The 520,740-nt window shown below is 39.6% G+C and overlaps 13 protein-coding genes and 1 long non-coding RNA gene across 24 annotated transcripts; 6 read left to right on the forward strand and 8 right to left on the reverse strand.

The window, feature by feature from the left end:
- Positions 1-29,528: 29,528 nt before the first annotated feature.
- Positions 29,529-38,401, reverse strand: LOC136676400 (TNF receptor-associated factor 2-like). 2 transcript variants are annotated; one of them, XM_066653388.1, is made up of 11 exons: positions 38,235-38,401; positions 37,214-37,433; positions 36,046-36,124; positions 35,390-35,488; positions 34,940-35,101; positions 34,487-34,561; positions 33,933-34,007; positions 33,355-33,849; positions 32,101-32,278; positions 31,858-32,006; positions 29,530-30,621 (listed from the first exon to the last, which is right to left on the reverse strand). In XM_066653388.1, the coding sequence occupies exons 2-11, from the start codon at positions 37,399-37,401 to the stop codon at positions 30,403-30,405; spliced, it is 1,719 nt and encodes a 572-aa protein (XP_066509485.1). In that variant the 5' UTR covers positions 37,402-37,433; positions 38,235-38,401; the 3' UTR covers positions 29,530-30,402. The 2 variants fall into 2 exon arrangements, with proteins under 2 accessions (XP_066509484.1, XP_066509485.1); XM_066653387.1 differs by lacking the exon at positions 38,235-38,401 and having other exon boundaries at positions 29,529-30,621; positions 37,214-37,524.
- On the forward strand, positions 37,302-47,603 carry LOC136676401 (TRAF-type zinc finger domain-containing protein 1-like). Of its 3 annotated transcripts, none has more exons than XM_066653389.1 (12): positions 37,302-37,456; positions 39,410-39,455; positions 40,661-40,698; positions 40,968-41,103; positions 41,721-41,774; positions 41,893-42,307; positions 43,738-44,108; positions 44,763-45,011; positions 45,196-45,325; positions 46,090-46,318; positions 46,717-46,777; positions 47,063-47,603. In XM_066653389.1, exons 3-12 carry the CDS (start codon positions 40,664-40,666, stop codon positions 47,099-47,101), a joined length of 1,719 nt encoding a protein of 572 aa, XP_066509486.1. In that variant the 5' UTR covers positions 37,302-37,456; positions 39,410-39,455; positions 40,661-40,663; the 3' UTR covers positions 47,102-47,603. The 3 variants fall into 3 exon arrangements, with proteins under 3 accessions (XP_066509486.1, XP_066509487.1, XP_066509488.1); XM_066653390.1 differs by having other exon boundaries at positions 37,455-37,473; XM_066653391.1 differs by lacking the exon at positions 37,302-37,456 and adding an exon at positions 39,237-39,263.
- A 3,192-nt stretch (positions 47,604-50,795) lies between these two features.
- Positions 50,796-55,374, forward strand: LOC136677539 (plasma serine protease inhibitor-like). 2 transcript variants are annotated; one of them, XM_066655115.1, is made up of 5 exons: positions 50,796-50,916; positions 51,796-52,403; positions 52,489-52,756; positions 54,076-54,223; positions 54,763-55,374. In XM_066655115.1, the coding sequence occupies exons 1-5, from the start codon at positions 50,906-50,908 to the stop codon at positions 54,961-54,963; spliced, it is 1,236 nt and encodes a 411-aa protein (XP_066511212.1). In that variant the 5' UTR covers positions 50,796-50,905; the 3' UTR covers positions 54,964-55,374. The 2 variants fall into 2 exon arrangements, with proteins under 2 accessions (XP_066511212.1, XP_066511211.1); XM_066655114.1 differs by having other exon boundaries at positions 54,073-54,223; positions 54,763-55,365.
- Positions 55,375-60,115: 4,741 nt separating this feature from the next.
- Positions 60,116-69,279, forward strand: LOC136676818 (serine protease inhibitor A3M-like). Of its 3 annotated transcripts, none has more exons than XM_066654059.1 (5): positions 60,116-60,322; positions 63,550-64,157; positions 64,243-64,510; positions 68,147-68,294; positions 68,777-69,279. In XM_066654059.1, the coding sequence occupies exons 1-5, from the start codon at positions 60,312-60,314 to the stop codon at positions 68,975-68,977; spliced, it is 1,236 nt and encodes a 411-aa protein (XP_066510156.1). In that variant the 5' UTR covers positions 60,116-60,311; the 3' UTR covers positions 68,978-69,279. The 3 variants fall into 3 exon arrangements, with proteins under 3 accessions (XP_066510156.1, XP_066510155.1, XP_066510157.1); XM_066654058.1 differs by having other exon boundaries at positions 60,118-60,322; positions 68,144-68,294; positions 68,777-69,278; XM_066654060.1 differs by lacking the exon at positions 60,116-60,322 and adding an exon at positions 60,894-61,012 and having other exon boundaries at positions 68,144-68,294; positions 68,777-69,278.
- A 1,954-nt stretch (positions 69,280-71,233) lies between these two features.
- Positions 71,234-111,747, reverse strand: LOC136676839 (neural proliferation differentiation and control protein 1-like). Its single transcript, XM_066654093.1, has 9 exons — positions 111,455-111,747; positions 87,780-87,926; positions 79,545-79,634; positions 78,796-79,038; positions 77,548-77,614; positions 76,093-76,177; positions 75,925-76,001; positions 75,156-75,255; positions 71,234-74,690 (listed from the first exon to the last, which is right to left on the reverse strand). The coding sequence occupies exons 1-9, from the start codon at positions 111,552-111,554 to the stop codon at positions 74,601-74,603; spliced, it is 999 nt and encodes a 332-aa protein (XP_066510190.1). The 5' UTR covers positions 111,555-111,747; the 3' UTR covers positions 71,234-74,600.
- A 1,254-nt stretch (positions 111,748-113,001) lies between these two features.
- LOC136677207 (protein Niban 2-like) lies at positions 113,002-151,026 on the reverse strand. Its single transcript, XM_066654673.1, has 14 exons — positions 150,732-151,026; positions 136,959-137,089; positions 135,885-136,013; positions 134,801-134,906; positions 133,692-133,859; positions 125,193-125,308; positions 121,462-121,566; positions 120,434-120,596; positions 118,954-119,141; positions 118,313-118,468; positions 115,992-116,105; positions 115,777-115,884; positions 115,587-115,698; positions 113,002-115,455 (listed from the first exon to the last, which is right to left on the reverse strand). Exons 1-14 carry the CDS (start codon positions 150,784-150,786, stop codon positions 114,443-114,445), a joined length of 2,664 nt encoding a protein of 887 aa, XP_066510770.1. The 5' UTR covers positions 150,787-151,026; the 3' UTR covers positions 113,002-114,442.
- Positions 151,027-153,318: 2,292 nt separating this feature from the next.
- On the forward strand, positions 153,319-173,270 carry LOC136676706 (syntaxin-binding protein 1-like). 2 transcript variants are annotated; one of them, XM_066653891.1, is made up of 19 exons: positions 153,319-153,368; positions 160,469-160,518; positions 161,065-161,146; positions 161,553-161,629; positions 162,562-162,640; positions 164,645-164,748; positions 166,073-166,221; positions 166,370-166,454; positions 166,693-166,823; positions 167,564-167,671; positions 168,042-168,102; positions 168,219-168,284; positions 168,569-168,649; positions 168,785-168,941; positions 169,611-169,720; positions 169,945-170,046; positions 170,166-170,251; positions 170,716-170,870; positions 172,615-173,270. In XM_066653891.1, exons 1-19 carry the CDS (start codon positions 153,332-153,334, stop codon positions 172,719-172,721), a joined length of 1,827 nt encoding a protein of 608 aa, XP_066509988.1. In that variant the 5' UTR covers positions 153,319-153,331; the 3' UTR covers positions 172,722-173,270. The 2 variants fall into 2 exon arrangements, with proteins under 2 accessions (XP_066509988.1, XP_066509989.1); XM_066653892.1 differs by having other exon boundaries at positions 168,803-168,941.
- Positions 173,271-180,458: 7,188 nt separating this feature from the next.
- LOC136677522 (whirlin-like) lies at positions 180,459-268,109 on the reverse strand. Its single transcript, XM_066655092.1, has 12 exons — positions 267,363-268,109; positions 235,934-236,140; positions 232,498-232,623; positions 218,863-219,071; positions 215,590-215,626; positions 199,979-200,185; positions 199,104-199,298; positions 195,140-195,214; positions 191,617-192,238; positions 190,054-190,235; positions 189,051-189,167; positions 180,459-180,762 (listed from the first exon to the last, which is right to left on the reverse strand). Exons 1-12 carry the CDS (start codon positions 268,107-268,109, stop codon positions 180,580-180,582), a joined length of 2,907 nt encoding a protein of 968 aa, XP_066511189.1. The 3' UTR covers positions 180,459-180,579.
- Positions 268,110-278,657: 10,548 nt separating this feature from the next.
- On the reverse strand, positions 278,658-293,139 carry LOC136677486 (neutrophil cytosol factor 2-like). 2 transcript variants are annotated; one of them, XM_066655046.1, is made up of 16 exons: positions 293,017-293,139; positions 292,246-292,433; positions 291,527-291,609; positions 291,237-291,345; positions 289,648-289,779; positions 288,841-288,948; positions 288,512-288,571; positions 288,200-288,237; positions 287,441-287,579; positions 287,246-287,314; positions 285,586-285,664; positions 284,895-284,977; positions 282,273-282,415; positions 282,052-282,157; positions 281,416-281,539; positions 278,658-279,183 (listed from the first exon to the last, which is right to left on the reverse strand). In XM_066655046.1, the coding sequence occupies exons 2-16, from the start codon at positions 292,417-292,419 to the stop codon at positions 279,071-279,073; spliced, it is 1,560 nt and encodes a 519-aa protein (XP_066511143.1). In that variant the 5' UTR covers positions 292,420-292,433; positions 293,017-293,139; the 3' UTR covers positions 278,658-279,070. The 2 variants fall into 2 exon arrangements, with proteins under 2 accessions (XP_066511143.1, XP_066511144.1); XM_066655047.1 differs by lacking the exons at positions 284,895-284,977; positions 285,586-285,664.
- Positions 293,140-295,375: 2,236 nt separating this feature from the next.
- LOC136676510 (dipeptidyl peptidase 2-like) lies at positions 295,376-307,002 on the forward strand. The gene is made up of 13 exons (XM_066653595.1): positions 295,376-295,532; positions 296,130-296,265; positions 296,539-296,678; positions 296,959-297,122; positions 297,367-297,502; positions 301,679-301,760; positions 301,897-302,063; positions 302,551-302,611; positions 302,733-302,854; positions 303,009-303,165; positions 305,982-306,046; positions 306,162-306,232; positions 306,783-307,002. The coding sequence occupies exons 1-13, from the start codon at positions 295,455-295,457 to the stop codon at positions 306,883-306,885; spliced, it is 1,482 nt and encodes a 493-aa protein (XP_066509692.1). The 5' UTR covers positions 295,376-295,454; the 3' UTR covers positions 306,886-307,002.
- Positions 307,003-307,006: 4 nt separating this feature from the next.
- On the reverse strand, positions 307,007-319,193 carry LOC136676509 (endoplasmic reticulum mannosyl-oligosaccharide 1,2-alpha-mannosidase-like). Of its 3 annotated transcripts, none has more exons than XM_066653594.1 (14): positions 318,859-319,193; positions 317,212-317,361; positions 315,630-315,738; positions 315,433-315,530; positions 315,137-315,267; positions 314,710-314,807; positions 314,157-314,336; positions 313,904-314,052; positions 313,446-313,634; positions 313,015-313,205; positions 311,906-312,026; positions 311,473-311,667; positions 311,055-311,186; positions 307,007-310,047 (listed from the first exon to the last, which is right to left on the reverse strand). In XM_066653594.1, the coding sequence occupies exons 2-14, from the start codon at positions 317,305-317,307 to the stop codon at positions 309,841-309,843; spliced, it is 1,896 nt and encodes a 631-aa protein (XP_066509691.1). In that variant the 5' UTR covers positions 317,308-317,361; positions 318,859-319,193; the 3' UTR covers positions 307,007-309,840. The 3 variants fall into 3 exon arrangements, with proteins under 3 accessions (XP_066509691.1, XP_066509689.1, XP_066509688.1); XM_066653592.1 differs by having other exon boundaries at positions 314,710-314,804; positions 315,433-315,539; XM_066653591.1 differs by having other exon boundaries at positions 315,433-315,539.
- A 1,231-nt stretch (positions 319,194-320,424) lies between these two features.
- On the reverse strand, positions 320,425-388,550 carry LOC136676936 (collagen alpha-1(II) chain-like). The gene is made up of 68 exons (XM_066654247.1): positions 388,265-388,550; positions 366,172-366,352; positions 365,080-365,238; positions 364,267-364,459; positions 363,180-363,293; positions 362,629-362,760; positions 353,825-354,418; positions 351,707-351,751; positions 350,511-350,630; positions 347,357-347,395; positions 347,209-347,262; positions 346,337-346,390; positions 345,882-345,989; positions 344,232-344,285; positions 344,064-344,117; positions 343,795-343,839; positions 342,925-342,978; positions 342,787-342,831; positions 342,304-342,357; positions 341,990-342,034; positions 341,854-341,907; positions 340,557-340,601; positions 340,158-340,211; positions 339,596-339,640; positions 339,444-339,497; positions 339,259-339,366; positions 337,937-337,990; positions 337,692-337,745; positions 337,266-337,310; positions 337,127-337,180; positions 336,342-336,386; positions 335,315-335,368; positions 334,494-334,547; positions 334,180-334,233; positions 333,515-333,568; positions 333,383-333,436; positions 333,244-333,288; positions 333,095-333,139; positions 331,702-331,809; positions 331,512-331,565; positions 331,376-331,429; positions 330,933-330,986; positions 330,670-330,777; positions 330,414-330,467; positions 330,222-330,329; positions 330,069-330,122; positions 329,921-329,974; positions 329,144-329,197; positions 328,867-328,920; positions 328,677-328,784; positions 328,540-328,593; positions 328,380-328,433; positions 327,228-327,281; positions 327,040-327,093; positions 326,909-326,962; positions 326,179-326,232; positions 325,998-326,051; positions 325,849-325,902; positions 325,680-325,733; positions 325,519-325,572; positions 325,223-325,240; positions 325,033-325,086; positions 324,881-324,943; positions 324,626-324,791; positions 323,371-323,477; positions 323,179-323,256; positions 322,881-323,063; positions 320,425-321,792 (listed from the first exon to the last, which is right to left on the reverse strand). Exons 1-68 carry the CDS (start codon positions 388,395-388,397, stop codon positions 321,637-321,639), a joined length of 5,478 nt encoding a protein of 1,825 aa, XP_066510344.1. The 5' UTR covers positions 388,398-388,550; the 3' UTR covers positions 320,425-321,636.
- Positions 388,551-389,549: 999 nt separating this feature from the next.
- Positions 389,550-518,961, reverse strand: LOC136676729 (voltage-dependent N-type calcium channel subunit alpha-1B-like). Its single transcript, XM_066653922.1, has 52 exons — positions 518,147-518,961; positions 513,820-513,925; positions 512,111-512,250; positions 482,569-482,660; positions 482,031-482,183; positions 481,017-481,204; positions 462,150-462,253; positions 453,983-454,098; positions 449,738-449,827; positions 447,474-447,557; positions 445,637-445,855; positions 445,096-445,208; positions 444,596-444,708; positions 443,666-443,797; positions 440,934-441,006; positions 440,728-440,845; positions 440,104-440,171; positions 439,070-439,176; positions 437,871-437,933; positions 434,287-434,322; positions 430,785-431,561; positions 430,445-430,629; positions 430,110-430,230; positions 429,249-429,378; positions 428,886-428,945; positions 428,438-428,544; positions 426,393-426,404; positions 423,718-423,738; positions 421,340-421,348; positions 419,013-419,109; positions 418,702-418,862; positions 418,088-418,225; positions 417,040-417,241; positions 415,188-415,352; positions 414,689-414,799; positions 414,438-414,521; positions 412,610-412,726; positions 412,430-412,495; positions 411,918-412,009; positions 409,746-409,896; positions 407,830-407,957; positions 406,391-406,487; positions 403,519-403,624; positions 402,331-402,438; positions 401,974-402,101; positions 401,629-401,762; positions 401,254-401,389; positions 400,336-400,446; positions 397,619-397,657; positions 396,788-397,001; positions 394,673-394,890; positions 389,550-393,866 (listed from the first exon to the last, which is right to left on the reverse strand). The coding sequence occupies exons 1-52, from the start codon at positions 518,416-518,418 to the stop codon at positions 393,297-393,299; spliced, it is 7,182 nt and encodes a 2,393-aa protein (XP_066510019.1). The 5' UTR covers positions 518,419-518,961; the 3' UTR covers positions 389,550-393,296.
- Positions 436,184-440,814, forward strand: LOC136676730 (uncharacterized). Its single transcript, XR_010796312.1, has 3 exons — positions 436,184-436,379; positions 440,368-440,450; positions 440,701-440,814. It is a non-coding gene; the product is annotated as an uncharacterized lncRNA (long non-coding RNA).
- Positions 518,962-520,740: the final 1,779 nt, after the last annotated feature.

Consider the following 520,740-nt stretch of genomic DNA (forward strand, 5'->3'; position numbering starts at 1 on the left):
ACTCTTTCAACAAGACCAGCAATCTGTATTGTTTCCCCAAGCCTGACGTGTAGCCAGAGGTTTTGGACTGGTGGTGCTACAATAACAGGGATTGTCACAGATATTACAATGAATGTAACTTGTCATCTTAAGGTGAACCAATCATTTGCACATCTGTGATATTTGTAAGCTGTCCCATTATCTTTTTCCTTGCTTATAGAAAAACAACGCAAGATCCTGGAGGTGAAATGAGACTTATGAGGTCAATGTAACTTGAATATCTACGTTTAACATAGAAAATTTATAATAATGTTCACTAACTTAGTTCATTTTAGAGGTGTCCTTGAGGGTACCACCACAGTGACAGCTTTTCTGAGACTGCAGGGATATTTTAAACACAGGAAAAGAAAGAAAAACTGCTACAGAAAGTGTGAAAATTATATAGCCAGTTTAAATGTGTCAAAAAAAAAAAAAAAAATAATAATAATAATAATAATAATATTCCATATGAAAAAAATCATCTGTTAGAAAACTAACCCAAGCCCAATTTTGTACATGACAACTATGCCCAAGCCTGGCCCAAAATCAAATCTGGATTGTGTAATAAGCCCCTAAATAACACCCCAAAACCTTCACAGTGTTCAAATGTATCACCCCACTATTCAATCAACTCCGTCAGAATATTTCCTGAAGGTGTGGCACAACATCCACTTCCTGAATCCTGATATTCTCAGGAGGATAATGGAAGAAAGCAAAACATTGTTTTTTTGCTTAAAAAAGTGTACTTAAAAACGAATATTTTGTATTTATCAGTGGCTGTTGAAACAGGGGCACCACGTAGTACAAACTGCATCTGGTAGTAATCAAAAAGCATTTGAGACTTAGGATGTCTGGGCTAAGTGGGTGCTATTTTCACAGACCAAGGTAATGGGACCCTGTTGTAAAGTAATAGGACTCAGGTGTGCTTTGGAGACATTCAGAAAAATAAGGTAATTTCATATAAATGTTGTAGCCAGTGCTGGAAGATTGGTATAATCTGAAAATCCATTTTGCGTCCAAAACGCAGCAGCATACCGGAGCCTGTACTTAAATGGTTAAATTGATGTCCTGACAATGTTTAGTCTACTATCTATAGCAAGGACATTATTTCTATTTATGTTTTGTATGATTACTACCACATTTTGTCAAATTCAGGCTACAGTTTCTATAAGATTGACTTACTAAGCTTTCCCATTTATTATACTTTTCTAATGACCATCAAATTCCCAAAAACGTCCAATAGGAATTACTGTTCTGTTTTTATCTATGAATCATTGCCTGGAAACTCGACATTTGGGCAAGAAGATCAAGATCTTCCACAAGTGGTTCTCCTGGAAAAGCTGGAGTTTGTTCAGATAAATGTCTGTGATTAAATACATGTAGAAGGTGAGTTTACTCCTTATGAATAGAAATGTCTGTCTGAAATCCAGGATGTAGTAGTCACTCAAAAAGCTGAAATTTCATCTTGGAAAGAGTTAGTCAAGAAAAGACCAATAATAGTTCAGAGGGAAATAATTTGCCCATGACGTTACACAAGTGCTGAAAAGTTTAGTGGCTCTTTAAAGACAATCAGGGAATTCCCAAAACGAATCTCATCTTTTTAGTGTATTCATGAGATGATCTAGGCTCTGGACCCACCACGACCCTGAATTGGATAAGCGGTTACAGACAATGAGTGAATGAAAGAGATGATCTCATGGCCTTAAAATGTCCAATTTGTAGAGCCACACTGGCTTCATCACATATAAAAAGAAAGTGATACGCATGATCTACATGTCCCATAGCTTCCGATTTTGTCCAAATGTAGGAAAGAAAATCTCTACATTGTTGTGATTAATTGTTCCAATGCAACCTCATTTTTTCATCTGAGCCATTATCCAAGCAGTCTTCAGACAGAAATGAAGTCATTCCTTTCCTCTTGCCGGGAGAACAAGATACTCTCAGTCCCAACGGAGGTCTCTGGCTACTGGCAGAAATGTGGGGGTTGAGACACCGAGGCAGAGAGGGAAATCTATCACTCTGCTTCTGTTTGTCTTTCTCCTAAGTGTCATTCTTACTTAAAAAAGTCCAGCTTGCTGCCTCGGGTCAGTGCACATGGCACCAATTACTGGTTCAGCAGGATGACTATGCACACCAGGTTGGGTTTAGTCACAACAAGATCTGCAAAATTAGGAAAGGAGCATGCCATATAATCAAATCCTTTACACATGAAGATTCATTTGTACTCACTGAGCTCCTGTCCCCTTGTCCACTGTTTATATACATACATACATACATACATACATACATATATATATATGCTACCTATATGTATATATATATGCTACCTGCATTACCTGCGCAGCAGGTAGTGTCGCAGTCACACAGCTCCAGGGACCTGGAGGTTGTGGGTTTGATTCCCGCTCCGGGTGACTGTCTGTGAGGAGTTGGCGTGTTCTCCCCGTGTCCGCGTGGGTTTCCTCCGGGTGCCCCCGATTTCCTCCCACGGTCCAAAATACACGTTGGTAGGTGGATTGGCGACTCAAAATTGTCCGTAGGTGTGAGTGTGTGAGTGAATGTGTGTGTGTGTCTGTTTTGCCCTGTGAAGGACTGGCGCTCCCTCCAGGGTGTATTCCTGCCTTGCGCCCAATGATTCCAGGTAGGCTCTGGACCCACCACGACCCTGAACTGGATAAGCGGTTACAGATAATGGATGAATGAAATGAATGAATATATATATGTATATATATATATATATATATATATATATATATATATATATATATATATATATATATATATAGAGAGAGAGAGAGAGAGAGAGAGAGAGAGAGAGAGAGAGAGAGAGAGAGAGATAGATAGATAGATAGATAGATAGATAGATAGATAGATAGATAGATAGATCACCCATTTAGCAACATATCGGAACTACTTGAAATACCATAGCAACCACTTTAGCAACCATCATGGATGTCATAACAACCACATAGTAATGACTACTTTAAATACAATAGCAATGGCCTAACAACACCCTAGCAACCACTGCGCAAAATCTCACAGACATAATTCAAACTGAAAGCTTTATGGAAATAACAGAGGAAAGAGGGCCAAGCACATTGCCACTGCTTTCACTATTAGTCTTGGAGCGAGATTAATATACAAGAGCTAGAATCTGATTTTATCATTAGAACATTCCTCAGTTCCCTCCTCCTGGCTTCGGCAAAAAGGTTCATATAATAATGTCATAATCTCTTCTCTTAATCTAGTCTTTTTTCTTCCTTTTCTTATTGTTCAGGTTATGTTTAATTCTCTTCTGCTCGTTCAGTTGTGAAGACTGTGGCACTGCTCTTTAGAGGGCTATTGAAGGACAGATCCACAAAGATGTCAATGATAATTTTTTGGTTCTACGAAGAGTCACTCCAGACTCAAAAAATGAGTGACTCCAGAGAAACAGTTGATCTTTTATGTCACTCTGACCTCAGTGCCCTAATTGCTTGAACTGTGGGCCTTTAATGTATGTTTGTATAAAGCAATGTCCCACGCTAATGGCTCTTAATGACACCTTTAACCTGCAGAGCATTCCTCACCATTCTCTGAGCCCTGAGGATGTCGTATTGGGTGGTGGATTATTCTCAGCGCTGCAGTGACAATGACGTGGTGGTGTTGTGTTAGTGTGTGTTGTCCTGGTATGAAAGGATCAGACACAGCAGTGCTGCTGGAGTTTTTGTGTTTGGTTGCTTACTTATTTAGATGCATAGCACTGAATGAATTGACCGTTTACTGACTGATGCACAAGGGTGTACTATAGTGCATGCCATGACACATTGTGTCCTTTTTATTGTTGTTGTGTTCATGCAGTAAATAAAGAAGCATAACACATTCACAATGCCAGTACACTTCATTTGGACAAAGATGGCAGTTTCCACAGACGTTCTGCTGTTTTCTAGGTATAGAGCTCTGAGCTTGTTACAACATGGTTTTGTTATCATATTTTTGAATTCTAAGTGTTAGCATTGGGTTAAAGTTCATTTATTTCCCTGAATACAATTTCTATGTCAATAATTTTATTTGCTTCCTGCTCTGGAGAAAATGCTGTGAAATAAAATATGAAAAACAGCCCTGCAGTACAAGTCACAACAAAGTAAAGAACTGAGGGAAATATATCCTGAGCAGGAGACATATTTTATAGCACTGTAATTGCACAGGGAACCGAAACATCACTCAGCCCCCAAGCGCTCCCAGCTTTGGGCCAAAGAAAGTCCCCAGTTTATTACGGCATGCTACAGAAGGGCAGATCAAGTTCAATACACTGTAGGAATGTCCGTTCTTCCACATCTCTCTCTCTCTCTGTCTATCTCTCACACACACACACACTTTTTTTTTCTTTATTTTGGGTCCATCATGGGGCCACTTGCTTTTCTTCTTTTTTGTGTTCTTCTGTAATATGATGTAGTGTTCCTTTCCAGATGCCTGCACACTCATATCTGAACAGAAGCACACCTTCTGCCAATAACTATCATTATAACTGCACATGCTTCAGGCCTAATGAAATCCAGATGCCCATATTGCCAGTACTGAAAATATAAATCTCTGCAGAGGAATGTAGTGTCAGAATGTGTAGAGAATGTGTGTAATGTGCAATGCAAATCTGTTCACTGCCAATAGAATAACACAAATTCTTATTATCCTTATTATAGTACTTCATTACAGTCCTTCCAACACACAAGAGACTGTTCAGGGCCTTCTGGTTTCCTTCCACAGTCCAAAGACACATGTTGCTTGGTGAATTGCCCAGAGATTGTCCACAGGTGTGAGTGTGAGAGTGACTGTGTAGTGTGTGATGCATGTGATGTACTGCTGCTCCGTGAAGAGTGTGTTCCATCCTGCCACTGAATGAGTGCATGTAGGCTCTGCAACCAGATCCTCCATGACAATGTGCAAGATGAAGTGGTTACAGAAAATGAATGAAAAAAGGAATGAAAGAATGAATCATTATTTTAAAAACATATTTTAAAAAATGGTGCATTCAGTATGAAAAGAAGCCTTGTATGTGATAAAAATTAATTAATTCATTGATTCAGTCCTCTTTGACAACCAGTCCATCCTGATCAGCACTGTTATAGGTCCTGAGTGTACCAAGGATCAAGGTGGGAACACACCCTGGACAGGGCGCTGGTCCTTCACAGAGCATCATACTCTCACCCAGTCACTCACACACTCACAACTGTGGACAATTTCACACACTCACCCCGTCACTCACACACTCACAACTGTAGACAACTTCACACAGTCAATCCACCCACCAACCTGTGTGTTTGGACTGTGGGAGGGAACCAGACAACCTAGAGGAAACCCACAGAGACACAGGGAGAGCACAACAGGCTTCTAACAAACATAGTCCTTTTCCATAAATGTGGTTACTGTAGGGTTTCTATTTGTCAACCAATTTTGGTACCACTTGGCGTATTTCCACCAACATAAATTGATTCACTGCCCAGAAAAATTAATTCCCAGTTGGAACCAAAGAATAGTAGGTTCTTCAGTTCGAACTGTGAAGGTGCCTGTGGGCGTGTTGAGCTAAAGAAGTTCCAGAAAGAGCTCAGAGCCTCAAATAAATAAAGTATAATGGAAAGTGAATTTGGTCGTTGTGACACAGGCGCATTGGCTACAATTATTCACTGCTCATGAGCTTAGTTTAGTCTCTCACAATGATCTGAACTACTGTGACACGGTCCTGACTCTATCCATTTACCTACAGCTCTGGCATTGGCACTGAATTCAGCCACAGCTAGAACTGAGAAACCCCTGGTTGCCATATAAACTGGGGATAACACAGACCACTTCACTGGAGAGTGCCTAGGTTTGAAGTATTCTGGACCGATCCAGGTCAACAACAAAAGTTCTATTTGGTGTAAAAGGACTAATTGTGACCTGAGGCGAGGCTCAAACCTAAGACCCTGGAGCTCTTTGGCAGTGATGCTACCTGCTGAGCCTCATACACACAGGTACACTCTTCTGACAGAGGACTGACAGAGGTCATGTGGTCATTGTTCAGCTTGAAAGTTCAGTTTTTAATCAAGAACAGACAAAAACATTTTTTGCATTATTATGACCTAATGGGGCAGTAGAGTTTGTTCTGATGTGAAGGCTTCAATAATGTTATAATTGTTGTTTTGTGATTTATTCTCTTTTTACATCTTAATCATTTAGTTACAACACAAATGTTCCCCTTTAGAACTGTGTAGTTTCATAGAGAGCAAAGCTGATGAGACTGGTTTAGACCCAGATACAATACAGAACCTGCCAGATATTCCCCTCACCCTGCTGGGCCATGTTTCCTCATTACTGCCCTCATTCTGTAGACCCACCTGGCTTCCTGAGAAGGAGGAGGAGGATCAGTAACATACATCTTCCTCACCTCGCCACCCTGTTATTTTCTGAGGTGTCTCCACAGTTCGACCTGGCAGAAACTCTTCTTCCTCTTTTCTTTTAGAAAGAAAATGATGTGCGTTTTAATCCTCAGCTGACCCACTTTGCTACTTTGTCATGTTTTTCATTACCTTGTCAAGTGCCTCTGAGGCTGAGACATATGTGGGGCTTTAACTATAAGCTTTTTTCTTCTTCTTCTGCTGGGGGACAGCCATCAGAGTTTCACCCCTAAAACATCACCAACGAGGAGCTGCGTCTTAGTCAACGAGGGGCAATTTGCGGAAAAGGCTCACATCTGTGCAGCAGTCTGCTTGTGTCGAGAAACATGTCATAAAATGGAGTTTAATACTTTTCCTACTGCAAGGCAAACTGAACCCTTCTCGTGCCCCGCAGACTGGTCCCCCCTTTACGTCTTCATGGCTGATTTTAGGGGATGCAGATGTGTAGGGGAATGTCTTCATTTAACAGTGTGCTTCTCCACGTCAGCCGGGCTCCATCAGCCCCTACCCCCCAAACCCCCTCAAAAGCCCCTCAGATGAAAACAGTAGCCACTGACAAGGAAAACAAAAGAGGACCTCATGTGTCCAATCTTAAAAGGAAAATAAAGCCTCACATATCAGGGCTGACAGACACAAGGTTCCTCCACGTCTAAAGAGGCATTAAAACACAGAGACTGATGTGCTCAGGTTATAAAGCCACCCAAGAATAGGCTTATTGTAGACCCAGTGGAGAGCAAGGACATCTTCTAAGTGAAGAATCCGCCTGAGTCCGAGTTCATTTCTGAGCCATAAGGACTGGGCTTCTTGAAACCTCAAGGACTAAAATCAGCGGTAGGTCCAACGATGGATGAATCATTACAAGAGTTTTTGTTCCACTTCCAGACTCCCAGACTTCTTCAGAAACATTCATATCTTGAAGTGCTTTGTAGATGGAACGCTTGAAAGGCTGCAGTTGGCTGCTGCTTCAGAAAAAGCACTTAGCAGCCACCTCAGTGACTTTTCCACACTGATGTTGTCTTCTAAAAGGCAGGAACATACAGGTGAATCAAAGGCAGAATGTGCATGTTCTCAAACTAATAAAACTGAAGGTCTTACACTTCTTAAACTTAGCAGGAACCTTGTAAGGTTTCACCAAATGATTCATTTCTAGTGAGTCATTTCTGCAGTCTTAGCTCCAGGTGTGGTCAATTAGAATATAATTTGTGAATAAAATATAATTGGTTTCTGACATTAGCGTCTTTAGTTTTGTAATGCTATAACGTTACTGTAGCTAACAAGTAATGGAAACTAATACTTAACCAATTAGCACCGTGCACACTCAGGAGCTGATGTACTAAAGATTTTGTGACAGCAGCACAGATATTCCTATCATTTCTACATTTGCGTTATGTTCACGTTACCAGGCTGAAGTGACTCAAATCTGCTTTTTTGTTTTAATGTGACACTGCGTGGATGTCAACGGCTTGAATATGAAATGTCAGATCAGATTTCATATGTCTTTTTTGCCTGTACACATGCCTTAGTCTGTGTCTCAAATATCACCATGCTTCCTACATATTGCATAGCAGGGGTGATGTAGCTATGGCTTCTGAACCAAAGTAATGCACTGAATGTAAGAAAAGGTTCAGTGCAGGTGAGTTTTAGTTATAAAAGGATTTGTATTAGACATTGGGCTGTACCTGGGTATAAAAGGATCTACACTGTAACACATCATATACATATCAACGTGTGTATGCATGACATTTCTGGAACAGATATTTCTGGGATCACATTACAGACAGATATATCACATATTTAAGAATATGAATCATCAATGTAATCTGATCTGATCTGAGCAAAATATTGCAATTGTTTAATTGAAATATGAATGCAGCCACTGATTGTTTGGATTCATAGTAATTTTACAATTAGTAAACATCCACTGGTTGTGCTGTATCACTAAATCCATAAAATCTTGGTTATGCACCTGTTACAGAACTGATGAGAGAAAACGTTGCACAAGACAAATATCTAGCTTCAGTTATATTGGAACTTAGAGTAAGATTGGTTTCGGCTTATGTAGAGTTAATTAAGTATCTTTAAGTTTTTAGTCCATTTCCTGTGCTTTTTGAATCCAGGTGTACATTTTCATGGCCTTAGAAAACATGTTGAGAGAACGGCTTTAACGGTGCAGGAACATCTCTCAAACACACTTCTTGGATTCTAACTATTTGTTAGTACAGACCACACCTGTGAAGTCTGAAACGGGGAGGTGAACTCACATTTTGTGGGGCAAAAGTTCAGGGCAGTTTCGGAATATGAGGCCACCAATGGATAGATGAGAGCAAAAGAAAGATGGAGATGGGGTGGAGGTGGGAGCAAGTTTGTCCAATGAGGTAATGACGTGAGTTTTAAGGATCCGGAGCCTACCTGGAATCACTGGTCGCAAGGCAGAGGGGGCGCCAGTCCTTCACAGGGCAACACACACTCACACATTTAATCACACTTATTACATAACTCCAATTAGTTTATTAACTATAACTCCAATTAGTTTATTAACTATAACTCCAATTAACTATATTAGTTAATAGTTATCCAGTTAGTCTTACAACAGAGAATGATGTGATGCAGGTGAAATATGCTCAGTTTGACTGTGTTTCATGAATTTTATTTCATTATCTGGCAATGAATTCATTTCCTCTTGTATTTTGTCACAAGCTTGTACACTGCCATGTTTTTTAAGTCCTGCCCTCGTCAATGCACAGTTAGTGGGGGGAGCTGTACACAGTGTGTAACAGCTAGTGTCACTGCCACACAGCTCCAGGTTCATGAGATTGTAGGTTCAATGCCCAACTATTGTCACTGTCTGTGAGGTGTTGGGTCTGCTCTCCCTGTGCCTGTGTGGGTATGAAAAGTGTTCCTGTTTCCTCCCACAATCCAGAAACACATGTTGGTAATGTGAACCTGTGCGCTGTGCATGAGTGACTGGGTGAGCGTGTGAAATTGCCCAAAGTTGTGAGTGAGTGGGTGAAAGTGTGATATCCTGTGATGTTCAGGCGCTCTGTACAGGGAGTGTTTCTGCCATGTGCCCAATGATTCTTTGAAGATATTTAGTCTATTTTACAGTCGTAATAATAATAAATGGAAGATTTTATACATCAAACACCAAACCAAAAGCTCACTTCAGAAACCAGCAGCACTAGTAATCAATGGGGAGAAATGCATATGCGCATTGTTTATTTTGCTAAACTACCACTTTTAATAACTGACATATTCTACTTGACACACCACCTCTCCACTTATTTACTCTGAGGATAGTGTAGTGGTCAGAGTCACTCTTTCAGCACTAGCCTTAATGAGTACAGTTAATGATTTCGAAGCATAACTAACCATCATGAGGTTTCCTACATGGAAATTGGCCTGAATAAACATGTGAAAGTTAGTCAGAGTGGAGCAACACATTCTACGCCCCTTGTGCAGTAGCACGTTTTACACTGAATATAAATCATTCCCGGGACTCTGTTTTACTGGGACAAAAACCAGCTGTTTCTTCATGTCATATTTAATGAACTGACTTCAATTCTACTCTTACAAATGTATGGATTAAGCATATGTTAGTTGGGGAATTGGTTGAACAGATCCATGTAAAATACAAACCTCATTTCAAGGTTGACATGTACAAAATGTTAATAAAAATAGAATGCAATAATGTGCAAATCATTTATACCCTGTATTTAATTGGAAATAATACAAAGACAAAATTTCAAATGTGGAACCTGAAATTGTAATGGGACAGCTATCAGGGTACACATAGTTGTTGCACTGATTGTGATAAACCCAAAGGCAAATAGATTAGCTTAAGTATTGGGGCTTAACCAGGTTTGATGTGGTGAGAGGTAATATATTTTCACAAAGTGCTTGTGACTACCAGGGACCAAAAGAGGAGGACAACATATGTAAAGGAAAAGGAGAGAAGAGAGAAATTAAGTTTTTTTCTTTCTTTTTTCATTTGTATTGGCAATGATTTTCTATGGAGATTATACAAGCAGTGTTTACACAGTTATTAGTTATATACTATCATTAACATAGCTGAATTCATTAGACATAAGAGTGTCTATAGGTGTTTGGATATAGGATTTATCCTCTTACCACACTAGATACACTTCAAAAACGCCACACACATAACTCAGAATTTTCCACAATGTAAGCATTCCATTTTCTTCTCTCCCAAATGATGCCCTTCCAGGAACAAATCCTCTTTGATTTGTTGCTGTGTCTGGCACCTGAAGTGCGTGCTGTAGGTACTGCCAGATGGGAGCACTAAGTTGAAAGCAAGTTATGTTTTGCAGTAAGATGGGAAAACCTGAAATACATGCAAATGTTGTCATTACCTACATCAGTTTGAACAATTCCCGACCATTGGAAGATGAAACCTCTCTTTAAGGAGCCCCTCTGCTATGTATTGTATCTATACAGCACACTGTCAGGATACATGGAGATATCTGCAAACAGCAAGCTGAGGTTTATGTTGGCTGGAAGTCAAATCAAGCCTCTGATTGTGTGTGTGTGTGTGTGTGTGTGTGTGTGTGTGTGGCACTCATACTTGTCAGGAAGTGTTGAACATTATGTTGCAGCAGTCAATACGACAAAATCCAACAAAATTTCTAAACATTCCAAGCAACAGCTTCAAAATGTAATTCATACACCATGAAAAGGAACAGTTCTACGTTATAAGTTGTAGTATTTTATAATCACTAAACAAGGTCCTGTCCACTGGTAGCGCTATTTTACACACTCTCTGTTATGCATCTAAAGAAGAATTTCAGAAACAAAGCTGACAACTGTTATCGGACACAGGGTTGCTGTGACCAACGGGGCAAACAGGCATTTGAACTACCATATTTAGAAGCATAGTTTACAGGGAAACGCCACCAATATTTCAAATTATCTGCAGAAATCAGTCACTGAGAAAACCAACGTGACATTCAGAATGGTTTGGTGTAGAAGGGTTCACTGTTGGGACTCAGCTTAGAGTTAGTCTTAGGGTTCAGTTTAGAATAATGGGTTAGTGGCTGTTTTTTCACATTAAGTAGATGTCAGAACTTTGTGTGTATATCAACACATTGTGATCTCTACTTTTTGTTCAAACCTTAGGTTTGGTCTTTAGTCAAATATGTTGGAAGCATATTGGCCCAAACATTGCACTTCTACTCAGAGTACAAGAGTTAAATTATATTTCATTGTATTATTAAGTTATTAAGCTTTAGGTTTTTTTTGGCTCTGCATGATGGATAGTCACTCCCAACAACAAACTGCAGAATGTCAAGCAGTTCCATAAGGCTTTACTCTGTCCGGCAGCTATTTCACCTTTTGACCATGAACTCCCACCACTCTTTGTCCAATAAGAAAAGGAGAGAGGGAGGGAGAGAGGGAGAGAGGAAGGAACTAAGGCAACCCAGGGCCTCCCTTAATGAGCCTGTACCAGGGCATGTTCCTGCTGAACTGTTATTGAATATCATCTCACTCCTGGGAGTCTTTGACTCAGTCAAAATATAGAGCCATTTCCCTTTGACCTTGAATCCGAAGGTCTGACCTATGACAGGGAACTGGACCTTTGCTTTTAAAAATATTCACTGCTTTTTATATAGTGTTACAATATAGTGTTCAGGGGGAAAGACAGAATGAAGTCGAGTTTTAGAGAATAGATAAACTATTATTACAACTAGAAATAGATAAACTATTTCAGGAGATAAGGGCAAGAAACAATACGAAGATAATATAGAAAGAGCTTAAGTGTAGGTTGGCAGTGTTAAGAAGAGCAGAGAATGTGAGGAAAATGAGGAAATACGAAGGAACATGCTAAGGCAGCATTTTTTAGGAATCCTTTTAATTTTGTGAAGACTGTAATTTGGTAAGGAGAAATCTGGGAGTTTAAAAGTTGAAAAGAAGGAATTAGAGGAGCATTTCAATGGTGTGTATACAGATAATGATAAGGCAAAGGACCTAGAGTTGCCACAGGATATTCTACCACTAGCTGAAATTGAGCAGCAAATGGAGGTTTATCCACCAAAATGGAGTGAAGTTCAAGATGTTTTGTGATACGCAAAGGCAAGTTTTGCTCCAAGGCCTAATGGTGTGCCATATCGGGTGTACAAACACCTGAGGTCTTGAAGTTATTTGTAGAGGATGATGGCCGTTATTTCCATCATTCCAAAAGAGTGGAGAAAAGCAGGCAGTATACTTAACCCTAAGGAGGAAGATGCTGTGAGTATAGAAAAGTTTCAGCCATAAGTCTTCTTAATGTGAAGGGTAAGATTTTCTTTAGTGTCATAGCACAGAGACTTGCTGCTAATTTGAAAGCAAAGAAATGAATTGATACATCAGTATAAAAGGCATGGGTTTCTGGTTTTGCATGATGTTTGGAACATAGCAGCATGATCTGGCATCAGATTCAGACAGCAAAGAAAGAGGGTAGGGATGTACATTATGTTTTCCTAGATTTAGCTAATGGATTTGGCTCAGTGCCACACAAACCTATGTGGAAAGCTTCTGAATTCTTCCAGGTGCTAGATAAGGTTACTAGGATGGTTAAAGCATACTTTGAGGATATTCCATTTTACTTTAGTATAGGGAAATCTGTTACATCATGGCAGCAATTAGAAATCGGTATAATGGCTGGATGTATGATTCCACAATGCACGTGGCTGTTGCTGGGGAATTTAAATGATAATCTAAGGTTGACTAGGCTGATTTTGAAATGATCCCTACAGTACTGGAGAGACCAGTGAAGAGCTTACGTAGAGAGTATAGTGCAGCACTAAATGATGCCAAGCAAATTGTGGGAGTAAAACCTGAACTGGTAAAGGCCAGTTCAGAAATACCATTGGCAGATCATGTTTGCCAAGGAAGTTGAAATTGTGGTGTCTGCAGTTTGGTTTACTGACTTGCATTAAGTGGCCATTGACAGTTTTAATTTTTCAATCACAGAAGTAGAGAGGATGGAAAGGATTATGGGCAAGGTCATAAGGAGGTGGCTATGGGTGCCACAGTGTTTTAGTAGAATGGCGTGGTATGGAAAAGGGGTACTGGAGTTACCACTCACAAGTTTAGTTAGGGAGATTAAATGTACAAAGGTGAGTCGCAAGATGATTTTGTCAGGATCGAAGGACACAGTGGTAAAAGCAGTAGCGCCTGTCACAAGAGCAGGGAGGAAGTAGAATTTGAAAGTGTCTGTGCAGGTAGTCAGGAGCTCATTAGAACTAAGGGATGTGATTGGCCAAGTACAATGTGGAAGAGCAGGCCTTGGGTCAGGTGATTCGTGGAAAGATTTTAGTAAGACCACATGACCATAGAGAAGGCAAATGATGGCTAGTTTTATTCGCAAGCAGGAAGAGAATGCATAGCGCACAACAGCAGCATCCCAGGCAAAACAAGTCCAGTGGTTTCAATGGGAGAATCAAGAGAAGCTGAAGATTTTCTGGCAAGAGTTGTGGGCAATGGCAAGTAGGCAAGTCGAATTAAATTTTGCTGGAAGCAACTTGATATCCTTCCAACACTGCAGAATCTTGGACTGTGGGTAGGTGAAGATTCTAACTGTATATTATGTACAGGGGTTGGCATGCTGAAGCATATTCTATCAGTTTATAAGGTTAGTTTGTCACAGGGTACAGGTTCAGGTGCTAAGGGTTTTAGCATGTTTGTTGGACAGCAAACAGCTAGAGGTTAATGCATTGATGAGTGGCTGTAGTAATAAAATGGTTAGGTTTGTGCATGAGGAGAAATGTTTTTTGGAATGTGCGCAGGCTACAAATATTGGTAGATGGTGTGAAGCAAGAGATTGGAAGTAAAGGGATACTTTATTTTATAGAGTTAGCAGTTCAATTTGAGGATGCAGTAGATGAAGCATTTGAAAGGAAGAAGCTGAAGTACGCGGACTTGGCGGCTGAGGTGAGGGAACGTGGGTAACAGGCACATGTAAGACCGGTGGAGATAGGTGTTAGGGGATTTGTAGCCAAGTCTGCCATATCCCTGCTTGTGCAGTTCGGCATCAGGGGCCGGAAACTAAAGGCAGCTGTGAAGGAGTGATCAAAAACAGCTGAAAGGTCTACTCAGTGGTTGTGCATAAGGAGAGCAAAGATTACTTGGGGAAATGAACTCTAGAGATGCTATTGTGGTTTTAATAATGTAGCACATGGAACTGGTGGCACTGAGCATGCATTAACAGTGCCAGTGGGGTTAGGTACAGCCTTAGTCACCAGGTAGGCCAGTGTGGATTTATGGTTGTTAAGTGTAAGGTAGGACTATAAAGCTGGCTTGGAGTGGGGTGAGTCTGGGACACCTTGAGCCTTCTGGAGGTGTCATGGGCTTAATTTAATGAAACACCAATGAGAGGAGGTGCCTACCTGATGACCCCTGTGAAGAGCTAGTGATGCAGTGGGTGGATTGGGCGCTGAGCTCAATGAGTAACTGTAGCTGTTAAGGATAGCTGGTTGCTGATCGGATCATAAACTTCCACAGCAACCCTAGTGGGTAGATATAGGATACTATTAAATGTTGATAGAGGTAGCTGGTTGCTGATTGGATCATAAATGACCACAGCAACTTTAGTGTTGAAATGTAGGATTCAACAACAGAAATTTTGGGGCTGCAGGTAGGCAGAGACTGTGTTGGGCCCTGTGTGAAGCTCTAATGGATTGGCATAGGATATTTAACATCTTATCCTATGTATGATTATAATTATAGTTACTATGAACCTTTCACTTTAGGTGGATGGTCTTTAATTTCACATTCGGATTGAATCCTGCATCATAGCATATTTTCTTTTTATATTGGGGAATATATTTCTACGTGAAATACTGTTTCAAGGAGGGATCAGAACTAGCTGAGAGGTTTTTGGCTGACAAAATAATCTTTAAATATCACCGTCTATGATTTGAGGGGGGGCTTTGGAAAAATGAGGTACCAAACCAGTAGAGCTAAGTAGAGTTTTATAGAGTTGAGTAATGTAGGTATCATATGGTGGAAAATGCCATTAGTGTTCTTCAAGCATGTGGAGGTCTTCCAATAAGATTTTGAAAAGGGTAGGTAGGTAGCATCTGCAGGCCATCACCCTCCCAGTTTAGTAGAACTGTGTGACTCGGGAGACTTTCTAAGACAGCAAAATTGTTCTGGTCTTGGTCTGACCCACATCTTTGATCTACTTGGCAACTTGCCACATGACATAAAACCACTTTAGAGGACCCTCCTGCTTGCCATATTAGGGCCATACAACCACCAAATTTGGGCCACATGTAACCAAAAATCACGTTATGGGTCTTTGCTGGTTCACATCCATTTTGCCACAGCCAGCACAGCCATTTCATTTCCAGATGTAGTTTGTGACATGTGAACCAAATGAGCATTTTGTACCTGAGGGTCATTTTTGATTCATTTACAGTTAGTCAGGACTGACAGTGGACCAATAGTGCTAAATCTTTGCCAGAAATGGTCAACATCTGTATGCAAGCTGGATAGTGGAACTGGCAATGGTTTAAAAAATGAGAAGAAAATACAAAGAAACTATGCACTGAATATTTTTAAGTCTCCAAGTTGTTTTATTGTTCTGTGGCATCACTCCAAAGAATGATTCCATTTGGTACCTTTGCTCTTAAGACCTAGCACCATGGAAACCATAGTTTGTTGTAGTTGGTAGTTACAAACTGTTGTAAATTGAAGAAATAAAGGTGGAGGAAGAGCTGAGTGTGCCTGAGTGACTCACTGAACACTTAACTCCACACTACTGGTTCCTGCATTTAGAATTTTTCCACCATATCCAGTTAAATTCATTCAGCAGGGCCCAGTTTTATGGAACATGTGGCTCTATAAAGCAGGACCCATGTGAGACAGCAGAAAATCTAGCCAAAGACATTGTCTTTCAGAGAATCCATGAAGCATGTTTGCTAATGTTTCTTACAGGAAACAATGTAATATAAAACTATAAAAGCAAGAGCACATCACGGGTGCCAGTGCTCTGAAGCCTGATGTACAGTATGTGGCATGGTAGAAAGATGCATCAGCATTGCAGTCTTCTGCAGCACTCTGCTATTATAGCAACAAAACCATGATTATATTACAGTGCTGGCACTAATCACATACTGCCTCACTAAAGCACTGTTTTCTCATGCTGGTGAATGAATGGCAGTAAGGCATATGATAATTCACAAAAGAAAAAAGTGGCTCTATAAGAAATCCTTCCAGTTTTCCTTTCTGGTTCCACCACCAAAACCAGACCACCGTGATGTGTTGACTTGCACCAAAAGCCCAGTGTGATCATTGACCAGGCTTGCTCAGGACCACAGCACCAGTGAAGGGCACTCAGCAGATGTTTCTGGCCATCCTTCCAGTGTGAGAATGCAAAACTGGGTCTGTGTGGATGTGTAGATCTGAAGACAAAGAAATAGAGAAAAACATGTGCTTCAGAACATCTATAGACATTTTTTTCACATCCTTGTCTGTGACACTGGGGCTGGATAGAGGAGTCATTTTCTAGAAGCTATTGATGAGAGAAAAGAAAAGCTAACATTTTGTTTCTGGATTTTCAGAGGTCTGAGACTGTAATGCTTTGCCAGAGGGTTGCTGTGGACCACACCACATACATTTCTGTGCCTTGTTAATCAAAGAAAATAAGTAAAGGATCATCTCGGTATTCCAAATTAACCGCAAGATAGTTAGGGGACCTCGGGCGGCTGTGGAAGTGAAATCAGTGCAGTGGAATGAGGGTGATTTTGAGGTCTCCCACATGAAAGCTTCTCCAAGGTTTTCATGGGAAATCACTTTTCTTCCAGTACAGTCAGCTTCTTACCCTAATTACAGTTTTATGGATGCTGACGCAAGGCTAACCAGCACATGGCATCTGTCTGTTTTGGACCGAAATGTGGAAACTCAAACATAGGCTTAAAATCAGAGAGTAGCCTATTACCTTCATTCATTTCAGTGACAACTACAGTGAGAGGCTTTTGAGGTTCAACCTAAACTACATTGTGTGCAAAGGCTTGTAGACACTCTGTAAGATGAATTAATTCAATTACTTTAAAGGAACATTGGGAGGACTTTTACCTTACAATTACAGCTTCCAAATCATTTAGATTGTTTACTCACCTGTAAAACAGAAAACAGAGACTTTGTCATTGATACTCCAGGCAGAGCACTGCAGAAACTGTACTATGTCTTTTCCACTCCTTCTTTATTTCTGGACTGTAAGAGTAATTATAATTGACTGTAATTTCTGCTCCATAGGTGGGTAATATTGACAAATTTTGGTCTGTTATGCTGCGCTGTGTATGTGTATGTTTGCATGTTTGCTCTCTCTCTCTCTCTCTCTCTCTCTCTGTAAAATTCTAGGTTCTGCAGTCTGTTCCAGTTTGTGTGTTTGTTCATCTGTCTAGAGTTTGTTCCATATTCCAATCCATGTATTTGTTCAGCATCCTGACTCCGTTCTACCATCCAGTCCATGTGTTCTCTCTGTCACAGTTTCCTGTACGTCATCTCAGCGGGAATCATAAATACGTCTGTGTACGCTGCTAGTCAGCCGTGTTTGTGCTCTGTGCTTTTGTGATATTGCTGTGTATTTTGAAATCTGTATTTTCTTGGTTTTGACTTTGTGACATTCCTACTTCGACTACCAGTTGTTTTGCCCCTTTTTGATGACTGACGTTAGATTTGTTTTTGTATCAATGTGTATATATTTCACCAGAGTAGCGTTGGCTGCCGTTTTGTTTTGGGAGTGGGTTTTGTGTGTGTTTTTGTATATACCTAGGGAGTGAGGTAAGACATTTTCTTTTGTTTCCTTTTAGTTTCACAGGTAAGTTAGAGTTGTCTGTGGGTCAGTTAGGTGGGGTGTTTGTTAGTTATTTTTGTCAGCATAAGGCCATCCTGAAGTTCACTTGTGTTTGTGTCATTGTAAATATCACATATACAATATATTCTATTCATTATCCATTCTATGTTTCCGTTTGTGTCCCTTTTGTCCGCATATTTTGTCCACATTCTCATCACTGTTACAGTTATTCATTTTCCCACACATCAATCACAACACACACCTCATTCTGTTACGGCTCAACCCTAGACTGGGTCTTAACAGGTCTATGAGTTAGGTCTAGTCTTTTAATTGGGTCTAAATATCTTAAGCTCTTTGGTGGCTTACATTAGCCTGTACTGAAGCATGTATGGATTAAGAACCGAAAAAGATGTGATTGCAAAACACAGATTTTCCACGCCACACACATGAGCTGCTAGTCACAGACACATTAAAACAGTGATCAAAGGCATGGAAAAAGACAAGTGAGAGGGAGCTTAAACAGCCGAGTCTCTCAGTGTGACTCCATCAGCTCTGAGTACAAGCGCTCAGCAGGTAAATCCATTTGTCCCCAAAGTTCTTCTCCTTGCCCATTACTACCTTTTTGTCTGTGAGACATAACCTATGCATGCATACAATCAACCTCTGTTTCTGTGTCACAAGGGAGAGATATGTTTACACACGCCACCAACTGAACACTGAAGCAGACAGGCTCCTGACAATGTATTAAACCCATCTGCAATTTACTGAGACTTCATCACAATTAGAGAAGCAGTGAGTGTTCTTCTCCTTTGACTCTGCTTTACATTAGGAAACATAGCCACCCCATGTGGCAGACCTCCTCTATGTAGAATAATATGGTTCATACTGGGTCTATAAAACTATTTGATTCTCCATCTTAGTTGTGCTGCACTTTCATTAATGTATTCATTCATTATCTGTAACCGCTTATCCAGTTCAGGGTCGCGGTGGGTCCGGAGCCTACCTGGAATCATTGGGCGCAAGGCGGGAATAAACCCTGGGGTACTCACACACCTACCAACGTGTGTTTTTGGACTGTGGGAGGAAACCCACACGGACACAGGGAGAACACACCAACTCCTCACAGACAGTCACCCGGAGCGGGAATCAAACCCACAACCTCCAGGTCCCTGGAGCTGTGACTGTGACACTACCTGCTGCACCACCGTGAAGCCAGTCAAAATAAATGTAAAGAAATAAATATTTTATAATTATTTTTAGCAATATTTTAATATTAAAAAATATTGAGTATGTGAGTGAATGGGTGGGTGTGTATATATAACCCCATGTGTGTATATTGGATGTTTTACAATGACTTAAAGCATTACACAGCCAATCACATTTCAGAACAGAAAGTGTTTGATTAAGGGGTTTGGTAAAGGGATTTTTGGACCAGTTTGTTGTTCAGGTTTTAAAGCATTGGAGGAGCAATGCTTTTCTGACAGTGTTTGGGGTCCTGAGGGACATTGATCTGTTTACTCTAGTCATGGTACCCAGAGTGAAACCTGATCTGGGCCTGTGAGTGAGCTGAGGGGGAATACAAGCATTCTGGGAGAATGGGAACCCTCTGGGAGGAGATTAGCTCAAACTGAGATCAGACTGTAAGAGGTGGTAGAGAGAAATGAGGTTTGTAACTGAAGTGATAGTTAGTCTCCAGGGAATAGAGCAAAGCTTTTTAATGAAGAGTCTATAGCAATGAGAAACATATTGCACTGGTATATGACACCACAGAAATGCCTTCCAATCCTTTTTGTCATTAACAGCAGTTTTAAGATCAGCAAATTAACAGTTGTTCCTAACTATTATTCTGCTGCTTCAAGTCTTTCAGGAAACGTAAGCAATATCATTCTTTGGGAAGGACATCAACCAAAGATTATCCAGCCAACACCGTCCAGGTGAGCTACAGTCTCTGACTCTACATCTACCACCAAAGTATGTGTCTAATAGAGTGATGAATGAGTGGACACAGTGTTTAAAAACTCCATCCATATCAACATAAAACTCTGGTCCATCCCCACTGCATGGTCCCTCATTAACTTAATACAACTTTGTCCACAGTCAAAGCCACGGTTCTCACTGAAAAACCAGCTGTTGTTTGGTTCCAGCTGGAAACAAACTTTTTCTGGCTCGCAAACAAGTTAATGTTGGCGGAAACATTCAGAATACTTCCAAATATATTTCGCAAACTGGAACCATTCCAGTTCCTCATTGGTGGAAAAGTGCTTTGTCACTGTTTGTATATTTTTTCACCAGGAACCCAAAATGCAGTCAGACATATGACTTAAAAATAGGGGGATTTTCGATGTGAATTTCCTCTAACTCCGATGTTACACTGGCTGCTACTAGCAAAGATCCTCTGTAACTGACAATATCATTTATTACAAGGTATACCTCTTCTGAGTGCTGCTCTGACGGCTGAGCTGTTACCCCTAGTGAAAACACAATGAGTAAATACTGCTTAATGCCGTCACCATTGTTGTGGTTTCCAATGCCCATGGCTAGAGTTAGGGTTAGAGTTAGAAGGAAAACACTCTGTAATTGTACAACTACAAAGTACTCCTTGAGGTGAAGTCAGGTGCAGAGTTTGGATGGATCAAACACCATTCCAAATTATCCTGAAGCTATAGGATGGTGATTGGTCTTTCTAGAGAATGAAGTACCACTTCTCTGTTACCCTGTGCTGGGGGTTTTATACCCCTGTAGCCAAAGCCTAGGCACATGTTTGGCTGCTTCAGAGCATCCCATTTAGCAGTTCTTTTCTATTATACAAACTGCATGTGTACAAATGAACACCTGTGTCACTTAAAGTAGAAGAAATGACTCATTAAAATAGATGTCTTTTGAACGGAGTAAATTAAAGGGTGGTTTTGACTGACTATTATTACTATTATTATTTTTATTATTGCTAAACATTAACTAACCCTCACCTAGCAGCCAAACGCCAGTGCAGAGTGTATGTGTTTCACAAAAGCTTGGTCATATCTACTGACACACATTGTGTTACACACAGAGAGAGTGTCTGTTGGAGAGACCGTCCCTGTCTTAATCCACAGATTAAACCCTGTCTGTGAGCTGTGATACACTGCTGCACATTTGCCCTGGGGGTTGGTGGGGGTTGGGGAAGTATAGCGCCATTCACCATGAGGCAGTTAATGTGAATGCTGAAGCCCCCCTGCTGAGCAGGTTATCTACTAGACCACAACTCTACAGCCCAACACACACCAGCCTGACACACAGCGACTCTGTAAGGCTCACAGTTGATTTAGAGTATTATAAAGAACTGATAACCTTAAAGGTCCAGAATGGGATATTATTGTCTATTGTGTCATAGAAATTGATTTTGAAAACACTCTGAAATAAGAGGAGAATATTCAGGAGTGAGAAGGAGGAAACAAAATTCTAGAACTCTCTCAAATGTAGAGAAATCCTCTAGAACATAGAAATATTAATTATAACAATAATAATAACTGCAATTAAAAAACATGCTATTAATTTTTTATTTACCTGAATATTTATTGTGAAAATGTGAGCATATGTGTCGCTCTGCGAAGGACTGGCGCCCCCTCCAGGGTATGGTCCCACCTTACACCCAGTGATTCTGTGTAGGCTCCGAACCCACTGCGATCCTGTTAAGTGGTTACAGGCATGAATTAATTAATAAATGAATATTTATTTCACCAACAGAAGAGCAAAGAAAATATTTCCAGTCCTCACTTACCACCTTGACTGTATTTTGTAAATATAAACAAAGGTAGAATGGAAAAGATCCAAAAAGATGAAAGAGAGGCATGGTTACATTCTCTTGTTACAAAAATACAGTTTTTAAATCAGCTGAGATATGAGGATGCAAGTCACTTCACTCTCATCTTCATGATGCACTCTCTATCTACGACTGAATGAGGCTCAACATTGTCTTGCTGAAATAACCATGGACTTACCAGCAATATATGTTGCCATAATGATATAATTAGTGTGTCTAATATACTAATAAACACCTCCACATCAGTGGTACCTTCACAGACATACAATAGCATGAAAGATGTTGGCTTCTACACCAGTCTCTGATGACGCTTATGTGGATGGTCCATTTTGTTGTTGACAAGAGAACTCAGCGTTTGATTTCCACTAAAACAAGCTGAACTATTGAATCATCTGTTCATAACACACATTTGCACTGTCAGATCGGGACCATTTGAGATGAGATTGAGCTTGAGTTATGGTATGGATTTCACCTCATGTAATACCTTTTCAGGTTGCTGTTCTTGATGCAGCCATGGACTATTGAGTGAGAACAGTTTTCAAAAGTACACAAAAGCCCATGAGGCTGTATTTTTCAGTTTCATGACACTTTGAATGCAGAAAACATTCTGGAACATTGCCAATGCAAGAGAACATTCTAGAATCGTGTGAATGAGGAGAACACTCCAGACATATATGAATAGGGATAAAACATTATATAACATTCATTCATTCATTGTCTGTAACCGCTTATCCAATTCAGGGTCACACTAGGTCCGGATCCTATCCAGAATCACTGGGCACAAGGCGAGAACATGCCCTGGAGGGGGCGCCAGTCCTTTGCAGGGTGATACACACTCACACATTCACTCACACCTATGGACACTTTTGAGTGTCTTTCTGGACTGTGGGAGGAAACCGGAGCACCCGGAGGAAACCTATGCAGACACTGGGAGAACACACCACACTCCTCACAGACAGTCACCCAGAGCCATTCTAGAACACTGTGAACATTACAATGAGGAGAGAGAATATTCTACAGCAACGTAACTGTCCTCCTCAAAGTAATCGCATAGCCCCAAACCCTCCCCAAAGGGAAGTGACAAACCTAATTTTAATTCTGTACATAACTTATTTTATTCATATTATCCTTTTGAATGTGGGTTTAAGGCCTCTAAGGTAAAATGTTTGAACCCCCGTTGTTAAATCTTCTCCAGTTTTGGCACACTAGCCCAGCATTTGGTTTGGCTGAAGTTTTTTGGGGGGGAACTAATATAAGACACATTTTCACACATGAGCTTATGTTTCAGTCCACAGAATCTTTCAGCACACACCTGTCAGCGCTCATACTGCTGCTGCCTGCTACTGAACCTGAATCTGATTTCCCTGAAGAATTTCCTCATAGGAAAAAATCACCCTTCTTATACTTTCACCCACGTTCTCAGAAACTAGATTACAGATAACTCTATACTATAGCAGCCCTATAGCAGAGGACTTGAGTAAAGAACCAGGCTCTCTTTCGGAGAACCATAATATTTTACCCATCTTTCCTTCTTGAGCCTAGTCTCTGGTCATTTCCTGAAAACCCTCTGCTTTATTCCCATGGGAAACACATTGCTATTTGAAGTCTGACATAGAGACTGGCCTTATTTCTACCCCTTGAAATGTCTGTGGGATCTGGTTTTCTATTAGACAAAGAAGAGTGCACAATACCAAATGTATGACATCAGTGCTGACATTTTGTCTGAATCACCTCTTTCATCAAACAATACCATTTTCTCCACAGCAAGCGAATTTCGGTTTAGATCTGCTTCTGATTTGATGGAAAAACGGAGGGGTTTTCACATGAAACTAAAATAATCAGGACTATGGGAATCCAAAGGAGAAACACAGCAGATGTGTGTAGCTGCACCAAATCAAGGTTTAATTTTTTTTATTATTGCCATGTCTCATGGTATCATTGATGCAAGGCACTGTATAGCTCTCCTGTGGAGCCTGTGGTGAAACCAGTGGTACCCAAAGTGTTTCTGCAGTGGGCTCCTTTTGTAGATAAGGACATTTTTAGCCCATCCACTCCAACAAAGTGCTCAAACATGCCTCATTCATTTACCTTGCTGCACACCCCCTGCAACAGTAACCCCCACTTTGGGAACGACTGCATTAGACAGCGAGTGAGTGAACGCATGGGTGATTAATAAAATGTGTGTATGTATCTGAGTGAGTAATTGATTGGATGAGTCAATATGTAAATGCATGAGTGAGGAGTGTATGGCGCTGTCGATGTATATGTGTGTGTATGTGTACATGTATGTTTGAGAGTATGAATATATGTATGAGTGAATGAGTCAGTGAGTGAGTGAATGAGGACTGAATGACACCCACTATCGATTATTGTGTTAAAACAGAGTTAGTGAATGTATATTAATCATAACATTAAAACAACTCATCGCAGTCAAACAGCTGCAGAGACCTGGGGGTTCTGGGTTCGAGTCCTGCTCTGGGTGACTGTCTGTGAGGAGTTTGGTGTGTTCTCCCTGTGTCCGCGTGGGTTTCCCCCTGGTGCTCTGGTTTCCTCCCACAGTCCAAATACCAGATTGGTAGTTGGATTGGCGACTAAAAACTGTTCATAGGTGTAAGTGTGTGAGTGAATGTGTGTGTGAGTAGCACTGTGAAGGACTGGCGCTCCCTCCAGGGTGTGATTCCAGGTAGGATCCGGACCCTGAATTGGAAAAGTGGTTAAAGACAATGAATGAATGAATTAATTTTTTACAACCACCTTGTAGTTCTACAGACTGTAGTCCATCTGTTGTTCTGAAGCATATTTTTCTTTTTGTCCACTTTTACCCTGTTCTTCAATGGTCAGGACCACCACAGAGCAGCTATGATACGGAGTGTGGATGATTATCAGTGCTCCTATAACCCATATGAGCTAGGGGTGAGAAAGGACTGAATGGCAACCATTGTCGAGCGTTTTGTTAAATGCAAGTTAAGGAATGTGAGCATGAGTGCAGTGACTGAGTTAATGAATGTATGAGTGATTGAGTCACAAGCCAATCTAAACTGACCCTCAGATGGAGATCTACTCTTCATCTCCCACTCAGAGAGAAAAGCCCCATACTGGACACAGTGAACGTCTCATGCTCTGTGAAAGCCATCAGTCCACCGGAGACCCATTCTGGACTCTCTGTCTTCCTGTACCTTCCTGGAGGAGTGAGTGGGTGAGAATCCAGCACTTGGACATTGAGCTTTGCTCCATGCCACCAGTGCCATCCTGTGGTAACTTGAGAAACAACATGTTTAACCAATAAAAGAGGAAGCAAAAACAAGTGACGTTTTTAGAAGTGTAGTGGAGACCACATTTTGCTAATGAGGCACTGAGACCAGTGCGAAGTGAGTCAAACAGTTCATTATCTGAAAGGTACCTACAAAAGCAGACTAGAATTAAACAAGTTTGATGGTATTATGTATGGTTAAGGATGCCATATTTTACTTTTAAATTTGTCTTCTGCCAGACACACACATCCAGATTAGCTTGGTTTGCTTACCCAATCAGGTGGTAAGCACATTTAATGTTAAAAGTATCTTGATGAGGTTTCCCACTAGGTCTCACTGACCACCATGTGCAAACCCAAAAGGAAAATTAAACATCCATGTAACCAGCATTTTCTGTTTGCTGTGTCATATTTTACTCAATAATGTATAGCAAACCTCAAAGCAATGCACTGTTATATATTCAGGGCCAGTATGTTCCAATAAATGTTTACAAATGCCATTATATTTTAAGGTTGAACAAATCTTCAGTTCCCTTATCGGAAGTAGAGCTTAAAGAACTTTACCAAGAAGACACAGGGAGAACACACCAAACACTGAGGCTTGAAACCAGGACCCTGGAGCTGTAACAGCAACACTACCTGTTGCCCCACTGTGCCGCCCATCATTATTACACCCAAATCCAATTATGGTCTAGAAGATGAACTGGATTGTTTAATTATCTCGAGGGCTGCAATGGGGCTGCATGATTGGCACTACTGAACTAGGCTATCTCCAAGGTTTTGATTGGTGAGGAACCCTGGGCTGTCGGTTTTGTGAGCACATTCATGTGTTTTCCTATACTTTTCTAAGTATGTCTTCTTTCACTAACTTGTAAAACTAGAGCACACAAGACCACAGCACACAAATGAATATTGTATGGGGGAAAAATACCAGGCTGATTATATCCAGAGTTCAATGTGCTGGTGACTTTCTAACATTACTTTATAAACGCAGTCATATGCAGGAGTTTAAACACTCCTACGCTTGCATTATTTTTGTTGATTTTCAAAGTAAAAGGACTGCTACAGAACTAACCCTACTCCCTGCCACTGTTAATGCACACCTTCTGTTTATTATTTGATTTTAACATTGGAGAAAATAAACACTGTTTCAGCAAATAAATCTAGAAGCTCTTGCACACTTTAGATAAAAGCATATAGTTAAGTAAAAGGTCTGGACTTTAGCTCATGGCACCATTACAAATGCATCCTACATCATTATTCTATACATTTACTTTGCACCAATCCAAAATTTGCATTTCTGTTGAAAATTTAAAGTGAAAGCTTATAAACTGAGATCCTCCCCATTTTGTGTCAGAATCATTTGGAAAGTGTTTGCTAGCATGAAGAAGAGGGGTTTTGTTACTTAATTTGGTTGAGAGTGTGTTGTCACTAAGCCTGCTGAGGTTAAATGTTTTATTTCATCAGCAGCTGAACTGTGTTACTAAAAGGGCCAGGCTTATTATATTCTTTTGTCTCAATAAAGATACATCACATTTAGTTCGGAAGGGGTTCTATCCACAGAGAAAATATACATATATTCAGTTTCAGAACTATTTTTTTTTTTTTAATTCAGGGCAAAACCTGACAATAGCAGCAGTCCCTTTACACTGTTTCAAAATCCCACACTGAACACAAATGAAATCTCATTACAGGGCCTTGCATTGAAATGGTTGACCACCAGCAGCAAAAACACAGCCAACTCTCTACAGTGAGGCCAGAAATGCATTTATTGAAGATGTCATAGAAGATTAAACCATGACAAAGGGAGAAAAAGAATCATGGTTCCTTCCTTGGCATATCATTCACCACTGCTTTTGGCAGCTATCTGTAATGTTTCCCATCAGTCACACTTCTACCTCTGTAGAACAGCTTTAGAAAGGTTATGGCACTGCAAAACCATGAGAAAGTCTTACAAAGTTAGAAATCTCTTAAATGCCAACACAATGTATTAAATGCCACCTCAGAAATAAAAAAGTACACAAATATTAAGTTGAAGAGAGATCATTCCAGGATAAAGAAATAATTTTAGTGAGCTTCGATTCAAATGTAAAAACTTAAGAAAATACTGTTACTTTAGTGTGTGTTTATTCAAAGTCATTAACAATGTCAGTCACATTTTATTTTCAATGGCTGTAGGCGAACTTCTGCAAATGTAGTGTGTCTAGCAATGCCTAGCCATGTTTTTTTTTTCCTTTTGTTTTTTTGTTTTTTTTGAAAATCTAACTCCGTTCAGAGTGAACACAAAGTAGATTTCACACTCAAACAATAGGAAGGACACTTGTATAATTGCACAAGCTAAAACTGTAGTGTACTAATATGCATTACAACAAGAAATGAATAGAAATGTAATGCCAATCCAAAAGGAAAATAAAAAAGTGTTGTAATATAGGTTATTCTTCTGAAGAACTCCAAAGCTTCATATAAATGGCTCACAATACATCACGCTTGCAGCATGCAATGGACGCTTAAGCTAGCCTGTATAGAGTATGTGTCTTTATAAGCTATGCTACAGAGGCACGTCACATCTGTAGACCTATTTACAAAAGCGTGGAAATCTCACTGGGCCAAAAAAGAGCAAGCTAGAGAAAACCTTGACTGCCAAATGAAGTATGCAGCTCCTTGAGGGAGAGAAGAACCAGCAGATCTTTCAAAGACTCGTTTCCTCGGAACAAAGATGACACCAAGTGGAGGAGAACTTGCTAAAGCCCGAAAAGAAGCGCCCAAACACATTTTGAAACCATCCCAACAGGAAATAGTACATATATTATTACTTAATAGAATGTATTAGATATATAATTAATATTTGTTATATGCACAGCATACATCAGTCATAAACAACTGTGTGCACTGTATAATAGTATATCTATTTATACTTAAATAAGCAATATAACACACTCACATTTATAACCGTCATATACTGCATTTCGACAGGTAAAAGAAAGTAAAAGCAATACAAATAAAGTGTCGGTCTACGGAGTAAACCCATACTTTACAATATGTGGGGTTTTCTTCTCTCTTTATTGAAACATCTCATGCACAGAGACGTTTCAATGTCTGTCGGAACTGGTTTGAAAATAGGCTGGGTCTGCTTTGTTAGCATGAAGGCAACTTCTTTATAAAAGCGTCTCAGACTCCATCTAAGAAAACAATCAGACCGGAAACCTCATATGGAAGACGTACTGTAAGCCCTTAGGATGGAAGAGTCATGCACTGTATAGATGGAATCAATGCTCTCTGTGATGGTTCCCAAAAAGACTACGGCTTCTCTTGAGGTGTTTGCGAGTAGGAAAAGAGGTTGGGCCATCTTTTTTTCGGAACCTATCCAAATCTTGAGATGGCTTAAAGGTGCTACAGGTAGGATTAGTAACTGACTCTGCCCCTGCCGTCCACAGTACAAACTAAAACGTCTCATGTGTGAAGATTCACGGCTTGTTCCGTTCATCCATAGTCTTGTTAAGTGCATCGTGGCATTGGTAACCGCGTAAAGAAAGCCAGAGCCGTACTTGTTTTACAACGAGCCGCGGTCGCCAGAGACTACAGGAGCTACGGTTACTAATGCAGATTAGTGATTTCATTCGTTCATTATGTTTTAACAATTTATGATGATACTTTACACAACACAGCTCCTTTAACAACCACATATTTCTAGCACGTTTACAGAGTGCAAAACCCATAAAATATCCTTCAAGGATAGAGACAAAACAGGAGTGACTAAGAATTATCAAAGCCCGACTGGCTATTTCTAGTTAACAAAGTATCTCGTATTTTGAATGCCAATAGTCAGTTTTGCCCAAAGCAGCACAATATCGATAGAACACTCAGAACGAGAAAACATCAAAGTACAATTCAACATCAGCCCTTCTACACCACAAGAAATCACAAGATTATCAGTCCTAGTCTACTTCTCCACTCAGTTTAGGCTAAACGTTGCCAGTAGAGGTGTCACAGACCCCCAGGTGCCTTGCGGATGGGATGACCGTATCTGCTCATAGTGAGGTGATCGGTTACACTGAGGCATGAGAGGTGGAAATCAAGCATTTTTTCTTTTTGTTTTTGTTTTTTTTCCTCTGACAGGGAGTTAGGATGAAACTGCCTTCACTTCTCAGGTTCAAAGTGCAAACCTGGTCTTTTGCTAACTTGAATGTATCTTCCACAGATCCAACATGCAAACTAATACAGCAAAGGACACCAAAATGGAAAGGAAGGAGAAGGAAAAATAAACAAAGGAAAAAAAAACAAAGAAAAAGGAAAAAAACAATCAAGACCTCCACACACACACACACACACACACTGCTCAAACACCTAGCAGGTTCGAAAACCCAAATTCTGCGCTTTGGACTTCATGGAATTCAAGCAATGTCCACCACTACAGATAAGTACCAATGAACACAGGACTTGAGATATCAGAGGCACACAATGCAAAGAGGGAATGTAAGAAGGCTCGATGCATATGCTCAAAGCAACGGTTAGATAGTATATAAAGCAGGGGGCTTCGGGGGGGGAGTAACTATATATTTGCAAAAGAATTCGTCAGCTTCATTAATTGTTATTGAAACTCCACGTCTGTCTATGCAAAACATATTCACTCGCAAATAGTTCAAACACTGAAACTAAAAAGGAAAGAGGGGGAAAAAAAGAAAAACAAAACAAAAAAAAAGCCCCAAAGATACTGGCCACGTCATAAGCAAAAGCGCTTGAAAATGAAATGACTTCTATCCTGTGAGTAAATTCTTCTCTCAATCTCTATAAAAGGCAGAGTGCCAACATCTATGGCACAGGCATCAATAGTTACATTACAATCACTGCTGACAGCTATCCCGCTATAGGGGAGAAAGAGACAGTTCCCAAAGGGCAACTATTTTACAGTAAAACTGCACAAACTCCAGGTACAATTTTGGTTGGCAACATAATGTAGAGCAATGTATATCCCAGAGTAACAATGCCCTGGGAATGGGAGTCATTTTGGGGGCACGCAGGCCCACCGGCAGAGCTCTCGTAGAGGACCCAGGCCTCAGAACTGTACTGCAGAACAACCAGCGCAGCCTGGAGGAGCACGCGAGGCAGCATGGAGGCACACAGACATCTTACACCACTAAAGGCCAGTGAGGTCCACTATGGCCTTGATGAAGATGGTGTCGTCACGGATGTAGGAGTTCTTGGAGTCCAGTTTAGAGAGCGGGCAGAAGAGCGGGCAGCCGCTGGCGATGTTCATGTCGCTGACGGGTCTCTGGAAGGAGGAGGAGGAGATGTCTGGCCGGAAGGCATCAATGATGTGTTCTCTGTTGTTCTGGTCCAACAGCATAAGAGTGACCTGCAGATACAGCAATGACCATGCTTCAAATGCTAGACAATTATTTCAGACAATGACCATTCTATTAAATTCTCTGCTTGTCAACTGAATATTTCATATGAAAATCCTTTGGAGCAAGTATGAGAAGCTATCCATGCAAAGCTAACCACCCTTAAAGGAGCATGTACCGTGAGAATTAAACACATGAACTTCACTGGATATTTTATTTTTCCCACTCTTCCTATCAGTGTGTAATGGAACATAAATTTGCAGTGAACCTGGCTCACAAGTCAGCCACATAAAAACATATTCCCTTGCAGTCATAATGGGTGCCATTTCTCACATGATCACTCATTTAGGGACTGCTCCACAAGGGGGTGCTGATGTGCTTCACATCAATGACAGGGCGTCTTTGTTCCTGTACAACAGTATACATAATGACTGTCATACCACGCGATCTTAGCTTGATTTCGAGATTTCTCTCTCTTATCGAGGCACATGTGAATACCCATTCAGCTAAAAGAATGAGGACACAAACAGCTTCCACTGCACATATTTGTCATCTGTGTCTTTGAAACATTTCCATACATAGCTAAGCTTATGCCTTTCCAGTGAGAGACAGTATCTGTTGTATTTTTTTAGGATTCAATATTACATAGTCAAATATCTGCCACCTAAAATTAGTATAATTTAAAATAAATCTTCTTAAGAGTGATGCTTGTATAAATAATATATACAATTTATTACAATAAACACAAAAAACATCAAATGAAATTTTGAAAGCAGATGTGTTGTGAACTAATGTGAAGAAATAAGTTTGTTTCCAGATTCTTTCCTTGATCACACTTTATTTAACATGGAGTATTTATTAACTGATAAATCTATGCACTGGATGGTAATCTCCAATAATACTGGACGGCCACCAGAATATCAATATAGGGCAGGATTTTTATTTATTATCTTTTTATTTATTATTTATTTGTTTTTTTAAATATTATATAAATGTACTGTTCAGAAAGCTTTTTAAATCTCATTTTCTCTGACGACTAAAACATAGTGCACTGTACTATATTTCCTTGTTTTAGTCTAAGTTTCTTGTTTTGCCCAGTTTCCTCATGTACAAGTTTGGTCTGAAAAGACAAGAGGTTTCACTCATTCAAGGAGTATGAAATGTTTACTAAAACAGGCTCAAGTCAAACAGAACCTTTTAATACATTTAAAAGAAAAGATATTTAATCCACAGACCCCACTGAGTACCTTTTGGTTAAAAGGCCACTTGAGCAAGGCATCACTGTGTCCCCTCATCACCACGAAGAACAGAGACAAGTGAGTGCCACGCCCCGTTCCATCCCCGTTCAGATAGATGCGCAAACACATCTTGTAGCCATATTTGCTTGTGTAAAACGCTGCAAAAATTAGAAGCATAGTTTAACTGAAAACAGCACAGACTTGGCTCTTTCATAATGGAGTAGAAAACAGGACACTTTGTTGCGTCTTTACCAGGAGAGAACATGGCCGGGGCCCGTCCTGCTACAGCATCCTGCCTCTTCTTCGAGAAATCTGAGATCTTCCATACAAAAACACCATCGTATGTGGCCGCAGACATTTCTCTCATCTTCCCCTCCATCTCCACGATGGAGAGATCCCTTAGACCCACTGTCCTTTCCAGCTGACGGACCTTGAGGGATATAAGTCAAAGCCATATATACACTGAACGGTCTCTGGATTAGGAACCCCTACCATGTATCTACACTCACTGTCCTTCTCTCTCAGCGATACTGACCACACAGGAGCACTTTGTAGTTCTACAATTACAGACTGTATTCCACCCATTTATCTGTAAACTTTCTTATCCCCATTTCACCCTGCTCTTCAATAAGCCAGGACTTTGTAGAACTACAAAGAGTTCCTTTGGTCAGTGGAGCTGATTAAATGGACAAAGTGTGTAGACACAAGGTAAGGGTTCCTAATCTAGTGATGCTTCAGTGTATACAGTCAAACATGGAACATCAAAGGCAAAGGAAAAAACAATGACAAATGTGTATTTATACTCATACGAGCAAATAGTATTGTATGATCTAGATTTGTTTAGCAGTTAATTCAATGTAGCTAGCCAACGATATCAGAACAAGTGAAAAACTATTAACTATTAAGTTAATTATCAGGTGATGTCCCGATCACGTTTTTTGCCCCTGTTCCCGAACGGAGTATCTGCCAATGCTAAGTCCCAATCCGATGCTTATATTTTCCTAGATAGTACTGTAACACTGTGCACACTTTAAGTACATTATAATTATTCAAATAAGCCTACCTCAGAGTCAGATCACAATGACATTTACAAAGAGTGTTACAGGAGGAGGAGGGCGTGTGAGCTTGCCACCTAGAGGATCTGACTTAAGATCGAGCTCAATAAAGCCGATTTTTGTAATTGGCCCGAAACTGATATTGGAAATCGGATTTGGACATCCCTAGTTGTTACACACCTTACAAAGGCATTATAATTTCTGCTTATACAATGTGTATGCACTGCTGCCACTACAGACATTACACATGGCTACTTTAAACTAATTCCATGGTACAGACTTTAACACCACCTATTAACTTTGGGCAGTGGTGAACAAAAAGCAAAATAGAATTTGATTTGAATTCAAATATCCTGGGATCACATTATAAATGCCATGAAAATAAGTTTGCCTTGCTTCAGTGTATTCTAAAAGATCTGGATCAGATCCAGTACCAATCAGTGGTTTTCACCTTGTTGTTGAGTATCTCTATCTTGTCCTGGTCAAGCCTGTGCTGGCGGTTGTAGGCCTCCATGGTGGTGGCGGAGCGCTCCATCTCACGGTTCAGCACACAGACAATGTTCTCAAAGGTGCCCACTTTCAGCTCCAGCTCCTGGCAGCGGCGGCTCAGCTCAGCCACCTTGGTCTTCTCACTGTGAAGCTGCAGCTCCAGGGCAGCTCCAACTGTGGTGGGCAGAGGGGTGAATGAGGTGGCCAGGGTGGGCGGCGGAGGTGGGGGTGGTGCACAGGCCCCCTGCACGGGAGCAACCGCACTCAGCTGACCCATCTTCAGCTCCAGCTCGCGAAGAGACTGGTGCAGCTCCTGGATCTTGTGGCTGGCCAGCTCCAGGCTCTGGGGCTGCAGACTCTCCAGGTTCACCTTGATACCCATGATGAAGTGCAGCAAGAGGTTCAGGTGCTCATAAGAACATGCCCGCTCATGGTCGTGGATCTTCTCCTTTTCCACCTGCAGGCAAATGGAAGTCATCTGAGTGACTATTGTGAATTAAGTATGAGGAATGAATGGGACCAGCGTAAAGGTTTACTCACAGACATGTCACAGCCAACAACATGAAATCTGCAGGGTGTTCGAAATTTGGTACACAGCTTAATGTGGTCCACATACTTGAGAAGGCAAAGAACAGCAAAAACACGTTACCAAGAACGTAATGAAAATAAGGGAAATTATATTCAAATATTTGGACCAAGAGAGCACTAAAGATAGGGCTGGACAATAATTCACTATCAGTATACATCACAATATAAAATGTTTCAATAACAGTTATATGATTTTTACACACATTTACAATTTATTGAAAATTATTAACAGCATCTGTCACTGGCTGAGGGTCGTTACAGGGCACTGCCATCAGTTCATTGCACTCAAGTTTCTTAGTTTAAAAATATTCATACTGGCAAAACCAAGATGTTTATGTCTGATGATGATGATATGATGTAGGTTTCAGTTCTTGGCAGTTTTCATTGTTCATATCAATATCGTAATTCTATCGTATTGACCAAAATATATAAATATACTGTGATATAAATTTTGGCCACATGGTCCAGCTCTAATTAAAGATATGATTAATCTCAGAATGAATTACCTTCTCTCTGGGAATTTTTTTCTTTGCACAGCCTTCGCAAATCATAGGGTATTTCGGACAAATCTCATCATGAGCCTATAAAAGCAAGGTAATCATTTTTTACTCACCAAATATCAACACTTAGTGATAGTTCATCTCTAGACTACTCTGTTTTAAAGTAAAAACCTAACAAAAAGCAACCACCTTCATCTGCTGCAGACGATACTAAAACTGTCAGTGAACAATAGACACAGCTTGAACACAATTAAACAAACATTACTGGTAGTATAGGACAAGTGCTTTTGTAAATTTGCCTTAGCTCAGTGAACGCACCCCAATACATTACTTTTGCAACAGACCTAACCATAACTACACAGACCGTGCTCACATTTAATAGAAAACCTCTCTTAATGCAAGTGAGCAAAGTTCTTTTAAAATAGTCACATTTGTCTGCACCACAAAAAATGTTCTTACCTTAATATTTTTGAAGTGAAAGGGTTCTTTGCAGTATTTGCAGTTTAGTGTTCTCTCGGGACATTCTCTCTCATTGTGTCGCTCAAGTTCATTGGCTCTTAAGAGCTCTTTGCAGGAGGGACATGGAATGATCATAAAATCACACTGTCCTTCATGAGTGGCCTAAGTTGGAATAAAAACACACGACAATGAAGGTTTTTGTTCCAAAACTCTGTAAATCAGTTTGTAGGAGGATGGTATGAAATGATCAACAGCTGATTTACAACACACTTCATCCACAAGGCATTTTTATTTTCCTCTGAAAGTTGTAGCACTGAAACTTCTTGCATTTGTAAATTCCACTGCCAGAAACATCATACACAAGAATGAAAGAAAGTGGCAATTAATGCCATTTTTAAATAAATCCTACCAAGATCATAATTCAACTGCTAAAGAAAAACTGATGTATACCTCGTATTCTTTGATAGTGCCTGTCCAACTACATCCTTCATTGATACAAACAGCTTCAAGAGCTTCAACTTCTCTTTTGGCAGCATTATCAGGAAAAGCCTGGAGGAATGTAAAGTCATATTCTTCTATAAGATGTGTGTCACATTCAAAACAAGAATTAACAATTAATAATTCCACCCGCCTTATGTAAAAACATGTTCAACAGTAGCTTACAAGATTACAATATTCATAAGCAGTTTATAAACGTAAACATTTATAAAAAAATATTTAACAGTTATAACACAATACAAAAGGATACCGTAAACAGATATATATGTGACGGATATGAATATATTCTATATCTGACAGATGGAGTACCCAGCAAAATCTGATGTTTACAGTAGAGATGAGTGTGGGATCACGATTTGGCAAGTAAGAGGTCCCTGGGGCCCTTTTTGCCTTTGTTTTCAAGCCTTTTAATATTGATTTTTAAGTTGTGAGTGACCTGATCAATAACATATTTTAGCATTTATAAAGCCTTTATAAGAATGTTTTTACAAATGTTATACCGGTTAAAAATTATAAATAAACTAAAACGAATTTCAAATAATCAACTCAGTAAATCTAAAAAAGACCAGGAAAACTTTGACCTTAACGACAATTTAACGGCAACTTACACAGCCTTGTTTTAGAATCGATGTCGGTTCCTCAAATATATCTTCCTTTATACAGGCACTGCATTTCTGAGGACCGTTACTGAAAAGAAAAAATAAACTGCACATATAATATCAACCCAGCAAACTTGTGCATGTTTCAGATTAAATTCATATTAAGGCCAGTTATAATTTTCTCATAAATGATAAGACATTTTCAACTTGTTTTCATAGTTTCTAATTTAAATACAACACCCTCCTTGATACATAGCATGGAATATACAAAGTGAAAGTGAATTATCAGTCCCACAAAAAAAAGAAAAGAGCAATGCTTAGAATCTCTTTAGAAATTCTCTATTTCTACATTTGCCAGTTCTATGATAAAAACAATCCTTTATGATGACATCAGCTCCATTATTAATCTAAGCGTTTTTATAGAAATCTTGTAAGAAAGATGATATATTAGTCCAGAGACAAAAAAATACCAAGAATATTACAGCAGTTATTGTGCTCAGAAAAGTGTATTGTAAACGTATATTTAGCCCCAAAAAGAGTATATACATGTTAATTGTTATTTAAATTTTGAGCTGTTTAATACTGAATACAAATTTTTAATAACAGTTTTATATGGAGAAGCACTAATGCATCGAGTCCGTAGGTGAAAAGACTGAGACACAAGTAATACAAATTTGTAGTGTGAAGGAGTATTATAATTTTGTCATATCAGCCACCCTTAGGGCTAGATATGTTTAGGTTTTGAATGTTTAGTTGCATGTTGTCTTAAATTCCATGTGAAATTAAAATACAGCTCAATTTTAGGAGTTACAAATGGCAGCCCAAGCATGGAATCACTAATGCCATTTTGTGCTTTTAGGACAATTGATTAGTCTCAGTGCCTAACACAGATCTAATCTGGCTGGCAACAGAGCACGATATAGCTCAGCCAGCCTGGCCAGCCAGCTACACCCCAACAGTCTATTGTTTGTCTTGTGGCTGACAGACAACAGCTTTAGTCCCTGATACGATTCCCCAAAAAATGTGAGGAAAAATGACACAAAGGGACCGGCCAGAACAATGTCCATCTTTTGTTGCGTGAGGCAGGGCCAGTCAGGTGTATGACAGTCTCACAGTATTGATAGGAAGCTAATTGTAAATCTCGACGGCTGTTCGCTGTATGGAAAGTGACGCTTACCTCACTGTTTTGTTGAAACAATATGAACAGAAACGGTGTCCGCATTGCGCTTGAAACGGCCTCCTGAGGATCTTTTGACAGATGTTGCACAAATGCTTGTCCTCAAGCTTGTTGGCGAGGATTTTCCTCGGGAAGCCAGGTTTGTTGCCTTCCAGTGAAGATGGTGGGGACGGTTCCTGTGCAGCCATTATTATTATTCCCGAGCGAGCATGTGACCTGGCTACGGCGAGGAGAGAAATGAAAGTGAGCGCTTCTCTTCGGTAAAAAAGAACAATTCTAACATACACACTCTGCATGACCTAGCTCTTCGTCGTGCTGTTCTCCTGACTCATGCCTGCATGGTGAGAGCTTGGCCATGAAGATCAGGTTTTATCCAGCCTCTTATTCTAATTCTCCGTTCCACCTTAAATTATGCAGCCTTTGCATTAATGAACGGGAGATTGGAAAAAGAAAGCTGCCTCCGAGGTACCGATTGCTCCATTTAAGGTGGGACGTGTAATTGGATTGGAAAATCTTTCTTATGCATTTACAATGAAACTACTGCGTTATTTAAGATGGAACTGGGGAAAGCGAGTTGAAACTATTCCTGGGGCGCTACAGTAAAACTGCTGCTTCATTTAACGTGGGATGGAAAATGCAACTAAGGCAGCAACTTCAGCCTCGGGCGCGAGAATGTAGGGATAACCTACACCATTTATGATGGAACGAGATATTAAACTTTGCATTAGAGCAAGACTAGGTAATGTTACGCTATTTAAGGTGGAACGTTGGAAAATTCGAAAAAGAAACTGTCTCTTAGGCACTGTTAAATATAACGTTAATGTAAACTGATGGAAATTTAAGGCGGACCGGAAAATAGAAACAAGACAGTTTAAGCCTGGTTCGCTAGGTAAGGGTAAATAAATTCTTTACACACAGCCACAACTCTCGCGTTTGGCCTCTGTTACGCTGTAAATTCAGTTCACATTTAAATTATATAACGTGTCCATAACGGTACCATGTGTCGATATTTGAATCCTACCATAATATGTTCGACGAGGTCTGAGCGATCTGATACCACCATATCGCTTTATCACGTTATCAGACTCATATAACAGCGCTGAATTTTTATTGTGGAAATAAATGAAACATTACACGACGTCCGACTCCCTGTTGTTGGTTACGGGAATAAAAACGTATCCAGTAGATGGCGCTGAACCACTGGGACCATATATAATCTGGCTCCGTTGCTTCGTTTCCAAAAGAAAAGTCCTTACACTATAGGCACAGATGGGCTACTGTTCTGTCCCATATAGCATCAGCCACAGGCGCTCCGCCCACAAGTTGATGTAGAGTCTGATATTTTCCCGTGATTATTTTGGTCTCCCTGTTAGGATTCTGCCAGTTGCATTCTGATTGGCTATCTGCCTTCTTCTACACGGCATGCCAAAATTGCAGACTTGTGATTGGTCATTTGACGTGTCAGTCAAATTTCTGTGCAGTGGTAGGCGGTTCATGGCCCCGTTAATTGGGGAAGGGTGCCATACTCTCAATGCGCGACTAATGGAACATCTAATTACATTTTAAGACTAACACCAGTCTTAAAGGTTTAATATATTTGTTCCTCTGTGTCGTACATGAGCAGTGCACTGTGTTTAAATGAAGGACACAAAGGCTCCATCAGCTACATCCTCCAAGTGAAAGCAGGCTGCATAGACTTTATTTAGAGGATCCTTAACACAAGAGCAATCATAATATATATATATATATATATTGTTCTACTTCTTATTAATACGTTCCTATACTTTATTAAATTCTTGGCACGCATAATATTTATTGAAGGCATGTCAGTTTTGGAGTTTTGGCGCTGGAGGCGTTGGAAACAGAGGGGCTTTTACTTTGAAATAAAAAGAAAAAAGGGAGAAAAATAGTCGGGTTTTTCCTCCGACACTGTTGCTTCGTTCGCGTAAACGAAAGCAGAACTAATACGTTTTAGAAATCTGATTTTAGAGTTTAAAGATAAGCTACTGTCTCATAAGTATTTACAGCGTTTCTGCAGTGTACTGTCACAGTGAGTGGCCGAGTATGAGCTGTCTGCCTTAACGTTAGCTGTGCGCTGTTTCCAATGGCGAACGACGAATCTACTTATGCAGAGAAAAGCTTTCAATCAATTGCTTGAAATAACCCGCCTGTTGATTTAACGTTTCTTTTTTCTAGGTTTAGGATTCGACGCTTGTTCCAGTGACTTTAAAAAAAATACAAGGTAAGCCCTGAGATGTTTTGAGTAAATATGTGGTAACATTATCTCTCCCTTATCATCATTCCTTAGGAAACGTAACACCAAAGAGCTGAGGGACACTCGGGGTTAGCGAGGAATAAACGTCAAACCCAAGTACTCTCTTCTGCTGAATGAATTCATCTGTAAACAAATAAAAAATAAATGGATAAATAAAGTAGAGTTGAATACTGGGTGGACAGTTTCTGAAATGAGGGCTATTACAGGCCTCCTCCACAGACATTCAGGTTGTTTACTTTGTTTGAAGACGTGTCATGAGTGAAATAAAGCAGTCAACGCCACGGATGGGCATTTCTAAATCAGACAGCCACTGTTTAACCCAAGAAACCAATCCCGTCAAAATGCGGGGCACGGCTTTTGACTGCAGATGAGTGATGGAGGTTTGGGTGGAAGAGGTGGCGACTGTATTCGGAAGTAGGCTAACTTAAAAATGTATGTAATTTCAATGAACAGATATGAGATTTAAAGGGATTAATTGATGACAGGAGGGGGCTTTAATAGTTTGCCTCCCCCCTAGGTCAAACCTTTACATGAGGTATGGTGATATTTGGCTGATGGGTGTCTTCTCTGATGTGTCCCATTCTGTGGGCTTTTCTCAACAGATTGTACATAATATGGGTACAGCTAAATACTTATCTCTGCAGTGTATGCACCTCTGCTGAATTTGCCCAAGTGTTTGACAGTATGGGGTGTATTTTTTTCCCCCTTATTGCTGAACACAAATACAAATATCAATATTACTACTACATTGCTAAATATTAAATGGATACCTGGTAACTGCTGGCCCTGCCTTTTCAGTTCAAATATTGGGCCAGCCAAGCCCCACCTGCAGCTATTTATTACAGCTAAGCTCAAGGTACACTGAGACATCATGACACCTACAAAATTTAAGCAGCAGTAAGTTTAGCACAGTCTGATTCATGATAATCAACACTTGACCTCACGTCATTTGTGTATTCTTTAAAACTTCACTATGGTGTACTGTCATTTAATATTTATGCCATGGTAAAACAGCAAGAACACTCAAGAATAAAAAATTTAAATGGGGACATGCTTTAGTTTGTTAATTTTGATTGTATGTGTTGGCAATAAAATATATTAGGTTTAAAAGGTTAAAAAAGATATTTTAAGACTTGATAAACTTGCTTTGTTTTATTTCTCCTACCATACAGATTATGGCTGAGGAAAATACCCAGCTTTGCACTAACTGGTGAGAAGTTTCATTTTCCTTTCACCCTCCCTAAGCATTTAATCATGAATTCCGGGGGGGGGGGATCTCAGGCCCTGGATGACCGGATTCTTGTTTAATTTGGTGATTTCCCTGCTCATGAAAAAAGATTCAATAGTTGATTGCTAGGTTTCGCTGTAGCAGGGATATCTCCAAATGTTGAGGGTCTCTAACCCTCAGGTCCCCTCCCCTGATCTACACTATTGTTCTGCCTTCCTGGTTTTCATTCTTTTATCCTGTCCACCCTTTAGCAAGCATGACATTCCAGAAGCCAACTTTACCACACATGAGATTCACTGCCGCAGGAACATTGCCCTGTGTGATGTATGCCAAGAGCCAGTTCCTCATGCTGATCTGCTGCAACATAAGGAGCAGGAGCATTCCCAGGTATAACTAATTGGATTGGACAGATTAATGCTGACATATCAATTCATCCAATGTTTTGTGATGTTTGTTTCAAAACTGATCCTCACGTGAAATCATTGAATTTATTTAAGCAGTAAAAGTAATGTTTTTAAAAACCCAATGTTGGTAAAGCTCCAGTGAGTACAAAGTATCATTGTATGGACAATGTCAACCTACTACATTCTTATATCTTGGTGCTAGCAGCACTTTCCAAAACTTACTTCCAAAATTTAATATCAGAGGCTTCAAAGTAATTTGAGATATCCTGCAAAGAAAAGCACCTCAGTAAGTTGGTGAGTATTTAAATTATGGCACTAAATTGCCAACATATTACCAGTGATGCGACTGATGGGTATTATATGGTTTGACACCTTGGCACAGACTTTGGTGTATGGACCAGAGAAAATTGACCCCAGTTGATTATAATTAACTTCAAAACCTGTGTAACAAGTTTAAACATAAAATAATATTATTGTCTGGAACCGCTTATCCAGTTCAGGGTCACGGTGGGTCAGGAGCCTACCCGGAATCATTGGGCGCAAGGCAGGAGCACACACAGGGTATATGGCAAATTAGTGATTTTTATGCCTTTTATATAGGTGCAGTGCAAATGTGGTCTGAAGATTGAAAAAAGTCGCATGGAGACCCATCAGGTACGTATACTTATCAGTCCTGTATACCTTCCCCTCAGCCCTGTATACTTGCACCTCATTTCCTAATCCAGAAACACCCTCTGCTATGATCAGAATGTGATAATCACTATGTTTTCAGAGTTCAGAGTGCAGTCAGCGGCTGGTGGTATGTCAGTACTGTGACATAGAGGTGGCCTTCTGCCAGGCCAGAGAGCACGAGGACTACTGTGGGACCCGCACAGAACCCTGCCCAATCTGCAAGTGCAACGTTATGCTGCGAGAGAAGGATATCCACCCAGCCTTGTGTGGAAGTCTGACCCCTCCGCAGGAGAGACGGACAGTGTCCCAGTCACCTGGAGCTTGGTTTGAAACGCAACCCATCCACAACCTGCTGAGGACCCAGGAGAGGAGCCATAACAACAACAGCCCAGGGTCAACAGACCGCAGGGGTCCACCACGGCCACTAGAGGGCAGACTGCACAATAGCACCAAAGGACCAATAGGGGCAGGATCCAGGAGGAACGCAGCGCCAAGGAACAACGAATTTGCCCGCTGTAAGTACCAGTCTGGCTTGGCTGAATATGAAAGTGAGAGAGAGAATTTGATTTCACAGTATTTAAAAACATTGGACATGTATTCGAGTGCTCTCTTAACCATTTTAGGGCGCAGTGTTCAGACAGTGAAATCATGACTTGGGTATTTATTAGGCTGCGTTTTGGGAACTCTGCAAATTTATGCTATGAAAGTATTTAGAGAGAAATACAGGGCTGCAAAACCTGACACTATTGCTCATATTTAAGATCATTACATTTTTCGACAACAAATTTCAAGTGCATGCCAGCTTGAGATGTGCATTGTCTCATAATATTAAGGTGGTATTATTTTGGGGGTATGGGCGGGTGGATAAGCCTCATATCTGTCAGGATAAAAGTGGTCAAAGGGTCTTTGCAGTGTTTTGTCTTCCTCGTGCTTTTATATCGAAATCAGTGCTACTGAGCTTGTTTTTTTTTTTTTTTTTGGTTTTGTTTCTTTTCCCCACCCTTTTTCAGAGTGACATCACCAGTCATCCACCCTAGCCACATCGCCCCCTTCCTGTGGCTCTCTTAAATGTGAATGTGAATGACCTCATTTTTTTTGCTTTGTACTTAGACACAGAAAGGAAATTTGACACACAACGTCATAATTTTGAAAATGTAAAATATTGCAGTATGCAGCCAGCTATTCATTTTTAAGGATATCTTAAGTTAGTGGAGATAATGGTGTCAATAAAAGCCATCAAACTGCTTTGCTTGGTGTTTATTAGACCTTAAAGTATTATCTTATTGCTGGTCCACACTACAGGATTTTCAAAATCCTAACCAATGATTAAAACAAGAGACACCCCACACACGTTATCGTTTTTCAAAGATTTTTCACACCTGAGAATGGGCTTCCATCCCACGCTTCAGAGTTTTGAGTAATAAATATTGTTACATATTTACCATTCACAATCAGGGTGGGCCTGAACTACACTGGGAGAAGATCAGAGGAGTGAAGCCTGGGTTATGGACTCCCTACACTACAGGAGAATCAGGGAAGGAAATCGTTTATGATCACCCTAATATCGGGAGACGTCTTGCTAATTGTCAAGAGGAGCAAATCGGGCTGATTGTCCTGTAGTGTGGGCCAGGCTTTAGCAAACTAATGTGTTGGCACATCATAGTCCCCAGAGAAAATAAAATTTACAACATCACTGATGAAGCAGTGCATGTTAATAACATCCTAATTAATATATATATGACAGACAAATATTAGTGTAATATCTGTATGCTTGTCTGACTCTGCCTGACGAAGTCGTAGGAATTATTCAGACAATCCGCTGATTAACAGTGCTGTTCTCCTTGTTGGAGAAAATGGATTAAAGGCTTTTTATTCTATCAGGATGTCTTTGGGTGTTTTATGGTGCACTGAAACATAGGCTGTATGAATGTGCTCATTTCCTCAGTGTTGGATCAGGAAGCAGAGCTGGAGACCAACAACAACAGCCTGCTTTGGCCTCTGGGTCAGCTGCCAGACTACGACTCCTCCGGTCTGGACTACTTGCTGGCCCTCAGCCTGCAGAGTGACGGAGATCACGATGACCTGGGGACTCAGGGGGGTATATGGACTGACGTCTGGGACCACCGCCTGGCCAGGGAATCTGCTCGAAGCACCCTCAACTCCCAGCTGTCCTCCACCACTAATAACAATACGCACTGTAATAATGCCCCCTCTAACACTAGCAATGCTCTGGCTCACAGTCCTGCCTCAGACATTATGCTGCCTTGTGAGTTCTGTGAAGAGCTCTTTCCAGAGGAGGACCTCATTTTACACCAGGTCAGAGCCAAGCCTTCGCTTATCTCTTCTCAGCATATTTCTGTGTGGTTTCCTTTTTAATGCTGGTCTGTATAATCATTTTGTCAGCATTACTTTTGGACTCAAATATTTAAACAAATGTGTGTCCATCCCTGCTGCAATGGCTGTAAGTTAAAGGTTTAGACACAGTTTTCTGATGATTAGACCTTTTGATATGATGATTTTATAAATTGTATGTTTTTTTTAATTTTTAATGGTTTTTTTAGATTTTATAAATCTGCTTGGTTTAGACTTAAAACTTAAAAAAAAAAACGCAAGGTCACATAACTATAAATAAATAAGGATGGTGATGCTTAAACAATGAAACTTATTGACCCCAACAATACGTCAGTGAAAGTTCCCTAAACAACAAAACTGAGGCCATGTGTTTGGTATGTGGGCAAAGTCTTATTAGATTAGGCTTCAAGCATTTTCCTACGTTTTCCTGTCAATATATTAGAACTTCACCTTTGTATTTTTCTCCCTATCACAGCCTGTTGTTGTAACTTTCTTAAATAAAACTTGTAGCACTCTAAATTCTATAGATGTGATTTCACATCTTCACATTTTCACTCAATTCTCACAGAAACGCTTGACTGACTGTTTTGGTTTCTGCATGTTTTCTGTACTTCCTAGACCGGATGCAGCCCAGCTTCAGCCATCGCTTCCTTCAGCAAGCAGGCTTCATCAATACAGTATGAAGACTCCTTCAGCCAAGGAGCCGGTCATATTATCCTTCCCCGAACTCCCAGCCCACCAAACCTCCCTCACTCTGTCTCTCCACTCTCCTACAGTCCACCATCCAGCCCACTAGACGGGGAAGTTGTCATTCCCTGTGAGTTCTGTGGCGTGGCTCTGGAGGAGAATGTTTTATTTCATCACCAGGTATTTCAGCCGCTTACATTTCGTCTAATCTAGGAAGACATGAAAGATGGTTACAAAAAACATACGTACTAAAGATTTGTGCATACCCTTAGATTATTTTGCCAGTATGTAAAAATGTTGACGTGTAGTTAGTTCGACCATGATTTTCAGTGTGTTGACTTTTCCCTTATTTGTGGTTACTTAGGATAAGTGTGACCTTCGTCCTGTATTGACGTACCAAGGTGATGATTCTTCTCTGTGGAAACCCCTCCAATCTCCCCAAGAAATGTGTGGGAGGGACTCTCCAGAGAGGCAGAGGAGAGTGAGACACCAAGGTGAGTTGGCACAAATGTAACACACAATAGGGCTGTCAAATGGGGTCGGAAATCCCCTTGTTTGTCTGATATTCAAATATATTCACATTTAAGGACAGAAAAACATTACTTTGCAAAAAACTAGGAGGAGGATGCGTAACTAGCAGAGTTTGATATTATGCCACCTAAATCTACCAGGGGGACACTGCATGCAATGCTAGATTCTTCTAGGTAATATAATAGAACTGGGAAATGACTGTTTTCCATCAAGGTTGAGCTCCAGTGACATTGTTTTAGCAGCAGTTTGAAAAGATATAATGGTGCTACATATGTCTCAAGGGTTACGCATGCTGTCCTTTAACTTTGCAGCATGGTGGCTTCATTTCTATTGGTAAAGATTTGGCTAGGATATTAAAAAAATACAAATCTATATACCACATAAATTTTCAAATGACCAATCCATAATATTCTAACAATAGAGACGTCCCATTGTCTTTATAAGCTCAAGGGGGAGGCTGCAGTAAAAATCTAAGGATTCAGAGTGCAGGGAAAATAAACATCTGATACAAATGGCACAGTAGCTGTGTAACCGCAGCACAGCTTAATCAGTATCTTACTTTAATCATTTTTTTAAATTCACATAGTACATGATGCATTACAAATCTTCCACATTGCACAATGCTGGCATGGCTTGTCAGCTAAAGTGTCCAATGTTTGTAGATACTGTATGGTAGTGTCTGTAAGATGGCTTAAATTTCCATAATAATGATATGAGTGCTCTACAGCGGACCCTGATGAGGAGTTCCTGGGGCCAACTCTTCAGGGATGGCAGAGCTGCAGTTCTGATACAGACCCATGGAGGCGCTCTCCCTTCCTGAGCCTTGCCTCGTCTGCAAAGAACACTAATGTGGAGCTGCAGGGGAGGAGCAGGAGTCAGCGAGGGAGGGCCACAGAGAATCACCCTTCCAACACAGACCTAAGTGATGGCCATAAGAGCCCAGCTGGGGCTTTAGGGTAAATATATGGTTGGTTAACCTCCTCTACCAAGCCAGTGACCATTTAGTCACAGCAAAATTACTGCATTTCTGAATGTGAAATAAGCGTTCACATCCAAGTTCAGTATCTGTGCCTCTCCATACTCCATACATGTGCTTTTTTTTTTTTTTTTTTTTTTTTTTTTTTTTCCCCCCCATAACCAGTCATCATATCTTTGTTTCAGTGGGGTATATATGTCATACACAGGACAGATTTCCTTAGTTATTCATCAAAATGAAGTAATAAATATGAAAAAAACTCTGAGCAATATCATTAAATCAATATCTACATTTTCCTTGCCTATCATTGAAATGCTTTTATCTACTGGAGCATTTTCTGTACACCTTACAGTTGTCTATAAATTTTCTTCATGACAGACCTCCATGCAGAGAAAGAACAGAGGGTCGGCGCACACAAAAAAATGTAGGGACGTCAAAGGTATGCCTTTCATTACACTCTGAGAATAGAAGCTGAAACTTGGCAAAAACTGATGCACATGACATTAGCTGAATAAAATCACTGAGTTTAGACAGAAGGGCGGCACGGTGGTGCAGCAGGTAGTGTCGCAGTCGCATAGCTTCAGGGGCCTGGAGGTTGTGGGTTCAATTCTCGCTCCGGGTGACTGTCTGTGAGGAGTTGGTGTGTTCTCCCCATGTCCGCGTGGGTTTATTGCTTTATTGTATTATACTGATACACTGTTACATGTCTGATCCCATTTTCCAGGTCCCCAAGAAACAGAATACAGAAAAAGAGGAGGAGTAAATCAATCTAAAGTTTGCAGAAGGAGGAGGATTCAAATTACCTGTAAAGAAACATTGCGTTTGGTTGTTTGTGTGTGTGTGTGTGTGCGTGAGAGAGAGAGAGAGAGAGAGAGAGAGAGAGAGTGGGTAGGCATCCATTGTGTGTTGGTGTAAAAATGAAAATATACTACTTTGCTTTTGTTGCACTACTTTTAAACTCTGATTTATGTTCTGTGCTTCAGTATTTTATATATATATATATATACATATATATATATGTATATGTATATACACTTTTAGCTACTTTATCTTAAAATTAATCAATACTCAAAATGCTATAGCTTTTATATTTTCCTAAAATGTATAAGTACAAAACTCCATTGATGTTAAATTGATATTCTGTTCTATTCCTGGTTTTGCCTGATGTACACTACCTACAAAAATATTTAAAATAATTAGTCCAAACATAGACTTAAAAACTTGTGTAATATTTTGATATTTTGAATGACTGGACCACTTCATTAAATGCCTTTGTCCCAAATTGTCTCCGAGTGTTTATTTATCAGCTCTGCTACGGAGAATATCGACTAGAATGAAATAGATTACAATTTATGTGCAAGTGATTTTTTTACAGTTTGCAACAAAAGAAGTAATAATTGTGACATTGCATACATTAATTTTTACTGCCCAAAAAGAGCTAAGCTAACATTAGCAAAAAAGGAGCTGTTTTGTGAATGGAGGAGCATATTTCTCATATTCAGATTGTTTGCATTCAGGATAGTCAGCTAGGGTTTGTTTTTGTTGTTTAACCCTTTAGCATTTGTATATGTTCTGCCTATGTGCTAGTACACAGCCCAGTTCTAGCTAACATAGCATAGCAGAAATAGCAGTTAACATTCACCTGCAAGTGTGTTGAGCTTTCTAATGACATTTTATTAGCAGCAGTTTGAGAAGATGTAGCTGACATATCTGATACGAAGCCTGGGCTTGGCCTTCACTCTCCAAGCTTTGTAGTTTTAAGTAATAGAGGGAGAACTGGGTAATGGGAGAGTGAGTAGCTAGACAAAACATGACACCTTCTTTAAATTTAAAAAGCCCTGCTCATCTTTCTCCCAAAAATAGACTCTATATCTTCCACTTTTCAGCTTTCTGAAAATCATTGCTTTGATCAGGCGAGTGTCCTCCTACTTTACTAAACTGCCTCACAACGCTTCCATGAAGACCAGCTTCACACTTCTCTCAGTAACTGATAAATTATATTGTACTTCATTTTGGGTTGGTACACGGAAATTTAGCATGGTGGTTTCTGATTGGTTTCTGATGCAAGTTCTGATTGTTTAACTATTACTTTTTAACATTAGACAAGCACAATGTAGCTATTTCTAGAAGGTCAGGTGAGGCGTCTCGAAGGTCAAGTGAAGGATATTTTGTGGTATCATGTGATATATGCAACTTTTGAAGGAGTCTCAAGGGTTAGAGCCAGAAAAGTGTTAGTTGTTTGAGGGGAAGGTAAATACCTTCATGTTGTCTCCAAATAAAAAATAATCATAGACTTCCCCTCTTTCCACAGTCCAACATCCTGCAAATTTAAATAAAGTGTGGGCCATTTATATGGAAATAAAAATGTGTGAAATTTATGAATATAATGGTCACCACCCATCTTAAAGTTTCCCCCCTCCCATATACTAATGTGCCACAAACAGGAAGTTAATATCACCAACCATTCCAATTTTAAGGTGTATCCATATAAATGGCTCACCCTGTATTTAAATTACATCTCAATATTGAAGAACTTTCTGAGACAGTGTCCAGGGGATTCTTGTATCAGGATGAGATATGTGCAGCTTCATGACTGAGATCCTGCAAGTTGTGGATGAATTTTAGTGAGTTTTGTGAATCATATGTAACTGTTTGTCTGTTTTCTTGCATCAGTCTTTGGGGTTTGTTTATATATATATATATATATATGAGTTCATGAATTAATACATTTTGCTGTGGTGTAGTTTCCTACTATTTCATTTAATTATTATTTTTTTTTGGTCAGATGATCAATACATTCTGAAGCATTTGAGGTACCCAATTTTCTAAATGTTTCTCCAGTGTGTAGGAGGCAGTTAATGATTAGAATGGATTTTGACCAAAGATTCAGAAAATAAACAGGGTAAAGGTTGATGTTTGTGCAAATTTACCAAATCCTATCACTCCACCCTTCATCAAACTGGTACAAGTGTTCAGAGGAGTTGGTTGCTGCCGTCTGACGGGTGAGTCTTTTGAAGCTACATGTATACACTACTTAAGAAATGATAAAAGGTCTTGTCCGTGGTTTACTAAAGATTGTTCATAAAAAACATGTCCAGGTTTATCACTAACCATGTCTGTGAAGATTCTGTCACTCAGTACAGCAAAAATGTTGTTTTCAGTTTCATGAATTAGCAATTTGTGGGCATTCCTCTCTATGAGCAAAACTAGAATTATCAATGTATAAAGACACAGTTAACAACTGCAGCATAGTTAACTTTGAAATCAATTTGACAGTGGTTGTACCTGTATTAATTATTAGCACTAATAGATATATTAAGAATTAATATGTTGCCTATTTGTCAATAGGGCTGCAGTCACAATTTTGTAATGTAGCAATCTTGCACAAAAAAAAAAGAGACTTGAAATGAGGGTCAGGTTTCTTTATAGAGCTACTGTAAGGCCATAGCTCACTTTTAAACAAGAAAAAGTAAACAGATCAACAGATAATTCCCTAACTAGCTTCAACAGCTCCTGCTGAACTCTGTCCAGCTCCACTCCAGTCACCAGGGCCCCAAACAAAACCACATGAACCAAGCAAGGTGATGGATCTGATGGCAGGTTTATATCTTTGCGTACTTGCTCTTACAGGTCCGACGTGAATCATAAAGACTGCCTCCTTCTATACGGCCTGTCAAAATGGCTGACTTGTTATTGGTCCTTCAGCGTGTCAGTGAATTTTCTTTTCCTGCAGCAGTAGGCGGTTCTTCACCACGTTAAAGGCTAAGCACCACTTAATGGACCTCCATGAATATTTCACATCATTTTAGTTACTGACATATATAAGTATGAATTAAAATGAAAATATCATGCTTAATTTGCTTTTAAAGTGACAATTTTATTAAATTGACGGAAAAACCCGAGCTCGCTACGGAAATTCTTGAACGCAACCGTGACGTCACTGGTGGACAACAGATGAAGAACGCCGCGGTAAAACATCTATTACAGTTTCCGAAAACCGTTGGGGAGGAAACGACGGTCTTTTAAACATTATTCATTGAATTAGTAAGAAATAACATGTTTTCTGACTATCAATAAACACAAGTTAGGAACTCAAATGTCACTGTATTTATTTGTTTGACACTTTCATATCGCTGATGCTTAGCCTTTAAGTGGAGAAAGGCACCAGACTCTTCTTAGAGCAGCGTTTCTCAAAGGGTGGGGCGCAAGGAATCTGAAGAAATAAACATTTTTTTTACCAATGAGCCCGTCTATGCCTTTCTGTGCAGTAAAAAGCACCCGCTCACAATGGATTAATGAATATATAATAATAATAATATAATAAACATAATAAAACACCATTACAAAGGAGACCAGAAAAACTTAGCTAGCTTGCCTGGAGCCAAAATATGCTTTTATTCGCAAGCATTTATTTTGAAAATGCGTCACCGACATTATCCCGTTTTGGCAGCGAATGGGTCTTCTTTCAGCCTTCATTAAGGCGCCTGTTCAAATATAAAGCTGCTCCAATCATCGGCCCCTGATTCATCTCGACAGAGTCTGGTTGCTAAAGTTAGTTTTACCAGCTATGGGCTTCAGGTCAGTAACGAAAGCACAACACATTACGATGGGTAATTACAATTATGAAAGCGGCTTGTATATAACTGTTAGGGCAACAGAGCAGCGTTAGTTACCGTTAATATTAGCTGTGTTCAGGTTGTGAGAAAGCACTCTATAAATGCTAATGCTAATGCAGTGTAGTGTGGTATGGAAAGTTCCATAGTTCAATGTTTGGGTCTCACTCTCTAACGTTAATGCTAATCAAATGCTGCTCCACATCATTATAAATTCTGAATTTTACTGCTTTATCTACAGAAATCAGCTTATAGCTAGCTAATATTACTCAGCAAATATGTCCCCCGCTAATATGAAACACACATCTACACCCTTGCACCTGCCACAGATTGAAAAGTGAGAAACTGAAGCACAGTTTAATTAATAGACCAACTTTCTGTTTTTTTTAACATTGATGTTAATATTGTATCTGGTGTTAAGGTATTTATTTAGAGATTGTAGTTGATGTTACTTATATAATAATATATATAATAACTTAAATAATTTTGAAAATTGTAATCTTGCATGTGACATTATTACCATGTTTGGGGGAGATATGGTACAGGTGGGGCATGGAAATTCCCCTTCGTCTGAGGTGAGGAATGATAGGGGGGGGATCACCTTTTCAGTGGTTGTTAGTTTGGGGATCTGTTGTTTCTACCAAGCCACAAACTGTGAATAAATACCTGCCAGTCAGTTTTTTGTCATCTGCCTATGTTTAGAGTGCCCATTGTCTGCTCGTCTGTTTTTAGTCAAGTGCAGTATCCTTTTCCTCAAACTGCTGTGAAAAATCACCTGTGTTTTTTCTGAAGTGAAAAGTTGGTTGTGTTAAATGTTGGTTGTGTTTTTTTTTTGTCTCCACAGAAGAATGGCGAGGAGCACACTCTGCTTGTGGAGTTGTCTTTTTTGGGCGTTACTTTACACTGGCGTACATGGAGATCTGAAACAGGAGACTGACGACAAAATGCAGCTGTTTGTGATGAACAACAATTTTGCTGTACGTCTGTACAAAAGCATTAAAGCTCAGTCAAATTCTCAATCCAAGAATGTGTTTTTCTCTCCTCTGAGTGTGTCCGTGGCACTATCCGCACTTTCCTTAGGAGCAGGGGGCAAAACATACGAGCAGGTCTTCAGTGGTCTCGGATTCAACAGTTCTGTCCACAGCAGTGAGGAGGTGCACCAAGCCGTCCTCAGTCTTCTCCAAACTCTCAATCAGAGGACAGGTGTGGATCTGGAGGTTGGCACTGCTCTCTATATTCAGGACACTTTCAAGCCTCGTCCTGAATTCCTGCAGGAGATGAAGCGTTTCTACCTTTCAGATGGCTTCTCTGTTGACTTCACCAAGTCCACAGAGACCACTGAGCAGATAAACAAGTACGTCAGTGAAAAGACACGAGGCAAAATAAGCAACTTTACTGAAGATCTGGATCCCAGGACAATCATGTACCTGCTCAGCTATATATATTTCAAAGGTGGGTTCGCTAGATATGATCATTTCAGAGGTGTGATACATGGCCAATTCACCTAACCCTAATAAATGTCTGCTTTCTTCTAAAGGGAAATGGATCATCCCGTTCAACCCCAAGCTCACCCGTGAGAGGGACTTCCACGTGGACAATGAGAAGACTGTTCCAGTTCAAATGATGTATAGGAAAGACTACTACGAAGTCTTCCATGATCAAGAACTCTCCACAGATGTCCTTTATCTGCACTACAATGATTCTTTCTCCATGATGTTGGCTCTCCCAGAAAAAGATCTGGCTGCTCTGGAGGAAAATTTATCTTCACAACACATAGCAAAGTGGCTCCGACAAGTGGTGAAAAGGTAATTTGCCTTTTGAGAGATATTCAGATATAGCCTGATTTAAAGGATGTTTAGTGCAAAAACTAAAAAATAAACTCCAACCTCTGTCATAACTTCACTGATCACTTACTGATAATGGCTCTTAAGTAAAGAAAATGGTTCGGTGTAGTTGTGATTAAGCTTGTAACAATAGATACAACCATTTGGGGTGACATCAGGTTTGAGCTCTGCTGTTTCCACCTAATGCCCACAAAGGAACACCCCCCCCCACCTCTCACAAGGAAAGCTAAATCTGTGGATGATCTCAGGGAGGTGGCTGCCCCTTGGAAGCTTAATTACACATGGTTTACAGTGCAGCTAACACGGTATTCTTTTCATTCAAAAGCAAAGTCTCTCCAGCCACAGCACTTGACTTGATGTGACAAAGACAAGGCTTAATGTAGTAAAACAAACACAAAAAGCATTGAAAAATGTGTATTTTAATATAGTATTAAAACTGGAGAAGAAAGAGAACTAAGTGAAAATGGCTAAAATCCAGAGCTTCTGCTCCTCGCTCCTCACTCCCAGGCTCTTGTGCTGAACAGTGGCTCATTCACATTTAAACGAACAGGCTCTGAAACCTGTCATTCTGAACAGGGCTGTTAAACAGGGGAAGAATGATACTGTCCTGTTTGTTCCTTGTGGTATTTTGACTAAAGACCTGCCCCACCTTGCCCTGTTTCTCACCTGTTCATATGCCCGCCTTTTGCTTTGTGTCCCCGGCACCACCGTGGTCTTGTCCTTCACCATACTATGCTCAGTTACTATGGTTCCCAACTGTTCCTAGGTGTTTCCTCATTATCCTTCCCTTGTATCTCGTCTTTGACTTATTTATATACGTGTATAGTTTCAAATGTCTCCTAGATTCATTGTCTGATTATTGTTCTTTGCCTTTCGTTTTCTAGATTTAGCCCTGTCTTGTTTTCTTTTGTATGTTTCGTGCAATGGTTGTTGCACCTGCATCCTTCCACCATGTCTTCCACATTACACAACAATCTGTACTCTACCACTACTGGAGAAATTTACTAACCACACAGGGCGAAGGTTGTTTTTGTGTGTTTAGCTGGGTTAGACAGCAGGGTTAGATCATATTTATCACAATTAATCCAGTCCTTTTTACAATCCAGGAAATTCAGTAAAGGTCTGAGGAAAAATGTCTATCTTAAAATGAACAATGATGTTAACCATAACGTGTGAAGGTGATGTGGATGTGTAAGTCCAAATGAGTACTGCGATCCACTCTAGAACACAATGTATTAAATATTAAGTGTAAAAATGGTATTTTGCATATGTTTCAGCAGAGAATATGAGCTCCACATCCCTAAGCTGTCCCTAAAAACATCATATTCCCTGGAAGACATTCTGAAAGGAATGGGAATGACGGATATGTTTACAGACAAAGCTAACTTCACTGGGATTTCTTCTGAAGTGAATGTTTTTGTTTCTGAGGTAAGAGAGTCAAGTGCATAAGAGTCATAACCAGTAATGCATAATCTACACTGTATGGACAAAATTATTGGGACAGTTGACCTAATCATTGAATACAGGGGTTTCATTCAGTCCTATTGCCACATGGGTATAAAGTATTCCCCCTACTCGTGCAGTCTGATTTTACAAATATGTATGAAAGAATAAAATGTTCAAAAGACCTCACTGAATTTGAGCATGGGTCTGCAACTGGATGCCAGCATTACAAAAGTCAGTTAATTTAAATATCTTCCATTCTAGATATTCCATGATGGCAGAATTTAGGGACCACAGCAACTCAGCCACAAAGTGGCTGACCGCATAAAGTTGTGTGGTCGTTCAGTGCATCAAAGTCAACAAGAAGCTTCATATTAATTCTTGTGGGTTTAAACTGGGATGTCATAAAAGCTCCTGTAGGTGCCAAAAAACAGAAATGTAAATAAGGCACTGTGCTATTTGGTCAACCAGCAGAATGTTTCTGTAACTGTTCAAAGGGATCTCCCATTTTTTTTCTTCCTCAGGCTGTGCATAAGGCCACTCTGGATGTGGATGAAACTGGAGCTACTGCAACTGCTGTGACTGGACTGGGTTTCAGGCCTTTGTCATGGACTTTTACTCCAATTCTCGACTTTAATCATCCATTTATGATTTTTGTGGTTGACCGGAAATCAAAGAATGTTCTTTTTATGGGGAAAGTGACTAATCCAGCAGCATCGATGTGACCTGAGGAAGCTGAGCGAGTTCATTCTGTGTTTTCTGATTAAGTCTGCATTAAACTGAACAGGTTACACAGCTGTTCTCTTCTCTCTGAATCTGACTTACTGCACTGGAATCCTCCTGTGATCTTGCTACTTTGAGCGTGGTCAGTTTTCAAAATATTAATAAATATTAACTACACTAAAGGTGGTGGTGAATCCAGATCCCATCCTGAACTAATTCAGGTGTACACACTAGGCAAGGTGCAAGTCCAGCCCATGGCACCACAAACCCAGGGGTGAGCGTCACTTTATATTCCCCAGTAAGTTTGAACTCATACACATTATAAATAACAAAACATCCAGTGGATTTTACAGATAATTACCGTATTTATACAAATAATAAAGAAGCAAGACAGTACTGCATACATTGTTCACCTCTGTTTACCCAACATTCATTCAACCTGTTCATACCTGCACTTACTCTTTAAAAAAAGCTTTATATAACAACCTCCTGTGTGCAATTTTGCACTTCAAACTCATGGAAACACACTGATATCTATTTTAATGTTTTTTTTTATTATTATTTTCCTTCTGTGAAAAGGCATGGTGGTGCTGCAGGTCGTGTTGCTGCCACACAGTTGCAGGGTCCTGGTGTTCTGGGTTCGAATCCTTGAGACTTGTGTGTTCTCCCAGTGTCCTTGTGGGTTTCCTCCCAGTCCAAAAACACATGCAGGTAGATGGATTGGCCGGTTCTCCACAGGTGTGAGTGTGTAAAGACCGGTGATGGAGTGGTGCTATGACCAGGGTGTGCTTCATCTGTTCAAGTGATTCTAGGTAGACTCTGGACCCCCCACGACCCTGAACAGGATGGAGCTGTTACAGAAACTGCGTGAATTACTGAAATCAGTGTTGTATAAACACATTAGTTTACCTTTTACATTCATGGCACTGAAATGATGGGAGAATAGCTTTTCACTGACTGTTAAATAAAGACAGAGCTCTACATTACATTGTAATTACATTACATCCCCTTCGTTTTAATTTTTAAGGTGGTTTCAGTGAAAGAGAAGCTCCAAAACTGTTTACGATCGCCGTTTGCTCCCGGACTTCACTTAAACACAATAAAATTATTTATCTTTTATTTCTTTTGACTTGTGGCCTGTAGATGGCAGTGATGTACCACATTCGTACATTTTTGTACATCATTTTGTAATTTAAAGGGGACAGATTCTACACCTACTGCACAAGTGAACTCACACCTCCAGGAAAACAAATTTACAATAGAGGTATATCATTGGTATCAGTAAATATACAAGCTGTGTAAACGTACCTTTTTAAAGGTACAGCAGTGGTGTTAAAGTCCAGTTGTGTTCCCTAAAGATCCATTACATATTCTTCTCCAGAGGAAGAGGTGAATGAATATTTGTAATCTGGAGATTAAATGGGAAGTATGATCTCTTTCATTCATTGTCTGTAACCGCTTATACAGTTCAGGGTCACAGTGGGTCCAGAGCCTACACGGAATCACTGGGCACAAGGCAGGAACACACATCGGAGGGGGCGCCAGTGTTTCACAAGGTGACACACGCTCACATACTTTTGAGAAGACAGTCCTACCAGTGTATTTTTGGACCGTGGGAGAAAACTGGAGCACCCAGAGGAAACCCATGTAGACTAGGGGAGAACACACCAGGTGAAGGTCCAGCACTGTGATTGGAGAGACTCGGATGAGGAGGCGGGACAGTTTTAAGGTCTCTGCATTCTACATAAATGCAGCATACGTTCAGAACACAGTACTGCTTACATTGTTCACCTCTGTTTACCCAACATTCATTGGTCTGGACCCCTGTAGGAACATTACAGAGCAGACTGATATGGGTGTGTTGTTTTGGTACATGTGGATCAGACACAGCAGTGCTGCTGGAGTTTTTAACACTGTCTACTCGTCGTCCACTCTGTTAGACACACCTTTCCTAACTGGGTAAATAAACTTTGGAGCAGCTGCACATGAGCTCCAACTCACCAGGGTGAATATTATGTTTAATAAAGCCTCCTGATATTCAGCTGTTAAACAGTGTTCTCTGGAGCATCTTTCAGTGTCTCTGGGATGATGTGGTAATTGTGATGCAGAACTAATCAACATCAGTACTACGACCTCACTCGTTCATACGAGGCAGAATGCAAATCTAATCCAACCCAGCAATGTTAGGTACGACTCCTCTGAGGAGCAGAAGCTGAACAGAAGAGAGAAACTTGATGAACATCCCTCATTTCAGGGAACAGTCTGGAGGTTTCCTGTTGGAGTAGGTTAGAAACACAACTCAAACAGTGTTACATGTCTGATCCCATTTCCAGGTTCCCATCAAGCAGAATACAAACAAAGAGTAGGAGTAATAGAGAAAATCAATCTAAAGTCTACAGAAAGAGGAGGATTCAATTTACCTGTAAAGAAACATTGTGATTGGTTGGTTTTTTTGTGTGAGTGAGTAAGAGAGAGTGGGCTGGCATCCATTGTGTGTTGGTGTAAAAAGTCTACTTTCCTTTTGTTGCACTACTTTTAAACTCTGATTTATGTTCGGAACTTCAGTATTTTTCTTTTATATATATTCTTTTAGCTACTTTATCTTAAAATTAATCAATACTCAAAATGCTATAGCTTTTATATTTTCCTAAAATGTATAAGTACAAAACTCCATTGATGTTAAACTGATATTCTGTTCTATTCCTGGTTTTGCCTGATGTACACTACCTACAAAAATATTTAAAATAATTAGTCCAAACATAGACTTAAAAACTTGTGTAATATTTTGATATTTTGAATGACTGGACCACTTCATTAAATGCCTTTGTCCCAAATTGTCTCCGAGTGTTTATTTATCAGCTCTGCTACGGAGAATATCGACTAGAAAGAAATAGATTACAATTTATGTGCGAGTGATTATTTAACAGTTTGCAACAAAAGAAGTAATAATTGTGACATTGCATACATTTATTTTTACTGCCCAAAAAGAGCTAAGCTAACATTAGCAAAAAAGGAGCTGTTTTGTGAATGGAGGAGCATATTTCTCATATTCAGATTGTTTGCATTCAGAATAGTCAGCTAGGGTTTGTTTTTGTTGTTTAACCCTTTTAGCACTTGTATATGTTCTGCCTGTGTGCTAGTACACAGCCCAGTTCTAGCTTACACAGCCTTCTGTTAGCTAACATAGCAGAAATAGCAGTTAACATTCACCTGCAAGTGTGTTGAGCTTTCTAATGACATTTTATTAGCAGCAGTTTGAGAAGATGTAGCTGACATATCTGATACGAAGCCTGGGCTTGGCCTTCACTCTCCAAGCTTTGTAGTTTTAAGTAATAGAGGGAGAACTGGGTAATGGGAGAGTGAGTAGCTAGACAAAACATGACACCTTTAAATTTAAAAAGCCCTGTTCATCTTTCTCCCAAAAATAGACTCTATATCTTCCACTTTTCAGCTTTCTGAAAATATTTGGTGTGATCAGGTGAGTGTCCTCCTACTTTAATAAACTGCCTGTCAAAACGCTTCCATGAAGACCAGCTTCACACTTCTCTCAGTAACTGATAAATTATATTGTACTTCATTTTGGGTTGGTACACGGAAATTTAGCATGGTGGTTTCTTCCTTGTGAACTGCTGAAGTTCTGATTGTTTAACTATTACTTTTTAACATTAGACAAGCACAATGTAGCTATTTCTAGAAGGTCAGGTGTGGTGTCTCGAAGGTCAAGTGAAGGATATTTTGTGGTATTGTGTGATATATGCAACTTTTGAAGGAGTCTCAAGGGTTAGAGCCAGAAAAGAGCTAGTTGTTTGAGGGGAAGTTAAATACCTTCATTTTGTCTCCAAATAAAAAAAAAAAAATCATAGACTTACCCTCTTTCCACAGTCCAACATCCTAAAATACATTTCAATTTTTCATTACTTTCTGAGATAACGTCTAGGGGAGTCTTGTATGATGAGATTTCTGCATCTTCATGACTGAGATGAGTTGAGGATGTAGATTGTAGTGCATCTAAGGTAGATTTCAGGTTTGAAAGATCTACAAGCCATGGTCTTCAGGGCCACTTCTTCAGTTTTAGTTCTAGGGAGGCTTTGAAGAACTAAGACAAGTTTTATGTTAACTACGACTTTACTGTTAGCAGAGAAAGATGTTTCTAATGTCTGCTGTTTAAGTCTAGAGCCAAGCATTCAACTGAACATTACTTCTGCTGAGTTTTGTGAATTGTACGTACCTGGTTGTCGGCGTTCCTGCATCAGTTTTTGGGTTATATATATATATATATATATATATATATATATATATATATATGAATATATTATGTATGTATTTATTTTTTGAGTTTATGAATGAATATATTTCGCTGTGGTGTAGCTTCCTACTATTTAAAAAAAATGTTATACTCATTGTCAGATGATCAATACATTCTGAAGCATTTGAGGTACCCAGTTTTCTAAAAGTTTCTCCAGTGTGTAGGAGGCAGTTAATGATTAGAATGGATTTTGACCAAAGATTCAGAAAATAAACAGGGTAAAGGTTGATGTTTGTGCAAATTTACCAAATCCTATCACTCCACCCTTCATCAAACTGGTACAAGTGTTCAGAGGAGTTGGTTGCTGCCGTCTGACGGGTGAGTCTTTTGAAGCTATACACTATTTAAGAACTGATAAATGGTCTTTAAAATGGTTTACTAAAGATTGTTCATAAAAAAACATGTGCAGGTTTATCACTAACCATGTCTGTGAGGATTCTGTCACTCAGTACAGCAAAAATGTTATGTTTTCAGTTTCACGAATTAGCAAATTTTGGCATTCCTCTCTATGAGCGAAACCTATGATCCATGTATAAAGACACAGCTAACAAATGCAGCCAACCCAACCAAAACCGCATGAACCAAGCAAGGTGATGGATCTGATGGCAGGTTTATAGCTTTGTGTACTTGCTCTTACTGGTCCAACGTGAATCATAAAGACTGCCTCCTTCTATACGGCCTGTCAAAATGGCTGACTTGTTATTGGTCCTTTAGCGTGTCAGTGAAATTTCTTTTACTGCAGCAGTAGGCGGTTCTTGACCACGTTAAGTGGAGAAAGACACCAGACTCTTCTTAGAGCAGCGTTTCTCAAAGGGTGGGGCGCAAGGAATCTGAATAAATGAGCATTTCTTTACCAACGAGCCCGTCTATGCCTTTCTGTGCAGTAAATTTTGAAAATGCGTCACCGACATTATCCCGTTTTGGCAGCGAATGGGTCTTCTTTCAGCCTTCATTAAGGCGCCTGTTCAAATATAAAGCTGCTCCAATCATCGGCCCCTGATTCATCTCGACAGAGTCTGGTTGCTAAAGGTAGTTTTACCAGCTATGGGCTTCAGGTCAGTAACGAAAGCACAACACATTACGATGGGTAATTACAATTATGAAAGCGGCTTGTATATAACTGTTAGGGTAAAAGAGCAGCGTTAGTTACCGTTAATATTAGCTGTGTTCAGGTTGTGAGAAAGCACTCTATAAATGCTAATGCTAATGCAGTGTAGTGTGGTATGGAAAGTTCCATAGTTCAATGTTTGGGTCTCATTCTCTAACGTTAATGCTAATCAAATGCTGCTCCACATCATTATAAATTCTGAATTTTACTGCTTTATCTACAGAAATCAGCTTATAGCTAGCTAATATTACTCAGCAAATATGTCCCCCGCTAATATGAAACACACATCTACACCCTTGCACCTGCCACAGATTGAAAAGTGAGAAACTGAAGCACAGTTTAATTAATAGACCAACTTTCTGTTTTTTTTTTTTTTTAACATCGATGTTAATATTGTATCTGGTGTTAAGCCATTCTGGTGTTAAGCCATTTATATTGACATTATTACCATGTTTGGGGGTGATAAGGTACAGGTGGGGCATGGAAATTCCCCTTCGTCTGAGGTGAGGAATGATAGAAAAAGTTTGAGAAACACTGCCTTAGAACCTGGCGATGCGAGACTATATGAGCATATGCGCTGTAATAGACTGGTGTCCTGTCGACAGTGGGTCATTGACCTGCACTTCATGAACTGACGGTGAGGAAGCAGTTACTAAATGAATGAATGATTAAATGGTTTATCAAGCTGTCTTATTTTACTGTCGGTATTCTATTCTCAGTCAGATACAATCATAGATTTTTAATATGCATTTTTATATTTATAATTTTGCAGATGTTTATTATAGTACGTTAATTGTAGTATCATACAAACATAATTAAAGGGGACATATTAAAAAGAAACAAAAAAAATCACCTTTTCAATGGTTGTTAGTTTGGTGTAGTGGAAATAATTATACCCCAGCTCACGGTGGCATAAATACTACATAGCGGAGTCAATGGTAATTAATTATTAGTTCATTAATAATTAATTATTTAATTAATTTTGTTAACCTCCATGTTTGGGAGCCATTTAATAATATGTAGTGTACAATTTTATGTAATTTATAAGTAACCTGTCCAATTTTAGCTTGGACAAGCAGGTCATCAAGTTGGATGACTTTACATATTATACAGCAGAATTAACTAGAATTAATTATTATTAATAAATTATGCTCATTGACCCGTTGTAGGTTCTTGGCTTCGAAATTGAATCTGAACTAAAAGTAATAATTCTGTACAAGAAAAGTGCACACACAAACAAATAACCAAGGATTGGTTGTATCACTCAACTGGTGTATTAATTGTAATATCAAATAATGAATATTGATTATCCATCCATCCATTATCTGTAACCGCTTATCCAATTTAGGGTCGCGGGGGGTCCAGAGCCTACCTGGAATCATCGGGCGCAATATTGATTATACATTCATATATTGAAATGGATTACAGCGATACATGAGGGAACAGGGAGATTAATATATGAGGGAATTTCTCTATGATAATTACCCTAAATTCTAGAAAGGCTTTTGTTTATCCCTGCAAAGCATTCAGCACCAACCTCCTGAGCTATGAAGAAATAAAACCATGTGACTTTACGTATCCCTGGAACTGGACTGAGAGCCTGTCGCTGACGCGCGGTACTTTCTGGTGCGGCTTCCTGGAGAACTGCAGCCACGGACCTAGTAGCACTGCAGCCACTGGGTTCCACTTTGTCCCTCTGGGCCAGAGACACGACGACCCCTCCATTTGAGTTCTGAAGGTCTCTGTGGGAATTCTCCGTCATCGCTGATCTGCCTCCTGGTGAGAGACACGCCCATGCAGGTCTCTCCTGGGACTTTGCCCAGAAGGTTATTCTGAGGGGGCATGTGGCCTTCTACGTCGCTGATCCTGAAGCTTTTGTCATCACTTTGAGAGTCAGAGGTCTTCTTCAATTCTCTGGGTGTGGCATTGAATTTTTGCTGGAATAAACTATACTCCTTTTAACTATAGTTTTCTACTAGAGATAAAATTAAAATAGAACTTCTGTACTATCTGAACCATGCTTGAGGGGCCCAAGACTGTTTAAAAGAGCCATAAGAGAGTCTGATGCCTGCAGAGAGCTCTAGTGAGAGAGCCAGAGCTCTCACTTAACTGACTACTCTATCTGAGAAGCATCGTCTGCAGGAAGCAAGAGTGAGATGTTCTTCAGAAAAAACTTTTTCCTCTCCAAAAATTCTGAAAAGGAGTGTGTAAAAAGAGTCTGAAGTGAGCATGATTTCGCGCCACTGGGTTTTTAACTAGAGTTTAGAAAACCCACCTTGAATACCTGATTGGTCCTCAGGGGTTTAGGATTAGAGCATCTCTTGCCCCTGATTGGCTGTTTCCTGTACCTTGGTAGTGACATCACATAAAATTTATGACACTTGACAAGACAAAGACTTAAAGACGATCCCTGTTGAATCCCAGAATTCTGAATCATACTTTAGCAATATAAGAGATTATATTTTACCACAAAGTAACATTATTCAGACAAACCATATTTTACATAATTCTTAACAAAATAGTATGTGAGTTACCTTGGTTCTACATGAGTTCATATAAAAAGGTGATTTTAAAAAATATGTAAATTAATTCCACCCATTTTGGTTTGTCTAAAGGGGATTCATTTCACACAGTGGTAGACATATGTAACTTCAAACTGTTTTAAACCAATGGGAATTAGGGTTTAATTTTATAGTTTGAGAAGTTCTTAATTAAGCAGTTTTACACAGAGAATAAACTGATTGACTCTGTGTGGCCTTGGGTCATAAAAAAAGATCCCTGGAGAGTGGTTTACGACCCTGCTCTGGATGTTTATCTCACATCCCCGTCTGGGTTTGTATGGCTGAGAAGAGAGACTGAGATTGGAGAAAGGTCTTTCTCAACTTCTGTATACGTCCCCAAAAAGTATAATATCTTGTATTAACAATGAATAATCTGTTCATCTCCACTACATTGGGGATCTGTTGTTTCTACCAAGCCACAAACTGTGAATAAATACCTCCCAGTCAGTTTTTTGTCATCTGCCTATGTTTAGAGTGCCCATTGTCTGCTCGTCTGTTTTTAGTCAAGTGCAGTATCCTTTTCCTCAAACTGCTGTGAAAAATCACCCGTGTTTTTTCTGAAGTGAAAAGTTGGTTGTGTTAAATGTTGGTTGTGTTTTTTTTGTCTCCACAGAAGAATGGCGAGGAGCACACTCTGCTTGTGGAGTTGTCTTTTTTGGGCGTTACTTTACACTGGCGTACATGGAGATCTGAAACAGGAGACTGACGACAAAATGCAGCTGTTTGTGATGAACAACAATTTTGCTGTACGTCTGTACAAAAGCATTAAAGCTCAGTCAAATTCTCAATCCAAGAATGTGTTTTTCTCTCCTCTGAGTGTGTCCGTGGCACTATCCGCACTTTCCTTGGGAGCAAGGGGCAAAACATACGAGCAGGTCTTCAGTGGTCTCGGATTCAACAGCTCTGTCCACAGCAGTGAGGAGGTGCATCAAGCCGTCCTCAGTCTTCTCCAAACTCTCAATCAGAGGACAGGTGTGGATCTGGAGGTTGGCACTGCTCTCTATATTCAGGACACTTTCAAGCCTCGTCCTGAATTCCTGCAGGAGATGAAGCGTTTCTACCTTTCAGATGGCTTCTCTGTTGACTTCACCAAGTGCACAGAGACCACTGAGCAGATAAACAAGTACGTCAGTGAAAAGACACGGGGCAAAATAAGCAAGTTTACTGAAGATCTGGATCCCTGTACAATCATGTACCTGCTCAGCTATATATATTTCAAAGGTGGGTTCGCTAGATATGATCATTTCAGAGGTGTGATACATGGCCAATTCACCTAACCCTAATAAATGTCTGCTTTCTTCTAAAGGGAAATGGATCATCCCATTCCACCCCAAGCTCACCCGTGAGAGGGACTTCCACGTGGACAATGAGAAGACTGTTCCAGTTCAAATGATGTATAGGAAAGACTACTACGAAGTCTTCCATGATCAAGAACTCTCCACAGATGTCCTTTATCTGCACTACAATGATTCTTTCTCCATGATGTTGGCTCTCCCAGAAAAAGATCTGGCTGCTCTGGAGGAAACTTTATCTTCACAACACATAGCAAAGTGGCTCCGACAGGTGGTGAAAAGGTAATTTGCCTTTTGAGAGATATTCAGATATAGCCTGATTTAAAGGATGTTTAGTGAAAAAAATAAAAAATAAACTCCAACCTCTGTCATAACTTCACTGATCACTTAGAAAGAATGGTCCTTAAGTAAAGAAAATGGTTCAGTGTAGTTAGGATTAAGCTTGTCACAATAGAGAAACCATTTTTGGTGACATAAGGTTTGAGCCACATTTGCTCTGCTCTTTCCACCTAGTGCTCAGAAAGGAACACACCCCACCTCTCACAAGGAAAGCTAAATCTGTGGATGATCTCAGGGAGGTGGCTGCCCCTTGGAAGCTTAATTACACATGGTTTACAGTGCAGCTAACACGGTATTCTTTTCGTTCAAAAGCAAAGTTTCTCCGGCCACAGCACTTGACTTGTGCTCATGTGACAAAGACAAGGCTTAATGTAGTAAAACAAACACAAAAAGCATTGAAAAATGTGTATTTTAATATAGTATTAAAACTGGAGAAGAAAGAGAACTAAGTGAAAATGGCTAAAATCCAGAGCTTCTGCTCCTCGCTCCTCACTCCCAGGCTCTTGTGCTGAACAGTGGCCCATTCACGTTTAAAGAAACAAGCTTTGAAACGTATCATTCTGAACATGGCTGTTAAACATGGGAAGAATGATACTGTCCTGTTTGTTCCTTGTGATATTTTGACCAAAGACCTTTCATTACTGTGAACTGTGTTCATTTTTGGAGAAGGGAAGGGAAGCAGTCGGAGCAAAGAAGCCCAGAACTCCCTCTCCCCAGCCACCGCCTCCAGCTCCTCTGGGGGTATATCCCAGGCCATTCGAGACATGTAGTCTCTCCAGTGTTTTCTTGGTCTGCCCTAGGGCCTCCTCACCATTGGACATGCCCGGAACACCTCACTAGGAAGGCGTCCAGGAGGCATACGTACCAGATGCCCGAAACACCACAACTGGCTCCTCTCGACGTGGAGGAGCAGCGGATCCACTTCAAGTCTCTCCCGGATGTCCGAGCTCCTAACCCTGTCTCTAAGGGAGAGTCCAGGCACCCTGCGGAGAAAACTCATTTCAGCCGCTTGTACCCGCGATCTCGTTCTTTCTGTCACTGCCCAAAGCTTGTGACCATAATTGAGGGTTGGGACGTAGATCGAACTGTAAATTGAGAGCTTTGCTTTTCTGCTCAGCTCTCTCTTCACCACAACGGACCGGTCCAGAGCCTGCATTACTACTGACACTGCACCGATCCGCCTGTCAATCTCCCGCTCCATCTTTCCCCCACTCGTGAACAAGACCCGAGGTATTTAAACTCTTCCACTTGAGGCAGGATCTCACTTCCAAACTGGAGAGAGCACTCCACCCTTTTCCGACTGAGTGCCATGGACTCTGACTTGGAGGTGCTGATCCTCATCCCTACCGCTTTCTCGAATGCTTTCTCCAGATCCACAAAGCACATGCAGACTGGTTGAGCAAACTCCCACGCACCCTCCAGGATCCTAGCAAGGGTAAAGAGCTGGTCCTGTGTTCCATAACCGGGGCGGGATCTCCTGGATCTGAGGTTCAACTATCAGTCGGACTCTCTTCTCTAGTACCCCTGCATAGACTTTACCAGGGAGGCTGAGGAGTGTGAGCCTCTATAGTTGGAACACACCCTCCGATCCCCCTTTTTAAAACGGGGAACCACCACCCCTGTCTGCCAGTCCAGAGTCACTGCCCCCGATGTCCATGCAATGTTGCAAAGATGGGTCAGCCAGGACAGCCCCACAACATCCAGAGCATCCAGAGCCTCCTACCACCTTGGCCACCTCAGCCCCAGTGATAGACGAGCCCCCCCCCAGGGTTCCCAAACTCTACTTCCTCTGCAGAAGATGTGCTGGTGGGATTGAGAAGATTCTCGAAGTATTCCTTCCACTGCCTAATTACTATAAAGTTGATCGAAATGTGGCCTAGGGTATCCTGATGCCAGGTGTACTTGTGGACACCCTTATGCTCGAACATAGTGTTCGTAATGGACAAATTGTGATGGGCACAGAAATCCAATAACTGAACACCACTCGGGTTCAGATCAGCGGGGTCATTCCTCCCTATCACGCCCCTCCAGGTCTAACTGTCATTACCCAAAAAAAACATACAGTATATATATGACCCCAGTCACGTACACCATCATGCGTTATTACATCAACCCAAACATTCGCTTATTGGTGGATCCTAGTTTATTACTGTCAGAAAGAAAAAAAAGCTGCAGGTGAGGGGTGTCTTTCAGTTTGTTGACTCCCTACTTCCACTCTATTCAGTCTCCCCTACTCCCTCAGAATTGCTCTTTCAGCACTTTCCCACAGTCTCTGCTATCTCCTGCAGCACAGTAGCACAACACAATGTTCCTTTAGGTCACACAAGCTCACTAAGGCCTACATAATGCAATGAGAACAACGAGAGTCAAGATGAATTGATCATTAATATAAATCATTAGTTATTATTAACCATTATTTATTAGTGTTAATCTGCATTTTTCCATTACCCCTCTCAACCTCGCACACCAGCTCAGGCTCTTTTCCCACTAGAGAGATTACGTTCCATGTTCCAAAAGCCACTTTCAGTAACCAAGGATCAGAACGTCAGGGCCCCTAACCCCGGCTGCCACCCGATCCACAATGCACCAGACCCAGATTACTACCTCCCCGACAGGTGGTGGGCCCATGGGAGAGTGGACTCATGTGACTCCTTCGGGCTGAGCCCAGCCAGACCCCATGAGTGAAAGTCCTGCCACCAGGCGCTCACCAAGTAGCCCCTCCCCCCCACCTGGCTCCAGGGTGAGGCCTGTGATGGAATTTGTTCATTGAAATGATTCATAATCAATAGAGATATTTTTAATCAGCCATGACCATGCATGCTTATGTAACTGAAATTGTTTTATTCCTAATTCTCTGTGTGAAACAGCAGACTTGTGTGTGTGTGTGTGTGTGTGTGTGTTTCAAATAACAGCATATCGACATCTTCCGTTCAATCAACTCCTTTTGTCTCCAGACCACAGAGGGGAGATAACTGAGACCAAATGGGTAGAGGGGGATGCACAGAGCACGTCTGGAAAGGTGTTAGAAATACAAAAGAGTAAAAAACAAATGATAAAAGACTTGGAGTCATACTGGGAGCAGGATACATTAAAAGGTGATTGAAATGTAAAAGAGCAAACAGATGGTAACTTCAAAAGGAGTTCCAGGTATAAGAGACGCTGGTTGAGAAATGGTCAGACAGAGAGGTAACAGTGTTGTGCGCAGCACCCTCTCTCCGTTAATAAATTGTTCTTTTACTTGAAGCCGACTCAGAGACTCAGCTTTCTTATTTCTGTCATAATTTTCCACCACAGGCCCCGGTAACCCTACTCCGGGCAAGGGAAGCTGTGTCCATGTTCTTAGTCTCTTCATCCTTGTCTTTATGGATCACTCTTTGTCTGGCCCATCACCTAGGACCAATTTGCCTTGGGAGACTCTACCAGGGGCTACTGCCCCAGAGAACATAGCTCCTAGGCTCACGCAGGCAAGCAAACCCCTCCACCACGTTAAGGTGGTGATCCGGGGAGGGGATCCACTCTAGAACACATAAGGTATTAAATATGAAGTGTATAAATGGTATTTTGCATATGTTTCAGCAGAAAATATGAGATCTACATCCCTAAGCTGTCCCTAAAAACATCATATTCCCTGAAAGACATTCTGAAAGGAATGGGAATGACGGATATGTTTACAAACAAAGCTAACTTCACTGGGATTTCTTCTAAAGTGGATGCTTATGTTTCTGAGGTAAGAGAGTCAAGTGCATAGCTAGTAATGCATAATCTACACTGTATAGACAAAATTATTGGGACCTAATAATTGCATACAGGGGCTTCATTCAGTCCTATTGCCACATGGGTATAAAGTATTCCCCCTATTCGTGCAGTCTGATTTTACAAATATGTATGAAAGAATAAAATGATCAAATGACCTCACTGAATTTGAGCATGGGTCTGCAACTGTATGCTAGCATTAAAAGTCAGTTAATGAAATATCTTCCATTCTAGATATTCCATGATGGTAGAATTTAGGGACCGCGTAAAGTTAGAGAGGGCCGTTGAGTGCATCAAAGTCAACAAGAAGCTCCATATTAATTCTTATGGGACATCATAAAAGCTCCTGTAGGTGCCAAAAAACAGAAATGTAAATAAGGCACTGTGCTATTTGGTCAACCAGCAGAATGTTTCTGTAACTGTTCAAAGGGATCTCCCATTTTTTTTCTTCCTCAGGCTGTGCATAAGGCCACTCTGGATGTGGATGAAACTGGAGCTACTGCAACTGCTGTGACTGGACTGGGTTTGGTGTACACCTCACGGACTTTTACTCCAATTCTCGACTTTAATCATCCATTTATGATGTTTGTGGTTGACCGGAAATCAAAGAATGTTCTTTTTATGGGGAAAGTGACTAATCCAGCAGCATCGATGTGACCTGAGGAAGCTGAGCGAGTTCATTCTGTGTTTTCTGATTAAGTCTGCATTAAACTGAACAGGTTACACAGCTGTTCTCTTCTCTCTGAATCTGACTTACTGCACTGGAATCCTCCTGTGATCTTGCTACTTTGAGCGTGGTCAGTTTTCAAAATATTAATAAATATTAACTACACTAAAGGTGGTGGTGAATCCAGATCCCATCCTGAACTAATTCAGGTGTACACACTAGGCAAGGTGCAAGTCCAGCCCATGGCACCACAAACCCAGGGGTGAGCGTCACTTTATATTCCCCAGTAAGTTTGAACTCATATTATGCACATTATAAATAACAAAACATCCAGTGGATTTTACAGATAATTACCGTATTTATACAAATAATAAAGAAGCAAGACTTTTATACCTGCACTTACTCTTTAAAAAAAAAGCTTTATATAACAACCTCCTGTGTGCAATTTTGCACTTCAAACTCATGGAAACACACTGATATCTATTTTAATGTTTTTTTTAATTATTATTTTCCTTCTGTGAAAAGGCATGGTGGAGCTGCAGGTCGTGTTGCTGCCACACAGTTGCAGGGTCCTGGTGTTCTGGGTTCGAATCCTTGAGACTTGTGTGTTCTCCCAGTCCAAAAAACACATGCAGGTAGATGGATTGGCCGGTTCTCCACAGGTGTGAGTGTGTAAAGACCGGTGATGGAGTGGTGCTATGACCAGGGTGTGCCTCATCTGTTCAAGTGATTCTAGGTAGACTCTGGACCCACCATGACCCTGAACAGGATGGAGCTGTTACAGAAACTGCGTGAATTACTGAAATCAGTGTTGTATAAACACATTAGTTTACCTTTTACATTCATGGCACTGAAATGATGGGAGAATAGCTTTTCACTGACTGTTAAATAAAGACAGAGCTCTACATTACATTGTAATTACATTACATCCCCTTCGTTTTAATTTTTAAGGTGGTTTCAGTGAAAGAGAAGCTCCAAAACTGTTTACGATCGCCGTTTGCTCCCGGACTTCACTTAAACACAATAAAATTATTTATCTTTTATTTCTTTTGACTTGTGGCCTGTAGATGGCAGTGATGTACCACATTCGTACATTTTTGTACATCATTTTGTAATTTAAAGGGGACAGATTCTACACCTACTGCACAAGTGAACACACACCTCCAGGAAAACAAATTTACAATAGAGGTACATCATTGGTATCAGTAAATATACAAGCTGTGTAAACGTACCTTTTTAAAGGTACAGCAGTGGTGTTAAAGTCCAGTTGTGTTCCCTAAAGATCCATTACATATTCTTCTCCAGAGGAAGAGGTGAATGAATATTTGTAATCTGGAGATTAAATGGGAAGTATGATCTCTTTCATTCATTGTCTGTAACCGCTTATACAGTTCAGGGTCACAGTGGGTCCAGAGCCTACACGGAATCACTGGGCACAAGGCAGGAACACACATCGGAGGGGGCGCCAGTGTTTCACAAGGTGACACACGCTCACATACTTTTGAGAAGACAGTCCTACCAGTGTATTTTTGGACCGTGGGAGAAAACTGGAGCACCCAGAGGAAACCCATGTAGACTAGGGGAGAACACACCAGGTGAAGGTCCAGCACTGTGATTGGAGAGACTCGGATGAGGAGGCGGTACAGTTTTAAGGTCTCTGCATTCTACATAAATGCAGCATACGTTCAGAACACAGTACTGCTTACATTGTTCACCTCTGTTTACCCAACATTCATTGGTCTGGACCCCTGTAGGAACATTACAGAGCAGACTGATATGGGTGTGTTGTTTTGGTACATGTGGATCAGACACAGCAGTGCTGCTGGAGTTTTTAACACTGTCTACTCGTCGTCCACTCTGTTAGACACACCTTTCCTAACTGGGTAAATAAACTTTGGAGCAGCTGCACATGAGCTCCAACTCACCAGGGTGAATATTATGTTTAATAAAGCCTCCTGATATTCAGCTGTTAAACAGTGTTCTCTGGAGCATCTTTCAGTGTCTCTGGGATGATGTGGTAATTGTGATGCAGAACTAATCAACATCAGTACTACGACCTCACTCGTTCATACGAGGCAGAATGCAAATCTAATCCAACCCAGCAATGTTAGGTACGACTCCTCTGAGGAGCAGAAGCTGAACAGAAAAGAGAAACTTTTGATGAACATCCCTCATTTCAGGGAACAGTCGGGAGGTTTCTTGTTGGAGTAGGTTAAAAACACAACTCAAACAGAGGGCATGCTGTAAGTATAAGTTTATTTAAGCAATTTGCAAAAGACCATAAATGCATACGGACCTCCTTGACCATTCCACAGCTTCAGATCATGCATAGTAGGACCATACGGGACTATACAAAGGCTACATCATTATAATTCAGGGTTATTCATATGTGCATTATGAAAATATTAAAATCACAACTGGTGTTTTTTAAAAAATACCATCACTGACTCTACTTTGGTAGAAAGAAACATGACATATGTAAATTACATATATTTAGTGTGGCGTCTTCATTAAGAGAACCACGCTTACCGCACGTGGACGTCCTGGTGCATGTTTTTTTTCTTTTTTTTTTCTTAAACATTCTCTCTAGAATTTCAGATCTCTTAAAACCCGTAACCCCTCTACCCTAGGTCTAATATCAGTTGGTTTGATATGTTTAAAGCATCAAGTCATTTCTATGCATGAGTTCAGTTTCCATAGCACAGTATTCACAATATTGTACAGGTAAAAGGCAGAGAGGATGGCTGAGTAGTGACCTGATACTGAACCTGAGCCCTGGGAGCACAAGCATCAGACTCATCACGCTGCTGATCAGGGATCAGTGCTGCTGTTGATATTCTCTTCAGTCCAAATCCATTTAAAGAACTGCATCTGGTCTAGGACCAGCCCTCAATACTAACGCATGGCCCCAAAGGTGGTGCCAATTGAACCAACATGCAGTGCTGAGCAAAAACCCAGAGGGATACTGACTTAAAACTTTAATCTGGGCACTGTGCAGGGTTTATTCTGTACAACAGCGTAATAATCATTATTTATTATAATTTCATTTGTATGTCATTAATTTAATAAATAGAATTATTAGTTCCAAAGGTAGTAAGTTTGGTTTGTTTGCTGTTGTTAATGGACACAGCGATATGGGAATTAAAGTTTGATTCTAGATTGCCCCCAGTGTGTGTGAAGAATCGCTCACTGCTCTGCATTTGGGTGTTCACTTCCACAGATGGTCTACGTGAAGAAAAGCAAGTCCCCTAAAGATATTAATGGAAGTGATTTTTCGTCGTCTTCTTTACCTCGAGCAGTCCAACTTTATTTGCAGAGTCAGAATGAAGGCCAGTGGTCCCAAACAACATTGCTCTTCCAGAGTAAATATATATTCTGAAAATGCCAAAACACAGCATCCCTCAGTCACTGCTACGCTGTGGGATGTTCAGCACAGGCCGGGAATGACGCCTGGAGAAACTGGTCTGTAAATGGTTAAACTAATGCATAGCCTCTTTACATCATGTTTACTCCAATGTTAGTATTCTTTTAAATAAATATTTCCTTCCAGATAAACAGCTTTAAACCTGCTCCTCTCTGACTCCCGACTGCACTGCGGGGCTCGTCTTTGGAGCTGTGTGGGGACGAGCGAAGCTGTGACGGTGCAAAATTTAGTGAAGGGTCCTGGAGAGAGTGGGAACAGACGAAGGTGTCCATGTTGAATGGCCATGGTACACTGACTTTTAAAGACTGGACTCTTTCCTGCACAGTAGTGGGTGAAATCAGTGATCAAAAAAATAACAGCCAAAAACTAATAACCAGATCTGTCAGAGAAAACGGACTAAAAAGACGGGCAAAACGTCATTGTAAGGCGCACACCTGAGGAACTGATTGAAGTCATGTCCTTTGCTCAGTCAGGAGTGAATTAGTGACCCTACAAACAGCGCCATCTGTCCTAACAATGCTCAACAAACAATTCACTATGGAGTAATCATCACCTACATTCACATCTTCATATATAATTAACACTACAGTCCTATACAGCTCTCTCACCGTGTGAGGCCTGGAGGTTGCTGCATTAGAGTTAATAAGAGTTTAAGACGTGTCTAATAAGTGTTCATTAAGTCTAATTCTTCAAGATGTGTTCCTTTATTCTAATCAGACGCTGAAAAAGTGCTAACCGCATTTACATCGAGTCAATCTGCATCTCGCATTCTAACGTAACATCGCTTCATTCAAACAAATTGTGTTTTCAATATTTGCTGCTGTGAGGAACCGAATGCAAATGAACTCACTGTAAACCTGTGTCGCTCTTTAAAAGCTTTGTATTACTGATGACTAAAAGTGTAAAACTCATTACGGAACACATCTTAAAGTATTAGTGACTAATCAAACTCTCATTAAACTCATATTAGCGCTAATACACAGTCATTACACCGACAAGTCATTCAGTGTTTTTCAAGGACCTACACAGGGATGAAACGCTGTCAGTTATGCGCTAATCAGATGCAAATTAAGGTCTTTAATTCAAGCACGGTTATTTGCATAACATGCTTTTAAAATACAATCGTTAGTGATGTTCACATTACAGACCTTCAGTAAAGTTTTAATAAAGTTTCATCCTAAGGGTCTAGTTTTGTTGATTAGTGTCCTGTAAAATCAAGAGTTTGCTTCAAAATGCGGGCAGTGTATCATGGCCTCAGTCAGTGAGTGACGGGGTTGGGCAGTACCCTGCTTTATCACATGGTAATATCTGCAAGAGGTGTGTGGGGTATTGGGGGATTGTGGAAATCATGAGAGAACGGGTTCCTGAACTGACCCTATCAGTGTATCTTCGCCTCCGTTGGGCACATTAAGTAATGATTTGTATGAGGTGTCGACATTCTATAGGGGTTTTACAGTATGGACGCAGTTGTGGGAAAGCTGTGTGGACTTATTTAGAGGAAGAGCCCATGGTTTATGTGCAGATGGAGGAAGAGTGTGGTTTAATCATCTCATGAAGCAGGTACAGTGAGGTTTATCCAGTTCATTCGGCTCTTTCCACCGTTCCCATCAGCGGAACATTAATGCGCTGTGTTCCTCTCTTACTGTAAGCCAAAGAAATAAGAGAGTGGGGTTAAGTTCTCTTGGGTTCTTTGTGTCTTACAGGAACGCCCCCTCACTCTTCTCACCAGTGACTATTTCCAGTACCACAGTATACCTTATTACTGTCACAGCGCCCAACCCTACTGTGTGTGAGTGTGTGTCTGGAGGTACCTGTGGAGGCAGGTCAAGTTGATTACCCATTTCATTGTGTCTTAAGTCCACTTTCTAAAGACACCATGTAACAGTCTGTAAATAAATAAATAAATAAATAAACAAACAAACACTGGATGGAGGTGGAGGTGGAGGTTGGAGAGGAGAAACAGCAGGACGAGAAAAGCCAACTCTACAAACACTGACCCAGGCTGCCTTTAATCCACCTCAGTCCGTACTGTCCATGCAGTCCACTGTTTCCTCTTTTAATTGACCTCCATTTTGTGAAGGGTGTCCGAGTGGTAACTGGAGGAGAAAACCAATGCCAGGCTGAGAGAGAGTGATCCGATCTCAGTGGTGCCGACGTATCCTCAGTGGGATCGTGCAAGAATGTCAAGGTTAGTTGTAATTCCTCTGAAGATCGAGATGAAGATGAAGATTAAGGGTGGAGTCATCGAAAAGAGGGTTCTTTACCTCCATCTCACCGGTCTGGAGGGAGGGAGGAAGAAAGAGAGAGAGAAATAGAGAAAAAGGAGAGAGGGAGAGAGCAAAAGACAGAGAAGAAATGTGAGAGAATGAAATGATGGATGGAAAGAGAGAAAAAGAAGAAAGAGTGAGATACAGTGAGATAAAAAGAAAGAACAACAGAAAGAAAGTGAGGTAGAAAAACAGAGACACAGAGAAAGATACATATCATGATGACTGAACATTTTCTTATATATATACACACACACACACACATATACACAAAGACACACATTGGCATCGAATCTAGGCCAGAAATCTTAGTGGGACCTAGTTTCCAAATGGGGCAGGCAAGTCCCCTGCCCCCCATAGCTATGCTCAGGATTATACACTGTACAGCACTGTAGGGGGCAAAGATTAGTCCTGATTAAAGCTTTAGAGAAGGGCCACACCGTAGACTACTTTTACACAGAGCTATTCCCTACTTACTGGAGCGAGTCCAGGACATTCATACACAGTGAAGTCTCCATCTTCATTCTCCTCGTCGGAAGTGGCTCCTGACTCCAGGATCTTGGGCTCATCTCTTTGTCTGAACACAGAGGAACAATTTGCAGAAGAAATGATTAGAAACAATAAAACCTTACGAGGACTAGAGGAGGACAAACACACACTGTGCAGCAACAGATCAGTTACTGTAGCTAAGGTAGCTGTGTCTATGAAGAGGCCAGAGAGTGGGTAGTGTGTTTAAAAACTCTAGCATCACTGCTGTGTCTGATCCACTCATCCCAGCGCAACACACTGTAACACACCACAACCACGTCAGTGTCACTGCAGCGCTGAGAATGATCCAACCAAGTAGTGCCTGCTCTGTGGTGGTCCTGTGGATGTTGTGACCAGTGAAGGACAGGGTGAAAGCGTGCTAACAAAGTATGCAGAGTAACAGGACTACAGTGTGTAATTGTAGAATTAAGAATCATAACTATATGGTCAGTGGAGCTGATAAAGTTGACAGTGAATGTAACCAAGAAAACAAGGAGTTGATAACGTTATGGCTGATCGGTGAACAGTTCTGGAAGAAACAATAATAAGTTCCTTTAAAGGAATACTACGTAATATTTTTAGTTAAAAATGACAGTTTAAGAATCACTGTGATGCTCCACTGATCTTTAATACAGAGAATAGAGCCTCTGAGCTCCGCAATGCAGAAACTGCTCTATGTAACTGTTGGAGAAGAGTAGGACAATCTACGTTTACTCACTTGAGTGACAACATCTGCTGCTTCTGATGCTGATAGTGGTACATCTGAGCACTCTGGGCCAGCTTTTTATCTCCAGACTGAAAATGACACGAGTGAGAGAGTGAGCACATGGTTCCATTTCATTCGCAGGTGTGTTCATCTCTGTCTGTGTTGTTGTTTGTCACTCACCGTGGTGCTGTCGTAAGAGTGAGGGCTCATCACCCCGAAGGCTGGATAGTCCACTTTCTGAGCCAGACGACTTCCTCTCTGCATCCTGTCCCAGAAAATCCAGTGTGACCAGGTGTCATTACAGGCTTTTGATCACATTTTGTTCTATTACTTTCTGCTGCTCAAATTAGTCGTGCTCATACCCCGTTCCCATTAAACCCTTTGATGTTGTTTTTTAGAGGATTTATCTAAAGCACAGTGCAGTAGTAGTCAGAGTCCACCCTTTCATTTATTTCATTTATAGTCAAAGCAGCCGAGTACAAGTTTTCATTTCTCAGAAGCTATTTCTGAGGAGATTAAATTTTGAAATAATCTGCTTGCGTAAGCTGCAGGAAGGTTAAAGGGGAATATTTGAAGACAGGAGTTTGTAAAACTAGAGCAGAAAAAAAATATATTCAATGATACGGAGAAAATGGGACAAAAAAAAAGAAGCAAAAACGTGCAAAACCTGCTCAACCACTAAATACTGCGTCTCAGCAAAGACAGGCGTAAATCAAGCTCTAGTCTGGGGATTAAATATTAAAAAGCCACAGGTGTTTTTGTTTTTGTGATGTTCACGATTGTAATCAAAAAACACTTTTAATAAAATTCAGAAAATACATTTGCTAGCTCCAGTCTGTATTTTACAAAGCCCCCAAACTTTGAGAGGCATGAACCAAGATGAGGATAATGTTCATAGATGGCTAATAATGGCTTGCTTTTGCTGTTTCAGATCACTTAAGTTGGAAATGTACCTAATTCGGGAGACCACTAACTGCATTACCGAAAGTGCTAAAAAAAAGTTTCGGTGGTAATTTAAACAGTGAATAAAAACTTACAGACAAGTCAAACTTCAGCTGCATACAAACAACTGTCATTTTTTTCCTCAAACCTGCCATTCCACCTTAAAAGACGCTGAGCTTCTGTACGTTAACAAAGCAGAGAGAACTACATTTCCCCACAATCATAGATGTTTCCCTTAAATGAGAAGAACACTCTTAACAGACGTAAAGCAAAACAAACACAAATGCTGCTGGTGAACAATGGAATGGGGAGCCCTGACCTCAGCGTCTCCAAATGGATTTGGAATTATTCCAATTATTATATGGGGAAATGCAACCATTTGCAAATAATTAGTTTAATGCATGTTTAATGCAAATTACTTTGGGGTGGAGGAGATACCACCAACCCACAAACTGTTAATAACACTACCCACCACCTTGTCTGAATATCTCCAATCACAATGTTGTATTTACGTCTGATGGCAGAGGCATGAAAAAAGCCCAGCAAAAATGAGAGCCAAGAAATAAGAGAAGTGAGGTACAGCATTGAAAATTTCGATCTAATGGGCTTTTGACAGGATGAAAAAAATTAAGGGTGGTCTCTAGTTTCTGATCACAGTGCTGCATTATAGCTCCACATCAGTCAAAGACTTACCTGACCCAACACACTCCAGCCAGGACCAAGGCCACTGAACCCACCATCAGGCACACTCCTGTCATAACTACAGAGGGAACACACACAGGGAGAAACACAGGGAGAAACAGAGTAGAGTATCAAATGACGGCAGAACGACTGGAACTTACACATTTATATTAATAATAATGAAGAATTAGTGACATAATGTTAACAAAATGTCAACCCCATGACCTCATTTTTTTATTGAGGAACCTTCAGAATCAGCGGGTGTTTCACCACAACACAACACAATGTGTTAAATCATTAAGAACTGAGCAATCTCGGTACATCAGTCTCCTAACTCCACAAACTCCAGGTTATTTTCATAGTTGAGGGGTGAAGAAATACAATGAATCCTCAGTGGTTTAACTGCCTCAAAATAACAATCAAAAATCACAATTATCAACTCAAGGGAGGAATAAATACAGTCAACTTGGAAAAAATAAATAAAAATAAATAATACATTGATGTTATTGGTGTTTTTTTAGCCAATGTTTCATCACTGTGTTAATAGCTCTTTTGTTGACTTTGGATTTTCTGAATTGTATCAAAACAAATCATTTTTTTGGGGATTTCCAGCTGTGAAACACATCCCAGTTTGTGTTTTTAGGGAATCCATATCAAAGTTCATTGATCTTGAGGGCTCTACAATATAAAACAATGCATTTGTAGTTCTCAGTGAACACTTCAGATCAATACATCAGCTGAATGTAAACCAAGGTGCACTGCAACAAGAGAAAAAAACATCAGCTGACGTATCACTGAAAATCAACCCCTAATCCCTCTGTTCTCTGATGAAAAACAGCTGCTCTGTGCAGTTAAAAACAAAGACCTTCATGTCTCGGCTGCCTGCTGCTCATCAAAAAGCCAAAATGGTGATTGATAACAGGAGGTCACTGTAGATAACAGACCAAGACTTATTCATTTCTATGTTTATTTATCACTCTGCACATCTCACATGGGGTGGTTTGCTAAGGTGAATGGTGAGTGCTAACACAGGCAGAAGGTCATGGTAATTGGTTTAATAACGGTACTGGGTAGTGGGTACACCACAGTGCTCTATGAATCCTTGGGCCAGACTCCTAAGACTGCAATAACCCTGCAATCATCATTAGTGATAGTCAGCACTACAAATGATTGTCATTATGCTTGTGAACACTTGTGGTGATTATGACTGAAAACGGAAGAATAAAGCAGTAGGTTAAGAGGTTAAAGAGTGAGGCGTACTGATGAAGGAGTGTTCCTCAGAGGGGTAGGGGATGATGATGGGGGCGCTCTGCACTGCTGAGGCGAAGGGGCTGCCAGTGCTGGAGGAGCTTGAGGAGCTGGGGCTGGTCGTTGGGGAGGATGTGGTCAGTGCGTTGGTTACAGGACGTTCTGTCGGGACAGAGCTAGGAGAGGGAGCTGGTCTGTGGTGGATTCTCAGCCGCTGGGAGACCTCCTTCACTTTAGGAGCGATCTCAGAAGGTGCTGGAAACAATAAATAAATAAATAAATAAATAAATAAAATGCTTTTAATGACAAATGGACTTATGAGTGGTACTGAAATTTAACCATTTAAATAAGAGAGCTTTAGGTTTTACAACAGAATTCCCACAGTGGAAGGTAAGATAAGGTAATAAGTGAGATACATGATGCATGTCACTTGTAATGTTTCCTCTGTAAAGGTGACTTGTCACTTTATTTTGTTATGTTCAGTAAGAAGTTGCTGAATTACAGTGCAGATTTTGGAAGCAACCCCTGTATCAGAACATAGGCGTGGTGTTCAAATACATTCTCATCTACAGGCGATAGGCACTGCAGAAAAAGTTCTGGAAACACTTTTTTTTTTTTTTTTTACAGAATAGAGTCCTCCAATAAGAACTAGTCGTAATTAGTTTGGGCTCATAGGTTCAGACAGACCTGTGTGTGTGTGTGTGTGTGTAAGAGAGAGAGAGTCTACTCCTATTTATAGTATAATAATGAGTGTGTCCTACCTGTGTGTTTCATCTCAGACTCTCTGTGTTTGGTGATGATGGAGGAGAGAAAGTCAATCTCTTCATCTAGTTCAGGGAGCTCATCCCCTTCTGCAGAAGAAAGAGAGAGAGAGAGAGAGAGAGAGAGAGAAAGAGAAAGGGAGAGAGAGAGAGAGAGGGAGAGAGAGCGAGAGAGAGGGAGAGAGAGAGAGGGAGAGAGAGAGAGCGAGAGAGAGAGAGAAAGAGAAAGGGAGAGAGAGAGAGAGAGGGAGAGAGAGAGAGCGAGAGAGAGAGAGAAAGAGAAAGGGAGAGAGAGAGAGGGAGAGAGAGAGAGGGAGAGGAGAGAGAGAGAGAGAGAGAGAGAGAGGGAGAGGAGAGAGAGAGAGAGAGGGAGAGAGAGGGAGAGAGAGAGAGGGAGGGAGAGAGTAAGAGAGAGAGAGACAGAGAGAGTAAGAGAGAGAGAGAGAGCGAGAGAGAGAGAGAAAGAGAAAGGGAGAGAGAGAGAGAGAGGGAGAGAGAGAGAGGGAGAGAGAGAGAGGGAGAGGAGAGAGAGAGAGAGAGGGAGAGAGAGGGAGAGAGAGAGGGAGGGAGAGAGTAAGAGAGAGAGAGACAGAGAGAGACATTATTTTGTATTAACTGACTGTATAACTCAGAAGAAAGAGAAAGAGTTTAGGTGGAAAATATAAGCTGTACTTTACTGATTTGTCAAACTGGGTACTGGATGATAATTACATATATCTTAAATACATTAATAACATCACTACTTATTATATTACGATTACTGATATTTAACATGTTTGTTGTTGTTTCTGAACAAATATATTCAAGTTGGCCAAAGAAAGAGCTTTTTAAATGTAATCTCCTAGACTTTTACACATACTGTACATAAAGAAAGAAACTGAAGCTGTATTTTTTGTCCTGTGCATGCTGTGCTTGAGCAGTGAAATCACAGAAACACTCCAGCTGCTTTTGATTTAAAGCCCAACTGTAAAAGTGCTGCTCAGAGGATTTACGACCTATTTCAGCACCGCGGACAGCTCCAGAAGCTGTATTCCGCCTCATCTCAGGAGAAGAGCCCTTGCGTAATACAGACAAAATGAAACAGTCTATTTCATTCATATACCGGGGCATAAAATGCAAATATTAAACTTAACTGCTTTAACTTAAGCCTGCTCTACAAAAAGCAAAATCAAAACAGCTCAGGGCCGCAGGAGTGAACCAGCACTGTGTGAAATCTAACTGAAAAACAATGAGCAAAACCACTTCAGTGAAGGGTCACGGGCCTCATCACACCGATCATATTCATACGTTTGTGACGTCATGAGCGGGATAATACATAATGCATAATACATGCGCAGTCAAAGTGGTTACATAAGGCATCATTTTCTAAAATGGACTAAATGGGGCGATTTACAGATCCTGAAATAAGGGAAGCGTTCTCCTCTGGGCATGCATGAGTCATGCTAATATTAGATGTACTTTGCAAGTATGAAGCGCTCACACACGTTTTTTGCTCTTGCAAGTGTTATTCTAAACGCTGTTTGACTAAGGAAACCTCTGAAAGCAAAAAGCAGCCTGTGGCCAATGTCTTCCAGATAAAAGCCTCTGTGTTAACGTTTGTGTATATACAGAACAGGACTAATCACAGAGTACTGCTGTGATTAGCATGATTACATTTTTTAGAAGATAAAAAAAAATTACATTGGGTCTGTCTTACGATGACTGTGATTATTTTTTCAGTCGACATCCCTAATATATGTTATTCATTCATTCATTATCTGAAAGCGCTTATCCAGTTCAGGGTCACGGTGGGTCCAGAGCCTACCCTGAATCACTGGGCGCAAGGCTGGAACACACTCTGGAGGGCAACACACAGGGGACACACACACAACCATTCGCTCACACCTATGGACACTTTTGAGCCACCAGTCCACCTACCAACACGCTTTTGGACTGTGGGATGAAACTGGAGCACCAGGAGGATACCCACGCAGACACAGGGAGAACACACCAACTCCTCACAGACAATCACCCGGAGCGGGAATCGAACCCACAACCTCCAGGTCCCTGGAGCTGTGTGGCTGCGACACTACCTGCTGCACCACCGGGCTGCCCGTGTTGAGCATGTTCTACCACCCAAATCATACCTACCCTGTGGTGGTCCTCCAACCATTGAGGAACAGGAACAGGGTGATATAAATTATACCTCATTCCAAACCTACGTGGACACGGGGAGAACACATTAAACTCCACCGTGCCGCCCCTAATATATATGTTATCTTTAGATGTTTTTGTAACATTATTTATTTTATACAAAATCAAAATCACAAGTTATTGTGGTTTACAAAATAACTATTTTCCATTTATCAATGTTGGAAATTGTTATATGTAGACAGACACACAGACACACACACACACATACGTCAAGTTTCCCTTGTTGTCTGTGAAGTGCTCCTTTAGCACATGGCACTGTTTTGTTTTGTTCTTGTCTCTACCTGTACCTCCATTGTGATCCTGCTCTCTCTTTATGTTCCCTAGGTGTTTTTGGCTGTGCTCCTGTGTGTATACAGCCTCTTGGTTTCAGTAGTGGGCTCTGTAGTGACAGGTCTATTTTTCTGAGAACACCAGCAGCTTCTCTGTTTCAGTGGCGATCGTTCTTCTTGTCTACAGCCTTTGCGTATAATGGCTTGAGCATTTGTCTCACAGGGAAAGATGGGCAGAATTCCATATATATGGATGTTTTTGGAGTGTAGCTTGCTGGTCTACAGACTTAAAGACATTCCACATGCCTTTTTTTCTAATGAAGTGTTTCAGAGTCTGTAAACAGCCTGTTATTGTGCAGTTCATTCTAATTCCACTCAGATTTACATTAGAATCAAAGACGGCGAGTCACTAAACATGCGCCTGCATTACGGGTGTTTATGTTTAAAACGTCGTGACGTAATGTAGGCATTTGTGTGTGTCTGTATGCTGCAGTGTGTGTGTATGGTTGTGGATGTGGATGCTGCAGTGTGGACGTGTGTGGGAGCTGATGTGTGTGCCACGCTGGCACGCTGCAGTGCGCGTGTGTGTGGGTGGATAGGTCAGCGTGGTTGTCCTGCGGTGCTGCTGCTCTAGAGACTGGGACACACAAGCAGGCGGGAGGGGGTGGGCGGGCCCTCATCAGATTCATGAATGAAACGTCTCAGCATGGAAACTAATGGGAAAAGGAGGTGGGAGGGACAAAACTCCCTGAGGACAAAAAGTGGATGGAAATTTCCATAAGGGTGCAGTGAGTTGCACTAAATAAGAGATAGCCATCTGTTTCTTGTCTCACGTCGGAATGATCCAGAGTGTGGTGGAACGTTCTGAAATGTTCTTGCTGGAAAGTTCCGTTTCTAATCAGTGGTGAGTTTATCTGACTTGTTTTTTTCCTCCTAGGCCTCCTTCTGGACACGTTATCAGTGGTACTTATGGTAAGTGACCAATGCATCTTATAATACAATTTACACTGTACACCATTCAACCAATGGACTACCTGTTTCCTCACTTGTTGTGCAATCTACCCCCTTTCAGCCAATTCTTCCATGATCAGTACCCCTACATATGTGGCTGGTGGTCTTTGAGAGGGACCAACGGGGTACATGTTTCAATGTGGACTGTGAGGGGACAGTGTTTAAAACTTCAGTTGCACTGCTGTGTCTGATCCACTCATACCAGTGCAACACACACTAACACACCACCACCACGTCACTGTCACTGCAGCTCTGAGAATGATCTACTGCCCAAATACTGAGCTACAGATGAGCATCAAGACAAAGTTTGACCATGTTTCCTTACTTCCAACTGCAGACAATGATCGATCAGTGTGAAATGGACCACTATCTTTAACACAGCTCCCTGAGTGATACCCATTACGAGTATCACTGTTTAAAATCTTTCATCCAATATTGCAAACCGCAGAGATATAAATGACATGCATAAGGTTGAGATAAGACAATCAACAGGTCTGAGATCAGTCATTCAGGAGAGTGGCTGCCAAACATCCAATCAGATAAAGCTATGAACTCAGGCCCTCCATGACAGTGAGCTTTGTTTCATTGTCACTTAGCCACACTGCATATTTAACTCAATAAACGGAAAGAACATTTCAATGATCACGACTGTCCGTTAAACCGAACATATGGGCCACTAGCACATTTCTCCTTTCTGAATTACAATGGCTGCTGCCAGTGCGTTTTCATCATTCAACTCAGTGCTAGCACAAGCATAAACTCTGACTTGCAAATCATTAAAAAGCAGGTTGCTTAACATCTTTCACACAAAAACAATGAACGCTGAATATTTTCACTGCGGAAATCTGACAGGGAGGATGGTGCCGAAACAGTCGGAGGACGTGTGTGAGGACTGTGAGATTAATCAGAGCGCAGTGGAGCAGAAAAAGTGATAAAAGTGTTCCTGCAGTGGAATGTTGGAGAGAAGAAGATAAGGGAAGAGGGGAGTGCTGAATGTGTACTGCTGCTGGGTTTATTACCTCTGTCGGCTGATTTGTATTGATTAGGTGTCAAAAATCCCTGGCAGTGCCCTTCCCAGGCTCTGCACTTCACATATTACACCGTAGTTCAGAAGAGCACTTTTTTTCCCAGGAACTTGGTATGTGTAGTTCACTCAAAGCAAAATAAAGGGCTGGGTTTCAATGTGCTACCTTTGTTGATGTAGGGGTGGGTGGGGTAGGGTTGACTCATGAGTGAATCGAGTGCACTACCTGGAATCATTGGGCGCAAGGCAGGAATACACCCTGGAGGGGGCGCCAGTCCTTCACAAGGCAACACAGACACATTGACACCTACGGATACTTTTGAGTCGCCAACTCACCTGCAACGTGTGTTTTTGGAAACCGGAGCACCCGGAGAAAACCCACGCGGACAACACACCAACTCCTCACAGACAGTCACCCGGAGCGGGAATCGAACCCACAACCTCCAGGTCCCTGGAGCTGTGTGACTGTGACACTACCTGCTGCACCACCGTGCCGCCCCAAATTCAACTCAATGATTCAAAATATTGCTTACAAGCATAGGCTGCACATGCACTGACCTCGTGTGCACAGCCGCTGGGAAACTTGCCTTAAACACTGGATTATACTTCAGAATGCGTGTTTATCACTGGACATAGCAGTAGGCCATGCACAAACACATCAAAAGCCTTAATAAGAAACTGAAAAAATTGCACAAAATGAATTGTGGATGTGGGGGTTGGGGGAGGAGTTGGACGACGTTGTCAAGGCAGTGGGAAACCCGGAATGAGATATAATTTATATTCCCCTTTTCCTGTTCTTCAATGGTTGGAGGACCACCACAGGATAGGTATGATTTGGGTGGTAGAACATGCTCAACACGGGCAGCCCGGTAGCGCAGCAGGTAGTGTCACAGTCACACAGCTCCAGGGGAGGTTGTGGGTTTGATTCCCACTCCAGGTGACTGTCTGTGAGGAGTTGGTGTGTTCTCCCTGTGTCTGCGTGGGTTTCCTCCCACAGTCCAAAAACACACGTTGGTAGGTGGATTGGCGACTCAAAAGTTGTTCGTAGGTGTGAATGTGTATTTGTGTGTCTGTGTTGCCCTGTGAAGGACTGGCGCCCCCTCCAGGGTGTATTCCTGCCTTGCGCCCAATGATTCCTGGTAGGCTCTGGACCCACCACGACCCTGAACTGGATAAGCGGTTACAGATAATGAATGAATGTACATGCTCAACACTGCAGTGACACTGATGTTGTGGTGTGTTATTGTGTGTTGTGCTGGTACGAGTGGATCAGACACAGCAGTACTGCTTGAGTTTTAGAACTCCCCGATGTTAATAATGGACTAAGAATAGTCCAACAACCAAAAATATCCAGCCAACAGCATCATGTGGGTGACATCCTGTGTCCACTGAAAAAGACCAACACAAACCACACAGCGGCAGATGAGCTACTGTCTCTGACTTTTCATCTACAATGTGGACCAGTGAGGTAGGTGTGTAACAGAGTGGACACAGCATTTAAAAATGTCAGAAGCATTATGTTGTATGTTCTTACTATAAAGATGTACTGTAAACAAAGTGGCTGTATATATTTTATTCAATAGGTGGAAACAGGCTTCCACATATTATCACCTAGCATCAAATACTAGTCTGTGACGGCAAAGGGGAGAATCTGGCATCATTCAGGTCGTTTCAAAAGGAGACAAGCTGTCCAAACATGAGCTGAGCACTGCATAATAAGAGATAGAGCTGGGGTTAAAAGCACTGTATGTGGAGAGCAGGCAGTTTGTATGGAGTCGTGATTTCCCTCCGAGGATCACTCCTCATCCCCAGCCACTGCAGCACACAGAGAGCAAAGCTGCATCTTATTTACTCTCTCTTTCTCTCTCTCTCTCTCTCTCTACTGTGTGGATAAGAGGTGGAGAGGATGAGAGGGCAGAACAAGGAAAAAGAGTCAAAGAATGAAGGAGAGAGAGGAAGATGAAAAAAGGAAATGATAAAGAAGGACAGACAGAATGTCTGGAGGGGATGGAGAACATTGTTATCGTTAAAACCTGTTTTTATTTTTGGTTTTATACCATTTGGAAGCAAGAGCTGCTCTGTATTCTTTGTGAATACTGCATAACTACTGGGTGTGTATACATTTTAAAAAGCACATCCTTCAGGCTGGGACGGCAAGGTGGGTTCGAGAGTGAGGAGACTGGTGTGTTCTCTCTGGGTCTGTGTGGGTTTCTTTCCGCAGTCCAAAAAAACACATGCTGGTATTTTAGCAGTGCTACACTGTCCATAGGCGTGAGTGTGTGCTGCACTGTGATGGACTGACGGCCAGTCCAGGGTGTGTCCCTGCCTTAATCTCACCCAGTGTGTTACAGAAGTTACAGAAGATGAATGAATGAATCTTTCAAGCTACACCCTAAATGACTGACATGGTACATTTTAACAGATCTAAAATCACTGAACCCTGGTAATAATTGTATTGCCATATCTCCGTGTGTAAAATTATTTTTTTTTACAGTTTTTTTTTATTTTACATATTTTTTATATTATATATTTGTTTATTTATTCCTCCTCCCAACAGCTAATGTATTAGAAGGCACTAGACTCTGTTATGTGAATACAGGGTCATATCTTCAGTGGGTTTCAGAAATGTGGAGAGTGAATTACAGAGTCTAGAACCATCATCCCTAATCATCTCCCCGCTGACTCAAATGTTCGTCATTCTGCTCTCTCCAAAGTCCCCATTATGTGGCTAAATTGCTCTAATAGGACTGTGTATATTGGGGACCAAGTCACGCCAAGGGAAGCAGAAATGAAATTGCTGTTAGCGAGGCAATTCTCCCTGGCTCAGGATAAAGGCGTCCAGTTTCCATTACGGCGAGATGTCGAACTGTAGACCACAGAAAAAGTGAATCAGTTGTCTGAGTCAAATCTAAAAGCCTGCGTTTGTAATATCAGTAGTGAGTACCGGGGATGACTGTGATGTGGCTCAGAAGGAGGAGGAGGAGGAGGACAATTAAAGTCATGATGACCACACTTTCTCTCCCTTTACTGAAAACATTCTGCAAATGCTGAGTGCTAAATCAACACAGATTATTAACACAATGCCACAGTGTCATGGCAACACCATCCACATATTCACTACCTACGGATTTACAGTCCAGCCCTACACCATACTCTTAAAAACAACGTACTCTTTAAAATATTGGTGCCGAAAGGGGCTCTTAGGAGCAAAGACATAGAAGAACCAGTTTTGTTTCTCTACAGAACCTTTCAATGGATTCTTTAAAAATACACTGTTATGTGATCAATGAAGTTAAGTGAAGCTCTAAATGATTCTGTGCTAATTACAAAACAAAAATTAAGGCACAATTCAGGCAGCTGCTCGTGATTTGTCCATGCACTTTACATCTTTAACTTCAAGCTAAAGGCAACAACTTCACAGCCTCAGAATTTCCTTTGGCTAAATACTAAATGTGGAACTGTGCTGTAGTTCTATATTAATGCTTTGCAATAACTACCTCATAAATATTTATGAGCCATGTCTAAAAAACAGAACACAATGCTCTAATGCCTCAAAACATTAACTGACCAGCACTGTGGTTGGGTCCGGTTGGGTCCGGTTGGGTCCGGACAGGACGTCTTATTAGCCCTCGTTATGAGCGGACTGTTTTTGACTGCATTTTACTGATTAAAACTACCAGCCTGGCAGGGACACCGTCTCTGTTTTCCTCTTGGCTTGAGCAGACTGAGGACACTTACTCAAGTGAGTCTGTCTTCTGACCACACATTTTCCTCTTTTGTTCTCCACCAAAGGAGCCAGGCAGGGGCCACAGTGTGAAGAGCCCGGCTGGCAGAAGTGGCGTCCCTCTCGAGCACAGTCCAGACTGCGGGGACACTGGCCTACAGCTAGAAAAATAAAACACACACACACACACACAAAACAAATAGAAAATTAAGAAGGGTTTGTCTACACACATCATGACATGATTGGATTTTTACTTAGTGAGCCACAGGTGTGATTATAACTACGTGTGCATTAATTACATGTTGGATTATGTGCATTATGTTGGCTGATGTTTTGGACCTTTCATTTAACATACACATAACATTTAACACATTTCTGGCTTTTATAAAATCAGTATAACCTCAAGGAATAGGAGGGAGTTTAAACATCTCTTAATGATTATAATGTAGCAATAGACAGCCCACAATATTAATTTGTTTTTAAATAATTATTGTGTAATGGTCATGACTAAATATTAGTGTTCCAGATGGTTTCAAGAAAAAGAGTAATATAATTTATATTTAAATGTAATTATATCGATAATTTTAAGGGGCGAGTCAAATCTTAGAATGATTGACAGCAGCTAATCAGCTACTAGGATTGACGGCACCAAACTTAGACCTGCCCAACAATCCAGAAGCAGAGAAAAACACAGCAGAAAAATCATTTAAAAAGTCTCTTGTTGTTAGAAGAAAAGTCCGAGAACACGTGGAAAGTGGCTTTTAAAAATCCAGAGCACCATTATCATAAAACTACAGACCATGGTTATACAATCCTATATAATTAATAAAGTCATTAATTAGGCAACACAGTGTCACAACAGGAAGTGTCTCAGTCACAGCTCCAGGGACCTGGAGGTTGTGGGTTCAAGTCCCGCTCCAGGTGACTGTCTGTGAGGAGTTTGGTGTGTTCTCCCCGTGTCTGCGTGGGTTTCCTCCGGGTGCTCCGGTTTCCTCCCACAGTCCAAAAACACACGTTGGTAGGTGGATTGGTGACTAAAAAGTGTCCGTAGGTGTGAGTGAGTGAATGTGTGAGTGTGTGTTGCTCTGTGAAAGACTGGCGCCCCCTACAGGGTGTATTCCTGCCTTGCACCCAATGATTCCAGGTAGACTCTGGACCCACCGCGACCCTGAACTGGATAAGTGGTTACAGATAATGAACGAATGAATGAATGAAGTTATTAATAATCCTGTGCCATTTGTTTAAAATAAAATCACCTGTTAGTTCATATTGAGCCTAAAATTACACCCTCACCCTGTAAACATGAGCACATTTGTGAGGTCCTGTACCAAGAGAAAACAAACAGACTCTCTGTGAAAGGATTTTGAATCTTTTCAGAAATCTGTTTAAAAGGTGTGTGTATAACAGTCAGCTTTGGTTTAAAACAAACCCTGGTGCAATTCTGTCAGTGCAGTTTATTACAGTAAGTCTGAACTGATTTTTCAGCTATGAATACATACACACCCTAAAAAATGATCCATAGGTGTAGAGCCCATAGCTGTCAATCAGCCAACAGAGCATGTGACGTGAAGACCTGGCCTTAAAGGACAATGGGTTCAGACAGCTTTAAGATCGTAAGTAAGCGAACATTACATGGTCTATTTATTATGCAATAAAATCAGACAGAAGAAATCAATTGAGCTTATTGAGCCGCTTTAGGTCTAATAACTACTCGGTATGATGCAATGAATTTTTACAGCTCCTCCAGTGAACGTTGTTCCCGGAAAACAGACCAGTTCAGCCGGAGTTTTATGTACTATTACTGTAAATATCTCTTACAGTAAATGATGATCTGAGCCACTGCAATCTAAAAGATTTATATTAGCCCTGAGGAGCTAACTCATGATGCAGCAATTCAGCTCAATAACACTGGACAACAAAGGAAAGATTATATAAGACAATCATTAAAGTATGTATTTATAAAAGTGGATAACAGGCAAATAGGCTCCATTTTAATTAGGCTTACGAAGCAGGTTTAAATGCCTCTGTGCTTGAAAACTGCAGACGTGTGGTTAATTAAAATAAGGTCATGTTTTAGATAGAGCCACCACAGTTCTGTTTGTTGATGGAACAACAGCAGCAGCAGCAGCAGGCTGTGAACTGGAGAACAATAATGAAACTAATACACACTGTTAAAAAAACACACTCTTTTACTGGAGGTGGAGCTACTACACATAACACATTTTGAAATATTTCAAAGGCATAATTAATAAATGATGAGATCCCAGTACACTAACTATTAAAGGCAGAACAATGGAGAAGGAAAATATTAGAAAGGTAACAATCCTAATAACGTTCCCTCCTAACAGTGTTGTTTGTAACACCATTTATGTCACCATGCTCAAACGGCATGTGATAAACGCTGTTGTTTATGTATTTCAGGGTATTTTATTATCATTTCGATGTGGTGTGGGCAGTCATTCATTATATTTTTGCCAACCTCATCATACAACATTAAAGGAACCCTAGTATTTACCTTAAATTACCATCATGAGGATGCCCCACTGACCTGAAATGGGGGAATAGAGCCTCTGTTGTTGCTGCTCTGGGCTCAGCACTGCAGAAACTACACTGTCCATATCTGTAGCTGGTAAGTGTTTTTGGGCTCTTGAAAAGCACTTTATATGTAATATATTATTACTATGATCTTATACATTTTGTAGGTGTAGGAATCCACACCATCCCTCTTCCCTCCGATTTCAGGAAGTGAATTAAAATCTGCAGCTGGAGGGGAACCCAGGAGCAAAAATTCTTGCTTAATCTGCACAGATCTTTTTTAAGTTAGTATTGGATTTAATTGTTCTACAGCTTTCACTTTATAGATATTAAGCAGTTAATGTCCCGCTCCCCCCAGTTTTTATTGCAGTGTAAACGAGGGTTGAGTGCTTGGAGCTACTAGACTTTTCCTTCACATATAACATCTTTGTGAAGGTCAGTGAAGTGACCGTGTGATTGGCTGATGCTCTGCGGGAGCGGTTGATGCTGTTGTTTTGCCGAGGAGGCTGCTCCTGGCTGTCAGGAGTGATCTATGAGAGTGGGGCAGTGATGGCGCTTTTGTGGCGGTCATGGGGAGATGTGGGTCAGCAGGTGTAAACAGATTAGACAGCAGGCTGGCATTAAAAACACCTTCCACTGAAATATCACATCACACCGAGAGTATCTCTACACACTAATGCCTAGTAGTTAGCCAGTGGATTCATGCTGGGCGAGTGGGTGGGAGAGCTATGACCACGGCCAGCTGGTGTGCTAGCTCCTCACATGCGTTGGACGCTGCACAGCTAATGCGTTTCTAATCATCTCTTACACTTTTTTACACAAGCAGAAGTCATACAAAGCCAGTGAAATGCAGCTTATGCTTCAGAGCATGGACATGGACCAGGCGGTAAGACTACTGCTAACATACACACAGCAGAATAATTAGCATAAGACAGGCGATGAATATTAATCTGTGTTCTGCTTGCAGCTACTGAATTGACTGCAGTTGCCATAACGATGATCAGCAAATTCTTCGAAGGCCCATAGCCTACATTCACTAAGACATTTGTGTGGTGTTATGTGTGATGTTCTGCCCTTCTCTTAGAATCAAACCCGCTTTTGTTGATGTGCCTTTAAAAGAGCAATCAGTCTTCTCTTTTTGAAACACGGCCATCCCTACATGGGTAAACTTACACAAGCAGACTGTAAAGCTACTAACCTACTATGTGAAATGTAGCAGAGGGAAAGAAATAATTAGCATCAAGCTAAGCTATCAATATTAACTCTTGACTTGCACCTGTGAATGGCTCTCCGCTTCGGGAACCTTGGCAGCTGTTGCCATAACGACTGCCATGGCAACCAAGAGAGTGTGACATCATCAGGTGTGAGTCACCAGGGTGCAGCAACTGACTGAATGAGGGGTGGGGTGGGGTGGGGGTTGGGCTGGGGTGGATGTCTTTGGGACAAACTGGCATAAAATAGGGCACAAAAGATGTATTGAGTATTTGAACCACAAACCTTTATAAAACAAAATAACACAGCCTTTGTTTCTGTATGAGTTATCCTTTTATGATCGTGAACAACTGAATCACAGCCCTGCTGTCATAGTAAGACCTGCTAGCTCTGAAACGGCAACAGGGAAGCTAATAAAACATAGTATTATATCTAAATGAGATTTTACAGAAGAGTTTTGGAGGATTTCGATTGGTCCATATATCAATGATTCTCAAATTACACACAGGGCAGCTGGTGTTTTCAAATAGTGCAAAGTGGTTTTGATACACCACTGAGAACATATTTTACATTATACAAACAATGATAAGAAAAAAATCTATGAGTCACATTACCCACATAGTAAAAGCTACTTGTTCAAGCCAGTTCAAACCGCACAGTTCTGCACAAACCAAAACACAGTATGTTCATTTTCCAGGCTCTGCCTTCCCCTCAACTTTGGAGCTGCTTATTAACTTCAGAAATACAGAGTGAATAAAGGTTCCAAAATTCAGCAGAAGACAGACAGCAAATCTATTTACTTTTAAAGGAGACTTCTATAAATTATTTACATTTTTAAACTGTAAAAAAAGTCTTTCCAACAGCTTTGGTGTGGAACAATTAAACTTACTACATGAGAAGCTTACTGAGGTGGTAGGATCTTTACATCCAAACTATTTAATTCCTCTAGAAGCGACTTCACTCTAAATGTGTGAATGCATTGTTTGATGCAGGAGAGTTTTGAGAAAGCATCTTATCTAACCATTTCACCTTGACCAATGTTTCTGTGGGCAGGAACACACCCTGGGCATCATACACTCACGCGTATGGACAATGTTGCATAGCACATCTGTCAACCAACAGAACCAGGAGAACACTAGGGCTGGCCCTAGTTTGTTAGTAGGCATTTGATATATTGAGATTTGGATATTCATTTTTAAGCTATAGATAAAGGCATTGTTCCACTTCACCAATATTCAGGCTCTCCAGTATTTATAAAAAAAATACTCTGCATACCAGACCTGCTCCCTGGCCTATATTCAGGCTTGTCAGCATTAAAGTCTTTGTACAAATGTAGCCTAAAAAAAGCTTGACAGAATAAAACAACCCAACACTCACAACTAAGAATGGCGGCGCCACAGTTCATGCTGTCAGGTAAGTACCTGCGCAAAGCTCTGGTTAACTCAAGTGTGGCCTTGTGGCAGCGCATGTACAGGTTAGCGAGCAAGGCTCACAGAAGCCTTGTTGTGAGTCACAGCACAGCCTGGTGGGCGGTGGACATGGATTTTCTGAGTGAAAGCCCAAGTGAACACACCACAATCCTCAAAGACAGTGACCCAAGGAAAAGATCCAAACCAGAACCCTGACCCTGGTGGTTCACTGGTGGGTTACTTGTAGCTTTGGATAGTAATGTCTTTGGCTGTTTGAACAGTAGATGCTGCAACCTACCTGGCCCCTACCACTACTGCTGTCAAGAGAATTTTAGTTTGTACTACCACCAAAAAAAATTGACCCTCCCTTTAAATAATGATGTTCCCTGAAGCTACAATAACAGCTTCACATGAATAAAATATATGAATGTACTTATCGCTAAGAGAAGAAGTAAACTGTTGATGTAAGATATTTTATTCATGTAAAACCAACAAATCAGTTCAAGTCAAAACTATGTTGTTAGAATACACAGCAAACACAGAATATACACCAAATTACAGCTCTGAAAAACAGCAATACTTACTGCTAAATGGCTGAACAGCAGTTACGGGGGCTAAAATGAGCCATTAACACACTCCCAACACACACAGCACTGGAATCCCAAGAACTGCACACAGACTACTACTTTACTAGCAAACAATACACTAGAGCTACAGAAAATATATTTTATTAATCTTTATTGAATGGACCTTGTAACTCTGTTAAATGTCAAATGCTGTGAAAATCGTTGCCCATCAGAGCTCCAGATGTATTTATGTGAGGGCAATCTGGGCTGGAAATTTTGAAAGAAAACGTTGTACTGTGAATTTTCTGACCAATAAAATTAGTATGATCATAAATTCAGCTGCAGGTCTTTTATTTCTTTAAGAACAATAGCACATTCTTTTCTCAGGCATAAGGCTTGAACACTGAATGCAGTGCCACTGAAGCCTGCCGTTAAAGGGGTAAATTTCACCTCTTAAAGGCAATGACTACGATTACAGGGAAACGTTCTCTCTGGTTTGTTTATGTTCAGAAGGTGCTATTCCTTTAACATGGAACTGTATATTTGAGGGGAAATTCAACTGTTGTTTGTAGGGCGATGAATTTTAACTTGTCTGTAACTTATTTGTATCTCGAGTTTCTTAGTTTTGTGGCTCTTTTGGTCTGGGTTTTCAGTTCTACAGCAAAAATAATTAATATTTCCCACCTATGGAGCAGGAATAGAGCAATATCCTCATCTTGGTTCACGCATTTCAACATTTGGAGGTCTCTGTCTTCTATAAACCTCCAAAATGCTGTTTTTTTTCTGTCATGAGCAGAGACAGACAACCTAGAATACAGGAACCTGTTTTTTGTTTGTTTTTATTTGATCCCATTTACAGAAACTGGGGCTTCGCTTCTGAACGCATTAGACTGGTTTTGAGCACACATACAGACTGGAGAGTTAGCAAATGGTGAGGAAACAGCCTCAGAATTTTATAAAAAGTGTTTTTTGATTAAAATCATGAACATCGCCATTATAGGCTTTAAGGCACCATGAAGTAATATGGGATATAATAAAATATAATCTTGTTCATTTCCCAGTTTGGTTACAAGGGAAATCAACTGCTGCTCTTCAAAACAATTAAATAAAAGTCAAACTATTTCATTAAAACAATTCTACCATAAACCAGGTCTGATTAATTACTGCCGAGAGTGTTTCTAACAAATTATACATCACCTATCAAAATTGCAAAATGTAGTACTGTGACTACAATTATGTAGCTCTTTACCAGTCCTCGGATTCTCAGCTGCATCTGGTAGACACATGACATGATCTCATTAGGGCTGACTATCCTCTGTCACATTAACAAACCCACGCACGCACACACAGAAAGCCATCTTAAGATATTGCAGTGATATGAAAAACACAGCATTCCTACAAATGAGGGATTGAAGTCTTTGGATAGCATTAAACCAGGTGCAAATGTGTTCAAATATTACACCACTATGACGTTACAGAAACCTCTGTACCTAAATCCACCTAAAGTTTAATTAGCAAAAAACAACAAGAAGTGTATTTTTTCCACTATTCCAGTGAGTGTGATATTCTATGTGTGAATGTGTTGGTTGAATTCCTCCAGATCTCTCCTTGTGGCAGTCCGTTTATTTGAGGTTATCATCCAATACCTAGTTTTACCGGTTAATAACTAAAGATTTTAAATAATGTGTGCTGTTGATTTCCTGTAATCAAGGAGAATCTGAACAAAACATTGTTCTTCAAACTCACTCACACCTACTACTTTATAGGGAAAAAATATATATATTTCTTATTGGTTTTATATTATTATTTTTGTTTGTATTTACCGTGATTATATACAACTTTACACAAGCACCACGTTTCCTGAGAAGAAGGGGTGGGCGATATAATATTGTGCACGATAATACGACAAGTAAGTTTTTTCATTTGATAAGACTTTTGCCGTATCGCAATATCATGACGTAAGCGTGAGCTTCTGATGCAGACGCATGAACGTGACTTCAGCTCAAGCTCAGGCTGGGGGATATATCGATACATGTCCATATGCCTTATATCGAGTTTCCATCTGAGTACATTTAAAACAGTGCCCAAATGTCCTGTTCAGCTCTGTTTTTCTCACTCGCGCACACCCACCTACGCATGCTTGCACACCCAAACAGACACACACCCACACACAGTTCTCAGCACATTATGGCACTCTCAGATCTACCTCTCTGATAACTGTAAGTAGGTCAACAAAGGACAAAAATGAAACCAGTGGCGAAACTTTAACTCTAAAAAAGCTAAAAGCGCTGTTAAGACCATGACTTGAGTGTTTGAGACACGCTGCTCTCCCCCAGCTGGAGGGAGGGACAGATACGCCATGGCTCCTAAACAGATAATGCACTCCTCATTGGTCAATGCGAGTTTACTTCAAGTGTGCACTGTGTAACTACTTTCTAGGAAAATATAAGTATCAGATCAGACTCAGTATCAGATCAGACTCAGTATCGGATCAGACTCAGTATCGGATCAGACTCCGTATCAGATCAGACTCATTATCGGATCAGACTCAGTATCGGATCAGACTCAGTATCGGATCAGACTCAGTATCGGCAGATACCCAATAGTTAAAGGCTCGTATTTCTTAGACATACAGTTTGATAATTACGTTTGATAATGATAATGCAGCATGTTCTTTTTAGTGTTAAAAAAATAAACATTTTGACATTATATTTTGTTATGGTTTTATAATATCATATCATATCATATATCGCTGTGTTTTAGGCATATCGAGATATGAGTTTTTTGATCATATCACCCAGACTTCCTGAGAAGGCATTAGTTTAAATATCTGTAATAATCTTCGGTGCCTAAGACTTCTGCACAGTACTGTGTGTGTATTTTTTTATATATAAATACATATATATGTTTGTGTGTGTGAGTGATTGGGTGAGTGTGTGAAATTGAAGCCCTGTCCAGGGATTGATCAGGCCTTGAGCCCAATAATTTCAAGTAGATTCCAGACCACTGGTGACTTTGACTGGATCGAAGCAGTTACAGAATGTAAATAAGTAAAAATACCCTGCAGGAACAGGATGGTATATTTTTTGCTCTATTGACATATAAATATAAATACTTGCTCTGATTGAGTTTATTTGGTTTTGAGGATCATGTGAGTTGATCTAATCTTAATATCCAGTTACACACGCACACACACACACACACAAGTCACTGGTCATCTTGGCCTCTGTGTCTGACTCTTTGAACCCAGGTCAGTGTGGTTGGGACAGACTTGTGTGCCTGGCCACAGCTCAGATGAAGCTCAAGGTGACCCAGCGATGTTAGCTTTGCTAGGAGAGATAAACCCAGCAAGCACATTTTCCAAGATTGTCCAGCCTGCTTCTAGTGTTCAGTAATGGATGAGATACAGCTTTCAAATAAATCATTCCACCAACAGGGTCACTGGAGGTGTAAGATATAACCTGTTGGTGGGTGATATTTTTGATAAATGAGAAACAGACAGTGACTTGAGGTGGGGATCGAACCCAGAACCCTGGAGCTGTGAGAGATCAGTCCACGAGCAACAGCCTGAATGTTTGTCACTCAACATGACAAAGTACACTGGAAACACTTAGATTTACAAATATATTTTAAAAGCATTTTCGTGCATTTATACAATTGTAATTCAAAATTCAAACATTCTTTTTTAAAACAAAAATTTACCTAAAATGGTAGTTTGAAAATGTCAAACAATAATAATTTATTCATCGCTGCATTTGTTACGAGTTCCATTCAGGAAAAAAAAATGTTCCGTTCTTGGGGATAATGTTTGGTTTAGATGATTTAAAAGTGAGGAATGAGATGTTAGTGATTGCGATTTTATAAATATAAAATATACTTGTAATTTTTAATACTATGAAACTTGGTGGGCACATTATTGTTATATTAGCGCTACAACAAATACACACCACTGGTAAACAAGGCGGCATGCATCAGCAAACATATTAATATATCTCATTAATCTGGCTCTGAAACCCTCATCGCTGTTACGTGAAAGCCGGAAGACCTCTTCAAAATTCTGTATCCCAGTTGACTGCTGAAAGTGTGTAGGTATCCAGTCAGAATGACACCTGATCTGTGGCCAGATTAAATAACATAGAAATTTTATTTTGTGTGTTCATAGTCAAAATATCAGAAGATTGTGACGGCATTTGCTGCACTTCGCTCTTGAAATCCAGCTTCGCTATCAGATGTCATAAGCCATTTATAGGCAGCACACTCCCTCTGCATTCCCACTTCCTCTGGTATCCACTGTTGCAGAATGAGAGAGGATCTGAGAGGCAGGAGGCATTGGAGCAGAGATGTGATCTCTCACTCTGACTGGGTGTGAAGGCATGAGGAGCAGAGAGCACCAGCTTTTGCTCACTGGAGAAGAGCTGAGAAGGAGCTGAGTCTTTCTTCTTTTCGTCCTTTCTCCTTCAGCGCCACTCGTTTGCTTGCCTTTTTCCTGCCCATGGGAACCTGCTCTCATTCCCCTCAATTAACAGTCGCCTAGCAACCTCCTCATCTTCGACAGAGGGAAGAGCAATGAGATCCACTGGAGGTCTTCTCTCAGACCTTCTTTTAACACGATGACGCCCCCACTGAGAACTGTAAGCCACTGACTCTGTGCCATGATATGATCATGTGGTGGTATGTGAAGGGCAGCATATGTCAGGTGTCAAAGAACAACAGCCGATGTGGAGCTCCTATGACGAACAATCCACCAGTAAACCAGCAGTAATGAATAAAAAAATAAAATATATTATTTGTAGGGGTGGACCATATGGCCCTAATATAGTATCACAATATTTAGGGCTTTTTGACAATATCGATACTTGGTGATATGATAAAACACTAAACAATACTTTATTAAATTTCTTAAATTTCATCAACACACTATTGCAACAGGGCGGCACGGTGGCGCAGCAGGTAGTGTCGCAGTCACACAGCTCCAGGGGCCTGGAGGTTGTGGGTTTGATTCCCGCTCCGGGTGACTGTCTGTGAGGAGTTGGTGTGTTCTCCCCGTGTCCGCGTGGGTTTCCTCTGGAAACCCACCAAAAAAAACACATGTTGGTAGGTGGATTGGCAACTCAAAAGTGTCCGTAGGTGTGAGTGTGTGTGTGTGTTGCCCTGTGAAGGACTGGCGCCACCTCCAGGCTGTATTCCCGCCTTGCGCCCAATGATACCACGTAGGCTCTGGACCCACCGCGACCCTGAACTGGATAAGCGGTTACAGATAATGAATGAATAATAGAAAGAAATTCGTACTTATGCATATAAAAACTAATAATATCAGAATGATTATTGGGAACGGACAGGTATATCTGACTGTACACAGTGTTACTCTCTAAAGAATATATTTAAGACAAGACAAGATGAGAAACTGAGTATATCATGGATATTGTCCTCCTCTTATTACCTCCCCCTCCTTATCATCCAGTCAGTAACTTATTTCACCTCACCACTCAAGCCAGTCGAGTGTTTACTACCATACAGTGCTATATGCTGTAGGCTAACGTGGTTGGACTTGTGAACAAGCCCTTGGAACACAGCTCATACATTTGTATGTAAAAGGACTAACTGTATTTTAGCTGAAATAGTTTTGAATGATAACTTGTTTCCACTTTCAGTCTTCAGTGCTTTTACTAATTTTCTTCAAAGTCTATTTTCTCCCTTTTTTGTTCCTGTGGTTAATTAACAGATAATTAGTCTGAGTGCATATCCCTAGCTCTGTCATGGACCAGACCATCTGAGGCAGAATTACCAAAAACACAAAAAGCCAGACAGAATGCAAAAAGAGGGCAAAGCTGAAGGTCTCCCACTGTTTTTTCAGGGAGTTCATTTCAGCAGAATGGGAAATGTCAAAGTGCTTCCTCAGAAATAAGATGACAAACAGAATCAGTCATCCACTAACAAAAAAACATCATGCTTACACAGCCAGAGGAAGAGGAAATATCGCTCCTTAATGACCTTACCTGCTCATGACCAGCATGAATTAACAAGCAGTTCTCATGTGGATGAATGCCAACAACTGCAATATTCACTCCAAGCAAATATGTCCTTCCCTTTGGATGAAGTTAAATAACAGTGGGAACTGTTTGCTGTTCTCTTTGATTTGTTCAACTATGACTGAGCTTGAAATGCATAGGGGAACAAAGGTGTTGCTAAGTTATGTGAATCAAACATAACTGATAAGAAAAGAAGAAAAAAAAGAGAACAGCTTGTTGTTAACAACAGATGCTAAAAATATATCATTAAATGTGTAAAAACAAAGACTGTAAAATAAAAATTATTATTATTTAGTTTAATTATGTAAAAAATATAAACAAATCCAACAAAAATTAAATTGCGTCCGTCTCTGCTGTACTCTACTCTTTGGGGCAGCTGTGTCCTTAATGTTACAGAAGCCTTGAGACCCAAACGTTGCCAGTTCAAACCCCAGCACCAACGGGAAAACTGCTGGAGGGGGAATGAAGGAACTGTGCTGGTTCTCACTGCTCTATTGTGCTCTTCAAATGAAAGCTGTAATTAGTACAAAAGTGGAAACACTGATTTAAATTTTTGGTATTTACCGTTAGTTGTTGAGCCTTCTGTGTACGTTTCAGTTGTTTGTGTTCTGTAATGTTCGCACGCTGCTGTGCATTATTACTTTACTATTATTCGTTTATTTTAAACTAATTAGTTGCTTATGTATGCTAATAATCAACAATGTGTGTAACCTACAAATTCCTTCACAATGGTAGTAAAAGCTCACCCTACTAATCTCCACCTATGAATAGCAAAAAAGAACATCTAATAATAATCCTGCTCCCTGAAATAGCACGGCTGCAGAGGCTGCTGTCACGAGGAATACCAGTCAGTGTGAGAAATGGAGAGCCGTGCTACTTCAGCCTTGTCATCCACTCATATTAGCCCCTGCTTCCGGATTCACTCTGTATTCTGTGAGGCATGAGTGCATTAATCTCATTAATCAGAGCAAGACTGAAGAGCCTGTCAGAATCCTAATTCAGCAATAAGCTCAATTTAATCCAAACATAAGATAAAATTCTGCATTCAGAACCCCTCTGAAATAAATAATAAAGCTATAACAGCTGTTTCTGAATAAAAGTCTGGCCTATTAAGGTCAGGCAGATGCTGTCTCTGAACTACTCCTATCGCTCGGGAAAGATGTGATTAAACACATGGTTCCTTCAAGGCACTTGACGTTGAACACAGTCTCCTTTTGCCCTTATACACTGACCAATGACTGGATTAGGAACGCCTACTTTGTATCTACACTCACTGTCCATTTCATCAGCCCCACAGACCACACAGGAGCACTTCGTAGTTCTACAATAACAGACTGGAGCACATCTATTTCTTTGCACACTTTATCCCTGTTTCACCCTGCTCTTCAATGGTCAGGACCACCCACAGATCTGGTATGATTTGGGTGGGGCTGCGGTGACACTGACGTGGCAGTGGTGTGTTGTTGTGTGTTGTACTGGTACGAGTGGATCAGACACAGCAGGGCTGCTGAAGTTTTTAAAGCCCTCTGTGTCACTGCTCGACTGAGAACAGTTCTGACTGTCTGTAATTTCAGAACTACAAAGTGCTCCTGATTAGTCAGTGGTGCTAATATAACACAATGAGTGTGGATTCAGTAATCGTTCTGCGTGTGCGTGTGTGTGTGTAAATGGCTAACTGAAGATGTGGGTAAAGTGGGGAGTAGCCTGTAAAACAATACACTGAAATACACAGTTCTACTAAAGCTAGGAAATATTACTTCAGTTTTCCACCAGTCCAACAGTCCAACAGTCACTGTAAACATTATACGGAAGTACGAATCCCAATACAACCTTAGCAGATTGAATTGAAGTGAATTACATGCCTAAGAACTAATATGCAGTGAGGAATAACTTCAGCTACTTCAGCTGATTACAATATTAAGCTCATTTAACATGGTTCTATATTTTTCCTTCTCTACTTCCTGATTGTTCTACAGAGACACTCCATTTATTTAATCACCCTTTATATAATGAAGCAATAATACAGGAATAATGCCCTAACTGCCATAGCCTGATTGATCTCTCTGTAGACCTTATAGCATTTCACAGCACCTGTGAATGTAGATCCACTTGAAAACTGACACTTTAAACCAGTTGCTGCCTGTTGGGTCATTGTGGTTCAGAATGAGAGAAAGAGCTTTATTCAAGTGACCCCACTGTGACATTCCCTATGAGGCCAGCTCCATTTTACAATTCCAGCATAGACTGTTTCTTAAAAATGGCAGGTGGACAGCAATCATATTTACATTGTGTGAGCGCTCAGCTGGCTGCCTCCGTTCTACAGTCCACTTAGCAAACTCTCTACGGTATTATTATTGAATACCAGCCAATACTCAGTGCAATAGCCTGCCATGTGTATGAGCGGTTAAGGCTGGAACATCACCTTCCTGTAAGGACAGCTTGAGAAATGGATACAAAACCTAGAAAAATAAATCTGCAGTAAGGCAAGCGAGGTTAGATATTACTAACCACCGCTCCTCGCATTATCAAAATGAAGGAAAATTTGAAATCATCTTTCCCTCTGATAGGAAGATAATGGAACCAGATGATGCCCTGTATATATGAGAGAGAGAGAGAGAGAGAGAGTAAAGAAAGATGAGCAAGGTTGTATGAGTGTCCTGTAACTGGTTCGATAAAATGCTGCATCTCTGCTGTGTGCTGTCTCGTCTCGATACAAGCCTTCAGTCCATACAGACAGAGATGACTGAAAGAGAAGAGCAAGGCCACTGCACAACTTCTCATTCAGCCAAATACTCGCAACTCTCCTATACACCGCAAGTGTGCCGTAACATCTCCTGTGTATTATTACAACTCAAGGTAAAACTGAAAGTGCGCCAGTGAATGATGTATATTAATAACAAGTGTAAATAGGACACGTTACACAACAAGTCAGCAGCAGCTCGCAGCATTAACAGCATTAACGGTGAAAGTCTTGAGGGTAGATAAGTCCTGAGAGTGTTTACAGAGAGATTACAAGGTCCATATTACAGAAGACTGCTTTGTACCTGTATATTTGAAGAAAATATAAAGTGTTTGATCTAGTAAGTAAACATTAGCCAGGTTTCTGTCCAGCTGCTGAATTATATTCACACAATAATCAAACTATCATAAGCACAAATGCTAAATCAGCGCCATATCAGCTCTACACAAACCTATATAAAGATGCATCAGCTGGAATAACACTTTAAAGGGGAACTATTCTATCTCTGTCCACAAGTGAACACAGTTCTTGGGTCTTAATGAAACAACAAACAATGTGACATGCTTTAGTCAAAATACCACTAGGATAAAACAACACAGCAGCGATCTCCCTCTGTCTAAATAGTACGACTGGTCAGAACGACTGGTTTCAGCACGTACTTTAAATGAGAATGAGCCACTGCTAGGGCTGGGCAATTAATTAATCTTGTCTATATCGATTATATCAATGATTTTTAACTGTTTTTTTTTTTTGTTATGTCCCCATGTTGTCTTCATGCACTGTCCCTTTAAAACCCCATTACCAAGCTGTAGTCACCGGATTCGGCCCCTATCTGCCACAATGCCGAGGCCAACTGAGCGACTTGAGCAGCTCGTACCAAAGAAAAACACAATGTCAATGACTATAATTAATGTGACATTAAACAAAAAGTCAAATGTAAATGCCAGTTTTAGTGACCAAAGCATAATCACACAGAAAATATAAACAGGGCTCAGAAAACAAGAGAAGAACAAGCTCCCAGCAACATTAGTAAAAAATATCCATATTTAATACTGAAGCATATCTACAGCACAAGCCTCGTCACTGAACTATGAGGGTCATAAATACAAAAACATAATAACCGTTCATTAATCGTGGACGGCACAGTGGTGCAGCAGGTAGTGTCGCAGTCACACAGCTCCAGGGGCCTGGAGGTTGTGGGTTCGATTCCCGCTCCGGGTGACTGTCTGTGAGGAGTTGGTGTGTTCTCCCTGTGTCTGCGTGGGTTTCCGCTGGGTGCTCCGGTTTCCTGTTGGTAGGTGGATTGGCGACTCAAAAGTGTCCGTAGGTGTGAGTGAATGTGTGCGTGTCTGTGTTGCCCTGTGAAGGACTGGTGCCCCGTCCAGGGTGTATTCCCGCCTTGCGACAATGATTCCAGGTAGGCTCTGGACCCACCGTGACCCTGAATTGGATAAGCGGTTACAGATAATGAATGAATAATCGTAATCGTGGTAAAATATACAAGTAATCGTGATATTGATTTGCGCTCATATCGCCCAGCACTAGCCACAGCTCAGTTCAGTATGAGAGTCCAGGACAGGAATGAGGAATGAAGAGCAGAAAACATCGTTTTTAGAATTTTCACTCTTTTTTGCTGTGTCTCAGAATCACAGATGAGGAGGTGGGACAATTAATAAGTGTCTGCACTCTATGTAAGAAGCACAGAATCACAACAACTTACTGTATCCAATGTTTTCAGACTTAGGCAGACAACAGATAACTGACTGGGTTGAGCTCCAGACCCCAAATTAATGTGCACATAGGCTAAACAAGTATGTATTTTCATGATATGTCTCCATTTACAAAGTAACAGAGACTGTTGGTTAATGCTAAAGGGTTCTGAGATGTTAGAAAATGGTGCTGAAATAACAACAACGTAAATTTATTAAATAAAACTTTTGAAATAGAGTTGAATGACAAAACACACCGAAACAAACTGAAACAACCCCTAACGCACCCCATAAAGTAAAGGGCATCATCATGGACGGAAACACGGAGAGGACAGTGAAAGAGGTGGGTGAACACCCAGAGGGAGATTTACTAAGAGCCTGCACTGCTCCAGCTTAGCTCAGACAAAATGACACGCCCTCTTTTACAGCAGCTTAGAGTTGACCTCACTGCACGAGGACACACACACACAGATAGAAAGCTTTGAGGAGGAGCGCACGTGTCTGACCGCACACGCAGACACGCCACGGAGTTCAAAACAATCACAACCACTTTTAATCAGAACTCTCTCAGGTCAGTCTGCTGCATCACTACAGCCCTAAATCCTCACACCAGACAGGTTGTCATGCTGCAGGGGAATTAGGAACTTGCCATCTTTTGATTAGGAGGCAACCATTCAGCGTCTACAGAACATACAAAGAGAACATGGCCTTACACGCATTGTCTGGAAAACAATGTGGTGTCCCAAGTACTTCTTTAGTTCTGCCCTGTGGGAGGAGCCATGGCCTAATGATTAGAGAAGTGGGTTTGGAACTTGAAAGATGCAGGTTCAATCCCTGGCTGTTAGGGAAATTGGGACGGGGTGTGAAAGAACAGTGCTGTCTCTTCCCTCAACATCCACAGGTGAGGTACCCATGAGCATGGATGTGGGGAGAGCTGCCAGCCAGTCTGGGTATAAGTGCCCACTGCCTCTAGAGCTCTTGTTTGTATGAGAAAGTGTGTGTGTGTGTTTTTAAAAGGTATATATCATATTGTAGGGACCAAAACCTGTTTACACACTCACATTGTGGGACTTGTCTTCCTTTAGAGGAACACCAGCTGGTTACATTGTAAATCATTGCAATTTAGGTTGAAAACGTTAAGGCTGGATTTTGGTTAGGGTTAGCTTTAAGCTAGTAGTGCTAAATAAATAAATAAATAAAAAATTATAGAAAGCCTAGGTACTGTCCCCAGAATTCACAGATACCAGTGGTACCACTTAACCAATGACAATTGCCATAGATGTCAATATTCATCATTGAAGTGCATCAAGAAAAAAGTGCTAGAAAAAGCACAAGCATCATTTTTTTCTGCTTTTGGTGATAATATTGTGTTCAAAAATATTATTTAAAAATGGTGATTTTGATGTTAGTGAACATAGCGTATTGATACTTACATTTTATTTATTTATTAATTTATAATTTCTAATAACAAATTCCCGTGCTTAACACTATGCAACAGTTACCATAAAATGACCAAAAAGCAGGAGAATGTTTGACTTCTGAATTACAATTATATGTTACATAACACGTAAACCTAATAGACAGCTCAACACACTTGGAGGAGATTTCTAACTGCCCAGCTCTGCAAAGCCAAATTTTCTCTCACACAGCTCCAGGGACCTGGAGGTTGTGGTTTCGAGTCCCGCTCCTGGTCACTGTCTGTGAGGAGTTGGTGTGTTCTCCCTGTGTCCGCGTGGGTTTCCTCCCGTTTCCTCCCATGGTCCAAAAACACACGTTGGTAGGTGGATTGGTGACTCAAAATGTCTGTAGGTGTGAATGTGTGAAGGCCTTGCGCCCAATGATTCCAGGTAGGCTCTGGACCCACCGTGACCCTGAACTGGATAAGCGCTTACAGATAATGAATAAATGAATGAATATTTGGTCTAGTTGCTGACACTGTTGTGATTCAGCCCAAAATTGTAATTACTCAGCCTTCAGTGAGTTGCCAAAACAGTCCTATTCTCCTTCATCTCCCTCCTCTGTGGAATCAACAGCAGGCTCTCTGCCTCCTCACTCGAAGCAAACGATCAATAAGACCTTCTTGTGGTTGCATAACTTTCTTCAGCTTGAGTTCTCCATAAGCAGCTGTATTATGAGTGTGTATTTCTCCCCATGGTTGCACAAGGGGTGCAAACTCTTAATCACTTGCTTCACAGCTTTTCTGAGGCGTGTGAACAGTCTTCTCGACTTACAGCTCCCTACAAAGTGAATCATCTCACACTGTGTTCAACTCGCTGGGCGCCGTGATGTCAGATGAAAGTGGATTTGTCTGTGTGTCATTATTTTCACTGATTAGATTCATCTCCCATAGACTGAGGCTCTGGAGCTGACCTGCTTTTCATGCTTACAGACATTAAAGGGCCCATCCCCTTCGTTTTTCTCGCATTCCCCGAAGTCAGCTTGTTATGATGCTGTTTTTAACCCCTCTTATTACAAAGAATTAAACTGGCCGTGATTTCAACAGCCTCTGTTCTGACAGAGCTTCAAAAACTAGCCCAAATGTGATGTGATTTCTGAAGATGCCACAGCCATCCGAGCACCCACTGGAGCAGCAGCACATGAGGTCACCAAACTCAATGTCGAGCATCTAAGAATGCTCTGAATAACACAATGAAAAAACAGTTGAAAGTAAGTTCGTTTCCCCATTATTTATTGTTTTGTGCCTGTTATACACACCAGAAAATTTGAAAAATATTTCTAACAATTTGTAGCCGTCAAAAATATAAAAAAATTTTTTTTCTTGTCACACAGCTCCAGGGATCTGAGGTTGGGGTTAAAGTCGCGCTCCGGGCGACTGTCTGGGAGGAGTTTGTTGTGTAATCCCAGTGTCCGCGTGGGTTTCCTCTGGGGGCTCCAGCTTCTTCCCATGGTAGGTTGATTGGCGACTCAAAATGTCCATAGGTGTGAGTGTGTGAGTGAATGAATGAGTGTGTGTCGCCTTGTGAAGGATGGGTGTCCCCTCCAAGGTGTGTTCCTGCCTTGCGGCCAATAGGCTTCGGACACACCATGACCCTGAACTGGATAAGCGCTTACAGACAATGAATGAATGAATTACATTTTTTTGTTTAGTAGTGAGCTGAGCCATTCATTCATTCATTATCTGTAACCGCTTATCCAGTTCACGGTAACAGTGGGTCCAGAGCCTACCTGGAATCATTGGGCGCAAAGCAGGAATACACCCTGGAGGGGGCGCCAGTCCTTCACAGGGCAACATACACTCACACATTCACTCACACACACGGCACTAGAGTCGCCAATCCACCTACCAACGTGTGTTTTTGGACTGTGGGAGGAAACCGGAGCACCCGGAGGAAACCCACGCGGACACGGGGAGAACACACCAACTTCTCACAGACTGTGTGACTGCGACACTACCTGCTGCACCACCGTGCCGCCCCTGGAGCTGAGCCAGAAGGGTAAAAATATTTTTAAATGGATATTAATTAGTATGTTACATGATTTTTTTTAATCAGATATTTATTTCAGTTACCCCTACAGGCTTCAGGAAAACAGGGTAAAGGAGCTAGGTGCTAAAACTTTGCATGCTATTCCAGTTTTAACAAGCAGTCCTACTCAACAGTCACTGCAGAGATGTGAGAAAGTTGACGTGAGAAAAAAAAAGGTTCATTTTATGTTTTTTTATGACTAATTTTGTACAAGTGATGTTAGAAATATTTTTAAACTGTTTTTGTTGTATATAACCGGCAGAAAAAAAACCTGGGACTTTGATGGATGAATTCGTGGTCACAATATTTGGTCACTTAGGGCTTATGGGTCAATTTGAGATTGGACCTGATACGTCACACACTTGCTTCAAATATGTTTAGTGTTTAAGAAAATTTAAATGAACTTACAACATACCATTAATTAAAAATGCATGTATTAGTGCAACATGCTATCGTACAACATCTGGTTTGTTGCTGGACTGTTTCTTCATGTAACAAAATTACATACAGGATAAACACTCACTCCGGTAACACCTTCACTAAATCTATCCTTCCTTTAACAAACAAGCCCCTGGGGGATGTGCCTCGTTCTTCTGCGCTCTGTCATGTTGACAGTGAGCTGCAATAAAAAGAGCCCTACTGCCAGGCAACAGCAGACAGGGCTCAAGTCAAGACGCAGCCTCGCTCACACTGTAGCCATCACTGCTTCACACAACCTGCGCCATGGAAACACAAACACTGCACAGATCAGACTTGTCCTATCAGCAGCCGGACGAAACCCAGATAACAGGTCAAGATTGAATTAGTTGGTCCAACAAAGGATCGTGCACACTCGGCATGCATGCGGCAGGAGCCAGTGCTGCAGATGTAATCTAATTCTTCTTACTGAAGCTGACAGAACAAAACACCTGATTTTACATTTTTTAATCATTAAAAATTTCAGCTGATTTTTTTTGCCTGAGTGAGGAAATAACAAAAGGATCAGCAGAAAGTGTCCACAATTACAATAAAGTTGGAATTTATGGAAGACAAAAGCACTTAAATTTGAGCACCTGGAGTTCCTGCCAGCCCATGGTCAGTGAAATAAAACATTCTACTTATTTATTTTTGTGTGATCTGCTTTATAAAACAAGTCATTCTGATTTTGCTTTACTTCTGTCCTCAAGTGTGAATATGTTAGAATACCCGCTTGTCTGAGTCCCCCCAATTACAGCAATGGATCTGCAGGTATGTGAGAGAGTAATGATGAGGTTAAAATTATTGTAAACAGAGAAAGAAGAGAACTGTAAAATCAAAACAACAATAAATAAATAAGTAAATAAAAAGAGGGCCTCGCATTTTGTTGCTGCATTGAGGGTGGGGTCAGCTGTGGCTCGTTCTCATTTAAAGGAACAGGCTTAGAAACCAGTTGTTCTGAAGAGGGCTGTTTACACAGGGGGAGAATTGTGTGTTGTAAAGAAGACCCCACAACAGTGTTCACTTGTGGAAAAGGGGTATTTAAAAAAACAAACAAAAAAAAAAAAACACCTACCTAGGGCTGGACAATACTTCAGTATCTATACAGGAGGTCCTCGGGTTACGTCAGTCCCGAGTTACGATGTTTCGTGGTTACGACACATCTCCCATTTACTGTATAAAGCCTTGTTTCGACTTAAGCGGTTTTGTGTTGTAAACGTCATAACGCGAACTTCGTGTTTGGTGTGAATACACGGTTACGCGGCTCGGGACCGAGGAGGATAGGTGTTACGATAGGATAAGTGCTTACAGTATGTTATTTACGTACAATATGTACGTATGTTCGGACTTACACCGAAAATCAGTTTACGACGCGATTGACGTCGTAAGTCGAGGACCCCCGGTATATATCACAATATAAAATGTTTCAATAACAACAATATGATTTTTAAACACGTTTTCAATATTTCAGTAAACATTTACAGCATCTGTCACTGACTAACCGTCGTTACCGGCTGCTGTCATCAGTTGAGCAGTCAATTTGAAATTTAGTTTAAAAACATTAAGCCAAGAGGTTTGTGTGTGACAGTGATGTCGTGTTTCTTCTGTGTTCTGAACAGTTTTTTCTGTGGCTTATATCCTGTTCATATTGATATCAGAATTATATTGCATTGACTGAAATGTAGGAATATATTGTGATATAAATTTTGGCCGAATCGTCCCACCATAACGCTACCTTTAAAAACATTTACTCAATCTGCATGTTCACGTACTAATGTTATTTAGAACAGCTGTATTGTACAATATATGTAAATGTCACAATAAACCAGTTAATAGAGAAACACTGGAAGGATTTAGAATCAAATCTTCAATTTTTCTTTTGCTCATTTACGGTTGAAAATATAACAAAGATATTGACCAACTCATGAACTGCACTTTGGTCAGCTGTGGGTTTGAATGTGTTAGACGTATGCTGGGACATATAGGGGTAACCCTGACTGAAGGTTGTCACTGCTATCTTAACGCCAGCATGCCTGAGTGGCAGAAAGAATGTGTTGGTCATTCACTCTCTCTGTGCAGCGTGACTGCCAGTTTCCATGCAGATAAGAGGCTAAATTAACAACAATCTTAAAGATAAACCAGGCACATGGGCGGCTGTGATTTGTAAAGGGTTATTCCAAAGTAAAATTATCTTTAATGTATCTTTTGTAATGTCTGAGACTGTTTACAACACGTGTAGCGATGGTTCCATCTTTCATTTCAACCAGCGTCCCTCTACCCAAGCCAACCATTCGTGTTCACAACTGCTAAAATGGATGTGTACGACAGATTTATACATGGTTATGTAAGCACTTATTAAGAAGCTAATTTAATTAGCTGTATATTGCTAGAAAGATGCCACAAGCTACATATTACAATATCACTGTGACTGAGCAAAAGCTTCCTAAGAAGCACAGAGGGGCCATATGAATTATTAAAGGGAAGCTGGTCTGAAGTATGTGCGTGTTAGCTCCAGTGACCACTCTGGGCCTTTGCTGAAGACAGATCAGAGGGTCCACGTCTCCTACATTTGCGTCACATATGGCTAATCTGTTTTCCCCCGGCCAGATGGATGCGCCGTGCCTGAGTACACTTAGCTCTGCTCTGCCCCAGCATCTTAGCCTCAGGACCCATGGCCTTCATTATGCCTCACTTCTGCTGATGGTTAATAACCAATAGTCCAAATCATAAGGCTTTCAATCATAAAGAGAGCTAAACAGGTTAGGACCAAGGACCGAGGTATGGAGCCTAACACAAAGGCACATCATTTAGATGGTGATTAAGATTTATGAGCCAGTGACAGCAGAGCAGGCTATTCTACCTGTAGTGTCGTTCAAGGAAATACACTTTTTTTTTTTTGAAAATCACATCAAAATGTCAACAAACCATTACACATTCTGATTCTATTTTCAGGGAATATGACTGAAATAAAGATACGAGGCCAGATTTAATGCAGGAGGCTAAACCAGAATTCTGTCCATCAATTCCTTATAAATATATTACACCAAGACCTTTCTTAACAAGTAGCAAACTCAAACTAGCAACAGCTAATGTAACACACTGTTAACTTTATAACATTAAGCTTTGAATATAACTGCATCACTGGCTCCCACAAGAATGAAAAAGAAAAAGTACTGTATCAACACAATTATTGACAAAAAACAAACAGTAACTGTGTAAATATTACATAATAAACAAACAGACTGATTTAGAAATGTAAAATATATTTGAGGCTAAATTTAGGCCAAATCTAACAGGACGTCAGTTAATATGAATTATATATATATATATATATATATATATATATATATATATATATATATATATATATATATATATATATCCTCATGGACTGCATATAAATAAAACAGGCCTACTGCTGAAAATAAAATAAAGAGCTCGGAATTTTCTATTGGTTCCACATCAGTAAAACATATGAGGCTACAGCAGTACACAGCTTGCCTGTAAACAGAAGGCACTGGAGCTGGGGGAGATAATGGTGTAAGTACCTGCGGCAGTGGAGCTGATGGCGACGGTTGTGAGGATGAGAGCCCGGGTGAGAAGCGAGGCCCTCGGAGTGCTGAGCGCTGCTCTCCGGGTCGGAGACATGCTGCTACTGCTGCTGCGGAGCTTGCTAAAAGGCGGCTGTCGGAGCGCGGGTCCCGTGGCTCAGCATCCCACCCCCCGCACACGGAGCCAGGAAACAACGAGAAAGCGCTGTGTTTACGTGTCGAACTCTGGGCACATCCGCGTTGTCCGCTCTGAGCTCTGGTTCTCTGCTGTAACCGTTCTCCGGTCTCGGAGTCGCGCACGCAGATCAGGGCGATGACGTCACCGCGCGCTCTCAGGTTTGTGTGGGAAAGCTCGGACTGTGTTTACGAGCGGAATGAACGCGGACGCCTTCGGGAAACTGCAGATACGAGGCTTAGATTTTAAAGTCGAGGGCGAGTCGCTGTAAAAAGCAACAGCTAGTCGCCGGTAGCGAGCGGTTTTGTGAACTGTGGGTGTTCATGTCGTTTCGGAAACTCGGTATCACGAGATAAACGCTCTATAGCCTACTTCCTCAGCAAATGATGGAGACTCGTGCTTTTCTTCGTGGCAAATACAAACAGAACACGATTTTCGCGGGGGTTTAACATCTCACCATTCTGAATTCGCGAAACAAACCTCAAATCAAATGAAAATATTTTAACGGCATATTTTTTGACCAAGTTGTGAAACAAATAATGGAATCTAAATATATAATTGATAATTGGTACGGAATCGTTTGAGGCGCCAAAATGGTTTAACATCAAGCATATTTCATAGATTTTTATTTTAAATTCCATCATATTGTTCCAATCAGATAGAGATCCCGACTGTTTGCTGGCAGCTCACTGTAGAGAGATGCATTATCCTGAAAAATCTCACTTCATCAAATATATTTTCCATTGATAGAACATGAAAAGTGTCCAGGAATTCAGTACACACGTGCTGGGGAAATGGTTGCCATCTCCAAGTCATTTACTGGCCATGTTTGGTTCACTTTTTTTGCCTGGCCATAATACTAAATTGTCATTGTTTCTGCACTCGGTGCTCGTTAATCTCTGCTCCAAATATTGATTCATCCCACTGTTCTTCAGTAGTCAAGACCCCATTAGGATATCTGGGTAGTGGTAGGAGTCATTCAGACACAGCACTGTCACTGCTGGGTTGAGAATACGCCTGTGACGACTGATGAAGGATTAGAGGTTGACTAACACTAATGGAGCACAGCAACAGATAAGCTACGTCACAGCAAGTGAGCAGTGTTTTAAACTGAGTGAAGGATCCCTCTGGAAGTTGGTCTTCATTCAAGAACTTACAAGTATTTCCTTTTCATCTGGACATTGACAGTGGCCAAGATACTGTGAGGATAGTGAAAGGGTCACAGTGCCCTCTAATGGTCCAAAGGAACCATAGCAACAAGCAAAGCACACCAGTATTAATGAGTGTTAATATTAAAGGCTACTCATCTCTCAGGCGGTGAAAATGACTGGAACGCGCACATCTCAAATCTAATTGATTTATTACCAGTAATTTTAAAGGCAAAATAAAATATTGAAAGGCAATGAAGTGCAAAAGATAATAAATAAAAGCATTAAACAATTACATTTTAAACTGCATATGCAGACAGACTGAAGTCATGTCCCAGAGAGTAAAAATGATGGTAAAAACATGGTGAAAGTGTTCTAAAGAGGCGACTTGTAGACTGGGTCAGATTTCACCAAAATGACCCCATCGGCACATCAACAATTTTACTGATCGTCATTTAACTCTGAAATACAGCAAACCCCTCTGAAACCACTTGCACTTTTCTGGCCTGCAAACCCACAACAAAGCATTCTGCTGCTAAACACTCGCCCTAAATGCAAAGCCACCTTTTAAAATAACATCTGTTTTATTAAACTGTCAGTCTACATAAATCATCTTCAGCATTTACAAGTTTACGACTGCAGAGAGCAGGCGAGTCACCTAATACGATTAACTGAAATCAGGATCTTACATAATGAAAATTAACATCTCATGCATAATTCTTAAAGGATAAAGATCATATAGTGTAGTCAGAGAAGATACCTGCAGTCCTCACTTCATAATGATGGTGGGTTCTTAAAGACTTAAGACATGACTTACCTGACACTTTACTTGAACCTTTTTACATAACCTTCATGTAACCAGGTCGAACTCACCGTCAGAAACAGCTGCTTATGACATGGTTAGATTTATATTTTGTAACAGCGTTCAAGTAAATTGTCACTGAATTGTACAGAGACGATGCTCTTGCTGGCAGTGATTAAACCTGTCAGAAAAATGGATAATCTCTCCGCTGTGATCTTGCCATCTCTAGTTTGGGTACATGGAAAAGTTTTAGCTTAATATTTAGTGAAACAAAAGGATAAAATTCCACCTGGACTTGGATATCAGGGTACCCTCACTCTGCAAAAAAATATATAAAAATTAATAGAAAATATAAAATTCAGTGTTTTCAATTTGTAGTTGATGCTAGAAATATGAGGCCTATGATAAAGACTTCAAATAAAAATGTGTACACCACGCCAAACCATTTCTTATGACCAGCATGGAGTCAGTTGCATAGTGTTAAGCAGTCTGGCTGTCAAATCAAATCCACGTCTGCATTCTCAGTGGTAGGATATCACCGCAGCCTACAGTAAAGCCCAGCTATAAAAAGAACAATTGAAATATGGAGTAAATTAGAATAAAGTATAGACTGACCACTTAGAACAGAGCCCATCCTTATGTATTATCCGTATGAAATATGTGCACAAAGTGAAATGTGACAATATAAGACTTAGGTGAATGAAAAAGACAAGGAGTGTGAGATATTGAGTGTAAACAAAACAAAACGAAACAACAAACACCAACAATCCTCATCTGTCAGACTATCACCGTTGTACAGCTGGGGGCTAAAGTCTATGTTTAAAAAATGGAATGCAAATGAGTTATGTTCCTTTAGTGATCTACGATTGTGTGGCTGGTGTGTCAGCTTCTTTCCCAGCATCCTCTTCTCCAGTTTCAGAGTCATTGTGCTTCCCCTTTCCTGCCTCTGTTTCCGTAGTTGCTGAGGCAGTCTGAGGCTCCTCCCCATCAGCCACCTCACCGGCAGGTGATTGGAAGCCGCTGTCGTCTTGGTGATGAGAGCTGGAGTCGACGGGGCTCTGCTGTAGTTCCGAGTGGCATCCCAAAGCGGTTTCTGTGGCAACCGTTTCCTGGCCTTGCGTTTGTTGTGTTGATTGCGTGTTTGGTTCTTTTGCTTCTGGAGGGGACTGATTCTCCTCTGTACTTGGGGGTGTGGTCTTATCCTCGTGGCTTGATGCTGGCTCTGTTTGATCCTTTATCGGGCTTTCAGGTGCAGGCTCCGCCTCTTTTCTGGAGGAGGGCTCTTCTGACTTCGGAGGCAGTTCTTCATTCTGCGCACTCTCTTCTTCCTGCACTGCATCGTCTATCTCCTGGATGGCGCTCTCTATGGCCAGCTTGCTCTCTGGATCCTGTGGAGATTTTGGCACAGGCTCTTGCTTGCTGGAATTTGTAGTTTTTTCCTCCTTTATTGTAGTTCCATTGGGTAAAGCAGGGGGCACTTCCTCAGATGGTGGCACACTGACACACTCTTGGGCATTGGCTTCATTGGATGCTTCTTTTTCAGACTTGGAGGAGGACTTAGTTACTGAATCCCCCTCCCCCTCTTCTTCAGGAATGTCCTCCACCCCTGGCACCTCAAGGCAGGATTCAGCGAGCAGAGCTGTGGCCGTTCCGTCTTCCTGGATCATGGAGACTACCTGCTTCATCCTGCGTCTCTTGTGGGCAGCAGAGTCTCCCTGCTCCCCGTCCACCTCTTCCTTCCCATCGCCGTACTCCTCTGCCCAGTCGATGGTGGGTTTGTCCTCCATCAGATGCAGGTTAGGGTCACTGTTGGTCAGCACAATGCTGTCTCTGTACAGATTGTGCTTCCTCTGAACAGCAGCCTCCTTCACAGCTGCAAATAGGAAACAAAAGTTAGAAGCTCTTACCCAACTTACTTTTTTAAAACTGCCTTTGCAATCAAACAGAGGTTGTGTGTGTGTGTGTGTGATTTTGAAATGTTACAATTGAGATGCGGTGTCCTACCCATCATGATGTCCTTCATGACTGTCTGAAGCACCACCTCCTCAAAGATGTTCTCCACCAGGATAAAACGTGAGAGGTCTTCAAAGATCAGCTCTTTGAACCGAGGAAAATCCTGCAAGCAAATTTTTCTTAGCATGTGGACAGGCAATAAAACAAGTTCTTGTTATAGCCATTGTACAGAGGGTCTTACTGCAGAGCAGGATGGAGAGAGCTGTTTGAGCATGTAGGGGATAAAGATCTGAAGCAAGGCCTCCCTGAAGAACCTCTTACGAACTGTACTGCTGTCATAGTCAAATTTCTGCAGAGATAAAATACAGACATGTGCGTTAAACATACAGGGCAAATGCTAATATTAATTTTTAAACAAATATTTAGTGCTGTAAGGGATGTCCTCCTCCAGCTGACCTTGATGACCCGGTCCTGGCATTTCTGGATTGTTTTGCAGAGGTCTTCTTCCTCCTTACCCTCCAGGCTCTGGTGGAGAAGCTGCTCGAATGTGTACACTGCATTGTCCATTTGCTGTAGGACACAGAAACAAAGACAGAATAATGTGTACAATTAATCTGGAAAATATTTGAATGCACTAGGTGTCTTTCACTCTGAGTGAATGATTAAGGACAAGTCACCCAATGGAAATGATCCAAAACTATCTGAAATAAAATCATGGAAAAACATAAAACCAAAAGGAGCCTGTAGTCAGAAACTTTAGCAGATTAGTTTAGTCTAATCCTAGGTTAAGGAGGAGCAATATTTATTATTATTACATACTGAAAGTACAATTCAGTCCATGGCTAGGTTTAATCCATGCCCCACCAACCTGATTCCAACTGTACACCAGCAACATGAACAGAAACCAATTTACACTAAGTTTGTAGACACCTGCTTAACGATACCCTTGATTTTAGTAAAAATGATGCATGAGTCTTTTCCCCTCGGCTGCAGTAACATTTTCTCTTTTAGAATGACTTCAGACTAGATGTTAAAATACTGCTGAGAGGATTTGATGGCTTTCACCCAAAAGCGAATAAGAGAGGTTAGGTACAGATGTTGGAAAATTAAATCTGGAGCCTTAAAAGGTACTGGATTTTAACCCCGTCTTTCTAGAGAACGCTATTCCACTGCTCCACAGCTAATGCTGGGAGACTTTATTTCCCTCTAGCCCACACTTGGCATTGAGCATAGTGGCACCACATGCATGTCCTACAGTGTTCTATTTGATTTTACACTTTTCTATGTATATCACACACACTGCAGGTGCACAAATAAATATCCCTTTAATTCACTCATTTAAAAAGATGACTACAAACTGTCACCATGGCATCCACATTCTCCACTAGGCGGCGCCACCAGTGCAATAAGAAAACGGGTTGTGAAAAAGTTGTGATCCTGCTCTGATAAAATGCACAAGAACATGTTTAGTCTTGTGTCACCACTCCCTCTGTTCCAAAAGCAAGCTTTGGTTCCATTGACAAAAACACCTCCAGTGCTTGGACAGTCATTCTGGATTTCCTAAAATGCTGGTTTTTAACGTTTTAAAGGGACCCAATCAGATCTCCAATGATCCGTGTCTATTCTATAGCAAAGACAATGCAGGCAATAATGACTGAAAGTTCACTGTAGATGATTTCAGCACCTGGCTTCAAGATGGGCATGGGCTCAGTGTGGGTTAGTAAATGGGTTATTAGTTGGACTCAGGTTAGTTGCCTCTATGGGACAAATATGGCCTATATAGGCCCATGGTGGGCTGCCATAATTTATATGGGCCCTATATTCAAAGTATCGTGGTCCTACCACTGACCCTGGAGCACATATATATTTTTGGGCCAACCTTAAGTGGACAAAACCTGCTGGTAGCCATCTGAGCTCCTCATATGGGCCCCACACGGCTGTGCTGTCTGAGCTACTGCTACTGGTATTCAATACTAAAGCAGTCTGAAACCATTCTTCCTTTATTTACCTTTTATAAAATGTACATCTAATACATCAAATGTATATAAATATAATTCATTCTTAGAAGACTCAAGCAATAAAAGCAATCTGGTGACTTTTCAAGACCTTGAAGAAATATTTCATGACAGATTTTGTTAATTTAATTTTAAAAAGCTGCTATCCATATCCTAATTCATGACAAACGGACCAACAGATTGCATTAAAATGACATCAAATAAATTGTAAATTGACTAACATTGAAATTAAAATATTGATTGTATCCTTTTCCTCAACATTACCAAAGGTCACAATAGTTTAAGGTTTTCAGCTGACAATGACAACGTTTGCCGTCTTTGGTTAGTAACCACTGGACAAGCAACATGTAGATTAAAGCATAAAAGCAGTATTTATGACATGAGCAAAACACACTCCCTTTACCACAATAACAGCATGTTTTTGTAGTGTATTTCATGTGATGTGCACCCACAAAACCACAAACCGCAATTTAAGCAAATGAGACATACCAACCACACACACACGAGATATGAAATACAGACAAAGACACTGACATTTATTCAAAACATCTGCTGCTCAAAAAAAGCCTTCCTCCTCCAGAGAAGACTCTTGGCATTCGAAATAAAAAAATGATCGTATTCCCAAAATAGCAGGAATTCAAGACTAATTAATGAAGTGTTTTTTTTTTCCACGTTGCTGTGGAAGGAATCATTTTTCAAGGGATGTGCTCATGCTGGCCTTGTGCTGCATGGTTGGATAGGAGTGGGGTTTTACAGACTCACCTCCCTCATGAGGATCTGAGCTCTCTGGACAAAAACAGAGGGGCTGCTGACGTCAAACCTCTGCTGCAGACCCTCCAGACTCAGCTGTTCTACCCTCTCATAGCAGCCCTGCATCTTCACAGGGTGGAAGGCCAGCATGGAGATCTTCTCCATGTGCTAGACAAAATCAGGAGAGACAACCATTAGGTTTAGTTCATTTGCATAGCATTTCCTAACACACCTGATTAAACTCAATATTGCAGCTAACAGGAACATTATTATTATTCAGTTACTAAACTATCTGCACCTTAAATATAAAATACCAACGATGCATCTCAGAATCCTGCTCAAAACTACACCTCATGCTGCCATGACAAACAACTTCTTCAAGTCACCCACCAATAAAGCTGCCATTGAATTTGTTTCTACAGGTTCATGCAGGAACATTTCTCATAATGCATGAAGCATCTATTGTTTTTTTTCCCCCCAATCACAATGTTTGCGCAATGAACTGAGTAACATAACAGGTATTACAAGAATAGGAAAAGCTTCCCTAGACATTAGTCTGGGAAGCTAGGAAAATGTAATTCTACGCCAAATACAAAATGGCCATTCATGCAATTTTCCAATGAATCTACCAAATGCAACCTTTTCTTCCTCACCTCTGCCAATTTCTCCTTGCTGCCACCATTCAGGAGGTTCTTACTCATGTCCACCAGCTCCCTGAAGAAGACATCACGCACCTCAAAGAAGCCTCTGCTTGTGGGCTCCATCAAGGCCTCCAGGATGGAGCTGATATATGGCTGGATGCTCACCTTCAGGAGCTTTTCTGCTTTGGGCAGTACCAGAGCTGGAGACCAACACAAGGAAGAAAGACTCTCTACAGTTAATAACATCCTCAGACCAACTGTCAAACTTGAATATGCCACTGGTTACTGGTGCGTTGGTATTAAACCTAGGTTTGGACTAAATCGTAATACCAGTGGAGATGCACCATGAAAATTCATATTTAGCTTAGAATTAGCTTTAATCCAAGTCTGGGAAAGCAGCCATAAAAGTCTTAAAAGATATTGTTCAAGAAACGGAATGTGAAACCTGAACCAAAACCTGTTCTAGACTACACAAGAGCCTTTATTGCAAAATATTCTGACTTAAGTAATGACTCACAACCCGATACGTTAAATTAATTAACCCGATACGTTTTGCAACAACCTACTCATCAGGAATCTACCCCCTTTTTTGTATAAATAGAGCAGCTCAGGCTCCAAGCAAGTTTTTTCCAAGTGGCTTGTAAATTCAGACCATTAACTTGACTCTGGAATCTGCTTAAAGAGCCCTTTAAAGTGACCCTTGATCCAGATTTTATATGGGATATTATCAGCAGAAAGTGGTCATAATTGGGGGAAGAAAATAAATATATAAATAAATGTGTGTTGCAAGAACAACTAAAGTTTTGAAATGTGTGTTCTGGGTGAAAACTTTTAAATATAAAGCCCAAAAGCATGCCATGTACAGCATCATAGGAAAATATGCATTCCTAAAAATTCTTCCTGTAGATGGTACTTTAGTTCAGGAAGTCCAACTCACGATACATACATAGGGGAAGTAATTTTAAAGCAGAGTTAGAATGGTTTAAACTATATATAATGAATAAGCATTCACAAAAAAACCACAAATCCAAAAAAAATGTAAATGTTCCTTGCGGAATCCAACAGGGTTTGATTTTGGAGCCTTTAAATTAAATTAAAAGAACCCTTAAACTGGTATAGCAATTTTTCATTGTGTAAAGACTATAAACATTTAAAGGCTTCAAAGCACATACAAACCTCCATTTCAAACCCTGGACCTCAAGGAACCAAATATCTGAAGCACGTTTAAAAGTTCATTTATAAGCGTCAGTGTGCACACCTATCAGCCAGTTTGCTTTGCACTCCATCTGCACACAACTGTTCAAGAATGCAGTTTGTCAGCTCTTGTTTCTTGAAACAAAAACTGAAATCTTTGCCAAAATCAGTCATACAGCATCTTCAGATAGAACACATTTTAAAATGGTTTTTCAAAAGCAGTATTATACTATAAAACTATGCCTTATGAATAGAGTCAATAAAGAGTGATGGCAACTTAAAATATATAAGTGTGTACCTCTGATTTTGTTGGTGACATGCTCTTTGGAAGTGATGATCTGGTCCATATTTGTGCGAATGGCAGTCTCCAGTTGGGGGCGCTCTGCCTCACAGCTCTGAACTATTGCCTCATACTGGGACTGGGTTAGGCTCTGAACCAAACTGTACGCTGAATCTGAAAACTACACACACATATTAAAAACTTGTGATGAATGGCAATATATAATCTGCAATGTCACCGCAGCAATAAAAAGGGCTGTGCAAAAGTACAGATACAGGGCCTTCTACAAATCTGCAATCATCACGGGGAGGTACTGAAGAGGAATGTTGAAACATAAACAGCTGATATTCCCTCTCACAAACTGTATACACAGCAATTTATATGTACATGGCATCACTAAATATTTAGAAACATTTAAAATAGGACGACACACACAGAGGTGTTAGAGGTAAAATCTGATGAAGAATCTCATGCAAATATTTGAATACATTTGGACTAATAATGCTTTTTAAATGAGTGAATTAATCCACTTCATGGAACAATGTAGTGAGCAATTAACCAATTTAGCTGGTTTTACAGAATATTTCCTTTCATTTCATTTAATATTACGAGGAAAAACACCCATAAAATATCCTATAATCTTCAGTGCATGCAACTATTTTTTAATCGCAATGACTGTATTAGACTTTACTCTGATTTTATCCTGGTAGCGCACTAGTAAAACCTCCAGAACATTTCTAGAAACACTGACTCATCATCATGACAATCATGTTGCACCTAAAGCACGTGTTTCACGTGCTGCATGTGCAAAAGGCAACTCCAGGGCATCTCCGGACCAGATACTGCTCTAGAATTTCTCTAGAGATTTTCTGGAGTTGGTGTGTGAACGGGGCCCACATTGTGCTACATCATTAAGACACCCTGGGCAAGACTACCAACACCACAACTGCTTACCTCATCTAACATGTGTACACTAGGTTGCTCTGTATAGGGGAGTTGGCCAAATGGTCTAAATGTAATGGCTGCGGTTTTGTTGAGAGTTTTACCAGGATCCAGCTCTTTTGTTTCTCCTGCAGCTTGCCTTTCAGACGAGGACTGATCAGGTCCCTCAGCTCCAGAACCAGAGTCTCCATCACCAGATTAGCCAGAATCTGAAATCACAAGCAGTATGAGCAAACAAACTACATCTTTAATCCCATAAAGCATTCATTCATTCATTCATTTCCCCTCAAAATATCATTAGTTAAAAAGTACACAAAAATAGCTCTCCATCGTTCCAAAGTTATTAGTAATTCCTTAAAAAGTAAAATGATTATACAACACATGCCTGAAAGCTGCCAAAAACACTTATCAACTACACATCCCTCATTTTCAGTGCCAACTTAAAATAAATAAATCTGAAATGGATATGGGATCTTGTGCAATTGCAGTAAGCAATAATATAATCACGACATCGTCGCTGTCAGATGAAAAACATATCTGTATTTTTGTGGATTTTTTAGTTTCCTTCATCTTTTGAACACAGCAGCTGTACTTCACACTGGTCCATTAATGTCATTTTTACACAATACAAATCCTCCAACATTATTTGAAATTCTACAGTATGTTAAAAATTTTTTCCTACGACTATAAATTTGCTATTTTGGAGATACAGTGATCCCTCGTTCTTCGCTGGAAAATATTTTTTTTATGTATTTAACGAGTATTTGGACTTTTAAAACCCTCCCTGTACCCACCCTTTGCATTAAACAGTCATTCTATAATGTTTTACTGGAACTGGAACTACATGTGATATCCTACCAGTTTCTTTAATAGAGTAATTTCTAATCTGTGATTTAGTGTAAGTACATTTCACTCGGACGTGGCCATGAACAATACATGTACTGCACATAAGAAATACTTGTATTAGACTAGGCCTGTAGGTGACAAAATATATCATTTACATGTAAATGATTAAAAAAAGCCCCCTTCAAAAAACCCACGAAGTAGCAAGGGATTACTGTACATATGTTTCACTGGTCACCGGCCATGTGTTTTTGGTCATATTTCTATAAATATACACTTATCAAAAGTAGATCTATTAGAACCTTGCTACCACCCAAAACACTATAGTCAGTTACAGCATTTATAAACTGACCTTTTAACCTCATCATCTCTGACTGACATGTCCAGGCAAGTTCAGACAGCAGCACAGATCATCCTACCAATTGAATACAACAGCTAGTGATTTCTAATGGAGGCATAGGGGCTGAGATTACTCATTACCATAAACCTTGGACCTTCCCAGACAGCCAAGAGGGTCAGAAAAACTGCCTGTTGCACCAACACACACTTCTACAGTAGCTCAAAACTGAGGTTTGCATTAATAATCATTGTTATCCTGCAAACAAGTGGAGTTTCGCAATAACTGTTGTAAGCAATAAAAGCCACACCCTTATTACTAACTGTCTATATACAATCACCCACTGTGTACTGGCCTCATAGCTTTCATCTCTGTTACTAAAGTGCCTTTGCTTTACAGTAGGGCTTTCATGATTACTGACGGGTTTAAATCATAAAAATCCACATTTCTAAGCCGTTTCCTACAAAGAAAAACTCAATCCTTCTTTTAATGAAAAGTCATAAATACAAAAGGATTTCATTATAATCTTTATATTTCTCATTAAACTAGGAGTGAATACAACCCCTAATCAGCTGCACCTGCCAGCAGCTCTCTGGCCACATGTTTTGCATCATTTGTAATTAAAGATGCTTTAGTTCATTTCACCGTACTAGATAAGCTGACACTTGTCAGAAAACACTTATTTTAGCTTTGTTTATTTAGCTTCATATCAGTTGCCATGGAATGCTAATGAATGTGTCATATTGCTTCATATTAAGGATGACATCATAAAATGTGACCAGTATCGTCTAGAAGTGTCAAAGACAAGAATCATTAGTGAATATTTATAAACACACTGTCAACAGAACAATCAAATTCAAATTTTGAGATTACACAGATGACCAATGGCTATGAATATCTAATTAAACAAATGTAACTGTCAAATGTATCTTGAGATCAAAACCAGAACAAACCAGAAGTGCAGGACAGATGTGCTATTCTTAAACTACAGAGAAAATGGTTCTGTGAAGCACTGAAAAAGCATTTTTTAGGTGATAAGGAACCTACTTAGAAACAGGTTGTTTATGAAATATTCTTCACAATTAAATCATTTCTGCAGTGCTCAAGTGTCTAAGAAACTCTTCAAGAGTTTCTTTTTTTATAACCCACATTCACACAGCTTTCCTGGTGCTTGCAGCTGGAGCCTACTTTCTCTGTCACTAACAAGTAATATAAGCCGTAAATACAATAAGGGGAAGTGATGAACAAAACCACCCTGTAGGCCATAAATAAACATTACTTCAAGTGTGGTATGTGGCATTAGGTCAGCAACTTGAGGCCCATCTGGGTACAATTAGCCAAAAAAAAAAAGGAACTTCAAGTGACTCGTGCAGTTTTACTTCTGCTAAGAAAGATGAGGTGTGCAGTACATCATTGAAGCATATGAAAACTTATTACTTGAAAAATTATTTGATTCAATTTGTGGTTACTTATACATCCATTTTGTTACAATTTAAAGCCCCCACCCCACACCACACACACTATATTAATTACTGATAACTGTATGGATATTACAGATGCAGGAAAATGATACCAAACTGTCACCTGCTTATCCAAAGTATTTAAAAGTACACAGTATGCCCCTTTTTGCCTATACACTTCTAAATGTTGACAGCATTCAGCCACAGGAGCATTAACTGGATCAGGTGCTGGATGATTACTTCCAGGATCATAAACATGACTCAACCTCATTGCAAAGGTATTGAATGGCATTCTCTGACTCTAGAGAACACAGTCAATACTCTCCAGTCCAATCCTGAAGGGATTTAAACTGTTGCAGCCAATGCTTGTCATTTAGCATAGTGACCATTTACTTCAGAGCATCCCATTTCATGGGAGTGAACAAGCTGTGCCCCCACAATGGGTGCACCATAAAGTAGCCGAATTCACCTGGGTGTGTACAAACCCAGAACATAAACAATGTTTTGTTCTGTAATGTAAGTCTGAATAAGGGAAACTGCAGATAAAGACATTACAAGAAAACAGTTCAACACTATAGAAGTGAGAAAGCCACACCCTGCTATTAGCCTGAACTCTGCTGACAAAGATCTTTACAACTCTTCAACCAAGTGGGTCACTGGGAGCTATAATGACATTTATTTGTAACCTATTACAACCTGATTAAAAAAAAAAAGACCTTTGCTGTTGTCTCGGTGCAATAACCTGCCTGACCCGCCTCCATTCTCTGCCAATGAGGCATAAAGACTTGAGGACAGGCTGAATCTGCACACCTTATACAAAACACAGCGATAATAGAACAGAGAGAGTGGAAGAAAGGTGTGGGACAGTATATAAATCTAGTCTGATATTGACGATATTCTTGCAGTACTGGTAAAATTTGTGGAAAAGGTTTAGAAAGCACTAATAGGCATCATTTAACTGCATGTAGTAGCTGAGATCAGTGAGAGCTTAAGGTCAAGAGGCTCCAGCCCTGAACTACAAAGGAAAATAATAAAATAAATAACATTTGATGTTAGAGATCACGACATACAGCTTGGGTCCAAACCTGGAGTCAGATTTCATTTTTTACCATTCACACAGCATCTGAGTAAGACCTTCAATTGTTTGTGTGTGTGTGTGTGAGCGAGAAAACTTGTGCGCGTGCATGAGTTTTACCTGATGAGGAACCCCACACATCATGTCCCAGGTGCCATAGTGACTGCGAGCTTGTCGATAGAGTCTCACTGCATCAGTGAACGCAGGAGTCTCTACCTTACACTCCTCTGATAAACCTGAGAAAGAGAGAGACAGAGAGCACAAGTTTAAAAGTGTATCATGATTTGTCATCATTGTACAGCAATAGAACAAAAATTGACCTTCACATTTAACCCATCCTCAGCAGTAGGAGGGAAAAGGGAAAGAAAAAATAGTTTTTTGAGGATATAGGGCTTTTCCTGCACTCTCTCCACTCCCATTTTTCCTGCTGGCACCAGGAATCAAGCTGGCGACCTTTGAGTCCCAAACCCACTTCTCTTACGTTACCATTTAGACCACAGCTGTCCGTGCGAACGAGAATGTCAGTGACCTCATTGCAGACTTCTCTTTACAAGAAGTGAAGTGAGAGATCAGGCATAAGTGTGTGTAACTGTGCATTTTCGAAAGTGAAACTAGTTACGCTCTCTCATTCACTCACTCTACCCACGCGTGCGCACACACACTCGATGCATTGACCACATCTTTGTACGTTTCTGTACATTGTCTATTTGGTGGCCACAAAGATTTAGAGTCTAAATATCGCATAGGTACTAGGTCAATTAAGCTGTCATCAGAGGATCAGGGAGATCTTCTGTAGCTGAGAAACTAAATAACAATCAGCCAGATGTTGATTATTGTTTTATATTGCTTGTGTATACTGTTGACTCAAAGCTACTGCAAATCCATGACTTAAATACCAGCTAACATATGTTTGTGTGTACATGCGAGACTGTGTGTGTGGTCCAGATATATATCATGTTTCAACAAAAACCTGTTTACAGTCACATTGTCAAGACTTCTGTCCATTATAGGATTTCAAATCCGCTCCCCATAACACAAATCATTACGTAAGGTAAGGGTCTATAAAATGAATGGAAGTCTAAGTAAATGTCCTCACAATGTATTAAAGCACGGGTTGTGACAAAGAGGGGAAGTAAGCTGGAAATTGGCTGGGTGTGGGGGTAGAGGCATGTTGGCAGGAAGTCCATGACTTTACATGAGAATGAGAGACAAAAAAAAATTGCAACCAAAATGCTATTTGAAACAGCACATGATGTTTACTTCTTTTGACTTCAAAAACCAAACTAATTGTGCAATGGATGTATGCTCTAGCTTAAACTGCACATAAGCCTGAGGTCACCACGCCCAATGACAAGTGAGTGCTAGATGGTTATAAAGCCCACAGACTTGGCTGGTGAAGCAGTGGATGTATGGTCTGGAGTAATGAAACTCCATCCAATACCTTGGGGGATGAACTGGAGTATTGGTTGCGATCCAGATCTAAACAACCATAATCAGTACCGGACCTCGTTAAAATGCTTGTGGATTAATGCCCTTAAATCTTCACGGGAAGCATTCAAAGACACACTGTAAAGCCTTTCTAGAAGAGAAGTTGCAGCAAAGAAGGGGCAACCTAACTATTAATACCTTTGGTATCAGAAGAAATGTTGAATAAGCAAGTGTCTGTTAAAGTTGGCTCATATTGTGTAACAGAGCAACGCTACACAAATCGCTAATCCTTACATGACACCAAAGAACCCATGTCTGAGACGCAGCCTCATTAAGAGGTCTGCTACTAAACAAACCCACGCCCACTCTTCCTCCCTGCCTTTTCACACATCCACAAACCAATGCTTCACTGCAGAGGCATGTGCACTATTTAAACCATTTCCTCTCAATAATTTCATAGTTCCGGTCACTGTGTCCAGCTCTGATGCCTTACTGTGATCGCTACTGGTCATTAAGAGGGGCTCACTGTGCTGCCACAAAAGAGCTTTTTTAAGCTTATTAGTCCACACTGCTGCATTCCTGCTTTGCTGTGCCTCTCATAACCTAATTGCGGGAATGCCAAAGAATTCTGGCTCTGCAACACATTGCGAAAGCTCTCAAAGGGATTGCAGTTCAGCCAAACTCTACCTAGATGTATCCCAGCTGTATGGCAAGCACTGATAGAAGTTTTGTTTCTCCGTGCTGTGGCAGGGCACATAGCCAAGGAAATTAATTGCCGTCACATACCATGCTTTATTGGGACACCAGTGTGTAGGCAGACTGCACAACAAACAACAGAAAGAAACTGCTATATTAAGGCCTGGAAAACAGTAATAAACATACAATCAAACGACAGTGAATTCACAGTCTGTGGCCAAACACTGGAACCCTGCTGGACTTGACCTTGATTTGGGGATTTGGAAGTTGCAGAAAAGCATTTCTCCCATATCTCACTCTAAACGTGTAGATTCTCCGACATGCCAGGTCATTCTGTTTTTAAAACAGTTACATTCCAGTGATAACACGACCCCATGTTCAGTTCAGATTAATCCCAGAGTGTGTCCAGCCCAGTCTGGCCATCCTTGGATAGCCTTGGATATGCCCAGATTGAGCTACAGGTCACACCTTGCTGCTTGTGGAAAGCAGCAGGACATTGTGTGATGTAATTGATTTTTTTGTTTGTTTGTTTTTAAACAGTGTTGAAGCCAAACATGCAAAAGACACAAAACATGTGCTCAGCTCATGCTTTCAGCTGGTCACCAGGTCTGTTTAACATTCACCAAATCGTAAATCCAATGGCAATTCTTGGGGGGAAATGACATAAACAAAGATTCCCTGGTATAACTTGATTTGTGTAGCACACGGTAGATGTGTTGTAGAGGATTTCCACTACCAAATAAACAATTATTAAATTATCTGTCGTCTTCTCTAAACATAGATCGGGATCTAATCCAAAACCCACCTATAACCTCAATCCAAAGCTCTGGTATCCATTCTAATTATAATGATACACAGTCAGAGCTTCCCCAGATTACTTGAAAATATTTTGACCAGAATAGCACCCCTTACCCTTAACCTAAAATAATTTAATAAAGACATATTTTGGTGTCTTAAGTTTGTTTCTTTGGTTTTGCACTGAAGCTACAATGCTAATGCAGCTAGTAAGTAGTGGATGCTTATGAAGCCATAAGCACAGAGTTCCTTAAAAAGTACTTTTGTAAATGAGAATTACAACCATTACCACACAGTGTAAAGACACATTATAAAAGATTTTTTCAACAACATTTTATTTTAAGAATATTAATTCCAAATAAGCACAGGACCTATACACACTGGTCAAATACACACTTTTATATATACAGCCAAATATAAAAATGCTGTCTGTGTTCTTCTATTACAGTCAATAAGTGATTTTGTCAATTAGTGCAACAAATACTACTATATAGGTGAGGTTATACAGAATGATGGTGTAAATATACTCAGCTTGTCCCAGCAATTATTAAACAGTCTAAGACCAAGTTCCTGAAGATAATTACTGAACATAATGATGGCCATAATCCTGCTGCAATGTCGTATGCATATCAGTGTACATAGAGAAAGGAGGTTGAACCATGAGACGAGAGAGAGAGAGAAAAAAAAATACAAGGGAATAAACATTATTCTGAATGGAAGTGAATGGAGTCTAAGTTTAAAGATAAGGGAGTGTTTCTTGCTTATAATAAATAAACAAACAAACCACCTTTATTGGATCCCACATGATCTCTGAAAAGAGGAACTACTCATTTACCTTCCTAGCAATCAGTGAAGTGTACCACAACCAGCAAGCACAAAACTCCCCCTTCCCCTTTCTGTGGCCATACACACACCACAGGTGGCTGCCTCTGACCCCTGCACGAGCCACTAAGCAGCGAGAAACAATGTCAAAGCCACAGAGCTCTTCTTTCCAACATATAAATCACATCTGACGTTCTACGATTCTGAAACAGGTGCTTAGCGGTATTAAATCTTAGTTAGAACTTGAGAGTACCCACTTAAGGTGATCTTTGTACCATAAATGGAAAAAGTCAGCTCTAAAAAGGTGCCCTTACCTACGTCACATTCACATTTTTAAAAGCAGCGTGTCATTTTTACCAACAAAACTAGCAAATAATGTTTATGCATGCATTCGTTAACTCTGTTTTACATTTCTGTAAAGTTCAACTCACATACGATGAAAAATCAAACTGCTTTAGTCCACGCCAGTTTACGCTCCATAGTGTGGGTCTCCCACAGGCCATTGTTTAAAATAGGTTTACTACAAAACCTCTCATACACCCAGGCCATTACTGATTATTCTTCTTATAAAAGAGCAATTCTTCTGACAGATAAAGATAGCCGAGAGCTCAGTGGTAGTTCTGTAGAAAAAAAAAAAAAAAAAAAAAAAAGTACAGTTTTCTAGCTTAACCCAAAAACCAGTACACTAAAATGACCTTATTATACCATTCCACCTTAAAAAAAACAAAAAAAACAAAAAAAAAAAAAAACTGTCAGTTCCAAGTGCCAAGTTGAGTTTTTCAAAATTTCAGTTCCACTTTAAATGCTGCAATGATATTCACACAGTGACACTAACACCAGCACATTTGATGTTTTCTTTACACCTTAAACAGTGCAAAGAAGTTACAGGTGTCTGGACAAAACTACTGCATCATTTAAGGTGACAAAGCTGCAAGCTGGAGTTTGCTTCTTTTACTTCTATTTATTTCAGCTTGAGTGCTGCAGCTGTGTATTTATATTGATTGATGAAAAAATATTATTTGTTTACACCTTATTTTGGTCTGTATATGGCTGTTTATTCTTAAGCCATAGAAAGAGAGAGAATGCTAGTGGAGAGTAACGTGCAACTGTCAAAAAATGGTCACATTTCAGCTCACAGAGTTCAGGTAAGAGGACCCCTTATCAAAATTTTGCTTAGGGCCTCAGGAAAGTCTAGACCGGCTCTGATCCCCTTTGACATATTTTGTGTCTTGGCCTATTTTTGCCAACTAGTATTGTGCAACCTGCCTCATCACACCGCCCTCACACCGCAGAGTGTGTGGGCTCACTTAAAAAAATAGGCATCAAAGATGAAATATACTGTCAAAACCATCTTGAAAACAAGTGACGCAATCATAGCTGGATAATATAGGAGCATCCAGGAAGGGTATTGTCCTTAAAAGCAAGGATGGGTCTAGGCTTGCCATTTTGACAAGAAAAACAAAACAGAACAAGGCTTTCTCTCATGTGACGTTGACTGATACAGTGGAAACACACTGCAGTGAGTTGTTAAGCATTAATATTTTATAGATCCAGATTTTACACTTACGAAAACTATAGATGAGCCAACGAAGAAAAAAGGAAAATCTAAGATTGTTTCCAATGTGTGGTTCACAATGCAGGTTCTGTCTTGACATACATAATGTGTAACATAAGGTGTAATATTGGCCATCCCGGTGTAACAAGCTCAATTGTGAAGACACCACTTTCAAAACTGATGAACTGTTATTTTTCTCTGCCACCATGATTATTATTCATTTACTCACTGTCTGTAACCATTTATCCAGTTCAGGGTTGCAGTGGGTCCAGAGCCTACCTGGAATTACTGAACACACAAGGCAGGAACTGGATGGGGCACCAGTCTATTGGAGGGCAATACACAGTGACACACACCTATGGACATCTAGGTTGCCAATTCACCTACAAATGTGTGTGTTTTTTAGAGCACCCGGAGGTAACTGCAGACAGGGGAGAACACTCCCCACAGGCTGAGGCAGGGCTCAAGCCCACATCCCCAGGACAGTGGAGGTGTGCAACATCAACACTACATGTTGTGCCAAACATGTATGAAGCACAGATAAAACTGAAGTAGCAGCCATTTTGAAGCCCGAATTTTGTTTATACTTCTTCCTATTCTTATAGATAAAACTTTCATGCAGTACACTAAACCACATAAGCTTGTCTAGGATTATTTATGTGATCGGAGGGTTGTTTTAGATGGCCTCGACATGCAATTTGCACATATATAATGCATGCACTTCCTTTATTTGTTAGCTACAACAGCTTCATAGCTCCAGGGCAAAACTAAAGCACATCTGAACTGATCAGCTGTATTTGGCACAAGAATAAAATATTTTTAGCAAAAAATTTTGATGAACTATTTCTTTAAGAGGACTCCATGACCCTTCCACCCAGAGAGCATGAAAACCCAGCTGTGACCACTCTAAAGAATCTGGACTCCAGCAGAAAGAGAAACCTCAGTACTAGGATTTATAACAAGGAACTTACAAACTATGGGAGAGAACTGCCTTTTTGTGTTAAGATTCCTCCCACATACAGTGTGACAGATGGGATAAGACAGAATAATTATGTCCAGGAGGCCTCAAGACTCAGGTTTCAACAAGAGTCATAAATATTAGCAGCTAATGTAGTGCCTAAGAACGTTTACAGGAGAAGAGCATTTCATCATAAATCTAATGCTGTATTTTAATGTAAATATTATGTGTTTGTTGTGAACAGGTGCATTACTGTTAGGGCCCATATGGACATGTTTTTTTATGATTATTATTCTTAACAGCAAATCCTTGAAGTAAGTAGTAAACCACAAACTCAGAGGGGGCTATTGAAAATCAATCGTCCTGTGTTGCAATACTCCCATCAGAAGCAGCATTAACACAACAGTCTTTGTTCCTTCACATAAGCCTCTAGCTTATAAGATATAAGATCTATGTGCAATGCCAGGTGCTGGCTGGAATAGTGTAAAACACATTCTTCAGTAGCTGATACACTGATCGACAAAACTGGGTTTGGCAAAAATGGTAGAAGGCCTCTACCAAGGAGAACACACTGTGCAAACAGTAACGCTAGGTGGAAGAGGGATAATAATCTAGGCTAAAGCTCACTGTGAAAGATAATGTGAGTGCTAAAGTGCATAATGCAGGATATAATGACAAGTCCATATTATTGCCATGGTTACAGAATGGACTTCACAATTTAGCAGGACGTGTGATGGTCAACTTTCCATTAATATATCCCAAATTTTAATGATATACTGAAAAACAGATTTAAACATAGAATCAATAAGGTTGTGTTTCTTATTTCATATTTCTTATTGATTATTTGAGGTTAATGGATTAACAGCTTAAGTTGTGAATTAAAGTTAGAAAAGCTCTAGGCCTCTAAACAAGCTGAATGACAGGTCTGGGCCTGTGCAGATGGCATGACAGAGTTTCTCAAAAACAGTTAGTTATTTCTTTGTGAGAGGAGGGGGAGGCAATTTGAGAAAATTTCGCAGTAACAATAACAAGGCACTGAAGCCAATGGATAAATGTTTGCAGTCAGTGTTTAGGCAAAAACAAAATGAACGGTTTCACAAAGTCTGTGCAAGTGTGCAAGGAATGACACAGCCACAAAACACTGGGGTCAGTGGAACCTAACAATATCCCAATGCATTTGCACTGAGTCTACAATACATTCAGCTATTATTTAGAACATAAATCAACCACGCAGGAGAAAATGACATCTCTAAAACCTGGATGGATTAACCTTGAATGGATCAATAGAAATATCCTTCATTCCATTAGCATTCACTGCATATCCAAGTTCTCATTCAATGTACTTTTCTGGAATGTAAGTTTTTAATATGCATTTTGTCCATGTTTGCTGCAGCAAGAGCTTCTAACCTTCTGTAAAGGTCTTACACGTTGGAACCCATCTGTGAACATCTGATGATCTTCAGCCACAATCATATTAATAAGATCAGATACCGATAGTTAGCTTGGGAAGAGTTGGACTGGCGTTTGTTATCCAAGTGTTTGGATGTGAAATCTTGGTTGGACAGTTTTTAAAACCTTCTCCTTTTAACTGATGTTTATGTATAATTTTGGCCTCTTAATAAATGTTTATTTGGTGGCTGACTGGTATCTATACCTTGATCAAGAACCTATACACTGTTGATCTGGGTGATCTCATTCCTCTCATAGCCTTGAGCTATGGAATTCTTTCTGCTCTCAAGCACACGAAAGGAATGCTTTTCACCACACCCAAAGCTCTGATCATGTTTCCCCATTTGATAAACAGCTGTCAGAAAACACACACAGTCTGAATAAAGTGCTCCAATTAATCTAACACGTCAGAGAGCTGATCATGCTGATAATGTTGATGACAACATTTCTGATGTGAGTAGTACTGTTTCCTACAGTAATGAGGTTTTGGCATCAAACCCATTTCAAGCATCACCACAAAGCATGAGTGAGAAAAGTGAGAGCTAAACAGGGCCATAATTAACTTGGAAGTGTTAGGTAAGAATGGTCTGATTCACATATCCATGTGCCTTCAACACATACATGCACATGTAAAGAGTGTGTGCAAGTTTTAAGAAGTGCATTATGCTTTGTCATCACTGTTCAACAGTGCAACAATTTGACTCCCACACCTATCATTGTCAGTCAAAAGCAAGGTGTTGCAGGCCTCAGATACAATGAAAATATAGAAACCCATTTTATTATTTTCATTGCTCTTCTGTCAGTTAAATAAATGTTCAAGAGAAGAAACAAATGCTGTCTTTTACTGCATTATATAAAAATGACTAGTTTTTACTCGCGCAGTTTGCAGCTTTGCTAGGTCACTGTGGTCACTCACCGTTGTTGGCATGTCTGACGCAGTCCTGAAACACGGCGCTCCACTTCTGCTGCTCTTTCTCAGTGGCCACACAGAAGTAGTGATGACGGCAATATGGGTGCCAGAGGATCACTGGGAACTGTGATGCACATTTCAGGAAGGGGGAGCTGCTCACTTTAGCTTTCACATCTAAAAAAGAATTTTATATATGAAAGAGAGAGAGACACAAACACAAGCAAGTTCATTAAACATCTTTAACCACATAGAAAGGTGGGTAGCAACTTGTTACATTAACTCTTAACTATATAAACTTAAGTAAAATACTGATGGATTTGTAATTTTTAGAGTGTTGTAAATTTAGAGCACTTTCGGAATCCAATACTTTCAATTCTAATTAACCTTTACTTAATAAGGAAAATCTATATTATATTCAAGTACGTTTTAGGGTTTAAGCATTAAAACAAATCTGTGACTAATAGTTAGTTTTACTATGGCAACATAACACTGGCAACAGCATCTGTTCTGCTTCGATTGGTCATACAACACACTTTTGTGGTTTATTTTTACAGTTCCTACTTTGGTAGACGCTAGATGAATTAAAGAAGTTCCATCACTGTTCTATAAATTACTCTGCAGTCATGTTTTTTTTTGAGCCGATACTTTGTTCTTCTACCCAAGCCAGTTTTTGCTCAGCTATATTTACTCAAGTCATTATTTTAACTCTGGAACTACACTTTTGGTTTTGAATTACATATTAACACTACTGGATTTTTTTTAAATGTAAATTAGTACTTAGATGATGAAACAAACTTTAACTACATTTCTATACTCTCAATGAACCAGTTTGTGCTCCTATAAGATCTCACCCCACCAGAGGAACACTACCTAAGAACCTCACAGATTCAAGCGATTGTGTGTCAAGCGATTATAACATGAAGTATCATAGGAGAAAATGACAGACTGCCCCACTAACTGATCTCAAACAGCCTGGCTTATGTGGTTTCTGATATTTTATGAAATGGTCTTATCTATGCAAAAGGCTAAAAGTCAGCAGCAGTCGTATTAAACGCTGAAGTTTGGCTTTCGCTTCCACTCCTTCCTCTCTCTCTCTCCCCCAGTCTGGAGCTCACCAGGGAGGCTGGACTCAAGGAGCTCCAGGTATTTGTCCATGGAGGTCAGCACCTTGTAACCAGCACAGTTGATTGTCCCTTTGGGATGGAGGTCTCGGTCATGAGCCTGATCAGAAACAGACAAGCACACGGTTACACAGTATTTAAATGAATATTGAAATGTTGAAACTCCAGGTGTAATTAGTAGGGGAAAAAAAGCTGTTGCAATTTACTCATGTAGGATACAATCACATTAACAGTCTGAAGTGACTCAAATCAGATCTGTGTCACATTAAAGCAAAATAAAAATAATCAGATCTTATCGAGTCAAATTTAAGCCAGCACCTTTAGAGATACGCAGACTGTAATCACACTACGGCTTCTGCATTGAATAATGCATTAAATGTTAGAAAATGAGCCGTGCAGGTGATCGCTGAATATAAATGGGTGTGTGTTAGACACGTTGCGCAGTGCTTTGGTGCACATGCTGTTATTTAATGACCTACACTGTGCACTACTCAGGCTTAGGGAGCCATTTGTGACAAGTGCAAACTGCATAAGAGTATTATTATGCAAATTCATGAGCTTTCAGGGACAGATTACAGACAGATAAATTACATTTAAGAACATCAGTTGTATAGATAACCAAATCTGATTTGATTACAGAGACTTGTAAATGTGAACGTAGCCATGGCCCCCACACCCAGTTTCACTTATTCACATGAATAAAGCTCCTGTTTGGCAAATACAGCCCCCCCACTCTTCTTTTACTACAAACTTTACATTTCCAAGCTAAAAAGTAGCTAACCCACGTTCACAATTCTATCCCAAAGCAGCTCTTTCTCAAAAGCTACATCAAGCTTCAAGATACATCATCAAAATGTGTTTGTCCCTTAGTTTAACCCAGAAAATCCCACTCTTGAGAATACTGTAGCACTGCAGTAGGATGTGAGTAAGCGTGTTTACAATTGGCATCACAATGGTCTATTTTTCATTTTTGGCCAGAGTTTTCCTATGAGACAGAGGCAGTACATGCTGCAGAAGTCTAGGAGGCACTGAATTATTAAATTTGTCATTGCTCTTACAACCCATTAAAGGTGGGTACCTGCTTGCTCTCATAGTAGCTTATGTTGTACGAATCTGGAACAAAGAGAAAACGGTTGCGCCATTTCTTGTTTTCTTCTAGGTACTGGAAGAGAGAGCCTGAGAAGATGGATTTGTTCTCAAGTGGCACCTATAAACACAGTAAAGAAAAAATAAGAATCCATACAAGACACAGCCTGGTCCAACGTCAAATAGGAGACGACTCTCTGATATTTTCTCCTTAAGCTTTTCCAGGATAATTTTCCCAAATTATACTGTAAGCAGAGATGTTTGCACTGGAAGTACTTTAGGTCAGAGTTGTGTTTACTTAAACATCTACTCAGCCACAGATGGCGTGGCTGTGTGTGTGTGGTCATGAGATGAGATGAAAGTATCACAGAGGAATGTGTACTAGCGCATGCAAAATATCTGCCCCATTGAGCTAATGAAATCTGTACTGCAGTGAAGTACATTAGAGACAACAAAGACTACACAAACATCATATTAACAGGAGGTGCACTCCAGTAATTTTAAAGCACATGAACCAATCACATTGAAGATTTAGGCAAATTAGAGCTTGTACTGAGATTAACCGGGCGATAGAGAAATAGTTCAAGAACAACTAGTCTCTAATCAAATAAACAAATGACACATATGAAAAGCAGCAAGAAGAGCTTCGTTTAACTTAGACACTGGCAATAGGAGAAGAGAGAGAGGAAAAAAAAAAACAACACTACATCTTAACTAGAACCAGATTTTATGCTCATTATTATAACTTTATTGTTAAATCAAATAAGCTTTTAAATATTAAATATTCTAGTAGTTTTAGTTTCAGTAAATTCTAGGGGTTAAGTGAGTGTGTGTGTGCTTTCTGATATTTTTAGTGTTTCTGCCTGAATTACTGACATACTGATAAGAGGGGAGGGTCCTCACTGGATTCTCCAGTTACACAGCCATTTGAGGGTCCTTTTGTTAAGAGACTGTAAGATTGAAGTCAATGGTTGATGTTACTGACCATCCTAAAGAGAGGTTGGGTTTCAGTACCAAGGTATAGGCTGTTTTGACTTACCAAAATGAAATAAAAATTTGTTCATACCTTGCGGTGCAGCAGTTGAGGTTGTGGGCCGCCTCCTCCCTCTAAATCATAACGAACTTTATTGAGGAGAGCCACGACGTACTGCTGTTTATACAAATGACTAAAGTCCTCCATCACCACTTTTGTCTTCACTGCAGGACACACAGCAAGAGGCAAAGGTCAGTACAGGCCAATAAAAAGTTTAGGAATGCAGAGATGGACAACACAAATATACAGAAACATTCACTGTCCAGTAGATGTTTGAAAACTTGCTTTAGCAAAAGATTCAAATACAATTTAGATTTGTGTCTGACTGGAAATGACCAACAAAGTAGAAGTAGAACCCAAGTACATCTTATTGTGTGATAAACACATATACTGCAGATTATACTGAAGACGACACTACCATAAAGTGACAGTGACGCTACCTGCCCTACCACTGTGACACCCTCACCTTATCGTGAAGAGTTCTCATTCTCATTTCACCTTCTTAATGAAGCTTGAGTTGAAACCCACTTCAGCAAAATGAATCTGTTTACTGTGTCTAAGCATTTTTTATTAAAATGTGTCACTTCGAGTTATTACTTCGAGTTACACTTCGAGTAAATAATAAATAAATCTAGAATCAACTCAAAGACTGACTAACTTTGCGGGTGTTTACAATGTCATAGAGAGAAAAAACAAAAAACTGGAAGTCAAACTTGATGACCGTGGCATGTACATTATGAAGAGAAGAATCACCTTTATTAATCCCCTTAGGAAAATGGCTTAACAGGAATTCAATTTTATATATAGTATTATGGACAAAGTGAGACGGTCCCTTTTCATAAGAGATCTTATGGAGCAGTCTCTTTACTGAGCAGAGCATGAGCTCAGAGTAAAAGATTAACAGTGACTTACACGGTGCTCTTTGTGTTTTATCAAAAGGAGCAGATTGCTGTGTTTGAGTTGCACTGCTCTGGGCCTTCACATGAACCAGTGTGTGACTGTACTAACATGAAAGCTGGCACAGGAACAACACTGGCTCTATATTAACCTGTTTGTGTACTTCAATAGACCACATTTCAAAAGATCCATCTGGGAAAATGTCCAGAGCAGTGTTTTAGGGCCTTGCATGTGAAATGGTTTTAAATAAATAAATAAAAAGTGTGGGGCTCTGGTGGGCATCCCATGGTGAGACAAAAATAATAAAAAAAAATCTCACATAGTTAAGAATGCTTTGTGTATGTGTGGGTTGGGAGGGGGTGTGCAGTGAGAACAAATGAGGAAGAGGGAGAGAGCCCCACCCAAAGAAGAAATTAAACCTTAAATAGCTCGAGAGAAGAAAAAAAAAAAAAAACAACTAAATTTGATCAGACAATAGTCATATTATAAATTGTTAGGTACATAGTCTACACTGTTTAAATGCAGAGAAATGTCACCTAAACATTCTGCTCCTCCATGGTACAACAAGCATGTCTGTGGTTGATCGCGGTTTAAAAAGAAAAATAAATGCATTTATCGCTCAGTAATGATGCAATTCTGATTTCAGTGTTCATCCTCATACTCCATATTCACTCGTACTGAAAATCACCAGGGTCAAAGTCAGGACTGTGCCCACTGGTCATTATCCTAGCTGGTCATTTCACAGACACAAAATGAACATGCGGACTAGCAGCTCTGATCCTCCACTTCTATAAGGCAGAGCGGATACAATGCCACCCCATTATTTTCGGTGTGTTGTAATCAGGGCCTTCAGCTTTATATTTATGGTCAAGGTAGGCTCCATAAAACACACACACACCAAATGGGCAAACATTGCAGTTATATTTACCATAATTTACATTTGGTGTGGTGCAGTATACACACTGTTTCAGAGATAAATGGCAAACACACAGTAAAGCCACAGAAAATCCTGACCCCACTTTCAGATCTTACCACATTAATGAAAAGCACTCTGCTTTGGAGAAATTCAAAAGCAACCAGTCATATTTCCTCCATATGGCTGCAAGATATAATTAAGCCATTGTTTTATCATCCAGGAGTTATCCAGCATTAAAGAGAAGTGGCTATGGAGGGTGGGAGGGTGACTGAAAGTTCACACTGACCATTTCTACACTGCAGCCTACTGTAGTGTTGCTTCTCAAAGGTCCTACAGATGAGCACACTCATAAACCTCCCAGCTGCTATTACAGAAGCACTATGGGTTCACTCTTAAAGGAGTTATCGGATGAAAGGTTTGTGTAAGCTATATAAATGTCTTTGTCCAATTATGTTCAGTGATAAATCTCAGCAGTCGTGAGAAACACTCATAAGACATCCACAACTGAATGGGAAACACACATACAACATCACAATATGGGCTGAAAATCAGCATATTTATGATCAAATTAGCTATGATCATAAATTAATGCAAGACAAGCCATCTAGTATTTCTTGTTCATTTTTGTAAGTGCTATGGTGTAGAAGAACACTACATGGACATCAGAAATCAATGTTGAAGTGCATAAAGTCCCCCCCCCCGAACCCTGACCTCAACAGTATTTAATGTGGGATTACTTGGACAGCGAAGAGCAGAATGAAACAAACTTCTGACTGAACTTTGAACAGTGTGTGAAGATGGTTCAAAAATAGACACAAAGACTTCCTTTACAATGTTATTACTGTTACATAGAACCTTTTCTAAGAAGGTAGCTTAAGAAAAGCTGTAAGAGTTTAAGAACTGGCACAGGAACTAATACCCAAAGCCATATATGGGTTTGAACTCAAGCTTGTGTGTGCGGGCAGTGGAAGAAAGAGGCAACGCATCTGGAAAGGCAATGCAGTCACTGTTTGCACAAATCCATCTGACACATCCTGAGTGAGTACTGGGTACTAGCATCTAACTCCCTTTCAAAATCACTTAGGGCAAATAATTAATTATGTGCAGTACAAGACTTCGCCTCACACTAAAAACACAGCCGATTTAACTTCTAACAGTGTTAGTTACTGAGCTGCCATTAAAATTAATATATTTATTAAACACATCAAAAGAGTATAAATTTTAAGTTACAAGAACTAATCAGAAGCAAACGCACAGGTGCTGTGACATCACAAAAACGACTGCCTTGCAAATAGGTCCTTAAAGTCAAACAAAAAAAAACCCCTAAATAATATCCTGATATGAGCAACTCACATAAGATTACACAGTTAACTGCCCTGTAGTAGGCAGGACTAGAATGTGTCTGTCATTCCATCATGTTCTTGTAAATCAAAATTTCAGAAGAATACAACAATTATTTTATTTATTTATTTATTATATAAGCAGAGGAGATAAGTGTATGCCAAATAAAGCAGCCTTATCACATAGTTTCTATCTCCAATTTCTGCATTGTGCAGAAACATCAGAGCCAAGCACAACAGCTCCATGAAATCAGAAGAGCTCTGCAAGTGTCGATGGAGAACAAAACCAGGCCAGTGTATTATTCCAACCACAGCTCAAACATTTTAAAACACACCTCTCCACATTGTTGCTTTAACAGCACATGATGGAGGGCTTCACCGACAGCGCTAGTCAAACACTCGGCGTCTCCGTCACACTCGAGAATATGCAGTTTGTTTATAGGGGGCTTTCCAGTGCATGTAAATGGCCTGAGATCAGATCTGCACTTTATCTAATAGGTTTAAATTTAGGCTCAGGTCATGAGAGCTGCTCCTAGATCAGGAGATATGGGGCACTCAATATGCTCTGTGCAGTAGAGAGAGAGAGAGAGAGAGAGAGAGAGGAAAGAAAGAAGGGAGAGAGAAAAGCAAGAGTAAAGGAAAGAGGGAGGAGAAATAGGAAGGGAAGAGGAGTGGTATACAGAAAGATCTAGTGGGAAAGAGTAAGGGAGATGGAGAGAAGGAAAAGAAAAAAAGAAAGGAAGATTGGGCAGAGAGATGGAGTGAGCAGGAGAGAGAAGAGAGAGAAAGTAAAACAGAGTGAGAGACAGGGAAAAAGAATGGTGGGGGAGAGATGGAGAAAGAAAGTTATCATTCATTCATTGTCTGAAACCGCTTATCGAGTTCAGGGTCGTGGTGAGTCCGGAGCCTACCCGGAATCACTGGGCGCAAGGCAGGAACACACCCTGGAGTGTTAACCTCATCAATATAGCAAATTAATTCACTTAGAGATAGGAAACAGCAAACAAATTGAAGCAAGCAAAAACAAAGTACATGAAAGCAGAGGATGCAAAATATATAGAGAGAGAAGAGAGAAAGAAAGATACAACAATTTTTTTGCTCTCTGTCTCTCTCCCCTCTATTTGCTGCTGAGAGAACAAAAGCTGAAAATATAAAGAGTGTGATTCCTGAACCCACTGCAGGAAAAAAAAAGCTGGAGCCATTAAGTGTGTTTTGTGGGAGCTCCACACTTTCTCACACATACTTCAGTTTTAAAGCATTAAGGGCCTCGACAGCAGGTCATGAAATCCTGATGAGTTAAAGAACACTGCTGGATGGTAGAAGAAAAAGGTTATTGTTATAAAATTATAATAAAGTACAAATTTATTGTTCAGCAATAAAGAACATTTAAGAAATAGGGAGTATAGGTCATGAACAGGGCCTCAGGAGTGGGAGAGACCACAAAATACAGTGTGTGTTGTGTGCGAGCGAGTGTGTGTGTGTGTGTCAGAGTCACTGAGTCACACACTGACTGAGTTTCATGTGATACTTGTGAGACTCAATGACGCTCTTGCTTCTTCTCTAACATTGTTACCAGTTAAAAAGGAGAATCATGACCTAAGCAGCTGCAATTACAAAGTCAGGCATATTACAACACACCAGACCATGACCCCCACAGACTACACCACTGCATAAAACCTTGACTTGGCTTGGTTCTTTTTGCTTTTTCACTACCCAAATCTGGTACCTGGTCCCTGGAACCCAGCACTTTTCAGGTCCCAGCTCGCACCTGGTATGGAGCAAGCCAAGCAGGGACTAGATGTGATTTGTAACTATCGCAGAGCACTGATTGGCCAGAGAGATCTGTCAATCACCACGAAACGCAGAGCTCCAGCATAAACTATCGACTTGTTACAGCAGCCGTCATGTTTGTTTTTATCATATAACTCAACGTAGTTCTTTAGCATTGTGTAAAGAACACATTTTGACACCATTTTAAAGAGTGTAAAATAAGCATGTGTGATGTCTGTCTCAGCACGTCGCCTGTAAATATTATACAAACACTATGTAAATGAAAAAGGCAAACAGGTCGATTGAGGCTGTAATCACTGAGTGAAGAGCTCTGTTACCCCACCCACTCCACACCTACAACTACTTACTAAAGAAAAAGAAAATCCCCTTTTCAGAGTTTACACCTCAACTCCATGCAGAATTAAATGATGTTCTATACTGAAAAAAAAGACTGCCTCAGCTTGTGCCATGTGTACATAGGCTAATGTTAATACGTTATACACCAGGGTTGTGACGCCAAGCTTTTCAGCTTCAATAATATTTTTAATTATGAGCCTGAGCTTTAATTTATTTTTAAAATTGCAATATTGCTATAATGTGTTAAACACATTACTTTGGCTAACAAAACTTGTGCAGTCTCTCTCAGAATATGCATGTTGTCTTTATTGGCTCTTCCTCTATTCCTGTTAAATTCATTTACAGCACCGAGCTCTGGGGAGAGATCACCACATTTTCTTCCTCTCGCCCACAACCACCCCCCCCCCACCTTCTAAGCAGGAAACCCCTAATTATGTTCGAGTCTTACACCAAAGCAACGTCATGTTTTCCCAGATTCAACGTTCTCAGTAACTATTGCAAGGTCTGAGATCACATCATTGTACAGTCATCGGCTCCAACAGGGTAGAGACACAGTACACTTTAGATATTGTCTGATATGCTGTTTATCCATTTTCAGTTTTTCAGTGAATAGGGAAGATTTTGGAATTATAAAATGACTATATTTTACACACAATTTGCAAGCTCATGCGAGTCCAAAGATGTCAGAAAGGAGAAGGAGACAAGTTCTTTGGTTGCCAACTGTAAAGGAAACCTTGTAATGCTCAACATGGTTTTTATTCATGGGGCAAGTTAATAGTTTCTCTCTTCACTGAAAGAGTACACGGTCATGTGTGAGTGGAAACAGCTTTCCTACAAAGACTCAGTGTATAACTTGTACATTCACTTTGGTATCCTAATGTGTAGAACTGCCTCTGTCAATTAAATCAGTGATCACGTAATCAGTTAAAAAGGTAATGCAAACAATAACAGGCATCATATCAAACAATGTTATAAAGCACTGTTGTGTTTAACTGATTGTGACGGCTCTCATCTGATCCATTTCTGGAGAAACCACCACGAGTTCTGTGCATCCGATGCGAAGATAACCAAAGAGGAAGATCGGGGGAGATTAGAACTCAGGAAAACACAGGATTCCGAGGTTTTCCAACCGAACACGTCAGACAGAACAATGAATCTACTCAACTCAAACTGACTGGACTGACGATTTAATTGCAGCTTATTTCAAGGTCTATCAAAGGGACCACAGGACTCAAATGTTAAACCCGTCAGTGGAAAGAATGTTAACTTCAAAAATATTCAAACATAAAAACATGAGACTTCAAACATAACGCTCCAAAACCACACACTGCCACAGTGCAATGTGCGCACATTACTTGGCGTTAAAAGAAGTCCCTTCAGACGGAGATGGAGATAAGGCTAGTAGTGGGAATATCTACTGCTGATTATTATCCTATTTCATGAGCTGTCCTTTTCCTGGCAGGCAAAGCAGGTCTTGTTTTTCTCTGCAAGCTCACTTGTTTATTAATTTGCTGAGCTCCTCACATGTGCTAATTGTCCTGAGAGCCTCACCAGTGCTGATACTAGCAGTGAGCAAAAATTTGACCTCGTCACGGAAACAACTCGAATAAGCATGGACAACAGATTCAGCAACATGGTGCTTTTCCAAGACAAACACAATTAGCAGACTGATATTCAGGACAGACTATACGGCCATGTGTTTACTGACATCTTAAATAAGGCAACATTTTAAATAGATCTTTTGTCCATTTTTGCTGCAGTAACAGGTTCTACTGTTTCTTCTGAAGGGTTTACACTAGCTGTTGTAACACTGCAGTGGGGATTTGACAGCAAATAGCCACAAGAGCGTTAGTGAACTCAGGTACCAACGTTTAAAGAAGTTCTGAATCAAAAACACCACTCCAGACAAAGCAATTCAGCTGATTTCAATAGCTTTTAGAAATACCTTGAACCTATAGTGCATTTCCAAATGGAGTAATTTTAATTATACACAGATTAAGATGCAAAATATCCTATGGCAATACATTTAAGCTTCACACAGAGCCCACCCCACATTCTTCCTACCTGCAACCACAATATTTCTGAACATTTATATCCTACACTTAACCGTTAAGGTTGCTGTGGCCGTTTGTGATCAGATCAGCTACACCTCACAACAAGGTTTCACAAGAGCCCTCATTGCTTCACCTTCATAGTTCTCTAATCACTGTTCCTGATGACGTGCACTTCAACAAGCAAGCGGAGAGAGACGCTGTAGTGCTGCTGTAAGTAACACTTTCCAGCACAGAAGAAACAAGGAATAAACACATACTACCTACACTGTAAATACAGCAAAAACTAATCTATTAAATTGATCAGTACATCAAGAGTTGTTAAAATATGCACATGCACTTCATTCAATAATGAAGTCTCTTTTCACACTGTCATCAAATATCTAATGAACTTCGTCGTCTGCTGGCCTTATGCCATTGCAGGACGTCTAATATTAATGCTTTAGTTAGACAAGTGAATTCTTCTTAATATTGATATTATATCCATAAAGACAGTTAAAAGTTTGCTCAATTTGATGTGTTCTGAAAATCAGACTGTCCTTGGCCAGACGCTCTTTTCGCACGGCCTACAACAAGTTCTCTGGCCAATGAGTGAACGAGTGCATTTGCGTCATCATGCGGCCTGTTTCTTTGTAGAATTTTTCCTGTGGTACGCGACCTGCAGCTTCGGCTGCATTTAAGTCACTTTGTTTGCGAGTGACACCTCTAGGAGGTGTATTGGTGAAGTCTGGGGTTCCAGACCTACCTCTCTCCCTCCAAGCTAGCTTTACAGCACCACTGTGCTCTTATATGTACAGCCATCTTGGCCTCCAAGTAAATTGTATAAATTCATGCAGATATTTTAAATCATGAGTCCAGTATCATTGATGCTCTTCTACAGTGTAAATATCAGTTTGAAATATTAGCCAAATTTAAAAGCTTCATCAATTCTGATATGTGGTTTTAAAGCACATTACAGTGGTGTGAAAAAAGGTGTTCACCCCTTCATAATTTCTTAGTTTTTTGTTTTTTTTTTGCATGTTTGACACTCAAATGATTGTCAAACAAATTTAAACATTAGTCAAAGACAACACAAGTAAACACAAAATGCAGTTTTGAAACCTACATGGCCCTGTGTGAAAAAGTGTTTGCCCCCCAGTTAAAACATAGCGTAACTGTGGTTTAATCACGCCTGAGTTCAATTTCTATAGCCACACTGAGGCCTTATTACTGCCACACCTGTTCTCAAGGAAGAAATCACTTAAATAGGACCTGCCTGGCAAAGCAAAGTAGACCAAAAGATCCTCAAAAGCTAGACATCATGCCAAGATCTAAAGAAATTCAGGAACAAATGAGAGAGAAAGTAACAGATCTATCAGTTTGGAAAAGGTTATTAAACTACAGGGAGAGCCATTATCCACAAATGGCAAAAACGTAGAACAGTGGTGAACCCTCACAGGAGTGGCCGGCTAACCGAAATGACCGCAGATCGCAGCGATGACACATCCAAGAGGTCGCAAGAGACCCCACGGCAACATCCAAAGAACTGCAGGCCTCATTTGCCTCAGTTAAGTTCAGTGTTCATGACTCCACCATAAAAAAGAGACTGGGCAAAAATGGCCCACATGGCAGTGTGCCAAGACGAAAACCACTGCTGAGCAAAAAGAACATAAAGGCCCGTTTCAATTTTGCCAGAAAACATCTTGATGATTCCCAAGACTTTTGGGGAAATACTCTGTGGACTGATGAGACAAAAGTTTAACTTTTTGGAAGATGTGTGTCCCATTACATCTGGTGTAAAAGTAACACCGCATTTCAGAAAAAGAACACTATACCTACAGTAAAATATGGTGGTGGTAGTGGGATGGTCTGGGGCTGATCCAGGACCTGGAAGACTTGCTGTGATAAATGGAACCATGAATTCCGCTGTTTATCAAAAAATCCTGAAGGAGAATATCCGGCCAACTGTTCGTAACCTCAAGCTGAAATGAACTTGGGTTCTGCAGCAGGACAGTGATCCAAAACACACCAGCAAGTCCACCTCTGAATGGCTGAAGTGGCCTACTCAAAGTCCTTACCTTGAATTCATTTGAGATGCTGTGGCATGACCTTAAAAAGGCGAGTCATGCTCGAAAACCCTTAAACGTGGCCGAATTACAACAATTCTGCAAAGATGAGTGGGCCAAAATACCTCCACAGCGCTGTGAAAGACTCAGTGCAAGTTTCCGCAAACGTTTAATTGCAGTTGTTGCTGCTAAGGGTGGCCCACCCAAACCCCAAACCCCTTTTCCACACAGGGCCATGTAGGTTTGGGTTTTTTTTCCTCCCTTAAAAATAAAAACCTTCATTTTGTATTTACTTGTGTTGTCTTTGACTAATATTTAAATTAGTTTGATGATATTTGGTAACAAATATGTAAAAATATAAGAAATCATAAAGGGGGCAAAAACATTTTCACACCACTGTAACAGTCAATACTGAACTGGTTCAGACAGGATCAGAATCAGATTTCCATTGCTGCTGACTTGCTATCCCATTTATAGACCTAGACGGGGAGGACAATTCCTCTCAATTCTTTAGACATTCCGAAAGGATGATTTCTTTGGAGTGACTAAGGAAGCAGTCTCTGTGAACTTCCAGCCAATTCTGAGGCTGACTAAGAATTTGGTCACTGGTGAGGGGAAAAAAAACCCATCATATTAAAAACAACTCCCCCCCCACACACACACACACTTTCTACTTTCCTGAAGTCATAAAAAGGGGAAGTGATTTTGGGGGATGGGTTCATCATGCCATAGGTTCAAGATTTTTTTTCTTCAACAGGAGCCTATCCCTAGCGTGATGTCTGTGTGAAACAACTGAAAAAAAGCTTTGGCTCATGAAGCTAGATAAACCCTCCTTGCTAATACTTTCACACAGCAGAACTCTAAAGCTTTTGGCCAGGGGCAAATATAAGACTGCTGCATTTCCTGTTAGAGAGCTACCCTACGTTTGACCCCTCACCATTTTTAACAACATATGGGGGTAAACTCTCCGGCAGTTTAATTAGATTAGCTTATGCTTGCTGCAGTGAAAGCGTTGTTGATGCAAAATGAAGACAACGTGGAATTCTGCCAAAAACGGCATATGATTAAATATTTTAGATATAAACTCATGGAGATTTATTCAGACAAAGTCACAATGAAATACTGCAGAGAAATGATTTTCCAGAGAGAAATATTCTGAGAAGGCGCTGATAGGAACCAGACATCTGGAGAGATTAAGCCAGTGAAGCTACTTCAATAAATGGCCTATATAAATAATCCAGACAGTGATTATTCTGACATGCATACATATACATTAAAAATAAAATTAGGTAACCCCTGGTACCTATCACCACCACCATAGTCTAGGTTTCTCAGTGTATAACTTCACATCTAACCACTCTAAATGACTTATTGCCTCTCAACAACTGTATTATGCAGAAAATTTGAAAAGAAATTTGTTAGAATGCCCCTTTAAAGCTCCTTCGTAACTACACAGGAAGTGGGGTCAGGCAGTAATTTTCTACTGTGTCTGTTCTCTGGAGAATGGACTCACTATGTAAGCTAACAGAAGACATTAATGAGTGCTGAGTATGTGTGACATGTATGACTAAGCCTGTCTAGTGTTAAATTTTGGACTGAAAATACAGACTCCTCAGCTTCCTAATGCTGAAACAGAGTATTCAAATGAGGTAGGTATGGAAATTAAAGTTATGTCATGACATGTTACTGTGGGAAAGTGGATATAACATCACGAGAGGTTAAACCAGAGGTTGAACTGAGCTATGAATCCTTCACACACTGATTTCACTGGGTTCTAAACATAAGAGGAACGTGGTTTTGACCCTAAAGCCCCACAATTCTCCAACCATATTTTCCACTGATAAAATACACCTGAGAAAAAAAATGATCTGTCTTTTCCTCATTAAAACCTTCATTTACCATCCTGCAATGAATAAATATTAGATACATATTGTAGGCCTAAATCTTATTTCACATAAATCTATCAGACTGTATTTTAAACCATTTAACCTAATGCATCTCTGTTAATGAGCTCTGGAGCCATTCCAATCTTCAGACGCTAGGCTCCCATCACCACCATTGTGACCCAACTCAAATCACTCTGAATGACTTTTTTTGTTTATATATGAATGTTTATATCTTATTGTGCAGATTATGCACAATGTTTGAAAATCTCTGGAGACACTGAACATATGCACAACCTTTATTATGCTTGTAAAGTTTATCTGAGTTAGCGTACCATGACATGTTATGCTTGGGTTCAGAGCACGACCCAGGCATTCCTGAAATTCCATATGTAGCACATGTGTGTTAGAAGGTCATCACATATGTGGTATATTTTCAAACTCATACTCTCTAGCACTGCAGTCTGACATCTTTACTCCTCTACTACATATTTGTTTACCTCAGTAGTGTGGGCTGAAGTTGGGGCAGTGGAGTTCTACTGTAGATGCTTGTGAGTGCTGGGCTATTTAGCTACAACTGCCTTCTGCTCTAGAGACGGAGTAAAGAAATGTGGGCTTGGTTGGCAAAGTTAACACTTTCCAATCTAAGGTAGGGCATGTCATACAAAAACTTTAACCAAACTCACAGCACACTGTGTTCAGTTGCACACATCTTATATAATCTCCACAACAAAGCACTGAATATAATGGGACGCTCTGGGGCAGCCACACATGAGCCTAATTTCACCATGCCCCATGCCAAGTGTGGGTTAAAAGAAAATGGAGCCATTGGACTGTGGATCAGTGAAACAATCCTTTGGAGTAACAAATTGTTGTCTAAATCTTTTGGGATGGACTAGAAGGGCATCTGTGTTCCAGAACTTTCCGTCCTAGCCTCACTAACACCTCATAGCAATTTTTCAAGATGTACTCCAAAGCCCTCTCCACCAGAGTACAGGCTGCAACTGTATTAAAGCAGGAGAAACTACTTTTCAAATCAAACAAGCAGATATCCATAGTGTATTACCACTAGGGTCATGAGAGTGGGGTTATTAACCCTATAATTCAGCTTTTCAAAACGACATGGACTCAAACTACCCAAGAGCATGTGTCCACAATCTTTTGGCCACATAGTGTATAAACTGTGCTTGTGCACTTGGGCAGACTGACATGTGGCAACCAACCCCACCCACTTCAGCTCACAACTCATGTTGCTTAGCTAGATTTATTAATCCTAGACTTTTGGCTGTATTTCAGTTCATATCTAATTTACATTTCTGCTAACGTTTGCATAGACATTTGCATTGACATCTTGCAACGTTATTTGACAGAGTGGGATAAGTTTAAATACATTATGAAAATATTTTATTCGGAGAGACTATCAAACACAGAAATATCTAATTTACTTCATAATCTTTGTTATTTTCGATCTTATTATTGGGGGAATGATAAGACTCAGCGCTGAAGTCACACTGACGTGATGGTGGTGCATTAGTGAGTGTTGCCCTGGTATGAGTGGATCAGGCAAAGCAGTGTTCCAGAAGTTCACACTCACTGTCCAGTCTATTAGACACGCCTACATTGTTGGTGCTCCTTGTACATTCAGAAACAGTAGCTCATCTGCTGCTGCACAGCTTATGTTGGTTGTCCTTTAGTTTGTTAGCTGGATATTTTGTTGGTGGGCGGTTCTCAGTCCAGCAGTGACACTGAGGGTCTTAAATACTCCAGCAGCCATGATGTGTCTGATTTACTCATATCAGCACAACACACACCAACATCTCACCACACCACGCGTGTCACTGCAATGCTGAGTATGATCCACCAACTCCAGTAATACCGCTTCTCTAAGGGTCCTGACCATGACGGGAGCCTACACAGTATGGAGAGCAACAAACAGACAACAATCTGAGATTTTAGAAATACATAGTGCACCTATAAGTCTAGTGGAGCTGATAAAATATCATTGTGTTTTTGTCATTATTTAATTATATATTTATTTTGGCCAGACAGTGTATTATTATACTATACATTAATGTCGAAGTAGTACAGCACCATTAATACATTTAGCAAAGTAGAAGGTGTAACGGAGTGAGGTAGTATGTGATTTTGGAGGCAGATGTTTAGTAGGTTAGCCCCCGTTGGTTTGGAGACTTAATGAAGTACACTTCTGAAGAGTTTAGGCAGTCTCCACAATTCTGGGCTTTGGTGGCGTGGTTAAAGTCCTGCAAAAATAACGGGGAACAGCCGCCACGTCGCCTCAAACATACCGAAGGCATTTGGCGAAAGAAATAGGACCTGACCACAAACTCAAACGCCTCAGAAAAACAATGGTTTGTCCCCCTTTAAACACTGCTACCAACGACATATCAGCGCGCTGGGGTGTTTCCTCGTTGGGAAACGTTCCTTTTCTGTAAATGAAAACACAGAACTGAAGTTTCCTGTGAAAACGAGCTCGGTATTCTCGAGTTTTACCTCAGCAACGAACCAGACCGAGCAGCGGTACGTTACCTGTAACCAGTTCCCGCTTTCCCTCGTCGAGGTGGCTCGACACCAAGTCCCCCATCGCGATGAAGTGGTTTGTTTCTCCAGCAGAACTTCTTCTCCGTTTCTTCCTTGAAGGTTCAACAACTCTGTCTACTTTTCCACGTTTTCCTGAGATTTGATATAAACAAAAAACTCGAAGAATCTCCTCCCTGTGCTTAAACTCAGTAACGTTAACTCCTAGACCCGCGAGGAAACCGTCCAACGACCAACGCTGCTCAAGAGTCTCAGCAGAAGAAACTCCACAGACCTTCAGCCCAAAAGTTCGCCACGCCCTCGGCGGCGGTGACTGATGGGTGTTTCTGGAGCTCTGCCCTTTTCTGAGCCAATGTGAGCCTGGGTAAGGTGTGGCCTGGGCGACAGAGGTGAGCTCACCCGTTAAGCACAGGTGCGGCTCTCAAGATAACAGCGTTAACCAGATAAAACAATAGAAGGCGCACTTCAATCTGGCGACCGTTGACAAAGGCAGTGAAAGGAAGGTGACTTGATTTTCCACACATTCCAAGGGAGGCGTTGGGAAACGCCGCGCCCGTTTCGCCAAGAATTCCCAAACTACTCCGACGTGTTTTGACAGTATCCACTGCTCTCAGGACTTTCTCCTGAAACGTGTCAAAACTCAGAGCTGAAGAAAATTCACTTGGGGGCGAGTCAAGAGACACACGGTGGGAAAAAACTGTTCATCTGGCGCCCTCGTGTGGCGGAAAGGAATCCAAACTGGCCCAAAAAATATTATTTCCATTCTTTTCATTATCTCCACTAAACATACGGATCCATACGGTCCGTATGTTGCTCTGCATACTTTGTTTGGGCTCCCACAGGATCACCACATAACAGGTATTATCTGGACGCTGGATGATTCTCAGTGTTGCAGTGACTCTGATCATTGTATGAGTGGACCAGACACATCAATGCTGCTGGAGTTTTAAAAAGTGTAGACTCACTGTCCAATCTATTAGAAACACATATACGCTCAGCCTTTTAGATGTAAAATCAGAGACAGTAGCTCATCTGTTGCTATACAGTTTATGTAGTCCTTCATCAGTGGACACAGGACACCACCCACCAAACACTGTTGGCTGAATATATTTGGCTGGTGGACTATCCTCAGTCCGTGATACTGAGGGCTTTAAAAACTCCCACAGCTGCAGCACTGAGAAGGATCCACTACCCAATCATATCTGCGTATAGAAGAACAGGGTGAAAGGCCAGTATGCAGACCAACAGATGGATTGCAGCCTGGGATTGTACAAATACAACATGCTCCTATATGGTCAGTGGAGCCGGTCAAATGGACAGTGAGCACAGAAACAAGGATCTTAATGTCTTAGCTGACCTGTGTATTCACCTGCTTTCCTTTGTTTACTGCAATTCCAGTACATCCGTCGACCACAAAGTTGTTCCAGTGGGGCTGAAGTCATTGCCCTGCACAGGCAACTGGACCTCCTCCACTCTAAACTTGTCAAACCATGTCCTAAATGACCACGCTGGCCACAAGTTGGAAGCTCATATTTGTTTGAAATATTGTTATATAACATATGCTGTAAGGGGCCCAGTCTGAACCCTGTATACTTTACTGTTAGCACTCTACATTGTGATGGACCCGGATCTGTCCGTTTAACTGCCAGATAATGATGTGACCCCATGACTCTAGTCTCCTCTGGTCTTTAGGGTTACGAACAGAAGGAAAAGACATAAACTGATAATCAATGAAGCGAGGTGAACGAGCTCTGGATGTGTGTCCGGTTACACAACCCTGCCTTCATCAGCAGGAGATTTGTGAGGGGGGAGTATTCGGGATTAGGCATAGACAAAAACAGGGCCAGTGTTTTCCTTACCCACCCGTATTAGGGTAGGCCTCACCCCGTCAGCTGGGGAGGGTCAACGGTTCAAACTAAAGTGGTTTGTTTTTTATTTTGGGTGGGGGGGTGTCTTTATTCGTTCAATTCAGATGAAATTCACTTGGCACAACGCAAAAACGAGCAGCATCTATCGTAGGAAAACATGGCGTCTGTTACACAAAGCAGGATTTCTCAGTTAGCCTGATAACCTGAGCCCAGGAATGCCAATATCCAATAGGAATGTTCCTCAGGAGTTTTACTGTTGGACTGCTTTGGCTGTGGGCTTAAAGTATCTGTCATTATTTGATTTTCTTATCAAAATTTCATACCGTTTAAAATGCCCATGTCTTTAAAATGGATGACATAAGAATGACATACGAAAATCTGTCTGTCTGGACATGTTCACCAGGTTAAACTTAATGTTTTTGACAAGAGGGGGTCTTTAAAGGGATATGGGGGATTTGGGAATGGTTGTGCTAAAGAATTTTTGACGTGTTTTGTAGATAAATGTGGATTTAATGGAAAGATGAATAAAAATAGCCAAACTGGCCCTTTACGAACGTTAATATTAGTGAGGGACTTTGGCAGAAAATGCAGTGAATGAAGTGGAGCTTCGTCGCTAGTTGAAGTGAAGGGGGCGTGGTTTACCGGAATACTGGTGCGCGAGGAGAGAGAGAGAGACAGAGAGAGAGAGAGAGAGAGATTGATTGTTGGAGCTGTCGGAGCATCATGGCACCTCTCGGGCTGAAGGCGATTGTTGGAGAAAGTAAGAGAACCGCACGCGTGTAGACTGTTCACAGACTGATCATGCTCAGCTTGTGTGACACTGTTGTTTGACTTAGTTTCGTGTGGTGGCTTTTTTCAGTGCATGTTTGAGAGGGTGGTGACGTGAGTTACTGTATGGTTCCTGGGGATGTATTTCATATTTAGAGCGTAGAAGTTATAATATATTTTGTGCAAATGACAACACAGTGAGCTAACGCTGATTTATGGCTTCTCCTGAGTGTACAGTGTTGTGCATAAATTAGAGCATGGTTAAAAGGCCATCTTTAGTTGACTGTTCACTATTACAGGAGGAGTATATATTTTCACTTGTATGATTCACAGAAACGTGTCATTTTGCCAGGTGTGTTCAAACATCTGCAGACCACATCATTTGGAGGGTTATACCTTGGTAAAATGCTGTGCTGAATAATAATTCATTGCGTTGTGCTGCTGGTCGAAGACAAAGGCGCATGTGGACGCAGGCGCTAATCTGTGTATTCGCCCCGGATTAAAGGGCTGCGGATACGCCTGCTCCTCTCACTGAACGTTGGACTAATATAGCCACGAAACAGTTTTGGATTCGTTTTGGAATTCCACTTTCCAATTTTTCCTCCCAAAATGAAATGGTTACGATGTAAACAAGGTCGCTGACAGTGGGCTGATCAGAATTAGTCTCAGTTCTAAAAACTAAAGGGAATGACTGAGACTTGGTCACAGTGTTGGTGACAGGAACCAGACGCAGTGAGGTCCAGCACTAGTTGATCATTTTCAGTATTAGGATAATTCCACAATTTAGGACCTTTTCGTGTCAGTATGCTTCAAAATTGGACTTTGTGTGTGTGTGTGTGTGTGTGTTCATTTATATCCAAAGAATATAAACATTATAAACAAATTTTTTATATGTCAGTTACCATTGTGCAGCTCTGTCTGTCCAGTAACAGGTTTAGTCATTCAGGCTAATATTATCAATTCATTATTCAGTAAAGGATGCTGAATTTGAAACAGAGGGTTAAGCATTCATTCATTCATTCATTATCTGTACGCTTGTCCAGAGCCTACCTGGAATCATTGGGCGCAAGGCAGGAATACACCCTGGAGGGGGCGCCAGTCCTTCACAGGGCAACACAGACTCACACATTCACTCACACGGACACTTTTAAGTCGCCAATCCACCTACCGACATGTGTTTTTGGATTGTGGGAGGGAACCAGAGCACCCGGAGGAAACCCACACTGACATGGGGAGAACACACCAACTCCTCATAGACAGTCACCCGGAGCAGGACTCGAACACACAACCTCCAGGTCCCCGGAACTGTGTGACTGCTGTATGTTTCAGCTGAAAGATTACTTTTCACAGACTGTAGTCCTTCTGTTGCTCAGCATATTTTTTATCCCCCTTTTCCCTGTTTTCACTGCTGGACTGAGAATAGATGCGTCCAGTGACGACTGACGAAGGACTAAATAATGACCAACGCTAAATGTGCAGCATCAGAGAGTTACTGTCTACATCTAGAAGGTGGACCAACAAGGCAGGTGTGTCAGAGAAAGTGGTCAGTGAGTGGGCATAGTGTTTAAAAACTGTCTGAGGCACTTGTACCAGCACAGCACAAACCACCACAACGTGGGGGTCCTAACCACTAAACAACAGGGTAAAAGGGGGCAGGCAAATTATGCAGAGCAACAGATGGACTTGCAGTCTGTAATAACTGAACTGCTAAGCCTACCCGCATGGTCAGTATAGCTAACAAGGTGGACAATGAGTGTAAAAAAAGAGATTATTTTAAAGTTATGGCTGGAAGGTAGCTAGTGTACCAAAAGAAACAAAGTTTAGAAGTTGTTTTGCTGCACAATTTCATAATTCAGCTCGCGCTGAAAGTTCAGAAAGCTATTTTCTGTTTCCTTTCAAAATTCTGGGTTTTAAATATGAGGTTCCAGCAGAACTAGTGATACCTGTGAAGTGATCAGGAAAGCTGTATTCGCCTTTACAGTGATAAAATATTATCACATAACCCACCCTAAGCTGAAATGCAGTCATTCTGTTCCACTTATTCAAACACAGTAATCACAGCCTTTCACGATGAACTGCTGGGAGAGGACATCACTTTAGATTAACACTGAAGCCGTGAGATGACCACAGTTATGAGAGCTAGTATGAGGAGCTGGAAAGAAGCATTTAACTGGGAGTCTGCTATAACGAGTGATTCTTCACTTGAGGAAAGAGATTATGGATTTGAATCCTAAAAAAGGGCACTGTGAACATGACAGTTCTTAGCTGAAAATGGATTCTTTCAGACCTATTTTGGATGAACTGACTACTTAACAATGCTACAGATCCATGTCAGGATAAGAGTGGGTAATTGTTTATAAACATTTAAAAACAACTTACAGTTTTTTTTCAGGTGCCATTTCCAACTATATGCTATGTTTTGTCCCAACTACATGATGTTACCAAGGTATTAGCAAGCTAGCATATATTTCTGAGACATGAGCTGCTAACTACTGCTGCTTTTTCAACTGCTGCCTGCCCAATGTGGTTGGACACATTAACATACTTGGAGGAGAACACCAATTTACAAATTATGACTCATTTTATGAGTCAGCTGTCAAAATGAATGGAATCAATATGAGTTTGTACATTAGCATCTTGGCTAACTGCTGTTTAGAGCTAGGACCTGTTTATTTGCCTCAGTGCTTTTGGACTAGTCGAAAGAGGCAGGTTTTTGTCAAATTGTTGCATATCCACAAACTGAACAGTATATCATGCTGTATTTAAGTGTATTAGCTAAACTCCCTTCTTAATTTCACATTTGTTCCCACTTACACCAGTAGATTAACAACAAAGTGTACATGAAGGATACAACCTCAATAGTGTCATTATAAACCCTGGTAAACCCAGGTGTGAGTTTCCGACTGACTGGTTGAGAGTGGGATGCCCTGTGATGGACTGGGGGCCTGTCCTGGGTGTGTTCCTGCTCAGTGATTCTTGGTAGGCATTGCATCCCTGAAAAGGAATAAGCGCTTCCAGAAGAGGCATGAATTAATGAACGTTCATTCAGAGACCGATACGAATGCGCAAATGGTTCTTAAAATATCAAATTGTTTCTTTTTTTATCCCATCATTTACATGTTTGCCATTGGACAAACTCTTATGCCCAGAACAGCTACTGTTCAAGAGAATGGAAACAACCTATCTTTAAGTTATTACTGAAAATATATGTGAAACCTATTTTATTCCAAGAAATTTGGATATATTCTTTTGATTTCGTTTGAAAGGTTCACTTCGCACAATATTAAGTGCAGCTTAAAATGAGAAAGGTGTGTCATGGAGGTACAAAGTTTTGATCTGGCAGTGATTATATGGTTTTGTTGTAAATATACTACCCTACAGGTTTAGTTATTGTTGAACTCTTTTAGCTAAGAGTGATGGTGAACATATAAGGATCATATCTAAAGGCAATTGGGTCTGTATTGGTCCTTTGTTCATGAAAAGTTCACCAGGTATGAAAAGTATAACAGCAAATGAGGAGAAGAGAGGAAACTAAATATTGTTGCTGTCCAAAGAAAAACAAATATCTCAATCATTTGAAGTAGCACACCTCTCCTTCACGCTCTGTGAAAATGTCATGATGAATGGGCCAATAGAAATGCTCCAAAACCTTTTTAGATGGACTTCGCTTGCGTTAAGAAGGGTTTTTTTTTCATCTATTATGAAGTTATTATTTTGGAGATAAAAGTTTTTTTTCTTTTTTTTAAGGGACAGCAATTATATATTTATTACAGCAATAAAACAGTTACTTAACCCATACTGAGTGATTTGAAGTGGGACTGGAGTGGTCCATTGATAAGATTGCATGGGTTTATACGGTATTAGGGCAGTTTAATAATGTGAAGCAGACAGGTACGTCTGGGTGGAATTCATGTAGAATCTTAAAATGTGTCTGAAGTCTGAAGTCTCTGAAGACAAATAATAACCCTATTAAGACACTTCTGGCTGGCATACTTAGTTTGTTCTCAAACAAGTGGGCTGTATCTCACGGGACGCCTGCCACAAAAACCAATATATACCTTTACTGGAGCTTAATCAATCACCCAGCAATTACACTAATGACTTTCTCTGTGTGTTCCCCTAGTTCAACACCTTGAATGATGGAAGAGAATGTGTGTCCAGAGCTGTTTAATGTGTTCAGCACCCAAGTGACTACTGCCTTGATTTAATAGAGATTTTAGGAAAGGTGGCGGAAATGGGTGTAGTCCCTTGGCAAATGGTGGGAGAGAGAAAGAGAGGGGAGGGGGGCGGGTTGGAGAACAGAAATAGCGGGGCCAGTTCTGTAAGAGGATTGGGAAGAGATTAGGGCTGTGATTGCTGCATCTCTCTCAGTGAACCAGATCGGAGATTCTTTTTTTTTAAACTTGACGTTCAAAGTGTATGATCATTTTGGCACCGTGGAGTGACATAAGCATAGAAAATTAGAGAAATGAAAGTCACCAGACTGCAGTTCAGTTCCAGTGTTTCCATATTAAGGAATAATAATGTTTGCCCATTGGTCTATATTAAACATGTGATTTGAATCTGTTTGTTTTCTGTATTTATGTCTGGAGAAATTGTGCCAGATTTTAGCAGTTGATACAAGTTTGGATAATGACGTGCTGCACAATTTGGCCAAAACTTTCTGGGCACTTCACCCAAAACCTCATCTGAAATCAAAGATATTGTTAGAGAGTGTCCCCATCTTTTTCTGCAGTAACAGCCTCTATTCATTTGGGAAAGGCTCAAGACTACATTGTGGAACACTTCTGTAAAGACCAGATGGTGTTCAGCCAGAATAGTTCTGAACCATTAAAACCACTATTTGCCACTCATCCCAAAAGCATTTGTTTGTTCACTATAACTCCTGTGAACAGCAGTGAGCTGGGGGGCTTTATAGCCCTCAAGCCAACAACTGCCATTGAGTGACCACACTGTGACCTTAGGCTCATGTGCAATTGCTTCAGAATGTTCTATATGCTTCTTATCTGCTCTTGTACTTTGACTCACTGAGTCACAACAGAGTTCCTTTAATGAAATTGTTGGAAATATTTACAGAGGGAAGGAAAATTGCTCTTGGAACTTTCTTTTTCAGTCTGTTCCAACTTACAGTCGTGTGACTTCACTCAGTGCAAGTGTGAGCTTGTTTTTGTGTGTGTGTGTGTTTGTGTGTGTGTGTGTGTGTGTTTCAGAATGTGCGAGTTTGAGCTCTCAATCCAACACTTAAACACACACCTCTCTGTTATATTTAGAGTGTGGCAAACATGCCTTCAGCATCATCACACTTTCATAAATCACTAGGAGCCTCAACCATATGGTTTTCTGCAAAAGTAATAATGTTATATTCAGAGTTACTGTTGTGGGTTGAATAGAAAAAGACTAAGCTCATGTTCTTTAATTACACAGAATGGGCTGCTATTCCCTGTTTCTTTTTTAAAGGGGAGGTTATTTGGTAAAAGGAAGAGAAACTTACTCGTTAACCTGTCAGAAAACTGTCACTGTGGTGGTACCCTCCAGGGGTCAATTCAGTACCTTTAATTAGGGAACATGATGTTCTTTTATTTTACACAGGACTATAATAAAAGCTAACAAATATTCACCTCTCTTTCTGGAGAAGAGAATGTAGGGAACACAGCTTGCACTATTACACTGTTTGTATAATTAGTGGCAATAATGTACGTCTACCATACCTTTCTGAATGTATACAGTGACAGTGATATGAACCAGGGGTGTAGATTTCTAATATGAAAATATAATGTAAAAATAAACAGGCTTGACTATAAACTATATGGTCAAACGTTTGTGGAAACCTGTTCAAACTACAGGGTGGGCCATTTATATGGATACACCTTAATAAAATGGGAATGGTTGGTGATATTAACTTCCTGTTTGTGGCACATTAGTATATGGGAGGGGAGGGGGGAAAGTTTTCAAGATGGGTGGTGATCATGGTGGCCATTTTGAAGTAGGACATTTTGGATCCAACTTTTTTTTTCAATGGGAAGAGGGTCATGTGACACATCAAACTTATTGAGAATTTCACAAGAAAAACAATGGTGTGCTTGGTTTTAACATTAATTCTTTCATGAGTTATTTAGAAGTTTCTGACCACTTATAAAATGTGTTCAAAGTGCTGCCCATTGTGTTGGATTGTCAGTGCAACCCTCTTTTCCCACTCTTCACACAGTTCATCTAGGAATGCTCGGACCTGACACCCATAACTCAGGGAATGTGCCAGCTTCAGTGCATAAAGAGGAAAACACATCATCATGTAGCAATTTCGCATATCCAGTGGCCTTGAGGTTTCCATTGATGAAGAATGGCCCCACTATCTTTGTACCCCATATACCACACCATACCATCAAGATGTGCAGCACCTGAAACTGGATACTGGAAGCCTGTACTAGCATTTCTCCCGCGGTGTTGCTATCAGTGTGTGAAGAGTGGGAGAAGAGGGTTGCATTGCAAGTTAATACACCAACCATTCCCATTTTATTAAGGTGTATCAATATAAATGGCCCACCCTGTACAAATGAAGGGTCTTTTGTCCCCCTTTGCTACAGCAACAGGCTCTACTTATACACTCCAGCATTATTTCCATCGGTACTGAATGGTGTGCGCCTGAGAACATACTCCTCAGGTTCATGTGCAGCTGCTCCAGGATGTCCAAATTCACTTCATGTCTTCCGTCTCCAAAGAAAAACTTCATTGGTGTATCTTCATTTTTGTCGATATTTAAATGATTACATCATTTGAACACAGCAGCTGTCCTTCAAATTGTGTCACATTTTCACGAAGAATGGACCAATAGAAATGCTCTCAAATTACTTTCAAATGAAGATCTTTTTACATTGATTTCCACTGAAAGTTAAGAAGGTGTCCTCCTCCTTCTATAAAGTAACATTTTTGAGATACATGTTTTCCTTTGGACAGTGACGTTATACATAAACTGCCATAAACATGTATTAAAATCCATTTTGGACCAAAAACCAGAGCTCTGTTTTATAAAAGTGGTAGAATTATATTATTATGTATATGGCCTATATGTCAATAATTGTCTTTTCCTTTGAACAGAGATTATGAATGATGTCATCAAGAAGGTGAGAACGAAAGGAGAATGGAAGGTAAGTTCAACTGATGATCTTAGAAAAGAACAATTATGATCTAAGAAAACACACAGAGGGCAAATACAGATCTACGCAAAGGCTTGTTGTTATAATATGTTTATACTCTGCACTAATGTACAGGATATACTTGAAATCAGTAGTAACTGTGTTATAAAGGAATGGTTAAGTCTACATACTTCAGATAAAATAAATCAGAAGTCAGTCGAGACAGGTTTGGTGTCCAGATCCTGCTTCTTTACTTTAGTGCTGGAGCTACAAAGATATGACACTTTTCACAGACACTAGTCAGTCAGCGTTCAGCTACATGATGGAATTTTGTTTATATTTTGTTTATATAGCTAAAATTACATCAGTATACGGTGCCAAAACCACACCAGCAACTCTAACGTAGTGGGAATGTAAAGATCATATCTGAGTGAGATTTTGAGTGACTGTTCTAGTATTTGTTAGCGATGTTAGTTCACAGCACCAGTGAAGCTAGATGTAGATAACATTGTTTTAACTAGAGCCCTGAACATCGGTCTGTATCCGTGTGTTACACAGGTGCTGGTGGTGGACAAACTCAGCATGAGAATAATCTCATCCTGCTGCAAAATGACAGATATCATGTCAGAAGGAATCACAAGTGAGTTCACACATACAACACATGGCCAAGTGTTGTGGACATCCAAAAAGTCTTTCCTAAATGATGGGTATTAATAGGGAATTTGTTCCCTCTTACTTGTAGTATACAGCTTCTTCACAATGGAGAAGAGTAGTAATTACACAACCACTGCATAAACTCCCGCATTACTACTGTAACTCACTTTGTGTAGATGGCATTGTTGTAACACTGTTGTTACATGCGTTGTAAATGTTTAACTACATAGTTTCTAGAGACATTAAGCCTAATATGAAAGTGGTGCTGGCAGACATGAGGAAGGGCCAGAGATTTTAATTCCAGAACTTGGTAAATAAATGCACACAAACATCTTTATTTATTCACATCTCATTCATGCCTCAGCTTTGTTCTTCCTCTTCCTCTGCTGCAGTTGTTGAGGACATCACCAAACGACGTGAGCCCCTGCCCACCATGGAAGGCATTTATCTCATAACCCCCTCTGATGAGGTAATAATTATTCCATTACCCCTCATCCTTAGAGAGAGAGAGAGAGAGAGAGAGAGAGAGAGAGAGAAATGGGTAATAACTGCACAAGTAATTAAATATTGAAAACAACATGATGTTCCCTGCACTTAATTAATAAAGAAAGGCAGTGATGTGGTGTCATTAATGGTCTGCTGTGGTATCATCAAGCATTAGTTTATTATAAACAGCAGCATCCATCAAGTCTTTTGTGTATTGCAGGAATGTAATATGAGGAGCTGATGAAGTGTGTGCATTGGGAGCGTACTGAGAAACCTCTGATATTGCTGTTCATATTGTTTTGATATTGTTTTATACCTGTTCATATTTCTGTTCAGAGATGCAGTAACTCAAACATGCCGGAGGGGTGCCAGTAACATATAAGGACATTACTGTACAAAAGTAGAGTCTATAAAGAGTGAAAGCAGCTGTGGCTGCATGGTCAAGGTTATAGTCTCTAATACTCATGTATTTTGTGGGTTGTGACAGTGATACATATAGTCACAGTGTGTACAAACTTTGACCAGGAGGACTTTAATAATGAAGGATGCACACTTTTGGTCACCAGAGGAAACTAAGAGCTGATTTGCATATCACACACCACATGGAAATCAAAGCAACTAACTGGAGATGCTTTTGTCTACCAAGTGTGCTTAAAAGCTGTATTTAAACGACAGGACCTGGGGATAGTTCATTCATTCATTGTCTGTAACCGCTTATCCAGTTCAGGGTCGCGGTGGGTCCGGCGCACACCCGGAATCACTGGGCGCAAGGCAGGAATACACCCCGGAGGGGGCGCCAGTCCTTCACAGGGCAGGGATAGTCCATCCCAACTTTAATAATTGTAAACTTTGTAGAGATTGTTAGCTAAATTTTAAATCACTTTTTAAAAATGTATTTTGTGTTTTGCTTTTCAGTCGGTTGAGGGTCTCATCAATGATTTCCGAGACCCCCGGACCCCACTTTACAGGGGAGCTCATGTCTTCTTCACAGATGGTCAGTATCTTATTCTCAAAATTTGTTTGTATAGAATTAAGATTGTCACTGAAAATACTGAAAATATGTTTTTGTCCTGTTGTCTATTAAATAAAAGTCCTAGTGAATTAACAAATGACATATTTCAGGTTGGGTGTTCCCACTTTTCTGACTATGGGGTTCACAAAACTGCATTATTAGAGTACAGAATACATGATAAACTGCATTTTTAGAGAATTTGCAGCTATCGAGAGGCTTTTCTAATGCTTTTTTTGAGAATCTTACAGCAATCTTAAACTTGCCTCTGCTCTATATCATTATTTATCAGTTTTTCCTCTTGAAAATATTTCTACTCATGCTCCATATCTGTATGTAGAACCACTCTGATAATGCTAATTTCTGCTTCCATGTCTAGGGGAATTTCAATGCAGTGTTAGTGCCAAGCTAAGAGTGGTATACTTTTTTTTCCATACAGGGTTTAACGCTACCTAAGCCAGCTCTATGTGATCACAGATATTAGAAGCATTCCAGTTTTACTGACATTTAGTGATTTTATTTTTACACTGAACATTTCAGAAAAGCCGAACTGAATATTACTGCAGTGGGAAAGCTCAGTCAGGACAGCTCCCCCTTGTGGAGAATTTTCAGACTAATGGATATGGTTTTATATGGATGGATATGGGATACTCACATGTACATACTCTGTTTATTATATTAATGATAAAATAATCAATTAGTTAATTAATTAAGACCTTCCAATAAAAATGAATGTATCAGCCATTTCCATTTTTAATAGCACTGCTTCCTTGCCCATTATTAGCCACGGAGATAGTTTATCAGCATGTAGAAGCATTTTAATTGAAAAATAAAAGGCTAATAGCAGAAGAAATGTTTAGTGACTGCTTTATTTCAGTTACAGTGCATCAAACCTTTTGTTGTTTTACACACAAACCATGACAGACCACTACTATTATTTGCAGTGATGCAGCTGGACAGATTTGGAGTGCACACAAAATTAAGAGGTCAACACAAATCAGCAGGAATTATACTGAGTCACTGACCAACATCCACCACCAAAGCTGTTGTTGTTGTTGTTTGTAAAGCAGCTTTCCAAATGTCCTTCCCCCAGCCCTTCTCTGATCACTGCCCGAGAACACACAAATGAAAAGGAATGACAGCGACTGTCCACAAAGAAATGCTCCCACAAGGGGATTCCACAATTAAAGAATCTTTATTCTCTCACATCTGATTTACGATATGATGATGATTTAAAGAAATATTCATTTAAAAATCAAAACTGCCATGTTGTGGAATACGTTCTGACACTTTTGGAGTTCCCTCTTACAAAAGGTGACTTCAAGAGCTTCTTGAGCATAAAACAACTTAATAGTTAATAGTCAATGTAATGTTAATAGTGAAAAGTGATTAGTAAAGCAAACACACTCCATATAAGAAAATGTTTAAGGAAGAAACTTTCTATTGTTTTATAACTTCTTCTTTTTTTCTATAACCTCTTCCTTTTTTTTTACCACAAGTGGAACAATGCACAGCAGCCAATTTAAAGAGTTCACTTTTTCATATTTGAACTTTTCTAATAGAGTACAGGCTGATTACTACATACCTCAGATTTCAGATTTCATAAACTAAAATGATACATACTACTATAAATGATAAAACTGCTAATAAGTAGTTAATATTAATTAAAATAAAGCTGTGCCCACTCCCTCTGGATTCTACATCACACACACAGTAACCACATGGCTCAGCAAAGACAGACAAAAATGAGCTCATCACACTTTTTGTTGTTTTAACATCTTGAATTGTTCCAATGTACTTAATATTTTATATATATATATATATATATATATATATATATATATATATATATTACACAGTGTGTAAAATACAACAGTGTGAACATCCTCAAGAGGATGAAGTGGTTACAAATAAAGAATGAGTGAAAGATGGGGTCCTGTATTCACTGGATTTGAACATTTGTCTCTTGTTCTCTATTTTTTCATCCAGCGATCCCTGATTCTCTCTTTAACCTGCTGACCAAATCCCGTGCGGCCAAAGTGATGAAGACTTTGGCGGAAATTAACATCGCTTTCTTGCCATATGAGTCACAGGTCAGTCTCCACACACACACACACACACAGAGAGAGAGAGAGGGAGATGAAAAAGAGATGAGAAATGAGGGCTGAGGCAACATAGCTGCACAACAGTACACCAAGCTAAACAAGAGGAGAGGTGTAAATGAAGTGATGATGGTGGAATGTTCCAGAGCGGCTTTAGCTGGGCCATCGTTCTGCCTCCAATCCTGCCTGCTGTTGTCCTCTATAATTAATCCAGGGGATGGCTGTAGGGACCCTCCCTAACCCAGCACTAATCCTGCATCCTATTGGCTAAACATCTCATTTACAAGCCAGCAGGTGGTCAGTCTGAATGGGCGGGGCAAGAGGAACTTGTTTGGCCCTCTGAAGGATTGTGTCATGTGACCTGAAACAGATGGGATGGTGGGTAGAGAGAGAGAGAGAGAGAGAGAGAGAGAGAGAGAGAGTACATTATCACACTGCATACAGGTCAAACTAAGTGTATAAAGAGGATCTGGTGCAGATTGGATGAGGCTCTGTGTCACTGTAAACACCTACTAAGACACAAACCTACATACAGAGGGGGCAGCTGAGTCTACTGACCATACGACTGGTCATAGCCACATCAGAGGATTAAGCTTAACTACTATACACACACATGATTGTAATCAGTGAGGAAACACCATTATAAACTTTCCAATTAATGTTAAATAGTAAAATAATTAGTTTGCAGATACAGTCTAAGATCATCCTAAAATACTACTCTACAGATGCATCGTCTCTGAAAAGTTGTGATCAGATCTGGGATGTTATTTTTATTTCCATTTTTGTAAATAATTTATATACGCATTATTGTTACTTCTTAATAGTATTAACTCTTAGTTATATAATTATTATTCTACTCAGCACAGTGCTAACGGAAATTGGAGTACCATAGTGAGTAACACTCCTGCACTCCACATGGCAGATTAAGGTTTGATTCCTAGCTTGGGCAGGACCTGCTTGGTCCGTGTTTGCTGATGTGTTGGATATGGACAGTTTGCATGCTCCTCTAATGCTTTAAGCTGTTCAGAGGTGTTGTGTTTGCAGCAGTTGGAGAAACATCAGTAGGCTGACCTCGTGTGTCTCCAAAGGAATAGGGTGGTGTTATGGATGAGGTGGAATTGGTACAAAAACGTGGGGGGTAAATGTATTTAGAAATATGTCATTTAAGATAAAGGTGTCTGCCAAATGCCATGAATGTAAATGCAACAGGTTTGGTAGTTAATGTGATGAGGTGTCAGTTTGGCAGTTTAAGCTGCTGCATGGCAATTTCATGAATCTGTCTTTTGATTTGTTGTTGTTTTCTGGGCATGTGCAGGTGTTCTCTGTGGACAGACCCAATGCCTTTCAGGACTTCTACAGCCCCTTCAAAGCAGATGTGAAGCCACAGATGTTGGAGCGGTTAGCCGAGCAGATTGCTACACTGTGCGCTACACTGAAAGAGTACCCCGCCGTCAGATACAGAGGGTGAGGGCAAGGAGGATACATATTGTGCTTAGTAACATGATATGTACTGTATATACTATTTTACATATTGTAATTTCATCTCAATACTATGTATAGAGCTCAGACCAACTGTATGAATATATGACTTTGTATATTTCTGCTTTCTTAGAGAGTACAAGGACAATGCAGTTCTGGCTCAGATGCTGCAGGACAAACTGGACGGCTACAAAGCTGATGACCCTACCATGGGAGAGGTCAGAGAGGCAGAATGAAAGGCATAATATCTTACAGAAACATTGCTTTACATTATGAAACTTTATGTAAAACCTCCTTGAGTTTGACCTCTATATATTTTTATATTATTTTACATTAGTGAGATCTGTGCGCAAACGTTTATGTTCTCTCTCTCTCTCTCTCTCTCTCTCTCTCTGTCTCTCTCTCTCTCTCTCGCTCTCTCTGTCTCTTTCCACCCATACTCTCATACACACACAGGGTCCAGATAAGGCTCGTTCTCAGCTCTTGATTCTGGACCGAGGGTTTGATCCAGTCTCTCCTGTGCTACATGAACTCACCTTCCAGGCCATGGCCTTTGACCTGCTGCCCATCGAGAATGACGTCTACAAGTAAACTCACATAAATAAGTCAGTCAGGTCAATCAGGCCTGTCACAAAAGCCAGATGTGTTTTCAGATTGATATATTGTCCCAAAAATAATAGCAATAAATGATATTATTGTCATTTTAAGATAATTTTATGCCACTGTTATAATATATTGTATACCTTTTAGTTAGTAATTAACTTTTAGCAAAAATATTCTGACACTGGAATTGGAATATAAAATTTCTTCAACAAATATATATAATATATTAGAAATAAATACAGCGTATGTAAAATAAAACAAGCACCATTCTTATGTAAAAACACATGCCAGTAAACACAATGGGCGATATTGGGGTCAACACAAATTACTAAGAAAATGTCCATATATTGTATGAAAAGTCAGTAATTCTATTACTGTGACAAGCCTAATGTCAATAAAGATCAATATAGTAATTGGTGGTCCTACTTTTCACTCTGTCTCTAATAGCTGTGTAAGTGCACATTATGAAGACATGTAACAACAATGTAACTACTGTTTATTACACACAATTATGAAATTTCACAAGTGTATTAAGATTTTTCTCATTAAATCACAAAGGAAATAGGACAAATACATTTGCAGTGTCGGATATTTTATGGACAACACTTTTCTTATTCTAACAAGAGCTGTTTAATTACCAACTACATCAACTAGGTAAATATTAGGAAAGTAGTATGCATACATTTGATTGGTTGTTTGAAGGTGGTGTATTTCTGTGAGTCAGGTATGAGACTACAGGAATGGGAGACACTCGTATGAAGGAGGTACTATTGGACGAGGACGATGACCTGTGGGTCACACTCAGACACAAACACATCGCTGAGGTCTCCACGTAAGCCACGCAGTCCATAAAATTCATACAGTTAACTTCTTTTGTACAGATCATTACACATCAGTGGACACAGAATAATATCACGTTAATGGATTTCAAGAGAGGAACATGCATGTTTTCACTGTCAAAACAAAGCTTCTTCATTTTTCTCTTTGGCAATTTGGGAATAGTCTTGTGTTTTTAATAAACAATCTGCAGTGTTGATGGATAAACATTAATGAAATATAAAAACTGTGGCAAAGCATACCCAGGTTTGCACTATACATATAGAATATCTAAAATTATATATTTGAACCTGCAAGTGATGAATCTTTGGAGTTTAATGGGTTAAAACATTTTTAACTCACATTTTCTATCTGTTTGCTCACAGTGCTGTAACTAAGTCACTGAAGGACTTCTCCTCCAGTAAAAAGATGAACACAGGAGAAAAGGTGTGTTAGCTGCTGTATCTGTTTGATTTATAGCTGTATCTCTTTAGTAACTCGTGGCTGAGCTGCTGCTGAAATTCTTGTGTTTCACCTAAAATTCTTGTGTTTGTGTTCTATAGACCACCATAAAGGAACTGTCCCAAATGCTGAAGAAGATGCCTCAGTATCAGAAAGAACTGAGCAAGGTAGAACAACACACGAGGCCCAATCATAGACTCTACATTATTTGTGTATTTTAACAGAGCATTTTTAAAAATAAATATTATAGAATGATAATTGTTACAACTAAAACTATTAATTGATATTGAGATATATGGAAAAGTGAATATGTATTATAGACGTTCATGCCCCATACAGTGGGTCCCTCACATGGGGGCGATGGCCCATGTTTAAAACAGTATGACTGCTTTATTCTAATAATGATTATAGAAAATGACTGACTGAAATTTACTTTGTTCTTTCTCTGTAGTATTCCACTCACCTGCACTTGGCAGAGGACTGTATGAAACACTATCAAGGCACAGTGGACAAGCTCTGCCGTGTGGAGCAGGTAAAGCTCACATTTGGCCTCAGTGTTTGTAACATGCCCTTGCTGACTTCAAGCCTAAATATGCTATATAAAATAAATGTGTATGCATACTCTAACTTGAGACTAGGGGAAATATTGGCTCTGTATCCATCTCAGCCCTTTGATCTCTCCCAGGACCTGGCCATGGGTTCAGACGCTGAAGGAGAGAAGATCAAAGACCCAATGAGAGCCATTGTGCCCATCCTGCTGGACGCCAATGTGTCCATTTTTGACAAGATCCGCATCATTCTCCTCTACATTTTCCTCAAAAATGGTGAGGCAGTCTTCAGGCTACAGATTTAATCTCCGGTGTGGTGTCACTGTGGTGAATGAGCGTGTAACCCCAGGCGAGGACTGAATGCTAAATTCATACTGATAATTTTATATTTTCCAGATATAGCTGCTGTTTATTATTAACCTTGATTACACCTGATCATTTCATACCACTAGAATGTGGATTATAACATGTTACAGTTTTAACAGCATTTACACTTATAGGGGTCAAATGTAGTTTCATTTTGACTTTCTCTGAATATTTCAAGGGGTTTGTTTGTATCGGGTGGGGTTTTAAGTTGTATTTGGAGGGGTTTTGGTTGTGTTTGGTTTTATTGGATGGGATTTTCATTTGTATTGGGCAGATTTGTATTTGGATTTATCGCTAGTGTATTTGGTTGTGTTGGGCCGAGTTTTATTGTTCTGGGTTGGGTTTTGGTTGTTGATATTATTGCCCATCCCTAGTCTCAGACAACCTCCTGGAGTGTTTTGAGTGATCAGATTTAAATCTGTTTTTAAATGTGTCTTGTGTGTATTTACATCAGCATTTTAATGTGGGTAATCTTTATCTGGATATAATCCTGAGACCTAAGATACGTGATATTATAGGCTCTCTTTGCTATGCTAATGTTCTCTGTCCTTGATTCTATTTCTGTTTTGTGTTTTTCAGGCGTAACAGAGGAAAACCTATGTAAGCTTCTGCAGCATGCGCAGATTCCCCCAGAAGACAGTGACATCATCTCCAACATGGCTCACATGTCTATACCCATCATCTCAGAGGTGATTCCCATTAACACTGCTTTAATTCACCGCAGCTTACTTGTGATAACATGCCCATGTTTCACATTAGCTCTTAGTTAATGCAATACAGCTTTTTTATCACAAAATATTGTTGTTTAAAAGCTTTTGTTGTCAGTAAATCTTGTATTGTGGGGGAAAACTTCATGTTTCTAGTGATGATGCACATAAATGACTGAGTTGATGGCATTTCATCATTTACCCAGCAAACCACAACACGTAAGAAGAAGCCTGACCGTAAAGAAAGAATCAGTGAGCAGACCTACCAGCTCTCCAGGTGGACTCCTCTGGTTAAGGACATCATGGAGGTACCCATTTCATTCACCAGTCATTCCTCCACTTGTCTTTTTTCTTGTTACTTTAAGAGTATGTCTTAAAAAAGTAAAAGTCAACTTTTTATATTAGATTGCCTCTGTGAATGTTACAGGATGCTATTGAAGACAAACTGGACCCAAAGCAGTACCCGTACATTTCCACACGCACAGCTTCTTCTAAAACCACAACAGCTACCAGGTAAAGCCAGCTATTTTTATAGTGTGCTCACTGCTGATACCTGCTCAGTTGTGAACCTTTATTACACCAAATTTGGGTTAGTGGAGTATAAAGTCCTTAGACTTTGGAGCGTGGACCATTGGAAATGTATTCTCTAAAATTATGCCACTCCATTTTATGTATAAAGCCTTCCCAGAAATGAGACAAATACTTAAACTGCAACAAACTACCTGTTAACAACATGTAATATTAATATGTATAAGCTCAGTAACCAAAAAGAAGTGGGTTGACCCTTTCAATGTTATAAAATTAAAGAAGTAGCTGTTTTAAAAAGGACTTTTCAAGTCTAATTTCTAGTATCTGAAACATCAACATCAGACATCGTGCATTTTTCTGAGATGGTGTATGAAAGAAAAATGTATAACTCAAAGCGCTACTTGTGCACTAAAGTGCAGATCATTATGTTGACTCTGCTCTCTCTGCAGTGCTCGCTATGGGAACTGGCACAAGAACAAAAGTCCCGGGGAAATGCGAACAGGTCCACGGGTCATAGTCTTCATCATCGGGGGCGTGACCTACAGCGAAATGCGCTGCGCCTACGAAGTCACGCAGGCCAACGGCAAATGGGAAGCTCTCATCGGTGAGACTCACAGCTTCTCCGACCCCTGCTTAAGTGTGCTCTTTGAACTTAAGTGTAGACAACCACCGCCAAAGGAAATGGCAAAGATAAAGCACTGTTGCTTTCACTGTGACCCACAATAACAGAAAAGCCATTAAAGCAAATATGAGAGCGAGCGTCCCTCTCACTCCTCAAGATTCTTTCATACTCTTTTCTTTCAGTATATCAGCAAGAGTGGGGATCATTTTAAATCGCTCTATTTCTCCACCGCCACAAACTTGACTTGTCTGCCTCTAGCGCAGCCTGAGCTCTATTGATTTGGCAGTAAAGAAAAAAAGAGGGAAAGAAAATGAGTGTCTCAGTGAAAAAAAAAGCATCACATTGACTGACTGCAATTCAAACGAAGTAACAGAGCAAACGTTTAGTCAAATCTGGCATGAAATGAGCCATTATTTCCTGTCATTTTCAAGATTTACATCAGTATTGGCTTTGTAGAAAAAATGGTAACAAAGTGGTTAGAGCAGGAGCACTTTTCTTGATCAAAAGAAGAAAAAAGCTCTCTCTGCCTTTTACTTTTCTCCTTCAACAGCATAATGTACTCCGTTTGAGGATCTCCGTGTAATATGCAAAGATGCCAATGTGTATAATTCTTAAGCCTTTTGAACAGAAAAACATGAAAAATCAAAAGCTTTTGCCATATGTGCACACACACACACACACACACCGTCACAACTACGACAGCTCCTCAAAATCTATGAATATACAGTATAAGTTTCAAAATTCAGAGGCCACTTTTTCTTTCTTTTAACTTTGTCATTGCAATTAGGTGCAAATGAATCATTTGTTGGGTGGCAGCGTGGCGCAGCAGGGAGTGTCGCCATCACACAGCTCCAGGGACCTGGAGGTTGTGGGTTCAAGTCCTGCTCTGGGTGACTGTCTGTGAGGAGTTTGTGTGTTCGTAGGTGTGAGTGAGTGTGTGTTGCCCTGTGAAGGACTGGTGCCCCCTCCAGGGTGTGTTCCCACCTTGCGCCCAATGATTCCAAGTAGGCTCTACACCCACCGCGACCCTGAACTGGATAAGCGCTTACAGATAATGAATGAATGAAGAAAGGGAGTAAAAATTTAACAGAAAATTATACAATTACTTCAACTCTATGGAAAATCAGTTTCAGCACTCTGCTTTAAGGAGTCCAAAACATAATAATGAGATTCAGTTAAATGTGTTAATATTAAAAATACAAATCTTTTATATTAAAAAAAAATATTTATATTTCTCTATGTGGATTCGGCTTTTATAGAATGATGGGTCTTTGGAATTTGGAGGTGAAGCAAAATATAAAATATTTAAAAAAATGTTTAATAAAAGAAACCAATCTGTAGTAAATACAATGGCAGACATATGAAATACTAAATCTTAGATATAATATTTAATTTTGTGTTCACTCCAGTATTGTTAATTTGGCTAAATTGTGTTACATGAAATTATGGATATACCGTACTTCCATGGTATTTTTGTCTGTTCACTTCTGACATTTATATCTGCTGAAGATGTATAAGCTGGAATTCCTCTGAAACTGTTGGAAGCAATATGTTCTCAGCATATATCACTGGAGCTATTCATCACTGGATCTATTTATTTATTTGATATAGCATTGCTTTCCTGTGTATTACATGAAAAGACAGCATGCTCTTACTACTTCTACTTGAAAATGACAGATAATGGCAGAGGAAACAGCATGCAATCTTTTATATTCTACCTTCACAGGTTCCACCAACATTAGCACTCCTACCAAGTACCTGAAGGACCTCCAGCACCAGGACTTCCTAGACCCCAACGCAGCCCCAGAGGACAAGCTGACCGTAGAGGACTGAGGGCTAGAGATATAGATAGAGGAAGAGTGAGTGGAAGAAGGAAAACTCTCCCCATCCATCAGTAACCTCTGAAGAATATGAGTCTCATCACTGACCTCAAAATGCTTATCAACACTTTACAAATGGAAGATTCCACAAAGGATGCTGTAAAATAACCAGTTCAAGTCTATTTGACTCAAAAATTGGTCATATCATTTATTATTTATTAATTTAAACTGTATTGTTGAAGTCTCCAAAATTGTAATCTTACAGGGGAAGTTTAAAAAAATGACTTACTGATGATGTAAGTTAAAATAATGCCCTTTTCCCCAAATAATTTTGTAGCATTTTGACAGTTAGGATATGACAAATGAACACTGTCCCCTTTTCAGTTCACATTTCTGAGACTGTATGATGAAATAATGTGTAATGCTATAGCTTTATAATCGTTAGAAAGGCTATAGCTTTATAACGACAATGAGACTATTATTAGATTATTACGTCTACATAAGTAGTATATTATCCCATCATGTTCTAACATCAAATACAGAGAATTGTAGAACCAGTGAATGAAGTGAGTCTAAATTGTGTTAAATAGATGAATAAAGCACTTGGTCATACATTTTTACTGAGTATAAAAAATAGATCAACATGTGATCGAAATTGATATGTAGTATTGTCAAAGCACATAGAAGTTTGTGCAATAGCTGATTAGTGGAAGGTAGATATAAATGAATTGTGGTGTGCCTCTAGTGAGACCCATTATCTCTCATAGTAAAGCGGGATGGAGACAAAACTCACCTGAAATATGAATGAATTAATAAAAGCTCTGTATTTTCTCAAATATAGACTTTGCCAGATTGAATGTATTATTCAGATACTTGGTTAATAATAAAGGACCAAATGTAGTTTAGATTATTAAATGGGGAAATGTAAGTATTTCAGTGTCCATTAAACATATAATGAGATATTTTATGAATATGGTAATTCATATAAAGTATTTCAAAACAATTATGTTGTCTGTATGTAGTGTTATCCTGTATAAACTGCCATTGTGCTACATTGTGCTAAAAGGCAATCAGTAATTTTTACCACCAAAATGTAGGAAACAATATTTAAGTATTTAGTGATATATTTATTTTTTAAACATGAGACTCATGTGAGATGAAGAAAATGCTTTGTACTCTCTGAATCAACCAGATAATGCTACAGAGTGTGTATGTGGGAAGCCGTGTAATATAATGGATGAAGAATTGTAATGTCTGACAACTGAGAAAAATACTGATTGCTTGTACAATAGTAGCCAGGAGTTAATGGAATGCTTAGAATCTCATGTGTAGGGTATAATTATTGTAAATGTTTACTAATGAGAGAACTAGTAAACCATTACAAAGAACAAAATATGCTGACCTGAAATATATTTACAAACGAAGTTAATGGGCAGATGTTGATGCTAATGCATTCTGGCGTTAATAATTTCTAAAGTCTAAGCATTTTATATATATATATATATATATATATATATATATATATATATATATATATATATATATATATATATATATATATATATATATATAAACAGTAAAATGTTTCGTGTGGACAAAAGCACAGTACTGATGCAAATAGATTAAATAAAACATGGTTGAGTATTCTTTTACTTTACATCCCTCTGCTCCATTTTCTTTTATTTTTATTTATTTATTTATTTTTGTGCACTGTTTGTAGGTTGGATTCCTTTTCTTTCCATGGATATTGTGTTCCAATGTTGGTGTAGATTGCAGAAATATGTACATTATGGCAAATTTACAGTGTGTACAAACATCTCGTGCAGTGTTGAACTGATAATGAATATATAAAATGTAATAAAAATGACCTCTGTACAAACTCAGAAGCAATGGAGATGTCATTCATTAAAACTAATGGCGCCAAAGGACGTACATTACTGCTATATTGGTCTATTTTGCTTACTCTGTGAACAGCTGATCTGTAAGAAATTAGAGTTTAATTACTTTAAAAAAAAAAAGCGTAACGAAGACCACAGCATGAAATCCGAAGTTGCCTGCGACAGAAATGTAGCTGCTGCAGGAACGGGATTTTCAAGCAACCAGAAATATCACCCTGAGGTAAAAGGTCTAAACACACGACGTTAACAGCTAAATATGCTGAATATTGTCGAATTAAAATGGCGGAGCTGTTTGGCCAAAACTGACAAATTTACACATTTTATGTTTTCGTATTTTATTCATAAAACAACAGTGACATGTTATCTCTAGTATTTTGTAAATATCTCATGCTTTCAAGTTTGAAGGCGTTAACCACGAGTTTGTATTTGAGAAGCATTTGGAGAATTTGGCCAGTTTAACAGAGTATGCAGCCTGTTTACTAAAATGGAGATATTCCAAAATATAGAGTTATGAAAATGGGGACGCGCTCTGAACTTGTGACATGGTCTGCTAAGAGAAATCTAACTTAAAATAGAGAATCTTAGCCATTTTATTTTGAGTGCTTAGAGGTAATGTCTTCAGTGAAACATAAGGGGGCGCCACCAACTTAGACACCATTCTCGAGTCGCGTGGCAAGGTTTGGGCAAAAAGAAGTTCATGTCCTCTAGAAAGAACAAATTTCTGCAATTTGAATTTCATTTGTCGTTTTTGACATACAAGGGGAACAAACTAAGCTCTTTGCAAATTTTATGGCATAATTTGTATTTCATGTTTACCACCCCCAACCCCAACCCCAAAATAATTTCTTACTCTGCAGACAAATAGATAATTTGCGCAGAAATAAACATTTTGGTAAAGTTTGTTCCCTGTGTAAAATCTATAAACATCTAATTTTCACAGGGTATGCATAATTCTGCAGACAATGGTAGTATTTTTGAGCCATATTCTCTGTTTAGCCTTGAAATATTAATAATAATACAAATCCCCAAGAAATTGAGTTTATTAAAAAAAATGTGTGATTTGGTTTTTCTCTTGTATTTAACTGAAAAAAGTAGGAAACAAATTCCAATATGTTACTGACCAACTTAGTATTTTGATATAAACAGATTTAGAGTTTGATTCCTGTAACACTTGCTTCAGTTGACCTGTTTACTGCTTGATACATCACTTTTCACTTAAATTAGCTAATTAATTGTTTGAGAAATGAGGACAATAATTGGTACATTTTTGCTCTATCCAATAAGTTCATGGTTGCCATTGTCTGAATATTATGTTATTAAAATGGGGGTCAATATATTTTTGTCTTTATTGCATTTTACAAAATAATAATAATATAATTTGTTAATTAATACATTTGTATAAAGACACAGATACAAAATCATGTTGATTATTCATTTAATAACTTTAATTCATGTTTCCAAAGTGCCATGAGTCATAACTATATCAAGCAACAATAGCAAAAATATTGAACCAGTCTGTTATTTTGCAGTCAGTACTATGTTGCTTTGCTCATTAACATAAACTTATTGCTCCTAAAGCCAGATCAGTTTATAGTTTTGCTCCAGTGTCAGCTGCAGGTGGATGTGTCTTGGTTCTTCCCAAGGTTTCTTCCTCATGGTCCGAGGATGTTTTTCCTTGCCATTGTTGCCGTAGTATTGATCAAGAGGCTCAGACCAAGAATTCGGTAAAGCTGTTTTGCAACGACACCAATTCAAAACTGGGCTTTATAAATAAAATTGAAATACCATTTATATCCCACACATTTAGGTCAAACACTGCAGAGAAGCATGAGGTCACTTATTTAATACACTATATGTCCAAAACATTTGCTGACACCCCTCATAGTGAATTCACCTATATATGGGCTATCTTTTGTGTAGTCCTCTCTCTGTCATATATATACACATATACATATACATACACACACACACACCCTTATGGGTTAGAGTGGTGTTTGTGAACCAAAGCGAATCATGTTCTTGTGGATGAATATCATCAAATCTTCACATATATTCCACCGTGTAGACTAAATCCTTCTCTGTGCAGGTGTCCACAAATATTTGGCCACGTAGTGTAGATTACAATGGGTTACCACAGCAAAATCCAGTGTTGATACAATGTAAGAGTGATCTCAACATTGGACATTGTGCTGTACAGGATGAGACTGATCTACCCTATTAGTTAAGGTATATAAGGGTTCATTATGTAACTGTCACTGAAATCATGACATCATAACGGCATATTTACAAAAAACAAACAAAAAACGGTATTAGATTAATAAATTTGATATATACAGTTATATATTTCCATATTTACAGTAGTGCTCTGCACGTTATATAGGGCTATTTCATTGGGGATATGACATGCATTTATCCAAACAAAAATAAAAGCATATATGATTGAATACTACATTTGATACATTACTTTCTCAAAAATACTGATATATATTTCTGTATAAAGATCCCAATAACTCGATCATCCTCTCATCTCACCACAGGGCACTCCAAAAATAGATCCATCATTGCTTCATTGCTTTGAGCATCACCTCTTTGATTCCGTAAGCCTTTGAGGCTAACCAGAAACTAGTCATTGTTACAGATAAGAAGCAAAAGACAGAGGAAAGGCGAGAGGAATAGCAAGAGAAATGAGAAAGTCTTACACCACAAACTGGCCCACATTATAATCCTGTTCTCCACATAATCTCATTCTGTCTGGGGATAACAAGTCCATGGCTTCTTCTACACTTTAAAAATAATATCTTGCCAAGTAAAAATCATCTCAAATTATCTTAAAATTTCTCTTACTCCGCTGACAGTTTTACTTATTCCAAGAAATTATGCTCCATACATGCATTAGATCCCAGTTTACTTGATAAAATCACTAAAATCACAGAAAACTCCTTGAAATAGCTTCAGTGATTTCAATCTTCTTAAAGCAATCACATAATTAGGAATATTAGATATTTTGATTAGATTTCTCTTGCCAAGATTATTTTTACAGTGTCATTTCTCTATCTCTGGCTCCACTCTCCATAATCTCTTTATCATTCAAAATAACTGTCTTTAAAAATCTCAGATCTGGCGCTAGCATCTCAGCAAAATGTAAACAATTTAAGAATAAACATTTTCAGAACATCACAGTATATTTTTTTACTTTGTTACCACTTTAACAAGATGTCTGCTTACACTATTTTCCTTGTGGATAGAACAGTTCTGTGTAAGTAACTCTTCCATTTCAAGTCAAAACAGCTGATAAGGCATTTTAAGTTATTCATTTCTCAGTCTCAGAAATATGTGGAAAACCAATCATTTGCTAAACATTTGTGAAAAGCCTTGACAATCAAATATATTTTTAAACTACAGCAGTTATTTTTGTCCCTTCCATTCTAATCAAATGTCGTGCTTTCAAATTTTTATAGAAATCGTTTATTTAAACCCCTTAAGTTCAGTCTTAAGGCCTATTCACACTAAATCAGATTTTCCATCCATTCATTCATTATCTGTAAGCGCCTATCCAATTCAGGGTCACGGTGGGTCCAGAGCCTACCTGGAATCATTGGGTGCAAGGCGGGAATACACCCTGGAGGGGGCGCCAGTCCTTCACAGGGCAACACAGACTCACACAGTCACACATTCACTCACACACTCACACCTACGGACACTTTGGAGTCGCCAATCCACCTACTAACGTGTGTTTTTGGACTGTGGGAGGAAACCAGAGTACCCGGAGGAAACCCACGTGGACACGGGGAGAACACACCAACCTCTCACAGACAGTCACCCAGAGCGGGAATCGAACCCACAACCTCCAGGTTCCTGGAGCTGTGTGACTGTGACACTACCTGCTGCACCACTGTGCCGCCCTTGAAAAGGAACACATTATATATAAAAATATATATATATATATTATGGGTGTCTTTCACACAGAGTCTGAACCTGACAGACTGTGACACTGGGTCTATTTTTCAATTAGAACCAGATCTATTTTCTGCAAACAAATGAGCATTAAGTGGCATAGCAGTTTGTCTTGTTCGTAGCAGAACACAAACGCTTATAGAACAAGCAACATACAAATGCAGAGGTTAAAGGAAATATAATCCTTTTCAGTGAGAGGAGCAACACTCAGAAGCAGAGCCTCAATCTCTTCCAGTGACCTACAGAAATACTTTTAGTACAGTTCCTTATACGGCTATAGATCCTCAACGAGGTGCTGAACTCCCTGCGTTGTGTTTTCTGTACACAGTCCTGGGAGTGCGTCATTATGTCGCAGTGCTTAAAATAAAATAATAAATTCATCATCGCTCCTACTCAAGGAATCCATTGCTTCTTTCTCTTCCAGTGTCTTCACGCAATTTCAGAGCGTTTAGATAAAATGCACCAGACTTCAGTGTGAAAAGGCTCTTAAAATTTGTTTGCATTTCCTACCTCTGTTGTGTATTCTGCTTCCCCTTTAGCAAACCTTTAGCCAATTTAGATTCATGGGAGAAAAAATATTGCTTGGCGGCTGGAGGTGTCTGCAGTGTTATGTACCTTTAATAAGAAATGAATGTCAGTAACTTCTTTTGTTGCGAGGGCACAGTTATAATTTTGGTTTTAAAAAGATAAGGATTTTAAGAGTGGAGACAGAGAGAACCGAGAGAACTGATATTACAGGGTCCTGGAGGACCTTGCTGAATATTCTCCAAAATATAGATATATTTTTTACCCTGAAAAATGAATAACTTGTACTGGGTGGATGTTTTGACAGGGAACAGAAGACATGAATGGGTAATTTCGGAGTCTGTTGTAGGAAAACCTCTTACTGCGTATGAGATGGAAAGCCTTTTTGATGTGTACCAAATGATGAAATTATGTTTCGATCTAATTTTTGACCATTTCTATTTCACTTATTATAAAGGGCAGCTAGCTTTAAAAAAAACAATAGAAGGACATTGTGGAATATGAAGCGCTCCATATCCAGTATTAATACCTGATTATAAATGCTAGAAGAGTTACATGAAATAACAGCACACCACCCACACATCTAACAGTCCTTCTTAGGCCTAGCTTTTTTGCTTTTTGCTTTTTTTGGACGACTTAGACTTGTAGCTGTGGTCCAAAGTGCTGTAAGCTCTCTAGCAGCTTTTAAAGATGTGGAAGAGAGTGAAATGAAGGGTGATCCCCCAGCCACTGGTGGTGATCATACTCAGGCAAAGGGGATTTTAAACACTATCCATTTTTTGTCCCTCAGATTTTCGCTGCTCTGCAGTGGGATGTCCTTGAGCACGAGGCGGAGAGGAGTCATGAGCGCCCTCAGTTTGCAGCTGTGTGAGCTGTGCCGTGAGACAGAGTTTAATAGCTAGCATAAAACCCTGCTTGTCCCATTGCATTACCCTGCCCCATAAACACTCCTGATTGCCCGGTGGGACATGCGTCAGCTTCTAGAGAGAAAGTATTGCAGAATGAAGGCCAGCTGATCAACACGGGACGTCCGCTATCATTTCTCTGAGCCTAAAACATCAGTCTAACGAGCTGTTCCGACAGGGGGAGGGTGGGACGCTCTGGTAAATTGATGGAAAGTTTTGATCTAAACCAGCTGTGATTGTAGCAGAGGATGACTGTGCTCCATACCTTCATTTCAGTTCAGTAAAGTGCAGTGTCTCTTCAGCTTAAAGACCTTAGAGGACAAGTTCCTCTTATATTTTGGAGACCTGGGCCTGAGTTGTTGTCTACAGAGAAAACGAATGACGTTCTCCGAAGCTGCCCCTCTAGCCCTCTATGCTTTTTGTCCTATGGACATCCCCACCACAAGAATTTTCAGAAAATTGACTTCATGTTTTGCAAAGAGAAAAACGACCAAAGCTCAGATCTCCGTATTTGGGCTTGTTATTAACTACTAAATGTTTCATGACCTCAGAGTTCTGTTGTCTCTGTGTGCAGCTCATTTGTGGTGTTCTATAGGGCCGTGTTGAAATCTGTGATCAGGAAGTCGATATGGTCCTTCTCTTTGGTCTTGAAGGCTTCAGCGATGAGGCGTGCAGCGTCTCGATGTTCCATGCCTTTGAGGGACACGCCGTTCACTTCCAGAATCACCTGTCCCACCCGCAACTGCCCACAGAGATACGCTGAGCCACCCTTCTGAGAGAGAGAGAGAGAGAGAGAGAGAGAGAGAGAGAGAAGCACAGATAAACACCAGGAAAAGTCAGAGATTTGAAGAATAGGTAAGAACCCAAGGAACGGACAGCCTGAACTATTTATCAAAAGCCTGCTCAAGAGGAGAGAAGGGGAAAGGGGAAGAAAAATGAACACTATCTGTCCCCGATGTGGCACTTTGTATTGAAAAGCCATTAGCTAGCCTTCTGTCAAGGTAGATAAACAGCACCAATGTGCGTGTGTGTGTGTGTGTGTGTGTGTGTGTGTGTGTGTGTGTGTGTGATCGAGAGAGAGAAAGTGCTTTGAGCTGAAAAGTTGGAAATGGGCCAGTCCTGACAGATCCATGACTGCACCTCTGTCCTCTCATCAGCACCCATTAGCACTGAGATCAGTTCCTCCACAGCTAAACAACCACAGTCTCCAGCTCCCAGTCCGCTGGCTCGTATTGATAAAATTATACGTCACAACATTTTTCAAATAATCCATCCGTCACAGCTTGATTCGATAGTTCTGTTCTGTTCTGCTTCTGTTTGAGTTGTGCCTAAGGGAACCTGGGAAAGTTTTGTAAAGGTGTGGATCCTGAACCTAGACAGCTGCCCATTCTTATTCAAAAAAACGAAATGTTCTCTCATATTCTGCTCCCCCCTTGGCCTTGAAGGCTATACCGATTAATTTAAATGGCAGGGTAAGTTGTTGCTTGTTGATCTTCGAACCCTCAGCTTTGCTAAAGGGACAGAGTCTCTGGAACAGTAAACATGTGGCTGTGTAATGTCCTCAAATATCATATTCCCAAAAGTAGAAGGTGTGCTAGCATTTTGATAGCCTGTGCTAGCATTTCTCCTGCGGTGTTGCTATCAGTGTGTGAAGAGTGGGAGAAGAGGGTTGCATTGACAATCCAACACAATTAGCAGCACTTTAAACACATTTTATTAGTGGTCAGAAACTTGTAATTACTCATGAAAGAATAAAGTTACGTTAAAATCAAGCACACCATTGCTTTTCTTGTGCAATTCCCAATAAGTTTGATGTGTCACATGACCCTCTTCCCATTGAAAAAACAAAAGTTGGATTCAAAATGGCCGACTTCAAAATGGCCACCATGGTCATCACCCGTCTTAATATCACCAACCATTCCCATTTTATTAAGGTGTATCCATATAAATGGCCCACCCTGCATATTAAAACACAAACATATGCTGAAGAGTTATGGAATGTGTTCCATTTTTAAACATATTTTTCTGAGTTCAAATAAATATGGTTAGTGCAATGGAAATACTTACAGTTAGTTTTAATTGTTTTTGTTATTAGTGTAGTTCAGGAGTACATGGTGGTGCAACAGCTCTAGGGGTCTGAGGTTTTGGTTCAAACCCCACCTCTGGTCACTGTCAGTGAGGGGTTTGTTGTGTTCTTGTGTCTGTGTGGGTTTCCTCCAGGTGCTTCAGTTTCCTCCCATAGTCCAAAAAACTAATGTTGGTAGGTGGTTTGACTGTGCAAAAGTGTCCATATGTGTGAGTGTCTTGGTAGGATCTGCACCCACCAAAACCCTGAACATGATGAAGCAGTTACAGAAAATGAATAACTGAATGAATGGTATATTTCATAATAGAGTAAAGATAACACCAAGCAGCTTGACAGAAATCTAAGTTCAAGTCATTAATGAACCAGACAAGTTTGGCACTAGCAAGAAAACCCTCGTTAGCACAGAAAAGCTTAATGTCAATGTTGAAGATTGTGAAGAAGTACTGTTCTCACAGCAAAGCAAATTCATTTACAGTTTGGATTATAATTACAAACATCACTTTTGAGTTAATTAAATACAAACAGGTTTAAATCCTGAGATCAGATTAAGCTTTGTTTATTCAAAGAAATGATAAGAAATAAAGAGTAAGTGCAACAAAAGGCTTTGTCTAGATCTTTGGAAAATGTTTATTTTGGACAAGCGAAGGAGGAACAGGGACAGTGCTAAATTAGAATTTAAGAGAAAGCACATTCCCTCACTGAAAGACAAGGAAACTAACACAGCAAGGTCTTAAGGGCATGCTTAGATCAGAGGCAAGGACACACCAGAATGTTGAAGATCTGAGTTTTCATGTAGTGGAGAAGTTCTAAACCAAGGTTCAGTGCTGAGCTAAGTCTTAGAAGCTTGGAAAGTGAGAACCAGAGCTTTGTATCTTGTCCTTGCTGCCACTGAGAGCTGGTGGGTGAACTCCACATAGTCATATGGGAAAACTTTTGAAGTGTATGGACCAGACAAGACAGCATTCTGAAAGCCCTGAAATGGCGAAACTGCATGAGAAGGAAAACCTACAAAAGTGACAAGCAATTGTTTGGAAATGACTGAAGAAAGCAGCTTTAATTCTTAAGATTCATCTGTTAAACTTATTTGATCTGAAATCAGACTGGTTTTCAAGACCTCCTTCCAGGTTTCTGGTACTGCATGAATAATACACAATGTGAATGTGATAGAGAGGTTCAGTGTGGCATAGTTTAGTGCAGGTAAAACTGGTCAGAAATCATGGGGTTTGGGTGAAAAGTCTGTATCCGATGTTGAGACAGGACAGCCACAAGTCTTCTGTTAGATCTGAAAGGTGGATGGGGACCATCAGCAGATTGGTAAGAAAATGATCACCAATCCAGTGCAGTCAGGGAGGGTGGGTAGAGTAGCCGAAAATTGTACTCAAGTAAGAGTATTGTTACTTTAGAATAACATGACTCAAGATTAAGAGTAAAAAGTACTAAGTGAAAAAAATACTCAGGTACTGAGTAATTGCTAAGTAACCTCTTTGATTAATAATCAGGATGTCAAATAACACACCTGAATGCACAAAAATATAAAACAGGAATGAACAAATTCAGAGCCGGAGAATATCTCTTAAACAAAATATATAATGACTTGACAAAAAAACAAAATAACTTAATGACAAAACAACTGGCTCAATATGTAGAGAATATAAATGATAAGAACAAGAACGTAAACTATAAACTGTGTGTAGTTCTGTGTATTCACATGTTCATTAACAAAACAATGGACTCAGTAGAAAGAGATTACAAAGAATAACAACTAGAAAAACAAGGCAGTCCACACATAAACTATAAACTGTGTGTGTGTTTTTGCATGTTCACTCCATGAAGTGACTATTCATCTTTAACAGCAGCTGTCTCTCAAGTTTTCATGTGATGGCTTGGCTCTGACTGATTGGTGAAACAGAGTCAAACGTCACTAGTGTCTATATTTGATTTGTGAGACACAGTCATGTGACAGATCCTCTGCTGAATGTCTTGACAAAGCAAAACAAAACAAAACAAAGAGACTGTGCTTTGGACAGATCGATAAAAATAAGTAGTAAGTAGTGAGCAGAATGTAGCTCAATGTAACACAGTAAAAGTACTGCTTCATCTTCACAAATATAATCAAGTGAAAGTAAAAATGTATGCTGCATTAAAACTACTGTTATAATTACAATTTAACCAAAAAGTGTAACAGTAGGGTGACCAGACGTCCTCTTTTACCCGGACATGTCCTCTTTTTTAGACTTAAAAAAATGTCCGGGCGGAATTTCACAAATGTCCGGGATTTTGTTTTTCTAGAACTTTCATAGAATTTCGAGAAGCGTTTCGTTCACAAACTAGTCCCGCCCTCCCCTACTCCGATTGGTTCACTTGAGTGAGAAGGGGGCGTGGTGAAGTAGCCTAAAATCTTCTGATTGGACGGTCTGACTGTAGAGCTACCCTTATTGGTCGATAACCTTCTCTGTAAACATTTAATTGGTCAGTCTGCACGTCAGTAGTCCTTGTTTACGTCAGGCAAAGCTCATGTACCCACCCTCATCTGGAGCAGCTATGCTGAAACGGAAATGTAAGTTCTCGGATGAATTAAAAAAGAAATTCCCATGTTTTCCCATGTGTAGTAACAGAGTAAATGTACTGGATTACTACCCACCTCTGCAAAAGAGAAAGGCGAGGACTGGTAGCTGGGCTACATTCTCTACATAAATAGTGCAAAGAAATTTGAAAAGAAATGATATTGAGTAGAGCTTTAAGTCAAAGGTAGAAGGAATCAGATCGCTTGTAATCACTGAGGTCAGAGACTGGTCTGTATGATATGTGAGACAGAAATGAAACCCAGACATCCTCAATGAATGATAAGAAGATTACATTTTGTAAGATTTCTGTGTGGGATACATTCACATTAGCTGGAGGACCAAAAGACTTGTAGGTGTTACTGAGCGTCTGCATCAGTTATCAGCATGAAGAGCAGATGCTTGATAAGGGCCACCCTTTCAAAACCAATCAACAGCAATAAGCAGCAGTGGAGCTTCTACTCTGATCAAGAACTTCTGAACCTTGCCACGTTGATCTCTACTCGTCAGGTGACAAATCTGCAGCGTTCTAGAGAGTGGCACGGCATCCATTTTTGCAATTTCTAGAAGAACCAACACAAAATAATGATTACTGCCCCTGGTTCCAGAGAAAGAAACAACAAAGGTGGCAGAAGCCTACAGCTGAGCTATCTGTCACCCCCAAGGACAAAGCTGTACTGCAAATATGAGCTTCCCTGTGTTCCTCTCAAATGTGGGACATTCTGCTTAGAGCTTGATGTTAACAGAACTAGGTTTAATAATAATCCTTGTTTTTACTCCAGTAACATCTTCTCTTTATTTACTCCATTTACATGGAAGATTTCAAAGTCCCAAAAACCAACAACCAGCCACTCTGGCTCCTCTAAAGTGACCGTTTAATGCACCTGGACAGATCATTCTAATCTATATAATTCTCTTCAGGGCAATCGTCTTCACAGTGTGTCTTCAGGTGAACAGGTGTCTGTGGAGGCTCGAGTGAAATGATGTTACCATAGTAGTATTGAAAAATGTCTAATGAAAAATCAACAGTAATTTTCAGTGGTCTCTCTCTAGGTGTGTAGATTGGATTGGACAGAGCCAAACGCAACAGCTAAGTACAAATTTCCCACAAAAAAGAGAAATACAAGAAATACAAGCCAAATAACTCTCACTGCAAGGACAAGAATGAAGGTTTCACATTCATTTGCTACCCATTATTTTATAGCCTTGTTTCTGAATGTGTTTGTCACTACCCAAAGCCTGATATCAAGACAGCCCCTCAATTAATTATTTACACTCTCAGAGCTCAGTGAGAACCAGAGTGAGCAGAGTGACCCTTACTTCCAAAATGTGTTATGATGGGACAGTATAGCTGAACCAGTCTGAACATTCCCATTATTGTTGCATTAAACATTAAATATTTAGGTCTGTTATAGCAAGATATTCCCCATCGCTGAAAATCACATCGCTGATGAGAACAGACACTTTCCCAGAGAAAAATAAAAATAGTAATGGTTTTAAATAATGTGTGCTGTTGATTTAACAAATTCATGCAATCAAGGAGAATATGAATAAAACATTGTTCTTTAAACTCACTCACACTCCTACTCTAAAGAAAAAATAATTATCTTATATTTCTTATATGTTTTATATTATTATTTTTACTGTGATTATATATAAATTTATACAGGCACCACACCTACTGAGAAGGCATTAGTTTACATATATAGAATTATCTTAGGTGCCTAAGACTTCTGCACAATACTGTGTGTGTGTGTGTGTCTATATATATATATATATATATATATATATATATATTTTTTTTTTTTTTTTTCCCTCAAGAGGTTTAAGAAGGAAATCTATAGGAATAAATTTGTACTCAATGTTTAGTCTTACAAGTTGGTTGCATTTTCTTCTTCTAAGAGTCCTAGTAATCCCAAAATCTTTTTTATCTGTATTTTTTCACTATGCTTACAATTTCCTCCACTATGTTATATTAGAACCTAACACATTTTTTTTCTCTGATTTTCCTTTAAATTGTCTCCAGCCTGATCTGGATTATCTAACATTACCGTCCTAGAAACATTTCCTGAAAAATGAATGGTTTGTTCTCGAAGGCTGCTTTGACTAGAAATGAAAGTAATAAAGGTCTAATGCAGAGTGCTGTAGTTTCTACCAAATAAAGCATTTTTCTCAGCACAAGATTCCAAACATAGGCACACATTAAAGTCCATGTTCCCATGCCATTCACTAGGGTTAATTCTGACATGAGGCGGATAAGTGGGAGAGAAGGAGTCTTTATCAAGCCGCAGTATGGCTCAGTGCTGCGCTCTAATCAGTAAAACGCCATCTTGAGAGCTTCTAATTGGGTTGTGCAGTCAACTCTGCACTGATGAAACTCACAGTAATCAGCGAGTGGGTCATTGTGATGGAAATCTTTCTTTTTTTACTGCCGACAGCTCAAAGATGTTGGCATATCAGAAAAAGTGTGAAAGCATGGTCATAAATAAAGCTACTTGACTTTTGTTCAACGACACAGAAAGAACTTTCAAATGGTCATTTTGGAAGAGAAGGTACAATTTGAAAATAGATTTGTTTTTTTTAAATAATGTTTAGTTTGTTTTTTATAGGCCAACATAAACATCTCTAAAGCCTGATTGAAACAGCTGAATCAAAAGCTCATTTCACCAATGGTGAACCCATACCCAGACAGGGTTGAACAGCATAATGAAACACTGTTGGATTGCTTCATGGGTTCAGTGAAAAAAGAAAGCTAATAAAACATAGCACAAATATAATACAAAAAATACAAGATTGTAGGTGCATGGACACCAGATGCAGCATGTCTGCGTGACCAGAACTCCTTGTAGCCGAGGTAGAATAAAAATGCAAACTATAGCTAAGCAGTAAACAACAAACCTTGAGCGTTTACAACAATTTACAGTAATGTAGGTGTAAATATGTTGTGTAAAGTGTTATATATGGTGTATAAAGTGTTATAACAGTAAACATAAAACTTGTATAGAATGTGTTATGATAATTGGTTTGGTGGAATTAGCCTTTATAGATGTTTGTGTAGGACTATGTCAGCCTAATGTAGATGTCATGGATCATTATGAACCAATACATACAGTAAAGCTACATCATATGTTATCCATAGCAAATTCATATTGGTTTGTTCATGAGGAAATGTTCACAAATTGTACAAAACACAATTTAAATAAATAAATAAAACATGAATTAAAAAAAATATTTTTAAGGCAAATATTTGTTGAGAACTCATTAAAACAAATTCACAGTTTTGCACCTGCATTCTCCAGACGTACAAATAGGACTAGCTGCTGTAGACCATATGCTTATGCAAAAACCAGACACATTTCAGTGCAAAGCTGCTTTGCACTAAAGCAAAAGCCTCTCTTTGTATACAAGGAATACAAAGGAGAAAAAACATGCCTGTGCTCTCACACGCTTACCTTATCTGCATATGCAAGACCTCAATCCACAATATGCAAATGCACTTTTTTTACCATGGCCAAGACTGGTCAAAAGGTCTGGCACCAGGGGAAATAAATTAAATTGAACTCTTAGCCAATCATAACACAGAAAAACACCCTTAAATAAACATCCCAACCCTGCTTTACAGCCCTGTCAAAATACTATTAGCTACAAAGGTCGTAGAGGTATAGTTAATATTCAAGTAGTTAAAAGCCTATAAGAGAAATGAGTTGTAGGCTATTAGTTATATGACTAATTGAGTAATGGGCAGTTATATGAGCAATAACGCCGTTCCACTGACCTGGCAGCTTAAGCGGCCATGAGGAAAATGATTTTTATTAGAGAATCCTTAATGTCTCCTGTTTCCATTACATTTGGGCCTGGCCATCTGATGGTTAGTTAAACAGATGCACTTGCCTCATTAGCTGTGCCTCAGTACTTAAAACAGCTCCACTTTTATACGGAAACTTACTGCTTTCATACAGGCTTTTTTCCAGTTTTGACTAGCAGACTCTGAAGAGAAACTCCCCCCACCAAACAAACTTTGTGACACACGTTTTATATTTTGTAGCAGTTTTACACCTTCAGTAAACAGCTGTCACAGTCTGAACAGCTAACCATATCAAGCACTTACTAAAGGCAAATTAAAGATTAAAAATTAAAACCCACCCATTTTAAATACAGAGCATATTAGTTGATTACACTGGCTCATTATTCATTCATTATCTGTAAGCGCTTATCCAGTTCATGGGTCGTGGTGGGTCCAGAGCCTACCTGGAATCATTGGGCGCAAGGCGGGAATACACCCTGGAGGGGGCGCCAGTCTTTCACAGGGCAACACACACACACACACTTTTGAGTTGCCAATCCACCTACCAACATGTGTTTTTGGACTGTGGGAGGAAACCAGAGCACCCGGAGGAAACCCATGCCACTCACTTGTATGGTGACAATGCGTGGCAGAGGCTGTCTGGTGTTGGCACCACCTTCCACTGCAATGCCCAAAGTATTGGCAGTCTTGGACACCCGTACCAAGGTAGGCTCGGGTAGCCCTGTCTAGAGAGAGAGAAAAAGAGAGAGACAGAGATGTATTGAACAGGAACAGGGGATTAAATACCCTCCAGACTCCTTCTTTCACCCACTTTGGCTTTGATCTTAAGTTTGATCCAGAGAGACCTGAGATGATCCTAGTTTGACTGCAGTGCTAATGCAATGCACTTTCTTTAATTAAGAGCAAGTGTGGCAGAATGAGGAAGTTGAGAGTGGGAACAAGGCTTTAGGAGACACCCCCTGCCTTCAGATTGTCTGAAACTCTTCCTCCCCAAAGACAATTTACAATCTACAAAGAAAAATAGTTCCATTAGAAAAAGAACTGAATAAATTCGTTATACCGTCCCTGTTGTTTTAAAAGGTTTTATAATATTTCTGTAAAATATGCAGAAAAATATGCATTCATTTTTGAAGGAGCAATAATTTACATTCAAAAAAGTCACTGTTGTACTTTTTTTAATGCTTTATGGTCCCTGAATGAATTATTTTATATTTATATTATTCGCCATAGAGAGGGTCCTTTACATGTGGGCGACCATGTTTGAAAAACTGTTGATACAGAATTTCTTACCCCTCCAGCCCTGGATATGTCAGAAATTCTCTATTAACCCTTCTTTAAACATGGCTGCCCACATGTAGGGGACCCATTCTATAGAGAATAATGTGTATGTTTATGGTGGATCACTAACAAATTGGAGTGGTGTTTGTAATCATCCAAGATTTGTACCTGACCTCACTAAAGTTCTTGTGAATAACTGCAGTCCAGTCCTCGCAGAAATGTTCCAACATCTAGTGTTAAATCTCTGACTGTAGCAAAGGTGTACACACAACTTAATATTTTTATTATTATCATCAGCATTATCATTATTTTTATTAATGGTTACCTCCCCACCTGTTGACTAGAATTCTGCGTGTTTCGCTCAGCTCCCCGGGTGTCTCCTGGGGCCTGCTGAGGGGAAGGTTTTCCAGGCCGCGGACTACTGTCCTTACTTAATCCCCCAGCTTCTGCAATGTCCACGCCGCTGTCCTCACTCAGGGTTTGTCCACTGTCAGACAGCTGAGAGAGAGTGGTGCCTGAAAACACACACACACACACACTATAAATATATGCAGAAGCTCTCACCTTGTTCACAATATGCTTTCAGGTACAGAGATGAAGGAACACAGATAATACACTGCTGTATGTTTAGCGCTTATGAACTTGAATAAATCCCCCTGAGGCTTTAGAGACATGAAAGCACAACCTTACTATAGTCTCCCACACACATTTGAATATAGACACAAATCCATAAACGCACATCTACAAATATGTTTTTACAGACACACACACATTTTGCACTTATGAAAGTTAAGCTGCATCCTGTTCGTAACACTTTGAACCTGGTGAGACAGAATGTTTGTGGCATGCTGATGGGACAAGGAGTGTTGATAAGGATGACACTGTGGACAGTTACAGCGCTGCAGCCTTGAATTCTCTGAGGATTCAAGTTTGAACTAATCAGTCTGATCTTGACATTATGCCTTAGACTGCTTGTTGAATACGTTACAGCCTCTGTTTATTGTTTAAAATATATCAAGCTGCTTCTACTGTCAATTAGAATATAGGTCATTTAAATATTTTACATTTAAAGGCAACAGAAGAAGCTTGATTTAACAATTTAAACAATAAACAGAGGTTGGAAAATTGCATATCACTGTTAGTGAGCCTGGATGGAGCAGTGGATTGTATTAGGAACGACATCTGGCATTAAATAATTGTCAAGTCTGTAATGTGAATCACAGCGATCCACTGTGATGACCCCTAGTGAGACTAGCTGTAAGTCTAAAGGAATTAAGAGTGTACTCACAGTAGGCAATCCATACATTGCCTGTGCAGGTTTGACCCGCAAGAGTCTGGTCTGTTTGACTAGTGTGAGTGCAGTGTGCCTGGGCTCACCTCCTCAAGTGGTTTAGTTGGACTCAGGCATGGTACATCCCCAGGCACAGAATGAGTGTGTGATGTAAGTGCTCTGATACTCACTGTAAACACACACATTTACTTCTGAGCAGCACAGTTTTCAGAAAGTGTTTGCTGAGATATTTGGTAAAATTCACAATGATTTGGCTCTGCATTATGATTAATGGAAAATCCTGCGCTGCGTAATCAACATATGTACAAGGAATGTGAGAGTGCTGAGAGACACTGCTGATGAATACAACTCCAAAAAGTAAAAAAAATTGCCTAAAAAAATTAATAAAAATTGCACCCGGTGTTGACACATTGTGATGCTTTCTATTTGTAAACATGTTGCACTACATAAATAATAAAAAACTGTGGATGTGCAGAGAAATATAAATGCCATATTGCAGCTTGTTCTCCCTACAGCATCTGTCAAATTCTATCCACTGAGAAAATCAACAAAAACATTGTTTCATGGTGCACACATTTTGCACTGCAATGTGGGGTTATTCTCACCTCGAGGTGGGGGCTGTGACCTCTCCTCAACTGAGTCGTGCTCGGGGTTGAGTCTGTGGATTTGAGCAGTGTTGGGGCTGAGGGTCTCTGGTTTCTCAGGGCTGCAGGGGGGCGGGGCAGGCATCAGCAGTGAGGGCGAGAGGGATGGAGACGAACGAGGGGACAAGCTGGGGGTTGGCGTCCCGGCTCGAGAATGGCTGGGCGACTCCGAGTGGGGGGAATGCACGGCCGCCTGCCGGCTCATCAGGAACTGGACTAGGTCTTTGGCTGGTGGTCCGACGATGGGGGCAACAGAGGGGCCAACGTTGCGATGGGCGGAGCATGGAGACGAGTGGTGGAGGGAGCAGGGTGGAGGGGAGGAGTGGATGGAGCAGGGTGAGGTGGTGTGGTGGATGGTGCAGGGGGAAGTGTGGGCCGAGCACGGCGAGTGTGCATGGTGCTGAGCGTGGTTGTCTTGGTGCATCCTGCAGGGGGTGGAGAAGAGCAGGTTGGTGTGGGACAGTTTGGACGAGGGGCGTTTGATCTGGCCTTTCGGACTCCCATGTCTGACAGATCCAGGGACAGAGGGAGGGGGAGGGGGTCTGAAATTAGGGGGTGATTCTGAGGAAGTCTGCACCTCGTCCTGAAACAAGACACAAGAACACAGGACAACCCCATATTATCTCAGGATAATTTTAGAAGGATTAATTTATCCTGCCTGCAGCATTCCTTAACACTTCTCAATGCATCGCTGCCACTGTTTGCGCAAACACTTCCGTTTACAGGATTGGAATTGCCAGTAAAATTAGAGAAGAACATCCCTGTAAAATACCTCAAGTACTATTTGTTAACCTGGGAATATGAAATTTTTATAGCCAACTACATTGGTACTTTTACTGAAGTTTAAAGAAACACTATAGAGTGTAATAAACTTTTACAGCACTGTCTTAAAATCAAGGGGGAGGGAGAGGAATGGGGTAGTTTCCAGCCTGCCTCCAAAAGTTACATAGTGCAGTTTCTGCACTGGAAAAGGACCACACCCAGACTTCTCCACTTCACCATTGCACATCATATACAACCACTGCTCTCCCTCAACTTCTTGTGATGAAATTCGCACAACACAACCCCTACTGCTCCTTTTCCATTAATGACATTTTTCTGGCAAAGGTGGGGTATGGTTTCAGTCTTCACTAGAAGAAGCTGCCCAGAATTCCAACCCAAGTCCCTCTGATTTCTGATTTCCCTGCTTATAGACTTGGTCCATACTTTGCAGAATAAACATTAATTCATTATCTGTAAGCGCTTATCCAGTTCAGGGTAACGATGCATCCAGATCCTGTAGTCATTGGGCGCAAGGCGGGAATACACCCTGGAGGGGGCGCCAGTCCTTCACAGGGCAACACAGACACACACACACTCACACACTCTCACACTTACTTTTGAGTCACCAATCCACCTACCAACGTGTGTTTTTGGACTGTGGCAGGAAACCGGAGCACCCAGAGGAAACCCACGCAGACACGGGGAGAACACACCAAACTCTTCACAGACAGTCACCCGGAGTGGGACTCGAACCCACAACCTCCAGGTCCCTGGAGCTGTGTGACTGCGACACTACCTGCTGCACCACCGTGTGGCCCAGAATAAATATTATTAACTGCTAAATACCAAATGGTATCTACAAGTAATAAGCAGGATTTTTTTAATGTTTGCTCCTCAGGCCACTAGCACTCCTCTGCCGATCTGTAACATTTACTGTTTGTTTATTCTGTACTGTCAAATAAAAGTATGTTTTAACTTAATCAAATTCCTGGACAGGGCGGCACGGTGGCGCAGCAGGTAGTGTCACAGTCACACAGCTCCAGGGGGTTCAAGTCCTGCTCCGAGTGACTGTCTGTGAGGAGTTTGGTGTGTTCTCTCTGTGTCTGCGTGGGTTTCCTCCTGGTGCTCCTGTTTCCTCCCACGGTCCAAACACACATGTTGGTAGGTGGATTGGTGACTCAAACGTGTGAGTGTGTGAGTGAATGTGTCACCCTCTGAACGACTGACGCCCCCTCCAGGGTGAGATCCCACCTTACACCCAGTGATTCCGGGAAGGCTCTGGACCCTGTTACAGTGGTTACAGACAATGAATGAATGAAGTTGCTGGGTCTTAAAATTTAAACCATCAAACTTTAATGGCAACCACAAGAAGAACATACATCCCTCTTTTTTTATTGATTTTGTGTTTTAGTGAAAATACACAAATGCCTGGATGGATGTGGTAGTGGGGGAAATGAGGTCATGAGTCACTAGTAACCTAACATGATTTAAAAAAAAAAAGCACTAGAGGAGCCTGAGGCCTAGGCAAGAGTCTATCACTCAGAGCACGGCGGAAGTGGCTGTTATACATTTGACGGAATGTGTTGCTGTTATTAAACACAATGGTTGTGCTGCAGCACTCAGTGCAGTCTGCCGGCTGACCTGACTCTAACTGGGCTTTAAAGGGGTAATATAATTGCAGAAAGCAGTGATAGCCTAAAGGAAAACAACCTGACATTTTGCTGCTTTTACGGACTGACATTTTATTGCTAAATGCCATCACATTAAGAACCGACGTCATGTAATTACTGCTATTCAGTATTCATAATGTCCACAACACCTTTAATCAGTGTATTACCCATAAATATCTGACAACATCATCAATCATCATCAACAGCATCAATCATAGCTGAAAACTTAAATTGCTAGTTGAAGCTTGTATTGACTGGTGATCTAACACTGCAGCACCAATAAAGTACTGTACACACAACAGGACATTGGAAATGCCGGAGACCACTCTTTATTTATACACTTCATATTCAACACTGATGTGTTGGACAGAATATTAATTTGTCCACAGTTTTGATGCTTCTCAAGAAGCTTCCTCTCAGTTTTTTTTTCTCACTGACAACTTGTTAAAGAACCATTGTGTTGTGTTGTTGTGTGGAAGGATGGACAGAAACACCCGAGGATTTCTCAGATCTGAAATGAGAGTGGAGCCTGTGATGAAAGCTTTATCGTTTATGATGTCAGTTTGGTAGTTTTTGGAACCTGCTGGTGTTTCATTTATCTTCCTTTGACTCCCCGTTTTTTAATGTAAGTGGATTCACTTGCATCTCATCTCCTAAAAGAATAACTGTGGCTGAATGTACTTTAAAAGAAGGGTGATCTCTCTCAGAGTACTATATTTGAGCACTGGGACGCATGGTGCCTCATAGGAGAACAAGCTGGGGACCATTGAATTGTTTGATTTCTAGACAGAGCTACGTAAAGAGAAAAAAACACATGAAAGGAAAAGAAGGAGAAGAATGTCCAAATTGCATCAGAAAACCAGGCTTAGAAAACCAGCCTGATGCAATACAATAACAAACACAATGTTTTGCTGAGTAACTTGTAAAATGATGAACACAGACACAGAAACACTGCTACTTTCTTCAGCTGCCTGTTTCACTAAAGGCACTCAGTGTTGTAATGTTTAACTGACCACCAACACACACACTCTCTCTCTCTCACCGATACTCACCAGAGCAATGTCCTGTAGAGGGCTCGGAGCCCCACCAGGTCCAATCATAACACTTCCATCTATCCTGCACTCGTTCTGCAAAAGACAACACCACTCACTAAGGCTGGGGGATGCTACCAATTTACCCATTAGATTTTCAGGGCTGGTGTCCTGATGTGAATACCAATATCCACAAAACTGATCTTATATATACACTGATCAGCCACAGAATTATGACCACCTACTCACTGTTCTCAGCTCCACTATCCACAGGGCACTTTATAGTTCTACAATCCACAGAGCAGGTAAGATGCAGCATGAAGTGTTGGTGGTGTGTTAGTGTCTGGTGCTGGTACGAGTGGATCAGACACTGCAGTGATACTGGAGTTTTTAAACCCCTCAATGTCACTGCTGGACTGAGAATAGTCCACAAACCAAAAACGTGGTACCTCAATGGGGTATGTTTAAATACTCCAGGAGCACTGCTGTGTCTGATCTATTTGTACCAGCACAACACACACTGACAACACTACCACATCAGTGTCACTACAGTGCTGGTAGTGTATGCAGAGCAATAGAAGTACTACAGCCTGCAATACAGTCTTCTAACATAAAACAATGCAAATATACAGTAGTGAAGCTGATCAAATGCACAGTGAAGGTAGAAACAATAAGGTCATATTTATGTCGTGGCTTATCAGTGTCAATCTGAGACAGCACTATTTCATATGGATTAAAATGGTGAAATGAGGATCAGGGATGAAGATCAGAACCTCCGAGTCCATGGTACTCAGTCGGAAAAGGGTGGAGTGCTCTCTCCAGGTTGGAAGTGAGATCCTGCCTCAAGTGGAGGAGATTAAATACCTCAGGGTCTTGTTCACGAGTGAGGGAAAGATGGAGCATGAGATTGACAGGTGGATCGGTGCAGCGTCAGCAGTAATGCAGGCTCTGGACCGGTCCGTTGTGGTGAAGAGAGAGCTGAGCGAAAAAGTGAAGCTCTCGATTTACCGTTCAACCTACGTCCCAACCCTCACCTATGGTCACGAGCTTTGGGCAGTGACAGAAAGAACGAGATCGTGGGTACAAGCGGCTGAAATGAGTTTTCTCCGCAGGGTGTCTGGACTCTCCTTTAGAGACAGGGTTAGGAGCTCGGATATCCGGGAGAGACTCGGAGTGGAGCCGCTGCTCCTCCACGTCGAGAGGAGCCAGTTGAGGTGGTTCGGGCGTCTGGTCCGGGTGCCTCCTGGACGCCTTCCTGGTGAGGTGTTCCGGGCATGTCCAACGGGGAGGAGGCCCCGGGGCAGACCAAGAACACGCTGGAGAGACTATGTGTCTCGACTGGCCTGGGAACGCCTAGGTATACCCCCGGAGGAGCTGGAAGTGGTGGCTGGGGAGAGGGAGGTCTGGGTTTCTCTGCTCCGACTGCTTCCCCCGCGACCCGGATCCGGATAAGCGGTGGATAATGGATGGATAGATGGATAAAATGGTGAAATTTGTGAATTATTACTCCTGTACTGAGGAGGTGGTTTAAAAAAATCACTTTTATGTGACTAATTAATTCTCAATGGAGTGAAGCTGAGTAGCTATAAATTAAGCCTAATTACTGTTTTATTTGGTGTCAGATTTTACAACATGCAATAATGACTGGCATCAACTTCCACAATTAACTACTGACACAATGATCAAAGCACAAACAAAGCGGGGAGGTATTAATCACACCCTCTATATGAGATTAAAGCACTAGAAGGCCAGCATGGGATTCAGACTATATTCAGTACAGTCCAAACCGTACTCATTGTGTTCTGAGAGGATGAATATTTAATGAAATCCTTGTTGTTCTGGTGCATGGGCAAAAACATTTACTTGCTGCACAACTTAAGTAGGGTGGGACACTTTGAATTAAAATTTTGAATAATTCTGTTAATAGGAGTGAGTCAGTGAGCGAGTGAGTGACTGATGAACTGAGTGGGAGAATGAGTAACATTCAGTAGATATGAGCTGAGGTGGACTTTGTGACCTTCAGAGAAGTATTTGTGATCCAGAAACCTTTTGTAATCCATCCAACACACACACACACACACACACACACACACACACACACACACACAGGTGCTTGCAGTTGTAATCAGCTGTCAATTTTTAAACATAATTTATTCAAAGCAATTGGATTATTTATTTAATCATTTGTTTGAGGATTAAATGCGCAGATCACAGTTGTAATCAAAAAAACAAATTTTATAAAATTCAGAAAATGTTTCCCCACCTGCTCCCAGTCTGTTTGTGTGTTCAAAACCAGTCTAATGTGTTTGCGAAGCCCCAGTGTTTGTAGATGAGTAGAAAAAAGGGCTAGGTCCAGGATGCCAGTTTCTCTCTCTCTCTCTCTCTCTCTCTCTCTCTCTCTCTCTCTCTCTCTATCTATCTATCTATCGCTCTCTCGCTCTCTCTCTCATTTGGAGTTTTTTTTTACAATGGACAGAACTCCAAACATTGAAAAACACAAACCGAAATGAAGATATAGCTCTATTCCTGCTTCATATGTGGGCAATGCTGACTTATTTTAGCAGTTTCGGGTCAATTAAGGTGGAAGTATCAGACACAGGAGACAGTTACTGGCATTAACGAAAGTGCTACACAAATAAAAACCCTGAGTTACAAACATGTTTCTGTGGTAATTCAGTGAATGTAAAAACTACAGACATGTACAAACAACTGTTGTTTTTTTCCACGATGGAAATTACTTAATAAATCTCTCATCAAAATTATTAAGGTGATATATTCAGAATATTTTGACTTTTTTCTCTAAATGTTTCTACTTGATTCTCAAAATATTCTTACTTTATTTCTTGAAATATTCTGACTTTATTCTCATAAGTTTCCAACTAAGAGTCATGGCCACAGGCCTACCCTGTCTACACTGTTAATTCACTCTCACACTCTGACACATTCTCACCTCCTTCTCGGCTGTTTTGTGCACATTCCGCAAGTCAGAGTCGGAGCTGGAGCATTGGAAGTGAGAGGGGAGCGCGAGGCAAACTAGACGCTGATGCAGCTTTGTTTTTGTTAAGAGCATTAAGAGCCTCACACCTGGTCGACAAAGTGAAGGCAAATCCATCACTGACAAATTTAACTGGACACCCACATTTACCTTGATGGCACACCTGATGAAGCCAGACGGCACACCACGGTGCCATAGCACCCCAGTTGAGAAAAGCTGGTATAGTATATTATTCAGACATAGTGTATTATTCAGACATAGTGTATTATTCCTCTGAGAAGGCTTTACACAAGTTGTTGGAAATTTCTGAGAGGATTTATGGAATTCAGCTGCAGGAGGATTGGTGACATCAAGCCTTGATATTGGATTATTAGTTCAGGATCACAAACATCACTCAAAGATTATGATCTTACATTGCTGCTACAGCACATCCCACACTTCAGGCACCACAATTCTTAAAAGTCTGATCACAGGAATAGTTAGACTTGTTTTTGTGCATACAGGGAATAACCACATGCATTTTAATGCCAATTGTAAACAAAGGCCTGTGAGGTTAACTGCTGATCCAATCAGGTAAAAGGTCAGGAATACCTAGTGGATTCATCAACACACACTGAGAGCCTGGAACACTCACACACACACACACACACACACACAGTGTCTTGTTTTTGTGAATTGCAGGGCCATTTCATAGCCTTTTATTAATTTTGTGGAGCCTCACCAATGTACTACAAATTAACCCTATCCCTGACCATAACCCAAACCTAAAACCTTGCCTTCACCTTAAAATGTAATGATGTACATTGTGGGGGCCAGTCTATGTTTATACAGGTTCTGGACCCACAATGAGATATATTCTTGGTATGTAAGGACACACACACACAAACCTAAGCTGAAATAGAATCAGCCGAAGCCTTGGCAGACACATGAAGACATGGTTCAATGAGCAAAGACACATACAGACACACACACACATACACACACACTTGCCTTAGTGTAGCCTGTGGCTGGAGCACTCAGGGAGCAGCCAGCTGGGGCATGGTTCTCTGTGTGTGAGATGCAGATGGAGCCCAGTCCTCCGTGCCTTGCTCTCCAAGCCTCCATCTCCCGGTGCAGCACCTGTCCATCAAAGCGCTCCAGATCCTGAGCAGCGATGAGTGTCCGCACCTCAGCCAGGAGGGTGAGCTGGAGGGTTCACAGAGAAAACACAAGTTACACATAGCAATCCATCAGATTTCCTTCTGCAAGTGTAAAACTGACTATAACAAGCTTTGGCTTTAAGATTAAGCCTGGTTTGCACTTATTTTTTATTATTTATCAGTCCTTTTATTCCCACAACTTTCTCTCCAATTTAGTCATTGCTAGTTCCATTCAACTAGTTAGGTCTCTCCTTATTGCATGGTGTGACCAAGTCTAGCAACATTTTCAGCGCACTTTGAGGAGAACACTAACTCCCATACCTTACATCAACAAACAGATGCTAGCGTTATCCAACATCAAGTAATGAGTGAGAGGAAGGGCTATCCTAACCACTCAGGTTTGTAGTCAGACTGAAGGGCATATCAGTTCTGCTTCTTCTGATCTATAAGGTCCGCAATGGCCAGATACAGGTGACCACATTTATAATCAGAATAGACTTTAGCCTCACTTTCTCACATAGCCACAATATGAATGAAAAACTACCAACAATATTCAAGCTGCCTATTCCTCCTGCAAGCTTTTGTTGTGTGGATTCTACTCAGATATCCATACACATCCTTTCCAGTCCAGAAGGTAGACCCATCCTAGATATAATTCAGGTGCATATATGAAGCAACATAGAACATGGCTACAACACAGCTCCCCCCCTCAACTCCAAGGCTGACCTTGGCGTGTGTGTTGAAAAGCTCAAACAAGGCCATGGCGAGGGATTCCACTACGATGTGGCCATGCTGGTACTCCTGGATGTAGTAGCCCATGGTCTGCCTCTCAGCCTCAGTCAGCAGAAGATAGGCCTGTTCCTCCAGAGAACTCCTCGCTCCAGCCAGAGCTGGAGGCAAAGCAGGGGTCACCACACCTTTACAACACACTGACTGCAGAAGAAAGAAACACACAGAGGACACACTAAATATTAATATTTCATTTAGGTCTCCAGGCGTCTGTCTGAATGCAAACATGGACAAAGATGTTCAATGGAATATTTGTACAGTCTCCATAAAAAACAGTTTATAGTGAAATGAGATCCTGGGGAAGCAGCTGCACATTCAGAAAAACTGTCTCTGTGGTGGTACCCTCAAAGGTACATTTCAGTACCTTCAGGTAGGGATCATAATTGTACCTTCTTCTATTCCAATGGTACATTTTAAAATGTTGTTGATTGTATATGCCCAATTACATCTCAAGTACTTTACACAGTTCTATAATGAATTATTACAAACTTTTACCTCTCCTTCTAGAGAAGAGAACGTAATGTACCTTTAGGGAACACAACTGGACTTTAGGGAACATCTACAATTATGACTATGTGCAGTCCTCTCTGGTTGTTTATATTCATTCATTCATTCATTATCTGTAACCGCTTATCCAATTCAGGGTCACGGTGGGTCCAGAGCTTACCTGGAATCATTGTGCGCAAGGCGGGAATACACCCTGGAGGGGGCGCCAGTCCTTCACAGGGCAACACACACACTCACACACATTCACTTACACCTACGGACACTTTGGAGTCGCCAATCCACCTACCAATGTGTGTTTTTGGAGTGTGGGAGGAAACCGGAGCACCCGGAGGAAACCCACACGGACACAGGGAGAACACACCAACTCCTCACAGACAGTCACCCGGAGCGGGTATTGAAACCTCAAACCGCCAGGTCCCTGTAGCTGTGTGACTGCGACACTACCTGCTGCGCCACCGCGCCGGAAAAAGAGTTGTTTGTACATGGATTAAGTTTAACTTGTCTAGGATTTTATTCACTGTTTGAATTATCACAGAAACTCATTTGTAACTCCTGTTGTTTGGTTTCATAGCGCCTTCAGTAATACAGTTAGCCGTCTTATAAATTTGGAGACATTTCCACCTTAAGAGATCCGAAACAACAAATGTAAGTCAATATTATCCACCTATGGAGCAGTCAGCAATAAGCTAGTAGCAATAAGAGAGAGAGAGAGAGAAAGCCTAGCATACTAAACCAGTCTGTCTTTCACTCATTTATAGACACTGGGACTTCAACAGCACATCAGAATTACCACCTGAGCTTTCTTTAAGTTCTAGTGGCTGAATGCCATCAAATCTTCTGAATAATGTTCCAGAATCTAGCATAAAGCCATAAGAGTAGAGCCTGCTGCTGCAGCAAAGTCATTTCAGACCAACCGCTGGATGAGCAGGTGTGTTCAAACGTCTGGCCAAAGATTGTGAGTTTTCCCATGGGGACAGCAGTGTGTGGGGTTAGTACAGCACAAAGAACAGATCAAACATGGCAGGCAGCAGGTGCAAGGCCCTCGTTCTGCGACCCCTCCACTCAGCCATGGCTAAAACTAAGTACCAGAAGCCTTGGAGGTATGGAAGAGCTTAAGAAATAACACAGACTCTATGAATCACTCGCTTTCTCTCTGACTCTCTCGCTCCCTCATTCACTCACCCACCCACTCTCGCCCTCGCTTCCTCACTTTCTGCCCCAAACCCACTCTCCCCTCGCTCTCCTCTCCAAAAAACATGCCACTCTTCCTTTCTCCTCTTTGACGTTCTCCTTAATCAGAACTACATTAGAATCTGCCCCAGGCAGTAGGACAGGAAGACAGAGAAAGAGACAGAGAGAATGAGAACCAAAGAGAGAGAGAGAGACAGAGAGAGAGAGAGAGAGAGACACAGAGAGAGAGAGAGAGAGAGAGAGAGAGAGAGAGAGAGAGAGAGAGAGAGATAAAAAGCTCTTTCTCTTTCTCCTTCTCTTGCTCCACATCTCTCCTGGAGTCACGGGTATTATAAAAAGCAACAGAGAGCAATTTAACCTATTTTTTGTAAAAAAAGGAAGAAAAAAAACTCTGTCACTCATCAAGCTGCACCTAAACATCAAACTCCATTTCACTACAGCTGGAAAAACGTCTCGCTCCTTTCATAAACTCCCTTTAAATCTCTTTAAATATTATCCACACTGTAGTAATCTCCAGACTCCATTCATCATCGCATAAATAGAGTGTATGGTTCCTCCATTAAGGAAACAGTCTTGTGCAGCTGGAATTGTAATATTACGAACAGCAAAAGGAACTTCAAAGTCGTCTTCCATCATTTGTCAACCTAATTCAACCCTATGTGTAACATTCATTCATTCATTATCTGTAACCACTTATCCAATTCAGGGTCGCGGTGGGTCCAGAGCCTACCTGGAATCATTGGGCGCAAGGCGGGAATACACCCTGGAGGGGGCGCCAGTCCTTCACAGGGTAACACAGACACACACACACATTCACGGACACTTTGGAGTCACCAATCCACCTACCAATGTGTGTTTTTGGACTGTGGGAGGAAACCGGAGCACCCGGAGGAAACCCATGCGGACACGGGGAGAACACACCAACTTCTCACAGACAGTCACCCGGAGCGGGAATCGAACCCACAACCTCCAGGCCCCTGGAGCTGTGTGACTGCGACACTACCTGCTGCGCCACCGTGCCGCCCTATGTAAGGGTCATTAATTTAAAAAATAATCTGAATGAAGCAGCCGCACATGAGCTTAAAGTCACATTGCTCAGTGAGAAGTGTTGCCAGCTGCACTGAGATGTGGAGGAGTGTAAGAGTAATAGAACTGAATCCTCTGGAATGGTGGAGCACCATTGGATACCAGTGAACAACCATCCAACACCTGTAGCAACATCTGTACACACCAAAGCTCTTTGTGGCTGAATGCTATCAGTTCCTCACAGAAATGTTCCAACAACTGCCATGAAGGTTTCCCAGAGGGGAATAAAATGGGACAAATGACCAATGAGCATCAATGATTTCAGAGTGGTCTGTTGGAATCAGGGCTAATCACTTGCTGATAGCTCACAGTCCAACGCAAAGGTCAACACAATATTAATTTGTGTGAGAGCAGATGGGCAGTTGCTGCAGGCCTCCAGAGTTTCTCTCCAGAGTGGCTTTAGCTTCTAAAACAAAGCATAAACTGAACGTGTCTATGACAAAATGTCAAAGGCATTTGACTCTTCACACTTTATGATGCAAAAGTTAAAGCCAGTACCTACAGGCAACAGCTTCAGCATCTACCTGACACAGTTACAAAAGCTCAGGGGGAAAAAGTGTGAGATTTACAAAGAGCCCAAGGTTAAAGCCTAGAGAGAGAGAGAGAGAGTCAGAGAGAGAGAGAGAGAGGGAGAGAGAGAGAGAGAGAGAGAGAGAGAGAGAGACCAGTCAAAAGACAGGGAGAGAAAAAAAGAGTGCAAGATAGAGAGGTAGAGATAGCCTGAGTAAATGAGAGAGAGAGAGAGAGAGAGAGAAAGAGAGAGAGAGAGAGAGAGAGAGAGAAAGAGAGAGAGAGAGAGAGAGAGAGGGAGAGAGAGACCAGTCAAAAGACAGGGAGAGAAAAACAGAGTGCAAGATAGAGAGGTAGAGATAGCCTGAGTAAATGAGAGAGAGAGAGAGAGAGAGAGAGAGAGAGAGAGAGAGAGAGAGAGAGAGAGAGCGAGAGCACAGGAGGGTGTTTGACACACAGCATTGTAAAATCAATACTTCATAGGCATTTGCACACAGCATCAATGCCAGGTTACAGTGTGGGTTTCGCTCTGGCCACACAAGTGACAACCCCAGAAACATCAAATCCAGCATTTTAAGTTCCTTCTAAGACCCTCTGTTAGCTGTGCTTTGAAGATAGAAAGAGGTACAGGAGCGATCAGGAGGGAGGGAGTTCCAAAGGGAAGAGGCAAGTAATTAAGTAATTAAGCTGCAGTTAATAAGGCGTTTTTTCTGATTAAAAACGTCCTGTTTTAAATATCAGCTTATGTTTCACAATAAATTAACTTGATCACTGGGGTAATCTCTACATGAGGCAGCCTTAATCAATAACCAAACTCAGAGGTGACCCTACCATAGAAACCACTCTTTCACCAACACACACACAGTCATATTTAGACGTAATAGGTAAAATCTCGTGTCGTTGATGTTCCAAGGGTTAGTTGTCATAAAACTGCTTTAATACGTTTCATTCTAGAACAGTGGTTCTCAGTCTGTGGGGGTTCTCTTCACTGGTGGGACGTGAAGCAGCAAGAGGTGGTACGCCAGATAAACTTGAAAAAATGTTCTATAATTAAGGGATAAATTAATTAATTAACTGAAAAGTGGAAGTTTTTATGTAAATTACATTACATTTTTTACATTAAAAAAATACAAAATGGCCTACGCATACACCATAGTTCATTAGATCTGTCAGGGAAGGTGGCGAGGGGCGGAAAGATGGGAGTTCCTCTGTGGTTTTCCACTACGCAAGGGATCACTATCCCTCAGTATTTTGTGAAATCCATGTAAAGAAAGCCCAGTTTCAGCTCCTTACTGAACGTAAACAAAAGCTAGGGACAGATGTGAGTGATTTGGACATTATTACAAGAAAACACAGGAGAGATATATTTATGTATACAGTGTTTCATCTGGAATATATTTAGCAGCCAGTGGAAGGCACCCTCAGCCTCCCATCTCCCAACAACCCTGCCCCAAACCGGTGCAGCATAAAATGAATTAAAAAGCAAAGAAGAATACATACGCTACACAATCAATTTTACACATCCATTATTTTCATAAGTTTTATAGCACTTAAGGCTTAGAGCACTTCATTTAAAAAAGAGCTCCATGGCTTTGTCATAGGGAAACTGTATATAGTATATTGCAACAATTGGTCACAGGATGCAGTGGTCATATGGCTGGATAATGCTGGATGTTGGACTACTCTCTGTCCAGCAGGGACTGCAGCAGCAATGCTGTGTCGCTCCATTCAGACCAGTGTAACACACACTGACACACCACCACATCGACACGGCAGCGCGGAGACAGATCCACCCCAAATAATACCCACTAATGTTTGGTAGTCCTGATCATTGAAAACCAGGGTGAAAGGGGCAAAAAGTATCCAGAGCATCAGTATACATAAAGAGAGAGAGAGAGAGAATGATCCAATAAAAAGTAAATCAAAAGCTATTTGGATACACAGGTTTGGTTTATCTTCTCCTTGATGCAGCGCATCTTCACATGGATTTGTTAAATTCCATCATCAGCACGCCTGATTATTTATTGATGGTAAACTTAATGAAGTATTGATTAGCCAGGTCAGGGGCTGGATGGTAATTGAATGGGGTTTAGACCCTGATTTCAGTAAAACTGCAGGAAATCAAAGACTGGCCTGCCTTGAGCTTCTTTGGTTTGTTAGAACTAACACAGTCACCATGGGTTGTATTAATTTTTTTTAATTTGTTTATTCTAAGGAAATAATTGCTATTGTGCTGGTATATCTGCTTTAAACACTATCTCCAGCCTACGTTTTCTGTAAACACTCATCTGCTCTGGATGTAGTCCACATTGTGGCACACAGAGCAGGGCTGGGCTCATTCTCCAGGAGAATCCAAGGCAGTTGTGCAGCATAAAGCCACAGGCTTGGCGAGGGATGGCGCCTGTGCTTCTGACCTTGGCCAAATTAACACTGAGTGAGATGTGAGTCCACCTCCGCAGTCACCCTAACAGCAGCGGTGGACTCATGGCCATGTCTTTACTGTCACAACAGGATTCGTGTGTCTCTACACAAAGCCCAGCAGAGTCTGACTTGCGTGGACACAGAAAGACAGTAAATGAGAGTATCTGTGCAGCAGACTCTGTGTATATGAATGTAAACGCATGAATGATGCAGAAAGAAACCTCCCTCTGGGGCTTGTGAGGACTCTCATATCCAGGATTCTCATTCAGGAACACTCTATAAGAGTCCATGCATTCAGTTGTTATTAACACCAGGAACAGAGGTATTCAAAGCTCTTAGAAGGAAGAGCCAATGCTAATACAATTGTTAATATACAATGGGATACTAGAGCAGATGCACCTGAGCATAGAGGGGTATACATCCCCCCAGCATAGAGCTATGGAACAGGGGAACTATGTACTCTGGTGTGATGGTGATCCATCTAGCATATCTGGGATAGATGGAGCAGGGTTTGTGATCCAAAACTAATCACATAGAATCTGTACCTGACGTGTCCAATGCTCTCATGGCTGAATGCTATTTAATTCTCACAGCAATGTTCCTACATCTGGCCAAAAGCCCTCTCAGAACATTAGACTCTCACTACATACAAAGTGTATGCGAGGCTGAGACCCCCATTAAATCAGTGGTGAGTTTTCTGATGTCTAAGGGTTAAAGACGCGAGTGGCAAAACAAGTCCAGTCCAAGTCCTTGCTGCATTGACTCAAGGTGATGGATTGTCAGGACGGTAAGTGGTCAATGAATTCCTTGAGAAAGGCCTTGCTGCTCTTGCTCCCCTGGCTTTGCTGCATGGCAGGGTTCAATGACGGGCTCCTCACACTCACTCCATCCTAATAAAAGCCTGCCAGGACAAGAGAGGCCTAATTTACAGGCCAAAATCCTCAAGGTTACCCCAACAATATGTAGTCATAGGCCTTTCTGGCAGCCAGGTTTCTCAGCCAAAAACTTCCACTTTGCAGAGCAAAATTAATCCTCCACCCCTTCCTTTGCTCCTCTCCTCTTCCTCTAACTCTCTCCTCATCCCTCATTTGAGTCCAGATCTTACCCCCAGAAGCTGCTGACTCATCAGCATTCCACCACCGCAGTGGCTCTCCCTCCCGCAGGGGGCTGATATGACACAAACCATCTCCACTGCTTAATAACTACACCAAACTACATTCATTACACTCAGACAATTATGAAGGTCCAAATTTTTAACCCTATGTTTACTTCATTTATCATAAGCTTCAACCTTACCCTTTTTAACCCTTTATAATCTGCCCCAGTGTATAGAAATCTGCACTGACCATGGTAAAAAGGAGTCAGGACATGCAGGAAAGATCACTGCAATACTGCAACCAAGGCACCAGAAGGTTTTATGACATTTTATTCACATCTCAAATAATTGAGAGGGCCAAGAGTCATTGAATGATAAATAAAATACCACTTATTTTTATGGTAAATCTTGGATAAGCAATCTGCTGCAAGCTTTTTTCCACCACTTTTCAAAACCAGCACTTCCAATTATAAGATGCTGTCAAGCTGTGATCTCAAAGGCTAGAACATCCTGTCTTTGAGATCCATGCAGGTAGCCACCTCTTTTTTCAAACTGTAGCAAGTGCAGGATAGCTTGACACGCTTGTAGGAGAATGTGAACAGCCAGATATGCAAAAGATACTCCTGAACATTAGTGGCTCTATTCACACATGCACTCACTTGGAATTTACCCCTACTAGGGCACTAGGAGGGTAAAGACTGTGTAAAGTCTGGGACAAATGTGGACGTTTGTGTTCACACGTACATGCATACCATGTATACCATGCATGTATAAAAGAGGAAAGGGCAAAGAGGTGTTCTGCACACCCAGAGAGAGGAAGGTCATATAAGGTCAGTATTAGCTAGTCCACTAGCAGCTTTGTGGCATAATTACTTTATATTCGATATTAGATATTTATTTATTCGTTAATTTATACATCCTTCTTTTAACCACGTCATCCTGTTCCGGGTCGGAGTGGATCCAGCCAACACAGAATCATTGGAAACAAGGCAGGAACCCACTGCTATGGCATCTGTCCATCACAGGGTGGCACACACTCACCCAGAACACATTCACAAAGGCAGTCCACCTACCAACATGTGTTTATGGACTGTAGGAGGAAACCAGAGCACCTGGAGGAAACCCACGCGGACAGGGGAAGAACACACCAAACTCCTTGCAGACAGTGGCCCGGGGTGTGGATTGAACCCATAACCCCAGTACACTGAACACCGTGCTGCACTCAATTTTAAATATTGTTGCTGTCTAAACTGTCTAAAGAAAAATAAAAAACGTGTATCTCCATTTTTCTGGATTTTTAGTTAATTACATCACAGCATCTGTGTTTCACACAGTGTAAACCTTTCATGATGAATGGGTCAATAGAAATGCTCCAAAATCACTTTAAATATTTTTTTTTACATTGACGTCGGTTTAAAGTTAATAAGTTTTTCCCTGTTCCTGTAAAGTTACTGTTCTGGAGATATATGTTTTTCTTAGGACATCAGTGATATATTCCACATATTTCAAATATGCCACAAACAGCAGTGAGAAACCCAATTAGACAAAATTACATCTAGAGGCAGAAACAGCTGTTTTTCCAGCTGTTTTTCTACTGATGATTATAAGCTGGCCCACATGTTATATATATTCTCGAGTGTTGTTCAAAATTGTAATTAAAAACTTTTCATAAAATTATGATGTTTACTCCAATATCCGGAGATGAGGATGTTGCACTTTTCCTGCTCCATATGTGGGTAATATTGATTATTTTTGCTGTTTCAGATTACTTACAGTGGAACTGACTCCAAATTCTGAAGACTACTAACTGCATGAAAGTAAACACAGACTGTAACTGTTACAAAACTAAACAGTGCGAGTTAAAATGAGTTTCTATGGTAGTTTAAACAGTGAATTAAAAAAACAAAAATCACACACAGTTTAAAACTCAACCATGTAAAAATAAATACCATTCCACCTTAAAAGATGCTGAGCCTCTGAACGTGAACAAACCAGAAAGAACAGCGATTCACTAAAATCATAGACATTGTCTTTAAGCCCTGCTAATTCAACTTTAACTGTATTAACCCAAGTCTAACAAGATGCAAATAGTTAGAACAAATGTTGACTCAGAATGCCATGTTGGCACTCCCACGATGGCACAGATGCCAGGGGGCACACGATTTTGGAACTGAGGGTTCATTAGTGAAAAGCTTTTGATCTAGATTTGCTTGGGCTACACAGTGGATGTGCAAATTGTGGATAATGCCACATTAGCAAATTGGATTTACTTGTGCTACATAATGACTAAAAGACGAGTGTTTAAACACAAGGGAGCAGGAGCCAAAGAGTGGGAGAATGAGAGAAAGAAAGAAAGAAGCACTCCATTTTCTCAGCTGAAAATCCAAGCCTATTCCAGCTGTCCACAGTGATATCTCTTTGTCTATCCTTCAGTCCTAATTCTGAGTTATGCTCCACAGACCACACACTAATTACTCTCGCTCAAAAATCAATTTCTACCAATTACTGGAACACATTGAATTAATATAAGCTTAACCTTCAGCAGCAATGACGCACCTCAACTATCTATCATGTAAAAAAAAATCACTTCTCTCAGTCCTTGTACTCTTTATAGAAACACACAGTCATGCTGAGAACCATGATAGAGCCTTTTACATAATACAGAAGCACTGATTCAACAGAGAGAAGAGATGACCTAATCGACCCATTACAATCACAGGTGGGTAAATTAGCCTTTGTCCGTACTCAAGTTAAAAGTATCATTATAATTTGTGTAAAATAAGAAATCAAATTCTTGCAAATACAAAAGAGTTTGCCCCAAGAAACTACTTTAATAGGTCTACACAAGGTTAAAATAAATTACAGAGTATCTACAAACCAGATTCCAAAAAAGTTGGGACACTAAACAAATTGTGAATAAACACTGAATGCAATGATGTGGAGGTGCCAACATCTAATATTTTATACAGAATAGAACACAAATCACAGATCAAAAGTTTAAACTGAGAAAATGTATCATTTTAAGGGAAAAAATATGTTGTTTCAAAATTTCATGGCGTCAACAAATCCCAAAAAAGTTGGGACGAGGCCATTTTTTACCACTGTGTGGCATCCCCCTCTTCTTCTTACAACACTCAACAGACGTTTGGGGACAGAGGAGACCAGTTTCTCAAGTTTAGAAATAGGAATGCTCTCCCATTCATGTCTAATACAGGCCTCTAACTGTTCAATCGTCTTGGGCCTTCTTTGTCGCACCTTCCTCTTTATGATGCGCCAAATGTTCTCTATAAGTGAAAGATCTGGACTGCAGGCTGGCCATTTCAGTCCCCGGATCCTTCTCCTACGTAGCCATGATGTTGTGATTGCTGCAGAATGTGGTCTGGCATTATCTTGTTGAAAAATGCAGGGTCTCACCTGAAAGAGATGACGTCTAGATGGGAGCATATGTTGTTCTAGAACCTGAACATAGTTCTCTGCATTAAAGGCGCCTTTCCAGACATGCAAGCTGCCCATGCCACAAGCACTCATGCAACCCCATACCATCAGTGATGCAGGCTTCTGAACGGAGCGTTGATAACAACTTGGGTTATCCTTGTCCTCTCTGGTCCGGATGACATGGCGTCCCAGTGTTCCATAAAGAACTTCAAATCGTGACTCATCTGACCACAGAAAAGTCTTCCATTTTGCCACACTCCATTTTAAAAGACCCCTGGCCCAGTGCAAACGTCTGAGCTTGTGGAGCTTGCTTAGAAATGGCTTCCTCTTTGCACTGTAGAGTTTCAGCTGGCAACAGCGGATGGCACGGTGGATTGTGTTCACTGACAATGCTTTCTGGAAGTATTCCTGAGCCCATTCTGTTATTTCCTTGACAGTGGCATTCCTGTTTGAGGTGCAGTGACGTTTAAGGACCTGGAGATCACGAGCATCCAGTAGAGTTTTATGGCCTTGACCCTTATGCACAGCAATTGTTCCAGATTCTCTGAATCTTTTGATGATGTTATGCACGGTTGATGATGATAACTTAAAAGTCTTTGCTATTTTATTCTGGGTAACACCATTCTGGTATTGCTGCACTATCTTTCTGCGCAACAATGGTGGACTTGGTGATCCTCTTACCATCTTGGCTTCAGAGAGACACTGACACTCTTTTTATACCCAATCATGTTGTCAATTGACCTAATTAGTGTTTATTGGTCTTCCAGCTGTTCGTTATATGCTCAATTTCCTTTTATCAGCCACTTATTACTACTTGGCCCAACCTTTTTGGGGATTTGTTGACACTGTGAAATATTGAATCAACATATTTTTCCTTTAAAATGTTACGTTTACTCAGATTAAACTTTTGATCTGTCATCTATGTTCTATTACAAATAAAATATTAACATTTACCATCTCCACATCATTGCATTCAGTTTTCATTCACAATTTGTTTAGTGTCCCAACTTTTTTGGAATCCGGTTTGTAACAGAACTGCAGTGTTTTTTGTGCAGTGTCTATTAGCACAGGAACTAAGGCCTTAGTTCGTGTGTTGTTTTGTGTTGGTCAGTTGTAAAACAGTTGCAAAAAACTCAAAAATTAGTCTCAGAAATTAGTTCATATACCGTGAAAATTCATACCTAATATTTCCATATTATATTTCTTCAGAATTTGTATTTGTTTTACAAACAATAAGTGAGGTCCCAGTCTGTGGAAATGTTGGCCCTCCCAAAGTTTTGTTTTGCCCACCCAAAAAAGACAAGACAGTGGCCACACCCACACAGCACTGTAAATGCAGGGTGGCAGAGTGCAGTATTAATGTTTCAGGTGAAAGGACCATGCAAACATTCCTCCACTGTAAAGAAATTTGTTCTTCAGCTAAAAAGCCTCAGATAAAGAAAAAGACAAGACCCAGCAGTGGACTAATAGAGGCCTCTAACATTATTTACGTAATTATGACATGCAGTTACCCATAATACAGCATACATTCTTTACATGAGTCATTTAGCCAGTTAAAGTGAAAAGTGGCTCTGAGGTGGAGGAATTTGCCCCAAAAATTTGGACTGACTTGTGGCAGTGGTTAATAGCAGATGTGCAACCATGGTGTTATGTTAGAAGTGAAAGAAGCATTTAAGATTATAAATATATATATTAAATAATTTCATATTTAATCATTCATATTATCATTCATATTAATATAACATTGATTTCATATCGCCAAGTATACTGTTATCAACAAAATACCCCGAAATATCGTGATATTATTTTAAGGCCATATCACCCATGCTTAGCCACAAAGCAGCTTTACAGACATTTGAAATTAAAGCCAAATGAATGGCCCCAAGTGAGAAAGCCAAAGGCTTTGCAAGAAACTTTGGGAGGAACCACAACTCACAAGGGGACACATCCTCCTCTGGTCGAAAAAGTTATAAACATTTCATTTAAAACTGCAGGTAGAAGCAGCCTTGGAGTCTGCTCAATCAGTCCCATCTCATATCCAAGAGATACAGAGCCACAGATGTGAAGCTGTAAGGAGTGGAGGGTAGGTGTGGATTAAAACTGTTCTGTTGTGCTCGTCTGTGTGTAGCAGCTGCTTTCTCTGGGCTTCACAACACTGAGGGACATTCTTACAGTCTTAACATTGTTTGCTGTGCTAAATCAATGACCTAGGAACACCAAACTCCTCTCACTTATTACTGCTCACAGAAACACTCTCCTGCTGAAATGATCACCCTGTGTTCAAAAAGGAAATTAATACATTTTCCTTACATTCCTTTTAGATCACTCAGTAGTGGAGCATACTCATGAGCAGTAATAAGTGACAGAATTTCATGTGCTTAGGTCATTGTTTTAGAGTTTAAGAGTTTTAGAATGTCTCTGCTGAGAAAACAAACACAAGGGAGGCATGGCTGGAGAGACTGATGTGGCTGAATACAAAGCATTTGTTTTGTCTGAACTGATGGTGCTCTAGTGTGTCATCTAGAGGCAGAAAGGATCATATCCAGAACCATTAATGTATCTTGCTACCAGAAATGGGGTAACACTCAAAATCCTAATTTATCAAAAGCTTAAAAGTCAGATGTCTGTTCCCTAATTCACCCTCTGTGTGCAAACCTTATAACTGATTCAGTTCAGCGCAGACTGTAAAACAATGGTAAGTGAATGTCCAAAGTGAAACCAAAATTAGCTAAAACACTCCATTACACAGATACTCAGTGACTCATATCCTAATGAGTTTTGATTTGACTTATATTTACATCTTGGTTATGCATAACTTGACTCATATTTAGTGAGTTACATGTGTCTTAACACAGATTTACACTAGAGTTACTCATGACTTAACTGAAACTCAAATTCCAGTGACTCATGATTTGACTCAAACTTACTTTATAATTACTGAAGACTTGATTCAGATTCACTTAATAATTACTGATGACTTGACTCAGATTCACATCCCAGTGACTCATGATTTGACTCAAACTCACTTCATAATTACTGAAGACTTGATTCAGATTCGCTTAATAATTACTGATGACTTGACTCAGATTCACATCCCAGTGACTCATGATTTGACTCAAACTCACTTTATAATTACTGATGACTTGACTCAGATTCACTTAATAATTACTGATGACTTGATTCAGATTCACATCCCAGTGACATATGATTTGACTCAAACTCACTTTATAATTACTGATGACGTGACTCAGATTCACATACTAGTGACTCATGATTTGACTCAAACTCACTTTATAATTACTGATGACTTGATTCAGATACACATCCCAGTGACTCATGACTTGACTCAGATTCACTTAATAATTACTGATGACTTGACTCAGATTCACATCCCAGTTACTTGTGATTTGACTCAAACTCACTTTATAATTACTGATGACTTGACTCAGATTCACTTAATAATTACTGATGACTTGATTCAGATTCACATCCCAGTGACATGTGACTTCAGACTCAGACTCCAATAGACAAGAATTTTATATCTATAACAGGCCAAGTAGCAGCTTGCCATATTTTTAACATGTCTGTGGACTGTGTTGTATTTTAGCCATTTCTCCGTGTGAAGTTTTCATGGCTCTACAACCTTACCTCTATAAAACTATACGACTGCACTGTATGGAGTGTTGTGTTAAAATGGCTGTAAATTCTATGGGTCACCTTGGGTTTAGTCGTCTTTTATTCCCCAATTCCACACTAGTGCTAGACTCTCAGCATGGGAATGAAAACTAGAATACTGAAAATGCTGAGATACAAGGGAGGAAGGCTGAAGAATGAAGGAAGAAAGAAAATTTCAGAAGGGCTAATATTCTTTATGGAAGAACTTGATATCAAACCACAAGGTGAGTTAAATCATCTTAAGCTGATATTAGTATTGACTCACAAAGAGTGGGAAAGGATCTTTCTACAGACGTTAGACATAAAGGGAATATGATTCTAAGGTGGCGGTGACCTTTTCTCTCCCAGGCAGTGGTTCTTTTTTTAAAAAACATAGAAGAATTCCTACCTAACTGTAATTTGTTATAACGCCTGGTCGAGTCATCATAATCACAGCAATGTTCTAATAAAAGACTAAAGTCTTGCCAGATAAGTATAGGCTGATGATGCAGGAAAGGGGCCAAAGAAGAATGTTGGATGAGCAGACTCAAACCTGGCATGAATTCACAATGAGCCGTAGAACACAAAACTGTTCATATACATTAATGCAAGCTCATATCAAGGGATTTTGTTATTTTTCTTTTACGCTTCTATTGATCCGTCTTGAGAAAATCTCACCCCAACCTCTATTATATTTCTTTATATTTCATAGCTATTTTATAAATGCTGCTGTTTCGTTAAATCCTCACACACTGCTTGTTAGGAAGGGAAATAAGTACAAAACACACCGTGCTGCTGGGGGACAATGTTACACAGTTGAAAATTCCACTGCTCCTAAATTTTGGGGCTTAGACTTAGGTTAAGGCTTATGTTTAGGTTTAGTGTAGGGTGAGGTTTAGGGTTATGGCTAGGGTTAGGGATAGTGTTAAGGTTAAAAGTAGGGTTATGGCTAGGAATGGGAGCAGGTTTTGTGATAGGAATCAGAAATTCATTATGTACAACTGATACACACACACACACACACACACACACACACACACACACATTTTACAGCTTATTTGTTTTTAGATTCTAGGGTTTAGACAATTTGCTCATAAACAAGACAAATATTGATATTTTTTCAGCTGATTGCTTTGGCTTTCAGGCAAATTGTAAAACATATGTCCACAGGAGTAATGCTATTGGCATAAAATCATCTAAAAACCTAAGCTTGAGATTTGTTCACAAACTGTACACTTGTATTTACTCATTAATATAATTCCATTGATAATGAGTTAAAAATACATTGAGAAGAAATGTGGAAGAGTTTTAAAATGCTTCAAAGCTGCAGTTATCTCTGCTTATTGTGTACATTTGTGTTATTGATTTATTAAATTGAAGAGGCACTGATGTATTTTCATAAAAATGTGTATTTCTTTGCAGAAAGAAAAAAACATTTTGCCAAATATTCCACAAAGTTAAATGAAATTACACTTGAGTAGTGGAGTATTACTCTAACAGCTCTAGATTTCTAAGGCTTAATAGCAGTAAAATAAGGAAGATTTTGTAGCGTCGGTGACAGAGAAGATATTACTAGTCCAAGTCTTTCCAATGTCATCTCAACAGGGTCATTAATATTTGTTTTTATGTTCGCTCACACATGCCTTACCTTTCCTGAATTCCCAGGTCCAACGTCGACTGACAGACTGCAAGGAAAAGAAAAAGAAGCATGAATGTATTATGGTGACTTTTAAATTTATTACAGCGGGAATTATACAGATAAACACAATCCAATACAGCTATTAATGTCTAATCATAGGAATGAGGCAAGGCTGCAGCCATAAAGCAGGTATAATGTGTGTCTAGTGTTTCTGAGTGGTGTGTGCCTCAGGTGCAGGAGAGCGTGAGTTTAACCAAGCGTGGAACTAAAAGCCACCTTACTCTATGTCCGGGGGAGCACTTTAGAAATGAGCACCTTCCAGGGTATTTAATCAACAAGACTCCATTAAGAAAGAGAGAGAGAGAGAGAAAGAGAGAGAGAGAGAGAGAGAGAGAGAGAGAGAGAGAGAGAGAGAGAGAGAGAGAGAGAGAGAGAGAGAGAGAGAGAGTGAGAGATGCTTTGGGGATAAAGGGGGAGACAAATAAAAATAAGTGATGGATTCCCATTAAAGGAGACAAAGTAAAAAGGCAGAAAAAGGGATATGGGAAATAGTAGAAATATTGCAGAGGAAAGAGAGAAAGATTAAGAGAAAGTAAAATAAGGGAAAATGTCATAGAGAAAGGCAGGAAAAAATAGAGAGGGAGAGATGTGAGAGTATCCAGATGTGAGGGTTCAGAGTGTTGTCAAACCAGTCTACAGCCTTGACACACACACACACACACACACACACAGTGTGCCTGCAGCAAGTCATCCAACAATATGCATCTAAAGCTTCAAAGGGGACTTCTTTCTTCTTTTCAGAAGCACACAGAACAGGCTGTAGTCACTGACCTGAACTTCATTTCAACAAGAGAACGAGAACGCGATAAAACATCCGGAAAAACACAAACATATATTTAGGCTATTAGCATAATGGAATGAAATATTTCATTGATTTCCATATAAATGGCTAAATTAGGCTCCACTGGGTAAAGTGTCATCACACTGCATGAGGTCAATTTGTTTATTTTGAAATTCACATTTCCTGCCTGTGAGTGAAAGCAGACCTAAACCACACAGTTCTCAAAAGATAGTGTTCAGTTTCATCAGCACAAAACAAAACAAAACAACCAATCTTCATCAGGCAGGCAGTGCCAGTGGAGAGGGATTAATTGACAGGACACACTCTTCTCCCGAGTCACTATAAGTCGTTTGTAACTGAAGTCTACAGACAAAGGTATTGAGGAAAACCAGTAACACACTATCAGTTTACATGAGCTGGGTGAGGTAGAAGACTATGGAGAAAATGGGTTTCTCTGTTAGAAGCAATGACGATTATATAATTTATATTTAATCAGTGCAAGAGAAGGTCACACACTGGTGCACCATATTTTACACATCTGCCCTGACATCTGCCCCCCCCCCCCCCACTAAACGATGAGTTCCCATTTTTGTTGCGTATTTTTGAGGTCACATTTTATATTTGAGACAGAAACACATAGCTCTCTCTTAGTCTGAGCTAGGGGCAGATTCTCCACGTCTTCTAAACAGAGAACACGCTTTTCATTGGTCGTCACTTTATTTAGCCAACCAGCAACCAGAGTTTTCTGTCCATCATTCAGTGTTCAGCCAGTAGAGTCACAGTCCCTCCTCCAGTGGTGTTTTTGCGGCAGCAGGTCAGAGCTGAAACACTGGGAATTTTTTTTTTATTTGTAGTCAAAGAAATTTGGTGCTATGAGGCAATTATCCCAGCATCCTCTGGTTAAATGTTAGCCCCGCTAATCATTAATCTCTAGTAAAGGCCCTGCTTACTATAGTCCTCATGGTCATGATGCTCTTGACAGAGCTGTGATTGATAAAAAAATATATTTTTGTCCATCCATCCATCCATTAAGTGTAAGCGCTTATCCAGTTCAGGGTCGCGGTGGGTGTAGAGCCTACCTGGAATCATTGGGCACAAGGCAGGAACACACCCTGGAGGGACCGCCAGTCTTTCACAGGGCAACACACATTCACTCACACACTCACACCTATGGACACTTTTGAGTCGCCAATCCAGCTACCGGTGTGTGTTTTTGGGCTGTGGGAGGAAACCGGAGCACCCGGAGGAAACCCACGCGGACACGGAGAACACACCAACTCCTCATAGGCAGTGACCCGGACCGGGAATCAAACCCACAACCTCCAGGTCCCTGGAGCTGTGTGACTGCGACACTACCTGCTGCGCCACCATGCCGCCCAATATATATTTGTACTAGAATAAAATTTGTAATTTTCTGTCAGTGCTGTAAACTGAACTGGCTTGAAATGAATGATAATGTATGTTTGTTTCCAGATTTGATGTGCATAAGTAAAACTGACTTGCAACAATAAGCCATAAGCCTCTTCCATGTTTCTGTAGCACTGCTCACACGGCCAGTCTTAGCACAGGAGATAAACAGAAATAATGCTCTAGTGATAGCTTTACTTTTTAAAATGTCATTAAACAATGACTTTCCCGCTCTTAAGAACAGTTTACAAACAAACAAATTTCACGTACACAGTTCCTCACTGTAAGGGCTCTGTTTGCCCGCTCCACCTCCATCCTATCACCAATAATCAGCTATTTCTGTGAAATCTATGACACAACAGTGGACACTGGACTGGTCACGAGCAGCAGAGTTTACAGAGAAGGGTGTATTACTGATTCTCCGCTTGCTTTAATTCTGAAAGATGATTAAACAAACAAATGGAGCAGTGTGTGGTTTAGATTTGTAAATTCCATGAATACAAACTGGACAAAAACCTGAGTGAAGCATAGACACCTCATACTGCTTTTCCTAAAGTAAATGTGATTTTGCGGCTGTTTATTTGATTTCTTTTCTCATAAATCACTGTGAAATGAAAGTAGTGAATGTTAACTCTAAAAAGAGTCTGGGAGAAGGGGTCAACTCTAGGCAAGCACCAGTGAGAGCTGAAATATTAAAAGAGAATAAACATGAAAGGATGGTTTAAAGTTGCTCTGTAGCTGTGGTGTTGTCTTCAAGTTGACCCCAGAAAACCCAGAGTCACAAAATGAAAGCAGAAACACTGTAATAACAGGGCATTATAATGAAAGTGTATGAAAATGATTGAGAGTGGGGCATTAACTGCAGTGAATGGTGGTAAAAAGTATGGGGAAGAATGCTGTCATTATGCCTTGCTGAACATGGAAATAGATTTGGCATGAACTGGGCATGAATCCTAACACAGCATTAGACTACACCTGGTTAAAATTGTTGAGTAAAGTGTCTCTGGAGAAGAGCATTTATCTCCTGACCTCACCTGTGGGCAGCTGTGTTGGCTGAACTCTCTGCTATTTTGGGGCTTTGGATCCATTTGGTCTCATCCACTACAGTGCGGGCATGTGGCAGCCGGCCCACGTCCTTTATGGTCATTAACATGTGGTGTGACGTCTTGAGGATCTGGACAGCATCATCATGGGCGATGCAGCGGAAACTACGTCCATTCACATCCAGAATCTGATCTCCAACCTGGAGAGAGAGAGAGAGAGAGATGGTGGGATGAGTATTACAGTATGTTACAGTACATTTGGTATAGTAACAAGTTATAATAGTATAATAGCAAGGTGCTTGGTCCAGGGTGTGTTCTTGCTTGGTAGGATTCTGGATAAGGTCTGGACCCACCACAAAACATGAATGAAAAAATTTACAGATTAATAATGAGCAGATGAGATCACCTCATAACATATTCATAACATCAAATACAATGTATAAAATCTTATTGATGGACAGAAAGAAAAACAAACAAACATATCTAATATCAGAAAGTAATCCCATACAATATGGCCAGAGCTCTTTATGATGACTCAATACAGCTGACATCTGAGCACACGCACCACTGAGTGAAAGGAGGAGAGCGGGAGAGCGAGAGAGAGAGAGAGAGCGAGAGAGACAGAGCGAGAGAGAGAGAGAGAGAGAGAGAGAGAGAGAGAGCGAGAGAGCGAGAGAGACAGAGCGAGAGAGAGAGAGAGAGAGAGAGAGAGAGGGAGTGAGAGAGAGAGAGAGAGAGAGAGAGAGAGAGAGAGAGAGGGAGAGAGAGAGAGGGAGAGAGAGCGAGAGAGAGAGGGAGAGAGAGGGAGAATGCAAAGGCGGAGAATAAATGCGAAAGGTAATGAGAAAGCAATAGAGGGAATAAAGAAGAATCCCAGGAGAGAAATGTATAAAGAGAAACAGATCAGAAATAAATTTTCCTCTATTTTATGCTCTTTTAATTACAGTTATCCAACTTCAGAGCAGGTAACGGTTTTCCAAACTCTTTATTTGTGATAATATTCTCAAACTTTGCAGCCCAAGCTCTGGCAATTTAAATGTAGCATTATTTGTCACATCAATAAAGCAATAAATCACACTGAAAAAAAAGAGAGAGAGAGAGAGAGAGAGAGAGAGAGAGAGAGAGAGAGAGAGAGGAAAACAGCTGAGACAGCATTCCTGCTGGATTATCCAATCACAAGCCCAAACAAATGAGCCCAATCTCAGGCTTAATGAAACACAAGCTGCTAAAACTGCAGAACACCGGAGATGTGCTGAAAATCAATGTAACAAGCAGCATTCGTGAAAACGCTCCGTAGCCAATCACACACAGTACACAGCAATCTGCAGCAAAGCCATTGTTCTGTGATGGCTGCAGATGGCTTTGCTGCTAAGGAAAAATATCAGCTTTTCAGGCTTCATTTACTGATAAAGTTTAGGCTTAAAGAAGCAATATGACATTTTCAGCACCAAAAAGTAGCAAACAGTATTAATTAATGTGATCATTTATTATTTAAAGAATTTTGCTATTATGTAAAGAAATCGGAATATAGTCTCTTAATAAATCATTTTATGCTCAATAGAGTGAGTCCTCCACACGGGGATGGCCATATTTGAATCTCGGATATATCCAGGCCACTAGGTGTCAGTACAATCACAAATTCACAACATGAAGAAAAAAATAATCATCAGAGGATAATTCATAATTTAAAAATATAAGACATTCCTGATGGTGCCTTGGGTTTTTCTAAAGGGGGCATGATATGCATTTGTCTTGCACTTTTCCCTCTTATGTTTGTGATTGTGTGGTCTATGTTGTTATTACAAACCCAGAGGCATATTAACCACAGTGTTACTTTATCTTTACTTTTATTAACACTCGTAATCATCAACTGGGGACTGAAAAGATTTATTAATGCTTGCCATTCTTCTGATATACAAGTCTTCATCTGCAGAACTGTGCAAGGCCTTTGTTGGGATATTTTGCATATTTTTCAATAGAAAACCAAGCTGGACAGCAGGACGGCCAGTCAAGCACCCACACTCTAATTATGCAACCATGCTATTGTAACACACATGGCTTGGTGATGCCCTGTTGAAATATGTGTGTGTGTGTCCACAAAAAAAATAAAAAAGTCAGTCAGTTGGCAGCACATGGTGCTCTAAAATGTGTAAATATTTTTCATTACTGTCCCAGTTTTCAGAATTGAGAATTGTAGAAAAAACATCGTAACAAAATTTTCATAACCATTTTCAAATCTCTCTTTTTCCTTTAGAATTTTTATTTACTGGGCCTTTAATGGGCAGCAGAGTGGTTCTGCATGTAGTGTCACTGCCAGACAGATTCAGGGGATTCAGGGTTCTGGATTTGACCCTCACCTCAGGTCACTGAGTCCAGTGACGTGGTCAGAACGGTTCACCAGTGCGAGAGCTCTCATTATTGGTGCGCACGTGAATAAATCAGACATTTTCCCTTGCTGGAAGGGTAGAAAAACTAGGCTCCTACAGGTCCAGAAAATGTGGTAAAAAAGCGTGACTGAATGAGCCATGGCAACCTGAGTGGCAGTGAACTACCAAATAAGAAGCTTCAGGCTCATGCGTTACATATTGTGTAACTACAGCAGTATTTAAGCTGGAACGTGAAAAGCCTGTACTCTCAATCCACCAGACACCACACAGCAGTGAGCAAAGCAGAAATTTACCTAACAAAGGGAGTTAGAGAAGTGAAAGCAGCCTTTCCCAGTACGCCATCCCACCACATCAGCAGGGAGAGGAGTCACTGACCTGGGACAGCGCTTCTAGGAGAATAACTGTTTCAGAAGAAGTGTTGGAAAAAAGCCAGTCCAGCATTGATTCTTCTCTTCTCTTTGTCTTTGTTAGAGGCTATTTTTGCTGAGGAATGTATTTGTTGCTCAGTGGAGGAATATGTTGACGGTTGTGCAGTCCTGAATGTTTACAATTGACATTTGTCATTCCTTTACATTGAAATGAACCATTTGCTGCTATATAAATGTGTAAAATCTCAGCTGTCCTCAGGTGTGAGTGTATGACTGGGTGAGTGGATACAACTGAGTGTATGAGTGAGTGTAAAACACCCCATGATGCCATGTCTGCACACGATGATTCCGGGGAGGCTCTGGTCCCACCTCAACCCTGATCAGGATGAAGCTGGTATAGATGAATGAATGAATAAATGAATACATGGATTAATTAATTGTCCTTTAAGACATGCATGCAACAGACATTTGTTGTGATTGTCCGTCTTGTCTTCAGCCTCATTCAAGGGTGGAATACTCCAGGGTGAATGGGTGGAGCTAAACTTCTCTAGGCAGAATTGAGGTATGAAAATGTGTTGTATTTTGTGACATCACAATAATGCTAAATTAAAAATAAGCTGAATTAACAGTGGAGTGAAGGGCAAGTGACAGATGAGTCAGAGACAAAGTGGCTGTGATATTTTGCAACAGCAGGAAGTGGACAGCCTCTCTTTCATTCCTCTCTTTATTCTTCTCAATAGAAGAGGAAGAGTTGAAATTAGTTGTCAATGGGTGAATGTTCCCTCCCCATGTGTGTGTCAATGCACTCATACAGAGGAACACACTGAGAGATCTATAACTCACTGTTATATAGAACAGACAGAATATGAGAGAGGGAGACAGGCAAAGAAAGCAAGAAAGATAGAAAGAGTGAAAGAGGGTGATCCTAGATGTTGAAAGATGACTCGCTGACGTAAGGAATAAGAGCTTTCATCTTTTTTTCAACCTCTCCACTCTTTCATCATATCTCTGCTCACTTTTTATACACCCCTCTCCATCTCAACAGCCCATTACTCTTAGGCTAATTACCCCACCCCTTCTACTGTTCACTTATACATCCAGCAAACCATCCACATTCACAAGCATATGTTCAGCCCCGACCCTCAGGGACCTACCCAATGGAAAAGGTGTGTAGAGCAGATCTGGGGCAGTTTGATCACATTTGAAAACAAAGGGTTGGAAAGCCAGTTATCTGCCCCTTATAAAAGCACAATACACAGTACTGCTGATAATCTGCGATACAGCTCAGTATTTCATACTTACATTCACATTCATGGTAGGCCCAGAGGCAATCTAGAATCTTTGGGTGGAACAACACCTTGGCGCCAATTACACACACTGTAAACAATTTCACACAGCTAAACCACCCAGTGAAAGGAACTCACACAGGTATACTGAGAACACACCGTGACCCAAAGAGGGGGTCAAACCCAGGACACAAAGACCCTGGAGCTGCTGTACCACTGTACAGCATGATACAATTTAATATAACAATGTTTTTCAAAGAATATCACAGTAACTGGTGAATTTTAAAGGACCAATATAACGAAAAACAAATCTGTTCAAAAACATTTCTTATTAAATGAAGGGTACGCTAACATTTTCATTTTAACATTCATTTTCTGTGCCGTTCTAACAGTGAGTAACAGAAACCAGGGCCACAACCGTGGTGTGATACAAGTGTCAACAGCTGAACACTCACCCCCACAACAACAATCCATTGATTCACTGACTCCACTTTTATACATCATCAGAGATTTGGCAAAGCACTCTGATTATTACTCACCTGGTTATTTCTGACACTTTTAATTCATACGGTACATTAAAGGTTCGTTTATATATCATTCTTTCATTCATGAATTCATTCCCCTTCTGTATTCACAAGGGACAATCCATCATGGAGCATCAAACACTCACCCAGTCACTCACACATGAAAACAATTTCATACACCTCACAGACAGTGGCCTAGAGCAAGGACTGAACACAGGACCCCCAGGACCCTGGAGCTGTGCGGAAGCTACACCACATTGAGCTGCACTGAGCTCCAATATAAATACTGCACACTCTAATGATGTGTATGTGAAATAATGCATGATGTTTGTAAAATTGTGGAAAATAATCCCCTTAGATTTCCGCCCCATTGTCCTTCTGTAGAAAATGAATTGAAGAAAAGGGAAGTCACTTTAACTTCATAACAGTCTCTACTCTTCTGAAAAGCCTTTACACACACACAATTTTGGAACATTTCTGTGAAGGCTTGAGTGTAAATCAGCATTTGAGCATTAATGAGGTCAGGCATTCATTCATTCATGTATCCAGTTGAGGGTCGTGGTGGGTCCATGGCGGGTCCATGGCCTACCCATAATCACTGGGTGCAAGGCGGGAACACACCCTGGAAGGGGCGCCAGTCCTTCACACGGCGACACACACATTCACTCACACCTATGGACACTGTTGAGTAGCCAATCGACCTACCAACATGTGTTGTGTGTTTTTGGATCATGGGAGGAACCCAGAGCACCCAGAGGAAACCCACGTGGACAAGGAGAGAACACACTAAACTCCTCACAGTCACCAAGAGCGGGACTCAAACCCTCAAACTCCAGGACCCTGGAGCTGTGTGACTGTGACTCTACCTGCTGTGCCACCGTGCCGCCCCGAAGTTTCTTGATAAGAAAAACACTCCAGCTCATCTCAAAAGTACGGAATGGTGCTCCATCACTCCAAAGAATGCAGTTCCTCATTCTCCACAACGCAATTCTGCTTTTTTGACAAATAAAAAAATGAATAAATAAATCAACCAAGTCATTTAACTGGAAATAAAAGCAGGGTTAAACAGTAATATTGGTAAAGAGGTATAACGATATATCGATCAGCCATTGCACACAGCTGGCTCATTGTTCTATTTTAAGAACTCAACTTTCTGGCTCTCTGTGCTATCTCCAGGTGGTCAGAAATGGAACGGTCAGAAAGGACACAGAGAAAGAAAAACAGATCATTATACTACAGACGTGCATCTCTCTCTCTCTCTCTCTCTCTCTCTCTCTCTCTCTCTCACACACACACACACACACACACACACACACACACAAACACACAAACACACAAACACACACTTGTCTGAGCTTTTCAGTCTTACATCCATCATGGCTGAAATCAGTCTAGATGAATCAGGCCCAGAATGATATATGTGTCTAATACCAGCACCAGGTTTGTGTGTGTGTGTGTGTGTGTTTTGGAGGGGTGTGGGAGGTGGAGGGTTTGATGTTAATAAGGACTACCACAGACACTCACAGATGGGTTGGCCTCTAAAGCCTCTCAGTCAAGGTGAGTTCCACAGAGGCCTGAGACCTGTAGGAAATGACTGAAATGGGTGAAGCATGAAATCTCAGATTAATTTGCCATGATGAGATTCAGTGTTGAATTTTCCATCTCAACTTTTTTTTTCTTTTGACAGCAATGGTATGTATTTTTATTTTAGTATATATTCACTAAGAGACTGTACACACGCCATTTAGACACTTTTTTTTCATTCATTCATTGTAACCACTTATTCATTTCAGGGTCACGGTGAGTCTGGAGCCTACAGAATCACTGGGTGCAAGGCAGGAACACACCCAGGAGGAGGCGCCAGTCTTCCACAGGGCGACACACACTCACACATTCACTCACACACTCTTTGAGTCGCCAATCCACCTACCAACGTGTGTTTTTGGACCGTGGGAGGAAACCAGAGCACAGTAGACTGTTGTGGTAAAGAGGGAGCTGAGCCCAAAAAAAATAACCTCCATATTACAGGTCAGTCTACATACGCACACTCATCTTGTGGTCATGAGTATGGGGTAATGACCGAGAGAATGAGATCACTAGGACACTGAGAGGAGCCTGTTGAGGTGGTTAGGCGTCTGTAAAGGATACCCCTTGAACACCTTCCGCAGGAGGCAAGCCATACACAGCCTACCAGAAGGAAACCCCGGAATAACCTCAAGGCTCACCAGAAGGATTATATCTCCTGACTGATCTGAGGACAATTGGGCACCCCCAGGCAGAGCTAGATGTATTGCAGGGGACAGATATGCCTGAGCTTCTATACCCGTTCCCCCTGCCACCGCAGTACTGAAATGGTCTAAGCGTAAAATAAAAAGAGATAAGATGAGTTGAGAAGTTGTCAACACACTTTTTTGCCATATGGCGTGTGTACAGATGGTTAAAACAAAAACATATTGTACAATATGTCTCCAGCATCTACCCACAACTTTGACCACACAAACAAATGTCTTTCACAGTGGCTCACGCAGCACAGAGCACTGACTGAGCATCACTCGTAATTCAACACATTCAGTTCTAGGAAAAATAAATCACTGGAGTCTGTACATTATGTGCAGGTTCTTTGAACTCAAAAACTGAGATTTCTACTGACTCAAAAGAAAAAAAATATCCACCTTCACATTCCCAGCGTTTTAATGATGCTACCAGTGTTTGATGCAATTGAAGACTGATCTTGCATCACCTGATAGTTCTTTATTGTGCCGTGAAATGGTGGAGTGTTTTTCTAGCGTGCTCTGATTGGTGGAGTGGAGGGCGGAGGGTCTTGTGATCTGGCCGAAATGTTCACTCACCCACAGAGAGGGCAGGGATGCTCTAAAATGTACAGTAACCACAGAGACATGAGCCTAGACCACACACCACTTTATCATCTCGCTACTAGATATTTTATACATCATTAGACTGAAGAGATCTGAGTCACGACACGAATCAGTGACTTTTGTCATTTGAATGTGGAGTCGTCAGGCATCAGCCAAACACTTCTATGTCTCTGTCTTGTTTTCTGTATTTCTCTTCATGTGCTTTGTATGTTTTCTTTCTTGCTTCTCACTAATCACACATTCATTCATGTGACTCTCCCAGGTGTTCCTGATTTGTTATCATTTATAAGTGGTTTGCCTGATTATATCGTTGCTTATTTTTAATGGTTTATGTGTTGCTTCTAAGTCTTAGTCTTTATCTTTTATGTATCTTTTCCTCTGTAGTGTTGTTTCTCTGCTTTCTAGTTCTGCTTACTTTGCATACAGTTTATCCTTCTTGTTCTTTTGTGTTAGTCTTTTGTAGTTGTAGCTTTGTGAGTTTTGTCTCCATTTCTAGTGTTTCCTTTAACGTCCTAGTGTACTTTCTTTTTTTGTGCACACTCTTAAAACTAAAGGTGCTACAAGAGGTTGAACTACACTAAGAAGAACCACTTTTGATTCTATAAAGAAGCATTTTTGCTGAGATGTTTAAATAGGTAAAGAACCTTACGATTGAGTGATGGATTTTTAAACCTTTAAAAGGTTCTTCACACTCACACATCGTGTCAAGACTGGCCTCTGTGTGATTCTATATTTCCCATTTGTTTGTTAAGTGTGAAGCCACGTGTGATTTAGCCATTTCTGTGTCCAATCGCGCCTTTGGTCCCATCTCCTACATTCATGAAATGAAATGGCATGCGTTTATGGTTTGAATAAAACTGAATATCTCAAACAATGATGTCATCTTGGTTCAGGGGTTCATTGAAAGGGATAAATTAAACGTAAAATGAAGCAAACATGTCTTTGGCAGCACTGTTTGCACATTCACAGCTCATTCTGATCTGCCGTGTGGACTGACTGAGCTCTGCCTCTGGGAGACAGAGCTGCTGCAGCTCAGACTCCGCGAGCCAATGAACTTCGGGAGAGAGAGCACTGTCTCCCACGGCTCTGCCTTTGGGAGCTGAGGAACCACGGGGGGAGAGATGTGTCTCCTGCAGCTCTGTCTCTGGGAGCCAAGAAACTGCAAAGACAGAGTCATGTCTCCCATTGCTACATCTCTGGAAGTACAGGAGCCATGGTCAGTCCCAGTGTTCTAACCAGTTATCGATTATCTAATATGAAGTAGCAAGGGTTTGTAAAGAAAGGAGCTAGATTTGGTGCTGGTCATTTTTTTCTTCATTTAAATTCACTAGAAGGTCTGAAAAGCCACTAAATCTAACTTGGCTTTACCGAGCAGCGGTTTGGACCCAGACGTGATGTTTCACAAGGTCGATATGTCACAAGCTAACATGCGGATTTATTCTTCTCAGGTCTTTGTCCCTAGCCACACCCCTTTCTCTCATATGACTCACCCTGCTCGACGTCTCTTTGCCACGCCCCTTCCCCTATGTGACTTTTCCAGGTGTTCCTTGTTTGTGAAGCTTTATGAACCTTGTCTCCTGTCTGAGTGTTGTGGGTCATTCATGTTTTGTGGTTCTTGGGATTGTTTGGTCTCTTTGGTCCCTTGTGGTAATATTGGTTTGTTCTCTGCTGTTTGATTTCCTATGTCTGTGTTTCCAAATTAGCCACCCCCTCCACACCCCCCCACCCCACTCCACCCCATGTTCCTCTGTTTATATCTCTAGGGTGTTAATGGCTTTCAGTACTTCCTCCACCTCATCTCTCCCCATACATGATAGAACCTATGAACAATTCAGATGAGAATTCAAACCAAGTCATGAATCACTGAGATGTGAATTCAAGCTGCCATGATTCATTGACATCAGTCCAATCTGAGTCATGAGGTGAAATGAATCCAAGTCAAGAAAAGAGTCATAAAATGTAAAAGTCTGAACTGTGAATGATGAGATTTGGAGATGGATTAGAGTCACATGACAGTGACTTGAAAACTTGAATCTCAACCAGAATCCTCTGCCAGCCTTAATGTTGTAACAGTGAGAAATATTAAATGTGTATTAACATTTCAATTATTTTACACTCATGGCTCATAGAAATACGAGCATTTTTGTTTAAGACAAAAAATTTTGATGAAAAGCTACTGTTGTGTCCTGTTATGTAAAAACACCCCCCTTCAAATATTTGCTTTCTAAAACTGTAGAACCACTGGAAACAACATAAATGCAGTCAGCAGCTAATGCACATTTTTAACTGAAGTGAAAGTTTGTAAAATTTTGGAAATCTAAACGTTAATATACTTTTCCTTGCCGGTTTATAAAATATTTACACCTGCAAATAATGGGCTAACTATACTACACACTCACACACACACACGCAAAAGAGTGAAGTCTATTATTGGTCACATCTCTTTCAGTGCTGTATTATAATTTTACCCTGCACTGTACTTGGTCATGGATCTGCATTTAAACATTTACATATATGTACATTTGCATGCATGTGAGTACAGGTCTAACTAACTGCACTGCAGAAATAAACATGTTTGTTATATATTTCTTCCACTGCAACAGTCTTTTAGTGCTGTATATTCACTGCAGTGATGATGTGAGGGTAGTACATTTGCATATGGAAACACATTCATGAACATGTAATTTACTCATGTGCAGCTAGACACATCTAGGGTTACGGTTAGGTTTCAGCTAAGTAAGAGACTTCAGCTCAGTGTTTTAGAGCAGGAAATCAAAGAAATATTATGATTTTAAACAAGCAACTATTTTATTATAGATATATATTTAAGCTCTGTCCTGTAGGGGGCCATGTATTTATTGCTTGGTGACAAACTCCAACTATTGAAAAGCTGATGTGTGGTGCGAATTAAGGTGAATGCTGCATGTTGGTGGTGTTTATGGCAGCCAAATGATTTAAAGTGCTTTGAGTGTCCAGAAAAGTGCTCCATAAATGTTAATATTATTCATTAAACATTCATCATTAGCAGAGATGCTATATATATATATAAGGCATGTTTTATGGTTGGGTGTCAATGTGGGAAATAAAGCCAGTAGGTACACTGTCTTCAAAGTAAATGTGAATATACTTGCGTGTGTATACGTACAAATATACACATGTAACTGTGATATATTTATGGCTGTTGATAAGGAAAGTCTGAGTTAGCATAATAGTTTCAATGGGTGACCAATTTGGAACCAATTTAAACATTTTAGAGGTGGTAGGAATACAAAAGAAGAAGTACTTTGTCTTTGAAATGCCAGAGGTTGATAATTCTGCAGATGCATGCAGTGAGAAAGTTAAAAAAGCTTCATACTGTTTTGAGGTTGACTGTGATAGAGATGGTTTCAGGCCTCTCTGCTGCTTGGAACCCCTTTCAATGGACCTACAAAGCAGCGATCAAACGTCTCCTCTCCTCATCCCTGCTCACACTCCAAGAGCTGCGTTCCGCTGCATTAAGACCAATCTCGGGCTCTCAGAATTGCCCAGTGATGGTTAGTGACAAAAAAAATATCCTAAACAACAACAAAACCAAAAAATCAACAGCAGCCAGAAAAAAAGAGTATGGAGCCTTTCATTAATATTTTCACTTCTGCACAAAGGCTCAGAGAATACTGATGCTTGCTTCCAGACCTGAGAGATGTGTCTCTGCATTAGCAAGAGGAAGAGTTAAATATTTAGTTGTATTCTCTCCTCTCAGAGGAAGTCACCATAAGACATCTTCTAGATCTAAAACATGAACTTTAAGAGAAGAAAGAAGGAATTGAGAGGTTCTCGTGACAACCACAATTTAGAGAATGGGGCAGAGAGACGAGAGAGAGAGAGAGAGAGAGAGAGAGAGAGAGAGAGAGAGAGAGAGAGAAAGAGAGAGAGAGAGAGGAGACTACAAGGTTGAGATAGAAAAGAGTAGAGGGAAATATGCGAGAAGGAGAGGAGAGAATGTGTGCAACAGATAGAAATAGAGGGGAAAAAAACATGATAACTCAGACGGGGCCAAAGATGAGAGTGAGCCAAGCAGAAAATGAGTAAAAGAAAGAAAGAGAGAGATTAGGAGACAGTGGTTGTTTGTAAGAGAGTAGGGGTGTGTTTGTTGTTCCGTCTCCTTGATCCAGACCAAACAAGAAAATTATGCACTGTTACATATTTTTTCTGATTTGCTTAGTGTTCACACGGATACATTTTCAGAACTGAACCAATCAAATTACAATATGTTAAGAAGAAAAAAAAAACAAGACTCATGACTCATGTTTGACGTATATTTTGCTATTTTGAAACCAGTTATCGGAAAAGTGCTCCACACTGGGCTTAATGCACTTTCTGGGCTTGTGTGTGTGGTGGTATTTTTACCAACTGGAAAATAGCAAGAGATGGTAAAATAGATAAAGGAGTCAAAACAGCACCAGAAATTCCTCCACTGCAGAAACTAAAGAAGGTACGCTGCTGTTTTCAGCAGATTCTCTTCTCTTGTGGCTCGTTTATTTTGATATCATGTGACTTCAGGTGCTGGGTTTGGTCTGTTTTGATGCCTTTGATTTGTTTTGTGTTTGACTTGGAAAAAAATACACAGCCGTATTCATTTGGAAATGGACCGACACCATCTCAATGTGCTTGCTTTTTCTTTAGTGAGCACCAGAGTTTAGCAAAAGCATTTACTTACTCTAATGAACTGCACTGACAGAGCAATCACAGCAGTGCTCATTTTAATCAAACCAAAGTTGACAATATTAACACACACCAAGATTATAGGGGTAAAAAAGGAAAGAAAGAAAGAGAGAAGGGAGAAGGGAATGGGAAAAAGTATATAAAGAAAGAGAGAAAGTGAGAGATTATGAGAGAGAGAAAAAGGAAAAAGATAACATGAGAAAATGAGAGAGAGATAGAGAGAGATGGAGAATGTATGAGAGAATGTATGGAGAGTCCCTTGGCCTCTCTGTTGTTTGACATCTAATGAACTCATTACTCCATCCTACAGATCTGCCCACAGAAACACAGACGCACACAGAGCAGAAAACAAACAGCTTCCAATAGTCCACAAGGCCAAGCAGAAGCACAGAGTTACATCAGCCTTTAGATCAGTCAAATCTGAACCTTCTCTCTCAGTCAGCACTCGCAAGGTCCAGGAAGCAGGCTTTGGTCAGCGATGCACCACAGCTGGGCAGTCGAGAGCTCTCCTTACCTCACTCTGATCATAATCAGGAGCCAAATTATCTTGCACTTTCAATCCGAGGCCTTTAGTGACAAAATGCGATAGTTTGACTGTGTTTAGCATTTGTGTCTAGCAGCTTCATTCATAATCCAGTTCAGGGTCGCGGTGGGTCCGGAGCCTACCCGGTATCTAAATATCTTTTTACTATTATGTATTTTTAATATTATGTAGTGTTCCTGGTCTTAAATTGTCCCAGTTCTTACAGTAGAGCATTAGGGTTAGGTTTAGGGCTGTCTTTGTTTAGTTTATATTTAAAAAACTGTCAAAGCTAATTTACTAACCACTGTTTTTTTGCTTTTATTCGCTTTTTACACATTGTCAGATGTTACCCTATAGTTCTCATTTGTGTTTGTAATTAAAGGGTTAAAACCCATGCGTCAGTTTCCTCACAGGCCAGTTCTGGATTTAGCATTTTGTTTTTCTTACTCCACCCCCAGGCCAGTGCTCCATCACATGATATACTGACACAGTGAATTTAATAAAGCACATCAAATGAGCCTAAAACATATGCCAGCGCTGGCATGCCATCTGCTATTAGCCGATCGTGTTAGTCCGAAACCAATGAGTTCTCTTCCTCGTCTGACGTGGACGCATGCCAAGTGAAGCCAATAACAAGAGAGCGTCTACGTCAGCATCACTTTGCGTGGCATTCAGAGCCAAAATGTAGATTATGAATATGGGAGTGAATAGAAATAGCTGCAGCTGCACCAAGTGGGTGCACTAAGAGCCAGAATCAAATCTGTGCTCTACAGTAAAAAAGCTCCGTCAGAGAATAGAGCAGCAAAGGAACCAACAGCTCCTCTCAAAAAACCAAGCAGTCTTCATGCTTCAGCTCAAGGTCAATACACCACACAAAACTGATTAGTCTCCATCCACTTAGAGCCACGGCGATATGAGTGTACTGTAGATTGACAGAGCACTTTAAGCTTTTGGCATTTACCTTTAAACCTCCGTACTCTGCAGCAGAGCCTCTGTCCACTCCAGTGATGTAGATGCCCAGGGCATATTCTGCTCCCCCACGGATCATCAAGCCCAGCGGACGCCCATCATCCAGAGAGATGTTGACCTGCAACAGCAATAGTTCGGTCAATTTTAAAACCTTCCAGATATAAAGTATTTTTAATATAACAGCAATTGTTCTCAAACAGCTGAAATTTTATTTGTCAATAACTATAAACAATGAAACTGTACAACTGCATATACACAGCACACACACACAGAGCAGCGAGCCCATTCCCCAGGAATCATTTGGGGGTGTGGGGATGGGGGGCGGGATAGGTGCCTTAGCCATGGATATTGAGGGAGGATACAGCTCTAGTCCTTCATAATGTTCCACCCCCAGTGTTCTTGCCATTTGAGGTGAAACCAGCGACATTCTGGTCCCAATCTACTTCTCTAAAAATAAGGCCACGGGCATAAATATGGAGTCAGTTCCCTTTGCAGTGAAAAGTCAGCAAAATGTTGACAACTTTTACGCACTGTGCACCTGCCACTTTTAGGCTGAGTCGCTGTGGTTCCTAATGCTTCCACTTGTCTGTAATACTACCACTCACAGTTGATCTTGGAATATCTAGGAGGAAAATATTTCACCAATTGATTTTTTTTTTGCAACAGTGACATACTACTAAAGCAACACACACCGGTTTAGTTTTGGGTAATGACTCATTCTTTCAGAAATGCCAGACTGCATGAATATGTGCTTGATCTTCAACACCTGTGGCAATGGGACTGAATGAATTCAATGATTGTTGGTCTGTCCCATTACTTTGCTCATATTATGTAGCATAAATACACACATTCTTTTAATATTTTTGCAGTGTATTTAGTTTTCTGTGGATTTATAGTGTTGATTTGAGTAGTTGTCTAAAAACAAGGGATTTAAATATAAAAAAAAAAATAGTTTTAGTGAAAAAATACCAATCAAATTGATATAAATTATGGATGTTACTCAATATCGGTACCGAAAAGTATAGTGGTAACATCTCGGGCAAAAACCACCCATTTAAATATAACAGAAACTTTATAGATCATCATCCATGAAAGTAGCATCTCACCACCCAAACAGTAAACATAAACATTTTAAGATTCATGCGAGGTGCCTGTATGATGAATGGTTATAGATTGGACTGGCTCAGACAGGGAATAAATCAGACAGTGGTGACAGACAAAAAAGGGTTGCGGGCAAATGGAGCCAACACAGAATGTGGACTCATATCAGCCGGCTCCCTCTGGGCAAACACAACACATCCCACACCTCAGTGAATTAGCTCTCCTGCTAGTCTCTTCAAATGCCTGCTCCCTGACAGGCTACATCACTGTCCCCTTCAATTATAACTGTCTCAATTCATATGAAGACCTGGAGAAATGCCTTCTTGTAGAAAAACGTTCGTGACTGGGTTCCCTGATGTCCTGATGCTCAGAGTTGGTAGTGTGTGTTTATGTTTGGAGGATCTGAGTTGTGTTTGCTAGTTTATGTAGAAGGGCTTAAAGCAAGAGCTTGGTGAAGAATACATTTACATGTGTTTGATTCACATTGCTTTGCTTCTCTTGATTGACACTGGAGCTGTGAGGCCAACAAAGCAACAAGGCTAAAGTGTCTAACAAGTAATAGAATGTAAAGTCAAACCAACAGTCAATGTGCAGAATGCAGACATCAGTCACTTCCAGAAAACCATGCTGAGTTGTTCAGTAAGCACTAATTGACTTGCTTGTGCAAAGTCTTACTCTGAAAGCCATTTTACTATTTTAAAAAATGTTCATCCAGATTTAGAAACCACAAGCAAAATTATATCAATTTACTGAAAAATGTGATGTGGTTTGAGGCAAATAATAACTGAATTTACAATGTGCAAACTGCTTGCTTATCATACACTTCAAATAATGTGCAAAGAAAAACAAGAATTTCCAAAATATCAACATCAATATGTTTTCAAAGGAAAAAAATCTTCTTAAGTTTCAATGGAAGTCAATCTAAAAAATTTTATTCCACGTACGTTTGGACATTTCTATTGGTCCATTCATCATGAAATTTGTTCACAGTATAATATAATGTAAAGGAGAGCTGTTGTGTTCAAATGTTGTAAATTAAAAGTCCACCAAAACGAAAATACGTGTTTTTCACTGGATGGCAAAAAAATATTTCCTTTATTCTCAACAGCACACACTGTCTTTTAAACATGTCTTGGGGGGGTTACATTATAGTATACTTGATGAATTCTCTTATTTAGATTGTATTTATTTTATGTCAATGTGAATTGGAAATCAAAAGCTTTATTTTCAAAACTTCAAAACTGTCAACAGCATTTTAATACTTTATTTAAGTGTGGTCTTTTAAACTGGGAAAATCTAGTTAAATGTTCAAACTTTGTACTGGTCTTTAAAATGTGTAATGGTTTAGCACCTTTAATGCTAGAAAATTGTGTGTAAAAAATTTTGTGTCACAAATAAATCGAAGAAGTCCACAAAATGTAACTGCACTATACCATTACGAAAAAGTGTCATGACATGACTAGAACTCTCTTTCAGCTGAAGTAGAAAGACTTAAACTTATTATTCTATATTTAATATATTATTATATAATTGTATATATTTTTTGGCCTCTCAACTAAATACTATATATTACATAAATGGTTATTGTCAGCATCTTATATCATAATTATTGTATTTTATGTAACGTGTGTTGTTTTATGGATTATTCATTGTCTGTCAGAGTGAAACACAAAAACCAGCTCAAGGGCTGCAGATGAAAATTAGTCATTTGGTTATATCTGGCACATTCACATAATGAATGTGAGATTTGATTAAAACAGGCAAAATGTCTGTGGATCCCTGCTTCTTCATTTGTTCTGAAATGAAGGGTATGAGTCTCTTCCCCCTGTTGAGGGACTTTACACCTCTAGCCAGTGCTTGGCCCTGAACATTGTCATCTCACAAGAAGATCTCAACAAATGGGAACATATTTGCATACAATAAGCATCACAGATATTTGTAGCATTGGTGTGTTATGCTTTTTAATTATTGTGAGTTAGGCATTAGGCAAGCTCCTGTTTACTGCTGTAGCTGTCTCGTCAAATCCACACAAACTCACTCCAGAGGAACTACTACAAAAACAGCTGTGTATATTCCATAAAATCCAGTCACATTTCAGAGCATACACTTGGGCTTAGACTAATGGTTCGGGCTAGGTTTTGTCTTATGCTTATGTTTAGGTTAAGAGGCAGGTTTAAGGCTGATTCATCATTCTTGGTAGCCATTAGAAATTCACATATACAACCAAGGATGGACTATATTCCGTACACAGGGAAAGAAAGTGTCATATTGTTGGTTAATATACTGCTTACTCATGTAATGTACACGCATGCTGGCCACGCACTCACCCTCCTTTCTGCCCCCTGATGTGGTGCACGTCTCTGGCTGTCAGACTGTCTTCCTCCTCCATTGACATGCTCTACAAGGTCAGGGGGTGGGGAGATGCTACGGCCCTGGGGGTCCACCCATGTGTACACATGATTGGTCACATAGCCACCAGGGATCCGACCCATCGAACACACCATCATGGAGAGCTTCTTAGAGCCTTTCAGCACCTGCATAAAAAGAGAAAGAAGACTAAGGGAAGTGATAAGGTAAAGAACCAATACAAATGCTGTGTAATGTACTTAAATGGTAATTATATGGCTGGTCTGTATGGATTTCTTCTAAAACCAAGGGTGTTATTGGGGAGATTGTTTCCCTTTTCCTCTGAGAAGACTTGAAACTAGGCTTTGGAACACTTCCACTCCTAAACATTAGTGAGGTCAAGTCGTGATGTTGAGTAGATTTGGATCACATACGCCACTCCAACACATCCCAAATGTATGGGATGGAACTTTTTTCCACCAGTGAGCGTAACTCCTCAACCACCAAATGCTGAGGGGCTATATACCAATCTTGCTGGCATTTGGAACTCGCCATTATGAACTTAAGCTCATGCACAGCTGCTCCAGAGCATGGTGACTGTTTAAGTCTCTCTGTACATCTTTATATTATATTGCGGAATTCATTTTGGAAAACTGAAAAATGTGAAGAAATAAAATCAAGTGCAGCAAACGGCAGGAATAAAAGAAGGGCATTTGCAAAGTGTGTGATTAGTGAAGTTCTACTTTTACTGCACATTTGGAGATAAATTCTCACTGTTTATGCACACATCATAAATCACAGCATTTAATGGGCACATTCATTACATCCATCGGGAGGCACGCAAACAAAGTCAGCCAGATAAATAACTGCCAGTCTTCATTCAGCTTTAATTTCAATAAACGGTTATAATCACGATTGGCTCAAACAGACCCTCACACTGGAGGACACAGTGACTCCTTCCATGCGTCTCAATCACACCTGCTTTTTCATTCTCAGGTTTTACAACTGGATTTACTTCCTTTTCAATTCAAATCAGGGGTTTTGTGTTGCAGATGTCCACTGTTGATGAACACAATGGCACACTGAGTAACAGTTTATCATCAGTGAATTTTTTAGGTTGTTAACTGCCTACTCTGAAAACAAAATGGAGGATGGAGGAAAGCAGTGCCTATGTATAGGGTGGGCAATTTATATGGATACATCTTAATAAAATCACATCATTGATTTTCTTGTGAAATTCACAATAAGTTTGATGCGTCACATGACCCTCTTCCCATTGAAAAAACAAAAGTTGAATCCAAAATGGCTGACATCAAAATGGCTGCCATGGTCACCACACATCTTGAAAAGTTTCCCCCCTCCCCTCCCATATACTAATGTGCCACAAACAGGAAGTTAATATCACCAACCATTCCCATTTTATTAAGGTGTATCCATATAAATGGCCCACCCTGTAATATAGTATCACTATAACTTTAGGAAGAAGGGTTAAAATACTCATTCCCTTGTGGTATTCTCATTCCCTTTAGCCACCAGTGTTTTGGAAGGAGTAAAATAAAATAATCCATTACAAATCACTTAGTACTTTAAAGAGTAAACATCATGTAAAATACTCATCACTAACCCATCCAGGGTTCTGATCATGCAGCCAGTTGTACATCCTAAAGGTGTAAATGGATAGTGCTGTTCAAATAGCCAGAACCAGAGTCTCATACAGCTCATAGAGCTGATATAAAATAAAGCTTACAGAGCTGCTCCTCTGGCCTGGTGAGGCTTAAATTCCTTTTCTTTAGCAAGGGATATCTATCAGTTTCGCTCCGGCATGATTAGATGCTTTAGCAATCTGCTCTCTCATTTACTCTGCATTCACAGCATTCTTAATCCAAGCTGTGCAGTCAGCTGTTGCAGGCAACATTCACAGGAATAAACTAAGGACAGACACAGGTAATATATGTACATATGATTTAAATGCATTGTACCTGATGAATTCAGTGTTGTGTAGCCTTGGTAGCAGTTGCTACAAAACCTGTGGCGCACTGAAAAGTCCATTTCTAACATCCCACCATTGTTATGGGTACATACCAAAGCTTACAGTCCTACCTATTTCACAAAGAGTTGTGTCTGCTGACTAACAAGACAGGTCATTTGGTCTGTAAGTCTATAAAAAGCTACTTTTGACCTCTTTCTGGACTATTGGGCACAGGGAAAAGCTTTGTGTCCTGGCCATTCTGCTGGCTGAGCTACATTTATCCCTGGAAAACCATCTGCAGCCATCCATCTTCTATTGTATATGATAGCTTCACAGAGTGAGGAGTTGTTTCTGCAACACTGGTAATACAGACATCTCCCAAAGCACAGTGGATGAAGTTAACAGCTGTCTAACACCTAACACGCTTGGGTTTTTTTTTTGGTTTGGTTTTTTGTGAAGATTGGATCACTCAAGCTTGTATTGACTTAGACAGAGGTGGGGAGGGGGGGAGTGGAGAGAAGAGAGAGAGGAGCTGAAAGAGCCCTGTGACACAGAGCTATCCATCCATGTATCAGTAGCTTTACTGCTAAAAAAGCTACAGGAACACTCTGGAATCTCTTGTTACTCCTGTTACCATGCCTGCCTCGCATTGACTTTGACACTGAAGAAAGCTGCCAGAAGCACTCTGTGAAATAATTTATCCAGGGAGAGCCCAGCATCCTCCAGATCACAGAGGTGTTTGATCCTGGCCCAGACATTTACATGAATGGACGGGTTGTGGGAGTAGGTCTTATGACAGATTTTATCAAAAAAATCATGTAAATACAAACAGACACTGAAACACACCCTGACACAATGTCATAGCCTAATTTTATGATGGTGATTCTTCAGATTCTTCTGGTGCATTATCTAGCTTTAGCTTTCGCTATGCACAAGTCTGCAAAATGAATGTAGGTATATTTATGCTGTTTCACCAAAACATTGCATCTCATCAGAATATCATCTCGTCAGACGTGCATGACCAGTGGGTCAAAAAAGACTCAAATTCACTCTAACTTGTATCAACTGACATTGTTATATTAGTCAGAGAGCAACACCAGTGCAATAACAATACAGTAGTTAATCTTGTGCTGGTAGCAGCCCCACCCAAAATTATGCCACGGAAAATAGCAGAAATTAAGCTAGAACCATTTAATTGTAAAGAGCCTAAGCTAAAAGTCCCCTGCTGTTGCTTTTAAAGACTGTTTTTTAGCTTCTCCTGTAAAGTCACATTTCTGATGTTAAGCACCTCATGGAACTGGCTTATAACTCATTCACTTACGCACTCACTTCCTAACTCACCTACATGTACTCATACATTCACTCCACACATGGCAATATTTCTCCATGTCCCTACAAACTCCAATATAGGGACTGCTATTGGTGCTATTGAGATTCTCAAGTTGTTCATTTGATACCAGTATGATAAAATACCAACAAGTTCTTAAGGTCATCCAGCTTGTCCCTACACTCTTTTGCCAATGAACTGTTTCATTCTGATCAGGGTCACCGTGGGTCCAAAGCCCACCTGGAACCAACTTTTTGGCCTGTGGACACCAGAGCTGTGTGGCAGTGACATTACATGCCACTGTGCCACCCTTGCAGTGCTAGAGTTAAATTAAGAACTATAATTAATAGATTGTTTTTTCTTTTTAACTGTGGCAAACATACTGTCACTTTCACTGTTGATGGTTAAATTTAATTCCTTTGGAATTAACAGGATGCAGCATGTTCACCGCTGAAGCAATGAAAGACGTTTCAAATCATGTCTACAACATCAGTCAAGCATGGATGGAGGAGGATCCGTTTGGGGATGTATAACATCTGTTGTTGTTGTTGTTGTTTAAATACAACTTGAAATGCCCAAAGAAATCATTTGAATAGCTAATTGGTTAACTGAATTTAATTCTACAGCATTATATATATATAATATGCTTAAAGTTGTAAAGTGTTCCTCACAGTGCACATGAACAATGATAATTTCTGCATCTGGGACTGTATCAGAGACTGGGTCATTTCCATAAATAAATTCCATATCCCATGTGTAAATACCCCTCTCCTTGGGTAAATACCAAGTTATAACCTGGGCAGAATGCCTTATGGACTGGACTGGATTATAAATTTCCACAGAAACAACTAGTTACACGACTGAAACTGAACTCAGCTGTAAATTCCTGGATGCTGTGTCTATTCTTGTATCAGGAATGTAGAACGGTGTTATTCGTGTCTCGGTTTAATATCATTCGTGGATCACTCCTGAACAAAGGCAGGCAGCAAAAGCTAAAAATAAACCACACTCCTGCAGAAAACACAGGCCCACATGTGTAGAACCACAGTGGACCACTAGAATAACCACGGTCATGTAACGCAGCACACCACATCACACCCCACACTGTGCAGGAGCATAAGAATAAATCTATATAAAGCACTGAGATTGTGTAACATACACAAGCACAGGCTGCCCACTGAGAGAATGAATACACACAGAACTGTGGAGAGACAGATGATTCACTTAGTTCAATTCAGAGAGTGAGAGAGAGAGAGAGAGAGAGAGAGAGAGAGAGAGAGAGAAAGAGAAAGAGATTTATTAAAAAGCTCAGATTTTCAGGATTGGTAGTCCCCCTGTGGACAAAACAGCCAGAGCAAGCTGTCATTTCATCCAGCTGCTATCCATTGATTTTAGCTTTACACGGCGCCAAAGAAACAGCAGTAGACAAAATGACTGAGAAATGACAGGAAGGCTGGTGAGAACGAGACAGAGATATTGTGACAGGACTTCATGGAAAAAACCCCTCGGTTGTCTCAAAAACTGAGGGGAAACCTGACGTTTCCCTGCTTGGACACAGTGAACTTGCCCCATCCTCAAATATGACATGTACAGTGTACAGTTCCCAACAAACAGGCTGCTAAATGGCATCTCAACTAAAGTCATATTTTCACAAAGAAAAGAAAAATTACACAAATTAATTGTATCATCAAATAAAAGTGAACAAAACTGTTGGGACAAAAACTGTAGTAACCATCTCAAAGCCTGAATCTTTCTTGTTTATAAACCGACACCACCAGCTGCTACAGCACCTGAACACCAGAACATGCAAGCTAAGCAGATTTGGGCCTTGTCAATAGGTGGAAGGGAGACCTCAAAGGAAGTCTTGAGTAGTAACTGGCGGGGCCAAAAGGGGTCTGTGTGGATCCCAATGCTCAACACAGTTTGAGGCCAGAGTGTGAAGATTTATTCATCCTTCTCATATAATGCTCACTGATATAGATTTCCATTAATTGTTAATTTGCTTGAGTTCAAAACTAAAGAAGCACACTTTGAAGTCCAGCTATGTTTTGGTTGACTAAGTACATTTGAGATAAATAGGAAAATCCTGTATTTTCCCCAAAAGCACACGACCATACAATGCAGCAAGTAGGATCCACAAGCCATTATTTTTATGAATTTGTAGTGCATTATGTCAGACAGGGAGCTACTTTGCTCCCAGCCTCAGTGACAGAGCACTCATCTCTCTCCCAGCCAGAGCAGAGGCAGTTCAAAGCTCCACGGACATGGTGTGATGGATGGGGACACAGCCGGAGCGGTGCAGTCTCTCAGGCTTCTCATGACTCTGTCTGCTCCCTGACTGCTCCAGTCATGCTGACTGAATCCCTGCAGATGAGGTGCCAGGGCCACTGGAGGACAGCAATGAATTACTCAAGTTTAGAAATGGCAGGAGTGCTGCTAATTGCTAACATGAGAGGTCTAATGTAGAACTAGGTAGAACCAGGGCCTTGTTACTTGTTTGATTTAATGTTACATGAGATGTGCTACATGTACAAAAATATACCAGATAACTACTGGTGAAATGCTAATCTATTTAGTGGACAAATTATTACAGCTCCTTCAATAAATGCTGGTCAGTAGTTGCTAGCTTTTAAAGAAACATTAGATAGTATTTTTACCTTTAATTATGATGTTTCATTTATCTGTAATAGGCAGAATAATTCTGTTGTTGCTACTCCATGCTCAGCACTGCAGAAACTGCACTATGTGACTTTTGGAGGAAGATCGTATACCACCCCTTCCCTTCTTTAAGCTTGTCAATCTACATAATCTTAGAGTCCACTATATCGTCACTGAAATACCTAAAAAAACTGCTCTAAGTCTCCATTTTCCCCAAAACCTGTGTTCCATCTTTGTCATTCTTACAACAACATGCTATGCTCCCTCGTATTCCCTTTCATGGGAAATGTTCACATGCCAAAGCTGCAACCTTAATTCCTCAATATGAAAAATACTAAAATAGCATTAATGCTAATAATATGAGAAAATCAACCCTCTAATTTTAGCTAATGTAGTCACTGCTAATTCCACCTGTGAGCTAGATCTCCCCCAGTCACACAGTTTGACTTGAATGGAAAGATGCAGGCTGTGAAACCAGCCACCAATTCTTTTTGAACTGCTGTTAGCACAAAGTCACTAGACAGTGTAACTAGACAACTTACAGGAGTTTTTTTATGCAAACACACAGATGCTTGTTGTCTACCACTGAGCTGAGTATTGGGAAGGGAGGAGGGACATCTTCTCCATCCAGAGAGAGTAAGGCCAGTGGTGAGATCCCGGCCTCAGAATGCAGATGCATCACTAGAAATCCAGTATCCAGAAAGTCAGTACTATTTTTTACATGTTTATTTGAACACAGCAGCTGTCTTTTATATTGTCTGAACATATCATGGTGAATGAATATATGTTTTCATTTGACAGTGACGATACGCAAGTCCCTAGTAAGTGTAATAAGCGGAGCCTTCCCTGAGTAAAGGTATGATTTTGACTATTCCTACTTTTCCTCAATGCCATTCTGCAAATTCACACCATCACTTTATGGATGGATAAAATAAGAGGAAACATTATGACTGAAAAAAGGGCAGGAAACTCTAAGAACTTGGGCTGGAGTTCTGGACAGTTTCTGCTCTGAGATGCAGACATGGTGATGAGCAAAGGACAAACTTTGTCACAGTAAAGAGATGGCAAAGAATGTTAGACTGAAGGAGGGGCTTCAGGCCTTTACCTCCTCCCAAAGTTTAGTTAATACATTCCATTTCAGCCTCAATTATTGGCACTTATTACATTACTGGTGGCACAATGAGATTGCTTTAGCGACTGTGGTCAGTCGGTGAGTTAGCATGCATGGAGTGAACGCTGAGCACCTAAAGAAGAAAAGTGGAATATACTTAATCAAATTGGATTTCACAAATCAGACATCCATTTTATATTTGAGCTTTCCTTTAGGATTAAAACAGACTAAAACCAGTGATCAGGGTTAGATCTGTTCAAGCAATAATACACTGTACACACATCAATCTGAACAAAGAAAAGGAAATGCTAATTACATTAAAGCAGTTCAGCTTGTTTAATAAACACAGTCTATTATGGGTTTGACAGAATATTATTAAATCTAGAGCTAGCACCCTCTAAATCTCACACACTAAAACTCACGCCAAGCAAAATTGCCTTTTTATGATCCCTTTTGGATTTTACGATGCTCATTATCAAAAATTCAGAGTATATCATTTCTGCTACAGTGCAGCAGTCTGAAGCCAAAACAGAAGACAGAAGGCGAGAGAGAGAGAGAGAGAGAGAGAGAGAGAGAGAGAGAGAGAGAGAGAGAGAGAGAGAGAGAGAGAGAGATAAAATGATGAATCTGGGGTGAGCTCAGAAGATCACTGTGCCAGAATATGCCTTTATGGCAACTTGCTTCAGCAAAATCATAATTGACTGAAGGCTTCACTGAGCTGCATCCTCTATGTACTATTTCCTTGGAAGCCAATCAACTGAGGCAATGGAAAAATTCCAGATGCATCTCACTGCCAGAGCTGAGTGAGTGGCATACAGTAAGAGACTGATGGCATGCTGTAGAAATAAATTAACAGACAAAAACCTGTCAAACTAGGGACTTTTAAACCAAAACACTATGGAAAGTAGCACTGTTAATGGGAGAGGTTTTGAGAAAATAAAAATATAATTAAGAAACCTGAATCTGGATCTGTATATTTTTGTGTGGTCTTCTATAACACAGTATCATTTCTCACATGATCTTTGTTGACAAGATTCATAATCATATAATATTTTCATTTTTGTTTTGTTTATCAGTGTTCACTCACTACAATACCCAGCATGCATTACACAAATAGATAAACAATAATCCTCAGTTTTGTATGTATGTATTTATCCAGGTAACCAACTTCTGCACTGTGAACAAACATGAATTTAGCTCAAAATTTCAAAATAAAAGACCTTCGGATTTTTGCATTTTACTTCAAATTTCTAACAACACTATTTAATAAATACTGAACCGAGAGCCCTTTGTGTCCTGCATTTTTATGCGGCTTTTGACTCTGAGCGAGAGGAGCATGAGTGGACAGATCCAGAACAGTCCACGGCAGTATGTTCACTACCCCCAGTAGACCATAGACCTAGAAACACCATTTAACAGCCGCCGGGAAGAGGAAAGTAGGTTGTCCACTACGGCTCAGTCAGAAAAAAAGAGCTGTGCACCTGTCATAGGCAGAACTTCTCGAGGAAAAAAGAGAGTGCAGTAAAATCCGTCCACTTTTCAGAATAGCTCTGGCCTGCGGTGTGTGGACAAGCAGTAAATAAGTTACATAACGACTTCTTCGGGGTGCAGCATAACATTCCCGTCTGTCAACTGAGGAAAACGAAAGTGCAGCCCCTCCAAAATAAATCCAGCTCTCGTTTTTTTCCCTCTTCTCTACACTTGGTTTTCAAGTGCAAGCTATTTCTTTTTCCCCTCGTCCTCCCTGGGGAAATTGCGGACACTCTGTGGCCCTTCTGGAGCAGGACGCACGTCTCCAGGGACACAAGCAAGGAGACACAACAAACTCCATTATAAATGATTCAGAACCACTGCAGGAAATCCAAAACGCAGCTTTGACTTTGGGAAAGTCAGAACAGGGGACACACTTTAAAACATAAAGGTGGCAGTTCCTTTGGAGCCACAGAAGGGCTGTTTTTTGCTTCTTATCGCCAGGATCTGCGGTACGGTTCTGTAAACTGTATGAACCTATGAGAGGGTCATATATTTTTCAAAGCTTATGAGATTGGTTTGGTTGATTCTCATGAGTCGACATATTTCTTACATACTGTTTTTTCTTTTCTTCTAGCATTTTTGACCTCTGCCACTGGGACTGTGTCATTTTTATGTGGTTCATTTTTGTTTTCATTTCCGTTTAAGAGCAAAGATTATACTGTCAAGATAAAATCAGGTTTAACCAGAGCTTTTTTGAGCTACTGATGATCTTTAGAAGAAATTGGTCAGGCTACACACAGGTTGGTCAAGCTACAGCTGGGTTAAGATGATCATTGTGTGACATTTCAGTGGCATTCAAACTCATTTTTGTTGGGCTACAGTCTACATGCTATAGATATTTGCCACAATTAATTGGACAGAAATTTGTCAGGTAATATTTGGGTTAAAGAGCCATCCAGTGAAAGTCATTAGATGTAAAATATCCTATGCCAATCCATTAAAGCTTCACGTAGGGCCCACACTTGTTAATATATTGGTTGATTCAATTCTAGAAAATGTATCATGTGCGAAATAAACCATGTACGTCACGACTGAGCTTTTCAACTTTGAAACTGTGTCAGTTCAGGCCAGGGTTTTTACCGTAATCAACATAAGGAACCAGTCCTCTCAAAATGCCGTGTAGGGCTTTTGCACTTCAGGAAAACAGCAGAAATTGGAGACAGAGATAAGGACGAACTGAATATTCAGTGTGTACTGGATTAAGGCGAAGTGGTAGAGTAATATTTCAGTTACTTTCAAGGCATCAGGGAATTTCTTTTCTTGGAAACATCTACCAAATATGTCATACTGGTGAACAGACAAGTGTTTTAGTGGTTTACTGAATGACCGGAAGGGGGCCACAAGATTTAGGGAAGTTGTTGAGTCAGATGTTGAGTGATAATGTTTATTGGGCTGCAGTCTGGTTGTGAAAGCAATTTACACAGAACTTTACTGTACTGAAGTCAAGTTAAAACTACTAGTTTTAGGCCTAGAATTATATCAGACAGAAATCAATGATAAGACAAAGAATTTCTGCTGTTAGAATTTTGCGATAAAAAACTGTATTTTTCAGTCTATCAGTTACAGCGGAATTAAGGTACAAAACTTGGTGATGTGGCTCCTGTCAGGTCTGTGAACTCTGCATAGGGTATATTTAGTTCCACTTCAAAATGTTATGCCTGATTAAATCCCTTCTAGTGGGGAATTTAGGGAGTCATGAACTGTTATTCAAATAAATTATGCAGTGAATCAGTCCTTGTGGGAGCAATCGAGAGCTCTAATGAGATGTCCATACCAATGCTGGCCATCCTGAAGAACTGAAAAATAAAATCTTCAAATAAAGAGAACCCTGATGTTGAGGCAGCATCTGTGGTGAGGAATAAGGTAAGTACGTGTTTAAGGCATTTGTATTGTACATGTTTTAATGTATTCTCATTTTTAATTGGAATGTTTATCGTCCCATTAAATGCTTACATGGCGTGAAGGAAAGCATATGAAATATGAACTCAACATTAACATACTGATAGCATTCATTACTGTCACTATAAATTTAGTTTAAAAATGCCTTCAGCTTGCTGGAAAGTTACATTTCAACCCTAAAAAAGTGCATCTTCCTTGGGAAAACATGCTGGATGACCTAAAAAAAACAGCATGACCTAGATTTTAAAACATAGCTGCTTCATTATTTTGGTAGTTTTATTCATTAACGCAGAGCAAAGGTTTGTGTGTATGTGACTTATGATTAAATGCAGTGACCCAGTCTATATAGACAATGAGAGAGAGAGAGAGAGAGAGAGAGAGAGAGAGAGAGAGAGAGAGAGAGAGAGAGAGAGAGGGGAAGAGAGAGTTCTATCAGTGAGAGAAAAGTGCTGTTATTCTATAAATGCACTGCTGCAGTTTGGCCTCATAAACCAACTGAACTGAAGTGTTCCTAAACACAGCTCACCTGGAGTAGGTGAGTGTTTGTGTATGTGAGGGAGAGACATGTGGGTTGCTCAGTGTATATGTGTGTGTGTGTGTGTGCGTGTGAGAGAGAGAGTGAAAGTGAGAGAGAGAGAGAGAGTGAGAGAGAGAGAGAGAGAGAGAGAGAGAGAGAGAGAGAGAGAGAGAGAGAGTAGGGAAGGCTGTGTTGAAGGTTTGAAGGTAGTTACTAAACCAAAATCTTAAATAGTAAATCATTATATGTTTTACCAAACCAACATAGTTTATAAAACCAACATATCATTTAACTATAAAACAAGGTGATTCTTCATTTAACCAGTTGTTATACCCGCAACATATAGGGGAATTGTTTCGTGAATGGGCTCCAATACAATGTGAAGACAAGGAGAGTCTTGAGCAGACTTTGAGTGCAGGACTTTGTTTTGAGAGTCTCTCATTCTCTCTCACACTCTTATTATTATATGTTGCATTACTACCATCTATTGCACTGCTTCTATAAACGGCAGTACCACCATGCAGTGCACTGTCATTATACTGTCACTGCCAGAGACTAAATCTTAATATTTTGCAGTTTTATTAGCATAATTACCAAGTCCCAGCTGTCTTTTATTTTATAATGAAGAGGTATGATTTTTGCTTCACCTGTAAAGTTTCTTTATACATTGCAGGACTGCTGTATACTGTATTGCCATCTTCTACAACAATACTGATTTGTACAGCAATACTTCTACCACACTATACACTTTTATGTACTTTTACTACACTCAACAATCACAGTAACAATGCAGTAGCACACAATTCATCACCAGTTTCATGAAAAATTCTAACTTTCCTCCTCTTTGAGCTGCTTTACCGTGAAAGGTTTGCTAGCTTTGCTAACCCAGGCTAGCAATTGATAGATATGTATTGGGCTTTCTATTATGCCTTCTATAGTATCACTGTCAGAAATCATTCAGAACTGCAACTTTACAGTAGTGGAGAGTAGAGAAAACAACAGAAAATAGTTCAGTGTGAGCTAACAGCTGAAGCCCTGAATAGCACCCCTTGTGGTGCAGTACCTACAACCTGTGCGAGTGCATGAGTGAGAGTATCAGTTAGAAGCCAGTTCTATGAGGTGCTCCGTGATCTGACCCGTGTGTTCTGTGGATAGGAAGAAGGAGAATATTTATCCTTTAGCTGGAGGCCTGCTTTAAGTTATGCAGACTTTTTAAAAGAGTCTCATTTCAGACGAGGGTAGAGGCCTGATGGGTGTGTTCTGGAGCGAGCAGGTAAATTGGCTGTCACTTTTAATCTGCATAGAAGGGTGCTTTTCACCTCTACTTCAAAACTCTCTCCCTCACTCTCTTCTTCACTTTTCATAACATCTCTTTGGCCTTGGACTGAACTGTAGGCATCTCTCTCTGCCTCTTACTATTTCTCCCCTACTGTCTTCTTCACATAAAGACAGATAGGTCTATTACACAAGGTCATAAAAAAGAAGCCACACTCACACAGAAGCTTCGGCACTTCGGGTTAATGTACCTGCTATTATTATTTATTATTATTATTATTATTATTATTATTATTCCAACAGGGGTAACTGGCATACCAGTATTTAATTATATATTTGTGTGGCCATTATCTTGAGTGAACATTTCACAATGAATGGACCAATAGAAAGGATGCAGAATGTGTCCCGTACGAGAAGTCTGATTGTATTAATGCACATTAAAAACGATGACAGTCCAACACTGCAATGTGAATAAAAGTCAAACTCCACAGTCCACCTTCAGAAAGCTCTTCCGCAGCAAGCAAGACACCCTCTAATTCCTCTTTTCAGAACTGCATTGTGGGAAACTCTTTTCAGCTATGTGCATAGTTCTCTTAGAGAAATGAGAGGCTAATCAGAACTGGGTCACTGGGCCTCGAGGCAGTCAGAGGCACTGAAAACTTTACCTAGTGATCAAGACCGAGCCACTCTCCACGCTCCGAAAATTGCTTTTTCTGAGTGTGAACAGAGAAAGAGATAAAAGGGAGGCAAACACACACACACACACACGCACACACACACTCACACTTAAATACAGAGAGAGAGGAGAGAGAGAAGGAAATAGAAAGCAAAAGCAACAGCGACCAGCATCAATCCACTAAAGCCTCCTAACATTTTCTTTCTTTGAGTTTTTGGAATGAAACAAGCAGTGTTTTTCTCAATGGGTGAAATGTTTTAATAGTGCCAATATTTTCCTTAATTTTACCTTTTTCTTCCTCATGAGGTTCTGTAACCACTTCATCCTATTCAGGGTTGCATTGGGTGTGCAGCCTACTCAGATTCACTGGGAACACACCCTGAAGAACGCACCAGTCTGTCACAGGGCATCACATACTCACGGATATAGACGCTTTTTTGAATACACCATCCACTTACCACCCTGTGTTTTTTTGTTTTTTTTGGATTGTGGCATGAAACAGGAGCACCCAGAGGAACTCCATTCAGACATGTGGAAAACACACCAAACTCCTCACAGACAGTGACTTGTGCTGGGTTTTGAACCCCCAACTCTAGGACCCAGGAGGTGTGTGACACTATGATAGTTGTTGATACTTATGAGGTTTGTGTGCATCTTAACATAAATGTTTTTGTCAGATTCTCAGCTCTGATTGGCCCTCAGCCACTAATTCAAAAACTATAACTATAACTTCAGTAAGAATGAGCTGGGGTCAAATTGCTGTAGACTGAATGTGTTAATGGTTGTGACTTCACAACCTGGGATCAATTAAAACCAGCTGGATATGGAACTTAGTTTCTATATCATCATCGTCCAGAGGTAAATCCAGAGGTATATCCTCTGGAGGTAAATAAGTGACACAACCAAAAGAGATGTACAATGTAATGGTTGAAATGCTTTTCAAAGTTTTTATAGGCCACTGTGTGTCTGTTCTTCATTATTCCGGCTCCATCAGCTCACATCAAAAGTTACTTTGAACTGATTGCTTAGTCTTCCTAAATGACCATCCAGATCATCATCATTATCAGCAATCATCCAAGCCGAGTGTTATTCTCCTCTTTCTGCATCTGATAAGAGAGATTTTGTAGCTTCCCCAACTTCTTCATCAATTTGACTGCAATTTACAGCCAATCATTCGTCCACAGACACTGGGACACAGTGGGACGTTTTAGAGCAGGTGTCTAAGGTCACCATGCCCAGTGCAAATAGATTTTGAATAAATTGTCTAAACGTAGAAAAGGCAAATGAGAAATGCAATTTTTGCAAATATTTCTTTCAGTTACCTTTTTCCATTTCGACAAATATTTACTTTTGGGGGCTTTTGTGTTGCTTAATGTTTCTCCTCATCGCCCTTTCAGATTTCAGTTGGATTTTCTGTTGCATCATGCCACATTAAATCCTGTAAATATGGTTTGGTGTAAGCTTTACTCTCGGGACACAGAAGCAGAAGACTTTAAAGGAAAGTTGTTTTCCTGACCCTCATTTAAAGGCATAACGTCTGACCTTAACAATATCGATTGGGCAACACGCAAGGGACATATGAGTGAGTAGCTAAACATCAGCGAATGCCAAGAAAACAACAGAGAGTTGATTTCCTGTCAAATGCAGTAAATTAGGGCAGTGATCTAAAAAGCCCTGTCAGTCAGATGTGCACCAGGAAATACACACTGCAGTGTTATTCACTGTGGTGTCACAGAAAGAAACATGCACCTTACAGAATGATATGTATATAGAGCTAATTTCTATTGACAATGATGCAGTCTGAGAGAGAGAGAGAGAGAGAGAGAGAGAGAGAGAGAGAGAGAGAGAGAGAGAGAGAGAGAGAGAGAGTTTTAGTAAATGGGTCAGTGTATGGAACTGATGTTTCCCGGATGCTATCTTCATTTCTTCTCATTTTTGGGAACTTATCTTAAACCTGAACTCTGTAAGTTTGGCGGCTTCGAAATGTGTGATTGCACAAATTGTGTGGAAGAAGATTTTGTAATTGGTTTGTGCTGGGTCCATTTCCTTGACCAGATTTATCTGATGATTGTGAGTATGTTATGGAATAAGATTTGTGTCACACCGCTGGGAGATATGCCTCTTCTAATGTGACTCATGTAACCAGCACATGGAGCCAGACCAGCCAACAGCTCTGAATGTTAAATCACTATTTAAGGCTTTACAGAATTACTCGCAGCAAAACATTATATTTCAGCTGATACTTTTCCCTCTGGACTCTGTAATTCAACTTTAACCAACAAATGTAAAGCTTTAAAGTTTCTGAAGTAAAATATTTTGACTGTGAGGATGGATTTATGCTATTATACATGTTTCTGTCTGAATGTCATTCATTCATTCATTATCTGTAAGCGCTTATCCAGTTCAGGGTTGGGGTGGGTCCAGAGCCTACCTGGAATCATTGGGCACAAGGCAGGAATACACCCTGGAGGGGGCGCCAGTCCTTCACAGGGCAACACACACTCACTCACACCTACAGACACTTTGAGTCTCCAATCCATCTACCAATGTGTGTTTTTGGACTATGGGAGGAAACCGGAGCACCCGGAGGAAACCCACACGGACACAGGGAGAACACACCAACTCCTCACAGACAGTCACCCGGAGGAAACCCACGCGGACACGGGGAGAACACACCAACTCCTCACAGACAGTCACCCGGAGGAAACCCACGCGGACACGGGGAGAACACACCAACTCCTCACAGACAGTCACCCGGAGCGGGAATCAAACCCACAACCTCCAGGCCCCTGGAGCTGTGTGACTGCGACACTACCTGCTGCGTCACCGTGGCGCCCTGTCTGAAAGTCAAAGACGCTAAGTTTGCACAGATTTTATTTTAACAAGCAACATGTAATGTTTTGTTCAGGACATACTCACTTCATACCACAAATCAAACAAGTCTGATCAATAACAGGATCCAAAATGCATGATCCCCACCTCAGCAAGAGAGAGAGAGAGAGAGAGAGAGAGAGAAACAAACATTGACTTTGTATTCTGAATCAGTACAAGGAAAGATACTGGGCTGATCTCTGGGGATGACAGGTAGGGGGAAAAAAGCAGAAGGCCGGACATGACGGAGAGCACAGATAGGAAGGAACAAGCGAAAACGGTGGCAATAAAGTTTGACAACAGAGCGGCAACAAAAGCCTCCGTCCATTCAGTCACACAAACCTGAGAGTACGTGCTCAGGCCTCAAAGTGATCCACGCCCAGTGAGAAACAATGAGCCGCAACACACTCATGGACAAAATTAATTACAGATAATGCTTGAAATTCCCAGCGCAGGGACTTTGCTGGAGACAAAGATGAGGAGGTAATTTCCATGTAGGAGCGGACATTTCAGCGGGCTACAGAGATCTCACTGTCCTTCAGCAAGAAAAGATGTGTGCGCCATGTCAATTATTCACATTGACCACACTGCTCCGCTCATACTAGTAGTCCATGGTGAATCAGGTGTGTATTTACTGAGTAGACTGTTTACTGGGTAAATCTTACATATGGTCGAACACCTGGACATCCAGCATTTCTCCTGAAATCAACAGTATTCATAGATAACTCTGGGAATGCTTTTGTACTGGAATATTTCTGTCAGGATTTGATTGCATTCAGCCAAAAGTATAGTAGTGTAATCTGTTACTGTGTCACACTGGCCATGTTTATGTCCCAGATGGCATGCTCTCTTCAGGTGTGAGGTGAGAACCCCCCAGGATAAATAGGGGGGGGGGGTGGTTGTTCATGAGTGATGCTGCACCTGTACTGGACAAACATGGTAAAATATGCCCCCACCCTCAACTATGGCCATGGGCTTTGAGTCATGACTGAAATAACATTATCGCATATACAAGCAGCCAATAGGAGTTCTCTGTGATTGGGATGAGGAGCTCAGCGATTTGAGAGGAACTGCTGCTCCTTCCCGTTGAGACGCGGTGGTGGTTCAGACATCTGAAACTGACCAATATTTCCTGGCTGACCTACGACTTCCTGGGGATCCAGTAGGAGATGTGAAAGCTGTAGGGGCAGGGATGCCTCAGCGTTTTTGTTTGCCCTGTTGCCAGCATGATGCCGGAAATGGATTACACGGAAAAGAAGAAGATGATGATGAAGATAATGAAGATGGCGCTGATGTTGCTTGATTAAATCTGGATCATAAATAGCACTACTGCTCACCCAAGAAGCAATGAATGGAGTCTGTCTTCCCTGAGAACAATGCATAAAGTCTAATGAAGGAAGGATTGGTACCCCCCCCACCACCCCCCACCCTTGCCAACTCCTGGCATTGCACATGTGCATTTGATCTGATGGAGTTGATTCAGTGTGAGATCTTTCAATATATTCTTTAACAGAAATATACAGGCAAGCTCAAGGTACAGGCTATTTTTAGAGACAGAAGTGTTAAAATGTGGTCAGAGGTACTGCATATTAGGCAATGTCTACCTCTGGCAAACGAGAGTGAGTATTTATGTGCATACATTTGTGTATCAACTGCTCCACCTGAACTGGTCTACATCCCCCACTGTTTTACCAGAAGCTTCCAGGGCTGAGGGACTGAATTCAATCCATAGCAATGAGCTTCCAGTACAGGATTCAACTGTTGTTGCCTCCTGTGCCATCACCTTAGCTTTCGATATCCCACAACAGTGAGGAGAGCTGTCTAAAACTCTATTTCCAGCAACCTCGGCCCTCACTCTCCCTTACTCTATATCTCCCTCTCCGTACAGTGAAGCTACATTTACCAAAAAAAAAAAGGAAAAAAAGAAAAAAAGAAAGATCCCATGCTTCTGTTTGATGAACTGAAGCATGTTATCTTCCACAGACTCATTCCCCACTCTGGCATCCTCTCTCATGCTCCCTTTTGCGCCCAGAACAAACTGGCGCCGCTTTGTTGCCAAGCCATGAGATTTAGAGCTGGGGCTGATGCCTCGCCGATGGACGGAGGCAGAAAAACTGCAGTGAATGGAGTCAGGGCACCTGGAGCTCATAGTTTGTAGCTAAATTTACAGATGGAGATTTTCTGGGATCAAGATAAGGCCTACGTGCCAGAAGAAAGGGGCTAACACTCTCTGGCCTCAGTTCACACATGGTTATAAGAGAGAAACTTGCAAGCCCATGGGGGTTAGACCACCCAGGGAGTGAAAAGAGAATTGAGCTTAGTCTGAAATCCCATACTACTCAATATGCTGCACCAGAAACCCTGAATTTCACCGTTTAACCTCAAAAGACCTTGTGTCTCGCCAGGATTACATTAACAGACTAGTCTTCCCCCTATTTAAAGGGAACGTAGTTGATTCTGGAAAACTACTGTTCTCAGAGCAAAACAACCCTCGCCCTGCTGTTTGGATTCATTCAGACACTCATACATTTTTAAGGTGAAAGTACAGGTGTGAGTAAGAAGTTGACTGTACTTTGTTGTTGAAGTTGAACTTGTCTGTAAACTTTTATTCAGTTTAAAAACCCATTTTTAACTTGAGCTGTGAAGTGTTGAGGCTTTTTCAGTGTGTGGGTACTTTCATGAAAAGATGGCGGTAAACAGACCAGAAAGCTAGCAAACAGTGAAGAGACATTCTTTGAATTTTAATAAAAAGTGTATTTAATTAAAATCGCGAAGTCTGTCCCCAGCTTTGCCCAACTGTTTCTTGTCCATTCGAGCCAGTTGGAGCATTACTTGTTGTCACGAGTCCAGTACATTGATTAGAGAGATTCAGATGTAGGACAGTTTTAAAGTGTATGCACTCTATGGAAGATTCAGAAGAAAATCAAAATGACGTGTTAATTCCATGCTTTTTGACTTAGCTGAACAACACAAAACTCACTGGGCTGTGTTGTTTCACAGTTTGTGGGATGATAGCCTCCAGGGCCAGATGTAAATATAAATAAAGAACGAAATTGTTCTTTAATCACGTTTGAGAACACTTAAATTGTTCTTAAATGAGATTTCATACTTAAAATAAATAAAATATAGTTCATTCATTCATTCATTGCCCATAACCGCTTTTCCAGTTCAGGGTCACGGTGGGTCCAGAGCCTACCCGGAATCACTGGGTGCAAGACAGGAACACACCCTGGAGGGGGCGCCAGTGCTTCTCAGGGTGACACACACTCACACATATGAACAATTTTGAGTCACCAGTCCACCTACCAACATGTGTTTTTGGACTGTTGAGTGAAACAGGAGCACCCAGAGGAAACCCACATGGACACAGGGAGAACACACCAACTCCTCACAGACAGTGACCCGAGATGAGGAGCGGAAATTGAACCCACAACCTCCAGGTCCTTGGAGCTGTGTGATTGCAACACTACCTGCTGCGCCACCGTGCCGCCCCCTAAGAACAATTAGTATACTTTAAAATATATTTAACCTTATGAAAGCCTCACACGTGTCCTACAGTGAAGTATAATCCAGGTAAGCCTCTAAAATGATCAGTTTAAATAACTGAATTACTATCTATAATGTCTAAAATAAGAATATTAAAGGTGGTTATTGTTCTTAAAATACTGCTAGTTTCTACATAAGAAAAAAAATCAAACTTGAAAAATTTTTTTTCTGTAGGTGGTTTCTGCTGACCTTCATTTCTAATTCTTGTTTGTCTAAATTTTTAAATACAGTGGAACCTCTACCTATGAACTTGATCCGTTCATAAGTGGAAAAGTTTTTCGAATCAATTTTCCCCATTTAAAATAATGGAAAAGCAATTAATGTGTTCCAGACCCCACCCCGAAATTCACCTTTTTTGCACTGATATATGTTTACAACACTCTCAAATTAGTAAAAAAAAAATACATGTAGCGTCACTAAAAATAAAAAAGAAATACAGTGGAAACAATAATAAAAAAGATATAATAAAGTTTTAAGTGGTTAACTACTGCTACCTTGAAAACATGACGACTGGCTGGAGGAGTAACACAGGCACTGGCTGTATGACGGGAGGTGGGGGTGGGTGGAATAACGGAGAGTAGGTGGGTGAATGGGGGGAGACGAAGCGTAGATACGGCTTAACTTAGCACGGATTTCGATGTCTGCTATTTACACTAATGCTAAATTGCTAAAACTACAATTTGCTAATCTTAAAAGCTCACTCAAGTCTGGGCGCGCTGGGAGACTCGCCTATTGGGGTCAGTGGCCATTTCCAGCCGTCGGCTCGGCGGAGGCTCGGGTTCGTTTCTAGAGTCATGGTTCGTTGGTGGAGGCAAAAAATATTCAAATGACGGGTTCGTATCTTGGAAAGTTCGTTAGTAGAGGTTCCACTGTACTTACTTTGATTCTTCTTTTCCTCCATTTTGGTTTAACTGAATACTGGAGATAATGGTAGATTAATTTTTAAAATGTGGCTCATGGAATGTATAAAATACAGCATGAAAGGTTTCATTAGGAATTGCATACAAGTGGTTTAGTGTTTATCTTAAGATCCTTTATAAATTTTTACTAAATGTGTTGAGAATCCAACATGTTTGTTCATAATACGATCCCTTTAATAACTGTTTTTAAGATGGCCTGTCTAATTCATGGAAAAAATATATATATTCAAGCTTTCTTATAAACAATTTTTGTTTCAGTGCTAACTGCTGGATATTAATTAATTAACTGTTAAGAAGCTGAGCTTAAAATGCATTACAAAATGTTACCAAAGAAATGATCCTAAACATTGTTTTGGAGGTTTTTGTATAATTATGTTTAAATATAGGTTTTCTTTTCTTTTTCCAGTTGTACTTGTAGATCACAGCTGTTTGGACTTGAAATAGAATGAAAAAAGTGTGGTCTTTCTCCAGTAGCCCACTGCTTATGAGTAAGCTGTATTGTTTCTGAAAACTGTTTACTCCGGGAAGCCAGCATAAGCCTTAATTTAGCATCACCAATTAAAAGAACGTTTGTAAGCTGTTTTTTAATAAGAGAATGTAATTAACCCATCTTTGCTGCTGCACAGTGACAGCCGACACACAACATGCCAGCGCTGAAGGTATCACAGCAGAAGATCGACTCATTTCAGGGCAGCAATTAAAGTGATTAAGGAGATCATGTTGTGTTATTTGGGTTGTTTCATAATCGCCCACCCCACAGCACACAAGCTGTGTGTCCTTGCTGAGCTCTGTAGGGTCATGCAGAAAGAGAAGCATCACCCACAGTATCTTGGTGTGCCTGCTTTGCCTTAAAAATATCTGTACATTTTACAACAAAAATGAACAAAAAAATAGTATTTTTGAAAAATCACTTGCTATTCTTAGATTCATAAGAAAAAACACACACATTAATCAACCACAGTGTAGATCTCCAACATGGGGATGGCCATGTTTAAAACCTTTTAGCACAAAATCTCTGACACATCCAGGCCACTAGGTGTCAGTGTTTATAGCATGAAGAAGACTGCTTTTCCACTTAAAGAGGACCTGTTTAATTAAATGATGCTTTGAATTATTTAGCATCTGATGAGGAACAGAATGGGCTGGGTGAATAGCCAAGTATGGTTGTCCCAACAGGAGCGGCTTTCTACACCTCTATTAGCTTAACGTGCCAACCCAATTACCCAGAAACAGTTACACTCCCAGACACTGGAGTTCTTCTGCTCTACTGCCGGTGCAGGTTGGATTTAATTAAAGAATGCTGACGGGGCTGATGATCGATGCGCCAGTGACAAAGATCTGTTCTGTAACCCACTCAGGCAAACAATACTATGTCCATCCCCTAAACTGAGACTGAAGTTGATGGGCAGATCATATCTGATTTTCTAAAGCAACGTAGTTCACTCTGATCATTATTACAATGCCTTCAGTTACAGCTCAGCCGTTGTGATCATGTAATTTAGGACCTTCAGTTTGACCTCTGTTACCTGTTTAGTGTATGTATGTATCTGTATTATGTGGATACATATAGGCAATAAGTCTATATAAGTGTTATGAATTTACATGTGCAAAAGGTAGTGTCAGTGACAAGTAGTTCCAGAATCTCAGGGTCCTGGGTTCAATCCTTTCCTCAGGTCACTGTCTGAGCTCTGTGTGTTCTTCTTGTGTCTGTGTGGGTGCCCTCCGAGTACTCCAATTTCCACCCACAGCTGTTGGTAGGTGGACTGGCTGTATGAAATTGTCCACAGATGTGAGTTTGTGAGAGACGGTGAGAGAGTAATGCCCTGTGATGGAATGGTACCCTGTCCATAGTGTCTTTCTGCCTTGTGCACATTAATTCTAGGGAGGTTCTAGACCCACAGTGACCCTGATCAGGACGAAGCAGTTATGGAAAATGAATGAACTCATGAATGATTCATTGTACAATGGTGCTTTCTGTTGGCACTGTTTTTCCATTGAGATTACACTGTGTGCACACAGGAAGTCCAATACCCTAATTATCAGGGGTGTCTACCAACTTTTGTACAGACATAAAAAAACATTTATGACATCAGTTCAAGTGTTTGTAACCATTTTACATTTACAAGCTCCAGGGACCTAGAGGTTGTGGGTTCAAGTCCAGCTCCCGGTGACTGTCTGTGAGGAGTTTGGTGTGTTCTCCCCGTGTCCGCGTGAGTTTCCTCCCACAGTCCAAAAACACACGTTGGTAGGTGGATTGGCGACTCAATAAGTCCATAATAGTGAGTGAATGTGTGTGTGTGTGTGTCGCCCTCTGAAGGACTGGCGCCCCCTCCAGGGTGTGTTCCTGCCTTGCGCCCAATAATTCCAGGTAGGCTCCGGACCCTGAACTGGATAAGCGGTTCCAGATAATGAATGAATGTAACTGCTCATTCATTATCTGTAATGCTTATCCAGTTCAGGCTCGTGGTTGAATGAAAATTAGGAGGCATTGTTCCAGTCACCACCATGAGAATCTTGACTTTCACATTCGTTTTAAAGGAACACTCTGGCCAAAATTAGAACTCTAACCATCACTATATAGGTCTCTACATATTTAAACACACATCCTACAGTGCTGCTTGGTTGTGCTAGTGCTAGCACATTTCTAGGTGCTTTCTATTTAAAGACTAGGAAACACTCCTTCTGGTACTCCCAGGTAAATTTGGTTAACACCAAAGGCTTTCCCAAAGATGTATGAAGAATTAACCTTTATGTCATCCAAGGCATTATAGTTAGAAAACACTGATAAAAGAAAACACAAAAAAGTGGATGTAATGCTTTCCCTTAACAGTGCTGTGTTATTCTTAAAGAGGCAGGCACCCTGATCACCTCTGGTGTCTTTATTTAGACACATTTCCAGGAAAGAGCAGGCACTAACTCCTCATGAGCGGTCACTAATCCCTCCGCATGGGGCCAGTAATCAAGATGGAGTGGCTAGTAATGTAGCCGTCCTGAGGTACAGCGCTACTAACACAAGAATAAATCTAAATCTTCAGAGGGATCAACATAAGGCCTGAGTGCTAGAGCAGGTATAGTCCAGCATTTTCTTCACACGCCATGAAACAGCAGGTGGCTCCATGGTGTTTAGCTTTTAGAAAGAAAATAAACCCATATCAAAAAACTGGCGAATGCTGTAATGTCTATAGGTGCCTTAATTTGAACAGATATCAAATCATATTCTACATATTAACTCATTAAAAATGAATCTTACATTCTGATCTCATACATAAGAACCCAGCTGCAGACACAGACCCAACTGTACACCGATACTGCAGTGAAAACCCTGACTGAGTGATTTTTGGGTGAATATTCAGAGCCATCTGCTTGAAGAATGCAAGCCTATTAGTAATTGATGTGGGCTGCATTAGCACAAAGCTTGCGTGTAATTGAGATATTCTCTCCAGCATTAGTCCTGCTTGCCATACAATTGCTTCACAGGCCACGAGAATTGAATCCTGGCTGTGCTACAGGATTTGCATTACTCAGAAAAATGTCAAATTCAGATTCAGAGAGAGAGAGAGAGAATAAGACAGAATGTACACAGTCTCGATTCAGTGTTGCAAAACAAACATACTGCCGCCAGCCCACACACAAGAGAGAGAGAGCAAGAGAGACAGAGAGAGAGAGAGAGAGAGAGAGAGAGAGAGAGAGCAAGAGAGACAGAGAGACAGAGAGAGAGAGAGAGAGAGAGAGAGAGAGAGAGAGAGAGAGAAAAGAAATTGTGAGGGTGAGAGAGAGAGACCAAGAGAGACAGACAGAGAGAGAGAGAGAGAGAGAGAGAGAGAGAGAGAGAGAGAGAGAGAGAGAGAGAAAAGAAATTTTGAGGGTGAGAGAGAGAGACCAAGACAGACAGAGAGAGAGAGAGAGAGAGAGAGAAAGAGAAAGAAAGAAATTGTGAGGGTGAGAGAGAGCAAGAGAGACAGACAGAGAGAGAGAGAAAGAGAAAGAAAGAAATTGTGAGGGTGAGAGAGAGAGAGAAAGAGAGAGAGAATGTGAGCGCGAATGAGAGATGTCTGTCATTATTTCCCACTTGAACACCTCACTATCTGTAAGCATTATGTAAGCACTACTGTGCTTTGGGCTCAAGCTGAAATCTAACAAATGTAATAACTACAGAATCCACCCTGGGCTAACTACAGTATCCACATTCTGCACATAGACATCTGAAGTGGGGTTTTAAAGCTGATTAAATTTGCCATAATGCCAATGCTCTGCAAACAAGTCCAGCTCTGTTGTATCCGAAGGGCCACTTTAATTGAATTATCCACTTATCTGAAATTACCCATGAAAACACAGCAGAACAGGCCAGAGAAAAGGCCAAGATAGGGACCAAGATGTGAGAGCAGAGCCAATCTGTAAGAGCGCCTGAGGGACGGCAGCTGAGGTCAGGAGAAAGGCCAGAGGCAGCAGCAGGCCACTGTGTCATCAAGTGGACGGAATAAACATTGATCACGGTCCTGCCAAAGCCAGTGACCAGGCCTCTGACTCAGATTATGGCTCCAACAGATCTGAGAGCTTTTATGAGATTGAAACTGGGGGGGTGTGAGGGTGCCTTCTTTCTAATCAGCTCTTTATAGGGAACAGAGGACAAGAATGGATGTAGGATATTTAAGTAGATACAGTGTTTAACAAAGAGAAGCATATCCTTGTTCAATATCATTAAAATTTCATATTAGGGGATGTATTATGAGTCCTTTTTTTGCCTGTGTACATAATTTCCACATAAAAAAATCCACATCATTTGTGGATAACTGTGAAATAATACGGGGTAAAATGTGTTGTGCTGATTTTATATGAGTGCTTTTATATGAGAGCGCAAAGACAACTTTAAACAAAGACAAAAAACAAACTCACTCCTCACTCCTGGATGCTTGCACTGAACTGAGCTGTGACTCACTCCATTTTAAAATAACAAGCGCTGAAACCGGTCATTTTGAACAGGGCTGTGTTGTTTGATCCTTGTGGTATTCTGACAAAAGCAAGTCACAGACACTGGTGTGTGCACTAAAATACCAGATGGACATATGTCTCCCAGTCTCAAATGCTCGACAGGAAAGGAATACGACAAAAACAATGATCATCAACACAGCAAAAAAGCACACAGGTATTAAAACCACCATGACTTAAAAACAATAGAGCAATGTGTAGTAGAAAGTAGACACACATAACTCCTCAAGCAAAGAATAACTGAAAAGTGTCATCTGTGGGGAAGGGCTGTACCTTTCTCTTGAGATGATCTGTGCTAGAGTGAAGTCCTCCATCTCAAAGAAGCTTCAATCAGTTATCAGCAACACACAAAGCGTTAGAAAAAACAACAAGGTGTACTGACTTCTGTTGCAATTTCACTTGTGCTCCCCTTTACAATAACTACATTCGTGTTCTTTTGAAAAACAGGGTATGTGCTGTTATGTATAATGATAATAATTATGTTGAACTGACCCTGTTGAAATTACAGGCTTTATTGTAGAAATCAAAACAAAAGTACAACACTAGTGAGAACAACTGTGCAGTCTCCTCCAGTTAGGATTTATTGCATAGGCTGCCTGTTTGTTGGCCAGACTTCCTGTTACATAGGCATGCAAACCAAGCTGCTAAAGCTGGGGTAGGTGAATTTGTACACTGTAAAAAATGTCTGTGAATTTTACGGTGGAAAACTGTAAAACCATGACAGTAAATGACTGTAAACTCTAAAAAGGTTGAAAACAGTTTCTGTAACAGTGAAATATTGTAAATACTTTTATCAGCCAAAATACATTTTTTTTACATCTCTTTACTGTAAAATATACATTATTTCACTGTTAAACACACAAACCATTAGGGCTGGTACAAGTGTCCAAGTACTAGGAGGAGCTGAGACTCATTAGGGAGCTCCCAGCATGCTTTGCTTCTCCATATTTTCTGTGATTTTCAGAGTTTCTTTGCTTTTTTCTGTCTTTGAGACTTACTGATTTTGGGTTGCATTGGAGGTGATCACTGTGTGCGTTTGTGTTTCTGTGCATGTTATGTCGAGACGTGTGTTGGTCAGGAAAGTTCACCATCAGCCTGTGTTCCGCGTGTGGCACCCAGATACCGAACATTTCTTTAGTCTTTTCAGCAATATCTCCTTTTAAGGGCTGAATACAGGACGCAGTTCGGCTGTATCTAAATACGGCTACATCTCAGTCTGCTTTTTCTAATTTGTCACACAATTTACATGTTAATTTTATAGCAAAACAATGTTTCTTTGTTATTTTTATGTAAATACCATGTTTTTTACAGTGTATATCTGTTTTTTTAATAGAAATATACTGTAAACAAAACCTTAAATGTAAAATGTATGATTGCCAAAAACGTGACCGTATATTTTACGACCACAGCTGCCAGTATTTTACCGTAAATTTTACGGATATTTTTTTACAGTGTAGAAAGCAGTATGTGTAAGGCAGCTTATGAAAATAATCCAACCAAAAATGTCCCACTACCTACATTCCGCCTTCGTTCCAAAGCTATTCCTCTAAAACACAGGAGTGCCCACAGCTTGATAAGTCACACAGAGGGAGGTGTTTTCAAAACACCCAACAGCTGCAGTGAGGTTCTCTCTGGTTTGCCCTATGGCTTCATCCAGCCTCTTTTTGTTGGAAGCCTTCTCTACCTCCATCTTCTTTATCTGTGTAGCAGTGCAAGTGATTGTTCAATCTGAGTGAAATGACTGGACAGTTTTTATGTGGATTATGTAAAAAAAATCTCTCTTTTTCTATGTTATCAGAGCATTTGATTTAATGACTGCTGTCAAGACGTAGAGAGTACTTCATGAAATCTGTTTTTAAGTCAAATCCCCTATTCTGCCTTTAAAGGAACACTAGGTATGTTTTTCTTTTCTCTCTTTTGGTCCCCTGAATTAATTAATTTTTACAGAACTGTATTGAAATCAATGGGGAGGGGGGTTGGGGTGTTTTCCTACCCTCCTCCAAAGGTTACATAGGGCAGTTTCTGCAGTGCTGAGCCCAGAGCATCAACAACAGAGGCTCTATTCTCCCTGCGGGTCAGTGAAGCCTCACAACACTGTAAATTTAAAGTAAAATACATAATGTTCCTTTAACTTTCCACAATGTAGGCCACGGGAAAGAACTGCCGGACAGATCACGGGGCAGACTGTAAATCTGCACCAAGATGGAAAAGGATACAAGAACATTAGTAAAACAGGTAAATATAAGCTTAAACTGTCATCAGGAAGCATGCTATAGTGTTAAGCAAATTTGCAGTGGTCATCCACAACAGATGATTAGATGCACATTTACAGTCTTCTGCTGAAAAACAGATGGCCCTGTGCTTCCATCTTAGCACAAGACGTACTATCAGAAATTAGCATCTCAGTGAGTGCCCAGACAGTGTGTTGAATGTTGCATATAGTCAACCTCTGTGGAAGGTGCCCAAGAAGAAAACAATTACTGAAAAACAGGCACAAAACTGCAAAGCTGAGGTTTGCCAAAGAACCTGAAAAGAAGGCTGATGAATATTGGCAGATATTCTGGTCAGATGACATGAAAATAAACTTGTTTGGATTAGATGAGGTTCAGCTCTTTTGGCCAGGACCATCCGAAAATCTGCCTAGTGGCATCCTGCATGGAGGAGGAATCGGACTTTTGCGGTACATGATTTCTACAGGTGTTGGAGAGATGGCTTTTATAGACTGCATCATCAACGCTGGTGTGTACACTAAAATACCACATGAAAACGTGTTTCCCGGTCTCAAAGTCCTTGAAAGGGAAGGTATACTCCAATAATGACCCTCAACACATGGCAAAAAAGCACACAAGTTGTGCTCATCTGACCTGAATTCAACAGAGCAGTTTTGGGCGAACTTAAAGTGGAATGTAGAAGTGCATAACCCCTGAAGCAAAACCACAACAAACAGCTGAAAAGAACCATCAGTGAAGAAGGGCAGTACTTTTCTCTTCAGTTCTGTGCTAGACTGGAGTCCTCCACGTTATCAGCAACACATGAGACATTACAAAAACCAACCAGGTGAACTGTGGCAATATCTTTAAATGTATGCACACTTCAGGAGAGTTAAATCATTTATAAAGTATGCGTGAGTATGGGGCGGCACGGTGGCGCAGCAGGGTCCTGGAGGTTGTGGGTTCGTGTCCCGTTCTGGGTGACTGTCTAAAAGTTTGGTGTGTTCTCCCTGAGTGCGAGTGGGTTTCCAAAAACACATGTTGGTAGGTGGATTGGCAAGTGTGTGTGAGTCCGTGTGAGTTACCCCACACCAGGGTATGTTCCCGCCTTGTGCCCAGTGATTCTGGGTAGGCTCCGGACCCACCGTGACCCTGAACTGGATAAGCGGTTACAGACAATGAATGTTTATATATTTATTACTTTTATTGTAAATACAAACAATAAAGTCTTTCTGCCACAAAACACTTATTTTTTGGACACATTTTAGTGAAATAAGCTTCAGCACAGACTTCATAGCATCTCCCCCATCTCAGCTTTCAAATCTAAAGACCCCATTTTCTCTCTCACGCTGCTGCTCCGAGGCTAAGTTATATCATACTGACATGCTTTACCATGTAATACGCTCCGTCTTCTGTTGACCCTTATGTGTTTTTATTTTTTTACGTCTGTTGAAAGGTTCTGCTTTCTTTATTCCTAATGTGTGCTGACCTTGAGCTAGGGAAAGGCACTATAATCATATAGAAAGTGAATATCACACACCATTCACACACCTTTTACACATGTACATAATGGACAGACATAATGGTGTTATGTAATCAGGATTTTTTTTTTAAATGTAGCTGTACGTCTTTACAGTTACAGAAGAAAGATGTCAGATTACAGATATATAATTATCTGTCGAGATTACGTTAAAAGCCCTCCTGTACAGCACACGTAATATTTCGTACTGTGAAAATGCTCCATTAACTCCCTCTAGACACTCTTAGACATCATGAACTCACTCTGCTCTGTTGCCTCTCTGATAGGCATTAAAGGGGACATATTATGAAAAATTCAACTTTTGGGGACCTGGAGCTCCTACCAACCCACACACTGTGAAATAAGGCCACACTGTCAGTATCTGTGTGCTGCCTAAGTCTGCATGGGATAAGATGAGTGGTTCTGATTTTGTGCTGCTTAGAGTGCAGACACTTTAGAATTGTCCCACCACCTCTTCTCTTCAGTCTCTTCGATCCCAGCGCTGGACCCAGGTTTATGTGACAGCACAAGTGAAAATGAAAATGGAAAAGAGAACAAAGTGCTAATAGCTAAAGTAAAAGTGTCTCTGCTCACTCACTCCTCACTCCTGGGATCTCGCTCTGAACTGAGCCGCGGCTCATTCTCATTTAAAGGAACAGGCACTGAAGCCTTCTGTGGCTTTTTGTAAAATAGCATGTCACGGACATTTAATTAAGACCCCAGGGAAATGTCTTAACTTGTGGAGGGGATGAAAATGATGCCTTTAAGGATTATTCCAGTCTCTTGTGCTTCATATCCATGCAGAGCAAAGAACTGATATTCCCACATTCCAGGACGACCACTGCAGGGTGTCTTTGATGGCTTCAAGGAATGTGATGAGAATGTGGGATGGTTTGACTGACCAGCAAAAACGGGCCTGAACTCAATCCCAGTTCTCAGTTTGGAAGAGCAGGTGAAAGACTGAAATATGACACAATATCTCACACAACCTCTAGCTGAAATGAGCTAGCACCAGGTTGTGGAAGAGTGGATCAAAACAGACTGACATCTCCACCGGTATAATCCCTACCTGACAGGACTGACAGCAGTATTAAGGCAGTGGATATGAAACCAAGTATTAGAAACAGAATGAAGTGCTTATTTTTGATCGGTGACCTTAACTTACACACACACACACACTCACACACACACACACACTCACAGATCCTATGCACACATACTGTCCTACACAAGAAAAATGGCCAGCTTTAGTGTCCAAGTACAGATTTATATCCACAGAATCCTAAACCACAAATTCATCATTCATTATCTGTAATGCTTATCCAGTTCAGGGTCGCGGTGGGTCCAGAGCCTACCTGGAATCATTGGGTGCTAGGCGGGAACACACCCTGGATGGGGCACTAGTCCTTCACAGGGCAACACACACTCACACATTCACTCACACACTCACACCTACGGACACTTTTGAGTCGCCAATCCACCTACCAACGTGTTTTTGGACTGTGGAAGGAAACCAGAGCACCCGGAGGATACCCACGCCGACACGGGGAGAACACACCAAACTCCTCACAGACGGGAATCAAACCCACAACCTCCAGGTCCCTGGAGCTGTGTGACTGCGACACTTCCATTGCCTGTGGGGACATTCCTCATCTCCGGTCACTGTGAGGAGCTTGATGTGTTCTCCCTGTGTCGGCGTGGGTTTCCTCTGGGTGTTTATATTTACTCCCACAGTCCAAAAACTGAGGTTGGTAGGTGGACTGCCTGTGGGTGAGTGTGACTGGGTGAGTGTGTGATGCCCTGCAGTGGTCTGGTAAATGTTCCTGCGCCCAGTGATTGCTGGTAGTCTCTGGACCCACTGCGATAGTGATGAGGATGAAGTGACTACAGAAGATGAAAAAAGTTCACCGTCAAATGTTGAATGTGTTGTGTTGGATGCTTTTATTCTGTGTTTGTCTGATTCTTTTCAGAGTTGGTGAGTGGACGCAAAGGCAGAAACACCTGAGGATTCTTTATAGAAGACAAATCTTTTTATTTATTAAGGTAATATATGAATATGACTAATTTTCACTATCGACCTGTGCTCCACACAGGGTTTACGCCAGGTCAGGGACAACATATATCTCTCAATATCTCTCAAGGTAAATTCACCATTCAAACCAGATCTATGACTGCAACATTATACCTGCCTGGGAATCATATTCAGAACTGTTTAAGGAATTCGGCCTTGTGCACTTTATCTTGCTTTGTATTTAAGTAAGTGAATAATGTATTGTCTCTAAATTAATAGCTGTTTAGACTACAGAAAAATAAAGAGTGGTCTCATTATTGCACATACTGTAAATACACTGCATATACCACACATTCTAGTACACACACACACACACACTTACCTTGACTGCGTCTCCATGCGTGACGCGGTCAAACACAACGTCGTTGACGGCGATGATCTGGTCCCCCACGCGCAGCCCCTCTCTCTCCGCCGAGGATCCGGGCTCCACCAGAGACACGTAGATGCCGACCCCGTGCTCAGATCCCCCGCGGATGCTGAAGCCCAGGCCCTCGCGGCTCCTGCTCCGCTGTAGGGTCACCTGGCGCAAAGAGTCGCGCGCCCCCGCCTCCGTGTTCGTGTCCGCGAGCGTGGGAGCTGTCCGCTCTGCCGCGGTGCTGAAGTCGGGCAGCACTAGTAGTTGCGCGGGTGTGAAGTGCACGGACTGAGCGCGCGCGCGGTGCTCCGGCTCTATGGCCTCGCTCGGTGGGATCGCCGAGTTCTCGGGTCCCGTCACGGTGGTGCAGGCGAGCGGCTCGGTTTTCAGGTAGAGCCCCTCGCTCGTGTACTGGTCGAAGAGCATCTGGTCGGAGCGCGGGATCACCAGGCGCAGCATGGGCAGGAGCTGGCGTTTCCGCGGCGTGTCGAGAATCACGCGCAACGTGCGCACAAGGTCGTACACGTTGCGCCGCGCGTGGTACGCATTCAGGCAGTGCACGAACTGCTCGCGCTCCGCGTCGCCCAGCAGCGTGTGCAGCGCGTCGTGTAGCCGCTTCACGTTGGCGGAGAGCGCGCGGGAACCCGAGCCCGCAGATGATGAGTTGGCGCCGGCGGAGCGCAGGGACACGCGCTCCAACTCCGCGGCGCTCATCCCGCCGCCGGGGAAACACGGGTCATGGTCACTTAGGAAGCCCTCCTACAAATACAACAAAAAGGAAATGAACAAACAAATCAATTAAAGTTTCATTCGCATTTCTAGTTTAATAAAACGTGGCGCACGAGTCATTGCTGTAAAGTTTAAAGTTGAAAGACAAACAAAGATATAAATAAACTGTTCAGCTTCAAAAAGCTAAGATGGCAGACCGACTGAACTGCAAATCTGGACACACACCGTATTCAGAGAGACCGGACACGTAATTCCAGAGATCCTCTCTCGCTGGACTTCTTAAAGCTGCCCACGACGAGTCGCACCGATTATATCCTACCGCGCTGCGAGCCGAGTCCCGGGGAGCTGTGAATGGTGGAGTGTGGAAATGAAGCCGGTTCAAGAAACTGCTTCAGAAGCGAGAGGGTAACACCGAGCTGTGGGACCGCGCTTCTCTCCCTCACCGCAAACTGCTCGGAAAACACTGGAGCGAAACACGGTGGAGGTTGTTGTTTTTTTTTTTTTCATTACCCACTCGTATTCGGACAAGCCCCGCCTCTCCTGCGCTGTGATTGGCTCAGTGGATTACACTCGTAACTAACGTGTGCGGTGTTCAAGAACGTTACTATATTTGCGTTTCCTGAACGAAATGCAGTTTATACTGGACAAGAAAAGTCAAAAATAGTAATGTGTCAGCATAAAGAAAGAAAGAAAGAAAGAAAGAAAGAAAGAAAGAAAGAAATATAGTTAGAAAGAAAGAAAGAAAGAAAGAAAGAAAGAAGAAAAGAAAACTAAAAGAAATTAAAGAAATCAGAAAACATTGCAAAAAGAAAGACAAAGGCACAAGAAAGAAAGATAGAATGAAAGAAAAGAAAGAAAAAAAGAAAACAAAAAGAAGGAAAAGTAAACAGATATATATGGCAAAATGACAGACAAAGGCAAGAAAGAAAGAAAGAAAGAAAGAAAGAAGGACTGAAGTAAGAAAAGGAAGAATAGCAGGAACCTGAAAGAGAAAGCTGTTTACAGTTGGAGACAAACACAGTGATCTGTAAGATCCTTGATATCATCAGTTTGATTTGGAACATGAGGATTTCTAGGGGAAATGTTACAAATAGTGAGCTCATAAAATATATACAAATTACAAAAAGGATTAGTGTTATAAACACGGAACCATAGCACACGGCCTCTAAATGTAGTGCGAACCGCTGCTTGGGCGCTGGACGGTGCTAAGCGCTGTAATTAAGACTGCAGAACTCTCCTCCATAAGCTCCGCCCCGGTAGAACTCCCGAAAACTACCAGCCAATCACACGGCGGAGGCCTGACTCGATCAACCAATCACAGTCCCCCAGGAGGAGGGGGCAGGGTTTGTCTGAAAACGGGTGGAGAAACAAACACTCGTGGAAGTGACGCAGGTGTGCGCGACTGCGTTGCCTAGAAACCAACAACAGCGTGGTAGTATTTGAGAGAAATAAACGAGGATGGTTGAAAAGCGCAATCTATTTTTAGAGCTCAAGGTTTCCTGAGGAATAGAGAGAGACAGAGATGGGGGGTAAACTGAAAGGAAATAGTGAAGGGAGAGGAGTTAGAGTTTAATGTGACATGTATTCTTTTTGTTAAAAGTAAAACTGAAAGAAAGATTCAAAGCAGACAGAAGAGAAATGATAGAGGATGAAATAAGAGTACAGGAGACGAAAAGCTGGAAAATATATGAAAACATTTTAGAGCAACAACCCAGGAAAGGAAAGGAAAGGCAAGAAAAGAAAGGAAATGAAAAGAAAGGAAGAGGTTCAAATGAAAGAGTTCAGAATGATAGGGAAAAGAAAGAAAAGTAAACAAAAAAGGAACCAAAAAGCTGAAAAAGAAGAGAAATAGAGGGGAAAAATATATACAACTGAGAACTGCTAGTAAATGAAAAGAAAAGGGAGATAAAGAAAACAAAATGTAAGAAAGGAAAAAGAGCAGGAAAGGAAAATATTAGAGAGTGTGAGATGGAAGGAAGTGCACTGAGACCTGTATGAGAGCTTTTTTTTAAAATCCTCATTCTATAAACGGAACATGTATTGTCTGCTGTAGATGACACATTCTTACATTAACGTGCCTTTCCCATTTATTATACTCCTGACATTCCTACTCAAGCTGAGAGGAGAAGGAGACTTTATGGAACCTGACATTGCATCATAAATTATAAATATAAATATGATCACATCTTAAATCCTGCTTGTGCCCTGTGATGGACTGGCGCCCTGTCCATGGTGTGTTCCTGCCGTTCGCCCAGTGATTCTGGGTAGGCTCCAGACCCACCGCGACTCTGAACTGGAAAAGCAGTTATAGACAATGAATGAATGAATAAACCCTGCTCTATTCCTCCATCACATGAAAAGTTGCAGCCTTCCTTGACTGTTAAACTTTGCTTTTAAAATGCAGAACCTGTACATTTTCTGGTGCTGTACAATACAAAGCCCATTTCCAGAAAAGCCCAGCCATTTTGTAAAATGCAATAAAATAAAGAACTTGTGATTACGTTTTTTAACCTTTATTTACCTGACTCACGTACAAATAAATAACTTTAATATTACGGCTGACGAACAGGATCTTACTGTCCTATTATTACTGTTCAGTATGAGATAAGAGAATTCCCCAACAAGAACTGGAGCAGTTATTTTACTGACCAAGAAGACCAAGGTCTGGCCCATTAAACCCTGTTAAACAGCAGTTATTCAGTGCAGTGCTGACCAGCATGTCTTGACAGAAATACTAGGGGACTTCCCTGTGTTGGTAAGAGCACGTGGGCTGTATGTCATACCCTTAAGCTCATAAAGAAGCATTAACCGAGGCCTCCAGACGTCTACTGACTGCATTGGTCACACGGTTGCCTGAGGCTATTTATAATCCTTATTTATAGTGGCACATTGTCGTGACTGTAGCAGACTCCTCCATTCATTCATATCAGCATGTTTTCTCTGTGCTGCTCTCATAGTGTCCCCACTGAGTCCCTGACGAATTGGATTTATGACCTTTAAAGATGGCAATAGCACAAATGAGCTGGACTCATTATTAAGTTTGCAGTTGCTGTGAGTAACAGGCTGCATGAAAAAGAATTAATGGACAAGCAACATGACTATCAGTAAGAGGCTGGCTAAGGTTCAGATTTTTACCTTAAGTAACATGCATTTTATTAAGAGAAAGGCACACAATTGACTGAATATTCATTCATTCATTCATTCATTCATTCATTCATTATCTGTAAGCGCTTATCCAGTTCAGGGTCGCGGTGGGTCCAGAGTCTACCCGGAATCATTGGGTGCAAGGTAGAAACACACCCAGGAGGGGGCGCCAGTTCTTCACAGGGCGACACACACACACACACAGTCTCGAGTCACCAATCCACCTACCAACATGTGTTTTTGAACAGTGGGAGGAAACCGACACGGACATGGGGAGAACACAAACTCCTCACAGACAGTGACCCAGGACTTGAAACCACAACCTCCAGGTCCCTGGAGCTGTGTGACCGTGAAACTACCTGCTGCGCCGCCCTGACCGAACATTAAGTTGTTAAATATAAGATAACCCACTTGCATCAAGGATGAGAAAGTCCTAAAAATAAGTGTGAAAATGTAAAAATTACCAAAAGAGGAGTTTAAAACAGTTATGATATATTCATTCATTCATTATCTGTAAGCGCTTATCCAGTTCAGGTTCGCGGTGGGTACAGAGCCTACCTGGAATCATTGGGCGCAAGGTGGGAATAAACCCTGGAGGGGGCGCCAGTCCTTCACAGGGCAATTATAATATATATATAAAACGGGATGCTCATGTAAGTCCTGGTAGAACCTCAGAATTGTTTAATCATCTTAACAGAACTAAAAACTTAGAGTGAATTATGAGAGACAACAATCAACCATGAAGTGTTCTTGGGACTGCTTGGAAGTAGAAAATACAAAGAACGTTTAAGACTGAACTTTGGAGATGTGAAAAAACCCTTGCAAAATGTTCTGAACTGAACGTGTTCCAAACAGAACAGAAACTGTAATAAAGCAGAGTTGGATCTATTCACTAATGAAGGTTGCTGAGTCATTTGTTTAATTTTCTTTAAACATAATTTTGTTTTTTTTTCCAGACAGTTCAGCATAAACATTCTGACAGGAAATTAAATGAAGGGAGGTTTTTGACTGATGCACTGTTTGCCTGTAAAAAGTAGTGATATAAAGCAACGGTGTAGATTTGCTCTTGACATTGGTGAGGAAGTATGAATCTACATACCCCCCCCCCCCCCCCCACCTGCCCCCACAATAGTCTGCTTTTTTATATTATTATTCCTTTGCTCCGTGATAAAACCACAATGTAATATAACTGACAATGGGCAGGTTGTTGAGCAGTTAATGTCAAAACCATGTTATTCATAGCTACCATCCGCACTCACTTTTGACACCCATGTTTTACCCACAATGCACCTGAGTCTTGCACAGTAACACTCACTTACGACTGGAAAGTTTTCCTTCCACTTTTTTGCGCTGCTCACTACAGAGACTCACGTGACCGCAGGAAAAGGCACAGCCAATCACACTGGATATGCGTTACAGGAATGTAGGACCCGAGTAGAGAACACGATAGAACCCTTTCTGCACCTCTAGGTGGTTAATGAGACGTTGACAGATTGGGATTTATTTTTTTCTGGAGAGGATCAAATTATTGGTGGAGACACATCCCCTCAGTCCATGCTAATTCTACACCCTTGACATGGAGTAATGTGTGTCTGTATGAATTCACTCAAGCTGTATTAATGCTAAAAATCAGGCTCAATATTTTCTATTAAATACACACACAGGCAGGCACACACACACACACACACACACACACACACACACACATGCATGTATGCGCAAACACACACCAAAATGTAAAAGGCAGAACTTAAAATGCAAATTAGCTTCATGCCCTAGGACACACGCTGGCTGAGTGTTTGATGTTATCTACCAGTTAAAAGGATTAAGTTAATTTCTAAACTATCATAAAATGTTACTCATACATGAAAAGGCATATAAAATGTGATGTCCCACCCCTCCTCCACCTGTGTGCATGTGTGAGTGTCTGAATTAAGAGGAGTGTGCGTTGGTCTAATTTCCTATGCTTGAATTAATCCCTATGCTCTTGGCTTCAAAGTCAAGCCCCAGATTTTCTCCTCCTTACCATTTAATACTGTGTCTGCTCAGGCCTTGAGCTTTCGCCTCTTACTCCATATAGATAGAGAAGGAGAGAGAGAGAGAGAGAGAGAGAGAGAGAGAGAGAGCAAGTGCAAAAGAGGGAGAGAGACAGTAATGGAATTAAATGGAGCAAGAGAATCTCAATAAGAGAAAGTGATAGGAAGTTCTGTCAGAAACAGATAAAGAGGGCTAGAGAGAGAGAGAGAGAGAGAGAGAGAGAGAGAGAGAGAGAGAGAGAGAGAGAGGAGGTTGAGTAAGATCAAGAGTCAAGAGTGACCCAGTAAGTTACAGAAAGTTATGGAGAAAGTTAAGAATTGTTGAGAGAAAGAGAGAGTGACAGACAGCTCTTTACTAAAGAGGTATCTGTAAAATTACTACAAGGTAAAGATGTCTGAGGAAAAGTTGCAAGCTTGAAATAACACATCAGGGTTGTGCTTATAATATGGGATATATTCTTTACATGAGTCACTCAGGCACAGTGATGTACTCTGAAGTGGAGGAATTTGCTCCAAAAAAAGGGGCGTGACTCCAGTCGTGTGGAGTTGGTTTGGTTACAAAATATTATGTACAATGACCGACGGTGTTATGCTCGAAATGAAAAAAAGCCTTTAATATAATTATATTTTATATATTTAATTTAATATAGGGCGGCACGGTGGCACAGCAGGTAGTGTCACAGTCACACAGACTGGAGGCCTGGAGGTTGTGGGTTCGATTCCCGCTCCAGGTGACTGTCTGTGAGGAGTTGATGTGTTCTCCCCGTGTCCGCGTGGGTTTCCTCCAGGCGCTCTGGTTTCCTCCCACAGTCCAAAAACACACGTTGGTAGGTGGATTGGCGACTAAAACGTGTCTGTAGATGTGAGTGTTTGAGTGAATGTGTGTCGCCCTGCAAAGGATTGGCGCCCCCTCCAGGGTGTGTTCCTGCCTTGTGCCCAGTAATTCCGGGTAGACTCCAGACCCACCGCGACCCTGAACTGGATAAGCGATTACAGATAATGAATGAATGAATGAAAACTTAGCACTAGAATCACATACTACTGACAGAAATGTGTATTATACATGTATTATTTCCTTTTTTGACATAGATAGATAGATAGATAGATAGATAGATAGATAGATAGATACTTTATTGATCCCCAGGGGAAATTCAAGAAATGTGCTATGTTTGGGTCACAAACTGAAGGTCTGGCTCTATCCCTGATGGTTGACTTGGTAAAACACAAGTTTAATGCACATAATCTGACATAATGCACTTTTCATATTTAAATCTAAACAAATAACAAAAAGAAGAAAAGAAGGGAGTGATTTAGAGGTGCAGACTGGGGAAGAGGCTGCTCTTTGATTAACAGCTGAGAGTTTAATGGAAGTGGAAGAGAAAGTGAGTCACGGTGGGCTGTGCCAAACCCCATGATTACAGTACTATAAAAAAGGAGAGAGACCTTATGCTGCACCCATGCTCACCCAGTGGAGAGAGAGAGAGCCTGGGCCAGGGCCTTCACGCCATTAACCTCAATATTGCTGATCCCTCTGCCTGTTCAGTCTTATTTCATCTTGGAGTAATGGCACAGTGATGTAAAGCCTCTGCTACAGTGCCTGACACCATGTGATGTAACATGTCGTAAGGAAAAGTGTATGGGAATTTTTTTAAGCAAATGGCAGAAATAGAGTAGACTCTTAAAAATAAAGGTGTCCAAAAGAGGTCTTTGGAGGAGCACCGCAGAACGCTGTCTTTAGTTCACAGAGGAATAGTTCAGTGGACAGTTCTTAAAAGAATTCAACTGCCTCCAAAGAGTTTGTAGGGAGCTAAACTGTGTTGTCTTTTTCTGTGGCACTCAGTAGAAAATTTACTTCAGATCCTAAAAATAGCACTTTGGGTGTAAGGTTTCGGGAACATTCTTTAACTGCACAACCTTTAATGAGAGAGAGAGAGAGAGAGAGAGAGAGAGAGAGAGAGAGAGAGAGAGAGAGAGAGAGAGAGAGAGAGAGAGAGAGAGAGAGAATAGCCGAGAGACAATATCTGATTTTATCACCTTCCCGCCGGTGAGGAGAGCTCTCGCGCGCGTCGCTGCGTTTCTTTCACACCGACAGTGAATGACAAACAAAACCTTATGGTGAAAATATTTCGTGTATGTTTTGTTTGTACGGTAATTTTGCCTGTTGCCTAATTTATAGATTTGTTGTGAATGTTATAAGGTCGACTGGAGTGAGTCAGGGTGAATTTGGTTAGAGTTTGCTCTCAGCAGTGAGAAGTTAACGACCGGAGGTGGGATTGAGGCGGGAGAAGGCGTGTCTGAAGAGAAGGACGTGGCTGAAAACGGCGACATCTTGTGGCAAAATCTCGGATAGTGCACCTTTAAATTGGTGTAGAATCTTTAGTTTACATGAACAATGAACATATTACAAAAGGTTTCGGAAAGGGGACGTCTTTGATTGTGTGGAAATGCGGTTCTCTCTGGTTTGTTTACATTCAGAAGCTCACCATCTTTTAAGGTGGAATGATATGTTTGAGGAGAAATATGACTGTGGCTTGTACGTGGCTGAGGTTTAATTTGCAACTTTATACCTTGTTTGAATTACCACAGAAAACTTGAGTTTAGTTTTGTAGCCATTTCGATAATGCAGTTAGTTAGTTTGGAGACATTTCCACCTTAAGTAATCCGAAACAACAACAATAAATCAATATTACCCACCTATGGAGCCAGAATAGTGGAATATCCTCATCTCAGTTTGTGCTTTACAACATTTGGAGTTCTCTCTGTTGTCTAACTCCAGATGCCTTTTCTCTGCCGTGAGCAGAGAGAGAGAGAGAGAGAGAGAGAGAGAGAGAGAGAGAGAGAGAGAGAGAGAGCCTAGCATACCGCACTTTTTTTTTTTTTTTTACCCATTTACAGACATTGGAGCTTTGTAAACTCATTAGACAAGTTTTGAGCATGTAAACAGTTGGGAAAGCAGCAAATGTTTTTTAATTAAAATTAATTGGATATATTATTAATCACAAAATATTTTTTAGGGATTGTCATAATAAATTGTATATATGCTACGTCCCCCTGAAACAGCTGGTAGTTGTGGCCCTGTTCCAAAGGACCCATGGGCTAATAGCAATTCATAGCTATGCGGAGGGCAACCTCTGTTCCATGTCACTGCTCCAGAAAACCATATTTAGGACCTTGACTTTTAAGGATGTGCATAAAGTTGTGAAAGTGCTGAGGGAGCTGTACGAGTGAGTGATCAATCATTGTTTATTGTAAACCTTGTTGGGTGTAGACTGTAGCTGATAAATCTCTCACTGTTCAGTGAAGGTGGAAGAAAGAGAAACTAAAACTGGCAGAATGCTGATCTAAACATCTGTAACCTCTCTGATTGTTGTAGGTTTTTATGATTCATAAGAGCCACAAATTCAGCCTTGTAGCCATTAATACTGGGACAAATTTGCTTACTTAATGAACAAAAGCCAAGAGCTCTAGTCATCTTTATATTAATCTTACAGAATCCAGCCAGCTTATTGCCTTTATACATATTTCACTTCAGACTTAAACACCATTTATTAGTAGCTATGGGAAAGTAGGCAGTAATTCAATCAACTGCAGTGAGTCTTTAAAGCAATGGAAAAGTTTTAATGGAAAAATCAGCACAAATTAACACCTTTGTAGGAGAGTTCGATAAAAAAGTGCCTGGAAAAAGGGAAGGAGAGGGAAATTAATTAATTGTCTATCACTGCATCTTCCTGTTCAGGGACACACAGAGTCCAGAGCCTACCCAGAATTATTGGATGCAAAGAATAAATATATTCTGGACATTTATTTATATTTCTTTCCTTTATGTAAGTTTGTAATGCTCGGCTACATTGTAAATGAGGGTTTCCCTCGATGTCCTTCTGAATGAAAATAAAGTTTGATTAATTGCCCTAGTCCATCGCAGGGCATCACACCCTCACCCAGTCACTTATACTCACCACTGGACAATTTCAGTCACTCACCCAGTCACACACACACTCATACATGTGGGTAATTTCACACACTCACTCAGTCACTAACACTTGTGGACAGTTTCACCTTCAAACATATGTGTTTTCATTCTGTGGCAGGAAACCAAGACAGATGTAGGAAGAACACCACCAAATCCTGAGTAATCTACAGTTATATTAACATCATACTGACATATTGACTTTTCTTAAAACAACATTAAACCACAATAAAATATGAAAATTGTCTTTTGTTCTGCACTGTCAAGAAATTAATGTAGGTGACTGGCATTTTATTACAAGTTACATTCATTTTAAAGTAATGTATACAGGAATATTTACTAATATTCACAATAACATAATATGTGCAGACAATGCCCACACTGTAAAAAATTTCTTGTAAATTTTACAGTAAAATACTGGCAGCAGAGTTCCCAGCCATTTACTGTATTTTTACAGGAACACTACTGTATTTCAAATTTACAGTATATTACTGTAATTGAATAATACAATAATTTACTGTAAATACTGAGATTTACAGTAAAATAGTGTAGCAAACTCGCTGTAAATTTACAGCAATTTTTTACTGTGCATAACTGAAAAATTATTTCCTGGACTGGTAATTTTTCTGGGGTTTATATAGTGTTCCTACTCATCAGTTAATATTACTGCATGAAAACATCATAGCATCTGTTTCACATTTGCTTAAATCTGCCAGTTATTTCAGCCACACAACAGAGAGTCTGCAGCATGACGCAGCACTCACAGCTCTCATATGTCACTCATTCTGATTGACTGGCAACAAGCTTTCATCTTATGACAATATTTTATGCTTGTATTTTGACCAGCATTATGGTCCCAACAGAGATGTGAGTGAATGTGACAGAAAGCAATCTAATGTTCTGTAATGTTCTCATGTATTTTGATCACTTACAGGAAGTAATATCTGACAACAATACTGAGAGTAAAAGAAAAAAAAATTCATAGCCGTGATTGCATGTATTCAGTATGATTATATAAAATGCTACAGCTTAGGGTGACCAGACGTCCTCTTTTACCCGGACATGTCCTCTTTTTTAGACTTAAAAAATGTCCAGGTGGAATTTCACAAATGTCCGGGATTTTGTTTTTTTAGAGCTTACATAGAACTTCGAGAAGCGTTCTGTTCACAAACTAGTCCCGCCCTCCCCTACTCCGATTGGTTCGCTTGAGTGAGAAGGGGGAGTGGTGAAGTAGCCTAAAATCTTCTGATTGCACGGTCTGACTGTAGAGCTACTGTTATTTGTCAATAACCTTCTCTGTAAACATTTAATTGGCCAGCCTGCACGTCAGTAATCGTCCACCACCTACCCCGCCCCCACCCCCCACTACACCCTAGTCCAGCTGCTTTTAAAAATGATTTGTAACAAAAATGTAGAAAACACCAATTCACACGTCAGCACTTAAATGTGGTGACCTCTTTGGGGGAAATGTGTAAAAACATGCAATTTGTTCCATGGAATGTGTTTGGGAGCCCTTCCTTCAGCAGATGAATCTGATGGCTCTAAACTAATCTGTGAGCTTGTTGCAAGTGTTTTCTTTGAAGAGTTTTCAGTTACAAATTGGTGAGAGGCATGAATTTTTTTTTTTTTTTGGCTGTCTGTGTGTAGAATTATATAGAAACATATTAAGTTGTCCAAATAAAATTACTCCCACAAAAGCAGCACACACATTTAATTTTAGTGTGTTTCTTCCTCCCGATTCCTCATCCAACCTTATTCAATTTTAACAAAAGAATATTACATAGGACAGCTTTAAGGTTTTATAGTGATGTTGCCTCGCCGACTTTGTCTTTCTCTGAGTCTCTGTAAGCAAAGCATCTGGGGAAGATGCCAATGTTTCCAGCAGTGTGTCCCTCTAGCCATTCCTCATTTACTGTAAAACAGAAGAACAGCTTTAGAATAGCTATTATTCCTTAGCTTTGCCTGCAGTGTAGAGAACCTATTGTTAGTTATTATTGGGTTTATAAAATATTTTATTAAAATAAAAAAATCATGTTATTCATTTGCTAAAACTTTAAATACATGAAAAGCAATTTGCTTATTTTATTATTAAATAATTATAGGGAGGAACCTAAATCTAAATCTACCTGTGGCAAGTTAAAGGTAGGGTTCAGTGAAAAGAGGTTAGTGCTGGAGCTACTTGGCCAACACTGCTTACAAACACTAGCAGCCAATAGTCACCCAAACCTTACCAATAAATACAGCACTCAGACAATTCAACCAGCTCAAACTACATCCAGATTAATGTGGTTTACTGCACAGTTTACTTGTGAACTGTATTACTAAATAGAACTTCACGGAGTAGTTGAACACAGCTGTCGTCTCAAATTTAGACTTCCATGGATGTACAGGGGTTGGACAATGAAACTGAAACACCTGGTTCACCTGGACTGACCTCCTTTTGAGGCCAATACAGCATCAGTTCATCTTGGGAATGACATATTCATTTCAAAGTGGCTCAATAATATTTAGATGTGGTGACTGTGCAGGCCATGGGAGATGTTCAACTTCACTTTCATGTTCATTAAACCAATCTTTCACCAGTCTTGCTGTGTGTATTGGTGCATTGTCATCCTGATACACGGCAACGCATTCAGGATATAATGTTTGAACCATTGGATGCACATGGTCCTCCAGAATGGTTCGGTAGTCCTTGGCAGTGACAAGCCCATCTAGCACAAGTATTGGGCCAAGGGAATGCCATGATATAGCAGCCCAATCCATCACTGATCCACCCGCATGCTTCACTCTGGGCATGCTACAGTCAGTGTAGTACGCTTCTTTGGGGCTTCTCCACACTGTAACTCTCCCGGATGTGGGGAAAACAGTAAAGGTGGACTCATCAGAGAACAATACATGTTTCACACTGTCCACAGCCCAAGATTTGCGCTCCTTACACCATTGAAACCGACATTTGGCATTGGCATGAGTGACCAAAGGCTTGGCTATAGCAGCCCGGCCGTGTATATTGACCCTGTGGAGCTCCTGACGGACAGTTCTGGTGGAAACAGGAGAGTTGAGGTGCACATTTAATTCTGCCGTGATTTGGGCAGCCGTGGTTCTATGTTTTTTGGATACAATCCGGGTCAGCACCCAAACATCCCTTTCAGACAGCTTCCTCTTGCGTCCACAGTTAATTCTGTTGGATGTGTTTCGTTCTTCTTGGTGGTATGCTGACATTACCCTGGATACCGTGGCTCTTGATACATCACAAAGACTTGCTGTCTTGGTCACAGATGCGCCAGCAAGATGTGCACCAACAATTTGTCCTCTTTTGAACTCTGGTATGTCACCCATAATGTTGTGTGCATTGCAATATTTTGAGCAAAACTGTGCTCTTACCCTCTGCTAATTGAACCTTCACACTCTACTCTTACTGGTGCAATGTGCAATTAATGAAGATTGGCCACCGGGCTGGTCCAATTTAGCCATGACACCTCCCACACTAAAATGACAGGTGTTTCAGTTTCATTGTCCAACCCCTGTAGGTCTTGTTAGCATTTGTATACAAAACTAAGCAAATTATAAAAGCAGACTGTATTAATGGAAACCACAGAAACTGCAAATATAATCTGTAGCATCCGAGTGTTCATGTGGAATGCAGCGCAGCATATTTTATTTTTTACGTTTAGTAACACTGTTCCCTGGATGGTGTGTGTGTTTGTGTGTGTGTGTGTGTGTGTGTGTGTGTGTGTGTGTGTGTGTGTGTATTGAGAGATGTTGCCGGGATACATTTACAGAAAAAGATTAGTGACTATAGAATTTTAGTGTTTGTAAGCAACACAAGGTCCTTGTAGCACCAGCCCTGAACTAAAGTATTAAAACAGAACTGCCTGAAATGTTACATATGTTGGGTATATTCAAGTTTATGTTTGAGAAAATACTGTAGGGATTTTAATTTAAACTTACTTTAAAACAGTAAATTGCTAACTGCTCCTTTTAATGTGTCCCACTGTTTGTAATGTACTAACAGTATATACTAAGGTTTTACTAATAACCTAAAAAGTGCCTATGCCTTTATAGCAATTGTTGCAAGCTACAATAACACAAAGAACATGCTCATTTTTGACATACTTTAAGTCAAATTTACATTTACTGTATGTACCTTCACTGAGGATATCGATGGTGTCCCCTTCACCGAACTCCAGGTCCTCGGGCCCCTGTGCCGTATAGTCGTACAGTGCCACCATCTGGTAGAGAATAGTCCTGTTGGCCAGAGGATCCTCGGCCTGTGGGGTGAGATTGGCAAAGGTGTATAGTTTGTACATAATTGGACAGTGTTTATAACAACAGCCCTGTACTACAGCACAGTAGTTTTGAAATGACATAGTGATCATGAGGTTAAGCTGCAGGATGTCCACTTAAATAAGGTATTTAAATGTACACTGATTATCTACTTCATTAGAAATTATTCCCTTTAATTCAGGATGATTTATAATTTCTACCAAGCTTTCTGTGACTGTACAAAAGAAGATCCATGCTGCTCTTATTGTTGCATGCACTGCACTAATTAGATTCTCAGCAAATCTCACATTGTAGAGGATAATTTACTGGTTTATTCTACTAACAAAGTTTTTTTTTTTTTAAGGAGACTGAAGTCCGAAGCATTTATAAGAATTTGTGTGCTTGCTCAAATGGAAGTTTAATTTTATATTTATGCAGGTCATTTTCATTTCCACAGCTCTGGGATAGAAGATAAGCCACAATTGATCATTTCAATGCCAAAGGGTCCAATGAGTACCTGACACCACAGAGTGGCCCGGCCAGACTCTGCCACTTCACTGAGGTACCGCAGACATCCCTCCCCCTCCAGAGGCTTCAGGACCGAAGAGTCACGTTGCTTGTGTCTGATAGAGGCAGCAGACAAAAGGACAAAAGTGAGACATTTATCCAGTATCCTAAAAAAAAAAGATTTTTAAACGGTGATGGAGAAAAAGCAGGTTGTCAGGTCGGCAGCATTACCTTAGGCGAATGTGTGCAGCAGGCTGTCCTAATTTCTGAGACACTCTCTTTTGCAGCTCCCAAGATGGTGTGTCTAGTGGGACTCTGAGAGCCACAGTGTATGTGTAGTGCACTTTAACTATGACTGAATCCGCACCATCAGTCTGAATAAAGGAAGAAACAGAAATATGGGAGACATGTTTAGCATACACACTAAGGAACAATAGTGCTGTGCGAAAGTCAGAGACCACCTCTTTGTATCATTCATTCATTCATTCATTGTGTGTAACCGCTTATCAAATTCAGGGTCGCAGTGGGTCCAGAGCCTACCCAGAATCACTGGGCACAAGGCAGGAACACACACTGGAGGGGGCGCCAGTCCTTCACAGGGCGACACACACACACAAACACCTACGGACACTTTTGAGTCACCAATCCACCTGCCAATGTGTGTTTTTGGACCCTGGGAGGAAACCAGAGCATTTGGAGGAAACCTACACTGACACAGGGAGAACACACCAAACTCCTCACAGACCAGCCACCATGCCGCCACTGTTTGTATCATTTGAATTGCAAATAGCCATTAAGTATAACTTAATCATGAACAGAAAATATTGCTTTGTTTATGAAGATATTATATATAAGATGGTCCACATAAAGCAGTATTGCAATTCCTACACAAAATGGTAAAAAAAAGCTAGACATTTGAACTGGAATGATTTTCTTGTCTTAAATGAGTGTACTGATTCATATCAATCCACAAAGAAATGCTTTTCTATGATTGGACAGGATGCTCACACCACACTGTAAAACTGCTCTGATTGGTTAGAGGTCTTGCATATTGTAGCTATCTCTCTGATATCCATATAGGGCAAAAATAATGACAACAACTTACAAACAATATGTCACGATGCCTTATGCCATGCAAATAAAAATGGCAGTACTGAGACGTATAAGATATTTGGTGAACTGGACTCAACCATTCAGTTTATATTTTTATCTGCCTTCTTTTTTTCTCCAGTGGGCTTTGGCTCTGACTGAATCAGGCCATTTCAAAGTGCTATTCAAATGCACCACTCCAAGCAGGAGTCACCCAAAGCATTTTATCTCCCCCGGATCAGCCGACACCAGCGCCTGGATTAATCATACACACATTCTATTTTCATAAGCACAAATGGGTGAGAGCTTTAACTTTGAGAGTAACTTTCTGAGACAAGTGTAAACACTATGCCCAATGTTCTGTGGCAGTACACACTACAGATCAAACGTGATCTAGCATGTGAAGTCATTTTTACCTACTCTTATTAGACTCTATTTTATATTTACTTATATTTTGAGTCACCTCATGGACAGGGCAGCACCTGCTATCCTGATGTTTGACTGAATAATAACAATAATTGTTGTAATTATTGAATAATTTGGGTGACTGTCTGTGAGGAGTTTGGTGTGTTCTCCCTGTGTCTGCATGGGTTTCCTCCGGGTGCTCTGGTTTCCTCCCACAGTCCAAAAACACACGTTGGTAGGTGGATTAGCGACTCAAATGACACGTTGGTAGGTGGATTAGCGACTCAAATGTATCCAGAGGGGTATGTGCATGTGTGTGTGTATGTGTGGGTGTGTGTGTTTCTCCTTGTTAAGGAGTGGTGCTCCAGGGTGCGTTCCTGCCTTGCGCCCAGTGATTCCGAGTAGGCTCCGGACTAGATAAGCGGTTACATACAATGATTGAATGGACTGGTCCAAAATGCAGCTGCAAGGCTTTTGACCGGTACTAAGAAAAGGGAGAGAACTACCCCTGTGTTGGCGTCGTTGCACTGGCTACCAGTGAGATACAGAGTTAAATCTAAAGTGTTACTGTTTGTTTTTAAAGTTCTCCATGGCCTGCCTTCGACATATATTTTGGATCTTCTTTGTCTTCGATCTACCCCACGTGCCCTACGCTCCTCTAACCAACTGCTTTTAGACACCCCTCGTTCTCAGTTGAGGTTCAAAGGAGATCGGGAATTTGCTGTAGCCACTTTGGAACAGTCTCCCACTCTTCATAAAGCAATCCCCTACAGTAGTAACTTTTAAGTCCAATTTGAAATCCTATTTATTTTCTCTGATGTTTGTGTCGTTTTAAATTATTTCAGCCATTTGTTCTGCGTTGGTTGATGTTGTCTTGCCATCAGCATTTTCTCCACAATGTTTTATTGTTAGATTCTTTTATTTGTTTTATTTCTTGTATATGTATGTTGCACTTTGGCCGACATTCACTGTTTAATGTGCTATATAAATAAATATGACTTGACTTGACTTGACTTGAATAAGTGCTTTATGCTTTTATTATAATCCCTTCCTTATAAATTGTGCACAGAGCTTGCTTCATCCATCCATGCATGCATCCATCCAACAATATAACTTTTACTTAAAACGTCTAGCAATAGCAGAGTCAAAAATACCCATTAGAACCTAAAGTGTGTCGAAGCGTTAGCTAAAATGGAAGGATTAGATTTGTGTCAGTCTGTCTCTGTCGTTTGTTTTCTGTTTGTATTATGATCAAATGCAATGCAAATAAGGTGTAGGCTTAACCTGTAGGCTGTAGTCAAAAGATAGCATTTATTTCTGGACTCTGGGTGAGTCCTGTAGTGTGGAGGCTGGCCTCACCTGCTCTGCAGGGCTCTGGGGTGTGATGGGGTGTTGTGTAGGAGGGCTGCTTTGAGTGACAGAGTTATAAGAAGGAGGTAACTCTATAGAAACGAGCACATACAAAAATAGAATTAGTAAGAGTTAACCATGGATGTTCACAACCAGCATTCCTCAGCCATAGATTAATTAAAATGCTTGTTCTAACCCTCACCTCCTGATCCACTGGGCTAATATTGTTATGCAGAAACATTTTATTATTCAGCATGCGCTCAGAGAAAATGTACAGGAACATTTATATTCAACAAAAGCTACAAGCAAAAGTACAACAGTAGTCTTAGGGTCTAATTGCTATCTCAAGCATACCCTACATGAGTATTTGCCTGCAGGGTATTTTCAGTGCTGCTGTGACCTCTGTAAACTACTGTTTACTGATAGTGGAAGAAGTTACGCAATAAGGGTAGCAATGGATTTATGCAAAATTCTCAATTTCATGGCTGCCTTTTAAATGAGGTGAAAACTGTCCTTGTTTTCAAACAAACAAACTGGAATATGACAACCTATTGCGCAAGCAACATTCACTTTCAAGAGTTATAAATGGCTTCTACTTGTAATTACTCTGTGGCTAGCATCTGATGTGTGTCTCAGAGTGATTAGCCCTGTTTCTGGTTGGTTGAGTATGATGTAATTGTGCTTTAAGTCTGTGCTGTACCTGGGGGAGGAGTAAAAGCAGCCTGAGGGCGAGTGGGCGGCCTGAGGCTGGGCGGCAGAGGAATCCCACTGGGCACACTCTGCAGAGGACATGCAAGACAAGAGTGCTGAGTTTATCACAGCTGCTCATAAATTACTTGGTCTTACAATAATACTGTTCCAACAGAAAGAAACATGGAAAAAGTGGCGTCATTGAAAAGGCTCTTAAATACATTCACCTCCAGACTCAGGGAACAATTTATCTCCAATTCATTATCAGTTAAATCATAAAACCTTTGGCTTGTCACAAATCATAAAGCACTTGGCTTGTAGAAAACCAGGACAATCCAATCTTCAAAATAAAGGTGCTAAAATGCCACAGAGGAACCATGCATGCTGTATCAGGGTTTCTAAAATCATTAGGCCCAAGCACTTTCAGGTGTTCCCTTAGCCAATACCACTATTCATTCATTCATTCATTATCTGTAACCACTTATCCAGTTCAGGGCCTCAGTGGGTCCGGAGCCTACCCAGAATCACTGGGCGCAAAGGCAGGAATACACTCTGGAGAGGGCAGAAGTCCTTCACAGGGTGACACAAACACACATTCACTCAAACCTACGGACACTTTTGAGTCGCCAATCCACCTACCAACGTGTGTTTTTGGACTGTGGGAGGAAACCGGAGCACCTGGAGGAAACCCACACGGACACGGGGAGAACACATCAACTCCTCACAGACCAATACTACTACTGACTCTGTACAAAACAAATTGGCCTGTTTTGTTGCCTTGACTCAAGAGACTTTTTTAATAATCAATGTGAGTGAAATGGCTGGAAAAAACATTGCAGAAACATTTTGCTTTATTTGCAGTAATGCGTGATATAAACTAAGCTCAGGTTAGCCTAATCAGTTTAGATTTCATGTCATTGGAACACACTGGGTGGCACAGTGACACAGCAGGTGTCGCAGTCACAAAGCTCCAGGGACCTGGTCTGTGAAGAATTTGGTGTGTTCTCCCCGTGTCCATGTGGGTTTCTTCCAGATGCTACAGGTTTCTTCCCACAGTCCACAAACACGTTGGAAGGTGGATTGGCAACTCAAAAGTGTCTGTAGGTGTGAGTTTGTGAGTGTATGTTGCCCTGTGAAGGACTGGCGCCCCCTCCAGTATGTGTTCCTGCCTAGCGCCCAGTGATTCCGGGAAGGCTCCGGACCCACCGCAACCCTGAACGATTGAATGAATGAATGGAACACACTGTATATTGTGAGGTTAGGGGCTGGAACCCCTGGTATAGCATTGCTTCATGGAACCCTTCTACCTTTATGTTTAAGAGTTTATCCTTATCTGGGTACATTGAACTTCTCTATGTCTCAGTGCTTTTCTGTTCCTAGAAACTAACACACAACTTTCAGCAAAAGTAATCTTCATTCAACTTTCATGTTTTTGGAGAAACCACAAGTTAAACTGTATTCTGACACATAACTGTGCGGTTTCCAAAGCAAGTGTGTATTTTAAGCTCCAGAAAGGGAGAGAAAGTGGGGTATAATGCAGTAGGATGAGCCATAATGAAATGTTATTCTACCATGCAACAAAGGCCCTCAGGTAACGTGGAGCAGCATAATAAACCAGGAATACAAATGAGGGGGGAAAAACACCCAAAGTATATGGAGCACACACTTACGCCTTTTTTCTTTTTGCCTTTGGTCTGTTTTGTCACTGGTTCAAGCAGGAAACTGGGAAGCAGGCCTCTCTAAAGAGCAGAAAGAAAGCAGGACAAAGAGAGAAGCATACATAAGCAATGGGCACTTCTGTGTGTGTATCAGTGAGTCACACAGGAGTGAGTCATGGTGTACTGGAAGTCTACTGAATGGCACACCTGACCATTGCAGATCACTGTAGTCAGTCCATCCCTGTCCTCTTCACTGAAGACAAAGACATGTGCTCTGGCTGGAACGGTCAGCTCCCCTGGCCCCCTGGCCATGTACGCACTCTTTACACACATGTAGCGTGAGTCCCTGAACAGTACACACAGTTAAACAACACACACACTAACATTTACACTCTATGCAAATTATGAAATATTTCTTCCTATTTTAATAAAAAATGTATTCTGATTTTAATCTATTGTACAGATTTTGTACAGAAGTCATTTGTAGCGCAAATAAAATGGTTACATTTTTATATTTTGGAATTTAGCATTGCAGCTGAACTATGTACAACATGCAGATTTCTAAACCAGAAGAGTGCAGGTCCTCTACAGACCAATCAGTGTCAAGTATGGGGTGACGCAGACGCAGAGGATGATGACAGGACATAGGTATCATTCTTTAGTGCACTCACTAAACTTCAGTGTGAAACCAAATCCTACCGTGTCAAATGTATGCAATGTAACAAAACATGAAACCTTAGTCTGGATTTTTACATGTGTTTTTATAAAAGCTGCATACAAACATGCCCAGTCTGGAGCTAAATAAATATCCATAGCTTAAAAATTGTGGGGAGAGTTAGCGGACAATAATCCAACAGAAAAATAATAAAAAGAATATGGAAAAATAATAAACATCAGATGCTTTGCAATGTGTAACTATAATGAAGGATGTACACTGCAGGTGCTTTGTTTGGTTAGTATACTTACTGGCCTTCCTCAACCTTTGGCTCATAATATCCCGGTTTCTGCATAAACAAACAGTCAGAGAGGTCAAACACTTCAGACAAAGAACCTGTGAGGCCAAGGCTAGATTTTAGCAGTAAAACTCAATTCAGATTGGCTTCAATTTCTTTCTGATTTTACACGGATTTAATTATGAATGCCCTTTTTTAAATACCAGTGGAGAACAAAAAGGCAAAAAAATTCTAATTAAATCTTACTATACATATATATATATATGATCTGCTATGTGTCTCATCTGTTCAATGATTTCAGACTGGTCTAAAGCAGTGACCATACCTGTGGTCTAAGAGGTTCAAAGCCTCCAAAGTCATCATGTGGAATTTCAGAAATAATGACCTGTAAACGGAGGTGATCAGATATGACATTTATTGACGTTATACTTGTTATTGACATTATATTGTTATCTCAATAAATCAGGATAAACTCCTGGGTAATAACAGTGCTTCCAGAAAAATACTAGAGATATAGAGGTCATGGTTATTAAGTAGTGCCTGCAATTGTGGTTTGCTGTAAACATAATCCATTATGATTTGTGAAGTACATCATGGGGTGTCGTTATTAAGGTTATTGTTATTGCTAGATTCAGTACGTCTGAGGGAAATTACCTCTGATTTGCCCAGAAAGTCTCTTGGCTGAATCTCCTCTACCTCCTGTTTTCTGGGGCGAAACACTGTTCCCTCTGGGACAAAGAGAGGGTCAATCACCTCCTTCCTCTAAATATTCAAAACAGACATTTTTTTAAATATTTATTATTATCCACTAAATATGTAGCTTTTGGCCAGCAACAAGACCTCTTCATCTTTATATGCAGCTTCTCAGTTTCCCAAGCCGTGCTATATTAAGCAGCTTGAAAATAGACTAAGAAAGAAATAAGGAATAAAAAAGTACACTCATGGGTTTATTTCATAGTTGGGTATTGGTCAATATCATTTATAATGTGAAGGTCAAATCACCTTAAATCAAAAAAGAAAAAAACTTTAAAAAGAGAGGAGAGAGTACGAGGAAAAGGAGAACAAGACAAAAAAGAAGAAAAAGTAGAAGATAATGAAGAGTACAAGGAGGTGTAAAGAAGGAAATAAATAGATGACAGTGAAGAAAAAGAAGAAGACAAAAGAAAAAAGTAAGTAGTTAAGGGAAGCCGATAACTACAAAAAAATGGAAGTAGAAGAAGACAAAACAATGGCAAAGAAAGACAAAGAAAATAAAATTAGACAATGAAGAGGACCAGGAGGAGGAGAAGAAGGTTATAAAGAAGACAAAGACATGTTCATTGCCTAGGTCCATGCGATTCCTGTTTGAGTGAATGAGTGTATTATGTTGTTAAACAATAAACAGACAACGGTTTGTTCATTTCTCTGGAAGTGAATGATGTTCATAAAGAGTTATAGGGACATTTAGTGTGAGTGTCTTACTGCTATACTGTCCATGGCCAGGTCCACCTGTGCCCCCCGTCCTCCTCTCTCCTGTGAAGCAGCCAGCAGGATTTCTCCAGCTTTCTCCCACTGCCCCATTCTACACTGCACTGCTGCTGTGTTATACAGGACCTGTTAGAAAACAGCCAGCACATATTAAAACTCACTCGTTATCTCTTTGTAATAACAGTACGTGGAGCTTGTCACGCCTCAGGACAGTAGTGTGTGTGTGTGTGTGTTTCATGGTGACATCATCAGACCTCTTTTCAACAAAGGACTATTTCCTTTCACTGGAAACTCCACTCCTTAGGCACAAGGAAGAAGGAAGTACACTACTGGTATTAAACTATAAATCGCACAATTCAATACATTCTCACTGTGGTTCTTTTTTTTTTTTTTTAAATAAATATTCAGTGCAGAACTATACAAAATGTTTGCACACATTCAAACACATACTTCCACACCCTTCGTCTCAAGTTGTTCCACAAGTCTGAGGTGAGGAAAGCTCGACCTTGCCGGTGAGGAATGTGTGATATGTCTAATCTTCACTATGAGCTGCATTTGTCATTCTGAAGTTTTCCCTCTATCCTCTTAAAGGAATACACCAGAATATATATATATATATATATTTATATTTTCAAAACTTTATGTGCTGCATCTGTGATACAGAGTCTTTCATAGTGGATGTCATTGCATTAGTTTAAAAAAAGGTTATTATTAATACCTCCCTCCAAAAATGTACTGTATACATTTACTGTTTTAGCATTATACCTTTGTAATGATTATATAAACACATGTGTAGGTGTAGGTTCACAGGTGGTATGGTACTGTGAATGAAATGGCTCCTATCAGCTCCACTGTAAAGAAATCTGAGGGAGCAAGTCTGTCTCCAATGAACAATTACACCCTCAATTGACTGATGAATTGGTGAAATTCCTCTCAGAGACATTGCTGAAAGGCTGGGGAGCAGGTGAATCCTTCACTGCCATAAACACAATGATAGTGCTAACATAATGAAACCGAGGGAATGTGAGCAATTTCCTTCAAAGTTCAAGGCAAAGGGGAACTAGCACCGAGAAGTGTCTGCATGTGGGTGGAGTCAATGGCTGTTAATTAATTACAAATTATTTACAGATTAATGTAGTACGTACTGAATACTGCTCTGCTCTGAACATTGTAATGGCATTCATTTTTCTTATACCAGTTAAAGGTCAGCTGCCTCTTTAGAGTGTGCGAGCATTAAATGATGGATGAACCGATGGAAAATGCTTCAGAAATTCTAAGGTATTAATGCCTTTAATTTAACTGAATTAATTTCCTGCAAAAGCTGCCATTATGAAGACATTATATATATATATATATAAAACAGAAAGACATATAATAGTGGCAGTTTTTATGTTCAACCAAGTCTTACATGGTTATTAAGAGTCCATATTTGGCTATATCTTATTATCAAATATGGGAACTCCTCGTTTATCCTCCATATACCACTGAACGGTCATATGTCTAATTTAAACAGAATTAGGACAAGTAAGTAAGGGTAGTGGTTTCTGATTTCGCACAGTACTGTGTATTTGCGTATGAAATACCTGCCAACTGTAGAGCTTATACCGCAGTCCTATCTGTTTGTAGTCAATAACAGCATTTTCTCTCATGTGCTTCTGTGCCCAAATGCAGTCACCTAGAGCCTCGTTCAGTCTGAGAGAGGGAGAGAGAGAGAGAGAGAGAGAGAGAGAGAGAGAGAGAGAGAGAGAGAGAGAGAGAGAGAGAGAGAGAGAGAGAGAGAGAGAGAAATTGTTGAAAAACATTGATATATGTCTGGTCTCTTCTAATGGGCTTACATTCTCATGAACAAATTGCATGACAATAGCTTTCTGACCTGTCTGCCATCATGTGCACAGCAGCCCTTTGAAAGAAGCCCACAGCCAGTCTCTCATCCTTAGCAATGACCTGATCTAGAGACTAAAACAGATTTTAAAAAATAATAATAAATAAAATAAAACAACCCAGACATTTACAACTATGTCATCTGGTGCAAATCACTGTGTCTTTACAGTTAACAAAACAAAAACGTCTGATAATAAATGTAATGTATGAAGACAGATTGTCAGTGTGTTTAATACAAACAAGCACAAAGGTGTTAAACCAAGAATGAACCGATAAAAATCTAAGGGAACATTTATGTCCCTTTCTCTGTGTTGTTGATCCTTTTGTTGTGATGTTAGAACATTGTAATACATACACACACAGTCTAAAATGACAACAACTTACTAGGGAAGGAGGATGAGATACTAAGGCACAGGAATGAGATACGTCAGAACTGGTGGGGTACGGAAATGAATGAATGAATGAAGCTGGTGAGGCAAAGGAATTACTTTAAGCCATTAATTCTCATGTCTAACTTAGCCATGGACATATATAAGGAATCATATTCACACACAAGGAAGTATGGAGAAGAAAGCCAGTCATTATTTAGGCCACACTTGCTGTGAATACCAGAGAAGACACTTCATGAACATGAGCTGAGTGTTGTAGAATGTACCTAAGTATTAATAACTAGCTAAAAACGAAAGCTGTTGTATGTGTTTGGGGGCTTACCTTAATGGCTGGGTTGAGTTGTCCCAGGGCAATGTAGACAGAAGAGGTGACAAACAGTGTGCGTGAAGTGGGTTCAGAGATCTGGTTAAGTTTAGCCAGAGCACCCTGCCAGTCACGGTTATCCACTGCCCGCACAGCCTCATCCCACAAACGGATCAGCTCCGTATACAGCATCACTCTCTGTATCTCTGACAACAAACACACCTCAGTCAATGTCACAAACTGATTAGAGAGAAGAAACTGTAGCAATGAAGAATTTGTACAGAAGGGTTAACCACAGTAATACTACACAAAATAAAGTGTACTTTATGTTTAAGACCCAGCGGTGCAGAAACTGTAAAATAAACTGTACAAACAATAACAATGTAATCAGTCCAGAAAGTGTGCATAAGCAGTTCCTATTAATAATAAAAAAACAGTAACAAATTTTGTCTAAGAGGAAAACAGTGGTATCATTGGTGGCAAGTAAAGAAATATTAAGCAAAATAGATTACATCTAATTAAAGTAAATTTACTGATAAATAAGTATAAAAATGAAGCAAAGTGATATTGAACATTATATATTTTTTTATTAATAATTCAGTCCCTACAGGAAAAAAAAACAAAGAAAGAAAGGAATAAACCTAACTCCAGTCTGACAATCTAATTAAACATCAAGAAAGCTAAAGCAAGTTAAACAGGCTTTGTAACTTTTTTAAATGGAAACTTAATATGCTTAGATTACCAATGATTAAAGTAAATCAATGAACAATGGAACAAATCTCTACTCACCACTGCACCACAACACACAGAGGAACAGAGAAGTTTCCTGAAGTGAAGACGAGTGAGAGAACCTGGAGCAGGTGTCTTATGTCTGAAGTGTGGACAGCTCTCTCTCTCCAGCACACAGCAAGGCAACCAGGAAACTACCTGAGAGAGAGAGAGAGAGAGAGAGAGAGAGAGAGAGAGAGAGAGAGAGAGAGAGAGAGAGAGAGGCTATCAGATCAGGAAACTCCCAGAGAAAGAGAACAGTGGAGAGAAAATACTTGTTAAACTGTGAGCACAGCACGTACACAACACAAACTGAGAGAGGTTATTGTCTCATAAGAATAAAGACACTCCCCACTGCTGTCTCAACCAGTAAAGGTTAAGCTCATGCCTAGACACTTGTTTCTGTTAAGGCCAGAGAACACTACCCTGTATTGTAATGTTGAAGATTCTAATAGTCCATTATATTTTTACACTGCTCAGATGGAATGCTGAAATAAATGAAGCAGAGTGAATGGGAAAATCATTCTAAAAGACTAGGAACAGGAGAATGGATGGGGAGCTTCCTTGAACTGTGTCAATGTTTCTTCTTTCATCTTTATCACATTTTTTTCTTCATTTGTTGCTTTTCCCGTATTTATTTATGTTTTATCATATCTTTATCCTCTGTGAGATTCTGTTGATTTCTGTATGAATGAGACTCATATCAGTCTCATGCCTATAAAGGACATCTGAATCAATATTAGGAAATAGTTCTACAACACTGAACAGTGAGATAACTTTCTGGAACAGTGGGAAAGGTAGGAGAACAATGTGAAAACAGAGATCATTCTTAACCTGTAGTCCAGCTGTTGCTCTGAATATTTTGTTTGCCCCTTTCACCTTGTTCTTCAATGGTTAGGACCCCCACAGAAACACAGACAGCAGAAATGATTTGGGATTTGAATCATACACATTGCTTCTGTGACACTGACGTGGTGGTGGTGTTTTAGTGTTGTGCTGGTACAGGTGGATCAGACACAGCAGCACTGCTGGTTTTTCAAATCCTCAGTGTCACTGCTGGACTAAGGATAATCCTTTCATTCATTCATTCATTCATTTAGAGTGACCAGACGTCCTTTTACCCGGACATGTCCTCTTTTTTAGACTTAAAAAAATGTCTGGGTGGAATTTCACAAACGTCTGGGATTTTGTTTTTCTAGAGCTTACACAGGATTTTGAGCGTTTCGTTCACAAACTAGTCCCGCCCTCCCCTACTCCGATTGGTTCACTTGAGTGAGAAGGGGGAGTGGTGAAGTAGCCTAAAATCTTCTGATTGGACGGTCTGACTGTAGAGCTACCGTTATTGGTCATAACCTTCTCTGTAAACATTTTAATTGGTCAGTCTGCACGTCAGTAGTCCTTGTTTACGTCAGGCAAAGCTCATGTACCTACCTTCATCTCAAGCAGCTATGCTGAAACGTAAATGTAAGTTCTCCGATGGATTAAAAAAGGAAATTCCCATGTGTAGCAAATAAAGGTGTAAAGGACCTAAAAGCACAAATAGGTTCAGCTAAGCATACAACGGCAGCGAGACGTGTCCTCTTTTTCACCCTCTCAGATCTGGTCACCCTAATTCATTATCTGTAACCACTTATCCAGTTCAGGGTCGCGGTGGGTCCCTGGACCTGGGGACCTGGAATCATTGGGCGCAGCGCGGGAATACACCCTGGAGGGGGCGCCAGTACTTCATAAGGCACTAAGGATAATCCACCAACCAAAATATATCCAGCCAACAGTGACCACTGATGATGGTCTAGAGGATGACCAACTGAGAATAAATTAGCTACTGTCTCTGACTTTTTATTGTCTCTGATTTGTGGACCAGTAAAGTAGACAGCAATTTAATTATTATTATTATTATTATTATTATTATTATTATTATTATTATTATTATTATTTTAAATCGGATGAGAACATGTCATAATAACTCACTGAAAAATATCTGATTTTTTCAACTTCACTGGATCACAGTTGTAGAGTACAATCTCTCCAGTAGATGGCGTACTAGATCATTCTCAGATAAAACACTGCGTCAAACAAAGTAACTTGTATTTGACAAGAGCTGGAAAGTCAAAAAGTGCCTTAATAAAATTGTGACGAGGATTTCTGAGACGTGAAGGATCTATTTATCTATTTATTGTTGCGTTTTAGCCAGCCTTGGGACTTCAATTATGAAATAAATATTCAAATTAACAAAGAAATTGATTTATTCGCTGTATTAAACTTCAAATTAAATCGTTAAAGTGTTACTGGTATGGAACAATAACGCACTTGTTTTGCTAAAAAAAAGCTTTTAAGTTCCACTTTCGGGCTCAGTGGGAAGGTAACGTCACATGACTCAGTCACCTGACCGTGAGGGACATAAACAGAGTTTAAAGGCGGTTTAACGCTGCTGTTCCTGTGTGAGTGTCTCCAGCAGGATGGCGGTCTGGTGGTCGGTTATTTTCCTCTGTCTCGTGACACTGACTAAGGGCACTGCTGCCTCCAACCCTTCTGAGGTAAGCGCTGCCCTCAAAACCAATAGGACACCGCTTGCACCAGTGGCTCTGTGTTAACTAGAGTCCGTCCTCATTCACCAGGACCAACAACACGAGCAGATCAGCTACAGAAGAGAAATAATTATTTCTTGTATCAAATTATGGACTTCTGTGTGGAAACAATTAGGCGTGTCACAATAATTTCATTGTAGATTTATCATACAATATACTTCCTCAATTTTTTTCCTGTGCCCAGTTTTGCCCAGTAGTGTTTGTGTATTTTATTTATTTTTTAAAAAAAGGATAAATATCACCAGTATTTAAGCCGCTCGCTCTGTTCTGTTGTTCATTTCCTCTGTTCTCTTCTAGAGCCGGTTATTTCAAATGATTCTAAATTTTGAGATATTTATGTTGTATTCATGCATTTTGCTGATCAAATATGAACTTTTAGGGATTTAATTAATGACTGGTGGAGGACTTTTAAGTTGCCTGAGTGTAATTGGTTCCTTCTGATGGAATCATTCCTAACTGAATGCAGTCTTCAAACAAATAGTGTTACTTCTATATTAACAAGAGTCGTTTTTGTTTAATTGCTCTTTCTCCCTTTGCAAACTTAAGGGGGAACACAGCAGAACCCCTACAGAGGAAGACCCCAAGGATCAGTTCAAAGAAAAGTACTTTGAACAGATCCTGGACCATTTCAACTACAACAGCCAGGGAAATGGCTCATATTTACAGAGGTACCTCATCACAGGTCTGTGTCCACAAAGTAATCTTCATTTTCTTTGCTTTCTCAAAATATTTGCATTATACTGACATAAATAAAAATGGACAACATCTGCACGGTCTAAGACGCAATTATAGGCACTTCATTTTGTATTCGAATCATCTGAGGTTTGTATAAATAATTTTGTACACAATTCTGCAATATACATATTATTGTGATTATACCGATGTTATTGCCTTTGAATTTTTTTCTGAAGATTTACCTAAAAGCTACATTATGTGCACATTTGAAAATCTTTAGATCAGTACTGGAAGAAAGGCCAGGGGCCTATCTTCTTCTACACTGGAAATGAAGGAGACGTATGGGACTTTGCCCTGAACTCTGGTTTCATAACCGAACTAGCAGCTGATCAAGGTGCACTGGTCATATTTGCTGAGCACGTGAGTCCCTCGTTTAAAGACAAAAGTCAAACCCTGTGACAAGATCATGTCACACTGTTCTGTTTTAAAAAATGACACTGGTTACATTTAGAGTACACTTAAAAGTGCATGGCTACATGAAAGGTTCCTATGTCATAAAGGCCTTGCAGGCTGACCCTTATAATCATTTCTGGATTTAAATATACAGACATTTGTAAGATAAATATTTTACCTATTCATTGACATTAAAAAGTATAATGTCTGTGTGGTTGCACTAATATAATAATTAATACATTTCTAGAGGTACTATGGAAAATCTCTGCCATTTGGGGATGATTCCTTTACCATTGAAAACATTGGGCTGCTGACAGTAGAGCAAGCTTTAGCGGACTATGCAGTGATGATCACAAAGCTGAAACAGGAACTGAGTGCTGAAAAAAGCCCTGTCATTGTTTTTGGTGGAAGGTAAGAATTACATCTCTTAAGCCAGAGCAGTCTATACAGAGTTTTAATGGCCCTGCAAAAGATGTGCCATTCACATGTATGATCTTTAGTGTGTGTGCAATTTATATAAACTGTTTTAATGCATTCTATCAGCTTAAATGATGTCCTATAAGGGCTTTTCTGATGCTTCATTTTTTATATACATGTATTATGAATACTAAATGAATGTAGTATATAATAGCTCATTATGTTGCTCTTTCTGTAGCTATGGTGGTATGTTGAGTGTCTACATGCGAACAAGGTACCCAAATATTGTCACTGGAGCATTAGCTGCAAGTGCGCCTATCTTATCTACAGCAGGAATGGGTGACCCCAGGCAGTTCTTCAGGGATGTTACAGCAGTATGTCATGTCTTTCTTTGCACAGTCATAAAATATATGGTCCCACTTTATATTAGGTGTCTCTAATAACAAATATGCAATATCAAAGTAACTACTGATGAATTTGTACCTGTTACAAAGGATTACAGTACTAAAGCTTGTGTAATTACATATGTATTTTCTGGCTGGTGTGTATTAACTTACATTAAGACATTAAACAGGTGTAGTTTCATACATTTAGCTAAAATTTTACGGTTGTTGATGGTAAAGGGTACTGTAGGGCTGTAAAACTGGCTCGGAGGGGGGTGGGTCTGTGATGCAAGACTTCAAAGTTTTAGGCTTCTGGAGGTGTCGTGGGCTTAATTCAGCGAAACACAAATGAGAGGAGGTGCCGGCCTTATGACCCCTGTGAAGCGCTAGTGATACAGTGGCTGGTTTGTGTGCTCATGGGCTGGGCTCAATCAGTAACCGTAGTTGTTAAGTTGTTTTTGATTGGATAATAAATGGCCACGTTAACCTTAGTGTTGAGGTGTAGGATTCAACTGGAATTTTGGTGGCTGCAGGTAGGAAGAGCGTGTGGTGGGCCCTATGTGAATCTCTAATGGATTGGCATAGGATCTTTTACATCTTATCTTGTGTATGATTATATTTGTTATTGTTGAGACATTGTACCCAGTATCAGCTTCCAACTATTCTGTAAAGTGATAGTTCAGTAGATGTTGATTATTTCAGTTAATCATTTATGAAATTATTTTAATGTGTCGCATTATTATTGCCCCAAAGCAATGTCTGTATTACTACTCAATTATTACACAGTACCTACATAACTACACAGTAACTCTCCACTTATTTTCAAGTGTAACTTTTACATAATTACTGAGGAATAAATGTGTTTTAACATGGTAACGTGATCGTATCCCATTATACCTTTCTGTAATTACACAGTACTTACATACCAACTACACAGGAACTGTCCACTTATTTTAAAGTGCCACTTTTACATAAATACTCATTAAATACACATTCAAACTAAACTACTACTCACTCCAAAAAAAAAAAAAAAAAAACTTTGGCTTTCCACACAATTTCTTTCTTTTTAACATAAGGTTATTTTGTTGATCCAGTTTAATTTACTTCAGTTGGATAAACTTTATTTATGACTTTATTATTATGACTTTATCTACTTATATAAGTTAAAGTTGATCTGAAGCTAATGTGTTGTTGGTTTTACTTATTTTACTATTGTTGGTCCAACTTACTGCAGTAATATTAATATAATACGATTGTTTATTTACCTTTTTATTTACGCTAATCTAAAATAAGTTGGACCAGCGTAATTAAAAGGAGTTAAATCAACACAGTTAAATTTATTACATTAACCCCAAAGCATCTAAGAACACTTTCTAGACTTTTGTCTATTTTCTGACATTTGGCTTTAAAAGCACTTGCATGTAATACCCACAAGTTTTATTTCAAAATTTCCAGAACAATTTCAGCTCTATCTATAAACGAGGCCCATGTGACCTTAAACACAGCATAAAAAACTGGCCCAAACCCTGAAATTTAATTCAGAGGTTAGAAAGGTTTCATATCTCTTGTCAAAACATACCTTTACTCATTCGGAAAAAAAATATTTTTTGTGATTGGAGTGGGTTTACTGCAGTCTTCGTGTCACAAATCTGGAGACTGGGTGAATTAAATACTATATAAATGCATACGTTTCTAAAATGAATCTTTGTAAAATGGTTCACTTAGTAAAAGTGCCATTTATCACTCTACTTTGACAAATTTAACCATTAATTAAACTTACTTTACCGCATAAAAGTTCATTGATTGTCCATTAACAAATGTTTGCTGTGCATATATACATTGGGTGAGTTAGTTAATGCTTAAAAAAAAAGCAAAATATACATGGTCTGTCCAGTATCTAAATGTTCATTTTACGGTGTTATCGTTTGTCCATTAGTATATGTTTTACTGTGTAAAAGCTAAAACATAACAGCATTATAAGACAGGCCATGTCCATTGCCAGTGTAAATGAAAAGTCTACTGTGTAGCCATTCTTTGAATCAGTCAGGACAAACAGCTTGAACACCCACTTTTTTGGGTTTTGCCTTTTATACACGGGGTCATCCCAATTTTAGTCTTGGTGGCAACAGACTTTCATCCACAGCCAGGTCACTGTGGGGATGATACAATGGTTTTCAGCTGTTCCTGAGAGTGTCCATCAGGGGTTTTAGCTGGAAAAGTTGATTCTGCTTGTCTCTGCCTTGTTAATATTGACATCTTCATCAGGGTAACTAAGATGAAGACTACAGGATATTGCTCTGTGTCTGTTCTGTGGCATGATCTGTGATGGCTGAGGTAACAAAAAGAGATGATGGCGTTATCAAATTATACCCTGCCTAACTCCAAGTTTGCCCATTTGTGTTTCTTGCCCTGTGACATGATTTTTGCAGCCTGTTTATATTTCGACAAAGTGTTTGTTCAGTTTGCAGGGGAAGTAAAGTTTGAGGCCACCTGAGGCTGACTGTGATGTAAGATGTAGAGGAGGAGATTGTGTCTGCTGAAGTAATGCTGACTGGTGTAGATATGCAGCATGTGCTTCACTGTGGCCTGAGAGCTCTGTAAAAAAAATAAAATTCAGGTACTACTAAGTCCATTGAAAGGGGTTCTCGCTCCCTTTCCAGCAATTTTACATTCAGTATAAAGTCACACATGCTCACAACTAAATAAATATAATTCTAAGAAAGATAATGTGTCACATGCACAGGACAATATGATGAAAACCTTTATATTATTTGCAAGGGAAGCTTAATTTTACACAAGTTAATACACCGTAAACACAACTCTAGAGACTAGGAAATGTACACAGTGAAGTGAACATGGACTATCAATGTGGAGTAAACATTACTAAAGGTTAGACTATGAACTTTCACAATGTGGAAAACAACAATACTAAAAAAGGAACAGACTGAAATCACACAATGTGAAGTAAACATTACTAAAGGTTAAACTATAAACTTTTACAATGTGAAGTAAACATTAACTTTTACGAGTTTAATAAACAAAGCTTACGGCTATTGTATCACATATTAATTTCAAGCGTTGATCATATTAGCAGCATTTAGCCAAACACTAACGCCACTATTACTGAAACATCAAAGTTTTGATGATATATATAGGTTGATTTTTTTTTTTTTTGGTAAAATACACTTACCCCATCTTCAAACAGATACATTTTGTTATTTTCATTTCTCTTCATTTGACTGAAACCCCTCGGTCTCTGAAGCTGTTTTCCTCCTCGACTTAATTTCCTTTCTTTAAACAAGTGAATGTCTATTCTTTATTTTTTTGAGTGTTATTTCATTGTAACTGCAGAATTGGACACAGAGTTTAGTATGTGTTCTAATAGTGACAGGAAATGTTCAACACATCATTTTATCAGTGAATTAAATGTATTTAGACAAGGTTAATGAAAGACTATTTTATGTTTAGTCATATTAATGTAACACATTAAATAATTTCATAAATGTCACTTTATGAAATCATGGACATCCGCTGTACTCTCACATCACAGAATGGTTTAAAGCTGAAACTGGTTACAATTTCTCAACAGTAATAAATATTAGGTAAATGTTAGAAACTACAGCAAATCCAGTTTAATGTCTTAATGTATGTTAATACACACCTGTCAGAAAAGGCTTCTGAGGGGAAAAAAAAACAAAATCTTGTTCCAGTCTGACTACTAATGTAAGTACACATTATTACTTGTGTGTAATTGCATGAGCGAGAATATCCTGTTACAACTATGAATATCCACCTGTGTAATTACAAGGCAAAAGTGAAGTTGATACACAAATGTAATTACATAAGCTTTACTAGCCCTGTGAAGGACTGGCGCCCCCTCCAGTGTGTGTTCCTGCCTTGCACCCAGTGATTCCAGGTAGGCTCTGGACCCACCGTGACCCTGAACTGGATAAGCGTTTACATACAATGAATGAATGAATGAATAAGCTTTACTACTGTAATCCAACTATAACAAGTACTAATTTATCAGTAATAACATTAGTATTGCATATGTTGTTCATGTGTAATTACAGTTATTAGAGACACTTTATATTAAGTGGGACCTATATTTATTTTGTAATGCTCTCATATTCAGTGATTTGCAGTGTCTTTTACACTTTTGTGCAGGATTTTGAGAACACTAATCCAGCTTGCAAGGATTTGATCAAAACAGCTTTCCATAACCTGCAGGTTTTAGCACAGAACGAAGGTAATTATTCCCCCAAATGTTCAAGGGATCAGTGAATTAAACACCCAACAAACTTGTAAAATCTCAAATGGTCAGAAATGCATCTAATATGCTTTTTTCCCCTCTTCTCCTCCTCCCATATTCCCTGTGTCTGAAGAATATACAACCATCCATTCGAAGTTTTCCCTCTGTCAGGTTCCATCTTCCCCTAAGGACATTCACCAACTTAATGGTTTCCTCCGCAATGCTTTCACCTTACTGTCCATGATGGACTACCCCTATAGCACTAGCTTCATGTCTGACATGCCTGCTTTCCCTGTTAAGGTAGACACAATGATGGTATAAACTTTTCACTTTTCATGGTATAAACTCTGCTAACAACCTGGCTTAACTCTTCTTAAAACACTGTCAAATGATTGATCACTTTTGGAAAACACTAAGCACTCTTCTCCAATGTACAGCTATATATATATTTATATATATCTTTTATAGTAATGCATTACATTTGAAGATCTGATAAACTTCACCTCCCAAGTGACAGTCTGTGTTGTATTTCTAAACTGGATCCTTTTTAGTTGTGGAATCATGAAAGCCAAATTTGTTCTCAAACTCTATTTTCACCATCATTACATATTATTTGTACTTCACCATAACACTGTTGATTGTTGGCACTGTTAGCACACGGCACAGGAATTAAAATGCATCACTGCCAAACTGCTGTCGTGGTGGGAAATATAGAGCAGTTTTAGCAGACTACAAAGACGTACCTGTGCAGTAATTTGCAACTTGTATGCTTACTTTCTCACTGTAGGTAGCATGTGAAACAATGTTGAATGGAACTGATGTGCTGTCTGCTCTTAGAGACACAGTTGGTAAGCAATAGTCAGTAATACATTCAGTCTCAGGTCACGTGCAAAAAATATTTTGAAGATATATGGGATTTGATGAATAATTTGTGTTTTATGACATTAATAATGTTTCCCCACCTCCCAGGTATCGTCTATAACTCTACTACAGATCCAAAGCTTTGTTATGACATCTACGCGCTTTTTTTGGAGTGTGCCGACCCCACTGGCTGTGGGCACGGCCTTGACAGTGTTGCATGGGACTATCAGGTTGGGTTTAATATTCTTTTGTCTTGCGATTCTGGTGCTTATTTGTTAGATAGCCCACTGCCCAACATCCATTTGTAGCACCAAGTAACAATACAATATTAATAAATGTACTTTGTATTCAAATCAGTGACCGTGTTGCTTTTGTGTTTATCAGGCGTGCACAGAGATTGAGATGTACTTTGAGAGCAACAATGAGACCGACATGTTCCCACACATGGCCTTCACAGAGAACATAAGGAAGCAGTATTGTGCAAAGAGATGGGCAGTGTTGCCACGACCAGGCTGGCTCAAAATGCAGTACTGGGGTGACGGTGAGCATCATGGATACAGCTCCATAACCTCATAACTACAGCCGTCTCTTTAAAGACAATGTTATTTAGATAATTATTATTATCTAATATTAGATAATTAGATTTAGAATAAAAGATTGTCAGATTATTTAGGTAACAAGTAATAGAATCTTAAAACCAACCACTTGGCATCAATGCAACTGTATGATTGAATCGATACTATGTCAGTTTGTTAACTAATCTCATTTAATATTTGCTTACATTTGGTTTCTAGCTTATGGCATAAAGGTGGTTAACATCAGGAAAAGCAGTCAGTTCTTGAAGCCTGTATTAGTAGTAACTTCTGCCATTTTATGTCATTCACACATACTTTTTTGAGATTGGTCTAGTACAATGTTTCAATTCTGATATCTGTTCAAACAGAGTTTTTATAGCACTTTTTAGATCAAGAGTTTTATTGTCAATTCTATGTACAGGACATACAAAGGATTGAAATTACGTTACTCTCCTCTCCTAGATGCAGTAACATTTAACAAAAAATAGACTAAATTCAACTAAGCTAAGTATAGAAATATATGAAAGTGAACAAACAGAAGACAAGTGCAGGACGATACCAGCAACTCACTGATAGACAAACATGAGACAATGGGACACTGACTGAACAATAACCTGATTTGGAGGTAATGGATGTACAAGGCAGTGTAAACAGTAGTGCAAGATAATCGTAATAGAAAGAGGTAGGATACTGGATGTACAAGGCAGTGTAAACAGTAGTGCAAATATAGGGATATGAAGCCTGGAGGCTGGTTAAAGTGGTTGACTGCCTGCCTGATTTTTAAATTCACAGTTGGGTATTGGTGGTAATTGACGAAGTTGCTGAGTAGTGTGGGCGGGGGGCAGAAGTGGGAGGGGGGTCAGAGCAGGGAGAGAGTTGAGCATTCTCACAACCTGATGGATGGAGCTGTCCCTCAGTCTGCTGGTCCTAGCCCTGAGACTACGCAGTCTCCGCCCTGATGGCAGCAGGCTGAAGAAGCTGTGTAGCGGGTGGGTGGGTGGGATCACCTGCCAAGCAGAGGGCTTTTCGTAGGAGGTGGGAGGTGTATAAGTCTTGAAGGCTGGGGAGAGAGGTACCAATGATCTTCTCAGCAGTTCTCACAATACGCTGGAGGGTTCTGCGGCAGGATGCTGTGCAGACCCCGTACCATGCAGTGAAACAGCTAGTCAGGATACTCTCAATGGCCCCCTTGTAGAAGGTGATCATGATGGGGTTGGGAGCTCTTGCTCTTCTTAGCTTGCCATTGGTGAGCCTTCTTGGCCAGTGATGATGGTCCAGGAGACCCTCTGACAAAGCAGCTTTATAGAAGCCCAGTAGTAGATGTAGATCAGTAACATGTAAGACAAAATAAAACCACATGGCTTGGTGGGATAGATGGGATACTCGGCCAAGAGTGAGTTATTTTAGTCTTGTATTATCTGTATAGCGTATAAGGAGTTAACAATTTCAGAGTGAGATGAGTGTTGAGAGCCAGTTTATTACACTTCACCTTCAACCACTAAGACCACAACCTTTGGTCTAAAGGGAAATATTTATTACCAAAAGCTAAACAGAAGTTTTGAGCCTAGACCTAAAGACTACAACTTTGTCTAAATCATGAATGTTATCTGGAGGATTGTTTAGCTTTAAAAGAAAAGGCTGTTCCCCCTGCTGAAGCCTACTGAATTGTGGGGACTAGTAAGAACCCATCACCTTCTGATCTATGCAATTGTGGTGGTTTGTAATAAGAAAAAAAAAGGTCACATGGACCCCGTTTGCAATGTTCTGAACCAGTTTACTCAGGTTCCTTCTGGAACAACCAGACATCAGTGTATTACACAGTACACTAACCTTGAAGTAATAAAGGGTTATGCTATTTTTTTCTGCATCACAAAGGGATATGCCATGTCTTAATTTAGCAGTATTTTGGAGATGATTAAAAACCTGTCCTACTAATGATACCTATGTGAAAGATCAGAATCAGTTACAAGGCCAAGATTTTTTAGCTGTTGAACATGGCAGAACAATTCCAGGGAGGCTCCTGACCCACTGTGGCCCTGAACTGGATACAAGCAGTTACAGACAATGAATGAATGAACGAATGTAAGAATGAACACGGCAGAACAGGGAAATCAGTGAGCATTAAGTATGTATGGTTTCTTGCAGTTTTTGGTCCTAGGAGAACCTCTATTTTCTTCAGTCTCAGTTGATCAGGTTTGGCTGATTATAGGCAATTGTGTATTTTCTGCATCATGGTGGAAATTAATGCCATGTTTGCTTTTTCATTTTCTACAGAGGGAGCATGCAAGTACTAATAGTCCACAAATGGAGCCTTGTGTATTATAGAATACACCCATTAACTTAACAAATTGAAAGCTATCAATAAGGTAGCATCTGAACCATGATAGGGCTGGTCCTGAGATTCCAACAGTGTTCTCCACATTTTCTAGCAGAATACTGTGGCAAAATCAGCACTGGGGTTGAGTAACACCAACATGGAAACACAGCTTTGATCTAAGGCTCATTTATTATCTTTAATTAGAGTGGTCTCAGTTGGAAAAATGTCTGTTCATGGTAAAGTAGTTTATTCTAGTTAATGTTCCGGTCTGCACTTGGGTTGGATATCTGAAACATGCGGCGTCATAACAACCTCAAATTGGAGAAAAGAGAATATATTACTCTTCCTAAAAGCATTCCTTTATCATTATACAGACTAGTGACCTCCAGAGAAGACATGCATTTGTTTATTAGGAGCTTGCCTGCAATAATTATATAGCTTTAATATTTAAACTTTTTTTTGCAGAACTTTCAACAGCTAGCAACATTATTTTCTCAAATGGTGATCTGGATCCATGGGCAAATGGAGGGGTAAGACTTGTGTCATTGTTTGCCACATGTGTTTACTGAATATTGCAATGCAGTCATTCTTCCTGATGCTTTAATGCTAATGTGATTATTGGAACATTTTTTTCTTTTCTTACAGATAAGGAAGTCACTGAGTGAGTCTCTGATTGCAATCAACATACCAGAGGGAGCTCATCATCTGGATTTAAGGTAAGTCTTTAAAGGGGGGACTTCCTTTTCATAAGGAAGTTAAATCTCTATTCATTCCATGCTATATAGTGAATTGCATGTAAAATCTCAGCTCATACATTAGTAAAGCTATTAGTAAATAAGTTACAATTTAACTTAAATTCAGAAAATGTTTCGTAATTTTAACACTGATCATACTTGGGTATTTGAATGCAGTAGCATTTGATTAGTGTGAGTGCATTTGCCTGCCTCATGTGGTCATAATTATAGGATATTGTAATTAAACAGCTGATTACTCGTAGCATGTTTTTGAAGCCAAAATGGAAAAAAAAATTTATATTTAGATTCATTATACTTTAACATCTATAAGTGATGTTACAAAAAAATAAAACTATTAACAAAATGCTCTACAAGATGCACTTCACATCAGATAACACTGCTTCAGTATTGGAGTCCATTCAGCTTTTCCTCACATCAGCATAAAGTTATAATTAATTTGAATGAGCATTACCACTAATCTTAACAATAGTTCAGAATTCCAGTTGTTATCAATGACTGTTGTGTTTTGCAGGCCGTCCAATAAAGCTGACCCTGACTCAGTGAAAAAGGCACGGCAGCAAGAAGCTGAAATCATTGCTCAGTGGGTGAAAGCTGCAGGGGCACAGACATTCTAAAAACATATTTTAAGTTGTAATTATTTTAATTCTTGGTATTTTAAAGATGTTTAAATAAAGCACTTACCCCTCACAAAGATTCTTGCACAAATAAATCATAGCAGTTTTCAGAAATGGGTATTTATTGACAAAGCTCTTTGATTACACACAATTCCTTGGTAAAAGCTCACTGATTATACACCATTTCCAAGGTAACATCCTTTAAAATCATAGCCAAAACAAAAAGCCTACTCAGTCATGACCAATTGCTAATTTGACTGACTGCTCTGGCACATAACTGTGGAAGGAGCAGCATTGCCGTTGTTAGCAACACATTTCACCAGTTTGCTGCTGTAAGTCCTCTTGTGTGTGTTTTCAAAAGTACCCCACAACTTATAACTTTGAAAAGCAGTAGGTCTTTGGTCAATGAACAGTTAGGAACCACATCAATAACAATACTTTAGGAAATAACAAAATGCACATAAAGCCCTTAATTGTATGTGTAAAATGTGAATGTTTTACATTTTGATGCAATTAATGCACGTTTAATTGATCATCAAGATGATATGGTACGTTAACCTAAGTCCCATAGAGTCTGTTATAAATAAGCATAAAAGTGTTTATGTACAAGATATTTGTAAACAGCCATATTCATTGGATGGTCAAAATAGTGTGACATTTCTGTACAAACAATTCTCAGGACTGAAAATAGAGAACATTTCATTATTATTAATATCATTGCTCAGTAAGGATTCAAAGGCACAATTATGACGAAAACAATGGATGGGATGAGCCCATATGAAGTCAGAAAAGACCAGATACAACTGATCAGTAAGTAAGTAAATGTAGCTACTGAACCCATTCTACTACTTTACCATTCAAAAATACAACGTCAAATATTTAGAAGGCAAATCACAGGTGGTGATAGAACAACCATTTGTCATTTAGGTCCCCTGATATGCAACACGGCAGCCTCAGGTGTAGTAAGCAATAAAACTCACATTCTTCAAAATACAATATTGTGCTTGTTAATCCCTCTTTAAATATGTTTAATTTATATCTACCAACTGCAAAGCGCTCAGGCCACAAATAGACTAAAGCTTGAGGGAATTTTTAAAATCTCCATCAATAATACAGAAATGTAACCTCTGAGGCAACATAAAGCATAAAGTCTGGGATCAACAGGAAAACAAAATTATAGATAAAACCTTCATTTTAAGACAAAATATCCACAGAAAATCAAAACTAGAAGGTAAAACAACATACACCAACATTAAATAAACAAGTGTGATAAAGATTTGATGGCAAGCACAGACAAAACATCAAAAAAAAAAAAAAAACAAAAAAAAAACAGTAGTACACAAGCACATTGCTCCCTCAAAATGTACATTTAAATGGAGAGGAAAAAGGAATAGAAAAGTGCTTGTACAAAATGATTCACAGCTTGAAAGTGAATTATAGTCCTCGGGCTGAAGAAGACCGCATATAGACAAACAGCTAATTTAAGAGGGTGGCTGAACGGCAGAATAATTCCTGCCTGTCATCCCCTGCCACACTTTTTCTACAGAGCTGGGGCTTAGGCTATAATCATGTCACGTCACAGCTGAATAACACACCCGAACCCACTTCGACGATAGAGGGTAAGCACAGTCATACAGGATATGGTTGGGGATAATTCCCATAAAGCTCCAAGCACAGAAAATATTGGAATTTTATTATTATTCAGAGGAAGGTCCAGCATAAGTGAATCTGTGAAAAGCAGAGGTATTCAATTCCAGACTTTGAATCTGTGTCCTGAACATTATAAATCAAAGACTTGCAGGTACACAGTATAGTTTTAGTTATTAGTTTAAGCGGTGCACATGGCTTGGTGTTATGCTCACTTACATTTTGTCCAAAACAACGCACTGAACAGAAATAGAAAAAGATTTTCCTGAAGCAGCCGCACATGAGCCCAAGGACACCCTGCCCAATGGCAATATGGTAGAATGGTATAAGGAACCCAAGCATAAGACTCTGGAGTGATGACTAACATCCAGTATCTTTGAAATGAGTTGGAATGCTTATGATCAGGAAAATGTCAGCATAGGTACCTGACCTCAGTAATGGTCTGGTTGAATGCAATTAAATCCCCCTGTAATCTTGTTTAAAAAATGTCAGAGAAAAACCATGATCCATTAGCTATATTTTGGTCGGATATGGGAGTTTGAACATTACTGAGTAGAAATGTTCTACCACAGTGGGATGCAACAGCGGCAGAGCTTAAAGTACTGGCGAAGATGCACTTATCACCACTGCAGAACAACCAGTGTCTAGTCATTAGCCCATGGATGTAACACACGAACGCATATCTGAAAGAACACTCTTTGTTGAACTAAAAGAAGCCCTTTGTAATGACCTCTTGCAAAAGAAAAACACAAGATTTTAGCCAATTATGGCTTTTTGCTATGAAGGTTTTACCTGTGGAACTGATTGTACTCCAGTTGATAAAAGAGCACTGGTTACTGCACTGTAATCCAGCACCATAAGATCAAAAAGATGTGTCTAGAGGTATATTTTCAGTACAAGATTATGTTCTACAAACTTTTGGCCCTTGTGTATTTGACAGCACATGGCCAATCAGCCTCAACAGTTCAATTAACTACTTGATCACAACATTCAGGACTTAAAACGAGATTCAAGGTCTAGTTGAAAACCTGTGGTGAGCTTTCCACACTTAGTGAAATTAAAAACACAATAAAAAGAAAAAATCCCGTTAACCATTCCTTGTCCACTTGAAACGTTCACTCTTTTTTGTAAAGGCTTTTACAATCATTTCCATTAGTCAAAGGAACTCCAGTTATGAAAAGAATGTCTTGTTCCCAGAGTTGAAATAGATGGCAGTTTAGATATCAAAGGGATTTAGAAATCCTTGTGTAAGGCCCTGAGAAATGTGTTTGTCTACATATATCTTTTTAATGCCCATGTCTCTGTCTGCTACTCTGCCTGTGGCCATATGGGAAGAGGGTGTGCCTCTGTATTGAAGACATACTTATCCAAGCTGATCAGGTTTGGGTTGTCTGAGAACAGCAGGAAGAAGTATTTAAGTGTCTCGCCCAGGAAGAAACTCTCCATTTTGTCTCGTGGACTGGGATTTTTCGGGTCCCGCACGTTATTGATGGAGGTGTAACCACCAGTCTCGACCTAAGGGGACAAGCTTGCATCAGACTTAAAGGACAAATCCTGAGACAAGTTTCACAATGCAGGACTTTTTTTTTTTTTTTTTTGCTTAGCCAGCTACGTTTAAGCTTAGTTTGAGCAAATCCAGATTTTCTGTCCCATGTTTGAGGAGGACAGAGGTTGGGTCAGTTCATGGTTCACACAAATGGTCACATGATTAATCATAGCCTAAGTATCTAAACTTCACTGTAAGAGAAAACTGAACTGGGGCATCTAGGCTCTGATAAAGTTTCAGCTTGATAGTGTACTTGGAAAACTGAAAGCAGTAGACTCAAATGAAGCATCTCTGTTTATATAAACCTCATGAAACAAGAGAAGCAAAGCATCAAACGACTGAAACATTTAGAGTACACTTGAGCCAGGGACGCCTACACCAGGCTACAAAGCTCTACACTTCGGCTTGAACCAGAAAGGAAAGTGTCAGGAGACTACACTTGTATTATTTACAAAGCATAGATTTAACTGTATGCTTTTCTCACTACACAGTCAGTGGTTCTGAAGCTGAATATTCAACACTAATATTGTGTAAACCTAGAAATTATTCATATGCTTTCACAAGTGCCTGAATACCTAATTATTGCAAGCTTTATGGCCATCCGTTGTGTTATCTATTTTTAAGTCTTTTAAAGCTAAAACTATAAACATCATCAGTTCTGCAGAGCAGTTCCTGGCCCCTGCCATGTTACACATTCTAAACTTTAACAAGATTAATTGAGTAATTGGACACACCTTACTCCACAGTGTAAATATTGCAATATGACTAGCTTCAGAGTATTCTAATCCAGATGCATATCTATATGTATTCTAGTTATACTGAGCCATTAGTTGGATTATTAATGGATCGTCAGGCTGCATATAAACAAAGCCACTGAACTGTCAAAACAATCAGACCTCTAATATGAGCAAATATCAAAGGACAGCCTTACACCACTGTACAGCCAAGCAGAAGTTAGATATTCTACGGTACTCACCCTTGTATATGTATTAAAGCTCTGAAGGATTTCCCATCCCCAGTTCTGGTACTTTTTGTCCTTGGTGAAACGGTAAAGGTAAAAGAGGCTTTCCACAGTCTCTGGTCGTAAGAGGTTGTGTCTGTCTGCAAGCTGTGGAAACACGAACAGAAATCCTTCCACTCAGTTTTAGCACCAACAAAACTACAGAAGTTAGAACTGATGGATTAATCATTTAAATTTTGATTCATTTATTTAATTTTATGAAACTATACTGCACTGAAATATACACAGATCGTCCTGATCTGATCACACTGAAGGGCTACTGTAGGTGTCAGAACACCTGTTGCATGCTGGGCAGATTGTTTTACATATGACAGCAAGTTCCTGAAGGCATGTAAATGCCTCTGGCTGGACACAGTAGCAGAGCCCAACTTACTTTAACATCTACGTCCTGTGCGCTACCCATCTGTGTGTTGAAGTGGACAATTTCCGGAGCAAGGCCAGTCTCCATCTGGGCATACATCTGGTAGCAGGTCTCCATCAGTTGCTTCGCCAGTTCCATGTGCTCAGCATCCAGGCCGTGATGAGCCCCGAGGGCCAGCGTACCAGGCAGGAAACATACCAAGTGGTCCTGAGGGAGAATATCAAATACAGTGAGGGGGGAAATAAATAAATAAATAAAGCCTCTGAGAGGGGTTTATTTTAATCTCCTGCTGTGTACCTATATCTTACCAAATTTAAAAATTGGAATTAAAAATGATTAATTTCACATAATGTTATGTGTTTAAAAAAAACTGTGTCTTTTGATTTACATCTCATTCATTTACATACTTCCAGTTCCTTTTTTCAGACTGAGAGCTGTAACATACCATTTTGGGGCTGAAAAGTCCATGAGATAGCTCTCCAACGAACGAAAGGTTGAGTGGAGAAGACTTCCTCACCAAGTTCTTTTTAATCCCCTCGACAGCCTGTAGATAGTCCTCCAACAACCTGAATGATAAATGACAGCCGTTATTGTCATATGCTCCAGCAAGGCACTGAACATGTGAAAGTTTCATGTAAATGATTCAGTCATTTCATTTTGTGGGTAAACACAGTGCAGAAGAGTGGATGCAGACTGGAATGAAAGAAGGAGACGTTATATCGGGGCACAGGGGGTTGGGGTGGCTATAAATAAGACAGACAGACAGAAAGGGAAAATAATACTATGAAAAAAATGAAGAAAATGGCAAGGAAAGACAAAAATAACAAATAGAGCAAGATAAACTGAGATGCAGTGAGAATGAGTCAGCAAGAGCAAGAGCTAAAATTATTTTACAAAATTCAAATGTGGTACTGCAGTTTATCTATTCATCTACTGCACGCTGGAACCCCTGGGGCCATTTAAACTACTTTGCTTTGTGTACTCAGACAGAGCCAAATTTATTCAGATGGGGATAGTGTATTGGATGTGTCTGTCAGGATCACTCTGCAGCCTTCACTCCCCTGACTGATATATCCACACAAGGTAGCCACACTGTTAAACTGTGAAGGTAAAGCCATTGGCTAAATCATAATGTCTTACCAGGGTGCTGAATCTGTGCAAATGGCTCGCTGTTACTGCAGATAAATGTTTAATAGCCTTGCTTTTAACCACATCCTGCCCCTGGAGATAAAACCAATATCACTCGAAAGGCTATGAATATTTTAAATCCTTATGTACACACACCATTTGTCAGAGGAAAGGAGGGATGCCATGCAGTTTAATCAGACTGGGAATATTGTGGAGAGTTAGGTAAGTGCTGAATAGATCAAACAGGGACAAGGGAATGAAAGCTGTCATTTGTGCCAGCGAGACACATAATCCAGATTGATGTCACCTGTTGTGATACAGCAGTGGTTCAGGCTTTGGAACAGCAGAGAGGGGACAGGGAACAAACTCTTAAAGAACCACTCCCTTCTCCTAAACAAGCAAACAAACCAGGGAGCACTAACTCACTCTGTCTCCTTCTTGCCCCCCTGGATCCACTGCTTGAGCAGGTATTCATAATAGCTGTCAGCCCTGGCTCCAAGAGTATAGATGCCCAAGTGGGTGAATTGCCCATTGTTGGTATTGATGAACATGGGCACCAGACCATCCCGCTTGCCTTCCAGTTTGTGCACCTGCCGCATCACCTCCATCACTGCAGCCTAGACACAAGAAATTGGGAGGAACTCAAACATGTTCATTTGGATTGCACTCAAGGCTTATATAAGAACACCTAAGGTATGGTCAGAAAAATTATCCCTGTACTTAAGGCATGACACGATTACTGTCTTAATGTTGTTGTTTAGTTAAATGCTACAGCTACAAAACCAAGAGTCACTAATTTATCCCATTGATACATCATCAAAATGTGTTTGTGTGTGTGTATATATATGAGGAATCACCTGGTATTTAGGGTCTCCAGTGAGGTGACTAAGCTCACGGAACTCGAGCTGGATGCTTGTAACCTCAGCCACGGTGCTGTCAGAGGTCCAGCGTGGAGGGTGAGCAGTGCCTTTGCCAATGTTTACATCAGAATACGGGATTTTAGAAGGAGTGCTGAAGGCAGGCATGAGCCTGGAACCAATATCTTTCTGTAAAAGACAAAAATAAAGCCAACATCAAGAGCTGTAGGAGGCAGTTGGACTTTCATATTACCATATTGTTGCTTAAAATAGAGACGCCTACGATCAGAGGCTTTGAAAAGCTTTAAAGGCTTTTCATATTCACAAGTTGATGCTTGACTCAGATGAGAGCATGTGCAGGGAATGACTGTACTAACAGCAGAAGGAGTGGAGGTGGCACTACATTCAGCATAACACAAAGCTAACTCACACACATATATATATTCACATTCACTCACAGCTTTCTCCAGGAACAGTGCGTCACCAGTCAGATGGTAAGTGCTGAGCAGGCCACCCAGGATGCGAATGGTGCTCTCAAACAGATTCACATCCACATTTTTGTTAAAGGAGAGCTCTTTAGCCACCCACTCCCGGGCTTCCTGAAATTCTAGGAAAGTAAACAAGGAGTAGCCACTTCAGAAGTGCTCCAATCACTGACGTTAAAAGGCAAACAAAATTTGTATCTTTTTTCTACCAAACACTTTTACTTACCATTCTTCAGACCCAAGATCCACATGGTATCCAGCGCATCAATCAGAGTCAGGCCCAACCCAAACCATTCTGAATATGATTTGGAAACAGGTTTAAGCTCATCATGACCCCAGGCAAAGTCTTTGTAGCCCTTCCATGCATGCCTGAAAGCTTCTCTTACTGCCTCCAGTCTGCTCTCCACTGGAAGAGGAGACACATTAATGACACATAATTCAAACTACATCTGCAATGCAAGCAACTACTAAGCATGCTACAACATGCAGAATGTATTTAGACGGTCAGCTCTTTATTGTTTAAGGATTCTTTGTAGCCCTAGCAATAATGGATTTGTAAAATAAGAGGAAAATATTAATGTTGTTACATTACTATATTCAAATGATCCTGTTCATTTTCTTTTCAAGAAATTGAAAAGTTCTTATAGTTAACTGTTATGTGGATCATTTAAATGAAGTGTTACCAAATTTTGGTATACACATATACAATGGTCACTAGGTGACACAAGGGTTACTCAAACATTGAGAGTACAGAAACTGAGAGAGTAATATTAGCCCACCTAGTGCAGAAGGGTCCGTGGGCTCAGTTGCCTTATCTTTTCGCTTGGCATCAAGATCGGTGCCCTGCTCTGCTTCGATCACAGCTCCACGCCAACTACTAGCAACAGAAAACATATACTCTTACACAATATGATCAGAGTCGTGTTTTGTGCATATACAAGTTAGCAGAAGACACCGATGGTACTTTGCTCTAATGTTTTCTAATGTCTGACTGGAAAAACAACACAATAAAACCAATACGAAGAAAGCATAATCAAATTAATGTATAACAACACAAATATATATACACATATAATTAATTAATGTTCAAGCTCAGAATTTCATATTCCGAGGACTCTTACACCACAATGAATACACATATAGATGACTATGTAAGATTAGGAGAACTTGCAAGTCTGTTTGAGTTAAATACTTTTAAAAGCTCACTTGACAAGCGGCTTATTCCCATCCTCTTCCTCCACATTCTTTACACCTGCTACCAGGGGCTCTGATCCATTCCCTTTACTCTGCAAGCGACTCCGGAGGACAGGTGGCCCTCGCTTATGTGGGATTCTTTTCTGTTTCAAAGGCAAGAGAAAATAGCCAGGACAATTCCGATATGTTTCTTCTAGCTGTTGCAACATGCTTAAAATCAGATTGGTCATAAAACTAGGGATTTGGAAGGGAAAAAAAAGAAACTGGTTGCAGCTCTCAACAGAGGTAAATAAGTGGGTCACACTAACCTCTGAAGGTGGCTCAGGAAGCAGAAGCCTGCCCTGATTCTTCAGCTCAATAACAAACGGCTGCTTCCCTTCACCACTCTTCTCCCCTACTGCTGTGTCTGAAAGAGCTGAAAGCAGTAAGTACCAAAGTACCACCTCAAAATAAATCCATACATATCTAACTCCTCATGCTTAAGCTTTATAAAAGATATCCGTACCTCCCCAATGGCCTGAGAGACTGGGATATGTGGCAATTCCACCAATCAGCAGTAGAACTAGAAGAAAAAGGATAAGGCTGCGCTGCAGGCGGGATAACTGCTTCCATTTCTACAAAGCAAATCAGGGCAAGAGAACAAGTAGAATAATTACATCGGTACATTCAATAAGTCCACTTAAATCCAACAACATATTACAGAGTACGCTTAACTCTAACTCAAAAATAACAAGGACTTCTGTGATGTTTGCTGCACAATACAAAACGCTGTCAGTGTAACACGGACGCACTACATGTCTCAGAGCATCCAGACAAAGTTTCCTAATACTAAATGCAGAAACGTTTAATTTCACAGCTCTCCATAAACAAACCAGGCAAGCCCAGTTTTGAAAGAGCTCCATCAGCTGCAGGACATCTGTAAGACAGGCATCACAAATATTTCAATAATAGTGAGGCAGTCATTCATGTGAGTCTAAAATGTCCATTCTTCTTTTAATAGGTCTGTGAAGGTATTTTAGAGTTGCGAGTGATGTTCTGTGTTTTGAAAAATGGCAGAAAATTTGACTATTATATCTGATATCTATTATATCTGTTTCATGCAAAATGTCATGGGACCCTGCCCAACCGTGGGAGCAGTTGTCCTTAGTTTTAATATAGATCACATATTTTGTATTAAAATTATGTTAAATTGCGAAAAACTCGATTCGATTTTAAGAATACATGTATCAACTGCAAAATAAGCCACAGATGCAGTAGATTACATTCCCAAGCAAAGAACGGGTTCAACAGAACAATTTGGTCCTGAATCAAAAATAAGTGGTCAGTATTCTGAACACTAGCTTCACAGATACCTTAGTTCCCCAACATTTAATTAATAACTAACTATTATTAAAATTAATTACTTGAAAATACACTTTTAGCTGATGATTTTTTAAAAATCAATAAATACAATCAGCACACAGAGTCTTAGACTGTCACAGAAAAATATATTTATAATGGGAGAGCTGTGGAGCTGTAAAATTGCAGGGAGGCCATTAAAGTAACAAACATGACTGGAATTTGTAAAGCTATCCAACATTTCACATCCAGCAGAGTAGTGAGTCAGCTGGTAAGATCTGGCAAAATAAACTCAAAATGGTCTTTCTCACATCACTCTTAATTGCATCTCAGTGCTTCTCCAACTGACATATTCTAGCATTGCTGGGGGACTGTCAATGTTTTCATGGATTTGATTTCCAAACACAGCAAGGTGACCATACAAATAGTTTTAATGAAAGTGGGATATATGTCATAACAGACTTAATTGGTTAATATTTATGAAATAAACAGGGATTTTATTTGTTCAACATGATTACCAACATAAGGTAATGCTCCTGGCTATATGCAAACAAACCCTCAAAGAAATGTTGAAAATTGGAGCATACTGCTTTCCCAGAAGGCCACAAAGGGGTCAAAAATAACTTGATTTTAGAATAAACACATAGGGGTATACAGATTTTTGGACAAGGTGCCTGTTTAAGTATCCTTTGGTGCAGTTTCAACAGCCCAAATCATTACAAGAACTGAAGGTAAAAATGCAATCTTACCCTCCAACAAGATTGCCTGCGCTGCTTGCCATTTGTGTAGCTTCCACTTTCAGTTACAGTCAGAGATACAAAATCCCTTCTTGATGGTGGGAGCATTTCTCTCTCTCTCCCCCAGGGAGAACATAGACAATGCTATAAAGACTCACTGGCCTGTAGAAAAAGAAAAAGAAAACAATGAATTGGGATGGCAGCTAGATCAAACATCGCATGCAGTTGTTGACAAATGTGAAACTTTAATAACCCAGAATCATTGGGCGCAAGTCAGAAACACACCCTGGAGGGGGCGCCAGTCCTTCATAGGGTGACACACACTCAACTACCAAGGTGTGTTTTTGGACCGTGGGGGAAAATCTGAGCACCTTGAGGAAACCCACGTGGACACAGGGAGAACACACCAAATTCCTCACAGACAGTCACCCGGAGCAGGACTCAAACCCACAACCTCCAGGTCCCTGGAGCTGTGTGACTGCGACACTACCTGCTGCGCCACAGCATATGATATGTGTATCATATATGTGGTATTTAATATTAAAGACATGCTTAAGTGCAAAAAACCCACCAAAACTGTCATGTATTGCTTTTTCAGGCTGTAAGCCAGATCCTGTTACCTCCATCTTCATAAGGCTTTGATCAATTAGCTTTTCGGGTTTGTTTTATTAGGATCTCTAAAGATCACAGCAAACTGTGCTCATGGTGAAAGCTGCAGCTGTTTCTGAATATTCTATTTCCTAAACGAGTTACTCTTGGTATGAGAATGTGTGTGTTTGCCTGTTATAGAAACTACTGACATTGCTTCCCAGCTCTGGAAGGAACACCAGACTACCACCACGAATCCTTGGGGGAAAAAAAATCCCAAATCTACATTATCTGTAACATGATACAGCGGTATATCGCTGTGGATAAGAGTCTGCCAAATGCAATGAATTTTGGCTAAATGTAATGTACTATAGACAACTGTTGAAAACTTTTTAACAATGTTTTCAGTCATATCAAAACAACTTCACTGATTTCAGATGAGTGGTAGATCACAATGAAGCTGTGACAATATTAAGAGATGATAGCTGTGACCAGACTGAGGTATATAAAAACTGAGTATTATGGGTGAACCAGCTTCATCTGGTTCAGGGTCGCAGTGGATCAGTAACCTACTCGGAACCACTGGGCACAATACATCAACCATTTTGGTATGGCAAACAACTGCTTAAAATAAAGTTCTAAGCAGGATCCAATGCATTTACTATATTTTATAAACGTTATACCTCACATTTACAATAGCTGTGTAGGCCCTTTAACAAGAAGGCATAACATATCCATATACTGCTCTTAACTGAAATATTAGTAAGAAACAAGCGATTCTGAATTTCTGACAGCTGTGGCTCACGAAGTTTAAACTCACTAGCGGAGAAGCAAAAAAGAAAAACTAACACGTAATAACTAGATTAAAAAGTGTTTAACTTTTATTAGTTCAGTGCGTTACTTTTATCTTTTCACACAAAAAGGTACACAATTTATGGAGAAACGGAAAAGAATACAGAAGCAAAGTTAAGCCTGTCAGTTTAGTTCTGGCAACAGACATCGTTAATATTATAACATTTCTAGTAAAAGCTATCTTCATTCACCTACGACTCATGAAAATTTAAAACAAACCGTTTTTAATCCTTCCGTCCCGCTGCTGTCCCCAAGCAAATCCAGTCGTTTGGAGCGGCGCTTGTTCGGCTCTGGATTTCACGCAAGTCCGAGGCTTAGAGAAGGCCTCCTCCGCCGTTCGCAAAAGCGCTGCCCGGTCTCATGACTTTACAACAGTATAAACCGTCACCATTCTCAAAAAGAATTCAGTTAAACACTTAAATCTGTTTGGCTTCCAGTCCCTCCAGCAGTGTACTTTACAGGGCTGTTTATTCACCGACTTAGCTTTACTAATCTAAAACATTATTCAGTAGAGCTGACGTGCTCAGGTCCCGCAGGCGGAGGTCTGATGTGGTGAAGCAACTGAAGTAGCGGGAGGTTCGGACAGTTTCCCCATGAGGCGGCTTCTCCAATGAGAACAAACCCACTCTCTGATTGGCTACAACTACAGCGTTCACAAGCGCTGCTGCACATTGATATCACTAGACAACTGAAAAAAACTACCGAGAGGGAGACTGTATTTCTGAATGTATGAATTGAATACACCATGGTATTCGATGATAATACGAATGCATTTACATTGATATTGAATTTTAATGAAAACTAATAGCACTTTTTGATCTGACATGTTTTACTGTGAGAATGAATAATAAAATATAACAAATAACTCACAGAGGCAAGCAAAGCCATGACCTTTAACTTCTGCAGGGAAAAGTACATATTTGTACTTTCATGATGCAGCCTATCCACCCAGTGACCATTCGGTTCCTTTTATTCTGAGAATACAGGGAATAATTTTAGTAGAAAATAGGTAAACCCTGTTATAACCTTAAAGGTGGTGTTCATGATTGTAATAAAAAAAAACACTTTTTTATAAAATTCATAAGATATGTCCTCACCATTTGCTACCTCTCCAGTTTATTTGCATACTGGAAACCAGTCTAATGTGTTTACAAAGCCTCAGTCTGTAAATGATTGAAAAAAAAAAAAGTATTGGTCCTATTTCTGCCTCTGTTCGTGGCAGCGGCATCTGGAGAGTTTTTAGACAGCAGAGAGAACTTCAAAGGTTGAAAAGCATGTACAAAATTGAAGATATTGTTCATATTGACTGCTCCATAGGTGGGCTATATTGGCTTATTTTTGCAGTTTCGGATCACTTAAGGTGGAAATGTTTCCAAATTGGGGAGACAGCTAACTGCATTACTACACTAAAGTACTACAAAACTTAACAAATGAGTTTTGGTGGTAATTCAAACAGAGAATTAGTCAAGTTAAAATTCAGCCACATACAAACAAGTCGATTTTTCCCCTCAAACACACTGCTCCACCTTAAAAGACACTTTGCTTCTTATTGTAAACCAGCAGAGACAACTGTGTTTCCCCACAATCGTAGCCCTTTTAAGAATTTGAAGGATATAATTTAATATTAGTAATAGTAACTCACAATTGGGAAAGTGCTTTCTTTTTAGGAAAATTTGACTACGTGTGTAAGTTGGTTTGTATTGTGTGTTAGATTTCAGCTGAAAGAAGGTCATGGGAGAAATTTTATTGCATCAGAACATATCGAATATGCAATATAAAGCATGTTTTGTCATAAAAAAAGTCATTAAATCAATGACCAGCATATTATAAATTAAAAACATCTTGAATAATGTGAACCTCAAATACATTTTATACAGATATAGAAAAAAGGACCTGAAACAAAAATCACATCAAAAAAACATTTGTGTCAGCCAGCTGTGCAATCACATCTACAGATTTTGATATGACTTACTATGATAGTCTAATCTCTTATTAGTTTGATATAATAGAAAACACTGTTCAATCAGATGAGTTCCAAACATTATGTGGTAACTGCTGCAGTATATTATGTATAAAATGATACTATATTGTCCTTACAGTACTGTGCAAAATCCAAATCTACTCATTCATTGATTTAATTTTCAGTCAAAACAACCATTAATTACAACATATTTCAGATATCATAAGTTTGTCCACTTTATTTAGTGCACCCTACTGCCATACTAACAAGGGACTACACAAATTTTCCAACTGGCCTTGCGTGTTTCTTCCTCTTGTACATCTAAAATGGCGGAAGAACATCTTTTTAGGGAGATTAGATTCAATAAAATCCACTTACATTAAAGCTTAATGTATATATATTCAAATTTATAAAGGAAATAGGACTAACAAGTTTGCTTGACCACTGAAGACAATCACCATAGATTTAAAAAAAAAAAAATCAAAACGTTTTAGTCTATCCTACAATGAGAAGACAATACTATATTTAATCATTTTATCAGTGCCTCCCTTTTGAGGCTTTGCTGTTGGAAAACATCTAGGATGAGGGTGCCATTGAGATCACAGTGTTTTTGGTCACAATAGTGACAACCTGAAAGGAGTGTTTTTACAGTACCAACAGCTTTAAAATGAACCTGGATGATGGCATGAATCATAACATAAACAATATATAAATAACAAAGTTACTGTAAACAATGTACAACATGAAACAAAACAGTTCATTTCAGGAATGTGTGCAGCAATGTGGTATTGCCTCTGGGCAACGTGTCAACTAACTTTGCTAATCTAAATTAAAAGTATGAAGAACTATTTCACAGGTCCTTCTTTTTTCTTCTTGAAAGAAAAATCAAACCCAATTAGTTGTAGATCTTGAAGAATTGCTTCTCACTTCTTGTCTGCAAATCCTGCTGTGCTTAACAAGGGACCAATTAACAACCTCTCGGCAGTCAGCAGTCTACAGGGAACACGTGTGTGTTGAGGAGAGTTTTGTACAGGAAGCTAGCTGAAACACACTGGTCCAATAGTAAATCCAAAGTCTTCGCTGAGGTCACTATGGCCAAACAATGCCAAGTCTCTGATTGGTAAAAGGTCTAGGTCTTCAGTTTCAAACTGGAACACAGACTCCTGAGGCCCTGTATCCAACTCGTCCATTGGCTGCAATATCAGTAAATATTAATGAGCAATATACACTCACAACAGCCACCTGCATGCATACAACTTGTTTCTTGTTTCAAAGTTCATGCAAATAATATTTTATCATATGCATTTTGTAGTCAAATTTCAGCTCACAACAATGACAGACAATGGCCTGTTACATTCCTGTTTTTCCGTTCTGTGGCAAAGACAGACGTTTGCTAAAAAAACTAACAATAATAAACAATATGGTATTATTTTTATTTTTTAAATGTATACTAACACTTTGTAAAATCCTAAAATTTAAAAATGAATATAAAGATAAAATTATTAAACATTGATTAATCCAGTTGGTGTAAGGCTGTAATAATAATAATAATTCATTCATTATCTGTAACCACTTATCCAATTCAGGGTCGCAGTGGGTCCAGAGCCTACCTGGAATCATTGGGCGCAAGGCGGGAATACACCCTGGAGGGGGCGCCAGTCCTTCACAGGGCAACACAGACACACACACATTCATTCACACACACACCTACGGACACTTTTGAGTCGCCAATCCACCTACCAACGTGTGTTTTTGGACTGTGGGAGGAAACCGGAGCACCTGGAGGAAACCCACGCAGACACAGGGAGAACACACCAACTCCTCACAGACAGTCACCCGGAGCGGGAATCGAACCCGCTGGAGCTGTGTGACTGCGACACTACCTGCTGCGCCACCGTGCCACCTCTAATAATAATAATATGCAGTATAATGCAATATAACATGCCTAAGAACATAATAAATTCTAGTTTTTGACTGGCAATGTCCATTTGAAGTATATTGTCAACGTGTAATCCTTTACAGATATATTTGATTATAAGATGATATTGTGATAAATTAATGTTCATTCAAAACATATTTTTCTCTGAACTCTTAATACACTTGATCCATTTTTAGACAAAATAAATAATAAACATTAACAACAAAGTAAGAAAAATATATTTGAAAAGCACCTTGATTGCATTCATACTTGTCATTTTGTACGAATCATCCCTATTCAGATGTAATACTAATGCTCAAGACACACTGCAACCATTGACAAAATGGAAATGAAATATCCTACCGCACAATCTCGTAACATCCCCAAGAAACTCTTTCTTCGAGAATCTGCAAGGAATTTGATCTCTCTCTCTCTCAATCCCTGCCTACTCATGTGTTGGCAGGAGAATGTGATGTTCTGCGTGACCAGCCTGCTGTTCAGCCGCAGAAACCTCATCTGGACCACACTGATTTCTGTATAATTAAACTTCAGTGTAGAATAAGGAATGAAGAAGGGTAGAATTAAGAAGCAAAATACAGAACAGCAGTAATGTTGATAAAAAAATTCCAAGAGACTGGCTTTGCTGCTGAGTGTGGTATACCTGAAAACCACTGTCCATGGCACTCAGCCAGGTGAAAGTGTCTTTCTCTGAGTCTTTCAGCCACGCTTTCATCGGCACCTGCAGCACCAGCATTAGCATTAATCACCTCAATACTTCCAGAATAACATGTCAGAGCAACCTCTGGGTATGAGAAGGTATTGTGAAATGCCTGAGATTTTCTCTGAACATTACCTGTGGTTGGAGAGGAGAAAGACATGTCTGACCACCTAACCTAAAGTTGCAGTATACTAGAAGAGCGTCTGCAGGATTGCCTTGGTTTGGATCAATGTAATACATTCCTGAAACCAAAATAGACTGGTTAAATGCTACACTAACTGTAACCCAAAATGTATCAGATGACAGAAGCTTCAGTTCTTATGAAATCAGTGGCTGCATTCCTAAAATGTGCTTGGCTGAGTCACATTCTAAACCATAAATAATGTTCATTTTTATTGGGGTTACTATTAAAGTGTAATTAAAATGTTTGGTAAGCCATAACAGCTGGAACTAAAGCTTCCATTCAGATCTTAATTATCTGGCAAACCCTACAGATATTCTAATAATATGTTTGAGAATATCTAACAATGCTGCATACACACTGATTGGTTAAAACATTAAAATCTAGCCTTGTTTAGACATTCATTTGACATTTTATCAGCTCCATTAACCATATTGTTTAGCTTTGTAGTTCTACAACTAGGAACTGTAGTTCATCTGTTGCTCTGCATACATTCTATGGCCACTTTTATCCTGTTCTGTTATGTTCCTGAGCAGGGAATATTTCCATCCATGAATGGTGGATCATTCTCGTTCAATTGTATTGAAACTGACCTTGCTGCAGTATGTTATTGTGGGATGTGCTTGGTATGAGTGGATCAGTCACAGCAGTCTTTTTAAAGACTTCAGTGTCACGGCTGGACTGAGAATAGTTCACCAACCAACAGACCAAATGACGATTGATGAAGGACTAGAGGAAGACTTACACAAACTGTGCATCTACAGATGAGCTACTGTGTTTGACTTTGCATGAACAAAGGGTGAACCAAAATGTGTCTTCGTATGTCTAACAGAGTGGATAGTCAATGGGGACAGTGTTTAAACCTGTTCTGTAATTGGAGCTGATAAAAAGGGGGAAATGAGTATAGAAACAAGGAGGTCATTACAAATGTTTAAAAATGGCAAATGCTGATTGGTGTAACTCATATGAAATGTAAATAGGTGATGATTTATACACATATGCTGTGTCTGATCCGTTCTCTTTCTTAACTAATCAACAAAAGCAGGCTAGTATCATATCCAGAAACTAAAATGGCCTCTTCAGCATTGCTAGTTAAGAATGAATACCACACATTTGATATCTCTGGAACTTCAGCCTTATGACAATTTGGTAAGCACACCTATTAGTTTCATATTGCAATAGTGTTATCTTATATGAAAAGGCTCCTACCATCAGTGTAGTTGGGATGACACATTAGCAACTCCAAGCAGGATGTTGCTGGACGCTCTTTAGTTCCATCTGGTGGGTCTATGAAGAGTCGCAGGTCTTGCTGAAGGGAGTCCAGTAGAGTTCTGATGAATGGGTAATTGGGCTTATCTGACTGATACATGAGTTCCTAGTTGGATTAGAAGAAACATGGTTTTGACAATCTGATAAGAACCTCATTAATGTGGACATTTTTCCTTATGGCCAGGGGTTACTTGCCTTTAGCTGAGTCATGGTAAGGTTAAAGGATAAGCCTGGAGGCCCTGGTGGACCTGGTGGCCCCTGAAAATTTTGATTGTATTAGTCATTACAGCACACTTTTCTGACTTCCTATATTGCTTATGATCTGAAACATGTGCTGTTATACTCACAGGTGGTCCTCTTGCACCCTCAGTTCCAGTTAGCCCTTGATGTCCCTTTAAGCCCTGAAGACACGGCAATACAACAGAACAAGCACTTTAATTCTACCAGACATATGCTCCTTCAGAATGGACTATGAAACTACATTTCCTGAAGCAAAAGTTAGGTATAATAGAGTGTATTTGAATGAATGTTTCAAACCTTTTCTCCAAATAACCCCTGTGGAGAACAGAAATGAACTGAATTAACAGTCACTTTATGCTGAGTGCATGCTGAGTGCATGATCTGCACTTTAAGGAGGCTAATTTTCTTCTCTAAGTACTTTGGAGACTTCATTAAGATTACATTAATAGCACATTAAAGACTGTCTGAGAGCCCTGCGCAAGCTGATTACTGGCTCTAAGATGATTTTGACTAATGGGACTTTATGCTAATCTGCAAGTGAATAGTGTCGTACATTAACAGATTTCTTAAAGAATCCAAGGCAGTGAACTTACAGGGAGGCCAGGGAGGCCTGGTCTCCCCCGAGGCCCTGTGGGACCGATATCACCCTAAGAAAAAAGCACAGCAAGTTATCAGCATCAAACTCTTTATCTGTTGCATGTCTGGAATATTAAGTTGAATGGATTTGAATGAAAAGCAACTGTAGATGTGTCACCTGCTCTCCTTTTGTGCCATGTTTGCCAGTCTGTCCAATAAAACCCTGTTCCCCCTGAAAGAAATGAGAAGCATACATTGGCAACCATTCCTTATACAATTAGATTTAGATAAGGAATAAATTATGTAAATATGAACCACAGGTTTGAATGGCTGAATAATCCAAGTACCTTCACTCCATCAATCCCTGGTAGACCAGATGGCCCCATGTCCCCTTTCACCCCCTGGAAATGGAAAGGGGAAAATTAACTGTGAGATTACAGATGCAGGAATTCAGAATGATCCTTAACACCCCATATATACACACACATCAACATACCTGGGGCCCCTTTTCACCTCTATCTCCTTTCTCACCCTGTTTTCCAGGTACTCCCTGCAGGGAATAAGGGAGGTTTGTGAGTAAACACATTTGTACAGTGCATCCAAACAAATGAAAACAAAAAGATGTAGAAGACAAATTTTTATACTGATATCTTACAAAGGAGGTTATAATTACTCACATATGAGCCTTGTATCCCTGGTGGCCCAGTTGGCCCCATAGGACCCATTTGACCCTGAGGAATTGACAGCAGTTAATCTATCAACTACCAACCAACCAACCAACCATCAATCATCCAAAATCTAAGCAAAGCCAGCCACATTTGTATGTGTTATTAGCTAAACAATGGGAACTATAAACAGTAGAATTTTAAGTGAATTCGCTGCTCCTGGGGCTTCCTCTGGTGTAATGCATTTTTTACTGCACTGTTTCCTACCCTCCTGCAAAATTTAATGCAAGATCTGCAATGCTGAGCCTGGTGTTGCAATGACAGAAGCTGTATTCTCACTATTAGAGGTCGGAGAAGCATCACAATTATATTGAAGCTCTAATTGTAAAGTCAAAATATTACATAATGTTCATTTAAATTAAGTCAATTTGTTTCAAAGGAACAATAGCTTATTTTTACCACCAAAATAGCAAACACTATTTATGCGATATTTATATTTAAGTGATTAATATTTTTTTTTACACTTTTTAATAAGTGCAACTCAGAGCATTTAAAAAATCATATTGTTTCGTAGTCTCTGGATAATCAAAGTGGCTCCCCCACAAGAATGTGGCCATGTTCAGTACAGAATGCCATACGCCCAGGCCACATGGTGTTAGTAAATTAGCTGTTTTGTAACATGAAGAAGTATGATTAGAGAAGACTGTTTCTATATTCAGTTAATAATAAAAGGACGATGTACCTTCTCTCCTTTGACCCCTCTTAACCCTCTCTGTCCAGCTTTCCCTCTTTTACCCTGAAAATTAAACAGGATTACTCTGGTGTAATTATTCAAACATAGCAAGAAGACTGGCAATGTAAAGTACTTCAGACCTTCCGTCCAGCATTTCCTGTCATTCCAGGCTGACCATCTCGACCATCTTTACCCTGAAATAAGAAAGCACTTGACCAAACTGATAGGGAATGATCTTACATGCTTGATCTACAATGTTTGAATAAAACTATAAGAGGAAGGGTAAGCGTCCTAATGGACAATATGAGATGAGTAACAATGACCTCACCTTCTGTCCTTTCTGGCCATACCTTCCCTGAGCCCCCATCCTGCCCATTGGACCCTGAAAATAAGAAATGACAGTACAGTACAGTAACTGTTTTGCCTCTAAACTCAAAAAGAATGCAGAATCTTTCAGTTCAAAAGCATTTACATCATTCTTGATAAGCCACATTCTGTAACCACTTTATCCTATTTAGGGTTGCGGTGGATCCACGTGGAATCTTTAGGCACAGTGTAGGAACACACCCCAGACAGGATACCAGTCAACACTCTGCTTCTAGTTTTGTGCAATATTTCCGACCCAATTATAGTCATCACCAATCCACCAGTTAATCTCCCCAAGTCACACACAAAGCCACCATCCTTGAGAGAGTGAGGGCTAGCATGTGCATCCTTCAAGACACATGAAACCAACCAGTGCTGCATTTTAAATTGGCTAATTGAACCCCGATGGATAGTCTGAAATGCAAGAAGAGAGCTCCAAATGCAAAGATCTGTCATAGGAAGTGAGGCCAGAAGTGCTCTCTAGGACTCCTGGATCTTCACAGAAGATTAAAACGGTGCTCTCCAATGACAGGGCCAGCACGTAGCTACTTAGAATTATAGGGTTTAGCACAAGATACAAACCTATAACAAGCTACAAGAAAGGGCAAGTTGCAGTTTATTAAACAAAATTTCCCCTGCAGCAAATTACAACAGGAAAAAACAAAACAAACAAAAAAGATACTGATTAAGAATAAGGAAAGTATGGAGGGAACAGGGAAAAACAGGGAACTTTAAAGCGTATTAATTTAGTTGTGAAACACTGGTAAATGGTATAATGATCATGTAATTGAAGAGAGCTGCGTTACAATGAATGAAATTGTAGAGATGTATCTAAACCACATCTTTCACCTTGCACAAATAACTCAAAACACATTTGTGTATATTGGGTGTGCCAGGACTAAAATGTGAAGATATTTGACTGGCCAAGATTATCTCCTGATTTGAACAATGCTGAGCATGTACGTCCATTACTGAACACATAATGGAATTCCTCAAAAAACTTTATTCAATATTAAGTTTAATTAAATATTTTGTATATGATATATACAAAGTTTTATTAATAATAATAATTTATCCGACTGTCACATTAAGCACTTTAAATATAACTATTAACCTGTGGTCCTGGAGGTCCAAGAGGTCCATCAGCTCCCATCTCTCCTTGAAGCCCCTACACATTGGAAGAAATTAATTCTTTCATAATTTAGAGTCAAATCAGAGCTGGAGGTGGAACAATACACTCCCAGTGCATGGCTCTGAAAACTAGCAGCCCTTACCTCTAATCCTGGGAGTCCTGAAGGGCCTTTGATTCCAGGAAAACCTTCTAGTCCCTGCCCAACGTACATCAAAACAACAGCATCAGGTGCAATTCCAGCTAATTACATAAGGTGAGCTCCATTTTTCCAATGCTCACCATATCTCCTGGAGTTCCTGTCTTGCCGGGTTCACCTTTCTGTCCCTCTGGTCCTAATAAGCCTTTAGGTCCTATTGAGCCTTCTTGGCCTCTAGGACCCACAGCCCCCTAAAACATGTGCATTTCTGGTTAACTGTTTTAAAATGGGACCACCGTTGAAGGGTACAATATAGAGAGCTAATTAGCTGACCTTGGGTCCGGGTTTGCCCGTCTCACCCTTTACTCCTCTTCGTCCAGCAATCCCCTTTAAACAACCAAAAAGTAATGTAAGAAAACCTGACTCAAGCAAAGTCTCCTGTGAAGGTAGACCACTTTACAATGGGAAGCACAAAAGTGTTGCTCAGAGACAACACTTTCTTTGCTCTGTACTCTTGCTGATGTTGTTCAGGCATGATTAAAGCTCTGTTCTATATATATTAAAAACCCATATTTACAGTTTCTGTTGTTAACACATAGAGGTTATTTACCGGTTCACCTAGTTCTCCAGTGAAACCTGTTAGCCCACTAATGCCAGAATCCCCCTGTAAGACAAAGCCACAAAGTTGCAGGAATAAATGTTAGATACTGATGTTATTAGTTTAAATAAAATATTTTTCCATTTACAAATATTATAGGGGGCATGCACAGCCAGGTGGCAAAAGCACTTTTGTAAAAGCTGGTCAGTATAAAAGACAGTAATACTGTTGAAATCAACTTAGATTTCACACTGTTTGTATGTTATTGTTGACACAATAATAAAATACAGTTAGGATCTATTTGTTTGCTCTTCATTGCATATTAATTTAATGTTATATAAAACATTAATTAACAGGTGTTGTCTACCAGTAACATCTGGACATCAGGTCTCTGTGAATGTCCCCCTAAGTTTGGTATTCATTCATTATCTGTAACTGCTTATCCAATTCAGGGTCACGGTGGGTCCAGAGCCTACCTGGAATCATTGGGCGCAAGGCGGGAATACACCCTGGAGGGGGCGCCAGTCCTTCACAGGGCAACACAGACACATTCACTCACACACGCACACCTACGGACACTTTTTGAGTGTCCATCTACCAACGTGTGTTTTTGGACTGTGGCTTTGCTGAATCTGTCAGGAGCATGGTTTCTAAAGCTAAACATGTTTATGCACAGTTATGAATGCACAGATTTTTCTGTCTTTATTACAGGGGGTTTTCTAGGATAGTTGTAAAGGCAATTTGTTAACAGGTAATAATTAAGCAGTATAAGAGTGAAAAAATAAATACCTTTGGCCCTGGTGGTCCATCTGCCCCAAGCCTTCCTCTTGATCCTATCAAACCCTTCATGCATCCAATTACAAATTTGCAAATTAGAAAAGAGACCTCTATAAACATCCTTCTCATTGCATTCTCATTGTGTGTAACATGCCAGTACCTCTAGGCCCATTAGGCCTGGTGGGCCAATCTTCCCCATTAGTCCATTCTGACCCTGGAAATAGGGAATGGGCACAAGCAGATTGCCATTTAAAATATGGAACTGGCAAAATGCATGGAATAATATTATTAGCACAAAGAGCTGGAAACTCACAAGCAGTCCAATGAAGCCTTTATCACCTTTTGACCCCCTCTCTCCTCTGGCTCCAAAAACTCCAGGAGGCCCTGAAAGTCCGGGGAAACCCTGCAGCCCAGTGTCACCCTAAGAAGAGAGTATACTTTCTGCAGAATGAATACAACAAAATCAACCCAAACATACGACAACACTCTTAGAAAATCATTGTACCTTCCGTCCTTTGTTGCCAGGGTCACCAACACTGCCCACAAGCCCTGCAGCTCCCTGCAATAACAAAATACCAATTCCAGAGTGAGTGAGTGAGTGAGAAAATCAAGCAAAATCTTGAGTCTTCAGTCTCTAAGACTACCCCTCAAGTCTCAGTACATTGGACCCATAAACAGTTTAAGCTGTTAGGGATCTGAGCCTATTTAACCCCTCTTTTTTGGACTCTCATTACAACAGTGGCCATGCTTCAGAGACTGACCTCCTTGCCTCTTGGTCCTGACTCTCCCTGCATCCCTGGAGAGCCTTGCTGTCCTGGTTCTCCTGGAGGGCCCTTCAGTCCAAGTTTTCCAACAGGTCCTGCTGAACCCTACAACGTAAAATACCAGCTTAACCCACAACAGAAGAAAAATGCTTAGGGTGGAAAAAAATTACTGCTTCTAGGTGAGATATTAAAATCTTGGCTGATGTCACATTCATAAAGCAGAATTAAAAAAACAATGTCTTTTTCTTTGACACACTTACATGCTCCCCTTTTTTCCCTGGTGGTCCTTCTAATCCAGGGGGGCCAGGATAACCCTTAAGAAAAGAGACAAGATAAAAACACGGTGCATTGGAATGCCTCTTTTATGATATATACAGTAATGTGCAAAAGTCTTAGACACCTTAGATAATTATATATATTTAAACTAATGCCTTCTCCGTAAGAATGGTGCTTGTATACAGTGATATATAATCACAGTAAATACAAAATATAATAATATAAAACAAACTCGATAAATAAAAGATAATTTTAGTTTTTCTATAAAGTAGTAGGTGTGAGTGAGTTTGAAGAACAATGTTTTGTTCAGATTCTCCTTGATTGCATGAATTTGTTAAATCAACAGCACACATTATTTAAAATCATTATTTATTAACCAGTAAAACTAGGTATTGGATATTGTTTGATTTATTATACCCTGACTAACCTGCTGTCCATCCAGCCCAACATAACCAGGGTCCCCAGGAGGTCCTGGAATTCCCTGTTAAAAAAAACAATTCTTTGTGGCATAAAATATAATTTTATTACTTTAGGTCTTATAATCATTAAATACACCTCTTTACCTTATCTCCTTTTTCTCCAGATGTTCCAGGAGTGCCATCAGTTCCTCGTGTGCCCTGACAAACAAGGAGATGATTGTAATTCTGGTGTAACATTCATAATATTCACTGTTGCTACATGGTTTGTAATAGCAACTTTAAATATAATGAAGTCTGATAAGTATAATGAGTGAAACAAGTTGTACACACTCACTGGCAAGCCAATGGGTCCTTCTTTACCAAGTGACCCTTGAGGTCCTGGACTGCCAGGAGGGCCTGGCTTCCCGATTATACCCACAGTGCCTGGTAGGCCTGGTGAACCCTGAAAATTCCGATGTGTTATATTACCAGTGATAAAGTCACCAAACAAAGAGATCAGTGTAGTAGCGCCACCCTGTGGACATAGGCGTCGTTTCCCAGACTCGGATAAAGCCTAATCCTGAGCTAAATCCTCCTTTCAATGGAAGATCACAATTCAAAATGCCGTGTAGTCCAGGTCTAGACTTAATCCCTGTCTGGGAAAACATCCCATAATGTACATGTTAAAGTAAATGTAAAAGCATTTGGTACAAAAATGGTTTTGGCAAAGGTTTTGGTACATTTAATCAAATCTTTACAGAGAACACATCTTTGATTATTTTAATATCAAATAATAGAGAGAGAGGGGGCATAGAGTATGTGAAAAATATATGAATATTATGGGACATACATTTTTAAATTTTATTTTATTTTTTCAGTAGTACAGGAAATGCAGGGAATGTTAAAATTTCTTTTCAATTAGAAAATGAATACAACATGAAATCTGACCAAGAGTGTCCAAATTGTTGGATACAACTCTGCAATAATTCTGCACAGGATCTGTTTAAAATGGAAGAGATGCATATTCAGCTTATAGAGTATATACACACATAAGCTACAGCTAATTCTACCCCTTGCTGAACTTTGAAAAATGCTGTGAAATGACAGGGGCCTTTTGGAGAGCTGCTGTAGTCAGGTGTTTAGTTTCCATAAATACAGAAACAGGCCCATGCAAAGGAACCCATGCACTGTAACAGAAAGCAGCAAGAAAATGGGTAAGTAGATGCGTACCTAGTTTTATATTCCGCAGTGCAAGTGCAGCACAAGAAGGCATCGTCGGAGGACATAAACACCAGTTCACTATTTTGCATAACATGATGTGTCATTGTACGCACACACATCATGCATAGAGTAAAATAACTGACAGTAATATATTATGATGATAACAAATTAAACCTTTTAAGCTGAGCTGGTATGTTTTTTTGCTTCGGTCCGAAAACACACATAGGTAGGTGAATTGGCTTCTCAAAAGTGTCCATCTGTGTGAATGTGTGAGTGAGTGTGTGTTTCAGGGTGTGTTCCTGAATTGCGCCCAGTGATTCCGGGTAGGCTCCGGACCCACCATGACCGTTAACTGAATAAGCGGTTACAGACAATGAATGAATGAATGAATGGTATATTTTATTATTGCAAAAAAGTACAATTCATCTGTTTATTAAAATACAAACTAACAAACAAAGAGTGTGTAGTCACTCTTTAGAAATGCCAGAGACTTCCCTTATGGATCATGTGCAAGAGGAGATACTTACAGGCGGTCCTTGCATGCCGGCTGCTCCTATCTCACCTTGACGACCCTAAATCATGTAAAAATACTTTAATTACAAAAGTGTTGTAATTTCTGTTGAGGTTTAATACCTATTCATTTCTATTAATGGTGTAGAAGATAAAAAAGAAATACCTGAGGTCCAGGAAGGCCTCTCTCACCTGGCGGGCCTGGAAGACCCTAAAAGCCAATAAAATGAAATGATTCTATCCACATGACCTCTGATATAAGTGTCACAAATGATGATACATAATTGAAAAATGGTTCAGCTTACAGGCGGTCCCCTCTCTCCACGTTTGCCTAATGGTCCTCTGACACCAGGTTCACCCTAAATGCGTTAATCAAGTAATTAATAAAGTAAGCAATACAGAATATTTTATATAGGATTCCATCAGTAAATTCTTACCCTCTCTCCTATATGGCCAGGTCTTCCCTGCAAGCCTCTAGCCCCTGGATAACCCTGAGAGGGACAATTAGGGCAAGTTTACAATAATAAGATTAGGATAAAAACTGTAGGGGCACAGGCACATGTTTCCAAGTGGTTCACAATGTACAGTGATGTCCAAATATCTAAGAACATTTATTGGAATTTAATTCTCATTAAGCAAAAAAAATCTTAATAATAATAAATATTTGCATGAATTTCAGTATGTTCGGTCTCTGTTCTGACTGCGTGTGCTTGAGGTCCATGAACTCATAAGTTTGATCAGAACCTCTTTATGAGTACTCTGGATATCCTTCAGAATGTCTGAACACAAGTATCAAATAAAAAGATAAGACTACATATTTTTACAGTGGCCATACAGTGGTACAATGCTTAATGTCACAAATGAGATTACATTTTAACAGTGAACTAGAAAAATGTGGAAATAATGCAGAATGTTTAAATATTTATTTCTTAATTTTACTAGTGAATTTTCCTCATTTCAGTGTATACAAAATGCTAAATTTTGCCATTTAGTTCAAGGTATTAAAATAAAGTTTTTCAGTGCATTTTCACAATTTTAGACCACACTAACAACGCAGTCCACAAACAACAGAGTTAAAGCTGATTTTTATGAAAGTACTTACATATATCCCAACAGGTCCCTGTGGACCTAAAACACCTGGCTTTCCAGATAAACCCTGAAAAAAAAATCCATAAAATTCCACACTAAAACATCCTAATCCAAGTGTATGATGTTTAATTGATGTTTTTTCTTTTTTCTTTATCAAAGTGTTTTTGATAAAATGGCATGTAGATACATTTAACGTAGTTAGGTCTCAGAGAACAAGAAGACTTAGCATTATTAACATAAGTGTGACACTGCCACTGTTAACATAACAGTTAAGGTCAGTGGAGATCATATGGTTTGTGTAGAGACTAATCTCTGATGCATTGTTACCCTCTCTCCTGGAGGACCAGGGCTGCCATCCTGACCAGGTCGCCCAGGAAGACCCTAAATAATAAAAAAAAAAAAACACAGGAAATTTAAACAGATACCTCAAATGTAACCCATGTGCTTAAATAATTACCAATACGTGCTTCATCTGGAAATGGAGTTAAAATATTTAGTTTTTAGACTTATACTATAGGTCACATACTTTGTATTTTATAATGTCAGATTAATTTATACTATATTATGAATATTAATTAGTTTAACAATCTGTACATTATTTAAAGATTGCTAGTTAAATACACTGTATTAGGATTTTTTTCAGTTGTATGCAGGCATTTAACTGTTATTTTTTTGTCAGATTATCCAAAGGGGATCAAATTTGAATGAGTTCATGCTTTTTCTACAAAGCTACATGTGGTGTAGGAAACGTTTTTATTACAATAGTTAGCAGGTAGTGTCACAGTCACACAGCTCCATAGACCTGGAGGTTGTGGGTTCGATTCCCGCTCCGGGTGACTGTCTGTGAGGAGTTGGTGTGTTCTCCCTGTGTCCGCGTGGGTTTCCTCCGGGTGCTCCGGTTTCCTCCCACAGTCCAAAAACACACGTTGGTAGGTGGATTGGTGACTCAAAAGTGTCCGTAGGTGAGAGTGAATGTGTGTCTGTGTGTGTGTGTCTGTGTTGCCCTGTGAAGGACTGGCGCCCCCTCCAGGGTGTATTCCCGCCTTGCGCCCAATGATTCCAGGTAGGCTCTGGACCCACCGCGACCCTGAATTGGATAAGCGGTTACAGATAATAAATGAAAGAATGTTTCATAGTGTAATATTTACCGGTGATCCAGGGGGTCCTCCTCGTCCAGCCTCTCCTGCTGAGCCCCTGAGACCCTAAAATTTCCAAAAATTGCAATATGGATGTGACATTGCCATATATGGCATTGTTTAACTTATAAAAACAGCCTCAAATTAATTCAGACATTTTAACATTTATTAACAGTAGGGTTATGTTTAGGGCAAGTTATTTTTAACTGACAAAACTACAAAGAAATATTTCTTATGATTTCATTGAACTACGAGATTGTATTTTATAAATATCCACAGATTTTGGATATGATAACACTGCACTGCATGAGAAAACATACTATTGTGAAACGTTTTTGATTGTGCAAGTTCCACTTGCAAAACTGCAAGAACTTGAACCTCAGTTCTAAAACTATTGAGAAAAAAGAGTATTTAAAAGGAAAGGTGCTTTAACACTGTTGTAAACACACTTCCGTCCCAACGTTTTTGGAGTGTGTTGAAGGAATTACATTTTTATTTTGTTTATATTTACAAAATACAATCAAGTTTTATTTAAAATAGGAAATATTTTCTTTTACACCTGTCAGCTAAACAAAGTTTCAAAAGTGTTTTATTACAATTTACAAAAATCTCAAATTTTATGGAAATAGGGTTTATATTTTGTGGTTCATTCAAACAAATATATACACCAGATAAGATCCATTAAATTGATATGGCAATATTATACAGACATCAAATGTTCCTTCTATATCTTTCAAATCTTCCTGGTCAAGCACAGAGCCCAGGTCACTGAGGGAGTTCACAAGGTTCTCTGGATGTTTAGGGCCTTGTTAAGTTTAACTGACTCTGATCTTGTCACCTCTCTGTGACATTTACATCCCTCTATAATGTGTTGCTCTACTCTCAGAAGACCCGAGACTGACTGTCTGAGTGCCCTGGCCAAAGCGATTTAAAGGTTCTCCTGACACTTCTACAGACAAGTAGTTACAATCTCATTAATTAACTAGTGGTTTTACAAGTTTAAGGAAGGGCAGTAAGACATTTACAAGTCATGACTCACATTTGCTCCTTTTTCCCCTGCACTTCCAACTGAGCCAGTACCACCCTGCAAATCATATACAGAAAGAAATTAACTAAGACATATTTTGAAGATTTAATTGTGGTAATAAACCAGAAAATGTGTAAACATACATTTAAGAATCATTAAATAGAAAAATAGTTTTAAATGCCATTTCCTGTATTTTTTTGCACATATATGGATGCAAAGCTACACAGTCAGTTTAGTTTAAACCCATCATGATTTAAATATCACAAGCATTAATATATTCCCCTATCACCACTCATTTGGCACATGTTTGAACTCACATTGTTACTGCAAAGAGTGTGTTCAATTCTTAAAACAATATCAATTAAACATGATCCAGTTCATGGCGAATATATGATGCAAACCTGTTTTGAATTCTCACAGTCTTAAAAGTTATAAAATAAGTTGTAAAATGTATTTATTTCCCAGAAATTTCTGAAGACTTGCTGCAGACCATCTGAAGGGCCTGGAGTACAGGTAATGAAGTGACCGACTAACCAACTCACTCCCATTTAGCAGTCTGCATATTATCCTCAAGGAGGCACTCTTAACAGCATAACAATTTATGCTGCTTCACAGAAATAACCAAGATAAAACATACAGTACCATGTCAAATATGATTTTGTTTACTTGTTGTTTGTAAGAGAAGGGTTTTTGATCTTGTTTATGATTTCTGAGCATAAATGTATGACAGACTAAAACAGTTTGTTTGAATATAGTTGATAATTTATAAATATGGTGATAATTTATAAAATGGGAACCTGTGTACCAGGCTTTCCGTCTGCTCCCTCTGTCCCTGGTGGGCCTCTCAAACCCTGCCAAAAGAGACAAAACACATACCAGGAAACATCATACAATGCATATTACCTGCTCAATTTGAAATTAAATTCAGAGAATTACCGGCAGTCCGTGAATGCCAGGGGGCCCGAGTTGTCCTGCTCTCCCCTGTGGATGGAGAAATTTGTTGTGGTCATTCATGAAATGTTGGATGGTTGGAAGTGAAGAAGCCATCATCCAAGTAGTCATCCAAGGTCCACATGTACATTCAAGGATATTTTAATTACAAACACAATTCCAAAAAACAGACTAAGCATTGCCTGTCTGTGGTAAAATGGAATAATATACTTGGTTTATTATAATATAAACTATAATATGAATATATGGAAATGAAACTGGTAGTGGACTGTCACCCTGCAAGGTGTGATCCTGCCATGCGACCACTGATTCTGGGTAGGCTCTTAACCTACAATGAGCCTGAACTGGATTAACGGTCACAGAAAATCCTGAATGAATGAATTTATTAATTAATGAAACTGGAATTCTTACTCGTTTTCCTTTGGGTCCTGATCTGCCATCGTTCCCAAGTGTGCCTCTATTGCCCTTAAAGAATGAAACAAAAATGCAGAGATCCTCAATGAAAACACAAAACAGAAAAATAATTTCTACCATAGATTTTTTTTAGAGAAATTCTCAGTCAGTATGTTTGTAAGGTCTTGTCTAAAATGCTAAGTTCTTTTCCAAATGACACTGGCCTTCTATTGTTCCACCTGAAAGTTATAAACCTCTCCAACCTTTTGACCCTCCTTTCCAATCATTCCCTGGGGACCCTCTTCACCATCTTCACCCTGATGAGGTAGTAAAAAGGGAATAATCACCAATAAACACCAAAGGCTTCTAAGTGAGCTTCAGTAAAATATTTATATAAATACAAAAATGTACTTATAGAAAAGCTTACAGCAGTTAATCTATTAATATTTTCAAAGTTGGCTTCAATTAGGCAGACCATCTATGACAGAATAATACTGAGAAATAGTGGTAACTAAAAAATAACTCTCCAATATTTGTATATCCAATATATGTGTGATTACACATTTGTAATCAGTCATGTTTGAAATATTGCTGTGCAGTTCATAATTGAACCAGTTTATTAGAATTACTTTATTTGCCACTGTGCTTGCACATAGAGGTATTTTTCCTCTGCATTTAACCCAATCCATGCAGTGAAACACATATATACACACTAGTGAACACTAGGGGGCAGTGAGCACACATGTCCCGGAGTGTTGGGCAGCTCTAGCCACAGCAACTGGTGAGCAGTTGGGGGTTAGGTGCCTTGCTCAAGGGCACTTCAGTCATGACCTGCCGGCTCTGGGGATGTTCCAGTTACAAGCCCAGTTCCCTAACCACAGGCCATGGTTGCCCCATAGTATGTGCCCTTTACATGGGGCAGCCATGTTTAATATTGGTTTAGTACACAATCTATAATTCATCCAGGCCACTAGGTGTCAGTATAATTTAAAATGTGAAAATGACTGATTGCTCCTTTAAATTAACTGGACCTGTGCCTGGAAAAACAGATATCATCCCACTCAAACAAATTACAAAGTGTCTGAAAAGTCAGTGGTCCAATTTTAGGTACAAGCTGTGGGAAAAGAAGAACACCATGGACTGTGCTACAAATCGAGTGTCTAAAATTTGATCATTGTCTTACATATGCAATTCAACTCAACTTTATTTTCAAAATATTATTACAGGGATTCACAGTACAACAAAACACTGATAGACTTAATAATCAGGTGCAATAATAAATAAGAGATGTGGGACAGTGGTGCAAGGACAATTTAAAAAAAAACATTAGATATTATGTTACAATAATAAACTGTAATGAATATGAAATCCAGCTATTACAGTTGTGCATATTAATAGAAGAGTACAGTGTGTTTATGGATGTAGACATGTTCTGGTGTTTGTAGACAGCATTACATAGAATCCATGATATCATGTTTACAATACATGTAATTAGTGATCAGGCATGCTTCTAGCAGCAAAACGTTATATACACTTGTGTTTCCTTACTGTTCTGCTTCCTTAGTTTTGAGTTACTCAATCATACCTGGGTGCCTGGAGGACCTGGCTGACCTTTGACCCCAGGAAAGCCGACAAGGCCTGGCAGACCTCCCTCACCCTGAGGACCCATTATCCCTGGTGCTCCGGTTGGGCCCTAATAACAACAAAGGAAGATGAATAGGCCACAATATAGGATATAGGATAGGAAATTACTGAACTGTAGATTAATACACTTTGCCCTTTGGGTCCAGGGTCTCCTCTGTCACCATCCTGACCCCTACTGCCCTAGAACATTAATATCAATTAGAAAGGCACACAATAACATTAAAAGAAAATATAAACAATAGTGACCCTCATTAAGAATTCAATCATCAATGTCTTACTTGTGCGCCAGCAAAGCCCTTTAGACCTGGATCACCAGGCATGCCCTATAAAAGACAATATACGTTCAGTCAAATAACGGTCAAATATAATGAGCTAATACAAATAAGCAAACATTGGACATAGGTCTTAAAAGCTGAAATGGTTTGTTAATTTGCTATGTTAAATGTAGTTATGTAATTACACTTTAAATTAGTGTAATTCCTCTGAAGTATAAAATCTCTAAAGTGCAAGGTTGTGTAAAATGTTAACAGGAATGGTTTTCTGTAGCAAAGATAGAATGACTCTCAAATGCATACAACATCAATGTCCTTCATCTGCTACTTAACTACACTTGCATTGAACTTGATGTTTTATTGCAGCACTGTGCTCATCAGTCTGGGTAAAGAGTTCTTAACTGGAGTGATCTTGTGACACCTACAGAGAAGAACAGCCTCATGTATCCTTTATTTCACTTACAGAACAATGGGAGTCTGCTGTTAATAGCTGATCTAGGACTGTCTGCTGAATTAAACACAAAGTGATAACAACAACAATAATAATAAAAAATAAACACTTTCTTACCATGGGCCCTTCAATGCCTTGAAGTCCCCTGTTACCCACTGGACCTTCTTTTCCCTAAAAAAACGATAGCTAGTAGATTTAGCCAAGTATAACATTGTTATTGTTCCAAAATCTCTTTTACAGCTGAAGAGACCAACAGACCACTACCAACACAATGTTCCAAAATCTTCTCTTCAGTTTTAATTCCATGTCAATTCCACACATTTGTGTTCCTCGCAATTATACAATCATACAAATTTGTGAGGGAACTCCTGATTAAGCTACATGTTTTGATGATTTTCATGTCTTTTATAAAGGACACTTTGTAAAAACTAATGTAACCTGCTACTGGATATTTGCAGTACTTGGCATAGCAAGAAAACTTTAGAAACTGTACATTCTGCAGGTGTGACTACTTACTATATCCCCTTTAAGACCCTGTGGACCATCATTTCCTGGAAGTCCCTGAGAAATATAAATGAACAACTTTACATCAATTTTACTTCATGTCTTAAGGTTATATTAAATATTGATAATATTGATTAATGAACAATAGATAATATTAAGCTATAAAAAGCTCATAATAAAATGTTACAGTATATACTGTGGTTCCAGCGATAAGGAAGATATGTGAGGCTGCAGATTCAGTGTCTTTTATTGAATGTGGACATCTGGACAGATGTAATATTTGACCCAGGCACAAGGAAGGGATTTATTGAAGAAAATGTTGAATTTCAGCACCATTCTTGACTTAACAAGACACCAACAGGCAGCAACTTGAAAGTGTACTATTGTCTGTTGTCCCATCCAAACCTCCACAGGAGAGAAATAACACAGTCTCTCTCACTCTCTTTCGCCCCTTCTTATACACACACACACACACACATTTTTGCACCCTTTTATCGATTTTCTAATTGACAAAAAAACAAACATTTTCCATTTCTTGGAACTAACTGCTTATTTCAGGGTCACGGTGGGTCCAGAGCCTACCTGGAAATATTGGGTGCAAGGCTGGAATACACCTGGAGGGGGCGCCAGTCCTTCACAGGGCAACACACACACATTCACACCTACGGACACTTTTGAGTTGCACATCCACCTAACAACGTATGTTTTTGGACTGTGGGAGGAAACCCACACAGACACGGGGAGAACACGCCAAACTCCTCTCAGACACTCACAGCTCCACTGTGCTGTCCTTTTTAGGGGACAGTTTATATTTAAAAAAACTGTAGCTTATAAAATTATTACTTTCTATAAATTTTAACCTGATTTTGTATTTAATGTTTCCCTTTATGTTCTGAATAATGATACACGTTAAATTTAAACAAAATAGAAAAAAAAGAAGCCAAGCACTAACATTTTGCAGATACATAGAATTATTTTGTACATCTTTCCCTAACCGTCAATTTTAAATTCTTGATTGTTTGTGTGTTTGTGGAGAGAGAGAGAGAGAGAGAGAGAGAGAGAGAGAGAGAGCACAAGAACAAAAATCCTGAAAAAACTTTATCCACAGAGCTTGCCGCAATAATTAAAGTGAAGGAAAAAGGTCAAATGTATTGTATTCAGTGTGGAGAAGCCTAGACATTTTAAATAGGTTTCTAATTGAGCATTTATTCATAGCTAGTATCAGTCTAATTATTTTCTCCGGAGTGCACAGATTCTGCGGTATGGAGTGTCGGACACCTTGAATATGATGCTAGAATTCATTATTTACCTGTGGACCTGGTTGACCAGGCTGACCTCTGACTCCTATCATCCCACCTGGACCCTGACAGGAGCAAACAGACGAGTGAATCAGTGTTCCATACAGAAATCACACACATAATTTCCACAAATAGAATATAACTGACCTGAGGGCCTTTTCTTCCAGTCGGACCAGCAGGTCCAACATCACCCTGTAAAAAATAACATCATAAATTAGCCACAAACTCTTCACCAACAGTAGTTTGTCATGGAAAATCATTTATTACCTTGGAGTGATTAGGCATTTTAACATAAACTTGTATCCAAAATGCCACATAATGATAGATGGGAAAGATCTATCAAATAATCGTTTGGTCTGTTGTGCATTAATGAATATTTATGACGTGTAATAGTTGAAGAAATTTGGATAATTTCTGATGAATATGTTTAATACGGCAGTGACTAAGTATATCTTACTCACATCTGAGCCATTAACCCCTTGTGCCCCAAACATTCCTGTAGCACCTGGAGCGCCCTATAAAATCAAGACACATGATTAACAGGAAATGTATTCATTAAACTTTTGTGTGTGTGTATATATATATACACACATATAAATGCCATCAAACACTCAGAGAAAATGTTATGTCCTTTGGCTCTTGGACTTATCAGCAGGTGTTCATCACCTATACTCCGCACCTGTACTCACTCTCATCTGGCCTAAAAACCTTCTACATCTGCAGATACACTTAGAGGAAACCTCTTTCCTATGAAGTCTATCACAACCAATATTTAAATATATTTTTAATTAGATACAATCTTCTCTAGACCTACTCTAACATACCTGGTATATCTGTAACATAGTTTCCTTCTTTAATGCTACTCAGCTGCACTCTGGTGTTCTATGTATTGCTATGATGCATCAGTAAGTGTGTGAAAGCTGATAAATAAATACAAGGTATACCACATCTCCTGGAGGACCACGTTTCCCATAATGTCCTGCATCCCCCTGCGGGAAGAAAACAAAATTGCTTTCCTGCTGATCATCACAAGAGCAAACACTATATTTTTGATTTTCCAACAGATAGCACTAAGAGCACACCTCAGGTCCGGGTGGTCCAGGAATCCCCTCGACTCCTCTTAAACCAGTAGGGCCCTCATTTGAAGAAAACAGAGAGACAACACACACACACACACACACACACACACAGGTTTCAAGAACAAAAAAGTATCAAATGAAATGATTGGTTAAAAGAGGAACAGAACAATAGAGGAGGGATCACAGTGAATATCATGTTTATTAAGATACTGAGCTTACAGCGAAGAGAAAAACAGTAAAGCAAATTAAATCAGAAAAATATACTATATGACCAAAGGTTTGTGGACATCTCTCATTATCTCTCAAATAATTCTTCTGTAACCTGACCCTGAATTGGATAAGCAGTTACAGATAATGAATGAATGAATGAATAATTCTTCTGTAATATAGGATATGAACAGTTAGTTTGTCCCCTTTGCTGTAGTGAATCTTCCACTCTATTGGGACACCTTTAGACTGAATATTGAAACACGGTTGTGAGGATTTATTGGCATTCAGTCATAAACCAGTAGTAAAGTCAGGTACTGATGTTGGATGATTAGTTTAGGACTCCAAACTCCACTCCAACTCATTCCAAATTATTAGATGTTACCCCATCGCTCCAGAGAATACGGTTTCACAGCTGAATGCACCAATTGTTAAAGATTATTGACTCATGTACAACTGCTGTAGAGAATTCTAGTTTCATGCCATGCTTTTCTATGGAGATTATGCAAGCAGTGTTTGTAACAATTGACCATCTGTGTAAATAATAGGTGGACAGTGAGATCATTCACAAACTTTTGGGTACATAGATTATTTTAATGATATGAGTTAGTATAGGCAAATTCTTTCGCCAAAAAAGAAGTCCCCAGTTAGCTTAGCTTTACTTACTGGAGGACCAACAAGCCCAGAGAACCCGTCTTCTCCCTTTGAGCCCTAAAACAGAAAATTCATTGAATGTAATAATTACAAATAACCAGTAGCTTATCATGAACGTTATTTACCATGCGATCTGCCATTTCATACAGAAAGAACTGAAAGTCATTTATGAATCCACGAGGTGGCAGTATATACCTCCTTTTTGTATTTCCTAGATGCAACTATGGCGCTATATTATAGTGCGTTATGAAAGCGCTCAATGAAAGCTGGGATGAACTGACCTTCTGTCCGGGGTCTCCTTTGTCTCCACTAGGCCCTGGTGCCCCTGGGAAACCCTAGGGGGTTGAATGAATTAATTGTATGAACAAAACAAGATATTGACCTTCAAATGCACAACTTTTTTAGAATTCTACTTGAAGAAATGCACATAATGAGCTAAAATTATTAACCTGATCTCCTTTGTCTCCAGGGGGCGCTGAGTCTCCTTTATCTCCACGAGGACCCTAGAAGAACAATACAATTTTCATTCAAAGAAAATATGAGGGGAAAAATGACTTTTTCAGTTGCATTTTCAAATTTGGGTAGCTGGAGCTTACCAACACACAAATTATTAAACAAGATCATAAATGGGATAAAGCAAGCTGTTCTGATTTTGTGCTGCACCCTGTGTAATTTAAACTTTCCCACCCCAGAGGGACTATATACAGTTTGGACCCACATTTATGTGAGAGCACAAAAATGAGGTTAAAGCAAACAAACACAACAAGTGTTGAGAAATTACAATACGGCTCAAATATGGTTAAAACAAAACAGAAGAAAGAGAACCAAGAGAAAATGCCCTAAAAACCAGAGCTACTTGCTCCTCACTCCAGGGCTCTAGCGCTGAACTGAGCTGTGGCTTGTTCTTACTTCTTATTCTTATTTAAAGGAACAGGTGCTGAAACTGGTCATTCTGAACAGTGCTGTTTGGACATGGGAAGAACGCTTCTGTGGTGTTTGATCCTTGTGGTATTTTTTTTATTAATTCATTCATTATCTGTAACCGCTTATCCAGTTCAGGGTCACGGTGGGTCCAGAGCCTACCTGGAATCATTGGGCGCAAGGCAGGAATACACCCTGGAGGGGGCACCAGTCTTTCACAGGGCAACACAGATGGAAACAGACCTATGGACACTTTTTGAGTCGCCAGTCCACCTACCAACGTGTGTTTTTGGACTGTGGGAGGAAACCGGAGCACCCGGAGGAAACCCACGCGGACACGGGGAGAACACACCAACTCCTCACAGACAGTCACCCGGAGCGGGAATCGAACCCACAACCTCCAGGTCCCTGGAGCTGTGTGACTGCGACACTACCTGCTGCCCTCATTGTGGTATTTTGATCAAACTATCTCACTCACACACACATTCTGCAGGAATGCAAACCTCTACTTTGGGGAGCCAAATCTGTTTTTTGTTTTTTTGTTTGTTTGTTTAATGGTTTAATGGTTTTCAAATAACCATTTATTTTTAAGAACTTAGTAATTTGGAAAGAAAAGTTGATGGCACTGAACCTCATGCAGATACTTGCTCATCTTTTTGATACAGGTGTATATGTTTATGTACACTATATGGACTAAAATACTGGAACACCTACCTACACATTACACCTACAGGAACTATTGCATGGCATCAAAATAGGTTCTACATTTCCAGAACCAAAAGACAGAATCCATAACCAATAAATGTAATTTTGTAATTGAGAAAACTGTCATTAATATTCAGAGTTATAAAAACAGGTTTGTAAATATTTCTGTATATAATCATCTATTTTGAGTTTGATATTCTTGAAGAATATGTCTTCGTGTTCATTCCACCATTTCTCGGTTGTGCTTCTCTCAGTCTCGCTTTCGCCTCCAGAAGTTTCTCGCTTTTGACGTTTGATGGGGGTCAGGATCTAGACAGTCACAGGCTGCTTAAGTTAAGCTCCGCCCACCCAGGTGATTCTGAACACCCCGCTACATCAGCGAGAGCGCGCCAATCTTACCCTAATTGACATGACCCACCACCAAACACATAGTGTGTCTGGTAGGTGTAATATGGATTTGGGTGGTTCCTCACCTGTAGACCAGATATTCCAGGAGGGCCTGCTTCTCCATCCAATCCATTCTCTCCATCTCGTCCTGATCTTCCTGTCCGGCCTCTGACACCCTTCGGCCCCAGATCGCCCTATCAGAAAAGATTTGTTTTCAACTCCAGTAACATTTCTGGGCATATGTTCCATATAATTTTGTTGAATTCTTGCTTAAATAACTCTATCAAGCTTTTTTTCTAATGTTAAACTATACTGTGCACTGCATGCCCAAAACCCAATCCAGTTGTTAATAATAGCACCCAGTGTTCTACTAAGCTTATTGTAACATAGCTAGTCTTCTAGCAATAACATTTTAATAGTTTTATATACATTATATGACAAGGGATGTCAAAATTATAGAAGAACAATAAAAGAAAGTATATGTTTTATCATATCACCCTCACTAGCCAGAATATGTACGTGACAGATTGAGGCAGATTACCATGTCACCATGGTGCCCTGGTGCTCCCCTCTCTCCAGGGTCTCCAGGAATCCCCTGTGTAATAGAACAAAAAATGACTGCAATCCTTGGCTCTGTCATAATAAGGAAATTAAGAACACATTTGAAGATGTCTAACATGATGTGTGAATTGGTACAGGCCCAACAACACAATAATATCATCACAATTGTGTCCCTCAATAGTACAATATTTAAAAACTTGGATGTGCTATATATTGTGGTAAGACAAATTACCACATATACTGTGATGTATTACATTTGGCTGAAGATTATTTCCCAAAAGGACACTGCCTGTCTCATCTAATGCAATTTATATTTTATTACCATCCTTTTCTTTAGCAAAATTGAATGCAAAATAAACATATATTAGATATATTAATAATGTCATTATTAATATTCAACAAATCTTGCAAGACACTTAGTTGTGTTTCCACTTCCAGTCTGAAGACTGACATGCATGTTTACATGCTACAATATAAACATTTAAACATTTAATAGTAAATAAAATGCTTAGCCCACAATAGATTTATACTATTACAGAATGATAAATGATTGTGTATCTATACCGGTTAACACTAACAATTTATGTCCAAAAGGGCTTTTTGGTTAGGGTAAGGTTGCTCAAAATGAAATATTTAGTGATTGTTAGAGGGCTCATCTGCATATTCTAGCATATCCGCCTTCTGAAATATCAAAAATGCTAAATTTAATATCAGCACAAAAGTCAATAACATTAACACTACAAACATCACTCTCTATTATTTCTTGGTGAGGAATAGTGGGTATCAATGCTAAATTCAATATAAATGTAAAACTTCGCTCCTTTTTGTTCTTTTGTGTAAGTGCACACTCACAGGTGGTCCGGGTCTCCCCATCTCCCCCATTTGTCCAGGAGGCCCAACCGCTCTCTGTGAATAAATACAGAGAATTACTATTTGAATGACATCACCCAGTAACAGAGGTGTACCAATGTAAAAACTTATCCCAGGCTTGTTTACTTACAGGCCAGCCTGCCGCCAGCAAGTGGTAATATGAAGTTCTCTGCAAAAAAATAAATGAATAATTAAATGCAATTTAAATAAAAAGTATGTAGGTTTTTTTGGCATGCAGTGCATCATTTAAAGACCTTTTTATAAATTAGATTTCCATAGTCTACTTCAGTGGCTTTGGACCTTTTTAACCAGAACAGCCTCTACTGTTCTGAAAAGGCTAGTCATAGTTAGTCATATAGACAGTATTGAAATCTGGTACTGATGTCTGATGATTCGTTTTGGATCACAAACATCACTTTGAATCATTTCCCTGTTGTTCAACAAATGCTGTTTCACAGCCTAAAGCTGGGAGGCACTACAAGCCTTTGACGAGCACTCAGCTCTGAGCTTGTTGATCTTAGCCTCATGGAGATTATACAAGCTGTGTTTTAACAGTTTAATGTCAGAAATTAGGATACCTTAAAATAACTGAAACTGCTAATTCGCTTATGCACATATATTACTATATATACTTTTACAGACTTTTGCATATACATATATACTTTTGCACACTACTATACAACATTGCCAAGGTTAGCTACAGTAAGAACATGTAAATTTACAGCATGACTTAGCTCTTTCCTCTGGTACAATCTAAGAGTGTTTGCTCAAGGGTTTATTTTATATACAACTTCTTACAGCATTTGCTTTAATGTATATATTAGGTTAAATGGGCAGAGTAAACAGGAGAGGCCTGGCTTGCTGCTCAGGTAGGAGATAACAGACGGAGGACAGTGTAGAGAGTCTCTGTGCAGTGTGGTCTGAGGAAGTGGAGTTCACCACCTCACACACAGAGGCACACACAGTCCAGCGGTCAGCTTATTAAACCGCCCAAGTTGCCCCTGTCTCACACAATGTTTATTTTGGCTCGGTTTCAATTGGGCTGCAGGGCGCCGGCGGCCAGTGAAGGTGAGCTTCAGACAGGGCAGGGGAGCTAGACCTCACCCAGCTGACCCTCGGGGCTACGAGGAGGTCTACACATCTGTCAAAGCCCACAGGGTCCTCACAAGGGCCTTTCAGAAAACGGACTTTTGAGAAAACATTGAGTTTGATGATGATGAAGCAATATCAGGGCAGATTACACCTACTACATTGATATTTATTGTACAGAGAAGGGTAAGAGTAGGGCAGGAATTATGATGGTATATATCGCAATATATAGTGGTCATTGCCACTATGAAAGCCATTGCCTCCAATGAAAAATCTATTCTCCTCCCAATGATGCACCCTCTCACTATTGTAATATCATACCAGGAATATTTGACACTGTCAGAGCTTAGAGAACATTGACCAACTGTTAAATGTTTCATTACAAAAAGATAACAATGAGATGATTTCAATGAAGTCATATTTCTTGTGTTATATGAGCTAAACACTACAAATTATTCACATAATCCATGATTCTATTTGATTTTGTCCAATTTGACCAGTTACTGCAGATATTATTTATAAACAATGTCTTTTAAATTCAAGTTTAAAAATATAGGAGCTTGTTCTTTCATGAGTGGAAATAACTGCCAGGGGGCACTGCCAATGTGGCCACCAAATGGAAAGACTTTCCTACATAAGGACCTTGGGAACACTCAGGCTTGGTTTACTATCCTCCAATGAAAAATTAGTCTTAATTTCTGCTGAACATTTGGACCTGCCACAATACCAACCAACCATAGCCTTCTAAACAGAACACACACACACACACAGAGACAGGACACATTATGCAAGTCAACCCTGAAATAGATCTCAGTGAACAAGCCAAGTGAGGCTACTCAAAGCCTATTCCATAAAACCCTGAAAAGTTCATGCTGGAATCTAAAGGGCCAGGGATGGTGCTTTTGTTGGTAAAGCTCTTTGTGTTCTCAGAACCATCTTACAGCACAAGCCGATCTTATATAAAGGTGACCTCATGCAGTTTGCACTGGCAAGTACACTGAGCATATCTGCCAAAAGCATAATTATCATAACATAGGCTGACTTTAGTGTTCTCCTAAATAATGGCAAAATATACTTTTCTCCACATATGTTCCATATTGAAGCACTTTACAGCAATCATTTCATGTAAGTAATCAAATCAAAATGCACCCCAATTGACTCTGTCCCCTTGTTGTTCATGTGTCAATCTACGGTCCATGATTTCTACATGTATATTTTTTTATCACAAAACACTTTCAATATAAAAAGCAGAGATGTGAATTGTTACACAAGTAGCACTAATCCTTATTCCTATCATTACTTACCACTTCAGTTCTCTGAGTGTTCTTCACTCTCTGTGTGTTTACACTTACATTGGATAACACGAAATAAGGGTTTAGGAAGCTTTAATTATTTTATTTATTTAAGATCTTTAAACCTCCTGGTCTAAACTTTCTAAACATCTACCATCTGCCCACAAATGTGTCGCACAACATATTTTTGTCAGACTACCACTGTTCTCCACATCAATCTATGATACGGTTTATTGTGTGCTGCTAACCTGGCAGTGTGTAATTTTTATAATATAAAAAAATCTTTTTTTTTCCAAAAGCGAGGGACATTTGTTTCCCAGAATACATGGGCGCCTTATACAGCTGAGCTACAGTTAAAAACCATGCTGTCTCTAATCCAGCTGAACATTTTCATGAAATATAGCCAGCGACAAATTAATCTGTTTGAGCACAGGATGTCCACTTATATGATCTCACCTGAGGTGCCAAATGAGCTCAGACCACCACTTCCACTGAGCGTCAGAACTACTCAGGAAAAGGAGACTTGACAATATGCATACAATACATTCACTATCCAAAACATGTACAACTGTTTCCAGTTACTTGCATGTAGTGAAGGCCAGGCCTGCAGCCTCAGCAAAAGTTCAAATTTACAGTCGGTAATAGAGGAGTGCAGAGTCCAGTGGGGACGCAGCCATGGCTCAGTCATTCTGCTGCGTGGCCCACAGGGCGGTGGCTCCATGTGTAATGTGGAACAGGAGATCATGAGCTTTTTTCAGAAGTTTTGACTACACAGGGGTTTAAAGCGTAACTTTATCTTGGCTCAACTGTGAGTTTCTAACACTGGACTGAGATTGTTGCCATGACCCTTATTCTATCTGGTTCTGCATGTTACGGCCAGAGGAACAAAGAGGTAAAGCCTACCCTGAACGCAGCCCAGTCCTCATGTGTGTTTCTCCACAGGTAAATTGTAGGCAATCCTGCTGGGCCGGGAGGTCCTGGCACCCCCCTTGGTCCGTCTCGTCCTCTTTCACCTTGAGAGCCCTTCAGAAATATAAGAGAGATTAAAGTGTATTTTTAACCTCTGTCTGACACATCTGTTGCAGTTGATTCATTCATTATTTAATGCATGTCCTGTACTTAGAAACAATCAGAAACTCAGCTGATTCTAAATGTTCTTATAAGAAAAGACAACTGGGCAGCACCGCTATTCTGTGAAATGTCTGTGCAAAACACTTTCATTTAAAATTCATTGTGGCAATATGTAACCAACATAGTGTTCAATAACATGATAACACAACTACCATATTGCTTTTCAGTCCTGAGTAATGTAAAGGACACTAGAAAAATTCTAACAACAACTTTGTTATGACATTGTCTAATCTTTCTAGAGCTCTCAACCTAATCTTTTCCAACAAACATATTAAAAGGAGTTATTAAATAATTTATGGTTGGGTAAAGGACCACGCCCGAAATGCCTCCCCCTACACATTAAAGGCGCTATAAATCCTGCTCTCTCCCTTCTGTTTCCTGTTACAAAAACTCTGCATCCCTCCACCAACACATTACCTCCTACTCTTCCATTACAGTGGGGTCTGGCTTTCATGCTGAGAGCAAAAGTCAACCGGAACAATCCTCACCTTCCATGTCTCTAGTTTTGTTTACGGCACTGTCCGTGCACATCACTTATCTATCTTTGTGTTACAGAGTTGTCTTGAGGGTTGGTTGAAAAAATACTGTAACATTCTGTATACATTAAGACACTGATACTAGGATTTTGATGTTTGACGTGTCGTTTAATCGAAAATTCCTAATGTGAAAAGAATTTCTAATTGACCATATCCAATGCTATTCTAAATTTAATCCAAAGGTATTGTCAAAATATTATTTTTAAGATATTATAGGGGATCATGTTATTGAATATAATCAGCACAGTGCATTCAGTATTCAGTCGTAATTGATATTTCATGGTATTCTTTCCAACCAGTTTGGTTGAAAAACTTCCAGGATTATTCCATGTGGATTTAATGTAAAATCACAATACAGAATGCTGTGTAGTCCAGAACTAGGCTTAATCCTTGTCTGGGAAACCATCATCACCTCATTATGTTTATTCTCACCTTTTCACCCTTAAATCCAATATATCCTCTGGTCCCAGCACAGCCCTATGGAGAAACAACAAGATTTGAGAGGTCATATGGTCATGAACTAAAGTAAAGGAACAATCAGCCATTTTCTGCACATTATGAAAAAGCCATTCTACTAACACACAATCGAATGGAATCTATTTTCATGACCTGCTCAATGGAGCGTTAACTGTTTCATTCAGGGATACAATATGATGTTTCATCTCATGTGAGCTGGAATTCCACTGAAAAAAGTATATATAATATATGCTCAATTTCTTAAACAATTATGTGCTATTTCTTGTGGTAAAATGAGTATGGGGCGGCACGGTGGTGCAGCAGATAGTGTCGCAGTCACACAGCTCCAGGAGCCTGATCCCACTCCGGGTGACTGTGTGTGAGGAGTTTGGTGTGTTCTCCCTGTATCTGCGTGGGTTTCCTCTGGGTGCTCTGGTTTCCTCCCACAGTCCAAAAACACACATTTGTAGTTGGATTGGCGACTCAAAAGTGTCTGTAGGTGTGAGTGAATGTGTGTGTGTTGCCCTGTGAAGGACTGGCGCTCCCTGCAGGGTGTATTCCTGCCTTGTGCCCAATGATTCAAGGTAGGCTCTGGACCCACCGCGACCCTGAACTGGATAAGCGGTTACAGATAATGAATGGATGAATGAATGAATATAAGTATGCTCCTTTAAACAAAAAACTCACACAGTGGGGCAGTTTGAAATTTCCTACAGGAGAATGTGAACTTACTAAACTCTAATGACAATATTATTGAGGCATGTGTTTAGACGAATGAATCTCAGGTTTGAATTGCAGTCTATAAGCACTGGCAAAAAAGGCCGTTCACTAAGTCTGTCATTCGATCTGTTTAGAGGCAGAAAGGCAAGATGAGTCACATGTTTCGTAAATATTCATGGTAAGGCCTATAATTTGGTGAACGGCAAATGTAAGTATCTGTGGCTGTGTCTCTTGGCTTTGTGGGGCAAAAGCATCAGGACTGAATTTCTCTTGATTCCATTTATAGAGTGAAAATTGAAAGATGAAAATGTATCCCATATATAACTTGCTATCTTCCAAGCCAAAATATTACTGAAAAAAATACACTTGCATATAAAAAATGAAATCGAAGCAACTAGAGTCAAAACATACTAGAAATAACACTAAACCAGCAATTAGACATGGCTGAGGGATGCAAGTGCTTTGTGTATATAACAGAAAGACAAATGAAGGTTGTTTTACTGGTTTTGAGCCTGACCTGGTTCAGTGGCATGAGCACTGACGGACAGGCAAATAACAGCTAATATAAATCCCCAAAGAGATAATAAATATTTCGCATACCATGCACATCAACCCACTACCAAACTAAATGGCCACTTGTTTCAGTCCCACCATACTGTACAGCAGGGCTCAAGCAGCAGAGTGATACTGTAATATTATTATTATAAATCCAGCTTTTAACCAGCAGAGGAAAACATTTTCACAAACATTCATAATATATATGACCTGGGAAATCATGCACCTCAGAAGCACCAATAATCAAACTTACAGCAACTAGGAGTACTGCCTACACAGTGAGCATATACAGTTTCACTGCTATGAGATTTTTCTGCTACATTTACCATACTGTGGTCACAAATTTGGCCACCATTTGAAAAGTACCTCAGGTTTTCATAAATTGCTTAACCCCTTAAATGACCACTGCCCAACAGCAGATCCAGGCTTATATTATACATTGGTATTGTTACTCCTGAGCTCCCAGTACAGTTACATCATGCAATTTCTGCAGTCCTGAACCTGGGGAAGCAAAGACAGAAGCTCTATTTTCCCTACTACACTTCAGTGAAGCATTACAATGATTTTGAAGCTGTCATTTCAGGTAGAAATACAACCTAATGTTCATTTAATTTTTAATTGTGTTTTTGTTGCAACTGCAAAATTGCACCGAAAAATCTAAATAAACTTTTCTCGCCAAGTCCCTCAGGCTAAAGTACACATAACTGTAAATGAAACTAAATACTGCCTCCATCTAATGTTACCCCAGTGCCTCTTCATTTATCTTCAGCTCTGTGGTGTTAATATTTAGTCAACATTTGAGTCTGTGGTGTTACTCACTCTTTTCCCCAGAGGCCCAACAGGTCCTTGAGGTCCTTTCAGCAGTTGGTACCTCCTCCCATCAGAGCCTAGTATTACATCACCATGTTTATGTGAGTTCTTGGCTGTGTTTGGGTGCTCTGAGCCAGATCCTCTGTGGTCCCAAGGCCTCTGAAGGCTTTTCTGGGTGTCTGTGGCAGTCCGAGTGTTACTTGTGAAGCCAGTGGTGATGTTTGCCCACACAGAGGGTAACAGGTTCTCCTCCATGAAGTTTAAGTCACGGAACTCAGGATGTACGAGCCTCTCCATTTCATGCCTTCCGTCAGGTTTAGAATCCAGGTCAGTGATGTCCCATGAGGGTTTTACAGGAACTACATCCAAAATATCATCTAGCCACTTTGTTTTCTTTTTGGACAAGAGCAGGCTCTCCGCTGTGTGGACTGGTCCTTCTTTATCGCTGGTGGACTGGTCCTTCTTGTGAGTGTTGTCCTTAGTTCCGGCATGAGATGTGGTGTGAGGGGATTTGAGCTGATCTTTTTCCTCCACCACCTGATATCCATTAACGTCACCCCTCTGAGAATGGGAGGAAGTCTTTGCTTCACCCTTCACAACATCCTGTAAGGAGAGAAGAAGCATTTTATCAACTCTGGAAGTCATACATTCTATGAAAGAAATCACAGGAATACCTAAATAAAGAAGAAGTATGTTTATTTATGTCTTGCACGAGCCTTTCTTTACAACCCCTAAATACAAACCATCATTAATTCACTATCTGTAACCACGTATCCAGAGTCACAGTGGGTCTAGAGCCTACTCAGAATTATTGGGATGCAAGGCAAGAATACACACTCACACCTACAGACACTTTTGAGTCGCCAATCCACCTACCAACCTGTGTTTTTGGACAGTGGGAAGAAACTGGAGCACCTGAAGGAAACCCACATGGACACGGGGAGAACACACCAAACTCTTCACAGACAGTCACCTGGAGCGGGACTTGAACCCACAACCCCAGGTGCCTGGAGCTGTGTGACTGCGACACTACCTGCTTCTCCACCCTGCCGCCCTAAATACAAACTAATCCACACTGAAATGTAAAGAACATACAACAGTGATTTGATTACATTCAACCACAAGAGCATCTGTGAGGTCAGGAAGTGATTTTGAATGTTTTTTTTTGTATCACAGACATCACTCCAACTTAACCCAAAGGTAGTGAATGGTGCTCCATTACTTCCAGAGAATGCAGTTCTACTGCTCCACAGCCCAATGCAGAAGGCCCATAAACCTCTTTAACTGATATTTGGCACTGGGGATGACCATTAAGCTCATGTTCAACTTCTCCAAAGCATCCTATTTCATTTCATGCTTGTCTATGGAGATTATACAAGCTGTGTTTGCACAACTGAACATCTGTGTCCACAAAGGTGCACCATAACGCAGCTGAATTCAGAAATACAAACTATTGGAACTCTTCAGGGAAATTCATGTTTTTAAATTTGCTTGAAGGGTAAAACAATATTTGGTCTTTTTATGAAAAAGACCAAAGACTATTAAAAGACCATGATTTGGTCAGTGGCCAAAATATGACTCCAAGCACAGACCGGCTGTCTCCATTAAAGTGAGTCTTTCTCCTCCAGTAAACAATAAGCCTCAGAGTGAACGTAATCAGGCACTAACACTGCAGAGAGGCCGCCTCAGAAGAAACAGACACTCAATCTCCTTAGAGGTGACACGGTCACTCCAACTAATTGAAGCTGGCTCCTGTAGAAGTATAAAATTGCTTTGACACTTTTCATTATAAATCAGCTAATAAAATCATGGTGGGATATTTGGACAACAACCAGAACTGAGTGTAAATGAGATGCCTTTGAGGATTAAACAATAATCACATTATATGAGGTACAAAATAGTCTGGGTTCACAAGGAAGGGTCAGGATTCTGTGCCAGGTATTTAATTCGGTCATTAACGCATCAATCAAAATTGCTTCTTTAAGGTTTTCACTGGACCTACAAGGCTAATATAAAAAGACATTTTAAGATTTCATGCCCCATGACTAGCTGTTAACTTGTAGCATCATAACAACCCTAGGGCAGAGGTGTGAACTGTTTACATAGTAAGAGGTTCTTATCCATTTCCTCTTACCACTCATTGCTCACTAGCAGTTCAATACAGAGTTACACAAGGAGAGCCAACTGTGTCAGATTTAAAATGACTACAGGATTATGGGCAAAATTAAGAATACCAGTTTTCCATTCAGTCAGGGGAGCAACTACTAGGACGCATGCAAAGAGAAACAATGACATACACTTTTGCAGAAAAAAAAGGTGAAATTAACAACTTATATTTTGTTAAAGTGCCAACAGGAAAACTTATCACCAAATGTAGAGCTGAGGTCAGTCCAGTTTGCCTGACTGCAGGCTTTGTGTGATTGCACAATGATAGATTGCCATGAGTTTCTCGCCTAGAGCAGAATATGATCTGCATTCAGCATGGTTGTGCTGACAGTAATAATGTGCTGCTCCATAAATCCTCTCTAAGACACAGGCTTGAAGGTGATCTCCGTGGTCATTTTTGAATATGCAGCTGGGCAAAGACCTTTCAACCTTTTAAAGGAAAAAGAAAAAAGAAAAATACCACCACATGATTGAGTCTCAGATGACTCACATGGTTGAGTCTTGAGTAAAAAACATGAATCAATAATGGGAACCACTAATGGAAGCTGATTAGTGGAGTAACCAAATAATTTCTTTTATTAGAATTCATATTATAAATTATAATTTATTTTATACATTTTAATTTATTTAGTCACCTCTGAAGCTCTCCTTTCAGGCCTGTACAACTGCTCATTATCTTTACAGTGGCTGCTGCACCAATACCAGCATTGCAGAATTATGAATAACTTGTGCACATTCATCTGTACAAGGCATTTAGTCATAAGGCTATGTTAGAAAAGAAGCCCTACACTATATTTTTATAGGAGTCTAATATACCCTTAGTAGGTAGACAAACAAACATACAGTCACAACTCTAGCAGCCCTGGAGTATCCTCAACAGACCCTGACTAATTTAAACAACCAAAAAGACTTGCAATACACGGAGCAAATATAATGTTGCATTTATACTACTATTTACAATTTCCTTGAAGTTACATAGTGCAGTTTATGCAGTGCTGAGACCAGAGTAGCAATGACAGAGGCTCAGTGGATGCATGTTCCTTTAAAATCCTAAATCATCTCCCCTTTTTGGATCACATGAACCCTCTGATTAACCAATATATCTACATCTGCATCATCTGAGGTAAAGGACAAGAGGCAAAAATGCCCCCATATTTAACATCTTTGCCCTTTACAACAGACAATGGAAAAAATAAAACTAAAGCTGTCATTAATATTACATATACACATTTAAAAATCTATACCTGAGAGCAAAGTAAATGTCCTATACTTATTATATCAGCTTTTATTTCAGTTCCAGTCAAAATGGCCACATGCAGGAACATGGTCTGGCACAAGTAATTTTTTTATCTGTTTCCTTTACAAACTAATGGCTTCTTGACTTGCCTACTCACAGGATGTGGATCAACAGTGGAGCTAGTTATTCTCCTCTTAAAGATGAAAACATTACGTTTTGGTGGTCTTCCAGGCCTTGAATTGTGTTCAATTAAGACATTTTTTTCTAACTCCATTGTGACTAGGAATAAAGGACATCGAAGGCAGCCCCTGATTATACTTCCGAACCTGTCCCTAATAATTTATTAAAGCCATCCTTTGAATCATTGAATTGCAGCCCTGTGCATCATCAATATTACAAAACTCATAAAACAGGTTAGTACATTATAAGCCAAACCTTCTTCATGTGGGTAGCGTTGTCAAATATTACTCTTTTTAAAAGACAACGTGGCCTACCTCAGGTTTCTGTTGCCCCTCCACGTGCAGACCCAACTGAAACAGTCCCAGAATCAGGCAGCAGGTAAGCCCAGCATGGCACTGCATGACTAAAGGACATTCAAACACTGCATCACTTTATATAGCATCCACCCAGTGCGGCTCCCACTCCTGATTCTCTACTAGTTCTGTCCAAACAGGAACCTCCCATACACGCCCACATCAGGGCTCAGGACCCAGAACCAAATCCAACACACCCAAACAGTGAGGTTTCAGGCACTTACTCAACACACAGCACCTCCACACAGAGGATCACTCAATACTACTCTTTTAATCCAGTTTTTAGGCTAGACCATGGCTATAGCCTGCACCAGTCCTATAAGTATTTGACTGAATTCAGCCAAAGGAACATCAGTGAAGTCAAGTACTCATATTGGCTTATAATTACTGGATCAGAGACACCACTCCAATCCATCTCAAAATAACAGATGATTCATCCATCACTCCAGAGAACACAGTTAAACTTCTCCAAAACCAAACTTTGAGCTTTACATCTCTATAGCGGTAACCTGGCTTTGGGCATTGTGACACTGTGACATTGTATCCCATTTTATTGGTCAGTACTGTTCTACAGAGACAATACAACCATGCATGCTGACTCTGCTGATATTAAGGGCTGTCGACAAGTGTACAGTGTATACAGTGTATTACTCTGAATATTCTCAAGTCTTCAGTAATGGGAGAGACTGCTGAGGAAAATGGAACTGCAAAACCAGATCAGAGCTTTAAAGTGATGGCATTTAATCAGAAACTCCATCATAAGATGTAGAACTTCAAGGACTGAGTGAAACCATGAAAAGCTGGACGAACTACAAAACTCTTAAAAGTCATCAACTGACACAGTAACCACAGAAGAAGAAGCGATTTATGAAGCCAAAGTCGCAGCGTCAGTGAGTATCACTGCAATGTTCCACAAACAAGCTCAGAGGAGCTCAGGGAAGTTGGTTTGATTCAAAACGAATCATTGCTTGCTAGACCCCCAGCTAATAGAATCAAAAAGCTGTGGGACACGGAATGACCACGAGGTTGTTAAAACAGGAAGGATTAGCGGTCATGGTTGCCATAGTTACGGGGTTGAGTCAGGGAGATGCATTACAGAGGAAGGGTTTGTTTCTGAAGTGCTCTGTGGGACTCTGTTTCTTAGGTTTTCACGTTTTTTTTTACAGACAAGGAGTGGTGGGGGTTGTTGGGGGGATGAAAGACTTCCAACTAATACACTTCCATCTTTATTATCAAGAGTTTCAGTCTTTCCACACATGCTCCTCTTCAACATCTACATTTTTATTCCACATTTTTACACAAATTAGCTGCCATTACCAGGAATATCACCTAGATTTTACAACAGACGTTGCAACACTGTTGTGAGGATTCGACTATAGAGCATCACAATGATTTTGAAGCTGTGCTTTTAAAGGAAAAATACTACATAGTGTTAACTTCAGAGAGGAGTAGTGAGGTCAGGTACGTCACCATCACTCTTATCCCTAAGGTACTGAATAGAGTTCTCTCACATCAGAGAATTAAGTTTCACAGCTCCAATTCCAATTATGGGGGTCATTATATCACTCTAGCCAATGCTTATTACAATGTATGGTGACCTTATTCTAACCTGCAGCATATGTGTGTGTGAGAGTGTGTGTATGTGTTTATATATGGGCTTAAGTGTGGGAAAACACTGGTCAGAGAGTAAAACCCCTGACACTTCTTCCATATTTATATTTAAGTTTATGAAATCTGGCTTATTTTAGAGCATTAAATTACAGCAGAGAGATCTTAATTACATGTCTAACTTCTGTCAGAACAGTGAATTCTGATGACAGACATCTCTGCCAGGACTCTGATACAAAACTGGAGCTGAACTCCCAGAGATCCCTTCACTCGGCTATAATTACTGTGTCTCATAGATGAACAGCACTATCACATCCCTGCTTTATTAGTGGAGGAAATAAAAGAGAGAGAGAGAAAGAGAGGGGGTGGGGTGATGTATAGGAACTGTCCTTGCTCAGTGGAACACTTTACAGGATTCCCATTGATCATCAGCTATAAATATGAAGCTACTGTCCACATCATCCCTGACAGTGAAGGAACTGAGGATTCTAAAATGCCAGAGAGAAGAGGGTTAGAACACATTTGTCTGAACTTGCTCTATGTGACCTCTGAAATTAGGGATGTTGTCTTGTAGTATTTCCCTCTTAGGTGAAACTACATTCACCAATCAGCTAAATCATTTACATGATCTCCTTTTTCAACATTTATTGTCCATTTTATGAACTGCCTGACCATATGTGAACTTTTTAGTTCTATTTATCTATTTTATTTTTTATATTTAATTTCTATATATTTATCTATTTTTTATTGAGAAACTGGATGAAAGGGGGCTAACATAGTATGCAAAGCAACAGATGGTCTGTAACTGTAGTACTACAAAGTGCACCTGAATAGTCAGTGGAATATATATATATATATATATATATAACAGGAAAAGGTTTATTTATATACCACACTTTTTTCAATTTCTAGATGCATTAATTCTGCTGTGCCTTTTATTTGATACAGACCTAATATTGTGTGCGGTTTTGTGTGTAATAATGTGTGTTACTAACTATATTTTTGAACAAAGGCACAGTGCTTCAAACTATAAAGTAGCAACCTCTATTTTATAGTGATATGAAACTTTATCATGCATATACATTCAAAACCTGATGTAATATTCAGTCTGATGACTTCTCCACTTTATACTTCAGTCACAAGTCACTTTCAGGATGTGACCAACTTAACTTCAGGGTCAAACATTATCCTAAGTAACAGCAGGGGTAAAATTTGTCTGTCCTAATCAGACTGTGGCCTCACAAACCCAACCCAATTAAAGAAGCCAGTACATAGCACAAGCAGACTTCACTTTCACAGACAAGGACAGCACCCAGCGGCTCCAATAAAGCAGCTGTTAACCTCAGCACGACCTTTTCTTCACCTGTGTGGAAAACACACAGTGTTATTGGACATGTTCAACGCAAGTCTCAACAAACAGACGGCAAAAAATCACATCCTGCAAATTCCCCCTTGACATTGATGTTTTGGTGTGCTGTGGGTCAATTAGGGAAGCTCCTTTGTGGAGGCACTTGAAAGGAGTCTTATCTCAGTTCAGATTATTACTGCCTTCCTCTGATTTCATCAAGTGTAGTCCTTATCTCAGACAGTCTAGTCACAGATTCTGAGGCAACCTAAGACAGGAACTGATTCAGTAACTGAAGAGAAGCATCGAGATTGCCTATTAATTATGTAATTATTCAGTTTGCATTGTTTAATTGAATAATAAACCACTTGTTAGATTTAAAAATAAAATAGCTATAAGTAAGGCCATAGAATTAGTTTTGGATTTCAAAACAAATCTCGCAATACATTGTTGTTTAAAATGACCATTCTGTAAATTCAGTGTCTGAGGTGGAAGAAACACACAATGTTATTTCCACACAATGTAATATTTCCACACAATGTAATATGGGAGGTTTCATGGCTAAATTGGCCAATCTTCGTTAATTGCACATTGCAACAGTAAGACCACATGCATTCAATGGTATTTTTGTATGGTACATTGTATCCTGAAGGCGGTACTGTGTATCAGGACGACAATGCACCAATACACACAGCAAAACTGGTGAAAGATTGGTTTGATGAACATGAAAGTGAAGTTGAACATCTCCCATGGCCTGCACAGTCACCAGATCTAAATATTATTGAGCCACTTTGGGGTGTTTTGGAGGAGCGAGTCAGGAAGCGTTTTCCTCCACCAGCAACACGTAGTGACCTGGCCACTATCCTGCAAGAAGAATAGCTTAAAATCCCTCTGACCACTGTGCAGGACTTGTATCTGTCATTCCCAAGACGAATAGACACTGTATTGGCCGCAAAAGGAGGCCCTACACCATACTAATAAATTATTTTGTTCTAAAACCAGGTGTTTCAGTTTCATTGTCCAACCCCTGTATATCTCACACATTTATCAGTTCCACTGACTATTCAGATTCACTTTGTTGTACTGCAGTTACAGACTATTATCCATCTGTTGCTTTGCATACTATGAATTAAAAAAGTTCACATATGGTCAGGGTGTTCATAAAATGGACAATGGACGTTGAAAAATGAGATCATTTAAATGTTATAAGTGTATATACTTTCGAGTGGATCATGTAAGAGGGAAATGCTACAATTTTTAGGGATCATTGCTTGTAGAATAAACATATTTCATTCAAATGTTGTAATGCTAAAATAATAGTACCTGATTTTGATATTCTTTTTAATATCATGTCTATGCCAAATAAATAGGATCAGCTTTGTGTAACAGTAAAGATTTTTGTCACATTTTTGCTCCAAGTGCAAGTGCTCCTTGTTTGGATTTGAACTATAAAGAGCCTAAGACAGTTAATGATTTTCCAGGTCATTTGCTGACTGTGGAACAGTTCCTACAGAGCAGCACTGAGCACGCTCCAGACTGGTGCCCTCCCACCCCTTTCAGATGGAACATTTATAACCTCTCTGTCCCACCCTCGCTGCTTCAGCACTGAGCCAAAATGAGACCACTTTCACTACAGCCATTAGTCTCAGACCTCCCCACATAGCACACTACTACAGTTTAACAAGGACAAATGAAGAAGAAGCTGGGGCCATCTCTTTTTTCCATCCATTCAGTTTCCATCCCTCCATCCATTTTCAAACTCTGCTGTCATTTTATGGGAGGTTTTGCCCATTTAAAGCTGGTCAATTCCTCATTGTTAACCCTTGCACAACACTGGAACGCTACATACTAATGAGTCCCAAAGTGCTATAACTTGCAAGCAAATTTCTCAGAGCCTGTAAAAGGATTTCTACTGAATCCTTACCACTGTGTCTGCTTCCTGCCTGTCAGGCATCAGCTGAATTGTAGTTGTAATGGCATGGTCTTCTGTATCAGCGGAGGACTCGGGGGGAAATACTGGCCCCTCTGTATGGCCGCTTGAAGGTGATAGAGGAGACTGGAGGAATAAGGATTTTTTTACAAAATGTACTTTAAGCAAAATGAATGTTTTTTAAAATAAAATATTAATTTAAAATGAAGTTATATACAAACTCTACAACTCCTGCTTGGTGAAGTAGCTATTTTTGGATTAGATCCATGATTTTAATCCAGTATGAATCAGTTTCCCATGTGACATACCTTCTGTACCCTCACAGAAATTAATTAACGAACCAACTGAGCATGAACTGTGGCATGAACTGTGGAATGCTGGCAAAAGCAGGAATCGCTTGTCAAAACATTTTTTTTTATTTTATTGAACCAATATGTACCTGTACAGTGCCCTTGTTTCTGACAAGATTATAATATTTAGGCATGTTCTAAAACAATTTTTCCTTGTAAAAGAAGTGTTCCCATATAACATCTATATTTTGGTACCTGGGTGATGTGGTGTGCTTGAATAGAAGATGCACACTCAGGCTGGTGGAGGCTACAGTGATGACTGGCAGCTCTGCCATCTCCCATTAAAAACATCATCTGTCTGAGCTCTCCCTGTCAAAACAAAACATATGACATAAATCACATACCCATATCACTTCTGGGAGCTTCTGTGATCATTCACCACTTTATTAAGCCTGGTTCATTGATGTATAGCTAACCTGATATCATTATGTCTCTCATGTAGTAAAGCTTTAGGAATGTCAGTGGCCTGAGAATTCAGGTTGAATAAAGCATGCCTTGCCAGCTGTTTGACTATTAATCTTGTCTATGTTAAAGAATGCTGTTATCACTAACATGCTCAGTATGTGCAGTCCATAAGAAGCACAGTGAGATGATGTTCAGATACAGTTTTTGAAGTCTCAGAGCAGGAGAATATTTGCATTTTACATTTAGGATGTTCAGCAGATGCTCTAATCCAAATATATTACATTCAACATTAGGAGTCTAACCCAGGGATTCTTACTAGTATAGTGTATTTTGCTTTCAAGGTTTGGAAAGTGAACCCCAACCTGCCACATGGAGAACAGTATTCACATGGAGAACACTATTCCAAACAAATGATGCCTTATGTACATATTGGGAAGAAAATTTTTCATACTCTTTAAATGTGTCACAGGTTTAGCACAAGTACATTATGTGCATTACTACATTTGTTTGGCTATACAAAACACTCATAAATGTATTTTTACATGTATTTATTAATCTGCCTTTATCCTTGGCTGCTTCTGGCTGAACATTTTAAACAGATAAAGCACATGTAAACTACCTCTGAAACATATGGAGTAAAATATACAGTGATTACATTCCACCTCAAACTCATATTTTAAAAGGGTCAGATAGATTCATGTTTTATCACGGTCAGTGTTTGACAAAGGAAACCAGTGAAACATTCTGAAACAGAAGGAGTCATAGAAACTCTGATCAATGTGAAATGCATGTTATTTGTGCTTTTTAGCTAATCCCAAATATCTTTCACCAACAGGTGTTAGAAATTTGTTTTATGAAAAATGTTCCAAAAACATACAGCTAAAGGTGTCTCAAACCCCTCCAGAATGCCCCCAACCATCAGCAAGCCATCAGTGGTGAAGCCCATGTAGGGGAAGGTCCAGCTGACTTTCTCCACAAGGACACAATCCACATACACAGCTAGATATTCAAAGGTGACACCCATAGAAATCCAGTGCCACTGTGAGTCCGACAGGCCAGGTACTGCAAACCTGTGCACATCAAAACATTTCCTATACAGTGCTGTCTGAGGAAAGGTAGTGTATATAAAACATTTATATTACAGAGATATTATGCATGCTGGCTGCAAATAATTAATTACCACAACAAACACTGTGTATATGCAGAGCTTAAAGAATCAGTCACTCAAAGTAGCAAACAATATTTATAAGAGTGATGTTATTTTATACCCTTAGTCTACAAAATTCATGTCACATGTTAAAAAAAAGACTAAATAACTCTGTAGTCCCTGAATGAGCTGGTTTATGCTCCACAGATCAAAGCACCTATGTGAGGGCAACCATGTTTAAAACAGGTTAAGTACAAAATCTCTGACAGATTCAGGTCATAAAGTGTCAATGTAATGGCTATTTCACAATGTGAACGTGTATAAATCTATAAAAAAATGTTGATTGTAGATTTACAGAAATAATGCATCATTCTGCAACCTAGTCCTTATCATCTGCATCTGCCGCATATGGCCAGTTATCACTATCAATCATTTAACTTTCCTTTTCTGATATTTATAAAATACACTTACTTCAGAAGCACCACACTCAGTGTACAATTCCTTTAATTTAAATGATATATGATAATGAACTCTGATACTCACTCATAATCACGATGTTGGGCAATGATGAAGGTGACAGTGGATGGACTGAGGCGGATCTGTAGCATGACCTGGTTGTAGAAGTCTAGGATGGTCAGGATGCTGCGGTCTTCTTCCTGTGAGCTTCGTAGCTGTAGGAGCACACTAAACTCATCTGAAAAGCTGTAAACACATATCAAGATCATTAAACATCTTATATACAATGGATTCATCTCTTACAGTCATTCAGCCAAGATAAAGTAGAATACTATTCCCACTACTACTACTACTACTACTACTACTTCCACTACTTCAATTGCTGCTGCTTTGCAGTTTCAGGGTAGCAATGACAGAGGCTCTATTTTTCCTATTACAGGCCAGTGGATAATCATGTAAAATCACTACTTAAAATGGTTCTGGAGGCAGCATTGCCTTTGATGCAGAAGGAATGTAATTGGTTACTGGCCAAAAGCACAATGAATGTGATTATTTAGCACACATTGGGCTTAGATTTTGAAATACAGGACTATAACCTGTTAAAGCTCTGCCTAGACACTTTTTTTCTTGTACATCTGTGTTATAACTGCAACATTGAAGGAAGCTGCAGAATGTGATACAATAAAATTCTACCGCCTCTGAGGCAGATTCTAAAGGGGTTCAATTTGTGCACTTGATTAATGATTGCTACAGAATGACATTCAACAATGCTCTGCAACCTCAGAGTCAGTAATCATAGGCTATTTCACTTTATTTAAATAAAATACAGAGATTTATACAGCACTTCCAACAAAATAGGAAACAGATCTAAGTCTATAGTAACAAAAAGAACTGTTGCACACATTTATTCTAAAGACATTTCTGGTAGTAAGTCCAGGCAAACCTGGGGGTCTAGGTGAAGCTTTCCCAGTTTATTTTCTATCATTAATATTTACATTTATATAGTGCCTTTCTAGATATCCAAGGATGCTTTACAGCATGGTATGTGATAATCTCCATCCAAGGTAGGGCTGCCTCCAGAACAATTTTGAGTAATGATTTTATACACAAGTGAGCATCACAATGATTTTGAAGCTGTAATTTTAAAGTCATTGGCAAACAATAAAACACTGTACACACCTTTGCCCAAAGGCTTGTTGTGTGGGCATGGAAAGGGTGGAGTAGAGACCGACGCCCAGCACTGCACATCCATCAGTATCCTCATAGAGGGACACATTCTGACTTTTTGTCACAAGGCTTGTCATGTATTTAAGTATGTCCACCTTCTGAGTGAAAATATTCGGATGTACTTCCCACTCCTCTGTAAAAAGAAGAGAAAATAAGCATCGATAGCCATGAACAAGCAACAGCTGTATTATTAGCAGACAACAACTTTCCTTAAAGAATCCATAACCTGTACACTCTTAAATATACCCTTAAATTAACCCTTACTTGGCCAGACACACCTCTGAGATGAGTTAAAGTTGTGCTGGGGATCCAGGACTAATCCAACAACATCAGTACCTGAACCCACTAAGTCTCTCATGGCTGAATATCATTAATACCTCACTGTTCTGATCTAGAGTAGAGTCCTTTAAGTAAATCAAAGCTGCTGCTATAGCAAACAATGACAAACTACCTACAAAAAAACTTAATTTGAGAAGAAATGTTGAACGAGGGGCGGCACGGTGGCGCAGCAGGTAGTGTCGCAGTCACACAGCTCCAGGGGCCTGGAGGTTGTGGGTTCGATTCCAGCTCCGGGTGACTGTGAGGAGTTGGTGTGTTCTCCCCGTGTCCGCGTGGGTTTCCTCCGGGTGCTCCGGTTTCCTCCCACAGTCCAAAAACACACGTTGCAGGTGGATTGGCGACTCGAAAGTGTCCGTGTGAGTGAATGTGTGTGTGTCTGTGTTGCCCTGTGAAGGACTGGCGTCCCCTCCAGGGTGTATTCCCGCCTTGCGCCCGATGATTCCAGGTAGGCTCTGGACCCCCCACAACCCTAAAATTGGATAAGCGGTTACAGATAATGGATGGATGTTGGACGAGCATGTACACACTTGTATCACTTGGGTGCATAGTCTTCATCCTTTAGAATTAATCTGCCTTTTTTGTAACAGATTCTATAAGACTGGTATATGTAAATGACCTTAATTCTTATTTTCTTGTTCAAAAGTTACACGGGCAAAACACTACAACATCAACATGTAAACAGGGTTCACACACATAATCAAAATCCTTTATTTAAAGAATAAAGAAGAAAAAATGGGATTGTCCATTATATATTCATCACATAGACCATTCACAGTCCACTACATGCAATTACAGCTCAAGACAATGCTTTTACACTGAAATCTACACTGCACCTTCAGTTCAATAACCAGAGGGAGTGAAGTAAAAGATGACATTAATGATGAATGTAGAAAAACAAACCAGAGAACACTGTAACACGTTCTGTCTCTCACAATCTAGATTAATCAAAAAGAACATGACAGCTGAGGACAGCATGAGGTATAAGAAGCAGGGAAGCCATGCTAATCTAGGATCAGCTCCCAGTGAACATATTGTCTTTTCAGGGTGAAAGGCAAAGCCTGATCCTAAATCAACATTACTAACTCAGAGAAACCTGATAAAAGCTAGAGCCCTGAAAACAGCTCTTTCCTAATATATCACACCAAAGACCACAGAAAAAATGGGTCTAAGCCAAGGGCATCAGGAGCTGAATAATCTAACATTCGCAGCTGGTAAGTGATGACCCCTTGGTCCTGCTACTCATAGGACACAGACAGAATGTCTGTGAGTTTTCTGGTGGCTGTTTCTAGAATAACAGATATTCGCATATAAGTCACAGTAGGAGTAGGCAATATGGTGAACATTTTACAATAACACGTGAAGGCATTGTACTGATAATTGACACAATACATATCATAATTATTTAGCTTTCAGAAGTTTTAGAAGTTAGAAAAGACAGAAGGTACCTGTAGGCAGTATCATGTTCTAACAAGTATGTGAAGCATTATAAAGCTTACAAGCCACTTCCATAAAGTGCTTTGCATTCTAAAAAGCTATGAAATCTGATTATTATTGATTTTTCTTAACCCATTTTCACCACACTCTCTTATGTGCACTGTACTGGGTTGTTCTTTCCCTGTCCCAGTCCTACTCCTTTCACACCATTGTAGTATTTCTCCACATTTGTGCTGTTCTAGAAAAATATTCTCATTATTCCCACTTTGTTGGGTAATTTTATGCTTTACACAGTTTGAGAATGTTTTCCTAGTACGATTTCTCCACACTATTGTTAAATGCTTTCCTAATTTTGCCATTCTGGACTGTTCTAGATTGTTCTCCTTAATCACTGTGTTCTCTGGTGTTCTTGACGATAGCTAAAGCAAAACCTAGTGAGCTGCCTAGGCAGGCACTGACTGCGTAGACAGCTGTTTAAGTAGGTAGCGTTCTAACGGTCGTCTGTCCTCTTGAGGCAGACCATTGAGATGCTGCAGTTAGATAGTGATGTTCACGGCTTGTTCCCGCTTACCGCAGGCATCCCGTGTTTTTACCTCAGCGGCTAGCACGGTGGATTCTAATCTTCCCGTCTTTATCGTGATTTTACTTATTTTTGCTCTGGGAGAAAAGCGAAAGAGACGGGAGTTGTTACGGCGTTGCATCGTGTGATTGGCCTCGCGGCCGAGGAAGGGTTTGATGTTGTAAAATATCGATGATGAAGATATTTTAGTAGACAGCATAATGAGGTATCTAAGAATTGGGACAGCCTGCGTGTCGGGAGAGCGCACACCATGACGGCTAAACAGAGACAGAACGGTGGTTACCATTAAAACTCGTATTTATCCCCTCCAGAATTTCTGTAAGATTATTAGGATATGTACTTTGTATAAATATGTATGACACAATACATTTTTCCAACAAATAATTATTAATGTTTCACTTATAATTCACTATATCAAAAATCCAGAGGGACAGAAGTGTTCATACACCAAGTTTGTTTTTCTAATGATGTTTAACCATCATTGATATAGGAGATATATTGCTTAGAACAGAACAGCCACTACTCCAAACCTGACCTTAAATAGCCAGGTTACAGATTGCACATGGGCACAAATTATCTTGCTTTTTGAGAAATGTCCTAGCCATAATTACAAGCATCGTTTAAGGAGGAAAAAAAGAAAGCTTGCAAGCCAAAAAACACAATCTTTAGAGTGAAACATTGGTTTGCCAGCATCATATTATCAGAGTGCTTTGTTGCAGGAGGGAGTGATGCATTTCACAAAAGTGATGACATAATGAACAAGCAAAATTGTGTTGCGATATTGAAGAAACATCTCAAGATATCAGCCAGAAAGTTAAAGCTTGGCGCAAATGTGAGCCCAAGCATGATTCCAAAGTTGAGGCAAAAAGGTTTAATGCCAATAAAGTTAAAGTAATGGACTGGCGATCGTAAAGCCCTGACCTCAATCCCAGAAAGTTACTGGCAGAATTGAAGAAGCAAGAAGACCTACAAACCTGACTCAATTACAGAAGTTCTTTCAGAACCATCCAAAAATTAAGTAAATTGAGTACATTGAGTAAAGATTTCATGAATTTGCCTAGTGTGTATGTAAACATATGTCTTCAGCTGTATACAGCACTTTTCAAGACACCCAAAGTGCTTTACAACTTTGGAACATTAGGAGTCACCTCAACCACCAACAATGTACAGCATCCACCTGGATGATGTGACAGCAGCCCATCCATAACAAAGCATGAACCACACACCAGAAAACAGGAAACTAGAACCAATTTATCTGAGGAAGGGGGCAATTAGGAAATTAGAAGTGACCACAGTGGCAGATTTAGCAGGATATTGGGGTAGCACCCCTAACCAGTAGGACATGCCCAATGATCTTTTTTTTTACCTCAGAGTCAAGAAATACATTTTATATATCACCCAAAGGACAGCACAATGTATTCAGTACAGTATTCCCTTCACTGCACAGGCACTGGGATCCATAGACCATAGGGTGGGTGCCCCAAATTGGCACCACCAACACCAGCAGCCACCCAAGATTTCCAAGCATAGCTTCAGTGGATTTGGATGTTCTGGTGTTCAGGTGCTATGACCACTGGTTATATGTTCATAATTCCCATTGTTCTAGAGTATTCCCAAATTCAATTTATAAACTTGAAAAATCCCAAACTAACTTTAATGAGATATGCTAAAATATTTTATCACATTGTATCAGTGTCTGGATTAAGTGAAATTAACATTCCTGTTACTGAAATGTCCTGTTTATACTGCTACAAGAGGTGTATGGTGAACATGTCTGACTACTTTAAATATAAGCTGTGAGTATAATTTATGGCTTTGGAAAAACTTAAATTGAGAAAAAAAAATATTACATTTTTCTTGTTACTTAAATTTGAGCTGTATTAGCATGTGTTTTTGTAATAGACATATGTTTATGCCTTGTTTTATTATCAGAAAATTGTTTTTCATAAACACTCTGTTCTTGCATTCTCTGTTCAAACACTTACTTCATTTGGTGGGAGTTCATTCCAGCTCAAGGCAGGTGTGTCACAATCACTCAAAATAAGACAGAAAAACGGGACAAAGCTTAGATGTGTAAAGTCAAATTTCTTTGGAATGACCCCATGGCCCTGCTACACAGGGCTCAGCTGTGAGGTTTCTGATGGTTGTTTTGATAAATATTCTCATTATTCCAACTTTGTTCTCAAAGTTTGTGAATGATTTCCTAGTATCATTTCTCCAAACTGTTAAATAAGTTTATTTAAAGGAATATTCCCACACTTATATACATCTTATTGTCAGGTGTAAGATAACGATAGATTGTAGATCAGTATTCTTTCTCAGAAAAGCCTGATAGAACTCTGAAACAACATTTTTAGGAAAGGCCTTCAGAGTTTGAGTTAGGTTCAAGTGACTTCTTGGGGATTCTGACAGATGCATCTAAGGTGAAACATACAGATCAATATTACTCACTTTGAGAGACCTGAAAAAAAGTCTTCTGTAGTAGATCACACCAAAGAAATAACAAAAATGGGACTATCACTACACCGTCAGAGGTTGAAACAAAGTAACACAACATTCCCAGATGACTTCTAATGACCCAGAGGGCCCTGCTATACAGGACGTGTCACCTATGAAATTTCTGATGGATGTTTGTAAGATGAAATGGAGAAATTCCCATGTAAGTAAACTGCCATTTTAAGCCACCTAATCCCCACAGGTCATGATTTAGTGAGGTAGTCTCTAATGAACTTTCCATACTTCCCCTGTGCAGGTCCAGCCCAGCTAACATGACTCTACACGCTCTGCATTCATGCTATTTCTCTGACATGGCTAAAAAGGACACTGTCAAAAGAAAATGAATTTGATGATGGGAAATGAAAAGTGGGTTCAGGAGAAGAAATGGAGGTTCAATTTGTGGCTTCCACGTAATTAGAGCAACTTAAAAAGCATGAAGACGACGATAATGAATGGATAATGAAAATCAAGTACTCTTATAGTCCATAAAACCACTGGATTTCTGACACCAGATAAGAATTTGATTCTAAAGTTAGACATTAAATCTAAACTAAAGCAATAAAATTCCATAGGCAAGACTCCTAAAACTACATTAGTCTACCTCTGTAACTTGATTAAAATGGATTAAAAGTCACTTTGAATGAGAGTACTTCTCAAATGCCTTAAATGTAAATGTCTAGGTTCATTTCCACAGATGCTGGGGGTGAATGGGTTTAAGCACACAAATCAATCTTCCTGTCTAACCGAGCCTCTGACAAACTTTCTCAGTACAGTCAATGCACCTAAGACCTTTTAACATGAACACTTACAGTATGTGGACACTCAGACTGGATTTCAGTTCAAAATGCTTCCTCTTTAGCACCAGCCAATCTCTTGTTTTAGTGTGAGTGTTGAAAGGAAGCCTCCACTGTTGGCATGTATCACAGTCAGGCCTCAGTCATCACCTGCAGCCCTACAGCCTGTGCAAGCAACAACCAGAAGCATTATGGGTAGCAGACACCAGTCACACATGAGCACTCTCTAATAAGCTGATGAAAAGTTCTGCCTTCCTCCATACTCCGCATACCGTATGCACTCACACATTCCACAAATGAAGGACATTTTTTGGGGTTTCACATGCACACACGACAGTTTTCACATTTTTACAATATGTCAACACATCTTTAGACACTTAAAATTTGTGAATTTAGCTACTTTAAGAGGCACCTATCCTGGATGCACACATCCATCCAATTGTGCAAACACAGCTTGTATAATCTTCATAGAAAAGTGAAATAGGATGCTCTGCAGCAGCAACACATTAGCCTAAGGTCACCACGCTTAATGCTAAGCATCAGCTAGGAGGCTATTATGCACCCCACACCCCACACCTGACTGTGGTGCACTGATACTGCGATTGTCTTATGAAATCAATAACTTTGAGATCAGTTGGAGTGGCTTTTGCAACCAGAACTATTCATTCAACCTCACTAATGTTATTGTGGCTGATTAACATCAAATCATTACTAGAATGCTTCAAAAATCTAGTCCAAATCCCTTCCAGAAGAGAGGAGGCTGTTACTGCAGGAAATAGGTACAAGCTTCCTATTAATACCCACTTCATGGACTCTCTCATAACAGAATCTGATGTTCACAGTTGGAGTCCTTATCTACTGTAGCTCTTATTCGCTTCCTCTAGTGCTGCGCTACTAAACCACTGAAGCGTGTTTTCACTGGAAGGCCTGATAAGGACTGCAGTGTTTTGGGGTGTGAGTGAATGTGTAGGGATTTACAGGCTGTGAGTCCAGCTGTTAAATATCATAAGCAGTGCTCATGCATAAGAAGCTACCAACAGACAGCTCCAAAGCCCTTTAGGTCCCACATAAATCTTCAGCTCTGATGATGGAAAAGAATCCCAACAGATCCCTTGAGGGCAGAAGAATGAGGATAAGAATTAGTGTTGGTTGTATTTGCTGAAAAATATACAGTCAAGGAGACTGAAACATTTAGGTCATTTCTACATTGAATACTTTGATTGAATATAAAACACCATACCTTATTGGACTTTGCTGGAATTACTGAACTATTTTATGGGTTTTAAAGGCATTGCACTGTTTTGTAAGAGTTGTAAGAGTTCATGTGATGCATTTAGCTCTAACTACTTATGGTATTCCACAGGGGTCAGTATTCGGGTCACATATATTGAATATCTATAAACTTTTACTAAGTAATTTCTTTTGTCACAGGGCTTGAGTTACCATCTCAGTGATTCAAATTATATTTACATTTTGTCTGCTTTGAATATACCTACAAATGAATAGCAAAGTTTGTTTTGACAATGTTAGGGTCTCCCAAGTTTAAACATCTTTGTTATGTCCAATGTTGTCCACAAATTGTCAGTGCTGTTGCAGATTTTCATTGCAAACAAGCATGAGCACACCTGATTCCACTTTTTATCCAAATGGTGTACATCTTCAAACCCTTGACCGCAGAAATGAAGGTCTTTTGCTTAGAATATTAGACACTCCTGCTACAGACAGTATGGCTATAAGGATGAAGATGGTGTATAGCTCGCCTTAAACAGCTCAATATGAAGTGCTGAGGTTAGAAAGGAGCTCATGGCCAGATCAGAGTGCTGCGGCAGGATTCAAAGCAAAAACAGTGACTTACAGGTGAGAGTGAGGAAAAGCCCCAGCATCTTGACACCATCTGTCTAAAACAAAGAGCCTAAAGCCTGGGTCCTGCTTCTTCTGTTCTCTCTCTCTAAAACTACAATAGTGACTCATAAAAGCTTGCAGAATTTTTCATTCACTAATTAAATCCAATACGACCAAAAATGCATATTTATCAGATTTTTCTGTGAATAATTAAGGCCTAAAACAGGTTTGTAGTTAGGTTTATAATGAAGAGCTTTCTATAAACAAATAAGTCATTAGGCTTGTGCCCAAAGCTTCTAGGTAGGCTCCAGATCCACTGTGACACTTGACAGAATAAAGCAGATACAAAAGTGGAATACACGAATAACCCATTAGAGATTATGCACTACAGTGATTTTACCACAATATATACATGACTAAAAGTCATGTACACACCTCCTAACACACCTCCTAATCACTGAATTCAGTGGTTTTATTCAGTCATATTGCAACAGGTATAAAAACAATCAAGCACCTAGCCATGCAGTCTGCTTTACAAACATTTGTGAAAGAACTGGTTGCTCTAAAGAGCTCACTGACTTTGGGCATGGGTCTGAAATAGTTGTCATTGTTGCAACAAGCCAGTTCTTGAAATTTCTTCCCTCCTAGATATTTCATGATTAATTTTATTACTTATCACTGGTATTACAGAAAAGTGGAAGAGTTTAGGAACCACAGCAACTCAGCCACGATGTGAGTTAGGTCGCTGAGTGCTGAGGTGCACAGTGCAGTGGTAGAAACCTCACATGGCATTAACATCAGCACAAAAACGGACAAAGGGAGCTTCATGGCATTAATTTCCACAGCTAAGCAGCTGCATGCAAGCCTTACAACACCACATACATTACCAAGCATCGTATGATGTACAACACACTGTTGCTAGCAGGAAAAGTGTTCTGTAGAGTGACAAATCAAGCTTCTCTAGCTGTCTGATGGATGAGTTGTTGAGAAAACATTAACTGTCTGAGAACGCTGTGCCAAATGTATGATTTGTGGAGGAGGTCTATGGCCCATAGTTCCAGAAAAGGGAAAATGTAATGACCAAAACACAGTAATTAAGTATTGATGTAGACCTAGCAGGTGAAAACTGTAAATCATTTGTATATCAACTGCCAATTACATAGCCAATATTTCACAGTAATTAGGCCAATATAAAGATTTTAATTTGACATATTATTATATCTTGTTACAGGCAGAGGTTTTTTAATTTTGTTCCAAATGTGACAGTATGCTCTTTTACTGTTAAAGCTCAATTCTAAGAGTCTTATACACTGCAGTGCTAGAAAGCTGGTAACTTCTCTTAATTTGAGAGAGAATTTATCCTGAGGGTTTATTTGGCTGCCTCCCAAGTGAGACACAAAGCATCCCAGTGACTCTCAGACGAGACAGTGAGTCAGAGATCACATGAGAGAGATTCCATTAGCTCAATGACAGTGGCCTTGAGCACATGACAAAAACAGCCCAGGTCCCAAAGCACCTCAGTGGATAGGAAGAAAGGAGCAATGCTGAGAGTAAAGCATCTAAACATGACACTCACACATTATCTCAAGCCATAAATATACATATAATCTACGTGATCTGCCAATCACCACTACAATCAATTTATATTCATACAGAGAGAAACCATTGCCAGGGCCTCATATCCTGCCCTTTTCCTTCTCAAATAGCCTGCCTGTTTTTCCAAGTTCTTCAACAGGAACTGGTTGCTGAATGCCAATCTGTAATCTGGGCTCAAGGTCCATTCATGTAGCACTAAGCCAGACGTCAGGTCTAGTGTCTGGCGGCATTTGTTTCCCATTTAATGCTCAATTAGCCCCCCTTACGCTGGTTTGTGTTTCATTTACATGGAAAGCTAGCATGAAAAAAAGGCCTTGAGCTAGCAATTATGGAATTAAGGAGGATGGGACTCGGTTTTCTAATCTGTTCCCATTTCTCTCAGTCATTCTTTTCTCTGCAACCAGAGATGGGTTGGATGGAGCTTGCTTCTTGATTGGTAGCAAAATAAGGTAACACCCTTGCCAAAAAAAAAAAAAAGGACAGTTATGATGCAGTAATATCGTGCAATAAGGAATAATGCTAAAGCTACAGGACTGTATTTTTTTTCTCTCAGGAAAATCCATGAAAATCAACTAAGTGGAATTATATGAAGCTATTAGTGATGCATTTATTCAAGTGGCAATTCAACTTAATAGTGAAATGGACCTGTTAATTTCTTCACAACAAATTAAATAACATGTTCTATTCAGGTAATGGCACAAAAATCTATAAATGACTTCTCCCACAATTTGTATATTTCTTTAAAAATGCCTACCACGTTTTATATTGTATCATTTTATTATATGATAAGGATGCCTCCTAGACGCCTTCCACTGGAGGTATACCAGGCACAGACATCTGGAAGAAGGGCCCAGGGTAGACTCAGGACCCACAAGGATTATCTCCCTGGGAACGCTTGGGGATACCCCACGGCCTGTGGCCAGCGTGACCCTGAAATTGATTAAGTGGAAAAGAAGATGATGATGATCAACAAAAATGCACTACAGTCTGTAATTGTACATAGTGCTCCCCTAGTCAAAAGCACATAAAAAGCAGTTGGAAAAAAAAGCACAGTACCACAAAATAAATCTGTTGTTATGCTCAAGAGAAATGAGATTATCATAGTAGTGATAATAAGAATAATAAAATCAACAATGGCTAAAGGCAATTATTAATCCTGTAAACTTCAGTGTAGTCTGTAATGGAGGGTGGGCAACTAGTCGGAGGCAGGTAGCATTGAATGTGGGGTGAGCAGCTGGTTTGAGGCAGGTAGCAGGAAACCCCAATGGTCATCAATCAGTGTCAGGCAGGACAGATCATATACATTAAATTAGGTGTGACTTAAAGATCATGACTGTGTGTAAATCCTGAACATTTTCTGGAACATAGTGTTGGGGGCTTTTATAAGACTAAGCTCTTTTTCTTGCTGGGGCCTCCTGAATTCTACACACCAGTCATGAAGTTACAGTTGTCGGTTACAGTGTATATTCTAAAAAACTGTCAATATACTGGTGTAAAATTTTGTCCCAGAGAGGACAAAACTCCATATTTCCACAGTGGTAACTTTATAGGTGAATAAAAAAAGAAACGTACTTTACCTCTTCAAATGAAGTTAAAAAATCATAAATAAATACATTTAAAATGTGGATGTATGGTTTTGCTATGTCAGGAATGCCATGCTTCTAGAGGAGATTTACATGGTGTGATAGCAGTAGGAATAAACAGATGTGGTCTGCTGAAAAGGTCATGTCTAAGCTACATCTGAAAAAGACTTGATCACTCCAGACATCTGATTTCTTGCCCTCATCTCATCACTCTAAATATAAGACAGGAATGACTCCATAGGAGGCGGGGGTCTCTGTAGTGTCTACTCTGCACATGTATGCAGCTAAACACGAGGTTTTGGAATGCAGTTGTGGAAACAAAACAGTTACAATATTTTCACAGGTGTATTTTTGCTTAGAGACAGACTTTGGTATTTGTGTTTCATAGGATCATCTGAAAAGCATCCATGTACTAAGTGTATTAAGACATTTTGCTACAGCAAAATCTATTATACTACAACAAAAGCTTTATACTTGAAATTGTAAATCTGTTGTGCATCATAATGGGAAAAAAATTCCACTGACACAAGCCAAGTATTGGTACCAGTATGCCTACCCTTGTAACAGTTTATAAATTGTTTAATATCAATTTGTAATGGGTAATAATTATGCTCTAAACACATTAAAAGTTATTAATAATCTGTTATAACACAAAGATAGATAGGGCAACAGTGACCTACTGTTTGATGAGTGAGCCCACATCCATTTATACTGCAAAACCTCAGATCTTGCCAAATACTGACTTTAATTTGTGTCTTCCATCAGTCAATATTAAACCTGTTGACTTCACATATAGTTTTACCTTTTAACCACAAATTTTAATCAAATAAACACCAACATTTTAGACATTAGTGGCAATTTGGTGTATCTTCAAATATGAAATAAATAAATTTATATTCTAAAGTATTATCCCCTTTTTAAGTATTAAAAAGGGAATAATAAGTATTATTCCCTTGACATTTTCAAAAAGTCATCATTTACATTATTTGGCAAAAATCTGCCACTGTTGCCATTTGTGTTTACAAAAGATATTAAAAAAGGTAATATTAATAAAAGCAATGATAAACAATTTATTGACAGGTCATAAGAATAGTCTTATTATAATGTGATACCTATATTTTGTATGAATAAAACACACAGCCATTGAGAATTTGGTTTATATGTGCACCATGAGATTTTGTCACCAGAGATCGCACTAGCTTCTTAGAGCCAAAAATAAACCGTAATTCATTAACATTGTTTCTTTCAGCCTCGCCCCTTCTCTGGCTTGAACCACCACCTTTTCATTGCTGAGAGAAAACCCTGAAAAACTCACACTGACTCACTCCAACTGAGCTAGGTTTAACGTTATCATGCCAGTCACTCATGAATACAGATATGGAACATTATATAATAGGGTGGCACGATGGTGCAGCAGATAGTGTCGCAATCACACAGCTCCATGATCCTGGGGTTGTAGGTTCAATCCTGCTCTGGGTGGCTGTATGTCTGGAGTTTGGTGTGTTTTCCATGTGGGTGCGCTGGTTTCCTCCCATAGTCCAAAAAACGCTCATTGGTAGGTGGATTGGCGACTCAATAAGTGTCCGTAGGCATGAGTGTGTAAATGAATGTGTGAGTGTGTGTTGCCCTGTGAAAAGCTAGCGCCCCCTCCAGGGTGTGTTCCTGCCTTGCGCCCAGTGATTCCAAGTAGACCCCGGACCCACCGCGACTAGGGATGCATAAATAAAAAAAAAAAAATTCATACGAGTACAAGTATGTGTCATTTTGTACTTGTTAATACCGATGCTTAGAATTAAGCAATCAGAAGCACTGTGCAATAGTGTAGGTATTAATTAAAACTTTTTTGTTTTAATTAAAAACTTTGTTCATTTCTGGAACTGTCACTCTTTTATTTATCATTTTCCCACATTACACCACAGGTGATTATAATTCGCCTCTGTGAACAATAAAGTATCTATAAATTAGTAACATTAGATGTAACAAGATCTTCATGAGTACAGTGTTGTGCATCTCTGGCAAGACAGTTTCCATAACACGATAATGGCTAGGAAGTTCCGCAGTTGAGAGTGTTGGCAGTGTTAATGTAAAAGCAGCAGCCTGGTCTATGGCGTCATACAGTGCGACATACTCACTGCTCTCGGGTTTTCCCTGCAGTCCGCTTTGCTTGGCTTGCCATCACAGACTGTGAAATAATTCCAAATCGACGACATTTTGAGTATCGGATGTTGGTATCAGAGCCTCATTTGCGATTACAAGCACGAGATAATCAGAAAAGCGGTTACAGACAATTAATGAATAAAAGAATAATCATGTTTACCTGGTGCATTTCCCATCGCCCAAAGCACTTAGAGGTCTACAAACACCAATACAAAGGGTACAACCCAACATGGAACATAGAAGTCCAGGGAAAACGAGTAATGTGCTCAGGTGATTCACTGTTTGGATGCAGTATGTCGTCAAAGTGAACGTCTACGGTTATGGAGAGTTCTAAGCTCTGCTTTTTTTAATGTGGAACTGTGTGTTGGAAGAGAAAAATGACAGTTGTTTGTCTGTGAGAGCGCTTCTAGGAGAATTACTGAGTTCAGAGTCCTGTTGGAGTATTTCAGCAGCACTTAGTGTTCTCCGTGTTGAAAAAGTCCAGTGCTGATACTTCTATTGTCTCACTCTTTGTTAGAGGCTGTTTTTTCTGAAGAACTTATATATAATATGTGGATGGTTGTGTTGTCCTGAATGTTTGGAATCCGCCATTTTGCTCAGAGAAAATTTAGCTGGTGTCTTGTTAGAGAGGGCAAAACAAACATGTGGAGGGCCCAGGTTTCCAGAGGTCGGGGGTACAGGCCATCGCAAAAGTGAAAACAAGGCAAGAAGACCACAAAACAGAGCAGTGTGTGGTTTCTTTCTTTGCTCAAGACACCTTTACTCCACTACACCTTCACACTGAAATGAGACGTTAGCTGCTATATTAAAATCCCATATAGTGCAGGAGGGTAACTAAACTTCAAACCAGGAAATTCAGAGACGTCCTGTAACTGAATTCATTAGGTTAATGATTTTAGGACATGTGGTGTGTCTGAGATTGCATAGTAAGCATCAAAAACAATTTTATTCTGATAAATTGTCTATAAAAAACCAACAAGTCAGAGCTGAGTATAGAATGCTGGCTGACCTGCACATCAGCTTCTAAAACACAACATATGCTGGACTGTGCTGATTTTCTAGTAAGGTGGACCTTTTCAAGTTACATATTTCATCAGAGAGGTTATTAACATAAATAAAACATAACTGTTCATGAAGTAACAGTGATACATTTAAGATCTCCCACTTGAATAGTGTCCCTTAATCAAAGTGGATATAAGGTTACTGTACAGGTCTGGCTCTAGCTCAGTGTGAACACATCCAGCAACAATTTTTCATCTTGAGGAAATTTTCTGAAAGTTTATTAAGCTGCCAAAGATGTAATAATGTTTACATCTCCTGGGAAGATCTATCATGCTGTGCTTTTACTCACCAGCAGTCTTACTGGTAGTGCCAATAATTATTTTGTGAAACTGGACTGCTTCCAGTATTAGAAGCCAAGCTTTGTATATAGATATAAACAAAACTCTACATGTATCCAGTTCTTCAGAGAAAAAAAATCAAGCCAGAAATGCTAACAAAAATTCTGAGCAAATAGAAATGGATTACTTTGGGGACCCAGCGGCTGTCAAACAAAAAATGCCTGTAACAGACATTTTTGAAAAGCCAGTGACAAGAGGAGAATGGATATGCAAACAGCTCTAGTTTCTTTCCCAGACTCCTTTGGGATGCAGTGATTCATGTCAGGACACACATGGCGAATGAGAACTCAGTATGGTGCTTGGGGAGAGAAATCTCATCCAGCAGACATTGTAAATTTACAACTCATTATCACTGTCACACCACTAATGTTCCACTTCTCCAGATTTCACACCATCTACTTCTAAAGAAAAACCCTTCTGCCAGGAGGATTAAGAACAGCTGGTTTCCTTATACAACATCCCATTCCTCTCAGGATTCCATATCTACATATCCATACCATGGCAGTATGGTCAAATGCCTATAGAAAATAACTAAAGCAGCCTTCTTGATAAATGAAATTTGTCTGTAACTGGTCTCTTCTTATAGAATTAAACTATGTTAAACTTAATCAAGACTTTAAATTAATATTTAACATCTCAACAGAGTTTGAGGGACTTTATGATAATAACTGAGATGTTGAATAATAGAATGCCATATTTAACAGGGAACTCATCTGAGCTAGTTTTTGATAAGGATACAGCTTTTTAGGTTATTTTAAGTTGCTTGGAAAAGGTGCATTATTTTTGCAGGTACAATTTCACTTGCTTTCCATAAGGCTGGCCAATGAAGACAATAAGAAGCTGCAGAGTCATAGAATATGATGAGTGTTAATTTGGCACCCCAATCAGGGTGGGCTTAGCATCATGTTTTTTTGGAACATGGACTTGCAGTGGGTACATTTTTGGCCTCAGTGCATCATCATGCATCAGAATTTGTTCAAAATACTTACTCTCAATGTTTCAGTCTCTCTTTTTTTTGTGCATCTTCTCCTTTTTTCATGGCAACCATGTATCACACTTACATTTCAGTTTATAGTGTCTTTAGTTGACAAATTTTGAATGCTTAATTAGATGACCAGGTCGAGGCACTCATTTAAAATCCAGTTTTGTGTTCAGCAGCATGCACTTGGACATACATTCTGCACTATCGCAGATGGCACTGGATGTTTGGTTGGTTTTAATGTCCATTTGGTTGCTCTAGAACAGAGAACAGATTGCTTATTACAAGCTGGACATTCTTCTTGAAAGCAGGGCTACTGAGCTTGGACTATACTAGTTTGAATGTCATAAATCTGAGTTGTATATATGCATTTTGTAGGCGATGGTCAGACCCAGAGCATGCATTGCTTATAGCTTATGCATCTTTCAATGATTATAAAAATCTTGTACTGATTAGATCATAGTCTAAAGTTGATGTGTTTGCTATTTGGGGCTTTGTGCTTAAGTTAGCTGGCTAACCATGAAATCCTGCTTTATGGAATAACCCCCATGCGAACTGTTGTTTACAGTAATGTTTCTAATTAGAAGGCTATTGGTTGTTGCAAATGAAAGTAGTTGTAATTGACTGTCATTTGCTTGACCCATTCCAAATGTGCCTAGGGTTGCTTTCCAGCTTTTGTTGTCACATCCCACATGGGTACTGAAATGCCTGTGACAATGATTAGAGCATTTTCTGGTAAGGAGTTAGGAGCAGTCTGAAGGTCAGAATAGAATTCATCCTTGACATCATTTGAACTAACATCATTGTCTAATGCCAAACCTATTGGGAAAGATTGAAGATGCATTTTGGAAATTGCAACTTCATAGCTGACTTATTGTTTGCTAATGACATACTATATGTGATGGGCTGTATAATGAGACAATCAGATTGAGGTGTGGCAGAAGAAAAAACCCAACATCCCTGATTGAAGTAGTTCAGTCAGATATGCAGAATCAACAAACAATGCCTACTTACTGCCTACTTCTGCAACAATGGCCTACACAGTGGAAAATTCAGTGAACGGCCCCTAAGAAAATGTGTACAAAACAGATAGAAGAGGACCTTAAAAATAAACTTTATTGATGACAAATATAAAACCGTGAAATGATAAACATGAAAGACACAAACTCTGAAAGAACTTGAAATTTTTGTCAAATCAGGTGTGTTGGGAGAAGGGAAGGCCTTAAATGTGCAGGGTAAGGTGCATCTGCAGTCGTAAAAATTAAAGGTTCTCCAAAAGGTTCTTGGAGCAATGCCACAGAAGAACCACTTTTGGTTCCATTCCATTTTTGCTGATATGCTTAAACAGGTAATCAATTTTAAGATGGACTTTTAAGAGTGATGGACTTTTAAAAATTAAAAAAATCGTAACACTTACACATCTTATAAACAATCATAGTTCTTTATGGAACCGAAAGTGGTTCTTCTATGGCTTCACAAACCCTTTGTAGGACTTGGGTTGGGAAACACTGCTTTTCCGTTATAATTACAGCTATAATAGAAGTTGGGCTTGTGGCCCTGATCTTCAGCTAGATCTTGACAGATTTCTCTTACATTATATTCAATAACATAAGCCATGCAAGTAATAGCATCATCAATTTAGAGCTGAGATTAGGGTCAGAAAATGTAATTTCCTTTAAAAAAGTATTTCCTTTAACTGACCTGAAGTACCTAATGACTAACTAATGACTGCAATATCGGAATGGTTTCTGACAGCAAGCCAGGGCGTACCCTCAAACCACAGACTATTTTACACTAAATACCTCCTTTCCTGTGACAGACTGATTTAAAGTGAAGTATAAAAGTACTTAAGCACCCCAAATTAATATATCATCACAAAGCCTTTGTTTATTACAGCTTTGTGATGTACATGTTAAGAATTATGGTTACAGGCAGCTCTCTCATTAAAAAACAATGATAAGATAAATTTAGGGCACTGGCGAGGCCTTGAAAGTAAGTTTGTCAGTGTGCTTGAAGTCCTGTTGAAACATCCCTTATCTGTCCCAGTTTAGCTTCTTGTTTGATATGATTGCTCAGGTAATATTTCCTTTGATGCCCTCTTATGCCCCAGTACCATTCACAAAAAAAAAAACAGATATTGCCAAAAAGTTATACTACTATTGGCCCAGTAGAAACGGAAAATGTTGGAATTTTTCTGTGCCATTTAATGGCATTCAGCCACATGAGCTCTGGAGAGTTATGGTACGGATGTTTCACTGATTTGTTCCGGATCATAAATGACACTCTAACTCATCCCAAAAGTACTGGATTACTAAATTCAGTAATTATAAGCTGTGTCACATTTTTGGAAATATAGTACATTACAATGAGTAGCATTCAGTTGTATACATTTGCTTATTGCTCTGGCTTCAGTTTGATGATGAACTGAATATAGAGACGTTTGAGGAGATCCTGGACAGTAAGAGAGCGCCAAAAACATTGTGGGCTGTTTTATTTTTTATTTTTTCGTTATTTTGCCCACTCGGCTTCCCACTCTTTTCAGTGCTAACAGGAGCGCTTCTGTCTCTTCACCACAGACTAAAGCACTGCCAAGTGTTGTTCTTGGAGCCTGGGCACAAGCTGGATGGGGTGGACAGTAGAGCATTAAGAAGAGGCTCCTCTCTCCAATCAGAGTGCTGTTTTCAGAGCCATGTGGCTGGCGTCAAGACTGAGGGGGAGCTAGAACTAAGAGTTTAAGTTAATAAACCAGGAAAATTCCAAATTCACCAGGGACGTACTAAATCATTTGTTCATATTCATCAAGATGTTTGCTTTAAAAAGCAATGTGCACACAACATCTAAATCACTGCTGGAGTTAGGTGACTAGGTGACTTACCTACGCCAAGAAACACTACAGGACTAACAGTAATCACTATTAGACTTAACATTAGTTAAAACTTCGGGTGAAACAATACCACTTTTTTCAGTATCAATATCAATACTGAACAATTTGTATCCTGGTTGATACTGATATTTTTTTTTTAGGTCTGCTTAGTTTCAAAACAGCTTTCAAATGTTCTCTCCCTGATGGCTTTAATAATGACCCATTTGTTGTTAACTGGTGTTGGGATATCATGAAACCCACTATACATGCACTCAATTATTCAGACGCACCTGTTTTTTGTTGTCGCTTTTTTATTATTTATTTTGTTTATACTGTAATAAATACTGTACAAGAAATTGTAATATATTTTATTTCAATTGAAATAAGGTGTTTCCTGCAGTGTCTGTTGTAATGAAACTGGGTAACACTGTAAATTACAGGTCGGTCATTTCTGGGTAAGTACAGAGTATGTACCTGTAAAGCTGTAAGATAAAATAAGTACTAAGTAATTAAAGGGTATGATACTAAAAATATGTTGTTATTACTTAGTATCTTACAAATAATTTACAAATAAGGCATGTAACTATGTTTCGAAGCCATTTGTACTTCTAAGTATAATTACAGAATACAAGACTACAGACTATTGCTACAGGCTATTACTGTCATTACTGTCAAGGAATGCAGCTTTTATTTTGATTTCAGTGTAGTTCAGAATTTAATTATAGTTCTTTAAAATGATTTACAGTGCCCCTACAGAGAAGGACATCTTCACTTTCATTACAGGCACTAGCAGATTTTCATGGTGCTTTGTACTCATTAGGTTCAGGACATGATTTACCACAATAATCATCATCACATACTTCAGAGATATTTTACACAGTTTTTCCTATATGTATTAATTTACGTTATATATACATAGCTGACTAATGATTAAATAATTAAGTTTGTAAGATATTTCTAGTGTCATACCCTTTATTTACTCAGTCCTTATATTATTTTATGGCTTACTTAACAGTTACTTACTCTGTACTTACCAAGTATGTAGCAGGCTGTAATTTAAAGTGTTACCTGAAACTGTAGTGCATACTTGATTTTTCTTTTCATTGTCATTTAAATAACCCTATGCCCTATCACAGGTTTAAATTATTAATTTTCATTGTCATTTATATGGTTTACTGTTTATTTAATAATGTCCCTTGATCCTCATTCTTTTTGACTGCTAATTAAATACACAGCTAGGAGATAACACAGACCAGATTAGGTCTACTCTTCATGGCTCTGACCCAGACAGCCTGCACTTGTCTGAGCGTACAGTAGTGGTCTCCAGACACACAATCAATGAGGCCAGGCCTATCCTTCTGTTCCTGTCTGCACACCAGAATTATGACTTTCAATCAGGGCTAACATTAATGATGCATTTTATTGTACCCTATGTCTGGCTCTGGCTGACATGCTTGCCTCTTACAGACAAGCTAGCTCTTTGATCTGGGGACCAATTTAAAAAAAAAAATCGTTTGATTCTTGACAAATAAATCATGTCTTTGCACTACACAGCTGGTCAAACCTTTATAGTACATTATACACTGAGCTGGTGTTTTCATTGTCATGTTTTTTAGGGCTAACTCGATGTCAAACACTGATGTTTGCTCTGCCCATAAACTGTGCATATACATCACCTCCTATGGTCCTGTGATCCTCCAGGCCTATTCTTATTTCAGCCTTGGCACAGTTCAAGTTCTGGCCCAAGTGCCTACACTAATAGTCCTGAGAAACAGATTCTTGGCCTGCTTTGTGTTAAAGCTAATTTTGGCACAGCTGCTAAAACACTGCCCTTGATTAGACAGTTCATTTGGAAGGAGGGTTCCAGAAATTGCTCTACATTTTCTGTGACACTTAATTGTGCAAACCCTCTGTTGGTTCCAGATTTCCACAGCCTTTCTAAGGCCAGAATAAGCTTTGAGAGTCATTCCCCAAGCACATATTTTACAGTATAAAACACATTATCTACTAATGATGTTACCCAAGACCTAAACCAATATCCTTCTACTTAAAGATCTACTATGTAGTAACGAATGTAACCTTCTCCAGGACACAAAATATATCTGAATGATGCATTAATCTGATCATAAATTCTAGTTTGCTGCCAGATCTTCATGATCCCATAAGAACAAAGAGGCATTTCAAGAGAACATATAACTGTAGTATATGATACCTTACAATAATTGTTGCCAACTGGATACAGTACTGTATACCACTAAGAGGAGTAGCTTGAACATTATCACTGAAACAAACCCCATATTTCAAAATGTCATCTAAACTTTCATGGACATGTTCAAGACTAAACACGTGGTCATGACAAATTATTCATTCATTCATAATCTATAACCGCTTATCCGCTGAAACAAATAAAGCTCAGTAGTGATAATCAACCAAACTGCTGCAAATATTGTTAGAAATACAAAGCAACACATCCTACAATGACAATGTCATTGGAACATCCTGCTGAATTAAATGCTACTGCCCCAGTCTGCAACACACAAGTAAAGAGTTGAGCAGATCCATGGGTTTAATCTACGAAGTTCCACATTTCAGTTTCCACGTTCCAGATGGTGACGAGCTTTACCCCGTTCTATGGGGCAGCTGGCTCAAATGAAGCCCATGAGAATTTGTTGTAGCACAAGCTTGGTCAGGAAACCAAACTGAAATTCTTTCCCCACACATATGGATGCTATTTAAAGAGGGTCCAGATTATGTCATGTTCTAACTGTGGGAAACCACAAGGGAAGAGTGTTAAGAACATGACAGTGTTTTTCTCTCTCACTCCAGTGACTGAGTAGTCTACATACACACAGAAAACATCTGTTCTGTCCAATGAAAGAAAAATGCATTTCCATTTCCGTAGAATTTTAGTTTACTGCATCATTTGAACACAGCAGCTGTCCTTCACACTGTGTGAAAATGTCATGATGACTGGATCAATAGAAAGAGCCCCAGATCATATGGAATACAATATTTTTACATTGACTTCCATTGAAAGTTAAAAAACTTTTCCTTCTCCTTTGAAGCCTTCTTCTTGGAGGTGTTTTTCATTGGACAGCAGTGACATTGATTTTCAAGGTTTGTAAAATTAAATAATTGATTATTGTGAATCCAAAGGTAGGACTAGAAAATGCATGGTGCACCCTCTGTATGACTACAGTGTGAAATCTGAATTTTAATCTGAATTTTTGACTAAAGCCGAGCACTTTTTACAACTGTTGGTAGATGAAGGTACATCCAAGAATTTTGTCATTTAGTTTAATTTAGTAATTAGCTAATATTGTCCTTTATTTTCATATCTTTCAGACTTTATTTTTAGCCTCTGATTAAGGTCATGCCATTGCTCAGGAGGCCTTCATGGACGCCTATGAATTACTGAGTAATTAAAACTGAAAATTAATCTGCAGTTTATATAATTATATGGCATCCTCAGATACTCTCCTCTGCCATTTCCCCCTAATATGGCAGTACTCAGCTCAATTTCATCTACTGTATCCCACATATAAGCACATTACAAGCTCGAAAGTGTAACAATGGGCACATAATGGGCACAGTGTTCCTCAAAGACTGGACATTGCTACCTAAAGAAGACTAGACCTGTTCCCCATAAACACTCCACATAAGTTTGCTACAAAGAATGCGAACGCTCCCTCAATTGACTTATTCTGTTAGGTAAACGGTCTCACAATAATAAACATATGGGGACAGCGCCCCTCTGAGGCTGCTTCGGGAATTACAGAATAAAACATGATAAATGTTTCATGAATCCATACTGAATTTCAAAATAAAACTTTCACGTCTAAAGCTGTGAAAATGAACAGTGAATCATTTCATATTTTCCGATGGCATTCATTGTCAAAATACACTTCTAAGCTTAAGAAACCACTCTTATTCTTATCTGTTTTCAAACGCTGAGTTAGTGTGGACTAAACTGGGTTCTTACCTGTGTCCGGGAGTCCAGAGCCGAACTCTGTCCAGTCAAGGTGCAAAGCTTTAACACTGCAAACACGCAGGACATGAAGAAGCGCACAGAAACGCAGAAACCTCCGAGGAAACCACAGTGTATCCATCATCATTTCACAGTGGTAATAATAATAGCATTTATTTGTTTAATTTTGCCTACAGTTTTAACTAGTTTTCTTAAAGATATTGTTGTTTATTATTGTAGTCATGGAGAATGGTTAAATGGAGAATAACTGTGAACACGTTCCGAAGGTTTGCTATCTCTGGTCGCTCTACTCCGTTTTACAACTTTGTCTTGGCAAGTGCAGGGTTTTCTATCAGCACCCACAAAGGTCACGCCCACCTTACAGATCACAGCCAATCAGGTCGTGCGTGCCTTATCTAAACGCTACCAACACAGATAGATATATAAATATCATATAATACATATACAAATATATTATACAACATATAATAGTAGTACTCTTATCTGTCTTGTTACTATAACAACAATTGTACAATCATTATAACAATATTGAATTATAACATTCAATATTATTTTCTATTCACTACAACCTGATCAGGGTCAAGTTGGGTCCGAAGGCTGCCTGGAATTACTGAGACCAGTACAAGAACGCACCCTGGACAAGAGAGAGGAGACTAATGAATGTTACTTGTTATTTTTGTGTAACTGAAATATAATGGGATGGAATTGGTGATGACTAAATGAGAAGGTGAAAATTTATCATGCAGCTTCATTCATTCATTGTCTGTAATCACTTACCCAGTTAATGAGTCCGGAGCCTAACCAGAATCACTGGGCGCAAGGCAGGAACACACACTGGAAGGGACGCCAGTTCTTCACAGGGCGTCTCACACACACACACATTCACCCTTGCACACACACACACACACACACACACACACACACACACACACACACACCTATGAATACTTTTGAGAAGTGTGGGTACTCTCTGTACTGGGGAACTTTTCAACAAAACGTCATTCGTCTCTGTGTGCACGAAGGTTTGCATACAATTGTAGTAAGATTTATGAGCTTAGATATGGACTACAGCCTGTTAAGTTTTGAAAATCTCAATCTATGTATATCTTTAAAAGAAGAAATAAGTGAAAGAAGATTATTGGCAACAACCCAAAAGCCAAACAATACTTTAACTGAACAAACATTTTGCAACATCAAGCTTTATATATGTCACATCAAAGAACACTCCATAAAAGTCTGATTTTTCTTTAATCTTTTTTAATTCAAGGACTTTGCTTCATACAAAATGTTAAGGTAGAAACAACTGCAGAATTCAAAGTCTGGCCATTGAACAGAAATCAGGCAACAAACAAGCCAGTCGCAGGATCCAGATAAAGGGTGTTCCAGCTCAGTCCCTTTGAGAGGAGCTGTCCACAATATTCAATACTGAGTTTATATAGAAAGTTGTTTTTTGTTATTGTTCTTTTTTTATTTTGTTTCCCCTCAACAAACCCCATCATTTATATCAAATATCATTTTAAAAATTCAAACAGAAAGAATACATTGTATCAAAAGGGTACGAAGATAAACAATGTGTAGCTCAACATGCACATACATTGTCAGACCATGCAAACATTACGTGTTTTTCCCAAGGAGAACAGCCACATTAAACTGGATGTGCAGAAAGGACTTGGAGCAATTCAGAATTTGGCAACAAACTGTGAAAGTTTTTAGGGATTATGTTGTTTTTTTTCCCCAAATCAAAAACTACAGTTATGGATTGTGGAGTATATATGAAGTAAAGTCTGAAGCCTAAATGACGACATGCCAAAGGACAGTGGATGTGTCAGGAGTGCAAAAAAGTTGTTCAACATTTCAACATGAACAATGTGACGACTCTAGAGTCATCTGAACAGTTTCAGCACGGCCTGTAAATGACGCGTCAGAGTGCATGTATAAAAATATCCACTGCTTGCTTATCTAAGTAAATCACCGGCTCTTCTTTCACAATGAAAGTGGGTAACTCTGATGCATGCAGATACATAACATTGCATTTTCATTTTTTAAATCTTAAAGTCTTTACTGGTTTCTGCTTTGTTTAATCATTGTGCCTTTATGCATTCTAAAATATACCTTTTCAAACATTTTTTAAATTCCTTTTTTATATAGAAAAGTTTTGGTCACAATCATGCGGAAGGCTGAATCTGGACGTCCCCAGCAAGTAAAGCTACAGAATGAATGAAGTGTTGATTTGTGTTTTTTTTTTTTTTTTTTTTTTTGATTTTTTTTTTTTTTTTTTTTTTTTTTTGGGAATTTATTTTTCAAAAGTGTCTTCTTGTTGCATAGCCCTACAAAAACAAAGTCAAAAGAAAAAAATCCTCTCTCTCAGTAAAGTCCTGCCATATCAAAGGCCAAGGCATTACAGCACCTAGCCTTCTGTCTGTGTCCCCCATTACTTTCTGCATGCTAAGCAGCTAAACGGACATCAAGTAACGCTGCACTGCTACAAAAGAAAATGGTGGAGCTTGGATGCTGCAACGTGACATTTGCTGGAACTGAGTTTCATCAGCAACTTCAGAACTTCTAAAGCCATTTTGACTCACCTTCCCTTTCTTTTTCTCCAAAGACACAACAATATGCCATTAACAGGACTTTTGTTTTGTCTGGTTTCTTTTTTTCCCTGCAATGCTTCCAACACTGCCACTATTTCTCCATTCAGTGACCATCATGGCTAAATATTCCTCTCGTATTACGTGTGGAATGAAAGTGAGCCAACTGTCTGGCTATATGGCCAATAGCTGGACTATTTAAGTGGGAAGGAAAGTGCTGGACAGGATTTTTTTAAGGGACAGTACCTTGTGCAGTGGAATGGAAGTAATTACTTTACTTAAACACAGACAAGCCCACAGAGGCTCTGATTCACAAGTTCAGATAAGCTTTTTTAAAAAATAAAGGTCCCAAAAATCTTTGAAGGATGCCATATGAGGACCATGTGGGTTCATTAAAAACATTCCCAATGGCCAACATCAGTGGACATACGCCATTTTTAGAAATTAGTTAAATTTGAAGAATTTTAAATGGGCGCTGCACTCTGAGAACACTCAGCATTATTCTTTTGGGGTACTGATTTTGGGTCTTTTTGTATTTTTATCTATCATTGTTCTCTGACTACAACACCAAGCAAGCACTGCACAAAATTCATAAAACCACTGGGAATAATGTACAGTGATATAAATGTAAGTGTCTTGTTTCCTGGCTGTATATTTTTTACAGGTTCCAAAAATTCCTCCCATGTTCCAGATACATCATTAGAAGGGAATTTTCCTAGTCTTTACACCAGAAATGATCACTTTCTCTGCAAATGTTATCAACAGACACAGCAAAGGTTACATTTTTCCAATTATGGTTACATTGTCCATTGAAAATTGAAAGAATCTTAAAATAAAGTACCAGTACATTTAGGAACCTTTATTTTTAAAGCGTGTATCACACTGGCTTTTCCTGCAGTCTCCTAATTCCTGTCTCAATGTACGAGTAGATAAGATAAGGCAAATAGCTATCAATGCAGTATCAGCTGAGCTTCTCCAACTGTAGGGGACATGTTTGTCTCCTTCAATAACCCAGGCATTTAAAAATCATGCAATTGTGTAACTTGTGGTTATGACGTCCATCTCGGACTGATATACAACTACTTTCTTCATATTTTGCACTATAACTAGTATTTTGACCTTTTTTACTTTATACGATTTTACCCCTCCCTGACTGTGTATTCTAAAATGTTAATAAAAAAATAACACAAACAAAGAACCCCTCCAGAAGTAAATAAGGAAATAAACTAACACAATCATACTGTCATTTCCATTCAAAACCTAATTCGCAACTGAAGGTACGGTTTCTTTTACGTCCTGATTAAGGCCTACAGTTATAACACCTTGTAGTTCCAGTGTAACCCTTAGTTTACTCAGTCCCCTTTCTCTCACACACGTGTTGATGCACTAAAAAAGTCTTGAGGTCGCATCATTACTACGATATATTCAAAAGGTTAGGCACTTTGTAAGAACATCTGGAGCAGTCTGTAAGAAACGGTAGACCTGACAGGATGGTGAAACTTGTAAGCCATATTAATTTAAACACCATAATATCTTTACAATATAATACAAAAAACGCACATAATGAATAGATAAAAGATTTACAACAGTTTGATACAAAAGAAAGTACATTTCAGTTTTCACCAAATCCTCGACATTGTCACACACAGTGATTATGTGCTAGGAATGGTCATCAGCAGCAAATCAACAATCATCACCTTCTTAGACAGTGTAAAATTAATGGATGTGTGGGTGTAACGTTTATGTGGCTCACACATAGCTTGCACACATTATCCAAACATTGTCCAGTTGGTGGGAGAAATGAAACACGGAACAGTTAATGCTGCCTTAACAACATCTTAGCAAGTTTATCAGCACTGTAAGTTAAGTTACATAGAGAAACCCTAAACAGTATAATTTAACATGGAAATTTTGCATTTGGAGGGCATCTGCAGACAAAGCTCGCTGGACATCTGGCCAGAGTTGTGGGGAACTCTGCATTATAACTAGTGAAGCTTGGTGGGTCACAGTTTTCCCAGATTATTCCCACTTTTTTTGACATCATTCAGACTGTACTTTCTACCAGAAAAGTGAGGAATTAAGAGAAATAACCCCTGTATATCTCAAACATCAGGGTCTGTGAGAATTCAAGAACCCCACTGGGCCTAGGCCTGTTTGGACAGACTACATCAAAAACAAATGTGGTCTGGTACTCTCTCATGTGTATAGTGTATTTAGCCAACGTTCCCTCCTGTGCAAATTTAAAAACAAAAGCCACTGTGTAAGATATGCATCGTCCATGAAACAAGAGATGATAAAACTCATCAAAGTTTGACGAGAAACCAAAACCACAGTAAAAATTATCAGCAGAGGATCTGTGTTTGTGTGTTTTAAAGATGATCTGTGTGTGTGTGTGTGTGTGTGTGTGTATATATGTGTGTCTGTGTGTTAAAGCCATACTAGCACCATTCGTCCTCCTCTGCTTCTGGGTAGTAGGGCGGAGCCCTGTCGCTGCTGGACACACCCAGGGTGAAATGATACCCGTTGGGCAGCCCATGGGCCGGCTGCTGCTGCTGGGGTGGGGAAGGGGTTGGGGGAAGTGGAAAGGGAGGTGGAAGAAGGGTCACTATTTGCTGGCCTGCGGTCCAGGGGGAGCGGCCTGTAGGCTCCTGAAAAAGGCCGTACACCTGGGGCCGGAGGCTGCAGCGAGCGTCTGGTGGTAGAGGGCCCAGGAAGGGCTCGGAGCTGATACGAGTGACTGGGGCAGGTGAGCTGGGGCTGGAGCCACACCTCAGCAAGGCGTTGTGCTCAGACAGTCCACGACTCAGCCGGCCAGGGCTGGGGAAGGCAGGTGGTGGGACCTGGGGGGCCTGGCCACCTGCGAGGGGCACCGGGGCGGAGCTGGCGGTCCGGTAGGCCACGGCTGGGCGTGGGGTTAGGGGCGTCTGGGGCAGCTGCCTGCGCCCACGGCTGGGTGTGCTCGCCCCTGAGCTCAACGACACTGGACTTCCCTTAACCCAACCACTGCCCTAGGTGAAAATTGAACAAGCAAATCAAAACGATAAAAAAACGATGAGGGTAACGTGTACAAAGAAACAGGGGGTAGGATAAGAAAGGAAAGGAAAGGAAAGGAAAGGAAGTGATATGTATGGCAGAGAGCAACATGAGGGATACACAAGAGATGTACACAAAAGACAAAGACAGCGAGGACCAGAGGACAGTGACAAGAGGATAGTGAGAAAAAAGAAAGGAATGACAGACAAAATGCACATAGAAATGAAGAAGAAAAGAGTAGAAAGAGAAGCGAAAGGCCATGAGTGCTTACACTAAGGGCAAAGAGAACAGAGAGTGAGCTTCATTTTACATACAATAGAAAGAACAACAAAGTTAAATGCATAGACTTGAAATGAACATGCTGCAGTATATGCTTAAAATATTACAGCAAGAGACAACAATAGATCATCTCTACAGTTTATGTACATTGCCTTAAAAAGACAATGTCCATCTTATATGGGTTAGAGGTCATGTAAGAGGTTTGTTGTGGAACAAATCACACAACACCTGTCATAACAAGCCCGACTCATAACATTTGTCCAGCCCACGGAAAACATGCCTGTGCCGCAAGTGAGCTGTACGTGCCAAAGTGCCACAGATTTGACCTCTTTCTGTATAAAAGACAAAAACCAAAAAATAAAAACTAAATTTGATGTGGTGTACTCATACTTATGACGGCAGCATGTACTTGTGGTCATATACTGCATATAATACGTATTACATCCTTACTATACTCCTGTTTTACGGTGAACATTCTCATACTAGCTCTCCCTGGTCCCACCTGCTTGCTGAAGGTGGTCTCCTGAGCCTCTCCAGGGGAGGTGGCACAGCTGGCTGAGACCGGTTTGGCTGGGCAGTGTTCCCGGCTGCCATAGCGGTCACACGAGTAGTAGCGCTGCTTCTCTGCTGTGGACGAATGGTGTTTCCTCTCGTGTGAACGGCCTCGATCATGCCCCTTCTCCCGGGACAAGAGGGTCCCCCCAGGGTCGGCTGTGGTGCCTGAGAATGAATCCAAAACTTCAGCAGTTGAAAGGAAAACAATCAAAGCGTGGAAATCAGTGGAAGCGAAAAAAAAATAAAAATCTCTGTTGGTATTCCACCAGACGTAACTACTTATAGATCAAGTGCTTACTTTAAGCTCTGCTAAACTGGCAAGAACACCAGCCATTACCAAATTCCTTGGTAATAATAGATATTTCTTTATTTACAAGTCATGGAAAGATATTTTGTTTATAATCCTGTAACCAAAGGACTACAAGCCATGAACATTGTGGTTTCCAGAATTTCTCATCATGTCAACATATAAAATTCTTTGAGCATTAATTGGATATTTGTTCCAAAAAAAAAAAACAGTGTTAACCGATGTAGTCTTTTATTATTTAAGTCAATTTAGAGAGAGGTGCATGTTTTTAACATCACTTACAAAGTATACATTGTATGTAAAAAGCTGTTTCTTTCATTCAGTTCAGCTATTTAATGTGTACCCATTGTGCACATGCAGCAGAAGTTCTGGAGTAGTCGCACATAAGCTTCAACGCTCCATGTGCAATGCCAAGTGCCAGCTAAAGGGATTGTGGGATGTGAAGTAGTGGAAGTGTTCTCTGGTGTAATGGAGTACCACTCAGTATTTTGGAATGAGCTGGAGTGGCTTTTGTGATGCAAAATAACCCTTCAGCACCAGAACTTCATCTTACTAATGTTCTTGGGGCTTAAAGCAATCAAATCCTAACAGAATGTTCAGGCAACTTGTGTAAAGCCCCCCCACCCCTGGCTACAGATGCAGACTGTAACAAAGGAGGACACATGACCTATAAATCCCCTTCATTTCAGAACAAATGCTTGCAGTGCAGGTGTCCACTCCTGGCCATATAGTGTATATCTGCAACAGGTAACCTTCCAATGATTTTAGATCAAGTTTATTTTACTGTCACCATCAGTTTTGAAACAATGGGGGAAAATGCTTGCAGTGCTGACTGATGTGTGTGCATGAAGAGAACAGCAACATGTGCAGAAGCGCTGGTCATCCAAGCCTTTCCTCTCTTCAGAATTCCACATTCTTTACACGACAGACTGCGGTTCTTGTTCTATCCTTTTTTTTTCGGTGAGCTCTGACATTTTTTCCCAGTGTGTATGCGTGGCCTGCTGAGAGCTGGCCATAAATTAGCAGGTCACTTGGTCTGCAGCATGTCTGCCAGCTCCTTTTATCTAGTAATGGATGCCAGCTGCATGCTAAAGCTCTCGTGGTAAAGCCTACTGCTTATGCTGAAAGGAGGCTTCGCTCATCTCCAGCACATGTGAGCTACGCATGTCTCTGAAGGACAATGAGGTTTGTCTTTCATTCCCTGAGTTCTCTGAGGTAGGACTTTCAGTGCCATTAGCATATATTGGCACTCCTGTTTGCTTATGCAAAAAATTGTAACATCTATTTAAAGTATAATGATTGGAAGAAAAAAATCTACATAGCACAACCACTGGCATCCTGTCATTTATTATACTGCAGCCACATGATTAGCTATTTACTGGATTCAGATATTTGAAGGAGAATGACCTATGGACACACAAAATGAAACAGAACGCTCTGCAACTGCAAATTAACTGAAATTCCCCATGCATTGAGTGAAGAACAGAAACTACATTGTGAATGTACCCTGTGTCAAAGTTTAATGAGGAATGGACAAGTGAAAAAGAACTATAAAAATATTACTTTAAATAAAATCTTCTTTTGACTTCCCTTGGAAATTATGAAATGATCCTATTCTGTTATATTTCTGAAGATAACATTTGGTTCGGACAGTGGTTACATGCTGCCAGTGTCAGCTGTTAGAACGGTGATTTAAACAATTGGTGATAAGAAAATATCTGTGTGAAGTTTTTTTGGATGCAAGGCTTCACTAACCTAAAGTACTAGGATGCTGGCCAGTGGGTGACCTGTCCAGTGACCTCTGCTTCTTGTCTCTCTCTCTGCGGTGGTGGCATCGGTGATGATGATGATGGTGATGGGTTCGCTCCTGCACAGGTTTCTCCAGGACATAGTCATTTAGGTTCACCTCTGGGGGGCGCTGAGATGCAAATGTAGAGGCAGAGCGCCTCATAGGGGAGTCAGGAATGGGCTGGAGATGCAGATATAAAACATGGATTAATAATGATAAAGCTATTAAATGGGGGATTATACAGCAGGGTCAATATTAACTGCCTGTATAGCGCCATCTACTGACAAGATAATCAAGATATTTACAATGAAGCCTTATCTCCCCGTCTGAAGGACTAAGCCAGACTTAAACTAGAAACACTAATTACGGTAACACTCTCATGTCAAAGTACAAAATCAAAGTATTAAAGGTCAAGCACGAACCTGGTCCAGCTGCTCAAGCCTACTATAAAGTAAATTCTTTTTAAGCCTGACCTGGACATAGGATTTAGCATTTAAGAACATATTGCTATCAGCTGCAGCATTTAAGTGCTTGTTGTGTTTCAGAGGTAGCTGGGCTGATTAAAGGTGAGGTGTCTACTGAGACAGTGTGCCTGCTGGGTCTTTTTGATGTTGTGCTTTACAACAGACAACCTGTCTGTACTGGAATATCCTGATATCCCTACTAATAATGGGGTAAACGACAAGGAGTAATTTAAGCTTATGTCCCTAAACATCTGATAATACTTTAAATATTGTAACAGATGAGGTGAAGCTAGCACCTTCTCAGTATTCTTAAAGATTTTAAAGAATACATACTGCTAATAAAGTTCCTGGAGAGTGGCGTGAATGACTTCTCTGTCCCAGTAGAGAAGAGAATCCGAAGAAAGAAAAGGGTGGGGGGGAGCAAAGGATTTTTTGTTAGAACACATGCAAAATCACTGATTATACATTTTCAGGATAACCTTGTGTGCAAAACATGAATTACTGGCTAGTAGGACATCTTAAATATAGTTTTCATGGTATACATTATATAGGTCCATTTATCCCTATAGCTGATTCCAGCTAGTTAATATATGCACCTGTTGTTGACCTGTGTGTTGAATTATCAGTATCATCTCCATAAAAGACTGCATTCATCCAACTTATGGACCACATGGACAACAAACCTGACATGATAACTTGGCAAATATAAAATTTAAGATTTAGAGCAGATTATTGTGCATGGTTCATTATTTCTAAAGAAAATTGCCATTTAATAAATGTTAAAATAAATCTATTTATATGAACCAATTCCAATAAAATACATAAAAAAATAAACAGAATACATTTGATAAATGTCTTAGAACAATAATAACATAAGGGGAGTGGTGTTTGAATCCAGACTCCATAATGATATCATCAGACCCTGACCACATTAATGCTTGAGGCTCAATGCAAGCAAATCCCCACATCCAAGTTTCAATATCTAATGTAAAACCCTCCCAGAGGAGTACAGCATAATGTTCCTTTTTCCCCCATTAGGTCCTCTGAAGTCTGTGAGACTGAAAGACATTTTATAAAAGTGCTCGGCTGCTGAGTTTTTGTTGTTGTAAATCAAGCTGCAGGTCTAGACCCAGCCCAGAGACAGGGGTTTCCCTGAGTGAAATCACAGGGTTTTTAGTCATCTGAGCAGGTGCTGAAACCTCACTGTCCACAGTTAATGGCTATTATTGGCCTGCCAGGCACTTTCCTGCGATCTGGCTCTGGGGGATCTGATCTGGGTGTGAAACAGGAGAAACTCCCTACATTTGGAAGCTGTTTTATCATCTAATTACACTGCAGACGTGTGGGAAGAGTGTCGGGTGTCGGAAGGCAGATCCTAATCAAGCTCTCACTTTGATGGTTTGCACTGGAATCTTGGCAGAGAGACTGATGAAAATAATACTCAAAAAAAGTCTGTAGAGTTTCAGTCGCTAGTTCTACACATGCTGTACTTCCTTGCTAAAATGTGATATACATTTTTATATAATGTTGATGTAAAGTTGAGCTGAAGAAGCCAAGCTGAGGGGGCTTGTGATGGTGAGATACCCTTTTAGGAATTTAGAACGTGCAACCAACTTCAAAATCTGTAAAGTATAGAAAAATCATTCATTCATTATCTGTAACCCTTATCCAGTTCAGGGTCGCCATGGGCCCAGAGCCTACCTGGAATCATTGGGCGCAAGGCGGGATTACACCCTGGTGGGGGCGCCATGTCCTTCACAGGGCAACACAGACACACATTCACACACTTTTGAGCCGCCAATCCACCTACCAACGTGTGTTTTTGGACTGTGGGAGGAAACCGGAGCACACGGAGGAAACCCACACGGACAAGGGGAGAACACACCAACTCCTCACAGACAGTCACCCGGAGCGGGAACCAAACCCACAACCTCCAGGTCCCTGGAGCTGTGTGACTGCGACACTACCTGCTGCACCACCGTGCCGCCCATGGAAAAATAAAAAAATCTGAAATACCATTAATAAATGGAGTGTGTAATAAATATGACCATGTCTTCTGCAATGTCTTACTGACACCACAAATGAATCCTGGAAAATAAAAGCTCAATGTACCTTGCGCTACAGCGGTGTGACTATGAAGTTTAGTGAATAAAAGCTTATGTTTAAAAAAAATATATAAGTAAAACCACAAAGAAATAAATCAAGCATTGAATTTTTATAATTCGTTAAAAACATATTGGGCAATTCACTGAGCCACTCTCTGAGAACTAGCAACTTTAGCTCATAGTGATATTTACTCAGGTTTTGTGAAAACACACCATGACACATAACTGATCTGAGCTTGTTTAAATGTCAGCGGTTTAGAACCACACTGACCAATTCCCAAATAATAATAATAATGAAAAACAAAAATGAATAGAGCAGCACTAGACCCAAAGGCATCCTTTGATCTTGAGTATGTACTGTCCAGAGCCAAAAGATATTCCACCATCCACTCTCCAGCTCCTAATCTGAGCAGAAAGCCAATACAAGCAACATAGTTGGCAGCCTCCCTGAGACTAATCATGTTATACTGTACTTTTCTCTGTACCCTCTAAAGCCCAAATATTCCATATTCATTAGGACTGGCCAGTTAAACCAAAGCACTTTTGTGTAAAAATACATCAATATTGCTTTAACATAAGTAATGAGTGTAAGATTGTGTTTCCTGCTGACTCTGTCCACTGGGAGAATCAAGTAAGAGAGATATGTGGGTTGCTTTTTTAACTTTCTGCATGGCTGTTTAAGATTATGACATTCATTCATTCATTCATTCATTCATTATCTGTAACCCTTATCTAATTCAGGTTCATGGTGGGTCCAGAGCCTACCTGGAATCATTGGGCGCAAGGCGGGAATACACCCTGGAGGGGGCGCCAGTCCTTCACAGGGCGATTATGACATTATGCTTTTAAATTACACCTGCACACTGAGCAATGGCGAGGTCAGGATAGAAAACAACAATTTAATTTTGGGATTATAGAGAGTTTAATATATGGGTATCTCACTACCTGCATCTCTGTGTTGAGTTTGGGCATGGACATAGCTCGTCCTTGTCCGTCTAATCCAGCTGGCACTACTGTGCTGGGACTGTTCTCCATCTTCCTCATCTCTACTGACACCTGCCATAAACACACACAAAATACATGTACTCACAGAAGTGAAAAGTCTATCTCCAAAGCCCTGTTTGGACTGGTTTTACCTGTGAACATGGGGGTAAAGTAATTATTAACTGAGTATCTCAGTAATTTTAATCCCTCAGAGTAAAATATTTCAGTGATTTTTCCGGAGTGTACGCTCCTGTTTCAGGAAAGATTCCTGAGCATTTTACCTACTGTAAATCAGCAGTAAAGATGACCCCAGGTTATATTAATCCTGTCCGAACTGAAATGTTGGGTAATATTGCATCATATCCCGGAGAACGGAGGAGCTGAAAAAGGCATTGAGTAATGAAATGCACGGTTTAAGTAAAAGATCGGTGGCTGAACAACGCACCATGCTCAAATCCACAAAACAACCTGTATGTTTTATCCACACATGTTGTTACCATTAAACAGTTTATAATACCCGTTATAATAACTGTGTGAAGGATTAGATACGTTTTTTGCCACCTTCTCACTCAGTATCTGTTATGAAAGACTAGAAGATAAAGTCGTTTAGAGCTGTATGCTTTTGGTGGGAGGGCTGATCTCAGACCAATTATGACTTAAACTCCAGAAGCTCTGATATGTCTGATCTGCACTGTGTGACGGCAGTGTGTGAATTGAGTAGCCCCTCCCATTTCTGTTACTTTCACCACTATTTCTTATCCAGTGTGAATCCACCATAAACATTACTGACGTCTTGTGGAAAAATTACGTTACTCCAGCTCCCCATGTAAAACTATTAGTGCTTAAGGCTATTTTGCAAAAATCTTTAAGGAAGCATACCTGGGCAGTGTTTGTGTTTGAGATGTCCTCTGATTGACCTCGCGAGATTGGTCGTCTCTTTGATCTATGAACCTCTTTGGTCTTCTCTGACACCCAGGATGAGGAGCCTTTGATAGTGATATCATGGCTAGATTTGCTTCACAACAGAAGAAAATAGTGAGTCATATATAATGAGAAGTAATAATAAGATATAAATGCATGTAACAAAGGACCAAACATTACATTAAAGTATTACAAGACCCAATGGCATATTTTATAATGTGTATTTTAATATCTATAAATTGTATATATACTGTTTATTTGTTGTTGTTTTTTGTGATTTTTGACAGTTCATGTCTATGGTTGAGCATGTGCAGTGAAGTGATTAGGGCCTACAGTGTGCGTCCATTGTTCAGTGTTGTGGAACTGGGTCTCTGAGGCTGGCTGTCTGAGGGGCAGTCCACACTGTTCTTGATCTTGTCCTGCATAGTCAAGGGAAGAATGGGCTCCAGGAGAGCTCCCACTTTATTCTATAGGGACGAGAGAGAATCAAGAAACTCTGATACACAGTAACACATGAATTATGGCCTAATATATACATTTATTGCCGCATTCTGAGAGCTATTAGTGTGTGTGTGTGTGTGTGTGTGTGTGTGTGTGTGTGTGTGTCTGTGTGTGTGTTCGTGTGTGTGTGTGTGTGTGTGTGTGTGTGTGTGTGTGTGTGTGACTATGTTCTCTCACCTGATGGCCGGGTCCCATTTGATCTTTGGATTGCTGCTGCTGCAGCTGCAGTCTCTTTGCTCTGTTCTGCTTGTAGTAGTCAAAAATCATAAGTGCTGCATACACCTTCCCCACTGTCAGCTCATTGGCTATGAGAGACAGCAGTGCATCATCAGTCATCTCAGTTTTTTATGCCATGCACTGTTACTACACACTTCATAAATGTTTTGACTGAATGCTGGGGCATTTGTAACTGAATCTGCTGCCGACCACTAGATGTCAGTGAAAGCCCTAATTGGGGATCTGAGTTCAGGTCATTTAACTTCACTGACTTAATTATTATCATTGTATATGATGTTAGTTAACTGAAGTGCCTACGTTTGTGGGGTGTCACAAGCAGGTCCATGGTCTTCTGGGACAGGTTTGGCCAGACAGTGGCCAGCTCCTTTTTCAGCTCAGCGTCACACAGACGCTGGGCCACCATCCCTGCAGTGAACAGCCAACATCAGCAACATCAAAAAACAAAACAATCACAGTTTGGAGCCAAAAAAAGAATGCAGTAACACTCTGGCCCTAGTTTCTACTATTCACTTTTGCCACATTTTCCCTTATCTTCCCATTTCTATTCGAACTTCAGAATTTTTAATGGACAATCAGGTTTTCCTCAGAGAGAATGAAAGAGACTGGGCAGTGAAGCTTCAGAAAGCCATCCGGCAGCCATCTGGTAGTCCTCTGTGATTTATACAGACACACATGCGTGCGCGCACACACACACACACACACACACTCAGAAATTTAATGAGTCCTGATGGGACACATGGCACCATATCACACCACTAACACTCAATGAAGGGAACAAAAATGAAGTCAGCGTATGTCTCCACATTTCACAACTTAGGGTCACAGCTAATGGTTAAATATGAGTGGGGCTTGTTCATGAATTCAGTTCATCATCTGGAACCCTGGCATTCCTCTACTCCAAATGCTCTAGTGTTTTCCCTGCTTTAAAACATTGCATACAAACAATTATCAAACTTTTTACTGAGTTAATGTGAGTTTGTCAGGACTAGAAAACCAATGGAGGATAACAGTATTCATACAGCTTCTGGAAAGTTGTGTTTTGTGATGGAGGATACTACAGCATTTTTTCAAGTTGATAATTGATGATTATACCCTGCTCTTCAATGGTCAGGACCCAAACAGAGCAGTTATGATTTGGGAGTTGGATTTTTTAAGTTTTTATAAATATCAAGCCAACATCGTCCTGTGCCCACTGATGATGGACTAGAGGATGACCAACACAAACCGGAGTGGAGCTCATAATATGGACAATGAATGGAGATACAAGGTAGGTGTTCCTAATCCAGTGATTGTTCAGTGTGTATGTTATAATATACCATAATTTATACTGAGATTCCATATCCTATGCAACAATAAATACTGCTGATCCCCTGTGGTAAAATTACATTATCACTCCACCCCTTTTACAGCTAACCCAGTCTGAAGAAGATGTTATTGCACTAAGTAAAGTAGATGCTTTCACAGTAAGAAGGTTATGTGACTGACCTGATGCGAGTTTGATCTCCAGGGCTGTGCGTATCAGGGCCATGAGTGTGGAGGTGAAGTGCACAGAGTTGTCATCAGCAATAGGCATGTTCATTTTCACCAAACGCTGGAGGGAGTCAGTAGCGCCATTAGAAACTCAAAGGCACTCTGTGGTCACTTCAAAAAAATAACAACCCAAACCAGCAAGACATCTTTGGCCAAAACTGTTTGTGTGCTTACGAGAGTCTCAACAGTGTTACTTTGTTGAATTTTTGAGACATCGTTGCAGCTTTCGGTTATTTGCATTTTATCATTTATGAAGGTGGACATACTCTGTCTAAAGCACACAAAATGTTTTGTCCAAATACAGTGTACAACTACAGAGACATAACAGTTTTCAAACAGTCACATTCACTTCTATACGCTACGGTCTGCAACCAAAGTGCATCGGTGAGAGACTGACACTGACAGGAGAGTGGAGAGAAGCATGTACACATAACCATGAGGTGCCTCAACAAGTCACAGGAGCTCCACTCTGCCATCCACTCATCATGTGCTACTAGGATTTGTGGTAGGTCCACAATAACTGTAGTTTATAATATATTCTGTGTCTTTTATGGTTCTGAGAAATCAAAATTGATCCAGATGTTTTCTAACAGGGCCCGACCAATATAAAAATAAATATATATATTTATATAAAATATAAAGACTGAGCGATATAATGTAATAATAAAAAAATAAGGGAACACTACATTATATTTTTATCTTCAAAATCATTGTGATGCTCCACTGAGCTGTAATAAGGAGAATAGAGCCCCTGTTATTGCTACTCCAGGCTCAGCATCACAGAAACTAACTGTTGGACGAGGGTAGGAAACCACCACCACTAGTGGGAGCCCCAGAAGCAAAAAAAAAAAGAAAATAAAAAATACCAAAAAATCCACAAATCTTAACTAGTGTAACTTTATACAAACTTCAGTAGATACAGTTAGATAAAGTTGTTTTGGTTTCTGTGATTGTCATTTGTCAGATAAATTTTCAAGATTTCCTTCAAAAATGCAAAAATGACTGCTCTAGCATTCCTTAAATGAACATATCTGAGTGGATCCATGTACTCAGTATACATATATATGCATTGTTCTTATACCATCGATGTCAAAAAAATGTATCATAATTGTAACTTTACAGGAGAAGGAAAAAACTTTCAATAGGGGTCAATGTAAAAGATTTAAATGCAAGCAATTTTGGACCATTTCTATTGGTCCATTCATCATGAAATTTGTACAAAGTTTGAAAAAGAGCTGCTGTGTTCAAATGATTTTAGAGAACTAAAAATTGTCTAAAATAGAGATACATGTTTTGCTTTGGACAGCGATGGTATTTGAGTCCATGTTTATACTTTATAAAAACTTTTTATACTTTATATTTCCTGTCTAAAATAAACACCACATAATCTTGTAACTAAACTGAAAAGTAATTAAAAATGAAGATATATTAGTATTATTCTAAATATTGTGGCACCGAGCCGTGGGCTTCCCAGAATTCAGTTGTGCTGGTTTTGTTTCAATAGCCTTTATCCTCCTATTACGTTTGTTGTAATAGTTATAGTTATAGTTGTAATAAGTTATGGTTGAACAATTATTATGTGTACAATATATCGGCCGGGCTCTATTTATTAATAAACTACTGCATGTAATCACTGTTGTGTTAGTAAGATCATTTCAATCTATGATCTGTGTTGTGTTACTGGGCAGCGTGCTGTATGGTGTTAGTAGGGCAGGCTGTGAAGAGTTGAGCTCCCTGAACTAAAAGAGCATACATTCACTTGCAGTAGCAGAGCAGAGATTAAAATAAAAGAAAAAAAAGTCAGGATGGAGAGAAGGAAGGGACTGATGCACACAGCCAAACGCTCGCACACTCAGCGGGAGGAAAAGAGTGCGGAACAAACAACAGAGAGAAGAGAGAACAGAGAGCAGAGGACATGGAGGATGGGAGACTGAGAGCACGCACAAGAGAGGGAGGAAAAAGACACACGCAGTGAGAGAGAAAGAGAGAGAGAGAGAGAGAGCGAGAGAGAGAGAGAGAGAGAGAGAGAGAGAGAGAAAGAGAGAGAGAGAGAGAGAGAGAGAGGAAAGCTCTCATGGTCCAAAGCAACACAGGCAACAAACATGTGCACTGCTCCACAACAAGGAAGTATGGAAGGGAACAGCAGTTAGGGGCACAACTTTAGTCTAGGCTAACAGGTTAATAATAAATGGCAAGTTGGCTAAAAGCTAAATGTGGGGCCACTTAAAAAAGACCATACCTACAAAATATATATTGTCTGGAATGGCTCAACCAACTGCAATCAAACACCAATAAGGCACATCTTTGTGAGGGGGATGATTAGAATTGATTCATTTTTAGAAAAAAAAAAGAAAAAGAAAATCATCATCCAATGCATTATGTAAATGGACTGGTATTCAGAATTGTTTGGATTTGAGCTGGTTATAGATCGTGCACAAACAATGCAGTGTAAAGACGTATTGGAATTAATGTGAAAGGTGACAGCTTTGAAAAGAAAAACAGACCAAGTATGGGGCTTAGAATTCTCTCAGACATTGCAAAATTGAGTTAGCCTTAAACCGTTACATTATCATCATCTTTCGATGATACGGGCAGTGGAAAGGGGGCACTGTGGTCCCAAGAAAAGGAAGAGGAGGGCGAGGGGCCACACCAGAAAGACCGGAGAGCGGGCAAAAGAAAATAAAGAGAAAAAAAAAAAAAAAACAAGGAAACAAGGGGCAGGAAACATTGCAGAGCACAGAGATTGGCTGGAGGATAAGCCAATGGGAAGACAGGGCGAGCAGAAGGGGTGTGGGGAGGGGAGTTGGTCGGGTGGAGTCGGGGCTACCTTGTAGGCGATTCGTGGTGGACATTTCTTTCCCAAACCTAAAGGTGGGGACATGTGGAGCAGCATCTCATACATATCGCGGTACTTGATACGGCCACTTCACAGTGTAGAGAAAGCAAAAAACCCAAAATATAAGACAAGGATGGGGAGTTAGAGAGACGGGAAGAGGAACAAAGGGGAGGAAATGAAATTTTTAAGAAAGAAAAAGGACAAAATGAAGAAGAGAAATCCAAAAAACAAACCAAGAAACAAACAAACAAACAACAAAAAACAGAAATCTGTGTTATTTAGATTTCCAAGAGTGTCATGGACAGGGATGCCATCCTTGCCCGGGCTGGGTCAAAGATGGATCCTAAAAGGTCAGAGGTCTGAGGGGAGAGGAGTTGATCCCTAATGGAAGAGATGGAATGGAGCAGAGTGAGGTGCACACATGGTGTGGATGGTGACAGAATGGCTGCATTGTTTGGAGGATGTCTGCTTTTGCATGCTAAGAGACATCAGGTAGGGTTTCCTCTTTCAAGTGCTTGGAAACAAAGGTTTCAATGCCCAGCTTTTTCTTTAAAACAAATTAGTATCAACTTCACACTTAGCACACCTGGGTTTCCTGTTACAGCTCTGTGTTATTAGCTTTAACTTCATAATACATAGGTATAAAGATAAATGTTATATAACATAACAGCTTGATATTGATTGTACAAAGTAATATACACTAAGATAGAATATTAGCTCAAAATGAAATCAGTGTACGTACATCATGCATTATCAATAAAATGGGGCTTTTGTGGCTTTGAAAGCTTTGTTTCACAATCAGCGTCATTATCCATAAGCCAGTCAAGTCTGGAAAAGGCAAGTGCTTGTGTATAGGCAAGTCATTTAGTGCACAGCCATTCAGTTTGGGTCTCTGGGCAGTGGCGCTCAGAGCCCACAAAAGTGGAGGAAGTTTCTGGGGTTGCAAACCTTGTATGCTACCCTATTAGGGCAGTTCTTCCCTAAGCCAAGAGGGGGCGAGATAATGCGCAACAAATTGTACATATCCTTATAGGAAATCCGTCCGCTGCGGAGAAAACAAGCAAGACATGACACACGTATAAGGACAGCTTGGAGAGTACATTAGCATTAAGCAGTGGACTTGATTAGACACATATGGGGAATGCTTTTTCGATCCCATAGGCATCCAGTTGTGCAGGGCAAGAGCAGGGTACCTACAGATACTCAAAGAGGGAAACAGTTCCTTCACACATTATCTCAGGGAACAAAGGAGAGGAAAGAAACATTGCTTAAATAAATGTAAAAGCCCTAACCTGAGATTAATAGATGCTTTTCAGCCCACAAGGATAGACCTGGCTTTCAGTACAGAGTCTAGAATATGTTACAGGGTAATTCAGAGAATCAGAAAATGATCTGAACTATCTGGATTGGGATTAAAAGATGAAACATACCAAGCAGCAGGATCGTACTCAGCCCAAACTCGTATGAACTCGTCCAGGTGGTGCGGACCCAGGATGGAAGAGTCCCGTGTCAAATACTCAAAATTATCCATGATCACAGCCACAAACAGGTTCAGCATCTGCAGAAAGAAGAAACAGAAAAAACATTGGAGGTAGGAACTGCTCTTTCATGCAGATCCAGACTGGCACCTCTACAGAGAAGCTCCATGAAGAGGTCACCCTAACGGTCATCATTCCATATTCTACTTGACCTCTCTACATAAAGCCTTTGGTACACACCACAAAATCCTCCTGTCCATCCTCACCAGTTCTCACAGGCTTTGCACAGCAGTGGTTTGCTTTGTAATTCGAGGCGCTGTCTAACCAGTTAACATGGGGGCCATGTCTGTTCCATTCAGGCCCTCCACTATCATCCCACAAGGCTTGATGCTTTACATTTGTCTTTTCTCGGTCTCTTTTTGAAGTAATATCCTCTGATGGGTTTTCTTACCACTGCTATGCTGAAAACATTAAACTCTTTTCTTTCCAGGTTTCAGCTTGAATCTCCACAGGTATTCACCATGAAGTCACTGAACATTTCATCTGCAGAAGCATGAAGCCTTGGTGTACTAATGGATGACCAGTTATTGTCCTTGACTCATGTTGCAAACCTGACTCAGTCATGCAGATTTCTCTTTTACAATCTGAAGACCTCAACCTTATGGCTCTAGAGAGGTCTTTTGCTATTCCAAGTCGTGACTGCTGCTACTACCTTCCTCCTTGGCTTCATATGTGTACCATCAGGCCTTTGCAACTGATCAAGGATATAGCAACACGATTTCAATATTTCTCCACTGCTGTATTCTCTTCACTGGCTTCCTGTACCAGATTCAAAACTGTGATGCTGACACTGCTCTCTTATACTTTATGCTAATGGTCAAAACTTGATCTGTACCAAGAGTCCTTCAAGATTCAAGTATGGCTCGACTTGACCCACCATCCTTCAAGATGCTTGGAAGACAGAATCCATTTTGTCCTGGCATCTACATGGTGGAATCAACTTCCCCTGGGTGTCTGAAAAATTGCACGCCGAACTGAAGACCAATCCCTTTCAAGAGTACATACATTAGCACTTATCTTGCACATATTAAAATCATAAGATTATACTCATGTCTTACATGATTTGACTTTCTGGCTAAATGTACTATGTGAGCACTGTTTATCTAGGGGTCCATACTGACTTTTGTATTTGGTAGCAACTATTCTTGAGGTATCATTTTAAGCCTATAAAAATATACAGGGGTTAGACAATGAAAATGAAACACCAGTCATTTCAGTGTGGGAGGTTTCAGCCTGGTGGCCAATCTTCATTAATTGCAAATTGCACCAGTAAGACCATGTGCATCCAATGGTTCAAACATTGTGTCCTGAAGGCGGTGCCGTGTATCAGGACGACAATACACCAATACACACAGCAAGACTGGTGAAAGATTGGTTTAATGAACATGAAAGTGAAGTTGAACATCTCCCATGGCCTGCACAGTCACCAGATCTAAATATTATTGAGCCACTTTGGGGTGTTTTGGAGGAGCGAGTCAGGAAACGTTTTCCTCCACAGGCATCGCGTAGTGACCTGGCCACTATCCTGCAAGAAGAATGGCTTAAAATCCCTTTGACCACTGTGGAGGCCCTACACCATACTAATAAATTATTGTGGTCTAACACCAGGTGTTTCAGTTTCATTGTCCAACCCCTGTAGCTAAGGATATTTTTTTGTAGAAACAGTGAAGCACTTTTGTAAGATAAGAGCATCTGCCTAATGCCTTAAATGTAAATATTATGACATTTATTTTTGTCTTGGTTTTGTTCATTCCAATTCTCTCCAGACAATTAAAGAAATATAATAAATATATGAATAGAGCACTAACCAGGAATGAGCAGAGAAAGATGAAGGAGACGAAGTAGAAGTAGGCAAAGTCGCTGCCACATTCATTTCCCAGGGTTCCTGAGCGTTCATCACACACACGCCGACTCAGGCAGGACAGCATGATCTCATGCCAGGCTTCCCCTGTAGCACTCCTGAGCCACCCACACATCATAAATACATCAGTACTTATGCATATTAATATACAACTGCACAGGGTTATACATGCAGCATTTTTAATGATACATTTAGTTTCTCATTTAAGATGCTGCACGTAGCCAGGCCAAAAAATTGGCCACACAATTTTCCACACAAAGTAAATGCTGGGTCTACAGCTGTTCATTGGAGCTTTGAAGCCATGTTTTATTATTATTATTATTATTTTACAGATGTAACACTACTTGTCCAAAACTTTGTAGATGTTCCCCAATAATGATGATACTCAGCAACTTTAATGTGCACTTATTGTGGGCATAGGCAATACATTTTGAGAGTTTATATTAACACCCCACCACCAATGTGATTTCTCTAATTCTTTCGCATAGAACAGACACTTGTCTGGACTGAGGTAAAAGCACCAATTCACACAAGTTGTGGTTTGGTTTGCCTTATAAAACCCCAAATTAGTTGCTGGCTCCTTTAGCAAAGAGCTGGGTGCCCTGCAATTGGCACTGAGCCCACACACTGGCAGGGAGTGGGTGAATCTGGGGTTAATTAAAATATGGAAATCTAAAGGCTTTCTGTGGGATCAGCAGCCCGGATCCTCCAGGTGGCACTTCAAACTGCATTTTCAACTGCACTGGAGGCAAGAGTAGGGAAGAGGGAAGAGGGGAAAGGGAGGGCTGCTATAGGGAAAGACAGAGTGAGAGAGTGGTATTTAACACAGCGTGCCTCAAGCGAGCAAGTGTAAACACATCTGAGATAAGTACAGAACAAAGGCTGTGCTGGGGCTGACACACACATACACACAATCACACACTGTCATGTATCACAATGCTAATGTCCTGTCCAGGGGGCATAGCAGAGCTCAACAAATTGCGAGGACACACATGAACCCCCAGTCTGCACAGCCAATTAACAGCTCACCAAGAGACCATGTGTGTATGTGTGTGAGTGAGAGTGAGAGAGAGATAAAGAAAAACAGCGAGAGAGAAAGAGAGCTAAATGTTTGTTGCCCCTGCCCCATTAGCAACCATCATCAACAATATATCTACACTTGTCTGTAAACTTTTTCCAAGCTTCTGAAGAAACAAGAATATTCTTCCCTGCAAAAACGAATTGACATCTATATAAATACAGAGTGTTGAAAAGACATGAGGATAATTCAGTTCAGTTTAGAGCAAGTTATTCAGTAACTCGAGATGTAGAAGCTAGGGGGGATGTAGAGGGATAAATGAAATATCTTTTTAATTCAAGAGTAGCTTTATGCACATACTTCTTCTCTTCTGTAAGGTTTTCACTGGCCTGAAGCCAGACACTGGATAAAGTTAGGACAGAGTGAATAATACAAACTCATTAAACTTCTGAAATAAGTACTGGTGCAGTGAAAGTGCCCTATCGTAGTCACCATGAGTCACTGCTTTAAGCAAGTTTAAACCATGGCATTGACTTTTCACTGCAGAGAATATATTGTATGACTGCAGGAGGAGGAGAACTCTTTGGATTTGGTGAGCAGGGGTATAGTGTGATAGGGACACAGAAACTTCATCAAATGAAACAGAAGGTAGAGATGGACATTAAAAGGAAGTTAGATTGGAAGGAGTAGAACCTTCATACAACCGTCCCTAATTGTAGACCCATTATAGTTAAAATACCAATATCGTAGGCCAGTGTTCTTCAAGCTATGTGGCATCTATATAAGCCTTAGTTTCCAACTGACATATACTCAATCTTTTATATAGGCTTATACCAACACGCATTAAACTTCATAAAAGTTTAGCATGTGAAAGGACTAATGCAGCTTTTATAACAAGGGTTGCTAGTTAGAATAAGCCTTTATAAATATACATAGAGGTCAGCTGTTATGAAATCCTAATATATTCATCCTATATCCATAATGAACACCATGTCATAACTAGTGAGGTGCCCCTCAAAACAAATTGGCCTGGTTTAAGCATATGTTTGGTAGGAGGGCACAGGCTGAAGCATGAGAGGTGTATCCTAGCTGTGGGTTTACCTGAAGAGTAGCATAAGAGCCTGGAGGAAGGTGCGGAAATTGTTGTGGTGGTTGATGGCAGTGTCCTCATTCAGCTCAATGTTTCCAAACACCTGCACAGTCAATACAATTGCTAATAATAAGAAAAGTATCATTGCTCCATTTAGTGCACCACACTCTTGTACTGATCAAATGATTGAAATCACAGTTTGAAATAATCAGTACTATAAAACCCATGTAGCTGGTGATTCTAGAAAGCAAAAACAGAGCTGTTCATAGTTCTAAAGAGACAGAGAATGTTGTATTAAGCTGAATTAAGTTAAGTTAATTAATTAAGAATAAAATTGTTATCCAGAATGCCCAATATCAAGGAATGTCTGGACAGAACATTATTGTAAATAGCTTTATTGAGTAAAAATAAATAAAGTTTGGTGTCTCATACAATCTGGAGGACTATATTATTTAAATCTACATAATAAAAATATTCTGGCAAAACTCTGAATGGCCATGTATTTCTCCATTAGGGCACTGACCTGCATTCCTATGATGGCATAGATGAAGAACAGCATAGCGATTAGAAGGCAAACATAAGGCAGAGCCTGAAAAGAGATTAAACCATATCGTTATCAGCATTGTTTGCAAAATTCTGAGCACAGTGTACATGTCAATATATGTTTACAGACAAGTGCTCAACTGAGAAATTGTCTCAGCACCTTGAAGGACTGAACAAAAGTCCAGAGCAGGATGCGTATGGTGTATCCCTGCCGAAGCAGCTTGATGAGGCGAGCCGCCCGGAAGAGCCTCAGGAAGCTCAGGTTTATCAGACGGTCCTGTGAGAAAAAATGTCTTTATTTAATACTTAATTCATTTATTCATTTATTTAGTTGACATCTCCCCATAGTCTTTATCCCACTCAATAAATGTCTAAGATTAGAGAATTAAGATGTTGGTAGTGATGACCAATCAAGTGATTTTAAAAGCAATAAGATGCTTTGGTTGGAGTTTCTTATGCTCGAAAGCTATCCAATGTGGCAGCTATTGTTGTTAAAAGTCAGATTTTCAGGGTTTATTTGACTTGTTTTCCAAGTGATATAGGTTTAGTTTAGGTGATATAGATATAGGTTTAATCATGATCTTATGTTCACTAGCTTGTTGCTTCACTATCTTGTTTCCATCATGACACAGTAACAGCTGATACTCTCAAAACATCCATAATACATAACTGGTCATATTTAAGAAGGAAAATGTATATTCACTGGCACAAGAAGACATGTCACTCACCGTTGTCTATAAATGAAGAGCAAATATCATGGCAGCCAAGATGGAGTGAGAACAATGAACAAGAAGATCAAGCAGGGGAGAGAGTGAGAAACAGAGAGACAGAGAGACAGAGAGAGAGAGAGAGAGAGAGAGAGAGAGAGAAAGATAATGTGATAGAGTGAGTGAGAGAGAGAGAGAGATAATGTGATAGAGAGAGATAATGTGATAGAGAGAGTGAGCGAGAGAGAGATAATGTGATAGAGCGAGCGAGAGAGAGAGCAAGCGAGCGAGAGAGAGAGAGAGAGAGAGAGAGAGAGAGAGAGAGAGAGAGAGAGAGAGAGAGAGAGACAGAAGAGAACCAAGAGACCCAAGAGAAAAACAGGAAAACATGAGCAGCCATCACAACAGAAATGTTACATTACAGACATATTAGTAACACTAGTTGACAGTGGACATTAGGACAAACAATTACACTGTTAATTGCTCTGAATAATAAATTATACAACATACATTTCTGGGTATGTATTTACTACTATAAAGGTGCATTCCAGCCTAAACCTTTAATTCATTTAAATATGCTAGTGTTTGACAGAATTAATTTATTTTCATGTTTTCATTTGTGAGAGTTCTCTGGCAACAGTGCCCTGTGTGCATTACGAAAGCACATCAAACTAACTTTGGGATTTTCTGTGGTGTCAATCATTCCTGACTCCTAGCCCAACCAATGATCTATAGGCTGATAATAATGTAACCAATTTGCTATTTAACTTGATGTCCCTGTTGTGATTGTGGTGAAGATTTAAAGACAATCTCTGCTATTAAAGTAATATCAGCTTCCAACAAAGTTCAGCAACTAAAAAAAATTATCCACCCCAAAATCACATGCCAGCTGCATCATTAGAAAGGAAGATCCTAGGTTTCACTGATCAGAAAAGCTGTGCTTTTTATCAGATGCTACAGGATATCTCTTTGAGAATTTTAGTTTCTCATGGATTGATTACTACTGAACTGAATATACTATAAAAGTCAATTAATAACATTTAAGGATGAAATATTTGAATAATAAAACAATCCAAATTCTTCAGTTATTTTTTGACCTGATCTGAGTGCTTCAGTTTTGAGAGGAGTGTTTAGCACTAGGAGCTTAGCCAGTTTGATCATAAGGCTATTCCTATTTCTTTATCCCTCTTCATCCCCCCTTAACTTCGTTGAAGTTATTACACCAAGTCCAAAACTCACTGTAATGATGTTAATGCTGGATACTCATTACATTCCACTTACTTTCATTTCAGAGACCAGAATATCAGTAATGCTCCCCAGCACTGTCACAAAGTCAAACACGTTCCAGGCATCCTTCAGGTAATTCTGGAACGAAGAGGATTAGCGAGATCACTCACACACAAGCCGAAAGACCGTCTAACACTCCAAGGATGCACTTCTACTGAAAGCTTATAGTAGCCTGAGGGGCCATTTTTGGATCCTCAGGGTATACCCAGATTAAAGTATTCATGGTATGAGAAGTGGATACTTACCAAAGGACCAAAAGCAATGATCTTGAGAACACACTCCAATGAGAAAAGGGCAGTAAAAACAATGTTGAGATACTTCAGCATTGCATCATAAAAATCTGGAGCACCATGGAACTATTGGACAAGAAAAAAAAAATCTCAGATTTCTCACAGGAGCTCACCTAAACCTGACCCCAATCATAATCCCAAACTATTAAAAAACAACCCCTAAACCTAACTCTTCTCCAATCAGATGAACAATCAAACGGTTTGAGTGTACTTGAAGAAACAAGTTTAGGTTTAAAATAGGTTAGGTACAGAATCTCTGACATATCAACTGCTTAATAACGTAAAGAATTATCACTTAACAAGATGACTGATTTAATTTTTTTTTATATTTAACAGCATATTGTTGAGTGGCAAAGAAGATGAGGATGATGGTGAGTATATTGTTGAATACTGCAAACTGTTGCCAAAAAAGTATAAATAAACCAACCAAACAGACAAATAGTTGATTCCTGACCTTCATCATGAGGACCACAGTGTTCAGGGCGATCATGGCCATGATGGAGTACTCGAAAGGCGGTGACACAACAAATTTCCACATCCTGTACTGGAAGGACTGCTGGTTCTGGGGCATGTAACGTGTCAGTGGCTTGGCATTGATGGCGAAGTCAATACAGGCTCTCTGAGAAATTAGGGCGCAAACATGGAACTCATTCACATAACAGATCAGAAACACTACCTCCAACACACTTGAGTTTTTAATTAAATATAATGATTAAGCTGGTGACTTCTGAACTGTAGTTTTGGATAGTGGCATTTGGTAAGAGGCTTTTTGGAAGCACATTCCCCCTCTCTCCAAGTCAAAACCGATTAGGAGGCAAAGCCATCGGCAGCTTAATGAAAATTACCATACAAAGTGCAGCAACCACCTAGGGGTTTTGCTTCCTAGCATGGCCTAGAGAGACAGAGAGAGACAACCCAGTGCACTGATTGAGCTTGGCTGAGCCACAGCTCTTTACATTTTCATCCCTTTTTTTCATTAAATTTCTCTAATGCCAGAGGTAGACTGAAAGATATTTCATACAGTTTTATTCATGGATGCACTGTTATCTTAATGTAGTAAGCCTACTGTATAACTGCAATTCATGCAAGGCATACTAAGGAAGTGCTACTGGCACAGGAATGATGATATGAAGAGGAAAATGACTATTTTGAATTATTAAAATAACATTCTTTTTGCATACTAATAGGGCAAGAAAACAGCCTCACAAATGTATTTTGCATAAAGTTGGTTACTCTATTGCACTGTGAAGCACAGTGGAGTGACACATGAAGTAAAACATAGTTCTAAATAACTGCAGATGAAGGACAGTTTAACATGTCTTACGGTGCCTGTGAAGAAAAGCAGTGAACAAAGATGTTCAATTATTCATGTGCCTCTGCACAGAATAGTTTTGAAATAAAACTCGACAAGATATACTAGCTGCACATGAGCATAAAATCATCATGCTCAATGACAAGTCTTAGCTAGAGGGATATAAATTCCTCTGGCATTGGGGTGCGGAGCAGTGGAACTGCATGCTCTGCAGTGATGGATCTACATTTAATAACTTTAGAATGAGATGGAGTGGCGTATGTGAATCATCCCAAAAAAATAATCTAAAAGAATCATCCAAAATCAGGACCTGTACTTGCTAATGGTCTTGATTAGTAATATTTTCAGTAATATATTGGATAGACAATGGGCATCGTATTGATTGAATAATGGTAATTAATAAATGTGTCCCTGTGTTTTTCTTATGTTTTATCTGCAATTCTATTTTGAGTGCTGTACTCATTGCATCATGGTCCTGCCTCATAGCTGCTATAAGTAAAGGAGCTATATCAGGTTTGTGTAATAATTAAACAATTAAACACACACTGTTAAAAATATATGCGCTACAAAAGGTTCTGTAAGCGATACCATAGTTAAAACGTTTAAAGGGGTAAAGAACTTTAAGATTGAGTGATGGTTTTTTAAACCTTTAAAATGTTCCTCACAGTCACACATCTCTAAAACAAACATGGTTCTTTATGGAAACAAAAGTTCTTCTATTGCATTACTCTAAGAACCCTTTGTAGCACCTTTATTTTTAAGAGTGCAGAGTACAAGCACACATGGAGCATTAAGAGTAAATTTACTTTACAAATTAAAATACCGAGCTACATAATGTTATATTTTGAAAGACATACTGTGAAATTACCTTTTATATGTCTTAGTGATATGTATCAAATGTACCAGATGTCTTTGGTTAAAGCAATTATAGTGATCATATATTTCCATTGCTGACAAAATATGAGGTGCCCCAGGGTTCACCTGTTGGTCCTACCTCATTTTTTTCCAGACTACACTCAGACAATGCCTTATCCCCCTGCTCCTGGAATGTGATGATGATCAAGGCCACAAATATGTTGACAAAGAAGAAGGGGAAGACGACGAAGTAAACCACATAGAAAATGGACATTTCAATACGGTAGCCTGGACTGGGACCCTGGTCTTCAAATGTAGCATCCACAGAGTGCTTCAGAACCCTGAAAAAAAACCTCAGTATGAGCATCTCACTGGAGAATATTCAGACCACTTGCATTAAAATTACCATTTTTAGTAATCATTATTGACTTCCACAGCCTTGAACTCCCCATTATATTTCTCTGGCACTTCTAATAGCCATGAGATTAATTAATGACATTCATCTCATGCCTGTTAACAAGTTTTAACACAGTAATAATAAAACAGCCAAAATAAGTAAAACATGTTAACCCCTTTTAGCTCTGAGGAACATATTGTACTTTTTGCTTGGGCTATCAGTTCATCTTTTGTTTTTTGTTTTTTTTTTACATAGCAGGCATCAGTGTATTATGTAATGGCCTACTTAATTTCATGCTTTCATTAAGACCAGAGTGTAGAAATGACAAAACAAGACAGAGAAGCTACTGACAACCCTTTTGAGTTTGCTGACCATCAAACATATGAACCTCATTTAAATTAGACATAAGTCAAGGAAATTACATGGCTTACACAGTACATGCAGAACAGAGTCGTATATTGGTCAGATGGTGCCGTTTTGCTTAAAAAAGACTTGAAGGGCAATATTTCAAACTGACACACACCTTTGAAAAGAGATCAGAGGGGACCACATGGCAGTGGGGCCAAAGGAGACATTTAAAGAGGACAAAAGCCTTTACAGGCTTTTAATCCTCTCAAAAACACACAAAGCAAATGAATATACATGGGCATACAAAGCTACAAATGAATAATTGCCGTGGACAATGATACTGTCTAAGGAAAGGGATTTTGTTTTGTGACTTTCTAAAGGAAAATATATTGTTGATTAATTATTTGTGTGCGTGCGTGCGCATGTGTGTGTGTTGACTTACGTCGGCCAGCCCTCTCCTGTGGACACGGTGAAGAGAGTGAGGAAAGCCCACAGAACATTGTCATAGTGGAACTCATACTTCTTCCACAACCTGGGCTGAGCTGACACTTCATCTTTATCATAGTCCAGGAACTGCCCTCTGAAAAAACACAGGAAATAACAGTGTGCAATATGTTACTTCATTATTCATTATCATTTTCTATACACGTGGTTGCTTTGTTCTTCATAATCCAAGCATGTCCAACTACATAATTTACTGCACTAAGGAGAAATACCATAGAATACATTCTGACTGTTCTAAAACAAAGGTGTCAGAGTGGGTTTCCTTGGGGCCACAGCGCTTTAGACAGTCTCATTCTGCTTCATTAAGACCTGATTGAACGTTTTTAATGGCCGCTGACATGTAATTTTTAATATTTTTTTCATTTAACTAGTTTATATTTCTAATTTATTACCATCATCATACAGAATTATTGTTATTTGTTTCATTGTTATTATTAAGGGTTGATTGTGGCCCAGTGACGTAAGCTGTTTCACTGCCCTGGTACAATACCAGTGTGTGTCTACAGGGGAAGGTGTGTCTAGTCAAGCAGTGCTGGCTGACTCGGACCCTACCTGCAGTCCTTCTCCAGTCCTTTAGACTCGTCTGTACAGTAGAAGAACTTGCCCTTGAAAAGCTGCACAGCAATTACAGCAAAGATGAACATGAAGAGGATGTAAACGATGAGGATGTTCAACACATTCTTCAAAGAGTTCACCACACAGTCGAATACAGCCTGAGGAAGATACAAGCACACACACATTGTAATCTGCTGTAATGCAAATATGTGGCTCCTTGACAGCTGATTAAGCCCCTAGAGCAAAAACCTAACAAACCCAAAGCACTTTTTCTAATTTTATTAGACACAGGACATCAGTTTCTGTACCTTTAGCTTTGGTAACCTCTTGATGGTCTTCAGGGGCCGGAGGACTCGTAACACCCTGAGTGATTTGATGGTGCTAATGTCTTTGCCTTTGGTCCCTCTACAAAATGCAAATGAACAGCAAAGAGCTCAATTATTCCACTTAGTGCTTGAGGTAAACCATGGAAGCTCTGCTTGTTTCTAAGCAGGAAGCTTATAAATCCTGGATTCATAATGGTTTGCAAATATATTTAAAGTGTGTTATATGATATATATAATACATGATCATTATAATTACATAAGAATATGTTATGCATATAATTACAGTGATATCTATTCGCAATTACACAAGCTTATGCCAGGTGTTATAAGCTATTGTAGCTATAATGTGTCATCTTAATAAACATCCAAATTCATTGCAAGCATTTTACTGAACCGACTTATTTCTACACAACACAGTAAAGTGAATCAAGATATGTCCATGTTCTGTGCGTACTATGCATGGCAAATGTACAGTGAAAATAATTAAATATCAGCTACCTCATGACATATTCCTCAGTGTATGATTTACATGGACTAAAACAAACATAATGCACGCTGTCAGACATCTTAAATACTGCAATATTAGTCAATATCTGTATATTACACCCAACCAGCAATGGATTAGTAGCACAAAACACACCACTGCACACCTCACATCATGTAATCCACCATTACATGAGCTAGTTGAGTTTATAAAGAACCCTGTGCATGCAAGCAAAGCAGTTATCAATTAAGCTACTAGAAATCCTACCTGTAGAGTAAGTTTTCCCCCCGAATTCCTACCTCAATATTCAAACATGCAAAGATAACAAATGTGCTAAGACAAACACTGCTGTGCATCAGATTTTCTAAAGTTTAAACAAACCAATCATTGAAAAGAAACTTAACCCAAAGGGAAATGTTTCTTTGTGGGGAACTACTGTTGTTTAGCTTAAAATATATTAAAGAAGAATTCCATGCATTTTTCACATTTTTGAGATGTAAACAAACTCAGATTAACCTGATGTAACCTGTATGTATTAGGTGTAGAAATACATTTTAAAGCGTTTTTTAACATTAAGGAAAATTTAAATTAACATTAATTAACTCACAATTAATATGTGAAGTTCGTAATCGCTAACATAGAAATCAACATTTTTAAGTCTTCTAAAACAAAAGACACATACTTTTGGATACAATATTATCCCCAAGGAGAGAACAAATCGACGCATGTCTTTTTGCAGTGCTTTTTCTTTGATGGAACTCAAAACACCAACTATTTCATATATTACTTATATTTGTTGAACAAAACAACAATTACCATTATTAATACTGCGTACTAGTTACCATAAAATGACAAAGAGCGGGAAAATACACAAAAACCTTTTAAAACTTATTTGTAAATTATGCATTTTTTTTCTGATTTTCTATCTAAACAAAACATCAAGCTCAGAAGTACTCTGGTTATTTTGATTCCATCGAGACACACATATCTGTGTTTTTCCCGTTTTAAACTACATATGTCAGTAAGATCCTGCATGGCCATGAAAGGTATGTTTTGAATGAAAGTATAAATGATCATGTGTGTCTGTCATCACAGAAAATATAACTCACTAGCAAGATGCAAGCATTAAACCATTTTTAATGAATCCGTTTATACCTTAATGACGGAATTATGCAGAAATTTTGAGATATTTATGGAATTCTCCTTTAAGCATAAACAGCAAACCAACAAAAAATAAATAAATAAAAACAATTTTATAGAGAGAATATTGGCAATGCCAGACACAACACGACCTCAAGGTTCTATCTGCATGGAAGCCAAGCTGCACCTGTTGCAAAATGTAGCCATGCTATGGCCTCTGGACATCTGCAATGAAATTACAAGGCTCTAACATCATTTTAGAGATTTATTCAATGCACAAGCACTGCCTATGACTGAATGTTCAATGTTTAGATAAACAACCTGGGGCCAGATATATTCCACACAACCACAGAAGTCCACAGAACCAAAGTCCTGCATGTAAAATGTAGCAATGACATCAATATCATATTTCTGAGGGATTACAAAATGATTGAATATTTTGACATTACAAGTACGCACTAGACATTCAGTACATAGGCCTGTATGTTGGGATTTCTGATAATATACAGTGATGATAAATTCAAACACTATCCCAACCAGCTGATGCTGCAACATTAGATCTTAGATTTTTTCTGTTCTGGCACAACCCAAGTGGCAACTGTTTCTTCACATTCTCTTAACAATGCATAGCTTCAGACGGAACTTATAGCATAATATCTGAAAAACTACTGGGTTGTGCAGGTACCGTTTAGGTCTTCCAATGCAGCAATAAAACAGAAAAAACAACACATCACATCTCATTCAGACACTGTCACTCAGTAATTACAAGGATGACTTAAATGATCCTGATGAGCAATGCTGAGAGATGGATCAAATCAAAGCAACTTTATGAATGTACAACAAAATCATACAACTGCAAGAACTGGAGGCCTGCGGATTGCTTTATGAATACAGCACAGGTTCATAAAGATACTTCAATGTCTGCTGTCACTAAAAGCGATTTAACACCACAAAACATTTTGCTCTAGCATCCATCAGAGAAAAAGTTACAAGTAGCTTGTTTGCAAGGAATGCTTGACAATAATTTTAATATTTTATTAACATACTACAGTCCTTATTTTCAGTTTATATGAAAATGTTTGATATGTGTAGTATCACTTCTAATTAACTAATAATTGTGCATGAAATGTATTATTCAATGCTGCAGTAATGTGGCTGGATCCAGCAAAACTAATTCAGCACAGAAAAAAATAGTTGTGTGTTACCATGCACAGAACTTATGTCCTCGCCATGTGCTATGTGTTCATTAATAACCCCAATTCCATTGAAGATGGGACGTTGTGTAAAACATAAATAAAAACAGAATACGATGATTTGCAAACACTTTTCAACCTATATTCCATTGAATGCACTACAAAGACAAGATATTTAATGTTCAAACAGATAAACTTTATTGTTTTTTGCAAATATTCACTTATTTTGAATTTTAGGCCTGCAACACATTCCAAAAGTGTTGGGACAGAGGTAAAAAATGCAAAGCAAAAGCCATATATCAACAACACCCATAAAAGCTGCTGGCTTCTCTGGGCTCGAGCTCATCTGAGATAGACTGACGCAAAGTGGAAAAAAAGTGTCCTGTGGTCTGAAGAGTCCACATTTCAAATTGTTTTTGGAAATCATGGACGTTGTGTCCTCCGGGCCAAAGAGGAAAGGGACTGTCCGCATTGTTATCAGTGCAAAGTTCAACAACCAGCATCTCTGATAGTATGGGGGTGTGTTAGTGCCAATGGCATGGACAACTTGATGAAAGGTACATATAGGTTTTGGAGCAACATATGCTGCCATCCAAGCAACGTCTTTTTCAGGGACGTCCCTGCTTATTTCAGCAAGACAATGCCAAGCCACATTCTGCATGTGTTACAACAATGGGTACTAGACTGGCCTGCCTAGTGTAACACAGTGGTAAACAGGCCCCTGTCCCAAATCTTCTAGAATGTGTTGTAGGTCTCAAATTCAAAATGAGTGAATATTAAAAAAAAAAAAAAAGTTTATCCATTTGAACCTTACATACCTTGTCTTTGTAATGTATTCAATTGAATACAGGTTGAAAATGATTTGCAAATCATCATATTCTGGTTTTACTTTACATAATGTCCAAACTTTATTGGAATTTGGGTTGTACTATAAATAAAGTGACATACAACTATAGATCATATTTTCACGTGTTATACAAAACAACCTGTCATACCCTAGTCTTCAGGGCAACATGTTAATGTGTTATATTTCTGTGATTAATTATCTACTAACAACACTGTATCTAAGATGTGTATTGCTTTACAGTTTATATTCTTGTTCTCTGATTTGTTACTTTCTAAATAAAGTTTGGAAAGTTTCACCTTATACTTTCCAGTTTAGAGATGTGTGTGACTTTTAGAGAAGAAATTAATCATTTCTAATGGGATACTTTTTCCATTTGTAACTAACACATCTGTACCAAAATAAAACTAAATTGAAGCAAAACACTGAAGCTCACCACCATCCCTTCACTATCCTTCAAATGTACCCTAAAACGTTCAGCACTGTGTTCACGCCACCGTGCAAATAGCTTTTACTGCAGTTCCCTCAGAACCAACAGTACAGAATAACAATCTACTGATAATCTATTGTTCCCCATGATCAAACTCCACTGAACTTAACAGCGTGGTCACACACAGACTCGCATCATGGCAGAGTTGCTCTCCTGGTCCAGGGTCTATACTTTCATGCACTTTCCCCATGCTCTCTGATGCACATTTGTCCAGCATGCTTTCACTGGGTTGTCCGGGGCCTGATCCACGCCACAGAATCCACACACTCACAGCTAATATGTCACATATCACACCACACTGTTCTTTCTGATAGCTTTCTCAGAACTCCATTTTTTACCCCCGGGGGTTTGTATTTATTCACTTATCAGGATTTCTAAATATTTTCTGTTTCTGTTGAAAGCTATCAGAACAGTCAGTGCAGAGGCCCCTCCGCTTACACAAAATATCCCTTAACTCCAGGTAAACAAGGTCAGAAGAGGGAGTTAGAAGGATGCTTGAAAAAAAGATAAAGTAAGAATGTAGGGGGGTTTCCCACCTGTTAACACTTTGATGCGTTCTAATGAATGAATGAACAAAACACACAAGTCAAAACATTACGAATGCTCACAGAATATCAAATGCTATGGCTAGACATTTGCTAAGTGCCCTGTACAGTGTACTTGGATATATAAGGTTTATTTGTCTACTATAAAGGAATATCTAACTGAAAATAAATGGCATTTTCCCATATAGTCAGTCAGCCAGTTCAATTAATATTATAATGTTTAAGGCTAAACTAAGAAAGTCTAGAATCTATTTTCATTAAGTAATGCAGTGTTACAATTCCAGTGTAATGCAGCTTATTATACACATTATTTTATTAAAAATCTTAAATTATAGAATGAGCCAGAAAACACACCAGGGGACTTAATATAGTCACCACAACATTACATATGCTTTCATGGTGGTTACAGTTAATATATTCTGGAAAAAAAATACATCCAATTTAATGGAACCTAATGTGATTATTTCACATTAAATAGGTTATTTCAAAGAACGAAGCAAGCAAATGCAAATCTCTAAGGCAAGTGATATTTGTGCCATAGGCTCTGCATTTGGACCCAGGGCAAAAGCAGAGTTTACTCCTGATATATGACTATTACTTCTTAGTTATAATAGCTTGGAGCTCATGTCCTGGCTGACAGACTACACTGAAGGTGAGGAAAAAGTAATGCGTATTTGCTTTACTCAGGTATTGTGCCTTTAAGCAAAACAAGCTGTCCCAACAGTACACACATAATCACTGTGATAACTAGAATCCTGAAGGGATAGGGCAAAAAAGCAAGGGAGGTTTGAGATGATATAGTTAAAACAGCCAAGAAAAAAAAGACTGTGTAGGCTGGTTGAACACTTGTACGCTGGAATCAGTTTTTGTTCACCTTGTTTTAGCAGTGACAGGTTCTTTTTTTGGTGTTGTTTGTACAAGTAGGACTGAAAGAGGAGAGCTGACAGAAAGGAAGCTGTTTCACACCACAGCTATCCTTTCTTTAGTAGCTTCCCAAGCGCGATGGAAAAGAGAAAACAAACTGAAACACATTGTAGCTGTTCACTGAAAAATCCAATTCATGCGATCTCTGGTTTTTCCCTCTGAATACGGATGCTGACGCCAACAAGGCACAACCTCTCATTCCAGCTGCATAATTACCACCGTAAATGCTTTCAACCACAGGGGGCTTGATGAGCTTGCTTGGAAACAAATTACCATGTTTCTGTCTAATTAACCCAAAGCAAAAGTTGCTGACGATTCCGCCTCAGAGTAACATGAGTCATGTGAATTGGATTTTTGCTTCTTAGCCTAACTCCATACGTTTATGCAGACTCAGGCCACATAAGTCAGTGGCTAAAATGAATCATATCCTATAATCCTACAGAGCAGCAGACAACATTTCCTCAGTGAACTGCATGATGACATGCATTAGTGTTTATGCTGAGATTTTCTCATTCGTCCTCATGCTGGAGATGAAGGAGAAGTCTAGTGAAAGAGACTGAGGAATGGCACTATGAATAGAGGCTAGGAGAGGCTGTTATAGGACATAATTTATCATATCACATTCAGTTTGACAGTCACATGCATTGATATGAGCTGGAACTTCTCCACTGCATTATCAGGCTAATGTTCATGTTACTATTAGATTACTGTTAGATTATATAGAGAAACAAGGCAAAGAGGCTGGTTATGTCCTTTGTAATGATGTAGATTCAACCCTTAGAAATTGTAGTTATTGCTACTGATAGTAAATATGTAGTGCAATACAACATCTTCTCACTCACTCAAACACGGGTCAATTGTCAAAACAGACAACACTGCAGAATCTAAATTTTGTATTGATCCTATGAAAATAAAAAAATTGAGTGCAGTTCTAAACTTGTATGACTGTATTATAATGACTGAATGACTGGAGTGTAAATTATGTTAGGCATTATGTTTATCAGTATGCAATTATTTAATTTAATTTGAATAGTGAGGGTCTGTAGGTAAGCGTTTTGAACTTGTACAAGCATTGTTACAACAAAATTATTAAAGCAATGTGGTAGCACTGATATTAACAAAAACAAGGTTTGTCAGTGGTGTGAAGCATCACTCTGATGAAGCACCAAAAGCAAATTGAGAGATAATAGGGCATGACATTTAATAATTCAGTGAGTGAGTGAGTGAGTGAGTGCATGAGTGCATTATAAACCAGGTCCATTTATTTGAACTTGTCCTGTCCTTAAAGGAAAATGTAAAGGACTACATGCTTGAAAGTGGATTAAGCACAATGTTGTCAATAAATTTACACTTAATATATAATAATTGCCTGATAACATTTGAACGGCTATGGATATGAACAGGTGTGAAATTGTGGTCATTTTTTTGGTTGGTTTTGTGCACCGAATAGTATTGCTGCACTGTGTAGCACTGTAGCAAAAGCAATAACTCTCCACCTCTAAGGGTTAAGCAATGAAAGAGAAGTCAGTGGGGCAAACAGGGACGAATGAGACAGAGTTGTTGATTCAGTATGGCGATGTTATGAAGAGACCGCAGGGAAAATCTCCCTTCATCTCCGAACCTACATGGCATTGTCAGACTTACACATGGACAGGCAATAAGGCAGACAGAGGGAAAGAGAGAGAGAGAGAAAGCGAGAGAGACGGAGACAGAGAGAAAGAGAGAGTGTGTTAAGGCATTACCCCATGAAGCTCCTTCACATGGTTCCAGTGGGAGAGAGAGGAAAAGAGGGAGAGTGCAAAGTGAGAGAGAGAAGAAAAGGTTGCTCACGCTGTGAACACCACGTCTCTGACAGGACATCACAGCAATAACTCATACACAGACGGGAAGTGAGAGACAGTACAGTTCCCGGAAAAAAAAGCACAGCTTCTCGGCTCAGGAGCTCTTTATTATATGTCTCTTCAGTAAAGTGTCCTGACATGAGGTAGAAAGTGACATCAAAGCCTTTTCTGAAGTCTCAGCAGACCAAAGGGTCTATCTGCAATATATAATTAAAGTACAATATACTGTTTCAAGGTTTATGTTCTGTTTTAAATGTATAAATAATTAGTCTGTTTTGCTACATTTATTTTAACAGAACAATGATGCTATTCTTATACAAAAGTTAATGCATAATTTTTTATTAATTTTTTTCTGTCCCGCCTTTATGTAAAGTGTCCTTGGGTTTGGGAAAGGCGCTATGTAAGTTGAACTTATTATTATTACTATTAGTAGTAGTAGTAGTAGTAGTATTAATATTATCATTATTATTATCATCTGCACAAAAGTTTTAATGTGCTGCATTAAGCCCCAGTCCTGGTGCCTCATAACCAGCCAACTACATTGTTTTTAAAGTTGCATGCAGCTTAAAGGGGATGTCTTCAATTGTAGGAAAATGCTGTTCTCTCTTGTTTGTTTATTTTCAGACGATCGACGCCTTTATGGTGGAGCAGTATATTTGAAGGTAAAAAATTACATTTATTTGTACGCAAGTTGAACTTTTCGTCAAGCTTTTATTCACATTTAGCACATTCGGTAATGCAGTTAAATGTCTCCTGAATTTGGAGACATTCCCCCCGTGCTGCGCGATATGAGCTCAAATCAATATTATGATTAATTCTACATTTTACTACGATTACGATTAATGAACTATTATTTTGTTTTTGTATTTTTGACCCTAATATTTCAGTGATGAGGCTTGTACTGTAAATATTCTCCAGTATTAAATTTAGGAGATTTTTTCTAATGTTGCTGGGTGCTTGTTCCTCTCGTTTTTTTCTCAGCGTTTACATTTGACTTCTTTTTGTTAAGTGTTGTCTTAATTATAGTCAAACACAGCATGTCCAAACCACAGATGCTGTGTTTTTCTTTGATACTGCTTGAGTCGATTGGTCGGCCTTAGTGATTAGGCTGATAGGAGTAGAATCACGTGATTACAGTTTGGTAGCGTGGTTTTAAAGGGACAGTACATCAACACACAGTGGGGACATTGCAGAATAAAAATAATCAATATAACCAATATCGCATAGCGATTTTGATTCGTTTTTGATTAATTACCCAGCCCTACGTATACCAAAACAATATTACCCACCTATGGAGTAGGAGTGCAATACCTAAGCTAAAGCTTAGCATACTGGACAAGAATCTTTGTTTTTTCACAATTTACACCCGGGGTTCATAAACACATTAGAAACAGACTGGAGAGCTAGCAAATGGTGAGAAAGCATCCTCAGAATTTTTAAAAAAGTGTTGATTAAAATCATGAACTTCACCTTTAAGCTGTCATTTTTTTGTGCACACACTAATGAAGAAAACAAGGGAGATTAAACTGTGTTCTGGTAATCAAACTGCAGAGTTGACCTCTAAGGGAAGTGGAGAAGCAGGAGCCAGAGAAACTCTTACTCTGCACTTTGTGCTACACTCAGCAGCCTGGTGATAAATGAGAGGATTTTAGCACACATCAAACCTCCAACTGGGGAACTGTACAATTACGGTAAACAAAGAGACACTGGTCTGGCTGCAGGAAACAATGCAAAAGATTGCATAGCTCCATCTGTGTGGCCATTGAGGTTTTTCTCTGTGCAAATGTATTCAGATAGTTCAGAGAATTTTAGATTTCCATTTTGACTATATATAGCATCAATGAGAAGATGAGAGAACAGTGAATAGTTAGTATACTTTTTCAAGTATGTTGAGCTGTCTAATGATATTTGAAATATGCTTATTTAAAAATCAAAATTACACTTACGAGAATGCAAATGCCACCAGAGCTCCACTGACCACAATGAAGTCCAGAATATTCCACAGGTCCCTGAAGTAGGAGCCAGGGTGTAAAAGCAAGCCTAGATCCACCATCTTGGGGAAGCACACAGAAAAAGGAGCTTACACCATGATAAATGTTACAGTATTTTTAGTAAACTTATAATCCATTGAGCCTCATTTACCCTTTCTGAAATATGAATAATACACCATGGACTTGGACCTGTAATTAATTCATGAATCTGTGTGATAGAGAAGGATAGCAACCTAAAAACACTGCAACTGAAGGGAAAGTGACACCAGAGAGTGATGTCAATTTTGAGCAAATATAGCTCAGCACATTTATTAAAATGACTCCAGTAAGACCATGTTAATAATCACCTGCCACTAACTCTGCTTCAGAACTATAATTGGAACATAATTGAGCCAGAACTCACCTTAATTACCATTTCAAATGTGAACACACCAGTGAAGACATAGTCCAAATATTTCAGCACCTTTTAAAAAAAGCAGTTTTTACTTTGTTTAAAATAAATTAATAAATTCAGAATCTCTTTCTTAAAATCCATATGTTTTTACACAGACTGAAATATTCTAATACTATGCATGTCCTATACAGCACATTTAAATCAGTTGAATTAACACTGAGGAAGCATCACCAAAATGTATTAAAAAATAAGTCACTCTAACTAACACCACTCTACTTTAAAAATTCATTTGAATTCAGCCTTTTGGTTTCCAAATATTTGTCCTTATTTTGAAGCCACTCAATCTGAAACACAGAGAGCGAATAAACTTACATCGTTGCGTGGGGCGTTAGCCTGGACTGGGTCTTCTGCAGCCAGAGCAATGCTACTCATGGCTATTACCACAAGGATACACATTTCAAAGTACCGCAGGCTGACTATGTAGTGGCATAAACGCCGTACCCTGCATGAATGAAAAAGAAAGAAATTCTGAGCTACTTATAGACTCAAAGACTCTTACCGTGGCCTCTACACTGACAGGCAGACAAGGGTTTATTGAGGCTGTATTAGGTGGTTGCTTGTTTGTCTGCAGTTCTATGTGCACATTTATGAGTAAGCAACAGGTAAATTGAGAGAATGGTCACATATAGCAAAGTGCTTTGAATGGTGACCTTACATAGCTTTATTATACAGATTCCACGTGTGCGTGTGAGTGTGTGTGTCCGAAATTATATACTGTGCCATAGCAGCTTGTATAGCTTTATTACATGAACATTTTCTAAACTTAATCCCATCCATAACCTCAATCAAGATACTATTTCCATAAAATAATGGAATTTTAAAAGGAACCCTATGTAAGGTTTTGTGTTTTTGAGTTTTTGCTCCTGGTCTCCCTCTAGAGTTGCAGGATGTAATTCACTTTTGCAGCACTGTGCTGAAATCAAAGTTGGGGCATTTTGTTTCCTACCATCCTCCAAAAGTTACACAGTGCAGTTTCTGCAGTGCTGAGCCCAGAGTTGTTAAGACAGAGACTTTGTTCTTACATAATGATTCTGAAGCTGTCATTTTAAAGTACCTAGTGTCACTTTAACTCAATAACGTGCAAAAATAAAACAACACAGACAGATCTCCAGGTTGACAGGTTGTTTTTCAGCTTTGTTTCAGAAAGTTATATAGGGAAAGTGTGCAACTCACGGGTTGCTCTGGCTAAAGATGAACATGGAGCTGTAGGGCAGAATGGGACGAGGGCCACTCAGGTTTACATCCTCCAGATTCTTCTCTGTCATGGGCACAGTCTCACTGTCAATACTGTTCACTAAAGCACACAGACACAATTACAGTTCACAGGTCACTCTTCATTCAAAGAAACAGAAGCCTTGTATTGTAAGAGTGCAAATAACTGTCTTGCAACATTCACCAAGATTAATGTTGAGTGAACAGATTTAGATGTTAATCAGCTGGAGATGGTGTAAACTCTGGTTGACATTAGACTCCACAGCAAGACAGGACTATTATTGGGCAGTGCTTACTTGGTATGAGAGTGGTCTCTCCAGGTGGAGAGGTGATGGTGACTGGTATGTGAACGCCTAGCCCCCCTGTGCGACTAACATTACGCTGGTTATCTGAATCTTCTGGTTTCTCCAGACCCCATCGGTTCTCTACCACAGGCTGCTGGGGTGTGGTCATTAGAGAGTCTCCACCCATTTCTGCAGGCCTACAACAGAAAATGGGAGATGTGGAGTGTCCATTTTCATTCTAATTATTTTTTTATTATTATTAGTGTTTTCATAAATGCATGAAAAACTTTAGGTCCAGCAGGCACTATCCCATAGAACAACAATGGTAAAAGGATCTTGAATAAAATGCTACCTATGTCCTGGAGACTTTCCCTCATCTCTCTCTCCATTCTCCCTCTGCTCTTCACCCTCCATGTTGGACTGGGCTTTGCTGGTCCTTTGCCGGTGTCTCCTTCTTCCTCCATCCTCACCTCGCCTTTCTCCATCCCTGGCCCCTGAACGAGATCCGTCTCTGTGATGTGAGCGTCTTTCGCTCCTCCCTCCACTGCTGAGAACACCATTCCCTTCTCGGCTGGTCCTGTGGGAATGGTGGTGTCTGTGCTCCCTCTCTGTTGCCTTGCCATCTTCTGCTGTGCTCTGCGGTTGGTGGTGGTGTCTGCGAGTGCCATCACGGCTACGCTCCACTTTGCCCTCTCTACAGCGCTGGCCCTCTGCTTCCTTACTGCTGCGACTGTGGTGGATATGCCTCCGTCCATCCCGAGAGTTTCCTGTCGTTTCTCCATTCTCCTGAGTATCTTCAGAAGTACGCTCTCGTCTCCGGTGGTGCTTTCTAGGGGGTTGTGACTGAGGGGGCTCCATAATTTGGGAGTCCTGGGGGTCTTGAGGGGTCACAGCCTGGCCCTGGCCCTGGCCCTGTAATGTCCTGGCCTCATCCCAGCATCGAGGCTCCACTACCAGTGGCCGGTCCAAGTGTGTGGTGAGGTCAGGGCGGAGGTGCTGGCTAGAGGCCAGTCGAGGGTTGAGCTCCTCGGAGTAGAGTGCTTCACTGCTGGCCCTCATGTGCTTACGGATCTGAGAGGTACGCTGCTCCCACACTGACATCATCTTCAAAGAGCGCCGCTGCTCTTTACTGGGTGGGGAACAGCAAGAAAGAGTGGGTTAGTATTACACAGAGATGCTAATGAATATAAGGTTAGTGTACAAAAAGAAATATTGGAAAAAATAATATCAACCAAGATATTTAGGAAATACAATGAACTGTAACACTTCCTATGAATCTTTTATACGTAATGCATTATACATGCATTTAAAATGCATATGTCATACATAATACCTAATAATAACTGCTATAAGTCTGTTTAATTATGCATAAATAGATATATACATTGTACTTTATATGGTTTAAGGTGTGTGACTCTATAAATCTAGTGCTATAATGCAATATAATATTCTTTCATAAGACACTATACACTCTTTTGTGTTCCCTAAAGGTACATTACATTCTCTTCCCCAGAAGGAGAGGTGAATATTTTTTTTTTATAAAGTTTTCTTTATAGAACTGTGTAAAAATAAGACAACATAATAAAAGTCCTGGAGATGAAGTGGGGTGTATGAAATCAACATAATTTTAAAATCTACAATTATAATAGAATAAGGTAATTATGTACCCTAATTAAAGGTACAAATATGTAACCTTGAGGGTACCACCAGAGAGACAGCAAAAGGTACCATCACAGTGACAAATTTTCTGACAGTGTACATACTGTAGCAGTGCTGGAACCTAGGCAAAACACCTCAGCCTCTCCCTATTCATTATTTTTGGGGCTATGTGTCTGTGGTGTGTGTGGTAGGGAAATGTGGTTTTGTGTGTTTGAGGTGTTTGTGTGTTTGTGCATGGTGTGTGACGAATGACAGGCAGAGATCAGTATCCACCTTGTTGGAGACTAGTGTGGCCGTAGTGTGGCTGTGAATGAAGCTCTGCCACTTTTAATAATACACCAAGTTCAAATACTACCTTGCTCCCTACTTTCTTAATAGTGCAAAAAGAACACTTATTGGCAGAATGGCCTTGTCACAATATTTCTTTGTGTAGGATGAGCATTATCTACTGCTACAGTCTCCCAGATGGTGCATAATGTTCTACCCACGCCACACACCAGGCACACACACTCAAACACACTGAACAACAAACCCAACCCACATAACATACAATGACACAAAACCCCAAAACAACCACAAAAACTACAAACTGTGCTGCTACAGTATGTACCTAGTTTTAAATAAAATGGATATTATGGTGCATTATAACACATGCCCTTATAAAATTGCACATACCTTAAAAAGTGTTATGACCGCATCTCTATTTATACAGGCTTATAACAGCCATAATAAGATATTATGTATGCCATATAATGCATTATAAATGCATTTATAATGCATTATGCATACAGAATTCATAGGAAGTGTTATGCAATGAACCTCTTCACCATCCATGTCAAGACCACCTTTTACCCTCCTAGTCTCATATTATGTTAAACTATTTTATACATAACCTATTTAAAAATGTGAATTTTTAATGTAAAACATTTACCTGAAAATGTTCAATGACATAAACAAGCAAAAAAGGAAATAAAATAATAAGAATTTTTTTAAAAAATATATTTTTGTTCTGTAAACTATTAAAGTAGTAAGGCAGCCTTTTGTATGGATTTCAATCCATTTGTTCAGAAAATAACATAACAGGCATTTTATTACAATATGTTCCATCAATGACATAAACTACACTGAGCATCAAAAAAATGTTAAAAATCACTGAAAACCTGTTCTCATATTTTAGGTTGTTTTGTGTGTGTTTGTTTGTATGTGCTATGTATATGATATATATATATATATATATATATATATATATATATATATATATATATATATATATATATATATATATATATATATATATAGAGGGAGAGAGAGAGAGAGAGAGAGAGAGAGAGAGAGAGACAGAGAGAGAGAGGCAGAGGCAGAGAAAAGGGGTCTTTATGGATGTCAAATTACACAATTCCGTCAACCACGACTGGACATGCTGCATCTGGTCTTTTAATGCTTGTGGATTATGGCTTGCCAATATTGGACCATGCATGCCATCACAATATCAGATGCCTATGGATCATGCCTTTCAGGGACTGGATACACTGGATTAAGCTTGCTTTGATTAAACATTGAAACTTCTACTTATATTAATGGCCTGACTGACTACACCGCCTATTAAAAGTCGCTGGTAATTTATTTGCTGTTGAAAAAAATACTTTCTTGCAGACATTTTCATGGTCAAACCCCATTGCCATATGTTGTGACAAACATTTGAAAGATTAATCTAGTCGGTATAGACTAGTAAATCAGATCTGTTGTTATAATAAATAAAGGCAAGATCAAATTGGCAACAAAGAGGTAATCCTTACACACAATTTAGCACTTTTGGTAATGCCTCACTATTGAAAAGTGTACTTTTTAAAAAATTTTTGATCAAATACATATGCAATATGACAATTAGAAATTTCTAGCTATTTTTATTCTATTTCCTTATGAGAATGAATAGAAATCAAGGGATTCAAGTGATCTTACCTTTGCTTATATCACTTTGAGAAAAGCCATGTACAATTAATTTTTCACTTGATAACACACAAAACAGGATTTCAGGGGATGCAGAAAATGGAGGATGGGCAAAATTTATATATTCCAGTAAACATCAATACACCAAACACAATGAAGTGTACAATGCTGGTGCATATGGCTTGTAGATACACAACATAGATTTAAGAATTCTAGTAGGTCTCAGCTGTGTCCTACAGTACCATTACCTCAAGTAGTGATGGGCAGGGGAGCAGACATAACTCCTAAAACACATACAGGTGCAGACAGTCAAATACACACAGACACACACACAGTAGGAGTTCCCACACAGTCACATACCAAAGGTTAGAAGACAGAGACACTCAACAGGGACAATACAGACAGAGCAGTATACAGACAAATACACAGACAGAAAGACAGGCAGACAGATACAGGAGAAGTACAAAGCAACTACGTTCTAAATAACACTTAAACTTACATCACATACATGAAAAGAATATAAAACAGACAAATCCAGGCTGATGGTAGTGTAATTTCCTGCTGTTTAAAGCCAATAAGTATCAAGCAATCTGAAATGAATTGCAGATCACTTTGAGCTTTCTCCAAAGAGCTTTGGTACTGGAGAACTGGATCTCTCATTGTATTATTATAGTTATGTAATAACATAATTTTCTGAACTCCTTCCCAAAAATATATCCCTGTTTCAGCCTTTATGAGCATGGTCTGTACTAACAAACTGGCCATTGATCCAATACAGACGTGCTTGTGACACGTTTAGTTGAAGTCAAAGACAATTTATTTATATTTTTGTTTCTGCTTTCAGGTGAAGATAAAGTTGCCAAGCAAACTAGAACGGCATATTCAATTACAAATGATTAGAAAATATGTGCCAAAATACTAGGCTAGCACAAATTTCAATAGCACTACTATTAGCTTTATTGGGACCTACCTACAAAGTAATAATTGATTACAAGCACAAGTACATAAAAATATGTGAACTAAAACTGGTGCACTAATAGAAGTAATATTATTAGTTAAATTAGACTGGTAAATGAAATGATCTAGAATTAGTAACAATAGTTCACTAACAAGCTACAATTAGCAGAAGAATTCAGTAGAAACATATATTCAATAGCACATATCATCACACTCATAATTTAGGGGTAGTGCTAGTTTGAAAAATGTTTAATTATAGAGTGTCTGGAAATTATCAGAAAGTCAATTCAATTAATAAACAACATTATGATACCTGTCAAAACATTTTCCAGAGATTCTTTCTTATTTTACCCTCCTTTCCTACTGTCCTCCCATTTATGATAGTTCACTGTAAATCTCCCATTTTTAACTTTCTAAAAAAACTGGTGGTAATTTAGCAGTAGGTACAGCCAGCCATAACCACCTGTTTATTGTGTTCACTATTTTCCCCTCTGGTAAAGCAAGTGTCAGTATACATCAGCTGTAACAAACAGCACCTGCCAATTAATCAAGGAGATGGAGAAGAATATTCAGACAAAGAAAAACGTATGAACGGCAGCATGAAGATTCAAAGATGAATGAATGCAAGAGAGATGGTGTCTGTGCCAAAAAAAGTCTAAAGATTTGTGCAAGTACCTCTTCGTTTGGGATGATGTTTACCCATACTAAATGAAGAGACAAAATTGGGCATGTAACAATAAAAACAGAATGGAACTCTATCCCACATCTATTCTTTCACTAACAATCTTATCCATTTTCCTACCCTACTCCAAAGTTACAGTGTGTGAAGTTATGAACCTAAAGTAGCAACAACGAATTCTCTGTTCTCTCTATTACAAGTGATTGAAACATCATAATGATTTTGAAGTGGCAATATTAAGGTAAAATACTACTTAATATTCCTTTAAAAAGATAATCTTTATTTTCCAAAAAGAATTAAGTTTTCTTTTAAAAAATACGTAAACCAATAGGCTACATAGTCTGCAGTTAATAAATTTAGATCCATAATATTCACTTTATTACAAACATAAAAGATTGGCACTGTACTTCTCTTTCCTTCTTTATCTCAATGTTTATGTGTGTGTGCATCTGTGTGTGTCTGTCTGTGTCTTCGCAGATGGTGGGCACTCCAGGGCTTGGCTGCAGAAGTGCTGACTCACTGGCTGAGCAACAGCAGCAGGAGCAGCAGCAGCTCTAGTAGTGACACTCATTCACATACAGAGAGCTGGCTCTGAGATCACAACACACTGCCAGCTACAGCACCAAGCTAACCGCTAACTATCAACACAGAGCTGTCCTAGCTAACCGTAAACAGCTAATCTCTACAGAGCCAGAGAAACAACAGGTAAACATCACTGCTTACACAATAGCTAACAGCCCTAAATGCTTACACTGCTTATATATTTACATAAACAGTCATATAAGAATATTATCATCAATGCAGTGACCATTCTCTCAGCTCCACCCACTATAGAAAATTACTTTGTAGTACAGTCTGTAGTTGCTTTGCATACATTATTTACCCATTTTTACCCTGTTCTTCAATGGTCAGGTTCCCCACAGGACCACCACAAAGGTATGATTTGGCTGGTGGATTGCTCTCAACGCTAGAGTGACACTAATGTAATGGTGGTGTTTTAGTGTGTGTGTGGCAATAGTACAAATGGAAAAGACACAGCAGTGTTGCTCAAGTTTTTAAATGCTGTGTCCATTCACTGCCCAATTTATTAGACACCCACCTAACGTGGTGGCCCACTTTGTAAAGTTAAATTCACAGTGGCTCATCTTTAGCTGCACAGTTTGTTTTTGGTCATCATGTAGTCATTAATCATGGGTCACTGGACACTGTTGCCTGGATATCTTTAGGTGGTGGACTACCCTTAGTCTTGCTGTGAGACTGAGGGGATTAAAAAATCCTTTTGCACTGCCTGATCCACTAGTACCAGCGTAAAACACACTAACATACAACCATCAGGTCAGTGTCACTGCAGCACTGAGAATGATCCACCGCCCAAATCCTCCCTGCTCTGTGGTTTGTGGGTGTCCTGACAACAGAAGGACAGAGTGAAATGGGCCACATAAAGTGTGCAGAGCAATAGATTGAATCTGTTTAAGAAAACAGTGTGCATTTGACAGATGGTTAATGGAGCTGAAGGTTTGTACAGTCAGAAAAAGAGAGGCAGTCAAAGTTATAGCTGATTGGTGTACATTGCTGTACGTTCTGTCAAATGATATTGTTTAAACATTACACAGCTGTCAAAAACAACTTTCTATTTTAAAATTTTAAATATGATAAATAGATTTTCAAAAATAACAGAGCAAAGACTACTTCAATCACCAAAATGTCATGGGCGACTGACTACTTTCCCTGTATGGGTAAACTGTATACATTGTTTGCTGAACTTTTAATTTACCTAAAGCATTAGCACAGCTAAAACCACTAAAAAACAGAATGCAAGACTTGCAACCTTGGTCAAGTTTGACGTGAGAGGATAAGCAAGATGACTTAGAATAAACCCACAAATAAATAAAGGGTTTATTAATAAAGGAATAAAAGGCTCAAAATTACTCTTAAAACAATTTTAATTTTTCATAATTCAGCATAATGTGTATTTATGTTTCACAATGCATTTAAAAAATGTAACTTTCTGAAATGCGAATTTCAGAATCATTTATCACAGTATATGCAGTATAAGAGTCTGAATGAAGTACATTCAAAGTGTCTGATTTGGTTTATACTGAGAGTGAGTGGAAATGAAGCGATGTGGTGAGAGTGTGTGGAACAAAGGAAGACAGAAAATGAAGGAGCAGGCTTTAACAGAAGAAAGAAACTCACGGTGAATCAGAGCCGGAGTGGGAGGAGCTGTGTGACAGTGCACCTCCATTTGGCCTTATAAAACTGCATAAATCAAACCAAACAAAACAACACAAAACACACAAAAAAGGAAAACAAAATATGGGAGGGGAAAGAAACAGGGGCGGAGCCTGAGACAGTGGAGCTTTCAGTCACACTGACTCCAGCCTCGCCCCACGAAAGGTCAACTCAACGGGAGTAACAATCTCAACTAAGTCATGCCAGATTTCAACTCAAAGATTCATATATTATTTACAAGCACATTCATCCTTCAGATATGTCATGCTTAATTACGGCCAAGGAACTGACCATTTCCAATGGTCTCCATGAGGCGGACCAATGTCTTGTAAATAAACAAGCAATTAAAGGGAGTCCCAAACTGATACCAAATCAAGCAAAGAAATTTCAAAATGTAAATGTCTTTGACATATTTAAAAAAAAAAAAAAAAAGATAATTTTGTCTAAATAACTAGCCATAATATTATGGCAAATATCAGCTAGCCCATTAGACCTATAGAGGATTCAGTTTAGAGTTATGAAAATTAGCAATGTAATCAAATTAGCAAATATAGTCCAGCTGATGTTCTATGTCAAGGACAGATGCATTGCTGTTTATTACAATAAAATAAAACAAATGGCAGCTATTGAAGCCAAGAGGCTTATTTTCCAAAAAACTGTATCAGAGTATTAAACTTGAATGGCCTATAGAGGGAATTAACTACTTGCCTAACATGGAGCAAACACTTTTTTCCTTTTCCAATAAGCTCTTCTGTCATGGCCTATCAGTCAAACAATTCAGTCAGATGCTACACAGCGTGCGCTGTCTAATCTGAACATTATCTGACCCATTCCACAGCTAAAATATGCATGCTGTTTCAGTGGGGACATAAGTATTCACAAAAATAACACCAACAAAACACATAGATGAGCATGTACACCTCTCTCTCTCTCTCTCTCTCTCTCTCTCTCTCTCTCTCTCTCTCTTCTCTCTCTCTCTCTCACACACACACACACACACACTTTTAAACATAAAAACACTATTCCATAGTTCAGCACAAATGAAATTACAAATATGTAAAAATATATATAAAACACATGTATAAACAGCATAAATATGGACATCAGTTTGGAAAGAACTGGTATAGTTTAACAGTAGTGGGTTTAAAGTACCCCTTACTTACGCTGTGAGAGATATGTTAGCGGCTGACATGGGGCTGACTTCTTTCACCTCTTTAGCCTTCTGCAGGGCCAACTTTTTACTAATAGCCTCCTCTTGTTCTTCTTCATCCTGAATGAGACAAAGACCAAGAGAAAGCATTAAAGTGTGACCCATAACCAATTAATCAATTCTGACATTTAATTTATCTGGAGCATGCAGAGGAAATCCTCACAAACAGTGACCTAAGGCAAGGTTTGAACCCACAACCCCAGGAACCTGGAGCTATGTTACAGCAAAACTACATGTTGCGCAACCGTGATGCCCTGTTTTATTAATTTTCTAAAGGAAAATATCAACATACCCTTAAGAACCCGCTTCTGTACAGTTTATTCTAACGTGACTGTTTACTTAATGTTAAAATGTTGGGAAACAGTTAAAATGTTGGGAAAGTGTATAAATTGTGGCTTGTGCAAAATGTATTACACATTTTTATTTTAGAATTTCTTGCATTGGAATGAATTAAATACGTTATTCACAAAACCTTTCATACAGATTCCATATTTAATATTTTAGCTTTTTTGCAATAAGGTTTCACATATAGTAGATATATTCGTTTTGTCATTTATGTAACTTTAAAAAAAAGGGCAGGAAAAAACTGTCTGCGAAAACTACCTGTGATCTTTCCCTGTACTGTATGTACAGTACAATGTAAAGTCTTAAATCCTGCTAGTGTTGGGACGCTCCATTACCTTGAGTTACAGAGCAAGGCACGCATCAGTCAATAGTGAACAGCCTTTCCAGACAGTGTTATGGAGCCAATAAAGGGAGGCTGTGTATGGCAGGCTATGGAGATAGGATCGCTCCCTCTTTAACCCAGGAAACACAACCCTCAAGGGGGAGATTCATAGTGTGCCTGCTTGGCCTCAAATGGCTGGTATAGTGTGACAGAGTGTCAGAGAATGTATGTGTGTGTAGGTATGTATGTGTGTGTGTGTGTGTGTGTGTGTGTGTGTGTGAGAGAGAGAGAGAATGAATGAGTGAGTCTGCGAGTGCTACCTTAGTGAGTTCCTGTGCATTGGCAAGGTTGTCAACAGCAATGGCCAAGAAGACATTGAGGAGAGTGTCTGTTCAGACATGGGTTAAAGTAATAAGATATAGATGTGTGTATCACACACAGAATTTTAAAAAAATCTTGTAGAACTAATGAGGGCATAGCTACCAATAAAGTATTATACTGCACTTTTTACAATCATTTTATTGCAATTCTATAGTTTTCTATAACTGTTCTCAATTAATGTCACCAGTGCATTTCTATTGCAGACTGAGAGTCATTTACTTCCAGCACCAGCAAAATCAACTAAAGACCAACAACAGCAACAATGAAATTGAGCTTCACTCTATAGGTACTGTAGCCAAGGCTACACCCATAAAAACATATTGATTCACTCACTCCTTCTTTAATAACTATGATTATTCAATTATTCAATTGTCTTTTCAAGAAATCCACCTCCAAAATTTCATAGCATAACAGCCATACTTTAAGAAAACTGTATACTGTTAAAAAATTGCATTGTCTTAAAGCAATTGTTTACAATGATGTTTTCATAAAGTTTTGTACAAAATTCACTTCAGAATATTTACAAATTTGTCCAGCACTTTTTCAGAATAAGAGTAGGATACAGTTTCCAAACAGAGTTAGGACGATGAAGTAGACAGAAGAGAACATTCCACGCTTTACTCCTCCCTGAGATTCAATCCCATGATACATCACTGCATTCCAGTCTTCTCCTGTCAGAATCTGCAACAACAAGTGGGATAGCAGAGTATCTGCTGGCCTCACCAGACCCTGAAACACCAACAAGAAACTTTCGAAATATCAACTTTACCTGGAACACTGTCAGAATGGCAGCCGGAAATGTATCGAAGTTTGTAGTTGGGGTCTCCTCTTCAAAATTAAACCTAGATGATATAAAAACATTGGGACTTTGGAAGTTATTACATGTTTTCTATATTAGTTCTATTAATTTATTTATTTTTACACAGTAGTTACTTATATAACAACATATTTACAGTCTGGATAAACAGGCTCCAGTATGCTTTCTGTTAAAGTCACAAAATGACAATGTAGTAAAATGCCACTATTTTTAAATTAAACCTTAAAGAAATAACTTCATATATGACGACAAATGTGATATATATGAAAGTTTAGAATCTTTCTAAAAAAGAAAGTTTATTTTGGTTTGGTGTGTCTCTGCTTGTTCACTATATATGAAAAATAATAAATTATACTGCAGTATAATTTCATGATACCATGTACACATTTTCCAATTATATATTTGATAAGACTCTCTATGTTGAAGAGCCTATTTCTCTGTCTATGCCTAACCCATGAATGTGAATGTGAATATAAACCCCCCCCCCCCCCCCCCCAAAAAAAAAAAAAAAAAAAAAAAAAACAAAACGAAAAACCCAGAATGTGCCAGGCCAGTTTAAACCAGTCTGATCCTTGAAATTTTATTACAAAAACAGACTTCCACTAGTGGGCAATTAAGTAATATAAAAACAATTAATTTTAATTAAAGCATAATTTTCAAGTGATAATAACAGCTGTGGCTGCATACAGCACTGAAACCTGCAAAGCACAGATATCCATGCATGCTACACTGTTTTCCTGTGTGTTGTTTATTCCCATGTGCATAAACACCCAAATTAACATTGTTTGCTATTGCTTCTGGAATAAATGTGCACAAATCCTCATATTACAATCCAATCTAACTCCTGCCACCTTGTTCTTCTGCATTCTCCACCTCTCTTTAGGGACCTAATTACAAAGCTATAGAAAAAGGTTGAATAGAAGGGAAAAAGCTGAGATTTATTTTCAGGAAAAGACATTCTTCTGAGCAGGGTTTTACTCTCTAAGTGTGTGAATGGAGGAAGCAGTTGAATGTGTTCAGCCCACATTATTTTAATAAGTAATAGGCTTGAAATCTTCCTCAAATAGAAGAATGGTGATGAAACCCAAAAAAGAATCTTAGCTAATTTACCCAACAATCAGGAGGTCTGTGCTTTCATACTTGATATTAGCAGAGTATATTTGACAATATTTTAAAAGACATATGAAAGGATGAGACAGCTTAGGTAGCAGAAATGTCTCATTGTTTCATTGCCATGTATCACAATTCATTCAGCTTCTCATTTCTCTTTATCACTGGAGCATATTTTCTGTTAAAATACTGTTTATAGAATACAGAGTCTTGCTCAAGGACTCTTAGTGGCATAGCATAGTGTGTTTACCCCAGTAGGGAATCAAACCCTAGTTGGTAGGCGTCTCACTACCGTAGACCAACTCTTTCGCTAAGCTGTGCATTGAAATCCCAGTGAAAGCTTGTGTCTGCTCCTCCAGCAGCAGAGGATTTAGTGTCTTGAGGGTTCATACTGTGTTCCTTTCAGCTTCATTTCAATAACATTTGTATAAAGTATTTGTTTATGTAGCTGGGCAACCGTTGCACTGGATCGTATGACTGGATGTTTACGCATTTAAACTGATATTTACCTTGTGGCGAGAGTGCACACAGCCAATTCCTCCGTTACACAGCTCTATCAATAATTCATGGCATGAAGAAATGAAAACCTCTGCTTTTCCATTCCAATGCTGGCATGTTTGTTAACGTGAAGCAAGGGGAAAATGAAGGCAGGCCCTGGAGGAGTCAATGTTGCTTCTAATGAGAGTGACTTTAGTAAAGCGAGACTTTCTCTTGTCAAGGGACGACAGTATGGGTTTGTCTGTTTAAAGTGGAAATCCTCTGTTCTCTCAAAAGTTTCGCATGAATACATGTAACCATGCAAACAAGGTAGATTACAGTGGTTCAGTGTTAAAAACAGCATTTTAACTTGCCAAACCTTAATTGTTATGGCGGGATAGGTGATGGGAAACAAATGTCCAAAAAATGTAATCATATATCAAATAGTTAAAGGAATATTACTCAATGCCTGTAAATAGTTTTGTGATAGTCTCATTAATGTTTTGTGTCATAGCAAGGTTTTAAAATGGATGCAGAGCAGGTACATGCAGGGAATTATATAACAGTACCTGGATAATATTAATATTATAGTACTATCGTATCAAAATAACAATAAAATTACAAATATTTTAATACATATTTATGTCATAGACTTTGTGGCCCTTAGTTCTAAATTTTGCAATTTCTTTTTAAATTATAGATTGGTAGAACAGTTATAAAAGACAAGTCAAATCTCTATGGAAAATGTGTAAAAAATATTTTTTATTTTTTATTTATTTTTTTGGATTTACGGAAAAAAAAAAAAATAAATAAATGCTACACATTGGGCTACTGCTTGACTTATTACAACAAGTTAGATGATGATGGTCTTCCATGTATATGTAACATATTTAAAGTTTTAAATAATTGATTAAATAAAGATGGAAGCATGCAGATATTTTGATAAACCTAGTGGAATTCGCCTTAAAAAAACGTTGGTGGGAGGGACTATACATAAAGTAACTATGACTATGTAGCTGCAACCCTAGAGATTATTTCAAAACTAATAATGGAAAATATTATCTTCTTAAAGCAGGATGTTAAGCCCTAATACTCACTGTCCACCGAACAGCTGCATGCCCAGCAGAGCAAACACCACAATGAAGAGGAAGAGGAGGAACAGCAGGCTAATGATGGACTTCATGGAGTTCAGCAGGGATACCACCAGGTTCCTTAAAGAGTTCCAGTACCTACACACACACACACACACACACACACATACACACAATGCTTTCAGTCAATCAATACTGCAATCTGAATAACTCTGTTTAGGAAAGGAAATATGTCTGGAAAGCAGTCTCAAAATACACCATAAATCATTAATGCATTAGAATACGTAGAACCCAGAGAACTCTAGAATTATACTTATGTCTTATACAAAGGTTTGGATACATTCTATCGTTCAAATCCCATAATGTTTTTTTTTGGTGTTTTTTTGATATTCTAAGTGATGTCATCTACAGGAAATTTGGTGTCCAATTTTTAGCATTTATTTGTGAGTAGTGAGTAGATTAATAGATACTGTGTAATAGTCATAGAATGCAGTTCCAAAAATTGAAGAAATATGCACATTTTAATTTCTATAAAATATATATTTGCTGTCAAAAAACACAAACATGAAGCACTACTCTATTGCTCTTATTTAATTTTTATCATTTGAACACAGCCTATTCCTTTTCATTATGTGAGAACAGACCCATACAATGACTAAATGCTTATATATTTATTCACAATGAAAATCAACAAAATATGTAATTTGATATATTTGCATAAACATGTACAAATTTGCATAACTCTGCATAGATCAGCCCTGTTAAGGACCGGTGCCCCCTCCAGGGTGTGTTCCTGCCTTGCACCCAGTGATTCCGGGTAGGCTCCGGACCTAAAGCAAACCTGAACTGGATAAGTGGTTACAGACAATGAATGAATGTATGAATGTGCATAAAACTTTGCATATCATGGTGAATCATAGTAGTTTTTCCTCTTACTTTGTGACCTTGAAGATCCTCAGCAGACGTAGTGCTCTTAACACACTAATCCCAAAAGAGGTTCCAGGTTTAACTGCTGCCCAGATCACCTCAAAAATACTTCCCACAATTACCTGCACAAAGCACACACAATACAAACATCCTTATCCCACAATAATGTTGCAGAGACTCCTTTACTTTTAATGATGAAGAAGCTCAAAGGTAATTCCCCAATATCTGTAACCCTTAGTGTCTACCCTGCTAAAATAAAATAAACTACAGTACATTTATGTGTATAAATTGAATATTCAGTTGTAACTTAGTTATTAGTATTAAATATCTGAAACTACAGAAGCTAATATGCAAGGGGATCACATACATGCCCTTTCTGGTTTAAAGGGTTTCTCAGTAAGATAATTCACATTACAATTAGCTTGTAATAAATGGTTAAAATAGTTCTCACACTGAGTTAGTTTAAAACCTATTTAACATGTTCAAACTAAGCATGGAAATACACCAACCCCGAAGTCAAAGCAGTTGAAGGAGGAGTGAAAGTAGTTTCTGGGCCCAAGGCCGTACATCTTCAGACTCATCTCACTCAAAAACAAGCCCAAAAACACAAACTCCGCCAAATCTGCAGCCAAAACCACAGCATAAATTAGTAATCATAAAAATGATATATAATGGATCAATGTATACACACAGGTGCATATGAGCTCTGTGCTTTTATTGAATATATTCTACTGTAACAGTTTATTCACAGATCCAACATGTTTCTATACTAAACAACCTATCAGAACATTATTATAATTACTGAACTGAATTAAAATTAATTTTGATCAAATTAAAATCAAACTGATATAACTGAGAAGTACATTCTTAGTAATTAATATATTTCCGATAAGGTTTTCTACTGTTATCTACAGATGTATAGGTTTAAGTGCTCATGGTCCAAAGGACAAAAAGGCTGTCCACTATCCAGCAGTTTATAAACAGTTTATAAAATTGTAGAATATATAGACTGAGGTTTAGAATTATAATTGTAGTGTGTAGTGTACTCACAGAGAGCGTATGTGAGCCACTCGGGCTGTTCATAATGCACTATGGCCACACACAGTGTGTTGAGGCCCACTAGACACAGCACAGTCCAGTAGAAGCCCTGAGACTTCACCATGCGTCGAATAAAGAAGCGGACCCTCTTCTCTTTTCTCCGGAAGTATGAGGAACTTTCATTCTTGCTGCTTTTGACGCTAGCCCGAGCAAATGGAGAACCCTGTGGGGCTGTGGTGAGGTGGGGTTCAGGTATTACAGACAAAAAATAAAAATAAAAAATGAAGGCAACTGGTACTGAAGGAAAGCAAGCCATCAAAATCACACCCAACATTTGTGACCCACTACGAGCAAATTACTTTTCTGCATTGTATCTAAAGTGTCTATAATGTCTATATACAGATTAAATATAAATGCATCAGCAATTCCTCTAAAGTAGAGCATCTCTAGCATTAAAACTTAAACTCAAGCAATGTTTCACCCCTAAGTCCTTGCTTCATATGCAAACCCACAGAGACTCTGCAGATGGTTACTTTATCAATCATGAATTTTAATAAATGCACCATGTGTTTTTGACAAAGCTGCAGTGACGAAGCTGAACTCACTTCCCAACTTGGCGTCTGCCTCCCAGCCTCTGCGCTATATTAAACCCCCAGTAACTCAAATTAAACTCAAATGTCAAGACAGAGCATGAAAAAAAGGCAGAGGTGAAAAATCGGCCCATTAGCATCTCGTAACTCGCCTTGGGAGAGACAAGAAATAATCATTTCATGGGCTATTTTAATCTCAAAATTTGACACGAGTGAAGCCTCATAAACTGGCCAGCCCTTCATGTATTCTATCTTTCCACCCACTCTCTCTCTCTTGCTCGCTCTTTCTTTTCCCTTACTTCATCTATTGAAACAAAACCCCAATAAATGTCTTTAGTCTAGCCATGTGGGAATGTGGGTCTATATTAAACACAGTGTTTAATCAGCTGTGATGCCCTGCAGAGTTCAACGTGATATTGAAAATGTAGATGATATTTAGAAGAAGTATCTCTATATGAGACATTACAAATGTAGGAGTCCTTAATAAGCAGACTAGTCCCCCAGTCCCGGCAACAATCTCAATGTGCTGGCGCTGATAAAAACTGAAACCAGTGATGAAATCTATTCCTCTGCGCAAATGTGCATTTGTTGATTATTTTAGAAAGAATAATTGTGCCCCCCCCCCCAGTCAGTTTTTGTCTACACCACTGAAAGAGAGGCAAAATCAAGATGGTTTTATATAAAAGATGGAAAGACATGTGTCTTTTAAATTATATGTCATATATATTATATAAATGAATTAAAAAAGTGCAGTCACATAGTCCTCTGTTACCAGTATGCAACGATCAGTGTAGAAAACTCTTGACCTATGCTGCATTTTAATTAAAGCAAATCAAATAAAGACACTGGCTTTTTTGCCAACTTTTGTGCATGTTGTTAAAATTCCAGATCAGCTGTCCAAATAAATGTGGAAGCATAATCCGAATATACTTCTGTGCTCTGATGAGAAAAAAAGGCTTAATTTTTTTTATAAAATATCAACCAATACAAAAATATATCATAACTTTTCTTTCATCTTCAACACTAATTCTGCTGATGATACAAGATGGCATTGAGACGTTGTTCCACATTTCATCATCCTATTAGACCAACACCAAAAATCCTCTCTCATTACCTCTCAAAGAGCTAGGTTTTGTAGTCATTTTCTGCAGAATCTTAAAAAGTACATGATAACTGCGCAATCCCACAGTTCATATAAATGTGGGTGTTCTGTAACAAAATGCTCTAGCATGTCTTGAGAATGTGAATCATGGACTTACCCACTGATGAGATGTCTGTGAAGTGGTCTTCCCCTTCTTCTGCATTGATGAGGTCATTTTTGCTCTTTTTGGATCTTTTTAACACTGAAAAAATGACACAGACACAGATCCTGAAATTAATTAACAATGAAGAGAAACAATGTAGTACATTATACTACTTTAAATCTACATATGCCATTCATGAAAAAAGACAAACATTTAAAAAGGGGAATTCCAAAGACAGCAGTGGCCATATGATTTCCTAGGATTAAATTTGATCTACAATATTTTAACATAGAACATTGTAAATTTTAAACTATGAGTCAGTCGTTTAACCATGATCTCCTTTTTAATTAATTAAGCCAGCACCTAGTGGCCTGGATGTATCAAAAATGATGTTTTCCCCATCTGGGGGACCCACTGACCAAAGGACAACAAAGCACGCTGATTTCATCACCATTTCATGCGATTTGTACTTTACACAAAAATATAAATAATCCCTTATAGAAATACTGTGCTACTTTATGGTGGTAAAATTGCTTCCTGCTCCATCAGTGTAGGTTTATGTCAGCTGTCAGAAATTAAGTCCACGTCATCTGTCTTTATGAATGATGACCTACGATGCATATATAAACTATGCAAACAAAGAAAGCACAGAATCTGCACAGAATGTGAGAATATAGACACCAGCATGAGACTACTAACACACACACACACACACACACAGACAGAGACACAGACACACACACCTAATGCAGGTGGTGGCACTTATGCAGTAAAAGCTGAGTCATCAGACTAAGAGCACTTCAGCGCACATCCACTGTTAACCTGATAAACACCCTACTCCAATTTCACAACACATTAAGCATATGATTTAAAATACACAATCATAGAACAAGATATTCTTAAAGTGAAGCTAATCATGAGCTGAAGGTATGACCTCTGGTACAGGTTCATCTCAATAAATTAGAATATCATCAAAAAGTTAATGTTTTTTTCAGTAATTCAATTCAAAAAGTGAAACTCATATATTACATAGATTCATTACAAACAGAGTAATCTAATTCAAGCGTTTATTTATTTTAGTGTTGATGAATGGTCCCTTAGTCTGGTTCAGTAGGCTGCACAATCATGGCGAGGACTGCTGACTTGACAGATGTCCAGTCAGTCATTGACACCCTCTTGCTGTATCCAAGCATATTAATGGAAAGTTGAATGGAAGGAAAATGTGCGGCAGAAAAAGGTGCACAAGCAGTGGGGATAACTGCAGTCTTGAAAGTATGGTTAAGAAAAGGCCATTCAAAACTTTGGGGGAGATTCACAAGGAGTGGACTGCTGCTGGAGTCAATGCTTCAAGAGCCACCACACACAGACGTATCCAGGACATGGGCTACAACTGTCGCATTCCTTGTGTCAAGTCACTTATATTTATGCCATATATATGTCAAGCCATTCATATATATGAGGTACTCAATAAACAAAATACTCATATAAACAAAATATAATGTTGCAACCAAAACACTTTGTACTTTGTCATTCAGAAGTGCCCTGTAATTAAACAGCTGTAATACACTTAGTATATTGCAATCAAATGGTATAGACTGGACTATAGTGGACAGGTTTAGAAGATGTAATGTAGTCTAATGAAAAATGACTTAATATAAAAGTGATTTTTCATTCATTTTATTCATTTATTCATTCATATATTCCAGTTTTATGCAGTAAACATTATGTGGGATTCAGTACAATTAAGTCACTAACTGTTTATGCATGTAGTCATGCCCTTAGGGTTATTATTATTATTATTATTATTATTTTACTTTTCTAAACAAAATATTGTAATGTATAGGAACACTAGTTTCAAAATCATCAACCCCTGAATACAATCGTCAAATACATTGGAAACAAATATGCAGGAAATTGATGTCACAAAAAACAATACATACACATATAACAACCTATTCAACCTAAAGGAGTGTAAGACACCAATATTTGCACTCCAATAATAAGGAATGTTTCATCATGGAATGTTTGGGTAATGAGGTATAATATATGACAGCCAATCGATTCTATATATATATATATATTATCGGTCTCATAGACACCATAACAAAAACAGAAAGATGGTTGGATGGATGCATGGATGGATGGATGCATAGGTGGCACTTTGTTGACTCCAAAGGAATTGCAGAATGGCAAATAACAGTGACAATCGAGGTAAAAATAATATAAAATATCAGTGTAGGATATGGATCCTAGAAGTGGATATTCTAAAATATTCCCACCTGGGTTGTTGCATTTCCTCTTGTACCAAGCTCCATCCAGTGGAGACTTCTCTTCTGCATTTTTATCCTCCTCAGCTAGCATTACTTCCTCTGATAGACAGAAAACAACACAAACACACACAAACACACACAGACAAACACACACACACAAAGACACAGACAAACACACACACACAGACACAGACAAACACACACGCACACGCACACACAGACACACACACACACACACAGAGAGAGTAGGAAAACACATTCAATAAGTGCATGAAATTGGTAACACTATAATAAATCAGTATATTAGTACAATACACAAACCCATATCTAGAAAAGTTGAAACATTTTGTAAAATGCATTAAAAAACACATTTGTGATGTGTCAGCTCTCTTGGTGATTTTCTTTTTACTGCAAATGTAAGAAAAATAAAAACCAGTGTTTCACTGAAAAATACAAAGAGGTTTAGAGGACAGGGGAAATATAAATGAATAATATAAAAATCTAAAAACATTCAATAATAAGCAGGTAACCTGTATCATGATCGAGGAAACGTGAGCTTTCACAAAAGGCTCAGGTTTGAATGTCTCACCACTTGAATGTCAAACAATTTAAAAACATTTTTACTGTTCAGTGCAAGATTTAAAAATATTTCACGATCTACTGTACATAATATTTTAAATATTGAATAACCTAGAGAAATGTCTGTCTGTGTAGGGCCACACTTTGAAATGCATGATCTTTGAGCCCTTAGACAGTATGACATACCAAACTGTCATCTTTTTGTGATAAACACAGTCAAATGGGTTTGGAAGCACTTTGGAAAATACTTGTCCCATAACACTTTCAACCACTACATCAGGAAATGCAACCTGAAACTTTATTATACAAGGAGAAAGCCACGGATCAATTCTTTGTGGAATCACTGATTCTCTGGGACCAAACTCATCTCATCTGGTCCAAAAGACAGTAGAAACCTGTGCTGTGGTTAGAGGATTCCATGTTTCAGCCTGTTTTAAAAAAAATGTATGTTGCATTTTCCATGCTAATGATGAAAGAGACCATATAGACTGAGAGGTGCAAAAGCCCACATCTGTCATGATATTGGGTTGCATCAGTGACCATGGCATGGGTGACTTGCATATATGAGACGCTTCTGTTGATATGGAGAAACACGCTAGGTTTTTAGAGAGATATATGCTGCCATCAAATGATGTCTTATCCTGGGTAGTCAGTGATTCAGAAACAGACATGCCTCATTTTATATGTGCTACAACAACGTGACTTTGCAGACACAGAGAGCATGTGCTTGACTAGCATGACAGATCTGTCTCTAAAGGTACATTATGAAGTGAAGAATCAGGCCACTGCCACCACACAGCAGTGCAAATCCATTTGCACTTCAAAATGTGTTCATCTTTACAAAATAAAATCCACGTGTTCTGTGACATAACAAATTATAGATTCTAGTTTTTATTGCTAGTATGTGCTTCAGCTTCCATAAAGCATTATATTGTGTTCATAAGAACCTAACCTGCATGTTAGAATAATGTAATATTATGAAACTTTTTTTTATTCATACACACGTTTCACGAAGTGTTTTGTATTTAATTATAACTACCTCTATGTAACCATACAAGTTTATGTCAAATGGTATGTAAAGAAAAAAGTGTAGCATATAACACCTTAGACATTTCATGTATACGGTATTCACAGGAAGAGTTACTGATGTATTCCACTCAGTTGAGCAGACCGGTATCTATCAATCGAGAGCTCCTGGAAAAATGTTACTCCAGACCACACACCCTGTCATTTTAATCAGCAAATTGCAGGCATTTAAGCTCTACTGGAAGGACGTGTTTGGCGGGAAGCCATTCTTAAGAAAGGCCAAGCAAGCAAAACTGGAGTCCACTGAGAGGAGATGAAAGATTTAGCTGAATCTACACACCCTGGATTTGGAGGTTTTGCATTAACAAGACATTGTTGTGTACAGTGTTGTTAAACTTTTTGGCCACTTTTACCACTTATTTATTTATTTTTTGTATTAATTCAGAGTGGAAATATTAATGAATATAAACGAAGATAAATATTCTTGATTGTTTAATATGTAATAATGTCATTATATTTGAATAGGACAGTAACAAGTAATGGATTTCTTTATTTTCTTTAAGTTTAAATGTTTTCTTTCTTTGTTTTGGTTCATTTTCATCTATTTCCTTTTCTTAATCATAACTCTGAAGAATACCCATTCTTTTAAACCCTAGTGTTAATTAATGGTGGAAGAATGGACAAAGACATATTCTTCTTTAGGTTTGAAGCTAAAGTTTAGTTCTAAGAAAAGACAAAACTGTTTATATTACTGTGACAGTGTTGGTGATCTCGCAGCCCTTGCGTGGCTCTTATGAGTCTCATTTCCTCCATAAATCATATTTTTCTTTATTCACTCTGTGTCATTTTGCAAACTGAATATCTTTAAAATATTGCTACTGTATATTTACAACAGTATTGTTTAGAAATGGCAGGACAGGTTTGGGATTGTTTGTTGATTAGGATATGTGAACACACCACATACTGTATACCACATTCAAGCCGTTTACTGGAACGTGACCTCATTCAATCTAAAAATCAAAGCTCAGTCACCGCAGCCAAGGGAGGCTGGGAAATCACTCCTGTGAGTCAATTAAGTCTTCAGAGAACAGAACTGTGGGCTATTGAGAAACAATAGGCAGGAGGATGCTCCATGCTGAGAAATGGCTTATTAACTGTTAGGCCAATTGTGAATCAAGCTTTTTATTTGGGGCATTTGAACGTGTGGTCTCCAGAACAGACATTGAAGAACTATACAAATCTGCTTTTTTCACACCTACGAAAGATACTCACAGAACAAAATGTACATTGATATTTATGAGATCAAGTGTAGAATTAAAAGATAACAAGGCTTTCAAAAACATCTTGCTTTCATAGATGAATCAATATAAAGCAGAATGTCTCAAGCCATCAACAGAAATAAACTGATTTCAAAACAAATCCCTCTTTTAAATAAACTCTGTCCAGTGATTTCCATGTAGCACTAGCACCTTTACAGCAAGTGATTTTCCAAAATGTTACCCTGAAATAGCGGATATAGACCAAAAGTGATCTTACTGTAATGTAAAAACAACAGCTCAGCTAACAGTGTTTGAAAATGTTCTAAGCCATTCCAGAAAATTGGACACTTTTGCAGTTGAACATGAGGGAACACTTCCATATTAATGTGTTTAACTAGCAAACATTTTCATTCAGTTAATAGTAATACTACACTGTTAGGATAAAGGTACAGTACAGGTACACTATTGTTATTAAACGTACAGTGTACACGCACCTTTAAAGATACGACAGTGTGTTCCCTAAAGGTACATTACATTCACTTATCCAGAAGGACTGGTGAATATTTGTAAGCTTTCATTATAAAACTTATACAATATAATAATAAAATATTATAGTACAATAGTACTGGAGAAGAAATGGAGCATATGAAATCAATGCAACCTAAAATCTACAATTAATATAGTGTAATATAATACATAATATAATAAAGTTCTTCTGAGGGTGTAACTATTGCAGTTAGTATCTGCTGAAGATGATAAACTGAAAAGGTAAATGAGCTCTCATATTTTTGTAATGCACAGTCATTTGAATATATTCCATCTTCACAGTTTTCCTTGTTCAGAAGCCTTCAAGGCAATCTCATCAAGACATCACCAAAGTGGGTTTTTTCCACAATGTTTATATACCTTAGGCTATTGTGTCCAAGTTCTAATGTGTATTGTAATATGAACATGCTCATTTGACTGTTCTCAGAGGTGGACCTCATGAAAGAGGCATCGCTGCCTGTTGGTTGAAGGCAGCAGCCACAGAGCACCTGCTGATAAAAACCAAAGGCTGCGTTGTTGCCATGGAGCTGTTTGATAGTGTCACTGAACTACAGAGGCTCATATCTTCTGGAAACATGCTAAAAACTGCTTCTTCTCACTAAATCCTAACATTTTCCTTCATGAAAGCATCATCAGAAAGACCACATCAAAATGAAAAAGTAAACAAAAGTCCAGTTTAGGAGAAGCAAACTAAGGCTTATTGCAACAGTTTGGCAGCTGTACAGAAAAATGAACAAAATGTATATTTTATGTAGTCACATGGAAATGTGGGCAGTGTTGTGTTGATTCTCTAAGTGAAAATATGCAGTGTGGGTATGTGGGTGTATTTGTGTAAGAGGCATACCTGCTTTACAGATCCACTCGAGGTATCCTGTGAGTTCTCTCTCAATCTGCTGCTGTCTGCGTAGTTTCAGGAACTCCTGTCTCTTTTCAACCCTTTCACGTTCCTTAGCAAACTCTCTGTACACACAATACATGCACACACACACACACACACACACACACACACACACACAGACAATACATTTGCTCATTTACTTGTTTTTGCTTACATTTTTTTCATTTTTCTAAATTTGCAGCACAGCGATGCATCACTTAAGGCTGCGGCCACAGCTCCTGGTTCTGGGATTGTGGGTTCAAACCTGCCCCAGGTTACTATCACCGACAAATTTGGTGTGTTTTCTCCAAGTCTGCATGGATTTCCTCTGAGAATCCAAAAACACGCTGGTAGATGGTTATTCAAAAATTTATGAGCGAATCTGTGAGTGAGTGTGATGCCCTGTGTCTTTTTTGAATTGTTCTTCATTTCTGTGTACATTGTGTTTTACGGTATTCAGACACAAAGGACTTCTACATTTCACCAGTGTACGTGTCGTGACTAGCCAATAAAGACACTAAAACTTTCAAAAGAAAAAAAAACACTGTAAATGTGGAGACTTTATAAAACTCCTGTGTGGAAAATGCAGAGAATACGAGAGTAAAACAAAATGGAGGATTATCTTCTTCAAAAACCAGAGTACTGTATACTCTTGGGAAAGTTGGAGCTATTGTATTAATCTCTCAAAGTCCTATTTCACTATCTGCCAGCAAGAGAATGCATTTATTCTCTCTCTCTCTCATCTTAATTTTTATATAATTTTTTTCTGATTCTAAAAATTACAGCCAGGTTACTAGTGTCTAAGACTATGCCCTCCTGTTTGCAGATTATGAGTTGAATCCTTAATAATGCTAAAGACATGCAAATCCCAATAACAAGTGTGGGCTAGAGGAGTATAAAGCTCCACAGCGTTGGGCTGTGGAACAGTGGAACTGCATTCTCTTGCATGATTAAAAGCTTAATATAATATATTGGGGATGACATAAATTGACATCTGTGATCCATCACCCAACATTAAGGCCTAACTTCATTAACGTACTGTAGATAAATGAAATATATATTATAGATAAATTAAATTATTTTAATAATTTCATATATCTATAATATATATTTCATCCATCTACAAGTACATATATATATATATATATATATATATATATATACACACACACATACTCTTCAGCATATGCATTAGCTCATTCTTCCCTTTATGTATAAATAAATAGAAAAAGAGTGAAAATGAAAATATCATTTAACACAGCCACATGACCAGGCCATCTGTTATGAAGCCAATTAAAACTAGACAAGCTGCCACTGGTGCCTGACAGGTGACCAAAGTGGCCAGGGAGTGTCTGTGGTCAGTTAAAAACAAAGGAAAAGAGAAATGCTGAAGGAGGCAGTACAGACTGAAAAACAGAGATTGACTGTGTACTCCCCAATGAAGTTATTGAGCCAGAGAACATGATCTTATTTATTTTTCCTTCCACCCACAGAGCTTCCCTCACTTTCCATTATCTCCAACCAGCAGCTTAGAGAGCGAGACAAAGAGACAGACAGAGAGAGAGAGAAAGAGAGAGAGAGAGAGAGAGAGAGAGAGAAGGAAGGAAGGGGTAAGTAAATGAAAAGCAAATAGAAAAAAATGAGACAGTGAACAAGTAAGAAAAAAAAAAAGAAAGAATGAAGTCTTGAAGAGGGAGCAGGGAGAGAAAGAAGAGAAAATAAAGACAACAGACAGAAAGAGAAAACTCCATTCGGCAGCTGAAGGATTTCCCCCAGTCTGAGTGATCTGCCTCCACACTGCAGAGAGCTACTCTCTGATTGGTGTTTCCTTCACTCAGCAACAACATAACACACACCCCACCTTCCTGCAATGCAGTGGCACTGGGGCTGGGACTGTGACTCTCTGTCTGTCTGTCTGTCTGTCTGTCTCTCTCTCTCTCTCTCTCTCTCTCTCTCTCTCTCTCTCTCTCTCTATGTGTGTGTGTGTGTGTGTGTGTATGTGAAATGCTAGTGAGGAATCCCTTAGCTGTATTCACAAACATACACTTTCACAGCTGTATTGATTCACACACCCACACATGCTTGGGAACACAGATTCCAAGCTGGTGTACTTTTTTTATTTTTACGAAGCAGTACAATACAGTACAATAAAATTTTCTCAAGACAAAAATATTGAATGCATAGTGTTCTCAATTTTGGGCAAATACTTGGTGGGCTCTGTGTGAGTGTGTGTGTGTGTGTGTGTGTGTGTGTTTTCCTGATGACAGGCTAATGCAAGGACAGATGCCAGATGGCTAGCTTTAGGATCATAAACTTTCATGAGCACCAGTATTATTAGTACCTGTAGAACACTGGCTCTGATCAAGAAGCAGCGTACAGTACCAGCATTGGCACCACAGTGGACAGTAAGTGGACACAGTGTTTTAAAATTCCAGCAACACTACTGTGTCTGAGCCACTCCTACCAGCACAACATCACCACCATGTCAGTGTTACTACAGCGCTGAGAATGATCCACCACCCAAATCATACCTGCTCGGTGGTGGTGGTCCTGGCCATTGCAGAACAGTGTGAAAGGAGGGGAATAAAGTATACAGAGAGTCAAATACACCAAAGTGTGTGGTCAGTGAGTCTCAGAGAATGGACAGTGAGTGTAGAAACAAGGAGGTGGTCATAATGTTATGATTGATCAGTGTAAATGAGACCTGCATGATATTGGGAGAGAATTTTCCTCAATTCAATGATAAAGCATGACATGATATTAATAATGAATGTTTCTTAGCCTAAATGGGGGGTGCCTACAAAAGATATGGGCGATTCCAAGAAGCTACATCTCTGTACTCATGGTTATAACAGAACATTAATAAAAAAAAACTTTAATATATTTAATTATTATATTTATTTATATTTAATATTTTTAAATGAAAATTAAAATGCAGTTACAGTGCACAGCTGTGCGTCACTCACAGCAACCACCAACAAACTCAGTGTATCCAAGATTGGAGTCGAAAAAATGATACTGTGCAGATATAACCTGCTCTGTCATGGAAAATGTGAACAGTGTGAATTATCCTTTTGTGTCAAGCAGCAAAAAGGTTGTACATGAAGCTGTATATATCTATGTAAATAAAAGCCAGTGTGGTCTTAGCCACTTAGCACGGCAGCTTCAGATCTTTACTTAGTCGGACTCACTGTGTGCGTCTCTCTATTTGTCTCTCTCTCTCTCTTTGCATATCACAGGTGCTGCAATGTGACTATGGTGTATGCATCCGAAATGTCGTCCCATTCCTGTTTAAGGTGTGGAAGCTCTCTCTCTCTCTCTCTCTCTCTCTCTCTCTCTCTCTCTCTCTCTCTCTCTCTCTCTCCATGTGGCCTTAGCCTGGCCTTTACCTTTGAACACGTCAGAGACAACAGTGACCTCCTAGAGTCTCTCTCTCTAACTCACACACAAACACACATTGTGGGAGTAGCAAAAGACAAAGAACAACTGGAAGTCTCCAAACACAAAGTGCCTTACACATTGCTTTGAACTAAGCAAATACTGAACGTAACGGCTCCATGGCTCCATTCTACTGTTTTCAGATAATGCTTTTCTCCCAGATCATCTATATGAATTGCATACAAGGTTTAAAAAATTGAACCACACTGGGTACATGGTGAGCATTCACCTCCAAGGACAAAGTTTTTTAGTAAAGCACTCAATGTACAATTCAGTGTACAGTTGTCCAGAAAACAGCTGTGGCTACTTTATTTTCAATTCTAAGTAAAAGCTCTGAGCACTACAACAACCTGATTTATGTGAAGATTTACTGTCTTTGTTTTTTTTTAAGTCTCTGATATAAGGTCTAATTTTTCATAAAGTGTGTAACATTGTTATTGTGTAACATTGTAAGCATCATATGACCAGGAAGTTGTGATATGAGTCATCTTGAAAAAGTAGGAAATATTTCTAAATTCCGCATCAATACAAACATTCCGTTTCAAAATTCGCCTTTTATATTCATACTTTGTGACACACTTAGAAGCCTACATCCTCCAGAAATGCAGCTTTCCTCAACCTTTAATCAGGTTCACTTGCTCACACACTCATTCTGATACTACCTGCCCTGTGAAGGACTGGCGCCCCCTCCAGGGTGTATTCCCTCCTTGCGCCCAATGATTCCAGGTAGGTTCTGGACCCACCGCAACCCTGAACTGGATAAGCGGTTACGGATAATGAATGAATGAATGAATATAAAAACAGGTGAAACACCGCAGTGAAACCGATAGTGTCAGAGCCACACAGCTCCAGACTCTCAAAGTTTCTGGAGACCCTGTAATCAGTTCTTGCTTCAGGTCACTCTCAGAGGAATTGGGTGTGTTTGCCTTGTATATGCATGGGTTTTGTCTGTGTGCTCCTATTCCTGCACACAATCCAAAAACATGTTCGTAGGTGAATTGGCCGTGTGCAATTGTCCAAAGGTGTGAATGTGAGTGACGGTGAGTATGTGAATTTGTTTACAGGAGTGAACGTTTGATGCCCTGTGATGGACTATAGCCCTGTCCAGGGTGTGTTACTGCCTTGCAGCCAATGATTCAGTGTATGCTCTGGACAAACCACAACCCTGACAAGGAAAGAGCAGTAGCAGAAGACAAATGTATGAATGATTTGTATTGTGCATTCTGACCAGTTCTGATATTTGAGCGTCTGTAAAAATTCAGGTTCAGCTCAGTCTGATTCTTGGGATAAGGAAGAGTGAGTTATCTGTTTTCTGTTGTGTATAAGATTAAGTTAATTCTTATGCCACTTTTCCAATGCATGTTACCTATACAACTCTACCCAGATTTTGTTATTTTTCCTGGGCAAAGTTGGTACCTGGTATCAGATACGTTTTACTACTTTTTCATTTGTGTTTCCAAGCAAGCCAAATAGGGTGACGTGTAAAGCTTGCAGAGCACTGATTGGCCAAAAAGAAATGTCAATCTTGATAAAATACACGTTTATGTTTGTAAAATCTCCAAGCTGCAGCAGAGACGCAAATACACAATGAGTAAACGGCACTTAATCTTACTGATACCACAGCTGCTGTTTCTGAACCCAGGAGTTCCCATTAGAGACTGTGTTTTTAGACATCATCTGCTACATTTCAGGGGTAAGTCATAGTATTGGAAGCACCACACAAACCACGCAACCAGGTACCAAACAGCAAGTACATCCAAGTGTAGTTGAGTAGTGTAGGTACCATGCAGTGGAAAAGCCCCATTAGTAAGGGTTAACTGTAATGTTAAGCAAGCCGTGACTAAGAAACTATGGCACAGCAGGGTTATAACATTGAAGGAGAAAGAAATAAATAGCATGGGTAGAATGTTTTATTGTGCTGTTGGAATTAATTGTTTTTCACATCTAACATACACACAACTACCTCTTAAACTCCTGCTGAAATCTTGGCATCTACTTGACATGAAAAGGTGCCATAAAGGTTTGGTCACTGAGGATTGTATACTCAACATGTTCAGAGGAGTTCTCCCATGTACGAACAGCTATATTTTCACACCACGAATAGACACAGCTTGCTTTCACACATGGTGTCACTATATGCAGCCATTGTAACAACCCACCACATAAGGAGAGTCTTGTTGTGACCAGGTCTCATCAGAGGAGGGCAAGAACTGTTCTTTTATGGAAATGGTGTCAGTGAAATGGATCGTCTTTGAGAGGTGCTCTTTCACCTTGAGCTGGAGAAGCTGCTTTAAGTGAAGGGATTTCACACTGAGAGACTAGAGGAGACCATTAACTCCACTCGAAGGACAAATCAGAGAGAGGAAGTGTTGAGACTTACAGAGTGAACAGAGAAAAAGTGTATCTGCATTCTGCACGGTCGTTAAGTAGGCACAGGAAGGTGTTTGTGTGTGTGTGTGTGTGTGTGTGTGTGTGCGGGTAGCACAGAGGAGCAGGAGAGAGAGAGAGAGACAGAAAGAGAGGGATGCTGATGCAGCAGATAGAAAGAAAGAAAAATACAGTGTACAGTAATACTCAGAAAAAGGGTGCGGGAGTTTTAGAAACAGAATCAGAAAGAGGAGATATAGATTTCAGAGAGAGAAAGAAAGAGAGAGAGAGAGAGAGAGAGAGAGAGAGAGAGAGAGAGAGACAGAGAGAGGGAAAAGCAAGGAAGAAAGAAAGAAAAAAAGTTAGAAAAAAATAACAGAGAGGAACCTGGTGGGTCACACTCAGGTTCTGGAGTCTCTCTGAAGGCTGAAGGCTGAATTAGAGATGCTCTGTGCCACAGTGACACCAGAGAAAAGAGCAGAGAAGCTGTTTGGTGAAAGAGCTGGAAATTAGATTTGCTTTCCGAGAAGTCATAAATTCAGCTCCCCTACCAGCTACAGTACCACTGCACTCATCCTGCAAGCTCCATTAAACCTGGGTGTGTTTGTGTGAGAGAGAATAAGTGAGGTGGGGGAGGGAGGGAGAGAGAGAGAGAGAAAGAGAGAGAGAGAGAGAGAGAGAGAGAGAGAGAGAGATGAATGTGACAGTATGGGTGTATAGGTCTTTGTGTTATTCCTCCATGATGAACAGGTACATCACATCTTAAGGAAGGCAAATCTAATTGTAACGAACAGTGCATTGGCATAACAGCTGCCTAATCCAATTTTCATGCCAGTCCATATAGCACTTAACACATAACTGCACTAGATATGCATGGGCTACAGGTAAATGTATCTTTAAATCTATAGCATGTAATGTGCTTTATGACATTTCAAATGCTCTAATAGAAAGCTCTTCCCACACAAACAAGAGCAAATACAAACTGTTCAATCCTATTGGCTGTATTCTTTAAATCATTTTAGATTATTATTATTTGTCTGGCTCCACTGTGAGCTCAATGCTGCATCCTAATGTCATCCAGGAACCCCACAATGCATAAATGTATATGTGTAGGCAACCTTCGCCACATGCTGAAAATAATTTAAATATATTACACACACACTCACACCTACGGTCACTTTTGAGTCGCCAATCCACCTACCAACGTATGTTTTTGGACTGTGGAAGGAAACCGGAGCACCCGGAGGAAACCCATGCGGACACAGGGAGAACACACCAACTCCTCACAGACATGTCTCTGGAGCTGTGTGACTGCGACAATACCTGCTGCACCACCATGCCACCCCTATATCCAATATTAAAAACATATATGCATATAAAATGCAGTAAAAACCAGAATCTGTGATTTGTTCGTAATCATGAAGAGGTTTTTTAACTGAAAAAGCACAAAAATTATTTTCAGTGTTTTCACTGAACAAGTTGAATTTATTTGGTAATTGTGAACACATTTAGAATTTGATTCCTGTAGCACACTCCAAACAAGTTGAAAATGAAAATTTATCGAATATTCAACATACATCGGAATCTAAAAATATTAAAAAATCAACAAGTAAACTGGTAACTGGAACTGAACAAAACCCAGACTGCAATGAAAATATGGCTGAAATGCGGTCCAAATGTAGAACATCTGCAGTTCTCTTAAGGCTCACAGTTGACTTTAAATGACCACATTGACTCAGAGTGAGTCATCAAATTATAAATGTGTTTATAAATACAAAATACAATTAAGTTTCTCTCTTCTTTTTGTGCGTTTGTCAGTTAATATTTTTTAGAGCATTATTTTAAACAATTATTTTAAAAGCGTGATTCAGTCACAGCCATGCAGAGTTTCCAAACTCTTCAACTAACTAATCATCAGGCATTTTATGAGTTGAGTCAGATGTATGAGAGAAAGAAATGTGGCCTCGTTTAGTATATTCAGTAAACCCACTGCCCTCCGAAGGGTAGGCTAGGATTTGATTCCCGGCAGGAACACAGTATTCCAATAGGATTTGCTCAAGACTCTCTCAATGCGTCATTAACCTCTGTAATCCACTGGAAACTCTAAGCCACTGGATAAGAGTGACGGTTAATATTGTAAATATAAACGTTACATTTGTCACAAATAATTGCACTTTTATTAATTAATATAAAATGACAAAAAATGTACGTGCAATTTAGCAAACCATCATTTCAACTGTATGTGCCATAGGCTGTGTGGGTAGTGAAATGTTTACCTAGCAGTACATCCTCTCAGAGTTTGTGGGTGTTTCATGCAGAGAACACTCACCCTGACAGCACTCCCAGAACCAAGTTGAGCATGAAGAAGGAGCCGATGATGATGAGGGGGATGAAGTACAGCCAGTTCCAGGTGTTTCCTGAGGCATCATTAGCCTGCAGGAGAGAGAGAGAGAGAGAGAGAGAGAGAGAGAGAGAGGAAAACATTAAAAACATATGATCACTTAGTGGCAGTCAAATGTCAGCTTTTCTCTCGCTTCAGCGTTCATCAATCGCTCAATAATAGTGATGATTCCTTTAGTGCATCTTACGACAGCAGCTATTTGATTTAGCAGCAATAACCGTCATAAGCACACTCTATTAAAGGTCCCATAATATGAAAAGTTTTAAATAATCTTTATATACCAGCCCTTATATGAAAACTAAGGCAATTTGTAATGCAGAAAGTATAAAAACATCTGGTACCAGAAACTTGGAATTGTGTTTTTCAGCCATCAAAATCATTCATTCATTCATGTAAGTGCTTATCCAGTTCAGGGTCGTGGTGGGTCCAGAGCCTACCTGGAATCATTGGGTGCAAGGCAGGAGTACACCCTGGAGGTGGCACCAGTCCTTCACAGAGCAAGACAGACACACACATTCACTCACACCTACGGACACTTTTAAGTCGCCAATCCACCTACCAACATGTGTTTTTGGACTGTGGGAGGACACCGGAGCACCCGGAGGAAACCCATGCAGACACAGGGAGAACACACCAACTTATCACAGACAGTCACCCGGAGCAGGAATCAAACCCACAACCTCCAGGTCCCTGGAGCTGTGTGACTGCGACACTACCTGCTGCGCCACCATGCCGTCACCATCTAAATCAAATATGCCATTAACCATGAAAACGATGACCCTTGAGCAAGTAGTAATTGAACTAGAACTAAAACTGTAACGTTTTTACCAGTTGCTGTTTTTGAATGTACAGTTGCAATACACCAAATAAGTTGCCAAAATAATCCATATTGAGTTCACAAAAAAAAAAAAAAATCTGATTACATAGAGGGGCGCTGCTCAGCTGGTGACGTACATGCTTGCTCCTTGCAATCTTGTGTGTTGTTTGAAATGTTTATGTGGTTGTTAAAAGAGGAGAAACCTGTATTTACATAAAACAACGATGGTGTGTCCAATACAGATTGAGGGATGAAATTTGCAACAATGACCTTGAACTATTGGAAATAGGGTTAAGACCATTTCATCCTCTATGAGAATTTGGCTGCACTGGCCCCTGCCATTGTTCTGAGAGATGCAAATAACTTTTGAAGAAAATTTTATCAAGTGACTTTTGGGTTTTCATTGGCTGTGAGCCATAATCATCAACACAAGTAAATGCTTGAAATAGATCACTCTGTTTGTAATGAATATATATGTGAATTTAACTTTTTGAACTGAATTACTGAAATAAATTATCTTTTTTAAATTCTAATTTATTGAGATGCACCTGTAGTTGCAGTGCTCCACAGGGAGGGCCCACTTCTCCACTGCTATTCGGCTTGTACACTAATGACAGTGTTACCAGTGTGCTGAACCACTACATCAGCAACTTTGCATCAGCAACTTGATTCTTAGTGGCATTATTGAGGGAAGGATACTTAGTGGCATTGCTGAGGGTAGAAAAACATGTACATAGACAGTGTCACCAAAATGTAAAAAGTGGTTTGATCTCAATGGTCTTATACTTAAAAACAAAGGAGCTAATTTTGAAGCCACAGCTCTACTACATTACAAAGTATCTTGTAGTATAGAGACTCAGTCTGGTTCCATGGCCTTTTTAGTCCAACTGAAAACCAGGATATTGCAGCTCCTGGGAATATGCGCCAAGATGCTGGACATTCTGTAGAAGATTGATTGATCTATCTATCAGTATGTCTGTCTGTCTACGTATCTTCACTTATTCAACTTTGACACAAACTTGTATGTCTATTCGTACTGTAATGAGGGGCTGATTTTTTACACAGCCAATCAGAACAGAGGTCATCTACATGAACTTTAACAATCTTAATTTAGATATCAAGGAAGTCTATTAAGCGAGAGTTTGGAAAGTGAAAATGAACAATGGTCTTTTCCGGTAGATGATGTCAGATATGTGTCATAAACATAAAGCGGCTCAGGGAACAAAACCCAAATAATAATACATTAATGAATGAATAATTAACACAAAAATGTTGGATATGGAATATGGAGAGCACAGGCACTCAGAAAGCAAACAGAATGATGTGAGCCTTGTGAATTATTGCTGGCGGCTGATTTTGTGTAGCGTCTGCTTCTTCTGCAGAATCACGATGGGACTTAGGACACTGCTGAATCAGCAGATATAAACACATTAACAAACAGCATTTCTAACATCCCCACATCCTTCAGTTTCTATGGCAACCAGTCTAGGACAGCCTCCACCCCAACCCACCCCCGCAAAAAAAAAAAAAACGTTTCTGCTGTAATTTGTGCATTCTTTCTGAAACTGTATATTTGATATAAAAGTGCCAAAGAGTAGCAAAGTAGTCTGCTCCATCTCTCCTGTTCTCTTTCAGAAATACCCTTTAATATGGCAAGAGATGTGAGATAATACATTGTCACTTATTACTGCTCAGTGTAATTGAAATGTCCTGCATCTGAATCATAGGCAAAAAGACAATCCATACACTGCAAAATGCTGGGAATATTTTTTGTTGACATTAAATCATATTAGACAAGTGCAAATCAAAAAAAAAAAAAAACTCTGGTGAAAATGCTTCTGTCACTGTGGGTTCCTAAAGCTGCTTGATTTAAATCTGGGGTATGATCAATCAAAAATAATGAAAGGTTGCTGATTGCCTTTTTTGGCCCATTCTCATCAAGATATTTCAGTTTTATGGGACATGGTAGAAAAAACTATTTCCAAGTGAATCCTGCCATGGCAGTAGAAAAGTGACAGAGAAGCAAAATTCTGCAGCCACAAATAGTGGAAAGGAGTGAAATGCGGAACCAATCAAGACCAGTGCAGCGAAGCAAAAAATATTAGACAGCAAAACATTAAACCGTACAGATCTAAAGGGTCTAACTAAAGAAGAAAGATGTTTTCAAGGCCTCAGGCAGATAACTGCTCTCTTGCCAGGAGTCGTATTGGACCCCAGACTCCTCCTCTATTTCTGCTCTCTTGGGTGTCATGGAGCTTGAAGAAGTGCTGAGTGCAGACCTCAGCTCAAGCATTCCTGAGCTCCAGATTAGTCATCAACACTTACAGCTCTCTTCTACTTCCATCACAAGATAAAGACATGTATTTACTTTAGCGCAGCACCATCGGTTGGCTCCATTACTCCATTAACCCTTAAACCCTGAACTTATTATTTAGATATTAATCTTAAAGAGTCAATACAATGGAAAAGGACAATGTTCCATTTTTTATAATAGAAGACCATGATTTAGCATGTTAATGTTGTTAAAATGTATCACTGACCCCAGGCCATGTTTAGTTCATATCTGGAATGTATCAAATGAAACAATTTATGACATCACAAACAAAACACATTTAAATATATCCACTTTCCCCTTTGCTTCAAGTACAACTTCTGCTCTTTTGAAATGGACTAGAAGCTGGAACACTGCCACAGGAGAATTAATGAGGTTAGGTAGTGATGTTTCATGATTAGTTCACAAAAACCACTCAGTCTTATTCCAAAGGTTTGGAAGGAGAGACATCTCTCCAGAGAACACGATTCCAGTGCTCTAGAGCCCAATTTTTAGAGGCTTTATACCCCTATACATATGAAAGGCAAGTAAATAACTGTAAGATGTTTGAATATGCTGGAAATGTTGCAAGAGTTGTTTTGCTACATGGGCCAACACAAATATAATGGGGGACATGGAGGAATAAAACAGTATGCAAATAAAAGTAAGAGATTTTAAGACTTATATCAATGTTGTCCAATTTAAAACATGTATCTACAATTTTGTCGTTTTTTTGGTTTAATACATTTATAATTATACACATAATACATAGTACTTTTGAACACAGCAGCTGTCCTTCACGTTGTGGTAAAACATTATGATAAATGGACCAATAGAAATGCTCCAAAATTACTAGGAATAAAATCTTTTTTACATTCACTTCCACTGAAAGTTAAGAAGGTTTTTTCCTCCTCCTGTAAAGTTATTTTGGGAGATACATATATTTAATTGCAGAGTTATTATTTATTTTTATGCTTTCTATTGAACCAAGATACACATCTCTTACTCTAGACTCCTCTCTAACACTTCAGTTGGACCAAGCAATGTTTTATCTACTTCTGACTACTGTGATTCATTATGGGAGGCACTTGCATGAAGAATCACCTTGAATTGCAGTATAACTCCCACACCCCTGAGAGAAGGTTAGAAACACAGTCAAAATTCCCCATGATGAATCTCAGATGGAAATGTCAATGAGTTAAAGCAGAGTCCTCAAGCTGGAGAGGATGACAATTCTGAGGTCATACTGTAGGTACAGCCTCTCAGAACAATTAATAATCTTTTTTAGATGGTTATGCGTCTTTTCTGTTCTTGTGAATTATGTCAATAGTGAGATTAGCCTTTGAAGGACTTTACTGCAGAATCCACTTGTATGATTTTTGTTTTCCACATGATGTCCTTGGAAGTGGGCCTTATAGTACAGTGCAAATGTTTTAGGTACCTATTAAAATTTGATTCATAAAGCTATTTATCTGAGCAGTAAGAGTTAATTTGCTTAGAACCACAAATATTAGAATGAAAAAAAAAAACATTAAAACATCAGTATTGATATACTATGTGTAAAAGTGTTGGTTTAATCCTTTCCAAATCTCTCCTTGTGGTAGTCCAACATTATCTGAAGTTATCATCCAATATCTAGTTTTATGGGTTGATACATACTTCATTGCATTAAATCAAGCGCCATTGACTTAACAAATCCTTAAGATCAAAGAGAACATCTGGAAACAAACTTTGTTTTTCACACTAGCTCACAACATAAATCTATTTACTTTTACTGTATTTATGCTTTTATATTTAACATACTTATATATAATGTTATACAAGCACTACATTTATTCAGAAGATAAATCATTTTAAACAGTATTAATAACCGTATGTGCCTATGTATACAGAAGACAATGTGTATATTGAACAATACTGTACACAAAAAATATTATTACCATATTATGATTAACATCAGATTTATCAGAACAACATGCAAAGTGTTTTTATGACATTCACTCCTCTACATCCATCCATCCATTATCTGTAACCGCTTATCCAATTTAGGGTCGCGGGGGGTCCAGAGCCTACCTGGAATCATTGGGCACAAGGCGGGAATACACCCTGGAGGGGGCGCCAGTCCTTCACAGGGCAACACACACAGTCACACATTTACTCACACCTACGGACACTTTCGAGTCGCCAATCCATCTGCAACGTGTGTTTTTGGACTGTGGGAGGAAACCGGAGCACCCGGAGGAAACCCACGTGGACACAGGGAGAACACACCAACTCCTCACAGACAGTCACCCGGAGCGGGAATCGAACCCACAACCTCCAGGCCCCTGAAGCTGTGTGACTGCGACACTACCTGCTGCGCCAATACAGGATCAATACAGGATTGTTGTACTTCCAGAACACCCTAGTTTGAATTTAGTGTTCATGTGATGTTAAAAAATGTTAATTTACAATATATCCACAACATATTCAAAACACTTATTATTTCACAAAGAACAAGTTTAGAAATAAGTAAAATAAAGTACTGCCAGTCAGAGTTCAATTACTTTTACTAGTTTTAAAGGCATGTCAAGAAATATGGCATTCTACCATGTATGTTATGTAAAAACTAATGAATTTTTATTGATACAACAATTCTCACACAAATGTTATACTAGAAAAACGTTAGGATGTGCTTCAATCATATAGACATTTTTCTTGGTAATAAAGTGTCAAGGAATTGGCCATTTCCAAGTTTTTTATCCTTTTATGTGGATTTAGAAGTAACTATCTCTTAATCTCCACCAGTAAAGCAGCATATATCTCAATGGGATTTCACTTATGTGACCACTTTTCAGTTCTCTGACCTGCGGGAGGGCAGCAATGTAAACAGTTCACCTATGTTTACTAACTCTGTTCTGCTTGGGAATTATTTTACACAAGAGAGGAAGACCATATGCAGAATTCTTCTCTTTCTATCTATTGTGTGTATGTGTGTGCGTGTTAGTGTGTGTGTGTTTCTGTCTGAGCATGCTAAAAATCGATGAGCAAAGCCAGAAATAAAGCCGAGAAGAGAGAGACACTGAGATCAGCAGCAAGCCTGTTTCAAGCACTCATCATAAACCTCTGCTGCTTCTGCATGTCTCCAGATGATTGAGTCACTCTACTATCCAGACATAATCATAGATTTTATTCACTGTTATGATGAGCTTTATTGTCCTACTGAACATAAAACACAGATTTCTACACAGAAATACCATTCAAGCTAGATGCCAGCACTTGCTGAATGTGACTGTAGATTTGTTTTGCTATTGCCATTGTGTTACTCCAGGCATCATATGCTTTGCATTTATGCCTATTACCTCCCATTAGCACTTATTATGGAGACACCGTCTTTATTGGGTAACTGATGTAATGGCTACCTCAGCTGGCCTAAGCTTGCAGACTATGGTTGAGGTTTTGCTGCAAGGGCTGGGCTATCACTGAAGGAGGCCTAGGTTTTCACACTTAGAAAACAGGGCCCCCCCCCCTGATTTCTAACATTAAAAAATGTGGAGGGTGCATAGTTATTATAGGCTGTTTACACCAATCAGCCATAACATTTCATCTACCTCCTTGTTTGTCCACTCACTGTCATTTTTATCATTTCCACTGACCATACAGGTGCACTTTGTAGTTCTACAATTAAAGTCTATAGTCCTCCTGTTGCTCTGTATACGTTGTTAGCCCAATCTCACCCTGAGCTTGATAGAGGCCACTACAGAGCAGGTATGATTTGGGTGGTAGGCTATTCTCAGCACTGCAGTGACCCTGACATGATGGTAGTATTAGTGTGTGTTCTGATCGTACAGGTGGATCATACATAAAGTGTATGTATAGAGTCAGTGGACTGTGAGTGTAAAAAGAAGGTGGTAGTAATGGCTGACCAGTGTATCCATGGGTAGCAGCTGACATCACAGTGTAGAGCAGCCACTATAGTGGGGACCTACATAAGTCAAATAAAAACTGTCATATTTAAATTAAATTTGTTTTATTGTTTTTTACTCAACACGGTTAATCCTCATTTATAATATAAGTATGGATCATTGACCCATTTATCCACATCAATATTTGTAATCAAGAGCTCTGTTTGTTTGTGTCAGTCAGGAGAGGAACTCGGCAATACTTCCTACATAGGAATCACAGCTAACAAAAGTCATAATACTACACTCAGACAGTAATTAGACACTACTTTAACAGGAAAGCATAAACCTTATAGCTGGATAAAAATTATTTTCAACATACAGCTAACTACATGACCAAGAGTGTGCCCTATGGAGGACGTAGGAAGGCTTTTGGGATCCAGCCTTGGCTTTGCTGTGGCATGGAAAAATCTCTCACTGATCTCACACTTTCAGACTAGGAGAACTATTTTATCAAACTTCAAGCCGAACCAGAGGAATAATTTAGGCAGACAATCATGTTAAAACATCCTCACTACAGGGATGTCTCAGGAACATGATTATTTCTGTTTCCCAACCTGTGACTAAACCTTCTCAAATATAAAATTGTGATGGATTATTTTGTACCTAAAAATAAAAAAGTAAGAAAAATAGAAAGGGCTGGGAATAAGAAATATTGGCTTCACTGTCAAAAAATGGTATAAAAAACAAACAAACAAACAAACAAAAAATAAATAAATAAAACTGTAGGGTTTAGCAAAGATAACCAGATAACAAGACTTTGTTTCTGTATCTCTTTCAGCAAACTACATTTTTTTTCTGCCTGTATGAGATCTAATATAATGGAAGACCCCTGTCATTATTACACGGCTTGTCTAGCCTTTATTGAATCTTTCGTCTTGCAGGTGCCAGCTAAATGAGCGTGAAAGCACCTGGGTACCGTTAAAGTCAGCCGAAAGCCACAGCTCATCTTCTCCACACAGCGTCTTTGAAAATGAGAGCATAAAACAAGGGAGGGAAAGCTGCTCCTCTTTTTTCTTCACTGACCAAAAGTTCTAGTTTACAAGTTAAGCAAATTATCTGCTGAAGAGCCAAGGTCTGGCTGGCATTGTGCAGAGCATTCATCCCCCATTAAAGCTTCCTCCCCGCTGCTCTACATCCCATTCTTCTTCATTCTGCTCCCCAGCGGCCTGCAGCACCAGCCCGTACCACAACACTTTCAGGAGAGGCCAGATCACAGAAGGAGAAAGAATAAAATGTGCCTGTGAGAAAAGTCGGGCTAATGCTACTTGCTTTTCTATTACATAACTACACAGTTTACCTTGGTAATCTGGTCTTTCTAAGATATTAACTATTAACACCTCACTAATCAATGGATGTAAACCCACAAGGCCTCACAATGTCTTGTAAATGGTACCAACATATTTTTGCTGTGTGAACAATACCTCATTCTTAAAACCACCAGCTGACCTACAAACAAAACTTTAATAGGCTGAATAGGTTAATGTTAATTAAAATAGGTCATGTTACTATTTCCATATATTACTCAGACCCTTATTTAGTAAAGGTAGGAATATTTAAATTTAAATTTAAAGGGCTATTGTACATTCTTAAGCCAATTAAGCTGTCTGTCTATAGCCAAACCTAGAATTGAACTTCAGCAACATGGACAGCAGAATACTATAATATTATTTACCCCAGCCATGAGTCAATAATATAAATAACATATACAGACAAGCCCTGGACCCCTTTACACCAATTCAATCTCAGTCTATCACTGCTCCTGGAGGGCTATATTTAAATGGTTAATGAGAGACTGATCAATACAGTAATCAGACCAACAATGCAGCACAAACACAGGGTAGGTAGGTCACATCAGACCACTGCAGCCCTCCTATCAATTTAGTCACTGAACTCTATTGCAAAAAATACCTTAGCAATCGACATGTTTATGTTTAAATTAAGAAGTTTAATATGCCTAATGTAGAGATCATTGTAAGGATATGATTATTTACATGGTTTCAAAAAGCTATTGAGATGTTGTAAACCAATATATCACTTAAAACTCATTTGATAATTCAAAACTCATTGACCCGGAGTCTATCAAGAGTGAGTTTTACCATCTTTATGGTACCTACCAAATCACTTCAATACCACTGAGTATTAAAGAATTCTATGCTAGTCAATACCAAATCACAATACCCCAGCTGACAGTCTTATCAGTGTCAGTGAGCCAATGAACATGCTCCTTTCAGAGCATGTGTACTGCTGATAAGCTCATAAGCATGTTACTAACATCAGCAGCCTAAAAAACAAATACAGCAGCAGTAGTGTTTCTAAAGATGCCCACAGCACAGCCTTCAGTATCCCACACGGCTGGCAAACAGAACTTACAGAAGCCTTTTAAAATCAGTTTGGATTTAATACTCAAATATATATTAAAAAAGAGCAAGTACAAATACAAAGATATTGTGGCAGGGCTGTAAACACCATTCAGTATTTCAACTGGAATGAATTGTTAAGTATCCCCCATTTTCAACAAAAATAACCTCTAGTTTTCTGGAAAGGCTTTACACTAAATGTTGCAACAATTCCCTGAGGATGGAAGTGTAGTGAAGGCAGGTGATGACGTTTTATGATTAGTCTCAGATTGGATAAAGCTCCATCTGTCCAGGGAACCCTATTTATTGACTCCAAAGCCAAATACTGGAGAGCTTTACATCTCTCTAGCCAGTACGTGGCATTGGGGATAGTAATTTGCAGCAGCTTCAGAGCAGCACACTTCATTGCTTAGGATTTACACAAGCTGTGTGCACAACTAAATATCTGTGTCCACAATGGGTGCACATTTTAGTAGCTTAATATTCCCATTATAAATGGTTTATACAACATTTTAGAAATTTGGTGTAATTCTGCTACAATAAAAAAAACTATTTGGATACAATTACGCCCTTGGTGACCCAACTACAAACACTATTTTTAAAAAAGTTACACTACATAATATTATTTAAAGATTCAGAGAATCCAGAAAAATCTCAATGTGCAATGGACAAGGCCCAAAACCAGCATTTGCTGGCTGTGGTCTTCTGGCCCTAAGGAGGCACTGTATTAAAAATGGACATGTTTCTGTAGCGCAAATCACTACACAGGCTCAAAAACACTTCTCAAAACCACTGTCTTTGAATACAGTACATCACTGCACTCACAAATGCAACTTAAATTAAAATTGCTTTCATATAAACCGGATATAGAACTCCTTCCACTTTCTCGGGTCCCAAGCCCATTTAAGGTGGGTTGAGGTGTAACTGTGGTCCAATGAATCAAAATCTGAAATACTTTTTAGGAAATCATGGAATCCACAGGGGAAAGAGGAGAGAGACCATCTGGCTTGATAAAGAACACAGTTCAAAAGGCTGCATCCATGATGTTCTGGAGGGATATTAGTGCACATGTTATGGGTGACTTCCAAACTGTAAAGGCACCGTTAATGCTGAATGATCATATACAGGATTTGGAGCAACATGCTGCCAACCAGACCTTGTCTTTTTCAATGAAGACTTGCTTATTTTAGCAAGATAATGCCAATCCACATTTTGCATGAATTACAACAGCAGTGTCCTGTAGTTACAGAGATGTGTTACATTTGTTTAGACAAAACACTTGCCACATTACAAAATGAAAAATACTATAACTGGAACCTGAACTATTGAGCAGATGAAATCATGTATCAAGCAAAATTGGGAAACATTTCACTTTAAACACTACAGCAATTGATCTCCTTAGTTCCCAAATGTTTTGCCTTACTTTTTTTTTTAGCATATATTTAAAAACAAAAATCAATATTTCAATATTTAAATGTTGTCTTTGTACTACTTTTACTTATTTTTTATTAAATAATTGTGTTGTTTCCCAGACAGGGATTATGCCTAGTGCTGGACTATCCTCCTTTCAAAGGAAAAACACAATATAAACTGCTGCGTAACTACCCCATAGTATATACCATTTGCTTATAATTGCATTATGTTTTTATTTACATTTTGTACAGCTTCCTGGCTTTTCTGGAAATCAGGTTTGTACACCTGGGACTACTATTCTGTAGCTGTAATTTCTTGCCAAGTAATTTCTTAAAGATTCTATGAGGATTCTAGGAATGTACCGAAATGAGCAATTTGTGGTTGTTGATCTGCACAGTCAAGAGCCAGTAAACCTCGGAGTGACCCCTGTAAAGGAGCGCTAATTCATTTCTAGCCCAGCTCCATAAAAAAGAAGGAAAGACGAAGAGAAAGTAGAATTCAGGAGAATTATATCATTCTCCACAGAGAGCTCAGTAATGTGAGACAATATTTCTGTTTTTCTGCTAACACAAAACACCAAGGGGACCTCATTAGAGAATGAGAGAGAGAGAGAGAGAGAGAGAGAGAGAGAACCAAGATGCTGTGAACAATAATATCAGCTTCAGGAAATGAGTCCTGCTGCCATACCATAAGCAAAATTGTTTTGTAATTGTATAATTCTGCTGGATGGTTCTCATATATTCCTGTAGCTCTCTCTCTCTCTCTCTATCCTCCCTCCCTCTGTCCCGGTTTCTTTATTCTTGGTTCCCTCCCATTCACACTCTTTCTCCCTTTCCATTACTTCTTGCCCCCTCTCATATTCTGTCATTTCCTTACTCTGTCCATGTCTGTCTCTCGCTCCTCTCCCTCTCTCTTTACCCCTACTTCCCTCTTTCTCTTTATTCCTCACTTCCTCCATCTCTCTCCTTCCTTTCCATTTCCCCATCACTCCTTCCCTCTCTATCCCTCCTGTCCTCCCTGCTTTCTCCCATTCTCCTCTCTCTCTCACTCTCTCTCAGACTGCTGTCAGGGAACTGGCCGAGAACTGTGTTAGATGCTGTGTGTCTGTCCTAAGGTCTGGCTGGGGAGATGAGATAGAAGAATATCATTAAAATACCATTAGCGAAGCCCTCCAGAGCATAACCTTATCCCTCCTTCCAAAGACTATCATTTAAACCTAGATCTCTGTATTCCAGCAGACCTACAGTACAGATAATGACAGGTAATATCCTTAAAAACAGCTTCCTTTAAGCCAGGGTTTCTTAACCCTTTTCACTCCATAGGCTCACAGAGAGTTATAAGCATGACGGACCAAAAACGGTGACTTTAGACTCCCTAAATGGACTCCATAGACTCTATGACCCATTATAATAAGCTGAAATTGTCATGGACTTTGCTTTGGAGGAAATGGCATAGTGTATAATTGATGAGTTCAGTGAGTTCAGCTGAGATATTTATGATAAGGATAAATTTTAGATATAATGTGTCACTGTCTGAAATTCATGTGGTAATTAAAAAAGCTGAGCTTGGTGGGACCCTCTACAGCAGAGAACATCTGTCTGTTTAAAGAATAAATAAATAATGAAATAATAAATAAATGAGAAATAGATGCCTTCATTTCCTTGCTTTCTATGATAAGACCCTGTTCATGTTTCCTAATGCTTTATTTATCAATGTGATTTGTGACATGTATTGTCATAATTTATTTATCCACTTTTCTCTTCCTGTGTTTCCTTTTTGTCCTCTATCTATATCTGTATTATTATAAAGGTGCACAGGGGCCAGGAAAATGTTTTTAACGTAAAACCTGCTAAAAGGGATACTCTGGGTTAAATAAAATATTAAACGATCACCACACCCGTTGTAAGCATTCCTACTTACCTCATGCAGTGATTTCTCAGTAGAAAGTGAGAATGAGATTAAAGACTAGGATTATCTTCTGATGAAATTTTCTGATGGTGGATTTTTTTGTTGTTGTTTTGTTCTGTTTTTTTTTTTTTTTTTTTTTTTTTTTTTTTTTTTTTGGAAATTGTACTACTGCTTTGTTTTGAGTTTTTGAACACTTCTTCTGTAATTTGGGTTGAGAGTGAGATGAACATGACTGGACACAGGCACCTGGAGAGGGGCTGGCAGCAACTGCCCTTTACTGAAAGTGGACCACCCACACTATCCACAGGTAGAAATGCTCTGGGCTATTTTGGGTTGCATATGAAATCATAAAGGTTAGCTTAAAAATATGCATCAACAGCAAAGATGAAAAAAGATTAAAAGAGCAGAGACCACTGCAGGGCTTGTCTATTAGATGTTAGAAAACACAAGTGAGATAAGATGGCTTTTGAGTGGTACAACTGTCTAAAGACGGGCAACATCCAAAATACCTGCTAACGCTACAGCCATCCATAGCCTAGAGAGCAGAATTGGGCTCTCTTTCTCTGGGTGGGTATGATATCCCACTCTCTCTACCTGTCACTCAGTATCATGGTAGATGGTGGTCTGTTAGCGAACATTAACAGTCTGAGGCCAGTTTCCCAAAAACAGCTTCGTTTTTTTTAAAGATGGTTTTGAGAAACCCAGCCCTGGGGAGTTAAAGTTTCCCTCCAAGAGAGCTGTCCAATTACATTGTTTTAGTATCAATTTACAAAGAATCAGTGTTGGCTTCATGGTTTGCAGGGCTTGTACTAATCTTCACCCTCTCAGCCTTGTAGATTGTGTGATTGGGATAGTCCAGAGTCAGCCAATGGAAGTGTCAATGTTCACAAATCAGGGAGGAAACCTTTATTAAAAAATAGCCAAGTTAACTTATTTTCAACTGGGTCACTGACTGACTGACTAACACTTATTCTACACAACCCTGTAAGCTGTAATATAAAAAAATTGCATCAATCAGGACTCCAGGAAGCCATCATATTCATATTTGCCCTACCCCTTGTACTGATAGGACATAATTGGGGATGATTATTGTGTTTGGGGTCTTGTTCTACAGAAACATGTGATGTCGATGACACTGCTTTAAGACTCATGGCAAGAGTCATGTCCACCCTCATGAAGAAAACATCTAGTCATGCAGGGGTAGCAGCTCTTCTCATCGTAAATGGGATAGCAACGCTGCATTGCCTTATGAATGGCTCTAATTTAAAAATAAATTTAAACAAATCCATGCAGATGTTCACATCTTTGACTTACTCTATATATAAAAGCAAATAAAAAATTTATGTTTAATGGAAAATGAACAGCATCCAGAGACACTTAGAGACCAGCCTCCTCCATTAGCTGCCTGGCATGGTGTCATGTTCCAGAGGCCCAGAAGGAAACAGCAGCGTACAAGCTGCCATCTTCTCTCTGTCATTCAGACAGCTAAGCTCACAACTCCAAGGCCCAGATGCCTAGCACTGATTAAACAAACAAACAGTTCAATCCCTGCCATCTGAAAACAAGACCAAGGAAACGACAAGGAAAATATTTAAATATATATAGATATTGGGACTCCTAATAACTATTCCTGGACCTGGCAGACTACTAAATCTGTACACAGCACAATATAAAGCATTCCAACATTAGCTGGATGCTCATTTCAATATAGCAGACTTATGCAATAAGCAAAAAATATTTTTAAATGTCCTCTGAATAAAAAAATACTTCCAAATGCCAAAAAGTTTAAACATAATAGAGAAAACTATGGACACAAACATAATGTGTTTTGTCTGTGAGCTCAAAAAACACTTATACAAGCACTCAATTATACAAGCACTTTTTAATGTTTTTCATTTTATTTAATTCATATTAATAAAATTAATAGAATTCATTTTATTTAATTCAATTAATTATTTATATCAGGATTGTGAAGGGGTTTTGCAACTATTATTAGCAATTCATAACATACTGCTCTAGTTTAACACAGAACCCTGTGCTAGAGGGAAAGTGAGAGAATTCCTAGAACATTTCTCCACTCGTTTTCCAGAGTGTGCTAAAGACATAACTCTGCATTCTGCCACTGGACACAGTTCAAATCACCAAACACCACGGAGCATCATGTTACCATATGTGTGTCATGTAAACGATAACAGATAAGTCTTCCTGGCAGAGAGCGCACATCTCCATCTCAAGCTCATTGTTTGCTTCATAACCCATCAGCATCTGTTCCCTGGGAATGATGGATGGAGGGAAGGATGAGAAGGACTAGTGGATTTAAATGACAGGAAATGAGATGAGTGGGCCCACGTTGTCTCCATCAAACCTATTGGGCATTAGACCTCCTGACTCCTCTAGAAGAACCCCCCGAGCTCGATTACCTGACCATCAGACCCCAATACACACCAGCAGCATGATGGATTACACAGTGGTCAGAGATGGTCCTCCTGCAGCGCAGTGCTAAATTTTGCGGTAATAGCTTCCAATGACAACGTTATTAATCATGATATTTTTGGCACAGATAGGAGGACAGAGCAATGCGGTGTAATTAAGGCGGTAGAAACAAATTATTCATGGTGCCGTGAAGCTCCAAACTCCAGCACTATTGAGCTCTGACACCATACATAGGGATAGCAGGGACCTTAGCCAGTGCAGCTCCAGATCTGATGTCACCACAAGTTTGTTTTCAAGTGATGCTTGAAAACATGCTTCAACAGATCAATGATTTTGGTGAATCAATTTAGAGAAAGCAGGCTAAACAGACACTTCTAGCCAACACATTAAAAACACCAACCTTAAGCTAATAGTGTGCTTAACTTTGCACCTTGTATTCATGCATTTATTTACACACACCACTGAAAATAATGTAAACACTATATTTTATAGAAAACAGTACAATGACAATATTGCACATGCCGAAACCAAGAAATATTATTGTTTTAGGAAAAATATTGTAACTGTGGAATGAGAAACATGTATCTCCCAAAATAGTAACTTTACGGAGGAAGGAAAACAAGAGCAAAGAGAAATTAGGCAAGCCTAGTTTAGCCGGGTCGCCATTATCCATAAAGCCATTGTTACTAAGGTTTTTCTGGCATTTCAACAGGAACGCCCAAAATACTTGTCATTGGAAAGTCTGGAGAAGCTTTGGTGCTTCACATCAATGTCTTTGTTTACAATAATAAAAAGTAATAAACTATAAAATTAATTAATTATTATTTGTTTTTGAACATTTCTAAAAGCACCTTAACATTTTATCAATCAAGTGATCTATATTTGAAAAAGGAACAGGGCATCGCTGGGACCTAGATATTTATTACTGACTTATATTTCTATAAGGGTCCGACCTGTACCTTTTTTAGGGTAAAAAACAAAGAATACAGAGATTTCATAGTCAACAGTACATAATATCAGTAAAAGATTCAGACAATCTAGAGAAATCTCTATATGCAATGGACAAGGCCCAAAACCATTATTGGCTGAATGTGATTTTCAGTGTATATACACTACATTAAAAACAGACACAATACTGTAGTGGAAATCACTGCATGGGCTCTGAGTCACATCTTAAAACATGCAAAAAAGAAACAATATATAAAATAAAATGCCAACGCCTTCTCTGGGCCCAGACTCATTTAAGATGGAATAAAGTGAAGTGGAAAAAGGTGCTGTGGTCTGACAAATCATTCATTCATTCATTTACTGTCTGTAACCAATAATACAGTTGATAATACCAATAATACCCAATAATAATCACTGGATGCAAGGCAGGAACACATCATAGAAGGAGCGATCGGCCTTCACAGGGAGCACACACTTATACATTCACTCACACACTCACACTTTTGGACACTTTTGAGTCGCCAATGTCGCGTATGTGACGCATAATACAAAAGTAGAAAGAATCCATAATTTGGAATAGTATGTCCTGGAATCTAGATTGGCTATATTATGCACATTTTAATACTGTTCTAGAGGCCTCTGGGCTGCTCCATGTTCAGCAGGAAGGGGCAAGGAAGTGTGTTTGATAGCTGTGGGCAAAAAAGAGGCTTATCATAACCCAGCAGCAGGATGCAGCAGATTGGCATATGCTGCTCCCAGCATGTCTGCCTGCCAAGGAGATAGAGCCTTTAGAGATACCAGCACTTCAGTCTCATGCAAATCTGCTTGTGGGAACGTTTGTTATATCGGTCACTCTGCTGCACAAGTCTCCTGCCAGCACTGGTGACCATAAATCTGTGCACATGTTCATCACTAACGTTTATAACTTTTTTGCTTTTTTTTTAAGCTCGTGCAAAATCACTGCTCAAAACTGTTCTGAAGGCAGTGCTGCTTTGGAGGGAGAAAGAATGTGATTCTTACCAGCCAACTGGCATGCACCACCATAAACCTGATGCTGTTTTAGAAGCTTACTGGTCTTCCAGACAGTTTTCTACATCAGAAATTATGCTGTTTTAGAAACTAAATAACATTTCCAGGCAGTTTTTGAGAGACTAACACAAAATTTACTGGTTTTATGCAGTGCATCGTATATTAAGCACACAGAGAAAGACACTTTTTTTAAAGATAAAGTGAATCATATTGTTTATTTTATTCTCTGAACCAATTACATTTGTTCTGCCTCCATTTTGTTCTCCAACCGTTTTGAGTATTGATTTTGCCTATGAACAAAATATAGAACAAAAAAAGAAAAAAATAGTATGAAAAAATGTCCTTACATTACCTTCTATTAAAAGTTAAGAACATTCTCTTCTTCTCCTATAAAGTTACCCTTTAGGAGAGTGCCAACGAAAAGAGAATTCCATTCTACCATACCACACAAAAGTGTGATGAGAAGGTCCAAATCCATAAAGAAAGCAACTGTTTGATGCAATTCAAATGTAAAACAAATCACTACGCAACTCTTCCCCAAACAGACCACCAGCAAGAATACAAAAAGCAGAGGCAGCACACAATGATTCAGCAGAGCTTCAGAGAAGGCAAATCTTAGCATCTGTTTCTTCGTGTATGAGGTGCAGGTGAAGGACAACAGCGCAGACAGAGGACTGTATTATGTCACTGACAATAGCATTAGAATGAGTTTAATAAATTGACAGCAGCCATTGGAAAATTCCTATTAAAACCATTACGCAGTGAAATAGATGGGCATGAACCTATAAGAACAAATACATCTAATGCAAGGGATACAAATGTGGTAAGCCTGACTTTAGCCCCAGTTCTCAGCTGGGCCAAGACTTTTCTGGTTTGATATAGTCTAAAGATTGTTTTTGTTGGGGTTTAGACCAATCAGGGCATATCAACTGCTCAAGTCTAAATGGGATTCATCAATAGCAAATGAAAATTAAACAAAGCATGATGATAGGAATCAAAGATTACAGAGTGGCCCTCGACTGCTGCACAGTGTATAGTGGAATGGAACTTCTAACTTGAACATCATACCTATGGAGCAATATTAGGGTCAAAAGTTTTGTTCATTTGAAAAATAATCTGAAACTGAAATCTTGAGATTGAACTTTGAAAAATACAACAGTGCATTCAGAGGAGGAACCACATACATTCATTCATTCATTGTCTGTAACCACTTATCCCAATCAGGGTCACAGTGGGTCCAGAGCCTACCCAGAATCACTGGGTGCAAGGCGGAAACACACCCTGGAAAGGGCGCCAGATCTTCACAGGGTGACACACACACACACATACACACACCCCTATGGACACTTTTGAGTAGCCAATCCACCTACCAACATGTGTTTTTGGACGGTGGGAGGAAACCGGAGCATCCGGTGGAACCAAGGAGAACAATGGTTTCTAATTTAAAATCACTGTTATTGTGTTTTTGGGTCGTTGGACCTGGAGAGTGAGGACCACAATCTCACCGTAAAAAAAACTGAACGGTTTTCAGTTCAGCTCAATGACAATAGCAGCAGTGCACGCAAGACTTAAACTATTGATTATTATATTTTCAATTAAATAACAATAACAATACTAAAACAGCATTAGACTCACATTGTAAAGGATTTCCACCCAGCCCTCCATGGTGATGCACTGGAAGACAGTGAGTATGGCGAAAAGGATGTTGTCGAAGTTGGTGATGCCAAAGTTGGGGCCAATCCAGTACTCGGAACAGTAGGTACCATTCTCACAGGTCCGAGCCGGAGACTCCTGGCCACATGGAAATTCAGCTACCTGCTCATCTGAGAGGGAACAACTCCATCAGTCAAGGAGCAGCGATAATCCATAAAGCACTGAACATATATTATAATTTCTTTTAATTTAAGGATCAATTGTTTCAATAAAATAAATATCATTCTGGTGTAGTGAAAAACCTGAAATGATTAATTTGACAGGTCCAACTACAAATAGGTTTCAGATAATAAGTCAGAACCTAGGAGGCTGTGAATTTCAAGATTTCAGGAAACAAATGTATACATTTTATTTAAGAAAATTTCTAGCCTGCTAACATAAGTCACATAAGTCCCATAAGTAACGTTATAAGTGATTCTAAAGTTTCTACAGATTTAATCAACTGTTTTCATCATGATATAGCTCAGTGTTACGATTTGAAACTACACAAATTTTTCCTTCTCAAAATGTCACAATATAGTCATTCATTCATTCATTATCTGTAACCGCTTATCCAGTTCAGGGTTGTGGTGGGGCAGGAGCCTAGCCTGGGCGCAAGGCGGAGAAACACCCTGGAGGGGGCGCCATGTCCCTCACAGGGCAACACACACATTCACACCTACACTTTTGAATCGCCAGTCCACCAACCAGTTTGTTTTTGGACTGTGGGAGGAAACTGAAGCACCCAGAGGAAACCCACGCAGACACAGAGAGAACAAACTAAACTCCTCACAGACAGTCACCCGGAGTGGGACTTGAACCCCCAACCCCATGTTCCTGGAGCTGCGTGACTGCGACACTAACTGCTGTGCCACTGTGCTGCACAATATAATTATCAATCTGGAAAAAATATATAAAAAATAAATAAAAACAAAGAGAGAAAAATATCCTGCATACCTGTGTCATTCCTGAAACATGTTTGGTGGAACTTGCCCATGTAAAAGTCCAGGCCGATGATGGCAAACATGAGGATGGCAAAGAAGAGCAGCAGGCCAATCTGCAGCAGAGGCACCATGGCTTTCATGATGGATTTAAGGACCACCTGAAGACCTGGGGGGTGGGGGTGGGGGGGGAGTGAGAGAGAGTGAGAGAGAGAGAGAGAGAGAGAGAAAGAGTGCTGTGGAGTAAATATTTTCAGCATGGAAAATTACCCCAGCCTTCTACATTTTCTGCAAAAGTTTTGCTGCTGTTTCCCTTGAAATGTTCCCTGTTTTATAAAGAGAAAGTGTCTAATAATAAAAGGGTTATATCAGAGACATACTGGATTGTGATCAGGATGCTGCCAAAACCAAAGAAAACTAATATAAACTTCTATATTATATTTCACTCTGGCTACAAGCTGGTTTTATTACATTGTGAAGAAGTGCTACACCAATGCAATATCTAATATTATCCTTAAAGAGAAAGTTTAAAAAAAGTAAGTCAAGAAACTTACTGGGAATTCCAGACACCAACTTAAGTGGCCGCAAGACCCGAACTGCCCTGAGCGTCCTCAAGTCAAAATCTGCCCCAACAGTGGTCAAAATCCTGCAAAGAGAAACTGGTGTTACATATAGTTTTATGCTGAGTCTTCACAAATCTCATTTTTATAAGCAAGTTAAAGGAAATTAAAAATATATTAAACCATAAGTGACTATTGCACTTATTAGCACTACAAAGACAGATTATCAACACTACTTCACAGATTCTCATTAAAACCTCATTGCTTACTAGCAGCCCAACATAGAGTCACAACATTTCACAGAACGCTTTCAGTGTCCACAGTAAAACTACAGCTGAAATTATCCAATAGTGCCATGCTCGATGACATCTGAATAATTGTCCTCTTCAGAGTTAGCTACAATTAAGAGTAATTGCTGAAAGAAACGGTTTGTATATTGCAGTTGGAAAGAATACAGATTTCAAAGGAAATGTAATACTACTGCACTGCATATACATGATTTGTTGAAGCAACTAAACAACCACATATCTGATACATAACTGTACAGGAAAACAGCATCACACTTTACTGGCTGTCCAGGAGTTTTTTTTTTCAGATTTCAAGCTTCAAAGCTAGATCCAGGTATAATTTTGGTCATAAATATGCAATTGGTTATTATCCATAAATCACTCAGCTCTACAAATTGAATGCAAATGAAAAGCTACAGAATAATGACCCATTCTCCGAGGTCTATGAACAGCATTGTGGATTTAGTTTGTTTCAAAACTGCATCAAATCTGCTTTTAAACACTATTCCTCAGCAGTGGCATATGCTCTTTGACAGATTCTCTCAGCGCTGAGCAGTGGAAATGACTCTGGCAGGCCTCCTGGGAACTGCCATGTAATCACCGCACTACTTCTTGAAACAGTCTTGGCCCTGTCACTTTCCCTCACACTCTTAGACACTCTTTCACACACATGCATACACTCACACACAACCGCACACTCACGCACAGATTTCCGTGTCCAGGATAGTGGAGAGAAGTGAGGTCAGTGTGCATTAATATATTTATCCCTAGAACTTCTGCCACATCACCCATTCTCTTTCATTCATTCCCCTTCATCTCAGTTTGAGCTCCACATTTTGAAGATTTTGGCCTGGATACAACACACACAGTCCAGCCTGGACATAGCAGAATCACAAATCACTGCCCAAGGCTTCAGCTCAGGACACAGCTAAATTCAACAGAATGAGACCAGACGGAAATGGGTGCCTCATAACTTATCAAAGTAGGATAGAAAGAGTTGACACCAAAAAAGAGAGAAAAAGAGCCATAAAATAATTAAAGAAAGAGTGAAACAGAGAGAGAGAGAGATCCAGAGAGTGAGAGGTGTGTGTGTTGGGGGGGGGGGGGGGGGGTTGTTAAAAGGAAGACAGCTTTAATCAATGAGAATTCTTCTATTACTCACACATTTCACTCCAGCACAGAACTAATGACGTTGTTTCCATCTATACAGAAGATAAAGGCCTGAGGTTATGTTCTATGCTTTATTCTAAACTGTGCTCTTGACTGTCCACTGCAGGCAATAGCTTAACATTAAAATAGCTTGAAATTAATACAGTAGGGAACAGCAACTCAAACTCAGATAATCAAAGTCCTCCCTTGAAATCATCAAAGATCACACCTCAGATCTCTGATCTTAGATAATAAACTTTGAATACACAAAGCCCTCACCTTAGATCACAAGCCCAAGCTCCCAGCAGACCTCATCTCTGTCCACAGATTATTAGGAGTTATGTGAAAACTGTGTTGTGGCTGGAGCAGCAGCTGAGAGCTCAGCTGTGTGTCCTAGATGCTCACTGGGGAGCTCCATTCACTGTGTTCAGCTGAAAGCACTTTGCTGCAAGGTACAACATCCCACAAGGGACACTTCAGGTTCTTTAAGGTAAATAAATGTGAGTGTCTTCATTAATCAAAGGACTTCAGAATAGATTTCTGAATTTTGTTTCCCAATCCATAAACATATTCACTGTCACAGTGTAATAAAATAATCCTGATTTTTATAGTTATTAGAAGTGTTGAAAAATGATTAATTTAATTTTATTACTTCAGAAATATTTCAGAATTGTTTTTCTCTTCTCTGCCTGTTTATCACTGTAACCTTGATGCTTAGGAGGGAAATAGTTTTTGGTACAACTGAGGGTGACAACCATCTCTATAAGTCTTTTCCATCTCTGATTTCCAATAAATCATACTTTCTCTCCTCCGACATGCCTGTCTAATATATTCTCAACAATCTTTCTGTGCCTATAGTGAGGAATGTGTGGCAGCTGATGTAACTGTTGCTGTTATTTCTGCTGTATTGGATCATATTTCCCTATATTACCAAATACAGCTTTGGTGAAATATGTCAATTGTGCAAGATTTAAAATGGGTGTGATCAGATAAATGGACCAGTACCTCTAAGTTTTTAGTTTCTCTACGTCATTCATACAATAAAGATCAAACGTTTGAACACTGCTCTCTTCTTTACTTCACTCCAGAGCTCAGATCACAGCCAACACTTCCATTCCAACATCCATTATCTTCTTGATCAAAAAGCCTGAGATGTACACTCAACAGTGTCTTTAGTGTTAGTGTTGGCACCTGTCATCAGTGCTGTGCTCCCACTAGACTTAATTTAGCACTGTGTCACAGAGTAGACAGATCAGACACTACATCACTCTGAGAACACAGCAGTGAGAATACAGGGAGACGGCCTGAGAGCTAGCACCATACATTCACAGACAAACTGAAACTACACAGAAACTGCTATACTACATTTTCCTTTCCAAATTAGAAAATGAACATCAACTTATAGTCAACATATTTCATGACAAATTTTGGCTAGAGAGGTGCAGCACACAGTTTTGGGCTGTGGAGTAATGGAGTTGCATATCAAGTGATGTGTTTTCATCGAACCATGCTACAAGAGCCAAACTCTTAAATAATGCTCAACATAGAGCAATAAATCAAAATAAATGTCATTAATACATTGGACTCCTAAAGGCATAATAACAAAAACAACCATGTTGAAAAAACGTTTTATGTTTCATGTTTTAAAAATGAATTATAATTGATATTATTGGTACCACAGACTTCAATGTGGCTCCCCGGATTCAATACCCTTCCCAGGTAAGTACACCAAGCTACAGCAATATAAATGGACTGAAACTAATATTTTTACAACTGAGTACCACTGTATGATACCAATTATAAATTCCTTGGGATATGTGTATTTGACAAGTCATGTCAACTACTTAATAGTAAATATTTTATTGTACTATATAAAACCTGTTTTCCTAGTGTGAATTTTAAAACACAGCCCATGCTTGACATTGGAAACATATGAGTGATTAGCATTCACAAGCCAATAAATCAATTTTAATATCACGGTCATGAGAAAAGCTGGCTGTATACAGCTCATAGCAAATATAGCAGGACTCATAGAACATTTTCTGAAGGTGGAATGTGGCAAGAGGTGGAAAACTGACCTTGAGCTTAGAAAACACACACACACAGTAAAGCGATACAGGCAGAACTCAAATTTCAGTGCAGGTTTCTTTCTCCTTCTATCAATTACTCCTTCAAAATTAGGTTTTCACTCTTAAGTGGATAATGTTAGCAGTGTTCCTCAGGAACACATCTGCTTTAATGTTTCCTGAACAGCTGGTGTGCACCATGCCACGACCATCATCCCCCCTTGCTCCCTAGTGAGTAACATCTGGACAAAGCATTGCAAAAGCTCATCTAGACCCCCGACCACAGGCAGGCTCAGGGAGATTAGCTTCTTAATGGACCTGCAACAAACATACAGCCCATAAGCCATCTCCATTCCCTCCCACAGGACCAAAAGCATCAACATTAAAAAAATCAAGAAGTATGGAGTTCTGCTGAGGCTGTGTTGATGTGTACCCTTTTTGACAGGACATAATATGATAAAAGAGCCATTAGCATAACTTCAGTCACAAAGAATGTTGTAGTGAGTTTGAATATTAATTTAGGTATCTTGAGATGTATCTGATAAAGCTTAAGCACAGAACAGGGTCATGCTTTTGAAGATCCATTATTTACTATTTAAAGCAAAGTTTCCTGATGCTAGTAACTGTAAAGCTAAAATTATGCTTTTGGGACACTATGTTCAAGAGTTTGTAGATACAGCTTTTAATTAGGGAATTCAGTAACTTACATTCACATAAGCCCTATATTTAAAATAAAGACGTAATTAGAACATTTCTTCTGTTTATTCGTTTAGATTTTTTTTAATTTATACTCATGCTTTTACTGGAAAAATATCTATCTCTACTGCTAAAAACTGACAAGCGAGCCATGGTCTTAAAAAATTTAACTGGGTGATATATGGAGTTAAATTTCCATAAAGAAGTATAAACTGAAATTAAATCATTGTTTTACAGCAGCTGCACATGATCCTATAGTCACCATGCATAATGCCAAGCACCCCAGCACTGGACTTTGAAACAGTGGAACTGTGTTTTCTGGAGTGATGAAGCACCAATCCCAGACTGGACTGGCTAATCATCCATCAGCAGCACCTGAATGTTCTTGTAGCTGAAAGCCATCAAAACATCCCATAAACATTGCAACATATTGCTTTAAGTCCTTTTAACTTTTAATATACTTAATTTCAGGGAAACTTCTACATACTTCTGATAATATAGTGCATCAACACAGCTTATCAAGTAAAATAAACTATACTGCCCTCCTACACATAGCGGATACAAAAAGGTCAAACATAGCAAGACCCAAGTCTGAAACATCACTCTTGCTGAAACACAGAAGGCCCATTCCGGGACCAAGGGAAACTACGACCTGCAGCATTTCTGCAGCGAGGCAAGGCACACAATAAACTAAGACTGACAAAACCAGGAAGAAATGATTGTGGCAGGCTAGAGGCTCATAAATCACCAGGCCCATTCCAGTTGCAAGCCTGCCAAACAAGAAAACAAAAGCAAGTCCATCACAGGCTGGGGAGAGCTGTAGAACTCCTGAGAAGCCCCTCTCCTCTGTCTCATTTACTGTTTTCTCCAACCAGATTTACCTTTAAAAGTACATTTACATTGTTTGTACCTTTATTGACCAATAATGTACCTCTACTGTACATTTTTTTCTGAAAGTGTTTAGGCCTGTACAGAAAAAACAAGAAAGAGAGGAGAGAACAGAGAGAGAGAGAGAGAGAGAGAGAGAGAGAGAAAGAAGCATGTATATCAATTAATCCATTGCCACTGATTTGTGAGTAACTTTATAATTCAGCAGGCTTGAGAAGGGATGAATAATGCATTTCTCAGAGAGCTACCTCTGAGCATTTTTCACAAGCAGTTAAATTGTGAGCACAAACAGCACCAGTATGTGCTTATTTCCCTAATTCTACGCTGATTTTAGAAAGCAATGTGTCACCGAATCAAGTTTCGCCTTGTATCTATACGACATTTAAACACCATCCAGTAGCACTGCTAATGTTCTCTTTTCTTCACATATGTCTGAAGAATACAAACCTGCACGCTGCAGTAAAAAGTGAGATATGCATGCACAGAGGAAAATAAAAGATTTATAAAGAAAACAGAGCACATCACCAGATATTTAATTAAAGGGAATGCCTTGCAGTTCTGTTTAAGAGTGGCACTCTCCATCTGGCCTACAAATCTCACCCAAAATAGTGTTAAATCTCTCCCTCTCTTCACTACTGTGACAGTGTAAAGTCGCTGTGATCCTTGTAGTGAAGGGGAGGGAGAGGGGGAGCTGGAGAGAATGCAGATTTGCTCTGTCATCATCAGCCTCCGCATCCATCACTCACTACTCAAAGCGGCAGAGCTACTAGAGCACAGCACATTTAGATATGACACAAGTTGTCTACATACAGTGATACATAAAGGAGTAGGGTGGGCCCTATATGTTTCTTTCTACGTATGCTGAAAAATGTTACGTACACTGTTATATCAGAATGTTTATAGACTGTAAGATTTGACTGCATTCAGGCAAGATATAGTGAGCTCAAGTTGTTTGTGTGTTGGTGTTTTAGTCCTAGATCACAAACACTACTCCAGTTTATCCCAAAGGTACTGGACAGAGTTCCACTGCACCCCATGCCAGTGCAGAGTTTTATAGCTCTCAACTAAATACCTGAGCATGGATCAGTGCTGCTTTAGAGCAGTGACAATAACAAACCAATGTTTTATTCTAAGTACAAATGAAGAATTTCTTCTGGTCCATTCAACTTGTAGTGTTGCGTAAAATTATATGAATTAAAATAATAGAGTGTAAAATTAGATGTTATGACAGCAATGTTTTATATATATATATATATATATATATATATATATATATATACTTTTCAAAACAACAAATGATGCAATATACATGGATGCATATTTCCCAGTAGTATAAGGGTGCAATAAGAAGACGACCCTGGGGAAACTCAGTCACCCTGTGGAACATTCCCCAAAGAAACTATATGCTCCTTTGTCTTAAACAACATTCGTAAAACACTATTCCATGAGAGTGTTTCCTCTAAACTCATACATGCATTTGCTCTTACACTGGGCTGCTTGCATTAGTTTAATAATGCAAATTTTCATTTAGATTTGTGTGTTTGTGTGTGTGTGTGTGTAGCCTATTTTTTGGGCCTGATGTGGGTTGCATGAACACTCTAGCATTTCACAGCAGCAGCTATACACTCTGTGCTAAAGAGTTACATTTTACTGTATAAACTAGAGTAGAAGCATATATGGAATAGTATCAAGTCACATAAGACTGACAGAACTTAAAGGAGACGTCTATGATTGTGGGGAAAACAGGTCTCATGGTTTGTTTAGGTTCAGAAGCTCCCCATCTTTTGGTGGAGCAGCATGTTTGAGGAAAATAAAGAATGTTGTTTTTATTCATTGTTTTCATTACCACAGAAACCCATTTGTATTTTTTTTTAAATCCATATACAGACAATGGGTCTTCTCTAAACACATTAGACCAGGTTTGAGCACACAAACAGACTGCACAAATATTGAGGAATCATCTTCAGAAAAAATATTTTTTGATGAAAAATAATCAACGTTGCCATTAATCCAATAAAAACAACAAATCAGGTTGTTGTATATTTTCCTCTAGAACTAAAACTGATTAATTGCATTAAATATATATATATATATATATATATATATATATATATATATATATATATATATATATATATATATATTCCAAAAATAGCAGTCACTGGATTAATATGCAAGTCCTGTGTCATAGGTCTGAAAAATGTATATATACACATGCTAACTTTCATAAATAAAGTTCAGGCTCTATATAAATTGCCATATATAAAGTAATGTAGTTGCCTTACCAGCTACTTTACACAAATCACTGAAACATTGAATAAAACTATTTGTTTTGGATCTGAATTAATGGTTTTATGGTATGTATGCAGCCTTTCATATTATATATAATCGCTATCAGGTAAAACCTATTTGACATACATTTTCTGACAACCATCTGCTCATTATTTGAATATGTATATTTTCTGAACTATTTTTATTTACATTTGTTTCACATGTTGCTCATCTGGAAATTGCCTGAGAGAGCAATATTGACACAGCAGCATGAGTGAAGGGCTTTTCCAGCTCTGAGCTGAGGAAGGAATGCACCCTCCAGAGATACATACTCATCTCCATAGCAACAGAGGAGGATCCACCACTCTCACTGGAATACAACAGAGAAACAGAGAGAGATAAAGTGAGAGAAACAGAGAGAGAGAGAGAGAGAGAGAGAGAGAGAGAGAGAGAGAGAGTCTACTTTATTAGACACATCCACCTTGTTGTTCCACCTTGTAGATGTAAAGTCAGACACAGTAGTGGATCTGTTCCTGACAGTTTGTTTTTTTATTCTCTAGCAGATCATCAGTGGTCACGAGACACTGTCCACAAGACACTGCTGGCTGGATATTTTTGGTGGGCGAGCTATTCTCAGCCCAACAGGGACACTGAGGTGCGTAAAACTTCAGCAGCACTGCTGTGTCTGATCCACTGGTGGCAGCACAAGACACAGTAACATTGAAGCACTGATAACAATCTACCAACCCTGCTCATAAATTGGACAATTGGATCTGCTTGCATCCCTCTGTCTCTGTGTCTTTGTGTGTGTTTACATGTACTGTATATCCCCAACCCATACAGAATCAAAAAAGAAATGCATAAAGGCTCCAGCAGCACATTTCAGAATTTTTTCAAATGATAAAATATTAAGGAAAATTGAGAGTTCTCATTTGAAGTAGATGCATGCCTACAATACCATGGGTGATCAGTTCTATTACAGCTATTTTCTCCATTCATTTGTTAAATTTTACAGTGATGGAGTGAGCGCATACAGCATATTTACTAACAAAGTCAATATCACAAATCACCATGGCAACCAGAGCTGATCATAAACAGTAAACCTATTCTGGGAAATACCATTACCACCATTCATTCTCACCAGAGATCTGCATCTCTCTCCTGTACAGCATGTCTCCTACACACACACACACACACATACATATAACAGTGTTCAGCTGTAAGAATGAACTGGACAAAAGATAAAATAAATATCTGCACCAAAACAAGATAAGATTTTATAAAAATATATTAAATTTTTCTTGTAGATTTATTTCCGTTTTGTCATTCAGTTATGATGTATATGTGTGTAACATATACTCAGTGCTATTCACCATGTCTTGTTTTGGTTCATGTCCTTGTGTTTTCCTTGCCGTGTGTTCTTCCTGCCATTAGGCTCGTTTGACTTAACCAGACACTGCTAGACCTATTGCCACCTGGCTCTGTGCAGTGCATGCTGGTTCGTTTTTTATTAAATGCTCTCTAGTAGAGTTTTGGGTTGATTTACTTTACTATTTTAATTATGATATATTTTATTGGCAGCAGGTATGTCCGCGTGGGTTTCCTCCCGGTGTTCCGGTTTCCTCCCATGGTACAAATGCACACACTGGTAGGTGAATTTGCTTCTCAAAAATGTCCATAGGTAAGAATGTGTGAGCAAGTGTCACCCTGTGAAGGACTGGCACTCCCTCCAAGGTGTGTTCCTGCCTTGCACCCAGAGATTCTGGGTAGGCTCCGGGCTCACCGCGACCCTGAACTGGATAAGTGGTTTCAGACCATGAAGTAATATATTTCATGTTAAATGTAATATTTCATCTCCCCGTGTCCTCGTGGGTTTCCTCCCACAGTCCAAAACACACGTTGGTAGGTGGATTGGCGACTCAAAAGTGTCCATAGGTGTGTGTGTCTGCATTGCCCTGTGAAGGACTGGCGCCCCCTCCAGGGTGTATTCCTGCCTTGCACCCAATGATTCCAGGTAGGCTCTGGACCCAACGCGACCCTGAACTGTATAAGCGGTTACAGATAATGAATCATTCATCTTGAGCAAGCCTCTTCTGTTGTCCTTGTCGTGTGATATTCCTGCCCTCATCCCTTGTGTCATGTGTCTTAATTGGGCTCCAGGTGTGTCTCGTCTGGTGAGTCTTTTTGTTTAGGATTTGGTCCTTTTTGTTGCTCCTGCCTGAAGAAGTAAAATGTTGCGATATATATCACATCTCGTAACTCGTGTTCTCGCCGTTTGGGTGCAGTTTACAAGTCGGAATATCAGTATTTGCCAGTTTACAACATCACTCAAACGCAACATTAGTGTTTAGTTTTCCACCGTCTCATCATTCTTTTAAGTTTGCTTTAGTACCAGGTTTGTTCTTAGTTTTTCTCTGTTCTGTTACAGCCTTATATGATTTTTTGCATATCGTCACTGTCCAATGAAAAACATATATATCTTTATTTTTATGGATTTTGAGTTTATTATACCATTTGAACACAGCGGCTTTTCTTCACATTGTATAAATATTTCATGATGAATGTACTAATAGAAATGCTCCAATTACTTGAATATTAAGTAATGCTCCATTGAAAATTAAGGTTTGTTTATTTTCTTTTAAAGTTACTATTTGGGAGATACATGGTTTTCATATTTTGTTTTCATCTCCTTGTGTTTTTCTTTCTGCTTGTATTCCTCTCCTGTTTAGTGTGCTTTTGTATTAATGAACTCTACATCTCTGTGTCTACTTTCATTCGTCCAGTCTCTTTATCCACACCCTGCTTTTGTGACAGTATTATTAAATTGAGCAAAAAGATTTCTTTTTGTTTTTTTCTTTTTTAATGTTTTACATCACCATTCTGCAACCACCTAAAACTTATGTTTGTGTTCTAAATGCCCATCTGTGTAATGTGCTATTATTTATGGCATCCCAAACTATTTAAACTTTTTTTTTTTAAACAAGAACATAGTTGCTGTATGGACTGGGGTGAACATATTGATTGGAACCTTTTAATATGTCAAATATTAACTACAGAGAAAGCAAGAAAAAAATTAAATTTAAATTAATGAGTGTCCTTTAAGATGAAATTAAATAACTTCGGTTCTAAGTGACTGGTGTTTTAAGCTTCTTTCAGGAAGCAATCTGGGCTGGAACAAACCTTGTAAATTTAAGTTTTTGTGATATGTCTTCTTATAACTGGAAAGTTAACAGTACAATTTGAAACTATATCGATAATATATTCTATGTGTTTTTTATTGGATGATATCAAGCTTTGTACAGTTTTCCCCTCAATCAAATATTGCAATGCATTTAAACAGTGCTATAAAACAGTCTGAATTTACAGAGTAAGTGTAAGAATAAAGTGGTAGTGCTCACTTCAGGTTTCTTGGAATGTACAGCGAATAGGTCAATAATACACCAAAAAAAATCATTGAGACAATGGCTGATCACACAACAAAAGTAAATCTCTGACTTGTCACTCACCTGTTTTGTAAGATACGATCAGAAATATGTGTATATTTTCACCATGTATAAAAGAATGCTCTCCTCAGCTCAGATATGAGTCTGGACAGTAGAGATAAGGAGCTGTGATCTATGCTCCAGTATATGTTCACTATGATGGGAATGCAGCAGGGCTTCTCCAGGGAAAAGATACCAGTCAACCACCTACATATATCTTACTCTAATTGAGCTTGAATTTACAGTGGAAAGGAACGTGTTTTTGTTACTGTAAAGGACAGAATAGCATTTTCCCATGGTACAATTCAGTTGGAAAGTAAATACTCTGCATACATAATATATATGCAGATGGTTTCCTAAAGCCACTCTAAACTAAAGGTATCTCTATCTAACAGCTCTATCACCCCAGAGAACAGCGGTCCACTGCTCAGGTCAATGCCTGGGGCTTTATGCCCCTTTAACTGATACTCGTAACTTAGCTTGGTGATCTTAGGCTCATGTGAATCAGCTTCAGAAAGTGCAATTGGCAATTCTTGGACTGTACAATATTTGTAAGCACATTTGAATGCTAGTGTGAGTTTTGAGTGACTTTAAAATAGTGAACACAGATAGTAAAATAGTTTTTAGATATAGTGTACCCACAGTAATATTGACAGTATCTGTTGTGCTTCTTCATAACACCTGGCCAAGGTTAGTACAAACGCAGTCATGGTTTCAGGACAAGTCATCCAGAGAAGAAATATTAAAACACATTTCATTCATAAACACATAGTCAAGGACGTTTAGTTTCATTGTGAAGGAATAGATGTCAATGACTGACCTTTCCAGACAAACAGTAAAGATGTTCTCAGTATGCTCTAAGAATTTTAATTTAAGTGAAGAACAGCAATATTTGATATAATAATGAAAACATACTGCTTCAAAAATGTGTCAAGCCCAAATACAAGAAACTATATATATTTAAACTAATGCCTTCTTAGTACGTATGGTGCTTGTATAAAGTTATATATAATCACAGTAAATACAAATATATATATATATATATATATATATATATATATATATATATATATATATATATATATATATAAAATAAGAATTATAAGATTATTTTATTTCTATAAAGTAGTAGGGGTGAGTGAGTTTGAAGAACAATGTTTTGTTCAGATTCTCTTTGGTTGCATGAATTTGTTAAATCAACAGCACACATTATTTAAAATCATTATTTATTAACTGCTAAAACTAGGTATTGGATGATAACCTCAAACAGTGTGAGGATTCCATTATTTCACCAAAGGTTGTAATAAGGGAGCTGAGAAAGAACAATAAGAATGCCTGCAGACAGAATGTTGTGTCAGCTCTGAGACACAGAGAGAGATGAGTTCTCCTCCCTCCGCTCCACCTGATAATGTCATTAACATTATGACTTCCTCTCTCTCCAACCTCTCTTCCTCAGAGCACCGTCTGTCTGAAGACCAAACTCACCACATGACGCACAACTGCATTGTCGTAACACCAGTGTTCATGTTAACCTTTATCTTCCACAAGTTTCTCTTTCAACAGCCTTAAAACAATAATCCTCCTCCCCCCTCGACTCATGGCAAAGTAAGGCTCTGGAGGATGATTGGTTTTTATTGCAGTTTGCCAAAGTGACACCACAATCACAGCCTCCACCCCCACCACAACACATTAGTAGGATTAGGAGGAAGAGTGATGGATAAATAGAGAAAGAGAGGGTGAGAGAATATGATGGGAAGAAAAGGACAGAGAGAGACAGAGAGAGAGAGAGAGAGAGAGAGAGAGAATGAAGGGAAGAAAAGACCAATGAGAGAAAGAGGGGAAGGGGAGGGGAACACGAAAAAAACTGGGTGAAAAAAACAAAAGGAGTGAAAAGAAGACTGGATAAAAAAGAGGAGAAGAAAGAAGAAAAACAAAGACAAAAGATTTTGATGGAATAGAGAGAGTATGAGCAGGAAAAAGGTAGCAGGTAGAAAAATAAGGCGAAACGCGAGAGGGATGAGGAAAAGGTAGCGGTACATTCACTGCAGGCTTATAAAGTGATGAATAGAAACAGTTTTTCACTGTTCTATCATGTGGCAGAGTGGGAGGCTGGACTTGAACAAGAGACAAGAGTGGAGAATGAGTGTAGAGGGAAAATGTAAAAGAAAAGAGGGAAAGATGAAGTGATGAAGAAACATTAGTCTCCCTACCCACTCCTTAAAACACAAGGCTAAATAGATTGTTTACCTTTTGGCTCACAGTGCACTGCTGCTATTTAATATGTACAGCATAACAACACGCACCTGGCGCCGCTAGAGGCACAATGCTTCAGAGTGTACGTACACCCGCAACAACCCACAATTTATTTCATAGTTATATTATCACTTTTTTATCACAGTAGTCCATAGCAAAACAAACCATCAACTCAAGCAGCCAGTACAATTCTTCCTAGGGCTACAACAAACATACATACACTATATGTCCAAATATTTATAGACACACCTTATAATTATTGAATGTAGCTACTTTTAATTCATCTGTGTGGACACAGGTGTCAGTAAACAAACAGCATGTATATCTTCCATTGAAGGGCAGGAAATAAAACAGTGTAGAGCACAGGGCAAAACCAAACATGCAGAAATTGTGATGCGTTTTTAATTTAGTTTACAGAGCATTTTCAGTATACTTCTGTGTCCACAAATATCTGACAAATATCTCTTGACACTTAAGTTAGTTTTCTGCAACAGAACTTTAAAACTGAGTTAATAAAACTATTAAACCCAATGTATACGATTAATAATACATTTTTATTACCAGTACATTATCAGTACTTCAGAAATCAGGAAAGAAAGCAAGTGAACAAAGGAACAATTTAATGAACCAAAGATGAAGACAAAATGAGGGGTGACATTTACTTAACAGGAGATAATAAATGTGTTCAAAATTTTTAAACAGTTAATTTAAAAGAGAATAGAACAGAATTTCACAATTAATAAACCAATATTAAGCACTCATTATTTTAACCAGTCTTTCGGTGGCTGAAATAAAAAACAATGTAAAACAATAAGATCACATATTTAAACATGTTTAAAATTATTAAACAAATATTGGATGTTCAGACGTAACAAGGATGACTCAAAAAAAGAGAAAGCTAATATTTCCCAGAAGTCCCCTCCCAAAAAGTGTGCCTAGGTAAGGAAAACAAAAGTGAAAGAAAGGTTCAGACTGGATAAGGCACGTCAGCTTGCAGGTAAGTCTCGCAAATTTTGAAACAGTCTGTATTCTTTTGATGTTCATGTTCGGTTCATGTTCAATTAATCAAGGTACAAAGAAGTTTTAATTGTTTGTTCTTGAAGTTTTAGGGCTGTAGGTCCACCATCTGCCGTGATAAGCAGCTCAGTGTTTAAATGTGCTGAATGTTGTTGATGTAATATTTATCATAGTCACTCCTTTATGTTCAGAGGTATTTTTGACCCAGCCTTTTGTTTTCTACTATATCTTTAACAAAAGATTATTAAAGCTAGAACACCAGAGCGAGGTGTTACTCAAAATAAACAAGGTTGTGAATTAGTTACAGCACTGTTTTATCAATCAGACTCCTATAGACACACAAGTCAGTAATAAGTATCTAGTTCCCAGTGATGCCCTGTTCCTTTATCAAGTATAGATCACTTGGTTGATAAAATGTTAAGGTGCTTGGTTTTAGAAATGTTAAAAAACTTGTTGTCTTGTTAAAATGTTGTCTTGTTGGTTTCTGGAAAACGAGTTGCTTTAATGTCATCTCACACAATACTTTTGCCTTTTGTTCCACAGACTGAGCAAAGAATACCTTTTACAAAATGGATCTAACAGACTTTTACAGAGGTTTACAACCAAGCTCCAACGGAACAGGGAATACCACCTACATCATGTTCCATGGCACAACTCTTCGTAATGCTCTCCAGATTATTCAGAATGGCTTTGTTCCCTCTATTGGTGGCATGCTAGGCTGTGGGGTTTATGTGACCAGGAGTTTCCAGAAGGCTTCTGCTTACCCAAAAAATCTTCCACTAGGTGAAGAACAAGTTATTCTGCAGCTAAGTGTGCTTGTGGGGAAAGTGATAAAGATTGACTATCAGGGTCATCCATTACAGTACAACTGGCACAGGGCTGGATATGACACAGCTTGGGTTCCCCCCAACTGTGGAATGGTAAATTCTGGACTAGAGGAGAATTGTGTGTGGGACCCTCAGAGGATTAAGGTTCAAGTAGTATTGGATAAGAATGGCTGCCCGAAGAATCTGTCCAATTTTTGGAATCCATACTCAATTCCTATGCCTCCAAACTATGGGTTCCCAAGCCCAGGACCTATGATGCAACCTATGATGCCTTTCCCTGGACCTATGATGTCCCCATTTGGGATGACTGTTTGGGGTCCTATACATGGCCCATTTATGAATCCATGCTCACCTTCTATGCCTTCATCATTTTTTCCATGGCCCTAATAGATCTCTCATACTGTATAATAGGAAAGACTGATTAGGACATACAAATAAAAGTCTATTTAAGGCCTATTCTCACAGAGTCTGATCTTTATGGATGAATCAGTGTCTTTCAGAGCATGTCCAAAACTGACGGACTGCGATGCTGAGTCAGATTTTGAATCGGAACCTGTTCTATTCTCTGCGTTTTACAGATGTGATAAAGTCAGAGCAGAACACAAAACCTTAAAGTACAAACAACACGCTTAGTACTAAAATATAGTGGTGGACAGTAACAAAGTAAATGTAATACCTTTCTGGACTTAAGTACATTTTTCGTGTATCTGTACTTTACTGAAATATTTTCATTTTGGTGACTTTTTACTACACTACATTTTAAAGTCAAATATCTTATGTTTTAATCCACTACTATATGAAAGCCTGCCGTTCTTTTATGTGTGAATAAAACCGTAACGTGTCTGAACATATCTCCTTGCTTCACCCACACAGTGGCACCGTTGCTAGAAGACAAAGAAACATCTCCAAGTTAAAACAAGTGAAAATGTTTCTTTGCCTAAAACCAATAAAACCAAACGAAGACTTTGTTTTTATCAACTGTTGCGTGAACTTCAGTTCTTAGAACTGTTATTCATTCATTCATTGTCTATAACCGCTTAACCAGTTCAAATTAGCTGACTGCCCGGATCCAAGAAGCTGAGCAGAGAACTACACCTCCGCGTGAACTGTGCAGGTGACAGCTGCCTTGCATGCATTCAATCATTCATTCATTGTCTGTAATCGCTTATTCAGTACAGGGTCGTGGTGGGTCCAGAGCCTATATGGAATTGATGGGGCGCCAGTCCATCACAGGGCGTAGAACGGTATGAATTAACAAAAAGATTTGTACCGTTTAGTACTTGAGTCATCTGTAACTATAATTCATTCATATATATGGTTTATGGATCTGTAGATGACACAAATCAGTCACTGATGGTGAGAGTCAGATGGAGATTTATTAAACACAATACGTGAAGCAAGGTCAAAACCAGAAGAAATGTTCAGAAACCCAAAAATCAGTACAGTACAAGTCTAAAAGACAAAAACAAATATCAGGCAAAAAGTCAGAAAATCTAAATCTCAGAATTGCATAAATAGCTCAAACTATACTCTGCAACTATATAGACAAAACAGAGAGATTAATGGAACACTATATAATATTTTATTATACCTTAAAATTACAGCTTCAAAATCATTGTGATGCTTCACTGACCTCTAATATTTAGAACAGCACCTCTGTCATTGCTACTCTTGGCTCAGCACTGTAGAAACTTGTAACTTTTGGAGGAGAGCAGGAAAGCACACCTTCCCTCCCCCTCCCTACCAATTTCAGTACAGTGCTGTAAAAGTTACTGTAAGTAGATTTGATTCACTGAGATATCTTAATTCCTTTATAACACTAATAGCTAAAGCCAATGAAAGTTTTAGCTCACAGGTCACAAATACTAATAAAGCCACAACACTATTAGCACTCCAGTCTCTCTGCATGCTCAAAATTAGTGTAATGTCTGTTAATGGGTTTTAAAAATAAATAAATAAATAAAATAATAATAATAAAAAACACACCAACAAGCAAGGTTTTCTCTCTCTCTCTCTTTTCATAGCAGAGACATGTGGAGATATTTAGACAATGAAGACAATTTCAAATGAAAACACAGACTAAGATGAGGATATTGTTATACTCCTGCTCCAAAGGTGAATATTTATTTATTTATTTATTTATTTACTTTTTAACTTAATTTTGAATGCCTCGAAATTCCAGAGACAGCTAACTGCAAAACTAAAACCTCGAGTTACAAATGAGCATCTGTGGTAATTCAAACAGTGAATTAAAACTTCAGACAAATTTCATTTTAGCCTCGTACAAAACCTCGTTTTCCGCCTTCAAATATACTATTCCACGTTAAAAAACTCTGAACATAAATAAATCAAAGTGAACAACATTCCCCACAATTGTAGACATCCCCTTTAAAGGTGAAACCTAAAAGATGCTAGCCTGAAAAATTTATTTATTTTAAAATACTATTTTGTTACCAGTATTATAAGAAAAAGACAGATGTCATTTACACTGTGTAAGTGCGCCAAAATAATTGTCAAGTATTACGTGAAATAAAGTTTGCATATAAGATTTTGTAAATTCGACTCTGATTCAAGCAAACATAATTCAAGTTAATTCTGTACTTCTTAAAATTAGAATATTTATTTATTTATTTAATTATTTATTTGATTTGTTATGTTATAAAAGTAAGGTTAGAAAACTTTATTGACTTATCCCAGGTTTCAGTTTGTTAAAAATACATTTACACAAACCCATTTATTACAAACATGCAAAATTTCAGGTATCTGACTGGATTATTGCTTGCAACAGTAGCTATGATAAAGAAGTTCAAGATATTTTGAATTCTTGCTTAGCAATATGTTTCATAGTTAATTTAGCAATTAATCTATGAATATTGGTGCTGTTTCCTAACTGTCAAATTCAGAGCCACAGCTCAAGCGCAAGTAAACACTCACTGCTGCCCTCTAAAGGGGTTAACTATGTTCTGTTAATTAACTCAGTCTCTGTTCACTTACATGTATTTGCTCCAAAGCAAATGAGTGAAATATTATGTGGCATAAACATATGAATATAAAAGCTAAGACCTATGGAAAATAATTATTTCAACAAAAAAAAAAACACCAAAACACAGACACATGCCAGGTTTTGACCAGTAACTATGAATATGTTGACAAAAACACCTGGCCTGCAAAAGAGAACACGAGTGAAGTTTCTGTTACAATGTGCCCTTCAGATCAATGTGAACATGCAGATTCATCATTCATCATTTCCATTTTTTACTCTTCAAAATGTCTACTGAAATCAAATATAGAGGGAGCCTCTACTAATATCACGTACTGATGTGGAAGGATAAGTTCTGGATCATCCCAAAGATATATCTCATTAAACTATTGGTATTCTATATGTACTACATATTTAAAATAACAATATTTAAGTCTACAGTTAGTTTTTAATATTGTTATAAAAGTTGCACTTTCAATGGACTGTAAATTAGAACTGTAGTTCCTTTCCTCTTAAATTACTATGCTATTTAAACTCAAATCAGAATTTAATTATCAACAAAAGGATGGAAAATGCAGTGCAGTGCAGTGCTGAGTCTACATATTGCTCGATAACAGCTTCCTAATCACAGCACAGGCCATAAGTGCAGGGATTCTATACACACTGGACACCGGAGAGAACCATGGCATGGAAAACATGATTCATGGCCATATGCTTATATCCGTACCAATTTCCCCATAGTGAGAAGCTGACTCACCTAGGCCACGTGATCTTAATGGCACTGCCAAAACAAACAGCAGCATGGCATATTTCCAGTGCAGCTAACAGCTCACCTCTGATGCAGTTATGAGAGAGGTGCTCCATTAGAGTGGCCTAACATCACTAATAAATCACTGAGATAAACATTAACAGCAACATTAAAATAACATCATCACATTCAGCTGTTCTAAATCTAAATTAATTGGATTAAGAGTATTAGAGTTCATTCAGATATGTGCACTTCCCTAGGTCTGAACCCAAAAAATTTTTATATGTTATACATTATATTTTAGCTCAAGGCTCTTTAGTGTTAATGCATATTTAACTATTGCACTCAAATATTCTGGCATAATTCATATGGGCAAGAAAGTCCTACCAGATTAGGTTGATTTTATGATGGACTTACAAAACACGCAATCTTAGATCAACAATTTCTGGCCGTATCAAGGTACCCACTGTAAACTACAGAAATAGCGGAGAGGTTTTTTCTGCTTGAATCTAAGGAAGTGAAGCTCTGTACATATACATTTTTAAGAAATATTTAAACCATTTAGTTTCAACAAAGTTCTTAATATATTACTGATGATTATAATATATGCTTTATCCTGTTTGACTTTTGGATTGTTTGTATCATTTTGCTCCTTTTTTAAAGTTTAAAACATCTCCACTTATTTGCTTACTTTTTAACCTAGTCATTAATTAAAATATTGTCATCTATTTTATTTACTTGATATTTTATTTAATTTTATCATTGCAACTATTATTATTTAACAATTTCAGTTTTATTCTTTTTTTTTGCTGTCTTTGCTTTTATATGTTATGTAAAGTGCTCTATAAATATTCTATTATTATTATTATTATTATTATTATTATTATTATTATTATTATTATTATCGGCACGGTGGCGCAGCAGGTAGTGTCGCAGTCACACAGCTCCAGGGGCCTGGAGGTTGTGGGTTCGATTCCCGCTCCGGGTGACTGTCTGTGAGGAGTTGGTGTGTTGTCTGCGTGGGTTTCCTCCAGGTGCTCCGGTTTCCTCCCACAGTTCAAAAACACACGTTGGTAGGTGGATTGGCGACTCAAAAGTGTCTGTAGGTGTGAGTGAATGTGTGTGTTTGTGTGTTGCCCTGTGAAGGACTGGCGCCCCGTCCAGGCTGTGTTCCCGCCATGCGCACAATGATTCAATGTAGGCTCTGGACCCACCGTTACCCTGATTTTACCCATATTTTAAATAGTCAGCCATTAGCATGTTATGCCATGGAACCAGTTACAATTTCAAATGTTTGAAAACCATGTGAAAATGATATGGACTTAACAAAATATTTCTGGTTCAAACTTAAACGTGTATAAACAATATGCCTGCTATCAGAGTGAGTCCTCAGTGGCTGAACGACAACAAGTAAGACAAATGACTGATTTACTATTTATGGTTGATGTTTGCTTTTTAAAAACCTGTTCATGAAACGTCTGTGTAAATATATGTGACATCATATAAATATCAACTTAAAAAAGGTTGTTTCTGCAAGTTATTTTCCATGAGGGAATTGGAGAGGACTTTTTAAACACAGTATATGTTCACATTCGATTTTAAAACTTAATATGTCTTTTTGGATGATATAGATATCAAAACTGGACCAGCTTCACTTGACAGAGTAAACCAACTGAAGAAACAAGAGGAAAAAAAGCAGATTAAAAGTCAACCATGTCACGAAGCCTAAGAGTTTCTGACAGTGAGTGAGGATTGTTTACAGTTCTGTGGTCATTCAGTGGTGTGTTTGTGAGGTTTGGGCAAGTACGGATGGACGGGTGGGTTTGATGGGGTCACTACACTCAGCCCAGGATAAATGAAAGCTTTCTGGCTGTTCCCCACTAGCAATAACATATGCAAGGGTACTATCACATGTGCAGTCAGCAGAAACGCCAGGCCATCTCTCACACACACCTCTATTTATATGCAAACACAAAGACACAAGGACACACACACACACACACTCTCTCACACACACACACACAGAGAATCACAACCAACCAGACACATTCAGACACACACACACACACACTGAAGTGAACTGAGGGCAGCGAGCCTGAAAAAGCTTTGTGAAATAGCCTCCCACTTCACTTGACTGCCCGTCTAATGCAGGCTGACCTGTAATACAACCTGCTCTGACCTCTCTGGTGGGCAGTGAACGGATGCTCTGGATACGAGAGCCATCTCACTCAGTACCAACACGCCTTTAACTTTAATCCTTAAAAGTCACACTATGAAGAAATCATTGTTGTTAACAAAATAATAGTTTCTAATTGGCCCAGCAGTTTAAGTGTTGGCCCTCTCATCAGAAGTCCATCAATTTGAATAGCCATGGGGCCTCAGCCATCCAGGGTTCTAAGAGAGCACAGTTGGCACTCTTTAGATGACTCTTTCTTTCTATGCTCATATGAGACAGTGCTAGCCAGTAGAGTATTCAGGGCTCTCCTCTGGCTGATTGGTCTGTACAGTGATGTAGCATTAGCAACAGTGGGGATGAAAAGCAGCATATGCTTGACCTCACCCTGTGTGCTTCATTTCTTATAACAGGAGTTGAGCTAATTGCAAAAAGGGTGGAACTGGAGACAATTAATGATTGTGAGGAGGAAAGAAAAGCGATTGACATGTGTGTTCATCAACTGAAATAAGATACAGCCATAACCAAAGCGCATTTTCATATGTGGAAATAAATACCCATGGTTCTGTTTATTATAAATGCTGAAAAACAAAGTAGTATTTGAACCTTACAAACTTCTTGCCAGCACTTGACACTAAACATGGTGAAAGCTCATGTGAAGCTGTTTTAAATTCATGCTTTTACTGTGAAAATATTTTATACTAGATACCTAAATTAATTCATCATAAAGTGTGTTTACAAACATTTAAACATAATGTAGCTACTGCAATTTTTACTCTCTGCTTACTGGAAAAGCCCAGGAATAATTCACATGCTCACTAACAAATTCATAGCTTTTGATTTATTTTAAAAATACAGTCTTGAAAACAAGCGAAAAAAAAAAAAACAGTTTAATTACCAGCTGTGTTTTTTCTCCATTGCTGTGGCCTGCATTTGATCACACAATGCATCATTAGTCATAATGTCAGGGACATTTTCATTAGGGAAACGGCTAAACTGGATCACATTTATCATTTGTCTTTATGATGTTCTTCCTCATGCTGGCTCAGAGTGAGGAAAACATTCATCTACAGCCAGCTGATGCTAAAGCACAACACTGTTGGTACCTGGGAGAAAGCTGAGAAAGCCTAGGATTAACAGCTGCTTTAGGTGCTAGCATCAGAAAAGCCACTTTAGTCTGAGTAAAAGTGAGCGAGAGAGCAAGGGAGAGTGTGTGTGTGAGTGAGAGAAAGAGTGCATTAGAGCATTATAGAAAACACATGAGGTCTTGACCAGTTTACAGAGCTCCACTAGAGTCAGATTTCACAGTGTAGCCCAAGAGATATTGCATCTATTTGGACATTTACCTTCATCCCTCCTACGGGTGAGTGATACAGTGAAAATGCAATATGACCATACTTCCCTCCAATAACCTCTATTTTTAAAAGATGAAGAGGACAGAATGCAGAAATAGCAGTGCCACACATTAGTATTTTTTTAAATATATAAAATATAAGAATTTTTGTTATGTCTTTGTCTGAAATTAGTCTATATTAATGATCCCCTGTATGCTTGGCATACTAAAAAAAGCAGATAATTTGTAACAGGTTATGCACCGTTATATTACCATCGTTATATATAACTGGCTCTTTAATTGTGATTGTACTGAAATTGCATGCTATGCTGTCCAGTGATGATGTGTTTGTGGCAATTCAGTAAGAAGCAAAGCCAGCTTCACATGTCTTGAAGGAAGCATGAGCTAGTTTCATTGTATTTACAGTTTCATTAGCAGTTTTTAAATGTGGCATTACTAGTGCATTTTGTCTGTGTCAGTGTACAAGTGTTATTTTTCCTATGTCACACATTCCTAACACTCTGTTTTTTTCTCTAGTAGAGTGTAAAGCAAACCAGCTTTAAAAATAAACTTGACCTGTTAATTTAAATATGATTACATTCACACAATTTACTGGGGACACACTCTGCTGGTGTTTTAGCAAAATCCCACACTCAAATCACCTAAACTGAAGTAAGTTTGTGTGTGTGTGTGTGTGTGTGTGTGTATGTGGCTATTACTGAACTCAAGCAGAGCACAGTGGAGCAGAGCTGTATAGGGATCCCTTTCTACACACTCCAGCTCTACTAATAATTCACCAACAAAACCTCACTCCATCTGATCCTTTGTGTCAAACAAACTACATACTTATTATTAGGCCTATTAGGCCCATTGCACAAAATATGGATATTTTTTCAATATATTTCCTGACTTCAATATCCACCATTATTTTTACTGGCATGTTTGTTTACAATAAGATTGAACATTAACAGTATTGTAGCAAGTTGCTTTGTTGTGTCCTTTTGTTTTTTCTCATTTTGGAGCTGTTATGTCAGTTGTATTGTATTTATGTTCAATTTATGTAGCATATTTAAACATTTGTTATATTACAATGTCTGAATATTCTAAGTAACTGTTTGCTAAATGTTCATTGCTCTGTAAAGTAGTGTCTTTGCATTATTATGCTCTTATTACATTATTTGGCACAAAATGACACACACACACACACACACACAGCACTTCCTTCCTCACAAGTTCTGCATACCGAATCCATGCATCTTTAGCATTATGCCACAGGTATTTCTGACCTCACAATGTGATTGGATATAAGGTAGTCCATGTGCCTTATTCACCCATTATATAGCAACAACCGTAATGTGTTAAATAAGTAGCAATTGGAAAATGATACACAACAACAAACCGAAAACCCCAGTGTTAACAACGGTGAGGCTGTTTAGCCCAGCCTGAAGTGGCAGAGCCCTGGTTTGTCCAAACAAACTCATAAAAATTGAATAAGGGGAAATATGTCAATGACGTGTATAGACTTCAGTGTTGGGCCTGCAACCAGAATACAGCCCTGAAAATATTTCATGACATAGCACTTTCTCTTGTGGACAACTGCACAACTGACTTCACGAAATGATGGCAGTCTCCAAAATTGCTCTTATGCATTCAAAATACTTAATATGACAGGAAAACATATACACACACAGGCAAGTGACTGAGAGAAAGAGAGAGAAGAAAAGAGAAAGAGAGAGAGAGAGAGAGAGAGAAAAAGAGAGAGAGAGAGAGAGAGAGAGAGAGAGAGAGAGAGAGAGAAAGAGAAAGAGAAAGAGAGAGAGAGAAAGAGAGACAGAGAGAGATAGAATGTAAATCATGAGACTGCTTCAGGAAGTGCAACCACAGCCAAATCTATTTAGTCCAGGAGAAGGAGATTTAGAGTGGTCAGAGAGTGCATCATCCCACTAGTCAGAGCCATCTAGGGTAGAAACATACTCAGGCTAAATGGTGTGGTTGGAAAATCTTGTTTTCAACCAATCCCTTGCATATTTCTGTAGGTTTAATACCAATGTAGCTGACACTTGGCATTGGGCATGTTCACATGGAGCTGTCCCATCTCATTTTGCACATTTCTATGAAGATTAACAAGCTGTGTTTACATCTGTATCCCCAAGGGGTGCATTTTAAATGAGCTGGGTTTTTTTTATCTAGCATTAGAAGAATCACATGTCAGCAGTTAAAAAATACAACCAACATTAATGAAAATGATATGAAGAATTAAATTGTCCTAAATGAATCAGTTTATCACACATGATGAAATTCCCCCACGTGTACACCAAACTTAAAATAAGTTTAGGACGTAAAATCGTATACATTCATTTATTGCTCCTGCCCCCCCATTTTAATTCATTTTCTAGCGATGTAGTAAAATCAATGTGGAGAAGGAGAGAGTAGGGCTGGTTTCCTACCCTCTTCCAAAATTTATATAGTGCAGTTTCTGCAGTGCTGAGTCCAGAGTAGCAATGACAGAGGCTTTATTCTGCCTATTACATGTCAGTGAAACATCACAATGATTTTGAAGCTGTATTTTTAAGATACAAATATATCATAGTTTGAAGAGAAAACATGGAAGAAAAATTTATTTTTCCTTTCAGTCCTGTTTTGAGTTAAACATTAGAAGATAATAACAACATGTGTGTGGATTGATCAATAAAAAAAATGTTATGGTTTCCTCTGTTCAACAGGCACAATGCATGTCTACTCTGGCTAGTGCATCCTAGCATAACACAACACTGAGACAGCCGGATTGCAGACAAACTCTCCACTCGTCCCCACAGATGGTGTGCAAAGCTCCTGCTTGTTCCCTAAGGCAGCAAAAGCAACAGCAGGAGACATTATGCCACATACAGTACCTCCGCCTTCATCAACACAGCTTGTTCGTTTCACTGAGTTCTTGCTGGAATGTGTCCAAGTCACATGATCCAAGCCCATTGCTGAAACAGATTTTGAGATAGACATCTCAATATTACTGGCTTCTCTTCCTCACTGGAACAGGCTCAGTTATGTGTGTTTAATGGGTCTTGCTATAACTAAGTTTGCAAGACAGTCCAAGATCAAATGGAATTTAACTCCAGGTACAGGATAGTGTACAATATATTGATAATATATAAAATAACAGCTACTTCAATATGTGAATATGGAAGGCAAGCATAGCCCCAGGCAGGCTGCTGAAATACGATTGTCCTCTGTTATCTCAAAGACACAACAGACACAAAAGTCCTGAAACTGAGCCAAAATGATCATGTTCCAATAGACTTATCCATGCTCCACCTACCAGTGTGTACTTTCATGTTTTGAAGAACAAACCTTTTTTTAAATCAATGTATGAATATTTTCAGTGCAATATTGTCAGATACAGCAGCAAATAGTTGCTGTGAATCCATATAAACACAAGGGCCTTCTCTGGATGTTAAACATGAGTCACACCAGCCACCACCCCTTAATTAAACACGATACAAGATTATATTGATATCTATTAGCTGATTTACCAGAATTGGACAACTAATGTTCCAGAGACTAGCACTGACAGTGACTACAATCTGGGAAGAAAATATTGTAAAATCCCCAGGCAATTATATTAACTTTTGTACATTTTCTTTAAGTAGTTTATATATTTCCAAGCTAAGATTCAATTATTTACAACAACAGACCACATCTGTAGCAGTCTGAGTGTAGTGACCCTCAAATGGCCAAGCGGAAAACATGATATATATATATATCACAAAATCTGAATCCTCTACCCTCAGCAATCTCTCTTTCTCTCTCTCTCCCACCAGGAGCTCAAAGCAATCAAACACAGGACATGAAATCTTCCTTCACAGAACAAAAGCTGCTCATTAAGAGCAATCAATAGAAAACATATAACCATTCAGATCACCATAACATCAACACCACACCCAGCAAGAGACAGAGAGAGACAGCGAGCGAGAGAGACATATAGAGAGAGAGACAGAGAAAAACAGACACAGAGAAAGGCAGTGACTGTGAGTGAAAGGGAGAGGGAAAAAAGAGGGAAACAGAGACAGAGAAAAAGAGAGAGAGACACACAGAGAGAGAGAGAGAGAGAGAGAGAGAGAGAGAGAGAGATGTAATGCTTGGTTGCACAGCCATAAAAACATGGTGTAGCAAATCCATTGGCTGTGTGTTTGGTTCAATAGGGTATTGATCAGGGTGTGAGCTCAGGGAGACAGATATATTCTCTTATTAGCAAAGCCAAATGTCTTATTGGAGGAGTGCTAGAGTTGTTCCAATGGCCAGAAGACGTACATATTACATGCTAAATAATATTGCATTCCAAGTTAATTTGCTAATGGAACAGTCGTCATGAAATATTTTCACTTTGTTATAAAGCAGCTAATTAAAAAGAATATAAATTGTCATTGTCTAGTTAAAAACGTGTATCTGTGTTGTTGGTGATTTCTAGTTTACTACATCATTTGAACATAGCAGCTGTCCTTGACCTTACGTTGATGAATGGAACAAGATAAATGCTACAAAATGAGTTTGAATAAAATCTTACATTGACTTCCATTGAAAGTTAATGTTTTTCCTTCTCCTGTAAAGTTGCCATTTTTAAGATACATGTTTTTCACTGGACAGCAACTATATGCATTATATTTAAATATTATTATTAATAATAATAATAATAATAATAATAAGCATTATATCAATGAAATAATGCCTATTAAAATAAAACTTTATTATAAAATATAACTTTCAAGTAATTAACACTTGTGTGGTGTTTTGTTCATGCCGGAACATGCTGAAAAACATGTTTGCAATTTTAGCCAAATACTGCAAACTATTTATAGAAGATTCATCAGATATTGCCAGTAACATGTTTTAGATATATTAACACTCCTATTTTTCTGTTGTCAAGACAATCACAGTTTGGTCAGAGTAGACAGATTTTTCTATAATGACATCAGTCAATTTAAGCCAATTTTAAACACAACCATAGTTCTGTCACATGGACCTGGTGACATTCCATTAGATCCCAAACAGGAAAAGCACACTACAGCATTTTCAGCCATTGTTTTCAACCTTAATTTACAAGCAATCAATGACACAGCCATTATCCCAGCTGTGGGGTCATCACCCATCCAGAAGGAAGTGGACTGGGAACTGGGCATTTTTGTTATGCCGCAGACATGCCCCAGTTCCTCAACTGTCCCACAGTCATCAGGACAGTGGCAGAGCAGCTAAATCACTGCCTGGAGCAGCTCACTGATAACAGGACTGGACGGTTCTGTAATGGACCTCCACAGCAGTTATCACATCACGCTGCCTCGATTGAATCAAGCGGCCACACGCCACGCGATATCAGACCAAGAGGACTGACAGCCCACCACAAAACACCTGACAAACTGTCAATAAACCCGACCTCACCCAAACAACTGCCCTAAATCACCATCAGTGTCTGAGACTGTCCACCCCAAGGCATCACTGCACTGTATTTACTGTACATTAATCCTTACATCGACAACTATTTTCATATTTTTAAACGTTCCTTTAAAAACTACTAAAATATCCTTTCAGTCGTATGCCAAAGACTTGTCAAGTTATTTTCTTTTTAATATTTATATTATTTTTTTCAATACCGTTTAATATCACAACAACTTGTGTTAATATTTTTAGTTTTTTCCCCATGTTTGATATCCAATACAATATTTAATATTTTTTAAACTACACTAATTGTCTAATAATGTATAAATATTACAAATATCTGACTTATAAAATACATGTTATATTTGTTACATGTCCCAATATTAACATCAGTTTTTTTGTTTTTTCTCCGTGATGGAGATGTCTTATGTGCTTAAATGCTTATGTGGTTATGTATATCGTTACTGACCAATTAAAAACATGTATCTCCATTTTTGTCCATTTTTATTTTACTACACCATTTGATTACAGCATTTGATTCATTTATGAGGAATAAACCAAAATAAATGCACCTAAATTACATGGAATAAAATATTTTTACATTCACTTCCATTGAAAGATAAGGTTTTTTCCTTCTCCTGAAAATGACTATTTTGGGGATACACATTTTTAATTGGACAATGACGTCATTATTCATCTTACATTGCAACTGCGTCTACATAAAACATCACCCTCTGCTCCCTACAGAGAAAAGAGAGCTGTGTGTTCTGCAGCTCTGCGCTCAGGCCTTTTCCGTTGCAGGAAGAGAGCTGCTTCCACTAAATCTGTTTATTGCAATGAGGTGGCAGGCTGACGTAAGCCCCGGTGGATGGGTAAAGTAAATCTCCCAGCCATTAGTGAAAGTGAGCCAGGACCCTCCCCAGTGTAGGCAGTAACCACACAGAAAGCTGCGCAGATGCAACATCACCCCCGTCACTGCTCTATCCCCCAGGACCAGCCACCCCTCATAAACACACACACATACACACCTCCCCCTGAGCTGTGTCAGCTCTTAGAACACAGTTCCTACAACCAGAAGCACCAGCCACTGTATACAAACACATACAGCGCTGAACTGCTGTAGTTACAAAGCAATGTCTCTCTAAAATGACCATATTACAAAAGAAATACAAAGCATTACTTTATTTTTAGCAAGTTTAAGTCTGTTAATATCACTTCCGAAAATATATTTGGTACTTTTTATACTTTAGTACTCAATGCCCTCTCTAACTCTCTCATTCTTTCCATACCATGTCTTTCTCTGTCCTTCTCTGTTCTCTGTTTCTCTTCATTTAAGCTCTCATTTCTTAATGGGAATATCTACAATGGTGGTTTGTTTACATTCAGAACTCTGCATATTTTAAAATGAAACAGCATGTTTGATGAAAAAATATGACTTTTCTTATCTCTATAATATACTTATCTGTAAATTTTTATTCACTGTTTGAATTACCACAAAATTTCACACTATTTAGTTTTGTAGGAATTTCAGTAATGAAGTTAGCCATCTCCCGTGCTTGGAGACATTTGCAATTTAGGTGATCCAACACAGCAAAAACATGTCAATATTACCAACCTACAGCGCAGGAATAGAGCAAAATCCTTATCTCGGTTTGTGCTTTTCAACACTTTTTCAACTGGCAAAGTGTTTTTTTGTTATATGTTATATTTGTGTGTTGCATGAGAATTCAGAAAAATGTAGCACCTGAAAGAGGACGTATACATGATATTCCAGGTTAGAACAAATCACTGACATGAATTGGTTCAGTAACTGATGCTGTAGCCTGGTACCTTCATCTCCAAGATCACAGAATGATCCTGGAGAACAACTGTAAAACCTCATCTCCCCTGAAATCTAGCAAAGCACTGTGCAGAAAAGATTAGCAGTAATCTAGAGACTCACCCCGTCAACACGACAACGAAATCCATTACATTCCACCCGTTACGGAGGTAGGAGCCTTTATGAAAACCAAAGCCAAGGGCGATGATCTTAATCCCAGCCTCGAAGCAAAAGATGCCAATGAAGTAGGGCTCTGTGTTTTCCTGTTGGTGAAACACATTATATATTGCTTTCTCTCATATAAACCACAAACAGACAGTACACACACATGCACAAACATTTTCCAAACACTCTCTTCATCCACAAAGACTAACCTGTACTGCAAATCATTCAAAGATTGTTGGTCCCTTTCTAAATGAATGGGAAAGACTGGACTGCTTAAGGGTTGAATGGGTACATATAACAATGTGGGACATTTTGAAAGTTTATCTCTGTTCGTATATAAGGTATGGGCTCTTTAATTATGTTTCAGGATCATCTTGACAGACATGCCATGTAATTCCACCCTGAAAGATATAGTTAAATTTAATATCCTCTCTCATATTTGAAGTCAATGTGTCTAGCTACCCAAGTGAAGGTATCAACTGCAGAAGACAGCTGTGAGGGCCATGGGTTGAATGAGTGACATCCCATTTTAATAAAGGCTCAAGCCTCTGGCACCTCAGACCCCCTGCCCAAGCAAACATGGATCCAAGTGTTCATCCTCCTAATGATGCCATGTAACAGCAGAGTTCAAAAAGCTAATCTGAAAACATTTTAAAATAGCAGGATGAGTTGGTGGATGGATGAAAGAGTGTCACAGTGTGATACTGCTGGGTTTACAAAGAAGCATTGAGGAAATCCTCCCAGCTGCTTGCCACTCACTGCTTCCTCCACCTGCTGAGAAGCTTCTCATGGAGGGGTATCCTACCATTATGTCTGGAAACCTTATGCAGCTTCTCTGTTCATTCCTTTGTCCCAGTCCACACACTGCCCACAAATGCATTCAGTCATAGTTATTGTTGCTAGGGAGTGCCAGCTGTACAAACTGCTGGCAATATGTCCATCTACGTCCCATCTATTATTGATAACTATTGATTTCATATTATATTTATTTTGCACATTTGAATAGCCATCCAGTTAGGACAGAACGGGTGTAAAAAGCTATGGTTACATTTTTACATTACCACATTAATTTGGACATTTGGAGCACCTACAAATGCACAAACTGTGAAATGAGTCCACCAAGCCTTTTTTTGTGTGGGCTGGCTAGTTTAAAAAATTACATAAACTGGACTATTTTGATTGGGGTCCACTTTTGACATCAAGTGCAGTGACTTTATAGTTTTACAGCCACCTCATCTGAGCTCAACCACAGCAAGTCCTCTAAATGGGCAAGATAAGTCCCCTTTAGATTTACTGAATGACTGACATTGACTTAGAGCCTTGAATCAGAGTTTACAAAGGTATTTTAAGTAAAAATATAAGTAACTTAATTGTAGGCGCAGCATGAAAAGTTCTATTAGCTACAAAAGGCAATGGTTAATTTTGGCATAACCTATTTATATACTGGAAGAAAGTGTTGTAGCAAATTTACATATTTACAAATTTGACTGTGTATTAATAATTATGGCCAGAATGTCTTCAGTGCTATGGGGCAGTGGTTCTTAGACCAGTCCTCAGGAAACCTAGTAGATCCAAATTCATACTTCAATCTAACATACAGAGTAATAATGTGGACCACTTGAGGCCCCTAAGGATTATTTTGATAACTAATGTTATAACGTACTCACCAATCGCTGTGACATTGGGGTCATATCGCCTGCAGGTAAATGCTGTTCCAAAGCCAGCACAATGCAGTTTGCTATGATGGTGGCGAGGATCATGTACTCAAATGGAGTGAGAGGGTCAAGGAAGAACACATAATATGTGACATTCTTAAAAATGAAGCTATCAAGCAACACCTATTGGAAATGGTGACAGGAGAGAACCAGTTAAACAGCACTTCAATTGATGGATCTTTAAAGGGCCTTACTATAAATGAGATTTGTGAAAGAAGAACCTATTTTCAAATGTAAAAAATATAAAAGTCAATGTAAGAAATTACATGGTTCACCAGCAATGCTGGGCTTTCCACAAGGCCAAAGACATTAAAAGGCTTATAATGAACATTACTAGTAATATAAATCACTGTTATGGTCAATAGGATGAACCTGAGCTGTGGATGCATTTGGAAGGGTATGTTAGATCTGCTAATTTGGACATAATTCATGGCTTGTGGAGTCATTGCCTTGATCACAGAGGTATTAGATGTATTCAGCACTCTTACAGCCTTAATTGGCCCATGTGCAGATGCTGTAAAACTGAAGGGTGATTCCATTTATGACGGTATGGACTATAGTTTAACCCAAAGACCAACCTTAACACAGATCAGAAGAGCTAAAAACGGGCCTTAACTGCATCAGCATCTCCCTTGTTAACTGTGGCAATGATCAGGGCACATGCGTCAGAACAGAGGACAGATTTTAACACAGTGGAGCCCTTACAAAGGCCAAATCAATACATTCCAGCATTAAGTATCTGTCGGAGTGTAACATAAACCTACAAAAATCCTTGTCCTGTCTGAAAGTGATAAAAAGTCACTTAAATAATACATACTATCGGATTTGTACAATATATGTCAAAAAGTATCCAAATATTCCTTATAACTAGTGAAACAGATTTGTTTCTTGTACAACCATCATTGAAAAACATTAGTAATAGCATAAGATGTTGTGGAACAGCTACACATCAGTCTAAACTCACCAGTCTTAAGGGGCATAAGGTAGTGGAGCACCATCCAATATCTCTAGGATGCGTTGGATTGACATTTGAACCCTTGTAATATAGAAGCATATATGTGAAAAATTTTAAAAAACAATGTGATCAATAAAGCATTTTTTACTGGTTATTTGCATGTATTTTTCCATGTAAATGCATGGTCAGTTTGAAAGAATGATTATCTCCACTGGTAAGGGTGGACAAAAAAGCTACTTGTAGTACTACTAAAAATGGAAATGGTTGGTATAGGGTTCTTCATGGCCAGTACTCTTTTGTAAGGCAAACTACACCCTAATGGCCGTGTGGCTGACAAATGCTGGAAAAATATGCCTTTACAAGTATTGGACAGGTCATATGTTATTATGCATTTTGCTAATTTTCTAAACTGCATAAATCACAACCTGAAAACACACAGTGAATTACCTTAAATCACATTGTGATGTCCATGTAATAATTTATCCAGTGTAGTTGCTTATAAAAAAGTGTTGATATATAAGGCATATTCTGTGAACATGTATATGACGTACACATTTGATTCAAAAGAAATCAGGGTATCACTTTTGATTCAGTGCAGACTAATATGAGGTAATTAAGTTTTGACTGAGTTTTTGTCAACATAAGTGAGAGCACTACAGGAATCAACCTGTTCGCTCTCATGTGGAGAGCCACCCACGCTGCAAACACTGCCATGTTTGGTTTGCTGGGCAATCCCCACTTCCTCGCTGCCTAAGCCACTGCAAGCACATAGCCAATATAATTCATGTGGGTGGCTTCAGCACCTAGGAGAGCACATGGATCTTTACCAGTCTTAGTGATGCTGCACTGGAAACGGATTCAAAAAGATTATATAAGGCATGATTGTGAATATTCTTTAACAAAATGTTATTGTTTCTTTTACCTACAGAAAAAGAAAGCTGTAGAAAACATCTGTAGGAAAAAGAAATCATTTCTAGAATGGCAAATGTACCAATCAAAAGAACCTTTAGACCTGCAACACCAATCTAGACTTAGTTTTGTGGACTTCAATCCCAAACAGACAGGCTATTTACTGCAAAGCAAATCTGGTGAGCCCTCGCAGAATTTTATTTATTAATTTAGTTTTTATGACCAGAAAAAGTAGAAGCAATATCTTCATGCAATGTACAGCTGCGTTTTAGGCGCTTATTACTGCTATTCCCACAGGCCAGTCTGCACACTAATTTGGGCAGCCTAATGCAAGAAGTGTTTTGGTTGCTAGGAGCGACCGGGAGGCTCGGCTGATTCCACAGGATCAATACCGCATTGGCTTTGGAGTGGAAAAGAGCCCAGAAAGGACAGGCCCAGCATGGAGAAGATGGAGCCTACACTGAGCCAAAGCCTGTTACATTAAAGCATTCTATCTGTGATTTGTGTCTTAAAAACAACTGAAACATTAAAAGGAAATAGGCAAATAAACCTTTCCACTGCACTTCTCCGACAAATCCAATCTGAAACCTATTCTCTTTACCTGATTCTACTGTACCCCATTTTCCACTGCCCCATCACTTCTACTCTCATCTTCAAGCTCTTTATGTTGTCCCACTGTGCTTATCTTCATTCCACTACTATCATTATGATCTCTATTCTTCCACCTCTCTTCTATTAACCATTTTTTTCATACTCAGTGTACTTCTCCTACTCTAACCCTTCCTGGTTAGAATTCCTATTCAACCACACCTTCTCCTTGTTCTACCTAGTCTTCTATTGCCCATGTTCTTGATTACTATCCTTACCCTGCTAGTAACATTCTGCAAATCCAATAATGTACATATTTCCATCCAGTCCCACCTTTCAGACTCTACTGTCTCACACCACTATTCTCATGCTATTTCCCAACTCCTTTGAACTCTACTTTACTATCCTCAATCTGCTCTCCCTTCTTGCAGTCTACAATTCATTCTACAAACCCTCTGTTCATTTACCCTTTTCTGATAGCTTTGTTCCAATGCCCTTTTTGCACTCTCCCTCATTCTTTTACCAAGTATACCACCTCTATTTAACCCCTCATTATATTACCCCGCCACCATCTGTTCTACCTTCTACAATTGGATCTCTCTCCCACCCCCATCACTTCCTGCCCCTCTGCACTAACCTTTGGATCTTATATGAATTTCTACTACTGCTTCTAGCAATGCTTTGTTCTCTAGCATTTTATTGCTGTCTTAATTTTATCCCAATTTTATTACCCCTTTCTGTAATTCTCCATTCTACTACCATCATTCTATCATTCCAATCCTCAGTTTTTACCATTCATATACCTTTACTTTATACCCCATATTCTATTACCCCAATTCTACTCTGCTCATTCTACTACCCTGAATGTACTTCCCTCAATCCATAACCCGAATTCTACAACCCTCCAAGAACATCTAAATTCTATTAGCCCTTTCTACCATCTCGGTTCTACTCTCCTCATTCACTTTACCGTCAGATCTTTTATCTCTTTCTAATACCACCCCACTCTATTCTTCCTAATTACTCTGTTCTCCCCCTCTTCATTCTAACTGGTCTCCTTGTTTCTTTCTCCTATCTCTGTTCTCCTCCCTTCAATCTCCATCTGTTCTGCTCTCCACTGCTATGTTTTCACTCCTGTTCTCCTCTTTTTCTATCCCTTTTCTTTCTACTATTCTGCGACCCTGAACTGGATAAGTGGGTACAGATAATGAATGAATTAATGAATTAATGTTCTCCTCATTTTTCCATCTACCACATTCTTCTTTCCTACTTTTTACCCATTCTCTTCTTCTTTCTACTACCTCTTCTCTCTTCCCTTTCTTTTTTCCTGCTAAGTCTGTTGTCCCTACTTTCTACTGTGCCAGTTCTCTGTTCCTTCTACTAACACTTTTCTCCTCTTTTTACCACCTGTCTCTTGCTTTCTTTCCACTATCGTTTCATGTTCTCCTCTGTTTTCCTCCCTTCTTGTTACTACCTCTGTTCTACTCCTGCCCTGTGTTGCTGTTTGTTTAGAGTGTGTGAGCCAACACCCCAGTTCAGAGCCTGTGGCTTCCCTAGGCGCTGCTTACGTATACTCTGCTTCATGGCATCAATAGCTCCCTGAACTCCACACTAAACTCTTCCACAACGCTCCTAGACACAACAAGACCTTTCATCTTTCATAACAACATGTTTCATCCCAAACAAACTTGAGCTTCCTGGAGCAGAAAAGACACGTAGAGAGCGAGAAACTCGCGTATGCTGAAGACGTACGGCGTCTCCCTTCGGGCACTTTGTGCTTTGTCATACGCGGTCACCTGTGTGTAGGTGCTCGAGAGTGAAGGATATGGCCACTCGGTTATTTTCTTGGCATACTTGCGGATGCCGTTGTCCTCGCTGAAGATGAAGAGGGAGCGGTTGACAGTGAGGCAGTTCTGTTTGACGGGGATGGGGTTGTAGATGGCCATTGTGCGGGCTCTCTGGGCCATTGTCTGTTTGTAGACGCGCTGCGCGGCCGCGGGGCCTGGCTGCCGGCTCGCCCCTCTCCCCGGAGCCGAGCACGGGGAACCGGAGCCGCTCCCTCCATAGCGGCCCGAGAGCTCGTCTTCCAGGCGGCCCATTCTGCGAACGCACGGACTGGAGCACGCGGAGCACGCAAATCACGCTGCACACGAGCCAGCGCAGGGAGAAGAAGCATCACAACGCGCGAGGGGCTCATCCATACGGCGCGCGCATCCCATACAGCAGCAGCGGCGGCAGCCCATTCACCAAACAAAACACAAGGTCCTTTTTCTGTTAGGTTTAAAAGCAAAAGCTACAGAACGATACCAGTCTGAAAGAGTACTAGACACCCAGACACATGTTTTCAGTCACCTCCATTCAAGCAGTGTCATTCCAGTCTGAAGTTTACCAGCCCGTGTTACACAAGCCTCGGCGCCTCGTGCTTTGTGGCGTTCATTTCTCGAAGCCAGAAAGGCACGCGAATGTTCACCAGAGCAGACCCCAGTCCAATTGTATTCCCCCCGTCAAGCTTCGATGCTGTTGCAGATGCTCCAGAGGCAGGTGCTGACGCTGGCAGTTGTTGTTGTGCTGAGGGGCTCTTCACCTCCGAATCTCCCTCCGCCTGTCCATCGCTGCAGCACGCCCGAGTTGAGACCGAACAACAACACAACCGAGCCTGGCGCTCTTCTATGCAGGTCCGCAAGCGACGGGAGCGCGAGCCCGTTTCCCGCAGCACCAACCGTTGCTCCTTCTGAACCGGCCCACGTCACGCGTCACGTGACGCAGAGACCACACCTGCCCCGTCCCAGTATCCATGGCACGAGGGGGCAAAAAGGAGTAAATCCGCGACAGCAGGCTACCTGCTGCTGCTGCTGCGCCAGCCCGGTGCCGGACTCTGTCCTGCTGTGGTGCCACACAGTGACCGCACTCATGCGTTAAAACGAGCAGCAACTTCAGTCAGAGCCTGCGGTCATGTGTGCTGCATTATAACGACCTCGTGCTGGAGGAGTCATTGCTAGAAAAACAAGTGTATTCCCATAAGCCTGGAAAATTATTCCATATTTTTTAAAATCATATTAGCCACTAATAGCTTAGTTAAAGCAGTTATATACACTGCGTGGCCAAAAGGTTGTGGACACGTCATGAAACATCTTCCCAAAACAAGAGAATTAATTAGGGCTTTGCCCAGTTTAGCTGCAATAACAGGCTATAACCTTCCGGAAAGTTCTCAGCCTGGATAGTGGAACACGACGCCTTGTGAGGGGATTTGATGGCTTTCAAACTGGTGAGCTGTGGTAACATCATGTAGTGATACTGGGTAGTTAGATTTGAAAGCCACAAATGCCACTCCAAACCCAAACAAATGAGTATTTTGATTGTTTCAGCATTCCATCATTGGTGCCTAATTTTCTGCCCTTCTGACAGATACCTGGTATTCAGTATTGTGACCATTACTTAATTCCACATTTTTCTTAGGGGATTATAAGAGTGGTGTTTCTCCAGAACCTCGTCTTTTGTTTGGATTTCTAAGCTTCTTAATGGACTGTCCATGAATCATCTGATTATCTCTGTCCATCTTGTGGCTGCCTGTGCTCTTCCTGTATGACTTTAAACTCTTCCAGGCAAAGCTGCCTTTTCCACTGAACTGGTTCTTCTCAAAATATTTCCAAAAGAGGAAAGCTTCATACTTACATAATATGCATTTATATTATTTTTACTTCACGTACAAAGTGTTCCCCAAATTTTTCCATTCTCAGCGCAACAGTGACACTGATGTGGTGGGGATGTGCTGCTGGAGTTTGCACTGTCCACCATTCCACATAAGGCTGGACAATAATTCAAAATTCATACCAAAATATAAAATGTGTCAATAACAATGGTATGATATTTAGTTTAGAAATATTAGTATTGACAAAGCCAAGAGGGTTATGTTTGATTGTGATGTCGTATTTCTTGTTTGTCCTGGGCAGTTTTTCTGTAGCTTTTTTGTTTTTTATATTGATATTGGAATTATTCATTCATTCATTCATTTATTCATTATCTGTAAGCACTTATCCAGTTCAGGGTCACGGTGGGTCCAGAGCCTACCTGAAATCATTCGACGCAAGGCGAGAATACACCCTGGAGGGGGCGCCAGTCCTTCACAGGGCAACACAGACACACACACACTCACACCTAAGGACACTTTTGAGTCACCAATCCACCTACCAATGTGTGTTTGATGTTTCCTGTGGGAGGAAACCGTAGCACCCGGAGGAAACCCACACGGACACGGGGAGAACACACCAACTCCTCACAGACAGTCACTCGGAGCGGGAATCGAACCCACAACCTCCAGGTCCCTGGAGCTGTGTGACTGCAACACTACCTGCTGCACCACCGTGCCACCCATATTGGAATTATATCGACTGAAATTTAGAAATATACTGTGACATAAATTT

Source organism: Hoplias malabaricus, chromosome X2, assembly GCF_029633855.1.
Source record: "Hoplias malabaricus isolate fHopMal1 chromosome X2, fHopMal1.hap1, whole genome shotgun sequence".
Taxonomy (NCBI): Eukaryota; Metazoa; Chordata; class Actinopteri; order Characiformes; family Erythrinidae; genus Hoplias; species Hoplias malabaricus.

Coding starts and splice junctions, on each gene's coding strand:
- LOC136676400 (XM_066653387.1), bottom strand. CDS start 37,509: ATGCAGAGTGTGTATGTTAGAATTGTTCTTTTTTACCGAAGAGAAGCG. Junction 35,489..36,045: donor CGATTCTAAAACAAGGCTGT/GTAAGTTGCCGT, acceptor ACATTCCTCCAG/GCTTTTCCTGATAATGCTGC. Junction 32,007..32,100: donor CCCGGCCATGTTCTCTCCTG/GTAAAGACGCAA, acceptor TAATTTTTGCAG/CGTTTTACACAAGCAAATAT.
- LOC136676401 (XM_066653389.1), top strand. CDS start 40,664: ATGGCTGAGGAAAATACCCAGCTTTGCACTAACTG. Junction 42,308..43,737: donor GAACAACGAATTTGCCCGCT/GTAAGTACCAGT, acceptor TCATTTCCTCAG/TGTTGGATCAGGAAGCAGAG. Junction 44,109..44,762: donor AGGACCTCATTTTACACCAG/GTCAGAGCCAAG, acceptor TGTACTTCCTAG/ACCGGATGCAGCCCAGCTTC.
- LOC136677539 (XM_066655114.1), top strand. Junction 52,757..54,072: donor CTCCGACAAGTGGTGAAAAG/GTAATTTGCCTT, acceptor CATATGTTTCAG/CAGAGAATATGAGCTCCACA. Junction 54,224..54,762: donor TGAATGTTTTTGTTTCTGAG/GTAAGAGAGTCA, acceptor TTTCTTCCTCAG/GCTGTGCATAAGGCCACTCT.
- LOC136676818 (XM_066654058.1), top strand. Junction 64,158..64,242: donor CAGCTATATATATTTCAAAG/GTGGGTTCGCTA, acceptor TTTCTTCTAAAG/GGAAATGGATCATCCCATTC. Junction 68,295..68,776: donor TGGATGCTTATGTTTCTGAG/GTAAGAGAGTCA, acceptor TTTCTTCCTCAG/GCTGTGCATAAGGCCACTCT.
- LOC136676839 (XM_066654093.1), bottom strand. CDS start 111,554: ATGTCTCCGACCCGGAGAGCAGCGCTCAGCACTCCGAGGGCCTCGCTT. Junction 77,615..78,795: donor TGAGGAACACTCCTTCATCA/GTACGCCTCACT, acceptor TTCCCTCTGTAG/TTATGACAGGAGTGTGCCTG. Junction 75,256..75,924: donor CAGCAGATGTTGTCACTCAA/GTGAGTAAACGT, acceptor CTCTGTGTTCAG/ACAAAGAGATGAGCCCAAGA.
- LOC136677207 (XM_066654673.1), bottom strand. CDS start 150,786: ATGGGGGACTTGGTGTCGAGCCACCTCGACGAGGGAAAGCGGGAACTG. Junction 115,885..115,991: donor GCCAGGACCGGGTCATCAAG/GTCAGCTGGAGG, acceptor TTATCTCTGCAG/AAATTTGACTATGACAGCAG. Junction 115,456..115,586: donor CATGAAGGACATCATGATGG/GTAGGACACCGC, acceptor TCCTATTTGCAG/CTGTGAAGGAGGCTGCTGTT.
- LOC136676706 (XM_066653891.1), top strand. CDS start 153,332: ATGGCACCTCTCGGGCTGAAGGCGATTGTTGGAGAAA. Junction 162,641..164,644: donor TCATGTCTTCTTCACAGATG/GTCAGTATCTTA, acceptor TTTTTCATCCAG/CGATCCCTGATTCTCTCTTT. Junction 166,824..167,563: donor ATCGAGAATGACGTCTACAA/GTAAACTCACAT, acceptor TCTGTGAGTCAG/GTATGAGACTACAGGAATGG.
- LOC136677522 (XM_066655092.1), bottom strand. CDS start 268,109: ATGAGCGCCGCGGAGTTGGAGCGCGTGTCCCTGCGCTCCGCCGGCGCC. Junction 200,186..215,589: donor GACCTGGGAATTCAGGAAAG/GTAAGGCATGTG, acceptor TTTCTTCTGCAG/TCAGTGTGTTGTAAAGGTGT. Junction 199,299..199,978: donor TTTTCAACACACACGCCAAG/GTCAGCCTTGGA, acceptor TGAACCCTCCAG/CTCACCCTCCTGGCTGAGGT.
- LOC136677486 (XM_066655046.1), bottom strand. CDS start 292,419: ATGCTGTATACGGAGCTGATCCGTTTGTGGGATGAGGCTGTGCGGGCA. Junction 291,346..291,526: donor GTGCACATGATGGCAGACAG/GTCAGAAAGCTA, acceptor TCCCTCTCTCAG/ACTGAACGAGGCTCTAGGTG. Junction 288,572..288,840: donor ACTTTCTGGGCAAATCAGAG/GTAATTTCCCTC, acceptor CTCCGTTTACAG/GTCATTATTTCTGAAATTCC.
- LOC136676510 (XM_066653595.1), top strand. CDS start 295,455: ATGGCGGTCTGGTGGTCGGTTATTTTCCTCTGTCTCGTGACACTGACT. Junction 296,679..296,958: donor TGGTCATATTTGCTGAGCAC/GTGAGTCCCTCG, acceptor ATACATTTCTAG/AGGTACTATGGAAAATCTCT. Junction 297,123..297,366: donor GTCATTGTTTTTGGTGGAAG/GTAAGAATTACA, acceptor CTCTTTCTGTAG/CTATGGTGGTATGTTGAGTG.
- LOC136676509 (XM_066653591.1), bottom strand. CDS start 317,307: ATGCTCCCACCATCAAGAAGGGATTTTGTATCTCTGACTGTAACTGAA. Junction 315,739..317,211: donor GCAGGCAATCTTGTTGGAGG/GTAAGATTGCAT, acceptor TTTGCTTTGTAG/AAATGGAAGCAGTTATCCCG. Junction 314,337..314,709: donor CACGGACCCTTCTGCACTAG/GTGGGCTAATAT, acceptor CTCCTCTTCCAG/TGGAGAGCAGACTGGAGGCA.
- LOC136676936 (XM_066654247.1), bottom strand. CDS start 388,397: ATGATGATGGATACACTGTGGTTTCCTCGGAGGTTTCTGCGTTTCTGT. Junction 334,548..335,314: donor GAGGACCCCCTGGATCACCG/GTAAATATTACA, acceptor TTTATTATTTAG/GGTCTTCCTGGGCGACCTGG. Junction 327,282..328,379: donor TTGGACCTCCAGGACCACAG/GTTAATAGTTAT, acceptor TCTTATTTTCAG/GGTCCAATGGGCAGGATGGG.
- LOC136676729 (XM_066653922.1), bottom strand. CDS start 518,418: ATGGGCCGCCTGGAAGACGAGCTCTCGGGCCGCTATGGAGGGAGCGGC. Junction 482,661..512,110: donor TTCGTTGTCGTGTTGACGGG/GTGAGTCTCTAG, acceptor TTCTCTTTGCAG/GATTTTGACCACTGTTGGGG. Junction 444,709..445,095: donor TCAACTGCTTTGACTTCGGG/GTTGGTGTATTT, acceptor TGCTTTGTGCAG/GTAATTGTGGGAAGTATTTT.